Source organism: Maylandia zebra, linkage group LG20 (genome assembly GCF_041146795.1).
Source record: "Maylandia zebra isolate NMK-2024a linkage group LG20, Mzebra_GT3a, whole genome shotgun sequence".
In the NCBI taxonomy this organism is placed as follows: domain Eukaryota; kingdom Metazoa; phylum Chordata; class Actinopteri; order Cichliformes; family Cichlidae; genus Maylandia; species Maylandia zebra.
Window position 1 is genome coordinate 18,469,646 of NC_135186.1, and position 567,915 is coordinate 19,037,560.

Genomic DNA, 567,915 nt, shown 5'->3' on the forward strand with positions numbered 1-567,915 from the left:
TGAGTTGCCCTATGCAGACAGTGAAATTCCAGATATTGACAGACCAAGTAGGCCGCATATAAAGAAAAGTAAAATGCAGAGAAGACAGGAAAAAGTGAGGGGGACAGAAATTGCTGAGTCACTTCCTGAACCAGAGATCGATGAGCTCCTCGTTGTCCCGAGCAATATTGTCCAACTCCAAAGGGAGGACCCCTCTTTAGCACCCCTGTTTGCTAAGAGCACCCAAGAATCAGCACAGATTACAGACAGAGTACGGAAAGTATTCATTGTTAAGAATGAACGACTATATCGTCGTAGCAAAGTTGGTGACCAGTTGGTTGTTCCCAAAAGCTTAAGGCCTGTAGTCTTGCAGTTGGCTCATTCAGTTCCTTGGGCAGGCCACTTAGGACATCTTAAAACCTTTTCCAGAATGGTAACTCGGTAGTTTTGGCCACAGCAATTTTCAGACACTGCCCAGTTTTGCAAATCATGTCCACAGTGTCAGTTGACAGCCCCAAGTAGGAAAGGAGACAGAGCCCCACTCATTCCTATGCCTGTAATAGACGTCCCCTTTTCTCGTGTTGCCATGGATATTGTCGGCCCATTGGAGAGAAGTGGTTCAGGGCATAGGTACATTCTAGTGATTTGTGACTATGCAACAAGGTATCCTGAAGCTTTCCCATTGAGAAGGGTCAAAGCCCGCCAAATAGCTAATTGTCTGATACAGATGTTTTCAAGGGTGGGTATTCCCAAAGAAATCTTGACAGACCAAGGCTCAAACTTCACTTCCAACCTGTTGAAAGAAGTCTACAAACTTCTGGGAATTACCGGAATCAAAACGAGCCCTTATCATCCACAAACTGATGGACTTGTTGAGAGGTTTAATAAAACCCTGAAATCAATGCTGAGGAGGTTCGTAAGAGAATCGGGAAAAGACTGGGACCAATGGCTTCCATTTTTGCTTTTCGCCTATAGAGAGGTACCACAAGCATCAACTGGATTTTCTCCGTTTCAGCTCTTGTACGGCCATAATGTCAGAGGTCCACTGGATGTACTTCGGGAAGCTTGGGAGGAAGCTAGCCCTGAAAAACAGTGCTCTTCCCTCTCTTATGTGTTGAAAATGAGGGACAAGCTTGAACAGTTTCAGGAACTGGCTCATTGTCACCTAGTAAGTGCCCAGCGACGTCAAAAACAGAACTATGATAAGACAGCTCGCAGGAGGACCTTTAAAGAAGGACAAAAAGTGTTGCTCCTTTTGCCAACCACTGAAAGCAGTCTCTTAGCCAAATGGCAGGGGCCATTTGTGATAAACAGGAAAGCAGGTCCTGTCACTTATGAGCTCAACATGCCGAATCGTCGGAAAAAGCAACAGGTGTTTCATGTCAACATGTTGAGGGAGTGGATTGAGAAGCCAGAGCAATCACTTCAGTTGTGAGCTCGTGTTGTACTGCAGGAAGAAGAGCCTCAAGAGCAATTCTTTCCCACCAGTGCTGAAGAAAAGCTATTTCCGGATTTGAGCCATCTATCACCAGAACAGCAGGAGGAGCTCGCGGCCATAATGCCACAGGAGCTTTTCAGCACAAAGCCAGGCTACACCCATCTTATTCAGCATGACATACACCTGCGTTGTTCGAATCAACCACCCATCAGGGATACCACCTCCAGAGTTCCAGCAAAGCTAATGCCAGCATTGAAACAGGAGGTGGAAGAAATGCTTGCAACAGGGATTATAGAGCCATCTAGAGGTGAGTGGTGTAGCCCTGTGGTACTCGTCCCCAAGAAAAATGATGCAAGACAGAGATTTTGTGTTGACTTCTCAAAACTTAATGCTGTCTCTGTTTTTGATGCATATCCTATGCCAAGAGTGGATGAATTTATTGAGTGCTTGGGTAATGCCAAGTACCTCACAACACTCGACCTTTGTAAAGGTTATTGGCAAGTCCCCCTAACAGAGTCCTCAAGGGATTTAACTACATTCAGGGTTCCCAGCGGACTTTATCGTTTCAGAACTATGCCTTTCGGACTACATGGAGCTCCAGCCACATTCCAGAGGCTGGTGGACTTGGTTCTGAAAGGAGCTGATGGCTATGCAGCAGCGTATATTGACGACATTGTGGTGTTCAGCGAGACATGGGAGGACCATGTGAAACATCTGGCTGATGTCCTGCAACGCATCAGAACAGCTGGACTAGTCATCAACCCTGGGAAGTGCCACATTGCACAGACCGAGGTGGAGTACCTGGGTTACGTCATTGGGGGTGGGGTCATCCGCCCTCAGGTGAGTAAGGTCGAGAACCTTGCCTCTTGTCCTCCTCTAACTACAAAGAAAAACTTGAGATCCTTCCTGGGTTTAGCTGGCTGGTATCGTCGTTTCATCCCTAATTTCTCTACCAGATCAGCTATTCTTAGTGATTTAACTCGTAAATCATGCCCCAACAAAATTAAATGGATTCCAGAGTGTGAGGCTGCATTCATGGATTTGAAAAACTGTTTGTGTAATGGGCCTGTGTTACAGTGTCCAGACTTTACGTGCCCGTTATATGGGACGGGCCGCCCACTACTTTCTGTTTATATAGGGTCATGAGGTCAATGATTGGATCACTGGGTGTAACCAAATGGGGGGTTTTTCATTTTGTATAGTATTGTTTGTTTTCTTTAAAGTAGCCTTTTGAGTTTTATTGTATGCAGTGTTTTACTTTACAAACTATTTAGTTGAGTAAATGAGTTTGTCAGTTTCATGCATGACTTTATTCCTGTTCTTTGTTTAGAATTGTATTATTTGGTTTGACCTATTTTGTTCAATGGTAGGGACTAACGAGGTCAGGTGTGGGCAAAGTCTTGTATAAAGCCAGTGGGATTTTTGCATGCCTGATTGATTGTTTTATGGTAAAAGGGAGATGCTAGCAATAAAGTATGCTTAAAAAGAACTTCAATTGTCTGCTAATGCTATTTACTTATCACCTTCCTTGCTGCTTAAGTTATGCTACATCACAAGGCCATACACATTACACCAGGGACAGTGCTTCCTGTGAGGCTGTCAGGGTCCTGGGTCTCCTGACCCAGCGTTTTAGTTCTTTGTGATTTTTGTATTTGGTGTGAGTTATTCTATAGTTTCTAGTTTCGATCCCTTGCCCTTCTCGTTTCTCTGTGTCCCCTCTGTTCTGTAAGTCTGTGTCTGCATGTTTGAGTTCCCCTCCGTGTCTATCGGTTCTTAGAGTCCTCTGCCTTATGGTTTATGTCTCTGTGTTTCTTAGTTGCTGTCTCCACGGTGTCAAGTTCGCGTCTCTGTGTGATCCTTCCTGTTTTACTTTGAAGGTCCGTGACTTATGTGAATGTGTCCTGCTTTGCTTGTCTCGTCTGTTCTAATTTCCCCCAGCTGTGCTCTCCTTCTGTGTCTCATTCTCCTCGTTACTTCCCAGTGTATTTAGACCCTGTGTTTCTCTGAGTCGGTGTTGCGTCGTACCCTCAACAAGCTGTGTGTGTTTTGCCTCCGTGTTGCCAGTGTTTTGTTTCCAGTTCCAGTTCAGTGTTTTGTTTCCAGTTCAGTGTCTTCTGCTTCAGTGTTTTAGTCCACCAGCGTTTTTGTTTGTCTTTTGATGCCTTTAGTTAGTAAGAGGGTTTCCAGCAATAAAGCTGCGCTTTAAGTTGAACTTCTGTGTCTGAGTCCTGCATTTTGGATCCACCACTCCTGCTTGCCCGCCTGCCACACAGCCAACCATGACAGAACGACGCAACCATCAAATGGATCCTCTCATTCTCCTCGTTACTTCCCAGTGTATTTAGACCCCGTAGCCACTCTCAGCTCAGTCTCCAGAGTCACCAGTGTCACTGTCAGTTCAGTCACCAGAGTCACCAGTATCACTGTCAGCTCAGTCTCCAGAGTCACCCTCAATTCAGTCTCCAGTGTCACCCTCAGTTCAGCCTCATGACAGAGGCCATCTTCACCACACCAGGGAGTGTGCTTATGGATGAGGCAATACACATTACACCAGGGCCTGTGGTGCTGGCCAATACCATCCACATCTCACCAGGGCCACTGTTCTTAGCTGAGGCCATCCACATTACACCAGGGACAGTGCTTCCCTTGAGGACATCTTCACCCAACCAGGGCCTCTGCTGCTCGTTGATGCCATCCACAATACACAAGGGCCTGTGGTGCTGACCAATATCATGCACATTTCACCAGGGCCAGTCGTGTTGGCTGAGGACATCCACATTACACCAGGGCCTGTGGTGCTGGCCAATACCATCCACATTTCACCAGGGCCACTGTTGTTGGCTGAGGCCATACACATAACACCAGGGACAGTGCTTTTGGCTGAGGCCATCATAACCACACCAGGGCGTGTGGTGCTGGATGAGGCCATCCACATTACACCAGGGACAGTGCTACTCGTAGTTGCCATCCACATTACACCAGGGCCTGTGGTGCTGGCCAATACCATCCACATTTCACCAGGGCCACTGTTGTTGGCTGAGGCCATCCACATTACACCTGGGCCTGCGATGCTGGGTCATGCCATCCACAATACACAAGGGCCTGTGGTGCTGACCAATATCATGCACATTTCACCAGGGCCAGTCGTGTTGGCTGAGGACATCCACATTACACCAGGGCCTGTGGTGCTGGCCAATACCATCCACATTTCACCAGGGCCACTGTTGTTGGCTGAGGCCATACACATTACACCATGGACAGTGCTTCCTGTGAGGCCATCTTAACCACACCACTGCCTGTGTTAGTGGCAGAGGCCATCCACATTACACCACTACCAGTGCTTTCTGTGAGGCCATCATCACCACACCAAGGCCTGTGGTGCTGGATGAGGCTATCCACATTACACCAGGGCCTGTGGTGCTGGCTGAGGCCATCCACATTACACCAGGGCCACTGTTGTTGGCTGAGGCCATACACTTTATACCAGCGACAGTGCTTCCTGTGAGGCCATCTTCACCAAACCAGGGCCTGTACTGTTGGATGAGGACATCCACATTACACCAGGGACAGTTCTTCCTGTGAGGCCATCATCACCACACCAGGGCCTGTGCTATTTGCTGATGCCATCCACATTACACCTGGGCCTGTGGTGCTGACCAATATCATGCACAATTCACCAGGGCCAGTGGTGTTGGCTAAGGCTATTGACATTACACCTGGGCATGTGGTGCTGACCAATACCATCGACATTTCACCAGGGCCAGTGTTGTTGGCTGAGGCCATCCACATTACACCAGGGACAGTGCTTCCTGTGGTTCCATCATCACCACACCAGGGCCTGTGGTGCTGGCCAATACCATCCACATTTCACCAGGGCCACTGTTGTTGGCTGAGGCCATCCACATTACACCTGGGCCTGCGTTGCTGGGTCATGCCATCCACATTACACCAGGGCCCGTGCTACTGGCTGAGGCCAACTACATTTCACCAGGGTGCGTGGTGCTGACCAATATCATGCACAATTCACCAGGGCCAGTGGTGTTGGCTGAGGACATCCACATTACACCAGGGACAGTGCTTCCTGTGATTCCATCATCACCAAACCAGGGCCTGTGGTGCTGGCCAATACCATCCACATTTCACCAGGGCCACTGTTGTTGGCTGAGGCCATACACATTACACCACTACCAGTGCTTCCTGTGAGATCATCATCACCAGACCAGGGTATGTGGTGCTGGATGAGGCCATCCACATTACACCTGGGCCTGCGTTGCTGGGTCATGCCATCCACATTACACCAGGGCCTGTGCTACTGGCTGAGGCCAACTACATTACACCAGGGCCTGTGGTGCTGGCCAATACCATCCACATTTCACCAGGGCCACTGTTGTTGGCTGAGGCCATACACATAACACCAGGGACAGTGCTTTTGGCTGAGGCCATCATAACCACACCAGGGCGTGTGGTGCTGGATGAGGCCATCCACATTACACCAGGGCCTGTGGTGCTGGCCAATACCATCCACATTTCACCAGGGCCACTGTTGTTGGCTGAGGCCATCCACATTACACCTGGGCCTGCGATGCTGGGTCATGCCATCCACAATACACAAGGGCCTGTGGTGCTGACCAATATCATGCACATTTCACCAGGGCCAGTCGTGTTGGCTGAGGACATCCACATTACACCAGGGCCTGTGGTGCTGGCCAATACCATCCACATTTCACCAGGGCCACTGTTGTTGGCTGAGGCCATACACATTACACCATGGACAGTGCTTCCTGTGAGGCCATCTTAACCACACCACTGCCTGTGTTAGTGGCAGAGGCCATCCACATTACACCACTACCAGTGCTTTCTGTGAGGCCATCATCACCACACCAAGGCCTGTGGTGCTGGATGAGGCTATCCACATTACACCAGGGCCTGTGGTGCTGGCTGAGGCCATCCACATTACACCAGGGCCACTGTTGTTGGCTGAGGCCATACACTTTATACCAGCGACAGTGCTTCCTGTGAGGCCATCTTCACCAAACCAGGGCCTGTACTGTTGGATGAGGACATCCACATTACACCAGGGACAGTTCTTCCTGTGAGGCCATCATCACAACACCGGGGCCTGTGCTACTTGCTGATGCCATCCACATTACACCTGGGCCTGTGGTGCTGACCAATATCATGCACAATTCACCAGGGCCAGTGGTGTTGGCTAAGGCTATTCACATTACACCTGGGCATGTGGTGCTGACCAATTCCATCGACATTTCACCAGGGCCAGTGTTGTTGGCTGAGGCCATCCACATTACACCAGGGACAGTGCTTCCTGTGGTTCCATCATCACCACACCAGGGCCTGTGGTGCTGGCCAATACCATCCACATTTCACCAGGGCCACTGTTGTTGGCTGAGGCCATCCACATTACACCTGGGCCTGCGTTGCTGGGTCATGCCATCCACATTACACCAGGGCCTGTGCTACTGGCTGAGGCCAACTACATTTCACCAGGGCCAGTGGTGTTGGCTGAGGACATCCACATTACACCAGGGTGTGTGGTGCTGACCAATACCATCCACATTTCACCAGGGCCACTGTTGTTGGCTGAGGACATCCACATTACACCAGGGCCTGTGGTGCTGGCCAATACCATCCACATTTCACCAGGGCCACTGTTGTTGGCTGAGGCCATCCACATTACACCTGGGCCTGCGTTGCTGGGTCATGCCATCCACATTACACCAGGGCCTGTGCTACTGGCTGAAGCCAACTACATTTCACCAGGGCCTGTGCTAGTCGCTGATGCCATCCACATTACACCAGGGCCTGTGGTGTTGGCTGAGGACATCCACATTACACCAGGGACAGTGCTTCCTGTGATTCCATCATCACCAAACCAGGGCCTGTGGTGCTGGCCAATACCATCCACATTTCACCAGGGCCACTGTTGTTGGCTGAGACCATACACATTACACCACTACCAGTGCTTCCTGTGAGATCATCATCACCAGACCAGGGTATGTGGTGCTGGATGAGGCCATCCACATTACACCTGGGCCTGCGTTGCTGGGTCATGCCATCCACATTACACCAGGGCCTGTGCTACTGGCTGAGGCCAACTACATTTCACCAGGGCCAGTGGTGTTGGCTGAGGACATCCACATTACACCAGGGTGTGTGGTGCTGACCAATACCATCCACATTTCACCAGGGTTTGTGCTGCTGTCTGATGCGATCCACAATGCACAAAGGCCTGTGCTACTGGTTGAAGACATTCACATTACACCAGGGCCTGTGGTGCTGGCCAATACCATCCACATTTCAACAGGACCACTGTTGTTGGCTGAGGCCATACACATTACATCACGGACAGTTCTTCCTTTGAGGCCATCATCACCACACCAGGGCCTGTGCTACTTGCTGATGCCGTCCACATTTTACCAGGGCCTGAGTTGCTGGGTCATGCCATCCACATTACACCAGGGCCTGTGCTACTGGCTGAAGCCAACTACATTTCACCAGGGCCTGTGCTAGTCGCTGATGCCATCCACATTACACCAGGGCCTGTGGTGCTGGCCATATATCATCCACATTTCACAAGGGCCACTGTTGTTGGCTAAGGCCAAACACATTACACCAGGGACAGTGCTTCCTGTGAGGCCATCTTCAACACACCAGGGCCTGTACTGTTGGCTGAGGCCATCAACATTACACCAGGGCCTTTGGTGCTGGCCAATGCCATCCACTTATCACCAGGGCCAGTGGTGTTGGCTAACGCTATTCACATTACACCACTGCCAGTGCTTCCTTTGATTTATTCATCACCACACCAGGGCCTGTGGTGCTGGCCAATACCATCCACATTTCACCAGGGCCACTGTTCTTAGGTGAGGCCATACACATTACACCAGGGACAGTGTTTCCCTTGAAGCCATCTTCACCCAACCACGGCCTCTGATTCTCATTGATGCCATCCACATTACACGCCCGTGATACTGGCTGAGGACATTTACATTTCACGAGGGAATGTGGTCATGGCTGAGGACAACTACATTTCACCAGGGCCTGTGTTGGTGGCTGATCCCATCTACAATATACAAAGGCCTGTGCTACTGGCTGATGCCATCCACATTACACCAGGGCCAGTGCTCCCTGTGAGGCCATCTTCACCACACCAGGGCATGCTTTGCTGGCTGATGTGATCCACATTTCACAAGGGCCTGTGCTACTGGCTAAGGCCATTCACATTAAACAAGGGTGTGTGGTGCTGACCAATACGATCCATATTTCACCAGGGCCACTGTTGTTGGCTGAGGCCTAACACATAACAACAGGGACAGTGCTTTTGGCTTAGGCCATCATCACCACACCAGGGCGTGTGGTGCTGGATGAGGCCATCCACATTACACCAGGGCCTGTGGTGCTGGCCAGTACCATCCACATTTCACCAGGGCCACTGTTGTTGGCTGAGGCCATACACTTTACATCAGGGACAGTGCTTCCTGTGAGGCCATCTTCACCACACCAGGGCCTGTACTGTTGGCTGAGGCCATCCACATTACACCAGGGCCTGTGGTGCTGGCCAATACCATCCACATTTCACCAGGACCACTGTTGTTGGCTGAGGCAATACACTTTACATCATGGACAGTGCTTCCTGTGAGGCCATCTTCACCACACCGCTGCCTGTGTTACTGGCAGAGGCCATCCACATTACACCCGGGCCTGTGGTGTTGTCCGAAACCATCCACATTTCACCAGGGCTTGTGTTTCTGCCTGATGACATCCACAAAACACAGGGGCCTGTGATACTGGCTGATGCCATCCACATTACACCACTACCAGTGCTTCCTGTGAGGCCATCATCACCACACCAGGGCCTGTGGTGCTGGATGAGGCCATCCACAATATACTAGGGCCTGTGGTGCTGGCCAATACCATCCACATTTCACCAGGGCCACTGTTGTTGGCTGAAGCCATACACTTTACACCAGAGACAGTGCTTCCTGTGAGGCCATCTTCACCACACCAGGGCCTGTACTGTTGGATGAGGACATCCACATTACACCAGGGACAGTTCTTCCTGTGAGTCCATCATCACCACATCAGAGCCTGTGCTACTTGCTGATGCCATCCACATTACACCTGGGCCTGTGGTGCTGACCAATATCATGCACATTTCACCAGGGCCAGTGGTGTTTGCTAAGGCTATTCACATTACACCAGGGTGTGTGTTTCTGACCAATACCATCCACATTTCACCACAGTTTGTGTTGCTGTCTGATGCGATCCACAATACACAACGGCCTGTGCTACTGGCTGAAGACATTCACATTACACCAGGACCTGTGGTGCTGGCCAATACCATCCACATTTCACCAGGACCATTGTTGTTTGGAAGAGGCCATACACTTTACATCACGGACAGTGCTTCCTGTGAGTCCATCTTCAACACAACAGGGCCTGTACTGTTGGCTGAGGCCATCCACATTACACCAGGGCCTTTGGTGCTGGCCAATACCATCCACATTTCACCAGGGCAAATGTTGTTGGCTTCTACCATCCACATAACACCAGGGCCTGTGCTTTTGGCTGAGGCCATCATCACCACACCAGGGCATGTGGTGCTGGATGAGGCCATCCACATTACACTAGGACCTCTGCTGCTCGTTGATGCCATCCACATTATACCAGGGCCTGTGGTGCTGGCCAATACCATCCACATTTCACCAGGGCCAGTGGTTTTGGCTAAGGCTATTCACATTACACCACTGCCAGTGCTTCCTTTGATTTATTCATCACCACACCACTGCCTGTGTTACTGGCAGAGGCCATCGACATTAAAACCCGGGCCTGTGGTGTTGTCCGAAACCATATACATTTCACCAGGGCTTGTGTTTCTGCCTGATGACATCCACAAAACACAGGGGCCTGTGATACTGGCTGATGCCATCCATATTACACCACTACCAGTGCTTCCTGTGAGGCCATATTCACCACACCAGGGCCTGTGGTGCTGGATGAGGCCATCCACATTACACCAGGGCCTGTGGTGCTGGCCAATACCATCCACATTTCTCCAGGGCCAGTGTTGTTGGCTGAGGCCATCCACATTACACCACTGCCAGTGCTTCCTTTGATTCATTCATCACCACACCAGGGCCTGTGGTGCTGAACAATACCATCCACATTTCACCAGGGCCTGTGTTACTCGTTGATACCATCCACATTACACCAGGGCCTGTGGTGCTGGCCAATACCATCCACATTTAATCAGGACCACTGTTGTTGGCTGAGGCCATACACTTTACATCAGGGACAGTGCTTCCTGTGAGGCCATCCACATTACACCTGGGCCTGTGGTGCTGGCCAATGCCATCCACATCTCACCAGGGACACTGTTGTTGGCTTCTACCATCCACATTACCCCACGGACAGTGTTTCCTTTGAGGCCATCTTCACCCGACCAGGGCCTCTGCTGCTCGTTGATGCCATCCACATTACACCAGGGCCTGTGGTGCTGGCCAATACCATGCACAATTCACCATGGCCAGTGGTTTTGGCTAAGGCTATTCACATTACACCAGGGTGGTAGGTGCTGGCCAATACCATCCACATTTCACCAGGCCCAGTGTTGTTGGCTGAGGCCATCCACTTTACACCAGGGACAGTGCTTCCTGGGAGGCCATCGTCACCACACCAGGGCCTGTACTGTTGGATGAGGACATCCACATTACACCAGGGACAGTGCTTCCTGTGATTCCATCATCACCACACCAGGGCCTGTACTGTTGGCTGAGGCCATCCACATTACATCAGGGCCTGTGGTGCTGGCCAATACCATCCACATTTCACCAGGGCAAATGTTGTTGGCTTCTACCATCCACATAACACCAGGGCCTGTGCTTTTGGCTGAGGCCATCATCACCACACCAGGGCGTGTGGTGCTGGATGAGGCCATCCACATTACACTAGGGCCTCTTCTGCTCGTTGATGCCATCCACATTACACCAGGGCCTGTGGTGCTGGCCAATACCATCCACATTTTGCCAGGGCCAGTGGTCATGGCTAAGACTATTCACATTACACCAGGGTGTGTGGTGCTAACCAATACCATCCACATTTCACCAGGGCCAGTGTTGTTGGCTGAGGCCATACACTTCACACCAGGGACAGTGCTTCCCTTGAGGCCATCTTCACACAACCAGGGCCTCTGCTGCTCGTCGATGCCATCCACATTACACCTGGGCCTGTAGCACCAATATGACCTGATATGACCAATATCATGCACATTTCACCAGGGCCAGTGGTGTTGGCTAAGGCTATTCACATTACACCAGGGTGTGTGGTGCTGACCAATACCATCCACATTTCACCACGGTTTGTGTTGCTGTCTGATGCGATCCACAATACACAAAGGCCTGTGCTACTGGCTGAAGACATTCACATTACACCAGGACCTGTGGTGCTGGCCAATACCATCCACATTTCACCAGGACCATTGTTGTTGGCTGAGGCCATACACTTTACATCACGGACAGTGCTTCCTGTGAGACCATCTTCAACACAACAGGGCCTGTACTGTTGGCTGAGGCCATCCACATTATACCAGGGCCTGTGGTGCTGGCCAATACCATCCACATTTCACCAGGGCAAATGTTGTTGGCTTCTACCATTCACATAACACCAGGGACGGTACTTCCTGTGAGGCCATCTTCACCCGACCAGGGCCTCTGCTGCTTGTTGATGCCATCCACATTACACCAGGGCGTGTGCTACTGGCTGATGCCATCCACAATACACAAGGGCCTGTGCTCCTGGCTGATGCCATCCACATTACACCAGGGCCAGTGCTCCCTGTGAGGCCATCTTCACCACACCTGGGACTGCGTTGCTGGCTGATGTGATCCACAATTCACAAGTGCCTGTGCTACTGGCTAAGGCCATTCACATTAAACCAGGGTGTGTGGTGCTGGCTGATGCCGTCCACAATACACAAGGGCCTGTGCTCCTGGCTGATGCCATCCACATTACACCAAGGCCAGTGGTGTTGGCTGAGGACATACACATTACACCTGGGCCTGTGGTGCTGAACCATTTCATGCACATTTCACCAGATAAAGCGGTGTTGGCTATGGCCATTCACATTACACCAGGGTGTGTGGTGCTGGCCAATACCATCCGCATTTCACCAGGGCCACTGTTCTTAGCTGAGGCCATACACATTACACTAGGGCCTGTGCTACTGGCTGATGCCATCCACAATACACAAAGGCCTGTGCTCCTGGCTGATGCCATCCACATTACACCAGGGCCAGTGGTGTTGGCTTAGGACATTCACATTACACCTGGGCCTGTGGTGCTTTCCAATACCATCCATATTTCACCAGAGACAGTGTTGTTAGATCAGGCCATCCACATTACAACAGGGCCTGTGATACTGGCTGAGGACATTGCATTTCACCAGGGCCTGTGGTCATGGCTGAGGCCAACTACATTTCACCAGGGCCTGTGTTGGTGGCTGATCCCATCCACAATATACAAAGGCCTGTGCTACTGGCTGATGCCATCCACATTACACCAGGGCCAGTGCTCCCTGTGAGGCCATCTTCACCACACCAGGGCCTGCGTTGCTGGCTGATGTGATCCACAATTCACAAGGGCCTGTGCTACTGGCTAAGGCCATTCACATTAAACCAGGGTGTGTGGTGCTGACCAATACGATCCATATTTCACCAGGGCCACTTTTGTTGGCTGAGGCCATCCACATTACACCAGGGCCTGTGTTACTCGTTGATGCCATCCACATTACACCAGGGCCTGTGGTGCTGGCCAATACCGTCCACAATTCACCAGGGCCACTGTTGTTGGCTGAGGCCATAAACATTACACCGGGGACAGTGCTCCCTGTGAGGCCATATTCACCACACCAGGGCCTGTGCTGCTGGCTGATACCATCCACATTTTACCAGGGCCTGTCCTACTCGTTGATGCCATCCACATTACACCAGGGCCTGTGCTACTGGCTGAGGCCAACTAAATTTCACCAGGGCCTGTCCTACTCGTTGATGCCATCCACATTACACCAGGGCCTGTGGTGCTGGCCATATATCATCCACATTTCACATTTCACCACTGCTGTTGGCTGAAACCAAAAATATTACACCAGGGACAGTGCTTCCTGTGAGGCCATCTTCACCACACCAGGGCCTTTACTGTTGGATGAGGCCATTCACATTACACCAGGGCCTGTGGTGCTGGCCAATACCATCCACATTTCACCAGGGCCAGTGTTCTTAGCTGAGGCCGTCCACATTACACCAGGGCCAGTGCTCCCTGTGAGGCCATCTTCACCACACCAGGGCCTGTGGTGCTGGATGAGGCCATCCAAATTACACCAGGGCCTGTGGTGCTGGCCAATACCATCCACATTTCACCAGGGCCAGTGTTGTTGGCTGAGGCCATCCACATTGCACGACTGCCAGTGCTTCCTGTGAGGCCATCAACACCATAGCAGGGCCTGTGGTGCTGAATGAGGCCATCCACATTACACCAGGGCTTGTTTTGCTGGCTTAAGCGATCCACAATACACAAGGGCCTGTGCTACTGGCTGATGCCGTCCACATTTCACCAGGCCCTTTGTTTCATGATTTACGCAAACTACATTTCACCAGGGCCTTTGTTGCTGGCTGATCCATGCACGTATATATACTGTTTCGCCCGAAACAAAGTATAGGTTTTCATTATGTGTATAACTTGAAAATTTTAGCTCAAGCAGCTGCAAAACCTGTTTGCCCAGCACGGCGATATTGAAGTCTTTAAGATAAAGCCATAAATATGTGACTCTGCGTCATCTATCAAAAGTTGCATCTATTTATATGAAGTTGTAAAGAAATGCTTTCTTTCGCCAAGACAGTGCGTTTCTCACTGTTACATGTATTTGAAAGGGGACCTCGCCCGAAGAAAAGTTTAGGTTTTCATTATGTGAATAACTTGAAAATCTTAGCTCAAACATCTTTAAAACCTGTTTGCCCAGCACGGGGATATTGAATTCTATAAGATAAAGCCATAAATATGTGAGTCTGAGTCGTCTATCAAAAGTTACAGCTACTTATATGAAGTTGTACAAAAAGGCTGTATTTCGTCAAGACAGTGCGTTTCTTGCTATTTCAATTCATTTGAATGGGGAACTCGCCCGAAACAAAGTATAGGTTTTCATTATGTGAATAACTTGGAAATCTTAGCTCAAACAGCTGCAAAACCTGTTTGCCTACCACGGGGATATTGATGTCTATAAGATAAAGCCATAAATATGTGTGTCTGAGGCTTCTATCAAAAGTTACAGCTATTTATATGAAGTTGTACAAAAACGCTTTCTTTCGTCAAGACAGTGCGTTTCTGCCCGTTACATGCATTTGAATGGGGAACTCGCCCGAAACAAAGTATAGGTTTTCATTATGTGAATAACTTGAAAATCTTAGCTCAAACAGCTGCAAAACCTGTTTGCCCAGAACAGGGATATTGAAGTCTATAAGATAAAGCCATAAACATGTGTGCCCGAGTCTTCTATCAAAAGTTACAGCTATTTATATGAAGTTGTACAAAAACGCTTTCTTTCGCCAAGACAGTGCGTTTCTCACTGTTACATGCATTTGAATGGGGAACTCGCCCGAAACAATGTATAGGTTTTCATTATGTGAATAACTTGAAAATCTTAGCTCAAACAGCTGCAAACCCTGTTTGCCCAGCACGGGGATATTGAAGTCTATGAGATGAAGCCATAAACACACTGTAAACCCGAACAAGTTGACTGAACTTAAAACTTTTGTGGAAACTGATTACCTCAAAAGATTTAAGTACACAAACTCACATCTTCTAAGTATGGGGTACTCAAAATTTGTATTTATTGTTAACCTAAAAGTTGAAAATTATATTTTATATTTTATTAATTGAGCTTTACTCAAAGACTGTATACTTAAATTTCAATATTTTTGTGTTTCTTGTAGTTTATTATTTTGATGCAACACAATGCAATTATATTACAACCTAAACTCAAATTATCTGATTATTAATTAAAACATATTTATGTTTCAATGTTTGAGTGTAGACTACTAAAAAAAAAGTACAGAAATTCAGTTACTTTACATTTTGTTTATTTAACATTTTTTCATGAAAATTTAAAAACATCACAAAAAAAATTGTCTTAACATAAATTAATAATAAAATAAATATAACATGACATTTTCCTTTTTAAATCATATTTTCATATTTAAATAATAATAAATAAATAAATAAATAAATAAATAAATAAATAAATAAATAAATAAATTAATTAATTAATTAATTAATTAATTAAACCAACAAATGAATGAATACATTAAAAAGAAAAAAAAATGTTTTTATAAAACAACTAACATGGACATCAGCACCATAAAGTGAGCATTATAAATTCTGTGTAGAACATTTATCTTTTTATAAAATCACAAAGGACGACATCAGTCCTAATTGCATCTTTCTCAAAATACACAAAAATGCAAAACAAAAAGTCAAATACTAATCACTTTTTTAAAAAATAGAAATGAAAAACAATTTTTAAAAATGGGTACAAAGACGATCAGCTTCCAAATAACCAGATAAGGCAGTCAAGTATAGGAAAATTAGGTAAACTGATGGAGTTAAATCCACCCAAAGCCTGTAGTAAACTTAAAGTGCTTCAAACAAAGTGCTCAGTAACAGAGATGCATGTCCTAACAAACATTGCCTTACATTCCTTAAGAACATGTAGGCAGGGGTTTCAGGGGTTTGCCGTCATCAAGCCCCATGAAGATATTTTGGACAAAGGCAAATGTGTGAACCAGCTTCCTGGGGTAGTCTAAATGCAGAGCATAGATCAAGCCAAACAATAAAGCAAATGCATCTGCAAATCTGGGAATATCACGCATCACCTAGTCGCCTTTCACCACAACAGCCATGCTTGAGGAAGTAAAATGGACTGGACTGGGAAGCGCCGTCGGTAATAGGGGTGGGTTTTTATAATCGATTCATCGATTAAAATCGATTCTGGCTTGGATAACGTAAAATCGATTCATTAAAATCCTGAATCGATTTTTTAATATAAATTTATTTTGCCCGAAATGCCAGAATCTCTGGTGACATCTCACAAAATTTCAAGAACCACCAAACAGCTAAGACAGTAAATGAGAGCAGGTACACGGATTCTGCACAAAGACAAAACCCGCAGATCAGAATCAGTGAGATGTCGCCTTTCTCACGCTCGGGGCTGAAAGCCGACAGCTCGCTGATTCTGATCTGTCGGCGGTCCGCGCTTTGTGTTCACGCCCTTTATGCGCCGATTCTAAAGCTGTTAGTTTGATGTCTCTCCAAACAACATTGACCGAACCAGCAGCAAAAGAAGATCCAAACTACGCTTCACATAAACATCGTCATGAATTCACTCTGACTTTTCCTGTTTTGCTTCCACCGCGATGCACAGCTCTCTCTCTCTCTCTCTCTCTCCCTCTCTCTCTCCCTCCCTCTCTCTGTCTCTCTCTGTCTGTCTGTTTTCTGCATTATTCGCTTGCTTGTTACGCACAAGTCTACTGTTGTTTACAGCGCTGTCGGCTGCTGTTTTTTTCCCTTTTACTTACTTCCGAAAAGAAAACCTAATTTCTGCTGTTCAATACTGAACAAATTTAAACTTTTTAAAATTATTCAAAATGCAAAACGCCGTGTCTCTAATAAAACCGCTGTAACTTCAGAGGTAATGTTCATATGTTGATTAATGGTTTTCTTTCGTTTTTGATGTACTGCAGAATATTTTTATAAAATCCCAGGCCAGGAAACTCACCTTCATGTATTTCTGTGTTTTATCTTCAGCTACTTTGACACAAAGGCATCTGCTGTGATGCTCACACCTGTGATAAAGTCTTGCTTGTGTCAGCTTCCTTTTTATTGATACAAAAATATGTAAATGTACTGATCTGAATTATAATATTTCTGACTGTCAAAATTTCCCAGATTTAAATCGAATCGAATCGTGGATCGAATCGATTCGGGACCTTGTGAATCGGAATTGAATCGATTCTAGAAATCAGTGACGATACCCAGCCCTAGTCGGTAACCACAGTGAGAAGGGCAACTGGAGTGTCAATGAGGGTCAACTCATCCAATGCGTCCGCCTGGAATAGACACAGTATCAATGGTAAATGGCCTGTATTTGTATAGCGCTTTACACATTCAGTCATCCAGACACATTCACACACTGGTGATGGCAGCTACATTGCAGCCACAGCCACCCTGGGGCGCACTGACAGAGGCGAGGCTGCCGGACACTGGTGCCACCGGGCCCTCTGACCACCACCAGTAGGCAACGGGTGAAGTGTCTTGCCCAAGGACACAACGACCGAGACTGTCGGAGCCAGGGCTCGAACCGGCAACCTTCTGATTACAAGACAAACTGCCAGCTCTTGAGCCATGATTGCCCCAATTAAATAAGTAAGGTTGGTTTGAGAGAATGTGACAAGCATGACCTGTAATCTAGCAAAACATTCAGCAGTGTAGTAGGTTACTTTGTAACGAGTTAGGGTACTCTACTTTTTTTGAAAAATGTACATTAACGTGTTAGCTTTTTGCATTACATAATTTGTATTTTTGTTATTTTTCTAAAAAAAAAAAGTAATTTTTTATTTCATGACTTTATCTCAAAAAGAAACTAAATCTTGACTTCAGCCTGGCTTTTGGGCCACCTGCAGCATAGCCATAGTGCTGTGATATGCCTGTGCCCTGCTCCTGACCTGTGTGTGTTTGTGTGTGAGGGTTTTCTAAAGAGAGGGTATTTTGTTTGTACAATTTGTTAGCTGCTAGGGTATTAAATTGTATTTAAAGAAATCCATAGCATTTTATCTTACTGGCAGAATTTAAGTAATGCAAAAATACACTTACATTACATGTCTAAAAGAATTTTGGGTCCTCCTCCCACAGGTATACAGGAAGGGCACGAAGTACTGCAGTGCGTTTCACGTTGATATCAGGTGCCTCCTAAAAAGGGAAAAGAAAAGTTCATTTAACGCAAAGTTTTCAGGTGTCATTCTTTGGGGAGAATACATGTTTATGAAACTGCATGACATCAGACTCTACTAAATTTTGGAGACTTTTCTTTTAAGATACAACCTTTCTGTCTCTTGTGACAGAGAGTCTGTTTCTTAATCATTTGACAAAAACCCTACACAGTATTTTAAAATAGTGTTCTCCAGATCAGAGCTGTAATCTATATAGAACATGGGGTTCAAAGCAAGGAAAAATTGTGTGTTTATCAGTGAAACTTTTAATTTGTGTTAATTTTATCATTATCAATATATGAAATCTTCACCTTAAGGGACTTAATGAATGGTTTCTTCTAAAAATTAGAAATGATTGAGTCATTTCACATCATATGAAAATATTAATTTTTAATACAAATTTGGCCCTACAAAAATGGAAACTCAGTAACAAAGCTAATGGAGATTCTCTAAACACGAGCGAATATCACAGTAAAATTGTTGATTGTGATTTACACATTGGATGTATCCTCAGTGATTTGGTACAATTATACAACATTTTATAAGAACTGAACAACTGATGAAACAACTTACTTATGTGACCACATATGAAGTGTTATAACTTACCACAAAAGGTGAACTGTGCCACTGACCCTTGGTAGAGCTGCACATGATAAAAAAAAAAAAAAGCATTATAAATACTAACACAGCTATTAATAATTAGGGGTACATTTAAGATGTTAATGTCACAAAATAAAATAGACTGGTAGAAAGAAGTACAAGGAAATGGTAATGGGGGGAGCCATGAAAATAGATCTTTTCAACATGAGAGGAACTACCAGACCCCTGTCATCAACGAGTGCCCAGTGGAGAGAATGGACAGCTTCAAATACCTCGGAGTTCACATCACGCAGGACCTGTCATGGTCCTGTCACATCAACACCGTGGTGAAAAAGGCCCGTCAGCGTCTCTACCACCTCAGACGCTTGAGAGACTTCCAACTGCCCTCCAAGGTGCTCAGGAACTTTTACTCCTGCACCATAGAGAGCATCCTGACGGGAAACATCTTAACCTGGTTCGGGAACAGCACCGTGCAGGACAGACGAGCTCTACAGAGGGTTGTGCGGTCAGCTGAGCGCACCATCCGCTCCGAGCTCCCTGACCTGCACTCAATCTACAGCAGGCGGTGCTGGACCAAGGCCAGGAAGATCGTGAAGGACCTCAGCCATCCCAACAACAGACTGTTCTCTCTGTTGAGGTCAGGAAAGCGATTCCGCTCCCTGAAGACCAACACAGAGAGACTGAGGAGGAGCTTCTTCCCGCAGGCGATACGGTCTCTCAATCACACCACCACACAGTACTGACCCACACATACAGTTCTTACACACACTGGACATTCTGGACATTGTTTCACTTCATTACTTAAATCACGCTGCTGTTATTGTGTATATGCTGCTGTTATTGTGTATATATTTATTTATATTTCTTCATACATTCTTATATAGTTCTATATTGTGTATTTTGTTGTACAGTTATTTTATTTTCAACTTTAATTTATATATTTTATCTTATTCTCCCAGTTAAATTTACCCTTCATTCTAATTTGTGTTGTACAGTTATTTCATTTTTAACCTTAATTTATATTTTATTCCTTCCTAGTTAAATTTACCCTTTTTAATTTTTCATATTTATTTCCTATCTTATTCATAGCCTTTTCCTTTTTTGTTTTCTTTAGGTCACGAGCAGTTGTCCAAGCATTTCACTACATATCGTACTGTGTATGACTGTGTACGTGACAAATAAAATTTGAATTTGAATTTGAATTTATTTGATTCGGTGTGACAAAGCCAGGGCATGATTTTTTTTTAAAAAACAGGTTGTCACGGTCCTGGGTCAGTGACCCAGTGTTTTGAGTTTCTTGTGCCTCTGAGTTTTTTGTATTATGTTCTTAGTTCTCTTTGTTGTCCCAGCTTGTTCTTTAGTGTAGTGTCTTAGTTTGGTGTTCTTGTATTCTGTTTAGTTCTGAGTATTTGGTAGCTGCCCTCTGTGTTTCTTAGTTGCTCTGTCTCCCCTAGTCTAGTTTGCATCTGTGCTAATTCCTGTTCTACTTTGAAGGTCTGTGTCTCATGTGAGTGTATCCTACTTTGCTCCCTTGTCTCGTCAGTTCTGATTTCTCCCAGCTGTGCTCTCCTTCTGTGTCTCATTCCCCTCGTTACTTCACTTTGTATTTAAACCCTGTGTTTCTCTGAGTCAGTGCTGCGTCGTCCCTCAAGCTGTGTGTTTCCTCCTGTGCCTCTCTGCAAGGTGTGAGTTTATATTTTCCCAGTTTAGTTTTGTATGCTCGTTTTCTGTGACCAGCAATTAAAGATGTGATTTTGAGTTCATCCCCTGAGTCTGAGTCCTGCATTTTGGGTCCAACTCCTGCCTGCCGCACAGCGATTCATGACACAGGTCTTTTAACCTAAAAATGTTTAATGGCCATGAAGAAAGGACTCTTCAATAGATCTTTCAACTCACCTGTGTTTACTGTCTCCACCTGAAATTAATTGCAGTCTGAATTTTTTTTCTTCTGTCTTTTGGTCTTCGGTCTTCAGCCTTGGAAGAAAAAATAAAAATATTGAAAACCTTATTAGCACACTAAATATACAACACCTTGCTATATTTCAATTGTTTTAGATAGAAGTTGCCACTGCTAGCTAAGTCACTTTTGAATGATGCTAATGAGAAGAAAAAAAAAAACCTGCCGAACAATGAGGCTGCTGTTGTAAAAACGCCAACTTTCTTGCGTTGGCAAGGGGTCGTTGAAATATCACTAAGACCCTTTCTTTGTGTGATTCTTCGTAAAACTGTTTTAATCGGTTAAAACTGTAAAACTGACGACATAATCTATGTTTGAAAAAGAGCGCGAACAACTATTCACCACCTGGGTCTGTGCTTTTAACACAACAGCGCATTCGAAAACAAGTTATTGGCTGCAACATATTAATATACTTGCTTTTTTACGGAAAAAAACTAAACATAACGAAGGTTCCGTTTTACTTACAAGTTTCTCCAAATGTGTTCTCCAGTCGCTCGAGAAGGGCAGCCATATTGAACAGAATTTTCTGTCAACGTCGTTCAGGTTAGAGAGAAAAGGTCATGACGTCATGACATGCGGAGCTCGGAAAAAAAACATTTACTCAAAAATCATAATTAAGAAAGCAGTATTTACTCTTAACTTCTAAGCCATGTACAATTATAACTGTTTGAATCGTTAACTGAACAGAAAAGTTTTAAGTTGTTTTAACTATGTGAGGAGTTTCAATTGTTATATCCAGAAACTTTATAAGTCAGGTAGACTGTTGGGGTTTACAGTGCATGTGTGTCCGAGTCTTCTATCAAAAGTTACAGCTATTTATATGAAGTTGTACAAAAATGCTTTCTTTCGCCAACACAGTGCGTTTCTCACTGTTACATGCATTTGAATGGGGAACTCGCCCGAAACAAAGTATAGGTTTTCATTATGTGAATAACTTGACAATCTTAGCTCACACAGCTTTAAAACCTGTTTGCCCAAAACGGGGATATTGAAGTCTATAAGATAAAGCCATAAACATGTGTGTCCGAGTCTTCTATCAAAAGTTACAGCGATTTATATGAAGTTGTACAAAAACGCTTTCTTTCGCCAAGACAGTGAGTTTCTCACTGTTACATGCATTTGAATGGGGAACTCGCCTGAAACAAAGTATAAGTTTTCATTATGTGAATAACTTTAAAATCTTAGCTCACACAGCTTTAAAACCCGTTTTCCCAGCACGGGGACATTGAGTTCTATAAGATAAAGCCATAAACATGTGTGTCCGAGTCTTCTATCAAAAAGTTACAGCTATTTATATGAAGTTGTACAAAAACGCTTTCTTTCGCCAACACAGTGCGTTTCTCACTGTTACATGCATTTGAATGGGGAACTCGCCCGAAACAAAGTATAGGTTTTCATTATGTGAATAATTTTAAAATCTTAGCTCAAACAGCTGCAAAACCTGTTTTCCCAGCACGGGGACCTTGAGTTCTATAATATAAGGCCATAAACATGTTTGTCTGAGTCTTCTATCAAAAGTTACAGCTATTTCTATGAAGTTGTACAAAAACGCTTAATTTCGCCAAGACAGTGCGTTTCTCACTGTTACATGCATTTGAATGGGGAACTCGACCGAAACAAAGTATAGGTTTTCATTATGTGAATAACTTGGAAATCTTAGCTCAAACAGCTGCAAAAACCTGTTTTCCCAGCACGGAGACCTTGAGTTCTATAATATAAGGCCATAAACATGTTTGTCTGAGTCTTCTATCAAAAGTTACAGCTATTTCTATGAAGTTGTACAAAAACGCTTTCTTTCGCCAAGACAGTGCGTTTCTCACTGTTACATGCATTTGAATGGGGAACTCGACCGAAACAAAGTATAGGTTTTCATTATGTGAATAACTTGGAAATCTTAGCTCAAACACCTGCAAAACCTGTTTTCCCAGCACGGAGACCTTGAGTTCTATAATATAAGGCCATAAACATGTTTGTCTGAGTCTTCTATCAAAAGTTACAGCTATTTCTATGAAGTTGTACAAAAACGCTTTCTTTCGCCAAGACAGTGCGTTTCTCACTGTTACATGCATTTGAATGGGGAACTCGACCGAAACAAAGTATAGGTTTTCATTATGTGAATAACTTGGAAATCTTAGCTCAAACAGCTGCAAAACCTGTTTTCCCAGCACGGAGACCTTGAGTTCTATAATATAAGGCCATAAACATTTTTGTCTGAGTCTTCTATCAAAAGTTACAGCTATTTCTATGAAGTTGTACAAAAACGCTTTCTTTCGCCAAGACAGTGCGTTTCTCACTGTTACATGCATTTGAATGGGGAACTCGACCGAAACAAAGTATAGGTTTTCATTATGTGAATAACTTGGAAATCTTAGCTCAAACAGCTGCAAAACCTGTTTTCCCAGCACGGAGACCTTGAGTTCTATAATATAAGGCCATAAACATGTTTGTCTGAGTCTTCTATCAAAAGTTACAGCTATTTCTATGAAGTTGTACAAAAACGCTTTCTTTCGCCAAGACAGTGCGTTTCTCACTGTTACATGCATTTGAATGGGGAACTCGACTGAAACAAAGTATAGGTTTTCATTATGTGAATAACTTGGAAATCTTAGCTCAAACAGCTGCAAAACCTGTTTTCCCAGCACAGGAACCTTGAGTTCTATAAGATAAAGCCATAAACATGTGTATCCGAGGCTTCTATCAAAAGTTACAGCTATTCATATGAAGTTGTACAAAAACGCTTTCTTTCGCCAAGACAGTGCGTTTCTCACTGTTACATGCATTTGAATGGGGAACTCGACTGAAACAAAGTATAGGTTTTCATTATGTGAATAACTTGGAAATCTTAGCTCAAACAGCTGCAAAACCTGTTTTCCCAGCACGGGGACCTTGAGTTCTATAATATAAGGCCATAAACATGTTTGTCTGAGTCTTCTATCAAAAGTTACAGCTATTTCTATGAAGTTGTACAAAAACGCTTAATTTCGCCAAGACAGTGCGTTTCTCACTGTTACATGCATTTGAATGGGGAACTCGACTGAAACAAAGTATAGGTTTTCATTATGTGAATAACTTGGAAATCTTAGCTCAAACAGCTGCAAAACCTGTTTTCCCAGCACGGGAACCTTGAGTTCTATAAGATAAAGCCATAAACATGTGTATCCGAGTCTTCTATCAAAAGTTACAGCTATTCATATGAAGTTGTACAAAAACGCTTTCTTTCGCCAAGACAGTGCGTTTCTCACTGTTACATGCATTTGAATGGGAAACTCGACCGAAACAAAGTATAGGTTTTCATTATGTGAATAACTTGGAAATCTTAGCTCAAACAGCTGCAAAACCTGTTTTCCCAGCACGGAGACCTTGAGTTCTATAATATAAGGCCATAAACATGTTTGTCTGAGTCTTCTATCAAAAGTTACAGCTATTTCTATGAAGTTGTACAAAAACGCTTTCTTTCGCCAAGACAGTGCGTTTCTCGCTGTTACATGCATTTGAATGGGGAACTCGACTGAAACAAAGTATAGGTTTTCATTATGTGAATAACTTGGAAATCTTAGCTCAAACAGCTGCAAAACCTGTTTTCCCAGCACGGGGACCTTGAATTCTATAATATAAGGCCATAAACATGTTTGTCTGAGTCTTCTATCAAAAGTTACAGCTATTTCTATGAAGTTGTACAAAAACGCTTTCTTTCGCCAAGACAGTGCGTTTCTCGCTGTTACATGCATTTGAATGGGGAACTCGACTGAAACAAAGTATAGGTTTTCATTATGTGAATAACTTGGAAATCTTAGCTCAAACAGCTGCAAAACCTGTTTTCCCAGCACGGGGACCTTGAATTCTATAATATAAGGCCATAAACATGTTTGTCTGAGTCTTCTATCAAAAGTTACAGCTATTTCTATGAAGTTGTACAAAAACGCTTTCTTTCGCCAAGACAGTGCGTTTCTCACTGTTACATGCATTTGAATGGGGAACTCGACCGAAACAAAGTATAGGTTTTCATTATGTGAATAACTTGGAAATCTTAGCTCAAACAGCTGCAAAACCTGTTTTCCCAGCACGGAGACCTTGAGTTCTATAATATAAGGCCATAAACATGTTTGTCTGAGTCTTCTATCAAAAGTTACAGCTATTTCTATGAAGTTGTACAAAAACGCTTTCTTTCGCCAAGACTGCGTTTCTCACTGTTACATGCATTTGAATGGGGAACTCGACTGAAACAAAGTATAGGTTTTCATTATGTGAATAACTTGGAAATCTTAGCTCAAACAGCTGCAAAACCTGTTTTCCCAGCACGGGGACCTTGAGTTCTATAATATAAGGCCATAAACATGTTTGTCTGAGTCTTCTATCAAAAGTTACAGCTATTTCTATGAAGTTGTACAAAAACGCTTAATTTCGCCAAGACAGTGCGTTTCTCACTGTTACATGCATTTGAATGGGGAACTCGACTGAAACAAAGTATAGGTTTTCATTATGTGAATAACTTGGAAATCTTAGCTCAAACAGCTGCAAAACCTGTTTTCCCAGCACGGGAACCTTGAGTTCTATAAGATAAAGCCATAAACATGTGTATCCGAGGCTTCTATCAAAAGTTACAGCTATTCATATGAAGTTGTACAAAAACGCTTTCTTTCGCCAAGACAGTGCGTTTCTCACTGTTACATGCATTTGAATGGGGAACTCGACTGAAACAAAGTATAGGTTTTCATTATGTGAATAACTTGGAAATCTTAGCTCAAACGGCTGCAAAACCTGTTTTCCCAGCACGGGGATATTGAGTTCTATAAGATAAAGCCATAAACATGTTTGTCTGAGTCTTCTATCAAAAGTTACAGCGATTTATATGAAGTTGTTCAAAAACGCTTTATTTCGCCAAGACAATGCGTTTCTCACTGTTACATGCATTTGAATGGGAAACTCGCCTGAAACAAAGTATAGGTTTTCATTATGTGAATAATTTTAAAATCTTAGCTCAAACGGCTGCAAAACCTGTTTACCCAGCACGGGGATATTGAGTTCTATAAGATAAAGCCATAAACATGTTTGTCTGAGTCTTCTATCAAAAGTTACAGCGATTTATATGAAGTTGTTCAAAAAAAACTTTATTTCGCCAAGACAATGCGTTTCTCACTGTTACATGCATTTGAATGGGAAACTCGCCTGAAACAAAGTATAGGTTTTCATTATGTGAATAATTTTAAAATCTTAGCTCAAACAGCTGCAAAACCTGTTTTCCCAGCACGGGGACCTTGAGTTCTATAAGATAAAGCCATAAACATGTTTGTCTGAGTCTTCTATCAAAAGTTACAGCGATTTATATGAAGTTGTTCAAAAAAAACTTTATTTCGCCAAGACAATGCGTTTCTCACTGTTACATGCATTTGAATGGGAAACTCGACCGAAACAAAGTATAGGTTTTCATTATGTGAATAACTTGGAAATCTTAGCTCAAACGGCTGCAAAACCTGTTTACCCAGCACGGGGATATTGAGTTCTATAAGATAAAGCCATAAACATGTTTGTCTGAGTCTTCTATCAAAAGTTACAGCTATTTCTATGAAGTTGTACAAAAACGCTTTCTTTCGCCAAAACAGTGCGTTTCTCACTGTTACATGCATTTGAATGGGGAACTCGACTGAAACAAAGTATAGGTTTTCATTATGTGAATAACTTGGAAATCTTAGCTCAAACAGCTGCAAAACCTGTTTTCCCAGCACGGAGACCTTGAGTTCTATAATATAAGGCCATAAACATGTTTGTCTGAGTCTTCTATCAAAAGTTACAGCTATTTCTATGAAGTTGTACAAAAACGCTTAATTTTGCCAAGACAGTGCGTTTCTCACTGTTACATGCATTTGAATGGGGAACTCGACTGAAACAAAGTATAGGTTTTCATTATGTGAATAACTTGGAAATCTTAGCTCAAACAGCTGCAAAACCTGTTTTCCCAGCACGGGGACCTTGAGTTCTATAATATAAGGCCATAAACATGTTTGTCTGAGTCTTCTATCAAAAGTTACAGCTATTTCTATGAAGTTGTACAAAAACGCTTAATTTCGCCAAGACAGTGCGTTTCTCACTGTTACATGCATTTGAATGGGGAACTCGACTGAAACAAAGTATAGGTTTTCATTATGTGAATAACTTGGAAATCTTAGCTCAAACAGCTGCAAAACCTGTTTTCCCAGCACGGGAACCTTGAGTTCTATAAGATAAAGCCATAAACATGTGTATCCGAGTCTTCTATCAAAAGTTACAGCTATTCATATGAAGTTGTACAAAAACGCTTTCTTTCGCCAAGACAGTGCGTTTCTCACTGTTACATGCATTTGAATGGGGAACTCGACTGAAACAAAGTATAGGTTTTCATTATGTGAATAACTTGGAAATCTTAGCTCAAACGGCTGCAAAACCTGTTTTCCCAGCACGGGGATATTGAGTTCTATAAGATAAAGCCATAAACATGTTTGTCTGAGTCTTCTATCAAAAGTTACAGCGATTTATATGAAGTTGTTCAAAAAAAACTTTATTTCGCCAAGACAATGCGTTTCTCACTGTTACATGCATTTGAATGGGAAACTCGCCTGAAACAAAGTATAGGTTTTCATTATGTGAATAATTTTAAAATCTTAGCTCAAACAGCTGCAAAACCTGTTTTCCCAGCACGGGGACCTTGAGTTCTATAAGATAAAGCCATAAACATGTTTGTCTGAGTCTTCTATCAAAAGTTACAGCGATTTATATGAAGTTGTTCAAAAAAAACTTTATTTCGCCAAGACAATGCGTTTCTCACTGTTACATGCATTTGAATGGGAAACTCGCCTGAAACAAAGTATAGGTTTTCATTATGTGAATAATTTTAAAATCTTAGCTCAAACGGCTGCAAAACCTGTTTGCCCAAGCACGGGGATATTGAGTTCTATAAGATAAAGCCATAAACATGTTTGTCTGAGTCTTCTATCAAAAGTTACAGCTATTTATATGAAGTTGTACAAAAACGCTTTCTTTCGCCAAGACAATGCGTTTCTCACTGTTACATGCATTTGAATGGGAAACTCGACCGAAACAAAGTATAGGTTTTCATTATGTGAATAATTTTAAAATCTTAGCTCAAACGGCTGCAAAACCTGTTTACCCAGCACGGGGATATTGAGTTCTATAAGATAAAGCCATAAACATGTTTGTCTGAGTCTTCTATCAAAAGTTACAGCGATTTATATGAAGTTGTTCAAAAAAAACTTTATTTCGCCAAGACAATGCGTTTCTCACTGTTACATGCATTTGAATGGGAAACTCGCCTGAAACAAAGTATAGGTTTTCATTATGTGAATAATTTTAAAATCTTAGCTCAAACGGCTGCAAAACCTGTTCTGTTTGCCCAGCACGGGGATATTGAGTTCTATAAGATAAAGCCATAAACATGTTTGTCTGAGTCTTCTATCAAAAGTTACAGCGATTTATATGAAGTTGTTCAAAAAAAACTTTATTTCGCCAAGACAATGCGTTTCTCACTGTTACATGCATTTGAATGTGAAACTCGCCTGAGACAAAGTATAGGTTTTCATTATGTGAATAATTTTAAAATCTTAGCTCAAACGGCTGCAAAACCTTTTTGCCCAGCACGGGGATATTGAGTTCTATAAGATAAAGCCATAAACATGTTTGTCTGAGTCTTCTATCAAAAGTTACAGCGATTTATATGAAGTTGTTCAAAAAAAACTTTATTTCGCCAAGACAATGCGTTTCTCACTGTTACATGCATTTGAATGGGAAACTCGCCTGAAACAAAGTATAGGTTTTCATTATGTGAATAATTTTAAAATCTTAGCTCAAACGGCTGCAAAACCTGTTTGCCCAAGCACGGGGATATTGAGTTCTATAAGATAAAGCCATAAACATGTTTGTCTGAGTCTTCTATCAAAAGTTACAGCGATTTATATGAAGTTGTTCAAAAACGCTTTATTTCGCCAAGACAATGCGTTTCTCACTGTTACATGCATTTGAATGGGAAACTCGCCTGAAACAAAGTATAGGTTTTCATTATGTGAATAATTTTAAAATCTTAGCTCAAACGGCTGCAAAACCTGTTTGCCCAGCACGGGGATATTGAGTTCTATAAGATAAAGCCATAAACATGTTTGTCTGAGTCTTCTATCAAAATTTACAGCTATTTCTATGAAGTTGTACAAAAACGCTTTCTTTCGCCAAGACAGTGCGTTTCTCACTGTTACATGCATTTGAATGGGGAACTCGACCGAAACAAAGTATAGGTTTTCATTATGTGAATAACTTGGAAATCTTAGCTCAAACAGCTGCAAAACCTGTTTTCCCAGCACGGGAACCTTGAGTTCTATAAGATAAAGCCATAAACATGTGTATCCGAGTCTTCTATCAAAAGTTACAGCTATTCATATGAAGTTGTACAAAAACGCTTAATTTCGCCAAGACAGTGCGTTTCTCACTGTTACATGCATTTGAATGGGGAACTCGACTGAAACAAAGTATAGGTTTTCATTATGTGAATAACTTGGAAATCTTAGCTCAAACAGCTGCAAAACCTGTTTTCCCAGCACGGGGACCTTGAGTTCTATAATATAAGGCCATAAACATGTTTGTCTGAGTCTTCTATCAAAAGTTACAGCTATTTCTATGAAGTTGTACAAAAACGCTTAATTTCGCCAAGACAGTGCGTTTCTCACTGTTACATGCATTTGAATGGGGAACTCGACTGAAACAAAGTATAGGTTTTCATTATGTGAATAACTTGGAAATCTTAGCTCAAACAGCTGCAAAACCTGTTTTCCCAGCACGGGAACCTTGAGTTCTATAAGATAAAGCCATAAACATGTGTATCCGAGGCTTCTATCAAAAGTTACAGCTATTCATATGAAGTTGTACAAAAACGCTTTCTTTCGCCAAGACAGTGCGTTTCTCACTGTTACATGCATTTGAATGGGGAACTCGACTGAAACAAAGTATAGGTTTTCATTATGTGAATAACTTGGAAATCTTAGCTCAAACGGCTGCAAAACCTGTTTTCCCAGCACGGGGATATTGAGTTCTATAAGATAAAGCCATAAACATGTTTGTCTGAGTCTTCTATCAAAAGTTACAGCGATTTATATGAAGTTGTTCAAAAACGCTTTATTTCGCCAAGACAATGCGTTTCTCACTGTTACATGCATTTGAATGGGAAACTCGCCTGAAACAAAGTATAGGTTTTCATTATGTGAATAATTTTAAAATCTTAGCTCAAACGGCTGCAAAACCTGTTTACCCAGCACGGGGATATTGAGTTCTATAAGATAAAGCCATAAACATGTTTGTCTGAGTCTTCTATCAAAAGTTACAGCGATTTATATGAAGTTGTACAAAAAAAACTTTATTTCGCCAAGACAATGCGTTTCTCACTGTTACATGCATTTGAATGGGAAACTCGCCTGAAACAAAGTATAGGTTTTCATTATGTGAATAATTTTAAAATCTTAGCTCAAACAGCTGCAAAACCTGTTTTCCCAGCACGGGGACCTTGAGTTCTATAAGATAAAGCCATAAACATGTTTGTCTGAGTCTTCTATCAAAAGTTACAGCGATTTATATGAAGTTGTTCAAAAAAAACTTTATTTCGCCAAGACAATGCGTTTCTCACTGTTACATGCATTTGAATGGGAAACTCGCCTGAAACAAAGTATAGGTTTTCATTATGTGAATAATTTTAAAATCTTAGCTCAAACGGCTGCAAAACCTGTTTGCCCAAGCACGGGGATATTGAGTTCTATAAGATAAAGCCATAAACATGTTTGTCTGAGTCTTCTATCAAAAGTTACAGCTATTTATATGAAGTTGTACAAAAACGCTTTCTTTCGCCAAGACAATGCGTTTCTCACTGTTACATGCATTTGAATGGGAAACTCGACCGAAACAAAGTATAGGTTTTCATTATGTGAATAATTTTAAAATCTTAGCTCAAACGGCTGCAAAACCTGTTTACCCAGCACGGGGATATTGAGTTCTATAAGATAAAGCCATAAACATGTTTGTCTGAGTCTTCTATCAAAAGTTACAGCGATTTATATGAAGTTGTTCAAAAAAAACTTTATTTCGCCAAGACAATGCGTTTCTCACTGTTACATGCATTTGAATGGGAAACTCGCCTGAAACAAAGTATAGGTTTTCATTATGTGAATAATTTTAAAATCTTAGCTCAAACGGCTGCAAAACCTGTTCTGTTTGCCCAGCACGGGGATATTGAGTTCTATAAGATAAAGCCATAAACATGTTTGTCTGAGTCTTCTATCAAAAGTTACAGCGATTTATATGAAGTTGTTCAAAAAAAACTTTATTTCGCCAAGACAATGCGTTTCTCACTGTTACATGCATTTGAATGTGAAACTCGCCTGAGACAAAGTATAGGTTTTCATTATGTGAATAATTTTAAAATCTTAGCTCAAACGGCTGCAAAACCTTTTTGCCCAGCACGGGGATATTGAGTTCTATAAGATAAAGCCATAAACATGTTTGTCTGAGTCTTCTATCAAAAGTTACAGCGATTTATATGAAGTTGTTCAAAAAAAACTTTATTTCGCCAAGACAATGCGTTTCTCACTGTTACATGCATTTGAATGGGAAACTCGCCTGAAACAAAGTATAGGTTTTCATTATGTGAATAATTTTAAAATCTTAGCTCAAACGGCTGCAAAACCTGTTTGCCCAAGCACGGGGATATTGAGTTCTATAAGATAAAGCCATAAACATGTTTGTCTGAGTCTTCTATCAAAAGTTACAGCGATTTATATGAAGTTGTTCAAAAACGCTTTATTTCGCCAAGACAATGCGTTTCTCACTGTTACATGCATTTGAATGGGAAACTCGCCTGAAACAAAGTATAGGTTTTCATTATGTGAATAATTTTAAAATCTTAGCTCAAACGGCTGCAAAACCTGTTTGCCCAGCACGGGGATATTGAGTTCTATAAGATAAAGCCATAAACATGTTTGTCTGAGTCTTCTATCAAAATTTACAGCTATTTCTATGAAGTTGTACAAAAACGCTTTCTTTCGCCAAGACAGTGCGTTTCTCACTGTTACATGCATTTGAATGGGGAACTCGACCGAAACAAAGTATAGGTTTTCATTATGTGAATAACTTGGAAATCTTAGCTCAAACAGCTGCAAAACCTGTTTTCCCAGCACGGGAACCTTGAGTTCTATAAGATAAAGCCATAAACATGTGTATCCGAGTCTTCTATCAAAAGTTACAGCTATTCATATGAAGTTGTACAAAAACGCTTTCTTTCGCCAAGACAGTGCGTTTCTCACTGTTACATGCATTTGAATGGGGAACTCGACTGAAACAAAGTATAGGTTTTCATTATGTGAATAACTTGGAAATCTTAGCTCAAACGGCTGCAAAACCTGTTTTCCCAGCACGGGGATATTGAGTTCTATAAGATAAAGCCATAAACATGTTTGTCTGAGTCTTCTATCAAAAGTTACAGCGATTTATATGAAGTTGTTCAAAAAAAACTTTATTTCGCCAAGACAATGCGTTTCTCACTGTTACATGCATTTGAATGGGAAACTCGCCTGAAACAAAGTATAGGTTTTCATTATGTGAATAATTTTAAAATCTTAGCTCAAACAGCTGCAAAACCTGTTTTCCCAGCACGGGGACCTTGAGTTCTATAAGATAAAGCCATAAACATGTTTGTCTGAGTCTTCTATCAAAAGTTACAGCGATTTATATGAAGTTGTTCAAAAAAAACTTTATTTCGCCAAGACAATGCGTTTCTCACTGTTACATGCATTTGAATGGGAAACTCGCCTGAAACAAAGTATAGGTTTTCATTATGTGAATAATTTTAAAATCTTAGCTCAAACGGCTGCAAAACCTGTTTGCCCAAGCACGGGGATATTGAGTTCTATAAGATAAAGCCATAAACATGTTTGTCTGAGTCTTCTATCAAAAGTTACAGCTATTTATATGAAGTTGTACAAAAACGCTTTCTTTCGCCAAGACAATGCGTTTCTCACTGTTACATGCATTTGAATGGGAAACTCGACCGAAACAAAGTATAGGTTTTCATTATGTGAATAATTTTAAAATCTTAGCTCAAACGGCTGCAAAACCTGTTTACCCAGCACGGGGATATTGAGTTCTATAAGATAAAGCCATAAACATGTTTGTCTGAGTCTTCTATCAAAAGTTACAGCGATTTATATGAAGTTGTTCAAAAAAAACTTTATTTCGCCAAGACAATGCGTTTCTCACTGTTACATGCATTTGAATGGGAAACTCGCCTGAAACAAAGTATAGGTTTTCATTATGTGAATAATTTTAAAATCTTAGCTCAAACGGCTGCAAAACCTGTTCTGTTTGCCCAGCACGGGGATATTGAGTTCTATAAGATAAAGCCATAAACATGTTTGTCTGAGTCTTCTATCAAAAGTTACAGCGATTTATATGAAGTTGTTCAAAAAAAACTTTATTTCGCCAAGACAATGCGTTTCTCACTGTTACATGCATTTGAATGTGAAACTCGCCTGAGACAAAGTATAGGTTTTCATTATGTGAATAATTTTAAAATCTTAGCTCAAACGGCTGCAAAACCTTTTTGCCCAGCACGGGGATATTGAGTTCTATAAGATAAAGCCATAAACATGTTTGTCTGAGTCTTCTATCAAAAGTTACAGCGATTTATATGAAGTTGTTCAAAAAAAACTTTATTTCGCCAAGACAATGCGTTTCTCACTGTTACATGCATTTGAATGGGAAACTCGCCTGAAACAAAGTATAGGTTTTCATTATGTGAATAATTTTAAAATCTTAGCTCAAACGGCTGCAAAACCTGTTTGCCCAAGCACGGGGATATTGAGTTCTATAAGATAAAGCCATAAACATGTTTGTCTGAGTCTTCTATCAAAAGTTACAGCGATTTATATGAAGTTGTTCAAAAACGCTTTATTTCGCCAAGACAATGCGTTTCTCACTGTTACATGCATTTGAATGGGAAACTCGCCTGAAACAAAGTATAGGTTTTCATTATGTGAATAATTTTAAAATCTTAGCTCAAACGGCTGCAAAACCTGTTTGCCCAGCACGGGGATATTGAGTTCTATAAGATAAAGCCATAAACATGTTTGTCTGAGTCTTCTATCAAAATTTACAGCTATTTCTATGAAGTTGTACAAAAACGCTTTCTTTCGCCAAGACAGTGCGTTTCTCACTGTTACATGCATTTGAATGGGGAACTCGACCGAAACAAAGTATAGGTTTTCATTATGTGAATAACTTGGAAATCTTAGCTCAAACAGCTGCAAAACCTGTTTTCCCAGCACGGAGACCTTGAGTTCTATAATATAAGGCCATAAACATGTTTGTCTGAGTCTTCTATCAAAAGTTACAGCTATTTCTATGAAGTTGTACAAAAACGCTTAATTTCGCCAAGACAGTGCGTTTCTCACTGTTACATGCATTTGAATGGGGAACTCGACTGAAACAAAGTATAGGTTTTCATTATGTGAATAACTTGGAAATCTTAGCTCAAACAGCTGCAAAACCTGTTTTCCCAGCACGGGAACCTTGAGTTCTATAAGATAAAGCCATAAACATGTGTATCCGAGTCTTCTATCAAAAGTTACAGCTATTCATATGAAGTTGTACAAAAACGCTTAATTTCGCCAAGACAGTGCGTTTCTCACTGTTACATGCATTTGAATGGGGAACTCGACTGAAACAAAGTATAGGTTTTCATTATGTGAATAACTTGGAAATCTTAGCTCAAACAGCTGCAAAACCTGTTTTCCCAGCACGGGGACCTTGAGTTCTATAATATAAGGCCATAAACATGTTTGTCTGAGTCTTCTATCAAAAGTTACAGCTATTTCTATGAAGTTGTACAAAAACGCTTAATTTCGCCAAGACAGTGCGTTTCTCACTGTTACATGCATTTGAATGGGGAACTCGACTGAAACAAAGTATAGGTTTTCATTATGTGAATAACTTGGAAATCTTAGCTCAAACAGCTGCAAAACCTGTTTTCCCAGCACGGGAACCTTGAGTTCTATAAGATAAAGCCATAAACATGTGTATCCGAGGCTTCTATCAAAAGTTACAGCTATTCATATGAAGTTGTACAAAAACGCTTTCTTTCGCCAAGACAGTGCGTTTCTCACTGTTACATGCATTTGAATGGGGAACTCGACTGAAACAAAGTATAGGTTTTCATTATGTGAATAACTTGGAAATCTTAGCTCAAACGGCTGCAAAACCTGTTTTCCCAGCACGGGGATATTGAGTTCTATAAGATAAAGCCATAAACATGTTTGTCTGAGTCTTCTATCAAAAGTTACAGCGATTTATATGAAGTTGTTCAAAAACGCTTTATTTCGCCAAGACAATGCGTTTCTCACTGTTACATGCATTTGAATGGGAAACTCGCCTGAAACAAAGTATAGGTTTTCATTATGTGAATAATTTTAAAATCTTAGCTCAAACGGCTGCAAAACCTGTTTACCCAGCACGGGGATATTGAGTTCTATAAGATAAAGCCATAAACATGTTTGTCTGAGTCTTCTATCAAAAGTTACAGCGATTTATATGAAGTTGTACAAAAAAAACTTTATTTCGCCAAGACAATGCGTTTCTCACTGTTACATGCATTTGAATGGGAAACTCGCCTGAAACAAAGTATAGGTTTTCATTATGTGAATAATTTTAAAATCTTAGCTCAAACAGCTGCAAAACCTGTTTTCCCAGCACGGGGACCTTGAGTTCTATAAGATAAAGCCATAAACATGTTTGTCTGAGTCTTCTATCAAAAGTTACAGCGATTTATATGAAGTTGTTCAAAAAAAACTTTATTTCGCCAAGACAATGCGTTTCTCACTGTTACATGCATTTGAATGGGAAACTCGCCTGAAACAAAGTATAGGTTTTCATTATGTGAATAATTTTAAAATCTTAGCTCAAACGGCTGCAAAACCTGTTTGCCCAAGCACGGGGATATTGAGTTCTATAAGATAAAGCCATAAACATGTTTGTCTGAGTCTTCTATCAAAAGTTACAGCTATTTATATGAAGTTGTACAAAAACGCTTTCTTTCGCCAAGACAATGCGTTTCTCACTGTTACATGCATTTGAATGGGAAACTCGACCGAAACAAAGTATAGGTTTTCATTATGTGAATAATTTTAAAATCTTAGCTCAAACGGCTGCAAAACCTGTTTACCCAGCACGGGGATATTGAGTTCTATAAGATAAAGCCATAAACATGTTTGTCTGAGTCTTCTATCAAAAGTTACAGCGATTTATATGAAGTTGTTCAAAAAAAACTTTATTTCGCCAAGACAATGCGTTTCTCACTGTTACATGCATTTGAATGGGAAACTCGCCTGAAACAAAGTATAGGTTTTCATTATGTGAATAATTTTAAAATCTTAGCTCAAACGGCTGCAAAACCTGTTCTGTTTGCCCAGCACGGGGATATTGAGTTCTATAAGATAAAGCCATAAACATGTTTGTCTGAGTCTTCTATCAAAAGTTACAGCGATTTATATGAAGTTGTTCAAAAAAAACTTTATTTCGCCAAGACAATGCGTTTCTCACTGTTACATGCATTTGAATGTGAAACTCGCCTGAGACAAAGTATAGGTTTTCATTATGTGAATAATTTTAAAATCTTAGCTCAAACGGCTGCAAAACCTTTTTGCCCAGCACGGGGATATTGAGTTCTATAAGATAAAGCCATAAACATGTTTGTCTGAGTCTTCTATCAAAAGTTACAGCGATTTATATGAAGTTGTTCAAAAAAAACTTTATTTCGCCAAGACAATGCGTTTCTCACTGTTACATGCATTTGAATGGGAAACTCGCCTGAAACAAAGTATAGGTTTTCATTATGTGAATAATTTTAAAATCTTAGCTCAAACGGCTGCAAAACCTGTTTGCCCAAGCACGGGGATATTGAGTTCTATAAGATAAAGCCATAAACATGTTTGTCTGAGTCTTCTATCAAAAGTTACAGCGATTTATATGAAGTTGTTCAAAAACGCTTTATTTCGCCAAGACAATGCGTTTCTCACTGTTACATGCATTTGAATGGGAAACTCGCCTGAAACAAAGTATAGGTTTTCATTATGTGAATAATTTTAAAATCTTAGCTCAAACGGCTGCAAAACCTGTTTGCCCAGCACGGGGATATTGAGTTCTATAAGATAAAGCCATAAACATGTTTGTCTGAGTCTTCTATCAAAATTTACAGCTATTTCTATGAAGTTGTACAAAAACGCTTTCTTTCGCCAAGACAGTGCGTTTCTCACTGTTACATGCATTTGAATGGGGAACTCGACCGAAACAAAGTATAGGTTTTCATTATGTGAATAACTTGGAAATCTTAGCTCAAACAGCTGCAAAACCTGTTTTCCCAGCACGGGAACCTTGAGTTCTATAAGATAAAGCCATAAACATGTGTATCCGAGTCTTCTATCAAAAGTTACAGCTATTCATATGAAGTTGTACAAAAACGCTTTCTTTCGCCAAGACAGTGCGTTTCTCACTGTTACATGCATTTGAATGGGAAACTCGACCGAAACAAAGTATAGGTTTTCATTATGTGAATAACTTGGAAATCTTAGCTCAAACAGCTGCAAAACCTGTTTTCCCAGCACGGAGACCTTGAGTTCTATAATATAAGGCCATAAACATGTTTGTCTGAGTCTTCTATCAAAAGTTACAGCTATTTCTATGAAGTTGTACAAAAACGCTTTCTTTCGCCAAGACAGTGCGTTTCTCGCTGTTACATGCATTTGAATGGGGAACTCGACTGAAACAAAGTATAGGTTTTCATTATGTGAATAACTTGGAAATCTTAGCTCAAACAGCTGCAAAACCTGTTTTCCCAGCACGGGGACCTTGAATTCTATAATATAAGGCCATAAACATGTTTGTCTGAGTCTTCTATCAAAAGTTACAGCTATTTCTATGAAGTTGTACAAAAACGCTTAATTTCGCCAAGACAGTGCGTTTCTCACTGTTACATGCATTTGAATGGGGAACTCGACTGAAACAAAGTATAGGTTTTCATTATGTGAATAACTTGGAAATCTTAGCTCAAACAGCTGCAAAACCTGTTTTCCCAGCACGGGGACCTTGAGTTCTATAAGATAAAGCCATAAACATGTGTATCCGAGTCTTCTATCAAAAGTTACAGCTATTCATATGAAGTTGTACAAAAACGCTTTCTTTCGCCAAGACAGTGCGTTTCTCACTGTTACATGCATTTGAATGGGGAACTCGACCGAAACAAAGTATAGGTTTTCATTATGTGAATAACTTGGAAATCTTAGCTCAAACAGCTGCAAAACCTGTTTTCCCAGCACGGAGACCTTGAGTTCTATAATATAAGGCCATAAACATGTTTGTCTGAGTCTTCTATCAAAAGTTACAGCTATTTCTATGAAGTTGTACAAAAACGCTTTCTTTCGCCAAGACTGCGTTTCTCACTGTTACATGCATTTGAATGGGGAACTCGACTGAAACAAAGTATAGGTTTTCATTATGTGAATAACTTGGAAATCTTAGCTCAAACAGCTGCAAAACCTGTTTTCCCAGCACGGGGACCTTGAATTCTATAATATAAGGCCATAAACATGTTTGTCTGAGTCTTCTATCAAAAGTTACAGCTATTTCTATGAAGTTGTACAAAAACGCTTTCTTTCGCCAAGACAGTGCGTTTCTCGCTGTTACATGCATTTGAATGGGGAACTCGACTGAAACAAAGTATAGGTTTTCATTATGTGAATAACTTGGAAATCTTAGCTCAAACAGCTGCAAAACCTGTTTTCCCAGCACGGGGACCTTGAATTCTATAATATAAGGCCATAAACATGTTTGTCTGAGTCTTCTATCAAAAGTTACAGCTATTTCTATGAAGTTGTACAAAAACGCTTAATTTCGCCAAGACAGTGCGTTTCTCACTGTTACATGCATTTGAATGGGGAACTCGACTGAAACAAAGTATAGGTTTTCATTATGTGAATAACTTGGAAATCTTAGCTCAAACAGCTGCAAAACCTGTTTTCCCAGCACGGGGACCTTGAGTTCTATAAGATAAAGCCATAAACATGTGTATCCGAGTCTTCTATCAAAAGTTACAGCTATTCATATGAAGTTGTACAAAAACGCTTTCTTTCGCCAAGACAGTGCGTTTCTCACTGTTACATGCATTTGAATGGGGAACTCGACCGAAACAAAGTATAGGTTTTCATTATGTGAATAACTTGGAAATCTTAGCTCAAACAGCTGCAAAACCTGTTTTCCCAGCACGGAGACCTTGAGTTCTATAATATAAGGCCATAAACATGTTTGTCTGAGTCTTCTATCAAAAGTTACAGCTATTTCTATGAAGTTGTACAAAAACGCTTTCTTTCGCCAAGACTGCGTTTCTCACTGTTACATGCATTTGAATGGGGAACTCGACTGAAACAAAGTATAGGTTTTCATTATGTGAATAACTTGGAAATCTTAGCTCAAACAGCTGCAAAACCTGTTTTCCCAGCACGGGGACCTTGAGTTCTATAATATAAGGCCATAAACATGTTTGTCTGAGTCTTCTATCAAAAGTTACAGCTATTTCTATGAAGTTGTACAAAAACGCTTAATTTCGCCAAGACAGTGCGTTTCTCACTGTTACATGCATTTGAATGGGGAACTCGACTGAAACAAAGTATAGGTTTTCATTATGTGAATAACTTGGAAATCTTAGCTCAAACAGCTGCAAAACCTGTTTTCCCAGCACGGGAACCTTGAGTTCTATAAGATAAAGCCATAAACATGTGTATCCGAGTCTTCTATCAAAAGTTACAGCTATTCATATGAAGTTGTACAAAAACGCTTTCTTTCGCCAAGACAGTGCGTTTCTCACTGTTACATGCATTTGAATGGGGAACTCGACTGAAACAAAGTATAGGTTTTCATTATGTGAATAACTTGGAAATCTTAGCTCAAACGGCTGCAAAACCTGTTTTCCCAGCACGGGGACCTTGAGTTCTATAATATAAGGCCATAAACATGTTTGTCTGAGTCTTCTATCAAAAGTTACAGCGATTTATATGAAGTTGTTCAAAAAAAACTTTATTTCGCCAAGACAATGCGTTTCTCACTGTTACATGCATTTGAATGGGAAACTCGCCTGAAACAAAGTATAGGTTTTCATTATGTGAATAATTTTAAAATCTTAGCTCAAACAGCTGCAAAACCTGTTTTCCCAGCACGGGGACCTTGAGTTCTATAAGATAAAGCCATAAACATGTTTGTCTGAGTCTTCTATCAAAAGTTACAGCGATTTATATGAAGTTGTTCAAAAAAAACTTTATTTCGCCAAGACAATGCGTTTCTCACTGTTACATGCATTTGAATGGGAAACTCGCCTGAAACAAAGTATAGGTTTTCATTATGTGAATAATTTTAAAATCTTAGCTCAAACGGCTGCAAAACCTGTTTGCCCAAGCACGGGGATATTGAGTTCTATAAGATAAAGCCATAAACATGTTTGTCTGAGTCTTCTATCAAAAGTTACAGCTATTTATATGAAGTTGTACAAAAACGCTTTCTTTCGCCAAGACAATGCGTTTCTCACTGTTACATGCATTTGAATGGGAAACTCGACCGAAACAAAGTATAGGTTTTCATTATGTGAATAATTTTAAAATCTTAGCTCAAACGGCTGCAAAACCTGTTTACCCAGCACGGGGATATTGAGTTCTATAAGATAAAGCCATAAACATGTTTGTCTGAGTCTTCTATCAAAAGTTACAGCGATTTATATGAAGTTGTTCAAAAAAAACTTTATTTCGCCAAGACAATGCGTTTCTCACTGTTACATGCATTTGAATGGGAAACTCGCCTGAAACAAAGTATAGGTTTTCATTATGTGAATAATTTTAAAATCTTAGCTCAAACGGCTGCAAAACCTGTTCTGTTTGCCCAGCACGGGGATATTGAGTTCTATAAGATAAAGCCATAAACATGTTTGTCTGAGTCTTCTATCAAAAGTTACAGCGATTTATATGAAGTTGTTCAAAAAAAACTTTATTTCGCCAAGACAATGCGTTTCTCACTGTTACATGCATTTGAATGTGAAACTCGCCTGAGACAAAGTATAGGTTTTCATTATGTGAATAATTTTAAAATCTTAGCTCAAACGGCTGCAAAACCTTTTTGCCCAGCACGGGGATATTGAGTTCTATAAGATAAAGCCATAAACATGTTTGTCTGAGTCTTCTATCAAAAGTTACAGCGATTTATATGAAGTTGTTCAAAAAAAACTTTATTTCGCCAAGACAATGCGTTTCTCACTGTTACATGCATTTGAATGGGAAACTCGCCTGAAACAAAGTATAGGTTTTCATTATGTGAATAATTTTAAAATCTTAGCTCAAACGGCTGCAAAACCTGTTTGCCCAAGCACGGGGATATTGAGTTCTATAAGATAAAGCCATAAACATGTTTGTCTGAGTCTTCTATCAAAAGTTACAGCGATTTATATGAAGTTGTTCAAAAACGCTTTATTTCGCCAAGACAATGCGTTTCTCACTGTTACATGCATTTGAATGGGGAACTCGACTGAAACAAAGTATAGGTTTTCATTATGTGAATAATTTTAAAATCTTAGCTCAAACGGCTGCAAAACCTGTTTGCCCAGCACGGGGATATTGAGTTCTATAAGATAAAGCCATAAACATGTTTGTCTGAGTCTTCTATCAAAATTTACAGCTATTTCTATGAAGTTGTACAAAAACGCTTTCTTTCGCCAAGACAGTGCGTTTCTCACTGTTACATGCATTTGAATGGGGAACTCGACCGAAACAAAGTATAGGTTTTCATTATGTGAATAACTTGGAAATCTTAGCTCAAACAGCTGCAAAACCTGTTTTCCCAGCACGGAGACCTTGAGTTCTATAATATAAGGCCATAAACATGTTTGTCTGAGTCTTCTATCAAAAGTTACAGCTATTTCTATGAAGTTGTACAAAAACGCTTAATTTCGCCAAGACAGTGCGTTTCTCACTGTTACATGCATTTGAATGGGGAACTCGACTGAAACAAAGTATAGGTTTTCATTATGTGAATAACTTGGAAATCTTAGCTCAAACAGCTGCAAAACCTGTTTTCCCAGCACGGGAACCTTGAGTTCTATAAGATAAAGCCATAAACATGTGTATCCGAGTCTTCTATCAAAAGTTACAGCTATTCATATGAAGTTGTACAAAAACGCTTAATTTCGCCAAGACAGTGCGTTTCTCACTGTTACATGCATTTGAATGGGGAACTCGACTGAAACAAAGTATAGGTTTTCATTATGTGAATAACTTGGAAATCTTAGCTCAAACAGCTGCAAAACCTGTTTTCCCAGCACGGGGACCTTGAGTTCTATAATATAAGGCCATAAACATGTTTGTCTGAGTCTTCTATCAAAAGTTACAGCTATTTCTATGAAGTTGTACAAAAACGCTTAATTTCGCCAAGACAGTGCGTTTCTCACTGTTACATGCATTTGAATGGGGAACTCGACTGAAACAAAGTATAGGTTTTCATTATGTGAATAACTTGGAAATCTTAGCTCAAACAGCTGCAAAACCTGTTTTCCCAGCACGGGAACCTTGAGTTCTATAAGATAAAGCCATAAACATGTGTATCCGAGGCTTCTATCAAAAGTTACAGCTATTCATATGAAGTTGTACAAAAACGCTTTCTTTCGCCAAGACAGTGCGTTTCTCACTGTTACATGCATTTGAATGGGGAACTCGACTGAAACAAAGTATAGGTTTTCATTATGTGAATAACTTGGAAATCTTAGCTCAAACGGCTGCAAAACCTGTTTTCCCAGCACGGGGATATTGAGTTCTATAAGATAAAGCCATAAACATGTTTGTCTGAGTCTTCTATCAAAAGTTACAGCGATTTATATGAAGTTGTTCAAAAACGCTTTATTTCGCCAAGACAATGCGTTTCTCACTGTTACATGCATTTGAATGGGAAACTCGCCTGAAACAAAGTATAGGTTTTCATTATGTGAATAATTTTAAAATCTTAGCTCAAACGGCTGCAAAACCTGTTTACCCAGCACGGGGATATTGAGTTCTATAAGATAAAGCCATAAACATGTTTGTCTGAGTCTTCTATCAAAAGTTACAGCGATTTATATGAAGTTGTACAAAAAAAACTTTATTTCGCCAAGACAATGCGTTTCTCACTGTTACATGCATTTGAATGGGAAACTCGCCTGAAACAAAGTATAGGTTTTCATTATGTGAATAATTTTAAAATCTTAGCTCAAACAGCTGCAAAACCTGTTTTCCCAGCACGGGGACCTTGAGTTCTATAAGATAAAGCCATAAACATGTTTGTCTGAGTCTTCTATCAAAAGTTACAGCGATTTATATGAAGTTGTTCAAAAAAAACTTTATTTCGCCAAGACAATGCGTTTCTCACTGTTACATGCATTTGAATGGGAAACTCGCCTGAAACAAAGTATAGGTTTTCATTATGTGAATAATTTTAAAATCTTAGCTCAAACGGCTGCAAAACCTGTTTGCCCAAGCACGGGGATATTGAGTTCTATAAGATAAAGCCATAAACATGTTTGTCTGAGTCTTCTATCAAAAGTTACAGCTATTTATATGAAGTTGTACAAAAACGCTTTCTTTCGCCAAGACAATGCGTTTCTCACTGTTACATGCATTTGAATGGGAAACTCGACCGAAACAAAGTATAGGTTTTCATTATGTGAATAATTTTAAAATCTTAGCTCAAACGGCTGCAAAACCTGTTTACCCAGCACGGGGATATTGAGTTCTATAAGATAAAGCCATAAACATGTTTGTCTGAGTCTTCTATCAAAAGTTACAGCGATTTATATGAAGTTGTTCAAAAAAAACTTTATTTCGCCAAGACAATGCGTTTCTCACTGTTACATGCATTTGAATGGGAAACTCGCCTGAAACAAAGTATAGGTTTTCATTATGTGAATAATTTTAAAATCTTAGCTCAAACGGCTGCAAAACCTGTTCTGTTTGCCCAGCACGGGGATATTGAGTTCTATAAGATAAAGCCATAAACATGTTTGTCTGAGTCTTCTATCAAAAGTTACAGCGATTTATATGAAGTTGTTCAAAAAAAACTTTATTTCGCCAAGACAATGCGTTTCTCACTGTTACATGCATTTGAATGTGAAACTCGCCTGAGACAAAGTATAGGTTTTCATTATGTGAATAATTTTAAAATCTTAGCTCAAACGGCTGCAAAACCTTTTTGCCCAGCACGGGGATATTGAGTTCTATAAGATAAAGCCATAAACATGTTTGTCTGAGTCTTCTATCAAAAGTTACAGCGATTTATATGAAGTTGTTCAAAAAAAACTTTATTTCGCCAAGACAATGCGTTTCTCACTGTTACATGCATTTGAATGGGAAACTCGCCTGAAACAAAGTATAGGTTTTCATTATGTGAATAATTTTAAAATCTTAGCTCAAACGGCTGCAAAACCTGTTTGCCCAAGCACGGGGATATTGAGTTCTATAAGATAAAGCCATAAACATGTTTGTCTGAGTCTTCTATCAAAAGTTACAGCGATTTATATGAAGTTGTTCAAAAACGCTTTATTTCGCCAAGACAATGCGTTTCTCACTGTTACATGCATTTGAATGGGAAACTCGCCTGAAACAAAGTATAGGTTTTCATTATGTGAATAATTTTAAAATCTTAGCTCAAACGGCTGCAAAACCTGTTTGCCCAGCACGGGGATATTGAGTTCTATAAGATAAAGCCATAAACATGTTTGTCTGAGTCTTCTATCAAAATTTACAGCTATTTCTATGAAGTTGTACAAAAACGCTTTCTTTCGCCAAGACAGTGCGTTTCTCACTGTTACATGCATTTGAATGGGGAACTCGACCGAAACAAAGTATAGGTTTTCATTATGTGAATAACTTGGAAATCTTAGCTCAAACAGCTGCAAAACCTGTTTTCCCAGCACGGAGACCTTGAGTTCTATAATATAAGGCCATAAACATGTTTGTCTGAGTCTTCTATCAAAAGTTACAGCTATTTCTATGAAGTTGTACAAAAACGCTTTCTTTCGCCAAGACAGTGCGTTTCTCACTGTTACATGCATTTGAATGGGGAACTCGACTGAAACAAAGTATAGGTTTTCATTATGTGAATAACTTGGAAATCTTAGCTCAAACAGCTGCAAAACCTGTTTTCCCAGCACGGGGACCTTGAGTTCTATAATATAAGGCCATAAACATGTTTGTCTGAGTCTTCTATCAAAAGTTACAGCTATTTCTATGAAGTTGTACAAAAACGCTTAATTTCGCCAAAACAGTGCGTTTCTCACTGTTACATGCATTTGAATGGGGAACTCGACTGAAACAAAGTATAGGTTTTCATTATGTGAATAACTTGGAAATCTTAGCTCAAACAGCTGCAAAACCTGTTTTCCCAGCACGGGAACCTTGAGTTCTATAAGATAAAGCCATAAACATGTGTATCCGAGTCTTCTATCAAAAGTTACAGCTATTCATATGAAGTTGTACAAAAACGCTTAATTTCGCCAAGACAGTGCGTTTCTCACTGTTACATGCATTTGAATGGGGAACTCGACTGAAACAAAGTATAGGTTTTCATTATGTGAATAACTTGGAAATCTTAGCTCAAACAGCTGCAAAACCTGTTTTCCCAGCACGGGGACCTTGAGTTCTATAATATAAGGCCATAAACATGTTTGTCTGAGTCTTCTATCAAAAGTTACAGCTATTTCTATGAAGTTGTACAAAAACGCTTAATTTCGCCAAGACAGTGCGTTTCTCACTGTTACATGCATTTGAATGGGGAACTCGACTGAAACAAAGTATAGGTTTTCATTATGTGAATAACTTGGAAATCTTAGCTCAAACAGCTGCAAAACCTGTTTTCCCAGCACGGGAACCTTGAGTTCTATAAGATAAAGCCATAAACATGTGTATCCGAGGCTTCTATCAAAAGTTACAGCTATTCATATGAAGTTGTACAAAAACCCTTTCTTTCGCCAAGACAGTGCGTTTCTCACTGTTACATGCATTTGAATGGGGAACTCGACTGAAACAAAGTATAGGTTTTCATTATGTGAATAACTTGGAAATCTTAGCTCAAACAGCTGCAAAACCTGTTTGCCCAGCACGGGGATATTGAGTTCTATAAGATAAAGCCATAAACATGTTTGTCTGAGTCTTCTATCAAAAGGTACAGCGATTTATATGAAGTTGTTCAAAAAAAACTTTATTTCGCCAAGACAATGCGTTTCTCACTGTTACATGCATTTGAATGGGAAACTCGCCTGAAACAAAGTATAGGTTTTCATTATGTGAATAATTTTAAAATCTTAGCTCAAACGGCTGCAAAACCTGTTCTGTTTGCCCAGCACGGGGATATTGAGTTCTATAAGATAAAGCCATAAACATGTTTGTCTGAGTCTTCTATCAAAAGTTACAGCGATTTATATGAAGTTGTTCAAAAAAAACTTTATTTCGCCAAGACAATGCGTTTCTCACTGTTACATGCATTTGAATGTGAAACTCGCCTGAGACAAAGTATAGGTTTTCATTATGTGAATAATTTTAAAATCTTAGCTCAAACGGCTGCAAAACCTTTTTGCCCAGCACGGGGATATTGAGTTCTATAAGATAAAGCCATAAACATGTTTGTCTGAGTCTTCTATCAAAAGTTACAGCGATTTATATGAAGTTGTTCAAAAAAAACTTTATTTCGCCAAGACAATGCGTTTCTCACTGTTACATGCATTTGAATGGGAAACTCGCCTGAAACAAAGTATAGGTTTTCATTATGTGAATAATTTTAAAATCTTAGCTCAAACGGCTGCAAAACCTGTTTGCCCAAGCACGGGGATATTGAGTTCTATAAGATAAAGCCATAAACATGTTTGTCTGAGTCTTCTATCAAAAGTTACAGCGATTTATATGAAGTTGTTCAAAAACGCTTTATTTCGCCAAGACAATGCGTTTCTCACTGTTACATGCATTTGAATGGGAAACTCGCCTGAAACAAAGTATAGGTTTTCATTATGTGAATAATTTTAAAATCTTAGCTCAAACGGCTGCAAAACCTGTTTACCCAGCACGGGGATATTGAGTTCTATAAGATAAAGCCATAAACATGTTTGTCTGAGTCTTCTATCAAAAGTTACAGCGATTTATATGAAGTTGTTCAAAAAAAACTTTATTTCGCCAAGACAATGCGTTTCTCACTGTTACATGCATTTGAATGGGAAACTCGCCTGAAACAAAGTATAGGTTTTCATTATGTGAATAATTTTAAAATCTTAGCTCAAACAGCTGCAAAACCTGTTTTCCCAGCACGGGGACCTTGAGTTCTATAAGATAAAGCCATAAACATGTTTGTCTGAGTCTTCTATCAAAAGTTACAGCGATTTATATGAAGTTGTTCAAAAAAAACTTTATTTCGCCAAGACAATGCGTTTCTCACTGTTACATGCATTTGAATGGGAAACTCGCCTGAAACAAAGTATAGGTTTTCATTATGTGAATAATTTTAAAATCTTAGCTCAAACGGCTGCAAAACCTGTTTGCCCAAGCACGGGGATATTGAGTTCTATAAGATAAAGCCATAAACATGTTTGTCTGAGTCTTCTATCAAAAGTTACAGCTATTTATATGAAGTTGTACAAAAACGCTTTCTTTCGCCAAGACAATGCGTTTCTCACTGTTACATGCATTTGAATGGGAAACTCGACCGAAACAAAGTATAGGTTTTCATTATGTGAATAATTTTAAAATCTTAGCTCAAACGGCTGCAAAACCTGTTTACCCAGCACGGGGATATTGAGTTCTATAAGATAAAGCCATAAACATGTTTGTCTGAGTCTTCTATCAAAAGTTACAGCGATTTATATGAAGTTGTTCAAAAAAAACTTTATTTCGCCAAGACAATGCGTTTCTCACTGTTACATGCATTTGAATGGGAAACTCGCCTGAAACAAAGTATAGGTTTTCATTATGTGAATAACTTGGAAATCTTAGCTCAAACAGCTGCAAAACCTGTTTTCCCAGCACGGGGACCTTGAGTTCTATAATATAAGGCCATAAACATGTTTGTCTGAGTCTTCTATCAAAAGTTACAGCTATTTCTATGAAGTTGTACAAAAACGCTTAATTTCGCCAAAACAGTGCGTTTCTCACTGTTACATGCATTTGAATGGGGAACTCGACTGAAACAAAGTATAGGTTTTCATTATGTGAATAACTTGGAAATCTTAGCTCAAACAGCTGCAAAACCTGTTTTCCCAGCACGGGAACCTTGAGTTCTATAAGATAAAGCCATAAACATGTGTATCCGAGTCTTCTATCAAAAGTTACAGCTATTCATATGAAGTTGTACAAAAACGCTTAATTTCGCCAAGACAGTGCGTTTCTCACTGTTACATGCATTTGAATGGGGAACTCGACTGAAACAAAGTATAGGTTTTCATTATGTGAATAACTTGGAAATCTTAGCTCAAACAGCTGCAAAACCTGTTTTCCCAGCACGGGGACCTTGAGTTCTATAATATAAGGCCATAAACATGTTTGTCTGAGTCTTCTATCAAAAGTTACAGCTATTTCTATGAAGTTGTACAAAAACGCTTAATTTCGCCAAGACAGTGCGTTTCTCACTGTTACATGCATTTGAATGGGGAACTCGACTGAAACAAAGTATAGGTTTTCATTATGTGAATAACTTGGAAATCTTAGCTCAAACAGCTGCAAAACCTGTTTTCCCAGCACGGGAACCTTGAGTTCTATAAGATAAAGCCATAAACATGTGTATCCGAGGCTTCTATCAAAAGTTACAGCTATTCATATGAAGTTGTACAAAAACGCTTTCTTTCGCCAAGACAGTGCGTTTCTCACTGTTACATGCATTTGAATGGGGAACTCGACTGAAACAAAGTATAGGTTTTCATTATGTGAATAACTTGGAAATCTTAGCTCAAACAGCTGCAAAACCTGTTTGCCCAGCACGGGGATATTGAGTTCTATAAGATAAAGCCATAAACATGTTTGTCTGAGTCTTCTATCAAAAGGTACAGCGATTTATATGAAGTTGTTCAAAAAAAACTTTATTTCGCCAAGACAATGCGTTTCTCACTGTTACATGCATTTGAATGGGAAACTCGCCTGAAACAAAGTATAGGTTTTCATTATGTGAATAATTTTAAAATCTTAGCTCAAACGGCTGCAAAACCTGTTCTGTTTGCCCAGCACGGGGATATTGAGTTCTATAAGATAAAGCCATAAACATGTTTGTCTGAGTCTTCTATCAAAAGTTACAGCGATTTATATGAAGTTGTTCAAAAAAAACTTTATTTCGCCAAGACAATGCGTTTCTCACTGTTACATGCATTTGAATGTGAAACTCGCCTGAGACAAAGTATAGGTTTTCATTATGTGAATAATTTTAAAATCTTAGCTCAAACGGCTGCAAAACCTTTTTGCCCAGCACGGGGATATTGAGTTCTATAAGATAAAGCCATAAACATGTTTGTCTGAGTCTTCTATCAAAAGTTACAGCGATTTATATGAAGTTGTTCAAAAAAAACTTTATTTCGCCAAGACAATGCGTTTCTCACTGTTACATGCATTTGAATGGGAAACTCGCCTGAAACAAAGTATAGGTTTTCATTATGTGAATAATTTTAAAATCTTAGCTCAAACGGCTGCAAAACCTGTTTGCCCAAGCACGGGGATATTGAGTTCTATAAGATAAAGCCATAAACATGTTTGTCTGAGTCTTCTATCAAAAGTTACAGCGATTTATATGAAGTTGTTCAAAAACGCTTTATTTCGCCAAGACAATGCGTTTCTCACTGTTACATGCATTTGAATGGGAAACTCGCCTGAAACAAAGTATAGGTTTTCATTATGTGAATAATTTTAAAATCTTAGCTCAAACGGCTGCAAAACCTGTTTACCCAGCACGGGGATATTGAGTTCTATAAGATAAAGCCATAAACATGTTTGTCTGAGTCTTCTATCAAAAGTTACAGCGATTTATATGAAGTTGTTCAAAAAAAACTTTATTTCGCCAAGACAATGCGTTTCTCACTGTTACATGCATTTGAATGGGAAACTCGCCTGAAACAAAGTATAGGTTTTCATTATGTGAATAATTTTAAAATCTTAGCTCAAACAGCTGCAAAACCTGTTTTCCCAGCACGGGGACCTTGAGTTCTATAAGATAAAGCCATAAACATGTTTGTCTGAGTCTTCTATCAAAAGTTACAGCGATTTATATGAAGTTGTTCAAAAAAAACTTTATTTCGCCAAGACAATGCGTTTCTCACTGTTACATGCATTTGAATGGGAAACTCGCCTGAAACAAAGTATAGGTTTTCATTATGTGAATAATTTTAAAATCTTAGCTCAAACGGCTGCAAAACCTGTTTGCCCAAGCACGGGGATATTGAGTTCTATAAGATAAAGCCATAAACATGTTTGTCTGAGTCTTCTATCAAAAGTTACAGCTATTTATATGAAGTTGTACAAAAACGCTTTCTTTCGCCAAGACAATGCGTTTCTCACTGTTACATGCATTTGAATGGGAAACTCGACCGAAACAAAGTATAGGTTTTCATTATGTGAATAATTTTAAAATCTTAGCTCAAACGGCTGCAAAACCTGTTTACCCAGCACGGGGATATTGAGTTCTATAAGATAAAGCCATAAACATGTTTGTCTGAGTCTTCTATCAAAAGTTACAGCGATTTATATGAAGTTGTTCAAAAAAAACTTTATTTCGCCAAGACAATGCGTTTCTCACTGTTACATGCATTTGAATGGGAAACTCGCCTGAAACAAAGTATAGGTTTTCATTATGTGAATAATTTTAAAATCTTAGCTCAAACGGCTGCAAAACCTGTTCTGTTTGCCCAGCACGGGGATATTGAGTTCTATAAGATAAAGCCATAAACATGTTTGTCTGAGTCTTCTATCAAAAGTTACAGCGATTTATATGAAGTTGTTCAAAAAAAACTTTATTTCGCCAAGACAATGCGTTTCTCACTGTTACATGCATTTGAATGTGAAACTCGCCTGAGACAAAGTATAGGTTTTCATTATGTGAATAATTTTAAAATCTTAGCTCAAACGGCTGCAAAACCTTTTTGCCCAGCACGGGGATATTGAGTTCTATAAGATAAAGCCATAAACATGTTTGTCTGAGTCTTCTATCAAAAGTTACAGCGATTTATATGAAGTTGTTCAAAAAAAACTTTATTTCGCTAAGACAATGCGTTTCTCACTGTTACATGCATTTGAATGGGAAACTCGCCTGAAACAAAGTATAGGTTTTCATTATGTGAATAATTTTAAAATCTTAGCTCAAACGGCTGCAAAACCTGTTTGCCCAAGCACGGGGATATTGAGTTCTATAAGATAAAGCCATAAACATGTTTGTCTGAGTCTTCTATCAAAAGTTACAGCGATTTATATGAAGTTGTTCAAAAACGCTTTATTTCGCCAAGACAATGCGTTTCTCACTGTTACATGCATTTGAATGGGAAACTCGCCTGAAACAAAGTATAGGTTTTCATTATGTGAATAATTTTAAAATCTTAGCTCAAACGGCTGCAAAACCTGTTTGCCCAGCACGGGGATATTGAGTTCTATAAGATAAAGCCATAAACATGTTTGTCTGAGTCTTCTATCAAAATTTACAGCTATTTCTATGAAGTTGTACAAAAACGCTTTCTTTCGCCAAGACAGTGCGTTTCTCACTGTTACATGCATTTGAATGGGGAACTCGACCGAAACAAAGTATAGGTTTTCATTATGTGAATAACTTGGAAATCTTAGCTCAAACAGCTGCAAAACCTGTTTTCCCAGCACGGAGACCTTGAGTTCTATAATATAAGGCCATAAACATGTTTGTCTGAGTCTTCTATCAAAAGTTACAGCTATTTCTATGAAGTTGTACAAAAACGCTTTCTTTCGCCAAGACAGTGCGTTTCTCACTGTTACATGCATTTGAATGGGGAACTCGACTGAAACAAAGTATAGGTTTTCATTATGTGAATAACTTGGAAATCTTAGCTCAAACAGCTGCAAAACCTGTTTTCCCAGCACAGGAACCTTGAGTTCTATAAGATAAAGCCATAAACATGTGTATCCGAGGCTTCTATCAAAAGTTACAGCTATTCATATGAAGTTGTACAAAAACGCTTTCTTTCGCCAAGACAGTGCGTTTCTCACTGTTACATGCATTTGAATGGGGAACTCGACTGAAACAAAGTATAGGTTTTCATTATGTGAATAACTTGGAAATCTTAGCTCAAACAGCTGCAAAACCTGTTTTCCCAGCACGGGGACCTTGAGTTCTATAATATAAGGCCATAAACATGTTTGTCTGAGTCTTCTATCAAAAGTTACAGCTATTTCTATGAAGTTGTACAAAAACGCTTAATTTCGCCAAAACAGTGCGTTTCTCACTGTTACATGCATTTGAATGGGGAACTCGACTGAAACAAAGTATAGGTTTTCATTATGTGAATAACTTGGAAATCTTAGCTCAAACAGCTGCAAAACCTGTTTTCCCAGCACGGGAACCTTGAGTTCTATAAGATAAAGCCATAAACATGTGTATCCGAGTCTTCTATCAAAAGTTACAGCTATTCATATGAAGTTGTACAAAAACGCTTAATTTCGCCAAGACAGTGCGTTTCTCACTGTTACATGCATTTGAATGGGGAACTCGACTGAAACAAAGTATAGGTTTTCATTATGTGAATAACTTGGAAATCTTAGCTCAAACAGCTGCAAAACCTGTTTTCCCAGCACGGGGACCTTGAGTTCTATAATATAAGGCCATAAACATGTTTGTCTGAGTCTTCTATCAAAAGTTACAGCTATTTCTATGAAGTTGTACAAAAACGCTTAATTTCGCCAAGACAGTGCGTTTCTCACTGTTACATGCATTTGAATGGGGAACTCGACTGAAACAAAGTATAGGTTTTCATTATGTGAATAACTTGGAAATCTTAGCTCAAACAGCTGCAAAACCTGTTTTCCCAGCACGGGAACCTTGAGTTCTATAAGATAAAGCCATAAACATGTGTATCCGAGGCTTCTATCAAAAGTTACAGCTATTCATATGAAGTTGTACAAAAACGCTTTCTTTCGCCAAGACAGTGCGTTTCTCACTGTTACATGCATTTGAATGGGGAACTCGACTGAAACAAAGTATAGGTTTTCATTATGTGAATAACTTGGAAATCTTAGCTCAAACAGCTGCAAAACCTGTTTGCCCAGCACGGGGATATTGAGTTCTATAAGATAAAGCCATAAACATGTTTGTCTGAGTCTTCTATCAAAAGGTACAGCGATTTATATGAAGTTGTTCAAAAAAAACTTTATTTCGCCAAGACAATGCGTTTCTCACTGTTACATGCATTTGAATGGGAAACTCGCCTGAAACAAAGTATAGGTTTTCATTATGTGAATAATTTTAAAATCTTAGCTCAAACGGCTGCAAAACCTGTTCTGTTTGCCCAGCACGGGGATATTGAGTTCTATAAGATAAAGCCATAAACATGTTTGTCTGAGTCTTCTATCAAAAGTTACAGCGATTTATATGAAGTTGTTCAAAAAAAACTTTATTTCGCCAAGACAATGCGTTTCTCACTGTTACATGCATTTGAATGTGAAACTCGCCTGAGACAAAGTATAGGTTTTCATTATGTGAATAATTTTAAAATCTTAGCTCAAACGGCTGCAAAACCTTTTTGCCCAGCACGGGGATATTGAGTTCTATAAGATAAAGCCATAAACATGTTTGTCTGAGTCTTCTATCAAAAGTTACAGCGATTTATATGAAGTTGTTCAAAAAAAACTTTATTTCGCCAAGACAATGCGTTTCTCACTGTTACATGCATTTGAATGGGAAACTCGCCTGAAACAAAGTATAGGTTTTCATTATGTGAATAATTTTAAAATCTTAGCTCAAACGGCTGCAAAACCTGTTTGCCCAAGCACGGGGATATTGAGTTCTATAAGATAAAGCCATAAACATGTTTGTCTGAGTCTTCTATCAAAAGTTACAGCGATTTATATGAAGTTGTTCAAAAACGCTTTATTTCGCCAAGACAATGCGTTTCTCACTGTTACATGCATTTGAATGGGAAACTCGACCGAAACAAAGTATAGGTTTTCATTATGTGAATAATTTTAAAATCTTAGCTCAAACGGCTGCAAAACCTGTTTGCCCAGCACGGGGATATTGAGTTCTATAAGATAAAGCCATAAACATGTTTGTCTGAGTCTTCTATCAAAATTTACAGCTATTTCTATGAAGTTGTACAAAAACGCTTTCTTTCGCCAAGACAGTGCGTTTCTCACTGTTACATGCATTTGAATGGGGAACTCGACCGAAACAAAGTATAGGTTTTCATTATGTGAATAACTTGGAAATCTTAGCTCAAACAGCTGCAAAACCTGTTTTCCCAGCACGGAGACCTTGAGTTCTATAATATAAGGCCATAAACATGTTTGTCTGAGTCTTCTATCAAAAGTTACAGCTATTTCTATGAAGTTGTACAAAAACGCTTTCTTTCGCCAAGACAGTGCGTTTCTCACTGTTACATGCATTTGAATGGGGAACTCGACTGAAACAAAGTATAGGTTTTCATTATGTGAATAACTTGGAAATCTTAGCTCAAACAGCTGCAAAACCTGTTTTCCCAGCACAGGAACCTTGAGTTCTATAAGATAAAGCCATAAACATGTGTATCCGAGGCTTCTATCAAAAGTTACAGCTATTCATATGAAGTTGTACAAAAACGCTTTCTTTCGCCAAGACAGTGCGTTTCTCACTGTTACATGCATTTGAATGGGGAACTCGACTGAAACAAAGTATAGGTTTTCATTATGTGAATAACTTGGAAATCTTAGCTCAAACAGCTGCAAAACCTGTTTTCCCAGCACGGGGACCTTGAGTTCTATAATATAAGGCCATAAACATGTTTGTCTGAGTCTTCTATCAAAAGTTACAGCTATTTCTATGAAGTTGTACAAAAACGCTTAATTTCGCCAAAACAGTGCGTTTCTCACTGTTACATGCATTTGAATGGGGAACTCGACTGAAACAAAGTATAGGTTTTCATTATGTGAATAACTTGGAAATCTTAGCTCAAACAGCTGCAAAACCTGTTTTCCCAGCACGGGAACCTTGAGTTCTATAAGATAAAGCCATAAACATGTGTATCCGAGTCTTCTATCAAAAGTTACAGCTATTCATATGAAGTTGTACAAAAACGCTTAATTTCGCCAAGACAGTGCGTTTCTCACTGTTACATGCATTTGAATGGGGAACTCGACTGAAACAAAGTATAGGTTTTCATTATGTGAATAACTTGGAAATCTTAGCTCAAACAGCTGCAAAACCTGTTTTCCCAGCACGGGGACCTTGAGTTCTATAATATAAGGCCATAAACATGTTTGTCTGAGTCTTCTATCAAAAGTTACAGCTATTTCTATGAAGTTGTACAAAAACGCTTAATTTCGCCAAGACAGTGCGTTTCTCACTGTTACATGCATTTGAATGGGGAACTCGACTGAAACAAAGTATAGGTTTTCATTATGTGAATAACTTGGAAATCTTAGCTCAAACAGCTGCAAAACCTGTTTTCCCAGCACGGGAACCTTGAGTTCTATAAGATAAAGCCATAAACATGTGTATCCGAGGCTTCTATCAAAAGTTACAGCTATTCATATGAAGTTGTACAAAAACGCTTTCTTTCGCCAAGACAGTGCGTTTCTCACTGTTACATGCATTTGAATGGGGAACTCGACTGAAACAAAGTATAGGTTTTCATTATGTGAATAACTTGGAAATCTTAGCTCAAACAGCTGCAAAACCTGTTTGCCCAGCACGGGGATATTGAGTTCTATAAGATAAAGCCATAAACATGTTTGTCTGAGTCTTCTATCAAAAGTTACAGCGATTTATATGAAGTTGTTCAAAAACGCTTTATTTCGCCAAGACAATGCGTTTCTCACTGTTACATGCATTTGAATGGGAAACTCGCCTGAAACAAAGTATAGGTTTTCATTATGTGAATAATTTTAAAATCTTAGCTCAAACGGCTGCAAAACCTGTTTGCCCAAGCACGGGGATATTGAGTTCTATAAGATAAAGCCATAAACATGTTTGTCTGAGTCTTCTATCAAAAGTTACAGCGATTTATATGAAGTTGTTCAAAAACGCTTTATTTCGCCAAGACAATGCGTTTCTCACTGTTACATGCATTTGAATGGGAAACTCGCCTGAAACAAAGTATAGGTTTTCATTATGTGAATAATTTTAAAATCTTAGCTCAAACAGCTGCAAAACCTGTTTTCCCAGCACGGGGACCTTGAGTTCTATAAGATAAAGCCATAAACATGTTTGTCTGAGTCTTCTATCAAAAGGTACAGCGATTTATATGAAGTTGTTCAAAAAAAACTTTATTTCGCCAAGACAATGCGTTTCTCACTGTTACATGCATTTGAATGGGAAACTCGCCTGAAACAAAGTATAGGTTTTCATTATGTGAATAATTTTAAAATCTTAGCTCAAACGGCTGCAAAACCTGTTCTGTTTGCCCAGCACGGGGATATTGAGTTCTATAAGATAAAGCCATAAACATGTTTGTCTGAGTCTTCTATCAAAAGTTACAGCGATTTATATGAAGTTGTTCAAAAAAAACTTTATTTCGCCAAGACAATGCGTTTCTCACTGTTACATGCATTTGAATGTGAAACTCGCCTGAGACAAAGTATAGGTTTTCATTATGTGAATAATTTTAAAATCTTAGCTCAAACGGCTGCAAAACCTTTTTGCCCAGCACGGGGATATTGAGTTCTATAAGATAAAGCCATAAACATGTTTGTCTGAGTCTTCTATCAAAAGTTACAGCGATTTATATGAAGTTGTTCAAAAAAAACTTTATTTTGCCAAGACAATGCGTTTCTCACTGTTACATGCATTTGAATGGGAAACTCGCCTGAAACAAAGTATAGGTTTTCATTATGTGAATAATTTTAAAATCTTAGCTCAAACGGCTGCAAAACCTGTTTGCCCAAGCACGGGGATATTGAGTTCTATAAGATAAAGCCATAAACATGTTTGTCTGAGTCTTCTATCAAAAGTTACAGCGATTTATATGAAGTTGTTCAAAAACGCTTTATTTCGCCAAGACAATGCGTTTCTCACTGTTACATGCATTTGAATGGGAAACTCGCCTGAAACAAAGTATAGGTTTTCATTATGTGAATAATTTTAAAATCTTAGCTCAAACGGCTGCAAAACCTGTTTGCCCAGCACGGGGATATTGAGTTCTATAAGATAAAGCCATAAACATGTTTGTCTGAGTCTTCTATCAAAATTTACAGCTATTTCTATGAAGTTGTACAAAAACGCTTTCTTTCGCCAAGACAGTGCGTTTCTCACTGTTACATGCATTTGAATGGGGAACTCGACCGAAACAAAGTATAGGTTTTCATTATGTGAATAACTTGGAAATCTTAGCTCAAACAGCTGCAAAACCTGTTTTCCCAGCACAGGAACCTTGAGTTCTATAAGATAAAGCCATAAACAGGTGTATCCGAGGCTTCTATCAAAAGTTACAGCTATTCATATGAAGTTGTACAAAAACGCTTTCTTTCGCCAAGACAGTGCGTTTCTCACTGTTACATGCATTTGAATGGGGAACTCGACTGAAACAAAGTATAGGTTTTCATTATGTGAATAACTTGGAAATCTTAGCTCAAACAGCTGCAAAACCTGTTTGCCCAGCACGGGGATATTGAGTTCTATAAGATAAAGCCATAAACATGTTTGTCTGAGTCTTCTATCAAAAGTTACAGCGATTTATATGAAGTTGTTCAAAAACGCTTTATTTCGCCAAGACAATGCGTTTCTCACTGTTACATGCATTTGAATGGGAAACTCGCCTGAAACAAAGTATAGGTTTTCATTATGTGAATAATTTTAAAATCTTAGCTCAAACGGCTGCAAAACCTGTTTGCCCAAGCACGGGGATATTGAGTTCTATAAGATAAAGCCATAAACATGTTTGTCTGAGTCTTCTATCAAAAGTTACAGCGATTTATATGAAGTTGTTCAAAAACGCTTTATTTCGCCAAGACAATGCGTTTCTCACTGTTACATGCATTTGAATGGGAAACTCGCCTGAAACAAAGTATAGGTTTTCATTATGTGAATAATTTTAAAATCTTAGCTCAAACGGCTGCAAAACCTGTTTTCCCAGCACGGGGACCTTGAGTTCTATAAGATAAAGCCATAAACATGTTTGTCTGAGTCTTCTATCAAAAGGTACAGCGATTTATATGAAGTTGTTCAAAAAAAACTTTATTTCGCCAAGACAATGCGTTTCTCACTGTTACATGCATTTGAATGGGAAACTCGCCTGAAACAAAGTATAGGTTTTCATTATGTGAATAATTTTAAAATCTTAGCTCAAACGGCTGCAAAACCTGTTCTGTTTGCCCAGCACGGGGATATTGAGTTCTATAAGATAAAGCCATAAACATGTTTGTCTGAGTCTTCTATCAAAAGTTACAGCGATTTATATGAAGTTGTTCAAAAAAAACTTTATTTCGCCAAGACAATGCGTTTCTCACTGTTACATGCATTTGAATGTGAAACTCGCCTGAGACAAAGTATAGGTTTTCATTATGTGAATAATTTTAAAATCTTAGCTCAAACGGCTGCAAAACCTTTTTGCCCAGCACGGGGATATTGAGTTCTATAAGATAAAGCCATAAACATGTTTGTCTGAGTCTTCTATCAAAAGTTACAGCGATTTATATGAAGTTGTTCAAAAAAAACTTTATTTTGCCAAGACAATGCGTTTCTCACTGTTACATGCATTTGAATGGGAAACTCGCCTGAAACAAAGTATAGGTTTTCATTATGTGAATAATTTTAAAATCTTAGCTCAAACGGCTGCAAAACCTGTTTGCCCAAGCACGGGGATATTGAGTTCTATAAGATAAAGCCATAAACATGTTTGTCTGAGTCTTCTATCAAAAGTTACAGCGATTTATATGAAGTTGTTCAAAAACGCTTTATTTCGCCAAGACAATGCGTTTCTCACTGTTACATGCATTTGAATGGGAAACTCGCCTGAAACAAAGTATAGGTTTTCATTATGTGAATAATTTTAAAATCTTAGCTCAAACGGCTGCAAAACCTGTTTGCCCAGCACGGGGATATTGAGTTCTATAAGATAAAGCCATAAACATGTTTGTCTGAGTCTTCTATCAAAATTTACAGCTATTTCTATGAAGTTGTACAAAAACGCTTTCTTTCGCCAAGACAGTGCGTTTCTCACTGTTACATGCATTTGAATGGGGAACTCGACCGAAACAAAGTATAGGTTTTCATTATGTGAATAACTTGGAAATCTTAGCTCAAACAGCTGCAAAACCTGTTTTCCCAGCACAGGAACCTTGAGTTCTATAAGATAAAGCCATAAACATGTGTATCCGAGGCTTCTATCAAAAGTTACAGCTATTCATATGAAGTTGTACAAAAACGCTTTCTTTCGCCAAGACAGTGCGTTTCTCACTGTTACATGCATTTGAATGGGGAACTCGACTGAAACAAAGTATAGGTTTTCATTATGTGAATAACTTGGAAATCTTAGCTCAAACAGCTGCAAAACCTGTTTTCCCAGCACGGGGACCTTGAGTTCTATAATATAAGGCCATAAACATGTTTGTCTGAGTCTTCTATCAAAAGTTACAGCTATTTCTATGAAGTTGTACAAAAACGCTTAATTTCGCCAAAACAGTGCGTTTCTCACTGTTACATGCATTTGAATGGGGAACTCGACTGAAACAAAGTATAGGTTTTCATTATGTGAATAACTTGGAAATCTTAGCTCAAACAGCTGCAAAACCTGTTTTCCCAGCACGGGAACCTTGAGTTCTATAAGATAAAGCCATAAACATGTGTATCCGAGGCTTCTATCAAAAGTTACAGCTATTCATATGAAGTTGTACAAAAACGCTTTCTTTCGCCAAGACAGTGCGTTTCTCACTGTTACATGCATTTGAATGGGGAACTCGACTGAAACAAAGTATAGGTTTTCATTATGTGAATAACTTGGAAATCTTAGCTCAAACAGCTGCAAAACCTGTTTGCCCAGCACGGGGATATTGAGTTCTATAAGATAAAGCCATAAACATGTTTGTCTGAGTCTTCTATCAAAAGTTACAGCGATTTATATGAAGTTGTTCAAAAACGCTTTATTTCGCCAAGACAATGCGTTTCTCACTGTTACATGCATTTGAATGGGAAACTCGCCCGAGACAAAGTATAGGTTTTCATTATGTGAATAATTTTAAAATCTTAGCTCAAACGGCTGCAAAACCTGTTTGCCCAAGCACGGGGATATTGAGTTCTATAAGATAAAGCCATAAACATGTTTGTCTGAGTCTTCTATCAAAAGTTACAGCGATTTATATGAAGTTGTTCAAAAACGCTTTATTTCGCCAAGACAATGCGTTTCTCACTGTTACATGCATTTGAATGGGAAACTCGCCTGAAACAAAGTATAGGTTTTCATTATGTGAATAATTTTAAAATCTTAGCTCAAACGGCTGCAAAACCTGTTTGCCCAAGCACGGGGATATTGAGTTCTATAAGATAAAGCCATAAACATGTTTGTCTGAGTCTTCTATCAAAAGTTACAGCTATTTATATGAAGTTGTACAAAAACGCTTTCTTTCGCCAAGACAGTGCGTTTCTCACTGTTACATGCATTTGAATGGGGAACTCGACCGAAACAAAGTATAGGTTTTCATTATGTGAATAACTTGGAAATCTTAGCTCAAACAGCTGCAAAACCTGTTTTCCCAGCACGGAGACCTTGAGTTCTATAATATAAGGCCATAAACATGTTTGTCTGAGTCTTCTATCAAAAGTTACAGCTATTTCTATGAAGTTGTACAAAAACGCTTTCTTTCGCCAAGACAGTGTGTTTCTCACTGTTACATGCATTTGAATGGGGAACTCGACCGAAACAAAGTATAGGTTTTCATTATGTGAATAACTTGGAAATCTTAGCTCAAACAGCTGCAAAACCTGTTTTCCCAGCACGGAGACCTTGAGTTCTATAATATAAGGCCATAAACATGTTTGTCTGAGTCTTCTATCAAAAGTTACAGCTATTTCTATGAAGTTGTACAAAAACGCTTTCTTTCGCCAAGACAGTGCGTTTCTCACTGTTACATGCATTTGAATGGGGAACTCGACTGAAACAAAGTATAGGTTTTCATTATGTGAATAACTTGGAAATCTTAGCTCAAACAGCTGCAAAACCTGTTTTCCCAGCACGGGGACCTTGAGTTCTATAATATAAGGCCATAAACATGTTTGTCTGAGTCTTCTATCAAAAGTTACAGCTATTTCTATGAAGTTGTACAAAAACGCTTAATTTCGCCAAGACAGTGCGTTTCTCACTGTTACATGCATTTGAATGGGGAACTCGACTGAAACAAAGTATAGGTTTTCATTATGTGAATAACTTGGAAATCTTAGCTCAAACAGCTGCAAAACCTGTTTTCCCAGCACGGGAACCTTGAGTTCTATAAGATAAAGCCATAAACATGTGTATCCGAGGCTTCTATCAAAAGTTACAGCTATTCATATGAAGTTGTACAAAAACGCTTTCTTTCGCCAAGACAGTGCGTTTCTCACTGTTACATGCATTTGAATGGGGAACTCGACTGAAACAAAGTATAGGTTTTCATTATGTGAATAACTTGGAAATCTTAGCTCAAACAGCTGCAAAACCTGTTTGCCCAGCACGGAGACCTTGAGTTCTATAATATAAGGCCATAAACATGTTTGTCTGAGTCTTCTATCAAAAGTTACAGCTATTTCTATGAAGTTGTACAAAAACGCTTTCTTTCGCCAAGACAGTGCGTTTCTCACTGTTACATGCATTTGAATGGGGAACTCGACCGAAACAAAGTATAGGTTTTCATTATGTGAATAACTTGGAAATCTTAGCTCAAACAGCTGCAAAACCTGTTTTCCCAGCACGGAGACCTTGAGTTCTATAATATAAGGCCATAAACATGTTTGTCTGAGTCTTCTATCAAAAGTTACAGCTATTTCTATGAAGTTGTACAAAAACGCTTTCTTTCGCCAAGACAGTGCGTTTCTCACTGTTACATGCATTTGAATGGGGAACTCGACTGAAACAAAGTATAGGTTTTCATTATGTGAATAACTTGGAAATCTTAGCTCAAACAGCTGCAAAACCTGTTTTCCCAGCACGGGGACCTTGAGTTCTATAATATAAGGCCATAAACATGTTTGTCTGAGTCTTCTATCAAAAGTTACAGCTATTTCTATGAAGTTGTACAAAAACGCTTAATTTCGCCAAGACAGTGCGTTTCTCACTGTTACATGCATTTGAATGGGGAACTCGACTGAAACAAAGTATAGGTTTTCATTATGTGAATAACTTGGAAATCTTAGCTCAAACAGCTGCAAAACCTGTTTTCCCAGCACGGGAACCTTGAGTTCTATAAGATAAAGCCATAAACATGTGTATCCGAGGCTTCTATCAAAAGTTACAGCTATTCATATGAAGTTGTACAAAAACGCTTTCTTTCGCCAAGACAGTGCGTTTCTCACTGTTACATGCATTTGAATGGGGAACTCGACTGAAACAAAGTATAGGTTTTCATTATGTGAATAACTTGGAAATCTTAGCTCAAACAGCTGCAAAACCTGTTTTCCCAGCACGGAGACCTTGAGTTCTATAATATAAGGCCATAAACATGTTTGTCTGAGTCTTCTATCAAAAGTTACAGCTATTTCTATGAAGTTGTACAAAAACGCTTTCTTTCGCCAAGACAGTGCGTTTCTCACTGTTACATGCATTTGAATGGGGAACTCGACTGAAACAAAGTATAGGTTTTCATTATGTGAATAACTTGGAAATCTTAGCTCAAACAGCTGCAAAACCTGTTTTCCCAGCACGGGGACCTTGAGTTCTATAATATAAGGCCATAAACATGTTTGTCTGAGTCTTCTATCAAAAGTTACAGCTATTTCTATGAAGTTGTACAAAAACGCTTAATTTCGCCAAGACAGTGCGTTTCTCACTGTTACATGCATTTGAATGGGGAACTCGACTGAAACAAAGTATAGGTTTTCATTATGTGAATAACTTGGAAATCTTAGCTCAAACAGCTGCAAAACCTGTTTTCCCAGCACGGGAACCTTGAGTTCTATAAGATAAAGCCATAAACATGTGTATCCGAGGCTTCTATCAAAAGTTACAGCTATTCATATGAAGTTGTACAAAAAACGCTTTCTTTCGCCAAGACAGTGCGTTTCTCACTGTTACATGCATTTGAATGGGGAACTCGACTGAAACAAAGTATAGGTTTTCATTATGTGAATAACTTGGAAATCTTAGCTCAAACAGCTGCAAAACCTGTTTTCCCAGCACGGGGACCTTGAGTTCTATAATATAAGGCCATAAACATGTTTGTCTGAGTCTTCTATCAAAAGTTACAGCTATTTCTATGAAGTTGTACAAAAACGCTTAATTTCGCCAAGACAGTGCGTTTCTCACTGTTACATGCATTTGAATGGGGAACTCGACTGAAACAAAGTATAGGTTTTCATTATGTGAATAACTTGGAAATCTTAGCTCAAACAGCTGCAAAACCTGTTTTCCCAGCACGGGAACCTTGAGTTCTATAAGATAAAGCCATAAACATGTGTATCCGAGGCTTCTATCAAAAGTTACAGCTATTCATATGAAGTTGTACAAAAACGCTTTCTTTCGCCAAGACAGTGCGTTTCTCACTGTTACATGCATTTGAATGGGGAACTCGACTGAAACAAAGTATAGGTTTTCATTATGTGAATAACTTGGAAATCTTAGCTCAAACAGCTGCAAAACCTGTTTGCCCAGCACGGGGATATTGAGTTCTATAAGATAAAGCCATAAACATGTTTGTCTGAGTCTTCTATCAAAAGTTACAGCTATTCATATGAAGTTGTACAAAAACGCTTTCTTTCGCCAAGACAGTGCGTTTCTCACTGTTACATGCATTTGAATGGGGAACTCGACTGAAACAAAGTATAGGTTTTCATTATGTGAATAACTTGGAAATCTTAGCTCAAACAGCTGCAAAACCTGTTTTCCCAGCACGGGAACCTTGAGTTCTATAAGATAAAGCCATAAACATGTGTATCCGAGTCTTCTATCAAAAGTTACAGCTATTCATATGAAGTTGTACAAAAACGCTTTCTTTCGCCAAGACAGTGCGTTTCTCACTGTTACATGCATTTGAATGGGGAACTCGACTGAAACAAAGTATAGGTTTTCATTATGTGAATAACTTGGAAATCTTAGCTCAAACAGCTGCAAAACCTGTTTTCCCAGCACGGGGACCTTGAGTTCTATAAGATAAAGCCATAAACATGTGTATCCGAGTCTTCTATCAAAAGTTACAGCTATTCATATGAAGTTGTACAAAAACGCTTTCTTTCGCCAAGACAGTGCGTTTCTCACTGTTACATGCATTTGAATGGGGAACTCGACTGAAACAAAGTATAGGTTTTCATTATGTGAATAACTTGGAAATCTTAGCTCAAACGGCTGCAAAACCTGTTTTCCCAGCACGGGGATATTGAGTTCTATAAGATAAAGCCATAAACATGTTTGTCTGAGTCTTCTATCAAAAGTTACAGCGATTTATATGAAGTTGTTCAAAAAAAACTTTATTTCGCCAAGACAATGCGTTTCTCACTGTTACATGCATTTGAATGGGAAACTCGCCTGAAACAAAGTATAGGTTTTCATTATGTGAAAAATTTTAAAATCTTAGCTCAAACGGCTGCAAAACCTGTTCTGTTTGCCCAGCACGGGGATATTGAGTTCTATAAGATAAAGCCATAAACATGTTTGTCTGAGTCTTCTATCAAAAGTTACAGCTATTTATATGAAGTTGTACAAAAACGCTTTCTTTCGCCAAGACAGTGCGTTTCTCACTGTTACATGCATTTGAATGGGGAACTCGACCGAAACAAAGTATAGGTTTTCATTATGTGAATAACTTGGAAATCTTAGCTCAAACAGCTGCAAAACCTGTTTTCCCAGCACGGAGACCTTGAGTTCTATAATATAAGGCCATAAACATGTTTGTCTGAGTCTTCTATCAAAAGTTACAGCGATTTATATGAAGTTGTTCAAAAACGCTTTATTTCGCCAAGACAATGCGTTTCTCACTGTTACATGCATTTGAATGGGAAACTCGCCTGAAACAAAGTATAGGTTTTCATTATGTGAATAATTTTAAAATCTTAGCTCAAACGGCTGCAAAACCTGTTTGCCCAAGCACGGGGATATTGAGTTCTATAAGATAAAGCCATAAACATGTTTGTCTGAGTCTTCTATCAAAAGTTACAGCTATTTATATGAAGTTGTACAAAAACGCTTTCTTTCGCCAAGACAATGCGTTTCTCACTGTTACATGCATTTGAATGGGAAACTCGACCGAAACAAAGTATAGGTTTTCATTATGTGAATAATTTTAAAATCTTAGCTCAAACGGCTGCAAAACCTGTTTACCCAGCACGGGGATATTGAGTTCTATAAGATAAAGCCATAAACATGTTTGTCTGAGTCTTCTATCAAAAGTTACAGCGATTTATATGAAGTTGTTAAAAAAAAACTTTATTTCGCCAAGACAATGCGTTTCTCACTGTTACATGCATTTGAATGGGAAACTCGCCTGAAACAAAGTATAGGTTTTCATTATGTGAATAATTTTAAAATCTTAGCTCAAACAGCTGCAAAACCTGTTTTCCCAGCACGGGGACCTTGAGTTCTATAAGATAAAGCCATAAACATGTTTGTCTGAGTCTTCTATCAAAAGTTACAGCGATTTATATGAAGTTGTTCAAAAAAAACTTTATTTCGCCAAGACAATGCGTTTCTCACTGTTACATGCATTTGAATGGGAAACTCGCCTGAAACAAAGTATAGGTTTTCATTATGTGAATAATTTTAAAATCTTAGCTCAAACGGCTGCAAAACCTGTTTGCCCAAGCACGGGGATATTGAGTTCTATAAGATAAAGCCATAAACATGTTTGTCTGAGTCTTCTATCAAAAGTTACAGCGATTTATATGAAGTTGTTCAAAAACGCTTTATTTCGCCAAGACAATGCGTTTCTCACTGTTACATGCATTTGAATGGGAAACTCGCCTGAAACAAAGTATAGGTTTTCATTATGTGAATAATTTTAAAATCTTAGCTCAAACGGCTGCAAAACCTGTTCTGTTTGCCCAGCACGGGGATATTGAGTTCTATAAGATAAAGCCATAAACATGTTTGTCTGAGTCTTCTATCAAAAGTTACAGCGATTTATATGAAGTTGTTCAAAAAAAACTTTATTTCGCCAAGACAATGCGTTTCTCACTGTTACATGCATTTGAATGGGAAACTCGCCTGAAACAAAGTATAGGTTTTCATTATGTGAATAATTTTAAAATCTTAGCTCAAACGGCTGCAAAACCTGTTTGCCCAGCACGGGGATATTGAGTTCTATAAGATAAAGCCATAAACATGTTTGTCTGAGTCTTCTATCAAAAGTTACAGCGATTTATATGAAGTTGTTAAAAAAAAACTTTATTTCGCCAAGACAATGCGTTTCTCACTGTTACATGCATTTGAATGGGAAACTCGCCTGAAACAAAGTATAGGTTTTCATTATGTGAATAATTTTAAAATCTTAGCTCAAACGGCTGCAAAACCTGTTTGCCCAAGCACGGGGATATTGAGTTCTATAAGATAAAGCCATAAACATGTTTGTCTGAGTCTTCTATCAAAAGTTACAGCGATTTATATGAAGTTGTTCAAAAACGCTTTATTTCGCCAAGACAATGCGTTTCTCACTGTTACATGCATTTGAATGGGAAACTCGCCTGAAACAAAGTATAGGTTTTCATTATGTGAATAATTTTAAAATCTTAGCTCAAACGGCTGCAAAACCTGTTCTGTTTGCCCAGCACGGGGATATTGAGTTCTATAAGATAAAGCCATAAACATGTTTGTCTGAGTCTTCTATCAAAAGTTACAGCTATTTATATGAAGTTGTACAAAAACGCTTTCTTTCGCCAAGACAATGCGTTTCTCACTGTTACATGCATTTGAATGGGAAACTCGCCTGAAACAAAGTATAGGTTTTCATTATGTGAATAATTTTAAAATCTTAGCTCAAACGGCTGCAAAACCTGTTTGCCCAGCACGGGGATATTGAGTTCTATAAGATAAAGCCATAAACATGTTTGTCTGAGTCTTCTATCAAAAGTTACAGCGATTTATATGAAGTTGTTCAAAAAAAACTTTATTTCGCCAAGACAATGCGTTTCTCACTGTTACATGCATTTGAATGGGAAACTCGCCTGAAACAAAGTATCGGTTTTCATTATGTGAATAATTTTAAAATCTTAGCTCAAACGGCTGCAAAACCTGTTTTCCCAGCACGGGGATATTGAGTTCTATAAGATAAAGCCATAAACATGTTTGTCTGAGTCTTCTATCAAAAGTTACAGCGATTTATATGAAGTTGTTCAAAAACGCTTTATTTCGCCAAGACAATGCGTTTCTCACTGTTACATGCATTTGAATGGGAAACTCGCCTGAAACAAAGTATAGGTTTTCATTATGTGAATAATTTTAAAATCTTAGCTCAAACGGCTGCAAAACCTGTTCTGTTTGCCCAGCACGGGGATATTGAGTTCTATAAGATAAAGCCATAAACATGTTTGTCTGAGTCTTCTATCAAAAGTTACAGCGATTTATATGAAGTTGTTCAAAAAAAACTTTATTTCGCCAAGACAATGCGTTTCTCACTGTTACATGCATTTGAATGGGAAACTCGCCTGAGACAAAGTATAGGTTTTCATTATGTGAATAATTTTAAAATCTTAGCTCAAACGGCTGCAAAACCTGTTTGCCCAGCACGGGGATATTGAGTTCTATAAGATAAAGCCATAAACATGTTTGTCTGAGTCTTCTATCAAAAGTTACAGCGATTTATATGAAGTTGTTCAAAAACGCTTTATTTCGCCAAGACAATGCGTTTCTCACTGTTACATGCATTTGAATGGGAAACTCGCCTGAAACAAAGTATAGGTTTTCATTATGTGAATAATTTTAAAATCTTAGCTCAAACGGCTGCAAAACCTGTTTGCCCAGCACGGGGATATTGAGTTCTATAAGATAAAGCCATAAACATGTTTGTCTGAGTCTTCTATCAAAAGTTACAGCGATTTATATGAAGTTGTTCAAAAAAAACTTTATTTCGCCAAGACAATGCGTTTCTCACTGTTACATGCATTTGAATGGGAAACTCGCCTGAAACAAAGTATAGGTTTTCATTATGTGAATAATTTTAAAATCTTAGCTCAAACGGCTGCAAAACCTGTTTGCCCAAGCACGGGGATATTGAGTTCTATAAGATAAAGCCATAAACATGTTTGTCTGAGTCTTCTATCAAAAGTTACAGCGATTTATATGAAGTTGTTCAAAAAAAACTTTATTTCGCCAAGACAGTGCGTTTCTCACTGTTACATGCATTTGAATGGGAAACTCGACTGAAACAAAGTATAGGTTTTCATTATGTGTATAACTTGGAAATCTTAGCTCAAACAGCTGCAAAACCTGTTTGCCCAGCACGGGGATATTGAGTTCTATAAGATAAAGCCATAAACATGTTTGTCTGAGTCTTCTATCAAAAGTTACAGCGATTTATATGAAGTTGTTCAAAAAAAACTTTATTTCGCCAAGACAATGCGTTTCTCACTGTTACATGCATTTGAATGGGAAACTCGCCTGAAACAAAGTATAGGTTTTCATTATGTGAATAATTTTAAAATCTTAGCTCAAACGGCTGCAAAACCTGTTCTGTTTGCCCAGCACGGGGATATTGAGTTCTATAAGATAAAGCCATAAACATGTTTGTCTGAGTCTTCTATCAAAAGTTACAGCGATTTATATGAAGTTGTTCAAAAAAAACTTTATTTCGCCAAGACAATGCGTTTCTCAATGTTACATGCATTTGAATGGGAAACTCGCCTGAGACAAAGTATAGGTTTTCATTATGTGAATAATTTTAAAATCTTAGCTCAAACGGCTGCAAAACCTGTTTGCCCAGCACGGGGATATTGAGTTCTATAAGATAAAGCCATAAACATGTTTGTCTGAGTCTTCTATCAAAAGTTACAGCGATTTATATGAAGTTGTTCAAAAAAAACTTTATTTCGCCAAGACAATGCGTTTCTCACTGTTACATGCATTTGAATGGGAAACTCGCCTGAAACAAAGTATAGGTTTTCATTATGTGAATAATTTTAAAATCTTAGCTCAAACGGCTGCAAAACCTGTTTGCCCAGCACGGGGATATTGAGTTCTATAAGATAAAGCCATAAACATGTTTGTCTGAGTCTTCTATCAAAAGTTACAGCGATTTATATGAAGTTGTTCAAAAAAAACTTTATTTCGCCAAGACAATGCGTTTCTCACTGTTACATGCATTTGAATGGGAAACTCGCCTGAAACAAAGTATAGGTTTTCATTATGTGAATAATTTTAAAATCTTAGCTCAAACGGCTGCAAAACCTGTTCTGTTTGCCCAGCACGGGGATATTGAGTTCTATAAGATAAAGCCATAAACATGTTTGTCTGAGTCTTCTATCAAAAGTTACAGCGATTTATATGAAGTTGTTCAAAAAAAACTTTATTTCGCCAAGACAATGCGTTTCTCACTGTTACATGCATTTGAATGGGAAACTCGCCTGAAACAAAGTATAGGTTTTCATTATGTGAATAATTTTAAAATCTTAGCTCAAACGGCTGCAAAACCTGTTTGCCCAGCACGGGGATATTGAGTTCTATAAGATAAAGCCATAAACATGTTTGTCTGAGTCTTCTATAAAAAGTTACAGCGATTTATATGAAGTTGTTCAAAAAAAACTTTATTTCGCCAAGACAATGCGTTTCTCACTGTTACATGCATTTGAATGGGAAACTCGCCTGAAACAAAGTATAGGTTTTCATTATGTGAATAATTTTAAAATCTTAGCTCAAACGGCTGCAAAACCTGTTTGCCCAAGCACGGGGATATTGAGTTCTATAAGATAAAGCCATAAACATGTTTGTCTGAGTCTTCTATCAAAAGTTACAGCGATTTATATGAAGTTGTTCAAAAACGCTTTATTTCGCCAAGACAATGCGTTTCTCACTGTTACATGCATTTGAATGGGAAACTCGCCTGAAACAAAGTATAGGTTTTCATTATGTGAATAATTTTAAAATCTTAGCTCAAACGGCTGCAAAACCTGTTTGCCCAGCACGGGGATATTGAGTTCTATAAGATAAAGCCATAAACATGTTTGTCTGAGTCTTCTATCAAAAGTTACAGCGATTTATATGAAGTTGTTCAAAAAAAACTTTATTTCGCCAAGACAATGCGTTTCTCACTGTTACATGCATTTGAATGGGAAACTCGCCTGAAACAAAGTATAGGTTTTCATTATGTGAATAATTTTAAAATCTTAGCTCAAACGGCTGCAAAACCTGTTCTGTTTGCCCAGCACGGGGATATTGAGTTCTATAAGATAAAGCCATAAACATGTTTGTCTGAGTCTTCTATCAAAAGTTACAGCGATTTATATGAAGTTGTTCAAAAACGCTTTATTTCGCCAAGACAGTGCGTTTCTCACTGTTACATGCATTTGAATGGGGAACTCGACTGAAACAAAGTATAGGTTTTCATTATGTGAATAACTTGGAAATCTTAGCTCAAACAGCTGCAAAACCTGTTTTCCCAGCACGGGAACCTTGAGTTCTATAAGATAAAGCCATAAACATGTGTATCCGAGTCTTCTATCAAAAGTTACAGCTATTCATATGAAGTTGTACAAAAACGCTTTCTTTCGCCAAGACAGTGCGTTTCTCACTGTTACATGCATTTGAATGGGGAACTCAACCGAAACAAAGTATAGGTTTTCATTATGTGAATAACTTGGAAATCTTAGCTCAAACAGCTGCAAAACCTGTTTTCCCAGCACGGAGACCTTGAGTTCTATAATATAAGGCCATAAACATGTTTGTCTGAGTCTTCTATCAAAAGTTACAGCTATTTCTATGAAGTTGTACAAAAACGCTTTCTTTCGCCAAGACAGTGCGTTTCTCACTGTTACATGCATTTGAATGGGGAACTCGACTGAAACAAAGTATAGGTTTTCATTATGTGAATAATTTTAAAATCTTAGCTCAAAAAGCTGCAAAACCTGTTTTCCCAGCACGGGGACCTTGAGTTCTATAAGATAAAGCCATAAACATGTTTGTCTGAGTCTTCTATCAAAAGTTACAGCGATTTATATGAAGTTGTTCAAAAAAAACTTTATTTCGCCAAGACAATGCGTTTCTCACTGTTACATGCATTTGAATGGGAAACTCGCCTGAAACAAAGTATAGGTTTTCATTATGTGAATAATTTTAAAATCTTAGCTCAAACGGCTGCAAAACCTGTTCTGTTTGCCCAGCACGGGGATATTGAGTTCTATAAGATAAAGCCATAAACATGTTTGTCTGAGTCTTCTATCAAAAGTTACAGCGATTTATATGAAGTTGTTAAAAAAAAACTTTATTTCGCCAAGACAATGCGTTTCTCACTGTTACATGCATTTGAATGGGAAACTCGCCTGAAACAAAGTATAGGTTTTCATTATGTGAATAATTTTAAAATCTTAGCTCAAACGGCTGCAAAACCTGTTTGCCCAAGCACGGGGATATTGAGTTCTATAAGATAAAGCCATAAACATGTTTGTCTGAGTCTTCTATCAAAAGTTACAGCGATTTATATGAAGTTGTTCAAAAACGCTTTATTTCGCCAAGACAATGCGTTTCTCACTGTTACATGCATTTGAATGGGAAACTCGCCTGAAACAAAGTATAGGTTTTCATTATGTGAATAATTTTAAAATCTTAGCTCAAACGGCTGCAAAACCTGTTCTGTTTGCCCAGCACGGGGATATTGAGTTCTATAAGATAAAGCCATAAACATGTTTGTCTGAGTCTTCTATCAAAAGTTACAGCGATTTATATGAAGTTGTTCAAAAAAAACTTTATTTCGCCAAGACAATGCGTTTCTCACTGTTACATGCATTTGAATGGGAAACTCGCCTGAAACAAAGTATAGGTTTTCATTATGTGAATAATTTTAAAATCTTAGCTCAAACGGCTGCAAAACCTGTTTGCCCAAGCACGGGGATATTGAGTTCTATAAGATAAAGCCATAAACATGTTCGTCTGAGTCTTCTATCAAAAGTTACAGCGATTTATATGAAGTTGTTCAAAAACGCTTTATTTCGCCAAGACAATGCGTTTCTCACTGTTACATGCATTTGAATGGGAAACTCGCCTGAAACAAAGTATAGGTTTTCATTATGTGAATAATTTTAAAATCTTAGCTCAAACGGCTGCAAAACCTGTTTGCCCAGCACGGGGATATTGAGTTCTATAAGATAAAGCCATAAACATGTTTGTCTGAGTCTTCTATCAAAAGTTACAGCGATTTATATGAAGTTGTTCAAAAAAAACTTTATTTCGCCAAGACAATGCGTTTCTCACTGTTACATGCATTTGAATGGGAAACTCGCCTGAAACAAAGTATAGGTTTTCATTATGTGAATAATTTTAAAATCTTAGCTCAAACGGCTGCAAAACCTGTTTGCCCAAGCACGGGGATATTGAGTTCTATAAGATAAAGCCATAAACATGTTCGTCTGAGTCTTCTATCAAAAGTTACAGCGATTTATATGAAGTTGTTCAAAAACGCTTTATTTCGCCAAGACAATGCGTTTCTCACTGTTACATGCATTTGAATGGGAAACTCGCCTGAAACAAAGTATAGGTTTTCATTATGTGAATAATTTTAAAATCTTAGCTCAAACGGCTGCAAAACCTGTTTGCCCAGCACGGGGATATTGAGTTCTATAAGATAAAGCCATAAACATGTTTGTCTGAGTCTTCTATCAAAAGTTACAGCTATTTATATGAAGTTGTACAAAAACGCTTTCTTTCGCCAAGACAATGCGTTTCTCACTGTTACATGCATTTGAATGGGAAACTCGCCTGAAACAAAGTATAGGTTTTCATTATGTGAATAATTTTAAAATCTTAGCTCAAACGGCTGCAAAACCTGTTTGCCCAGCACGGGGATATTGAGTTCTATAAGATAAAGCCATAAACATGTTTGTCTGAGTCTTCTATCAAAAGTTACAGCGATTTATATGAAGTTGTTCAAAAAAAACTTTATTTCGCCAAGACAATGCGTTTCTCACTGTTACATGCATTTGAATGGGAAACTCGCCTGAAACAAAGTATAGGTTTTCATTATGTGAATAATTTTAAAATCTTAGCTCAAACGGCTGCAAAACCTGTTTTCCCAGCACGGGGATATTGAGTTCTATAAGATAAAGCCATAAACATGTTTGTCTGAGTCTTCTATCAAAAGTTACAGCGATTTATATGAAGTTGTTCAAAAACGCTTTATTTCGCCAAGACAATGCGTTTCTCACTGTTACATGCATTTGAATGGGAAACTCGCCTGAAACAAAGTATAGGTTTTCATTATGTGAATAATTTTAAAATCTTAGCTCAAACGGCTGCAAAACCTGTTCTGTTTGCCCAGCACGGGGATATTGAGTTCTATAAGATAAAGCCATAAACATGTTTGTCTGAGTCTTCTATCAAAAGTTACAGCGATTTATATGAAGTTGTTCAAAAAAAACTTTATTTCGCCAAGACAATGCGTTTCTCACTGTTACATGCATTTGAATGGGAAACTCGCCTGAGACAAAGTATAGGTTTTCATTATGTGAATAATTTTAAAATCTTAGCTCAAACGGCTGCAAAACCTGTTTGCCCAGCACGGGGATATTGAGTTCTATAAGATAAAGCCATAAACATGTTTGTCTGAGTCTTCTATCAAAAGTTACAGCGATTTATATGAAGTTGTTCAAAAACGCTTTATTTCGCCAAGACAATGCGTTTCTCACTGTTACATGCATTTGAATGGGAAACTCGCCTGAAACAAAGTATAGGTTTTCATTATGTGAATAATTTTAAAATCTTAGCTCAAACGGCTGCAAAACCTGTTTGCCCAGCACGGGGATATTGAGTTCTATAAGATAAAGCCATAAACATGTTTGTCTGAGTCTTCTATCAAAAGTTACAGCGATTTATATGAAGTTGTTCAAAAAAAACTTTATTTCGCCAAGACAATGCGTTTCTCACTGTTACATGCATTTGAATGGGAAACTCGCCTGAAACAAAGTATAGGTTTTCATTATGTGAATAATTTTAAAATCTTAGCTCAAACGGCTGCAAAACCTGTTTGCCCAAGCACGGGGATATTGAGTTCTATAAGATAAAGCCATAAACATGTTTGTCTGAGTCTTCTATCAAAAGTTACAGCGATTTATATGAAGTTGTTCAAAAAAAACTTTATTTCGCCAAGACAGTGCGTTTCTCACTGTTACATGCATTTGAATGGGAAACTCGCCTGAAACAAAGTATAGGTTTTCATTATGTGAATAATTTTAAAATCTTAGCTCAAACGGCTGCAAAACCTGTTTGCCCAAGCACGGGGATATTGAGTTCTATAAGATAAAGCCATAAACATGTTCGTCTGAGTCTTCTATCAAAAGTTACAGCGATTTATATGAAGTTGTTCAAAAACGCTTTATTTCGCCAAGACAATGCGTTTCTCACTGTTACATGCATTTGAATGGGAAACTCGCCTGAAACAAAGTATAGGTTTTCATTATGTGAATAATTTTAAAATCTTAGCTCAAACGGCTGCAAAACCTGTTTGCCCAGCACGGGGATATTGAGTTCTATAAGATAAAGCCATAAACATGTTTGTCTGAGTCTTCTATCAAAAGTTACAGCGATTTATATGAAGTTGTTCAAAAAAAACTTTATTTCGCCAAGACAATGCGTTTCTCACTGTTACATGCATTTGAATGGGAAACTCGCCTGAAACAAAGTATAGGTTTTCATTATGTGAATAATTTTAAAATCTTAGCTCAAACGGCTGCAAAACCTGTTTGCCCAAGCACGGGGATATTGAGTTCTATAAGATAAAGCCATAAACATGTTCGTCTGAGTCTTCTATCAAAAGTTACAGCGATTTATATGAAGTTGTTCAAAAACGCTTTATTTCGCCAAGACAATGCGTTTCTCACTGTTACATGCATTTGAATGGGAAACTCGCCTGAAACAAAGTATAGGTTTTCATTATGTGAATAATTTTAAAATCTTAGCTCAAACGGCTGCAAAACCTGTTTGCCCAGCACGGGGATATTGAGTTCTATAAGATAAAGCCATAAACATGTTTGTCTGAGTCTTCTATCAAAAGTTACAGCGATTTATATGAAGTTGTTCAAAAAAAACTTTATTTCGCCAAGACAATGCGTTTCTCACTGTTACATGCATTTGAATGGGAAACTCGCCTGAAACAAAGTATAGGTTTTCATTATGTGAATAATTTTAAAATCTTAGCTCAAACGGCTGCAAAACCTGTTTGCCCAAGCACGGGGATATTGAGTTCTATAAGATAAAGCCATAAACATGTTCGTCTGAGTCTTCTATCAAAAGTTACAGCGATTTATATGAAGTTGTTCAAAAACGCTTTATTTCGCCAAGACAATGCGTTTCTCACTGTTACATGCATTTGAATGGGAAACTCGCCTGAAACAAAGTATAGGTTTTCATTATGTGAATAATTTTAAAATCTTAGCTCAAACGGCTGCAAAACCTGTTTGCCCAGCACGGGGATATTGAGTTCTATAAGATAAAGCCATAAACATGTTTGTCTGAGTCTTCTATCAAAAGTTACAGCTATTTATATGAAGTTGTACAAAAACGCTTTCTTTCGCCAAGACAATGCGTTTCTCACTGTTACATGCATTTGAATGGGAAACTCGCCTGAAACAAAGTATAGGTTTTCATTATGTGAATAATTTTAAAATCTTAGCTCAAACGGCTGCAAAACCTGTTTGCCCAGCACGGGGATATTGAGTTCTATAAGATAAAGCCATAAACATGTTTGTCTGAGTCTTCTATCAAAAGTTACAGCGATTTATATGAAGTTGTTCAAAAAAAACTTTATTTCGCCAAGACAATGCGTTTCTCACTGTTACATGCATTTGAATGGGAAACTCGCCTGAAACAAAGTATAGGTTTTCATTATGTGAATAATTTTAAAATCTTAGCTCAAACGGCTGCAAAACCTGTTTTCCCAGCACGGGGATATTGAGTTCTATAAGATAAAGCCATAAACATGTTTGTCTGAGTCTTCTATCAAAAGTTACAGCGATTTATATGAAGTTGTTCAAAAACGCTTTATTTCGCCAAGACAATGCGTTTCTCACTGTTACATGCATTTGAATGGGAAACTCGCCTGAAACAAAGTATAGGTTTTCATTATGTGAATAATTTTAAAATCTTAGCTCAAACGGCTGCAAAACCTGTTCTGTTTGCCCAGCACGGGGATATTGAGTTCTATAAGATAAAGCCATAAACATGTTTGTCTGAGTCTTCTATCAAAAGTTACAGCGATTTATATGAAGTTGTTCAAAAAAAACTTTATTTCGCCAAGACAATGCGTTTCTCACTGTTACATGCATTTGAATGGGAAACTCGCCTGAGACAAAGTATAGGTTTTCATTATGTGAATAATTTTAAAATCTTAGCTCAAACGGCTGCAAAACCTGTTTGCCCAGCACGGGGATATTGAGTTCTATAAGATAAAGCCATAAACATGTTTGTCTGAGTCTTCTATCAAAAGTTACAGCGATTTATATGAAGTTGTTCAAAAACGCTTTATTTCGCCAAGACAATGCGTTTCTCACTGTTACATGCATTTGAATGGGAAACTCGCCTGAAACAAAGTATAGGTTTTCATTATGTGAATAATTTTAAAATCTTAGCTCAAACGGCTGCAAAACCTGTTTGCCCAGCACGGGGATATTGAGTTCTATAAGATAAAGCCATAAACATGTTTGTCTGAGTCTTCTATCAAAAGTTACAGCGATTTATATGAAGTTGTTCAAAAAAAACTTTATTTCGCCAAGACAATGCGTTTCTCACTGTTACATGCATTTGAATGGGAAACTCGCCTGAAACAAAGTATAGGTTTTCATTATGTGAATAATTTTAAAATCTTAGCTCAAACGGCTGCAAAACCTGTTTGCCCAAGCACGGGGATATTGAGTTCTATAAGATAAAGCCATAAACATGTTTGTCTGAGTCTTCTATCAAAAGTTACAGCGATTTATATGAAGTTGTTCAAAAAAAACTTTATTTCGCCAAGACAGTGCGTTTCTCACTGTTACATGCATTTGAATGGGAAACTCGACTGAAACAAAGTATAGGTTTTCATTATGTGTATAACTTGGAAATCTTAGCTCAAACAGCTGCAAAACCTGTTTGCCCAGCACGGGGATATTGAGTTCTATAAGATAAAGCCATAAACATGTTTGTCTGAGTCTTCTATCAAAAGTTACAGCGATTTATATGAAGTTGTTCAAAAAAAACTTTATTTCGCCAAGACAATGCGTTTCTCACTGTTACATGCATTTGAATGGGAAACTCGCCTGAAACAAAGTATAGGTTTTCATTATGTGAGTAATTTTAAAATCTTAGCTCAAACGGCTGCAAAACCTGTTTGCCCAGCACGGGGATATTGAGTTCTATAAGATAAAGCCATAAACATGTTTGTCTGAGTCTTCTATCAAAAGTTACAGCGATTTATATGAAGTTGTTCAAAAAAAACTTTATTTCGCCAAGACAATGCGTTTCTCACTGTTACATGCATTTGAATGGGAAACTCGCCTGAAACAAAGTATAGGTTTTCATTATGTGAATAATTTTAAAATCTTAGCTCAAACGGCTGCAAAACCTGTTTGCCCAAGCACGGGGATATTGAGTTCTATAAGATAAAGCCATAAACATGTTTGTCTGAGTCTTCTATCAAAAGTTACAGCGATTTATATGAAGTTGTTCAAAAACGCTTTATTTCGCCAAGACAATGCGTTTCTCACTGTTACATGCATTTGAATGGGAAACTCGCCTGAAACAAAGTATAGGTTTTCATTATGTGAATAATTTTAAAATCTTAGCTCAAACGGCTGCAAAACCTGTTTGCCCAGCACGGGGATATTGAGTTCTATAAGATAAAGCCATAAACATGTTTGTCTGAGTCTTCTATCAAAAGTTACAGCGATTTATATGAAGTTGTTCAAAAAAAACTTTATTTCGCCAAGACAATGCGTTTCTCACTGTTACATGCATTTGAATGGGAAACTCGCCTGAAACAAAGTATAGGTTTTCATTATGTGAATAATTTTAAAATCTTAGCTCAAACGGCTGCAAAACCTGTTTGCCCAGCACGGGGATATTGAGTTCTATAAGATAAAGCCATAAACATGTTTGTCTGAGTCTTCTATCAAAAGTTACAGCGATTTATATGAAGTTGTTCAAAAAAACCTTTATTTCGCCAAGACAGTGCGTTTCTCACTGTTACATGCATTTGAATGGGAAACTCGACTGAAACAAAGTATAGGTTTTCATTATGTGTATAACTTGGAAATCTTAGCTCAAACAGCTGCAAAACCTGTTTGCCCAGCACGGGGATATTGAGTTCTATAAGATAAAGCCATAAACATGTTTGTCTGAGTCTTCTATCAAAAGTTACAGCGATTTATATGAAGTTGTTCAAAAAAAACTTTATTTCGCCAAGACAATGCGTTTCTCACTGTTACATGCATTTGAATGGGAAACTCGCCTGAAACAAAGTATAGGTTTTCATTATGTGAATAATTTTAAAATCTTAGCTCAAACGGCTGCAAAACCTGTTCTGTTTGCCCAGCACGGGGATATTGAGTTCTATAAGATAAAGCCATAAACATGTTTGTCTGAGTCTTCTATCAAAAGTTACAGCGATTTATATGAAGTTGTTCAAAAACGCTTTATTTCGCCAAGACAGTGCGTTTCTCACTGTTACATGCATTTGAATGGGGAACTCGACTGAAACAAAGTATAGGTTTTCATTATGTGAATAACTTGGAAATCTTAGCTCAAACAGCTGCAAAACCTGTTTTCCCAGCACGGGAACCTTGAGTTCTATAAGATAAAGCCATAAACATGTGTATCCGAGTCTTCTATCAAAAGTTACAGCTATTCATATGAAGTTGTACAAAAACGCTTTCTTTCGCCAAGACAGTGCGTTTCTCACTGTTACATGCATTTGAATGGGGAACTCGACTGAAACAAAGTATAGGTTTTCATTATGTGAATAACTTGGAAATCTTAGCTCAAACAGCTGCAAAACCTGTTTTCCCAGCACGGGGACCTTGAGTTCTATAATATAAGGCCATAAACATGTTTGTCTGAGTCTTCTATCAAAAGTTACAGCTATTTCTATGAAGTTGTACAAAAACGCTTAATTTCGCCAAGACAGTGCGTTTCTCACTGTTACATGCATTTGAATGGGGAACTCGACTGAAACAAAGTATAGGTTTTCATTATGTGAATAACTTGGAAATCTTAGCTCAAACAGCTGCAAAACCTGTTTTCCCAGCACGGGAACCTTGAGTTCTATAAGATAAAGCCATAAACATGTGTATCCGAGGCTTCTATCAAAAGTTACAGCTATTCATATGAAGTTGTACAAAAACGCTTTCTTTCGCCAAGACAGTGCGTTTCTCACTGTTACATGCATTTGAATGGGGAACTCGACTGAAACAAAGTATAGGTTTTCATTATGTGAATAACTTGGAAATCTTAGCTCAAACAGCTGCAAAACCTGTTTGCCCAGCACGGGGATATTGAGTTCTATAAGATAAAGCCATAAACATGTTTGTCTAAGTCTTCTATCAAAAGTTACAGCGATTTATATGAAGTTGTTCAAAAACGCTTTATTTCGCGAAGACAATGCGTTTCTCACTGTTACATGCATTTGAATGGGAAACTCGCCTGAAACAAAGTATAGGTTTTCATTATGTGAATAATTTTAAAATCTTAGCTCAAACGGCTGCAAAACCTGTTTGCCCAAGCACGGGGATATTGAGTTCTATAAGATAAAGCCATAAACATGTTTGTCTGAGTCTTCTATCAAAAGTTACAGCTATTTATATGAAGTTGTACAAAAACGCTTTCTTTCGCCAAGACAATGCGTTTCTCACTGTTACATGCATTTGAATGGGAAACTCGACCGAAACAAAGTATAGGTTTTCATTATGTGAATAATTTTAAAATCTTAGCTCAAACGGCTGCAAAACCTGTTTACCCAGCACGGGGATATTGAGTTCTATAAGATAAAGCCATAAACATGTTTGTCTGAGTCTTCTATCAAAAGTTACAGCGATTTATATGAAGTTGTTCAAAAAAAACTTTATTTCGCCAAGACAATGCGTTTCTCACTGTTACATGCATTTGAATGGGAAACTCGCCTGAAACAAAGTATAGGTTTTCATTATGTGAATAATTTTAAAATCTTAGCTCAAACAGCTGCAAAACCTGTTTTCCCAGCACGGGGACCTTGAGTTCTATAAGATAAAGCCATAAACATGTTTGTCTGAGTCTTCTATCAAAAGTTACAGCGATTTATATGAAGTTGTTAAAAAAAAACTTTATTTCGCCAAGACAATGCGTTTCTCACTGTTACATGCATTTGAATGGGAAACTCGCCTGAAACAAAGTATAGGTTTTCATTATGTGAATAATTTTAAAATCTTAGCTCAAACGGCTGCAAAACCTGTTCTGTTTGCCCAGCACGGGGATATTGAGTTCTATAAGATAAAGCCATAAACATGTTTGTCTGAGTCTTCTATCAAAAGTTACAGCGATTTATATGAAGTTGTTCAAAAAAAACTTTATTTCGCCAAGACAATGCGTTTCTCACTGTTACATGCATTTGAATGGGAAACTCGCCTGAGACAAAGTATAGGTTTTCATTATGTGAATAATTTTAAAATCTTAGCTCAAACGGCTGCAAAACCTGTTTGCCCAGCACGGGGATATTGAGTTCTATAAGATAAAGCCATAAACATGTTTGTCTGAGTCTTCTATCAAAAGTTACAGCGATTTATATGAAGTTGTTAAAAAAAAACTTTATTTCGCCAAGACAATGCGTTTCTCACTGTTACATGCATTTGAATGGGAAACTCGCCTGAAACAAAGTATAGGTTTTCATTATGTGAATAATTTTAAAATCTTAGCTCAAACGGCTGCAAAACCTGTTTGCCCAAGCACGGGGATATTGAGTTCTATAAGATAAAGCCATAAACATGTTTGTCTGAGTCTTCTATCAAAAGTTACAGCGATTTATATGAAGTTGTTCAAAAACGCTTTATTTCGCCAAGACAATGCGTTTCTCACTGTTACATGCATTTGAATGGGAAACTCGCCTGAAACAAAGTATAGGTTTTCATTATGTGAATAATTTTAAAATCTTAGCTCAAACGGCTGCAAAACCTGTTCTGTTTGCCCAGCACGGGGATATTGAGTTCTATAAGATAAAGCCATAAACATGTTTGTCTGAGTCTTCTATCAAAAGTTACAGCGATTTATATGAAGTTGTTCAAAAAAAACTTTATTTCGCCAAGACAATGCGTTTCTCACTGTTACATGCATTTGAATGGGAAACTCGCCTGAGACAAAGTATAGGTTTTCATTATGTGAATAATTTTAAAATCTTAGCTCAAACGGCTGCAAAACCTGTTTGCCCAGCACGGGGATATTGAGTTCTATAAGATAAAGCCATAAACATGTTTGTCTGAGTCTTCTATCAAAAGTTACAGCGATTTATATGAAGTTGTTCAAAAAAAACTTTATTTCGCCAAGACAATGCGTTTCTCACTGTTACATGCATTTGAATGGGAAACTCGACCGAAACAAAGTATAGGTTTTCATTATGTGAATAATTTTAAAATCTTAGCTCAAACGGCTGCAAAACCTGTTTACCCAGCACGGGGATATTGAGTTCTATAAGATAAAGCCATAAACATGTTTGTCTGAGTCTTCTATCAAAAGTTACAGCGATTTATATGAAGTTGTTCAAAAAAAACTTTATTTCGCCAAGACAATGCGTTTCTCACTGTTACATGCATTTGAATGGGAAACTCGCCTGAAACAAAGTATAGGTTTTCATTATGTGAATAATTTTAAAATCTTAGCTCAAACAGCTGCAAAACCTGTTTTCCCAGCACGGGGACCTTGAGTTCTATAAGATAAAGCCATAAACATGTTTGTCTGAGTCTTCTATCAAAAGTTACAGCGATTTATATGAAGTTGTTCAAAAAAAACTTTATTTCGCCAAGACAATGCGTTTCTCACTGTTACATGCATTTGAATGGGAAACTCGCCTGAAACAAAGTATAGGTTTTCATTATGTGAATAATTTTAAAATCTTAGCTCAAACGGCTGCAAAACCTGTTCTGTTTGCCCAGCACGGGGATATTGAGTTCTATAAGATAAAGCCATAAACATGTTTGTCTGAGTCTTCTATCAAAAGTTACAGCGATTTATATGAAGTTGTTCAAAAAAAACTTTATTTCGCCAAGACAATGCGTTTCTCACTGTTACATGCATAAGAATGGGAAACTCGCCTGAGACAAAGTATAGGTTTTCATTATGTGAATAATTTTAAAATCTTAGCTCAAACGGCTGCAAAACCTGTTTGCCCAGCACGGGGATATTGAGTTCTATAAGATAAAGCCATAAACATGTTTGTCTGAGTCTTCTATCAAAAGTTACAGCGATTTATATGAAGTTGTTCAAAAAAAACTTTATTTCGCCAAGACAATGCGTTTCTCACTGTTACATGCATTTGAATGGGAAACTCGACCGAAACAAAGTATAGGTTTTCATTATGTGAATAATTTTAAAATCTTAGCTCAAACGGCTGCAAAACCTGTTTACCCAGCACGGGGATATTGAGTTCTATAAGATAAAGCCATAAACATGTTTGTCTGAGTCTTCTATCAAAAGTTACAGCGATTTATATGAAGTTGTTCAAAAAAAACTTTATTTCGCCAAGACAATGCGTTTCTCACTGTTACATGCATTTGAATGGGAAACTCGCCTGAAACAAAGTATAGGTTTTCATTATGTGAATAATTTTAAAATCTTAGCTCAAACGGCTGCAAAACCTGTTCTGTTTGCCCAGCACGGGGATATTGAGTTCTATAAGATAAAGCCATAAACATGTTTGTCTGAGTCTTCTATCAAAAGTTACAGCGATTTATATGAAGTTGTTCAAAAAAAACTTTATTTCGCCAAGACAATGCGTTTCTCACTGTTACATGCATTTGAATGGGAAACTCGCCTGAGACAAAGTATAGGTTTTCATTATGTGAATAATTTTAAAATCTTAGCTCAAACGGCTGCAAAACCTGTTTGCCCAGCACGGGGATATTGAGTTCTATAAGATAAAGCCATAAACATGTTTGTCTGAGTCTTCTATCAAAAGTTACAGCGATTTATATGAAGTTGTTAAAAAAAAACTTTATTTCGCCAAGACAATGCGTTTCTCACTGTTACATGCATTTGAATGGGAAACTCGACCGAAACAAAGTATAGGTTTTCATTATGTGAATAATTTTAAAATCTTAGCTCAAACGGCTGCAAAACCTGTTTACCCAGCACGGGGATATTGAGTTCTATAAGATAAAGCCATAAACATGTTTGTCTGAGTCTTCTATCAAAAGTTACAGCGATTTATATGAAGTTGTTCAAAAAAAACTTTATTTCGCCAAGACAATGCGTTTCTCACTGTTACATGCATTTGAATGGGAAACTCGCCTGAAACAAAGTATAGGTTTTCATTATGTGAATAATTTTAAAATCTTAGCTCAAACAGCTGCAAAACCTGTTTTCCCAGCACGGGGACCTTGAGTTCTATAAGATAAAGCCATAAACATGTTTGTCTGAGTCTTCTATCAAAAGTTACAGCGATTTATATGAAGTTGTTCAAAAAAAACTTTATTTCGCCAAGACAATGCGTTTCTCACTGTTACATGCATTTGAATGGGAAACTCGCCTGAAACAAAGTATAGGTTTTCATTATGTGAATAATTTTAAAATCTTAGCTCAAACGGCTGCAAAACCTGTTCTGTTTGCCCAGCACGGGGATATTGAGTTCTATAAGATAAAGCCATAAACATGTTTGTCTGAGTCTTCTATCAAAAGTTACAGCGATTTATATGAAGTTGTTCAAAAAAAACTTTATTTCGCCAAGACAATGCGTTTCTCACTGTTACATGCATTTGAATGGGAAACTCGCCTGAGACAAAGTATAGGTTTTCATTATGTGAATAATTTTAAAATCTTAGCTCAAACGGCTGCAAAACCTGTTTGCCCAGCACGGGGATATTGAGTTCTATAAGATAAAGCCATAAACATGTTTGTCTGAGTCTTCTATCAAAAGTTACAGCGATTTATATGAAGTTGTTAAAAAAAAACTTTATTTCGCCAAGACAATGCGTTTCTCACTGTTACATGCATTTGAATGGGAAACTCGCCTGAAACAAAGTATAGGTTTTCATTATGTGAATAATTTTAAAATCTTAGCTCAAACGGCTGCAAAACCTGTTCTGTTTGCCCAGCACGGGGATATTGAGTTCTATAAGATAAAGCCATAAACATGTTTGTCTGAGTCTTCTATCAAAAGTTACAGCGATTTATATGAAGTTGTTCAAAAAAAACTTTATTTCGCCAAGACAATGCGTTTCTCACTGTTACATGCATTTGAATGGGAAACTCGCCTGAGACAAAGTATAGGTTTTCATTATGTGAATAATTTTAAAATCTTAGCTCAAACGGCTGCAAAACCTGTTTGCCCAGCACGGGGATATTGAGTTCTATAAGATAAAGCCATAAACATGTTTGTCTGAGTCTTCTATCAAAAGTTACAGCGATTTATATGAAGTTGTTAAAAAAAAACTTTATTTCGCCAAGACAATGCGTTTCTCACTGTTACATGCATTTGAATGGGAAACTCGCCTGAAACAAAGTATAGGTTTTCATTATGTGAATAATTTTAAAATCTTAGCTCAAACGGCTGCAAAACCTGTTTGCCCAAGCACGGGGATATTGAGTTCTATAAGATAAAGCCATAAACATGTTTGTCTGAGTCTTCTATCAAAAGTTACAGCGATTTATATGAAGTTGTTCAAAAACGCTTTATTTCGCCAAGACAATGCGTTTCTCACTGTTACATGCATTTGAATGGGAAACTCGCCTGAAACAAAGTATAGGTTTTCATTATGTGAATAATTTTAAAATCTTAGCTCAAACGGCTGCAAAACCTGTTCTGTTTGCCCAGCACGGGGATATTGAGTTCTATAAGATAAAGCCATAAACATGTTTGTCTGAGTCTTCTATCAAAAGTTACAGCGATTTATATGAAGTTGTTCAAAAACGCTTTATTTCGCCAAGACAATGCGTTTCTCACTGTTACATGCATTTGAATGGGAAACTCGCCTGAAACAAAGTATAGGTTTTCATTATGTGAATAATTTTAAAATCTTAGCTCAAACGGCTGCAAAACCTGTTTGCCCAGCACGGGGATATTGAGTTCTATAAGATAAAGCCATAAACATGTTTGTCTGAGTCTTCTATCAAAAGTTACAGCGATTTATATGAAGTTGTTAAAAAAAAACTTTATTTCGCCAAGACAATGCGTTTCTCACTGTTACATGCATTTGAATGGGAAACTCGACCGAAACAAAGTATAGGTTTTCATTATGTGAATAATTTTAAAATCTTAGCTCAAACGGCTGCAAAACCTGTTTACCCAGCACGGGGATATTGAGTTCTATAAGATAAAGCCATAAACATGTTTGTCTGAGTCTTCTATCAAAAGTTACAGCGATTTATATGAAGTTGTTCAAAAAAAACTTTATTTCGCCAAGACAATGCGTTTCTCACTGTTACATGCATTTGAATGGGAAACTCGCCTGAAACAAAGTATAGGTTTTCATTATGTGAATAATTTTAAAATCTTAGCTCAAACAGCTGCAAAACCTGTTTTCCCAGCACGGGGACCTTGAGTTCTATAAGATAAAGCCATAAACATGTTTGTCTGAGTCTTCTATCAAAAGTTACAGCGATTTATATGAAGTTGTTCAAAAAAAACTTTATTTCGCCAAGACAATGCGTTTCTCACTGTTACATGCATTTGAATGGGAAACTCGCCTGAAACAAAGTATAGGTTTTCATTATGTGAATAATTTTAAAATCTTAGCTCAAACGGCTGCAAAACCTGTTCTGTTTGCCCAGCACGGGGATATTGAGTTCTATAAGATAAAGCCATAAACATGTTTGTCTGAGTCTTCTATCAAAAGTTACAGCGATTTATATGAAGTTGTTCAAAAAAAACTTTATTTCGCCAAGACAATGCGTTTCTCACTGTTACATGCATTTGAATGGGAAACTCGCCTGAGACAAAGTATAGGTTTTCATTATGTGAATAATTTTAAAATCTTAGCTCAAACGGCTGCAAAACCTGTTTGCCCAGCACGGGGATATTGAGTTCTATAAGATAAAGCCATAAACATGTTTGTCTGAGTCTTCTATCAAAAGTTACAGCGATTTATATGAAGTTGTTAAAAAAAAACTTTATTTCGCCAAGACAATGCGTTTCTCACTGTTACATGCATTTGAATGGGAAACTCGACCGAAACAAAGTATAGGTTTTCATTATGTGAATAATTTTAAAATCTTAGCTCAAACGGCTGCAAAACCTGTTTACCCAGCACGGGGATATTGAGTTCTATAAGATAAAGCCATAAACATGTTTGTCTGAGTCTTCTATCAAAAGTTACAGCGATTTATATGAAGTTGTTCAAAAAAAACTTTATTTCGCCAAGACAATGCGTTTCTCACTGTTACATGCATTTGAATGGGAAACTCGCCTGAAACAAAGTATAGGTTTTCATTATGTGAATAATTTTAAAATCTTAGCTCAAACAGCTGCAAAACCTGTTTTCCCAGCACGGGGACCTTGAGTTCTATAAGATAAAGCCATAAACATGTTTGTCTGAGTCTTCTATCAAAAGTTACAGCGATTTATATGAAGTTGTTCAAAAAAAACTTTATTTCGCCAAGACAATGCGTTTCTCACTGTTACATGCATTTGAATGGGAAACTCGCCTGAAACAAAGTATAGGTTTTCATTATGTGAATAATTTTAAAATCTTAGCTCAAACGGCTGCAAAACCTGTTCTGTTTGCCCAGCACGGGGATATTGAGTTCTATAAGATAAAGCCATAAACATGTTTGTCTGAGTCTTCTATCAAAAGTTACAGCGATTTATATGAAGTTGTTCAAAAAAAACTTTATTTCGCCAAGACAATGCGTTTCTCACTGTTACATGCATTTGAATGGGAAACTCGCCTGAGACAAAGTATAGGTTTTCATTATGTGAATAATTTTAAAATCTTAGCTCAAACGGCTGCAAAACCTGTTTGCCCAGCACGGGGATATTGAGTTCTATAAGATAAAGCCATAAACATGTTTGTCTGAGTCTTCTATCAAAAGTTACAGCGATTTATATGAAGTTGTTCAAAAAAAACTTTATTTCGCCAAGACAATGCGTTTCTCACTGTTACATGCATTTGAATGGGAAACTCGCCTGAAACAAAGTATAGGTTTTCATTATGTGAATAATTTTAAAATCTTAGCTCAAACGGCTGCAAAACCTGTTCTGTTTGCCCAGCACGGGGATATTGAGTTCTATAAGATAAAGCCATAAACATGTTTGTCTGAGTCTTCTATCAAAAGTTACAGCGATTTATATGAAGTTGTTCAAAAAAAACTTTATTTCGCCAAGACAATGCGTTTCTCACTGTTACATGCATTTGAATGGGAAACTCGCCTGAGACAAAGTATAGGTTTTCATTATGTGAATAATTTTAAAATCTTAGCTCAAACGGCTGCAAAACCTGTTTGCCCAGCACGGGGATATTGAGTTCTATAAGATAAAGCCATAAACATGTTTGTCTGAGTCTTCTATCAAAAGTTACAGCGATTTATATGAAGTTGTTAAAAAAAAACTTTATTTCGCCAAGACAATGCGTTTCTCACTGTTACATGCATTTGAATGGGAAACTCGACCGAAACAAAGTATAGGTTTTCATTATGTGAATAATTTTAAAATCTTAGCTCAAACGGCTGCAAAACCTGTTTACCCAGCACGGGGATATTGAGTTCTATAAGATAAAGCCATAAACATGTTTGTCTGAGTCTTCTATCAAAAGTTACAGCGATTTATATGAAGTTGTTCAAAAAAAACTTTATTTCGCCAAGACAATGCGTTTCTCACTGTTACATGCATTTGAATGGGAAACTCGCCTGAAACAAAGTATAGGTTTTCATTATGTGAATAATTTTAAAATCTTAGCTCAAACAGCTGCAAAACCTGTTTTCCCAGCACGGGGACCTTGAGTTCTATAAGATAAAGCCATAAACATGTTTGTCTGAGTCTTCTATCAAAAGTTACAGCGATTTATATGAAGTTGTTCAAAAAAAACTTTATTTCGCCAAGACAATGCGTTTCTCACTGTTACATGCATTTGAATGGGAAACTCGCCTGAAACAAAGTATAGGTTTTCATTATGTGAATAATTTTAAAATCTTAGCTCAAACGGCTGCAAAACCTGTTTGCCCAAGCACGGGGATATTGAGTTCTATAAGATAAAGCCATAAACATGTTTGTCTGAGTCTTCTATCAAAAGTTACAGCGATTTATATGAAGTTGTTCAAAAACGCTTTATTTCGCCAAGACAATGCGTTTCTCACTGTTACATGCATTTGAATGGGAAACTCGCCTGAAACAAAGTATAGGTTTTCATTATGTGAATAATTTTAAAATCTTAGCTCAAACGGCTGCAAAACCTGTTCTGTTTGCCCAGCACGGGGATATTGAGTTCTATAAGATAAAGCCATAAACATGTTTGTCTGAGTCTTCTATCAAAAGTTACAGCGATTTATATGAAGTTGTTCAAAAAAAACTTTATTTCGCCAAGACAATGCGTTTCTCACTGTTACATGCATTTGAATGGGAAACTCGCCTGAGACAAAGTATAGGTTTTCATTATGTGAATAATTTTAAAATCTTAGCTCAAACGGCTGCAAAACCTGTTTGCCCAGCACGGGGATATTGAGTTCTATAAGATAAAGCCATAAACATGTTTGTCTGAGTCTTCTATCAAAAGTTACAGCGATTTATATGAAGTTGTTAAAAAAAAACTTTATTTCGCCAAGACAATGCGTTTCTCACTGTTACATGCATTTGAATGGGAAACTCGCCTGAAACAAAGTATAGGTTTTCATTATGTGAATAATTTTAAAATCTTAGCTCAAACGGCTGCAAAACCTGTTTGCCCAAGCACGGGGATATTGAGTTCTATAAGATAAAGCCATAAACATGTTTGTCTGAGTCTTCTATCAAAAGTTACAGCGATTTATATGAAGTTGTTCAAAAACGCTTTATTTCGCCAAGACAATGCGTTTCTCACTGTTACATGCATTTGAATGGGAAACTCGCCTGAAACAAAGTATAGGTTTTCATTATGTGAATAATTTTAAAATCTTAGCTCAAACGGCTGCAAAACCTGTTTGCCCAGCACGGGGATATTGAGTTCTATAAGATAAAGCCATAAACATGTTTGTCTGAGTCTTCTATCAAAAGTTACAGCTATTTATATGAAGTTGTACAAAAACGCTTTCTTTCGCCAAGACAATGCGTTTCTCACTGTTACATGCATTTGAATGGGAAACTCGCCTGAGACAAAGTATAGGTTTTCATTATGTGAATAATTTTAAAATCTTAGCTCAAACGGCTGCAAAACCTGTTTGCCCAGCACGGGGATATTGAGTTCTATAAGATAAAGCCATAAACATGTTTGTCTGAGTCTTCTATCAAAAGTTACAGCGATTTATATGAAGTTGTTAAAAAAAAACTTTATTTCGCCAAGACAATGCGTTTCTCACTGTTACATGCATTTGAATGGGAAACTCGCCTGAAACAAAGTATAGGTTTTCATTATGTGAATAATTTTAAAATCTTAGCTCAAACGGCTGCAAAACCTGTTTGCCCAAGCACGGGGATATTGAGTTCTATAAGATAAAGCCATAAACATTTTTGTCTGAGTCTTCTATCAAAAGTTACAGCGATTTATATGAAGTTGTTCAAAAACGCTTTATTTCGCCAAGACAATGCGTTTCTCACTGTTACATGCATTTGAATGGGAAACTCGCCTGAAACAAAGTATAGGTTTTCATTATGTGAATAATTTTAAAATCTTAGCTCAAACGGCTGCAAAACCTGTTTGCCCAGCACGGGGATATTGAGTTCTATAAGATAAAGCCATAAACATGTTTGTCTGAGTCTTCTATCAAAAGTTACAGCTATTTATATGAAGTTGTAAAAAAACGCTTTCTTTCGCCAAGACAATGCGTTTCTCACTGTTACATGCATTTGAATGGGAAACTCGCCTGAAACAAAGTATAGGTTTTCATTATGTGAATAATTTTAAAATCTTAGCTCAAACGGCTGCAAAACCTGTTTGCCCAAGCACGGGAATATTGAGCTCTATAAGATAAAGCCATAAACATGTTTGTCTGAGTCTTCTATCAAAAGTTACAGCGATTTATATGAAGTTGTTCAAAAACGCTTTATTTCGCCAAGACAATGCGTTTCACACTGTTACATGCATTTGAATGGGAAACTCGCCTGAAACAAAGTATAGGTTTTCATTATGTGAATAATTTTAAAATCTTAGCTCAAACGGCTGCAAAACCTGTTTGCCCAGCACGGGGATATTGAGTTCTATAAGATAAAGCCATAAACATGTTTGTCTGAGTCTTCTATCAAAAGTTACAGCGATTTATATGAAGTTGTTCAAAAAAAACTTTATTTCGCCAAGACAATGCGTTTCTCACTGTTACATGCATTTGAATGGGAAACTCGCCTGAAACAAAGTATAGGTTTTCATTATGTGAATAATTTTAAAATCTTAGCTCAAACGGCTGCAAAACCTGTTTGCCCAAGCACGGGGATATTGAGTTCTATAAGATAAAGCCATAAACATGTTTGTCTGAGTCTTCTATCAAAAGTTACAGCGATTTATATGAAGTTGTTCAAAAACGCTTTCTTTCGCCAAGACAGTGCGTTTCTCACTGTTACATGCATTTGAATGGGAAACTCGCCTGAAACAACGTATAGGTTTTCATTATGTGAATAATTTTAAAATCTTAGCTCAAACGGCTGCAAAACCTGTTTGCCCAGCACGGGGATATTGAGTTCTATAAGATAAAGCCATAAACATGTTTGTCTGAGTCTTCTATCAAAAGTTACAGCGATTTATATGAAGTTGTTCAAAAACGCTTTATTTCGCCAAGACAATGCGTTTCTCACTGTTACATGCATTTGAATGGGAAACTCGCCTGAAACAACGTATAGGTTTTCATTATGTGAATAATTTTAAAATCTTAGCTCAAACGGCTGCAAAACCTGTTTGCCCAGCACGGGGATATTGAGTTCTATAAGATAAAGCCATAAACATGTTTGTCTGAGTCTTCTATCAAAAGTTACAGCGATTTATATGAAGTTGTTCAAAAACGCTTTATTTCGCCAAGACAGTGTGTTTCTCACTGTTACATGCATTTGAATGGGAAACTCGCCTGAAACAAAGTATAGGTTTTCATTATGTGAATAATTTTAAAATCTTAGCTCAAACGGCTGCAAAACCTGTTCTGTTTGCCCAGCACGGGGATATTGAGTTCTATAAGATAAAGCCATAAACATGTTTGTCTGAGTCTTCTATCAAAAGTTACAGCGATTTATATGAAGTTGTTCAAAAAAAACTTTATTTCGCCAAGACAATGCGTTTCTCACTGTTACATGCATTTGAATGGGAAACTCGCCTGAGACAAAGTATAGGTTTTCATTATGTGAATAATTTTAAAATCTTAGCTCAAACGGCTGCAAAACCTGTTTGCCCAGCACGGGGATATTGAGTTCTATAAGATAAAGCCATAAACATGTTTGTCTGAGTCTTCTATCAAAAGTTACAGCGATTTATATGAAGTTGTTCAAAAACGCTTTATTTCGCCAAGACAATGCGTTTCTCACTGTTACATGCATTTGAATGGGAAACTCGCCTGAAACAAAGTATAGGTTTTCATTATGTGAATAATTTTAAAATCTTAGCTCAAACGGCTGCAAAACCTGTTTGCCCAAGCACGGGGATATTGAGTTCTATAAGATAAAGCCATAAACATGTTTGTCTGAGTCTTCTATCAAAAGTTACAGCGATTTATATGAAGTTGTTCAAAAAAAACTTTATTTCGCCAAGACAGTGCGTTTCTCACTGTTACATGCATTTGAATGGGAAACTCGACTGAAACAAAGTATAGGTTTTCATTATGTGTATAACTTGGAAATCTTAGCTCAAACAGCTGCAAAACCTGTTTGCCCAGCACGGGGATATTGAGTTCTATAAGATAAAGCCATAAACATTTTTGTCTGAGTCTTCTATCAAAAGTTACAGCGATTTATATGAAGTTGTACGAAAATGCTTTCTTTCGCCAAGACAGTATGTTTCTCACTGTTACATGCATTTGAATGGGAAACTCGCCTGAAACAAAGTATAGGTTTTCATTATGTGAATAATTTTAAAATCTTAGCTCAAACGGCTGCAAAACCTGTTTGCCCAGCACGGGGATATTGAGTTCTATAAGATAAAGCCATAAACATATGTTTCTGAGTCTTCTATCAAAAGTTACAGCGATTTATATGAAGTTGTACGAAAATGCTTTCTTTCGCCAAGACAGTGTGTTTCTCACTGTTACATGCATTTGAATGGGAAACTCGCCTGAAACAAAGTATAGGTTTTCATTATGTGAATAATTTTAAAATCTTAGCTCAAACAGCTGCAAAACCTGTTTGCCCAGCACGGGGATATTGAGTTCTATAAGATAAAGCCATAAACATGTTTGTCTGAGTCTTCTATCAAAAGTTACAGCGATTTATATGAAGTTGTACAAAAACGCTTTCTTTCGCCAAGACAGTGTGTTTCTCACTGTTACATGCATTTGAATGGGAAACTCGCCCGAGACAAAGTATAGGTTTTCATTATGTGAATAATTTTAAAATCTTAGCTCAAACGGCTGCAAAACCTGTTTGCCCAGCACGGGGATATTGAGTTCTATAAGATAAAGCCATAAACATGTTTGTCTGAGTCTTCTATCAAAAGTTACAGCGATTTATATGAAGTTGTTCAAAAACGCTTTATTTCGCCAAGACAATGCGTTTCACACTGTTACATGCATTTGAATGGGAAACTCGCCCGAGACAAAGTATAGGTTTTCATTATGTGAATAATTTTAAAATCTTAGCTCAAACGGCTGCAAAACCTGTTTGCCCAGCACGGGGATATTGAGTTCTATAAGATAAAGCCATAAACATTTTTGTCTGAGTCTTCTATCAAAAGTTACAGCGATTTATATGAAGTTGTACGAAAATGCTTTCTTTCGCCAAGACAGTGTGTTTCTCACTGTTACATGCATTTGAATGGGAAACTCGCCCGAGACAAAGTATAGGTTTTCATTATGTGAATAATTTTAAAATCTTAGCTCAAACGGCGGCAAAACCTGTTTGCCCAGCACGGGGATATTGAGTTCTATAAGATAAAGCCATAAACATTTTTGTCTGAGTCTTCTATCAAAAGTTACAGCGATTTATATGAAGTTGTACGAAAATGCTTTCTTTCGCCAAGACAGTGTGTTTCTCACTGTTACATGCATTTGAATGGGAAACTCGCCCGAGACAAAGTATAGGTTTTCATTATGTGAATAATTTTAAAATCTTAGCTCAAACGGCTGCAAAACCTGTTTGCCCAGCACGGGGATATTGAGTTCTATAAGATAAAGCCATAAACATGTTTGTCTGAGTCTTCTATCAAAAGTTACAGCGATTTATATGAAGTTGTTCAAAAACGCTTTATTTCGCCAAGACAATGCGTTTCACACTGTTACATGCATTTGAATGGGAAACTCGCCCGAGACAAAGTATAGGTTTTCATTATGTGAATAATTTTAAAATCTTAGCTCAAACGGCTGCAAAACCTGTTTGCCCAGCACGGGAATATTGAGTTCTATAAGATAAAGCCATAAACATGTTTGTCTGAGTCTTCTATCAAAAGTTACAGCGATTTATATGAAGTTGTACGAAAACGCTTTCTTTCGCCAAGACAGTGTGTTTCTCACTGTTACATGCATTTGAATGGGAAACTCGCCTGAAACAAAGTATAGGTTTTCATTATGTGAATAATTTTAAAATCTTAGCTCAAACAGCTGCAAAACCTGTTTGCCCAGCACGGGGATATTGAGTTCTATAAGATAAAGCCATAAACATTTTTGTCTGAGTCTTCTATCAAAAGTTACAGCGATTTATATGAAGTTGTACGAAAATGCTTTCTTTCGCCAAGACAGTGTGTTTCTCACTGTTACATGCATTTGAATGGGAAACTCGCCTGAAACAAAGTATAGGTTTTCATTATGTGAATAATTTTAAAATCTTAGCTCAAACGGCTGCAAAACCTGTTTGCCCAGCACGGGGATATTGAGTTCTATAAGATAAAGCCATAAACATGTTTGTCTGAGTCTTCTATCAAAAGTTACAGCGATTTATATGAAGTTGTTCAAAAACGCTTTATTTCGCCAAGACAATGCGTTTCACACTGTTACATGCATTTGAATGGGAAACTCGCCCGAGACAAAGTATAGGTTTTCATTATGTGAATAATTTTAAAATCTTAGCTCAAACGGCTGCAAAACCTGTTTGCCCAGCACGGGAATATTGAGCTCTATAAGATAAAGCCATAAACATGTTTGTCTGAGTCTTCTATCAAAAGTTACAGCGATTTATATGAAGTTGTACGAAAACGCTTTCTTTCGCCAAGACAGTGTGTTTCTCACTGTTACATGCATTTGAATGGGAAACTCGCCCGAGACAAAGTATAGGTTTTCATTATGTGAATAATTTTAAAATCTTAGCTCAAACGGCTGCAAAACCTGTTTGCCCAGCACGGGGATATTGAGTTCTATAAGATAAAGCCATAAACATGTTTGTCTGAGTCTTCTATCAAAAGTTACAGCGATTTATATGAAGTTGTTCAAAAAAAACTTTATTTCGCCAAGACAATGCGTTTCTCACTGTTACATGCATTTGAATGGGAAACTCGCCTGAAACAACGTATAGGTTTTCATTATGTGAATAATTTTAAAATCTTAGCTCAAACGGCTGCAAAACCTGTTTGCCCAGCACGGGGATATTGAGTTCTATAAGATAAAGCCATAAACATGTTTGTCTGAGTCTTCTATCAAAAGTTACAGCGATTTATATGAAGTTGTTCAAAAACGCTTTATTTCGCCAAGACAGTGTGTTTCTCACTGTTACATGCATTTGAATGGGAAACTCGCCTGAAACAAAGTATAGGTTTTCATTATGTGAATAATTTTAAAATCTTAGCTCAAACGGCTGCAAAACCTGTTCTGTTTGCCCAGCACGGGGATATTGAGTTCTATAAGATAAAGCCATAAACATGTTTGTCTGAGTCTTCTATCAAAAGTTACAGCGATTTATATGAAGTTGTTCAAAAAAAACTTTATTTCGCCAAGACAATGCGTTTCTCACTGTTACATGCATTTGAATGGGAAACTCGCCTGAGACAAAGTATAGGTTTTCATTATGTGAATAATTTTAAAATCTTAGCTCAAACGGCTGCAAAACCTGTTTGCCCAGCACGGGGATATTGAGTTCTATAAGATAAAGCCATAAACATGTTTGTCTGAGTCTTCTATCAAAAGTTACAGCGATTTATATGAAGTTGTTCAAAAACGCTTTATTTCGCCAAGACAATGCGTTTCTCACTGTTACATGCATTTGAATGGGAAACTCGCCTGAAACAAAGTATAGGTTTTCATTATGTGAATAATTTTAAAATCTTAGCTCAAACGGCTGCAAAACCTGTTTGCCCAAGCACGGGGATATTGAGTTCTATAAGATAAAGCCATAAACATGTTTGTCTGAGTCTTCTATCAAAAGTTACAGCGATTTATATGAAGTTGTTCAAAAAAAACTTTATTTCGCCAAGACAATGCGTTTCTCACTGTTACATGCATTTGAATGGGAAACTCGACTGAAACAAAGTATAGGTTTTCATTATGTGTATAACTTGGAAATCTTAGCTCAAACAGCTGCAAAACCTGTTTGCCCAGCACGGGGATATTGAGTTCTATAAGATAAAGCCATAAACATTTTTGTCTGAGTCTTCTATCAAAAGTTACAGCGATTTATATGAAGTTGTACGAAAATGCTTTCTTTCGCCAAGACAGTGTGTTTCTCACTGTTACATGCATTTGAATGGGAAACTCGCCTGAAACAAAGTATAGGTTTTCATTATGTGAATAATTTTAAAATCTTAGCTCAAACGGCTGCAAAACCTGTTTGCCCAGCACGGGGATATTGAGTTCTATAAGATAAAGCCATAAACATCTTTGTCTGAGTCTTCTATCAAAAGTTACAGCGATTTATATGAAGTTGTACAAAAACGCTTTCTTTCGCCAAGATAGTGTGTTTCTCACTGTTACATGCATTTGAATGGGAAACTCGCCTGAAACAAAGTATAGGTTTTCATTATGTGAATAATTTTAAAATCTTAGCTCAAACGGCTGCAAAACCTGTTTGCCCAGCACGGGGATATTGAGTTCTATAAGATAAAGCCATAAACATATGTTTCTGAGTCTTCTATCAAAGGTTACAGCGATTTATATGAAGTTGTACGAAAATGCTTTCTTTCGCCAAGACAGTGTGTTTCTCACTGTTACATGCATTTGAATGGGAAAGTCGCCTGAAACAAAGTATAGGTTTTCATTATGTGAATAATTTTAAAATCTTAGCTCAAACAGCTGCAAAACCTGTTTGCCCAGCACGGGGATATTGAGTTCTATAAGATAAAGCCATAAACATGTTTGTCTGAGTCTTCTATCAAAAGTTACAGCGATTTATATGAAGTTGTACAAAAACGCTTTCTTTCGCCAAGACAGTGTGTTTCTCACTGTTACATGCATTTGAATGGGAAACTCGCCCGAGACAAAGTATAGGTTTTCATTATGTGAATAATTTTAAAATCTTAGCTCAAACGGCTGCAAAACCTGTTTGCCCAGCACGGGGATATTGAGTTCTATAAGATAAAGCCATAAACATGTTTGTCTGAGTCTTCTATCAAAAGTTACAGCGATTTATATGAAGTTGTTCAAAAACGCTTTATTTCGCCAAGACAATGCGTTTCACACTGTTACATGCATTTGAATGGGAAACTCGCCCGAGACAAAGTATAGGTTTTCATTATGTGAATAATTTTAAAAATCTTAGCTCAAACGGCTGCAAAACCTGTTTGCCCAGCACGGGGACCTTGAGTTCTATAAGATAAAGCCATAAACATTTTTGTCTGAGTCTTCTATCAAAAGTTACAGCGATTTATATGAAGTTGTACGAAAATGCTTTCTTTCGCCAAGACAGTGTGTTTCTCACTGTTACATGCATTTGAATGGGAAACTCGCCCGACACAAAGTATAGGTTTTCATTATGTGAATAATTTTAAAATCTTAGCTCAAACGGCTGCAAAACCTGTTTGCCCAGCACGGGGATATTGAGTTCTATAAGATAAAGCCATAAACATGTTTGTCTGAGTCTTCTATCAAAAGTTACAGCGATTTATATGAAGTTGTTCAAAAACGCTTTATTTCGCCAAGACAATGCGTTTCTCACTGTTACATGCATTTGAATGGGAAACTCGCCTGAAACAAAGTATAAGTTTTCATTATGTGAATAATTTTAAAATCTTAGCTCAAACGGCTGCAAAACCTGTTTGCCCAAGCACGGGGATATTGAGTTCTATAAGATAAAGCCATAAACATGTTTGTCTGAGTCTTCTATCAAAAGTTACAGCGATTTATATGAAGTTGTTCAAAAAAAACTTTATTTCGCCAAGACAGTGCGTTTCTCACTGTTACATGCATTTGAATGGGAAACTCGACTGAAACAAAGTATAGGTTTTCATTATGTGTATAACTTGGAAATCTTAGCTCAAACAGCTGCAAAACCTGTTTGCCCAGCACGGGGATATTGAGTTCTATAAGATAAAGCCATAAACATTTTTGTCTGAGTCTTCTATCAAAAGTTACAGCGATTTATATGAAGTTGTACGAAAATGCTTTCTTTCGCCAAGACAGTGTGTTTCTCACTGTTACATGCATTTGAATGGGAAACTCGCCTGAAACAAAGTATAGGTTTTCATTATGTGAATAATTTTAAAATCTTAGCTCAAACGGCTGCAAAACCTGTTTGCCCAGCACGGGGATATTGAGTTCTATAAGATAAAGCCATAAACATCTTTGTCTGAGTCTTCTATCAAAAGTTACAGCGATTTATATGAAGTTGTACAAAAACGCTTTCTTTCGCCAAGACAGTGTGTTTCTCACTGTTACATGCATTTGAATGGGAAACTCGCCTGAAACAAAGTATAGGTTTTCATTATGTGAATAATTTTAAAATCTTAGCTCAAACGGCTGCAAAACCTGTTTGCCCAGCACGGGGATATTGAGTTCTATAAGATAAAGCCATAAACATATGTTTCTGAGTCTTCTATCAAAAGTTACAGCGATTTATATGAAGTTGTACGAAAATGCTTTCTTTCGCCAAGACAGTGTGTTTCTCACTGTTACATGCATTTGAATGGGAAACTCGCCTGAAACAAAGTATAGGTTTTCATTATGTGAATAATTTTAAAATCTTAGCTCAAACAGCTGCAAAACCTGTTTGCCCAGCACGGGGATATTGAGTTCTATAAGATAAAGCCATAAACATGTTTGTCTGAGTCTTCTATCAAAAGTTACAGCGATTTATATGAAGTTGTACAAAAACGCTTTCTTTCGCCAAGACAGTGTGTTTCTCACTGTTACATGCATTTGAATGGGAAACTCGCCCGAGACAAAGTATAGGTTTTCATTATGTGAATAATTTTAAAATCTTAGCTCAAACGGCTGCAAAACCTGTTTGCCCAGCACGGGGATATTGAGTTCTATAAGATAAAGCCATAAACATGTTTGTCTGAGTCTTCTATCAAAAGTTACAGCGATTTATATGAAGTTGTTCAAAAACGCTTTATTTCGCCAAGACAATGCGTTTCACACTGTTACATGCATTTGAATGGGAAACTCGCCCGAGACAAAGTATAGGTTTTCATTATGTGAATAATTTTAAAATCTTAGCTCAAACGGCTGCAAAACCTGTTTGCCCAGCACGGGGATATTGAGTTCTATAAGATAAAGCCATAAACATTTTTGTCTGAGTCTTCTATCAAAAGTTACAGCGATTTATATGAAGTTGTACGAAAATGCTTTCTTTCGCCAAGACAGTGTGTTTCTCACTGTTACATGCATTTGAATGGGAAACTCGCCCGACACAAAGTATAGGTTTTCATTATGTGAATAATTTTAAAATCTTAGCTCAAACGGCTGCAAAACCTGTTTGCCCAGCACGGGGATATTGAGTTCTATAAGATAAAGCCATAAACATGAGTTTCTGAGTCTTCTATCAAAAGTTACAGCGATTTATATGAAGTTGTACGAAAACGCTTTCTTTCGCCAAGACAGTGTGTTTCTCACTGTTACATGCATTTGAATGGGAAACTCGCCCGAGACAAAGTATAGGTTTTCATTATGTGAATAATTTTAAAATCTTAGCTCAAACGGCTGCAAAACCTGTTTGCCCAGCACGGGGATATTGAGTTCTATAAGATAAAGCCATAAACATTTTTGTCTGAGTCTTCTATCAAAAGTTACAGCGATTTATATGAAGTTGTACGAAAATGCTTTCTTTCGCCAAGACAGTGTGTTTCTCACTGTTACATGCATTTGAATGGGAAACTCGCCTGAAACAAAGTATAGGTTTTCATTATGTGAATAATTTTAAAATCTTAGCTCAAACGGCTGCAAAACCTGTTTGCCCAGCACGGGGATATTGAGTTCTATAAGATAAAGCCATAAACATGTTTGTCTGAGTCTTCTATCAAAAGTTACAGCGATTTATATGAAGTTGTTCAAAAACGCTTTATTTCGCCAAGACACTGCGTTTCACACTGTTACATGCATTTGAATGGGAAACTCGCCCGAGACAAAGTATAGGTTTTCATTATGTGAATAATTTTAAAATCTTAGCTCAAACGGCTGCAAAACCTGTTTGCCCAGCACGGGAATATTGAGTTCTATAAGATAAAGCCATAAACATGTTTGTCTGAGTCTTCTATCAAAAGTTACAGCGATTTATATGAAGTTGTACGAAAACGCTTTCTTTCGCCAAGACAGTGTGTTTCTCACTGTTACATGCATTTGAATGGGAAACTCGCCTGAAACAAAGTATAGGTTTTCATTATGTGAATAATTTTAAAATCTTAGCTCAAACAGCTGCAAAACCTGTTTGCCCAGCACGGGGATATTGAGTTCTATAAGATAAAGCCATAAACATTTTTGTCTGAGTCTTCTATCAAAAGTTACAGCGATTTATATGAAGTTGTACGAAAATGCTTTCTTTCGCCAAGACAGTGTGTTTCTCACTGTTACATGCATTTGAATGGGAAACTCGCCTGAAACAAAGTATAGGTTTTCATTATGTGAATAATTTTAAAATCTTAGCTCAAACGGCTGCAAAACCTGTTTGCCCAGCACGGGGATATTGAGTTCTATAAGATAAAGCCATAAACATGTTTGTCTGAGTCTTCTATCAAAAGTTACAGCGATTTATATGAAGTTGTTCAAAAACGCTTTATTTCGCCAAGACAATGCGTTTCACACTGTTACATGCATTTGAATGGGAAACTCGCCCGAGACAAAGTATAGGTTTTCATTATGTGAATAATTTTAAAATCTTAGCTCAAACGGCTGCAAAACCTGTTTGCCCAGCACGGGAATATTGAGCTCTATAAGATAAAGCCATAAACATGTTTGTCTGAGTCTTCTATCAAAAGTTACAGCGATTTATATGAAGTTGTACGAAAACGCTTTCTTTCGCCAAGACAGTGTGTTTCTCACTGTTACATGCATTTGAATGGGAAACTCGCCTGAAACAAAGTATAGGTTTTCATTATGTGAATAATTTTAAAATCTTAGCTCAAACAGCTGCAAAACCTGTTTGCCCAGCACGGGGATATTGAGTTCTATAAGATAAAGCCATAAACATTTTTGTCTGAGTCTTCTATCAAAAGTTACAGCGATTTATATGAAGTTGTACGAAAATGCTTTCTTTCGCCAAGACAGTGTGTTTCTCACTGTTACATGCATTTGAATGGGAAACTCGCCCGAGACAAAGTATAGGTTTTCATTATGTGAATAATTTTAAAATCTTAGCTCAAACGGCTGCAAAACCTGTTTGCCCAGCACGGGGATATTTAGTTCTATAAGATAAAGCCATAAACATTTTTGTCTGAGTCTTCTATCAAAAGTTACAGCGATTTATATGAAGTTGTACGAAAATGCTTTCTTTCGCCAAGACAGTGTGTTACTCACTGTTACATGCATTTGAATGGGAAACTCGCCTGAAACAAAGTATAGGTTTTCATTATGTGAATAATTTTAAAATCTTAGCTCAAACGGCTGCAAAACCTGTTTGCCCAGCACGGGGATATTGAGTTCTATAAGATAAAGCCATAAACATGTTTGTCTGAGTCTTCTATCAAAAGTTACAGCGATTTATATGAAGTTGTACGAAAACGCTTTCTTTCGCCAAGACAGTGTGTTTCTCACTGTTACATGCATTTGAATGGGAAACTCGCCTGAAACAAAGTATAGGTTTTCATTATGTGAATAATTTTAAAATCTTAGCTCAAACAGCTGCAAAACCTGTTTGCCCAGCACGGGGATATTGAGTTCTATAAGATAAAGCCATAAACATGAGTTTCTGAGTCTTCTATCAAAAGTTACAGCGATTTATATGAAGTTGTACGAAAACGCTTTCTTTCGCCAAGACAGTGTGTTTCTCACTGTTACATGCATTTGAATGGGAAACTCGCCCGAGACAAAGTATAGGTTTTCATTATGTGAATAATTTTAAAATCTTAGCTCAAACGGCTGCAAAACCTGTTTGCCCAGCACGGGGATATTGAGTTCTATAAGATAAAGCCATAAACATTTTTGTCTGAGTCTTCTATCAAAAGTTACAGCGATTTATATGAAGTTGTACGAAAATGCTTTCTTTCGCCAAGACAGTGTGTTTCTCACTGTTACATGCATTTGAATGGGAAACTCGCCTGAAACAAAGTATAGGTTTTCATTATGTGAATAATTTTAAAATCTTACCTCAAACGGCTGCAAAACCTGTTTGCCCAGCACGGGGATATTGAGTTCTATAAGATAAAGCCATAAACATCTTTGTCTGAGTCTTCTATCAAAAGTTACAGCGATTTATATGAAGTTGTACAAAAACGCTTTCTTTCGCCAAGACAGTGTGTTTCTCACTGTTACATGCATTTGAATGGGAAACTCGCCTGAAACAAAGTATAGGTTTTCATTATGTGAATAATTTTAAAATCTTAGCTCAAACGGCTGCAAAACCTGTTTGCCCAGCACGGAGATATTGAGTTCTATAAGATAAAGCCATAAACATATGTTTCTGAGTCTTCTATCAAAAGTTACAGCGATTTATATGAAGTTGTACGAAAATGCTTTCTTTCGCCAAGACAGTGTGTTTCTCACTGTTACATGCATTTGAATGGGAAACTCGCCTGAAACAAAGTATAGGTTTTCATTATGTGAATAATTTTAAAATCTTAGCTCAAACAGCTGCAAAACCTGTTTGCCCAGCACGGGGATATTGAGTTCTATAAGATAAAGCCATAAACATGTTTGTCTGAGTCTTCTATCAAAAGTTACAGCGATTTATATGAAGTTGTACAAAAACGCTTTCTTTCGCCAAGACAGTGTGTTTCTCACTGTTACATGCATTTGAATGGGAAACTCGCCCGAGACAAAGTATAGGTTTTCATTATGTGAATAATTTTAAAATCTTAGCTCAAACGGCTGCAAAACCTGTTTGCCCAGCACGGGGATATTGAGTTCTATAAGATAAAGCCATAAACATGTTTGTCTGAGTCTTCTATCAAAAGTTACAGCGATTTATATGAAGTTGTACGAAAATGCTTTCTTTCGCCAAGACAGTGTGTTTCTCACTGTTACATGCATTTGAATGGGAAACTCGCCCGAGACAAAGTATAGGTTTTCATTATGTGAATAATTTTAAAATCTTAGCTCAAACGGCTGCAAAACCTGTTTGCCCAGCACGGGGATATTGAGTTCTATAAGATAAAGCCATAAACATGAGTTTCTGAGTCTTCTATCAAAAGTTACAGCGATTTATATGAAGTTGTACGAAAACGCTTTCTTTCGCCAAGACAGTGTGTTTCTCACTGTTACATGCATTTGAATGGGAAACTCGCCCGAGACAAAGTATAGGTTTTCATTATGTGAATAATTTTAAAATCTTAGCTCAAACGGCTGCAAAACCTGTTTGCCCAGCACGGGGATATTGAGTTCTATAAGATAAAGCCATAAACATATGTTTCTGAGTCTTCTATCAAAAGTTACAGCGATTTATATGAAGTTGTACGAAAATGCTTTCTTTCGCCAAGACAGTGTGTTTCTCACTGTTACATGCATTTGAATGGGAAACTCGCCTGAAACAAAGTATAGGTTTTCATTATGTGAATAATTTTAAAATCTTAGCTCAAACAGCTGCAAAACCTGTTTGCCCAGCACGGGGATATTGAGTTCTATAAGATAAAGCCATAAACATTTTTGTCTGAGTCTTCTATCAAAAGTTACAGCGATTTATATGAAGTTGTACGAAAATGCTTTCTTTCGCCAAGACAGTGTGTTTCTCACTGTTACATGCATTTGAATGGGAAACTCGCCTGAAACAAAGTATAGGTTTTCATTATGTGAATAATTTTAAAATCTTAGCTCAAACGGCTGCAAAACCTGTTTGCCCAGCACGGGAATATTGAGTTCTATAAGATAAAGCCATAAACATGTTTGTCTGAGTCTTCTATCAAAAGTTACAGCGATTTATATGAAGTTGTACGAAAACGCTTTCTTTCGCCAAGACAGTGTGTTTCTCACTGTTACATGCATTTGAATGGGAAACTCGCCTGAAACAAAGTATAGGTTTTCATTATGTGAATAATTTTAAAATCTTAGCTCAAACAGCTGCAAAACCTGTTTGCCCAGCACGGGGATATTGAGTTCTATAAGATAAAGCCATAAACATTTTTGTCTGAGTCTTCTATCAAAAGTTACAGCGATTTATATGAAGTTGTACGAAAATGCTTTCTTTCGCCAAGACAGTGTGTTTCTCACTGTTACATGCATTTGAATGGGAAACTCGCCTGAAACAAAGTATAGGTTTTCATTATGTGAATAATTTTAAAATCTTAGCTCAAACGGCTACAAAACCTGTTTGCCCAGCACGGGGATATTGAGTTCTATAAGATAAAGCCATAAACATGTTTGTCTGAGTCTTCTATCAAAAGTTACAGCGATTTATATGAAGTTGTACAAAAATGCTTTCTTTCGCCAAGACAGTGTGTTTCTCACTGTTACATGCATTTGAATGGGAAACTCGCCTGAAACAAAGTATAGGTTTTCATTATGTGAATAATTTTAAAATCTTAGCTCAAACGGCTGCAAAACCTGTTTGCCCAGCACGGGGATATTGAGTTCTATAAGATAAAGCCATAAACATTTTTGTCTGAGTCTTCTATCAAAAGTTACAGCGATTTATATGAAGTTGTACGAAAATGCTTTCTTTCGCCAAGACAGTGTGTTTCTCACTGTTACATGCATTTGAATGGGAAACTCGCCTGAAACAAAGTATAGGTTTTCATTATGTGAATAATTTTAAAATCTTAGCTCAAACAGCTGCAAAACCTGTTTGCCCAGCACGGGGATATTGAGTTCTATAAGATAAAGCCATAAACATGTTTGTCTGAGTCTTCTATCAAAAGTTACAGCGATTTATATGAAGTTGTTCAAAAACGCTTTATTTCGCCAAGACAATGCGTTTCTCACTGTTACATGCATTTGAATGGGAAACTCGCCTGAAACAAAGTATAGGTTTTCATTATGTGAATAATTTTAAAATCTTAGCTCAAACAGCTGCAAAACCTGTTTGCCCAGCACGGGGATATTGAGTTCTATAAGATAAAGCCATAAACATGTTTGTCTGAGTCTTCTATCAAAAGTTACAGCGATTTATATGAAGTTGTTCAAAAACGCTTTATTTCGCCAAGACAATGCGTTTCTCACTGTTACATGCATTTGAATGGGAAACTCGCCCGAGACAAAGTATAGGTTTTCATTATGTGAATAATTTTAAAATCTTAGCTCAAACAGCTGCAAAACCTGTTTGCCCAGCACGGGGATATTGAGTTCTATAAGATAAAGCCATAAACATTTTTGTCTGAGTCTTCTATCAAAAGTTACAGCGATTTATATGAAGTTGTACGAAAATGCTTTCTTTCGCCAAGACAGTGTGTTTCTCACTGTTACATGCATTTGAATGGGAAACTCGCCTGAAACAAAGTATAGGTTTTCATTATGTGAATAATTTTAAAATCTTAGCTCAAACGGCTGCAAAACCTTTTTGCCCAGCACGGGGATATTGAGTTCTATAAGATAAAGCCATAAACATGTTTGTCTGAGTCTTCTATCAAAAGTTACAGCGATTTATATGAAGTTGTTCAAAAACGCTTTATTTCGCCAAGACAATGCGTTTCACACTGTTACATGCATTTGAATGGGAAACTCCCCCGAGACAAAGTATAGGTTTTCATTATGTGAATAATTTTAAAATCTTAGCTCAAACGGCTGCAAAACCTGTTTGCCCAGCACGGGAATATTGAGTTCTATAAGATAAAGCCATAAACATGTTTGTCTGAGTCTTCTATCAAAAGTTACAGCGATTTATATGAAGTTGTACGAAAATGCTTTCTTTCGCCAAGACAGTGTGTTTCTCACTGTTACATGCATTTGAATGGGAAACTCGCCTGAAACAAAGTATAGGTTTTCATTATGTGAATAATTTTAAAATCTTAGCTCAAACGGCTGCAAAACCTGTTTGCCCAGCACGGGGATATTGAGTTCTATAAGATAAAGCCATAAACATGAGTTTCTGAGTCTTCTATCAAAAGTTACAGCGATTTATATGAAGTTGTACGAAAACGCTTTCTTTCGCCAAGACAGTGTGTTTCTCACTGTTACATGCATTTGAATGGGAAACTCGCCCGAGACAAAGTATAGGTTTTCATTATGTGAATAATTTTAAAATCTTAGCTCAAACGGCTGCAAAACCTGTTTGCCCAGCACGGGGATATTGAGTTCTATAAGATAAAGCCATAAACATTTTTGTCTGAGTCTTCTATCAAAAGTTACAGCGATTTATATGAAGTTGTACGAAAATGCTTTATTTCGCCAAGACAGTGTGTTTCTCACTGTTACATGCATTTGAATGGGAAACTCGCCTGAAACAAAGTATAGGTTTTCATTATGTGAATAATTTTAAAATCTTAGCTCAAACAGCTGCAAAACCTGTTTGCCCAGCACGGGGATATTGAGTTCTATAAGATAAAGCCATAAACATGTTTGTCTGAGTCTTCTATCAAAAGTTACAGCGATTTATATGAAGTTGTTCAAAAACGCTTTATTTCGCCAAGACAATGCGTTTCTCACTGTTACATGCATTTGAATGGGAAACTCGCCCGAAACAAAGTATAGGTTTTCATTATGTGAATAATTTTAAAATCTTAGCTCAAACGGCTGCAAAACCTGTTTGCCCAGCACGGGGATATTGAGTTCTATAAGATAAAGCCATAAACATTTTTGTCTGAGTCTTCTATCAAAAGTTACAGCGATTTATATGAAGTTGTACGAAAATGCTTTCTTTCGCCAAGACAGTGTGTTTCTCACTGTTACATGCATTTGAATGGGAAACTCGCCTGAAACAAAGTATAGGTTTTCATTATGTGAATAATTTTAAAATCTTAGCTCAAACAGCTGCAAAACCTGTTTGCCCAGCACGGGGATATTGAGTTCTATAAGATAAAGCCATAAACATGTTTGTCTGAGTCTTCTATCAAAAGTTACAGCGATTTATATGAAGTTGTTCAAAAACGCTTTATTTCGCCAAGACAATGCGTTTCTCACTGTTACATGCATTTGAATGGGAAACTCGCCTGAAACAAAGTATAGGTTTTCATTATGTGAATAATTTTAAAATCTTAGCTCAAACAGCTGCAAAACCTGTTTGCCCAGCACGGGGATATTGAGTTCTATAAGATAAAGCCATAAACATTTTTGTCTGAGTCTTCTATCAAAAGTTACAGCGATTTATATGAAGTTGTACGAAAATGCTTTCTTTCGCCAAGACAGTGTGTTTCTCACTGTTACATGCATTTGAATGGGAAACTCGCCTGAAACAAAGTATAGGTTTTCATTATGTGAATAATTTTAAAATCTTAGCTCAAACGGCTGCAAAACCTGTTTGCCCAGCACGGGGATATTGAGTTCTATAAGATAAAGCCATAAACATGTTTGTCTGAGTCTTCTATCAAAAGTTACAGCGATTTATATGAAGTTGTACGAAAATGCTTTCTTTCGCCAAGACAGTGTGTTTCTCACTGTTACATGCATTTGAATGGGAAACTCGCCTGAAACAAAGTATAGGTTTTCATTATGTGAATAATTTTAAAATCTTAGCTCAAACGGCTGCAAAACCTGTTTGCCCAGCACGGGGATATTGAGTTCTATAAGATAAAGCCATAAACATGAGTTTCTGAGTCTTCTATCAAAAGTTACAGCGATTTATATGAAGTTGTACGAAAACGCTTTCTTTCGCCAAGACAGTGTTTCTCACTGTTACATGCATTTGAATGGGAAACTCGCCCGAGACAAAGTATAGGTTTTCATTATGTGAATAATTTTAAAATCTTAGCTCAAACGGCTGCAAAACCTGTTTGCCCAGCACGGGGATATTGAGTTCTATAAGATAAAGCCATAAACATTTTTGTCTGAGTCTTCTATCAAAAGTTACAGCGATTTATATGAAGTTGTACGAAAATGCTTTCTTTCGCCAAGACAGTGTGTTTCTCACTGTTACATGCATTTGAATGGGAAACTCGCCTGAAACAAAGTATAGGTTTTCATTATGTGAATAATTTTAAAATCTTAGCTCAAACAGCTGCAAAACCTGTTTGCCCAGCACGGGGATATTGAGTTCTATAAGATAAAGCCATAAACATGTTTGTCTGAGTCTTCTATCAAAAGTTACAGCGATTTATATGAAGTTGTTCAAAAACGCTTTATTTCGCCAAGACAATGCGTTTCTCACTGTTACATGCATTTGAATGGGAAACTCGCCCGAGACAAAGTATAGGTTTTCATTATGTGAATAATTTTAAAATCTTAGCTCAAACGGCTGCAAAACCTGTTTGCCCAGCACGGGGATATTGAGTTCTATAAGATAAAGCCATAAACATTTTTGTCTGAGTCTTCTATCAAAAGTTACAGCGATTTATATGAAGTTGTACGAAAATGCTTTCTTTCGCCAAGACAGTGTGTTTCTCACTGTTACATGCATTTGAATGGGAAACTCGCCTGAAACAAAGTATAGGTTTTCATTATGTGAATAATTTTAAAATCTTAGCTCAAACAGCTGCAAAACCTGTTTGCCCAGCACGGGGATATTGAGTTCTATAAGATAAAGCCATAAACATGTTTGTCTGAGTCTTCTATCAAAAGTTACAGCGATTTATATGAAGTTGTTCAAAAACGCTTTATTTCGCCAAGACAATGCGTTTCTCACTGTTACATGCATTTGAATGGGAAACTCGCCTGAAACAAAGTATAGGTTTTCATTATGTGAATAATTTTAAAATCTTAGCTCAAACAGCTGCAAAACCTGTTTGCCCAGCACGGGGATATTGAGTTCTATAAGATAAAGCCATAAACATTTTTGTCTGAGTCTTCTATCAAAAGTTACAGCGATTTATATGAAGTTGTACGAAAATGCTTTCTTTCGCCAAGACAGTGTGTTTCTCACTGTTACATGCATTTGAATGGGAAACTCGCCTGAAACAAAGTATAGGTTTTCATTATGTGAATAATTTTAAAATCTTAGCTCAAACGGCTGCAAAACCTGTTTGCCCAGCACGGGGATATTGAGTTCTATAAGATAAAGCCATAAACATGTTTGTCTGAGTCTTCTATCAAAAGTTACAGCGATTTATATGAAGTTGTTCAAAAACGCTTTATTTCGCCAAGACAATGCGTTTCACACTGTTACATGCATTTGAATGGGAAACTCGCCCGAGACAAAGTATAGGTTTTCATTATGTGAATAATTTTAAAATCTTAGCTCAAACGGCTGCAAAACCTGTTTGCCCAGCACGGGAATATTGAGTTCTATAAGATAAAGCCATAAACATGTTTGTCTGAGTCTTCTATCAAAAGTTACAGCGATTTATATGAAGTTGTACGAAAATGCTTTCTTTCGCCAAGACAGTGTGTTTCTCACTGTTACATGCATTTGAATGGGAAACTCGCCTGAAACAAAGTATAGGTTTTCATTATGTGAATAATTTTAAAATCTTAGCTCAAACAGCTGCAAAACCTGTTTGCCCAGCACGGGGATATTGAGTTCTATAAGATAAAGCCATAAACATGTTTGTCTGAGTCTTCTATCAAAAGTTACAGCGATTTATATGAAGTTGTTCAAAAACGCTTTATTTCGCCAAGACAATGCGTTTCTCACTGTTACATGCATTTGAATGGGAAACTCGCCTGAAACAAAGTATAGGTTTTCATTATGTGAATAATTTTAAAATCTTAGCTCAAACAGCTGCAAAACCTGTTTGCCCAGCACGGGGATATTGAGTTCTACAAGATAAAGCCATAAACATGTTTGTCTGAGTCTTCTATCAAAAGTTACAGCGATTTATATGAAGTTGTTCAAAAACGCTTTATTTCGCCAAGACAATGCGTTTCTCGCAGTTACATGCATTTGAATGGGAAACTCGCCTGAAACAAAGTATAGGTTTTCATTATGTGAATAATTTTAAAATCTTAGCTCAAACGGCTGCAAAACCTGTTTGCCCAGCACGGGAATATTGAGTTCTATAAGATAAAGCCATAAACATGTTTGTCTGAGTCTTCTATCAAAAGTTACAGCGATTTATATGAAGTTGTACGAAAACGCTTTCTTTCGCCAAGACAGTGTGTTTCTCACTGTTACATGCATTTGAATGGGAAACTCGCCTGAAACAAAGTATAGGTTTTCATTATGTGAATAATTTTAAAATCTTAGCTCAAACGGCTGCAAAACCTGTTTGCCCAGCACGGGGATATTGAGTTCTATAAGATAAAGCCATAAACATGTTTGTCTGAGTCTTCTAACAAAAGTTACAGCGATTTATATGAAGTTGTTCAAAAACGCTTTATTTCGCCAAGACAATGCGTTTCACACTGTTACATGCATTTGAATGGGAAACTCGCCTGAAACAAAGTATAGGTTTTCATTATGTGAATAATTTTAAAATCTTAGCTCAAACAGCTGCAAAACCTGTTTGCCCAGCACGGGGATATTGAGTTCTATAAGATAAAGCCATAAACATGTTTGTCTGAGTCTTCTATCAAAAGTTACAGCGATTTATATGAAGTTGTACGAAAATGCTTTCTTTCGCCAAGACAGTGTGTTTCTCACTGTTGCATGCATTTGAATGGGAAACTCGCCTGAAACAAAGTATAGGTTTTCATTATGTGAATAATTTTAAAATCTTAGCTCAAACGGCTGCAAAACCTGTTTGCCCAGCACGGGGATATTGAGTTCTATAAGATAAAGCCATAAACATGAGTTTCTGAGTCTTCTATCAAAAGTTACAGCGATTTATATGAAGTTGTACGAAAACGCTTTCTTTCGCCAAGACAGTGTGTTTCTCACTGTTACATGCATTTGAATGGGAAACTCGCCCGAGACAAAGTATAGGTTTTCATTATGTGAATAATTTTAAAATCTTAGCTCAAACGGCTGCAAAACCTGTTTGCCCAGCACGGGGATATTGAGTCCTATAAGATAAAGCCATAAACATTTTTGTCTGAGTCTTCTATCAAAAGTTACAGCGATTTATATGAAGTTGTACGAAAATGCTTTCTTTCGCCAAGACAGTGTGTTTCTCACTGTTACATGCATTTGAATGGGAAACTCGCCTGAAACAAAGTATAGGTTTTCATTATGTGAATAATTTTAAAATCTTAGCTCAAACAGCTGCAAAACCTGTTTGCCCAGCACGGGGATATTGAGTTCTATAAGATAAAGCCATAAACATGTTTGTCTGAGTCTTCTATCAAAAGTTACAGCGATTTATATGAAGTTGTTCAAAAACGCTTTATTTCGCCAAGACAATGCGTTTCTCACTGTTACATGCATTTGAATGGGAAACTCGCCCGAGACAAAGTATAGGTTTTCATTATGTGAATAATTTTAAAATCTTAGCTCAAACGGCTGCAAAACCTGTTTGCCCAGCACGGGGATATTGAGTTCTATAAGATAAAGCCATAAACATGTTTGTCTGAGTCTTCTATCAAAAGTTACAGCGATTTATATGAAGTTGTTCAAAAACGCTTTATTTCGCCAAGACAATGCGTTTCTCACTGTTACATGCATTTGAATGGGAAACTCGCCCGAGACAAAGTATAGGTTTTCATTATGTGAATAATTTTAAAATCTTAGCTCAAACAGCTGCAAAACCTGTTTGCCCAGCACGGGGATATTGAGTTCTATAAGATAAAGCCATAAACATGTTTGTCTGAGTCTTCTATCAAAAGTTACAGCGATTTATATGAAGTTGTTCAAAAACGCTTTATTTCGCCAAGACAATGCGTTTCACACTGTTACATGCATTTGAATGGGAAACTCGCCCGAGACAAAGTATAGGTTTTCATTATGTGAATAATTTTAAAATCTTAGCTCAAACGGCTGCAAAACCTGTTTGCCCAGCACGGGAATATTGAGTTCTATAAGATAAAGCCATAAACATGTTTGTCTGAGTCTTCTATCAAAAGTTACAGCGATTTATATGAAGTTGTACGAAAATGCTTTCTTTCGCCAAGACAGTGTGTTTCTCACTGTTACATGCATTTGAATGGGAAACTCGCCTGAAACAAAGTATAGGTTTTCATTATGTGAATAATTTTAAAATCTTAGCTCAAACAGCTGCAAAACCTGTTTGCCCAGCACGGGGATATTGAGTTCTATAAGATAAAGCCATAAACATGTTTGTCTGAGTCTTCTATCAAAAGTTACAGCGATTTATATGAAGTTGTTCAAAAACGCTTTATTTCGCCAAGACAATGCGTTTCTCACTGTTACATGCATTTGAATGGGAAACTCGCCCGAGACAAAGTATAGGTTTTCATTATGTGAATAATTTTAAAATCTTAGCTCAAACGGCTGCAAAACCTGTTTGCCCAGCACGGGGATATTGAGTCCTATAAGATAAAGCCATAAACATTTTTGTCTGAGTCTTCTATCAAAAGTTACAGCGATTTATATGAAGTTGTACGAAAATGCTTTCTTTCGCCAAGACAGTGTGTTTCTCACTGTTACATGCATTTGAATGGGAAACTCGCCTGAAACAAAGTATAGGTTTTCATTATGTGAATAATTTTAAAATCTTAGCTCAAACAGCTGCAAAACCTGTTTGCCCAGCACGGGGATATTGAGTTCTATAAGATAAAGCCATAAACATGTTTGTCTGAGTCTTCTATCAAAAGTTACAGCGATTTATATGAAGTTGTTCAAAAACGCTTTATTTCGCCAAGACAATGCGTTTCTCACTGTTACATGCATTTGAATGGGAAACTCGCCTGAAACAAAGTATAGGTTTTCATTATGTGAATAATTTTAAAATCTTAGCTCAAACAGCTGCAAAACCTGTTTGCCCAGCACGGGGATATTGAGTTCTATAAGATAAAGCCATAAACATTTTTGTCTGAGTCTGCTATCAAAAGTTACAGCGATTTATATGAAGTTGTACGAAAACGCTTTCTTTCGCCAAGACAGTGTGTTTCTCACTGTTACATGCATTTGAATGGGAAACTCGCCCAAGACAAAGTATAGGTTTTCATTATGTGAATAATTTTAAAATCTTAGCTCAAACGGCTGCAAAACCTGTTTGCCCAGCACGGGAATATTGAGTTCTATAAGATAAAGCCATAAACATGTTTGTCTGAGTCTTCTATCAAAAGTTACAGCGATTTATATGAAGTTGTACGAAAACGCTTTCTTTCGCCAAGACAGTGTGTTTCTCACTGTTACATGCATTTGAATGGGAAACTCGCCTGAAACAAAGTATAGGTTTTCATTATGTGAATAATTTTAAAATCTTAGCTCAAACAGCTGCAAAACCTGTTTGCCCAGCACGGGGATATTGAGTTCTATAAGATAAAGCCATAAACATTTTTGTCTGAGTCTGCTATCAAAAGTTACAGCGATTTATATGAAGTTGTACGAAAACGCTTTCTTTCGCCAAGACAGTGTGTTTCTCACTGTTACATGCATTTGAATGGGAAACTCGCCCAAGACAAAGTATAGGTTTTCATTATGTGAATAATTTTAAAATCTTAGCTCAAACGGCTGCAAAACCTGTTTGCCCAGCACGGGGATACTGAGTTCTATAAGATAAAGCCATAAACATTTTTGTCTGAGTCTTCTATCAAAAGTTACAGCGATTTATATGAAGTTGTACGAAAATGCTTTCTTTCGCCAAGACAGTGTGTTTCTCACTGTTACATGCATTTGAATGGGAAACTCGCCTGAAACAAAGTATAGGTTTTCATTATGTGAATAATTTTAAAATCTTAGCTCAAACGGCTGCAAAACCTGTTTGCCCAGCACGGGGATATTGAGTTCTATAAGATAAAGCCATAAACATGTTTGTCTGAGTCTTCTATCAAAAGTTACAGCGATTTATATGAAGTTGTTCAAAAACGCTTTATTTCGCCAAGACAATGCGTTTCTCACTGTTACATGCATTTGAATGGGAAACTCGCCCGAGACAAAGTATAGGTTTTCATTATGTGAATAATTTTAAAATCTTAGCTCAAACAGCTGCAAAACCTGTTTGCCCAGCACGGGGATATTGAGTTCTATAAGATAAAGCCATAAACATGTTTGTCTGAGTCTTCTATCAAAAGTTACAGCGATTTATATGAAGTTGTACGAAAATGCTTTCTTTCGCCAAGACAGTGTGTTTCTCACTGTTACATGCATTTGAATGGGAAACTCGCCTGAAACAAAGTATAGGTTTTCATTATGTGAATAATTTTAAAATCTTAGCTCAAACAGCTGCAAAACCTGTTTGCCCAGCACGGGGATATTGAGTTCTATAAGATAAAGCCATAAACATGTTTGTCTGAGTCTTCTATCAAAAGTTACAGCGATTTATATGAAGTTGTTCAAAAACGCTTTATTTCGCCAAGACAATGCGTTTCTCACTGTTACATGCATTTGAATGGGAAACTCGCCTGAAACAAAGTATAGGTTTTCATTATGTGAATAATTTTAAAATCTTAGCTCAAACAGCTGCAAAACCTGTTTGCCCAGCACGGGGATATTGAGTTCTATAAGATAAAGCCATAAACATGTTTGTCTGAGTCTTCTATCAAAAGTTACATCGATTTATATGAAGTTGTTCAAAAACGCTTTATTTCGCCAAGACAATGCGTTTCTCACTGTTACATGCATTTGAATGGGAAACTCGCCTGAAACAAAGTATAGGTTTTCATTATGTGAATAATTTTAAAATCTTAGCTCAAACGGCTGCAAAACCTGTTTGCCCAGCACGGGAATATTGAGTTCTATAAGATAAAGCCATAAACATGTTTGTCTGAGTCTTCTATCAAAAGTTACAGCGATTTATATGAAGTTGTTCAAAAACGCTTTCTTTCGCCAAGACAGTGTGTTTCTCACTGTTACATGCATTTGAATGGGAAACTCGCCCGACACAAAGTATAGGTTTTCATTATGTGAATAATTTTAAAATCTTAGCTCAAACGGCTGCAAAACCTGTTTGCCCAGCACGGGAATATTGAGTTCTATAAGATAAAGCCATAAACATGTTTGTCTGAGTCTTCTATCAAAAGTTACAGCGATTTATATGAAGTTGTACGAAAATGCTTTCTTTCGCCAAGACAGTGTGTTTCTCACTGTTACATGCATTTGAATGGGAAACTCGCCTGAAACAAAGTATAGGTTTTCATTATGTGAATAATTTTAAAATCTTAGCTCAAACAGCTGCAAAACCTGTTTGCCCAGCACGGGGATATTGAGTTCTATAAGATAAAGCCATAAACATGTTTGTCTGAGTCTTCTATCAAAAGTTACAGCGATTTATATGAAGTTGTTCAAAAACGCTTTATTTCGCCAAGACAATGCGTTTCTCACTGTTACATGCATTTGAATGGGAAACTCGCCTGAAACAAAGTATAGGTTTTCATTATGTGAATAATTTTAAAATCTTAGCTCAAACAGCTGCAAAACCTGTTTGCCCAGCACGGGGATATTGAGTTCTATAAGATAAAGCCATAAACATGTTTGTCTGAGTCTTCTATCAAAAGTTACAGCGATTTATATGAAGTTGTTCAAAAACGCTTTATTTCGCCAAGACAATGCGTTTCACACTGTTACATGCATTTGAATGGGAAACTCGCCCGAGACAAAGTATAGGTTTTCATTATGTGAATAATTTTAAAATCTTAGCTCAAACGGCTGCAAAACCTGTTTGCCCAGCACGGGGATATTGAGTTCTATAAGATAAAGCCATAAACATGTTTGTCTGAGTCTTCTATCAAAAGTTACAGCGATTTATATGAAGTTGTACAAAAACGCTTTCTTTCGCCAAGACAGTGTGTTTCTCACTGTTACATGCATTTGAATGGGAAACTCGCCTGAAACAAAGTATAGGTTTTCATTATGTGAATAATTTTAAAATCTTAGCTCAAACAGCTGCAAAACCTGTTTGCCCAGCACGGGGATATTGAGTTCTATAAGATAAAGCCATAAACATGTTTGTCTGAGTCTTCTATCAAAAGTTACGGCGATTTATATGAAGTTGTTCAAAAACGCTTTATTTCGCCAAGACAATGCGTTTCTCACTGTTACATGCATTTGAATGGGAAACTCGCCTGAAACAAAGTATAGGTTTTCATTATGTGAATAATTTTAAAATCTTAGCTCAAACAGCTGCAAAACCTGTTTGCCCAGCACGGGGATATTGAGTTCTATAAGATAAAGCCATAAACATGTTTGTCTGAGTCTTCTATCAAAAGTTACAGCGATTTATATGAAGTTGTACGAAAACGCTTTCTTTCGCCAAGACAGTGTGTTTCTCACTGTTACATGCATTTGAATGGGAAACTCACCTGAAACAAAGTATAGGTTTTCATTATGTGAATAATTTTAAAATCTTAGCTCAAACAGCTGCAAAACCTGTTTGCCCAGCACGGGGATATTGAGTTCTATAAGATAAAGCCATAAACATTTTTGTCTGAGTCTTCTATCAAAAGTTACAGCGATTTATATGAAGTTGTACGAAAATGCTTTCTTTCGCCAAGACAGTGTGTTTCTCACTGTTACATGCATTTGAATGGGAAACTCGCCTGAGACAAAGTATAGGTTTTCATTATGTGAATAATTTTAAAATCTTAGCTCAAACGGCTGCAAAACCTGTTTGCCCAGCACGGGGATATTGAGTTCTATAAGATAAAGCCTTAAACATGAGTTTCTGAGTCTTCTATCAAAAGTTACAGCGATTTATATGAAGTTGTACGAAAACGCTTTCTTTCGCCAAGACAGTGTGTTTCTCACTGTTACATGCATTTGAATGGGAAACTCGCCCGAGACAAAGTATAGGTTTTCATTATGTGAATAATTTTAAAATCTTAGCTCAAACGGCTGCAAAACCTGTTTGCCCAGCACGGGGATATTGAGTTCTATAAGATAAAGCCATAAACATTTTTGTCTGAGTCTTCTATCAAAAGTTACAGCGATTTATATGAAGTTGTACGAAAATGCTTTCTTTCGCCAAGACAGTGTGTTTCTCACTGTTACATGCATTTGAATGGGAAACTCGCCTGAAACAAAGTATAGGTTTTCATTATGTGAATAATTTTAAAATCTTAGCTCAAACGGCTGCAAAACCTGTTGGCCCAGCACGGGGATATTGAGTTCTATAAGATAAAGCCATAAACATGTTTGTCTGAGTCTTCTATCAAAAGTTACAGCGATTTATATGAAGTTGTACAAAAACGCTTTCTTTCGCCAAGACAGTGTGTTTCTCACTGTTACATGCATTTGAATGGGAAACTCGCCTGAAACAAAGTATAGGTTTTCATTATGTGAATAATTTTAAAATCTTAGCTCAAACAGCTGCAAAACCTGTTTGCCCAGCACGGGGATATTGAGTTCTATAAGATAAAGCCATAAACATTTTTGTCTGAGTCTTCTATCAAAAGTTACAGCGATTTATATGAAGTTGTACGAAAATGCTTTCTTTCGCCAAGACAGTGTGTTTCTCACTGTTACATGCATTTGAATGGGAAACTCGCCCGAGACAAAGTATAGGTTTTCATTATGTGAATAATTTTAAAATCTTAGCTCAAACGGCTGCAAAACCTGTTTGCCCAGCACGGGGATATTGAGTTCTATAAGATAAAGCCATAAACATGTTTGTCTGAGTCTTCTATCAAAAGTTACAGCGATTTATATGAAGTTGTTCAAAAACGCTTTATTTCGCCAAGACAATGCGTTTCTCACTGTTACATGCATTTGAATGGGAAACTCGCCCGAGACAAAGTATAGGTTTTCATTATGTGAATAATTTTAAAATCTTAGCTCAAACAGCTGCAAAACCTGTTTGCCCAGCACGGGGATATTGAGTTCTATAAGATAAAGCCATAAACATGTTTGTCTGAGTCTTCTATCAAAAGTTACAGCGATTTATATGAAGTTGTTCAAAAACGCTTTATTTCGCCAAGACAATGCGTTTCACACTGTTACATGCATTTGAATGGGAAACTCGCCCGAGACAAAGTATAGGTTTTCATTATGTGAATAATTTTAAAATCTTAGCTCAAACGGCTGCAAAACCTGTTTGCCCAGCACGGGAATATTGAGTTCTATAAGATAAAGCCATAAACATGTTTGTCTGAGTCTTCTATCAAAAGTTACAGCGATTTATATGAAGTTGTACGAAAATGCTTTCTTTCGCCAAGACAGTGTGTTTCTCACTGTTACATGCATTTGAATGGGAAACTCGCCTGAAACAAAGTATAGGTTTTCATTATGTGAATAATTTTAAAATCTTAGCTCAAACAGCTGCAAAACCTGTTTGCCCAGCACGGGGATATTGAGTTCTATAAGATAAAGCCATAAACATTTTTGTCTGAGTCTTCTATCAAAAGTTACAGCGATTTATATGAAGTTGTACGAAAATGCTTTCTTTCGCCAAGACAGTGTGTTTCTCACTGTTACATGCATTTGAATGGGAAACTCGCCTGAGACAAAGTATAGGTTTTCATTATGTGAATAATTTTAAAATCTTAGCTCAAACGGCTGCAAAACCTGTTTGCCCAGCACGGGGATATTGAGTTCTATAAGATAAAGCCTTAAACATGAGTTTCTGAGTCTTCTATCAAAAGTTACAGCGATTTATATGAAGTTGTACGAAAACGCTTTCTTTCGCCAAGACAGTGTGTTTCTCACTGTTACATGCATTTGAATGGGAAACTCGCCCGAGACAAAGTATAGGTTTTCATTATGTGAATAATTTTAAAATCTTAGCTCAAACGGCTGCAAAACCTGTTTGCCCAGCACGGGGATATTGAGTTCTATAAGATAAAGCCATAAACATTTTTGTCTGAGTCTTCTATCAAAAGTTACAGCGATTTATATGAAGTTGTACGAAAATGCTTTCTTTCGCCAAGACAGTGTGTTTCTCACTGTTACATGCATTTGAATGGGAAACTCGCCTGAAACAAAGTATAGGTTTTCATTATGTGAATAATTTTAAAATCTTAGCTCAAACGGCTGCAAAACCTGTTGGCCCAGCACGGGGATATTGAGTTCTATAAGATAAAGCCATAAACATGTTTGTCTGAGTCTTCTATCAAAAGTTACAGCGATTTATATGAAGTTGTACAAAAACGCTTTCTTTCGCCAAGACAGTGTGTTTCTCACTGTTACATGCATTTGAATGGGAAACTCGCCTGAAACAAAGTATAGGTTTTCATTATGTGAATAATTTTAAAATCTTAGCTCAAACAGCTGCAAAACCTGTTTGCCCAGCACGGGGATATTGAGTTCTATAAGATAAAGCCATAAACATTTTTGTCTGAGTCTTCTATCAAAAGTTACAGCGATTTATATGAAGTTGTACGAAAATGCTTTCTTTCGCCAAGACAGTGTGTTTCTCACTGTTACATGCATTTGAATGGGAAACTCGCCCGAGACAAAGTATAGGTTTTCATTATGTGAATAATTTTAAAATCTTAGCTCAAACGGCTGCAAAACCTGTTTGCCCAGCACGGGGATATTGAGTTCTATAAGATAAAGCCATAAACATGTTTGTCTGAGTCTTCTATCAAAAGTTACAGCGATTTATATGAAGTTGTTCAAAAACGCTTTATTTCGCCAAGACAATGCGTTTCTCACTGTTACATGCATTTGAATGGGAAACTCGCCCGAGACAAAGTATAGGTTTTCATTATGTGAATAATTTTAAAATCTTAGCTCAAACAGCTGCAAAACCTGTTTGCCCAGCACGGGGATATTGAGTTCTATAAGATAAAGCCATAAACATGTTTGTCTGAGTCTTCTATCAAAAGTTACAGCGATTTATATGAAGTTGTTCAAAAACGCTTTATTTCGCCAAGACAATGCGTTTCACACTGTTACATGCATTTGAATGGGAAACTCGCCCGAGACAAAGTATAGGTTTTCATTATGTGAATAATTTTAAAATCTTAGCTCAAACGGCTGCAAAACCTGTTTGCCCAGCACGGGAATATTGAGTTCTATAAGATAAAGCCATAAACATGTTTGTCTGAGTCTTCTATCAAAAGTTACAGCGATTTATATGAAGTTGTACGAAAATGCTTTCTTTCGCCAAGACAGTGTGTTTCTCACTGTTACATGCATTTGAATGGGAAACTCGCCTGAAACAAAGTATAGGTTTTCATTATGTGAATAATTTTAAAATCTTAGCTCAAACAGCTGCAAAACCTGTTTGCCCAGCACGGGGATATTGAGTTCTATAAGATAAAGCCATAAACATGTTTGTCTGAGTCTTCTATCAAAAGTTACAGCGATTTATATGAAGTTGTTCAAAAACGCTTTATTTCGCCAAGACAATGCGTTTCTCACTGTTACATGCATTTGAATGGGAAACTCACCTGAAACAAAGTATAGGTTTTCATTATGTGAATAATTTTAAAATCTTAGCTCAAACAGCTGCAAAACCTGTTTGCCCAGCACGGGGATATTGAGTTCTATAAGATAAAGCCATAAACATGTTTGTCTGAGTCTTCTATCAAAAGTTACAGCGATTTATATGAAGTTGTTCAAAAACGCTTTATTTCGCCAAGACAATGCGTTTCTCACTGTTACATGCATTTGAATGGGAAACTCACCTGAAACAAAGTATAGGTTTTCATTATGTGAATAATTTTAAAATCTTAGCTCAAACAGCTGCAAAACCTGTTTGCCCAGCACGGGGATATTGAGTTCTACAAGATAAAGCCATAAACATGTTTGTCTGAGTCTTCTATCAAAAGTTACAGCGATTTATATGAAGTTGTTCAAAAACGCTTTATTTCGCCAAGACAATGCGTTTCTCACTGTTACATGCATTTGAATGGGAAACTCGCCCGAGACAAAGTATAGGTTTTCATTATGTGAATAATTTTAAAATCTTAGCTCAAACAGCTGCAAAACCTGTTTGCCCAGCACGGGGATATTGAGTTCTATAAGATAAAGCCATAAACATGTTTGTCTGAGTCTTCTATCAAAAGTTACAGCGATTTATATGAAGTTGTTCAAAAACGCTTTATTTCGCCAAGACAATGCGTTTCACACTGTTACATGCATTTGAATGGGAAACTCGCCCGAGACAAAGTATAGGTTTTCATTATGTGAATAATTTTAAAATCTTAGCTCAAACGGCTGCAAAACCTGTTTGCCCAGCACGGGAATATTGAGTTCTATAAGATAAAGCCATAAACATGTTTGTCTGAGTCTTCTATCAAAAGTTACAGCGATTTATATGAAGTTGTACGAAAATGCTTTCTTTCGCCAAGACAGTGTGTTTCTCACTGTTACATGCATTTGAATGGGAAACTCGCCTGAAACAAAGTATAGGTTTTCATTATGTGAATAATTTTAAAATCTTAGCTCAAACAGCTGCAAAACCTGTTTGCCCAGCACGGGGATATTGAGTTCTATAAGATAAAGCCATAAACATGTTTGTCTGAGTCTTCTATCAAAAGTTACAGCGATTTATATGAAGTTGTTCAAAAACGCTTTATTTCGCCAAGACAATGCGTTTCTCACTGTTACATGCATTTGAATGGGAAACTCACCTGAAACAAAGTATAGGTTTTCATTATGTGAATAATTTTAAAATCTTAGCTCAAACAGCTGCAAAACCTGTTTGCCCAGCACGGGGATATTGAGTTCTACAAGATAAAGCCATAAACATGTTTGTCTGAGTCTTCTATCAAAAGTTACAGCGATTTATATGAAGTTGTTCAAAAACGCTTTATTTCGCCAAGACAATGCGTTTCTCACTGTTACATGCATTTGAATGGGAAACTCGCCTGAAACAAAGTATAGGTTTTCATTATGTGAATAATTTTAAAATCTTAGCTCAAACGGCTGCAAAACCTGTTTGCCCAGCACGGGAATATTGAGTTCTATAAGATAAAGCCATAAACATGTTTGTCTGAGTCTTCTATCAAAAGTTACAGCGATTTATATGAAGTTGTACGAAAACGCTTTCTTTCGCCAAGACAGTGTGTTTCTCACTGTTACATGCATTTGAATGGGAAACTCGCCTGAAACAAAGTATAGGTTTTCATTATGTGAATAATTTTAAAATCTTAGCTCAAACGGCTGCAAAACCTGTTTGCCCAGCACGGGGATATTGAGTTCTATAAGATAAAGCCATAAACATGTTTGTCTGAGTCTTCTATCAAAAGTTACAGCGATTTATATGAAGTTGTTCAAAAACGCTTTATTTCGCCAAGACAATGCGTTTCACACTGTTACATGCATTTGAATGGGAAACTCGCCCGAGACAAAGTATAGGTTTTCATTATGTGAATAATTTTAAAATCTTAGCTCAAACGGCTGCAAAACCTGTTTGCCCAGCACGGGAATATTGAGTTCTATAAGATAAAGCCATAAACATGTTTGTCTGAGTCTTCTATCAAAAGTTACAGCGATTTATATGAAGTTGTTCAAAAACGCTTTATTTCGCCAAGACAATGCGTTTCTCACTGTTACATGCATTTGAATGGGAAACTCGCCTGAAACAAAGTATAGGTTTTCATTATGTGAATAATTTTAAAATCTTAGCTCAAACAGCTGCAAAACCTGTTTGCCCAGCACGGGGATATTGAGTTCTATAAGATAAAGCCATAAACATGTTTGTCTGAGTCTTCTATCAAAAGTTACAGCGATTTATATGAAGTTGTTCAAAAACGCTTTATTTCGCCAAGACAATGCGTTTCACACTGTTACATGCATTTGAATGGGAAACTCGCCCGAGACAAAGTATAGGTTTTCATTATGTGAATAATTTTAAAATCTTAGCTCAAACGGCTGCAAAACCTGTTTGCCCAGCACGGGAATATTGAGTTCTATAAGATAAAGCCATAAACATGTTTGTCTGAGTCTTCTATCAAAAGTTACAGCGATTTATATGAAGTTGTACGAAAACGCTTTCTTTCGCCAAGACAGTGTGTTTCTCACTGTTACATGCATTTGAATGGGAAACTCGCCTGAAACAAAGTATAGGTTTTCATTATGTGAATAATTTTAAAATCTTAGCTCAAACAGCTGCAAAACCTGTTTGCCCAGCACGGGGATATTGAGTTCTATAAGATAAAGCCATAAACATTTTTGTCTGAGTCTGCTATCAAAAGTTACAGCGATTTATATGAAGTTGTACGAAAACGCTTTCTTTCGCCAAGACAGTGTGTTTCTCACTGTTACATGCATTTGAATGGGAAACTCGCCCAAGACAAAGTATAGGTTTTCATTATGTGAATAATTTTAAAATCTTAGCTCAAACGGCTGCAAAACCTGTTTGCCCAGCACGGGGATACTGAGTTCTATAAGATAAAGCCATAAACATTTTTGTCTGAGTCTTCTATCAAAAGTTACAGCGATTTATATGAAGTTGTACGAAAATGCTTTCTTTCGCCAAGACAGTGTGTTTCTCACTGTTACATGCATTTGAATGGGAAACTCGCCTGAAACAAAGTATAGGTTTTCATTATGTGAATAATTTTAAAATCTTAGCTCAAACGGCTGCAAAACCTGTTTGCCCAGCACGGGGATATTGAGTTCTATAAGATAAAGCCATAAACATGTTTGTCTGAGTCTTCTATCAAAAGTTACAGCGATTTATATGAAGTTGTTCAAAAACGCTTTATTTCGCCAAGACAATGCGTTTCTCACTGTTACATGCATTTGAATGGGAAACTCGCCCGAGACAAAGTATAGGTTTTCATTATGTGAATAATTTTAAAATCTTAGCTCAAACAGCTGCAAAACCTGTTTGCCCAGCACGGGGATATTGAGTTCTATAAGATAAAGCCATAAACATGTTTGTCTGAGTCTTCTATCAAAAGTTACAGCGATTTATATGAAGTTGTACGAAAATGCTTTCTTTCGCCAAGACAGTGTGTTTCTCACTGTTACATGCATTTGAATGGGAAACTCGCCTGAAACAAAGTATAGGTTTTCATTATGTGAATAATTTTAAAATCTTAGCTCAAACAGCTGCAAAACCTGTTTGCCCAGCACGGGGATATTGAGTTCTATAAGATAAAGCCATAAACATGTTTGTCTGAGTCTTCTATCAAAAGTTACAGCGATTTATATGAAGTTGTTCAAAAACGCTTTATTTCGCCAAGACAATGCGTTTCTCACTGTTACATGCATTTGAATGGGAAACTCGCCTGAAACAAAGTATAGGTTTTCATTATGTGAATAATTTTAAAATCTTAGCTCAAACAGCTGCAAAACCTGTTTGCCCAGCACGGGGATATTGAGTTCTATAAGATAAAGCCATAAACATGTTTGTCTGAGTCTTCTATCAAAAGTTACATCGATTTATATGAAGTTGTTCAAAAACGCTTTATTTCGCCAAGACAATGCGTTTCTCACTGTTACATGCATTTGAATGGGAAACTCGCCTGAAACAAAGTATAGGTTTTCATTATGTGAATAATTTTAAAATCTTAGCTCAAACGGCTGCAAAACCTGTTTGCCCAGCACGGGAATATTGAGTTCTATAAGATAAAGCCATAAACATGTTTGTCTGAGTCTTCTATCAAAAGTTACAGCGATTTATATGAAGTTGTTCAAAAACGCTTTCTTTCGCCAAGACAGTGTGTTTCTCACTGTTACATGCATTTGAATGGGAAACTCGCCCGAGACAAAGTATAGGTTTTCATTATGTGAATAATTTTAAAATCTTAGCTCAAACGGCTGCAAAACCTGTTTGCCCAGCACGGGAATATTGAGTTCTATAAGATAAAGCCATAAACATGTTTGTCTGAGTCTTCTATCAAAAGTTACAGCGATTTATATGAAGTTGTACGAAAATGCTTTCTTTCGCCAAGACAGTGTGTTTCTCACTGTTACATGCATTTGAATGGGAAACTCGCCTGAAACAAAGTATAGGTTTTCATTATGTGAATAATTTTAAAATCTTAGCTCAAACAGCTGCAAAACCTGTTTGCCCAGCACGGGGATATTGAGTTCTATAAGATAAAGCCATAAACATGTTTGTCTGAGTCTTCTATCAAAAGTTACAGCGATTTATATGAAGTTGTTCAAAAACGCTTTATTTCGCCAAGACAATGCGTTTCTCACTGTTACATGCATTTGAATGGGAAACTCGCCTGAAACAAAGTATAGGTTTTCATTATGTGAATAATTTTAAAATCTTAGCTCAAACAGCTGCAAAACCTGTTTGCCCAGCACGGGGATATTGAGTTCTATAAGATAAAGCCATAAACATGTTTGTCTGAGTCTTCTATCAAAAGTTACAGCGATTTATATGAAGTTGTTCAAAAACGCTTTATTTCGCCAAGACAATGCGTTTCACACTGTTACATGCATTTGAATGGGAAACTCGCCCGAGACAAAGTATAGGTTTTCATTATGTGAATAATTTTAAAATCTTAGCTCAAACGGCTGCAAAACCTGTTTGCCCAGCACGGGGATATTGAGTTCTATAAGATAAAGCCATAAACATGTTTGTCTGAGTCTTCTATCAAAAGTTACAGCGATTTATATGAAGTTGTACAAAAACGCTTTCTTTCGCCAAGACAGTGTGTTTCTCACTGTTACATGCATTTGAATGGGAAACTCGCCTGAAACAAAGTATAGGTTTTCATTATGTGAATAATTTTAAAATCTTAGCTCAAACAGCTGCAAAACCTGTTTGCCCAGCACGGGGATATTGAGTTCTATAAGATAAAGCCATAAACATGTTTGTCTGAGTCTTCTATCAAAAGTTACGGCGATTTATATGAAGTTGTTCAAAAACGCTTTATTTCGCCAAGACAATGCGTTTCTCACTGTTACATGCATTTGAATGGGAAACTCGCCTGAAACAAAGTATAGGTTTTCATTATGTGAATAATTTTAAAATCTTAGCTCAAACAGCTGCAAAACCTGTTTGCCCAGCACGGGGATATTGAGTTCTATAAGATAAAGCCATAAACATGTTTGTCTGAGTCTTCTATCAAAAGTTACAGCGATTTATATGAAGTTGTACGAAAACGCTTTCTTTCGCCAAGACAGTGTGTTTCTCACTGTTACATGCATTTGAATGGGAAACTCACCTGAAACAAAGTATAGGTTTTCATTATGTGAATAATTTTAAAATCTTAGCTCAAACAGCTGCAAAACCTGTTTGCCCAGCACGGGGATATTGAGTTCTATAAGATAAAGCCATAAACATTTTTGTCTGAGTCTTCTATCAAAAGTTACAGCGATTTATATGAAGTTGTACGAAAATGCTTTCTTTCGCCAAGACAGTGTGTTTCTCACTGTTACATGCATTTGAATGGGAAACTCGCCTGAGACAAAGTATAGGTTTTCATTATGTGAATAATTTTAAAATCTTAGCTCAAACGGCTGCAAAACCTGTTTGCCCAGCACGGGGATATTGAGTTCTATAAGATAAAGCCTTAAACATGAGTTTCTGAGTCTTCTATCAAAAGTTACAGCGATTTATATGAAGTTGTACGAAAACGCTTTCTTTCGCCAAGACAGTGTGTTTCTCACTGTTACATGCATTTGAATGGGAAACTCGCCCGAGACAAAGTATAGGTTTTCATTATGTGAATAATTTTAAAATCTTAGCTCAAACGGCTGCAAAACCTGTTTGCCCAGCACGGGGATATTGAGTTCTATAAGATAAAGCCATAAACATTTTTGTCTGAGTCTTCTATCAAAAGTTACAGCGATTTATATGAAGTTGTACGAAAATGCTTTCTTTCGCCAAGACAGTGTGTTTCTCACTGTTACATGCATTTGAATGGGAAACTCGCCTGAAACAAAGTATAGGTTTTCATTATGTGAATAATTTTAAAATCTTAGCTCAAACGGCTGCAAAACCTGTTGGCCCAGCACGGGGATATTGAGTTCTATAAGATAAAGCCATAAACATGTTTGTCTGAGTCTTCTATCAAAAGTTACAGCGATTTATATGAAGTTGTACAAAAACGCTTTCTTTCGCCAAGACAGTGTGTTTCTCACTGTTACATGCATTTGAATGGGAAACTCGCCTGAAACAAAGTATAGGTTTTCATTATGTGAATAATTTTAAAATCTTAGCTCAAACAGCTGCAAAACCTGTTTGCCCAGCACGGGGATATTGAGTTCTATAAGATAAAGCCATAAACATTTTTGTCTGAGTCTTCTATCAAAAGTTACAGCGATTTATATGAAGTTGTACGAAAATGCTTTCTTTCGCCAAGACAGTGTGTTTCTCACTGTTACATGCATTTGAATGGGAAACTCGCCCGAGACAAAGTATAGGTTTTCATTATGTGAATAATTTTAAAATCTTAGCTCAAACGGCTGCAAAACCTGTTTGCCCAGCACGGGGATATTGAGTTCTATAAGATAAAGCCATAAACATGTTTGTCTGAGTCTTCTATCAAAAGTTACAGCGATTTATATGAAGTTGTTCAAAAACGCTTTATTTCGCCAAGACAATGCGTTTCACACTGTTACATGCATTTGAATGGGAAACTCGCCCGAGACAAAGTATAGGTTTTCATTATGTGAATAATTTTAAAATCTTAGCTCAAACAGCTGCAAAACCTGTTTGCCCAGCACGGGGATATTGAGTTCTATAAGATAAAGCCATAAACATTTTTGTCTGAGTCTTCTATCAAAAGTTACAGCGATTTATATGAAGTTGTACGAAAATGCTTTCTTTCGCCAAGACAGTGTGTTTCTCACTGTTACATGCATTTGAATGGGAAACTCGCCCGAGACAAAGTATAGGTTTTCATTATGTGAATAATTTTAAAATCTTAGCTCAAACGGCTGCAAAACCTGTTTGCCCAGCACGGGGATATTGAGTTCTATAAGATAAAGCCATAAACATGTTTGTCTGAGTCTTCTATCAAAAGTTACAGCGATTTATATGAAGTTGTACGAAAACGCTTTCTTTCGCCAAGACAGTGTGTTTCTCACTGTTACATGCATTTGAATGGGAAACTCGCCCGAGACAAAGTATAGGTTTTCATTATGTGAATAATTTTAAAATCTTAGCTCAAACGGCTGCAAAACCTGTTTGCCCAGCACGGGGATATTGAGTTCTATAAGATAAAGCCATAAACATGTTTGTCTGAGTCTTCTATCAAAAGTTACAGCGATTTATATGAAGTTGTTCAAAAACGCTTTATTTCGCCAAGACAATGCGTTTCACACTGTTACATGCATTTGAATGGGAAACTCGCCCGAGACAAAGTATAGGTTTTCATTATGTGAATAATTTTAAAATCTTAGCTCAAACGGCTGCAAAACCTGTTTGCCCAGCACGGGGATATTGAGTTCTATAAGATAAAGCCATAAACATGTTTGTCTGAGTCTTCTATCAAAAGTTACAGCGATTTATATGAAGTTGTACGAAAATGCTTTCTTTCGCCAAGACAGTGTGTTTCTCACTGTTACATGCATTTGAATGGGAAACTCGCCTGAAACAAAGTATAGGTTTTCATTATGTGAATAATTTTAAAATCTTAGCTCAAACAGCTGCAAAACCTGTTTGCCCAGCACGGGGATATTGAGTTCTATAAGATAAAGCCATAAACATGTTTGTCTGAGTCTTCTATCAAAAGTTAAAGCGATTTATATGAAGTTGTTCAAAAACGCTTTATTTCGCCAAGACAATGCGTTTCACACTGTTACATGCATTTGAATGGGAAACTCGCCCGAGACAAAGTATAGGTTTTCATTATGTGAATAATTTTAAAATCTTAGCTCAAACGGCTGCAAAACCTGTTTGCCCAGCACAGGGATATTGAGTTCTATAAGATAAAGCCATAAACATGAGTTTCTGAGTCTTCTATCAAAAGTTACAGCGATTTATATGAAGTTGTACGAAAACGCTTTCTTTCGCCAAGACAGTGTGTTTCTCACTGTTACATGCATTTGAATGGGAAACTCGCCCGAGACAAAGTATAGGTTTTCATTATGTGAATAATTTTAAAATCTTAGCTCAAACGGCTGCAAAACCTGTTTGCCCAGCACGGGGATATTGAGTTCTATAAGATAAAGCCATAAACATTTTTGTCTGAGTCTTCTATCAAAAGTTACAGCGATTTATATGAAGTTGTACGAAAATGCTTTCTTTCGCCAAGACAGTGTGTTTCTCACTGTTACATGCATTTGAATGGGAAACTCGCCTGAAACAAAGTATAGGTTTTCATTATGTGAATAATTTTAAAATCTTAGCTCAAACGGCTGCAAAACCTGTTTGCCCAGCACGGGGATATTGAGTTCTATAAGATAAAGCCATAAACATGGTTGTCTGAGTCTTCTATCAAAAGTTACAGCGATTTATATGAAGTTGTACAAAAACGCTTTCTTTCGCCAAGACAGTGTGTTTCTCACTGTTACATGCATTTGAATGGGAAACTCGCCTGAAACAAAGTATAGGTTTTCATTATGTGAATAATTTTAAAATCTTAGCTCAAACAGCTGCAAAACCTGTTTGCCCAGCACGGGGATATTGAGTTCTATAAGATAAAGCCATAAACATTTTTGTCTGAGTCTTCTATCAAAAGTTACAGCGATTTATATGAAGTTGTACGAAAATGCTTTCTTTCGCCAAGACAGTGTGTTTCTCACTGTTACATGCATTTGAATGGGAAACTCGCCCGAGACAAAGTATAGGTTTTCATTATGTGAATAATTTTAAAATCTTAGCTCAAACGGCTGCAAAACCTGTTTGCCCAGCACGGGGATATTGAGTTCTATAAGATAAAGCCATAAACATGTTTGTCTGAGTCTTCTATCAAAAGTTACAGCGATTTATATGAAGTTGTACGAAAATGCTTTCTTTCGCCAAGACAGTGTGTTTCTCACTGTTACATGCATTTGAATGGGAAACTCGCCTGAAACAAAGTATAGGTTTTCATTATGTGAATAATTTTAAAATCTTAGCTCAAACAGCTGCAAAACCTGTTTGCCCAGCACGGGGATATTGAGTTCTATAAGATAAAGCCATAAACATGTTTGTCTGAGTCTTCTATCAAAAGTTACAGCGATTTATATGAAGTTGTTCAAAAACGCTTTATTTCGCCAAGACAATGCGTTTCTCACTGTTACATGCATTTGAATGGGAAACTCGCCTGAAACAAAGTATAGGTTTTCATTATGTGAATAATTTTAAAATCTTAGCTCAAACAGCTGCAAAACCTGTTTGCCCAGCACGGGGATATTGAGTTCTACAAGATAAAGCCATAAACATTTTTGTCTGAGTCTTCTATCAAAAGTTACAGCGATTTATATGAAGTTGTACGAAAACGCTTTCTTTCGCCAAGACAGTGTGTTTCTCACTGTTACATGCATTTGAATGGGAAACTCGCCCGAGACAAAGTATAGGTTTTCATTATGTGAATAATTTTAAAATCTTAGCTCAAATAGCTGCAAAACCTGTTTGCCCAGCACGGGGATATTGAGTTCTATAAGATAAAGCCATAAACATGTTTGTCTGAGTCTTCTATCAAAAGTTACAGCGATTTATATGAAGTTGTACGAAAACGCTTTCTTTCGCTAAGACAGTGTGTTTCTCAGTGTTACATGCATTTGAATGGGAAACTCGCCCGAGACAAAGTATAGGTTTTCATTATGTGAATAATTTTAAAATCTTAGCTCAAACAGCTGCAAAACCTGTTTGCCCAGCATGGGGATATTGAGTTCTATAAGATAAAGCCATAAACATGTTTGTCTGAGTCTTCTATCAAAAGTTACAGCGATTTATATGAAGTTGTACAAAAACGCTTTCTTTCGCCAAGACAGTGTGTTTCTCACTGTTACATGCATTTGAATGGGAAACTCGCCTGAAACAAAGTATAGGTTTTCATTATGTGAATAATTTTAAAATCTTAGCTCAAACAGCTGCAAAACCTGTTTGCCCAGCACGGGGATATTGAGTTCTATAAGATAAAGCCATAAACATTTTTGTCTGAGTCTTCTATCAAAAGTTACAGCGATTTATATGAAGTTGTACGAAAATGCTTTCTTTCGCCAAGACAGTGTGTTTCTCACTGTTACATGCATTTGAATGGGAAACTCGCCCGAGACAAAGTATAGGTTTTCATTATGTGAATAATTTTAAAATCTTAGCTCAAACGGCTGCAAAACCTGTTTGCCCAGCACGGGGATATTGAGTTCTATAAGATAAAGCCATAAACATGTTTGTCTGAGTCTTCTATCAAAAGTTACAGCGATTTATATGAAGTTGTACGAAAACGCTTTCTTTCGCCAAGACAGTGTGTTTCACACTGTTACATGCATTTGAATGGGAAACTCGCCCGAGACAAAGTATAGGTTTTCATTATGTGAATAATTTTAAAATCTTAGCTCAAACGGCTGCAAAACCTGTTTGCCCAGCACGGGGATATTGAGTTCTATAAGATAAAGCCATAAACATGTTTGTCTGAGTCTTCTATCAAAAGTTACAGCGATTTATATGAAGTTGTTCAAAAACGCTTTATTTCGCCAAGACAATGCGTTTCACACTGTTACATGCATTTGAATGGGAAACTCGCCCGAGACAAAGTATAGGTTTTCATTATGTGAATAATTTTAAAATCTTAGCTCAAACGGCTGCAAAACCTGTTTGCCCAGCACGGGGATATTGAGTTCTATAAGATAAAGCCATAAACATTTTTGTCTGAGTCTTCTATCAAAAGTTACAGCGATTTATATGAAGTTGTACGAAAACGCTTTCTTTCGCCAAGACAGTGTGTTTCTCACTGTTACATGCATTTGAATGGGAAACTCGCCCGAGACAAAGTATAGGTTTTCATTATGTGAATAATTTTAAAATCTTAGCTCAAACGGCTGCAAAACCTGTTTGCCCAGCACGGGGATATTGAGTTCTATAAGATAAAGCCATAAACATGTTTGTCTGAGTCTTCTATCAAAAGTTACAGCGATTTATATGAAGTTGTTCAAAAACGCTTTATTTCGCCAAGACAATGCGTTTCTCACTGTTACATGCATTTGAATGGGAAACTCGCCTGAAACAAAGTATAGGTTTTCATTATGTGAATAATTTTAAAATCTTAGCTCAAACAGCTGCAAAACCTGTTTGCCCAGCACGGGGATATTGAGTTCTACAAGATAAAGCCATAAACATTTTTGTCTGAGTCTTCTATCAAAAGTTACAGCGATTTATATGAAGTTGTACGAAAACGCTTTCTTTCGCCAAGACAGTGTGTTTCTCACTGTTACATGCATTTGAATGGGAAACTCGCCCGAGACAAAGTATAGGTTTTCATTATGTGAATAATTTTAAAATCTTAGCTCAAACGGCTGCAAAACCTGTTTGCCCAGCACGGGGATATTGAGTTCTATAAGATAAAGCCATAAACATGTTTGTCTGAGTCTTCTATCAAAAGTTACAGCGATTTATATGAAATTGTACAAAAATGCTTTCTTTCGCCAAGACAGTGTGTTTCTCAGTGTTACATGCATTTGAATGGGAAACTCGCCCGAGACAAAGTATAGGTTTTCATTATGTGAATAATTTTAAAATCTTAGCTCAAACAGCTGCAAAACCTGTTTGCCCAGCATGGGGATATTGAGTTCTATAAGATAAAGCCATAAACATGTTTGTCTGAGTCTTCTATCAAAAGTTACAGCGATTTATATGAAGTTGTACAAAAACGCTTTCTTTCGCCAAGACAGTGTGTTTCTCACTGTTACATGCATTTGAATGGGAAACTCGCCTGAAACAAAGTATAGGTTTTCATTATGTGAATAATTTTAAAATCTTAGCTCAAACAGCTGCAAAACCTGTTTGCCCAGCACGGGGATATTGAGTTCTATAAGATAAAGCCATAAACATTTTTGTCTGAGTCTTCTATCAAAAGTTACAGCGATTTATATGAAGTTGTACGAAAATGCTTTCTTTCGCCAAGACAGTGTGTTTCTCACTGTTACATGCATTTGAATGGGAAACTCGCCCGAGACAAAGTATAGGTTTTCATTATGTGAATAATTTTAAAATCTTAGCTCAAACGGCTGCAAAACCTGTTTGCCCAGCACGGGGATATTGAGTTCTATAAGATAAAGCCATAAACATGTTTGTCTGAGTCTTCTATCAAAAGTTACAGCGATTTATATGAAGTTGTTCAAAAACGCTTTATTTCGCCAAGACAATGCGTTTCACACTGTTACATGCATTTGAATGGGAAACTCGCCCGAGACAAAGTATAGGTTTTCATTATGTGAATAATTTTAAAATCTTAGCTCAAACGGCTGCAAAACCTGTTTGCCCAGCACGGGGATATTGAGTTCTATAAGATAAAGCCATAAACATGTTTGTCTGAGTCTTCTATCAAAAGTTACAGCGATTTATATGAAGTTGTTCAAAAACGCTTTATTTCGCCAAGACAATGCGTTTCACACTGTTACATGCATTTGAATGGGAAACTCGCCCGAGACAAAGTATAGGTTTTCATTATGTGAATAATTTTAAAATCTTAGCTCAAACGGCTGCAAAACCTGTTTGCCCAGCACAGGGATATTGAGTTCTATAAGATAAAGCCATAAACATGAGTTTCTGAGTCTTCTATCAAAAGTTACAGCGATTTATATGAAGTTGTACGAAAACGCTTTCTTTCGCCAAGACAGTGTGTTTCTCACTGTTACATGCATTTGAATGGGAAACTCGCCCGAGACAAAGTATAGGTTTTCATTATGTGAATAATTTTAAAATCTTAGCTCAAACGGCTGCAAAACCTGTTTGCCCAGCACGGGGATATTGCGTTCTATAAGATAAAGCCATAAACATTTTTGTCTGAGTCTTCTATCAAAAGTTACAGCGATTTATATGAAGTTGTACGAAAATGCTTTCTTTCGCCAAGACAGTGCGTTTCTCACTGTTACATGCATTTGAATGGGAAACTCGCCTGAAACAAAGTATAGGTTTTCATTATGTGAATAATTTTAAAATCTTAGCTCAAACGGCTGCAAAACCTGTTTGCCCAGCACGGGGATATTGAGTTCTATAAGATAAAGCCATAAACATGGTTGTCTGAGTCTTCTATCAAAAGTTACAGCGATTTATATGAAGTTGTACAAAAACGCTTTCTTTCGCCAAGACAGTGTGTTTCTCACTGTTACATGCATTTGAATGGGAAACTCGCCTGAAACAAAGTATAGGTTTTCATTATGTGAATAATTTTAAAATCTTAGCTCAAACAGCTGCAAAACCTGTTTGCCCAGCACGGGGATATTGAGTTCTATAAGATAAAGCCATAAACATTTTTGTCTGAGTCTTCTATCAAAAGTTACAGCGATTTATATGAAGTTGTACAAAAACGCTTTCTTTCGCCAAGACAGTGTGTTTCTCACTGTTACATGCATTTGAATGGGAAACTCGCCTGAAACAAAGTATAGGTTTTCATTATGTGAATAATTTTAAAATCTTAGCTCAAACAGCTGCAAAACCTGTTTGCCCAGCACGGGGATATTGAGTTCTATAAGATAAAGCCATAAACATTTTTGTCTGAGTCTTCTATCAAAAGTTACAGCGATTTATATGAAGTTGTACGAAAATGCTTTCTTTCGCCAAGACAGTGTGTTTCTCACTGTTACATGCATTTGAATGGGAAACTCGCCTGAAACAAAGTATAGGTTTTCATTATGTGAATAATTTTAAAATCTTAGCTCAAACGGCTGCAAAACCTGTTTGCCCAGCACGGGGATATTGAGTTCTATAAGATAAAGCCATAAACATGGTTGTCTGAGTCTTCTATCAAAAGTTACAGCGATTTATATGAAGTTGTACAAAAACGCTTTCTTTCGCCAAGACAGTGTGTTTCTCACTGTTACATGCATTTGAATGGGAAACTCGCCTGAAACAAAGTATAGGTTTTCATTATGTGAATAATTTTAAAATCTTAGCTCAAACAGCTGCAAAACCTGTTTGCCCAGCACGGGGATATTGAGTTCTATAAGATAAAGCCATAAACATTTTTGTCTGAGTCTTCTATCAAAAGTTACAGCGATTTATATGAAGTTGTACGAAAATGCTTTCTTTCGCCAAGACAGTGTGTTTCTCACTGTTACATGCATTTGAATGGGAAACTCGCCCGAGACAAAGTATAGGTTTTCATTATGTGAATAATTTTAAAATCTTAGCTCAAACGGCTGCAAAACCTGTTTGCCCAGCACGGGGATATTGAGTTCTATAAGATAAAGCCATAAACATTTTTGTCTGAGTCTTCTATCAAAAGTTACAGCGATTTATATGAAGTTGTACGAAAATGCTTTCTTTCGCCAAGACAGTGTGTTTCTCACTGTTACATGCATTTGAATGGGAAACTCGCCTGAAACAAAGTATAGGTTTTCATTATGTGAATAATTTTAAAATCTTAGCTCAAACGGCTGCAAAACCTGTTTGCCCAGCACGGGGATATTGAGTTCTATAAGATAAAGCCATAAACATGGTTGTCTGAGTCTTCTATCAAAAGTTACAGCGATTTATATGAAGTTGTACAAAAACGCTTTCTTTCGCCAAGACAGTGTGTTTCTCACTGTTACATGCATTTGAATGGGAAACTCGCCTGAAACAAAGTATAGGTTTTCATTATGTGAATAATTTTAAAATCTTAGCTCAAACAGCTGCAAAACCTGTTTGCCCAGCACGGGGATATTGAGTTCTATAAGATAAAGCCATAAACATTTTTGTCTGAGTCTTCTATCAAAAGTTACAGCGATTTATATGAAGTTGTACGAAAATGCTTTCTTTCGCCAAGACAGTGTGTTTCTCACTGTTACATGCATTTGAATGGGAAACTCGCCCGAGACAAAGTATAGGTTTTCATTATGTGAATAATTTTAAAATCTTAGCTCAAACGGCTGCAAAACCTGTTTGCCCAGCACGGGGATATTGAGTTCTATAAGATAAAGCCATAAACATGAGTTTCTGAGTCTTCTATCAAAAGTTACAGCGATTTATATGAAGTTGTACGAAAATGCTTTCTTTCGCCAAGACAGTGTGTTTCTCACTGTTACATGCATTTGAATGGGAAACTCGCCCGAGACAAAGTATAGGTTTTCATTATGTGAATAATTTTAAAATCTTAGCTCAAACGGCTGCAAAACCTGTTTGCCCAGCACGGGGATATTGAGTTCTATAAGATAAAGCCATAAACATGTTTGTCTGAGTCTTCTATCAAAAGTTACAGCGATTTATATGAAGTTGTACGAAAACGCTTTCTTTCGCCAAGACAGTGTGTTTCTCACTGTTACATGCATTTGAATGGGAAACTCGCCCGAGACAAAGTATAGGTTTTCATTATGTGAATAATTGTAAAATCTTAGCTCAAACGGCTGCAAAACCTGTTTGCCCAGCACGGGGATATTGAGTTCTATAAGATAAAGCCATAAACATGTTTGTCTGAGTCTTCTATCAAAAGTTACAGCGATTTATATGAAGTTGTTCAAAAACGCTTTATTTCGCCAAGACAATGCGTTTCACACTGTTACATGCATTTGAATGGGAAACTCGCCCGAGACAAAGTATAGGTTTTCATTATGTGAATAATTTTAAAATCTTAGCTCAAACGGCTGCAAAACCTGTTTGCCCAGCACAGGGATATTGAGTTCTATAAGATAAAGCCATAAACATGAGTTTCTGAGTCTTCTATCAAAAGTTACAGCGATTTATATGAAGTTGTACGAAAACGCTTTCTTTCGCCAAGACAGTGTGTTTCTCACTGTTACATGCATTTGAATGGGAAACTCGCCCGAGACAAAGTATAGGTTTTCATTATGTGAATAATTTTAAAATCTTAGCTCAAACGGCTGCAAAACCTGTTTGCCCAGCACGGGGATATTGAGTTCTATAAGATAAAGCCATAAACATTTTTGTCTGAGTCTTCTATCAAAAGTTACAGCGATTTATATGAAGTTGTACGAAAATGCTTTCTTTCGCCAAGACAGTGTGTTTCTCACTGTTACATGCATTTGAATGGGAAACTCGCCTGAAACAAAGTATAGGTTTTCATTATGTGAATAATTTTAAAATCTTAGCTCAAACGGCTGCAAAACCTGTTTGCCCAGCACGGGGATATTGAGTTCTATAAGATAAAGCCATAAACATGGTTGTCTGAGTCTTCTATCAAAAGTTACAGCGATTTATATGAAGTTGTACAAAAACGCTTTCTTTCGCCAAGACAGTGTGTTTCTCACTGTTACATGCATTTGAATGGGAAACTCGCCCGAGACAAAGTATAGGTTTTCATTATGTGAATAATTTTAAAATCTTAGCTCAAACAGCTGCAAAACCTGTTTGCCCAGCACGGGGATATTGAGTTCTATAAGATAAAGCCATAAACATGTTTGTCTGAGTCTTCTATCAAAAGTTACAGCGATTTATATGAAGTTGTACGAAAATGCTTTCTTTCGCCAAGACAGTGTGTTTCTCACTGTTACATGCATTTGAATGGGAAACTCGCCCGAGACAAAGTATAGGTTTTCATTATGTGAATAATTTTAAAATCTTAGCTCAAACGGCTGCAAAACCTGTTTGCCCAGCACGGGGATATTGAGTTCTATAAGATAAAGCCATAAACATGTTTGTCTGAGTCTTCTATCAAAAGTTACAGCAATTTATATGAAGTTGTTCAAAAACGCTTTATTTCGCCAAGACAATGCGTTTCACACTGTTACATGCATTTGAATGGGAAACTCGCCCGAGACAAAGTATAGGTTTTCATTATGTGAATAATTTTAAAATCTTAGCTCAAACGGCTGCAAAACCTGTTTGCCCAGCACGGGGATATTGAGTTCTATAAGATAAAGCCATAAACATGTTTGTCTGAGTCTTCTATCAAAAGTTACAGCGATTTATATGAAGTTGTTCAAAAACGCTTTATTTCGCCAAGACAATGCGTTTCTCACTGTTACATGCATTTGAATGGGAAACTCGCCCGAGACAAAGTATAGGTTTTCATTATGTGAATAATTTTAAAATCTTAGCTCAAACGGCTGCAAAACCTGTTTGCCCAGCACGGGGATATTGAGTTCTATAAGATAAAGCCATAAACATGTTTGTCTGAGTCTTCTATCAAAAGTTACAGCGATTTATATGAAGTTGTTCAAAAACGCTTTATTTCGCCAAGACAATGCGTTTCACACTGTTACATGCATTTGAATGGGAAACTCGCCCGAGACAAAGTATAGGTTTTCATTATGTGAATAATTTTAAAATCTTAGCTCAAACGGCTGCAAAACCTGTTTGCCCAGCACGGGGATATTGAGTTCTATAAGATAAAGCCATAAACATGTTTGTCTGAGTCTTCTATCAAAAGTTACAGCGATTTATATGAAGTTGTTCAAAAACGCTTTATTTCGCCAAGACAATGCGTTTCACACTGTTACATGCATTTGAATGGGAAACTCGCCCGAGACAAAGTATAGGTTTTCATTATGTGAATAATTTTAAAATCTTAGCTCAAACGGCTGCAAAACCTGTTTGCCCAGCACGGGGATATTGAGTTCTATAAGATAAAGCCATAAACATTTTTGTCTGAGTCTTCTATCAAAAGTTACAGCGATTTATATGAAGTTGTACGAAAATGCTTTCTTTCGCCAAGACAGTGTGTTTCTCACTGATACATTCATTTGAATGGGAAACTCGCCCGAGACAAAGTATAGGTTTTCATTATGTGAATAATTTTAAAACCTTAGCTCAAACGGCTGCAAAACCTGTTTGCCCAGCACGGGGATATTGAGTTCTATAAGATAAAGCCATAAACATGAGTTTCTGAGTCTTCTATCAAAAGTTACAGCGATTTATATGAAGTTGTACGAAAACGCTTTCTTTCGCCAAGACAGTGTGTTTCTCACTGTTACATGCATTTGAATGGGAAACTCGCCCGAGACAAAGTATAGGTTTTCATTATGTGAATAATTTTAAAATCTTAGCTGAAACGGCTGCAAAACCTGTTTGCCCAGCACGGGGATATTGAGTTCTATAAGATAAAGCCATAAACATTTTTGTCTGAGTCTTCTATCAAAAGTTACAGCGATTTATATGAAGTTGTACGAAAATGCTTTCTTTCGCCAAGACAGTGTGTTTCTCACTGTTACATGCATTTGAATGGGAAACTCGCCTGAAACAAAGTATAGGTTTTCATTATGTGAATAATTTTAAAATCTTAGCTCAAACGGCTGCAAAACCTGTTTGCCCAGCACGGGGATATTGAGTTCTATAAGATAAAGCCATAAACATGGTTGTCTGAGTCTTCTATCAAAAGTTACAGCGATTTATATGAAGTTGTACAAAAACGCTTTCTTTCGCCAAGACAGTGTGTTTCTCACTGTTACATGCATTTGAATGGGAAACTCGCCCGAGACAAAGTATAGGTTTTCATTATGTGAATAATTTTAAAATCTTAGCTCAAACAGCTGCAAAACCTGTTTGCCCAGCACGGGGATATTGAGTTCTATAAGATAAAGCCATAAACATGTTTGTCTGAGTCTTCTATCAAAAGTTACAGCGATTTATATGAAGTTGTACAAAAACGCTTTCTTTCGCCAAGACAGTGTGTTTCTCACTGTTACATGCATTTGAATGGGAAACTCGCCCGAGACAAAGTATAGGTTTTCATTATGTGAATAATTTTAAAATCTTAGCTCAAACAGCTGCAAAACCTGTTTGCCCAGCACGGGGATATTGAGTTCTATAAGATAAAGCCATAAACATGTTTGTCTGAGTCTTCTATCAAAAGTTACAGCGATTTATATGAAGTTGTACGAAAATGCTTTCTTTCGCCAAGACAGTGTGTTTCTCACTGTTACATGCATTTGAATGGGAAACTCGCCCGAGACAAAGTATAGGTTTTCATTATGTGAATAATTTTAAAATCTTAGCTCAAACGGCTGCAAAACCTGTTTGCCCAGCACGGGGATATTGAGTTCTATAAGATAAAGCCATAAACATGTTTGTCTGAGTCTTCTATCAAAAGTTACAGCAATTTATATGAAGTTGTTCAAAAACGCTTTATTTCGCCAAGACAATGCGTTTCACACTGTTACATGCATTTGAATGGGAAACTCGCCCGAGACAAAGTATAGGTTTTCATTATGTGAATAATTTTAAAATCTTAGCTCAAACGGCTGCAAAACCTGTTTGCCCAGCACGGGGATATTGAGTTCTATAAGATAAAGCCATAAACATGTTTGTCTGAGTCTTCTATCAAAAGTTACAGCGATTTATATGAAGTTGTTCAAAAACGCTTTATTTCGCCAAGACAATGCGTTTCTCACTGTTACATGCATTTGAATGGGAAACTCGCCCGAGACAAAGTATAGGTTTTCATTATGTGAATAATTTTAAAATCTTAGCTCAAACGGCTGCAAAACCTGTTTGCCCAGCACGGGGATATTGAGTTCTATAAGATAAAGCCATAAACATGTTTGTCTGAGTCTTCTATCAAAAGTTACAGCGATTTATATGAAGTTGTTCAAAAACGCTTTATTTCGCCAAGACAATGCGTTTCACACTGTTACATGCATTTGAATGGGAAACTCGCCCGAGACAAAGTATAGGTTTTCATTATGTGAATAATTTTAAAATCTTAGCTCAAACGGCTGCAAAACCTGTTTGCCCAGCACGGGGATATTGAGTTCTATAAGATAAAGCCATAAACATGTTTGTCTGAGTCTTCTATCAAAAGTTACAGCGATTTATATGAAGTTGTTCAAAAACGCTTTATTTCGCCAAGACAATGCGTTTCACACTGTTACATGCATTTGAATGGGAAACTCGCCCGAGACAAAGTATAGGTTTTCATTATGTGAATAATTTTAAAATCTTAGCTCAAACGGCTGCAAAACCTGTTTGCCCAGCACGGGGATATTGAGTTCTATAAGATAAAGCCATAAACATTTTTGTCTGAGTCTTCTATCAAAAGTTACAGCGATTTATATGAAGTTGTACGAAAATGCTTTCTTTCGCCAAGACAGTGTGTTTCTCACTGATACATTCATTTGAATGGGAAACTCGCCCGAGACAAAGTATAGGTTTTCATTATGTGAATAATTTTAAAACCTTAGCTCAAACGGCTGCAAAACCTGTTTGCCCAGCACGGGGATATTGAGTTCTATAAGATAAAGCCATAAACATGAGTTTCTGAGTCTTCTATCAAAAGTTACAGCGATTTATATGAAGTTGTACGAAAACGCTTTCTTTCGCCAAGACAGTGTGTTTCTCACTGTTACATGCATTTGAATGGGAAACTCGCCCGAGACAAAGTATAGGTTTTCATTATGTGAATAATTTTAAAATCTTAGCTGAAACGGCTGCAAAACCTGTTTGCCCAGCACGGGGATATTGAGTTCTATAAGATAAAGCCATAAACATGTTTGTCTGAGTCTTCTATCAAAAGTTACAGCGATTTATATGAAGTTGTTCAAAAACGCTTTATTTCGCCAAGACAATGCGTTTCACACTGTTACATGCATTTGAATGGGAAACTCGCCCGAGACAAAGTATAGGTTTTCATTATGTGAATAATTTTAAAATCTTAGTTCAAACGGCTGCAAAACCTGTTTGCCCAGCACGGGGATATTGAGTTCTATAAGATAAAGCCATAAACATGTTTGTCTGAGTCTTCTATCAAAAGTTACAGCGATTTATATGAAGTTGTACGAAAACGCTTTCTTTCGCCAAGACAATGCGTTTCACACTGTTACATGCATTTGAATGGGAAACTCGCCCGAGACAAAGTATAGGTTTTCATTATGTGAATAATTTTAAAATCTTAGCTCAAACGGCTGCAAAACCTGTTTGCCCAGCACGGGGATATTGAGTTCTATAAGATAAAGCCATAAACATGAGTTTCTGAGTCTTCTATCAAAAGTTACAGCGATTTATATGAAGTTGTACGAAAACGCTTTCTTTCGCCAAGACAGTGTGTTTCTCACTGTTACATGCATTAGAATGGGAAACTCGCCCGAGACAAAGTATAGGTTTTCATTATGTGAATAATTTTAAAATCTTAGCTGAAACGGCTGCAAAACCTGTTTGCCCAGCACGGGGATATTGAGTTCTATAAGATAAAGCCATAAACATGTTTGTCTGAGTCTTCTATCAAAAGTTACAGCGATTTATATGAAGTTGTTCAAAAACGCTTTATTTCGCCAAGACAATGCGTTTCACACTGTTACATGCATTTGAATGGGAAACTCGCCCGAGACAAAGTATAGGTTTTCATTATGTGAATAATTTTAAAATCTTAGTTCAAACGGCTGCAAAACCTGTTTGCCCAGCACGGGGATATTGAGTTCTATAAGATAAAGCCATAAACATTTTTGTCTGAGTCTTCTATCAAAAGTTACAGCGATTTATATGAAGTTGTTCAAAAAAGCTTTCTTTCGCCAAGACAGTGTGTTTCTCACTGTTACATGCATTTGAATGGGAAACTCGCCCGAGACAAAGTATAGGTTTTCATTATGTGAATAATTTTAAAATCTTCAGAAGATGTCGGAGAAGAACTTCAGGCCGTGTACTGAAAAGGTATTTTTTTCTTGTTATCAAAAGACATTTGGAGTGGCAGCTTCTGCAACTGGTTGCACTAAAGTAAAGCTTACAGTCTAAGAAACCACAGTGTTGATATTCAGCACAAAGAGAAAAGCTCACTTGTTTGAATTTATTTACAATCATAGTTTTATAAATTCTGAATGTAAACATCTTTTACAGCTTTGATATTGTTTGACACTAGATATCAGGTTTAATTTAAAGGTTTCTGTGTCCCAACGAGCCATTTACACTGACCAGTGTTTCACTTTAACTGTAACACATTCATTATTTAGTTCCAACATTTCTAAGAGAAATAACTGAATGTAAAAAATGGCAGCCCTCAGGCCAGGTTTAATTGATAGAGATATATGCATGCATTGTGAAATTTATGTATCACATATAATTGTTATTCACCTAATCATGGCATACCCAGCCCTTCCTCCCTAGTTAACTGCAACCCAAAATAACTAGTGGGGCTATTTACACACTCACAACCAGTGTGGGGTAAAAAGAGCCACCAAAAAGCTGTCAGCCACAGATGTGCTAGAAGAGTTAGAAACTCTACTTATGGAGAAACTTTCTAAGTCTAACAGGGGACAGGTACTCCTGCCCAAATAACATGATATAACCCCACATACAGCCCAGCCATAAAATGAACCAAGTCATTTAATTAAAGACAGCATGGGACCAAATGCATGTAACCAGCCTGCACCAACCTGGCATTTCTTCCTCCTGAATTAAATGAATGAATGGATGAAAGTTAAATGACTACAAACCTAAAGCCACTAGTTCCCACACTGGAGCTCCCTGACACTGTGTGTTAACCGTATTTAGCTTGTATCAACAGTTGTAACAGGCTAAGCCACGTGAGACACTGCATTGAATTTGTTCCTGTCTTAATGATTTCAGCTGACTGGTTTCCAGTCAGATGTTCTGCTTTTTCCTTTCAGTAGATCAAATCAGCTCGTGCTGCTTCTGCTTCCAATTTAATGGCAAGAAGAAGAAGAAGAAGAATGCTTCAGCGAAGTGGCGTTCATGGTCTCAGTGAACAGTCATGGTCACACACTGCATGTGGTTTTAAAAGCAACATGTCTGTTCAGTACAACGATTGAGATGTGTAATATTAGTGCAGCTACGGTTTGTTCTTGAACATCAGTTCTGTTTTCTACTTTGATCACTTAGACCAAAAAAGTGTTGTTTTCAGATTCTTTCTTTTAAATCTATAAAGCACCTGCTCATTTTTTATTACAATTAGTTTCACATAAATGTTAGTTTTTCCTTTATGATCTTTTAATGCTTACACTACACTGTACACATTAGAGACATTTCTGTTACCTGTTTCTGTTGACTCAGAGTTGTGAAATGTTCTTTTATTTAATGCACAATATGAAGTTCATAATTTTCTTACAAATAAAACTCTAATGACAAACATGAACAGCTGTGCTTATTTCTGAGACATGAGTTTTTGAATGTGTTTAGACAGTGTGCATCTGTAATCTGAAACTGTAATGGTGAACCTGAGGTGATGGTCAACAGAAGGCTAATATATATCAATATAAAATAATATTGAAGTAATGTCTTTACCCCCTGCAGAGTGTGGACGCTGTGCACTCAATCACCTTATTCACTGTAGTAAACATGCACCGCTAGCTCAAGTGACTGACTGTCTCCATGGTTACATCGTATATTATTAGCTATGTAAACAGCTTCCATAGATACCGCCATAGCTCTCTGCAGCTGTAACACTTTCACACTTTGCAAATCATTTCACGATTTTGATAGTTATGAAGACAGAATATGTTTTTAAGGTCATGCTAGGCGGTTGCTATGGTGGTTGCTGTGGACTTGGCTGGACCGCGTCCGATTCCTGTTATTAGCTGTCCGCCGTAGGAAGGCTGCGTTCCATTTACAAGTAGTGACAGTCTGCCGCAACTCGAACTCAAACCCCGCTTTGTTCTTTAATTATAGGCCTTTTATAGCCGTTCATGACACGGGCACACACACACATAAAGCACTTTGCCTCACCATGAGAATGGAACTTTACCTAAGATAACCTTTAAAATATCTGATATAGGATAGAAAAATGAAGCAACCAGAGATTTAATGATGAAGACTCTGGGTTCTGTAGTGACCTGAATGACTCTTTGCATACAATTTATTGAAGAGGACTTTAGAATGCACTTTACATTTAGACTGTTGCTGTTTAATTTTTTACATTGTTGCGGTGTTATGTCATGAATAAAGTTCACCTGCTGGGGGTTTGATGGATCAGATCATCATAATCAATGGGTCCTGAGGTGGGCGGGACTGTCTCTGGTGATGTCACCATGAAGGAACAGCATCTGGCACGTGTTGCTGAAACATCCCAGTACACTGGTGTAGTTTCCTCTCCAGCTGTTTGACATTTGACACTTCAACATTAAGGGGAAGAAGAAGAAACAGTGTTAGGTCAGGTGACCACATGGTTTCTAAAGTAACTGACAGGAAGTAACCAGGCCGTTAGAAATGGATGGCATGTGTTTAGAGTTACTGGAGTTGGGTAACTCTACTTACCAAAAGCAGAAGCACACAGATGAAGGATCAGATGCTGAATGTTGCAGGAACATGCTCGTGCGGTGGTCATTCAGTGCTGCTCCGGCAGGTTAGACAGTCCAAGACTGATATACTGCCCATCTGAGAGTTTGAAAACACACATGCAAAGATTTATTTTGTATTACAGTCAAAGTTGGATGTTCATTTTTGTCCTTTAAAAATGTTTGTGTATTTGAAAGCGCTAACATTTAAGGATGACTTGGATCGTCTCCTTTAAAGGGGAGACAAGTGTATCCACTGATCCACGTCACTTTACCTGGATGATGACTCCTCTCTCCCTCACTCAGAAACGCTCCTAATATAACCAAGCAAATAAATAATATTGAAGATTTACTTACATCATTACAAAAACAGGAAAAACATCTCCCTTTGATTCTATTTCTCCATTCCTGCTGAACATCAGGCAACAAATATCTCAATAAATCACAGTAAAATGTAAAGCACATGTTTTCTCTGCTTTGTCTAACCTCTGCAGAGCCTGTCAAGAAAAACATATCTGTAAGCATAAAACAAATATACATTTCATAACACGTCACTGGACAAACCTCGGTCAGTTGATTTCCTCTGTGCAGTGCAGACGAACATCAGTCAGCAAGTCAAGGTGGTGAGATGGACTGGTGTCCTTTGTGACTCTGCTGGTTCTTCTGAGGAAATACCACCGTCTCTCCACACCGTCACCATCTGTGAGCACAAACTGCTGCTCTGCTCTGCCAGCATGTAGGAAATCACATATCACACACACAGGGGTGAAGAAACATTAGAACTCAACTTTGGATACTTTAGATCTAAACAGATCAAAGTAGCTCTTAGCTTCAACAATCAGTGAACAGACAAACAATGATACCATACTGATTCTGTATGAATACAATATGGTATTTTCAATACAGGTGTCAAATTAATTTACTAAAACTAATACAGATATATGTTTTTTTTTTTTTTGATAAATTCATTTGCTAAATTATAAGAATATATATTTTTTCATTTAACAATTGCAACTGAAAGAAATTAAATATTGAACAAAAATATATTGTCACATTCTGAGCATGCTCAGCATGCTGACAGACTTGAAGTTGCTACAGATTTTAAGAAGTGATAATTATAGGGAAAAAACTTCTCTTTTTCATCCATTTAATCAAACATTTGATGCCTTAGATGTCTCAGTCCTATAGCATTCTGCAACTACAACTAAGCTGAAGCTTGGATTTGGCTGCAGGTGCCCTGTACATCCTTCTCAACATGTGGGTACCATTTAATCACACTTCTTCCTGAGCTTTGCTTCGTCACAAGACCAAAGGTGGCATCCCGTGTCACGGTCATATCATCATCCAGAAGAAACATTTGAAGAAACATCATGGAGAAGAAACATTTACGCGCCTCCCGGTTTTGTTTTCTGATCCTGCAAAAAGACTGAGGACAACAAAGCCCAGAGAACACGAGATACACAACATCCAACATTCAGACTCAACAGCCTCCATAAATGAAGAGCACCAGGTTGGTTCAGTTATAGTAGATGTCATGGAATTTTTTTAATAAAGTCTGCAACACAGAAAGAGCTGTGATCATGCTATTTATTACTATGCACAGGAGAGCAAACACACATCAAACATCACAGTTCAGTCATGTCAGCTCTGCCACTTCACGTGTCTCGCTATGAAACCTAACGGATCAATGGTTATGCTGTTTTGTGCCCTTGACGTTATCAGCACCTGTAAAGGGAGTTGTTTTCTCAAACTGCTGAAGTAAGTTCATCTAGTTTTAGAAACTTTCATTGAACAGTCTATAACAGTGTCACAACTAAGCATATGCATAAGCACTTAAATGCTTTAAATGAGAATAACATAAAATTTCTATTACAGGAGCTAGAGCCTGTCCCAGTAGTCATAGGTAGAGCACACCTGGACAGGTCACCAGTCTGTCAGAGGACTAACACAGATGCAGCCTGACTCAATCCTAAATGTTCAGCACACAGAGACACAGAGGCACCGTTTAAAGTTTAGTGTTAACTTGAGTCACTGATCATTTGCAGTATTACAGAGTCTGGCAGTCTTTGCATGATGTCCACGTCACTGTAAGTTTCTAGCTGACTCTCAGGTGTGACAGGTGTGCCAGCAGGAAAGCGTAATAATAGCCTGCATCCTGAGGTTTTTCATGCAGGATTAAAGGAGCCAGGCTTTGTTCACACAGCTAGGATTGTATTTTACACTGACCCTGGGTCAGTATAAGTATCATACAGTTTAAACGAAGCACTGAAACTTGCACATATTTATTACAGATGCACTGAAGCTAATCGAGATATTTGCTGTCAGTCTGTGGCTGCGATTAAACACTTTACTGGAAACTTTATTAACTAGTAACTTCGTCAGTCATGACAGAAGCTAATATTTCTGTGCTAACATCGTTTAAACAGTAACAGCTTTACTCCAATATAAGCTAACGTTTACACCGTAACTTTAAGCTAGCACCATAAAGACAGTAAAACACGTAATAACATCTACAAATGCATCTTAAAGCTGTTATATTAGCACTCGGTGTATTACTAACATAACCACATTAACATTATTGACACTCGCTGATTTTTAATAGTCATTCTATAAATGCTGTCCGTTTAAATGGTATTACCTGTAAACACTGCTGTATCCACCGGATTGCAGCCAGAGTGGATTCTGGAGTCTTCCCACGCTCCTGTTAGTGATCCTCCATCTGGATGGATGATAACAACCTTCTGAACAATCTAGCAGGAAATGGTCCATATCTATGGGATTGATTTGTGCTAATAACGCCCATTGTATGGAGTGATAACAGCCGAAGCGGGTGAATAAAGTCACCCAGTCGCTAGCTGTGCCATTACCCAGCATACACCAGCACAATATTAGGCACAGCACCACCATAGACATTTTCAGTGGTTTTGAATGCAGGACATGGTTATCTTACCTTGTAAAATGCATGACAATAAAACAGCTAACCACCATAAAATGGTATTGTGTGTGTATGTATGTGTGCGTGTGTAAGAGAGAGAGAGAAAGACAGAAGGGGGGGGGGGGGAGAGAGATCAAAGGCGTGCGTTTATGTTTTTTCTTGATCATGAGTGTGCCTCCTCTCTCTTATTGGATGTATGGTATAGCATGTTTATTCAGGTGCACCTTTGAAGTCTATGAGAATACTTTGCAGCCTGGTCTGAGTGGTCATTTCTGCACAGACACAATGAAGCGTGCACTCAGTTTAGAGGAGGCTGTTGCTGCAGTTTTGCACTCTCCACAAGCAGTGGAGATACTTCTGACAGCGAAGAAGAATTTTTGCCAGGCACCGAGGAGCTTTGCAGCTCATGTGAGGAGGAGGAGAAGGAGAAGGAGAAGGAGGAAGAAGAGCAGGAGGAAGAGACAAGACTGGAGGATGGCCAGTGGAGATCTAAAAATGGAGAAATCATGTGGCAACCCACACACGAAGAGGTCCTGCCATTTTTTCCTCCCCCCATTTTAACCCCAGGACCAACCCATTATGCAATTCGTATAGGATCAGCAGCCCTGTGAGCACTTTCCATCTTTTTTTTGCAGAGGACATTATGCAGCTAATCCTGCATTTCACCAACCCGCAGGGGCAACAGGTCAGTAAAAGACTGGAAGGACATAGATGAGGAGTTGCAGGCTTACATGGGGCTTGTGATGCTGGTTAGCCTGTACAGGTCTCAACATGAAACGACAACAAGCCTGTGAAATGGGGAGACAGGGCTCTTCTGTTTCCTGCTACCATGTCAAAAAAAAAAAGATTTGAGCAAATTAATCAGGCAGTAAGATTCGATGATTGTCTCTCCCGTCCAGGTCGCTACAGGGGGGGCAAGGCTGTGGTTTCCTACATCCCCAAGCAAAGAAAAAAGGTTGTCTTATTGAGCACCAGGCACCGTGAGCTACAAGTCCAGGACTCTGGGAAGAGAAAGCCCCACATCATCCTGGATTATAACAAATGCAAAGGGACTGTGGATCATCTGGACCAGGTAAGCACAATTATAAGTCATTTATTTGCCAAATTGTTTACCGTTTCTCATTGTTATAACTGATAAAGTCAGATAATGTGATTATAATAGTTTTGATATGAGATGATAGTTTTAGACTATGATAGTTTTGATAGCTACAGTAAGGAGAGAGGGGGGGGGGGGTCCAGTTTGACGCCCACAGGCAGGAAGAATCTCTTGCTTATGGCTGTATAAATCTGTTCATGTCATCTGATCATTTCTTTTTGTTTTGCAGGTTTGTGGCAACTACTCCTGCCGTAGGAGGACACGTAGGTGGCCCATGTGTCTGTTCTACCACATGATCGAGGTAAGCTGCTATAATGCATTCATTCAAGACAGCTGTAACTTTTGATAGAAGACGCATATACACATATTTATGGCTTTATCTTATAAAGTTCGATATCCCCGTGTTGAGCAAACAGGTTTTGCAGCTGTTTGAGCTAAGATTTTCAAGTTATTCACATAATGAAAACCCATACTTTGTTTCGGTCGAGTTCCCCATTCAAATGCATGTAACAGTGAGAAACGCACTGTCTTGGCGAAAGAAAGCGTTTTTGTACAACTTCATATAAATAGGTGTAACTTTTGATAGAAGACTCAGACAAACATGTTTATGGCTTTATCTTATAGAACTCAAGGTCCCCGTGCTGGGAAAACAGGTTTTGCAGCTGTTTGAGCTAAGATTTTCAAGTTATTCACATAATGAAAACCTATACTTTGTTTTGGGCGAGAACTCCATTCAAATGCATGTAATAGAAAGAAACGCACTAACGTGGTGAAATAAAGCGTTTTTAATGGTCTTCATGAAGACAGCTGTAACTTTTGATAGAAGATTCAGATATACATATTCATGGCTTTATCTTATAGAATTCAATATCCCCGTGCTGGGCAAACAGGTTTTGCAGCTGTTTGAGCTAAGATTTTCAAGATATTCACATAATGAAAACCTATACTTTGTTCGGGCGAGAACTCCATTCAAATGCATGTAATAGTCAGAAACGCACTGTGTTGGCGAAATAAAGCTTTTTTGCACAACTTCATATAAATCGGTGTAACTTTTGATAGAACACTCGGACACATATATTTATGGCTTCATCTTGTAGAATTCAATATCCCCGTGCTGGGCAAACAGGTTTTGCAGCTGTTTGAGCTAAGATGTTAAAGTTATTCACATAATGAAAACCTATACTTTGGTTGGGAGACTTCCCCATTCAAATGCATGTAATCGTCAGAAACGCACTGTCTTGATGAAATAAAGCGTTTTTGTACAAATTCATATAAATAGCTGTAACTTTTGATAGAAGATTCAAAAATACACATTTATATTTATACATTGAATTCTATAACATAATTATAGAATTCAATATCCCCGTGCTGGGCAAACAGGTTTTGCAGCTGTGTGAGTAAGACTTTCAAGTTATTCACATAATGAAAACCTATACTTTGTCTCAGGCGAGTTCCCCATTCAAATGCATGTAATAGTCAGAAACGCACTGTCTTGGCGAAATAAAGCCTTTTTGTACAACTTCATGAAGTTACTGTAACTTTTGATAGAGCGCTCAGACACCCTATGATGAGGAAACAGGTTTTGCAGCTGTTTGAGCTAAGATTTTCAAGTTATTCACAAGATGCAAACCTATACTTTGTTTCGTGCGAGAACTCCATTCAAATGCATGTAACAGTCAGAAACGAACTGTCTCGGCGAAATAAAGCGCTTACAACTTCATAAAGACAGCTCTTCCATTTGATAGAAAACTCAGATATGCGTATTTATTGCTTTATCTTATAGAATTCAATATCCCCGTGTTGAGGAAACAGGTTTTGCAGCTGTTTGAGCTAAGATTTTCAAGTTATTCACATAATGAAAACCTATACTTTGTTTCGTGCGAGAACTCTATTCAAATGCATGTAATAGACAGAAATGCACTGTCTTGGCGAAAGAAAGCGTTTTTGTACAACTTCATATAAATAGCTGTAACCTTTGATAGAAGACTCAGACAAACATGTTTATGGCTTCATCTTATAGAACTCAAGGTCCCCGTGCTGGGAAAACAGGTTTTGCAGCTGTTTGAGCTAAGATTTCCAAGTTATTCACATAATGAAAACCTATACTTTGATTCGGTCTAGTTCCCCATTCAAATCCATGTAACAGTGAGAAACGCACTGTCTTGGCGAAAGAAAGCGTTTTTGAACAACTTCATATAAATCGCTGTAACTTTTGATAGAAGACTCAGACAAACATGTTTATGGCTTCATCTTATAGAACTCAAGGTCCCCGTGCTGGGAACACAGGTTTTGCAGCTGTTTGAGCTAAGATTTCCAAGTTATTCACATAATGAAAACCTATACTTTGATTCGGTCTAGTTCCCCATTCAAATCCATGTAACAGTGAGAAACGCACTGTCTTGGCGAAAGAAAGCGTTTTTGAACAACTTCATATAAATCGCTGTAACTTTTGATAGAAGACTCAGACAAACATGTTTATGGCTTCATCTTATAGAACTCAAGGTCCCCGTGCTGGGAACACAGGTTTTGCAGCTGTTTGAGCTAAGATTTCCAAGTTATTCACATAATGAAAACCTATACTTTGATTCGGTCTAGTTCCCCATTCAAATCCATGTAACAGTGAGAAACGCACTGTCTTGGCGAAAGAAAGCGTTTTTGTACAACTTCATATAAATAGCTGTAACTTTTGATAGAAGACTCAGACAAACATGTTTATGGCTTCATCTTATAGAACTCAAGGTCCCCGTGCTGGGAAAACAGGTTTTGCAGCTGTTTGAGCTAAGATTTCCAAATTATTCACATAATGAAAACCTATACTTTGATTCGGTCTAGTTCCCCATTCAAATGCATGTAACAGTGAGAAACGCACTGTCTTGGCGAAAGAAAGCGTTTTTGAACAACTTCATATAAATCGCTGTAACTTTTGATAGAAGACGCAGACAAACATGTTTATGGCTTCATCTTATAGAACTCAAGGTCCCCGTGCTGGGAAAACAGGTTTTGCAGCTGTTTGAGCTAACATTTCCAAGTTATTCACATAATGAAAACCTATACTTTGTTTCAGGCGAGTTCCCCATTCAAATGCATGTAACAGTGAGAAACGCACTGTCTTGGCGAAAGAAAGCGTTTTTGAACAACTTCATATAAATCGCTGTAACTTTTGATAGAAGACTCAGACAAACATGTTTATGGCTTCATCTTATAGAACTCAAGGTCCCCGTGCTGGGAAAACAGGTTTTGCAGCTGTTTGAGCTAAGATTTCCAAATTATTCACATAATGAAAACCTATACTTTGATTCGGTCTAGTTCCCCATTCAAATCCATGTAACAGTGAGAAACGCACTGTCTTGGCGAAAGAAAGCGTTTTTGTACAACTTCATATAAATAGCTGTAACTTTTGATAGAAGACTCAGACAAACATGTTTTTGGCTTCATCTTATAGAACTCAAGGTCCCCGTGCTGGGAAAACAGGTTTTGCAGCTGTTTGAGCTAAGATTTCCAAGTTATTCACATAATGAAAACCTATACTTTGATTCGGTCTAGTTCCCCATTCAAATGCATGTAACAGTGAGAAACGCACTGTCTTGGCGAAAAAAAGCGTTTTTGAACAACTTCATATAAATCGCTGTAACTTTTGATAGAAGACTCAGACAAACATGTTTATGGCTTCATCTTATAGAACTCAAGGTCCCCGTGCTGGGAAAACAGGTTTTGCAGCTGTTTGAGCTAAGATTTCCAAGTTATTCACATAATGAAAACCTATACTTTGATTCGGTCTAGTTCCCCATTCAAATCCATGTAACAGTGAGAAACGCACTGTCTTGGCGAAAGAAAGCGTTTTTGTACAACTTCATATAAATCGCTGTAACTTTTGATAGAAGACTCAGACAAACATGTTTATGGCTTCATCTTATAGAACTCAAGGTCCCCGTGCTGGGAAAACAGGTTTTGCAGCTGTTTGAGCTAACATTTCCAAATTATTCACATAATGAAAACCTATACTTTGTTTCAGGCGAGTTCCCCATTCAAATGCATGTAACAGTGAGAAACGCACTGTCTTGGCGAAAGAAAGCATTTTCGTACAACTTCATATAAATAGCTGTAACTTTTGATAGAAGACTCAGACAAACATGTTTATGGCTTTATCTTATAGAACTCAAGGTCCCCGTGCTGGGAAAACAGGTTTTGCAGCTGTTTGAGCTAACATTTCCAAATTATTCACATAATGAAAACCTATACTTTGTTTCGTGCGAGAACTCTATTCAAATGCATGTAATAGACAGAAATGCACTGTCTTGGCGAAAGAAAGCGTTTTTGTACAACTTCATATAAATAGCTGTAACCTTTGATAGAAGACTCAGACAAACATGTTTATGGCTTCATCTTATAGAACTCAAGGTCCCCGTGCTGGGAAAACAGGTTTTGCAGCTGTTTGAGCTAAGATTTCCAAATTATTCACATAATGAAAACCTATACTTTGTTTCAGGCGAGTTCCCCATTTAAATGCATGTAACAGTGAGAAACGCACTGTCTTGGTGAAAGAAACCGTTTTTGTACAACTTCATATAAATAGCTGTAACTTTTGATAGAAGACTCAGACAAACATGTTTATGGCTTTATCTTATAGACCTCAAGGTCCCCGTGCTGGGAAAACAGGTTTTGCAGTTGTTTGAGCTAACATTTCCAAGTTATTCACATAATGAAAACCTATACTTTGATTCGGTCTAGTTCCCCATTCAAATCCATGTAACAGTGAGAAACGCACTGTCTTGGCGAAAGAAAGCATTTTTGAACAACTTCATATAAATCGCTGTAACTTTTGATAGAAGACTCAGACAAACATGTTTATGGCTTCATCTTATAGAACTCAAGGTCCCCGTGCTGGGAAAACAGGTTTTGCAGCTGTTTGAGCTAAGATTTCCAAGTTATTCACATAATGAAAACCTATACTTTGTTTCAGGCGAGTTCCCCATTCAAATGCATGTAACAGTGAGAAACGCACTGTCTTGGCGAAAGAAAGCATTTTCGTACAACTTCATATAAATAGCTGTAACTTTTGATAGAAGACTCAGACAAACATGTTTATTGCTTTATCTTATAGAACTCAAGGTCCCCGTGCTGGGAAAACAGGTTTTGCAGCTGTTTGAGCTAACATTTCCAAATTATTCACATAATGAAAAACCTATACTTTGATTCGGTCTAGTTCCCCATTCAAATCCATGTAACAGTGAGAAACGCACTGTCTTGGCGAAAGAAAGCGTTTTTGAACAACTTCATATAAATCGCTGTAACTTTTGATAGAAGACTCAGACAAACATGTTTATGGCTTCATCTTATAGAACTCAAGGTCCCCGTGCTGGGAAAACAGGTTTTGCAGCTGTTTGAGCTAAGATTTCCAAGTTATTCACATAATGAAAACCTATACTTTGTTTCAGGCGAGTTCCCCATTCAAATGCATGTAACAGTGAGAAACGCACTGTCTTGGCGAAAGAAAGCATTTTCGTACAACTTCATATAAATAGCTGTAACTTTTGATAGAAGACTCAGACAAACATGTTTATGGCTTTATCTTATAGACCTCAAGGTCCCCGTGCTGGGAAAACAGGTTTTGCAGCTGTTTGAGCTAAGATTTCCAAGTTATTCACATAATGAAAACCTATACTTTGTTTCGTGCGAGAACTCTATTCAAATGCATGTAATAGACAGAAATGCACTGTCTTGGCGAAAGAAAGCGTTTTTGTACAACTTCATAGAAATAGCTGTAACTTTTGATAGAAGACTCAGACAAACATGTTTATGACCTTATATTATAGAACTCAAGGTCTCCGTGCTGGGAAAACAGGTTTTGCAGCTGTTTGAGCTAAGATTTCCAAGTTATTCACATAATGAAAACCTATACTTTGTTTCAGTCGAGTTCCCCATTCAAATGCATGTAACAGTGAGAAACGCACTGTCCTGGCGAAAGAAAGCGTTTTTGTACAACTTCATATGAATAGCTGTAACTTTTGATAGAAGCCTCGGATACACATGTTTATGGCTTTATCTTATAGAACTCAAGGTTCCCGTGCTGGGCAAACAGGTTTTGCAGCTGTTTGAGCTAAGATTTCCAAGTTATTCACATAATGAAAACCTATACTTTGTTTCGGTCGAGTTCCCCATTCAAATGCATGTAACAGTGAGAAACGCACTGTCTTGGCGAAAGAAAGCGTTTTTGTACAACTTCATATGAATAGCTGTAACTTTTGATAGAAGCCTCGGATACACATGTTTATGGCTTTATCTTATAGAACTCAAGGTTCCCGTGCTGGGCAAACAGGTTTTGCAGCTGTTTGAGCTAAGATTTCCAAGTTATTCACATAATGATAACCTATACTTTGTTTCGGTCGAGTTCCCCATTCAAATGCATGTAACAGTGAGAAATGCACTGTCTTGGCGAAAGAAAGCGTTTTTGTACAACTTCATAGAAATAGCTGTAACTTTTGATAGAAGACTCAGACAAACATGTTTATGGCCTTATATTATAGAACTCAAGGTCTCCGTGCTGGGAAAACAGGTTTTGCAGCTGTTTGAGCTAAGATTTCCAAGTTATTCACATAATGAAAACCTATACTTTGTTTCGGTCGAGTTCCCCATTCAAATGCATGTAACAGTGAGAAACGCACTGTCTTGGCGAAAGAAAGCGTTTTTGTACAACTTCATATGAATAGCTGTAACTTTTGATAGAAGACTCAGACAAACATGTTTATGGCCTTATATTATAGAACTCAAGGTCTCCGTGCTGGGAAAACAGGTTTTGCAGCTGTTTGAGCTAAGATTTCCAAGTTATTCACATAATGAAAACCTATACTTTGTTTCGGTCGAGTTCCCCATTCAAATGCATGTAACAGTGAGAAACGCACTGTCTTGGTGAAAGAAAGCGTTTTTGTACAACTTCATATGAATAGCTGTAACTTTTGATAGAAGACTCGGATACACATGTTTATGGCTTTATCTTATAGAACTCAAGGTTCCCGTGCTGGGCAAACAGGTTTTGCAGCTGTTTGAGCTAAGATTTCCAAGTTATTCACATAATGAAAACCTATACTTTGTTTCGGTCGAGTTCCCCATTCAAATGCATGTAACAGTGAGAAACGCACTGTCTTGGCGAAAGAAAGCGTTTTTGTACAACTTCATATGAATAGCTGTAACTTTTGATAGAAGCCTCGGATACACATGTTTATGGCTTTATCTTATAGAACTCAAGGTTCCCGTGCTGGGCAAACAGGTTTTGCAGCTATTTGAGCTAAGATTTCCAAGTTATTCACATAATGAAAACCTATACTTTGTTTCAGTCGAGTTCCCCATTCAAATGCATGTAACAGTGAGAAATGCACTGTCTTGGCGAAAGAAAGCGTTTTTGTACAACTTCATAGAAATAGCTGTAACTTTTGATAGAAGACTCAGACAAACATGTTTATGACCTTATATTATAGAACTCAAGGTCTCCGTGCTGGGAAAACAGGTTTTGCAGCTGTTTGAGCTAAGATTTCCAAGTTATTCACATAATGAAAACCTATACTTTGTTTCAGTCGAGTTCCCCATTCAAATGCATGTAACAGTGAGAAACGCACTGTCTTGGTGAAAGAAAGCGTTTTTGTACAACTTCATATGAATAGCTGTAACTTTTGATAGAAGCCTCGGATACACATGTTTATGGCTTTATCTTATAGAACTCAAGGTTCCCGTGATGGGCAAACAGGTTTTGCAGCTGTTTGAGCTAAGATTTCCAAGTTATTCACATAATGAAAACCTATACTTTGTTTCGGTCGAGTTCCCCATTCAAATGCATGTAACAGTGAGAAACGCACTGTCTTGGCGAAAGAAAGCGTTTTTGTACAACTTCATATGAATAGCTGTAACTTTTGATAGAAGCCTCGGATACACATGTTTATGGCTTTATCTTATAGAACTCAAGGTTCCCGTGCTGGGCAAACAGGTTTTGCAGCTGTTTGAGCTAAGATTTCCAAGTTATTCACATAATGAAAACCTATACTTTGTTTCGGTCGAGTTCCCCATTCAAATGCATGTAACAGTGAGAAACGCACTGTCTTGGCGAAAGAAAGCGTTTTTGTACAACTTCATAGAAATAGCTGTAACTTTTGATAGAAGACTCAGACAAACATGTTTATGGCCTTATATTATAGAACTCAAGGTCTCCGTGCTGGGAAAACAGGTTTTGCAGCTGTTTGAGCTAAGATTTCCAAATTATTCACATAATGAAAACCTATACTTTGTTTCGGTCGAGTTCCCCATTCAAATGCATGTAACAGTGAGAAACGCACTGTCTTGGCAAAAGAAAGCGTTTTTGTACAACTTCATAGAAATAGCTGTAACTTTTGATAGAAGACTCAGACAAACATGTTTATGGCCTTATATTATAGAACTCAAGGTCTCCGTGCTGGGAAAACAGGTTTTGCAGCTGTTTGAGCTAAGATTTCCAAGTTATTCACATAATGAAAACCTATACTTTGTTTCAGTCGAGTTCCACATTCAAATGCATGTAACAGTGAGAAACGCACTGTCTTGGCGAAAGAAAGCGTTTTTGTACAACTTCATATGAATAGCTGTAACTTTTGATAGAAGCCTCGGATACACATGTTTATGGCTTTATCTTATAGAACTCAAGGTTCCCGTGCTGGGCAAACAGGTTTTGCAGCTGTTTGAGCTAAGATTTCCAAGTTATTCACATAATGAAAACCTATACTTTGTTTCGGTCGAGTTCCCCATTCAAATGCATGTAACAGTGAGAAACGCACTGTCTTGGCGAAAGAAAGCGTTTTTGTACAACTTCATATGAATAGCTGTAACTTTTGATAGAAGCCTCGGATACACATGTTTATGGCTTTATATTATAGAACTCAAGGTTCCCGTGCTGGGCAAACAGGTTTTGCAGCTATTTGAGCTAAGATTTCCAAGTTATTCACATAATGAAAACCTATACTTTGTTTCGGTTGAGTTCCCCATTCAAATGCATGTAACAGTGAGAAACGCACTGTCTTGGCGAAAGAAAGCGTTTTTGTACAACTTCATAGAAATAGCTTTAACTTTTGATAGAAGACTCAGACAAACATGTTTATGGCCTTATATTATAGAACTCAAGGTCTCCGTGCTGGGAAAACAGGTTTTGCAGCTGTTTGAGCTAAGATTTCCAAATTATTCACATAATGAAAACCTATACTTTGTTTCGGTCGAGTTCCCCATTCAAATGCATGTAACAGTGAGAAACGCACTGTCTTGGCGAAAGAAAGCGTTTTTGTACAACTTCATAGAAATAGCTGTAACTTTTGATAGAAGACTCAGACAAACATGTTTATGGCCTTATATTATAGAACTCAAGGTCTCCGTGCTGGGAAAACAGGTTTTGCAGCTGTTTGAGCTAAGATTTCCAAGTTATTCACATAATGAAAACCTATACTTTGTTTCAGTCGAGTTCCACATTCAAATGCATGTAACAGTGAGAAACGCACTGTCTTGGCGAAAGAAAGCGTTTTTGTACAACTTCATATGAATAGCTGTAACTTTTGATAGAAGCCTCGGATACACATGTTTATGGCTTTATCTTATAGAACTCAAGGTTCCCGTGCTGGGCAAACAGGTTTTGCAGCTGTTTGAGCTAAGATTTCCAAGTTATTCACATAATGAAAACCTATACTTTGTTTCGGTCGAGTTCCCCATTCAAATGCATGTAACAGTGAGAAACGCACTGTCTTGGCGAAAGAAAGCGTTTTTGTACAACTTCATATGAATAGCTGTAACTTTTGATAGAAGCCTCGGATACACATGTTTATGGCTTTATCTTATAGAACTCAAGGTTCCCGTGCTGGGCAAACAGGTTTTGCAGCTATTTGAGCTAAGATTTCCAAGTTATTCACATAATGAAAACCTATACTTTGTTTCGGTTGAGTTCCCCATTCAAATGCATGTAACAGTGAGAAACGCACTGTCTTGGCGAAAGAAAGCGTTTTTGTACAACTTCATAGAAATAGCTTTAACTTTTGATAGAAGACTCAGACAAACATGTTTATGGCCTTATATTATAGAACTCAAGGTCTCCGTGCTGGGAAAACAGGTTTTGCAGCTGTTTGAGCTAAGATTTCCAAATTATTCACATAATGAAAACCTATACTTTGTTTCGGTCGAGTTCCCCATTCAAATGCATGTAACAGTGAGAAACGCACTGTCTTGGCGAAAGAAAGCGTTTTTGTACAACTTCATAGAAATAGCTGTAACTTTTGATAGAAGACTCAGACAAACATGTTTATGGCCTTATATTATAGAACTCAAGGTCTCCGTGCTGGGAAAACAGGTTTTGCAGCTGTTTGAGCTAAGATTTCCAAGTTATTCACATAATGAAAACCTATACTTTGTTTCGGTCGAGTTCCCCATTCAAATGCATGTAACAGTGAGAAACGCACTGTCTTGGCGAAAGAAAGCGTTTTTGTACAACTTCATAGAAATAGCTGTAACTTTTGATAGAAGACTCGGACAAACATGTTTATGGCCTTATATTATAGAACTCAAGGTCTCCGTGCTGGGAAAACAGGTTTTGCAGCTGTTTGAGCTAAGATTTCCAAGTTATTCACATAATGAAAACCTATACTTTGTTTCAGTCGAGTTCCCCATTCAAATGCATGTAACAGTGAGAAATGCACTGTCTTGGCGAAAGAAAGCGTTTTTGTACAACTTCATATGAATAGCTGTAACTTTTGATAGAAGCCTCGGATACACATGTTTATGGCTTCATCTTATAGAACTCAAGGTTCCCGTGCTGGGCAAACAGGTTTTGCAGCTGTTTGAGCTAAGATTTCCAAGTTATTCACATAATGAAAACCTATACTTTGTTTCGGTCGAGTTCCCCATTCAAATGCATGTAACAGTGAGAAACGCACTGTCTTGGCGAAAGAAAGCGTTTTTGTACAACTTCATAGAAATAGCTGTAACTTTTGATAGAAGACTCAGACAAACATGTTTATGGCCTTATATTATAGAACTCAAGGTCTCCGTGCTGGGAAAACAGGTTTTGCAGCTGTTTGAGCTAAGATTTCCAAGTTATTCACATAATGAAAACCTATACTTTGTTTCGGTTGAGTTCCGCATTCAAATGCATGTAACAGTGAGAAACGCACTGTCTTGGCGAAAGAAAGCGTTTTTGTACAACTTCATAGAAATAGCTGTAACTTTTGATAGAAGACTCAGACAAACATGTTTATGGCCTTATATTATAGAACTCAAGGTCTCCGTGCTGGGAAAACAGGTTTTGCAGCTGTTTGAGCTAAGATTTCCAAGTTATTCACATAATGAAAACCTATACTTTGTTTCAGTCGAGTTCCCCATTCAAATGCATGTAACAGTGAGAAACGCACTGTCCTGGCGAAAGAAAGCGTTTTTGTACAACTTCATATGAATAGCTGTAACTTTTGATAGAAGCCTCGGATACACATGTTTATGGCTTTATCTTATAGAACTCAAGGTTCCCGTGCTGGGCAAACAGGTTTTGCAGCTGTTTGAGCTAAGATTTCCAAGTTATTCACATAATGAAAACCTATACTTTGTTTCGGTCGAGTTCCCCATTCAAATGCATGTAACAGTGAGAAACGCACTGTCTTGGCGAAAGAAAGCGTTTTTGTACAACTTCATATGAATAGCTGTAACTTTTGATAGAAGCCTCGGATACACATGTTTATGGCTTTATCTTATAGAACTCAAGGTTCCCGTGCTGGGCAAACAGGTTTTGCAGCTGTTTGAGCTAAGATTTCCAAGTTATTCACATAATGATAACCTATACTTTGTTTCGGTCGAGTTCCCCATTCAAATGCATGTAACAGTGAGAAACGCACTGTCTTGGCGAAAGAAAGCGTTTTTGTACAACTTCATATGAATAGCTGTAACTTTTGATAGAAGACTCAGACAAACATGTTTATGGCCTTATATTATAGAACTCAAGGTCTCCGTGCTGGGAAAACAGGTTTTGCAGCTGTTTGAGCTAAGATTTCCAAGTTATTCACATAATGAAAACCTATACTTTGTTTCGGTCGAGTTCCCCATTCAAATGCATGTAACAGTGAGAAACGCACTGTCTTGGTGAAAGAAAGCGTTTTTGTACAACTTCATATGAATAGCTGTAACTTTTGATAGAAGACTCGGATACACATGTTTATGGCTTTATCTTATAGAACTCAAGGTTCCCGTGCTGGGCAAACAGGTTTTGCAGCTGTTTGAGCTAAGATTTCCAAGTTATTCACATAATGAAAACCTATACTTTGTTTCGGTCGAGTTCCCCATTCAAATGCATGTAACAGTGAGAAACGCACTGTCTTGGCGAAAGAAAGCGTTTTTGTACAACTTCATATGAATAGCTGTAACTTTTGATAGAAGCCTCGGATACACATGTTTATGGCTTTATCTTATAGAACTCAAGGTTCCCGTGCTGGGCAAACAGGTTTTGCAGCTATTTGAGCTAAGATTTCCAAGTTATTCACATAATGAAAACCTATACTTTGTTTCAGTCGAGTTCCCCATTCAAATGCATGTAACAGTGAGAAATGCACTGTCTTGGCGAAAGAAAGCGTTTTTGTACAACTTCATAGAAATAGCTGTAACTTTTGATAGAAGACTCAGACAAACATGTTTATGACCTTATATTATAGAACTCAAGGTCTCCGTGCTGGGAAAACAGGTTTTGCAGCTGTTTGAGCTAAGATTTCCAAGTTATTCACATAATGAAAACCTATACTTTGTTTCAGTCGAGTTCCCCATTCAAATGCATGTAACAGTGAGAAACGCACTGTCTTGGTGAAAGAAAGCGTTTTTGTACAACTTCATATGAATAGCTGTAACTTTTGATAGAAGCCTCGGATACACATGTTTATGGCTTTATCTTATAGAACTCAAGGTTCCCGTGATGGGCAAACAGGTTTTGCAGCTGTTTGAGCTAAGATTTCCAAGTTATTCACATAATGAAAACCTATACTTTGTTTCGGTCGAGTTCCCCATTCAAATGCATGTAACAGTGAGAAACGCACTGTCTTGGCGAAAGAAAGCGTTTTTGTACAACTTCATATGAATAGCTGTAACTTTTGATAGAAGCCTCGGATACACATGTTTATGGCTTTATCTTATAGAACTCAAGGTTCCCGTGCTGGGCAAACAGGTTTTGCAGCTGTTTGAGCTAAGATTTCCAAGTTATTCACATAATGAAAACCTATACTTTGTTTCGGTCGAGTTCCCCATTCAAATGCATGTAACAGTGAGAAACGCACTGTCTTGGCGAAAGAAAGCGTTTTTGTACAACTTCATAGAAATAGCTGTAACTTTTGATAGAAGACTCAGACAAACATGTTTATGGCCTTATATTATAGAACTCAAGGTCTCCGTGCTGGGAAAACAGGTTTTGCAGCTGTTTGAGCTAAGATTTCCAAATTATTCACATAATGAAAACCTATACTTTGTTTCGGTCGAGTTCCCCATTCAAATGCATGTAACAGTGAGAAACGCACTGTCTTGGCAAAAGAAAGCGTTTTTGTACAACTTCATAGAAATAGCTGTAACTTTTGATAGAAGACTCAGACAAACATGTTTATGGCCTTATATTATAGAACTCAAGGTCTCCGTGCTGGGAAAACAGGTTTTGCAGCTGTTTGAGCTAAGATTTCCAAGTTATTCACATAATGAAAACCTATACTTTGTTTCAGTCGAGTTCCACATTCAAATGCATGTAACAGTGAGAAACGCACTGTCTTGGCGAAAGAAAGCGTTTTTGTACAACTTCATATGAATAGCTGTAACTTTTGATAGAAGCCTCGGATACACATGTTTATGGCTTTATCTTATAGAACTCAAGGTTCCCGTGCTGGGCAAACAGGTTTTGCAGCTGTTTGAGCTAAGATTTCCAAGTTATTCACATAATGAAAACCTATACTTTGTTTCGGTCGAGTTCCCCATTCAAATGCATGTAACAGTGAGAAACGCACTGTCTTGGCGAAAGAAAGCGTTTTTGTACAACTTCATATGAATAGCTGTAACTTTTGATAGAAGCCTCGGATACACATGTTTATGGCTTTATATTATAGAACTCAAGGTTCCCGTGCTGGGCAAACAGGTTTTGCAGCTATTTGAGCTAAGATTTCCAAGTTATTCACATAATGAAAACCTATACTTTGTTTCGGTTGAGTTCCCCATTCAAATGCATGTAACAGTGAGAAACGCACTGTCTTGGCGAAAGAAAGCGTTTTTGTACAACTTCATAGAAATAGCTTTAACTTTTGATAGAAGACTCAGACAAACATGTTTATGGCCTTATATTATAGAACTCAAGGTCTCCGTGCTGGGAAAACAGGTTTTGCAGCTGTTTGAGCTAAGATTTCCAAATTATTCACATAATGAAAACCTATACTTTGTTTCGGTCGAGTTCCCCATTCAAATGCATGTAACAGTGAGAAACGCACTGTCTTGGCGAAAGAAAGCGTTTTTGTACAACTTCATAGAAATAGCTGTAACTTTTGATAGAAGACTCAGACAAACATGTTTATGGCCTTATATTATAGAACTCAAGGTCTCCGTGCTGGGAAAACAGGTTTTGCAGCTGTTTGAGCTAAGATTTCCAAGTTATTCACATAATGAAAACCTATACTTTGTTTCAGTCGAGTTCCACATTCAAATGCATGTAACAGTGAGAAACGCACTGTCTTGGCGAAAGAAAGCGTTTTTGTACAACTTCATATGAATAGCTGTAACTTTTGATAGAAGCCTCGGATACACATGTTTATGGCTTTATCTTATAGAACTCAAGGTTCCCGTGCTGGGCAAACAGGTTTTGCAGCTGTTTGAGCTAAGATTTCCAAGTTATTCACATAATGAAAACCTATACTTTGTTTCGGTCGAGTTCCCCATTCAAATGCATGTAACAGTGAGAAACGCACTGTCTTGGCGAAAGAAAGCGTTTTTGTACAACTTCATATGAATAGCTGTAACTTTTGATAGAAGCCTCGGATACACATGTTTATGGCTTTATCTTATAGAACTCAAGGTTCCCGTGCTGGGCAAACAGGTTTTGCAGCTATTTGAGCTAAGATTTCCAAGTTATTCACATAATGAAAACCTATACTTTGTTTCGGTTGAGTTCCCCATTCAAATGCATGTAACAGTGAGAAACGCACTGTCTTGGCGAAAGAAAGCGTTTTTGTACAACTTCATAGAAATAGCTTTAACTTTTGATAGAAGACTCAGACAAACATGTTTATGGCCTTATATTATAGAACTCAAGGTCTCCGTGCTGGGAAAACAGGTTTTGCAGCTGTTTGAGCTAAGATTTCCAAATTATTCACATAATGAAAACCTATACTTTGTTTCGGTCGAGTTCCCCATTCAAATGCATGTAACAGTGAGAAACGCACTGTCTTGGCGAAAGAAAGCGTTTTTGTACAACTTCATAGAAATAGCTGTAACTTTTGATAGAAGACTCAGACAAACATGTTTATGGCCTTATATTATAGAACTCAAGGTCTCCGTGCTGGGAAAACAGGTTTTGCAGCTGTTTGAGCTAAGATTTCCAAGTTATTCACATAATGAAAACCTATACTTTGTTTCGGTCGAGTTCCCCATTCAAATGCATGTAACAGTGAGAAACGCACTGTCTTGGCGAAAGAAAGCGTTTTTGTACAACTTCATAGAAATAGCTGTAACTTTTGATAGAAGACTCGGACAAACATGTTTATGGCCTTATATTATAGAACTCAAGGTCTCCGTGCTGGGAAAACAGGTTTTGCAGCTGTTTGAGCTAAGATTTCCAAGTTATTCACATAATGAAAACCTATACTTTGTTTCAGTCGAGTTCCCCATTCAAATGCATGTAACAGTGAGAAATGCACTGTCTTGGCGAAAGAAAGCGTTTTTGTACAACTTCATATGAATAGCTGTAACTTTTGATAGAAGCCTCGGATACACATGTTTATGGCTTCATCTTATAGAACTCAAGGTTCCCGTGCTGGGCAAACAGGTTTTGCAGCTGTTTGAGCTAAGATTTCCAAGTTATTCACATAATGAAAACCTATACTTTGTTTCGGTCGAGTTCCCCATTCAAATGCATGTAACAGTGAGAAACGCACTGTCTTGGCGAAAGAAAGCGTTTTTGTACAACTTCATAGAAATAGCTGTAACTTTTGATAGAAGACTCAGACAAACATGTTTATGGCCTTATATTATAGAACTCAAGGTCTCCGTGCTGGGAAAACAGGTTTTGCAGCTGTTTGAGCTAAGATTTCCAAGTTATTCACATAATGAAAACCTATACTTTGTTTCGGTTGAGTTCCCCATTCAAATGCATGTAACAGTGAGAAACGCACTGTCTTGGCGAAAGAAAGCGTTTTTGTACAACTTCATAGAAATAGCTGTAACTTTTGATAGAAGACTCAGACAAACATGTTTATGGCCTTATATTATAGAACTCAAGGTCTCCGTGCTGGGAAAACAGGTTTTGCAGCTGTTTGAGCTAAGATTTCCAAGTTATTCACATAATGAAAACCTATACTTTGTTTCAGTCGAGTTCCCCATTCAAATGCATGTAACAGTGAGAAATGCACTGTCTTGGCAAAAGAAAGCGTTTTTGTACAACTTCATATGAATAGCTGTAACTTTTGATAGAAGCCTCGGATACACATGTTTATGGCTTTATCTTATAGAACTCAAGGTTCCCGTGCTGAGCAAACAGGTTTTGCAGCTGTTTGAGCTAAGATTTCCAAGTTATTCACATAATCAAACCTATACTTTGTTTCGGTCGAGTTCCCCATTCAAATGCATGTAACAGTGAGAAACGCACTGTCTTGGCGAAAGAAAGCGTTTTTGTACAACTTCATATGAATAGCTGTAACTTTTGATAGAAGCCTCGGATACACATGTTTATGGCTTTATCTTATAGAACTCAAGGTTCCCGTGCTGAGCAAACAGGTTTTGCAGCTGTTTGAGCTAAGATTTCCAAGTTATTCACATAATGAAAACCTATACTTTGTTTCGGTCGAGTTCCCCATTCAAATGCATGTAACAGTGAGAAACGCACTGTCTTGGCGAAAGAAAGCGTTTTTGTACAACTTCATAGAAATAGCTGTAACTTTTGATAGAAGACTCAGACAAACATGTTTATGGCCTTATATTATAGAACTCAAGGTCTCCGTGCTGGGAAAACAGGTTTTGCAGCTGTTTGAGCTAAGATTTCCAAATTATTCACATAATGAAAACCTATACTTTGTTTCGGTCGAGTTCCCCATTCAAATGCATGTAACAGTGAGAAACGCACTGTCTTGGCAAAAGAAAGCGTTTTTGTACAACTTCATAGAAATAGCTGTAACTTTTGATAGAAGACTCAGACAAACATGTTTATGGCCTTATATTATAGAACTCAAGGTCTCCGTGCTGGGAAAACAGGTTTTGCAGCTGTTTGAGCTAAGATTTCCAAGTTATTCACATAATGAAAACCTATACTTTGTTTCAGTCGAGTTCCACATTCAAATGCATGTAACAGTGAGAAACGCACTGTCTTGGCGAAAGAAAGCGTTTTTGTACAACTTCATATGAATAGCTGTAACTTTTGATAGAAGCCTCGGATACACATGTTTATGGCTTTATCTTATAGAACTCAAGGTTCCCGTGCTGGGCAAACAGGTTTTGCAGCTGTTTGAGCTAAGATTTCCAAGTTATTCACATAATGAAAACCTATACTTTGTTTCGGTCGAGTTCCCCATTCAAATGCATGTAACAGTGAGAAACGCACTGTCTTGGCGAAAGAAAGCGTTTTTGTACAACTTCATATGAATAGCTGTAACTTTTGATAGAAGCCTCGGATACACATGTTTATGGCTTTATATTATAGAACTCAAGGTTCCCGTGCTGGGCAAACAGGTTTTGCAGCTATTTGAGCTAAGATTTCCAAGTTATTCACATAATGAAAACCTATACTTTGTTTCGGTTGAGTTCCCCATTCAAATGCATGTAACAGTGAGAAACGCACTGTCTTGGCGAAAGAAAGCGTTTTTGTACAACTTCATAGAAATAGCTTTAACTTTTGATAGAAGACTCAGACAAACATGTTTATGGCCTTATATTATAGAACTCAAGGTCTCCGTGCTGGGAAAACAGGTTTTGCAGCTGTTTGAGCTAAGATTTCCAAATTATTCACATAATGAAAACCTATACTTTGTTTCGGTCGAGTTCCCCATTCAAATGCATGTAACAGTGAGAAACGCACTGTCTTGGCGAAAGAAAGCGTTTTTGTACAACTTCATAGAAATAGCTGTAACTTTTGATAGAAGACTCAGACAAACATGTTTATGGCCTTATATTATAGAACTCAAGGTCTCCGTGCTGGGAAAACAGGTTTTGCAGCTGTTTGAGCTAAGATTTCCAAGTTATTCACATAATGAAAACCTATACTTTGTTTCAGTCGAGTTCCACATTCAAATGCATGTAACAGTGAGAAACGCACTGTCTTGGCGAAAGAAAGCGTTTTTGTACAACTTCATATGAATAGCTGTAACTTTTGATAGAAGCCTCGGATACACATGTTTATGGCTTTATCTTATAGAACTCAAGGTTCCCGTGCTGGGCAAACAGGTTTTGCAGCTGTTTGAGCTAAGATTTCCAAGTTATTCACATAATGAAAACCTATACTTTGTTTCGGTCGAGTTCCCCATTCAAATGCATGTAACAGTGAGAAACGCACTGTCTTGGCGAAAGAAAGCGTTTTTGTACAACTTCATATGAATAGCTGTAACTTTTGATAGAAGCCTCGGATACACATGTTTATGGCTTTATCTTATAGAACTCAAGGTTCCCGTGCTGGGCAAACAGGTTTTGCAGCTATTTGAGCTAAGATTTCCAAGTTATTCACATAATGAAAACCTATACTTTGTTTCGGTTGAGTTCCCCATTCAAATGCATGTAACAGTGAGAAACGCACTGTCTTGGCGAAAGAAAGCGTTTTTGTACAACTTCATAGAAATAGCTTTAACTTTTGATAGAAGACTCAGACAAACATGTTTATGGCCTTATATTATAGAACTCAAGGTCTCCGTGCTGGGAAAACAGGTTTTGCAGCTGTTTGAGCTAAGATTTCCAAATTATTCACATAATGAAAACCTATACTTTGTTTCGGTCGAGTTCCCCATTCAAATGCATGTAACAGTGAGAAACGCACTGTCTTGGCGAAAGAAAGCGTTTTTGTACAACTTCATAGAAATAGCTGTAACTTTTGATAGAAGACTCAGACAAACATGTTTATGGCCTTATATTATAGAACTCAAGGTCTCCGTGCTGGGAAAACAGGTTTTGCAGCTGTTTGAGCTAAGATTTCCAAGTTATTCACATAATGAAAACCTATACTTTGTTTCGGTCGAGTTCCCCATTCAAATGCATGTAACAGTGAGAAACGCACTGTCTTGGCGAAAGAAAGCGTTTTTGTACAACTTCATAGAAATAGCTGTAACTTTTGATAGAAGACTCGGACAAACATGTTTATGGCCTTATATTATAGAACTCAAGGTCTCCGTGCTGGGAAAACAGGTTTTGCAGCTGTTTGAGCTAAGATTTCCAAGTTATTCACATAATGAAAACCTATACTTTGTTTCAGTCGAGTTCCCCATTCAAATGCATGTAACAGTGAGAAATGCACTGTCTTGGCGAAAGAAAGCGTTTTTGTACAACTTCATATGAATAGCTGTAACTTTTGATAGAAGCCTCGGATACACATGTTTATGGCTTCATCTTATAGAACTCAAGGTTCCCGTGCTGGGCAAACAGGTTTTGCAGCTGTTTGAGCTAAGATTTCCAAGTTATTCACATAATGAAAACCTATACTTTGTTTCGGTCGAGTTCCCCATTCAAATGCATGTAACAGTGAGAAACGCACTGTCTTGGCGAAAGAAAGCGTTTTTGTACAACTTCATAGAAATAGCTGTAACTTTTGATAGAAGACTCAGACAAACATGTTTATGGCCTTATATTATAGAACTCAAGGTCTCCGTGCTGGGAAAACAGGTTTTGCAGCTGTTTGAGCTAAGATTTCCAAGTTATTCACATAATGAAAACCTATACTTTGTTTCGGTTGAGTTCCGCATTCAAATGCATGTAACAGTGAGAAACGCACTGTCTTGGCGAAAGAAAGCGTTTTTGTACAACTTCATAGAAATAGCTGTAACTTTTGATAGAAGACTCAGACAAACATGTTTATGGCCTTATATTATAGAACTCAAGGTCTCCGTGCTGGGAAAACAGGTTTTGCAGCTGTTTGAGCTAAGATTTCCAAGTTATTCACATAATGAAAACCTATACTTTGTTTCAGTCGAGTTCCCCATTCAAATGCATGTAACAGTGAGAAATGCACTGTCTTGGCAAAAGAAAGCGTTTTTGTACAACTTCATATGAATAGCTGTAACTTTTGATAGAAGCCTCGGATACACATGTTTATGGCTTTATCTTATAGAACTCAAGGTTCCCGTGCTGAGCAAACAGGTTTTGCAGCTGTTTGAGCTAAGATTTCCAAGTTATTCACATAATCAAACCTATACTTTGTTTCGGTCGAGTTCCCCATTCAAATGCATGTAACAGTGAGAAACGCACTGTCTTGGCGAAAGAAAGCGTTTTTGTACAACTTCATATGAATAGCTGTAACTTTTGATAGAAGCCTCGGATACACATGTTTATGGCTTTATCTTATAGAACTCAAGGTTCCCGTGCTGAGCAAACAGGTTTTGCAGCTGTTTGAGCTAAGATTTCCAAGTTATTCACATAATGAAAACCTATACTTTGTTTCGGTCGAGTTCCCCATTCAAATGCATGTAACAGTGAGAAACGAACTGTCTTGGCGAAAGAAAGCGTTTTTGTACAACTTCATAGAAATAGCTGTAACTTTTGATAGAAGACTCAGACAAACATGTTTATGGCTTTATCTTATAGAACTCAATATCCCCGTGCTGGGCCAACAGGTTTTGCAGCCGTTTGAGCTAAGATTTTAAAATTATTCACATAATGAAAACCTATACTTTGTCTCGGGCGAGTTTCCCATTCAAATGCATGTAACAGTGAGAAACACACTGTCTTGGCGAAAGAAAGCATTTTTGTACAACTTCATAGAAATAGCTGTAACTTTTGATAGAAGACTCGGACAAACATGTTTATGGCCTTATATTATAGAACTCAAGGTCTCCGTGCTGGGAAAACAGGTTTTGCAGCTGTTTGAGCTAAGATTTCCAAGTTATTCACATAATGAAAACCTATACTTTGTTTCAGTCGAGTTCCCCATTCAAATGCATGTAACAGTGAGAAATGCACTGTCTTGGCGAAAGAAAGCGTTTTTGTACAACTTCATATGAATAGCTGTAACTTTTGATAGAAGCCTCGGATACACATGTTTATGGCTTTATCTTATAGAACTCAAGGTTCCCGTGCTGGGCAAACAGGTTTTGCAGCTGTTTGAGCTAAGATTTCCAAGTTATTCACATAATGAAAACCTATACTTTGTTTCGGTCGAGTTCCCCATTCAAATGCATGTAACAGTGAGAAACGCACTGTCTTGGTGAAAGAAAGCGTTTTTGTACAACTTCATATGAATAGCTGTAACTTTTGATAGAAGCCTCGGATACACATGTTTATGGCTTTATCTTATAGAACTCAAGGTTCCCGTGCTGAGCAAACAGGTTTTGCAGCTGTTTGAGCTAAGATTTCCAAGTTATTCACATAATGAAAACCTATACTTTGTTTCGGTCGAGTTCCCCATTCAAATGCATGTAACAGTGAGAAACGAACTGTCTTGGCGAAAGAAAGCGTTTTTGTACAACTTCATAGAAATAGCTGTAACTTTTGATAGAAGACTCAGACAAACATGTTTATGGCTTTATCTTATAGAACTCAATATCCCCGTGCTGGGCCAACAGGTTTTGCAGCCGTTTGAGCTAAGATTTTAAAATTATTCACATAATGAAAACCTATACTTTGTCTCGGGCGAGTTTCCCATTCAAATGCATGTAACAGTGAGAAACACACTGTCTTGGCGAAAGAAAGCGTTTTCGTACAACTTCATAGAAATAGCTGTAACTTTTGATAGAAGACTCAGACAAACATGTTTATGGCCTTATATTATAGAACTCAAGGTCTCCGTGCTGGGAAAACAGGTTTTGCAGCTGTTTGAGCTAAGATTTCCAAGTTATTCACATAATGAAAACCTATACTTTGTTTCGGTCGAGTTCCCCATTCAAATGCATGTAACAGTGAGAAACGCACTGTCTTGGCGAAAGAAAGCGTTTTTGTACAACTTCATAGAAATAGCTGTAACTTTTGATAGAAGACTCGGACAAACATGTTTATGGCCTTATATTATAGAACTCAAGGTCTCCGTGCTGGGAAAACAGGTTTTGCAGCTGTTTGAGCTAAGATTTCCAAGTTATTCACATAATGAAAACCTATACTTTGTTTCAGTCGAGTTCCCCATTCAAATGCATGTAACAGTGAGAAATGCACTGTCTTGGCGAAAGAAAGCGTTTTTGTACAACTTCATATGAATAGCTGTAACTTTTGATAGAAGCCTCGGATACACATGTTTATGGCTTTATCTTATAGAACTCAAGGTTCCCGTGCTGGGCAAACAGGTTTTGCAGCTGTTTGAGCTAAGATTTCCAAGTTATTCACATAATGAAAACCTATACTTTGTTTCGGTCGAGTTCCCCATTCAAATGCATGTAACAGTGAGAAACGCACTGTCTTGGCGAAAGAAAGCGTTTTTGTACAACTTCATAGAAATAGCTGTAACTTTTGATAGAAGACTCAGACAAACATGTTTATGGCCTTATATTATAGAACTCAAGGTCTCCGTGCTGGGAAAACAGGTTTTGCAGCTGTTTGAGCTAAGATTTCCAAGTTATTCACATAATGAAAACCTATACTTTGTTTCAGTCGAGTTCCCCATTCAAATGCATGTAACAGTGAGAAATGCACTGTCTTGGCAAAAGAAAGCGTTTTTGTACAACTTCATATGAATAGCTGTAACTTTTGATAGAAGCCTCGGATACACATGTTTATGGCTTTATCTTATAGAACTCAAGGTTCCCGTGCTGAGCAAACAGGTTTTGCAGCTGTTTGAGCTAAGATTTCCAAGTTATTCACATAATGAAACCTATACTTTGTTTCGGTCGAGTTCCCCATTCAAATGCATGTAACAGTGAGAAACGCACTGTCTTGGCGAAAGAAAGCGTTTTTGTACAACTTCATATGAATAGCTGTAACTTTTGATAGAAGCCTCGGATACACATGTTTATGGCTTTATCTTATAGAACTCAAGGTTCCCGTGCTGAGCAAACAGGTTTTGCAGCTGTTTGAGCTAAGATTTCCAAGTTATTCACATAATGAAAACCTATACTTTGTTTCGGTCGAGTTCCCCATTCAAATGCATGTAACAGTGAGAAACGAACTGTCTTGGCGAAAGAAAGCGTTTTTGTACAACTTCATAGAAATAGCTGTAACTTTTGATAGAAGACTCAGACAAACATGTTTATGGCTTTATCTTATAGAACTCAATATCCCCGTGCTGGGCCAACAGGTTTTGCAGCCGTTTGAGCTAAGATTTTAAAATTATTCACATAATGAAAACCTATACTTTGTCTCGGGCGAGTTTCCCATTCAAATGCATGTAACAGTGAGAAACACACTGTCTTGGCGAAAGAAAGCGTTTTCGTACAACTTCATATAAATCGCTGTAACTTTTGATAGAAGACTCAGAAACTCATGTTTAAGGCTTTATCTTATAGAACTCAATATCCCCGTGCTGGGCAAACAGGTTTTGCAGCCGTTTGAGCTAAGATTTTAAAATTATTCACATAATGAAAACCTATACTTTGTTTCAGTCGAGTTCCCCATTCAAATGCATGTAACAGTGAGAAATGCACTGTCTTGGCGAAAGAAAGCGTTTTTGTACAACTTCATAGAAAGAAAGATGTTGAATCTATTTAATATTTCTTGAAAAATAATTGATTTCTGTGCATTTTTTTTCACACTGCATCAAATTAAGGTTGATTACGTCGATTAAGCATCATGAGGTGGAGCGTGAGGGTGGTTCCCTATTTTTAATTTATTTATTTTTGTTGTTGCTGGGAGTTGGAACCCTATTAGTTAGGTTGCTTAATATTTACGCTAAGTACTCTTTAAAATACCAAAATAGGGAGGATGGTGTAGGTTTAAGTTTATTAGATTGATCAGTATTGCTGAACTATGAAATATTTTTTTTTTGCATACAGGTATAACAGAATAGCTTTAGTGTAGTTGTTGTTTTAAACTTGAGTATGAACTTATACAAAATGCAGCAAGATATTTGAAAAAAACAGTTTTGTTGATTAAAAAAATACTATATCGGATTCATATCGGTATCGGCAGATATCCAAATTTATGATATCGGTATCGGTATCGGACATAAAAAAGTGATATCGTGCCATCTCTAGTATTGGCCAGCACCACAGGCCCTGGTGTAATGTGAATGCCCTCAGCCAACACCACTTGCCCTGGTGTAATGTGGATGGCATAAGCCAGTAGCACAGGCCCTTGTGTATTGTGGATCGCATCAGCCAGCAACACAACCCCTGGTGAAATGTGCATGATATCGCTCAGCACCATAGGCCCAGGTGTAATGTGGATGGCATCAATAAGCAGCAGAGGCCCTGGTGGGGTGAATATGGCCTCACAGGAAGCACTGTCCCTGTTGTAATGTGTATGGCCCCAGCCCTGGTGAAATGTGGTTGGCATCAGCCAGCAACGCAGGCTCTGGTGAAATGTGAATGTCCTCAGCCAACACCACTGGCCCTGGTGTAGTGTGGATGGTATCAGCAAGTAGCACAGGCCCTTGTGTATTGTGGATCACATCAGCTATCAACACAAGCCCTGGTGAAATATGGATGGTATCAGCCAGCAGCACAGGTCCTGGTGTAATGTGGATAGCCTCAGCCAACAGCACAGGCCCTGGCGAAATGTGGATGGTAATGGCCAGCACCAGAGACCTTGGTGTAATGTGGATGGCCTCAGACAGCAACACGACCTGGTGAAATTTAGCTGGCCTCAGTCAGTAGCACAGGCCCTAGTGTGATGTGGATGGCATCAGCCAGCAACGAAGGCTCTGGTGAAATGTAAATGGCCTCAGCCAACAGCATAGGCCCTGGTGAAATTTAGCTGGCCTCACAGGAAGCAATGGTCCTGGTGTAATGTGGATGGTATAAGCCAGTATCACAGGCCCTGGTGTAATGTGGATGGCCTCAACCAGCACCACAGGCCCTGGTATGGTGATAATGGCATAAGCAAGTAGCAAAGCCACTTGTGTATTGTGAATGGAATCAGCCAGTAGCACAGGCCCTGGTGTGGCCTCACAGGGAGCACTGGCCGTGGTGGAATGTGGATGCATCAGCAACTAGCAGAGGCCCTTGTGTATTGTAGTTGGCCTCAGCCAGCAACACAGGCCCTGGTGAAATGTAGTTGGCCTCAGACAGCAACACACGACCTGGTGAAATTTAGCTGGCCTCAGTCAGTAGCACAAGCCCTTGTGTATTGTGGATGGCATCAGCCAACAACACTGGCCTTGGTGAAATGTGGATGGTATTGGTCAGCACCTCAGACCTTGGTGTAATGTGAATTGCCTTAGCCAACACCACTGGCCCTTTTGAAATGTGGATGGCCTCAGCCAACAGCACAGGCCCTGGTGTCGTTAAGATGGCCTCACAGGAAGCACTGTCCCTTGTTGTCAGAGGATTTTTGTTTTTAAAGGTTTTATTATTCATATAATAATCAGCTAAGAGTGTTTATATTTCTGTCTAGTACTCAAACAGCTGCATATTCTTGTACTCAACCAGCTGCATATTTTAATTGCTGGCTCTCTACTCTGTAACGGAAACTGTTTGCCTTCACATTAATTGTCAGCAGCAGGAAACCGCCACCCAAGAGCAAGAAACAACCTTGTAGAGAATACAAAGTTCTTGAGAAATCCCACCTGCTTGCTTGACAAGATAACCATGATATTTCCTTTTTTGTATGCTTCCTGCATGTATAAATAAAGGCAGAAAGCTGCTCCACGGTGTGAATCTCTTTTGAGGTTTCACCCGTGCACGTTAAACTGCTGAAGTGTCTGAGTGTTATTTCATTACATCTGAGTGCTTGATAAAAGAATCTCTAACATTTAATTGGTCCTTCGAACCGGAGGGACATTGATATTTTTTTTCATGCTCCAATAGGAAACCTTCATCAAGTCCTGACGTCGTGAGAAGCCCACGCTGTCAACAACTCCTCTCCAGGCAGAGGAAAAAAGTCCAGAGACGTGAAATTCGGGTTCTGGCCAGCGTTTTTATAAGAGCTCCACGACTTCGGGGGTTGAGGGAGGAAACCAAAACAACCACACAATAACTCAGGTGAATATTTAACACTCACCCACATTTTGCGAAAAACGACTGAGGCAACCTGTGGTCTGTACATAAAATAGTTTCACGTCAAAATACGACAGGTTAGTAACATTCTCGTCTGAAAAAGGACTGGTAGAGGTTATGTAGCTCACCTGTTAGTAACATTCTCGTCTGAAAAAGGACTGGTAGAAGGTTACGTGGCTCGCCTGAAAAAGGGCTTGGAGCAAGTATTACGTGGCTCGCCTGAAAAAGGGCTCGGAGCAAATAAATGTAGAAAGACACAGAGTTGCCCAGAATAATACTCATTACGCGTATGATCTTTTGTTTTACTGTTTTGTTGGTGGAGTAAGTTGATTTTACAGCACATTAAGAAGGCTGAACTACTCCACCAAATTGTTTACCGTTGGTTGCTCAAGTACTGGTGGAACGGGAAGAAGGTTGTGCTTCATCACATAAAATTAACACCGCTTTCAAGATTAGCTTGAAAGTAGAAGGCTGTGTTAATAGCCTCTCCCATTCCTCGTGCCAGAGAAAGCACCACGGGTGTGTGTGTGTGTGTGTGTAAACGTAAATATATCTATGAGCTAATTAAAAAAAAAATAGAGAAAGAAAAAAAAGGGTAATAAATCAACAAAACTCACTGCTGACAAGCAGTGGCTAGAGAAAAAATGTCCAGGCGCCGGACAAATTAGTGCAAATAGATGGAGAAACCCAAAGAAACTAAACTGCACTGCGTGGGAGGGAAAATGTAGTCCCTCTGCAGTGACTGATAAAACCCTTATTAAGTGAAAACTAGAGATCAAAGTAGTTTAAAAAGGTTGGAAACAGACCCGAATGAATAGATATAAATATAAGAAGTACAAAAATAAAATAAATAAACACAAAATTACATTAGAACTTATTTTTAATGTATTGAAACTAATAATAGGAAGGATAACAACCTGTAAACTTATATTAACAATGAAACATAGTTGGCAAGACGTTCATGCCCAGAATGTATAAAATAAATAAAAAGAGCTGAATATCTTCTTCGCCCGCTTTGAGACCAGGGTACCGGAGGTATTGGAGCCACAGCAGGAACACGCCACCCATAGCAGCACCACCCTCACCCTGGAAGAGCACGAGGTGAGGCGCATGCTGCAGGCTGTTAACCCGAGGAAGGCGGCGGGTCCTGATGGTGTGCCAGGTCGAATATTGAGGGATTGTGCAGAACAGCTGGCTGGGATCTTCACCAGGATCTTCAACAAATCCCTCGCACAGGCGACTGTCCCACTCTGCCTGAAGTCCTCCACCATAGTCCCCTTGCCTAAGAAGCCCCACATCACCGGCCTGAATGACTACAGACCGGTGGCACTCACCCCAGTTGTAATGAAATGCTTTGAGAAGCTGGTCCGCAGACACATCACAGCAGCCCTGCCCCGCAGCCTGGATCCACACCAGTTTGCCTACAGAGCAAACCGGTCCACGGAAGACGCTGTAGCCACAGCACTCCATGCTGCATTAACTCACCTGGAAGAGCATGGTAGCTATGTGCGGATGCTCTTCGTGGATTACTGCTCAGCTTTTAACACCATCCTTCCACACAAACTGGTGGCCAAGCTACAAGACCTGGGGCTTCCATACAGCACCTGCATGTGGATCAACAGCTTCCTCTCGGGCCGTAGACAGAGAGTCAGAGTTGGCCATCACACATCCTCAGCCCTGAGTCTCAGCACTGGCTCACCCCAGGGCTGTGTGCTCAGTCCACTGCTCTACTCTCTCTACACACACGACTGCACTCCTCGCCACCACAGCAACATCTTTGTGAAATTTGCAGATGACACCACAGTGGTGGGGCTCATTTCCAAGGGAGACGAGTCTACGTACAGAGACGAGGTGGAGCAGCTGACGTCATGGTGTAAGGCCAATAACCTCCTCCTCAACACTTCAAAAACCAAAGAACTCATAATAGATTTCAGAAGGAAAAAGGCAGAGATCCAACCACTATTCATAAATGGGGACTGTGTAGAAAGGGTGGCAAGCTTCCGCTTCCTGGGAGTCAATATAGAGGAGAACCTTTCCTGGAGTGTGAACACCTCCGAGCTGCTGAAAAAGGCCCAACAGAGACTGTACTTCCTGAGAATTCTCAGGAGGAATAACATCACACAGAAACTGCTGGTGTCCTTCTACAGAGCCACCATTGAGAGTGTTCTAACTTACTGCATATGTATTTGGTACACTAGCTGCACAGGGGCTCAGAGGAAAGCACTCCAAGGGATCATTAACATTAACCCAAAAGATCACTGGCTGCCCTCTCCCCACACTGGAAGTTCTACACAATGCCCACTGTTTTAAAAAGGCCCAAAACATCATAAAAGACACCTCACATCCTGGCCACATCCTGGCCACTCCCTGTTCGAACTGTTGCCCTCAGGCAGACGGTACAGGGCAATCAGAGCAAGGACTAATAGACTCAAACACAGCTGTTATCCAACTGCAATAACACATCTGAATACTACAAAAAAATGTCCATCACGCCACTCTTGTGTTAATCTATGCACGGCCTGAAGCATGTGTGTGGGAATGTACAGTGGGGCAAAAAAGTATTTAGTCAGCCACCGATTGTGCAAGTTCCCCCACCTAAAATGATGACAGAGGTCAGTAATTTGCAACAGAGGTACACTTCAACTGTGAGAGACAGAATGTGAAAAAAAAATCCATGAATCCACATGGTAGGATTTGTAGAGAATTTATTCGTAAATCAGGGTGGAAAATAAGTATTTGGTCAACAACAAAAATACAACTCAATACTTTGTAACATAACCTTTGTTGGCAATAACAGAGGTCAAACGTTTACTATAGGTCTTTACCAGGTTTGCACACACAGTAGCTGGTATTTTGGCCCATTCCTCCATGCAGATCTTCTCGAGAGCAGTGATGTTTTGGGGCTGTCGCTGAGCAACACGGACTTTCAACTGATGGCAGTTTATTCTAGCTTCAGCTTTTCTACTATAAATGCCAAAATTCTCCCCAGGGAGCCGCGGCAAATCCCGTTTTGGAAACGCTACGGTCCTGTAAAAACAGCTTTTAATTCTGGCAATTTTTTTTATGAAGTATCCAAATCAACTTAAAACTTTATTACTGTGACAACACTATCATGAAAAGGACAAAGAATAAACAATCCCATAATACCAACATTAAACTTTACCTTACAATAGAAGGAGACAACAAAATCATATGTATTAAAAGAGGGAATGAAGCATTCAAAAAAATTAATTCCAAACCTCATCAATTGCAGCCATGATTTCTGTGATCTTGCATCCAGATGTTCCTCCCTTGTTTCTGAAGACTTTGGTCAGTTTGGTTGTGTTGTTGTCCAGCTGTGCCATAAATGTGGATGTTAGCGGGACCGTAGTGATGCGCTGGAATTCAGCATTTATCTGTAAAATAAACAAATGTTTAGCGTGATGGGTTTAAAATATTGCATGTGGAGTGCATTTGCAGATCAACTGATTCAGTTACCTCACGTGGAGAAAAAAGAGCTGGCCATCGGCTTTTAAAGTCAGCTACGAAGGGCATGTCCTGAAGAATTTCTTGCCTCCGGTGAGGAAAGGTTTGGGCCATTTTTGCTTTGATGGTTTCATCATTGTTCTTCTTCTTGAACTCTGAAAGCAGCACCAACCTTTCTTCTTCCTGACTCTTTCGGGTTTCTCCAGCTGGATAATCAGGGCAGAAATTCACCTCCGCTCTCCTGGGTTTCTTGACTTGATTGGGATGCACATTACTGTTCCCTCTTCTTTTGAGAGAATTGATGACCAACTTTAAGGTATAAGGATTGTGTTTCCTATTTCGATGAGACTTGAATGTACCATAGATATTTGTTTTGAAAGAACAACCCTCAAACATGCAATGCACAGTCTCGTTACATTTTAGATGGTTGTTAATGTGAGAAAAATACTCCTGCTCTGAAGCTATGTTGCAGCAGGAACACAAATGGCAGTTAAATGTTGCCAAACAGACCTGTAACGTCTGAAGAAGTCATTTTTCTTGTAAAGCCCGTCTACATATATATGTTCACACGTCAGTTAATGTCGCAAGTGCTACTAAGAAAAGAGTACAGGCAGGGTTTTGCCCGGTAAAGGTTTGCTAACGTGGACTTGCTGCACGTGAGTTTCCAAATGATTTTGGAGGGGACTCCATTGCAATAGCAAAGCTCTGTTTTCAGCCCAAATGTAGTGTAGCGCTAGCAGGTCTGTGAGAGCCAGAGATTTTCCATGTTTGAGGTGACCAAATACTTATTTTCCACCCTAATTTACGAATAAATTCTTTACAAATCCTACCATGTGGATTCATGGATTTTTCTTTCACATTCTGTCTCTCACAGTTGAAGTGTACCTCTGGTGCAAATTACTGACCTCTGTCATCATTTTAGGTGGGGGAACTTGCACAATCGGTGGCTGACTAAATACTTTTTTGCCCCACTGCATGTGAATGTTTTACTGTTACATCTTATTAGTATTTTAAGTATTCTATCTATATTATTTATTGAATTTTATTGTTTTATTTATATTTTGATATTGCTAGGGATGATGCAATGATCGGGGACCATTCTTCATTTCGTTGTTCTCGTGACAATGACAATAAAGTTTCTGATTCTGATTCTAAAGGTGAAGCTGCAGATCACCCGAAACCCTTGATGGACACAAAATAAAATATAAAATATATAATAATAAATTGCTTGGTTCGACATGCAACAGAGAGAATGAAAGTGACCGAACGTTGGATCTGAGATGAGGCAAACAGAAGACCAGTCTAAAAAGTAGACACAAACCTGTTCAGAGAAGAAGCAAATTTGTACAGATTGGATGAATTCTAAGTTATCTGTCTGCTGAGTAAGATGATCCTAACTATTAAATTGGCTCAGTAGTAGTATAGTGATATACACTAATAAAATATTGTAATATACTAATGTTATTATATAGAAAGAAAAAGATGATAATAATAAGAAGTAACCTAGTCAGTTATGATGTGAGATGGACAATTGTTATGAAGTAGTCTGCATCAAGCTTAAGGCTTGCTCAAACTCAGTATAATGACATAGGAGATGAAGAAAATAAAGGAAATATCTAAACTAATTAGGTGCATAGAGGCACTTGACATGCTTGAAAACCTGTCATTTACCCTGGATAAAATATTACTGAGATATAGAGCACATCTATAGTAACAACTAATAAGCCAAACCCTGTTGACAACAGCTAAAGTTACAGGATTGTGAAGCTGAATTAAATAGCTTGCCATCACCAGTGTGTGAATGTGTGTGTGAATGGGTGGATGACTGGATATGTAAAGCGCTTTGGGGTCCTTAGGGACTAGAAAAGCGCTATACAAATACAGGCCATTTACCATTTACCATGTGGACACCGCTAAGTTGATGAGCATGTTACACATTTTCTTTTACTTTTTATTTATTTGTTTTTAGAGCAGAAGCTGCATAAAAGCCAACACATGCAGCTGTCTGTGAGCTCAGTTTTCCCTCACACGTCTGCTCTGTTTCAGTAGCAGCATTTTTCTTTTTGGGTCCTGACTCATGTATGTTTTCTGTTTTGTTTGATTATTTTATTTTGTTGATTTGGAAACAAATTTGTGACCATACTTATGGATCACAGTGACACATAGTGATTAGGCATATGATTTTGTCATGGTCCCCGTGCCTGCTCGGCTGGCCCTGTGTGGCTACATGTTATGTTTTGTCTTTTCTCTCTCTCCTCTCTCTCTGCTCGCTGCCTGGGCGGAGCTCATTGTGAGCTCCCGGCCTCCACCACCTGTAGGCAATCACCTGTGGCTCCTCACCTTGTTTGCTCCCGCTACTTAAGGCAGTGACTGAGAGCACCTCGCCGCTGGACTATTGAATAACGCTCGTCAGTTCTACTTTAGCCTCAGCCAGTTTTGAGCTCTGTCCGTGAAAGTTCCGTGCTAACCCTTGTTCTCTGTATGCAGATTTCTCGTGTTTGGTTTGGAGACTCTGGACGCTTTTCCCGACCCCGCTCTGCACCCCTGGGAACCCTGGCCCCCTTCTCCTTCACCTGTATATAGTGCACCTGGAGTGTGTAAATAAACCTGTTTTTCTGAGATTTCAGTCTGCGCCGAGTCCTCCCTGCTCCTCCGTGACAGAATAGTCCAGCCAACCATGGACTCAGCGGACTCTGCTTCCTCGGCCCCAGCTCCGATTACCTTGGAGGAGCTACTACACCGGCACGAGCAGATGTTAGTCCGGCTCAGTGGAGAGGTGGCCGCCTTGGCTCTGGCCGTCGCCCAACGAACACCACTAGAGGCGAGCCCCCCCGAGGCGAGCCCCCCGGAGCGCCCAGCCTCTGCCTCATCTCCTCAGGTAACATCAGGCTTTGCTGCAAGCGCTGCTGCACCACCTCTCTCCTCTGTGTCTTTGGATAAGCTGTTGCCCACACCTGAGGCATTCACGGGGGAGCTGGGGAAGTGCGCGGGTTTTTTTTTTTTTTGGCCTGTCCCGTTTGGCTCTTTTGCCATCAGAATTGTTGTCTAAAGGCAAAGAAAGATGCCCAACGGATTTACTTTACCAAATTGACCATCCCAGCCTTGCCGTAATGGTCCATTTGATTCACCTTTTATTGTTTATTTTATTTTCACTTACTGAATACGGGACAGACTTGACTGGGGGAAAGAAGGGGAGAAAGAAAGAGGGAAAGAGAAACAGCTGAGAAGAGGGACGGGGGAGAAGGGCAAAAGACAAAAACCAACAGAACGGGCAGAGAAAAAAAATGCATATATCAATCACCTGGATCACCTGCTGAGAAAGAAAAAAGAAAGCAAGCAGAAGAGAACAAGAGTAATAGAATAAACAACATCACAATGATATATGGGAATATGACAGTAAATACTAAATGTTAAACATTATTGTGCAGCACATAAGATCAACAGAACACAGTGTGCTTTGAGGTAGGAGCCAAAAAGGGTGTAGTTTGTGGGTGTGATCACCCGTGTGTACACCTGTGAGCATGGACGCGCTTGTTTTTTGTTTTTTAAAAGGTTCCTTCATGTAATAATCTGCTAGAGGGTGTGGGGGGGCCACAGCCCCGTCCTCCAGGGCGTGAAGCAGGTGTGGAGGAGATCAAAACTCCAGACATCCAGAGGCCCCCAGAACACAAGAGACCAAGGAAGACCAACAGAGGGGCAGCTGCGCCACTGTCCCGGAAAGAGCTGAGGAGAGTCCCAGATGAGGGCTCACTCAGCAGCCGCGGAGCAGAAGCCAGGGGGAGTTGCAGTGACGCGCCCGTGAGCTCCGCCGGCAGCCAGCTGCGCCTGAGTGACCGAGCCCCAGGCCGAGAGGCCGGGGGCACCCCACCTCCGAAGTGGCCCGAGCGAGCCCCAGGCTCCAGGCCCCGATAAGCGGCCGCCAAGGAGTGAGCCGGTGTGTACCTGGACGCCCATCCCCGGACACAAAGAACCACCAACGCACCGATGTCTGAGGGGGTCCGCCACTGGCAGGGGAAGTGGTGGTAGGGGGAGATAGGCCTCCAAACCTTGGAGGGCCTGAGATGTCCCCAGAGAGGTGGCGCCTGACACCCAACCTGACATATAGACACAGACATACAGGCACACACAGATACAAACATCCATTCCCACCCTCATGCTCTCATATGCACTTACTCCACACTCACCCAACGTGGAGACAGACATAAAGAGACGTTGTACACACGATCACACTCCCCAAGCGTACTCTACAAACCGGGTCTAGGTGCCCCCGCCCCTGGAGGGGGGAACTGCACCCAGACCCAGGTGGTGTTTCCCTTTTCCCTGCGGTGGGGGGAGGCAGACCGCCCCGACTCCGCAGCAGCAGGAAGGCTCCACACTCCAGACCGCAGTCGGACGGCCAACTCCTCCTCCTAGTCCTAGCCCCCCTGCTCCAGCAGGTCGCAGAGAATGGGGGTGAGAGAAGACTCCAAACCTCCCTCCACCCGCTCATTGTAATGTTGATGCATGTGTGTTCTAAGGTGCATTTAAAACCCAGGAGGGCTTGGAGCTACCTGCCAGAGAGCAGCAGGTAAGCGCATGGTCCCTCCTGCTAGCCCTCAATGTCTACGTGTATTTAAAATTGAGAGGTGGGCAACGATGCCAGGGGTGGGGTGTACACCCTGATGGTACTTTGGACTCCGTGTATCGTGCCCACCCCCAAGATCCTATATGTATGTGTAATGAGAGTGTGAGTAATGTGAATGTCTAAGTTGTGGGATAAAATTGAGGCAGAGGCAGCCAGAAGGGGACGGGGGGGTAGCCTCCTCTGCACCCTGGTGACATACCCCTACTCCAAGGCCCTGCATGTGTGGGTGGTTGTGGTGGAGCGGGAAGAGGGAGGCAGCTGGAGATGGGGAGGGAAGGGAGGGAGGGGCAAGTGACCCCTCCCTGGGGCCAGCTCCCCCGCTGACCCCAGTAGGCACCCCCATACTCCGCGACCCGCCAGGGAAAGGGGGCCCAGGCCCATCCAGACCGGGCCCAGTGCAGCAGCGCCGCCCGGCCCCACAGAGCCCGGGACAGTCCACCCAACCCCACCACAGAGAAAACTGCACCCACCCCACCATCCACTCATCTTCCAGACTACATAAGACAATAAACACCCAGGCTGAGATCTTCCTCCACCTCTCCTGTATCTCCCCCTCCTGCAGAGGGAGCTCCTGAGGAGTTTTTGATGCAGTGCGCTATGCATTTTCGCCAATTGCCACATGTCTTTTCTAGCGATGAGGTCAAGATCGCCTATTTCGTTCAGCTGTTACGTGACCGTGCTTTGACCTGGGCGCAGGCTCAACTTCAAGCAAACCCTGTAATTACGTATGCTGACTTCCTTTCCAAGTTTAAGGCTGTGTTTGATAAGGGCTCCAGCACAGAAGCCGCCGGTCACCGCTTACTCAACCTTAAACAAGGTAAGCGCAGCATGGCTGATTATTCTGTTGATTTTTGGACCCTGGCAGCGCAAACAAAGTGGGGGCAGGAGGCATTAAGGACCACGTTACTAAACAACATCAACGACGACCTAAAGGACGAATTAATGATGCGTGAACTCCCTCAATCTCTGGAGGCTGTTATGTCGCTGTGTATTCAGGTGGATGATCGGCTGCGTGCGCGCCGGAGCGTGCGGAGGCACGCACCGCGGGAGCCGCGGGCAACAAGAGACCCTTCCCCCAAGTCACGAGGAGCCCGTGAGTACAGCGGGGGCGAGGAAGGAGAGCAGCCGATGCAGATAGGACGCTCCCGCCTTTCACCCGCGGAACGTCAGCGTCGGTTCTCTGCTGGTGAGTGCCTGTATTGCGGCCGTAAGGGTCACTTTATCTCCACCTGCCTGGCTCTGGCAAAAGAGCGCGCCCACCAGTAATGGAGAGGGTACTGGTGGGCGACCTGTCTGGTAAACACTCCCATCCACGTTTAACATTGCCCGCAAAGCTCATGATACAGACAGCGATTCACCCTCTTTCTGCATTAATAGACTCTGGTGCTGAGCAGAGCTTCATTGATATCTCACTAGCCACAAAGCTGAACGTTGCTACCACAGCTTTGCCTAATCCGCTCCGTGTGTCTGCTTTATCAGGCCAACGTTTGCCAGACATCACTCATATTACTGAACCCTTGTCTCTCACACTCTCCGGTAACCATACTGAAAGGATTAGCTTCTTCGTGTTCAAGACACCGTTTGCACCACTTGTGTTAGGTTACCCCTGGTTGGTGCAACATAACCCCCAGATAGACTGGAAGAAAGAGCGTGTTACGGGGTGGAGTGTGGAATGCCACATGAACTGTCTTAAAACTGCCACCCCCCCCAGTCACTCGGCTAACCACAGTTGAGCCCACAGAGGAGTGCGATTTGTCTGCTGTTCCCTTTGTCTATCACGACCTGGCAGCAGTATTCAGCAAGGACAAAGCAAAAATGCTCCCCCCCACAGGCCCTACGACTGTGCCATTGACCTCCTCCCGGGGGCGCCACTTCCCTCTGGCCGCTTGTATAGTCTCACCCAACCTGAGAGAGAGACAATGGAGAAATACATCACCGACTCGCTGGCCGCGGGCATTATGCGGTCCTCTTCTTCTCCTGTGGGTGCGGGGGGTTTTTTTGTCAGCAAGAAAGAAAAAAACCCTCCGGCCGTGTATAGACTATCGTGGCCTCAACAGAATCACGATCAAAAACAAATACCCGCTGCCCCTTCTCTCCTCTGCCTTTGAACTACTTCAAGGGGCTACAGTGTTCACCAAACTCGATCTGAGAAACGCTTACCACCTAGTGAGGATTCGAAAGGGAGACGAGTGGAAGACGGCATTCAATACACATCTTGGTCATTTTGAGTATTTGGTAATGCCCTTCGGTCTGACGAACGCCCCTGCTGTTTTCCAAGCGCTAGTCAATGATGTCCTCAGGGATTTTATTAACCGCTGTGCTTTTGTCTACCTTGATGACATTCTTGTTTTTTCAAAGACTGTGAAGGAGCACGAAGTCCATGTGAGACAGATTCTCCAGCGCCTGTTGGAGAACAGACTCTTTGTGAAGGCGGAGAAATGTGACTTCCACGTAGACTCAGTGGCGTTCTTGGGGTACATCATCGCTCAAGGTAATCTGAAGCCTGACCCGGCAAAGGTCCAAACAGTCCTAGACTGGCCCAAGCCCCCAAATCGCCTGCAGCTCCAGCGTTTTTTGGGCTTTGCCAATTTCTACAGGCGCTTCATTAAAGATTATAGTAAGATCGCATTGCCTCTCACAAGACTTACTTCCCCGAAGGTGTCGTTTCAGTGGGACCCGCCAGCCCAGGAGGTGTTCGCCTGCCTAAAGGAAAGGTTTGCCACCGCTCCTATCCTTCAACAGCCTGACCTCAACCAACAGTTCGTGGTGGAGGTGGATGCGTCGGAGACGGGGGTTGGGGCAGTCCTGTCTCAGCGCTTTAAAGGTAAACTCCACCCGTGTGCCTTCTTCTCTCGCCGCCTCACACCAGCGGAGCGGAATTACGACATCGGGGACCGGGAGCTGCTGGCTGTGAAACTCTCACTAGAGGAATGGAGGCACTGGCTAGAGGGTGCTGAGCATCCCTTTATTGTATGGACAGACCACAAAAACCTGGAGTACATCCGGTCAGCGAAGCGTCTCAACTCCCGGCAGGCCAGGTGGGCTCTGTTTTTCTCACGGTTTGACTTTTCTCTCACCTACAGGCCCGGGTCACGAAACGTAAAACCTGACGCCCTTTCCCGGCTGTTCACCGTTACGGAGAAAGACCCTGACCCTGAGCCCATCCTCCCCTCCTCCTGCGTGTTCGGAGCAGTCACTTGGGCGATTGAATCCCAAATCCTCGAGGCGCAAGTCACCGAACCCGACCCAGGGACGGGCCCACCAGGGCGGCTTTATGTTCCCACGTCCGTCAGGTCACGTGTTCTCCAGTGGGGTCACACCGCCCGCTTTTCCTGCCACCCTGGACTTCATCGCACGATCTCCTTCTTGCAACGTTACTTCTGGTGGCCCTCCCTGATAAAAGACACTAGAGACTATGTGACCGCCTGTCCCACGTGCGCTCAAAACAAGCGTCCCAACCAACCGCCGTCCGGGTTGCTCCAGCCTCTCCCCACTCCTGGCCGGCCCTGGTCCCACATCGCCCTGGACTTCGTCACGGGGCTGCCGTCCTCTTCAGGTAACACAGTAATACTAACCATTGTGGACCGTGTTTCTAAGGCTGCACATTTTGTTGCCCTCACAAAGCTCCCGACCGCACTGGAGACTGCTCAACTGCTCACGGCACATGTGTTTAGGCTGCACGGCATCCCTGACGACATCGTGTCCGACAGAGGCCCTCAGTTCACCTCGCGGGTTTGGAAAGAGTTCTGCACGACCCTGGGCGCAAAGGTTAGTCTTTCATCTGGTTTTCACCCTCAGACCAACGGACAGACGGAGCGTGCCAACCAGGAGCTGGAAGCTGCCCTTCGCTGTGTTGTCTCCCACAATCAAGGCACCTGGAGCGACCAGTTACCGTGGATTGAGTACGCTCATAACAGCCTCACGTCGTCCGCCACGGGAATGTCGCCGTTCGAGGCTTCTCTGGGGTACCAACCGCCGCTGTTTCCTGCTCTTGAAGGCGAGCATGCGGTCCCCTCTCTGCAACACCACCTCCGAAGGTGCCGTCGGGCCTGGCGTACTACCAGAGCGGCCCTGCTCCGAACTAAGGAGCGAAACAAGGCCCTCGCTGATCGCCGTTGGACCCCTGCCCCTGCATACGCCGCGGGTCAGAAGGTATGGCTGTCCACTCGCTTTGTGCCTATTCGCGCTGAGTCTAAGAAACTGGCGCCCACCTTCCTTGGGCCTTTTGAAATTGACTCTGTTGTCAACCCGGTGTCTGTTCGCCTGAAGCTGCCGCGCAATATGCGCATACACAACGTCTTCCATGTCTCTCAGGTCAAGCCCGTGCTCTCCAGCCCGCTGTGCCCCCCTCTTAGGGCCCCTCCGCCCGCCCAGCTTGTGGATGGTCAGGAGGTGTACGCCATCACTCGTATTATGGACTCTCGGCGCCGGGGACGGGGTTTCCAGTACCTGGTGGATTGGGAGGGCTACGGGCCGGAGGAACGATCCTGGGTGCCCCGGTCGGCTGTCCTGGCCAAGGAGTTGATCCGGGACTTCCATCGTCGGTATCTGGGTAAGCCTGGTGGGTCGCCGGGAGGCTCCCGTTGAGGGGGGGGGGGGGGGGGGTACTGTCATGGTCCCCGTGCCTGCTCGGCTGGCCCTGTGTGGCTACATGTTATGTTTTGTCTTTTCTCTCTCTCCTCTCTCTCTGCTCGCTGCCTGGGCGGAGCTCATTGTGAGCTCCCGGCCTCCACCACCTGTAGGCAATCACCTGTGGCTCCTCACCTTGTTTGCTCCCGCTACTTAAGGCAGTGACTGAGAGCACCTCGCCGCTGGACTATTGAATAACGCTCGTCAGTGCTACTTTAGCCTCAGCCAGTTTTGAGCTCTGTCCGTGAAAGTTCCGTGCTAACCCTTGTTCTCTGTATGCAGATTTCTCGTGTTTGGTTTGGAGACTCTGGACGCTTTTCCCGACCCCGCTCTGCACCCCTGGGAACCCTGGCCCCCTTCTCCTTCACCTGTATATAGTGCACCTGGAGTGTGTAAATAAACCTGTTTTTCTGAGATTTCAGTCTGCGCCGAGTCCTCCCTGCTCCTCCGTGACAGATTTACAAATGCCCAGTTTTAGAATTGTGAGCAATTCAAAGTTTAAAAAAATATATATATATATATAAAACCCTAATTTCAAAGTTTGAAATATGTAAGATGTGTGAGATGTGTGAATTCTTTGAAAAACTAGAAATTATCTAAAAATGCCTCAAGTGAGAATGTAATGTTGCATCTATAGAGAAGAAAAAAAAATCTTGCTGGAAGTGATCACCTTGCCAAAACAATTGGCACTTTGCACATGTGCAGGACATCAAAAAGACAATTATATTGTCACAAAAGGAAATAATTTTGCAGATCAAGCAGCAAAACAGGCTGCACTCTACCAACAGCAGCCCAGGCCCTGATGTAATGTAGGTGGCCTCAGCACAGGACCTAATGTTGTGTCGATGGCCTCAGCCAGCAGTACATGCCATTGTGTGCTGCAGATTGCCTCTACCAACAGAAGATCAGGCCCTGGTGTGATGTAAAGGGCCTAGGAAAGCAGCACAGTCCCTGTTGCAATGTTGATGGCCTTAGCTAGCATCAAAGGCCCTCATGCAATGTAGATGGCCTAAGCAAGCAGCACAGGCCCTGATGATGTGTAGATGGCCTCAGCGAGCAGCACAGGCCCTGGTGTGATGTTGATGGTCTTCGCTAGCAGCACAGGCCCTCATGTAATCTAGATGACCTAAGCAAGCATCACAGGCCCTGATGTTGTGTAGATGGCCTCAGCCAGCATCACACACCCTGGTGTAATGTAGATGGCCTTGGCTATCAGCACAGGCCCTGCTATGATGTTGATGGCCTTAGCTAGCATCACCGGCCCTGCTGTAATGTATGTGGCCTCAGCCATGAGCATAGGCCCTGGTGTAATGTAGATGGCATCAGCCTGCAGCACAGGCCCTAGTGTAATGTAGATGGCCTTACCTAGCAACAAAGGCCCTGGTGTGATGTTGATGGTCTTAGCTAGCAGCACAGGCCCTGGTGTAATGCAGATGGCCTCAGCGAGCAGCACATGCCCTGGTGTGCTCTAGATGGCCTAAGATAGCAGCACAGGCCCTGGTGTAATGTAGATGGCCTCAGCCAGCATCACACACCCTGGTGTGCTCTAGATGGCCTTGGCTATCAGCACAGGCCCTGCTATGGTGTTTATGGCATCAGTCATCAACACAGCTCCTGGTGCAATTAAGATGGCCTCAACCAGCAGCACAGGCCCTGATGTTGTATAGATGGCCTCAGCCAACAGCACATGCCCTGGTGTGATGCAGATGGCTTCTACCAACAGAAGCTCAGGCCCTGTTGTGATTTAAATGGCCCAAGAAAGCACCACAGGCCCTGTTGCAATGTTGATGGTCTTAGCTAGCAGCACAGGCCCTGATGTTTTGTAGATGGCCTCAGCCAGCAGCACAGGCCCTGTTGTGCTGTAGATGACCTCTACCAACAGAAACCCAGCCCCTGATGTTGTGAAGAACGCCTCAAGCAGCAGCACAGGCCATGGTGTAATGTAGATGGCCTCAGCCAGCACCACAGGACCTGGTATAATTTAGAAGGCTTCATTTAAGAAACACCAGGAAGACTGAAGCTTACCGCATTGATCAAGCAGGACTCTTGATCTTCACCAGCAGCTCCCTCACACAGAAATCTTTAGAGCTCCATCGTAGGCCCAGCTCAGAAGATGGATAAAGCCAGCATTTCATGAACACTGTGATGAGACCTTTGGTTTGTGTAATGTTATAAATACTCAGATACTCCCCAGAGGCTGTTACATAAAGATATTATATTCAGTCCTGTAGAAAGTTATATATTAAAAAATATATTATCCTCTCTGGTTACTCTGGTATGAATACCTCTGAATCATCAAACTGTGAAAGAATTCCAGATCACAAGTTTGTAGTTCGACATACAAGTGACGACCTTTGACTTTCATCAGGTTTTATTTAATTGTGTCAGAGAAAATCAAATGTGCTCTTCATGCAGCTGAGTACATCAAGTGTTTAAAACGGAAGCTTTGCAGCTCTCTGAAACACCATACTCAGGTCTTGTTAATGCTGGCATATAGTGACACAGTTACATGGGTGATTAATCCTTTTGACTTTTTGTCTTTAACTTTATCAATAAAACAGCTGCAGCTTTCACTGACAGCACATGTGGTACTTTGTGCTGTTTTCATCAGTTAATTTTCTGAGGGATTAATAAATAAGTCTAATCTAATAACTGTAATTGCAGCGAAACCAATGTACTCATGAACAAATAAAACATTGAAAAAAGTCAAACAATAACATTTTTAAGTTATCTGAGTGACTTATATATTACGTTAAACCTGAGTAGCGAAAGACTGTATGGGGTTGAAAACGATGTGCCGGGACTTTGCTCTTCTCCCCTGCTCAGATATTTGAAGTTTACATAGCTACATTCTCGCCTGAAAACAAGTTTATTTTGCGACTCAGAAAGAGTAATAAGTGTAATATTAAAACTTAGATGCCACCATTGTTGGAAACTGGAATTGGCTGGTCCGCGCTATGAATTCTGGCATATGGTCTTTCAATTTTGTTGTTCAGGTGGAAAATCAGGAGAAATTCGGGAGAATGGTGTCTCCGGGATATTTTTGGGAGGGACACTGAAATTTGGGATTCTCCCGGAAATATCGGGAGGGTTGGCATGTATGCTGTCAGTGGATCATGCGGGGGAATCATTGTGTTACTTTTCTAATCCTAACTCTCAGCCACCCAAGCTATTAAGATGGCTAAAAAAGATAACTCACATGTAAAATTTCGGTTCAGTTCAAGTTTCATAATTAATCAAATTAAATGTAATTACAAAAGAGACTTTAAAAGCTGGTAAAGTTAAAGGTTTTATTAAACAGAAAATCTTAACAACTACATTAAACATGAATTACTATAAGTAGAAAACTGTAATATTTAATTAGCGTGAACTCAATTTATGAATTGCGTCAGAAATCCATCAGGCCCATATTAAACCTCACTCATCTTAATATCATTAAGATGAGTATCAAGTAATATCAAGAAATTGAAATTCAAATGTGAGTGGGAACTAGTCAAAGGAATCATGCCAATAAACAGTCATTACATGTATTGTGTTCAGTTTCTTTTCAGGCAAGGAGTTTATGTTTTTGATACAAATGTAATCCATTTTGCAAATTAAGCAATTTTTTTTACATGCTCAGTTAGATGATGACATTTAAAACAGTTCCTTAGTACGAATCAACCCGAACTTACATTGCAGGTGATTTTTTTCATGTATTAGTGTCTTAGTTCAAAACAGTGTATCTATTTTAGTAGGCATTCCATACTGCTCAAGTTCATTTTATTAAGTGGAAACAAGTGCAAATAGTGATTAAGTTGGCACAACATTTTACTTGCTTATATCTTTTTGAAAACAGTTTCCAGATTTATTTATTTTTTAATATTATTGCCAGCTCTTTCAACATGTGAGTATAACTTTTCAGTTTATCTCAGGGACTTCTAGGACCTCAGTTCCTATTTATTATATGGCTTGTTTCCCAAGATGCAATCCATCTCAGACACGATGGAAAGGGTCATCTTTGGAAGAACCTGTAAAACAAACACAAAGCATTACCATGACTTAAAATCTTTTATTATTTTTTATTAGCTTTTTAAATAAAGAGCTTTGGCAAAATTAGGTGGTAAAATTTTGTATTGTGATATAAATACAGTACAATAATAGCAAGAACTCCAACACTCAAATCACTACCACTCGGCAACTAAGAAATTAGGAATAGTAGGAAAGAAACACTTGCTTTTAAGGGGACAAAACATAAACATCTGGCAGAACTAGGCTCAGGAAGGGGCAGCCATCTGTCTGGAGTGTTTGGAAATGAGGGAGTTAATACCTAGTTGATCTATTCCTTCTTTGTACACTGTAAAATCCAATGTTGTGTTTAATTAAAAATATTAAGTAGACTGAACTCAGTTTTTATTAATTTGTTAAGTAAGTTAAGAGTTTTTTATTTTAAAAAAAACACGAATTATCTCAGTTTATTTGAGTTGTCTTAAGAAAGAAAAACTAAGCTGCAAATTTTGCTTCTTTTGCTTCTCTTCTTTAATCCATATAAACGTTTATGACCTGTATATTCTTAACCCCTGTATTTTTTTAAAAAAAACTTTAATGCTTAATGGTAGCTTTTTTAATGCTTTTAATCGTAGCTTTTTTTTAATGCTTTATGATAGTTTCAGTGCATCTGTGGCATCTATTAATGTCAAATCTAGCCTTTCTTCAGCAACATAGGTAAACTGCTTTTATATTTAATGAAGATTTCTCTTTAATTACATTGTAAATGATAGTAATATTAATATTATTAACAATAGTATTTGTTTTGTTAAAAAATGTGTTTAGACACAAGTTTTGTTGTGAAAGTCCAGAGCCATAAACCAGATTAGTGGCCTGTTAAATGGTTAAAGTCTATGTTGGCTTTATAGTTGAAAATAATTTAGCTTGTCCTTCTAAAGAATTAATTTAATTCCACAGTTGAGTCGTCAGAAACATTTTGCGGTTACATAAAAACACTGCCATATGTTTTATCTGGTCATTGTACTTAGAAACTTTATATATTTGAAGTTAGCTTTTAACAAGCATGTAATGATTATATTTAAATTAGGTTGTTTAAGAAAAACAAACACTACACATTTAGACACAGTAGTAGATGGTGTTTTTAAATGACTTTTTAAAAACATTAATAAGTACTATATAAGCTAGTCTAATTTGGTTGCATGAGGTCTACATTGACCTTTTGTGTTATAAGTTGTAACAGTTGCACAGCCATTAAGAATCAAATCAGCTTCTAAATAATTTTAGAGTTTTTTCTCCCTCTGCTTGCTTCTTACTGTCTTTGAGGCTTGGGACCAGCACTCCCCACATTGCATCCTTACAAGTCTAGAAAAGGAACTGTTGGACAGAAAAACATCAACTGAGTGATATGTATTTTGGTTTTCCAATATATTAGTAATTGTCATTTATATTAATCAGGAAAGTTGTTTCTTTACTGATCTGTTCCTGTCTTCTTTGTGTTACGACTGTTCTATGCTGTTGCTGATGACTCCAGCTAATTCTACAGGCATGCTGTTTAAGTAAATACAAACAACAACAGTTTGGGTCTGCATCACTTGAAAGATCATATCCCACAAATTTAGTTTAGAGAGTCCACATTGTCTACACTGTATAAAGTGAAGTCTGCAAGTTTTTAAACAATGAAATTTGTTTTGTGCCCAAATTATCCTGAATCATCAAAATGAAAAGTTATTGGCCATGTTTGCATAGCCCATTTTAATAATATCCAGTCATGACATTATTATGTGTCGGGTGGTGGTAAGGGCTATCCAGACTGACTTTGTGACATTGAATGTCACCTCTCCAGTGGGGAGGGAGCCTGCGATTGTCTAAATTGGGGTCTTGTCAAGGTTTTGGGTCATTTTGACTCAGCATTTTAAGTTTCTTGTATTTTGGTATTTTTCGGTGTCATAATTTATGTTCAGATTCTTTAGTTGCGCTGTTTTGATTATTATTATTCTTTCAGTCTGTCTCTCAGTGTCAAGTCTGCGTCTTTGTAAATTGTTTCTTGTTTCCTGTTTTACTTTGAAGGTCCATGACTTATGTCAGTGTATTCGGTGTTACTTCCCTCTGTCTTGTTAGCCCTAATTTCTCCCAGGTGTGTTTCCCTCCTGTTTCCCATTTTCTGATTACTCAACTGTGTATTTAAGCCCCTTGCTTGCCTTTGCCCTCTGTTGTGTTGTTAATGTTTGCTACCCTCTGGCGACAGTGGGAAGGAAAAACTCCCTTTTAACAGGAAGAAACCTCCAGCAGAACCAAAGTGCTTGCTCATAGGGGGTCATATGATTGTTGGGTTTTTCTCTGTATCTACTATTATACGATCTACTGTACAATATAAAATGCCTTGAGGCAACTGTTGTTGTGATTTGGCGCTATATAGATAAAACTGAATTGAATTGAACTGACTGATTTTAATGCCTTACAAGAAGTGTTGTTAATTATTCTTTTTGAATCATACTTGCAAACAAACTACACCCTTTTTGGCTGCTACCTCAAAGAACACTGTGCGCTGTCGATCTTACGTGCTGCACAATAATATTTAATATTTAGTATTTACTGTTATATTCACATAGATCATCGCGATGATGTTGTTTATTGTATTGCTCTCTTTTTCTTTGCTTGTTTTCTCTTTTTTCCTTCTCAACAGGTGATCCAGGTGATTGATATATGTATTTTTTGTTTGTTTGTTTGGTTGGTTTTTGGTTTTTGCTCTTTATCACTGTCCCTCTTCCCCGCTCTTTTTCTTTCCCTCTTTCTTTCTCCCTTTTCTTTTCCCCAGTCAAGTCTGTCCCGTGTTCAGCAAATGAAAATAAAATAAACAATAAAAGCAAAGGTGAATCAAGTAGACCAATACGGCAAGGCTGGGACGGTCCATTTGGTAAAGTAAATCCGTTGGGCATCTTTCTTTGCCTTTAGACAACAATTCTAATGGCAAAAGAAACAAACGGGACAGGCAAAAAAAAAAAAAAAAAAAAGAAGAATCATACTTGTATATATTAATATAACATTATAATATATAATTTTTATTTCACTTTTCCTCTGACATACAGGAGCACATATCCAGTACAGTAAAGCTGAACTGCTTGTGGTTCTAAACCACAGAAAACTGTTCACCCTTGCTGACAAAGACCAGGACTCAATGCCCCCTAACATCCAGAGGAACACGGACTCCATCTTCATTATACCACCGCTGAAGTGGCGTAGGCCAGCGATCCCCAACCCCCGGGCCTCGGACCGGTACCGGTCCGTGAGTCATTTGGTACCGGGCCGCGAGAGTTGAGGCTCAGGTGTGAAATGTATAGTTTTCAGGGGTTTTATCGGTTTTCAGCGTTATTTTGTTATCGTTTTTATCGTTTACTCAGTTTTCCTGGGTCTTTTCACGTGTGTTATGAATAAATTTTCTTTTATTCGGTACAGGTACTACTTTTATTTTGTTGTATTTATCCGCGACACCTTAAAGGCGTGAAATTATTGTCGGGCAAAAAAGGTTGGGGACCGCTGGCGTAGGCGACAGAGGCACAGGAAACAGAAGAGGGGGAAGAGAGCAGGGGCTGAGGACTAAGCTAAGAGCTAACTCACACAGACTGACTATTCTGACTCTCTTCCTCACCAATTCACGGTCACTATACAACAACTGCGGATCACCTCACACCGTTGGGATTACTGTGTTATGATCATCACAGAGACTTGGCTGGACTCTTTTACCCCAGACACTGCGATTGAATTAGACGGCCACGGTACGCTCAGAGAGGACAGGAACAAAGAGTAAGAAGCACAGAGGAGGTCTGCTGGTGTATGTGAACAATACCAACACCACAGTTAAAGTTGTCCACTGCTGTCTGAACAGAGAATATATGATGGTACAGTGTAGAGCCTTCTAGTTGCCAAGAGAGCTCACAGTGATAACAATAATAGCAGTTTAAGTGCCACTGCACGCTAATGCTAAAGTTAGCCATGGAGCTAATTCAGCGCTACATTAATCATGACCCCAGATCAGAGAGAAAACCCACAGAATAGAAATAGAATAGTGTCCTATTCCATTATTCCTAGCGGAGGTATTCAGCTGAACGGGCCTGCTTTGAACACTCTAAATTTTCCAGAGTAAACGATTCGGACCCCACGGGACACTCAACCAAGAGCACCGAGGTGGCAGGGGCTGGGACAGATGTGGCAGACCGTCAGCTCATTCCCAAGATCCAACTACGAGCTTTTTAACTGCAGAAACTTTAAGATACGCCATTAGAGCTGCAATTACCGCGGCTACTGGCACCAGATTGCCCTCCAGTGGATCCTTGTTAAAGGATTTAAAGTGTACTCATTCCAATTACAGGCCTTGAAAAAGTCCTGTATTGTTATTTTTCGTCACTACATCCCCAAGTCGGGAGTGGGTAATTTGCACTCTGCTGCCTTCCTTGGATGTGGTAGCTGTTTTTCAGGCTCCCTCTTCAGAATTGAACCCTGATTCCCCGTTACCCGTGGTCACCATTAAAGGCACATAAAGTACCACTTGCTAGGGCAGACATTCAAATTAATGTCTCATTTGAACACTCTAATTCAAATGAGTGGAGGGCCAGCAATTTGCTCCAGGTTATCTAGAGCAGGATGTGTCAAACTCCAGGCCTCGAGGGCCGGTGTCCTGCAGGTTTTAGATCTCACCCTGGGTTAACACACCTGAATCAAATGATTAGTACATTACCAGGCCTCTGGAGAACTGGAAGTAATTTAGCCATTTAAATCAGCTGTGTTGGATCAAGGACACATCTAAAACCTGCAGGACACTGGCCTTCGAGGCCCGGAGTTCGACACCTGTGCTCTAGAGTAAACAAAGCGGCCGGGGTGCCCCAGAGGGGATCACCACCCCCTCCAACCGTTGTGCTGGACCTCCTGATCGGCACTAGAGGCAAGCCTGCGGACCGTTGGAATGGACTGCCGAAGGCACCGGCACCAGTGCACTGGGGACGGCCCTCCGATGACAGGCCACGTTTGCCAGTCAATCTGAGTGGGAGGGAAGGCCGGTAGGGAGGTAGGCTGGAAGAGGAGGCTGCCGTGGCAGCCTGTCGCTCTCCCCTTGCCATCCCAGTGCCATCGAAACCCGGCTACGGGTGTATGCTTAAAAAGGTGGCCCCCATAAATGATGGGGGCCACCTTTGCTAGTCCTTACCCTTAAACTGCTCATCCAGAGAGGGGAGAAAAAAAAGGCCATAACCAAGGCAGCGATTTGGCTTCCTGTTTACAGCGTCTGTTCATAGTTACAGTCTACTCCTAGTTCACTTTATAAGCCCTTCATTGCCTACTTCTTCGCCAGGTGCCAGTCATAGTAGTTCCAGCTGTCAGTGTGTGTATCAGCCCCACCCTTTGTATATACTGTTTTAATCAGTCCAAGTGTACTTGTGTAGATATCCCCACGTCATAATCACTGCCTTCACTTAGCCACTGAACTAGTGTGTATTGAGGTTTTTCACTTGCTGTAATAAATGGTAAATGGACTGGTTCTGACATAGCGCTTTTCTACTTTTCTACTCTTTTTCTACTCTGTCCGAGCACTCAAAGCGCTTTATACAGCTAATTCATTCACCCAATCACACCCATTCACACAAGCACTTCTAAGCTTAAGTGCTAAGGTCAAGGGAGCTTGCAAAGAAAAGCGTCTGGACTTCTTTAAGTTACTTGAAGACGTTTCACCTCTCATCAGAGAAGCTTCTTCAGTTCTAAGGTCAAATGGTGGGGAGTCCCAGATTTAAACCTAGTGGGAGTATCCCCCCACAGAGGGACAAAAGGACCCCCTGATGGTCCTCTAATCGCCTGAGCCAAGGTGTGAAACTGGGTGTGGGTCCCAATCAGCCAGAGTTTCGGATGAGCTCATTGTGAAACCTGGCCCAGGATGTGAGTGGGCGTTAAGGCGTCTGGGGAGGGAACTCAAAACTGGATTATAGATGGCAGACAGTTGGAGTCGTAAACCACCGCCTCTGTTCAAAGATGGTCGCTCACAGTGGACACAGATGGCTTCTTTCACTCCTCTTTCAAACCATCTGTTCTCTCTGTCAAAAATGTGAACATTGGCATCCTCGAAAGAGTGTTAAGATGCAGATGGACTGCTGAGTCTTGTCCTGTGGAGGTGGTTCTTCTGTGTTGTGCCATCCGCTTGTGAAGTGGCTGTTTGGTCTCTCCAATGTAGAGGTCTGGGCATTCCTCGCTGCACTGTACATCATTGTTAAGTCTGTGTTTTGGCGTTTTGTCTTTCGGGTGAACCAGTTTTTGTCTGAGCGTGTTGCTGGGTCTGAAATGCACCAGGATGTCATGCTTGGAGAAAACTCTCCTGAGTTTTTCTGATACACCGGCTACATAGGGGATGACAATGTTGTTGCGTCTGTCTTTCTTATCCTCCCTCGCTGGTAGGGATGGGTATCGTTTAGGTTTTATCCAATACCGGTGCAAAACCGGTACTTTTGAAACGGTGCCGGTGCTTAAACGGTGCTCAAACCGGTGCTTAAAGAATGGAGAACACAAAATTGGTCGAAAAACCTCTCACGTTCAGCTGTTTTTTTTGTAAAAAGATAACAATGTTAGCCTTTTCTGCAGCTATAGGGCATATATGGTATCACTCTTGGCTGGAAGCAGTGCTTAAACAATGGAAAAAACACAAACTTTGTCCAAAAACCTCTCATGTTTAACTGTTTTCCACTTTTTCTTTGGTCATTTTAGCCTTTTTGGCCAGGGTGAAGGGAGTATCTGCCATCAAACAAGAAGACAGCTGCATGTAACTACGACGGTGTTTGCTAGGTCACCTTACATGCATTAATTTAATACCGTGGTTAGCCTACTCAACGTAAATTACACACGAACAACATTAAGCTACTCACGCAGAGAAGAACGGCTGCTGCTGCCATCATCATCCATCATCATTTCAGCTACACTGGCAGGGCTAGGGGCCAGGACTCTACTCTTCGGATTTTTGGGGGATGTTGCTAACTCCGGGTCCGATAACAGGCACCACACCCGCAGTAGATGTGCTCGGTGTGGTCTTGCAGCAAGCTATCAAATACGGCGCATTTTTTGGCTTTTTCATCAGATTCTAGGTGTTACCTCCTTTGCACAGTATCACCTTAAAACACTTGTTGCAGGCGTTTGCATATTTTGCTGTGAAGTACAGCCAGAGTTTTGACCGCTTCGCCTTGGGCATTTTTAATCTGTAGCTCTGCTCTAAAAGAACGTACGTACCTGGACCCACCTACTATCCTCGGAAACGTAAAATGATTGGCTAGAATTCAAAGTATGTGACATCTGAGGAAAAAAAAGCACCGAAATAAAGCACCGAAATGTGCGCTGCTTTTCGGTCTGGTTACTACCGTTTATGTCAGAACCGGTGCCATGATACCGGTACCCATCCCTACTCGCTTGTGTCTGATCTTCTTTTCTGTGCCTCTTTGCTGACTTTAAGAACGCCCATTTAGGATAGCCGCACGTTTTGAGTGTTTCCTTTACATGTGTGTGTTCCTTCTTTTTTCCTTCAGGCTTAGAGGGAAAATGTTCTGCCCGGTGTTGTAGGGTCCTAATTTTGAGTTCCCTCCCCAGACGCCTTAACGCCCACTCACATCCTGACACAATCTGACCTCAGGAATTCACATGGTTTCACAATGAGCTCACACCCGAAACTCTAGCTGATTGGGACCCACACCCAGTTTCACACCTTGGCTCAGGCGATTAGAGGATCATCAGGGGGTCCTTTTGTCCCTCTGTGGGGGGATACTCCCACTAGGTTTAAATCTGGGACTCCCCACCATTTGACCTTAGAACTGAAGAAGCTTCTCGGATGAGAGGTGAAACGTCTTCAAGTAACTTAAAGAAGTCCAGACGCTTTTCTTTGCAAGCTCCTTTGACTACGATGACCGAGAACCTTCACAGACTTAAGTGCTAAGTATCTAGTACACATTTACACTCCGATGGATGCATCGGAGAGCAACATGGGATTAATATCTTGCCCAAGGATATTTGGCATGCAGACTGGAGCAGCCTGGGATCGAACCACCGACTTTCTGGTTAGTGGCTGATCCGCTCTGCCACCTGAGCTACAGCCACCCCCTAGTAACGTTCATTTGTTGTTGTTTTTTTTCCAAAATCTTTTTTATTGGTTTTCTTATTAACATCAAACATACATAAAACATAAGTATCATTACATAAACAATCACAGAACAGAACAGAACAGTACAATATATGTACAAGTTTAGAGCAGATATGGGAGATATAGGAGGAGGCCATCTCTCCCAGATTACTTATTAGTCTATTGTCACAGCTGCCGGGGCGAGCTGCGTGGTGTTGGAGGAAAAGGACCCAAAATACAGGCAATGACTGAGATCATACGAAACGGGGTTAGGGGCAGAGAGACGCAGACTAAGGAACAGAACACCATGAAACGCAGACGAGCCGACAAGGAACGCAGACCGACACCCACTATATATACACACACACAAGGAGACCAGGTAATGACACACAGGTGGGAAGCACAGCTGATCCTAATACACAAGACAACCGGAGGATACAAGCCGAACACAGTGACAACAGACACAGACCTTCAAAGTAAAACATGAAATCCACAACACGAACTCAGGGACACAAACAGGGCACAGGGAGGACACAGAATACCAAAAACAGAATAAACTAGAACAGAAGACAATCATCATACTAAACAGAAAACGCTGGGTCAACGACCCAGGACCGTGACATAGTAGGGGTGCAACAATACTCGTATCGGTATTGAACCGTTCGATACAGTGCTTTCGGTTCGGTACGCATATGTATCGAACAATACAAAATTTTTAATTTATTTTATCAACTTTTCTTCTGACGATGCTGTCTGTGTTGACAGCTCAGTGGATCTGCGTTCGACTACTCCGCCTAGGCTGCACTGTCGAGCGCAGATCAACTGAGCGCAGCGCAAGCTAGCGAGACAGAAGTTAAGCTCATTGCAACATGGCAACTGCCTCAACACTAGCCGAAATTCAACCTCCCCCACCCTCATTTAGATCTGGTGTTTGGAACTATTTTAGTTTTCATGTGAAGTATGACCCTGATGGTAAGCGCGTCATGGACAAAAGTAAAACAGTATGTCGGATGTGCCACGCAATGCTCAATTACATTGGTGGGAACTAGTGCGTTAGCGCAGTTAGCTCGTTAATGTGTTGACCCCGTCCAGCCCCACACATGGGACGGTAACTCATTAACGGAGATTTGCAGCGTTATGGCGTTAATGTCATTTTAACAGGATTAACGCTGACAACACTAGTGGGAACACAATGAATAGGACTGCACATTTACGCCGACATCATCCTAGTGCAAAGACAAGTGGAAGCAGACAAAAACAACAAGCAGGCATGCTACAAACTTTACCTGAGTCATTTAGACAGCCGTTAGCACATGATTCTCCTCATGGGGACCTGATATGTTTAATATGCTGCTGAGAATATAGCCCAGAAGAAGGGTATAGTAGAGCTTTTATTTTGGAAAGAGCCATTTCTCTGTAATAAACTCTCTTTTCCAAAGATGAGTGATTTCTCAATCAGAAACTGTACTTTTGAGTTAAATATATATATTTATATTTTTAATAAATGACAAATTAAAAAGGCATGAACATTTTTTTGTATCGAAAAAATATCGAACCATGACACCAAAGTATCAAACCGAACCGAACCGTGATTCATAACAATGCAAGCCTCGGACACCCTCAGTTATAATAAAGTTTATTTTTTGTTCTCTCGTACCACTGTGTGTGTGTTCTGCGCCTGGGTCCAGCTTGTGCGTGGAACTTTGGTTCATGACAGTGTCTGCAGCAGTGAACCAGCTCTTGTGCTTTAGTCCATTGATCTTCAGTGATATCAATACCCAGTTCCTCGCTCCAAGCATTCCTCAAATGTTCCAATGTAGTTGTGTTTTCGATTTATGAAAATTGATTGTAGATCTTGGAAATAGCTCCTGTCTTTAGCGGGTTCACCAGGAACAGGTCATCTGAAGCGAGCCTTTGTGGTTCATTGGGAAAGGATGGAAACGTTTCTTTAATAAAGTGACATATTTGTAAGTACTTGAAAAAAATCTCTGTTTTCTATGGAGAATTTTTGCTGAAGGTGTTGAAACGAAGGAAAATTATTATCAATAAACAGATCCTTTAATTGTGTCTATCCCTTTGGAAGTCCATAGCTGGAATGTGGATCTTGAGAACAATGTGTGTCCTTGATTATGAATTAATGGAGTAAAGATTGAACATTGGCACCAATGAAAATGCCTCCTAATCTGAGACCAAATTTTTAGTGAGTTGGGCACTACCGGATTTTTACATTTATGCTTACCCAGATCTGAATTTGAATGAACCAACGATTTAAGAGTATTAGGGGAAAAAGTCATACTTTCCATCCGTTCCCAATCAGGTCCATGTTCTCCCACCCAAAAAACAATGTATGTTACAGGCCCAATGATAGAGCTGAAAGCAGGGCAACCCCATACCTCCTACAATATTGGGTCTTTGGAGAAATGTCTTTTTTATTCTGTGCATCTTCCTGTTCCAGGTAAACTGAGAAATTAATTGGTCTAATTTCTTAAAAAAATGTTTTTGTGATCAATATTGGGATGCATTGAAACAGAAATAAAACTTTGGGTAAAGTGTCGATCCTAATGACATTTATTCGGCCAGCAAGCGAGATGGGCAATTTAGACAGTCTCTCAAAGTTCTCCTCAGTTTGATGGTACAAATGAATGAAATTATGTTTGAAGAGGCCAGAGAATTCACGGGTTATCGTTACTCCAAGATATAAGTATTTGAGGTAGTAAAAGGAAACAAAGTCAATGTAGTGCTATCTAACTTTTCTGAAGAACAATTAGGAAACAATATGCTTTTTTTTAGGTTGATTTTTTATCCAGAGATTTTTCCAAATTCTGCTAAAATTGTCATAATTTTTGGCAATGATTTAGTAGGTTCCGTGATATATAGCAACAAATTGTCTGCATAGAGAGAGACACCTTATGTTCTACACCAAATCTCCTTATTCCTTTATATAGGAAGCATAATTGAATGGCAAGAGGTTTTATAACAAGTGCAAATAAGCAATGGGGACAGAAGGCACCCTTGTCTCATAGAGCGATGGAGGGAGGAAAGGACTAGAAATTATATTATTTGTGTTAACCGGGGCTTTGTATAAAGCAGCTTAACAAGTGAGATATAATTAGGGCCTATGCCAAACTTTGACAGAGGAAATCCCACTCGACCCTGTCAAAGGCCTTCTCCGCATCTAGTGAGAGTAGTATTCCAGATTGATCGTAAGTATTATGTGTGTATATAACATTAAACAGCCTTCTAATATTAAAAAATAACTGTCTATTTTTAACAAATCCCGTTTGGTCCTGCGACACAACTGTTGGGAGAACTATCTCCAATCACATAGCCAAACTTTTTGCCAATATTTTGTTATCTACATTCAATAGACTTATTGGTCTATACCAGGGGTCGGCAACCCTAGGCACGCGTGCCACAGTTGGCACGCGGAGGGTTAACTGATGGCACGACCATAGCTGGACTGGCCATCCGACATACTGGGCCTTTGTTGGGTGGCCCAGTGACTTTTTCTTTCTTTCTTTGTAACGGTATAAACAATAAAAGGCGGTGGATTGGCCAGATGCTGGTCAGTGTGTAAAAATAACTCAGTTGTTTGGTAAATGGACTGATTCTTATATAGCGCTTTTCTACTCTCTCGGAGTACTCAAAGCGCTCTATACAACATGCCACATTCACCCAATCACACCCATTCTCACAAGCACTTCATCTATACTTAGTGCTTTCTAACTACATTCTCCGAGGAACGCATCGGAGAGCAACTTGGGGTTAGTATCTTGCCCAAGAATACTTGACATGCAGACTGGAGGAGCCAAGGATCAAACCACCAACCTTCCGATCAGTAGATGACCTGCTCTACCTCCTGAGCTACAGCCACTATGGTGGCTATGGTGGTGCTTCCTCAGATTCAGTAAAATTAGCAAGGGGTGGAGGCCAACAGGTGGATGAGAGAGGCAGGAGGAGAGCCCCAAGGCAGCCGCCGGTCCGAGTGTCAGGTGAACTGAACTTCAGGTAAGAAGTTATGACCTGCAGTCTATCTGGGTCAGATATAAACCAAGTTTAGGTGTAGTTTATTTTCGTTGTGCTGACTTTTTACAGTCAGTTACAATAACTCGTACTGCGTACTAGCTAACATGACGGAGTTTCTATACAGCTGGGTGGGTGCATTGATGTTACTGATGTTGAACTTTATTTAATTCATAAGGTTAGTTAGTAGAGTTGCCAACCATCCCGTAAAAAGATGGAATCGTCCTGCATTGAGAGAAAATATTACACATTGAGAGAAAATATTACGCGTTTCGTGTTGAGGTGAAAAGGGACAGTTTGTCCCATACTTCAGCTAGAATGGAAAAAGACACAAAACTGGAGTTATTCTGTCGTTACGCTGCACAGCTGCCTCTTCTTCTCTCATTCTCTCCCCCTCCCTCTCCTGTTTCTTCTTCAATCATGAAACGGATCAATGATCAGCTGATCAGCTTTTCTCTCTTGCTTGTTTATCTCCCACTTTGCGCCAGAAAGAGGAAACCGGCAGATGTCGCGCTAAACAGCAGCAGCACATTTAATCTTGATTAGCTGTTGTTAGAATGTATTTAATATTACTTTCTAGTATTAGCTGATGTTTGCTGGAGCTACAGCTATAAAAGCTGCTGGTCATGATATCGGTTTGTATATCTGGTGAGAGGGAAACATGAAGATGGAACGAGTAGATGTCCTTACTGAATCATCAGAGCTGAACAGGTGATGGAGAAACAGGTTTATCTTTTAAGTGAATGAGTTGAATGGAAGTTAAGAACTGTTTTTGAGAGACAAATAACACCAGGATCCTTTTTTTTTATGTAGCTGACAGCTGGTAACTATGCAGGGGCGGGTCTAGCAAAGTTTTGCCAGGGGGCCAGGTAGGGGACACAAAGAAATACTTTCTTATTCTCATTTAAAATGTCTCGCTTTTATTAAATAATTATCTGAATCTTACAACCAAAGTTTTTATCTGACGTAAAATGTATAGAAATCATACATATAACATCGAAGCAGCTGGAATCCATAGCTGTGCGTGTTCATGGAGCGTGCATTTTCAACTGCTGGACATCACTACCTGACAAGTACATTGCAGAGGCCTTATTGACAGTATTTGGCTCTACATATCTGTGTGAGCAGATTTTCTCTCACATGAATGTCCTCAGGTAGCCATCTGAATGCTGGACACTTGGAGACCTATGTCTCTGAGTGGGAGACCAGAGATCAGAGTGTATTAACAAACATGCCATATTGGCCCAGTTTATTTTTCTTATCATTGTTGTGAGGACACCATAAATAGCATTTGTATTTTCTGTTGTACAGTTCATTTGCTGTTATAGAGTTCTTGTTTTGGATAAAAAGTGTCTTTTTTTTGTTTCAAAATAGCTGATAATTATTTGCTGATAGCTGCCAACATCTGCAAACAAATATAATTCTATAAAGTGGTTCTATATAGTGTGTAACCGTTAATATAGAGCGTTATTAAATTTATTGCTAATGCAATCGTATGGCACACTGACTTCTGAGGAAACTTTAAATGGCACTCCTCATCAGAAAGGTTGCCTACCCCTGTTCTATATTGATAGATGGAACTTGGATAGAATCGAAAAAACTTTCAATTATGTCTGGATCTTTTTGTGAGTCTGAGGAGTAAAGTGCTGCGTAATATTCTCGGAATATATCATTAATTATCTTTGGATCAGTTGTTATTTGCCCTGTACTAGTTCTTATTTCTGTGATCAATCTGGATACTGTAACTTCTTTAATTTTCCTTGCTAGTAAACTACCTGTTTTTTTCTCCGTGTTCATAGTGCTTATGACAAAATTGTGTAAGTAATAATGGATTGCATTTATATAGCGCTTTTCAAGGCACCCAAAGCGCTTTACAATTCCACTATTCACTCTCACATTCACACACTGGTGGAGGCAACACTTGTACACTTGTAGCCACAGCTGCCCTGGGGCAGACACACAGAAGCGAGGCTGCCATATCGCGCCATCGGCCCCTCTGGCCAACACCAGTAGGCGGTAGGGTAAAGTGTAATCTTGTTGTGTCGTTTGTGTAAAGCAATTTAAGTTCTGTCTGCAGTGAGACCTTTTTTATAAAGTTTGGAGATGGCATATTCTTGATCTATTTCTAAAAGTTCCATTGTTATGTTTGACTCTCTTTCTTTTCATTGCTAGTGTCTATGACAACTCAGTGAGATGTTTTGGCCTCTCAAGTAGGCTTTTAATGTGTCCCATGATGTGGATCTCGTAATTTCAGGTGTTATGTATGAACCAAGAATTATTGTGTGCTATGCAAGCCATCGCCAGTAGGGGGCACCACGCCCAGTTATGTGTGTGTGTTACTTCTGTGTGATCCCAATAAAGAAGAAGTCAACTTGTAAACAAACTATTGTGTGTGTAGTCTGACTCGGCATAAGCTCTAATAGTGTATTCACACTACAGTGGAAATATAACATAAATTGGCGACGAGTTGTGACGTCTGGAAGACTTGGCCGTCTACTGAGCATGAACTGACTGCGTGGCCGAGTTTGGACGGAAAACGGACGATCGCGTGGTGAATTAGCATCAGAGCTAGCTACTAGCTGCTTTTTCGCAGACGAGTCAGAAACGACAGTGTTGGCTGTGGACAGCGGATACATCATGGCTGGAATGATTGGGCAGATGGACCCCTTTGATGATGCTGGTGAGCAATGGGCGATGTATATTGAACGTTTTGAGCATTACATCCTTGCTAATGACATTCAGCCTGAGAAACGGGTCCCGGTGCTGCTGAGTGTGATGGGTCCCAAGACGTACGGTCTGCTGCGTAATCTAGTGGCGCCAAGCAAGCCTGGGACAATGCAGTATGACAATATTGTGGGTGTTTTGCAAGCTCATTTTGCTCCCAAACCGCTGGTAATAGCTGAAAGGTTCCAGTTTCACAAGAGGAATCAGGGGGAAGAAGAAACGGTCGCACAGTATGTGGCGGTGCTGAAAAGACTGTCAGAACATTGCGAGTTTGGTGCGTATCTGGAAGATGCTCTACGAGACAGATTTGTGTGTGGATTAAAGTGTGAAACTGTGCAGAAGCGTCTTTTGACTGAAAATGATCTGACGTTTCGCAAAGCAGTTGATTATGCTGTGTCGGCAGAGACAGCAACACGTGAAGTGCAGCAGTTGAGTGGTTCCCTTAAAGTGAATGCGGTGCTGTCACATAAAGGTGATAAATGCCGCCGCTGCGGGAAAATTAATCATACTGATGATGACTGCTGGTACAAAGACCGTGACTGTCACCAGTGTGGAAGGAAGGGCCACACGAAACGCATGTGTAAAGGTAGAGCCAGAAGCAGCCAAGATTGGAACAGGAAAGAGAAAGAGGGGAAGCCTGAGCTGAAAGGCAATGCAGTTAAAAACAGAGCAAAGGACAAAAAGAGGAGAATTCATCATGTTGCTGCAGAGGAGAGTGAAAGTGAAGGAACCAGACCCGACACTGATAGTGAATTGGAGCTGTATTCTTTGTCACGAAAAGAGAAATATTCACGTATCTCCCTAATGCCTGTAGTTAACGGGAAGAAAATGGAGATGGAGCTGGATACAGGGGCTGCTGTGTCTTTGATTCCATGGGAACAATATAAAAGTATGCTGAGTCAGTTGCCGCTGCAACCCACTGACATCATGCTGAAAACGTACACTGGGGAGCCGCTGGCACCAGAAGGGGTCATCAAGGTGCAAGTTGAACTGAATAAGCAGCGCGCAACTCTACCCTTGTACGTGGTAAAGGTGGATGCTCCACCACTGTTTGGTAGGGAGTGGCTGAGAGTGATTAAGCTGAACTGGAAAGACTTAAAGATGGTCCATGCCAGAGAACAAAGCGGAAATGACAATCTGGAGGCTGTGCTAAAGAAACACTCAGCCGTTTTCTCTAAGGAGCTGGGCACAATGAAAGGAATTAAAGCCAGATTGACTCTTAGGCATGATAGTGTCCCCAAATTCTATCCACCACATAACGTGCCTTATGCTCTCCGCCCTCGGGTGGAGGCAGAACTGAAACGCCTGACTGAGCTTGGGGTGATCACACCAGTGGAGCATAGTGATTGGGCTACGCCCGTGGTCCCTGTCAACAAGAAGGATGGCTCAGTGAGACTCTGTGGTGATTTCAAGGTCACTCTTAATTCGCAGCTCTGTGTGGATAAGTACCCACTTCCACGCATTGAGGACTTGTTTGCTTCTCTAGCAGGAGGTCAGCATTTCAGTAAGCTAGACTTAGCAAATGCCTACCTACAGATGGAGGTAGAAGAGGAGTCTAAGAAGCTGCTGACTATTTCGACACAAAAAGGGCTGTTCCGTTTCAATCGCTTGCCTTTTGGAGTGGCGTCTTCACCTGCATTGTTTCAGAAGGCTATGGATCAAGTGCTTCTCGGCCTACCATACACCCATTGTTATCTGGATGACATCCTCGTCAGTGGTCCAGATAAACAGACACACCTGAGAACCCTTAAGGCAGTTTTGGGCAAGCTGGAGGACTATGGCCTCCTCAAACAGGAGAAGTGCCTGTTTTTCCAAGAATCGGTGGAATACCTGGGCCACATAATTGATGCGGCAGGGTTACACAAATCACCAGAAAAGGTGCGTGCCGTTATGGAAGCTCCAGCACCAGCTGATGTCAGCCAGTTACGTTCTTTTCTGGGAATGCTCAACTATTATGGACGTTTCATACCTGATTTAGCTACAGTCCTGAAGCCGCTGAATGAGCTACTCAGTAAAGAGAAGAAATGGCAGTGGACATCAGCCTGCGAGTCAGCTTTCCAGAAAGCTAAAGAACGTCTGGCCTCACCAAAAATACTCACCCACTACAATCCTGAACTGCCTCTCCGTTTGGCATGTGACGCTTCACCATATGGCGTTGGAGCCGTGCTCTCACATGTCATGCCTGATGGCCAAGAACGGCCAATTGCTTATGCTTCACGAACCCTCAGCAAAGCTGAACGAAACTATGCTCAGATCGAGAGGGAGGCGTTGGCAATTGTTTTTGGAGTGTTTCACCAGTATCTCCATGGTAACAAGTTCACCTTGCTCACTGATCATCGCCCACTGACCTCAATTCTGAGTCCAGTAAAAGGTACACCATCAATGGCAGCTGCGCGAATGCAGCGTTGGGCGCTCCTTCTGTCAGCACACACACCTTACAGTATCGGAAGGGGGCACATCACGCCAATGCTGACGGTCTGTCACGTTTACCTCTGCCCCTTGCACAGAAAGAGAAACAGGGAGCAGTTGAGGTATTCTACGCATCTCAGCTGGACACATTACCAGTCAGTGTCGCCGAGATCAGACGTGACACTTTGTCTGATGTCACTTTGTCTCGTGTGCTGGAAATGGTAATAACTGGACGTTTTCCAGCAACAAAGGACACAGATCAAGAGCTGTCACCCTATCTGATGCGCAGACATAAACTCACAATACAGCAGGGATGCCTTATGTGGGGCGTGAGGGTGGTTGTGCCACCTAAGCTGCGCTCTCATGTCCTGAAAGAGCTCCACACTGCACATCCAGGGATGGTGAGGATGAAGAGCTTAGCTCGCAGCTATGTTTGGTGGCCTGGCATTGATTCTCAAATTGAGCTTCAAGCTAAAGCCTGCCACTCTTGTAAGCGTATGCAAAAAGAGCCTGGGTTAGCACCTTTACACCCTTGGCTGTGGCCTTCCTGTCCGTGGGAACGGATCCATGTGGATTTTGCGGGTCCATTTGAAAGTCACATGTACCTGGTGGTGGTAGATGCACATTCCAAGTGGCCTGAAGTGCATATTATGGATAGCACCACAGCTGGTAAAACCATACAAGTGCTACGGGGTCTCTTTAGTCGCCATGGCATTCCCCACGTCCTGGTGAGTGATAACGGACCGCAGTTCTGTTCTGAGGAATTCAGGGTGTTCCTGAAAGCTAATGGAGTCAAACACATCCGCTCCGCGCCATACCATCCTGTGTGATCCCAATAAAGAAGAAGTCAACTTGTAAACAAACGATTGTGTGTGCAGTCTGACTCGGCATAAGCTCTAATAGTGTATTCACACTACAGTGGAAATATAACATCAGGTATATCATTTATTGAAATAAATAGTTTGATTTGATCCTTTATTTCATTTACCAAAATATTATCTGACAACAAAACATTTATAAATCGCTATTTTGGTATATTAGCTCTATCTCCTATTGCTAATTGTAGCAATACTGGACTATGGTCAGATAAAACTTTTGCCTTATAGTCCCAACTTTGGGTCTGTGCAAGAAATCTATTATCTATTAAGAAAAAGTCGAGGGGAAAAAAGGGGAAAAAGGGGAAAAAGCTCTAAATCACTTTATATGACTTCATAAACTCCTGAATGACTTTCGCAGATTTTGATTTTGACCTAGATGCCAATCTTTGCTCAAGTTCAAGTTCTTTTAGTCGTGCATAGTTATACAAATATAACACACAGTGAAATCTAACCTGACACGCTCCCCGACTTGTGCAAAAAAAAAAGGGGAGGGGGGAGGAACAGCATTATATATTATATACATTAGGTGAAGTAGCATTGTATGCAGCAAGCAGGGGAATTCTGTACATTAAGCGAATTAAATAAGAATAGACGATCTGAACATTTTACAAAATAGACAATATGAACATATTTAAAATTAAAGGAGTTTGAAATGCACATTGTGCTGGTGGGTTTAGAGTGTCTAGAATAGAGTCCTGTCTCAGTCACTTATGGATGATGTGAGAGGGCGTGTGTGTGTTTGTGTGTAGGAGATGGGGGGGGGGGGGGGTTTAGGGCCCAGATGGCTTGGGGATAGAAGTTCCTCTTGAGTCTCTCTGTCCTTGCCTGGATAATGCGGAACCTTCTACCGGATTGCAGAAGTTCAAACAGTTTGTTGCCAGGATGGGACGGGTCCTTCAGTATCTGCGCTGCTCTAGTCTGGCATCTCCTGGTGTAAGGTGTCCTGAAGCGGGGGGAGAGCAATCCTGTAGCAACGTTCTGCTGTACGGATCACCCTCTGAAGAGCTTTTTTGGTCCTTGTGGCATGAATAAGGCACGGCGGGACCACGGAGCGACGTTCAGAGCCAACTTTATTTGATTCACGTCACACCACACCACCACCAACCCCTGAGTCCCCGTGTTTTAACACGGCGGGCGTGATTGCGGATGCCGTGCAGGTGCGTCCGCACGGCCCCGCAGACCACGCCCCACCACATACCCCCATCGCCCGATTGAGGCCGGGGAGCAATCTGGCCGAACCTACTCCCCCCCCGCGAACTGGGGCGAGACTCGGCCCCTACACATCGGCGCCCCAGCCCCTGACCAAGCGACGGGGAAGCGTCCGTTCTGGTGGCCGCCCGCGCATCCAGCGGCAACGGCGAAGCTGGTCCGGAGGTCGGCCGCGTAGCAAGCGGACACGGCCCCACAGGCATGGCCGTGAGCTCCTGCACACAGGCGGCTGGGCAGACGTCAGGCGCGCAGAATCGACTGGTGGCAGCGAGGCTGGACTAGCCAGCCCGCCGATCCCCGGCCTAGCGGGGCTGTCCCGCTCCTCTGCCTCCAACTCCGGCTGCACAGGCTGCCCTGGAGCAGGGACCTCCGTCTCCCCGCACAGCTGCTCCGCCACCACCTCCGCCACTCCCGTTTGGAGCGGCTCCGCGCACTGCGCCTCCGCCCCCAGCAGGCACAGCCCCTCGCCCACCTCTGGGTGGAGCGACTCCTCTGCCTCCGGCAGGTGTAGACCCTCGCCCGCCTCGTCCTCGGCCTCCGATTGGAGCGGCTCCTCCACCGCTCCCGGCAGGAGCAGCCCTTCACCCGGCTGCTCCTCCTCCTCCGGCAGGCTCGGACCCCCGCGTGGCTCGTCCACCACCTCCGGCTGCCGAGGTGACCCACACGGCTCCTCCACCGCTTCACTGTCCTCGGGACACACTTGTGGGGGTGGCGCCCAGGCCCAGAGCAGCGCTGCCAGCTCTGCCATCTTCCCCAGGTGGCGTTCGCTCTCCTTCCGCAGTTCTTCCTGTTGGCGACGCACCTCCGCCGCCTGCTTCCGCTGGGTGGCCGCTATTTCGGCCACCCTCTCGGCCAGCTCTTTCCTTTCCTGGCTCTGGTAGGTACCCGCCATGCCGCCTCCTGGGTTTCGGCACCAATGTGGCATGAATAAGGCACGGCGGGACCACGGAGCGACGTTCAGAGCCAACTTTATTTGATTCACGTCACACCACACCACCACCAACCCCTGAGTCCCCGTGTTTTAACACGGCGGGCGTGATTGCGGATGCCGTGCAGGTGCGTCCGCACGGCCCCGCAGACCACGCCCCACCACAGTCCTTAACACAGCTGCTCCCAAACCAGGACGTGATGTTCTGTGTGAGGATGCTCTCCACAGCACCTGTATAGAAAGTCCTGAGGATCTCTGGAGATACCCTGAACTTCCTCAGTTGTCGTAGGTGGTACAGGCGCTGCCTAGCCTTTTTGGTCTGCACCTGAATGTGGGAAGACCATGTCAGGTCTGAGGAGATGTGGACACCGACGGATACTTGAAGGACTGCACCCTCTCCACTGGAGCGCCATTGATGATAATGGGCTTCTAGTCTCTGTGCTGACTCCTTCTGAAGTCCACCACCAGCTCCTTGGTCTTGCCAGCGTTTAGCTGGAGATGGTTATCATGGCACCATGATGCCAGATTCTTCACTAGAAAAATCTGGCATGCCATCACTAGTGTGTGAATGTGTGTGTGGATGGGTGGATGACTGAACGTGTAAAGCACTTTGGAGTCCTATGTAAAGCGCGATACAAATACAGGCCATTTACTATTTACTTCATCCATGTAGGCCGTCTCATCATTGTTGGAGATGGCACCCAACACCACTGTGTTGTCAGCAGTCTGAAGTGTAGAGGGAGTAGAGCAGTGGCGAGAGGACATCCCTGTGGTGCTCCTGTGTTGATGGTGATGCTGTTAGAGGCGCATCTACCCACCCTCACCTCCTGAGATCTGCCAGTGAGGAAGTCCAACACCCATGCACACAGACGGGTGTTGAGTCCTAGATCCATCAGCTTTGTGAACAGTCTGCTGGGCACTATTGTGTTAAATGCTGAAATGTAATCAACAAACAGCATTCTCACATAGTTACCCTGTTTCGTGTCCACGTGGCTGAGGGTGGTGTGCCGGACGTGAGCGATGGTGTCCTCTGTGGATCTGTTGGGTCAGTAGGCAAACTGGAGCAGATCTTTGATGTCTGGGATGGAGGAGGAGAAGATGGCGGCGCACACAGACGTAGCGGCTCACTGCTCCTCATGTTCGGTGTTTTGTTTTTTACTTCTTCTACATGTATCTGTGTGGATGGGTGTATTTTTTATTATTATACATTGAGTAGAGTCCATCTACAGTCGTCAGGACCTTCTGAGTTTGGGATTACGCTGTGCAAGGAGCATTACGTCGGACTACCACCACTTTCACAGCATTCCGGAGGACATAATAAGAGCTCCAGGGTCTCCATGGTTGGTTCTTCCCAGCAGCAAGACAAAGAGGAAACGTAAAGAAAGGAGGCCAAAGCGCGGTTGCAGGGCGGGCCCACTAGCACGGCTAAAGAAACAGCCATTTAAGCTACCGCTTCCGAGGATTTTCCTCTCCAACGTCAGGTCCATTACCAACAAAATCGCCGAACTGAGATTACAAATTGCATTCAACGAGTGTGTAAGGGACAGCAGCATTATATATATAATATTAATCACAGAGACTTGGCTGCAGCCATCAATTCCGGACTCGGCTATCCGATTGTTAAGTGATGACGTGACGAATCCTACTTCCGGGCCTAAAGTAGTCTGCGTTTAATATGGCTTTTGTGTTGTTAACATGTTTAATGTTATGTACTTTCTTCTATTTAATCTCAAAAAGCTCCTAAAACAGTCAGTGATCACTGTTGACCTCCCTCGGCTTTTATTACCGCTAATCATTTAGCTCAGTTTTTAAAACCTTAGGATGTAACTACAGCCCAGCCCATGCAGCAGTATATGAATGACTAACCTCATATTGTGGATGGATTTTCTCAGTTGTTCTCCTGGCTGAAGTTTGGGCCTTTTACAGCATCCTGCCATGCGATTACATTTGTTCCTGACCACCAAGAACCCTCACGTTAACTTTTATCGAGTGGAAAAAAGTTAGCTTGTTTATATTATGCTAACATAGCTGTGTCGCTAGCGGTCACGTAGCACATCATTATATACCCAGCTACCCAAACTTCAGTAACCCTACAAATGTCACTGCTGTTTAGTTTTCTGTCTTCATTTATGTTGGAAGTGATAACAGAGGTGTACGTTTTAATTTGTTTCCAAAACCCCGCAGTCAGGACATGCTATATTGTATTTAGATAGAAGCTAGCGAGCTAACTCCCTGCTAACTTCTAACTCCGTTAAATGTCATAAATTCCGTTTTCATGGATGCCTGGATGTTAAACTCAATTGTTACACCTGGTAGAGCAGAACGCTGATCATTTTATTAAAGATGAAAGACTTTAGACAGTTTTTCAACTCTCAGTAATTCCATAGTGATCGTTTGACATATGGACCTGCAGCGGAGTTTAGGTCCACACACGGCTAGTGACGTCAGACTGAACAACCGGATTGAGCTAGCAGGCCGCATGGTCCACCGTCATGACACTAACCCGATGCTAATGCTAACTCGGCCATGGAGGAGCTGCACAAGACAATAAGCAATCAGCAGAATTCCCATCCAAACGCAGTGCACATTATAGCTGGGGACTTCAACCATGTTGATTTAAGGTCAGTATTCCCCAGATTTGAACAGCATATTAAATGTGCAACGAAGGGGAAACACACACTGGATAAAGCCTACAGCAACATCCAAAAAGGCTACAGAGCAACCCCTCTACCACATCTAGATTTGTCAGACCACATGTCCGTGCTGCTGATCCCTGCATACAGTCCCATTAGGAGAAGAGCCCACCAGTCACAAAAACTGTGAAAACCTGGCCAGAAGGTGCATCACATCAGCTGCAGGACTGTTTTGAAAACACCGACTGGAGCGTGTTCGAACATCAGGACCTTGAAGAGCACACAACATCAGTGCTCTCATATATTAACTTCTGTCACTGTAGACAAACGTCTCTGGGTGTATTCCAACCAGAAACCCTGGATGACTAAAGAGGTCCAGGTCCTGCTGAGGCAACGTGACACCGCTTTTAGATCCGGTGATGGTATGCATTACACTGCAGCCAGATCTGAGTTGAAAAGAGGCATCAGAGAAGCCAAGGCAGCATACAAGAAAAGAATCGAAGACCACTACAGCAACAACTCACAACAGTTATGGCAGGGAGTTCAGCACTTAACCAACTACAAACCTTGCAATACCACGCTGACTGAGGGTAACGCGGTGCATAAGGAGGAGCTGAACCACATCTTCGCACGCGTTGAGGTGAAGGGACCAGAGGCGGCAGCAGCAAAAACATCGGACAGCAGCAGCAGCAGCCCAAGCCTCATGGTGCAGGAATATGAGGTGAGGCGCACACTGAGGGCAGTGAACCCCAGGAAGGCCGCCGGACCAGATGGGGTAACCGCAAGGGTCCTAAAAGAGTGTGCAGACCAGCTGGATGGGGTCTTCACTAAAATCTTCAACACTTCACTGTCCCAGTCCTGCATCCCGCCGTGCCTAAAGTAAGCCACAATTGTCCCACTGCCAACATTAGCAGCCTCAACGACTACCGACCAGTTGCTCTAACACCTGTTATAATGAATTGCTTCGAGAAACTGGTCCGACGTCAGATCATGTCCTGCCTGCCACCCACACTCGACCCGCTCCAGTTCGCATACAGAGCTAACAGATCAACTGAAGATGCCATTGCTCCACACCACCATCTCTCGCCGTTACGCCAGGCTGCTCTTTGTTGACTAATAGTTAAACTGCTGGAAATCGGACTTCCTTCTACCACCTGCCGCTGGATCAGAGACTTCCTCTCAGACTGTGTACAAAGAGTTAGAGTGGGGCCTCATCTTTCCTCAGCCGGCCCTCAGCCTTAACACCGGCTCTCCACAAGGCTGTGTACTGAGTCCCCTACTGTACACTCTGTACACACATGACTGTGTTAGTACCCACCCAGACAATGCAGTCATCAAGTTTGCAGATGATACCACCGTGGTGGGGCTCATCTCTAGGGGAGATGAGACGGTGTACAGAGCTGAAGTTCAGAAGCTGTCAGATTGGTGTGTAGATAACAACCTGGACCTCAATATCCCCAAAACAAAAGAACTGGTAGTTGACTTCAGAAGAAGGAAGTCTGAGCTGCAGCCTGTCAGCATCAACGGGGAGTGTGTGGAAAGGGTCTCCAGTTTCAAGTTTCTGGGTGTGCACCTAGACACAGACCTCCAATGGAGCTCTAACATCTCTGCGGTTTTAAAGAAGGCCCAACAGCTTATCCACTTTCTGAGAATCCTCAGAAAAATAGACCTGAAGAAGGAGCTGCTGACCATCTACCGCTGCTCCATTGAAAGTGTGCTGACATATTGCATTGGTGTGTGGTTCTCCAGCTGCATCACAGCACACAGAAAGGCACTCCAGAGGGTCATCAAAATGGCACCAGGTGTTTAAGCTGCTGCCGTCTGCTTCTTTGTTCTATGCCTCAGGTGAGCGGCCCGTCCTTTGTCGTTATTCATGCTGCGTAGTATGTCTGGCGGCCAGGACGGCTCGGGTTTAAAATATCCAAGATTAAATGTGCAACCTTGTCACCAATGTTTACAAGTGATCTGCTGTCGTAGACTTTGCTCGGCCAGGCCACGCCTCATTTTGGTTTTAAATTCAAAATGAATTTAAAATCTCCACCATATCAGGTAAAGAGGATATAAAAGATTATATAAAGCCTGCATCATCAACATTAGCGGCGTAAATATTTGCTAGTATAACCTGCTTATTATAAAGTTTCCCTGTAACTATGATATAACGTCCTCGAGGGTCCGATAACACTTTTGGCGCTGTAAAAGGGATCTCTTTTCTGATAATAATGGCTGCACCTCTATTCTTAGCTGTGAAGTTAGAGTGAAACACCTGCTTGATCCATCTGCCCCGCAACTTCTGGTGATTTCTCAAATGAGTTTCCTGCAAGTACCCTATATCTGTTCCCAGTTTTTAAGTTGTACTAGAATGTTACCCTGCTTACCAGCACCATTGAGCCCTTTACAATTCCATGAGACAAAATTTACTGGGTTTTTATACTTATCAATAACCATTACTTAACTTGTGGATAAAGATTTGCAACCCATGGGATTTTTTCTCTTTTCTTTTCTCTCCTCTCCCCGCCCTCCTCCCCTTTCATAAAAAATGGGCTCTTGTGCGTCGCTTGTGCGTCGGTGAACGTGTACCTGGAACCGTTTGCTGTGATCACCAGTTTGGCTGGACAATACAGGCTGTCAACTGATCACCACCTGGTGGTGAGTTGGATCAGGTGGCCGGGGAGGACGCTGGACAGACCTGGTGCACCTAAACGCGTAGTGAGGGTGTGCTGGGAACATCTAGCAGAGGCCCCAGTCCACGAGATCTTCAACGCACACCTCCGGCAGAGCTTCAACAGCATTCCGAGGGAGACTGGGGACATTGAGTCCGAATGGACCATGTTCAGCGTCTCCATTGCCGAAGCTGCTGCATTGAGCTGCGGCCGCAAGGTGGTTGGTGCCTGCCGTGGTGGTAATCCCCGAACCAAATGGTGGACACCAGAGGTGAAGGGAGCCACCAGGCTGAAGAAGGAGTCCTATTGGGCTTGGTTAGCCTGTGCGACTCCGGAGGCAGCCGACAGGTATCGACAGGCCAAGCGGAATGCGGCTCGGGCAGTGGCTGAAGCAAAAACTCGGGTGTGGGAGGAGTTCGGAGAGGCCATGGAAAAAGACTTTCGGACTGCCTCGAAGAGATTCTGGCAAACCGTCAGGCGTCTCAGGAGGGGAAAGCGGTGCTCTACCTGCACTGTGTATAGTGCTGGCGGAGCGCTGCTGACGTCGACTGAGAAAATTGTCAGGCGGTGGAAGGAATACTTTGAGGACCTCCTTAATCCCACTGACACGTCTTCCGAGGAGGAAGCAGAGTCTGGGGATGAGGGGAATGACCCACCAATTTCCGGGGGCGAGGTCACTGAGGCAGTTAAACAACTCCTTGGTGGCAGAGCCCCTGGTGTTGATGAGGTCCGCCCCGAGTTCCTGAAGGCTCTGGACGTTGTAGGGCTGTCCTGGTTCACACGCCTCTGCAATGTTGCGTGGAGATCAGGGGCAGTACCTATGGACTGGCAGACCGGGGTGGTGGTCCCCATCTTTAAGAAGGGGGACTGGAGGGTGTGTTCCAACTACAGGGGGATCACACTCCTCAGCCTCCCTGGGAAAGTCTATGCCAGGGTGCTGGAAAGGAGAGTTCTTCCGCTAGTCGAACCTCGGATACAGGAGGAACAATGCGGTTTTCGTCCTGGTCGCGGAACACTGGACCAGCTCTTTATCCTCTCGAGGATACTTGAGGGTGCATGGGAGTTTGCCCAACCAGTCTACATGTGTTTTGTGGACTTGGAGAAGGCATTCGACCGTGTCCCTCGGAGTGTCCTGTGGGAGGTGTTGCGGGAGTATGGGGTGTCTGGCCCATTGCTACGGGCCATTCGATCCCTATACAACCGTTGCAAGAGCTTGGTTCGCATCGCCGGCAATAAGTCAGACTTGTTCCCGGTGGGTGATGGGCTCCGCCAGGGCTGCCCTTTGTCTCCGGTTCTGTTCATAATTTTTATGGACAGGATTTCTAGGCGCAGCCAAGTGGCGGAGGGCTTTCGCTTTTGTGGCCTCAGAATCTCATCTCTGATTTTTGCGGATGATGTGGTTCTGTTGGCTTCATTCGGTGAGGGCCTCCAGCTCGCACTCGAACGGTTCGCAGCCGAGTGTGAAGCAGCGGGAATGAGGATCAGCACCTCCAAATCTGAGGCCATGGTTCTCAGCCGGAAAAGGGTGGAGTGCCCACTCCGGGTCGGGGATGAGTTCCTGCCCCAAGTGGAGGAGTTCAAGTATCTCGGGGTCTTGTTCGCGAGTGATGGGAGAAGGGAGCCGGAGATCGACAGACGGATTGGGGCTGCAGCTGCAGTAATGCAGACGCTGCACCGGTCCGTCGTGGTGAAGAGGGAGCTGAGTGTAAAAGCGAAGCTCTCAATTTACCGGTCGATCTACGTCCCTACCCTCACCTATGGCCACGAGCTGTGGGTAGTGACCGAAAGAATGAGATCGCGGATACAAGCGGCAGAAATGAGCTTCCTCCGAAGGGTGGCTGGCCTCTCCCTTAGAGATAGGGTGAGAAGTTCGGCCATCCGGGAGGGGCTCAGAGTAGAGCAGCTGCTGCTCCACATCGGAAGGAGCCAGCTGACAAGGATGCCCCCTAGGCGCCTCCTGGGTGAGGTGTTCCAGGCATGTCCCACCGGGAGGAGGCCCCGGGGCAGACCCAGGACACGCTGGAGAGATTATATCTCTCGGCTGGCCTGGGCACGCCTTGGCATTCCCCCGGATAAGCTGGAGGAGGTGGCTGGGGAGAGGGAGGTCTGGGCCTCTTTGCTTAGGCTGCTGCCCCCGCGACCCGGCCTCGGATAAAGCGGATGAAGATGGATGGATGGAATACAGGCTGTATTGGATGCCGGCGCTACGGAGTTTCTGTTTTAGTGAGCTCGATCGATAACAATGGGGGAGTCAAAGTTCTTGTTAGGTTTATATTGTGGATTACCATTTATGCTTAGAAATATATACTCATATATGCTTAGAGTTTTATAATCGATTGCATATTGATAGGTTGTCTAATCCTTAGCAGTCTGCAAAGACTCTGTGTGCCTCTCAGAGCACTTTGGCATACACACACATCTTAAGGTCATGAGAGCGTCGTATCTTCTCTTACTGATTTATGGTATAGGAGGACACCTACTCTGTACCTGCTTAAGTATAAGTGCCTTTTGTTTAGGTGGACCGCTGGACTCCTGGTACCAGCTTTGGGCAGTCGTTCACAGGGTCACATCTTGACCCTACACACACACACACACACACACACACACACACACACACACACACACACACACACACACACACACACACACACACGACAGACAGACAAGGTACTCTTTGTTCACATGTATGCCTATGTAAGATGTCATGTTAATAAACTTATGCAAATTCATGTAACCAAAATAAAGAGCAGTGCTACGAGGGAGCAGAGGAGAGCGACTAGGGTTCGAGCGGAAGGAGCGGTGCTCGTCACAGTTCTCTCCCTCGTGCACATCATGCCCTGCTCTAGTCCCTCAGTAGCCTGCCCTCTTGCACTTGCCCTCCACCACACGATCGAAAAACTTTGCCACGCGCCCTGTCTACAGACTCCTTGTGAATATAGGTACAACAACTGCTGTTTTGGCCCTGGCACGCCCCTGGTACTCCAGACAAAAAGCGTGAGTGAGTGATGCACCTTTCCAGGAGAGTCAAGGTGGCAGACACTGCCCTGCAAAAACCCACACTGTGTGATGTGCGAGGCGCACACAGATGGAGCTCCGGCAGGTGGGCCATTCACCGTGCTTCCGGCAGCTGAGAGAGGAGTACGATGGAGCGACTGCTCCTCAAGCCACGCTTCGCACCCCAGCCCGACTGACCAGCCCTTAGAGGCAATCCTTTTCCCAAAGTTATGCATCTGACTTGTTGACTTCCTGTTCTGCCTGGTTCTAACATGCCTGCTGTGGATATGGGTACGGTATGGCATGAGACTTACACCTTCTCCCTTGGATTTTCAAGGGCCAGTAAAAGCTTACCGGACGTTGCCGAAACCGCGACGCTATCAGGGCACGGACCCTAAATATAAAAACCTGGAGATCTGGATTACCTTTGATTTCCTGCTTCTAATTTCTAATAAAACTGAGGTTATTGTACTTGGTCCTAAAAACCTTAGAAACAATGTTGTTGTAAAGATTTTTATTCTATTTACCCTTTTCCTCAATCTCCCTCACCTCACCAGACTTACCTTGTTTCCTATTTTACTTTCTCATCACTGATTGGCTCAGGAGTTTGTTCCTTAATTGAACTTACATGGCACACATTATATAAGGACTGCACTCAGCGTCAGCTCACTATTTTCACTGCCACATTGGGTGGCAGCTGAGGTGAGTTTGATTTGTTCTTCTGAGTTTAAACCTTTATTCTGAAGTTAGTGACTTACAGTCCAACCTTGTTTTCTCTTTCAGATTTTAGCAATGTGTGCCTTCCTTTAAGTTATCACTTAAGTTATCAAATAAGATAAGAGATAAGATAAGAGATAAGATAAGATAAGATAAAACTTTATTAATCCCTCGGGTGGGTTCCTCTGGGAAATTCAGTTTCCAAAAGCACAGCACCGACAGAAGTTACAGAGTTACAGAATATTATATACACACACACACACACACACACACACACACACACACACACACACACACACACACACACACACACACATAAATACAGAGACAAGTATAAATAAAATATACGATAAATAGAATAAATAGGAATAAAAATAAAAATACAAGTGAATTGCACATTTCAAGTATTGAGGTCTATTGCACCATTGACTATTAACAAAAGTATTGCACAAAAGGTATTGCACAGTGAAGTGAAGAGGCACTACAGCTTAGTTGTTCCCCCCTCCTTTGTCCTCCTGTTTCCCCTCCCTCCTCCAGAGAGGAGTTAAACAGTTTGATGGCGTGTGGGACAAAGGAGTTTTTAAGTCTGTTAGTTCTTGTCTTGGGGAGAAGCAACCTGTCACTGAACAGACTCTTCTGGTTGTTAATGGCCATGTGCAGAGGATGCCCAGCATTGTCCATAATGTCCAGCAGTTATTTTAGTGTCCTTTTCTCTGCCACTGTCACCAGAGTGTCCAGCTTCATGCCGACCACAGAGCTAGCCTTCCTGATCAGTTTCTCCAGCCTGGATGAGTCCTTCTTTGCTGTGCTGCTCCCCCAGCACACCACAGCATAGAAAAGTACTCAAGCAACCACTGACTGGTAAAACATCCTCAGAGATAAACCGAGATACTGTACAGTAACGCCACTGTTTTGCACATGTCTCACTCTGTATATTTTATTTTATATATTTTATTTATTGTTTACTCTATTTAATTTGTAAAATATGTGTACACACACACACACACACACACACACACACACACACACACACACACACACACGTAGAAAAATATTTAGTATACACATCCAGAAATGCATATACTATTATATATTGTACATATATTTATTAGTTTCAGATGTAGCCATTCTTGTATTTTGCTTGTTTACATTATTGTATTTTGCACAACTCTGTTGCTTGTGAAGCTCGCACACAAGAATTTCACTCACATGTGCTGTACCAATGTATCTGCACATGTGATGTGACAATAAAAGTGATTTGATTTGATTTGATTTGATTTGAGATAGACCACAACTAATTGATGGTTGTTTCTTTGCATTGAACCTCCTAATTAACATTGCGGTAAAAAAGATATTTTTAAGATTAGGCTTAAAGCTTTCCTTTTTGATAAAGCATATAGTTAGGGCTGGATCACATGAACTCTCCCTTATGCTTAGGCTTCCCATTATGCACTGAATATTCTTCACTTACTTTTTTCATTCACTATGTGTTCATACACAACCATAATCATTAGTTATTGTTAATCTTTTTCTCTCTTCCACACATCACCCCCAACTGCTCATGGCAGATGGCTTTTCCTCCCTGAGCCTGACTTAGGGTCCATCTAGCTGTAATGCAATCCTGAGAGGTTGCGCTCACCACACATCACAGAGCTATGTGATGTGTGTTGTTAGGGCTGGGAAGAAACAAGTATAGATGACAAAAACCCATGAAGGCACAGAAAAATGTGAAATCTATAGACAAAGGCACTGACACTATCTTCACAACCATTTTTTTTTCCAACAATGTCTTTATTTATTTTGAACATAGCAATGTACACATCTATGAAGCGTAACAAAATAAGTAGCTGAACTTACATAAACTACAAGATAGACATACTGCCTTTATACATATACACCATATAGGAAAGGATGAGAAAAAAACAGCAATGACAAAACAACAAAAACAACACACAAAAGCAAAACAAACAAACAAGGACAAAAAAAGGGAAAACGGGGGAACAACTGTGTGCATCTCCCACAAATTATGCACCCTCACAGGTATATGTCAAATGTAAATTAGAAAGTAGTTGTTCAATGTCAAGCAATAAACATATTCCCAAGTGGACTGCAGAGGGCCACCTATGAATCGTCCCCAAAAATTTCCACCAAGTGGGGCAAGTTTTTATTAGCAAGGAAGTTTTTGAAGGGGCCCCAGATGCTATCAAAGCATTGCTGCTTACCCCTGATTGCGTAGGTGATCTTTTCTAAGGGCAGGGTAGATGTTAACTCTGAAATCCATTTACTTCTTCTCAGTCTATCCACCTCTTTCCAAGTAATGGCAATCACTCTCTTAGCCATCAGCAGCCCTATGTCTAAAAATAAGCGATGTTTCCTTGTTGTATTACAGTTAGATGGATTGATGCCCAGCAAAAAACGTTTGGTTCTAAATGCAGTTTTATTTCTAAAATTTCTTCAGTGCATTGTTTCACTTCTTCCCAGAATTTCCTAATTTCAGCACACTGCCACAAACAATGGAGAAGTGTTCCCTTTTCCTCGTCACATTTTATACAAACATCCGGGATGGTACTGTAGAAAGCATTAAGTTTGACTGGAGTCATTAACCAGTTGTACTGCAAGAGATTTAAATAAGTGTTCACTGTTTGTGATTGTGCCCTGGCGCAAGCCCTCTCCCACTCTTCAAGGGAGTAAGTCTTCTCTCCAGGATTCAAGCTTCTTTACGGACGTTTTTGTAGAGGCGGCCACCAGTTTATTATAGATTTTAGAAATCAAGCCCCTTCCCTGGCAATCTTTCACCATCATTTTTTCAAGGGTTGATAGGCCAGGAATGGACAAGGACTGGTTTTGCTGTGTTCTAATAAAGTCTCTCAGCTGTAAATAGCTAAAGAACTGGCTGCAGGCTATGTCATGCTTGAAAACCATTTCATCAAAGGACAGTAAGTGTTTATTATCTGGGTTGTAAAGATTTACTATTTTTTGTAACCCCCTTTCGGCCCATATTTTAAATCCCCCTTCACCCTGTCCTGGGGGGAAATGATCATTCCCCCATATCGGGCTGAATACTGAGAGTGAATTAACTTCATTGAGGTGAGTCTTAACTTGATGTTGTAAGGCAGATACAATAGAGATAGGCACAACCTGGGGCGTCTGTTCTTCCATAAAAACTTGATGAAGAGTGTCCTCAGTTGAGAAAATAAATTGCTTGGTGGTGGCAGAGGCAAGTTTTGAAATAAGTACAGCAGTTCAGGGAGTATATTCATTTTGAGAATATTTAATTTCCCCATTAATGACATTGGTAGAGCAGTCCATCTATCCAGAGATTTTGAGACATCTTGCATAACTGAATTATAGTTAATTTCTATGATATCCTTAAGCAAAGGAAGAATTTGGATGCCCAAATAGGTAAAGCTATTAACAACCTAAATTGAGTAACAACAGAGGTTGGGTTTTCTCTATCTAATTGGTTTATTAACATAATGGATGTTTTAGACATATTGATCTTGTAACCAGAAATTCCTTAAACTCCTTAATCAATTCTAGCAGAGCCAACCAAAACCAAGGGGCACAAGAGTCCAAAACCAGTCCAAAAACACAAGAAAACAGTCCACGAACACAAGAAAACAGATCAAAAACAAAACCAAACTAGAGCTCAACAAGAGTCCAAGAAAAGTTCAGGGGGTTGACCCGGGGGTCAACAACACAAGGACCAAGACAGTTCTGGGGGCCGGCCGGGCACACAGCAACGGCGGCGGCGCAGGCAAAACCAATCAGGACGCCGACCACTCGGAAGGCAGTGGCGGCCACTAAGCAGGTCCGGAGGTCGGCCGCAATGCCAGCGGCGGCGATGAACTCTTTCCGGAGGCTGTCCCCGAAGGCTATGATGCCAACTTAGAGGCCTGGAAAACGGCCGGCAGAGGCGAAGCGGAACAGGTCGAGCTGGCTCTGACGGCGGTGTGGCAACCGCAGGACCAGACGAGGCAGGACCAGATGAAGGCACGGAGGCATGACCAGACGAGGCAGGACCAGACGAAGGCACGGAGGCTGGACCAGGCGTGGATGAAGGCACAGAGGCTGGACCAGGCGGCAGCGGGACGGCTGCGGAACCTGACGGCAGCGGGACGGCTGCGGAACCAGACAGTGGTGATACTGCAGGAGGTGATGTGGACGCAGGCAACGGTGTAGAAGTCACAGGGGATGATTCAGCAGGTGGTGGCTGAACAAACTTCCCCGGAACGTCAGCAGATGTGAGGATGTGCTTGCTGGGTCCTCCAGGACCCCCAGCAGACGAGGCGTGATGCTGGATGGGCTCCTCGGACCCACCAGCTGACTTGGCTTGAAGCTGGACGGGCGACTCGGGACCTTCAGCAGACGACATTTGAGGCTGGACGGGCGGCTTGGGCCCTCCAGCAGACGTGCCTTGAAGCTGGACGGGCGGCTCAGGCCCTCAAGCAGACGTGGCTTGAAGCTGGACGGGCGACTCGGGCCCTCCAGCAGATGTGGCATGAGGCTGGACGGGCTCCTCGGAACCTCCAGCTAACAAGACTTGAGGCCGGCTGGGTTCTCCCGAACCCCCAGCCGACGAGACCTGAGGCTGGACGGGCTCCTCAGGCCCTCCAGCCGATGAGGCAGGACGCTGGCTGGGTTCACTTGAACCCCCAGCTAATGTGGCTTGAGACTGGACGGGCTCCTCGGGCCCTCCAGTGGAGACAGACACTGAAGCAGCAGGTACGGAGACCTCTGGCAGTGTGGACACTGGCTGGGGCTGAGCAGCACAGTGGCTTGACTCAGGCAGCAACAGTGGGATGCAGTCCTCGGAGGGCTGTAAGTGTTCCCCAATACACTCAGCAGAGGACAGAGGCGGACGGGTGAATTCACTTGAACTCTCAGGGGTGCTGAGAGCCGAGACCGTTCTGGTGAGTTCTCCTGGTGAGCTGCTGGTGCTGGCGTCTTGACCTCTAGGGGTCCAGAGTTGGCTGGTGACTGACACCCAGCCTCTGGGGAGGCCCTAGAGGGAGCAACTGTCTCTGAGATGGCCAGCTTAAGAGAACCAGCAGATATTGTGGTGAAGTGTGTTTCCTGCTTTGGATGAGAAGGTGAGGATGGTGGCTGGGTAAATGAGTGGGCAGACAGTTGAACTGGTGGCAACAGAGCTATAGGCAGCGAAGCGGCTACAGACTGACCTACCAGTAGCGGAGACGGTTGTAGTGGAGGCGTAATAAATTGTGGAGTGTCTGACTGAACTGAGGGCAGCTGGGCTGCTGACTGAACTGAGGGCAGCTGGGCTGCTGACTGAACTGAGGGCAGCTGGGCTGCTGACTGGGGTGAAAGTGAGGATGGGACAATACGGCCAGAAAAACCAGTTTCAGAAAGGTTTATTGCTTTCCCTGAAGGAACTGACGGAGACAAGAAAGCTTCCCTGACACTTAAATTCCCTATGTTCGTAGTGCTAGGCTCAGCTACTCCGGGCATGGGAACAACAGCGTGAACATAGTAATTAACACGAAAAGTCGGCTCAACAAAGGCAGTCTTAGGAGCAATGGTCATGGGTGAGACAGAGAAATCCTTATTATTTTTAGAGGAGACACAAAAAATAGCTCCAGAAGAAATAGACCTAGTATCTGGGTCAGAAGGAACAGAAAGAGTGTCTGTTTCACCCACCACAGCCGGCTGTTTTGACATCCTGAAGTCTGGCTGTGGGGTGCCGCGCCGGTGACGCGAATGTCGCTTCCTCCTTGGAGTCGGCTCCGACGGGCCGGGTACGCAGTTCGGACGGCACGTGCTCCACTGAAACGAGCGGGCGAGCGGTAGCGGCGGGGGGGGGGGTGAAGGTGGAGTTCGTGGAGAATGAAGTTTTGTACCAGAGGGTGCAGTGAGTCCAATAGCCAGGGATAATCGGAAATAAGCTGTTGTAGCCTGGCTTCCAGAAGGTAGAGAAATGCTTCTCCCTCATGCTCTAGCCACAGGTTGATTAATTTTGAAGCAGAGTTCGTTATGAGGTCCCGAAGCTCCGTGGGTGGGGTGAATGCCGCTGGATCCATATCTGGCTGGTCTGTACTGTCACGGCGAGTGAGATGAGCCGCGTGGAAAATAAAGGAGGATCCAAACGCAGGCACTTGTAAAGGTGTGATGGTGGTTTATTAAACACAAAATAAAAATGGACAAAAGGCGAACCGAACAAGGACTAAACTAGACTGGGAACAAACTGACTACAGAACACGAACCTGAACCTGAACATGAATGAAAGTGAGCAGAAACACCTGGCGGTGTTTCCACACAGATGAAGCAGGGTGGAATACACAGACGGACCAGCAACTACAATGACAGAGGACACGACTTAAATACACACAGAGAAACACAGGGGAATTACACACAGGTGGTGGACACAGCTGGGAATAATCAACAAGACGAGACACAGGTAAAACTGAACACACTCACATGAGACGCAGACCTTCCCAATAAAACAGGAAAAGAGAACACTGCACCAAGACGCAGACCTGACACTGAGACAGACAGACAGAATGACACATGGAACCTGAACTAAACTAAACGTGAGATACAACCGAGAACAAATCCTTAAACATGAATAAACAGAAACATAGAATTCTAATAATAATACTCATAACGCCCAAAACCACAACAAACATTCAAAAATAAACTAATCAATCAAAACTCAAAATACTGGGTCGAAACTGACCCAGAACCGTGACACCGGGATAGATTTGTTAAAATTTTTAAGAAAAATAATTAAATCATCAGCATACAAGGCTAAGCGATATTCTGTCTGTCCTATTGTTATACCAGAAATAATATCATACTATCATCTCGCTGCAATAGCCAAAGGCTCAATTGCCATAATATATGATCAATCAATCAATCAATCAATCAATAATGAACAACGGTGGGGACAAAGGGTCCCCTTGTCTACACCCTCGATTTATTTTTATGGTTTTTGAGATATTATTGTTAGTCAGGATCTGTGCATATGATTCCTTATAAAGTAATCTTACCCAATAACAAAAATCCTCTCCCAGACCAAAGCGCGCCAGAGTCTCAAACAAATAAAGGCCATTCCACTCTGTCGAATGCCTTTTCAGTGTCAAGTGACAGTAAAGCAGTGTCAAGAGCCCCCCTTTTGGTCATAAAGAATGTTCAGAATCCTTCGGACATTGTGGAATCCTTGTCTGCCCCTAATGAATCCGTTCTGATCCCTCCCAATTATTTTAGGTAGTATTTCTTCGATTCTCTTGGCTAAGATTTTACAAAGTATTTTTAAATCTGCATTAAGAAGACTGATGGGTCTCCAGTTTTCACATTTATTGTGTGGTTTACCAGCCTTTGGGAGCAGACTAACTAGTGCTCCTTTCAAGGACTGTGGTAAGGTGCCCTTTTGAAAGGATTCTGTTAACATTTCTAAAATTGGAAGTCAACAGTTTATATTTAAACTTTTTATAAATTTCAATTGGGAGGCCATCGTGTCCGGGGTTTTTCCCCGATTCAATACTATCGATTGCAGCAGATAATTCCTCGACAGTGATATCTTTCTCCAAAATAGCCCTAAGGTCTTCTGGTATATTGGGTATATTTATCTTATCTAAAAACTTTTTTAGTTCTGAGTGGTCATTAGATATTTCTGAACTGTAAAGATCTTCATAATATTTCCTGAAGGCTCCTGCCGGATCCACAATAATTTCTCCTAGCTCATTTTTGCAGTGAGATAATAGCCCTTTCACTCTGGAGCTGCTTGAGACGTCATGCAAGAACCTTCCCAGGTTTTTCACCCTGATTGTAGAAGAACTGTTTAAGTTGCAGCAGACTGGCCACAGCTTTTGAGGCAGAGAGTTCATTCCATTAGGCCCAAAGCAGCAATACATTTTGCTGTATTTCAGGGGACCTTGTGTGATAGTATTCATTGTCTAATTCCTTTATGTTTGTCTCTAACTTTTTTGCCTTTTGGATTGGATTGGATCTAATTATTTGGCCCCTAATAAAAGCCTTAAAAGCCTCCCATCTTATGCTTGCAAAAGTTTCTGTTTTATTCATTTCAAAATAGAGGCTAATTTGTTCATCCAAAAGCAAGACAAAACCAGGGTCCGCCAACCATTTTTGTTTGCAACGCCAAATCCTAGCATCTTTCACAAGTCCTGATATACCAATGAATTGGGAGCATGATCTGAGATTAGAATAGCCTCATTGGAGCATTCCTTGATTTTAGTCCCAACTCTGCAGATATCAAAAATAAGTAAATTCTTGAATAGGACTTGTGTGCACCAGAATAACATGAGAACTTTAGAAAGTCCGGATTTTCTTCCCTCCAGATAGCTATTAAGTTCAATTCCTTCATAAAGCGCTGTATAGTGTGGGATTATAATATTATTTTATGCCATGTTAGACCCTTAATTAAAGATTGTGAATTATTATGTAATTTTAGTTTGCATTATTCTCCTGAATTAGAAGAAGGTGATAACTATTGCATTTGTTAAACTGATTTGCATTACATTAGACTGCTGATTGATTGTGAATGAATGATATTGTTTTATGATGCATTATACTGCTGAGTTATAAGAAATACTGTTCGCAGAAAGTCATCGCCTTATTTGTCTGATTAGAAGAGAACAGAACATACTGGAGTTTTCTGCCCCATCTCAGCAGGAGCAGATAAACAGGGAGCCAAGGTCGTAGCTTAGGCACTGTGTGAGAGAAAGAATGTGAATGTTTAGGCTTTTATGATTAGGTGGGGGCCACTAGAGGCTATAAGAGTTTGATCAATGCTCCACCATTTTGAGATCTGATGCTGTCTGCGTACGGTGTCCATCTCCCACGTGTGTGATCATTAAAATCATCGTTTGACTCAACCCTGGAGTGGTATGGATTTATGCACCCCTCTCGCTTGAGAGTTAAACGATGCAGACCAGATCTTGCCTCTCCACCTCCTCTTAATTTTCAAGTCCTCATTATGCATCAGATGTGTTTCCTGAAGAAACACAATGTTAGACTGCAAAAATTTTATTCTGTTCATGACTTGTTTAACTTTCTTCAGATTTCGTAACCCTCTGCTGCCCCACGTCATGGCCGACGTGACACCGGCATAACCCTAAGTTTATTTGTCGAAATAGGGGTGATTCACTTACTCCAGTGCCCAGCAGTCTCGTCTCTGTCAGTGCTCCCTAGGGCAGCTGTGGCTACAGTGTAGCTTGCCATCACCAGTGTGTGAATGTGTGTGTGAATGGGTGAATGACTGAATGTAGTGTAAAGCGCTTTGGGGTCCTTAAGGACTAAGTAAAGCGCTATACAAATACAGGCTATTTATCATTTACCATACAACAGTAATCAAATGATAAATGGTGACAATAGTGTTTTCATTATAGAACCTTTCTAGTCTTAGTCCTCATAACAGACGCAAATGATACAGGTCTCTGATCTATGAACTTTAACCACTTTCATTACACACAAACTCTCTCACACACAATGATGGATGGTTTGCCGATAATTTGTTTATCAACAGCAGTGAATACACCAGGGGCACTGCCACAGAGGATACTCAGAAATTATGTAAAGCACTCCAAACACTGAATGGAACATGTTTGGTATTATTTTATGTTGAGAACAATTATAGTTCTGTGTACTAACTGATAGATATTTATACCTGTATTGCTCTGATATTCTCCATCAGTTGGTCAGTTCTGGAAGCTCCCAACAGGACAGAATTTACCCTTTCATTTCTAAGGCACCAGGCTGTGGGGGTTTACAGCACAGAGAGAAAATGTTAATGTCAATGATATCAAATCAAGTTAAATACAATGTTTTCTAGAAAACTGCATTGTATTTTCACAGGACAAATGTGTTTTGTATTATGTTTATTATATTTTTTCTTTTACTTCTACAGTCATTTGCAGAGAATATAACATACAACAATATTTAATGTAGGGAAGCCAGTGTATTATTATACATATAGTAATGTTATTCATTTACCAATAGCCAGTTGGGGAAGAGTGCAGTCTATTCTTTCAGCAACTGCCTGCAACTCCTTTAGCTTCACCTGCTGGCGGTGCCCCTCCTCGTTTAGGATCTTGTCTTTTAGCCATTGATAACCCTGTTACAGATAGTTAAACAGACTGTAAGAAAATCTGATTGTTAACTAGTTTACCGAAATTACAAAGAGAAGAATAAGCTAAAAATAAAAAACTAAGCACTGCCATTCTCTTAGAGATTTCACCCAAGAAGTCCTCTTGGGATGAGATGAATCACTCTGATTCATTGGCAGCTGTAGAGTTGTGGCTTTTTAAATCTGTGACCAGAGTAAATCAGCTCACTCTCTGCCTGCTGGCCACATGTGTCCATTGATGGTCCCAGGACAGCCGTGGTCCTACATCACCATTGATTTCATTACTGGCTCTATCAGTGGGTAATAACTCTATACTAACATCTATAGACAGTTCTCCAAGGCTATGCACTCTGTCACCTTCCACAACTCCCTTAAGCTTCAGAAATGGCTCAGTTCCTCAGGAACCATGTTTTTTGGCTCTATTACCAGACATTGTCTCGGAGTGTGGACCTCAGTTCACCTCTCGAGTTTGGGATGTCACAAAACAGCTGTGTGCAGGCAGAATAGGACCTAAATGCAGACTTCACGGAGGCGAAAATGTAAACTTAAAAAGCAGCTTTATTGCTGACAGTGAAAACTTTAGAAAAACTACACTGGGAAAATATAAATTAAACACATGGAGAGACACATAGGGAAACACACAGCCATGTATGAGGAGATTACGACACGTGACTGAGGGATACGCTGACATAAATACACAGAGGGATACAGGGCAAAGAAGAATCAGCTGGAAGGCACGGCAGGCACAAAATACACAGATGAGACAGGGAAGGGCAAGCTGATGGGAGACTATCAAAGTAAAACAAGAAGTACATAGAGGCACAGACTGGAGAGAGAGAAGGAACTGGGGAACATAGATAAACATAACAGAATAAAACACGACGGGAAAAATGGCACAAGAACTCATACCACAATATTAACACAGACACACGGAGGGAGACACAGGGGGTAAAGACACAAGGGGAAATCTAACAACTAAACCTAATCAAAACAACCCAGGTAATATGGAATGATCCTTAGAAACAACAAACTAGACTTAACAAAGTACAAAAATGACAAAAAAAACACAATAAACTCAAACCACTGGATCACCCAGGACTGTGACAGCCAAGGTTAGAATCTCTTCTGGATTTCACAGACATAAAAATGGCAGAGAGGTCTAACCAGGAGCAGGAGGCTGCTCTTCGTTGCATGGTCCAATCTCAGTCAACCTGAAGCTTGCATTTGGCTTGAGCTGAGTACACCCACAACTCCTTGACCTCCTCTGCTGCCAGTTTGTCCCCATTTGAAGTCTTATTGGGGTATTAACCATGCCTGTTCCCCATTCAGGAAAATGAACTGTCGGTCTCCTCAGTTCAATACCACCTTCATCGCCAGTGTCAGATATGGTGAATGGCCAAGGTGTCTCTCCTCAAGAGGCCGGACGAAAACAAGAGATGGGAAGATCGTCACTGGACCCTGACCCCTAATTGCGCTCTGGGTCAGAAAGTTTAGCTGTCTTAGAAAAATACTCAATTACAAACTAAATTGGAAAACCTATAATGGCCCTTTTGTAATAGAAATTTAAAAAACAGAAAAATTACAACCTTACAACCTTGCTTGTGTCCAGGATACACCTCCCAGCTTAACACTCCTAGACAATTGAATTTTATGATTTACTTTTATCTTATATATACACTCAACAAAAATATAAACGCAACACCTTTGTTACTGCTCCCATTCCCCATGGGATGGACGTAGAGACCTAAAATTCATTCCAGATACACAATATAACCATCCCTCCCAAACAGTGGTCACAAATCAGTCCAAATGTGTGGTAGTGGGCACATCTGCTATATTGAGATAATCCCTCCCACCTCACAGGTGTGCCACATCAGGATGCTGATCTGACATCATGAGTAGTGCACAGGTGTACCTCAGACTGCCCACAACAAAAGGCCACCCTGGAATGTGCAGTTTTTTGCGCTATTGGGGGTCTGGGGACCCAGAACCGGTCAGTATCTGGTGTGACCACCATTTGCCTCATGCAGTGCAACACATCGTCGCATGGAGTCTATCAGATTGTCAATTGTGGCCTGTGGAATGTTGGTCCACTCCACTTCAATGGCTGTGCAAGGTTGTTGGATATTCGTGGGAACTGGTACACGCTGTCGTATACGCCGGTCAAGCACATCCCGAACATGCTCAATGGGTGACATGTCCGGTGAGTATTCTGGCCATGCAAGAACTGGGACATTCTCAGCTGCCATCTGCCCTGAACAATGTGAACCATGATTAATCCGTGAAGCGCACACCTCTCCAACGTGCCAGACGCCATCGAATGTGAGCATTTGCCCACACAAGTCTGTTACGGCGACGAGCTGGAGTCAGGTCAAGACCCCGATGAGGACGACGGGCATGCAGTTGAGCGTCCCTGAGACGGTTTCTCACAGTTTGTGCAGAAATTGTTTGGTTGTGCAAACCAATTGTTCCAGCAGCTGTCTGGGTGGCTGGTCTCAGACAATCTTGGAGGTGAACCTGCTGGATGTGGAGGTCCTGGGCTGGTGTGGTTACACGAGGTCTGCGGTTGTGAGGCCGGTTGGATGTGCTGCCATATTCTCTGAAACGCCTGTGGAGACGGCTTATGGTTGAGAAATGAACATTCAATGCACGGGCGACAGATCTGGTTGACATTCATGCTGTCAGCATGCCAATTGCACGCTCCCTCATTGCTTGTGGCATCTGTGGCATTTTGCTGTGAGACAAAACTGCACATTCCAGGGTGGCCTTTTGTTGTGGGCAGTCTGAGGTACACCTGTGCACTACTCATGATGTCAGATCAGCATCCTGATGTGGCACACCTGTGAGGTGGGATGGATTATCTCAATATAGCAGATGTGCCCACTACCACACATTTGGACTGATTTGTGACCACTGTTTGGGAGGGATGGTTATATTGTGTATCTGGAATGAATTTTAGGTCTCTACGTCCATCCCATGGGGAATGGGAGCAGTAACAAAGGTGTTGCGTTTATATTTTTGTTGAGTGTATATATATATATTAGGGGTGCAACAATACACAAAATTCACGGTTCGATTCGGTTCGATACTTTGGTGTCACGGTTCGATATTTTTTCGATACAAAAACAAATGTTCATGCCTTTTTAATTTATCATTTATTAAAATTAGAAATATATATTTTAACTCAAAAGTACAGTTTTTAAATTTAATGTTGCTGAAACAACAAAATAAAAATAAATCTATCTAATCGAGAAATCACTTATCTTTGGAAAAGAGAATTTATTACAGAGAAATGGCTCTTTCCAAAATAAAAGCTATACTATACGCTTCTTCTGAGGTATACTCTCAGCAGCATATTAAACGTATCAGGTAAGGAGAATCATGTGCTAACGGCTGTCTAAATGACTCGGGTAAAGTGTGTAGCATGCGTGCTTGTTGTTTTTGTCTGCTTCCACTTGTCTTTGCACTAGGATGATGTCGGCATAAATGTGCAGTCATATTTGTTGTGTTCCCACCAGTGTTGTCAGCGTTAATCTCGTTAAAATGACATTAACGCCATAACGCAGCAAATCTCCGTTAACAAGTTACCGCGGATTGCCCCGTGCTTGGGGCTGGATGGCGTCAACACGTTAACAAGCTAACTGCGCTATTGCACTAGTTCCCAAAAATTGAGCATTGCGTGGCACATCCAACATACTGTTTTACTTTTGTCCATGGCACACTTACCATCAGGGTCTCGCTTCACATGAAAACCAAGATAGTTCCAAACGCCAGATCTGAATGAGGGTGGGGGAGGTTCAATTTTGGGTAGCACTGAGGTAGTTGCCATGTTGCAACGAGCTTAGCTTCTGTCTTGCTAGTTTGCGCTGCGCTCAGTGGATCTGCATTCGACAGTACAGCCTAGGCAGAGTAGTCGAACGCAGATCGTAATGAACCGAAAGCACTGTATCGAACGGTTCAATATCGATATGAGTATCGTTGCACCCCTAATATATATGTAACTTTGCATCCCACTGTTTATATTTATATATATATATATATATATATATATATATATATATATATATATACACTGTGTATATATATATATATATATATATATATATATATATTGCACACTTTCTGTAAATCCGATAAACTTCATTCCACTTCTCAAATATTACTGTGTGTCTCCTATATGATATATTTAACTGACATTTTTTATCGTAACAACCAACGATTTATACAGGAAAATATTGACTTCTAACACACACACACACACACACACACACACACACACACACACACACACATATATATATATATATATATATATATATATATATATATATATATATATATATATATATATATTAGGGGTGCAACGATACACAAAATTCACGGTTCGGTTCGGTTCGATACTTTGGTGTCACGGTTCGATATTTTTTCGATACAAAAAAATGTTCATGCCTTTTTAATTTGTCATTTATTAAAATTATAAATATATATTTTAACTCAAAAGTACAGTTTTTAAATTTAACCCTAACCCTTGTGCGTGTTTTTTATTTTGACAGCAAATGCACACCTGCGGACCACTTATGTGCAGCCCTGGTTATTTAGCTCATCATATTGCAGCCACAGAAATTATTTTGTCCATGAAACCATAAAGCTGCACTTTCTTTTTGCCTTATAGTCTGATTTGTCATAACTTCACCGTTTTGTGGTAAGCTTTTCTTTGGCTGTCACTTCTTCACCCTGACCTGTCTTATTTGGCTCAGCAGAACTAAAATATATATCCTGCTGCTTTTACACACGCACTCACATAAGCTCAGCGATTCTCTGCGCGATCAACCTCTCACATGTTTAAGCTTGCTGCGGGAGATTTCACTTGTCATGTTTGCATAGTAAGCTAACGATTAATAAGACGATGTCAGAGGAATTGGTGCACAAATTATCATCACTCACAGATCAGTGCTGTCGCTCTCTATACACAGTTCGCACGATTGCAAAGTGAAAGCAAAAAAACAAGCGCAAATTCAAACGCGATTTCAATATGTCACATATTGACAGTGGCTCACCGATGCCAATGACATAATTACCCAGCTACATTTCTGAAAGAATGCAAAAGCATTGACATATATTTTTCCTTCCTACAATAGCCCAACGGGCAGGGAAGAGATAGATTTTGGTAGCCCGGCTGAAAAAAATCGCTAGCCCCAGGACGTCGGGCTAGCGATATTGCAAGACCTGTCTGTATCTGATTGAGGAATCACTCATCTTTGGAAAAGAGAGTTTATTACAGAGAAATGTCTCTTTCCAAAATAAAAGCTATATTATACGCTTCTTCTGGGCTATATTCTCAGCAGCATAAGGAGAATCATGTGCTAACAGCTGTCTAAATGACTCGGCTAAAGTCAGTAGCATGCTTGTTGTTTTTGTCTTTGCACTAGGATGATGTCGGCGTAAACGTGCAGTCATATTCGTTGTGTTCCCACTAGTGCTTTCAGGTTAATCTCGTTGAAATGATCTTAACGCCACAACACGGCAAATCTCCGTTAACGAGCTACCGCCGATCGCCCCGTGCATGGGGCTAGACGGCCAACACGTTAACGAGCTAACTGCGCTAACACACTAGTTCCCACCCATGTAATTGAGCATTGCATGGCACATCCAACATACTGTTTTACTTTAGTCCATGACTCGCTTACTTTCAGGGTCATACGTCACATGAAAACCAAAATAATTCCAAACGCCAGATCTGAATGAGGGTGGGGGAGGTCCATGTTGCAAGGGGAGCTTAACTTCTGTCTCGCTAGCTTGCCCTGCGCTCTTCCTTCTGACTATGCTGTCTGTGTTGAGCGCTCAGTGGATCTGCGCTCGACAGTGCAGCCTAGGCGGAGTAGTCGAACGCAGATTCACTGAGCGCTCAACACAGACAGCATCGTCAGAAGGAAAGTTGATAAAATAAATTACAAATGTTGTATTGTTCGATACATATGCGTACCGAACCGAAAGCACTGTATCGAACGGTTCAATATCGATACGAATATCGTTGCACCCCTAGTATATATATATATATATATATATATATAGGACTAAACGCACGCATGAGGTAATCAGGGAAAGTGGAGACACAGGAGGGCACAGCTCTGACTACAATGAAACAATGACAACACAGGGGAGAGTAAGACTAAATACAATGAGCAAAGAAACACAAGGACTTTTATTAGAGTGAATTGTTAAATGTTGTCATTTCTATGCTTGCCAGCTCTGATGAAAGAAATTCCACTGTCCTTCCCCCCAGATTCTTGAGGTTCTGGTGGGGGGCTGTAATGTTTTATTGCAGATACATCCTATCTGGAAGATCTGCTTCTTTTGATGTAAGCTTCCTGCGTTTACGACCCTTTGGTCAGCAGGAGGTCTGACACACACACACACACACACACACACACACACACACACACACACACACACACACACACATTCTTACAGAAGTTCACACATATACATACAATGCTTTGTCTTAGAACTAAGGGGGCGTGGCTTTGTTCTGACGTGTTTTGTGTGAACTGTCTCTCAATAAAAGGTAGCAGGAGGAGGTCAGATCTGAGGGTCATTTTCGTGGTGGACACAGACGAGGCCTCCCTTGCGCAAATAATCGATCGACTGTCTTGTTTTCTTCTAGAATTAGCGGGGCTTGTGGAAACACAGACCCAACAACTTTCAACATAAAACAGGTAGCATGACGGAACACAGACGTGACCCGAACTTGACAACATAAACCACGCAGGCATAACATAAGAGGTAAGACACACACAACAACAAGGGGAACTTCAACACAAGGGAAGATGACATAAGGAGTCTAAATGAATAAAGAGCTGAAACTAGGCAACCTTGGAACAGGTAGCATGACGGAACACAGACTCAAAAAAGACTCAATGAGCCAAAACATAAACAATGAATATCAAAATACAATGAAACACAAAAAACTGGGTCAAACAACCCAGGACCATTACAGTTCCTTTGTTTAATACCAGATGGATATTAAATATTGGGATATTACCTTAAGTGAAGCACGTGAATAAGGAGGGATTCCATTGTTATATTTCCCTGAGATGATCCCACAAGCCAGTGGACACCATGTCATAGCTCCAATGCCTGCATGTCCAAAAGGAATACATACAGAATATTTTAAAAAATTATTTCTTTAATTTCCAGATTATGAATCGGTGTTCAGAAGGCCACTTAACATATGGTTACATTGTAACCTTGGTTCTCTGAGTGAGATAATATCTCTCCACTCCATTACATATTCCATATGTATGGGGTATGACCCAGAGAACAAAGGTTACAATGTAACCTTACATTCTCTATCATATCGAGACTCTCCAGTTTGCTATATATTCCATATGTACGGGGTAACTCTGTAAGACACCCCACGAGAAGACAGTGCAACCAAATCCCAGAATGTATTTACAAACTATTTACAAATGTACATATACATATGCCACCCCGGTCAGGGCTTCGCCAGACGCAAGACTGGCCTGAACTGGTCCCAAAAGACGTAAGGACTGCAACTGAGCGGCCACTCTACACTGTAAACCCCAACAGTCTACCTGACTTATAAAGTTTGTGGATATAACAATTAAAATTCCTCACAAAGTTGAAACAACTTAAAACTTTTCTGTTCGGTTAACGATTCAAACAGTTATAATTGTACATGGCTTAGAAGTTAAGAGTAAATACTGCTTTCTTAATTATGATTTTTGAGTAAATGTTTTTTTCCGAGCTCCGCATGTGGACGTCATGACGTCATGACGTCTTCTCTCTAACCTGAACGACGTTGACAGAAAATTCTGTTCAATATGGCTGCCCTTCTCGAGCGACTGGAGAACACATTTGGAGAAACTTGTAAGTAAAACTGAACCTTCGTTATGTTTATTTTTTCCGTAAAAAAGCAAGTATATTAATATGTTGCAGCCAATAACTTGTTTTCGAATGCGCTGTTGTGTTAAAAAGCACAGACCCAGGTGGTGAATAGTTGTTCGCGGTTGTTCGCGCTCTTTTTCAAACATAGATTATGTCGTCAGTTTTACAGTTTTAACCGATTAAAACACAGTTTTACGAAGAATCACACATAAAGAAAGGGTCTTAGTGATATTTTAACGACCCCTTGCCAACGCAAGAAAGTTGGCGTTTTTACAACAGCAGCCTCATTGTTCGGCAGGTTTTTTTTTTTTTCTTCTCATTAGCATCATTCAAAAGTGACTTAGCTAGCAGTGGCAACTTCTATCTAAAACAATTGAAATATAGCAAGGTGTTGTATATTTAGTGTGCTGATAAGGTTTTCAATATTTTTATTTTTTCTTCCAAGGCTGAAGGCCAAAGACAAAAAGACAGAAGAAAAAAAAAATTCAGACTGCAATTAATTTCAGGTGGAGACAGTAAACACAGGTGAGTTGAAAGATCTATTGAAGAAACCATTCATTAAGTCCCTTAAGGTGAAGATTTCATATATTGATAATGATAAAATTAACACAAATTAAAAGTTTCACTGATAAACACACAATTTTTCCTTGCTTTGAACCCCATGTTCTATATAGATCACAGCTCTGATCTGGAGAACACTATTTTAAAATACTGTGTAGGGTTTTTGTCAAATGATTAAGAAACATACTCTCTGTCACAAGAGACAGAAAGGTTGTATCTTAAAAGAAAAGTCTCCAAAATTTAGTAGAGTCTGATGTCATGCAGTTTCATAAACATGTATTCTCCCCAAAGAATGACACCTGAAAACTTTGCGTTAAATGAACTTTTCTTTTCCCTTTTTAGGAGGCGCCTGATATCAACGTGAAACGCACTGCAGTACTTCGTGCCCTTCCTGTATACCTGCGGGAGGAGGACCCAGAATTCTTTTAGACATGTAATGTAAGTGTATTTTTGCATTACTTAAATTCTGCCAGTAAGATAAAATGCTATGGATTTTTTTTAAATACAATTTAATACCCTAGCAGCTACCAAATTGTACAAACAAAATACCCTCTCTGTAGAAAACCCACACACACACAGGTCAGGAGCAGGGCACAGGCGTATCACAGCACTATGGCTATGCTGCAGGTGGCCCAAAAACCAGGCTGAAGTCAAGATTTAGTTTCTTTTTGAGATAAAGTCATGAAATAAAAAATTACTTTTTTTTTTAGAAAAATAATAAAAATACAAATTATGTAATGCAAGAAGCTAACACGTTAATGTACATTTTTCAAAAAAAGTAGAGTACCCTAACTCGTTACAAAGTAACCCACTACACTGCTGAATGTTTTGCTAGATTACAGGTCATGCTTGTCACATTCTCTCAAACCAACCTTACTTATTTAATTGGGGCGATCGTGGCTCAAGAGTTGGGAGTTCGCCTTGTAATCAGAAGGTTGCCGGTTCGAGACCCGGCTCGGACAGTCTCGGTCGTTGTGTCCTTGGGCAAGACACTTCACCCGTTGCCTACTGGTGGTGGTCAGAGGGCCCGCTGGTGCCAGTGTCCGGCAGCCTCGCCTCTGTCAGTGCGCCCCAGGGTGGCTGTGGCTACAATGTAGCTGCCATCACCAGTGTGTGAATGGGTGTGAATGTCTGGATGACTGAATGTGTAAAGCGCTATACAAATACAGGCCATTTACCATTGATACTGTGTCTATTCCAGGCGGACGCATTGGATGAGTCGACCCTCATTGACACTCCAGTTGCCCTTCTCACAGTGGTTACCGACGGCGCTTCCCAGTCCAGTCCATTTTACTTCCTCAAGCATGGCTGTTTTGGTGAAAGGCGACTAGGTGATGCGTGATATTCCCAGATTTGCAAATGCATTTGCTTTATTGTTTGGCTTGATCTATGCTCTGCATTTAGACTACCCCAGGAAGCTGGTTCACACATTTGCCTTAGTCCAAAATATCTTCATGGGGCTTGATGACGGCAAACCCCTGAAACCCCTGCCTACATGCTCTTAAGGAATATAAGGCAATGTTTGTTAGGACACGCACTCTGTTACTGAGCACTTTGTTTGAAGCACTTTAAGCACTTTAAGTTTACTACAGGCTTTGGGTGGATTTAACTCCATCAGTTTACCTAATTTTCCTATACTTGACTGCCTTATCTGGTTATTTGGAAGCTGATCATCTTTGTACCCATTTTAAAAAATTGTTTTTCATTTCTATTTAAAAAAAAGTGATTAGTATTTGACTTTTTGTTTTGCATTTTTGTGTATTTTGAGAAAGATGCAATTAGGACTGATGTCGTCCTTTGTGAGTTTATAAAAAGATAAATGTTCTACACAGAATTTATAATGCTCACTTTATGGTGCCGATGTCCATGTTAGTTGTTTTATAAAAACATTTGTGATGTTTTTAAATTTTCATGAAAAAATGTTAAATAAACAAAATGTAAAGTAACTGAATTTCCGTACTTTTTTTTTTTTTTAGTAGTCTACACTCACAACATATCTTTTAATTAATAATCAGATAATTTGAGTTTAGGTTGTAATATAATTGCATTGTGTTGCATCAAAATAATAAACTACAAGAAACACAAAAATATTGAAATTAAAGTATACAGTCTTTGAGTAAAGCTCAATTAATAAAATATAAAATATAATTTAAAATTTTTAGGTTAACAATAAATACAAATTTTGAGTACCCCATACTTAGAAGATATGAGTTTTTGTACTTAAATCTTTTGAGGTAATCAGTTTCCACAAAAGTTTTAAGTTCAGTCAACTTGTTCGGGTTTACAGTGTAGGTCAGCCCACAAGATGCTAGGCTGACCGGGGAACGATGGCTACCACCAATGGGCACCCAGCATCTGCTCTCAAGAGATGAGCAGGCTGCCACGTTCAAGCGGAAAATTTGCGTAAAGGTGGTGGCCGAGGACAAAGTCATCAATGTACAAATGGCCAAGAGGGCAGCGCCCCTCCATATGGCCCAAGAAGTCCACCCTGCAGGTCAAGTGGGCCTGAACACCTGAGGGAAGAGGAGCTCCTACTGAAGCATAAGCCTGCAGGATTAACTGGGACTTAGACCACTAGTCCATTGTCCAAAGTGACGGGGTACGTGCAACATACAGAACCAGAGCTCGGATAGGTCACAGAGCCTGCAGACGCAGAGCTGCCTCTCATTCCAACCCTTCAGTGGGAGCTGAGTGCTGCTCAACCGTCTGAGAAAAGTAAAAGTCCGAGAGGACTTGTGGCAAGAAGGCAAGAATGCAGGGTTGGGTCCGAGGACCACCCCCTTCCCATCAAGCAGTCACTGTGGCCGACAGTGCATGGAGCTCACTTATTCTTCTGGTGGAAGTTATGGCCAGAAGGTGGTCTTAAGCGATAGCCACTTCAACTTAGCATCTTCCAGGGGCTCAAATGGAGGGCACTGGAGGGCACTAAGGACCAGTTCCAGGTCCCAAGGGGAAACCGAGCTGTTAGGTCCTGGACACCCCTAGCAAACGCGAAATCAAAGCAGCGTTAGCGCAACGCTGACGCTGCTTTGATTTTGCAGTTGGCTGTTCACCTTGGTCGCTCAGTGCTCAGTTGCTGAGCACTGAGCGACCAAGGTGAACAGCCTTAATCACAGCCACTAACCCATGAAGGATAACAGCAGCTCTGCCTGCCTCTAGCTGGGACTGCAGGATGGTATTGACTGTGGCAATTTGGGTGTCCAGTCCATGGACCACCATGGCATCAACTGTTACACCATGGGGTCCAGCCTGTGGACCACGCACCAGGAAGCAAACACTCCCCAGTGATAGCAGTAGGAAGCCCTTGTGGATGGTGCACAAGTTTCCTGCATGGTGTTCACAACAGGGGCAGGAAGTCGTAAGGAGCGCAGCCTCTCCTCCTCAGGGGCCAGGCCATCAGCCGCAGCCTTGCGGGGAAAGGATGGAAGAGCGACCCTCCGGCCTGGGGCAGGAGGTCCCAGGGCATGCCATCCAGGAGGGGTGGGATTACTTAAAACCAGGGCGGAGGACCGAGTGGAGGAGGAAGAAAGGGGGGAAGGTGTAAAGGAGTGCCTGGGGCCAGGGATGCACAAGGGCACCTCACCCTAGAGGGGTGTCGTCGGACTTCAGGGAGAAGTACAGAGGGCAAGTGTGTCAATTTCCTGGAGGCAAAGAAGTCAACCTCTGCCCTTTACTCCCCTGGGCATGGACTGCCCCTGGACATAATGTCTGCTGCCATGTTCAGGGAACTTGGCACATGAACTGCCCAGAGGGAGAGGAATTGGCAGTGAGCCCACTGCCACAGCTGGGCGGCCAGTTTGCAGAGGGGAGGAGAGCCCAGCTCCTCCTGCTGGTTGATATAGGCTGCGGCAACTGTGCTGTCTGTCTAGACAACCACGCAATCGAGACAGGAAGTGCCGAAGTGCCAGGAACATGGCCAGTACTATGGGCAGACCTTTGTGCCATCAGAAACTGAATTTGAAGTTAATTAATTTGCTTTGAAACTGTATTTTGTCCTTTAAAAATGTAGCTCTTGAATAATTTCAGTTTCATTTATCACCATTCAGTTTCAGTTGGAATTTCAGTTCCAAAATTCTTTTTTTTTGTTACTTGCATCCAGTTCCGCTTCCAGGGTAATTGAGCGCAGATTAATAGAACTACATTTTATCAGTGGAACGAAGCTGTTACTGATGGGAATCTACATTATCTTGAGCTGGAGCTGGATTAAGACTTCAAAAGTCAGCAGATAAACTCTCTGGTTGGTAATAAATGTATCACATGTATAAGAACAAGCGTCATGTTAAAAAATGATAGTTGTACAGTAACTTTTATGCTTATAATTTGGCGTAGTTTGCCCTTGGTTCAGCTTTGACAAACAAATATGATTGACTGTTTCTTATAGAATTCCACAGTTGTCATATTGTACCCTCTCAGAGCCCCCTACAGTAGGGAAATATACAAATGAATGTCCAAAACATTGTATTTTAGGTTTATTAATGTCTTGCACAACATAACGTTAGCTAAAGTGAATAGTTTAATTCATTAGTGCAGCATTACTGGATCACCTCTGTTTGAAGTGATATAATATGGTATACAACTATTATTGAAACAGCAAAGTTTGTAAAAAGAAACTTTAACAAACAAAAAAAACCCCAAGACTTCTCATTCTCTAAACGTTTGGCCACAGCTGTAGATTACACTATCAGTGCTTGTTGACTCTTGTCAATAATTACATTTTACACAACCCACGCACACAGTCACATAGTACCACAGGTCGGGATGGGTACCGATATCCGGTGCCATTATGGCACCCAGTGCATTTTGGTGCTTTATTTCGGTGCTTTTTTTTCCTGAGATGTCATACATTTTCGATTCTAGCCAATCATTTTACCTTTCCAGGGATAGTAGGCAGGCCCAGGTATGTGCGTTCTTTTAGAGCAGAGCTACAGATTAAAAATGCTCAAGGCAAAGTGGTCAAAAGTCTGGCTGTACTTCACAGCAAAAGATGCAAACTCAGCAGCCTAAGGTGATACTGTGCAAAGGAGGTAACACCTCGAATCTGATGAAACACGCATAGCGTATTTTTAAAACCCCAGAAGAGCACCATATTTGATAGCTTGCTGCAAGACCTCACACCAAGCACATATATTGCGGGAGTGGTGCCTGTTATCGAACCTGGAGTTAGCAACATCCCCCAAGAACCCAAATAGGAGAGTCCTAGCCCTAGCCACCGGTTCCAACCAAAGGAGGTATGTTGTATCAACAGAAAAGGCTAACTTGGTTATCATTTTGCAGAAAAAAAGAGACTGCTAAAAATAAAAACATAAGAGGTTTTTGGACAAAGTTTGTGTTCGCATTTCTCTAAGCTCCGGTTCGAGCACCGTTTAAGCACCAGCACCATTTCAAAAGTACCAGTTTGGCACCAGTATCGGATAAAACCTAAACGATACCCATCCCTAACCACAGGTAGTGTGAGTACAAGAAAATAATTATTATAATATGATGTGTTAAATTTGTTTAGATCAGAGGTTCATAAACAAGATGGCGCCGAGTATGACAGCCTCGCCGCGAGCTCCCCCAAGCAACAGCTGTTTTTCTGTGTTTAATTTTACTTTTCCTTTATTTTTTCGCGAGTAGCACGTCTCCTTGTGTACGACCGACAAACCTTACTGGACATAAAAGACGGTCTTTCTTATAACTTTCCGGAGTTCAAGTTTTGCAACACGGACGCTCCGTTTGCAGACCCTCATTCATCTCACCTGAGACGCTTTTGTTCTCTGGCCCTGGAGGCCGCAAACGCCGACGCAGAGGGAGAAGATCTGGCGTTCTGGTTCGACTGAGACGGCGCACTAACAGACCACCGTTATCTAGTTTATTACTGGCTAATGTGCAGTCTCTGGAGAACAAGCTGTGCGAGCTTCGGGCACGGATCTCATTCCAGCAAGAGATGCGGGACTGGTGCGTGATCTGCCTCACAGAAACCTGGCTATCGGACAAGGTACAATACAACTACCGGGGTTCTCCGTGCATCGCGCGGACAGGTCACAGGATCTTACTGGGAAAAGCAGAGGCGGTGGTGTATGTTTCATGATCAACAACAGCTGGTGTGATTATGCGAACGTGCACCCGGTCAAATCCTTCTGCTCACCGGACCTGGAGTACCTGATGATTAAATGCCGGCCATTCTGGCTACCGAGGGAATTTACAGCAGTGATTATTATGGCTGTTTACATTCCCCCACAAGCCGACACTGACCGAGCACTCAGGGAACTGTACAGCGCGATCAGCAGCGAGGAAACCGCACACCCAGAGGCAGCGTTTATCACGACCGGGGACTTTAATAAGGGAAACCTGAAGAAAGTCTCACCGAAACTCCACCAACACATCCACTTCAACACTCGTGGAGACCGGCTACTTGACCACTGCTGCACCTCTTTCCGGGATGCATACAAAGCCCTCCCCCGCGCCCCATTCGGCCAATCAGATCACCGCTCCATCCTGCTCCTGCCCGCCTACAGGCAGAAGCTGAAACAGGAAGCTCCAACCCGGAGGGCGGTGCACTGTTGGACGGACCAATCGGAGTCTGCGCTGCGGGACTGTTTTGATCACGCGGACTGGGAAATGTTTCACGTGGCTGCTAGGGACATTGATGAGTACACAGACTCAGTCTGCGGATTTATCAGGAAATGCGTGGAAGATGTCGTCCCATCCAGAACAGTTAAATCCTTCCCAAATCAAAAACCCTGGATTAACGGAGATGTTCGCGCGGCACGGAGCACCGCCTTTGCCTCCGCGAACACATCGGACTACAAACACGCACATTACCAACTCCGGAAGACGATCAAAGCAGCCAAACATGAGTACAGGGACAGGGTGGAGCAACAGTTTGACAACCCTCGGAGTATGTGGCAGGGACTAAACACGATCGCAGACTTTAGAGGGAAACCCAGCACACCGCAGACCACGGCCTCTCTGTGTGAGGATCTAAACGTATTCTACGCTAGATTCGACACAGCGAACACCATGAGACTGGACAGTGTGCGCACCGCGGATGACGTCAGTGCGCACACTGTGTCTGAGGAGGATGTGCGGAAGTGCTTCAGGAAGGTGAACGCACGCAAAGCTACAGGTCCGGACGGGATTCCCGGCCGCGTCCTCAAGTCATGCGCGGCTCAGCTGGCTGGAGTGTTCACACACATCTTCAACCTTTCCCTCTCTCTGTCTGTAGTCCCAGCCTGCTTCAAAATGGCCACCATCGTCCCTGTACCCAAATCCTCCACCATCTCCTCATTGAACGACTGGCGACCTGTAGCCCTGACCCCCATCGTGAGCAAATGCTTCGAGAAGCTGGTCAGGGACTTCATCTGCTCTGCACTACCCGACTCACTGGACCCTCTACAGTTCGCATACCGCCACAACAGGTCCACTGATGATGCCATAGCCCTGACACTACATACTGCCCTGTCACACCTGGAGAAGAGAGACACGTATGTGAGAATGCTGTTTGTAGATTACAGCTCAGCATTCAATACCATCGTTCCCTCGAAGCTGGACAGGAAACTGCAGGATCTAGGACTGAGCAGCTCCCTCTGCAGCTGGATCCTTAGCTTCCTGTCTGACAGACGCCAAGTGGTCAGACTGGGCAGCATCACCTCATCCCCCATCACACTGAACACTGGTGCTCCACAGGGGTGTGTACTGAGCCCTCTCCTGTACTCACTCTACACCTACGACTGCACAGCCACTAACAACTCCAACATCATTGTGAAGTTTGCGGACGACACTACAGTGGTGGGTCTTATCACCAACAGTGATGAGACGGCTTACAGGGAGGAGGTCAGCGCCCTGACCCACTGGTGTCAAGACAACCATCTCACCCTCAACGTCGCAAAGAGAAAGGAGTTGATAGTGGACTTCTGGAGGTGCAGAGAAGTACACACCCCCATCACCATCAACGGCGCTGCTGTGGAGAGAGTGAGCAGCTTCCGGTTCCTTGGTGTACATCTGGCTGAGGATCTTACGTGGTCAGTACACACAAACAAAACAGTGAAGAAGGCGCAGCAGCGCCTCTTCTTTCTCAGGAGACTGAAAAGATTCGGCATGAGCCCCCGCATCCTCAGGACCTTCTATCACTGTGCCATTGAGAGCATCCTCACTGGATGCATCACCACCTGGTATGGCAACAGCACCGCCTACAACTGCAAAGCTCTCCAGCGAGTAGTGCGGTGCTCTGAACGGATAATTGGAGGTGAGCTTCCCTCCCTCCAAGACATCTACAGGAAGCGGTGCCTGAGGAAAGCGGGGAGGATCATTAAGGACTCCAGTCACCCCAGCCATAAACTGTTCAGACTACTTCCATCAGGAAGGAGGTTCTGCAGCATCCGGTCCCGAACCAGCAGACTGAGAGACAGCTTCTTCCACCAGGCCATCAGACTGCTGAACACGTCATAGACACCTCACCTTCACTACTGGAACTTCAACATTATGCACTCCATACTGTACAGTAATGCCACTGTTTTGCACATGTCTCAACTCTGTATATTTTTATATATTTTATATATTGTTTACTCTATTTAATTTGTAAAATATGTGTACACACACACACACACACACACACACACACACACACACACACACACACACGTACGTAGAAAGGAATTTATGGACACTGGCACTGCCATAAAAGGAGACAGGAAGCTACAGTTGGGGGTTGTTGATGCTGATGCTTGTACCTTCAATAAAACTCATAATTGTTATAACTTAGAAGTAGGTTTGCAGGAGACTCTCCACCTTATCTGTAAATGTAAGACAAGAGGCCAATGGCCCAGTGGATGCAGAGTGGAGGTCTCAGTGTTTGTAATATGTTAACTCTGTTTTCTATGTTGTATAGAGGAATTTGGTGTAGCTTGGGTGAGATTACTTTTATGACCCCCAGGAAGTCACGTACGCAGAGACACACACACAGTGCTTAAACTGTTACACTCATACACCCACACACACAGGCACTCACGTGCTCGTGCATACACACAGACACAGAGTTTGCAGCACACCATGGGGGTTTTATGATGGGGTCACTTCTACAAAACTGTGTTTCACAGACAGAGGAGTAGAAGATTTGCAGAGGGACATAGGCCTTGCACATCTTCCCTTCTAGAAGATGCATGCTTAAATGAAGATGAATGAAGATGAATAAAGGTTTTTGTGAAAATGATTAATGAGTTCCGGTGCCGTCTCTGGATGCCCAAGGAATAAAAGAACCTGGGTGTAACTGATTTCACAACAGTAGGCAGTGTTGGGGAGTTGGGGAGAAATGGAATACATATACCGTGTTATGTATTTAAAATACAAAATATGAGTAACTGTATTCCATTACAGTTACCGTTTAAAAGGTAGTATTCAGAATACAGTTACTGTAGGAGCCATTCTTGTGTTAATACCTTATGTGGTCGCTAGATGTCACCTTTTTCTGTTTTGATCATGTAAACGTATTTAAGATAGATGCACGTAATCGGCGTCATGTATGTCATTAATTGTAAGAAGGCAAACAGTTTGTGACCGTTGCGCTGTTATGTTAATTTGATACGGAATAAAGACCAAATAGGACAAGATACATACTACTGGATTTATTGGACTGTTTACTTAATTCATGCATATCAGTGACATCGTGTCACCCCCGTTAACGACCACCTCAGTGGCTTCAAGCGTAGGCTTAGCCTCTACATTAGAGTCACAAACTTGCTTTTCTTTGGGGAAAAGTTTGTGCCAACTTTTTTGGGACTCGGCGCAAACAGGACAATTAAAGTCTGAGTGATCGATCGCCACGGAGAGCTGAATGGTGTTTGGAAAAAGTTACCGTGGAGGGTTCACGAGGAGCGGACAGCTGGACTATTGGTCTGTCAGCTGACGACGTGGAATGCTTGGCGACTGTTCCGTGGATGTTGGAGAGGACTCAGAATTCTTCATCGGAATCAGTACGGCACCCAACGCAAGGTATGAGTAGCGCTACTAATAAATGGCCATTTATAAAAGTGTGCACACTTATTTAAGAAGACGTAATTCCAATGCATTGGTGGTCAAACATAATGAATCTGATTTATAAACAAACTTTCGCAACCCTCAATACTTGATAAATATTTGAGTTTTGGAACATTTGAACTATGGACACAAATAAAGCTGCTGACAGGCTCCCGGAGCCTGCTGCAGAATCAGCTGTGCAAAGTAGGAACGCCAGCAAGGCTGGGACACATCCAGAAAAGGAAAAACGAGTGGTGAAATTGACTGCTAAGGCACTTGCAGAGAGACTAGACAGACTGCAACGTGATAGAAAAGCTAAATTAAATAAAGCTAATAATTTAAAAGAGAGTATAAGGGTCTCAATGGAAAAAAAATGAAACTTCTATGGTTCAAGCATCATTCAATGATTTTGTTGGTTTGTGTAATGAAGCAAAAACAGTTCATGGTTCATTGATGTGTTTGTTACCAGATGATGAAAAAGAAAAGCATGAAACATGGTTTAAAGCAAAAACAATGCATTATGATGAGTTCACTTATGAAGTGAAAGAATGGTTATCAGGTTGCGAACATTTACATTTAAAGGGTGATATGTCATCTAGTGGTAAAGTGAGCACAACTTCTTCTGCCAAAATCAAAGCAAAAGCAGAAAAGGCAGCATTACTCGCTCGTATGGCAGTCCTAAAAGAGAAGCATGCTTTGGAGGAGCAAGAGCTTAAGCTAAGGAGGAAACGTGAACAGCTTGAGCTTGAAGCGTTGCTTTCTGCCTCTTCTGCAAAGTTAGCTGTTTTCCAAGCTGCTGAAGTTCAAAGTATATCTAACATACTTTGAACTTGTATTGAATTCATAATATGAATTCAATGCTATGAATTCATATTATGAAAGGGAAATCAGGAAAACAGCTGCTTCAGCCGCAGTCAAGCCTAGTACACCAGTCAATGAAGATAAACCTGCAATGCAAATAGTACAGACTGAAAGCAACATATCTGCAATGATCCCGTCAGGAACGGAAATTGAAAGTGAGCCACAAGCTCAAACGGTCATCAAAACGCAATTTCAGAATGTGGATCCTCCATCGCCCAGGTCAATTCCTACAGCGGGAGAAAGACGGTCGGAGGACATTTGTACCATTTTACAAAGACAAAATGAAATAACTGCAACCCTTGTTCACCATCAGCGTTCATCGTCATTACCATCCAGGAAAATACCTGTATTCGATGTGATCCTCTTCAGTACATCTCTTTCATTAATGCGTTTGAACAAGGAGTGGAAGAAAAGGCCAATAAGAAGGACTGCTTGTATTATTTGGAGCAGTTTACAACAGGACAGCCGAGAGAGCTGGTACGCAGTTGTCAACATATGGCTGCAGGACAAGGCTATATACAAGCAAAGCAACTGCTCAAAGAACACTTCGGAAATGAATATAAAATTGCAACTGCTTACATTGACAAGGCATTATCTTGGCCTGCAATTAAAAATGAAGATGTGAAATCATTGCAAGCATATTCTCTTTTCTTACGTGGGAGTTGTAATGTCATGAAAACCTATGACCCTAACCCTATGCCAGTGAACATGAAAATCATTTTGTGCAAGTTGCCATATAAAATGAGAGAGAAATGGGGAGCCGTTGCATATGATATGGTAAATGGCCTGTATTTTTATAGCGCTTTACTTGTCCCTAAGGACCCCAAAGCGCTTTACATATCCAGTCATCCACCCATTCACACACTGGTGATGGCAAGCTACAGTACATTGTAGCCACAGCCACCCTGGGGGCACACTGACAGAGGCGAGGCTGCCGGACACTGGCGCCACCGGGCCCTCTGACCACCACCAGTAGGCAACGGGTGAAGTGTCTTGCCCAAGGACACAACGGCCGAGACTGTCCAAGCTGGGGCTCGAACCGGCAACCTTCCGATTACAAGGAGAACTCCCAACTCTTGAGCCACGCTCGCCCACAATATATATATTGGAAACCTCTAAACATAGAGCTCGGTTTCAAGATTTGGTTGCATTTATTGAAAAGCAGGTGAAAATTCTTTCGGATCCTTTATTTGGGGACATTCAGAATGTAACGTCAACAATCCCTGTCTCAAAGGTTGACAACAGACTGAAGTCGCAACCAAGCAAACAAATTAAAGGGAACAGCTTTGCTGCTACAGTCACACCCATGAACATGAATAAAACCTACAGCACAGAAAGGCTGATTACTACAACAAGCCATGACTTTACAGTAAAGCCATCTTGTGTCTGCTGTACTCAACGACACACACTGGAGAAGTGTCAACAGTTTCAGCGGAAGAAGCACAGAGACAAAATGCTTTTTCTAAAGGAGAAAGGGCTGTGTTTTGGTTGCTTAGGTGCTGGGCACATAAGCAAGGACTGTGCTAAGCGTTTGATATGTAGAATGTGTGGTAAAGGTCATCCCACTGTCCTCCATATTGATAACAATGGTGTAAGCCCTGAATGCTATGGAGAGCCCTCCTCTTCAAAGAATGTAACTCCTATGAAAACTTGTGGTCATACAGGGGCCGGAAGAGAAAGCGGTTTGCTTTCCATTCTGCCAGTTCAAATAAAGTCTGTTAAAGGTAGTCATGTCATACAGACATATGCTTTTTTAGATCCTGGCAGTTCAGCTAGCTTCTGTTCAGAGCACCTCATGCAAAAGCTAAATCTTGTGGGCAAAAGAACTCACTTCCTGTTACAAACGATGGGTCAAGAAAAGGTCGTCTCTGCCCACTCACTTACTGGTCTTGAAGTTTCTGGTTTAGGCAGCAATGCCTTCTATGAACTTCCAGAAATCCCAACACAGGAAAGGATGTCTGTCACCAAGGATTACTTTGTAAAGGAAGAAGATCTGATCAGATGGCCACATCTGTCAAAGGTTCAAATTCCCCACATAATGGCTAATGTGGACTTGTTGATTGGATGCAACGCTCCCAAGTTATTGGAACCATGGGAGGTCATTCATAGCCAGGGAAATGGCCCATATGCTATAAGAACAGCATTGGGTTGGGTCATAAATGGGCCCATGGAAGATGGTAAAAGCAACTTGGACAGCGAGCACCCACCAACAGTTGTACATAGGATATCTGTTTGTAAGCTGGAGGAAATGTTGAAAAGTCAATATAACTATGACTTTAATGAAAGGGTTACAGAGGAAAAGGGTTTGTCAAGGGAGGACCTTAAGTTCATGAAGATCATGGAAAAATCTGCAACAATGGAAAATGGACACTACTGTTTAAAGTTACCTTTTAAAAAGGATAACATAAAGATGCCAAAACAATTTCTCCATAGTTAAACAAAAATGGCAAAGTCTACAACGAAAACTTCTCAACAATGAACAGTTGCATAAAGAATATAAAAATTTTATGGACGAGATGATAAGTAATGGATATGCAGAGCAAATACCTTCACAGCAGCTGTCTTGCGAAAATGGAAAGAAGTGGTACATTCCTCATCATGCAGTTTACCATCCCAGAAAACGATCTATAAGAATTGTATTTGACTGTGGGGCAAGTGGGTCAATAACAATCGCACCCTGTTGCAAAGTATCTTAGAGGATCAAAGGGCTAAAGACTTGAAAGAATTAAATCTTGACAGAGACAAACTTCCGGTAGAAAGAGCTCTGGGCTTGCAGTGGTGTGTGGAAACTGATACATTCAACTTCAAAATGGATGTTCCTCAAAAATCCTGTACTAGGCGTGGAATGTTATCAATATTAAGTTCTATTTGCGATCCATGGGATTTCTTGCACCAGTCCTGCTGCCTGCCAAAGGAATGCAGCAGGAGCTTTGCAAAAGGAAACTGAGATGGGATGAACCAATACCCCAAACCATGTTGCAAAAGTGGAAAAGTTGGCTCAGTGATTTGCAAATGCTTTCCCATTTCAAGGTTAAAAGGTGTATACAACCAAGAGAGTTTGGACCTCTCTCACATGCACAGCTACACCATTTTTCAGATGCTGGTGAATCTGGATATGGAACTGTGTCTTATCTGCGCATGCAAGACAATAGGAAATCCATCCACGTAGCATTCTTGATGGGCAAGGCAAGAGTAACACCTCTAAAACCTGTCACTATTCCACGTCTGGAACTAACAGCTGCTGTAGTTGCCGTCCGAGTGGATCTCATGTTAAGGGCTCAGTTGAGAATGAAACTCGAGCAATCTGTATTTTGGACAGATAGTACATCTGTACTCAAATATATAATGAATGAGGATAAACGATTCCTTACCTTTGTGGCAAACAGAGTCTCATTCATTACAACTGGAACTAAACAATCACAATGGAGATATGTAAGCTCAAAGGAAAATCCAGCAGATGATGCTACAAGAGGGCTCAAGGCTGGGAACGTTGTTCATAGCAGCCGCTGGATCGAAGGACCAAGCTTTCTGCAGAAGCCAGAAAGTGATTGGCCAACCAATCTAATGGAATGCTCCTTAGAACCAGAGGACCCTGAAGTCAAAGGTGAGGCCACGGTAAATGTTACACAAGTAAAAGACTTGCTTGATGCTACATGTCAATTGATGGTGTACTTCTCAGACTGGAGAAGGCTCAAGGTTGCTGTTGCTTTTTTCCTTAGACTGAAGGCAATCCTTCGTTCAATGAGAGACAGGAAAAGAAGACCGCAACCTTACTCAGATAACCCAATTTTTAAGGGTACTACAAAGGAGAAAGTAAAGAAAATGCAACTGTACAGACTATCTTCAAAGGATCTTCTGGAAGCTGAAGCTTGCCATTATTAGATTTTGCCAGCAACAAAGATTTGGAGAGGAGATTGCTACGTTGTCAAGTGGGAAAGGTTCTGTGAGCAGGCACAGCTCAATTTATAGATTAGATCCTTATCTTGACGATGAAGGCCTCTTAAGAGTTGGGGGACGACTGACAAAGGGCTCCTTACCAGAAGAAATGAAGCATCCCTTTGTTCTTGCAAAGGATCAACATGTAGCAAGTCTCATCCTAAAGCACATTCATCAACAGCTTGGTCATAGCGGTCGTAACCACACCTTATCCACACTAAGGAGAAAATACTGGATCACAAAGGCCAACTCAGCTGTAAGGAAGGTTATCGCAGAATGTAATTTTTGCAGAAAATATCATGGAAAAGCCTTGGAGCAAAAGATGGCAGATTTACCCAAGGAAAGAATTTTTCCAGATAACCCACCATTCACCAATGTCGGAGTTGATTACTTCGGACCTATTGAAGTGAAAAGAGGATGAGGTACAGCTAAACGCTATGGAGTCATTTTCACCTGTTTAGCCAGCCGAGCAGTGCACTTGGAAGTGGCTAGCTCTCTAAGCACAGATGCCTGCATTAATGCTTTGCGCCGTTTTGTGAGTCGAAGAGGTCAAGTCGCTCACATCCAATCGGACAATGGAACCAACTTTGTCGGAGCAGACAGAGAGTTAAGGGAGGCTCTTGAATTGCTGAAACATACCCAAATAGCAGATGCTTTGCGACACATTGGAATAGGATGGAGTTTTAATCCGCCTGGAGCATCACATCATGGTGGAATTTGGGAACGGATAATTCGTATGATCAGAAAGATTCTGAGATCCGTTCTTCAGCAACAACAGTTGAACGACAATGGATTAAATATGGTTCTATGTGAAATTGAAGCAATTTTAAATGAGAGACCCATCCAAAAGACCTAGAGCCACTTACACCAAATCACATCCTCCTGATGAAAGGAAAACCATCTTTACCACCCGGACTATTTGACCCTCAGGATATGTATCTGAAGAGAAGATGGAAACACGCTCAGTTGTTACGGCCCTAGCAGGGCCTCCTCCTGAAGGTGCCTGTGTGGGCGTGTCCCACCATCTCTTTTGCCTGAGGTGCCACCTTTCCCTGTTACACAGCTGACTCACATCAGTAATTAAAAGTATTTAAGCCCAGGGAAAGGTGAGCTCTGGGCCAGAGTGCCAGTAGTGTGGTTACAGCTTGTGAGCTGAGTGGGTGTTGTGTTTGCAGCTAGTGAGCTGTGTTTTTGGTGGTTTTCAGCTAGTGAGCTGTGTTTTTGGTGGTTTTCAGCTAGTGAGGTGCTCTCTTTCTTTTTGGCTTACGTTTTACTTTATTGACCAACGCCTGAGTTTTGTTTGTTTTCTTAAATGGTGATAGCGGCTTGTCCGTCTCTTTTAGTTAGTATGAATTGAGACTTTAATAAAACTCTTTAATTGAGACTTTCATCCTGATTTGCTCTGCTTCTGTCTGTGATAATGTCTGTGATAATTTATTAATCCGTATGGCAGATTCTGTGGCTGTGATGAGGTCCACTATGGGCAACTGTTGTGGAGAAATGGCAAAATTGAGTCCTTTGGCTAATACTCTCTTTTCAGGTTCAGTGAGAATCCTGTCTGAAAAGTTCTTAACCCATTTCTCCTGACTGACTTCGGGTGTGTTTTCTTCTCTGGGTTGTGTAGGTTCAGGAGGAGGAGTGTGTGTTTTTGAAAGCAAGGTGTGAAATTTTCTGCGTTGTCTTTCTTTTCCTTTAGAGTGTTGGGCCCGCTGAGCCTTGGCCACAAACTTGTAAACCTCTTCTAAGATTGGAGAGGGTAGAAGGATTTCCAGTTCCTGCAGGGTCTGGCTGATCTTGATCTGGAGGGCATCTATGGTGAAATGGACCTGTCTTATCCTTTCACTTAAAAGGTGATTTTGTGCTCTCTGTAGAATCAAGTCTGCTCTGTATCCCCTGACAGTGGATCCAAGGCGCAGGCTCTTAGGAACAACTCTGCTTTGTCTACATCTTAGGTTGAAACGGAGATGGTTCCTATAATCCGCTAGTTTCTGCATCTTAAGGATAAAGGACACTCTTTCGAGGATGCCAATGTTCACATTTTGGACAGAGAGGACAGATGGTTTGAAAGAGGAGTGAAAGAAGCCATCTATGTCCACTGTGAGCGACCATCTTTGAACAGAGGCGGGGGTTTACGACACCAACTCTCTGCCATCTATAATCCAGTTTTGAGATCCCTTCCCAGACGCCTTAACGCCCACTCACATCCTGACACAATCTGACCTCAGGAATTCGCATGATAAGGTGGGGCCAGGTTTCACAATGAACTCACCCGAAACTCTGGCTGATTGGGACCCACACCCAGTTTCACACCTTGGCTCATGCGATTAGAGGATCATCAGGGGATCCTTTTGTCCCTCTGTGGGGGGATACTCCCACTAGGTTTATATCTGGGACTCTCCACCATTTGACCTTAGAACTGAAGAAGCTTCTCGGATGAGAGGTGAAACGTCTTCAAGTAACTTAAAGAAGTCCAGACGTTTTCTTTGCAAGCTCCTTTAACCCCCCTCTTAACTCATCCTGACCAAACTGGTTTCATAAAAGTTAGGCACTCATCAACAAATACTCGTAGATTACTTAATTTGATAGACTACTCATACAGTAAAAACCTAGAAACTACAATATTCTCTTTAGACGCAGAAAAAGCATTTGACAGAGTTAACTGGAAATTTCTATTTGCAACTTTACAGAAATTTGGTTGTGGATCCTCTTTCATAAACTGGTTAAAAATATTATATAATTCCCCAACAGCTTGTGTCAGAACAAATGACCAGACATCCTCCAGCTCAAACATCCAACGACATGAATGCTTTAAAAGCATCAACATCAGCTCTTCTCTGACAGCATGGTGGGAGTTGCTAAAATTGACGGCGTCTTCATTAATCCCATGCAAACATACACCTATCTGGAACAACCCTGACATATTACAAAACAATAATATGATAAACTTTTCAGATTGGAGTGGTAAAGGAATCAAATATTTAGAACATATACTAGAAGGAACAGAATTTATTTCATTTGACGGACTAGTTACACAATATGGGATCAACAAGAAAAGATTTTTAGAATACCAACAAATTAAATCCATAGTAAAAAAGAAATTTAAACCGGGTCAAGTTGAACTACAAACACCACCAAGTGTGGTTCAATTTCTTACTCTTAAAACCCCCAAATTACTATCCAAAATATACAGAATGCTTTCTAAAACAGATGAATCAATATCACTTCCTATTGCAAAATGGGAAGCGGATTTATCAGTTAACTTAGACCTAAACTTCTGGTCTCAGATTTGCTTAAAAACCTTTCATCTAATTAGAAATCCCAGTCTTCAATTAATTCAATACAAAATATTACATAGAGTGCACTATACAGGGGTCCGTTCTTCGTACCTCGCTTACTACATCCAAGATCAAATGACACATCCAAGATCAAATCATCGCGCTAACTTTGAGCTCGCTATTCCGGTTCTCCGAACACACCTGTTGTTGACGATTAGTATAGCTGGATGAAGTAATGTGAGATCACTGGGTGGCTTAACAGGGGCTACGCATCGATAGTAGAAACATTGATCGGCAACCCTTTGATTGGTTGGCGAAAATGTCGAAGGAGCGCGCTCGGTATTTTTCGGCAGCAGAGCAAGAACTCGTGATTGAGGGATTTCAGGAGTTTCAGAGTTTAATTAAAACGCAAGGGAACACTGCAAAGGCTGCAAAAGCAAGGAGAGATGGCTGGCAGAAAGTTGCTGACAAATTAAACTTGTAAGTAATTTAATAATAATAATAATAATGGATTGGATTTATATAGCGCTTTTCAAGGCACCCAAAGCGCTTTACAATGCCACTATTCATTCACTCTCACATTCACACACTGGTGGAGGCAAGCTACGGTTGTAGCCACAGCTGCCGTGGGGCAGACTGACAGAAGCCAGGCTGCCATATCGCGCCATCGGCCCCTCTGGCCATCACCAGTAGGCGGTAGGGTAAATTTATTATATTACACTATATTATATTATATTATATTATATTATATTACATTATATCCTCTTTCACATTAGAGCCAAGACAGGACCCACTAGAACATGGGAACAAGTAAAAGTGAAATATAAGAATATTCTACAGAATGGTAATATTTATCACTTATATTGCTTTTAGTCTCTTGAAAAGAGACCCTGAAATAATCTGTTTGTTTATAACAGCAACCAAGAAAAGGGCAGAGCAAAAAAAGACAGGTGGTGGTCCTGCACCCCCTCGTCAACAAGTTGGTTAAGTAAATAATACCCTCACGGGAAAATCGATATCTCTCTATGAGCACACTGTCGCGCTGAGTTAAAGGATCCTGTCTATCCCGCAATATACTCTGAATTCTGAAAACTCTCCTTATCAATCTTGCACCTTCCGCAATGGGTGGCTCGCGTATACGGACAGGACATGGCTGCGACAGACTTCCCAAATCCACCTTCGCTTTTATAGCCGTGGTCTCTCATCTTGATTACACGAATTAATTTACAATTACAACTCTAAAATATGAAGTACATCTGAAATAATCAAATACATGAAATAGAATGATTAATAGTACATTTCCCTTTTTTTAGGAAATGACCTGTATGTATCTGTATGGAATCAATAAAAGGATCAAGTACTGCATTAACTTTAGTTACATTGATAATATTTATTTATGGAAAAACAGTGGTAAAATATCGCTGTTGATTTCGTATACATGAAGCGGACATACCTGAGTGGCCGCGATCTAATCTTGTTTACATAAAGTAAGCCTGCTCCCGAGCAGGTTTACGCTTACGGATCTGTTGCTATGACAGCAAGTCCCGGATGAGCTTCGGGGAACCGAACGATCCAAGATCACGCGAAATTGTCAACAATCAAATCCAGCTAACTTACTTAGCGAGGTACGAAGAACGGACCCCAGGTCATTGGATGTTCAAGATGGGCTTTACGTCTACCAACAACTGCTCAGACTGCCAAACCAATTCACCGGACAATTATATCCACGCTCTTTGGTTCTGTCCACTATTTCAGAAGTTTTGGCGCGAGATATGTGAAGACTTATCAAAGTGTCTGAAATGTAACATTCCAACTTCCCCCTTAGTGTGTTTGTTGGGCAAGTTAGATAATGTCACTTCAGAAAAGAATATAGCCCATATGGTTTTCACTGCCCTATGCATAGCCAGGAAAACAGTCCTCATGAACTGGAAAAATAAAAATAATCTTAATTCTAACCAATATAGAAATTATCTATTAGATTACATTAGTCTTGATACAGCCTCTGCCACCACATCAGATCAATTGCTCTGGGCTCCTTTGATCAGTTTCATCACCTAGTGGGGGTGGGGGGTCATAGTTTGGTCCCGCCTTCACTGTTGTGATTGGTGTGGGGGTAGGGACAGGATTAGGGGGTCAGGGGGTTCCCCGGAGGCATCTTCCTTGGGGGGCTAAACCCGGGGTAGCGGTCATGTCCGGTTAGGGGCTCTGTTGGCTCTCAGGTGACTGTTTCCCCGTGGCTGCGTGCAGCGGGGCTAGGGGAGGGTCTGTGCTGACGGACGTGGGTTACTGACCTGGTAGCCTGGCTGCCCCTGGGTGGGTCCGGGATGGGCGTGAGGTTCTGGGGGTGCTCCGTCTCTGGGCTGGGGCCCTGGCCAGGCCTCGGGGGCTTGGGTCCTGGTTGGTGTGTTGCCGGGGTTGTGGGCGGGTGGGTGCATGGGGGCCCAGCCCTGGCGCAGGGTGCCGCCGGTGCGTCGAGCCACCTGGGGGGCTCTTCAACTGGTGGGGGAGATTGTCACATCATGCAGGAGCTTTCCTCTCTTCAGGAACTCTCTCTGCAGGAGGGGGAGATACAGGAGAGGTGGAGGAAGATCTCAGCCTGGGTGTCTATTGTCTTATGTAGTCTGGAAGATGAGTGGATGGTGGGGTGGGTGCAGTTTTCTCTGTGGTGGGGTTGGGTGGACTGTCCCGGGCTCTGTGGGGCCGGGAGGCGCTGCTGCACTGGGCCCCGGTCTGGATTGGCCTGGGCCCCCTTTCCCTGGCGGGTCGCGGAGTGTGGGGGTGCCTACTGGGGTCAGCGGGGGAGCTGGCCCCAGGGAGGGGTCACTTGCCCCTCCCTTCCTTCCCTCCCCATCTCCAGCTGCCTCCCTCTTCCCTCTTCCCGCTCCACCACAACCACCCACACATGCAGGGCCTTGGAGTAGGGGTATGTCACCAGGGTGCAGAGGAGGCTACTCCCCCCTCTGTCCCCTTCTGGCTGCCTCTGCCTCAATTTTATCCCATAACTTAGACATTCACATTACTCACACTCTCATTACACATACATATAGGATCTTGGGGGTGGGCACGATACACGGAATCCAAATTACCATCAGGGTGTACACCTCACCCCTGGCATCGTTGCCCACCTCTCAATTTTAAATACACGTAGACATTGAGGGCTAGCAGGAGGGACTATGCGCATACCTGCTGCTCTCTGGCAGGTAGCTCCATGCCCTCCTGGGTTTTAAATGCACCTTAGAACACACATGCATCAACACTACAATGAGCGGGTGGAGGGATGTTTGAAGTCTTCTCTCACCCCCATTCTCTGCGGCTCAAAAGAAGGACTTGACAGGCTCAGAAAAGTCAAAAATAGTGAGATATCTTGCAGAGGGATGCAGCAGACCACCACTGAACAAGACACACAAGCTGAAACGTCAAGACTGAGCCAAGAAATATCTCAAGACTGATTTTTCTAAGGTTTTATGGACTGATGAAATGAGAGTGAGTCTTGATGGGCCAGATGGATGGGCCTGTGGCTGGATTGGTAAAGGGCAGAGAGCTCCAGTCCGACTCAGACGCCAGCAAGGTGGAGGTGGAGTACTGGTTTGGGCTGGTATCATCAAAGATGAGCTTGTGGGGCCTTTTCGGGTTGAGGATGGAGTCAAGCTCAACTCCCAGTCCTACTGCCAGTTTCTGGAAGACACCTTCTTCAAGCAGTGGTACAGGAAGAAGTCTGCATCCTTCAAGAAAAACATGATTTTCATGCAGGACAATGCTCCATCACTCGCGTCCAAGTACTCCACAGCGTGCCTGGCAAGAAAGAAGAAAAACTAATGACATGGCCACCTTGTTCACCTGATATGAACCCCATTGAGAACCTGTGGTCCATCATCAAATGTGAGATTTACAAGGAGGGAAAACAGTACACCTCTCTGAACAGTGTCTGGGAGGCTGTGGTTGCTGCTGCACGCAATGTTGATGGTGAACAGATCAAAGCACTGACAGAATCCATGGATGGCAGGCTTTTGAGTGTCCTTGCAAAGAAAGGTGGCTATATTGGTCGCTGATTTGTTTTTGTTTTGTTTTTGAATGTCAGAAATGTATATTTGTGAATGTGGAGATGTTATATTGGTTTCACTGGTAAAAAATAAATAATTCAAATGGGTATATTTTTGTTAAGTTGCCTAATAATTATGCACAGTAATAGTCACCTGCACACACAGATATCCCCTTAAAATAGCTAACACTAAAAACAAACTAAAAACTACTTCCAAAAACATTCAGCTTTGATATTAATGAGCTTTTTGGGTTCACTGAGAACATGGTTGTTGTTCAATAATAAAATTATTCCTCAAAAATACAACTTGCCTAATAATTCTGCACTCCCTGTATATGTCAGATTGGGTATCAGACGCCACCTCTCTGGGGACATCTCAGGCCCGCCAAGGTTTGGAGGCCTATCTCCCCCCACCACCACTTCCCCTGCCAGTGGCGGACTCCGTCAGACATCGGTGCGTTGGTGGTTCTTTGTGTCTGGGGATGGGCGTCCAGGTACACACCGGCTCACTCCTTGGCAGCCGCTTATCGGGGCCTGGAGCCTGGGGCTCGCTCGGGCCACTTCGGAGGTGGGGTGGCCCCAGCCTCTCGGCCTGGGGCTCGGTCACTCAGGCACAGCTGGCTGCCGGCAGAGCTCACGGGCGCGTCACTGCAACTCCCCTTGGCTTCTGCTCCGCGGCTGCTGAGTGAGCCCTCATCTGGGACTCTCCTCAGCTCTTTCTGGGACAGTGGCGCGGCTGCCCCTCTGTTAGTCTACCTTGGTCTCTTGTGTTCTGGGGGCCTCTGGATGTCTGGAGTTTTGATCTCCTCCATACCTGCTTCATGCCCTTGAGGACGGGGCTGTGGCCCCCCCACACCCTCTAGCAGATCATTACATGAAGGAGCCTTTTAAAAAAACAAGCGCGTCCATGCTCACAGGTGTACACACGGGTGATCGCACCCACAAACTACACCCTTTTTGGCTTCTACCTCAAAGCACACTGTGTTCTGTTGATCTTATGTGCTGCACAATAATGTTTAATATTTAGTATTTACTGTCATATTCCCATATATCATTGTGATGTTGTTTATTCTATTACTCTTGTTCTCTTCTGCTTGTTTTCTTTTTTCTTTTTCAACAGGTGATCCAGGTGATCGACATATGCATTTTCTGTTTCTTTTTTTCCCCTGCCCATTCTGTTGGTTTTTGTTTTTTGCCCTTCTCCCCCGTCCCTCTTCTCAGCTGTTTCTCTTTCCCTCTTTCTTTCTCCCCTTCTTTCCCCCAGTCAAGTCTGTCCCGTATTCAGCAAGTGAAAATAAAATAAACAATAAAAGGTGAATCAAATGGACCATTATGGCAAGGCTGGGATGGTCAATTTGGTAAAGTAAATCCGTTGGGCATCTTTCTTTGCCTTTAGACAACAATTCTGATGGCAAAAGAGCCAAACGGGACAGGCAAAAAAAAAAAAAAAAAAAAAAGGAGTGTCATTAATTGTAAGAAGGCAAACAGTTTGTGACCGTTGCGGTGTTATGTTAAGTTGATACGGAATAAAGACCAAAAAGGACAAGATACATACTGCTGGATTTATTGGACTGTTTACTTAATTCATGCATACCAATGACATCGCGTCACCCCTGTTAGCGACCACCTCAGTGGCTTCAAGCGTAGGCTTAGCCTCTACAGTTACTTTGTTAGGTTTTGTATTGTTGATTGTCATTTATGCTTAGAAATATTTAACCATATATGCTTAGAGGTGTATAATCATTTGTAGATTGAAAGAATGTCTCATCCTAGGAGGTCTGTAACAACTCTGTGTAGCATGAAGAGGGGAGTGCGTTCACTCCTCTCTAGAGTGTTCTGGCATAGATCACACACCTCCTAGGAGAGATCGTATCTTCTCTTTCTGATATATGGTTTAGCAAACACACGTATATCTGTTTAAGTATAAGAGCCTTTTGTTCAGATGGACCCGCTAGACTCTTCACAGGGTCACATCTTGACCTCACCACACACACACACACACACACACACACACACACACACACACACACACACACACACACACACACACACACACACACACACACACAGGCAAAGTACTCTTTGTGTGTATGTAGACGTCATATGTTAATGACCCTATGCATATTCATGTAACCACAATAAAAGGAGTGCTATGGGGGACCTGGCTGAGAGTCTGACGGAGGTCAAGTGGTGGAACGACACTTGGCTCCAGGCAGGTCTCCCTCATGCATGAGTAACATGAAGAACTTTGCCTACTCGTGTCTTGCTTTGCTGTGTAATTATATTGTCCTCAACGTTCCAGCGAATAGGTTCAAGCTACAAACCTATCATTAATTGGTCCTTCGAGAGCTGGAGCCCTGGAATCGGCATTCACCGAGGGGAGGAGGGACACGCTGAAAGACTGACGTCAGCCAGGAAGTTCCTGTGGATTAACTGTCTGTCTTTTCTCCTCGATGAATGACGATCGGCGGGATCCGAGGCTGATATTACACGCTAAGCAACACCAAGTAAGTTTGAAGAGCCCAACTCTATAACCGTGTGGTTGTGCAGTCTCCGCCACTGTGTGAGGCGTTGAGAAGTTCGCTACTTTGTGGAGCAATAAGTGAGTTCCTCGCTACTTTGTGCAGCGAGAGGTGAGTTCTCCGCCACTGTGTGAGGCGTTGAGAGGTTCCTCGCTACTTTGTGCAGCGAGAGGTGAGTTCTCCGCCACTGTGTGAGGCGTTGAGAGGTTCCTCGCTACTTTGTGCAGCGAGAGGTGAGTTCTCCGCCACTTTGGGGGGCGTTGAGAGGTTCCTCGCTACTTTGTGGAGTGAGAGGTTCCTCGCTGCTTTGTGGAGCGAGAGGTGGTTCTCCGCCGCTTTGTGGGGAGTTGAGAAGTTCCGCGGGGTCCAGAATGTGCTGGACAATAGGCCTATTTTGTGTTGTTGTCGTTGTTGTCATCGTTGTTGTTGTTGTTGTTGTGTGAGTGTGTGCGGAGCAGAACACGTGGTCTGTGACACCGACTGTTGTTGTTATCATGGGTTTCTAAGCAACCAAGGGTGAGTCGGAGGGAGACAGACGTTTGTGCAGGACTTTGCTCCTGGCAGCACAAAGTATTTAAATAAAAATGTGAGAGAGCGGCGGCTCAACAGCTGCGCGGGTTCACGCGAGCGCGTTCACGCGGGTTTCACGTGGACCTGAGCCGTGCGGTTAATCGCAGGCTTATAAATGGAAGAGATTCAAATGTTAGAAGTTTTCAGAAAACACACCAGCCTTGGAGAGCGTGTGGAGAAGGCCTGCCACATCAGCAGCACTTGAGATGTGCTGTGGTGAATGGCTTTCCCCCACCCCCTTGCTGACACAAAATGTTTATTCTTTAGCTTGCCCTGATCGACAACAGCCTGTGTGCCAGACCATAGATTTAATTGAGGTGGATAGTTGTTAAAAGTAATCTACATTAAGCTTGTGGTTGCTCAAATTCAGTACAATGACATATGAGGTGAAGTGATATAGGCAAATATTTAAACTAATGAAGTGCATAGAGGCACTTGACCTGTGTGAAAGACTGTTGTCTTATTATGAGCCATTGTTGAGATATAGAGCACACCTGTGAAAACAACTAATATGCTGAACCCTGTATGAAACATCTAAAAGTACATGATGGAGAAGCTGTATTTAATATGAAAGTGTAAGACTTTGCCACTGTGGGCAGGGAATGCAACTACTGTGTGATGTTGCATTGCGGTTTTTTTCTTCTGAGCTGATGAGCAAGCTACACATTATCAGATCAAGAGCTGTCTGAGAACTACTCAAAGAGAGGGAAACAGAGCTCTGATAACTGTGATAACTGGAGTGTGCAGCGTTTCCATGAGCAGTTTTCCTGCACCTTGACTCGTGTGTGTGTAGCATCAGCATCATGTTTTTGTTTATTTGTTTTGTTGGGTTAAAAATGATTAAATAAACTGGTGATCATATTTATGGATCACCATGGTATCATCAGCCATGTGATTTATTTATGCAGATGAAAAAGTGAGTGTGAATGTGTCTGACATCACAGTGTTTCTGTGCGCTGTGTAAAAGTAATTGCCTCTGATTGTGAAGAGCGGTGATTCTGCAGGTCACCAGCTATAGTAAAGAAAAAAAAGAGAGTGAAAAAGAGAAAGAATTTATATTGTAGATGAAAAATAATCATAGGGAGAAGGTTTTGTGTTGATCAGCTAAAAAACAACTACAATTTCATTTTCTGCTTTTAAGAAAGGATTGTTCACAAAAACACACACACAGAGAGAGAGAGATGTGTGTTGATTAAGCAGTGATGATAATAATAAAAATGTCTTAGTTTGTCACTTTCAGGTGAAAAGCAGACCTGAATCAATTTTCCACATGCAGCAGTCGGAAGAAAGTTATAGTTTAACATCATTGGAAACATGCAGGCCAAGTTTCTGGCTGACTTATTTACAGCGCCATGTGTCTCTCAACCTCTCAAGCAAGCAAGCTCTCACTCCTCCCTGAAGACAAGGAATGCAGCTCCAAAGCAATAACATGATAAAGAGACAGCAGCAAGTCCTGAGCAGAGTCCCAGCAAAGCAGCAGCAATGTGGACAAACAGCATCAGAGAAGAAGAGCAAACCCATCATCCTGACTGATCGGATGAATGGCACTGTGTTTACAACAAGCTGAAACTTCACTGTGCATGTGAAGAAAACGTTTGAGGAGAACTGAACAGTTGGAGTTTGACATTTGCCACCTGTGGAGTAAAATGGCAAGAAGAGACAGTGGAACACAGGACAAAGCTGAAGGAGAACTGCCGGCTATTGGACTATTGAAGTGGGAGAGGACAATAGAGTGAGAGTGGTGAGAACACAAATTTTGTTATTAAATGTGGGAAATCAAAATTTGGGTTAGCAAACCTGGGAAAAACAAAACTGACTGGTTAAGTTGGAAAATTGTGAAGGAGTCTGAAACACTGCGAAAATAGAAACATACAAAATCACACAAACAAGCAGAACATGCATTAACCCTACTAACAATTCCAAACACAAAATAACTCATGAAGATTAGACAACATCTTAAGCGTGTGAGTCTGTTTATCATCTTGTCCAAGTCACCTCGTGTGATGCAAAAACCAGTGGACTCATAGCACATTAGTTAAGAAATGATCAAATAATAGTAGAGAAATGTGTAGGAAAGGCAGCTTTAAGAACATGCCCTGCTGGAGATGCAGCTCCACAGACATGCATTAGACCTGCCTAATAACACAAACACACATGCAATGAAAATTAGCTTGTTATCTTTCATCAGTGTTAAAATAGTGTCAATTTAGCAGACACTTGTTATTAAATACTGAATTTATCCAATGCAAAAAATTGACTCTCTAGGTTGCAGGACAACAATTTAAACTTGTGGGAAAAAAGATTCTGGTTTGAGCAACCAGTGATCTGACAATAAATTTAGTTGTTAATATAGTAAATTGGGAGAAGCTTCCTGCTTGATTGATGCAGCACAAGTAATTTACTGTATGAGGGAAATTGTCTTTTGTGATACTATTTTGAACATGCATTTCTGTTGTCCTGTCAACTTAGTGGGTTAATAGCTGATATGCAAATTAGTTGATCGGTTTTAGATTAATGAAAGGTGACTGAATTCTAGCACGAATGAATGGGATGTGTTGGAGTTTGTTGTGTGTTGAGTGGAGACTCTAAAACACTGAGTTTCCTGTTTTGATGTGCGAGTGAATCCTGTATTTAGATACACAACTCTGAATACGTCAGAACAAACTTTTTTTTTGTGAAGTGCATGACACCATGTCACATGTTTTATGATGAAGGGAAAAGGAAAAGTGAATAGATCTGTGGCCTAAATGAGTGAAGAGCACATACCTGGTGATTAAACTCATAGCTAATATGACATTAGGGTTATGTTGTGTGTTGTGCAGCTGATGGTTGGTTTGGAGTGAATTTAGCTGATGATTCTTCTCCTGTTGTGAAGTTGATGAGGAGTTTGTGTCATGACTTAACAAGGCCTTTTTATTTTGATACTTTCACAGTGCACTGAAAGTTTGGTTTGATAATCTCTGTTATTTTTCATTTTTCATTTTTGAACAGGCACTGATTTTGTTTGTCTATTTCTTTTCTTTAAGAAGATCTGCACGTCGGGAATTGAAAGTGCTTTATGACCTGTCAAGAGGGACGTTGCGGGTGGGTTTTTCCACATTAAAATGGGCTCTGGAGAAAGCCACTTATTGGGACAAGTTCCTGTCCAAAAAGGATTCAGCGATGTAATCCGATCTAAAAGTTCTTCTTTTTCTTTTGAAATGACGTCATTTTGCTGGAAGTGGAAACTAAATGCGACGACAAGCTCCACTATCAGCAAAGAAAGAATGAATGAATGAATGGAAATAAAAAACAAACTGACTGACTAGTAAAAGCTGACAGGACTTGACCACGACTCAAGGTTAACCTCCACCTAGACAGGACAAAAGGGTGGATGAATTTATGTGTTTTTTGTTACAGGAGCAGAAAGATGACAGCAACATTCGAGGTTGCATGACGATTTAACCTTTTAAATGCCATTTTCTCTGTCTGTGAATTTACTATGTGTGTGTGTCATTCACTACCTTGTGTTGCTCACAGAGATTACTGTGAGAAAGTGTATACACCTGCGCAGCGCTAACATTTACATTTCTTTTTACAGCAGATGGTTAATCATGTGTTTGATCATGTGATTTATAAGAGGATTAGTTGATGTTTTTCCTACTACAGGATTTCTGGGTTTATATGTGAATGACATTCTTTCCACGGCTAGGGATGGCTAACTTTATGGTGTTTTTATGGCACCTCTGGAATGTGGATGGCCGACGCCTGCCCACCAGGATAATCCATGTGTGTTGCTAATGTTTGTTTTTCTAAAAGTGCATGTGGAGGATTCAGCTGAAGTGGACAAGTGACATGAGAAAACCGAATAAGGGATGCAGTGTTTATGGTATAGTTGAAGATGGGCTATTGAGCTCATAGTGATTGTTGAGTTGAGTGACTTTGCTTAAGAGAAGTCACTGATTACATTAATGTTAACTGAGCACATGGGATGATCCATGTTTGAGGCGAATTATGGTAATAATAGTGATTTAATGATTTGAGAAAACCTGCACATGACACTTGTCTTGCCCGTGCTGAATGCTTATTGTTCTTATGATACAATTTTTTATAAGTGTGAAGTTTGATTTTACTTCCAAATCTTGCTTTCCAGGCCATGATGGTGTGTATGCAGGCTCCTGGGAGAGCCAGGTGTTAAGCAGACTTAATATGCAAAACACACTAAGATTTTCATTGCAGGATTATAGGTCCAGGGTGGTGCTGCTCCTGGGGAGGAGATGCTCTGATGTTGCCTGGGATATGATCTAGCTAACCTTTTTTCTTTAAGATAGGGATCCAGGTTTGATGAGTTGACTCGTGGGAGTGTCCATGAATCAAGAGGTGGGGTCCAGAATTAACATTAAACAATGTTTTTTATTATTGTTGCAGTGATTTGTGTGATTAGCCGTTTATTTACGGGTATTAAACCTATGCAAGTGGTGCATCCATGTTCAGATGAGGCTTTGATGGCCTATAAGTGAAGTTCACTGAACTAAAGAATGTGGTTTGATGATTGTTGACATGCTCTCCAAATAGTTTGTCTTCCTAGCAAGGAAATACAGGTGCAGCAGTAATCTCCTGAGAAATCTTCAGAGGCCCAGTGAGAAGCGCATAGCTGACAGCCCAGGCAGTGGCTGAGGTCAAAGGTCAAGCTGGTTGGGGCCCATCATGAAATCAGACCTTGGAGCCACAGCAAGGACCATGAAACTGCGTTGGAATGAGGGCTGTACCAAGGGGGAGTTCCAGAGGCCAATTCAAGTGCTTCTGACCATTTCAACTGCCTGTAAAATAGCGGAGAGACCCTCCTGGATTTATCAGAGCCATTGCAAAGAGGTCGAGGTCCCAGGAAACCCCAGCACCCTCAAGACAGCACAATAGAGAAATCTCACACTTGGTTGTTTCAGTGGTGAGGGGGGAGTGCTGATTGAGCCCCTGTAGGGTAAGCTCGCACTTCAACCTCCAGCCTCTGATCAACTCTAGGGCAACCAAGTGCGAGGCGTGACGGCTGAATCAGCTGAACCAGGAGGAAGGCAGAGAAGCTGAGTGTTTTGAGACAGGTCCAGCAGGCCCAAAATCAGGACTATGCGTGACGAGAAGGAGTGCCTGAGAGGATCGTCCACAAGATGGGAGCTGAGGCCAGGAGGGAGACTTCAGGAGGATCAGAGATCATCTTCAGCACAGCAGACATCACACAGAGAGCTGTGCTACTGAGCTTCCAGGAGATCAAGAGGAGACTTCCCACAGCAAGATTTAAATAAAATGAAAGATTCAATATTGACGCTGAGGAAGACAATTAAGGTGTACGACGTGCTCTGCCTTAAATCTTCAGCAGCGTTGGGACATGAAAACTCGAGGGATGAGGGGAGCGTGCCAAGCTCCATCGACGACGCAGAGGGAGTCTAAGGATGACATCATGATTCTGTGAAAAGCACAGGAACCAGAAGCTATGGTGGTGATAACAGCAGTTTCCTATGAGGTCTGCAGCATTGGAAATAGCTGAGACCCATGTTGACAAACAACAAAACCAACTGGTATGTTTGAATGTCTATTCTACATACATTTGGACTCTGGTCCTATGGACACTGATGGAAACAACTGGAAGAGACATTCATGACGCCCTGCAGAACTCAAACCACTCTGCAGAGAGACATGTGATTTGCACACCCGGAGGAAGCACCACCAAGCTGAGATGTTTTTGAAAATGTTACTTTTTTATTTTAACTATTAAATTAACAATTTCTTTGTTTGCTCGTAGGATGTAGTTTGCCATTGGATGAGATCAATGAGGAATGGGATAACTGCTAATACATTTATTAAACTGTGTACTTTTTCGGTAATTTAGGGTGATTTGACATATGCTGAATATAAAAATGTTTGCATTGACACTGTCAGACATGAGGTGATCATAACTGGGAGCTTTTCAAGCATAAAGGTCAAAAAGGGGGGAATGTTAGGTTTTGTATTGTTGATTGTCATTTATGCTTAGAAATATTTAACCATATATGCTTAGAGGTGTATAATCATTTGTAGATTGAAATAATGTCTCATCCTAGGAGGTCTGTAACAACTCTGTGTAGCATGAAGAGGGGAGTGCGTTCACTCCTCTCTAGAGTGTTCTGGCATAGATCACACACCTCCTAGGAGAGATCGTATCTTCTCTTTCTGATATATGGTTTAGCAAACACACGTATATCTGTTTAAGTATAAGAGCCTTTTGTTCAGATGGACCCGCTAGACTCTTCACAGGGTCACATCTTGACCTCACCACACACACACACACACACACACACACACACACACACACACACACACACACACACACACAGGCAAAGTACTCTTTGTGTGTATGTAGACGTCATATGTTAATGACCCTATGCATATTCATGTAACCACAATAAAAGGAGTGGTCTCCCTCATGCATGAGTAACATGAAGAACTTTGCCTACTCGTGTCTTGCTTTGCTGTGTAATTATATTGTCCTCAACGTTCCAGCGAATAGGTTCAAGCTACAAACCTATCAACTTTGTTGAAATAAATGGATTACATGGCGGTCTTTTCCTGTTTCATATGTTAGGCTTTGCTCTCTCTGTTTTTGGTAATTCCACACTGGTGGAATCCCAAACAAAACACGCATTAAGAGGCTCTAATGCCTGTGTGTCAATTTCGCGGTCCATGTCACCCCTACTTGTGGCCCACATGAAGAAATATTGTTTAAAATTATTATTCAAAAAGTTATTTAATATGAAAGTGATATGAGCAGAGTGTTCCAAGCATTGCCCTATACCCGTTATGTGCAAAAATAGGAGAGTTGAAAAGTACGAGTTATCACTGAGCAGAGACGGGAGATGGAAGCATGTAAATATAATAACAACCACTGCAGCCAAAAAGACTTGACTGTACACTGTGTTCGTGTTTTCCTCCGAAACAATAAGCAACCTTTCAATGCCTCTCTCTGTCTCTCGCTAGCAAAGTTGTCCCAGACAAGTGCTAACGAAGAAGCTGTCTTTGTTTTGTAATGAGCTTTTGTAATCTTTCGGCTACAAGGTCGACACGGAATCAAACATATTAGCCAGAGGTCCCTTTACTACGGTTCGGAGCAACAGACCTGTTTTATATACACTCAACAAAAATATAAACGCAACACCTTTGTTACTGCTCCCATTCCCCATGGGATGGACGTAGAGACCTAAAATTCATTCCAGATACACAATATAACCATCCCTCCCAAACAGTGGTCACAAATCAGTCCAAATGTGTGGTAGTGGGCACATCTGCTATATTGAGATAATCCATCCCACCTCACAGATGTGCCACATCAGGATGCTGATCTGACATCATGAGTAGTGCACAGGTGTACCTCAGACTGCCCACAACAAAAGGCCACCCTGGAATGTGCAGTTTTGTCTCACAGCAAAATGCCACAGATGCCACAAGCAATGAGGGAGCATGCAATTGGCATGCTGACAGCAGGAATGTCAACCAGATCTGTCGCCCGTGCATTGAATGTTCATTTCTCAACCATAAGCCGTCTCCACAGGCGTTTCAGAGAATATGGCAGCACATCCAACCGGCCTCACAACCGCAGACCTCGTGTAACCACACCAGCCCAGGACCTCCACATCCAGCAGGTTCACCTCCAAGATCGTCTGAGACCAGCCACCCAGACAGCTGCTGGAACAATTGGTTTGCACAACCAAACAATTTCTGCACAAACTGTCAGAAACCGTCTCAGGGACGCTCAACTGCATGCCCATCGTCCTCATCGGGGTCTTGACCTGACTCCAGCTCGTCGCCGTAACAGACTTGTGTGGGCAAATGCTCACATTCGATGGCGTCTGGCACGTTGGAGAGGTGTGCGCTTCACGGATGAATCATGGTTCACATTGTTCAGGGCAGATGGCAGCTGAGAATGTCCCAGTTCTTGCATGGCCAGAATACTCACCGGACATGTCACCCATTGAGCATGTTCGGGATGTGCTTGACCGGCGTATACGACAGCGTGTACCAGTTCCCACGAATATCCAACAACCTCGCACAGCCATTGAAGTGGAGTGGACCAACATTCCACAGGCTACAATTGACAATCTGATAGACTCCATGCGACGATGTGTTGCACTGCATGAGGCAAATGGTGGTCACACCAGATACTGACCGGTTCTGGGTCCCCAGACCCCCAATAGCACAAAAAACTGCACATTCCAGGGTGGCCTTTTGTTGTGGGCAGTCTGAGGTACACCTGTGCACTACTCATGATGTCAGATCAGCATCCTGATGTGGCACACCTGTGAGGTGGGAGGGATTATCTCAATATAGCAGATGTGCCCACTACCACACATTTGGACTGATTTGTGACCACTGTTTGGGAGGGATGGTTATATTGTGTATCTGGAATGAATTTTAGGTCTCTACGTCCATCCCATGGGGAATGGGAGCAGTAACAAAGGTGTTGCGTTTATATTTTTGTTGAGTGTATGTGCTGAATAATTTTCTATACAAGATCACTGCAAAAAATCGCAGCCTTACCTAATGTCCACCCTACTGTTACTCATTTGATATTAAGATTTAAAGATCTAGTTGGTATTGGTATGGTGAGTAACCCTCAGTAATAGTAATAAATCACATAGCAATAGTAGATCCATGTAGTTGTAAAAAGCTTGATAATATATTAAGTAATCCAAAGTATTCAGAATACATTATTCTCATTGAGTAAAGTTACGGAATACACTACACAATACATTTAGAGGCATGTATTTTGTAATCTGTAATAGAATATATTTTAAAAGTAACCTTCCCGACACTTCACATAGGTACATTCCTCCACACGTGCTCAACACAAGTGGAGATAGTTTTGATGTAATAGAGAACATTTGGATAAACAAGGATCAGATATTAGCGTTGCTGATTGAATATCTTAGAAAATGCATTAACATACTAATTAAATTTAGAACACCAAGGTCAGGTAATTTTTCTCCATGTGCAAGTAATATTGATAGGATTACAAACTCCATTAAGTGTTCTAGAGTTAAGAATGAACAGTCATAATTTTCGGGACATGATGCTGTACACATCAGTGGTGGCTTGCTTACCTATCTTGTGGAAGAGTTCAGGAAGGTGCACTTCAACCTTTTCTCTTTGGAACATGTGGTACTCTGCCTGTTCACAAATTGGAGGGATCATGTTGAACTGTCGTGCCACGGAGTATGCCTCCTACAAATAATAGAGGAAAAAGCACCAAACATTTTTATTGGTCCATGATTTTCACCAAGAAACTGACCCTGTTTCAGTAAGTACTGAGTAATCCAATCCATTTAAGTGGAAGCATGTAATGTAGGCACAACCTTGTTTCTCGATTTTTTAAATTAATTAATTAATTAATTTTTAAATTTTTGCAGATGGGACACATATGACTGGGGGACAAGAAAGAAAGAAAGAAAGAAAGAAAGAAAGAAAGAAAGAAAGAAAGAGACAGTGAGAGAAAACATTTAAAAAAAAAAAGGTAAAAATCCCCTGATCACCTGTTGAGAGAAAAGCAAAAACGAAAAAAGAGAAAAAAAAGCAAAAAAAGAGCAATACAATAAACACAACAACATTGCAAGTACGTAGATAATTGTAAGCAACAGTAAATACTAAATATTGAATGTATTGTGCAGCATGCAAGACCACACAAGCACACAATGTGCTTTGAGGTAGCAGCCAAGGAAGATATAGTTTGTGTCTGTGAGGACCACAGGACACCTGTGTGAACACTTGTATTCAAAAGGTTTCTCCATGTAATGATCTGCTGTGGGAAGCCATAGCCATGTCCCCGGCGCATGAAACAGGCATGGAGGAGATCCAGGCCCAGACATCCAGAGGTTCCCAGAGCATAAAAGCCCAAGAAGGACCATCAGAAGGGCAACGGTGCCACCCTCAGGGAAAGAGCTGAAAGGAGCCTTAGGTGTGGGGTCAGCCAGCAGTCACCATGCAGAAGCCACAGGGAGCTGCAGTGACATGCCTGTGGGCTCTGCCAGCAGCTAGCCATGCCAAAGTGGACCGAGCCCCAGGCCCAGAGGCCCAAGGTCCAAGGGCCCCCCCACCCCCCAGAAGGAGTCAAATGTGATGGACTTACAATTTAAAACACACATAAATGTTGTATTTTACATCTGATTGCCCTAAGGCCTTATGAGGTCCTCCACACTATGCACTTGAGCATATAAAAGTGTTGATCACCTCTTTCATTGAAGTTTGAGTGTTTTAACCCTTTCATGCATAGTAGTCACTATAGTGGACAGCTACTCAAAGGCTGTTTTCTTGTATTTGTGTCAGTGTTAATGGTATGTTTGCACATAAACCACTACACTGGATACTGCTGTGTCACTCCATACTGTGCAACCCACTGGTCATTTAATGTTACTATAGATGCATGCAGTGTTGGGGAGTAACGGAATACATGTACCAGAATGTACTGGAATACAATTTTAAATAAATTTCTTCATTTAGTGACAATCATTTTCAAACCAGTACATTGGATTTCAAATTAGGCTAATTCAAATTCAATTTTAGAATTTGAGTTCAATTTTATATATTATAAGGCAGCACGGTGGCACGGTGGTTAGCACTGTTGCCGCACAGCAAGAAGGTCCTGAGTTCAATTACACCATCAGGCTGGGGTCTTTCTGTGTGGAGTTTGCATGTTCTCCCCGTGTTTGCGTGGGTTCTCTCCGGGTACTCCGGCTTCCTCCCACCGTCCAAAGACATGCAGCTTGTGGGGATAGGTTAATTGATTAATCCAAATTGTCACTAGGTGTGAATGTGAGTGTGAATGGTTGTCTGTCCCTGTGTGTTAGCCCTGCGACAGACTGGCGACCTGTCCAGGGTGTACCCCGCCTTTCGCCCTATGACAGCTGGGATAGGCTCCAGCGCCCCCCGCGACCCTGAAAAGGATAAGCGGAAGCGAATGGATGGATGGATGGAGTTCAATTTTATTTTTTCAATTTTATTTGAGTTGAGCAATTGAGATTCAATCTGAGCAATTCAAATTCGAATTTAGCTTACAGTGGTTCCTCACTATTGATGCCTGTCTGAGAAAAGTGTATAAAGTGTGTAGTGAGGGGTTTTACAGCCTTAAAACATCTATAATTATTGTAAAAAATAAAGTTCCAAAGTCACCTCAACAGTCAGTGCAGCGCACACACTACATGCTGCTAAAGGTCGTAAACATGCAATTATTAAACCTAGGCGAAACTGTCCCCAGATATAACATATAGTTATAGTTAGTCAGGCATGTACTAACTATAGCCTTTACACTATGCATTTTGCCCTTGTATTTTATTTGCAGCAGAACTATGGGATATATGTGTACATCCCCATGCACAACTTAATTTTTCTTCCAACAATGCCCTGGGCCAAACAAGGGTTTGCTGGACCAGGATCTGCATCCACCATAGCCTGGTGTATACCCCCTCAGCACCTTAGAGAGACATACAGTGTATCATTAAGAGGGAAGGTGTTGGAGGGCCAGCGACACAGAACACCAGTCCCACTACCTGGGACCTGTGGAGCAACGGCAGAGCGAAGGAGGTTCGTGGCCAATTGCGACTGCTGCCGGTTGTTTGCCTATGCCAGGTGAAAAGCCAGTCCTCTGGCTCCATCCAGCCCTCCCGGAAACGCTAATGATAATCTTTTGCCGTGAGACCTAGGGCAAGGGCAAGCTGAGAGGCGCTGCCTGGGCTTCGTTGGACCTCAGTGGGAGCAACCTCAGTGCCCACTCCTCCTCCAATGGCATGGCTCTGCCATGACCTGAAAGACCTCCTGGTGGCAGTGTCAGCAGGGAACCAGCCCAAGCAATCAGACTCTCTAACACCTTTATCCAGGGTTCAGACTGATCCTGCCACTGTTACAACTGGCGGTAAAACACCACTGCCTGCTCCTGTTGCATGGCCGCCAGCTCACCCACCATATGGGCCAGGACCTCAGCTGGCTGGATCTGTCACAGGTCCATATTACTGGCGGCTTGGGTTGGGACCCACACAGTTTGTTTTATTTGCATTCCCTGCAAAAGCTTTCCAGATGTCCTCATCTGGGTTCACACCATGCACAGATCTCCTCTCCGGTCCCAGCAACATCCTCAAAAGGGGGGGACATGATTGTACGATCGATATCAAGTGTGTGAGTTAGCCTTCCAACACACCCAGAACCCACTGTTCCATCCATCCTCTGCAGCTGAGCCACAAACCACACCCAGCCACACAGAGATGAATTAATACTTTGAATTATAACTGATGATGCTTAGATTAGACTGAATTCCACCTTTATACCAATTGTATACTGTCCGGTATAAAGATAGTGTTAACACTATACTGTCAGTGTAAAGAATGAAAATAGATACGAAACATCTGCTTACATCTTGCTGAATTCAGCTGTGTAAATTCACAAAGAATAGAATAGAATAGAACAGAATAGAACAGAATAATCATGATCCTGGGTCTGTTGACCCAGCATTTTGTGCTTTCTATTATTGTGATGTATTTTGGTTCTGGTTTTCTTGCTCTTTGGTTTTTGGTTCTGTTCTTCTTCAGTTTAGTGTTTAGTCATTTCTGCATGTGTATTCCTCTGTGTAAAGTCAGTGTTTCTAAGTCTGTGTCTTTGCATGTGTGAGTTCCTGTTTTACTTTGAAGGTCCGTGGCTGATGTTAGTGTGTTTAGTTTTTGTTTCCCCTGTCCCGTCATGTCTAATTACTCCCAACTGTGCCCTCCTTCTATGTTTCATTCCCTTGGTATCCTTCTGTGTATTTAAGCCTTGCGTCTGCCTCTGTTAGTTGCTGGTTTGTCTGCGTTATATGGTGTTTAGCTCTGTGGACAAATTAATTAATTTGTTATTGGAGCATGAGGGGAAAGAATTTCGCTAAGCTGTGGCTAACCGGCTACAGCGATTGGTTTCTGGTCTCCCCTGGCTCACTTCACCTGCTCGCACCGAATTTCTTCTGATCAAGCTTCACCTTCACCCCCGGCTGCTACCACCCACCCAGCAACTAATGCTTCGCTGCCCGGCCCATCGGCCCAGCCTTTGAAAGGGAAACGGTGCTTACGCCGTCAACGCCCCTGACCACAGTCGGACCTCGGGATATCAGAGCGGCCGACTGTGGTGATTAAAGAGGACAATATTACTGGTTTGACCTTTGGGACTTTTTCTTCTGGGGTTGTTCGGGGTGTGTTGATGAGAGCTAATATGCGTAGCTTATCTACCTTCATAGTATGTGACCTCTCCCAGGTTGGTATTTTTAAGACTTCTGAGAAAACAAAGGGCTGTGTTTCTTCTGCTTCTTCTGAGCCTGGATTAACTCTCTCTGAGTCTGTTAACCCCGTATCAGCTATCCCAGAGTGTGCTAAAGCTGTGGCTTTCAACCCAGAGACAATTAACCCCAGCTCTGATGATACTAAGACTGTTTTGTTTTCCAAGCTGCCACCTCAAGAGACTGTTCAGTGTGCACCCGAATGTTTCATTTCTTGGACTACTGACACTCATTCAAAGACATTAAGTGGTAATGTTGCAGTAATTGAAATGTTCTCCAGGGCCTCCCCAGAGGCTGAGTTTCCTCCCTCAGTTGCCTGTGGACCCCTAGAGACTAAAAAGTCAGCATTGCCCGAGTCACCTGCCCAGCTGCCACTATCTCAGTCTCCAGTGTCCCGCTACCTGTAGCTCAGTCTCCAGTGTCCCCACTACCTGTAGCTCAGTCTCCAGTGTCCCCGCTACCTGTAGCTCAGTCTCCAGTGTCCCCGCTACCTGTAGCTCAGTCTTTGGTTCTGTCAGCCACTTAACAATCCATCATCTCTATTCAGGGAGATAATCTCATTCCCAACCAGGGTGTTTCTCGTAACTTAGCTGCTTTAGGTGCAGTTATTCACTCCAGGGTCTCCCCAGAGGCTAGGTCTCAGTCCCCAGCTGATTCTGGCCTCCTGGAGGTTAAGCAGTCCCCTAAGAACTGCACCATGTCAGCGCTGCCTGGGCTGAGCCAGGCCCCTGCGCAGCTCAAGTTACCTTTGTGTCAGCCAGAGGTCCCCGCACCTGCTGGTTCTGATCTGTCTTTGATAGGGGTCTCTGCGCCTGCTAGTTCTCATCCGTCCTCGCTAGAGGTCTCTGTGCCTGCTGGTCCTGTGTCTGTCTTTGCTGGAGGGTCCAGGGGCCCGTTCAGCAGTCTGTCTCAGCTGGAGGGTCCCAGGGGCCTCTACGGTTGCTACACCACCGTCTGATCCAGCTCGGCCTGTACCACCTCGCCTTCACCGGCCGCTTTCCTGGCCTCTAGCTGGACGTGATCGCCATCGAGGCCGGCCCCCTGAAGGAGCCTTCCGTGTGGCCGGCCTCCGGACGTGCTCTGTCGCCACATCTGCCTTCCGTGTGGCCGGCCTCCGGACGTGCTCTGTCGCCATCACTGCCGCGCGTTCGGAATAGAATAGAATAGCTCTTTATTGTCATTGTTACAAAAACAATGGAAAGCAGTTTGGCATCTGTGTGTGTGTGTTAAGTACACAATAGCATAAGTATTTACACAATAACACAAACAAATTTACATTTACACAAGAAAGATATGTACAAGTTATACATACACCTGTATATATACAGATACATCCATGCATACATACATATATAAATATATACATACATATATGCATGCGTACTTTATATTTCCACATACACGCTTGCATATATATACACACACATCAGTGATATTGCATATTGAGTGTGTGTGTGTGTGTGTGTGGGGGGGGGGGGGGGGGGTTGATATTGCACATTGTTGCAACTATATTAAATAGTGTTATAATAAATACAGTTTAATGCAACCAACATTCCTACCTCCTTAAAGTGTACATAGAAATACAGTTTATAAATAGGGTCCATGGGTGTTGGCAGTGCAGTTATCCTCCAATCAGGGTTGAGGTAGGGCATGTTTGAAAGCTTGTGGGTAAAAACTTCTATTAAGTCTGTTTGTCTTCGTCTTGATGGACCTGTAGCGTTTACCAGAGGGAAGGGGGGGAAAAGTGAGTGTCCAGGGTGCGAGGGGTCCTTGATGATGATGCTGGCTTTTTGTTGAAGTCTGCCAGTATAAATGTCTTTGAGGGGGGTTTAGTGAGTTGCCCGCCCTGCTGCCCTCACCACCCGCTGCAGTTTCCTCTTGTGCCTCCGCCATGCAGCAGTTCAACCAGAGAGTGCAGCAGTAAGTCAGGCTCTCGATGGTGGAGGGGTAGAAGTTTACTAGCAGTCTCTGGGGTAACAGCCTTTGTTGTGCTTTCCCTACCTGGTGGAAATGTTTGTGGACCAGGTAAGGTCAGCCGAGATGTGGACTCTGAGGAACTTAAAGCTTTCTACCCTTTCTACCTCCTCCCCACCAATGTAGAGGGTAGACCAATAAACCTCAGAGCTCTACTTAGGTTTGGAGGTCAAAAGCAGTTTTTGTATCACCATGCACTAATTTATTTCATTATATTAATACAGGTCCTGCTTTTTACTTTCATTCTTTGAATGCTTTTCTGAGCCTGTACGTTCACTTTTATTTGAGTCAATAGGTTCAATAAGTACTTTTACTTTTACCTGAGTATTTTTAACAAGTATCTGGTGTTCTATGTCAGTAAACAGTGTCTATACTTTTGCCACCTGCACTGATTTCATGATTTATTTCATGTATTTATGAAATGAACACTAAGAACTTGTTCTATTTAGTCCTAATTCAGACCAACACTAGCCACATGAAAACAACAATAAATCTACAGTATTCACATAATTCAGACTATGGATAGATTCACAGCTAAGTTTAAAACTTACCATGATCTCCATTGAGGTCCATCGTGATGTACCCCAGTACATGGACATGCCTTGGTTGATCACATAGGTCATTGCTCTTACTGTCTCTACCAAAACAAAAATATGTAAAGTTTCAACAACAAACTTTAAGATTGCTTTTTGAAGAAAACAGAGCAAACAAAGCTCAGGTAAGATGAAATAGTATTTATGCTTGTCCTTGTCTATATTTATTAAGGCCTAGGATTTAGTAAGCTGCTACATCAACCTACTGACATACCAGGCTAGATTGTTCACTTATCCAGCACTTATTCATATCAAATAGAAAATTATACTGGAGGCATTTTTCAGGATTCAGTATCTTGCGAAAGGACACTTTGACATGTAGACAAGTAGAGTACTGAGCCAACAACCATCCAATTCACTCTACCTCTGGAACCACAGCTGCCCAAGTATAAAATAGATCATTCTACTGGATAAACCCAGGTGGAGCAAAACAATTTTTCAAATTTCTCCTACCCACCTACGCCCCAAGGTATAAAGCAACATTCAATAAAATCACAAAGCTGTATCCTATCACAAGAACAATCAATCCATAGTCAGAAATGATGATGATAATAATAATAATAATAATAATAATAATAATAATATCTCCAAAAGTTGATTCTGTTCATCTGGACGTAGCGTTTCGTGGGAGAAACGTTTCGTCACTCATCCAAGTGACTTCTTCAGTCTCAGCTGACTGCAGGTTTCCCCAAATCTTATAAACAGTAAATTTGCATAATGACTGAAACGAGGCCACTGAAGGAACAATGGACTGGGAGATCAGTTCCTTAATCATAATTATGAAAATTCTCATGACCATTGATCAACAACCACTGACCAAAACCCACTGATCAAAGACCACTGATCAATGGCCATACCATCCACAGAGAGTTGGGGAATGGCTGCAATCACAGCATTGTAAGATGGCGAAAGATGTACCCTTAGGCCCCCTCCTCGATTCAGAGATGGTCTTTCCCTTTTCACGTAAATGAAAAGTTTCTGGCTTCGATCCTCAACTCGCTGGTGGGCAGCTCTGAACACCACATCCAGAACACCCTGGATTTTGTTGAGAAGGTGAGAGATGTCATTATGGAGGCAGATGAAACCATGGTCTCATACGACGTTACATCTCTCTTCACTTGCATCCCAGTCACAGAAGCGTTGGAGGATTACAGGATGACACCAACCTCAGCAACAGGACCACTCTCAGCATCGACCAAGTGTATTTGCTTTTGGAACTGTGTCTTCATTCCAAAACCAAAACCAGTAGAGTAGCATAATTGGGAGAAAACAGGCCAGATTTTGGCTTAAAATTTTATAGCTTGACCTTCCCATCACCATCCTGAGAAGAAGCTCAAAGGACAGTTAATTTCCTGATGAAGACCAACAGAACATCGTGGACTTGATAAGAATTTACAAGCAGCCAAAAGACAGTGCAACTGTTAACACTGAAACCAAACTGACGGGACCAGCAGCATGGAAGGAACCACGAGATGGAAACATGCACTGTAAATTACAGGCTGGGCAGTTGGACAGTGGGATAATGAGCTGTGGAAAGCACTGGACATTGATTGTCAGATTTGCCATGCTTGGAGTAATCTTGAAAGCGACGACTGAAAGGATCAACAGAGAAGAAGAAACCGCGTGATGAAACATGCACGGTGGACTGTGATATTTTGCCAGGCTGGAACTTAATCCAAAAGGAAAATACTGAAGAGAAACAGAGAGGAAACGGACTGTGTTTGCTGGAGAATTCAAGACAACAAAAGGACACTGAGAGAAGAGGACGGGGACCAGTGAGAGGTGAAGCCGGACGAGTTCGACTGTGAGAACACAGGGTATAATTGGACTGAAATTGAAGCCTGAACTCATGATGGTGTTTAGAGATGTCCACCAGAAAACTAAAGAGGTAAACAAAAAGAAGGTAAAATAAAGAGTGAAAACAACTGACAATTACATCAATGAATAGAAAACACACATACACAAAGTGTTACATGTGAAATTATTTCTGGAAAGAATCAGAAGTGAGATAGTTTTGAATTAAGAAATCAGTGAAAAGATGCATGAATTAAACCTGATTATAACATACAGAGGCAATGAAGAAAGCAGCTTACACTCACTGAACATTAACATACATAGGAAAAGCAATGAAGACCTGCTTACACTTATACACATAACATAAGTTGGTATTTCTGACCAGAGAGGGGGAAACGGGTAGTTTAAGTACTCATGATAATAATGAAAATGTCTTAGTTGTGTTTCTTCAGGGGCGAAACAGACCTGGATCAATTTTCCACGTGCAGCGGTCGGAAGAAAGTTATAGGTCAACATGACTGGATATGTCAAGGCAAGTTTCTGGTTGAATTGTTCACAGCGCCATGTCTCCATAAACCTGACAAGTGGGCCCTAACTTGTGTCTGAGGACCAGGAATGCTGTTAATAAGGTGGGAACTTAAAATTTGGGTTAGCAAATTTGGGAAAGAAAACTGACTGCTTAAGCGGCGAATTGTGCAGGAGTCTGAAACACTGCAAAAGCAACATATGCAAATTCACATACACAAGCAGAAAATGCATTAACCTTACAAGGACAAGCTCGTGGAGATTAATGCATAGACATTGATTAAACCTGGCTGAGAACACAAACATACGCAATGAAGAACAGCTTGCTATTTGTATGAGTGATAGAATGGTGTGAATGTTTAATAAAATACATTTGAGTTTGAAGTTGAGGAATAACTCAAAGAAGCTATATGACAAAGGGAGTGAGTTATGGAAAAAGAAAAAGTGATTAAAGTAGTTTTAAAAAAGTGACTTAGGAGTGCCCTGGTACTGAGTGATCAACACTAGTGATCACTGTAGAAAGAAATAAAATAATTTAATAAGTTGGTAATGTTTAAACATATGTTTCTTTTGTTACGGCAACTTCTTGAGATATGACTCAGTATGCAAATTAGCTGGAGTGAGTGGTGACGAAGGAGTTTCCTGTGTGTGTGACTGAGGCTTTCAGGAGAGGAAGCATAGCAGACAGAAGAGGAGTGCAGATTTGGATAGGAAATTTATAGTTTAGTGATTATATGTTGTTGTAAGGGGGTTATGTCTTATGTTGAATCTAAGTATGCTAAAGTGCATAAAGGGGGTGATTGTTGTGTGCAAATTGTGTGGTTTTAACAAGACTTTCGGTGTATTGAGGAGGTGAAATTATGTGGTGGCAATACTTGTGTGTTTAAGGTTTTTGAGGTTGTTGTGGTGATGGGTTGATTCTGTGAGTGAGGTTCGGGTTGTTGTTGTTTTTGTTTTTAATAGAGGGAGTTTTAGTAAACATGGACATGTCTAAGAGGGGCCTATTATTTTTGTAACAGTGCACTTAGAGAAAACCTGTCAGGTGATTTTGTTTGTGTTTTCATGAGCTAATAATCAGCTCTCTTTTTCTCATTTTTGTTCTAAGCAGGCCTGCAACAGTGAATAACAGCGCTGACAAATTCTCGGGAAGAGCAAATATAAGGTGGGCTTTCCAGATTACAACTGGCTGAGGAGAAAGCTACCTGTGGGGACCTGATGAGGTCGTAAGTCCCTGTCTAAAAGGATTGTAGCGAGTCAATCCAGTCCAAAAGCATAAGAAATATTTTCCTATGGAAAATAGAACACATAAATGAGCTCATTTTGCTGAGGGTGGAGAATCTGATCACTTGCGCGGGAGGCTCCACTATTAGCAAAAAATATGGTGTGAATGCATGTGAGTGAATGTGTGACTGGATGAAGGTGGGGATGAATAAATGTGGACAAACAATTTGCTTTTACCAGAGAAAATTTCTGTTTTATTGACTGGGGTTAGATTATGGGATTATAGTATATTGTTGGGAGAATGCCAAATGCTAAAGGGGAAATGTTTTTTGATGTAACTCATGTTACCATTAATTGAAGAAACACATGACTGATAAACTCTTCTGTTTTAAGTTTATTTTTATGACATAGATTGAATCATGAGTGGGGAAAACTGAGTATTTTTAGTTTTGTGTCGAAATAAAGGGGGAATTTAATAATTTAATTGTTTAATAATTTAGGATCATTTTAGGACTTTTTGGGGTTTTTGATCATTTGGATATGGTAAAACTGAAACTGTTATTTTTATGTTAAGGTTAAAGGATTAAAGTGAACTGAATCCTGTTTAGTAGATACAATGCCAGTGTTTTTAAAGCTGTATACAAATCTTAAAGGGAAATTGTGGGACACGTTGACAAAAAGATATGCTTTGGGGAAAATTAGTGAGGGTTGTAGGAGTAGAACAGGTTTGATTTCTTTTTTGATTTCTAGAAGTAGTGGTTATAATGTAGGCTTACATACAGATATTACATAGATTTATTTTTAGGATAAAGGGGAGAGCTTATAAGTAGAAATGATTTTTTATACATATTGCATTTTGTGCCTTTAAAGGAGTTGTGGCTCAATTCGTCTCTTGAGGGTCACGAGCCTTTGGCTAGCGCTATGATTAGCCAATCTACTGTGAGGATGATATGAGTTATTGAAGGATTGCACACGCTTACAGACACAGAGTCCAGAAACACACATGACAGTATTGATTCCAGGCAAAAGGCCTCAAATTCATTTAGCTGAACTTAAAGACGGACCAAAGAGGAAGGAAAGCATATATTTTGGTTACGTCTGATAAACTAGAATTAGAAGGTATTGTTACATTAAAATGAGCAAAATGAAATAAAAAGGCTATACCAAAAACAGGTTATAACATAGGAAATGTGAGGTTTTAAAATGAAGTTAGTGTTAATACACAGGAGTGGTTTCTAGGCAGCATTTAGCTATGATGAAATGCATGCAGGAGTAATTGCTTATATGCTTAAACTTAATTGATTAAAGTGGTTGTTTTCTTTTGGATCTTTTAGTAGAATAGGCGTTTATAATGATTTTCTTGTTAAAAAGGTGACTTTAGATTAGAATAGAGGAACTTGCAGCAGCGACAGTTTGTGTACAGGATGTGATGATCAGATAAGGGAAAATAGAGCGAGCAACCGGACGTTTAAGAGTTTTAAAGTGATGAGTAACGCTGAAGAATATATATAAATACAAGTCAATAAGTTAAGAACATAATTAGGATCATGCTTTTGATTAAAGAGTCCCAAATAGGATAAGTTAGGGAGGTGCAGGAAAAGGTGTTTTGTTTCCTTTGCAGAAGATCTCTGGACTCAATAAGCAAACAGAAGAAGACACTCTGCCTGCTGGTTGCAGTTAGAAAAATATATGGAGTTCTTAAAATGCAAAAATGAAGATAAAAGGGACAACTTCCCCTCCCAAAAGTCAAAACTTTTTCCCAAGTACAACCCTGACTTCCTGAAGTATGGGTTTGTGAAGAGAGGAAACGCGGCGTACCCATGAGCCCAATGTGTGGAGTGTAGACTAATGCTATCCAACAAAGCACTGAAGTCTTCAAAATTAAAATGGCATCTCAAAACCAAACATCCCACGCTCTCAAGAAAGCCAGTGGAATATTTCAAGAGAAAAGAAAATGCAACTAAATTCAGTTTCATTTATTTAGCGCCAAATCATAACAACAATCACCTCAAGGCACTTTATATTGTAAGGACTGCAGATACAGAAACGGTCTGTTGTGTCACTCACTCACTGCTTTAAAAGCTAGCTACCTCAAATCCAGACTTGTGGCACAGAGTAAAAAGTCTTTCATTATAGCAGAGGAGCTGATTTTGCCTGCTGCTGTACAAATGTGTCGTAAGATGATCGGAGAGGCTGCTACAAAGAACCTATTGACCATCCCACTCTCAGACGACACTGTGAGCCACCATATCATGGACATGACCTTACCGAACGCGATGGAGGCGAATAGAGCGTCAGGTTTACACGTAAAGTAAATGGAAAAGCGCGATGACCCGCGATTGCGGCTCCCGTGAAAATTCGGAAGCAGATTTGCGTCGCGAAAACGCCCGAAAAGCGCGTCAGTCTAGCGCGTTTGGAGCGTTTGACTCGCGAAAAAAACCAAGCGCGTGAGTTTTTGTGTTGCATTTTGTGCATACGCGCGTTACGCGTCTACCGCTGGAGTTGGGAAAATCTGAACTCCAGCGTCAAATCGCGCCGCGACAACCAATCAGGAGCCTGGTGACGTGGCTGTTACTTACTAGGTCAAAGGGGCAGATCCAGCCAAAGCCCGTGCCCATTCTTCAATGGAGGGAAGGCTAATCAACGCTGTAGCAAACAACCCGGAGCCGTACGACACCAGCTGCTTTCTGTACCGAGACAGGAATATAAAGGACGAGCTTGGAGGAAGATATGTAAAGAGATCGGGCAACCTGGTAAGTTCATTCATTTCTCTTTTGAAAGTTTTCGCTGACCCGGGGAAGCCGCACAAAAGCTGGCAAGCTACCGCTATTTTCCCACTGACGTACAAATACCGTTCTGCTTTTATGCATGTTGTCATATAGGAATATACAGAGGTGTGGACTCGAGTCACATGACTTGGACTCGAGTCAGACTCGAGTCATTAATTTTATGACTTTAGACTTGACTTGAAAAAATGTTCTAAGACTTGTGACTTGACTTGGACTTTTACACCAATGACCTGGGACTTGAATTGGACTTGAACCGGTTTACTTGAAAAGACTTGATATTTCACCCCAAATATAAAATTTAACATGCATATTATATAGAGATTGAAAATGTGACGTCATTCAGGGGTAAAACCGCAAAGGATTCTGGGAACTCGTGGCAAGAGGTACTAGCGCACGCAGGCTTTCAATTGAAATCAGTCACACAGCGATAAAAAGAAACACAAAAATGTCAAGAAGCTGTTGTATTATTAACTGCAATAGCCGGTCGCATGACAGCCACGGGAAGCCGACAGGTAAAGAGATCGGTTGTTATCGGATCACGTCGTTGAAGAGAAATTTTTCGAGCCATGTTTCCAAAGTAACAAACAGGTAACGGATGGCCTGGATTGCAGCCATTCAAAGATCAAATATAACGTCCCAGAACACTCCAGCTCACAGGTTAGTCTGCTCCAAGCATTTCCACAAAGGCAAGTCTTCTGTTGTAGTTAATACGTCATTTTCATAACATAATTGGTGATACAGGTTACAAGCACGTCTGACGCTGAACAGAAATTGTAGCGCTATGCTCCTTTGTTTATTGTGCATAAATAGTGAATTGTCCTGACACAATATTGCGTTTCGCTTCTGTTATTATGGTACATTGACAAAAACACATACTTTTATTCACAGGATAAAACAGTTTTTTTGTATCACCAATTGCCCAGTACGATTACAGCATACAATATTATTGTCACTGCTACATTTCTGTGATGCTACCAGAAATCATTTCCACTACTAATTAATTACCATTGAGCTCAAAGGTTATATTAATAAACTGTTAACGAATGTGTATTTATGAAGACAATTTGTGAGACTGGTAAACTTATGATAGGTACGATGGTCTTTCGTTCTACACGGTGCGTTTCAAGGTCCTGCACCCATCCGTCGGTAAACTGTACCTGGGCTTGTTGCAGTGACTGGAAGTTACTAAACTTCATGAGTATATGCACACACTCCAAGAAGCGTATAATTATAAATATGCATATAAATATGCTACGATGAGATAGCTGACTTCATCTAACTAGCATATTGTCATGGTTCTGGGTCCGTTGGACCCAGTATTTTGAGTTCATTATGTTTTGGTACTTTTGCATCATGGATTTTCCTTTATGTTTCTCTGGTACTTGGTGTTTCAGTTATCTTGGTGTTTTTCTATATTATGATTTATGATCTGATGCTGTTGTGATTATGATTATCATTTAGTAGCCTTTGGTCAGTGTCAAGTCTGTCTCTGTCTAGTCTGTGTCTTAGTAAAGTGTGTTTTGTTTCCTGTTTTACTTTGAAGGTTCTTGTTCCTGTCTGATGTTAGTATGTGCAGCTTTGTTCCCCCTGTCTCGTTAGCCCTGATCTCTCCCAGCTGTGTCTCCCTCCTGTTGCCGATTTCCCCGTTACTACCCTGTGTATATAAGCCCTGTGTTTTCCCATGCTCAGTGTCGCGTGGTACCATCAGTTTATGCCTGTGTGTTCTTGGTCTCAGTGGTCCGTCCTCACTTCATGTTTGTTTTCCTGCCAGCAATAAAGCTGAGGTTTTTTGAGTTACATTCCATTTTCCGAGTCCTGCATTTGGATCCTCATCTCTGCCTGCCCGCACACAGAGCCCTGACAGAACGACGCGACCAGTAATGGATCCAGCGGACTCACCGTGGAAGCGCAGCTCCCGTTTTGACGGGACTCGGCTAGCGCTTGGAGGGCCTCCGTGCTGCCGTTCCTCGCTGGCAGCCTACCCTTCGGCCCACTCGTCTGCTTCCTCCCCGCAGACGCCCAGGTCTCGCAGAAAACGCTCCAGCCGGTCCCGGGAGGATTACTACGAGCCTGCAAGCAATCAGCTCACGCCTGCACAAGCCTTTTACAAGATGTTAGGGATTATTATCGTGCCACCTGACTCACCCAGCATTTCCACATCACAGCAGGAGCAGCCACAGCAGAGTCCTCCCTCGTCACATTCCGCCAGCGCCGCTCCCTCTTCAACAGGGAGGCAGCGAACACGCAGCCAGCACTCACAGCTCCAGCAGGAGCCTGGGATTCAGCTCAAACAACCGCCTAGGGTGAGTGACAGAGTCTCCCTTCATTCGCTTTTTTTGTCAAGGGATAGACAGACTGTTTCCCCCAAAGCTGCGAACGCCAGCTACATGAACACTACAGCTCATGTTTCTCCGGTTCGGGAAAATAAAAGTTTTCGTTTTAAGAATGACTATTTTCCCATTGGTTCAGAAGACTGTGCGCCTGATGTTTTTTCAGATCCAGGAGTTAAGACTGTTCCGTCTGGATCTGTTTATTCTGGAGCTATGTTTATTCAGTCAGCTGCCCATCCGCTTTCAGCTCAGTCCCCTGCTCAGCAGCCATCTGTAGCTCAGTCTCCAGTGTCCCCTGCTCAGCAGCCGTCTGTAGCTCAGTCTCCAGTGTCCCCTGCTCGGCAGCCACCTGTAGCTCAGTCTCCAGTGTCCCCTGCTCGGCAGCCACCTGTAGCTCAGTCTCCAGTGTCACCTGCTCGGAAGCCGCCTGTAGCCCAGTCACCAACTCCACCGCCACCACTTTCGGCTCAAGCTCAGTTAGCCGCCCGGCCTCAAGCTCAGTTAGCCGCCCGGCCTCAAGCTCAGTTAGCCGCCCGGCCTCAAGCTCAGTTAGCCGCCCGGCCTCAAGCTCAGTTAGCCGCCCGGCCTCAAGCTCAGTCTCCAATTCCACCACCGTCGTCATCCCAACCATTGTTTCAGTCACCCTCAGTTCAGCCTCCTGTTCAGCAGCCGCTAGCCCTGCACCCTGTGTCACTTGCTACCCCGGTACAACAAGCTCAGTCAAATCAATCTAAAAGGAACTGTGTTTCATCAGTTTGTTCTAAGCAGAGCAACAAACCTCATGATAATGTAATCATTCCTAAAAAGCTGGCCAGTTCAGAGACTGTGACGCGCTCCAGGGCCTCCCCAGAGACTGAGTTTCAGCCCTCAGCCTACTCTGGACCCCTGGAGGCTAGGAACCCAGCTGAGGACTGCACCCGGCTGTCACTGCCTGAGCAGAGTCAATGCTCTGGGCGGCTGAAGTCTGCTATGTGTTTGCCAGAGGCCCGTGCGCCTGCTGGTCCTGTTCTGTCCCTGCCAGAGGCCCGTGCGCCTGCTGGTCCTGTTCTGTCCCTGCCAGAGGCCCGTGCGCCTGCTGGTTTTGTCCTGTGTGTTCCAGGGGCCCCTGTGCCCACTGGTCCTGAGACTGTTCTCGCTGGAGGGCCCGAGGAGCCCGTCCAGCCTCCTTCCTCGTCAGCTGGGGGGCCCGAGGAGCCCGTCCAGCCTCCTTCCTCGTCAGCTGGGGGGCCCGAGGAGCCCGTCCAGCCACCAGCTGCTCCACCAGCAGCCTCATCCACGCTTGCAGCAGCAGTTTCATCCATGCCGGCGCCTGCTGCAGCGCCTCCGTCTCCAGCTTCCACGCCGCCGCTAGCTGCAGCCTCCGTGTCTTCATCCACGCCAGCTGCAGCCTCCGTGTCTTCATCCACGCCAGCTGCAGCAGCCTCCGTGTCTTCATCCACGCCAGCTGCAGCAGCCTCCGTGTCTTCATCCACGCCAGCTGCAGCCTCCGTGTCTCCACCCATGCCGTCGCCTGGCTCGGCTTCGGCTTCAGCATCACCCACGCCTGGTCCGGCTCCGGCTTCAGCATCACCCACGCCTGGTCCGGCTCCGGCTTCAGCATCACCCACGCCGGCTCCGGCTTCATCTTCGCCTGGTCCGGCTCCGGCTTCATCTTCGCCTGGTCCGGCTCCGGCTTCAGCTTCATTTGCTTCGCCGGGTCCGGCTTCGGCCTCAGCTTCATTTGCTTCGCCGGGTCCGGCTTCGGCTTTATTTGCTTCGCCGGGTCCAGCCTCCGCATCCGCTTCAGCGTCGTCTGGTCCAGCTCCCGCGTCCTCATCCTCGTCTGGTCCAGCTCCCGCATCACCAGCTTCGTTTGGCCCAGCCTCTGCCTCATCTGATCCAACCTCCGCTTCACCTGGGGCTGCAGGGGCCACGCAGCCTTCGGGTCCCCTCCTACCGCCTCCACATTGTCGGTCATCTGCCAGGCCGCTTGTTGGGCATCATCCGGACTTCTGTTTCCGCCACTGCCTTCCGCGTGGCCGGCCTCCAGGCTTGCATTCCCGCCGCCGTTGCCGTCCGCACGGTCGGCCCCCAGAACTGCTTCCTCGCCGCCGTTGCCGTCCGCACGGTCGGCCCCCAGAACTGCTTCCTCGCCGCCGTTGCCGTCCGCACGGTCGGCCCCCAGAACTGCTTCCTCGCCGCCGTTGCCGTCCGCACGGTCGGCCCCCAGAACTGCTTCCTCGCCGCCGTTGCCGTCCGCACGGTCGGCCTCCAGAAGAGTTTGCCCGCCGTCGCCGTGTGCACGGTCTGCCTCCAGAACTGTTCGCACGTCGCCACCGTTGCCGTGTGCACGGTCGGCCCCCTGGACTTTTTGTAGACTCTTGGTGAGCTCTGGTTTCGTTTTGTTTTTGATATGCTTTCCTGCGTTTTTTGGACTCTGGTGCTCCTTGTTTTTTTGCTTGGGCTCTGTCCCTCCATCCTGGACCCCCTCCGCCCGCCCTGGCCTGGTGCTTTGTTGTGCTTTTTTTTTGTTTGGGGCTGTTGGGAGTCAGCCCTTAGAGGGGGGGTACTGTCACGGTTCTGGGTCCGTTGGACCCAGTATTTTGAGTTCATTATGTTTTGGTACTTTTGCATCATGGATTTTCCTTTATGTTTCTCTGGTACTTGGTGTTTCAGTTATCTTGGTGTTTTTCTATATTATGATTTATGATCTGATGCTGTTGTGATTATGATTATCATTTAGTAGCCTTTGGTCAGTGTCAAGTCTGTCTCTGTCTAGTCTGTGTCTTAGTAAAGTGTGTTTTGTTTCCTGTTTTACTTTGAAGGTTCTTGTTCCTGTCTGATGTTAGTATGTGCAGCTTTGTTCCCCCTGTCTCGTTAGCCCTGATCTCTCCCAGCTGTGTCTCCCTCCTGTTGCCGATTTCCCCGTCACTACCCTGTGTATATAAGCCCTGTGTTTTCCCATGCTCAGTGTCGCGTGGTACCATCAGTTTATGCCTGTGTGTTCTTGGTCTCAGTGTTCCGTCCTCACTTCATGTTTGTTTTCCTGCCAGCAATAAAGCTGAGGTTTTTTGAGTTACATTCCATTTTCCGAGTCCTGCATTTGGATCCTCATCTCTGCCTGCCCGCACACAGAGCCCTGACACAAATGTTGTCCAGGCTACGTTGGTGATGCAGTTTTTTTTTAATGTGTATGATATTTTTGTCATGCGCTTTTAAAGCCAGTCCTACAACCGCATCCAAGAATAACATGCAGCTTATCTCAGAACTGTCGGTGAAAATTATTCTTGGAGCTAGGTTTAATTGAGCTGCATTTTAAAGAGGTGCAATTTCACAATTTGTGTATATTTTCTAAGTTCACTATTTTGTCATGTGTTGAGAAAAACACAGATTTAAAAATTACATGGTCTAATATTTACATTTAGCATATAACTGCAACATGCTTTTTTTCGTTTTTTTTTTTTTTTTTTTTTTTTTAAGATTCGAAAGGACTTGAAATTCAAAATTTCAGACTTGTGACTTTACTCGGACTTTTACACCAGTGACTGGAGACTCGACTCTGACTTGCCTGACATTACTTGAGACTTGACTTGAGACTTGAGGATAAAGACTTGAGACTTACTTGAGACTTGCAAAACAATGACTTGGTCCCACCTCTGGGAATATATTTTGTTTATTAATAAACAGCACACAGTGGTCCCGCTGTTCATCCGTCACTGCTTCGCTTTTTCGCTGATTTTCTTTTTCTTTTCTTTTTTTGCACCGTACAGCATTGCATTCTGCAGCCTGATTGACAAATCTCCTCCGTGTCGTGTCTCCTGCGCTTGCCAAATTTATCATGTTTGGTTTTGATAACTATCACGTCCAATAGAAAAAAACAGCACAAAAATACCCATAACTATGAGCCTCATTCGGAAATAGACACCTGCACGGCGAGGGAAAAAGGCGCACGAAAGTGGCAGGCAGATGAAGACAAACCGCGGCATAAAAATACTTTTACGTTTTGCAATCTACAGAGGTTCGCACTTTGAGAATCAATTGTGAGAACTGTGACCAATGTTCATGTGTGTGGGGAAAACGGTGTATAAAGTGCGTGACCAGGGGCTAGTTATTCTGAGAACCCCTGCTGCAATAAATGAGGGACCACTGTATACACTTTCTCTATGATTATTGTATTCAACCTGTTAACATTTAATACTGTATTGATAGAGCCAACTGATTCTGCAGCAGAGCAGTTGCTTCTCCTGGCTCCCTGAGCTCCTGCTGCTGCACCACAGGTATGTACAGCAAGCACTGATACCTTTTTAGTCGGTGGGATTCCCTTGTGATCACCTTTACTAAATATCTACAACCAATCTGATTATATCCTGTTTTTGTTTTTCAATGTTGAAATTAAAATCTAGTAGCAGCCTTCTCATTTCTTTGTGTTTTGTGCTGTTTTACAGGCCCACAGAGGGGGACGGGTCCCAGGACGGTCCATCGGCGGTGGAGCTGGCCATCCTGGAGTCCCTGAAGAGGCCACACCAGTCTCCAATGGAGCATTTCCTCCTCAGCCTTGTTCCTGCTTTCGAGAGCAGCTGGGTCCTTTTTATTCCTGTCTCTCTGTAAATACTTATATTTTATATATTTATGTTTAATGTTTTTCTGTTTGAGAATTCTAATATTATTTCAAATAAATTTTTATAATGACTAATGTCTCAGTTCTACTACACAGCAAATGTTGGCACACGACTTGACACATGTAGAATTTATTTCATATTATACTAATGACAAAATATACTAATACAGTGGGATGCAAAAGTTTGGGCAACCTTGTTAATAGACATTATTTTCCTGTATAAATCGTTGGTTGTTACAATAAAAAATGTCAGTTAAATATATCATACAGGAGACACACAGTGATATTTGAGAAGTGAAAAGAAGTTTACTGGATTTACAAAAAGTGTGCAATAATTGTTTAAACAAAATCAAGCAGGTGCATAAATTTGCGCACGACAAAAAAGAAATGAAATAAATATTTAGTGTATATCAATGTGTGTCTCCTATATGATATATGGGGTTCCTTTGTCTGGACGTGCTTCCCATCCAGAGCTGCACAGCACACAGGGAAGTTCCAGCGCTCCTGGAATCCCTCTGTGATGGACCGCCAGTCTCCAGGTGATGGCACAGCCATGAAGTCGTCCACTAGACAGTCCCAGATGGCCGTCGCTACCTGGGGAGTGATCTGGGTCACCGTGGACACACCGACTCTGTAACTGAATGCTTGGTCCTGAAGGAGTCCCCGGTGACAAGGAACCTGGACAAAATTGTTCAAAATTAGTATTATGTGTACTGCAGTTACAAAATACATTATTCAAATTCCAAAATACTTTTGTGATGTCAGATTTAAATCACAAAACTTAAAACTTACATAAAACATTTTGTAATTATAAGGATAATTACAAAATGTTTATTAGATAATATCTAAAACAGTTGTGTTTTGTTTTAACTTTAACATATCATAATTTGATTGGTAGCAACTTTTACAACTACAGTGTGCCAATCACTCATAATTCCTAAACATGTCAATCAGGTAGGAATGAAGTAAGACATTAATAGAAATAAAGAGTTGTATGTTGACATGTAGCCCTTTCCTTGCTTAAATCATTAATATTTTTGAAAAATTAATCTGTGATAAGACATAGCTTATCAAGATAGAACCATGTAACTAAAGATGAACCAAACTGTTCAGTTTTATCTAACTCTGTTTTAATAAAGGCTGGTGACCCCTGTTATAGAGTCTGACAGCTGCAGGGATTATATACAAATATTCAACTATCCCAGAATTAAACCAGGTCTAAATAAAAAGGAGTGAGTATTACTACAAAGGTTAACTCAGTGGTCCTAATGCTACAGTTTGATATCAGCAAACACCGAGTGCATACATTGATAGGACACCACAGCCATGCTATCATTGCAAACACTGATAACAGCATAAATCGAATTAAATCAGCACTTGATGAGACCTTCTGAGTCGTCTCCGTACCACAGTTCGCTATCAGTAAACACCGACGGCATTCATTGATAGCATAGCACATCCATGTTAGCAGTCTATAAACGATAGTTTAGCATATTAGCACAGGTATCAATAAAGGACTACCGTATTAAACACTTTTACTGACCTCAGGCAGACGGACAGGCGCTCTGCAGGTGGGATTGAGCGCCTGTAGTTGGTGTCTAGGCGGGCGATGCTTGGACCAACGCGGGACAGCAGGTCCTCAAACTGGGCGAGGGAAAGTAAATAGAGAAGGGAGACTCTCTCTTCAAACGCTAGCTCGACAGCTGCCATCTAGCAAACATACCGGTCTGGCACAACTTCCTCTCACATCCCTCCCACATTTCCGGTTCACACGCGTCAAAATATGCAATTTTGAGGCGCGATTGGATTTTTCTTGGACACGCATAGAGGTGCGAATGTGCACGCGTCAAATTAGGGGCGTTTGGGGCGTTTTGTTCGCATCCATCGCGTTCGGTGTGAACACACCGTTAGACATACAGCATTAGCTTCTGGAAAGAATAAAAAGTAGTCAATTTTTCAATTTTTTTCTCAATTTTTCCGAATGGTGCATTGCTGTTGGGAGTTTCTTCCTTATCGCTGGGAGAGCTGTTTTTTTGAGAGCTACCAACACGAGCTACGGCTCAGGAATGTTTCCGCTGCATTGACAACTACTTCTCTAACAATGACCTGGACTGGCAGAACTGTGGTGGGCTGTCAGTAATGGTGCAGCTTCAATGACTGGCAGGCATCATGGCATCACAAGGCAGATTGGATTCGGGAGACAGACACTATCTCTACTTTTAAGATTAGGCTTAAAACTTTCCTTTTTGCTAAAGCATATAGTTAGGGCTGGACCAGGTGGCCCTGAATCCTCCCTTAGTTATTCTGTGATAGACGTAGGCTGCTGGGGATTCCCATGATGCATTGACTTTTTCCTTTCCAGTCACCTTTCTCACTCACTATGTATTAATAGACCTCTCTGCATTGAATCATATCTGTTATTAATCTATGTCTGCATGTTTTTATCCTGTTTTCCTTCTCTCACCCCAACCGGTCGCAGCAGATGGCCGCCCCTCCCTGAGCCTGGTTCTGCCGGAGGTTTCTTCCTGTTAAAAGGGAGTGTTTCCTTCCCACTGTCACCAAAGTGCTTGCTCATAGGGGGTCATATGATTGTTGGGTTTGTCTCTGTATCTACTGTACAATATGAAGCGTCTTGAGGCGACCTTTGTTGTGATTTGGCACTATATAAATAAAATTGAATTGAATTGAATAGATTCTTGATATTGCACCAGAAGCTAAATGGACCCACTGTTTTCTCCACCGTGAAAGTAGGGCTGGGTATCGTCACTGATTTCTAGAATGGATTCAATTCCGATTCATATGGTCCCAAATTGATTTGATCCACGATTCGATTCAATTCTATTTGAATCAGGGAAATTTTGCCTCAGACAGTCAGAAGTATTATAATTCTAATCACGCATCAGTACATTTCCATATTTTTATATCTATAAAAAGAAAGCTAACACTTGCAAGACTTTATCAAAGGTGTAAGCATCACAGCAGATGCCTTTGTGTCAAAGTAACTGAGGATAAAACACAGAAAAACATGAAGGAAATTTTCCTGGCCTGGGATTTTATAGCAGATAACCTTAAAAATATTCTGCAGTAGATCAAAAACGAAATAAAAACCATTAGTCAACATATGAACATTACCTGATGCTGCTGAAGTGCTGCAGATCAAAGTCACAGAGGTTTTATTAGAGACACAGCTAAGCGTTTTGCAATTTTGCATAATTTTAAAAAGTTTGAATTTGTTCAGTAGCCTATTGAACAGCAGAAATGAGGCTTTCTTTTGGAAGTAAGTGAAAGGAAAAAAACAGCGGCCGACAGCGCTGTAAACAACTTGTGCGTAATAAGAAAGCGAATAATACAGAAAAAAGAGATTTTAGACGGGAAACTGTTCTTGAAGTACAGAGAGAGAGAGAGAGAGAGAGAGAGAGCTCTGCAAGAAGTGTGGTTTTTATCGTGGTGAAAGCAACACAGCAAAAGTAAAAGGGAATTGATGATGATATTTATGTGAAGCGTAGTTTGGATCTTCTTTTGCTGCTGGTTCAGTCAATATTGTTTGGAGAGAGATAAAACCTGCAGCTTCAGAATCTAGTGCCAAAAGGATGTAAACACATAGCGCGGACCCGCCGAAACATCAGAATCAGTGAGCTGTTGGCTTTCAGCCCCGACCCTGTCCGTGCCGTCGGGACAGAAAGGCGACATCTCACTGATTCTGATCCGTCGGCAGGTCCGCGTTTTGTGTTAACGTCTTTGTGCAGAATCCGTGTCTGCTCTCATTTACTGTTTTAGCTGTTTGGTGGTTGTTAAAATTTTGTGAGGTTTAACCTGAGATTCTGGCGTTTCGGGCAAAATAAATTTATATTAAAAAAACGATTCAGGATTTTAATGAATCGATATCATGTTATCCAAGCTAGAATTGATTTTAATCGATAAATCGATAATCAAAACCCACCCCTCGTAAAAGCCTTGCAGCAAAAAAGAAGATGTCACCAGAGTTGCATGAGGTGACGGATGCATTTTCTGTGGATCCCACTGAAAATTATGGAATTCCAGCTTCAGGAAGTTCCCACTGACAGCACTTTAAAGTTCCATTGGGGCGAACTAAACCTGGGCTCCTTCTGGATTGCTGTCTTAAAGAAGTACCTATGTCTGACACTGAGAGCTCATAAAACTTGTTTTTCCATTCACAACTACATATCTGTGTGAATCAAAATTTTTCATTGTGGCCACAACCAAGATCAAAGCCCGGAGCAGACTCAGAGTAACACTAGAAGGTACTCTGAGCTTCACCCAGACTAGATCTGATCGTTAGTGATGTGCGGATCGATCCTGAAATATTGATTCCTCTGATACCAATCATTTATGTTCTAGAATTGATTCTCACATTAAAATATCGATATTTTAGTAATTTAGGGTAAATTTGTAGTTTATCATTAACAGGAACACAGTGGAAAGAAACTATAACATTCAGATTGTCTACATTCAAAGGAACTACTCCTTCTTCCGCCTTTCATAGTCATGTGCGAAATACGGCTGTATAAAAGTCTCGCAGCCCCTTAGCGTGCACACTCACAACAATGGCTGAGCGTAATTGGAGTCATGTGCGGACGTATTTTACCTCCACAAACAGCTGAGACGTAGTTTGCAATACATGTGGCAAAAAAGTGAGGTGTTGTGGCCCTACTTGCCAACCTTGAGACCTCAGAATTAGAGAGACGTTCAAAATACATTTTACAGTGTTTATTTATCGGGTAAAATATGTTAAATGTCACCGTTATTATTGGCCGACCTGGAAACAGCGCGGGTGTCCAAATTCAGAGGCTGCTTCCACCTGATGACCCGGCCTTCGCGGTCTAAAGAAAGCCGGGTAGTACGTCACAAGCTCCCTCGGTGGAGTGAAACTCTGCCGTCTGCTCCTTGCTATCTAAAATATAACAGGGCGCTGACGTAAACTCTCGACCATCTCACACTTTTACGTTTAATTAGTTTTCTGTTTGACGTTTATTCAGCTGTGTGAAAACCTCGGAGGAACCATCCTAAATGTATTAAATGTAATTTAATAAAGTTTAATTTAATTGAATCTAATCTAATAACGCAGCCAAACCGATTTACTCACGAACAAATAAAACACTGAAAAGGCCAAACAATAACATTTTGAAGTTATCAAAGTCAATGGTCAATAGTCAATGGTAACTTTATTGTCCCTGATGGGAAATTGATTCGCAGTATGTCAAAACAAACAACAAACATACAACCAACACATCACGTACACTCATTAAAAAAATACTATAATATAATATAAGCCTGATAAAACAACCTAGATATTCCATCGAAAAAAGTGCAATGTGCAATGGCAACAACACTTACAATTTAGTGTTTAGTGACTTATATATCATGTTTAACCCGAGTAATGAAAGACCACGGGGGTTTGAAAACGATGTGTCGATCGCCTCAGATATTTGAAGTTTACACAGCTACATTCTCACTTGAAAATATGTTAAAAGTTTTTTTGCGACCCAGAAAGAGAAATAAGAGTAATATTAAAACTAAGTAGCTGCCGCCATTGGTGGAAACTGGAATTGGCTGGGCCGCGCTATGAATTCTGCAACATGGTTTTTCAACTTTGTTGTCCAGGTGGAAAATCAGGAGAAATTTGGGAGAATGGTGGCTCCGGGAGATTTTCGGGGGGGGACACTGAAATTCGGGATTCTCCTGGAAAAATCAGCAGGGTTGGCATGTATGGTTGTGGCAACATCACTAACCTTGTCAAACACCTCACAGTAAATCATATCACAGAATATGACGAGCGTATGTTGAGGCGAACTGAAGAGGAGGACAGGGACAGGTGCTGCTAGGGCGAGACAGACGTCTCTCACGGAGTTCTTTAGTGCTGCAGGCAGGCAAGGTGTTCAAAATGCGCACAACTTCCGTTTTTTTATTTCTATATGATGAACTCTGCATTATTAAGTGATAAGAACAAGTAATCTGATGTCCTGTAATCATTATGATGCTATAATTTGAGATACAATAAATAAAATTAGTTTTTGTACAAAGTATCGGTATCGGATCAGTATTGTCGATACCACCCTGAATATTACTTGGTATCGGAAAGGAAATCAGTGGTATCGCACATCACTACTTATCGTGTCTCAGAGGCAGGCTCAAATGTTTCTTTAGGAGGTGAATATTAAAGAGCAGTTACAGCTTGTCAAAAAATGGACTGTTGTGAATGTTTATTGTTGTTCATTTGTCTCAAATATAAAGAGTAACTTCTGGTTCTGCCAATGAAAAAAAGGTGTACTGCTGAAGCATCTTTTAGATTCACTCACAGATTATAAGGCTATAATTCATTTGCACTTTATTTACATTTTATAACAGTTTATTTATTCATTTACTTAGAAAATTATTTTGAATGTATTTATTTTATCAACACATTATTTATCCAATTTCTATTTTTGCCTTGTCTCTTTTAATGTATACTTCATTGATCCCCGTGGGTGAAGCACTGGCAGCCACTGGGCGCCCGGGGAGCAGTGTGTAGGGACGGTACCTTGCTCAAGGTAGCCAGTCAGTGGATTTGAACCCTTGACCTTCTGATCATGGGGCCACCACTCTACCTACCGAGCTATCCTTGACCCTATAAAACTGGAGATGCTGGGGATTGAACCCAGGACCTCATACATGCAAAGCATGCGCTCTATATCTGACCTTTGTAAGTGAATATCAAAAGAATGGTATAAAATGCTATATGGGCAAGCAGACAAACAATGATGACGTTTATTTAAATAAGGGCTATAACACTAGCCCTGTAGTGGGTAGGAGGATTAGTATCCACATACCTTCAATAGGTGTATTGGGATCTGGTCGATTCGCAAAAACGATGTCTACATACTCCAGCTGAAGCCTGTCAAGTGATGCTTTCAGACCTGTTTTATAAAGAGAAGTTTGTGTATATAAATGGTAAATGGCCTGTATTAGTATATTGCTTTACTTAGTCCCTATGAACCCCAAAGCGCTTTACACTACATCCAGTCATCCACCCATTCACACACTGGTGATGGCAAGCTACATTGTAGCCACAGCTGCCTTGGGGTGCACTGACAGAGGCGAGGCTGTCGGGCCCTCTGACCACCACCAGTAGGCAAAGGGTGAAGTGTCTTGCCCAAGGACACAATGACCGAGACTGTCGGAGCCAGGGCTCGAACCGGCAACCTTCCGATTACAAGACGAACTGCCAACTCTTGAGCCACGATCAATAGCCTGGTTGCAATGACATTTTTTAACTGTATGTTTAAGCTTGTAACAGACATTCATGCAATATAATGAAGTAAATGCAGAATAAACACAATGAATGTATGCTTAAATTCAAAGAGAATTTGAATAGTTTTCTTCAGGCTTTTAACACAGGTTCTCTCCTGTGAAATACAAAACCTATATACTGTACTAATAGGTAAGTATACACTCATATATAATATACAGGGTAGGCCATTTATATGGAAACACCGTAATAACATGGGAATGGTTGGTGATATTAAAGTCCTGTTTGTGGCACATTAGTATATGTGAGGGGGAAAACTTCTTAAGATGGGTGGTGACCATGGTGGCCATTTAGAAGTCGGCCATCTTGGACATAACTTTTGTTTTTTTCAATAGGAAGAGGGCCATGTGACACATCAAACTTATTGGTAATGTCACCAGAAAAACAATGGTGTGCTTGGTTTCAACATAACTTTATTCTTCCATGAGATATTTACAAGTTTCTCTTTGTTCACAGCCATTGACATGTCGAAGAGGATAAAATGTGAGGAGCGGATGGAAATTGTGTTGATATCTGGTGAACGCAGTAACTGGGTCATTGCAGCAGATTTCAATGCAAGCAGTGTTGGGTAAGTTATACATTTTTTTAAAGATGGAGACTCTACAGTATGCAGCAGTAGCATGTCTTCCACAATGTAGCCTGCAAACTTTTTCAAGCTCACCTTCACCATCTTCCATGCTACAGTTAGCAAACTGCTTGCTAAGTTCCGTGAAACTGGTTCAGTGTTGGATTTGCCAAAATATGGACGCAAGAAAACTGTCACTAATGAAGAAACATCAGTGGCTGTCCTAGCGAGAGCCCACAGTGTAGCACTCGCCGCATGTCACTGGAGAGTGGCAATAGTCGAACATCCCTTCGGCGGATATTAGCTACTCACAAATGGCACACTTACAAACTCCAGCTACTGCAGCATCTCAACGAGGATGACCCAGATCGGCGCACAGAATTTGCAGAATGGGCAAAACAAAAATTGGAACAGGACCCTCAGTTCACACAGAATATTTTGTTGAGTGATGAGGCAAACGTTTATGTGAATGGTGAAGTTAACAAACAAAACCACCGCTATTGGTCTGACACTAACCCACATTGGATGGATCCCTCCAAGACTGTTGGAACAACAAAAGTGATGGTTTGGTGTGGTATATGGGGTACAATGATAGTGGGTCCATTCTTCATCAATGGAAACGTCAAGGCCATTGAAATTGCTACATGATGATGTGTTTCCCTCTTTATGCACTGAAGCTGGCACGCAGGCCCGGCCCTAACCAATCTGGCGCCCTAGGCAAGATTTTAGGTGGTGCCCCCCTACATCGGCAGTGTAGTGTATGTACTCACAAGAAACCGAATAGCTTTGTCTTTGACCTTTTTTTTTTTACTTAAAGAAAGCAAATTCACAATCAGAATAATTAACAAGATAAAAAAAAATATGAATAAATAAATGAATACAAAAAATAAAAAATGAATATATGAAATACAATAACACCGCTTGATGCTGCTGCATCACTGGTGGGTTGTGCTGCTGAAGTGGAGGCAGCAGCGGTAGATGTGGTAGATGGCCCAGGGGTGGGATTTAGAAACTTCAACAGTGCATCTGAAGAGAGGAGTATGTGACACCACTGAGTATTAAAGTCTAATAATAAAAACATAGGAATAAAATAGGATTCCAGGAATAAAATGAAAAACCAAAGAGATATATGTATGATGTTAACTGATATGCAAATTAGATTAGATTCAATTTATTGTCATCATTACAGTGAAATGCTGAATAGCAGAATGCAAAGTAACAGTATAATATCATATGAGAATGTTATGTTATGATTATCTTTGACCGAATCACAGCAGTGCTCATATTAAAAAACAGCATTCCCTCTCATGTGATATTGCTTAATTAACATTAATGATGTGCACTTTAACAACTAGGCTTACAACTATAATATATACAGGGGTGGAAAAGTGACTATTACCTGCAGGGTAAACGTTAGCTAACCAGAAGGCAATAACAATGTAAACAAAAAACACCTGCTTAAAAGATTAATACAAATGAGGAATGGTGGGAAAGGTGGGAGTGCTGTAATTACCTAACGTTACATTATTATTTTCCATAACAATTTAGCCCCCTCCACAATATTAACTGACGTTAAAACAGTTAACTAGCTATTTATTGATTAGCAATTAGCGAATCATGTAACATTAGCTTAATGCTAAAAATTTAGGTTACTATCACATTCAGACAAATAATTTCATGTAGGCTAACGCTACCTACCTCTGTCTTTTTCTCGTTTCTCCTCCTCTTCTTTTCTCTTTTTTCTTCCCTGGGCACCTGACAGTTTGGCCGTTTTGACATCTTGTGTTGATTTTTTGATGTGGTGACGTCCAAAAGGAACCATGATACGGGAAGGGAGGGGGCGCACCGTGCGGGGAGGGGGGGGCGTAATGTTGTAACAAATAATATTTCTATTAAATAAGCTTTACTTTGCATTTTAATCAACGTGGGATTATTTTTTGTAATTAGAAATAATAGTACCAATTTTTTTTTTTCAACATTTGTGGCACTGGCGTGGCGCCCCCTGATGGACGGCGCCCTTAGCATTTGCCTATACGGCCTATGCCACGGGCCGGCCCTGCTGGCACGTTCCCTGAGTTTTTCCAGTAAGATGGTGCACCACAACATTATGGGTGCCAGGTCCGAGCATTCCTAGATGAACAGTTTCCTGGAAAGTGGATTGGTCGTCGTGGGCCAATTGAATGGCCTCCAAGGTCTCCCGATCTGACCCCCTTAGACATTTATCTTTGGGGTCATCTGAAGGCAATTGTCTATGGTGTGAAGATATGAGATGTGCAGCACCTGTTAGGAGCTGGTTGTGTGGTGTTTTTGTCTGTGTGTGTTTTTTGGTGCCTCCCTCTTTGTATAGGTAGGCGGGGCAGTGAGTCACTGAACCTGGCACACCTGTTACTCATCAGATGCATTCTTCAGAAATGTTCTTTAGGAGCTACCTGACAGAAGACTAGTGTCACAACGGGGCGAGTTGCACACAGTAGGTCGGCATGCCCGTGTGGCGTGCTGGCTAGACCCAAACGCGGTTAGGCTAGCAGTGGGTTGGAACAGACACGCAGTTATTCTAGTAACGATCAGTGCACAAAGCGTGGCTTCGGAACTGTCGTTACAGACAGACAGCGAGCGGAGCCGGGATGAAAAAGAGGATTGAAGGGAAAAACACTCACGGTTGCTGAATCAGGCGGAGACTGACGTCAGCAGAGTTTCGGAGCTCCTGACATGAAGAGAATGATGTCTGAGCGGCGAACAGGTGGGTGGTGTCTCTCTTTTAAACCCGACCCCGTGATCAGCTGATCACCGGCTGACAGGAACCCCCCCCCTCCGAGGACCGGCACCCGACGGGCCAGGACAGCGGCGACGGAAATCCGAGATCAGGGAAGGATCCAAGATGAAGCGGGACAGCACCCAGGAGCGCTCATCAGGACCATAGCCAGCCCAGTCCACCAAATACTGGACCCCCTGATCCCGGGGACGGGAGTCCAAGATCCGCCGGACAGCGTAGACAGGACCCCCATCGACGAACCTGGGCGGGGGCGGGGCCCGGGAGGGGGGCGCCAGCGAGGAAGTGACATGCTGTTTAAGCTGCGAGACGTGGAAAACCGGATGGACCTTCATGGCGGGCGGAAGCCGGAGACGGTAAGTCACGGGGTTGAGCCAGGCAGCGACTTCGTACGGGCCGACGAACCTGGGAGTGAGCTTCTTGGACTCGGTGCGCAGCCGCAGGTGCCTTGTGGAGAGCCAGAAGCGATCCCCCGGCCGGAAGGGATGACCCGGGCGGTGGTGGCGACGATGCTGCCGGGTGTACAGAGCGTTGGCCCGGGAAATGGCAGCCCGCGCCTTGATCCAGGCCTGACGGCAGTGGCGGAACATCCGTTCAGCAGCAGGTACGTCAACCCCCGCCTCCTGATGGCTGAAGATAAGAGGATGAAAACCATGATAGACCTCAAAGGGCGAGAGACTGGTGGCTGAAGAGACGTGAAGGTTATGAGACAGCTCAGCCCACACCAGGTAACGAGGCCAAAGCGACGGTTGGGCGGAGACGAAGCACCTTAAGAAGCGCCCCAACTGTTGATTGGTCCGTTCAACCTGCCCATTGGTCTGAGGGTGATAACCGGACGAGAGGCTGGGAGATGCTCCAATCAGGCGGCAAAAGGCTTTCCAGAACCTGGCGGTGAACTGGGGCCCCCGATCGGAGACTATGTCCTTGGGGAATAAGTGAAGCCGGACGACATGGTCCAGGAGGAGCTCGGCCGTCCGTTTGGCGGAAGGGAGGCCGGCCAGAGCGACCAAGTGCACCGCCTTAGAAAACCGGTCCACAAAGGTGAGGATGGTGTCAAGACCATCCACGGATGGGAGGCCGGTAACAAAGTCAAGGCCGACATGGGACCAGGGACGTCTCGGCACAGGGAGAAGGTGAAGGTCGCCAGCGGGCGGCTGAGTGGAGGACTTGGCCCGAGCACAGGTGTCGCAGGCGGAAACGAAGTCACGGACGTCCCGAGTCATGAAGGGCCACCAGAAGGCACGACGGAGGAGCTGGAGGGTCCTGTCGGACCCCGGGTGACCAGAGAGCGGGGAGGAGTGAGCCCAGAGCAAGGCCTCCTGATGGCACCGGGATGGTACATAGAGCCTCCCAGCCCGCGCCAACATTGGAGGCATCCACCTCCACCACAAAATCTCTGGCAGGATCAGGGTGGAGCAGGACGGGAGCCGTAGTGAACCAGCGGATAAGGTCTCGGAATGCCTGTTTTGCACCTGGGGAGAGGCAGAAGGGCTTGGGCAGGTTAGCTGGTTTGGTGAGGGATGTCAGTGGGGCGACAATGGTGCTGAAATTGCGGATAAAGCACCGATAGAAATTGGCAAAGCCCAGGAAGCTCTGTAGCTGCTTAAGGCTGGAGGGCTGAGGCCACTGGGTCATGGCTTGGACCTTTTGCGGGTCCATGGTCAGGCCATTGGAGGAGATGGTGAAGCCCAGGAAGGTGGTGGACCGCTGATGGAAAGCACACTTCTCCAGTTTGCAGAACAGCTGGTACTCGAGCAGCCTGCTCAGCACGGCCCGCACATGGCGAATATGGTCCACTTCGGTGCGGGAGTAGATCAAGATGTCATCTAGATAAGCAAACACCCACCGGCCTAGCATATCCCGCAAGACATCGTTGATCAGATGTTGGAAGACAGCAGGGCTGTTGCAGAGGCCGAAGGGCATCACCAGATACTCCCAGTGCCCGTTAGGGGTGATGAAGGCTGTCTTCCATTCGTCCCCTTCCCTAATCCGCACCAAATTGTAGGCGCTGCGTAGGTCTAGTTTGGTGAAGATGCAGGCCTGGGAGAGGGAATCGAGTGCGGTGGATAGCAGAGGGAGAGGATGGCGGTTCTTGACAGTGATTTTATTCAAGCCCCGGTAGTCTATACAGGGGCGGAGCCCGCCATCTTTCTTTTTGACAGAGAAGAATCCCGCAGCTGCAGGGGAGGTAGAAGGGTGAATGAAGCCCTGTTGGAGAGCCTCAGCAACGTACTCCTCCATGGCTTTATCCTCTGCGGGTGACAGCGAGAACAGACGACCACGAGGGGGGACCGCTCCCGGGAGGAGCTCGATGGCCATGTCGTAGGAACGATGTGGAGGGAGAGTAGAGGCTCGCCTCTTACTGAAGACCTCAGATAGGTCATGGTAAGCCGGAGGGATCTTATCCAGATCAATGGGCTCCGGGGGTGACGCCTCTTCTGACTTAGAGTCCTTTTCAGTCCGGAAGAGAAGGCAGCGGCGTGGACACCGGGGACCCCAGTCCAGGATCTGGCAGGAAGACCAGGAGACGTGGGGGTCATGTTGACGGAACCAGGGGTATCCGAGGATGAGAGGAGAGGAAGTGGCCGAGACTACTAGAAACCGGATCTCCTCCTGATGATCCCCGATAGACATGCGGATTGGCTGGGTCTGGAACTGGATCGGGTAGGGTTGGAGTGGTCGCCCATCTATTGAGGTCACCGGGAGAAATCGATCGACGGAAGTCAACGGAATGCGAAGTCGAATGGCTAGTTTTTGATCGATGAAGTTCTCAGCGGCTCCGGTGTCCAGGAGGGCTTCAGATGAGAACTGTTGGTGTGTCAGGTGAAATATTACTGGTAACAGGAAACGAGAGGGGTCAGAGGAGTGGGAAGGGCCAGGTGGGACTCCCCCGCAGTCTACCTGGCGTCGTCGTTTCCCAGATGTAGCGGGCACTGGGGACGACGGTGTCGAGCTGATCCACAGTAGGCGCAGAGACCCTCACGCCAGCGTCTCTCTTTCTCCTCTTTGGGGAGTCCACCCAGCTGCATGGGCTCCTCGCTGGATGTACTGCTTGGGCTAGCAGTGGCTCCATCAGAGGGGGGAGGTGGCCGCAAAGACGTGGTCCTCTGAGGCTGGAAGGGTTTGAAGGCCCGAGGGGTGTGGCGACTCATTGGTCGATCTTCAGGGCGAAGTCCACGGCCTCATCCAAGGTTTTTGGGGGCTCACGGCCGGTCATCTCATCTCGGATGTAATCAGCCAGTCCCTCCAGAAAAATAGAGCGCAGAGAAGCATCTCCCCATTGTAGCTTAGCGGCCAGGGTACGGAATTGAGAGGCAAAGTGGCAGACGGGTCGACTGCCTTGGCGTAGATGAAGCAGCTGTGACTCCACTTCCACTTCGCTGCTCGGGGGAGCGAAGTGGAAGTTAATTCCTCCACAAACAGGGAATAGTCATTGCAAGCTGCCGATTTGTTGTAGTAGAGAGCCGCGGCCCATTCCTGAGCCTGGCCAGACAAGAGAGAGGTTAGCAGTACCTTTGCACGGGCAGTGGTGTATTTAGTGGGCTGACACTCGAACAGCATGTCTAAAGTGGCAAGCAAACCATCAGGCCGGCCATCAACTCCGTTCCACTTGTCTGGCAGTCCGATCCGGGGCTCCGCGCTCACCGGCGCTGGCTGACGTTGCAGCGAGGTGACGGAAGTGGAAAGTTGGAGGACAGTTTCGGTGAGGGACTCCATTTTTGTGCACATCCGATCTACCACACCGCGAAGATATAGCACTTCGGCTTTCAGCCGTTCGAATTCCGCTGGGTCTATAGTCGGCTCAGACATCCTGTCACAACGGGGCGAGTTGCACACAGTAGGTCGGCGTGCCCGTGTGGCGTGCTGGCTAGACCCAAACGCGGCTAGGTTAGCGGTGGGTTGGAACAGACACGCAGTTATTCTAGTAACGATCAGTGCACGAAGCGTGGCTTCGGAACTGTCGTTACAGACAGACAGCGAGCGGAGCCGGGATGAAAAAGAGGATCGAAGGGAAAAACATTCACGGTTGCTGAATCAGGCGGAGACTGACGTCGGCAGAGTTTCGGAGCTCCTGACATGAAGAGAATGATGTCTGAGTGGCGAACAGGTGGGTGGTGTCTCTCTTTTAAACCCGACCCCGTGATCAGCTGATCACCAGCTGACAACTAGTGTCGGAGTATTGACGTTTTTTGGAGAGTCTGTAATTCTGCCCCTGCCTGCTGGAGCCTTTGGTTTATTTCTGGTGACTGTAAGGAGTTTTGTTTCCTCCCCAGGATTTCACCTTGTCTGGTTTGTTTCCATCAGGTTTTGGCAACAACCAGTACCAAGTAAGCTCTCCAACTCTTTGTAAAATCTCCTTTAAGCTTTTCTTGGTTATCGGGCAAGACCCTCCTAATTCTCACGTCCCTCTCCTTTTAGATCGAGTGCACTTCCTGTGTGTGTTTTCGTCTCCTGCACGTCCTGGCTCCGCGTCCCCATTCATATGCTGTTGTACATTCTCTGTCCTTGTAAAGCCTCCCCTTCACTGTAAATAAACTTTCTTCACCGCAACTCTGCCTCCGTGCGTTCTGCTCACTGGGTCCATCTGCATTTGTCATAACAGCACCTGAAACTACGGATACTGGATGCCTGTGCTGGCATTTCTCCTGCGGTGTTGCTATCGGTGTGTGAAGAGTGGGAGAAGAGGGTTGCATTGACAATCCAACACAATGGGCAGCACATTGAACACATTTTATAAGTAGTCAGAAACTTGTAAATAACTCATGAAAGAATAAAGTTATGTTGAAACCAAGCACACTATTGTTTTTCTTGAGACATTACCAATAAGTTTGATGTGTCACATGGCCCTCTTCCTATTGAAAAAACAAAAGTTGTGTCCAAGATGGCCGACTTCTAAATGGCCAACATGGTCACCACCCATCTTGAAGAGTCTGCCCCCTCACATATACTAATGTGCCACAAACAGGACTTTAATATCACCAACCATTCCCATGTTATTACGGTGTATCCATATAAATGGCCCACCATGTATATTAGTGCTATCAAACAATTAAAATGTTTAATTTTATTCATCACAGGGTTACTGTGGATTAATTTTGATTATTCACAATTAAATATCATTCAGTTTTATTCTATATTAATCACATTTCATTTTGCATGAACAAACAGACTCGAGAAAAAAGGGAAAATATACGCACTTAGCATGTTTATTGAACATCTTGAACATTCATGCTAACAAAAAACTCTGTAAACATTTATCCACAATCTATTTGTCATTCTTGGGGATGCACTTCAATTCCTTCAAATGAGGAACCAAAGCCATATACAGCACGTGAAAAAAGTAACAGTACACCTTGTGTCAAAATTTGATTGATGACCCTAGCCTTGACCTTTTGACCTTATCGGAAGTACTCCGGAAGTGACTAATCGAATCCAGATGTGTGACTAATTTGATCCGTATGCGTGATGAACTGCATCCGGTCGGGGAAGTACTCCGCAAGTGACTAATTTGATGTGACGAATTCAATCCGACAAGAAAAAAACATTTATGTTTTTTCCAGAGAGGGAGGGGGTCGGTGGAGGGATGGTTGAGGAAAAGTTCAGGGACAATTCTGATCAGAGAGGGAGGGGGGTCATTCCAGGGGCATGAGAAGTCAGGGGGGTAACACAGCAGATTTCTGATGAGTCAGTGGAGATCAGAGCGCATGCTGCATAGAGAGACAGAATGGTCGCAGCAGTTAGTTTTTCACAGACAAGAGTTGAACTCATAGTTTGAATTCTGTTTAGTACATTGTTTAAATGATTCAGTCTCTATTATTAGCATCAATATTATGGCAAAGATCTTGATAACCATTTTCACCTACAAATGTAACCACTTTCTTGGTAAAGACTTTCTTATATTAACCTTATTACAGATGCAATAAAATAAATACCTTTCAGATTATCTGACTAATAATGGATTAACTTTATATAGCGCCTCAAATTCATTCACTCTCACATCCACACACTGGTGGAGGCAAGCTACACCAGTGCTTGTAATGAAAAAAGAAGGACTTTCTATTGCTTGTAACCTACAGAGTACCGTGCAAAGAATTTCATAGAGACCTCCCACTCATCTCCTTGTATGTGTAAAAATAACCCTTAGTTAAAAAAAGCACCGCGCCCATATTCAGAACTCGATCCTATTTAGCATCCCAAATAATTTTATTGAAGCTATTTTACCCCTCTGTGGTAAAGAGTTTTCTTTTTTTAAGAGTCACTTTTACGACAGGTTTATTATTTTTTAAGAGATTGAGAGAAGGAGAGAGAGAGAGAATCGATCAAATTTTTCTACAACACGTTATACCACTCCGGGTCTGGAAGGGTGATATAGCATGGACCAGTCGGATGACTACGTCAGATGGAAGCATGACCAGAAGCGTGGCAGGGACTTTCCCAGTAACCGGAAGCTTACCGGGACTTTCCCTTTGACCTTCATCCTGCTCCATTATCAACCATTAAATGTTTCCTAAATATTGCTGTAATGTAACAACAAAGTTAGTTTGTTAAGATCAGACATTCCTTACACATTCCCGCAGACTTGAGTTGTCACCAAATTAGCTTCTGTGGGACAAATAAGCTTCAGGGACTGACTTGTTTATTAGAGCTGACCTTTACAGACGTTTGACACTTGGTCCCAAAGAGAAATTTGACCCTCCGAAACTAATATCAGATAAAAATAAAACAAACAAACAAAAAAAATCCCACAATGCTGTTTAGTTATGGCAAACAGTAACCACTTACCTCAACTTTGACATTTTTTTTTTCTCAGCCATTTATTCTGAAAAGAAATACACATGTTACAAGGACAGATATGGACAGTTTCGAGACAATGCACATTGCAGAGTACATGAATGAGAAGTAGGAATTACTCCTCTCTATACTTACACTCCTTCCTAACAAATGCCAAGTCATCATCTCCATATTGTGTGTATGTGTGTGTGTGTGTATTTTTCCCACTTTTCGAGTTTCATTGGAGTGTACTCAAGTGCACAAGATGGAAAACAGTGTATTAGTTTTTTAAGCCATTCACCGAGTCCCCGGTCTAGCTACGTCAAGATGCCATTCATTTAAGAGACTAATTTTTTTAATTTAAATTGTGCTAAATCACTTTGTTCAACACAGCCCGGAGTAACATTAAAAATAAAACATATTAGAACTCATTTTTGTTGGACACAAGAACAACTCGAGCATCTTTTTTGGGAGCCGAACTAGGGCTTACAAGTTTGCCGTTCAAGGGTCCAGACACTCCCACAGCGCAGACTTTGCTATCCGCACAGAGCATTTCTGGTGTGGCTTATGCTGGGCTTACACTGTGCGATTTTTGAGCCGATTTTTGAGTCATGCGACCGTTTTGGCGATCGGCCCGATTTTGGCCTTCATCGTGCGTCGTGCATCGTGTAGTATACGTGGGGTAACGAGACGCGATTAACACCTCACGACCAGCTCCCGATCATCAATCGCTTGGTCGGGAGGATTTCAAACCTGCTTGAAATCCTCGCGACCGTCGTGAGGGTGTCACCGCAGTTTGTCACACTGCGCACGCGCAAACACAAATGTCAGCGAAAAAGACGGCGCAGCACGGCAGTGCAGCGTGTGATCTGGACACAAGCGATGGAGGTACAACTTGTAGAACTTTGGAAAGCTCATCCGAGCCTTTTCGATGTGGCCTCACAAAATTATCACGACCACAACAACCGTGAAAATAGTTGGATCTACATTGCTGCTCAATCACAGCTGCCTGATCAATGTTTTTCATTAGCAATTTAGCAAAGTTGATGGTGGTGGTGTGCGTGTCTGTGTGAGTGAAAGACAGAGAGAGAGAGCGAGCGACAGAATTTCTGTTATAACCTTCATTTTATGGATGCACAGTGTGAGCACTCAGGTCGCATCAGAGCATCGGGTCGTAGTGAGACCCTGCATCGTGACCTATGAACTTCTAACCCCTGCGAGTCAATCGTACAGTTTGAGCAGGAGCTGAATCGCGCGACTGAAAAAATCGCACAGTGTAAGCCCAGCATTAGGCCAAAGAGACATTACAGCGTGTTTCTCTGCTCCCGGTAAGCATGTCTGTTATAGCCTGCGCTTTAAAATGCCTCTTTGATTATTCAAACAGTGTTTTAAAATGTGACTCATTTGTTATCCAAAATATTTTATCTATGTTACTGATTTAAAATATACATATACATATCTCTCTCTCTCTCTCTATATATATATATATATATATATATATATATATATATATATATATATATATATATATATATATATATATTAGGGGTGCAACGATATTCGTATTGATATTGAACCGTTCAATACAGTGCTGGTGCGCATATCTATCGAACAATACAAATTTTTAAATTTATTTTATTAACTTTTCTTCTGACGATGCTGTCTGTGTTGAGAGCTCAGTGGATCTGCGTTCGACTACTCCACCTAGGCTGCACTGTCGAGCGCAGATCCACTGAGCACAGCGGAAGCTAGCAAGACAGAAGCTGAGCTCGTTGCAACATGGCAAATTTACCCTCCCCCACCCTCATTCAGATCTGGCCTTTGGAACTATTTTGGTCTTCATGTGAAGTATGACCCTGAAGGTAAGCACGTCATGTCGGATGTGCCACCCAATGCTCAATTACATGGGTGGGAACCAGTGGCGGTCCTAGCCTGTTTGGCGCCCTGGGCGAACACTCCCTCTGGCGCCCCCCCCCCCCCCCCCCCCCCCCCCCCCCACACACACACACAAAAAGCATATTAAGGATTGTACATTAACATAAAACTCTTTTATACACACACACACACACACACTAACACACACACGAAGAGAGAGAGATTATGCATAGTATGCAAACGGCTATCAAACAGCCATCATACTTCGTCATACAATGAGAACAGGAAGAATCAACAATTGACAATGACTAATTGATAGCAACTGTAATCCACATAATTTCCTTAGGGATTAATAAAGTATTCTGATTCTGATTGTTTCAGGATGACCTGCCATCATCCAATGACACATCTGCTTCACTTTGTCTAGGGTGCATTTCTGAGATTTTACACAACCCAATGAATACATAATGGGCTTGGATTTACAACATTATAAATGAAATGTGCTCTATTTGGAAGCAGCAGGGCCCCTCCCCTTTCGATGGCTTGTGTGTGAGACTTTAAATCATCAAACTGTAAATTTTAAATTGTTATCGATCCCTTTACCCCGAGTCCTAAAGTGTATATTTATTTTCTTACTCTTCTTATTGTTTGTTTACTTGCACTGCTGTAACTGGAGCCTCGTCGTCTCGTCTCTCTATATACTGGACTGTATGTAGCGGAGATGACAATAAAGTTTACTTTGACTTTAGCAGCGAGCAGGCGCACTGAGGGCTCTCGCGCTCACTTTTCGTGTACAGAATTTTGAAAAAACATCGGTGCAAATTATAAGTCTGTATTATAATGTCTGGTGTTTTCGTGTTTGTTGGTTTGTTTTTATTTTGTTTTACTTTGTGAGTTGGTTATTAGATGCTGCTCCAGCCGGTCAGAAAATCCCCCGCCGCCCCGCCCTCTCTTCTCTGCGCCGCAAGCAGCAGGCGCACCTCGCAAACGGAGGGCGCCCTCCAGCAAATGGGCGATAGAAAACCGATCGGTGCATATGCCATTCCCAATATGCGCTGTCATGACGTCGGGGCAGTTGGCCGTCCAGCCCCATGCACGGGGCGATCCACGGTAGCTCGTTAACGGAGATTTGCCGTGTTGTGGCGTTAACGTCATTTCAGATTAACGCTGACAGCACTAGTGGGAACAAAATGAATATGACTGCACATTTACACCGACATCATCCTAGTGCAAAGACAAGTGGAAGCAGACAAAAACAACAAGCACGCATGCTACAAACTTTATCCGAGTCATTTAGACAGCCGTTAGCACATGATTCTTCTTATGGGGACCTGATATGTTTAATATGCTGCTGAGAGGATAGCCCAGAAGAAGCGTATAGTATAGCTTTTATTTTGGAAAGAGATATTTCTCTGTAATAAACTCTCTTTTCCAAACATGAGTGATTTCTCGATCAGATATATTTATTATTTTATCCCTTTGTTGTTTCAGCAACATTAAATTTTAAAACTGTACGTTTGAGTTAAAATATATATTTATAATTTTAATAAATGACAAATTAAAAAAGCATGAACATTTTCTTGTATTGAAAAAATATCGAACCGTGACACCAAAGTATCGAACCGAATCGTGAATTTTGTGTATCGTTGCACCCCTAATATATATATATATATAACAACACACCCAGAACGCCCCTGCGGGCGGTTTTATCCTTCAAGCTCGGGTCCTCTACCAGAGGCCTGGGAGCTTGAGGGTCCTGCGCAGTATCTTAGCTGTTCCCAGGACTGTGCTCTTCTGGACAGAGATCTCCGATGTTGTTCCCGGGATCTGCTGGAGCCACTCGCCTAGCTTGGGAGTCACCGCACCTAGTGCTCCGATTACCTTTGCAGGTGGCATCCAGATACATATATATATATATATATATATATATATATATATATATATATATACATATATATATATAGCACTATATGTCACGTTTTTAGCTCAAACAGACTCTTGAGCATATTCATATAGCAAAATCCACAATTGGCATAACCAGTCTGCACCCTAACGCACATCTTTGAACTGTATGTTAATCAGTACATGAAGTGTACCTCTGAAAAGCGTCTTTATCCATCATTTGTCAATCTACTGATTTGTTTTTTAATGTGACACCTGCAGTTTTCACAAACTGCGGATGATGAAATCCTCTTTATTTTAGAAAATGTCTTTAAACTATCGCTGTTCCTACTTACTGAGTTCCCTAGCTACTTCTTTACTATGTTAATAAACTATTTGAACAAGACAGGTATCGTAGATTTAAAGACACATCTTAATTGAAGCAAACACAAAAAATCTGGAATGAAATTTATGTGACTGTTCATTTAAAATCCAACAGAGAGTGAAAATCCAAGAGCTGCTGCAATCCTCTGCATTAATGATCTCTCTGTTTCTCTCTTGCTGTGTGTGTGTGTGTGTGTGTGTGTGTGTGTGTGTGTGTGTGTGTGTGTGTGTGTGTGTGTGTGTGTGTGTGTGTGTGTGTGTGCGCGCTCATAGAGGGGAGGTCACGACAGGAGCTTCCTGAGTTGACTCGTATGAACCATAAAGTCAGTTTGGACTGAGGACTTCCCGAGCAGTTGTAAACATAGAAGTACATCAAGTCTTGACAAAATTATTTTTTATCTACTTCATGCACATTGCATGCACAACAATCCAAATCTCTGCATCACAATGAGTGCATTAAAATCATATTGCTTTATGGGGGCAATATCACAAATCTTTATTAATTACCGTAGTTTAATACTAGGGAACAAAAAAAGGAGGAAAGAAGTGTCACTTCAGCAATGCTACTGGGAGACAGAGGTCTTAACATGTCCTTATAACAAAAGACTTAAAACACAAAAAAACTCTAATATCAGTTACAGCTGGTAAGATTTATTTTAAAAACCAGACTTTCACAGTCTGCATCTTTTACAGGGTTTTTTCTGCTTTCATTCACTCCTAGTGTGATTAAAAAACAACAACCCACAGACACCCACAGACACAGAACCCACTAACTAAATAACTATTAGCTGCTTCCCCCCCCCCCAAACAGTCAGCCAGTTGAATGAGAGAAATGCAATCCACTCAGGTCATCGTGAACGTTGAAGGAGATGTGCTCCATAGTCAAACTTAAACTTATATTTCTTTCACTTATATCCTATGTTCTATTTAAATCCGGCTTCCTTTTATGGTTTCATGGAAAATTAGTTAAACCATTGCTCAACTTATATCTGGATGACGGCAGATAATTCTGATGAAACTGACCTAACTAATTGTAAGCACTTTGCAGCTGAGTCGTGGGCTAGTGGACCATGAGGTGTCCAGCATGAGTACGCGTGCGGCCGGACATTCCATTTGGGACATCTGACAGACTTAGTAGTGTAACTCAGGGTGTGAGCAGCAACTCCTGTATAGTAGACATAAAAAAAGTAATGTGTAGTGGCTTTTCAGAGGTACACTTCATGTACTGATTAACATACAGTTCAAAGATGTGCGTTAGGGTGCAGACTGGTTATGCCAATTGTGGATTTTGCTATATGAATATGCTCAAGAGTCTGTTTGAGCTAAAAACGTGACATATAGTGCTATATATATATATATATATATATATATATATATATATATATATATATATATATATATATATATATATATAGGAGATATATAGGAGATGCTCTGTCCCCACTGCTGTTCTGCATAGGCCTGAACCCCCTCAGTGAGATCATTAACAAGACTGGCTACGGATACCGACTACGGAACGGAGCAGTTGTCAGCCACCTCCTGTACATGGATGACATCAAGCTGTATGCCAAGAGTGAACGAGACATCGATTCACTGATCCACACTACCAGGCTATACAGCAATGACATTGGAATGTCGTTCGGACTGGAGAAGTGTAGTCGGATGGTAACAAAGAGAGGGAAGGTAGTCAGAACTGAGGGGATTGAACTACCAGAAGGCAACATTGCAGACATAGAGGACAGTTACAAGTACCTGGGGATCCCGCAGGCAAATGGGAACCATGAAGAGGCCGCTAGAAAGGCTGCAACCACCAAGTACCTGCAGAGGGTCAGGCAAGTCCTGAGGAGTCAGCTGAATGGTAAGAACAAGATCCGGGCCATCAACACATACGCCCTGCCCGTGATCAGGTACCCTGCTGGGGTAATAGGCTGGCCAAAGGAGGAGATAGAAGCCACTGACATAAAGACAAGAAAGCTCCTTACCATGCATGGAGGGTTTCACCCCAAGTCCAGCACCCTGAGGCTATACGCTAAGTGGAAGGAAGGGGGCCGGGGACTGGTGAGTGTCAGCACCACAGTCCAGGATGAGACAAGGAACATCCAAGAATACATTGGGAAGATGGCCCCAACTGACCGAGTGCTCAGTGAATACCTCAGGCAGCAGAAACCCAAGAAAGAGGAGGGAGACGAGGAACCATCATGGAAGGACAGGCCCCTGCACGGTATGTACCACCGGCAGATAGAGGAGGTGGCTGATATCCAGAAATCCTACCAGTGGCTGGACAAAGCTGGACTGAAAGACAGCACAGAGGCACTAATCATGGCAGCACAAGAACAAGCTCTGAGTACAAGATCCATAGAGGCTGGGGTCTATCACACCAGGCAAGACCCCAGGTGCAGGCTGTGTAAAGATGCCCCAGAGACAATCCAGCACATAACAGCAGGGTGCAAGATGCTAGCAGGCAAGGCATACATGGAACGCCATAACCAAGTGGCCGGCATAGTGTACAGGAACATCTGTGCCGAGTATAACCTAGAAGTCCCGAGGTCAAAATGGGAGATGCCCCCAAGGGTGGTGGAGAATGACCGAGCTAAGATCCCGTGGGACTTCCAGATACAGACGGACAAAATGGTGGTGGCTAACCAACCGGACATAGTGGTGGTAGACAAACAGAAGAAGACGGCCGTAGTGATCGATGTAGCGGTTCCGAATGACAGCAATATCAGGAAGAAGGAACACGAGAAGCTGGAGAAATACCAAGGGCTCAGAGAAGAGCTCGAGAGGATGTGGAGGGTGAAGGTAACGGTGGTCCCCGTGGTAATCGGAGCACTAGGTGCGGTGACTCCCAAGCTAGGCGAGTGGCTCCAGCAGATCCCGGGAATAACATCGGAGATCTCTGTCCAGAAGAGCGCAGTCCTGGGAACAGCTATGATACTGCGCAGGACCCTCAAGCTCCCAGGCCTCTGGTAGAGGACCCGAGCTTGAAGGATAAACCGCCCGCAGGGGCGTGCTGGGTGTTTAGTATATATATATATATGTATCTGGATGCCACCTGCAAAGGTAATCGGAGCACTAGGTGCGGTGACTCCCAAGCTAGGCGAGTGGCTCCAGCAGATCCCGGGAACAACATCGGAGATCTCTGTCCAGAAGAGCACAGTCCTGGGAACAGCTAAGATACTGCGCAGGACCCTCAAGCTCCCAGGCCTCTGGTAGAGGACCCGAGCTTGAAGGATAAAACCGCCCGCAGGGGCGTTCTGGGTGTGTTGTTATATATATATATATATTAGGGGTGCAACGATACACAAAATTCACGATTCGGTTCGATACTTTGGTGTCACGGTTCGATATTTTTTCAATACAAGAAAATGTTCATGCTTTTTTAATTTGTCATTTATTAAAATTATAAATATATATTTTAACTCAAACGTACAGTTTTAAAATTTAATGTTGCTGAAACAACAAAGGGATAAAATAATAAATATATCTGATCGAGAAATCACTCATGTTTGGAAAAGAGAGTTTATTACAGAGAAATATCTCTTTCCAAAATAAAAGCTATACTATACGCTTCTTCTGGGCTATCCTCTCAGCAGCATATTAAACATATCAGGTCCCCATAAGAAGAATCATGTGCTAACGGCTGTCTAAATGACTCGGATAAAGTTTGTAGCATGCGTGCTTGTTGTTTTTGTCTGCTTCCACTTGTCTTTGCACTAGGATGATGTCGGTGTAAATGTGCAGTCATATTCATTTTGTTCCCACTAGTGCTGTCAGCGTTAATCTGAAATGACGTTAACGCCACAACACGGCAAATCTCCGTTAACGAGCTACCGTGGATCGCCCCGTGCATGGGGCTGGACGGCCAACTGCCCCGACGTCATGACAGCGCATATTGGGAATGGCATATGCACCGATCGGTTTTCTATCGCCCATTTGCTGGAGGGCGCCCTCCGTTTGCGAGGTGCGCCTGCTGCTTGCGGCGCAGAGAAGAGAGGGCGGGGCGGCGGGGGATTTTCTGACCGGCTGGAGCAGCATCTAATAACCAACTCACAAAGTAAAACAAAATAAAAACAAACCAACAAACACGAAAACACCAGACATTATAATACAGACTTATAATTTGCACCGATGTTTTTTCAAAATTCTGTACACGAAAAGTGAGCGCGAGAGCCCTCAGTGCGCCTGCTCGCTGCTAAAGTCAAAGTAAACTTTATTGTCATCTCCGCTACATACAGTCCAGTATATAGAGAGACGAGACGACGAGGCTCCAGTTACAGCAGTGCAAGTAAACAAACAATAAGAAGAGTAAGAAAATAAATATACACTTTAGGACTCGGGGTAAAGGGATCGATAACAATTTAAAATTTACAGTTTGATGATTTAAAGTCTCACACACAAGCCATCGAAAGGGGAGGGGCCCTGCTGCTTCCAAATAGAGCACATTTCATTTATAATGTTGTAAATCCAAGCCCATTATGTATTCATTGGGTTGTGTAAAATCTCAGAAATGCACCCTAGACAAAGTGAAGCAGATGTGTCATTGGATAATGGCAGGTCATCCTGAAACAATCAGAATCAGAATACTTTATTAATCCCTAAGGAAATTATGTGGATTACAGTTGCTCCAAGAAAAAATGGTAAAAATAGCAACAGTAACAGACTAAACTCCAAACAATCCATTATGTTACAGATTTTAATATCAATTAGTCATTGTCAATTGTTGATTCTTCCTGTTCTCATTGTATGACGAATTATGATGGCTGTTTGATAGCCATTTGCATACTATGCATAATCTCTCTCTCTTCGTGTGTGTGTTAGTGTGTGTGTTAGTGTGTGTGTGTGTGTATACAAGAGTTTTATGTTAATGTACAATCCTTAATATGCTTTTTGTGTGTGTGTGTGTGTGGGGGGGGGGGGGGGGGGGGCGCCAGAGGGAGTGTTCGCCCAGGGCGCCAAACAGGCTAGGACCGCCACTGGTTCCCACCCATGTAATTGAGCATTGGGTGGCACATCCGACATGACGTGCTTACCTTCAGGGTCATACTTCACATGAAGACCAAAATAGTTCCAAAGGCCAGATCTGAATGAGGGTGGGGGAGGGTAAATTTGCCATGTTGCAACGAGCTCAGCTTCTGTCATGCTAGCTTCCGCTGTGCTCAGTGGATCTGCGCTCGACAGTGCAGCCTAGGTGGAGTAGTCGAACGCAGATCCACTGAGCTCTCAACACAGACAGCATCGTCAGAAGAAAAGTTAATAAAATAAATTTAAAAATTTGTATTGTTCGATAGATATGCGCACCAGCACTGTATTGAACGGTTCAATATCAATACGAATATCGTTGCACCCCTAATATATATATATATATATATATATATATATATATATAGAGAGAGAGAGAGAGAGATATGTATATGTATATTTTAAATCAGTAACATAGATAAAATATTTTGGATAACAAATGAGTCACATTTTAAAACACTGTTTGAATAATCAAAGAGGCATTTTAAAGCGCAGGCTATAACAGACATGCTTACCGGGAGCAGAGAAACACGCTGTAATGTCTCTTTGGCCTAATGCTGGGCTTACACTGTGCGATTTTTTCAGTCGCGCGATTCAGCTCCTGCTCAAACTGTACGATTGACTCGCAGGGGTTAGAAGTTCATAGGTCACGATGCAGGGTCTCACTACGACCCGATGCTCTGATGCGACCTGAGTGCTCACACTGTGCGTCCATAAAATGAAGGTTATAACAGAAATTCTGTCGCTCGCTCTCTCTCTCTGTCTTTCACTCACACAGACACGCACACCACCACCATCAACTTTGCTAAATTGCTAATGAAAAACATTGATCAGGCAGCTGTGATTGAGCAGCAATGTAGATCCAACTATTTTCACGGTTGTTGTGGTCGTGATAATTTTGTGAGGCCACATCGAAAAGGCTCGGATGAGCTTTCCAAAGTTCTACAAGTTGTACCTCCATCGCTTGTGTCCAGATCACACGCTGCACTGCCGTGCTGCGCCGTCTTTTTCGCTGACATTTGTGTTTGCGCGTGCGCAGTGTGACAAACTGCGGTGACACCCTCACGACGGTCGCGAGGATTTCAAGCAGGTTTGAAATCCTCCCGACCAAGCGATTGATGATCGGGAGCTGGTCGTGAGGTGTTAATCGCGTCTCGTTACCCCACGTATACTACACGATGCACGACGCACGATGAAGGCCAAAATCGGGCCGATCGCCAAAACGGTCGCACGACTCAAAAATCGGCTCAAAAATCGCACAGTGTAAGCCCAGCATAAGCCACACCAGAAATGCTCTGTGCGGATAGCAAAGTCTGCGCTGTGGGAGTGTCTGGACCCTTGAACGGCAAACTTGTAAGCCCTAGTTCGGCTCCCAAAAAAGATGCTCGAGTTGTTCTTGTGTCCAACAAAAATGAGTTCTAATATGTTTTATTTTTAATGTTACTCCGGGCTGTGTTGAACAAAGTGATTTAGCACAATTTAAATTAAAAAAATTAGTCTCTTAAATGAATGGCATCTTGATGTAGCTAGACCGGGGACTCGGTAAATGGCTTAAAAAACTAATACACTGTTTTCCATCTTGTGCACTTGAGTACACTCCAATGAAACTCGAAAAGTGGGAAAAATACACACACACACATACACACAATATGGAGATGATGACTTGGCATTTGTTAGGAAGGAGTGTAAGTATAGAGAGGAGTAATTCCTACTTCTCATTCATGTACTCTGCAATGTGCATTGTCTCGAAACTGTCCATATCTGTCCTTGTAACATGTTTATTTCTTTTCAGAATAAATGGCTGAGAAAAAAAAATGTCAAAGTTGAGGTAAGTGGTTACTGTTTGCCACAACTAAACAGCATTGTGGGTTTTTTTTTGTTTGTTTGTTTTGTTTTTATCTGATATTAGTTTCGGAGGGTCAAATTTCTCTTTGGGTAAAAATAAAGCTAACATCCAAGTGTCAAAGGTCTCTAAAGTTCAGTTCTAAAAAACAAGTCAGTCCCTGAAGCTTATTTGTCCCACAGAAGCTAATTTGGTGACAACTCAAGTCTGCGGGAATGTGTAAGGAATGTCTGATCTTAACAAACTAACTTTGTTGTTACATTACAGCAATATTTAGGAAACATTTAATGGTTGATAATGGAGCAGGATGAAGGTCAAAGGGAAAGTCCCGGTAAGCTTCCGGTTACTGGGAAAGTCCCTGCCACGCTTCTGGTCATGCTTCCATCTGACGTAGTCATCCGACTGGTCCATGCTATATCACCCTTCCAGACCCGGAGTGGTATAACGTGTTGTAGAAAAATTTGATCGATTCTCTCTCTCTCTCCTTCTCTCAATCTCTTAAAAAATAATAAACCTGTCGTAAAAGTGACTCTTAAAAAAAGAAAACTCTTTACCACAGAGGGGTAAAATAGCTTCAATAAAATTATTTGGGATGCTAAATAGGATCGAGTTCTGAATATGGGCGCGGTGCTTTTTTTAACTAAGGGTTATTTTTACACATACAAGGAGATGAGTGGGAGGTCTCTATGAAATTCTTTGCATGGTACTCTGTAGGTTACAAGCAATAGAAAGTCCTTCTTTTTTCATTACAAGCACTGGTGTAGCTTGCCTCCACCAGTGTGTGGATGTGAGAGTGAATGAATTTGAGGCGCTATATAAATTTAATCCATTATTAGTCTGATAATCTGAAAGGTATTTATTTTATTGCATCTGTAATAAGGTTAATATAAGAAAGTAAAATACATCTAAAGCTGCTATTGTAAAAAGAAATAGCCCTCAGTCTTTACCAAGAAAGTGGTTACATTTGTAGGTGAAAATGGTTATCAAGATCTTTGCCATAATATTGATGCTAATAATAGAGACTGAATCATTTAAACAATGTACTAAACAGAATTCAAACTATGAGTTCAACTCTTGTCTGTGAAAAACTAACTGCTGCGACCATTCTGTCTCTCTATGCAGCATGCGCTCTGATCTCCACTGACTCATCAGAAATCTGCTGTGTTACCCCCCTGACTTTTCATGCCCCTGGAATGACCCCCCTCCCTCTCTGATCAGAATTGTCCCTGAACTTTTCCTCAACCATCCCTCCACCGACCCCCTCCCTCTCTGGACAAAACAGAATTTTTTTTTCCCACCGGATGCAGTTCATCACGTCAAATTAGTCACTTGCGGAGTACCTCCCCCACTGGATGCAATTCGTCACGCATATGGATCAAATTAGTCACATCTGGATTCGATTAGTCATTTTTGGAGTACTTCCAGCAATGTCAAAAGGTCAAGGCTAGGGTCATCAATCAAATTTTGACACAAGGTGTACTATTACTTTTTTCACGTGTTCTCAATGATATTAATAGGTCTGCAGTTTGTTGCAATCCACTTGGCAATTGTATCAGTCAATATTTCTGAGGTACACTTACTGAGTCCCCGGGAGAGGTTTGTCGCTAGCTGGTTGACGCATTAGCCAAAGTCCTAGCAGCATCCCCGGCTAACGTATGCTTCGTGTCAATATGATATTGTACGCTGGAAGTGCTTTGGTGAAAAGAAAATTCCTTCTTGCACAATGTGCATAATACTTTACGTCAGTCGACTGTGCCATCTTGTTATTTTTTTGATACTCAAATTCCCTTTCAAGAGGGCCGATGTGCATTTATCATCTTTCATATTGAGTCTGTTGGTTCAGCTGCCTGTCACTACAAGATCAACTGCCCATTTGTGCATGTGCGAAGGTAACCCTACTTGGATAAACCCCCCGAAATGCGTTGACAGAGACTTTTCAGGGATTTTGAGTCATTCTGCACTCCAGATGTGTTAATTGCATTTAAAATTTTAATCACATTGACCGTGATGGCGGATTAATTTGCGTTAACGTGTTAATTTTGACACCACTAATATATATAAAAAATAAAAATCCCCACTCGCTCCTGTGGGTGGTCAGTCCTTCAAGCTCGGGTCCTCTACCAGAGGCCTGGGAGCTTGAGGGTCCTGCGCAGTATCTTAGCTGTTCCCAGGACTGCGCTCTTCTGGACAGAGATCTCTGCTGTTTTTCCCGGGATCTGCTGGAGCCACTCGCCTAGCTTGGGAGTCACTGCACCTAGTGCTCTGATTACCACTGGGACCACCTTCATCCTCCACATCTTCTCGAGCTCTTCTCTGAGCCCTTGGTATTTCTCGAGCTTCTTGTGTTCCTTCTTCCTGATGTTGCTGTCATTCGGAACCAGTACATTGATCACTACGGCCGTCTTCTCATGTTTGTCTACCACCACTATGTCCGGTTGGTTAGCCACCACCATTTTGTCCGTCTGTAACTGGAAGTCACACAGGATCTTAGCTCAGTAATTCACCACCACCCTGTGGGGGCGTCTCCCATTTTGACCGCGGGACTTCCAGGTTATACTCGGCACAGATGTTTCTGTACATATATATATATATATATATATATATATATATATATATATATATATATATATATATATATATATATATATATGGCGAGCTCAGACAAGGAGGAGACGGAGGTATCGTTTGGTCTTGCTTCCCGTGAGCTAGCCAGGGAGTACAACCGTTTATTCACAATTTCAGAAGAACACTGCCGCTAGCTAACTGCTCAGCGTGGCAACAACAACAACAACACAGGCCGCCCTCTGACCCTGGAAGGACACACCGTCGCAGCGAGAGGGCGTCACCTGTCACTATGGCAACATAAACAAAACATAACTGTACAAACAGAACCCCGAACAGCCCTGACCCGCTACATAGCCCCCACCTAAGGGGTCAGTCATCCCCGACGACCCCATTACCCCACACAAAGTCCTGCAAATGTCCAGGTACCTTCTTTTGGTGCACCGGACGGTCACGACCGGCGGGGGAAAAGTCACTTGGGTCAGAACATGCGGTACCACCATCATCCCCTGCTCCGGCGTCTGTTGGAGCGAGCGGTCAGTACGGTGAGAGCCTGTCCCGGTGCAACACCACCATGCGCCATGCCCAGCATGCGGATACGGTACACCACGTCTGTTAGCCGCTCCACAACCTCTGCCGGCCCTTGCCAGTGACTGCAGAGTTTGGGGGACAATCCTCTCTTGCGAACCGGGCAGTACACCCAAACCTTGTCGCCATGCATGAAAACCCCCCCTCGGCACTTGGTGCCGTAGGCTCTTTTCTGTCATACTCCGGCGCTGGCCTGCGCCTGGCGGGTGTAGTCATGAACCACCTGCAGCCGCTCCCTGAGCCTCCTGTAGTAGTCCATCTCTGACCCACCATCAATCTCCGGCTCGGGAGGGGACCCGAACACCAGATCCACAGGCGTCCGGAGCTCCCATCCAAACATCAGAGTGGCAGGTGTGCACTGGCTGGACTCCTGCACCGCAGTCCGATACGACCAAAGGACCAGGGGCAGATGTCGGTCCCAATCTTGCTGGTGGCGGCTGGTGAGAATGGCGAGCTGGGTGGCCAGCGTGCGGCTGAAGCGCTCAACCAAGCCATCGCTTTGTGGGTGGAACGATGTGGTTCTTGTTTTCTCCACCCCCAGTCGCCGGCAGATCTCCCCGAAGACCTTCAATTCAAAGTTACGCCCCTGGTCACTGTGGAGCTCAGCCGGGACCCCAAAACGGGTGAACATCTCCTCCACCAGCTTCTCGGCCGTCGTCGTTGCGCTCTGGTCCGGCACCGCGTAGGCCTCTGGCCACTTCGTGAAATAGTCCATAGCCACCAACACATACCGGTTCCCTGACTCTGTGACGGGGAAAGGCCCTAGGACGTCCACTCCCACTCTTTCCATTGGGGCCTCCACCAGGTACTGCTGAAGGGGGGCAGTGGAGCGGCCCTTCTGTGCCGTGCAGGTGTCACAGCAGTGCACATGAAGTTCCACATCCCGTCGACAGCCAGGCCAGTGGAACCGTCCCCTGAGGCGGCGGAGAGTTTTGGCGTTCCCATAGTGTCCTGCCCCCACCGAGCCGTGGACTAGCTCAAGCACCTGCGACCGCAGCGACCGAGGCACCAACAGCTGCAGGAGATCTCTGCCCTGACCGGGGGCCCGCCATCTCCGGTACAGGAGCCACCCCCCTCCGCCGGCTGTGGCCTGAGCAGTAGCCACCCCCAGCACCTCCTGGTCCCGCTCTTCCTGTCGCAGGCAGTAGCGGCACTCGACGGCTATGCAGGGCCGTCTGGAGAGGGCATCAGCCTTGCCATGCTGTCGACCTGGCCGATGCTGGATCTCGAAGTCATAGCCCTGAAGGACCTCCAGCCAGCGGGCCACCTGCCCTTCTGGGTGTTTGAAGTTCAGGAGCCAAGTCAGAGATGCATGGTCAGTGCGCAGGAGGAACCAACAGCCGTGCAGATATGGCTGGAAGTGCCGCACCGCTAGCACTACGGCCAGCAGCTCCCGCCGCGTCATGCAGTAGTTCCTCTCGGCTCGCCCCAAGTCACAACTGAAGTACGCCACCACCCGTTCTCCAGCCTCGTCTTGCTGGGAGAGGACCACCCCGACCGCCCCGACCCCACATCAGTGTCCACAATGAAAGGTTGCGTCGGGGTAGGCCAGAACTGGGGCTCTGGTGAGGGCCTCCTTCAGCTGTGCAAAAGCCGCAGCACAGGCATCCCCCCAGCCAAACACCTGTCCCTTGTCAGCCAGGCGGTGGAGGGGGCTGGCCATTGTCGCGAACCCTTTGATGAACCGACGGTAGTAGGAGGCTAGGCCCAGGAAGCTCCGCAGTTCTTGGACGTTCGAGGGAGTCGGCCAGTCCTGGACCGCAGCCACTTTTGCGGGGTCAGTGGCGACACCTCGAGCGCTGATCACATGGCCCAAGAACGTGGTCTCTCTCACCAACAGGCGGCATTTCGCAGGGTTGAGCCACAGCCCAGCTCGTCGGATGGCACTCAAGACCTCGCTCAGGTGAGACAGTGCACTGTCGAAGTTGCCACCGTGCACCAACAGGTCATCCAGGCTCACAACGCAGCGGCTACGAGGGATATCCACGAGCACCCTCTCCATCAGCCTCTCAAACGTCGCTGGCACATTGCAGAGCCCAAATGGCATGACCCTGAACTGCCACAGCCCCTATCCAATGGTGAATGCAGTCTTAGGCCTTGCGTCGGGGGCTAGCTCCACCTGTCAGTAACCGCTGCGTAGGTCGAGGGAGCTGAACCAACTGGAGCCGGTAACGTAATCTAGGGCCTCGTCGATCCACGGCAACGGGTACGAGTCCTTCTTGGTGACTGCATTGAGACGGCAAAAGTCCACGCAGAACCTCGGACTGCCATCCTTCTTCCCCACCAGAACCACGGGTGCCGCCCATGGGCTATTGGATGGCTCGATCACCCCAGCCGCAGCCATCTCACGGATCTTCTCTTCCGCTACCTGCCGTTTCGAGAGGGGCAGCCGGTGTGGGCGCAGACGGATGGGCTGAGCAGAGCCGGTGTCGAAGGTGTGCTGGACCAGACTCGTCTGCCTGCAGTCTTTGTCACTGGCGGCAAAGATGTCCACATTCTCGTCCAGGAGGCACCTCAACCGCTGGCGCTGGTCGACGTTGAGGCCTACGCTGCTGCGCTGCCAAAGGTCATCAACAGCCTCGATGGTCTCAGTCGAAGGAGGTTTGTCAGGCTGAGAGGCTGAGGCGAGTGGAGATGACCACCGGCATTCGAAATCTGCTGAGCGGCAGCTGCCCAACGCCTGTCTCGTCTGGTCCCCGCTCCCTGCTTTTGGCCGCGTTGGAGAGCAAAAGTCTCTCCGCCAAGACTGATAGCCAGCTTTGCGGTGTTGACGCAGGCCCCCCAGCGGCTCAGCAGATCCAGGCAAATGATGCACTGGTCTTGAATGTCGGCGAGCCAGAAGTCATGCACCAGCTCTAGATCCTTCACTCGGATCCGGAACGGTTTCTTCCCCCGCATAACAGTTTTCTCCCCCCGTCACTGTCATCAGCTACAGTGGGGCAAAAAAGTATTTAGTCAGCCACCGATTGTGCAAGTTCCCCCACTTAAAATGATGACAGAGGTCAGTAATTTGCACCAGAGGTACACTTCAACTGTGAGAACCAGAATGTGAAAAAAAACATCCATGAATCCACATGGTAGGATTTGTAAAGAATTTATTCGTAAATTAGGGTGGAAAATAAGTATTTGGTCACCTCAAACAAGGAAAATCTCTGGCTCTCACAGACCTGTAACGTCTTCTGTAAGCTTTTCTGTCCCCCACTCGTTACCTGTATGAATGGCACCTGTTTGAACTCATCATCTGTATAAAAGACACCTGTCCACAGCCTCAAACAGTCAGACTCCAAACTCCGCCATGGCCAAGACCAAAGAGCTTTCGAAGGACACCAGGAAAAGTATTGTAGACCTGCACCAGACTGGGAAGAGTGAATCTACAATAGGCAAGCAGCTTGGTGTGAAAAAAATCAACTGTGGGAGCAATCATCAGAAAATGGAAGACATACAAGACCACTGATAATCTCCCTCGATCTGGGGCTCCACGCAAGATCTCATCCCGTGGGGTCAAAATGATCATGAGAACGGTGAGCAAAGATCCCAGAACCACACGGGGGGACCTGGTGAATGACCTGCAGAGAGCTGGGACCAAAGTAACAAAGGTCACCATCAGTAACACACTACAACGGCAGGGAATCAAATCCCGCAGTGCCAGACGTGTTCCGCTGCTGAAGCCAGTGCATGTCCAGGCCCATCTGAAGTTTGCCAGAGAGCACATGGATGATACAGCAGAGGATTGGGAGAATGTCATGTGGTCAGATGAAACCAAAGTAGAACTTTTTGGTATAAACTCAACTCGTCGTGTTTGGAGGAAGAAGAATACTGAGTTGCATCCCAAGAACACCATACCTACTGTGAAGCATGGGGGTGGAAACATCATGCTATGGGGCTGTTTTTCTGCCAAGGGGACAGGACGACTGATCCGTGTTAAGGACAGAACGAATGGGGCCATGTATCGTGAGATTTTGAGCCAAAACCTCCTTCCATCAGTGAGAACTTTGAAGATGTGTCATGGTCCGGAGTCTGCGACTCCGTGTTTATGTTTAGTCTATTAGTATTCTGTGGTTTTGGTTACCTTGGGTGTTTGTATTCTTCTGTTCATGTTCCTATGTTCTGTGTCCCCCAGTCTGTGTTAAGTTGGTGTGTTATGTCATTGCGTGTATGTGTTTCCTGTTTTATTGTGAAGGTCTGCGTCTTATGTGAGTGTTTTCAGTTTGCCTCCCTAGTCTCGTCACGATAATCACTCCCAGCTGTGTTCCCCACCTGCGTGTAATCTCCCTGTGTTCTCTGGGTGTATTTAAGTTGTGTCTTCTGTCATGGTAGTTGCTGGTTCGTCTGCGTTATTTTCCTCGCCGCCATTCTGTGTTTATTCCTCCAGCTTCCTGGTCATTCTCCCCGCAAGGTACCCTCGTTAGTGTTCTGGTTTTGTGTTTAGTTTAGTTTTCCCAGTTTAGAGTTTTTACCGTTCTGTTTCTCGCCACCCCTTTTGTTGTTCTTATCCGATTGTAAATAAAGCTCATCCTCCACTTAAGCAGTCTGCATCTTGGGTCCGTTAAATATTCCACACGGCTTGCCCCGGCAAACCGTGACAAGATGAAACGAGGCTGGGTCTTCCAACATGACAATGATCCAAAACACACCGCCTGGGCAACAAAGGAGTGGCTCCGTAAGAAGCATTTGAAAGTCCTGGAGTGGCCTAGCCAGTCTCCAGACCTCAACCCCATAGAAAATCTGTGGCGGGAGTTGAAAGTCCGTGTTGCTCGGCGACAGCCCCAAAACATCACTGCTCTCGAGAAGATCTGCATGGAGGAATGGGCCAAAATACCAGCTACTGTGTGTGCAAACCTGGTAAAGACCTATAGTAAACGTTTGACCTCTGTTATTGCCAACAAAGGTTATGTTACAAAGTATTGAGTTGTATTTTTGTTATTGACCAAATACTTATTTTCCACCCTAATTTACGAATAAATTCTTTACAAATCCTACCATGTGGATTCATGGATTTTTTTTTTCACATTCTGTCTCTCACAGTTGAAGTGTACCTCTGGTGCAAATTACTGACCTCTGTCCTCATTTTAGGTGGGGAAACTTAAACAATCGGTGGCTGACTAAATACTTTTTTGCCCCACTGTATATATATATATATATTCCTACAAGGAACAAGTTATTGCCAACAATGTGGAACAAGCTTATGCAATGGGTGTATTAATTGTATAGATATATTTTTGCTAGTCTGACATCAGACAGAAACATCTGACTAGTTGATACTAGCTTTCAGACATTACGTATCTTTTCAAATCATCAGACGTCATTTTAAGTCTATCCTGCTAAGAAACTATTCTAATATTTAGGTCAAGGCATGTTTTGACAAGAGATTTTAAATTAATCAGTAAAGATACAAATCAAGTGTACACTGTCTGCTCGATTTCAGTGGATTAAATAAAACAATTTCACAAGCATTTATGGGTCTATGTACAAAAATTGTAGACAAACCTATTCCCACTGTTATGTACAACTGGATAATCTAACACAATCACAGCTAAAATGCTAACTAAATCATTTATTTAAAAATTTAAAACATATATGTTTAAAAATAGTTTCTGCTATTTTCTAAAATGCAATTAAACCCAGGTCTGGTGCTGGAGACATTCAACAAACCAATATTTTTATTTTCCATGCTTAGAAAATTGTTTTCCCTCATTTTCAAGCATCTAATTCTCACGTAATTATGAATTGCTTTTCTTTGAAAAACACACTAAAAACGTAATTGGTGATAAAGAAGAAAACAAAACTATGTCCCCAGCAGAGATGGGCAGTAACGCGTTACTTGTAACGCGTTACTGTAATCTGATTACTTTTTTCAAGTAACAAGTAAAGTAAGGGATTACTATTGCAAAAATGGTAATTAGATTACCGTTACTTTCCCGTAGGAACGCTGCGTTACTGCGTTACTAAAACCGTGATTTTTTGCGAGAATGTCTCACGACAGTGACGTAAGCGAGTGCGCCGTCAGTGACAACACCTGTGTGCAGATCAACAATGGATCACATATCGATTGTGGGAGAGAGTATGAGCGTGCAGCGTTTAAAGCATGGAAGTACTGACCTTACTTTGAGTTTGATTCCATAAAAAGTGACAAAAACATTAGCGTCCATCGTGCGTGGGAAGAAAACTTCTTTTTACAGCAAAAAAAACCCCCCTAAACGTCCAAGCAAGCACAAATTCACAGAGAAACTCGCGGATTCTTCAACTGACCGTGGCACACCTGCACCTGGGTAAACCTCCGCCTACCGCAGTCCTGCTTTACAGGTGAAAATAGAGCAACAGGACCGCTGAGTCTTTGACTTTATTCATTTTCTGCTGTGTTTTACTTGCATCTATTTGAAAGAGTGAGTGTAAACACAAAATAATATTTTATTTTATGTGCTGGAATGTGTAGAAAATAGGTTTAAATGTCAAACTAATTTATTCAAGTCAGAGAATGTTGCATATAATTAAATTTTTGCTTGATGCATAAAGTTAAAAGATTAAAACTGATAAAACAAGTTAAAAAAAGAGACTTTTCCATTTGATTACATTTTATATGATGGATTATGTAGAAAAAGTAGAATTGGGCTGAAAGATCTATTGCTTTATCACCTATTCAGGTTGTAAATCGTGTTTTTAAAAAGTAACTAAGTAACTAATTACTTTTGAAAATAAGTAATGAGTAAAGTAACGGGATTACTTTTTTGGGGAAGTAATCAGTAATTAGTTACTGATTACTTTTTTCAAGTAACTTGACCAACACTGGTCCCCAGTATGCAAACGATCAATGTTTGCATACTGGGGGAAAAGATTTCAAATTCACAGTTGTAGCTAATAATCTTACCTTCAAGTATATGTTTTCTAGATAATCCTCTCTCCATTTCTGCTCTGAAAAAAAAACATAATAAATTAAATTCAAAATTTAAAATAGTACTTTTTAACAACACTACAGATAGATTAGATAGCCTTGGAAAAGTATTTGCCTTTTTCCCATGCTGTTGCATGCTGGGGTAGCTGGTTAAAGTTTGCAGATATCAACAGACTCCATAAACTGATCCGTTTAGCTACAAATCTTGTGGAGATAGAACTGGACTCCAGCCTCCATTACTGTGTGGTGTCGGAGAGGCAGACGTTGTCCAAGATAAAGACAATGTTGGACAATACCTTCCACCCAGTCAATAACTATTAGCCAGTCATTGGAGCATGTTCAGTGAGAGACTGAGATTAGGCAAATGCACAACTGAACAACACAGGAAGTCATTCCTGCTACAATTTTATCTGATGCACCGTACACAGTGTAATAGTTGCATTTACTGTGAAAATAACAAATAAAGTTTTACAGTTTAGAGTAAAACGAATGATGAAGACCCTGGAGCAGCTGGTCCTGGCTCAGCTTCGGCACCTGGTGAGCTCATCACTGGACCCACTTCAGTTTGCCTACCAACCTGGCATTGGAGCGGATGATGCCATCATCCACCTCCTACATCGTTCCCTCTCTCACCTGGACATTGCTGGGAGCACTGTGAGAATCATGTTCTTTGATTTCTCCAGTGCCTTCAACACCATTCTTCCCACGGTCCTGAAGGACAAGCTGGAGAACTCAGGAGTAGGGATGGGTACTGGTATCCGGTGCCACGATGGCACCGGTTCTGACATAAACGGTAGTAACCAGACCGAAAAGCAACGCACATTTCGGTGCTTTTTTTTTCCTGTGATGTCATACACTTTGGATTCTAGCCAATCATTTTACCTTTGCAAGCGTAGTAGGCGGGCCCAGGTACGTACTTTCTTTTAGAGCAGAGCTACAGATTAAAAATGCCCAAGGCGAAGTGGTCAAAGTCTGGCTGTACTTCACAGTAAAAGATGCAAACTCAGCAGCCTGCAACAAGTGCTTTAAGGTGATACTGTGCAAAGGAGGGAACACCTCAAATCTGATGAAACACCTGGCGACGCATAGCGTTTTTTAAAAGCCGAGAAATGCACTGTATTTGATAGCTTGCTGCGAGACCTCACACCGAGCACGTCTACTGCGGGTGTGGTGCCTGGTATCTGACCCGGAGTTAGCAACATCCCCCGAAAACCCGAAGAGGAGAGTCCTGGCCCCTAGCCCTGCCAGTGTAGCAGAACTGATGACGGATGATGATGGCAGCAGCAGCCGTTCTTCTCTGCGTGAGTAACTTAATGTTGTTCGTGTGTAATTTACGCTGAGTAGGCTAACCACGTTATTACATTAATGCATGTAAGGTGAACTAGCAAACACGTCATAGTTACATGCGGCTATCTTCTTGTTTGATGGCAGATACTCCCTTCGCCCTGGCCAAAAAGGCTAAAATGACCAAAGAAAACAGTGGAAAACAGCTAAACATGAGAGGTTTTTGGACAAAGTTTGTGTTTTTTTCCATTGATTAAGCACTGCTTCCAGCCAAGAGTGATACCATAAATCCCCTATAGCTGCAGAAAAGGCTAACATTGTTATCTGTTTACAAAAAAATAGCTAAATATGAGAGGTTTTAGGACAAGTTTGTGTCTTCCATTCTTTAAGCACCGGTTCGAGCACCGTTTAAGCACCAGCACCATTTCAAAAGTTTGGTACTGGTATCGGATAAAACCTAAACGATACCCATCCCTACTCAGGAGTGGACAATCACCTCACTACATGGATTCTGGACTCCCTCACCGACCGACCACAGTATGTGAGAACTCAGGGCTGTGTGTCGGACAGGGTCGTCTGCAGCACGGGGGCCCCACAGGGAACAGTTCTGGCTCGTTCCTCTTCACCATCTACACTGCAGACTTCTCCCACAACTCCACCCAGTGCTTCCTGCAGAAGTTCTCTGATTACTCTGCAATAGTCAGCCTCATCACTGATGGGGACGACAAGGAGTACAGAGAACTGACACAAGGCTTTGTGGACTGGTGCCAGCTGAACTACCTCCAGATCAACACTAGTAAAACCAAGGAGCTGGAGGTAGACTTCCACAGGCACAAACATCCTCCACTGCAACCACTGAACATCCAAGGTCCAGGGCATCTGCTGTGGCAAATGGGTGCAAGCCTTTGACCACAAACTTAGTCACTGCTCGGTGACATTCGTCTATCCTGGCCTGAAAGGAGACGCTACCGGTAGACTGCAGCGAGAACTGCCAGCATCTGAGCCAGCCAGACTCTGTCTGTCTCTCTCATCATGGTCACCTAAATGCAGCGCACAGTAATGGCAGGTTTTGTAATAAGGCAGATCGCGCTAACATAATATGCACTGTTAGTTGATTATTTACCTGCCGCATTAACGGGAGAGGACGTGCAAACGTTTCCGCTGCTGCTGGGTTGAGATTCACGAGTCCAGAGCGGAATTAAAAACACGACATTCATTTAAGGTTATTGCGTGTTTTGTGAGCAAATGCTTTTGCATATTCGTAGTGTTTCCTCCCTTAAATGAAATCTCTACTTTTCAAGTACTGCAAGTTGCCCTGTTGTCATCCGTTCTCGTAAAGCATAGGTGTCAAACTCTGGCCCGCGGGCCAAATTTGGCCCGCAGCCTACTTACATTTGGCCCGCGAAGCCATACCAAATTACTATCAGAGCTGGCCTACTGGTATTATACAGCTAATATATATATTGTTTAGGTTTAGTATTAAGCTTTGCTTGTTCCATATTCAGTTTTTCAGCAAAACGTGTTTGAGTCCATAAGATATGATTCATTCTTATATCTGGAGGAATAAATATATTTCAATAAATATTAATGTTAGCCCGCGACTTTGTTCCAGTTTTGAATTTTGGCCCACTGTGTATTTGAGTTTGACACCCCTGTCGTAAAGTATAACCAAACTTTTGAGCGTTTGAGCCGCTTAGGCGCCGTGTTTCCTGCCAGGTAAATGACACTCCGCAATGTGGTGACGTCATTCGGGGCGACTGGAATCGATAAGGGAATCGTTTGCAAAACTGGCAAACAATTCCAAGGAATTGAAACAGTGGGAACCGGTTCTCAACAAGAAGATTATCTTGTTTATTATCTTATCTTATCTTATCTTATCTTATCTTATCTTATCTTATCTTATCTTACCCTATCTTATCTTATCTTATCTTATCTTAAAATGTCAATCATATATATGTAGTTGCTGTAATATTCTGGAAATTTATAATCAAGCTACTTGCACATATTAGAGCTATTTCTCATACTTGGAACTTTGTTACATGTTGTATCAATTAAGTTATTTCAGTCTGTTGCTGTTCTTGTTGTCTTGGAGCAATTGTAACCACACCATTTCCTTAGGGATTATTAAGGATTTTGATTTTGATTCTGATAATTGCCTTCAAGGTCTAGATAGTTGTATCTATCTGTCAGCACCATTCTCTTATAATTAATCATCATCATCATAGAAAGTGAGATGAGTGGGCAACCTGAGAGAGAAAACATGCATACTTTTAGAAAAGACAATGAATACTTACTTTCCACCCCAGAAGATTTTGGTGGTGATAACTAAACTGGAGCGCCTTGAGAAAAGACAAATAAACACAAAAATCAGACTGCTGGATTCCAGTCATCTCAAATATAATTACTGAAAAAAAATAATGTGGAGGGTGTATATATATCCCCGCTTCTGCGGGCGGTCTATCCTTCAAGCTTGGGTCCTCTGGGAGCTTGAGGGTCCTGCGCAGTACCTTAGCTGTTCCTAGGACTGCACTCTATAGAGATCTCCAATGTTGTCCCTGGGATCTGCTGGAGCCACTCGTCTAGTTTGGGAGTCACTGCACCTATTGCTCCGATTACCAACGGAACCACTGTTACCTTCACCCTCCACATTTTCTCGAGCTCTTCTCTGAGTCCTTACTATTTCTCGAGCTTCTTGTGTTCCTTCTCTCTGATGTTGCTGTCATTGGGAACCACTACATCTATCACTACAGCCGTCTTCTTATGTTTGTCTACCACCACTATGTCCGGTTGGTTAGCCATCACCATTTTGTCCATGTCCTGGACGTCCCACAGGATCTTAGCTCGGTCATTCTCCACCCTGTGGGGGCGTCTCCCATTTTGATCTCATGACTTCCAAGTTATACTTGGCACAGATGTTCCTGTATTCTATGCCAGCCACTTGGTTATGGCGTTCCATGTATGCCTTGCCTGCTAGCATCTTACACCCTGCTGTTATGTGCTGGATTGTCTCTGGAGCATCTTTACACAGCCTGCACCTGGGGTCTTGCCTGGTGTGATAGACCCCAGCCTCAATGGATCTTGTGCTTAGTGCTTGTTCCTGTGCTGCCATGATTAGTGCTTCCGTGCTGTCTTTCGGTCTAGCTTTGTCCGGCCACTGGTAGGATTTCTGGATATCAGCCACCTCCACTATCTGCCGGTGGTGCAGACCGTGCAGTTGTCTGTCCTTCCATGATGGTTCCTTGCCTTCCTCCCCTTTCTTGGGTTTCTGCTGCCTGAGGTATTCACTGAGCACAAGCTCTTCGTGATGTATTCGTGGATGTTTGTTGTCTCATCCTGGACTATGGTGCTGACACTCACTAGTCCCTGGCCTCCTTCCTTCCGCTTAGCGTACAGCCTCAGGGTGCTGGACTTGGGGTGAAACCTGCCATGCATGGTCAGGGGCTTCCTTGTCTTGATGTCAGTGGCTTCTATCTCCTCCTTTGGCCAGCTTATTATTCCAACAGGGTACCTGACGGGCAGGGCATAGTTGTCGATTGCCCAGATCTTGTTCTTACCATTCAGCTGACTTCTCATGACTTGCCTTGCCCTCTGCAGGTACTTGGTGGTTGCAGCTTTTCTAGCGCCTCTTCCCCCAGGTACTTGTAGCTGTCCCCAATGTCTGCAATGTTGCTTTCTGGTAGTTTGATCCCCTCAGTTCTTACTACCTTCCCTCTCTTTGTTATCATCCGACTACATTTCTCCAGTTTGAATGACATTCCGATATCATTGCTGTATATCCTGGTGGTATGGTTCAGTGAATCGATGTCTCGTTTACTCTTAGCATACAGCTTGATGTCATCCATGTACAGGAGGTGGCTGACAACTGCTCCATTCTGTAGTCGGTACCATGCAGTTTTGTCCTCAGTTAAAGTCAACAACATCTTATCCCAACTGTGCACTCTTTGTGCATGGAAAATTGCTTTTACCTCACTGTCTGACAGTTTTCATGACATCACCATGTCACCATGTAGACTGGAATATGGAATATGTGTTTTTGCAAAGATGATTGTCAAAGCTGCATTCTGCTGGCCCTATCAGTAACCAACAGCTGACACAGGAGTCCCACAGTCTACCCTAATTCAGTAGCGTTATTGGTTGCACTTTCTTATACAGCTTAGTAATAAAGTTCTAGGTAAGGGTGACAAGGTAGAAACAAGTATGTAATAAAATTATTGCCACTCAATTACCAAAATAATAACCGGTTAATATCCAAGTAATATCGTGATAGCAACAGTGGTCACAGTTAGTTATACTAAATTTTATGTAATTGGATGACAACTGCTCCATTCAACACCATTCTTCCCACAGTCCTGAAGGACAAGCTGGAGAACTCAGGAGTGGACCATCACCATACTACCTGGATTTTGGACTACCTCACCAACCGACCACAGTATGTAATAACTCAGGGCTGTGTGTCAGACGGGGTTGTCTGCAGTACGGGGGCCCCACAGGGAACGGTTCTGGCCCCATTCCTCTTCACCATCTACAATGCAGACTTCTCCCACAACTCCATCCAGTGCTTCCTGCAGAAGTTCTCTGATGACTCTGCAATAGTCGGCCTCATCACTGATGGGGACGACAAGGAGTACAGAGGACTGAACCAGGATTTTGTGGACTGGTGCCAGCTGAACTACCTCCAGATCAACACTAGTAAAACCAAGGAGCTGGTGGTAAACTTCCGCAGGCACAAGCATCCTCCACTGCAACCACTGAACATCCAAGGTATGGACATTGAGGCTGTAGACAGCTCCAGGTACCTTGGTGTTCATCTGATCAACAAACTGGACTGGACTCATAATTCAGACGCCCTCTACAGGAAAGGGCAGAGCAGGCTGTACCTGCTGCGGAGACACAGGTCTTTTGGAGTGAAGGGCCCACTCCTGAAGACCTTCTATGACTCTGTGGTGGCCTCAGCCATCTTTTATGGTATGGTCTGCTGGAGCGGCAACATCTCTGCCGGGGACAGGAAGAGACTGAACAGGCTGATGCACAGGGCCAGCTCTGTTCTAGGATGCCCTCTGGACCCAGTGGAGGTGGTGAGTGACAGGAGAATGGTGGCTAAGTTTTCATTCCTGTTGGAAAACATATCCCACCCCATGCAGGAGACTCTGACAGCACTGAGCAGCTCCTTCAGTGGCAGGCTGCGGCACCCACGATATGGGACGGAGAGATTTTGCAGGTCTTTCCTCCCCACTGCTGTCAGACTCCACAACAAAGACTTTTGCAGCTGATCAAACACACACATCCACACATGTGCAATAAGACTAAGTGCAATACTCTTTTCTGACAAAGTTGTATTTTTACTCAGTTATATATAGCATTTGTATTCTATTTTTATCCTATTGCATATTTTATTCTACTGTATATAGTATTTTATTCTATTCTGTACAGTTGTGTACAGTATATTATTTGTATTGTATTCTAATTTTTGCTATATAACTTTTGCACTGTCCATTTTCTGCTGTGACAAAACAAATTTCCCATGTGTGGGACTAATAAAGGTTATCTTATCTTAGTCAAAGGAGCTTGCAAAGAAAAGTGTCTGGACTTCTTTAAGCTGCTTGAAGACGTTTCACCTCTCATCAGAGAAGCTTCTTCAGTTCAAAGGTCAAATGATGGAGAGTCCCAGATTTAAACCTAGTGGGAGTATCCCCCCGCAGAGGGACAAAAGGACCCCCTGATGATCCTCTAATCGCCTGAGCCATGTTGTGCCATGTGCTTGTGAAGTGGCTGTTTGGTCTCTCCAATGTAGAGGTCTGGGCATTCCTCGCTGCACTGTACAGCATACACGATATTGTTAAGTCTGTGAAGCAGTCCATCTGCATCTTAAGGACAAAGGTCACTCTTTCGAGGATGCCACTGTGAGCGACCATCTTTGAACAGAGGCGGTGGTTTACGACACCAACTGTCTGCCATCTATAATCCAGTTTTGAGTTCCCTCCCCAGACGCCTTAACACCCACTCACATCCTGGGCCATCTGACCTCAGGAATTTGCATGATAAGGTGGGGCCAGGTTTTACAATGAGCACACCCAAAACCCTGGCTGATTGGGACCCACACCTAATTTCACACCTTGGCTCAGGCGATTAGAGCATCATCAGGGGGTCCTTTTGTCCCTCTGCGGGGGGATACTCCCACTAGGTTTAAATCTGGGACTCCCCACCATTTGACCTTTGAACTGAAGAAGCTTCTCAGATGAGAGGTAAAACGTCTTCAAGCAACTTAAAGAAGTCCAGACGCTTTTCTTTGCAAGCTCCTTTGACTACGATGACCTGGATGACTGAGAACCTTCAGACATCTTATCTTATCTTATTTTGTCTTATTCTGTAGTTGGTATCCGTAGACAGTCTTGTCAATTATCTCACTGAGGGTGTTCAGGCCTATGCAGAACAGCAGTGGGGACAGAGCATCTCCTTGGAAGATCCCGCACTTGATGGTGACTTGTGCTATGGGCTTAATGTTCTCCACCACATCCCCATTGACTTCCTGATGAAGGCTCTTAGGGCCCTGTTGGTCTTGTATAGGTCTAGGCATTCCAGTATCCAGGTGTGAGGCATTGAGTCATAGGCCTTCTTGTAATCAATACAGGCAGTGCACAGATTGGTCAACCTGGTCTTGCAGTCTCAGCTGACTGAGGCTATCAACATCTACGCCCTGCTCGTGATCAGGTACCCTGCTGGAATAATAAGCTGGCCAAAGGAGGAGATAGAAGCCACTGACATCAAGACAAGGAAGCTCCTGACAATGCATGGAGGGTTCACCCCAAGTCCAGCACCCTGAGGCTCTACCACACCAGGCAAAACCCCAGGTGCAGGCTGTGTAAAGAAGCCCCAGACAATTCAGCACATAACAGCAGGGTGTAAGATGCTAGCTGGCAGGGCATACATGGAACTCCACAACCAAGTGGCCGGCATAGTATACAGAAACATCTGTGCTAAATATGGCCTGGAAGTCATGAGATCAAAATGGGAGACACCTCCAAGAGGGGTGGAGAATGACCGAGCTAAGATCCTGTGGGGCTTGTAGACACAGAGAGACAAAATGGTGATGGCTAACCAACCGGACATAGTGGCGGTAGACAAACAGAAGAAGATGGCCGTAGTGATAGATGTAGCAGTTCCCAATAACATCAGCATCAGGAAGAAGGAACATGAGAACCTAGAGAAATACCAAGGGCTCAAAGAAGAGCTTGAGAAAATGTTGAGGGTGAAGGTAACAGTGGTCCCAATGGTAATTGGAGCACTAGGTGTGGCAAACAACATCGGAGATCTCTGTCCAGAAGAGCGCAGTCCTAGGATCCAGCTAAGATACTGTGCAGGACCCTCAAGCCGTCGGGCCTGTGGTAGAGGACCCGAGCTTTGAGGATAGACCATCTGAAGGGGTAAGAGGGGAATTATTTTTATTATATATACATATAAAAGGAACGCAAATCCCTATGTGTTTGTCCTCCCTCCTGTTCACTGACAACTATTGTCCCCTTTGGTGGTGGTCCTGAGGGTTGCTGACCAACTATTGTTCATGTGAGTCATCATGTAAGCTAAGGTGGCCTGTTGAGGTCACCTGACCTCAATGAATTTTGGTCATTACCTGCAGGGTTCTGCTCTGACAAGGAAGGCAAGTAGTGCTTACCTCATCAAATCTAAAAATAGACATAGATTAAAACAAAGGGATATCTGTCTTTTCATCTCAGACTGTTTTCTGGTGGCTTACATATGCACATTGCAGATGAACCTCGGGCCTTTCTCAGTAAAGTTATCGGAGACAAAGCTTATGAGGCAAGATGCAGCTGGTTCTGCTTTCAATGCTTTATGCGATCAGTTATTATTTTTGCTTTGTGTAGAAACACAGCTGGTATTAGTAAATAAATAACATTCATTTATTGATCATCATAGCAGACAAGCCTCCTATTGGTAACAAAGCACCATGCTAACGTACCGATATACCAATTGCATTAGTGAGCAAAGCTGACCATGATCGAGATTTAGACAAGAGCTCTGTGTCATGTTTTGACACAAATGGGACTCTAAATTCCAGTGTTGGGAAGGAGCATGGCCGACTACTCGGTTGAATTTTGGACCTTGCCTGAGGAGACCAGGTGGGGTCAGCCAGCGTTGATAAGTACTCTACTGAATAACCTATGCTAAAAAGGGAGCTTCTACTGTGAGAATTGCCTGTGACTCTTTCTGCTATTATGAATTTGTGTGTAAAGGTGGATGAACACGTGTCGCGGAGCAAGAGACTACAACTCCCAGAGGCCTCTAGGATGCGGGAAAATGACACGCAGGCAGTGGCGTGGGAAAACGGGACAGGAATTCTGAGGACGAGGGTGAGCAACCCATGCAAAATGGGCGTTCCAGATCATCTCCTGAGGAGCGACAACGTTGGTGGAGGGCCGATGAGTGCTTCTACTGCGGCCGCAGAGTCCATATTGCCATCTCTTGTCCAGCACAGCCAAAAGATTGCACCCGCCAGTAGAGAGGAGAGTACGGGTTGGCGAGGTTTCCTATTTATGGTCCCCTCCACGTTTAATGCTTGCGGCTAAGCTAACTGTTCACTCGGTTTCCTACCAGCTCCATGCACTAATTGATTCTGTGGCAGAGCAAAATTTCATTGATGCCTCGGTTGCTTACTCACTCCAATTCACCGCCCTCAGTGGTCAGCGTCTCCCGGAAATTCAATTCAATTCAATTCAATTCAATTCAATTCAATTCAATTTTATTTATATAGCGCCAAATCACAACATAAGTCGCCTCAAGGCGCTTCATAGATACAGAGAAAAAACCCCAACAATCATATGACCCCCTATGAGCAAGCACTTTGGCAACAGTGGGAAGGAAAAACTCCCTTTTAACAGGAAGAAACCTCCGGCAGAACCAGGCTCAGGGAGGGGCGGCCATCTGCTGCGACCGGTTGGGGTGAGAGAAGGAAGACAGGATAAAAGACATGCTGTGGAAGAGAGACAGAGGTTAATAACAGATATGATTCAATGCAGAGAGGTCTGTTAATACATAGTGAGTGAGAAAGGTGACTGGAAAGGAAAAACTCAATGCATCATGGGAATCCCCCGGCAGCCTATGTCTATTGCAGCATAACTAAGGGAGGATTCAGGGTCACCTGGTCCAGCCCTAACTATATGCTTTAGCAAAAAGGAAAGTTTTAAGCCTAATCTTAAAAGTAGAGATAGTGTCTGTCTCCCGAATCCAAACTGGAAGCTGGTTCCACAGAAGAGGGGCCTGAAAACTGAAGGCTCTCCCTCCCATTCTACTTTTAAATACTCTAGGAACAACAAGTAGGCCTGCAGAGCAAGAGCGAAGTGCTCTAATAGGGTGATATGGTACTACAAGGTCATTGAGATAAGATGGGGCCTGATTATTTAAGACCTTGTATGTGAGGAGCAGGATTTTGAATTGAATTCTGGATTTAACAGGAAGCCAATGAAGGGAAGCCAAAACAGGAGAAATATGCTCTCTCTTTCTAGTCCCTGTCAGTACTCTTGCTGCAGCATTTTGGATTAGCTGAAGGCTTTTCAGTGAGTTTTTTGGACATCCTGATAATAATGAATTACAGTAGTCCAGCCTGGAAGTAATAAATGCATGAACTAGTTTTTCAGCGTCACTCTGAGACAGGATATTTCTAATTTTAGAGATGTTGCGCAAATGGAAGAACGCAGTCTTACATATTTGTTTAATATGTGCATTGAAGGACATGTCCTGGTCAAAAATGACTCCAAGGTTCCTCACAGTCTTACTGGAGGCCAAGGTAATGCCATCCAGAGTAAGAATCTGGTTAGATACCATATTTCTAGGCTTTTCAGGGCCGAGTACAATAACCTCAGTTTTATCTGAATTAAGAAGCAGAAAGTTAGCGGCCATCCAGGTCTTTATGTCTTTAAGACATTCCTGCAGTTTAACTAATTGGTGTGTGTTATCTGGCTTCATGGACAGATAGAGCTGGGTGTCATCTGCATAGCAGTGAAAATGTATGCTATGTCTTCTAATGATACTGCCTAAGGGAAGCATGTATAATGTAAACAGAATTGGTCCTAGCACTGAACCCTGTGGAACTCCATAATTAACCTCAGTGTGTGAAGAGGACTCTCCATTTACATGAACAAACTGGAGTCTATTAGATAGATATGATACAAACCACTGCAGTGCAGTACCTGTAATACCTACAGCATGTTCTAATCGCTCTAATAGGATATTATGGTCGACAGTATCGAATGCTGCACTAAGGTCTAGCAGGACAAGCACAGAGATGAGTCCACTGTCAGAGGCCATAAGAAGATCATTTGTAACCTTCACTAAAGCTGTTTCTGTGCTGTGATGAGCTCTGAAACCTGACTGAAACTCTTCAAATAAACCATTCCTCTGCAGATGATCTGTTAGCTGTTTGACAACTACTCTTTCAAGGATTTTTGATATGAAAGGAAGGTTGGAGATTGGCCTATAATTAGCTAAGAGTGCTGGGTCTAGAGATGGCTTTTTGAGTAAAGGTTTAACTACAGCCAGCTTGAAGGCCCGTGGTACATAGCCGATCATTAGAGATAGGTTGATCATATTTAAGATCGAAGAATTAATTAATGGCAGGACTTCTTTGAGCAGTTTTTTGGAATGGGGTCTAAAAGACACGTTGATGGCTTGGAGGAAGTAATTATTGAAGTTAACTCAGAAAGATCAATTAGAGAAAAAGAGTCTAACTTAACATCAATGGTACTAAGAGTAGCTGTAGATAATATTACATCTGTGGGATGATTACTGGTAATTTTTTCTCTAATGATTAAAATTTTATTTGTGAAGAAGTTCATGAAGTCATTACTAGTTAACGTTAAAGGGATTGTTGGCTCAAAAGAGCTCTGACTTTTTGTCAGCCTGGCTACAGTGCTGAAGAGAAACCTGGGGTTGTTCTTATTTTCTTCAATCAGTGATGAATAGTAAGATGTTCTGGCTTTGCGGAGGGCTTTCTTATAAAGCAGCAAACTATTTCTCCAGGCTAAATGATGATCCTCTAAATTTGTGACACGCCATTTCCTCTCCAGATTACGAGTCATCTGCTTTAGGGTACGTGTTTGAGAATTATACCACGGAGTCAGGTACTTCTGATTAGAGACCTTAGTTTTCACAGGAGCCACAGTATCCAGAGTCGTACGTAGTGAGGAGGTGAAATTATTAACAAGATAATCGACCTCTGTTGGGGTAGCGTTCAGATAGCTGCTCTGCTCTGTGTTGGTACAGGGCATTGAAGATGATAGCAGTGGGTGGATTATATTCTTAAACTTAGTTACAGCGCTTTCAGAAAGACATCTACTGTGATAAAGTCTACTCTCCACCGCTGTGCAATCAATTATTGTAAATGAAAATGTTATCAGGAAATGATCAGACAGGAGAGGGTTTTCAGGAAACACTGTTAAATGTTCAGTTTCTATGCCATATGTTAAAACAAGATCTAGAATGTGATTAAAGTGGTGGGTGGGTTCTTTTACATTTTGAGAGAAACCAATCACCCACATTACGGAGCCAATATCCTTAACCCTCTCTGGTAATCACTCTGAAACTTCTCCTGGGTGCACCACTCCCAACCAGCCAATTATACAGTCTTTTACAGCCAGAACGAGAAAGCATGGAAGAAAACATTAACAAGTCTCTCGCCGCAGGTCTAATTCGCCTGTCATCATCCCCTGTTGCTGCGGGTTTCTTTTTTGTTACTAAGAAAGACAAAAGCCTATGACTGTGCATTGACTATCGGGGTCTCACATAACAATCAAAGAAAAAGTACCCGCTGCCGCTATTGACCTCAGTATATGAACTTCTCCAGGGAGCCACAATCTTTACTAAGCTGGATCTGCGGATGCTTACCACTTGGTTAGAAGAAGGGAGGGGGATGAGTGGAAGACAGCCTTCAACACACATTTAGGCCATTTTGAGTATCTTGTCATGCCATTCGGCCTCACCAATGTCCCAGCTGTGTTTCAGGCCTTAGTCAACCACGTGCTCTGGGATTTCATAAATCACTTTGTCTTCGTCTATCTTGATGACATCCTCATCTTTTCACGTTCAGTCCCCGAATATGAATGTCACGTCAGACTGGTTTTGCAATGCCACCTCGATAATCGTCTATTCGTGAAAGGAGAGATGTGTGAGTTTCTTGTAACTATTGTTTCCTTTTTGGGCTACATCATCGAAAAAGGTAATCTCAGGGCCGACCCAGCTAAGGCTCAAGCTGTCATTAACTAGCCTGCCCCATTAAACCGTAAGCAGCTCCAAAGTTTCTTGGGTTTTGCACATTTTTACTGACGTTTCATTCGTGACTATAGTAAGCTTGCTCTGCCACTAACCCGTCTCACTTCACTCAAGGTTCCCTTCTGCTGGGAGGAGTCACGCTTGGATTATTGTAATTCGCTGTTTATGTGTCTAAGCAAAGGTTCTCTGGATCGTCTGCAGGTTGTGCAAAATGCTGTAGCTAGGCTTTTGACAAAATCCTCCAAGTACTCACATGTGACACTGTTATTATCTCAGTTACACTGGCTTCCTGTTAAATTTAGAGTTGATTTTAAGATCCTGGTCTTGACCTACAGAGCTGTGCATGGACTGGAACCTGCCTACATCTTTGATCTGCTACAGCCCTATGTCCCTAGCAGGTCTTTGAGGTCATCTGATCAGGGCTTACTTGCTATAAAAATACTAAGAGGAGGACTAAGGGGGATAGAGCTTTTGCCACTGTGGCCCCTAGACTGTGGAACTCTCTCCCCCAAGCATTAAGAACTGTGGACTCAGTAGCTGTTTTTAAAAAAACAACTCAAACAACACTGCTAAATTCAAACTCAGCACAACGGGAGAAACTTTAGAAAATGTATTTACAAATGAAAAATAGTTTCCTGAGAGGCTAGCGTGGCAAAACTGACTGCAGAAACTGAACAAAAAAATCTGTGAAAGAGAAAAGGAAAAATTATCTGGGACAGAGGAGAGTGTGGAAGAATCTCTGATCTAGTATGATTAGTCTTGGTTTAAAAACGGGTGTCGGTCACTATCAGGCAAGGTTTCAGGTGAACCCATCGTGAAACTTACCCACCCTATCATGTGACTCACTGAGATCAAATGAGGATCATTAAGGGTTTTCGCTTAGATAGCAGTCGTCCTTCTTCTCTCCTGGATCACCTGGAGCTTTCTTTAGGTGCCCAGCTTTGAAAAATGTCCAGCTGGGATAATCACATTTAATCAGGGCCTTCTTGATGTTTTTCTGCTTCCCTGGCCGCTGTTAATGTGGGGATGGTGTTTGCCCTGTGTTGTAGCATCCTGATGATATCCAGTTTGTGCTCCAGTGATCAGTGGTCATTGGTCAGTAGTCATGACAATTTGCATATGCATTTGTCAGTGGTGCTAGTTTCAGCCATTGTGCAAAGGAAGTGTTTCTAAGGTTGGGGAAACTTGGAGATAGCTGAGAATGAAAAAGTCATTTAGATGAGTTACGAAACGTTTCTCCCACTGAAAACGTTATGTCCAAATGTGTGACCAGGTGTGGATTGCAGGACTGGGTTCTCAGATGATAAGCCTTAGTTTGCTTCCAGATTGGTGGTTCTCTGTGTCCAGGACCTGGTACTTCGGTGTGTGTTGATTTTCTCAACAAAATTTGGGGATTTTCTCAACAAAACTGGGGTGGCTTTAGCTCAGGTGGTAGAGCGGGTCACCGGAAGGTCGGTGGTTCGATCCCAGGCTCCTCCTGTCTACATGCCAAATATCCTTGGGCAAGATATTAACCCCATGTTTGCCCACTGGTGGTGGTCAGAGGGCCCGGTGGGGCCAGTGTCCGGCAGCCTCGCCTCTGTCAGTGCGCCCCAGGGCAGCTGTGGGTACAATATAGCTTGCCATCACCAGTGTGTGAATGTGTGTGTGAATGTGTGAATGACTGAATGTAGTGTAAAGCGCTTTGGGGTCCTTAGGAACTAAGTAAAGCGCTATACAAATACAGGCCATTTACCATTCTCTTTAGTTCAACTTTTTTCTTACTTATTTCCTTGTTCTTACTTTGTGCTTTTGTCTGTTTTAATAGCTTTCCTTCAATCATACATAATTTATTTAGGAATTAATAGCTTTGTGTGTCGATGAGAGGAAAAGAAGAAGGGACCCAAATGTAGGACTCATGGTGAGAGTTGATGGAGTTTATTATAGTGAGTGGGATGAGCAGAACATAAGATGGCTGACTGAAATGACTAGCTGACTGACTGAACTGAACACACGGAATTAACATCATCAACAATGACACAAGAACAAACAGAAGGTAACTGAGGACTTAAATACACAGGCTGATGGTAATGATGAGAGACCGGTGAGTACAAAGCTGAACATAATCTCACTAATGATACATGGAAATAACTAGAACACAACACACAGGCAACATAAATGAGTGAGAAATAAACTGAACCTGACAAAACCAAAAACACTGGGTCAACGACCCAGGAACCCTGACACTTTTCGAGGTGGGTGCAGCCAGGTATGGGAAGACGTGTGGCTTTAATTGGACAGCTCTTGGTACACTAGGCAAACGGTTCTCAAGGTGGAATCATGGATCAGACTCCCGAGATTTGGGGCCAGCTCACGCAGCTCGGTCGATCTTGAGTCACAATTTCTCACTCCACAGATAATTCAGTATTTAATTGACGTGACATAAAATAATAATTTCCAACTAACAAGAGGAAGAAACTGGAGATGTTTGATTGACCTCTTCTTTCAAGCGTCCCGCATCTCACACCCTCCTCTGTCATTCCATTAAGGGCATTTTATTACACTTTTCAACCCAAAACTAACCCAAAAATAGAGACCACTTCACTCATCTTGAATTTAAACTTTTAGCATATTGTAGGCGGACAGGTTTTTGTGGTTGGTCCAGACCTTAAAAGGGTGCTCACCCCCCATTAACCAGTGCTTCTAACTCTCTTTAACCAGCAGCTCATGGTAACTTATGGTTAATTGGTGACTTTATTGTCCCCAATAGGAAATTGATTTGCAGCATGTCTACTCAGCAACAACACATAAATTGGATGACACTGAGTGATAGGATAGGGACAGCCTGCTGGCCACCACAAGAGCTGCTCCTTCTCACCTCACCTCACCTCACCTCACGTCACCTCACCTCACCTCACCTCACCTCAGAAAAGTCATGACACCTTTCAGGTGAGGATAAGCAATGAGAAAAGAAGGTGAAAGAATATCCCCACCATAAAGTTCTGAAGCATCCACCTCATGCTTTATTATGAGTTTGAAAGTTTGAAATAGGAAACTCAATGACTTTCTTTAGCTTTTTGGCTTCGGTCTTCATTTGCACACTCTCAAATATACACTATTTTGCCTGAAGTAAATATGTGTCTGCCTTGACACTGTATTTACGGAAAGTTTTGACCATTCTTCCTGAAAGCACATTTATGATATCTGAAACTGTCATTGGACAAGAAGGCCTGACTCTCAGTCTTTGCTCTAATTCATCACAATCTGGTTCTAACAGGTTGAGATCAGGACTCTGTGCAGGTTAGTCAAGTTCTTCTACACCAAGCTTTATAGACCGCGCTTTTTGCTACGGTGCACAGTCATGTCAGAAAAGGAATGGCCATCCCCAAATTGTTTCCACAAAGTTGAGGGCATGAAATTATCCAAAAAGTCTCGGTATGCCAAAGCATTTAAGAGTTCAACACCAATTCCTGAAAAAAAAAACCCCACACCATAATCCTCTCTATACCAAACTTTACCCTTGGCACAGTGCAATCAGATAAGTGCTTTTCTTATGGCAACTGTGAAACCCAGACTATTCCATCGGATTGCCAGACAGGGAAGTGTAATTCATCACTCCACGTCTTGGTTTCTCTAGAGTCCAGCAGTGACGTACTTTACACCATTGCATTCAACACTTTGAACTTTTGATGCAGCTGCTTAGCCATGGAAACCCATTCTCTCACAAGCCTTTCTTGGGGGAGGTCAGTTTCCTGCTCCAGTGCTAGCTGGCCTTTGTGCGTCGCATCGCTCTTTTTCTGATGATGCCTTTGTAATTCCTTTGAGGTCGGCTACTTACAAGATAAGGGTCTAATGTGGGCAGAGGCTTATTTACTGTCGTGAGCCATTTCTATATGTTCATTCTAAGAGTTTGTTTAGAAGCTTAAGGCATCCTTTGCTCACCCTCTCAGTGGGGGCACAGTGCAAAGGCGCCTACTGGCCCTTCGGCAGGGAAACAAATGTGTCGACGAGCATGTCTTTAAGTTCCGCACACTTGGGGCTAGTTCCAGTTGGCCCGCTGACATACTCCATGGAGCGTTCTTGAATTTCCTCAATGACTCCATGAAGGACCAGCTAAAATCCCAGGATGAGATGTGCTCCTTTGAGGATCTCGTTTCCCTCATTTTGAGGTTTGATAATTAACTACAGGTCCCAGGTGCCACTTCAAGTAGTCGTCATTCGGGTTGAGGCCCATGCTAGGGCTGCGGCCAAGGAGTATGTGTCAGCCTTTACTTTTTCTCCAGAAGGAAGAGCAGCATTAAGCCTCCATCTGGTCTATTACATCCGTCAAAGTCGACCCATTTTTGTTGCACTTGAGTGCCATGCTCACTGCTAAACTGCTCATAGACCATGTTTTCAAACTGCACAGTCTCCTTGTAGAAATAGTTTCAGACAGGAGTCCCCAGTTTCTGTCTCAGGTGTGAAAGGCTTTCTGTTCTGCTGTAGGAGATAAAGTGCACTTAAGTTCAGGATGTCATCCTCAGAACAATTGAGAGACTGAACGCCTGAATCAAGAGCTGGAGGCAGCTCTTTGCTGTGGCATCACAGAATGTGGCTTCTTAGAGTGATCAGCTACTCGGAGTAGATAGAGTAGTAGCGTACAACACACTGACCTGCTCAGCCAATGGTCTCTCACCTTTTGAAGTTTCCAGTGGGTAAGAGGCAGCGACTATCCCTGCCTTACCTGGGCGGAGCTGGGGCATCCTTCTCTCCTCTTCTGTTCACCTGCTACTCATCTCCAATGAACTGCCATACTTGAGGACCAGTGCGTCCATCCACACTTCACCAGATTATCAGCTCTCTTAGAGTGGTAAATGGGCTAGTTGTTAGTCTTACTTTCATTGAATGATTCCATGCCAAGTGGATAATTCTGTTTCTCCTCCAATCTCTAGAGACTCAACCAAGGCTTCTCCTCTCAATACGTCCCTGGTTCCCTCTCGCTCAGAATCCAAGTAAGGCATCTCACAATCTCACTCGGGATAACATTTTCTTCTTGAGTTCCCTGCTCTGCCTGATCTAACCTCTCCTTCCCTAGATCCAGCCTGCCCATATGCTTGCTGGTCTCTCACCCAGTTAAACTCTGTGTTCCAAGTGACTCTTAATTTCCTTTTGCACATATTTAAGAAATTATTGTTTTCCTCAGTTTGTGTTGAAGTCAGTAAAGTATCACAAAGCTTTTTCTGCATCTTGCTGCTTCTTCCCCGAGTCCTGGACTTGAGTCCAACTAAGTTATTCACTTTGTATGTCTTAAAAGATACTATATAAATGAAATTTTACTTACTTGGACCGCCTCCAAAGGGGACAAGCAAAACCGGGTGTTAAATACTTGTGATTCTCCATCTTTTATTTTTAGAACTGAAGAAGCTTCTAACATGAAAGGTGAAACATCTCCACAAACTTAAAGAAGTCCAGTTGCCTTCTATTTTCAAGCTTTTTAAGACCATAAAAATGTAAAAATGTGATCAAATGGACCTAACACATCTTTCCAATTACATAATTAGAAAGGGTGAATGCCAAAAAGAAGAAACAATCTGTGCAAAACTAAATACACCCCATTTTTCATTTGCCTGTAGTTTTCAATTCAATGTATTTATTACATATATAATAATAATAATAATAATAATAATACAAATAATAATAATAATAATAATAACATAGCATGATATGTCATGTTTACTAATTTATCATTCAGGTTACATTTACCTAATTTTAAGACCTGCTAAGGACCTGCTGGTGTGGCAGCACCACAATTGTGGTCTTTTTCATTAATGATTAGGGATGGGTACCGGTATCCGGTGCCATGATGGCAACAGTTCTGACATAAACGGTAGTAACCAGACCGAAAAGCAGCGCACATTTCGGTGCTTTTTTTTTTTCCTGAGCTGTGATACACTTTAGATTCTAGCCAATCATTTTACGTTTCCGAGGATAGTAGGCGGGTCCAGGTACGTGTGTTCTTTTAGAGCAGAGCAACAGATTAAAAATGCCCAAGGCGAAGCAGTCAAAAGTCTGGCTGTATTTCACAGCAAAAGATGCAAACACAGCAGCCTGCAACAAGTCCTTTAAGGTGATACTGTGCAAAGGAGCTAACACCTCGAATCTGATGAAACACCTGGCGACGCATAGCATTTTTTTTTAAAAGCCGAGAAATGCACCGTATTTGATGGCAGCAGCAGCCGTTCTTCTCTGCGTGAGTAGCTTAATGTTGTTCGTGTGTAATTTACGTTTAGTAGGCTAACCACGTTATTACATTAATGCATGTAAGGTGAACTAGCAAACATCATCATAGCTACATGCGGCTGTCTTCTTGTTTGAGGGCAGATACTCCCCCAAAAAGGCTAAAATGACCAAAGAAAAAGTGGAAAACAGTTAAACATGAGAGGTTTTTGGACAAAGTTTGTGTTTTTTCCATTGTTTAAGCACTGCTTCCAGCCAAGAGCAATACCATATATGCCCCATAGCTGCAGAAAAGGCTAACATTGTTATCTTTTTACAAAAAAAAAAAAAAAAAAAAAAAAAAAAAAACAGCTGAACATGAGAGGTTTTTGGACCAATTTTGTGTTCTCCATTCTTTAAGCACCGGTTTGAGCACCGTTTAAGCACCGGCACCGTTTCAAAAGTACCGGTTTGGCACCGGTATCGGATAAAACCTAAACGATACCCATCCCTATTAATGATAATGAACTACTTGAAAATTTTGCAAAAAATACTTTATACTTTCTCATTTTTTTATGCCTTCAGTGGCTCTCATAGACCTTTTGTCACGGCGAGTGAGAGGAGCCGTGTGGAGGAGGAAAAGGAGGATCCACACGCAGGCAGTCGTGAAGGTGTAAAAGGTGATTTATTGAACACAAAAGGAGAGGCAAACGGCAACACGGAGAACTAAACTATACTGGGAAACAACTAAAACTACAAAGCACAAACCTGAATGAGAGCGGGCGGAAACAGATGATGGTTGACTGCAGGGAAACACACAGATGAGGCAGGGTGGAAACACAGACGGACCAGCAACAACAATGACGGAAGACATGACTTAAATACACAGAGAACCACAGGGGAATTACACACAGGTGGTGGACACAGCTGGGAATAATCAACAAGACGAGACAAAGGTAAAACTGAACACACTCACATGAGACGCAGACCTTCACAATAAAACAGGAAACAAAACACACTTTACTAAGACAGACTAGACAGAGACAGACTTGAAATGACATATGAAACTAAACCCACATAAACAGAAACATGGAACTCTAATAATAGACATAAACATTACCATAACACGACAAGAGAACAAGAACACAATCCCTGATGCAAACTTAAATCAAAACACAATAAACTCAAAATACTGGGTCCAACGGACCCAGAACCGTGACAGTACCCCCCCTCCAAGGGCTGGCTCCCGACAGCCCCGAACAAAAAAAGCACAAAGCACCAAGCCAGGGCGGGCGGAGGGGGTCCAGGAAGGAAGGTCCGAAACAAAAAACAAGGAGCACAAGAGACCAGAACAACCCAAAAACAGGTCAACACAAAACAAGACTATTCACGAGTCCACAGCAAAGCACGGGGGTCGACCGTGCACACGGCAACGGCGGCGACGGGCAAACAGTTCTGGAGGCCGACCGTGCACACGGCAACGGCGGCGACGGGCAAACAGTTCTGGAGGCCGACCGTGCGTGCAGCAACGGCGGCGAGGAAGCAGGTCCGGGGGCCAACCGTGCGGACGGCAACGGCGGCGCGAATGCAGTTCTGGAGGCCGGCAATGCGGAAGGCAGTGGCGGTGCGTAGGAGGTCGTCCACGCAGAAGGCGGGGGTGGCAACAAAAGTCTGGAGGGCGGCCACGATTCCAGCGGCGGTGACAAACCTTTTCCGGAGGCCGTCCCCGAAGGCCATGATGCCACCTTATAGGCCTGGAAAACGGCCGGCAGAGGCTAGGCGGAACAGGTCGAGCTGGCTCTGACGGCGGCGTGGCAACCACAGGACCAGACGAGGCAGGACCAGGCGTGGATGAAGGCACGGAGGCAGGACCACGCGTGGATGAAGGCACGGAGGCCGGACCAGGCGTGGCTGATGAAGGCACGGAGGCCGGACCAGGCGTGGCTGATGAAGGCACGGAGGCCGGACCAGGCGTGGCTGATGAAGGCACGGAGGCCGGACCAGGCGTGGCTGATGAAGGCACGGAGGCCGGACCAGACGAGGCTGATGAAGGCACGGAGGCCGGACCAGACGAGGCTGATGAAGATGCTGATGGAGCAGCAGGCAGCTGAATGGGCCCCTCGGACCCTCCAGCGGAGACGGGAGGCTGGACGGGCCCCTCGGACCCTCCAGCTGACGTGGCATGAGGCTGGTGCGGTTCTCCTGAACCCCCAGCTGACGTGGCATGAGGCTGGACGGGCTCCTCGGGCCCTCCAGCTGACGTGGCATGAGGCTGGACGGGCTCCTCGGGCCCTCCAGCAGACGTGGCATGAGGCTGGACGGGCTCCTCGGGCCCTCCAGTGGAAACAGACACTGAAGCAGCAGGTACGGAGACCTCTGCCAGTGTGGACACTGGCTGGGACTGAGCAGCACAGTGGCTAAACTCAGGCAGCAACAGTGGGATGCAGTCCTCAGAGGGCTGAAAGTGTTCCCCAATACGCTCAGCAGAGGACTGAGGCGGACGGGTGAACTCACTTGAACTCTCAGGGGGTGCTGAGAGCTGAGACTGGTCAGGTGAGTTCTCCGGTGAGGCTGCTGGCACTGGCGTCTTGACCTCTAGGGGTTCAGAGTTGGCTGGTGACTGACACCCAGCCTCTGGGGAGGCCCTAGAGGGAGCAACTGTCTCTGACATGGCCAGCGTAAGAGAACCAGCAGATGTTGTGGTGGAGTGTGTTCCCTGCTTGTAATGAACAGATGAAAAACAGTTCTTTTCGGGTTGAATGGACTTAACTTGTTGTGCAGGAGGAGTTGGTGAAGATGATGGCTGAATAGGTGGCTGAGCTGATAATAAGGCTGATGAGTCTAATACCAACTGAGCTATTGACTGGGCTATGGATTGTAACATAGTGTCTACTAAGTCTGGCTGAGACTGTAACTGGGCTATGGGTAGTGAGGCTGAATGCGATGGAGGTGACGGCTGGGCAGCTAACTGAGCTTCTGGCTGGGAAGCTAACTCAACAAACCCAGCCCCGGTATAAACAGTCACAAGATCTGGCGAAAAAGACAGTGTGTCTTTTCCACTCACCACAGCTGGCAACTCAGGAGTCCTAATCTCCGGCTGTGGGGTGACGCGCCGGCGGCGTGATCGTCGCTTCCTCCCGGGCAAAACCTCCGGCGGGCCGGGCAAAACCTCCGGCGGGCCGGGCAAAACCTCCGGCGGGCCGGGAAAAACCTTCACCGCCCGGCTGGGTTGGGAAGCGGTAGCGGCTGGAGGCCAGGGATAACAGGTAAGGAGGTGTTGTAGATCGGCTTCCACGGAGTGAAGAGGCGCCCCTCCCTCATGCTCAAGCAGCCAGTAAACCAACTTAGAAGCGGAGCGGATAACGGCCTCCTGAAGCTCCCTGGGTGGGGTGACTGCCGCTGGATCCATATCTGGCTGGTCCGTACTGTCACCGCGAGTGAGAGGAGCCGTGTGGAGGAGGAAAAGGAGGATCCACACGCAGGCAGTCGTGAAGGTGTAAAAGGTGATTTATTGAACACAAAAGGAGAGGCAAACGGCAACACGGAGAACTAAACTATACTGGGAAACAACTAAAACTACAAAGCACAAACCTGAATGAGAGCGGGCGGAAACAGATGATGGTTGACTGCAGGGAAACACACAGATGAGGCAGGGTGGAAACACAGACGGACCAGCAACAACAATGACGGAAGACATGACTTAAATACACAGAGAACCACAGGGGAATTACACACAGGTGGTGGACACAGCTGGGAATAATCAACAAGACGAGACAAAGGTAAAACTGAACACACTCACATGAGACGCAGACCTTCACAATAAAACAGGAAACAAAACACACTTTACTAAGACAGACTAGACAGAGACAGACTTGAAATGACATATGAAACTAAACCCACATAAACAGAAACATGGAACTCTAATAATAGACATAAACATTACCATAACACGACAAGAGAACAAGAACACAATCCCTGATGCAAACTTAAATCAAAACACAATAAACTCAAAATACTGGGTCCAACGGACCCAGAACCGTGACACCTTTTTTGTTCTGTCTCATAAGCGGTCTTCCTGTCTGTAAGGTTCTATATTTTAATTTTTCAATAAACCACTTCAACACTAGTCATTTTCATACAGTTACCTACAGTATATGTTTAGGTTATGTTTAGGTTATCCTTCCTGCTCCTTCAAATCCCATTCTACTTTGTTCCCACAGATGACCTGTGTATACGAGAGTTTATTGTCCAGGTGTTTGGAAGAATATGTACCAGTGATAACACTAAATACCAGTGCAACTAAAACAAATGCAACAGAGTGCACTGGACCGTGATCAGTAGCACTTTCTAATACAGCTGTGTAAAAATGGAGTGGTAACAAGGTGGAAATAAGAAGGTAATAATGTGGATGTTTGCAAGTTATTACAACTTAATTATATCAGAGTAGTATCCAGTTAATTTCCAAGTACTACAATGGTGGCATAATAGTTACAGCTGAGCAATATTACACTAAAATATATGTAATTGGATAAAAAAGGGGGCCAAAACCAAGGGTAATGATGTGGATTAAAGATATGCCCATGAAGCAAAACCAATTAGTAATAGTAGCCTGATACCATGCTAACAATATAATAACTTGTGTTTTTCTGTGTGTTTCTGTGTATTTGAATTTTTAAATTTTGTTTTTTGTTTGTTTTAGACAGGCTTCAAATGGTAATAACGTCATAAAAAATAAGATAAGAATAATGGCTGATGTTTTAGCATATCGAGATAATATTACATGTGAAAATGCTGTTAATCCTACCTTAAGTTCCGCTTTGCTTAAAGGAATTTTTTTTAATTGAAATTGAAACAGGTGTTTAACAAAATCCTAAACTACCCGTTTGAATGCAAAAATCTTAAACATGTATAAAGAAATCAAAAGCTAGCCAGAAAATACCAGATTTATTTTATCATGGCTGATATTATTATATATATGAGAAAGAGGTCTACTTAAAACTGTCTTTGAAAAGCTGAACGGAATTATACATATAAATACATAAGTGTTGTCATTGGAGTGTAGGGGATCTTCTATCACAGCATATTTTATATCTAAAAAAAAATCTTAATTGAATTCATACTTTAAATGCCCAGTAAGCAAAAATATGCCATACATATTCTTTCCCCTGCAATTCAAGGTTATGTGGGACAAGAGAGGTTTATCGTCCCAGCTGTCATTGGTACACCCTGGAAATCATTGCCATGCTGCTAATCACCAGACCACTTTTTTGCCCCAAAAAGAAATGAATGACCTTTCTTTATTCTGGGTATGTACACTGAACAAAAATATAAAAACTAAACACTTTTGTTTTTCAAGACCTGAACTCAAAGACCTGAAACATTTTCTTCATACACAAAAGACCCATTACTCTCAAATATTGTTCACAAATCTGTCTAGATCTGTGTTAGTCCATCCGACCTCACAGGTGTGGCATGTCAAGGTGCTGATTAGACAGAATGAATATTGCACAGGTGGGCCTTAGACTAACCACAACAAAAGGCCACTCTGAAATAAGCAGTTTGATCACACAGCACAATGCTATAGATGTAGCATCATAAATATATTTGGTATTGGTAGCTATGGTTAGCTAGACTGTAAAATAACACTTATATAATGTGGCTAATGTTATTTAAAGTATTCACCTAAAAATTAAGCACCAGCAGTTTGGGTGAGGTGGTTGCAGGTGTGGACTAGTCAGATTACAGTTATTCACCCCTCAGTGAATTTCACACTTCCAGGCTACACCCGTTTAAAATGAATTGTGGGAACAGAAGAATAAGAAGGAATAAGGAATACTTAGGAATTAACTAATTGTGACTTTTATAAGTTTTATACAAATCCTCCAACCAATCAAAACAAAACTGAAATTCTTAACATTAACTTTGTGTACAGACTTTTAGTCAGTCTGTTGTCACTACAACTAATATGTAGGTAACCTGAAGTTTTTTTTTTAATTAACTGATTAATTAATTAATTAATTAGGACCATAAAGGTTTAACAAGTTTTCTCTATATGAAATTTTCTGTGCATTTCTGTTTTTAAGAATATTTTATGACATTATTACTAATTAATAATGAAATTAAGTGAATATTCCAATGTGTTTCAATTATATTAATTTACGCAGAAAAGGAAAAATAAGGATTAATTATCTTACTTTATAAACCAATTATAATGGTGCATACAAAAATACATCAATATCTATGAAATTTGATCAAAGGTTGTCCAAATCATGCTTTCTTTAACATTGTCCTTGTTTCAAAATTTTACTTTTTTTTCAGTATGTGTCATCTGCGGCAACTGGTTGGGGTAGGGACAAAGACACACTATAGAAGAGAGCCAGAGATGATGAATAGGTAATAATTAAATGCATCGTGGTGTATAAACACACAGTGAAAAAGGTGATGGAAGAAGAAACTCAGCGCATCATGGGAAACCTCCAGCAGCCTGGGCCTATTGTATTTTAAGACAATTTCAGGGACACCTGATCCAGCCCTAACCATACAAAAAGAAAAGTTTTAAGCCTGATCTTGAAAGTAGAATGTGTTTCCCGAATCCAAACTGTAAGCTGGTTCCACAGAAAAGGGCTCTCTGTGTCTTTAAGACTTTTCTTTACCAAACTGGTGTGTGTTATCTGGCTTCATGGTTTAATACCATCTGCATAACAGTCAAAATGTATGATTTGCCTTCTAATTATACTGCCTAAAGGAAGCATGTATATAAAAATAGTTGGTTCTAGCATGGTACCCTGTGGAATTCCTATATTAATCTTAGTGTATGAAGAGGACTCCCAAATTACATGAACAAAATGGAGTCTGCTAGACAGATATGTTTCAAACCACTGGAGCTCAGTACCTTTATTACCTACCAAGTGCTCTAATCCCTGTAACAAAGTAGTATAGTCAAGTTCTTTCTAAGTAGTGGTGGTATTGCGAACACTTGTGGTACAAGAGACCAATAATAGAGATAGATTGGTCATATTTAGATCGACACATTAATAATGGTAGTTCTTCTTTGAGCAGTCTTGTAGGAAGGGTCTAAAAGACATGTTCATGGTTTGAGGAAGCAATTACAGAAAGATCAATTGGAAAAAAGAGTCAAAATAAATATCAGTGATATTAAAAGTAGCTATACATAATTTTACACCTATGAGATGGTTAGGAATAATTTTTTATCAAATTTATTTTTCTGAAAACAATTTTTTCAGGTTAAATGATGAGCTTCAAAATTAGCGAGACACCATTTCCTCTACAGCTTAAGAGTGATCTGCTTTAAGGTGAGTATTTATAGCGATATTTTCATGCCACTATTCTAAGCGCACGTCAAAAGAATTTTGCAAGTACAAGTGTTGCATCTTGAGGAGAATTTTATTTTGAGTGAAGAAAAGCTAAATTTGGGTGAACAAAATTCATTGCTGTGTGCAAAAATGTATTTCACTGTTTGCTATTAGGGATGCACCGATACCGATACTGATATCGGGGCCGATACTGTAAAATGTGTGTGTACTCATACTCGTAAAAGTTAACCGATATCATGAACCGATACTAACTTATTTCATTACCGTATTTTCACAACCATAAGGCGCACTTAAAAGTCTTAGATTTTCTTCAAAAAGTACGGCGCGCCCTATAGCGCAGTGCGCCCTGTGTGTTGTAATGAGGACGTAGTAGAAAACACCATGAGAACGCTAAAGGGTGAAGTGTATGCGTTGACTTTATCGCACATACCTGTATAAAAGAACAGGTATGTGCATTATGCAGGACATCGTTGTTTTAACAACCCTGAAAATGGCAAAGAGACACGCTTACGAAGCACAGTTTAAACTGAAGGCCATCAGCTACGCGGAGGAACATGGAAATCGAGCAGCGGCAAGAGAATTTAAGATTAACGAATCGATGATTGGAGGAATGGAGGAAGCTAGAAAACAAGCTCCGGTAGGTCAAGAAAACGCAGCTGAGTTTCCGCGGACATAAGGCGAGGTGGCCCGAGTTGGAGGAAAGACTCGAGCGGTGGATCATTGAGCAAAGAACGAGTGGGAGAAGCGTTTCGACGGTCACCATTCGGCTAAATGCAGTTTCACTAGCTGAAGAGATGAACATTGAACATTTCCAAGGAGGTCCGTCTTGGTGCTTTCATTTTATGAAACGGTGCCATTTTTCCATCCGGACCAGGACTACGGTAGCGCAGCAACTTCCAGCGGATTATAATGAAAAGCTGGCCATCTTCCGCTCCTACTGCAGCAAACACATCGGCGACAAAAACATCCAGCCCAGCCACATCACAAACATGGACGAGGTCCCGCTCACTTTTGACATCCCGGTGAGTCACACTGTGGAGAAGAAGGGGACCAGCACGGTAGCGATACGCACAACGGGGTATGAAAAGTCTTCTTTTACTGTTGTGCTTGGCTGCCATGCTAATGGACAGAAACTGCCGCCTATGGTGATTTTTAAGCGAAAGACTTTGCCTAAAGAGAAGTTTCCAGCAGGAATCATCATTAAGGCAAATGAAAAGGGCTGGATGGATGAGGAAATGATGAAAGAGTGGCTGAGGGAGGTGTATGTAAGGAGACCAGGTGGTTTTTTCCACGCATCACCATCGCTCTTAATCTGTGACTCTATGCGTGCCCATCTCACAGCCGATGTGAAAAAACTAGTGAAACAAATGAACTGTGAGCTTGCTGTCATTCCGGGAGGCCTGACAAAGGAACTCCAACCGCTGGACATCGGTGTGAACCGCCCGTTCAAAGTAAGGCTGCGAGCGGCCTGGGAGCGATGGATGACCGATGGAGACCACAGTTTCACCAAGAGTGGAAGGCAGCGCAGGGCGAGTTATGCCACAATTTGCCAATGGATTGTAGATGCTTGGGCTAACATGTCTGCTGGCACTGTTGTTCGAGCTTTCGCAAAAGCCGGCATCATTTCCGAGGAGCCGCACGGCACGGAAAGTGACTCTGACAGTGAAGAAAGTGAACCTGGCATGTTTGATGGAGATTTAGCGCAGCTGTTCAATTCAGACACAGAGGATGAGGACTTCGATGGGTTTGATTGATGATAAAAATGTGAGTACCAAACTTTGTTTTGCTCCTGCTTTATTTTTAAATATGAACACTTGTATGCTTGTATGTTGTTGATGATGACGATTACTGGTAATAAAAATGTGAGTAAGGTACCGAACTCAGGTTTGCTCCCGCTTTATTTTTAAATACGCATACGGTACTTGTATGCGCCCTATGATCCAGTGCGCCTTATGTGTGTGTTAAATACAGTAATGGCACACATAACTGAGACTGCGCCTTTTAGTACAGTGCGTCTTATGGTCGTGAAAATACGGTAATCAGAGGGTGGCTTGTCATTTTTGTTGTAGTTTTTTAGATTGGCCACTAGGGGGACATCCCGTGCTAAACAGGCACAGGGTTAGACGAGTCAGACTGGCTGCTCCAGATAAAAAAAGAGAAACTGGAGGATGCTGTAGCTAGGCTAAACAAAATGTCAGCAGTGTGGACAGAACAGCCAACTTTAACTCAGGTTTTGGAAAAGCGATGAAAAATGTCCAGAGAAAATCCACGGGCAGTTAAAATAACAGAGGCTCTGACTCATTTTATCGCTCTGGATGACCAGCCAATGCCAGTCGTGGAAAACATAGGATTCTTCTCAGCATACTTGAGCCGCGATATGAAATTCCCAGCCACCCACACATCAGGGAGATAATGGTGCCAAAACTTTCTAAAGAGGTAAAGACAAGTAGTGTGCGCACGATGTCAGTCCTTGGTATAACGGCAAAGTGGACTGATGATCCACGGGCAGATGGGGAGTTCGTTCGTTAATGCCAAATACTTTCGTTATTTTGTTTGTTTGTTTACAATATGGACACTCTGCAACAATTGAAAAGTTTATTTTATTCTCAAACCTAATTTGTATTTATTTTATTCCAAACAGAAGTGTTTATTTATTATTCCGAAAGCTCGAGACAGTGCCAATAGTTCAGTGATATTTTGTTAAATTACAATGTGGAGACTCTGCAATAATTTAACAGAAGTGCTTATTTTTCACTTGAAAATTTTTTGTGGTCATTTTTTATTAAGATATTATTTATTATCAGCAGAGAATAAAATAAAACCTGTCTTCCAATTCATTGCATTTGTGTGTGTGTGTGTGTGTGTGGTAGAAGTATTGGTTTTTGTACTCTGTATCGGCAAGTACTCAGATCCAAGTATCGGTATCGTATCGGTTTGAAAAAATTGGTATCGTTGCATCCCTATTTGCTATTATCCATATACACACACAATAGCAGCCCCTCTCACTCAGATCTTTTGCATTTGCTCTTGCGCAGATCTCTGCGGACCTGCTTGCAGTGTGTCACTCGCGCTCTCAACATTTCTGCCCCTGCGCGTTCAACTCTTTCTGTACACCGTTATATTGTTGCCAAAAAGCCAACCAATCACAGACTTGGATGCAAAAAAATCTGATTGGCTGTTTTGGTCTCCAATCAGCTTGTTAGCTACTGTAGCCACAGCCAGGCAAATATCCCAGACTGCATTTCGTCCAAAACTCAAACGAGGCAGTGGATCACAAAATAAATTTTAAGATATTTTCACGTCATATCCCCTGTTCTGTTCTCATTTAAACAGCTGACTCTGAGTTAAATCTAACATAAAATAATATTTACATTCAGGAGGAAACATTTTCATAATATGACGGGTGAAATTAAAAATAGACTGACAGCTCTCCAAGTAAGACTTCAGTATTAAATAAAACGGTCCAGTTATGAAGTTAAAATTTAATCTCAGCCAAACCCATTTACTCAGGAATATCAAACACTGAAATAAACCTGAAATTAACTGAAATTAACATTTAGAAGTTATCTAAGTGATTTATATATCATGTTTAACCCCAGTAGCAAAAGACTATGGAACCCCAGGACTGACATAATAAATTAATTAAATACACCATCAAATATTAATTAAAATTGGAAATAATTATTTAATATTTATGGCACATTTAGTTAATTAAATATTGACATATTTAATTAATTATTTAATGGTGTATTTAATTAATTCATTATGCTGGGAGTCCACGCCTTGGCCACCTGGTCAGCCAGGACTTGTCACGGGCGGGCGGATCACACACAGTAATTCGGCGTGCCCGTGTGGCGTGCTGGCTAGACCCAAGCGCGGCGAAGGCTAGCGGTGGGTTTGGAGCAGACACGCAGTTATTCTAGTAATGATCAGTGCACGAAGCGTGGCTTCGGAACTGTCGTTACAGACAGAGAGCGAGCGGAGCCGGGAAGAGAAAAAGGATTGAAAGGGATTGTCACTCACGGTTGCTGAATCAGGCGGAGACTGACATCGGCAGAGTTTCGGAGCTCCTGACACGAAGAGACTGATGTCTGAGCGGCGAACAGGTGGGTGGCGTCTCTCTTTTAACCCCGGCCCCGTGATCAGCTGATCACAGCCGATCACCGGCTGACAGGACCCCCCCCCCCCCCCCCGAGGACCGGCACCCGACGGGCCAGGACGGCGGCGATGAAGGATCCAAGATGAAGCGGGACGGCACCCAGGAGCGCTCATCAGGGCCGTAGCCAGCCCAGTCCACCAAATACTGGACCCCCCGGCCCCGGGGACGGGAGTCCAAGATCCGACGGACAGTGTAGACAGGACCCCCATCGACGATCCTGGGCGGGGGCGGGGCCCGGGAGGGGGGCGCCAGTGGGGAAGCGACGTGCCGCTTAAGCTGCGAGACGTGGAAAACCGGATGGACCTTCATGGCGGGGGGAAGCCGGAGACGGTAAGCCACGGGGTTGAGCCGGGCAGTGACTTCGTACGGGCCGACGAACCGGGGAGCGAGCTTCTTGGACTCACTGCGCAGCCGTAGGTGCTTTGTGGAGAGCCAGACGCGGTCCCCCGGCCGGAAGGGGTGACCCGGGCGGTGGCGGCGATGATGCTGCCGGGTGTACAGAGCGTTGGCCCGGGAAATGGCAGCCCGCGCCTTGATCCAGGCCTGGCGACAGCGGCAGACCATCCGTTCAGCAGCCGGCACGTCGACCTCCGCTTCCTGATGGCTGAAGATAGGAGGTTGAAATCCATGACAGACCTCAAAGGGCGAGAGACCGGTGGCGGAAGAGATGTGACGGTTATGAGACAACTCAGCCCACACCAGGTAACGAGGCCATAGCGACGGTTGGGCGGAGATGAAGCACCGTAAGAAGCGCCCCAACTGTTGATTGGTCCGTTCAACCTGCCCATTGGTCTGAGGGTGATAGCCGGACGAGAGGCTGGGAGACGCTCCAATCAGGCGGCAGAAGGCCTTCCAGAACCTGGCGGTGAACTGTGGCCCCCGATCGGAGACTATGTCCTTGGGGAATCCGTGAAGCCGGACGACATGGTCCAGGAGGAGCTCGGCCGTCCGTTTGGCGGAGGGGAGGCCGGCCAGGGTGACCAGGTGCACCGCCTTAGAAAACCGGTCCACAAAGGTGAGGATGGTGTCAAGACCGTCCACAGATGGGAGGCCGGTAACAAAGTCAAGGCCGACATGGGACCAGGGACGTCTCGGCACCGGGAGAGGGTGAAGGTCGCCAGCGGGCGGCTGGGTGGAGGACTTGGCCCGAGCACAGGTGTCACAGGCGGAAACGAAGTCACGGACGTCCCGAGTCATGGAGGGCCACCAGAAGGCACGACGGAGGAGCTGGAGGGTTCTGTCGGGCCCTGGGTGACCAGAGAGCGGGGAGGAGTGAGCCCAGAGCAAGGCCTCCTGACGGCACCGGGATGGCACATAGAGCCTCCCAGCTGGGGTCTCCGGCGGAGGCGGTTCGGCGGTCAGGGCATCCCGGATAGAGTCCTCCAAGGGCCACCGAAGGGGGGCAGCGAAACAATGAGACGGTAGGATAGGTCCAGGGTCTGACGTGAAGTCGTCCTGGGCGAACTGCCTGGAGAGGGCGTCTGCCTTGCCGTCGGCAGAGTTTCGGAGCTCCTGACACGAAGAGACTGATGTCTGAGCGGCGAACAGGTGGGTGGCGTCTCTCTTTTAACCCCGGCCTCGTGATCAGCTGATCACAGCCGATCACCGGCTGACAGGACTGGACTGGGACAAAAAATCGGCCCGGGTATTTTGACTAGAGATGGCACGATACCACTTTTTTATGTCCGATACCGATATCATAAATTTGGATATCTGCCGATACCAATATGAATCCGATATAGTGTTTTTTAATCAACAAATCTTTTTTTTTTAAATATCTTGCTGCATTTTGTATAAGTTCATACTCAAGTTTAAAACAACAACTACACTAAAGCTATTCTGTTATACCTGTATGCAAAAAAAAAAGTTTCATAGTTCAGCAATACTGATCAATCTAATAAACTTAAACCTGCACCATCCTCCCTATTCTGGTATTTTAAAGAGTACTTAGCGTAAATATTAAGCAACCTAACTAATAGGGTTCCAACTCCCAGCAACAAAAATAAATAAATAAAAAATAGGGAACCACCCCTCACGCTCCACCTTATGATGCTTAATCGACGTAATCAACCTTAATTTGATGCAGTGTGAAAAAAAAATGCACAGAAATCAATTATTTTTCAAGAAATATTAAATAGATTCAACATCTTTCTTCAACAAAATTGCAGACTGCACAGATGGTACCTTCCCAAAGGAAAAAGTGCTATAGCTTACTAGGGTATATATATTAGACTTAATAGTCACTATATACAGTAATGGACTTCTATTCATTTTACATCAAATTAAAACTTTGGGTGTCAGATAATTATTTATTAAAAGCTTTTATTTATTAGACATTTTAAATGAGAATAAGAAAGAAAAGTATGTCTTTGTGCCCCCTTTTCCCTGTTAATGCCCTATCGGCCCCCCTGGCTAAACTTTGCTAGATCCGCCCCTGCTCAGTTACCAGCCGTCAGCTACGTAGAAAAAGATCCTCGAGTAGAAAGTAATATTAAATACATTCTAACAACAGCTTATCAAGCTTAAACGTGCTGCTGTTGTTCAGCCGCTGGTTTCCTCTTTCTGGTGCAAAGTGGGCCAAAAACAAACAAGACAGACGGACTCGCGACAGAAAAGCCGATCACCTGATCATTATAAGCAGTTTCATGATTGAAGTAGCAGCAAGAAGAGGCAGTCGCTTGTTAAGCTTAACGCAGGAATGCTTTACATTCAGAGATGGACTTACACACTTGCTTTACTTCTCTCGGGGATAACTTTGTCGGAGATGAAATGCCGGGTTGCTAGCGAAGCTCCACATGCTATCCAGACCATCGACAGGTCCTGCATGCCACAGCCGCTCTATCACGTGATGCACACTGCTCCGACGTGCTAACGTTCTGAGGTGAGTTACGGCGTGTTGCAAGTTTTGTGAGGTGCTTTCGTGATATTTAATGGATCGGATTACATTTTTTATTTTTCTCCGATATCCGATCCAGTAATTTAGGTCAGTATCGGACCGATACCGATACGTAATATCGGATCGGTCCATCTCTAATTTTGACTACAGACCGGCCCACCCGGTTTTATAGGAAAAACATAAAGCCTTTCAATGAAAAGAAATGCTATTGTGACAGTGATGTACACTGTCTTGTTAGTATATATGTTTTCAGTTTTATTTGTCATATGCAATTTAGTACAGGGTCAAAATCGTAATGAAATGTATTTGACGAGCAGAAGACAGTCACTCAGCAGAATGGTACAGTAGAAAAAATAGTAAAGAGCAAAATATTAATAAAATATAGTAAAAGAAAAAAGATTAACAGTTAACAGACTAGATATATATATGTATATATAAATATATGTACACACTAGTGATTAAATAAAGAAAATCTTAAATAGGAATGCGAGGGGGGGGGGGGGCAAATGGGATATAGCACAGTGGCAGGAATGAGCAGCAGTATAGACTGAACAGTACAAAACAAATTTTTGGCAGAATAGTGGCACAAAAACAACGCCATGGGTATTATGAAAAAGAGACTTTGATACAACTGAAAAACAATGAACATTGAACCTCACAGGATTTTAAGTGTTTGGCAATCTTAAGATAAGAGGGGGTTTTAAGATCTGTCCTACTACTAATAAGATTTTGGCTCCTTCCAACCAATGACACCACTCTTCCACTGCTAGTTTAACCACAAGCAACTCTTGTGGTTAAACTGCGGCCCGCGGTCTATTTTTAATTGGCCTGTAAGAAATTTTCTAAATAGAATAGAGTATGGCCTGCACTTCAACTTTTGCTTGAGTGTATTGCACTTCTTAGTTTTAACACCAGGGGGAGCTACTGTTGATGAAGGCAGTTACTCCACCAAAAAGGACAATCACACGAGAAATTTACCCCAAGTTACTGAACATGGCAGAACCAAAGAAGCGAAAGGTAGAAAGTGAGTGCAGAAAATTAAAGACATGGTGGGAGAGTGAATATTTCTTTAAAGAATTCAAGGGGACGTGTGTCTGTTTGATCTGCACTGAAACTGTGGTAGTTATGAAAGAGTATAATGTACGACATCATTATGAAACCAAACATCAGGCCTATGCATACTACACTGGTGCTGAGTGAGAGCAGAAATTAAAGCAAATGGTAGCTCTCCTGCAGGGTCAGCAACAGTATTTTTTTTTCGTGCTCAGAAAGTCCAGGAAAAGGCTACAGCCAACTCATCGCAAGACATGGCAAGCCTTTTTCAGATGGAGACCTCATAAAACGCTGCTTCTTTAAAGTCGCCGACATAATGTGCCCGGAAAAAGTGCAGGACCTCAACAACGTCAGCATGTCCAGTAATACAGTTGTGCGATGCATTGTAGTGATGTTCGATTCGTGAACAAATCGTTCAGTACTCGAGAATCACTTTACTGACTCGTGAATCATGATTCACAAGCCCAACTGACTCACTGACTCATCCCTGTTGCTGTTAGCAAACTAATTCCATTAGTAGAAATATATCTAGCTTATAATTAAAATTGTGGGGGGAAAACAACAGCCAGTTTCGTAACAAAAGCATTTCTGCTCTGAACTGGAAGAAAAAACCCTGAGTAGAAGCTCAAATCAAGAAAATAGCTCCTCGGTTCAGAGTAGCATCGCGCTGCTAACATGCTAACAACACATTTGAGCTACTCACCCCCTCGCTTCCTGTGCTGAATCATAAGTGAATCACTCAGGACTCGCTCACCCCATCCCTACTGTGCTGAATCATAGAGCGAACGAATCACTCAGTCACTCACTAACCCCCTCCCGCCTGTGCTGAATCAAAGAGCGAGCGACAGAATCACTCAGGAATCACTAACCCCCTCCCTCCTGTGCTGAATCAAAGAGCGAGCGAACGAATCACTCACTCACTCACCCCCTCCCTCCTGTGCTGAATCAAAGAGCGAGCTAACGAATCACTCAGGACTCACTAACCCCCTCCCTCCTGGCTCACAGCTTCTTCTTCTTCTTGGTTGGCCACCAATGTTAAGGCGCATTACCGCCCCCTGGCTCACAGCGCAGTGGACATTTAGATGAGAAAATATATTTGACACACTTAACGAAAATACTAATAAAATGCAAATAAATAAAATAAATGTTTATTAAGCAATTTTGATAGGAAGTTGCTTAATTTTAGAAATGTTTTTGCTCTTTTTTCTCTATAAAATTGTTTTGTTTTGTTTTTTTGAATCATTCATCTTAGCAGTGGGATTTACATGAAAGGGGAAACAAATTAAGTTTGAGTGAAAATGTAAAATTTTTGCACTCTCTGGTCAACTGACTCAGTGAATCAAATGACTCAAAAAACCCGATTCACTTTGGTGAGTGACTCATTAACACTCGATTCAGTAAAAAGAATCAAATTTACCATCACTAATGCATTGAAAACTTGTCAGCCAACACTAAACTGCAACTGTCTGATAAAGCTTGTGCTCACTTTAGATGAGTGAAAATATATCTTCCACAGTACCCGTGTGTTAATGTGCTGGTACACATGCATCAATTATCAATAATGTGCATCCATTCTGTCACTACTAGAGATGGGAATTCCAGCTCTTTTTAGAGAACCGGCTCTTTCGGCTCGGCTCACTAAAAACAGCCGGCTCTTTCAGCTTCCAACCGGCTCTTCAGGTTGTTTTGTTGCTTTAATTAATTTATTATCAACAACAATATAAAATAATGCACAAAAGAAATTACTAATGTAAAAAAAACATGGTTTTATTTATCTGTTTCCATATAAATATATACGGTGGCCCTAGAGACAAAGCACGTACAAACTCCAAAACACATTACTAGTGTTAACTAACCTTCCAAAACAGAGCTACCTAGATCATATAAATTACACGATTGAAAGCATATTGTATTGTTTGTGTATTTATACACAGGCACTCATATATATTCAAATAAAATAAAAAAAGTTAATTTACCTGTTACTACCACATACCAAATCTGGTCGTTGGTACTTCTTGGCTTGTGTAGCCACTAGGTAACAAAAGCTCAACACTGCCCCTAGCATCCTGGAGCACTTCTCTTGTGTTTTGGAGTTTGTACGCGCTTCTGAGTTTTTACGCGCTTTGGAGTTTGCACATGTTTTGGAGTTTGTAGGCGCTTCTGAGATTTTACGTGTTTTGGAGTTTTTACGTGCTTCTGAGTTTGTATGTGTTTTGGAGTTTGTACGTGCTTCGGAGTTTGTACGTGTTTTGTCTCTAGGGGCCACCGTAAATAAACTTATTTATTTACTTGACATAAGATGTAATAAATAAATCATATAATACAAAAAACAACTATTTACATTTCAACTTTAAACTATTTAAATTTTAAACAAATTTAAAGTGAAACAACACAAAACATTGCAAACCACAACACAATTAAATATAAATTAAAATGTGAAAAACAAAAAGAAGATGCACATTCTCTGTCATATAGGCCTGCATGAATAAACTTTCTGAATCCTTTATCATCCACAACTGAAAATAGTTGTGGATAATTACTATACCTTTCTAATGTAGTGATGTGAGAATCATGAACAAATCGTTCAATGCTCGAGAATCACTTTACTGACTCGTGAATCATGATTCACAAGCCCAACTGACTCACTGACTCACCCCTGTTGCGGTTAGCAAACTAATTTCATTAGTAGAAATATATCTAGCTTAAAATTAAAATTGTGGGAAAAAGAACAACAGCCAGTTTCTTAACAAAAACATTTCTGCTCTGAACTGAAAGAAAAAACCCTGAGTAGAAAGTTCACATCAAGACAATAGCTGTGTCCCAAAACGTCGGCTGCATCCTTTGGAGGCCACATTTGAAGGCCCATTAGCAGAGGTGGGACCAAGTCATTGTTTTGCAAGTCTCAAGTAAGTCTCAAGTCTTTATCCTCAAGTCTCAAGTCAAGTCTCAAGTAATGTCAGGCAAGTCAGAGTCGAGTCTCAAGTCACTGGTGTAAAAGTCCAAGTAAAGTCACAAGTCTGAAATTTTGAATTTCAAGTCCTTTCGAGTCTTTAAAAAACCCCCGAAAAAAAGCATGTTGCAGTTATATGCTAAATGTAAATATTAGACCATGTAATTTTTAAATCTGTGTTTTTCTCAACACATGACAAAATAGTGAACTTAGAAAATATACACAAATTGTGAAATTGCACCTCTTTAAAATGCAGCTCAATTAAACCTAGCTCCAAGAATAATTTTCACCGACAGTTCTGAGATAAGCTGCATGTTATTCTTGGATGCGGTTGTAGGACTGGCTTTAAAATCGCATGACAAAAATATCATACATAAATAAATGATATTTTTTTAAAAATATCATAAAAAAAAAAACTGCATCACCAACGTAGCCTGGAAAACATTTGCTAGTTAGATGAAGTCAGCTATCTCATCGTAGCATATTTATATGCATATTTATAATTATACGCTTCTTGGAGTGAGTGCATACACTCATGAAGTTTAGTAACTTCCGGTCACTGCAACAAGCCCAGGTACAGTTTACCGACGGATGGGTGCAGGACCTTGAAATGCACCGTGTAGAAAGTAAAGACCATCGTACGTATCATAAGTTTACCAGTCTCACAAATCGTCGTCATAAATACACATTCGTTAACCGTTTATTAATAGGACCTTTGAGCTCAATGGTAATTAATTAGCAGTGGAAATAATTTCTGGTAGCATCACAGAAATGTAGCAGTGACAATAATATTGTATGCTGTAATCGTACTGGACAATTAGTGATACAAAACAACCGTTTTATCCTGTGAACAAAAGTATATGTTTTTGTCAATGTACCATAATAACAGAAGCGAAACGCAATATTGTGTCAGGACAATTCACTGTTTATGCACAATAAACACAATAAATAAAGGAGCATAGCGCAACAATTTCTGTTCAGCGCCAGACTTGCTTGTAACCTATATCACCAATTATGTTAAGAAAAATGACGTATTAACTACAACAGCAGACTGACCTTTGTGGAAATGCTTGGAGCAGACTAACCTGTGAGCTGGAGTGTTCTGGGACGTTATATTTGGTCTTTGAATGGCTGCAATCCAGTCGCCTCTTTGTTACTTCGGAAACATGGCTTGAACAATTTCTCTTCAACGACGTAATCCGATAACAACCGATGTCTTTACCCGTCGGCTTCCCGTGGCTGTCATGCGACCGGCTATTGCAGTTAATAATACAACAGCTTCTTGACATTTTTGTGTTTCTTTTTATCGCTGTATAACTGATTTTAATTGAAAGCCTGCGTGCGCTAGTACCGCTTGCCACGAGTTCCCAGAATCCTTTGCGGTTCTACCCGTGAATGACGTCACATTTTCAATCTCTATATAATATGCATGTTAAATTTTATATTTGGGGTAAAATATAAAGTCTTTTCAAGTAAACCGGTTCAAGTCCAATTCAAGTCCCAAGTCATTGGTGTAAAAGTCCAAGTCAAGTCACAAGTCTTAGAACATTTTTTCAAGTCAAGTCTAAAGTCATAAAATTAATGACTCGAGTCTGACTCGAGTCCAAGTCATGTGACTCGAGTCCACACCTCTGCCGATTAGGCAACGAAGGCTGTCCCAATTCGTCGACTCCTTCAAATGCGGCTGACAAATGCGTCCTTCATTTCCCCGAATTTGAAGGATGGGTCAGGTGTGTCCTTTGTGACCCACCATATCCCAGAATTCATAGCGCGGCCCAGCCAATTTCAGTTTCCAACAATGGTGGCCGCTTCTAAGTTTTAAAATTACTCTTACCAATCTTTCTGGGTCACAAAATAAACTTTCAATATATTTTCAGGCGAGAAAATAGCTGTGTAAACTTCAAGTCTCTGCTTGGTTTATCAAGACATGGCATATTTGCAAAACTGCGCCAACATTTTCGGAGACATATGTTACCCACCCGCTCAATAGCTAGCCAGGGGTTCAATGGTCACTCGAGCCGGCGAGAGCAGCGGACACCCGGCTTCATTGTTTTCAGACCCCGCTGCTACTACTCAGGTTAAGCATGATACATAAGTCACTCGGATAACTTAAAAATGTAATTGTTTGGCTTTTTTCGGGGTTTTATTCATTCCGGAGCAAATCGGTTTGGCTGAGATCAAAGTTATTAGATTATTAGATTAAATAAAACTGTATTAATCCATCGGGTGGGTTCCTCCGGGATTTTCACACAGCTGAATAAACATCAAACAGAAAACTGTTTAAACAGAAGTGTGAGATGGTCGAGAATTTACGGCAGTGTCCTGTTGTATTTTAGATGGCAAGGAGCAGACGGCTGAGTTTATGAAACTCCACCGACACAGCAGTGATGCAAATCTGAAGGCTAGACCATCCAATCTCAAAGCCTCGCACTTCCGGCCTTCTCGGTCTTCGAAGGACCCAGCCCGTAGATCGTAGATCGCGAAGGCTGGGTCCTCCGAAGGATGCAGCCTACGTTTTGGGACACAGCTAAAAGCTCCTCGGTTCACAGTAGCATCATTCAGCTAACATGCTAACAGCACATTTGAGTTACTCACCCCCTCCCTTTCTGTGCTGAATCGTAGCTGTCACTACCCGATCCGTACCGGAAACCCGATTGGTACCCCGCATGCGCGAAAGGTTTCTACTTCCGGTCGTAGCGTTTTACGATAGTTATGGGTCAGAGTATCTGTTAAGATGAATAACAAGTATATCTTAAAATGTTTGCAATAATGAAGCATTTCAGTACAATGTAGACAAAAACGAAAAATAAAAAGAAAGTTACGGATCAGGACTCTCCGATCCTTACTGCGCATGTGTAAAGTCTGACCGTACAAATCGGGTCTACCCGATCTGTACCGCGCATGTGCAGATGTTTTCTTCTTCTTCTGTTCGTTTAATGGCAGTTTACTCCCCAGTGTACGAGGATACCGCCACCTGCTGACTGAGCGAATAAACCCTATTATAAACTGAATTATCGTCATTACAAACGTGTGTTAAATCTGATTTAGCGATAGTCGAGTGTGTTTATGCTTGTCTGTGAGGAGAGGATTGTTGGAATAGTGATGATGATGTGCGCTATCACTGTCAATTGTCAGTAAACACTTAATCTGGTTGATGAATCTACACGTGAGATATTACAAAGTCTGCATTATTAACTCTGTAATTAGGCGCCATTCTTCTTATTTTACGGCGCTGTTGCTCAATCGGGGGACGCTCTCTGTTGAGGAGAAAAGCATGAATTTCTTTGTGTACGGATTATCCATTGTTTAAATGTCCCGGGCAGTCGAAAAGTAGGCAGAGCTGTTGAGAAATGCTAGGAGCTAACTGGGCGCTAACCGTATCATTCAAATATATTGAATGTCGCAATGTTGGCAAAGAGAGGAAGTGACGTAAGATTTGCGCATGCGGGGTACTGATCGGGTTTCCGGTACGGATCGGGTAGTGACAGTAGCAACGAATCACTCAGGACTCACTCAGGACTCACTCATGCCCTCCCTCCTGGCTCACAGCTTCTTCTTCTTCTTGGTTGGCAACCAATGTTAAGGCGCATTACTGCCCCCTGGCTCAGTGGACATTTAAATATATATAAAAATATATATTTGATACATTTGAGGAAAATACAAATAAAATGAAATAAAAATAAATAAAATAAATGTGCACTTTAGAAATTTTTTTTGCTCTATAAAAATTGTTGTTTTTCTTTTTCAATCACTCATCTTAGCAGTAGGATATACATGAAAAGAGAAAAAAATTAAGTTTAAATGAAAATGTATTTTTTGCACTCTCTGGGCAACTGACTCAGTGATTCAAATGATTCAAAAAACACGATTCACTTTGGTGAGTGACTCATTGAAACTCAATTCAGTAAAAATAATCAAATTTACCATCACTATTCTAATGTGACAATGTTGTCTCTTGTTGTTGTCTCTGGCTCTCTTTCTCTCTCTTTCCCTCCGGCTCTGTTTCTGTGCTACTGCGAGTGCAACTACCGCCCCTCCCCCCTCTTCCCAGCGCAAAGCACAAGGCTCGCGTGCGGAGTGAAGCGGAAAAAAAGTGCAAGAGAGAGGTTAAGAGAAAGAAAAAAAACAACACGGCTCCGTCGTTCACTTTAAAGAGCCGTGTCTAAGAGCCATTTTGTTCGCGACCGACACATCACTAGTCACTACCCTGCTTTTGCACACCACTTTCTTATATGCGTTTTTCTTGTTAACACACAGAGCACACATTGCACACGCAAAGTCAGCTGATCTCATCCGATGCAGATTTGCTCCTTGATCAAGTGACATTTGTCCGGATTTTTGGCACGAGTGGCATCGGATCAGCACCGCAGGTGGATCGCCCGATTTTCATACCCAGCCCAGCTGATATTAACCAGAGTAATTTACTAAAATTATATGCACTCCTGTTATTAAGTCCAGTTCAGTCTGCTAATGCTGATACGAACGTTAATAGGTGTGTTGCCTAAGCCTAATAATTCAAATAACAGGCTTGAAATTTACCCGTTATTGTTTTTTCTCTGTATTGTAAATTCTGTCTAAGAAGAAATCTGAGGCTGCTGTTGTGAGAATGAACTACCAAAGCTTTTTCTGAATAAATCAATAAAGATCCATTTATGGAAAGCTGTGATGAAGGCAGTTTTTTCTTTAATTATATCCAACAATATAACATATTTGACCACTTTTAATTGATTTTTCTAACTTTTTAATTATTAATTATTATCTAATTTCTAGTAAGTGGCCCAGCCCAGGCCCTCCTATATTTTTATGTATGTGGCCCTCAGTGAAAAAAGTTTGGACACCCCTGATCTAAAGACATGAACACATTCAGGAAATCCCTTAAAGCATCATTAACAAGTTTGTGGAATATATTGTGCGAGTGAGTGGCATAACTAGGTACTAGGTACTTGAAGTGACCAAGGGGTGTGTTTTCCATTGGTCAGCTCTGCTTCTTATGACAAATTGCTTCTAATGCCACCAGATGGATAGCTGGTGTAACCAATGTTGCTGTCCGCATATGGAGCTGCCATGGGGGAGGCCATGACTGTCTCATCTGTGGAGGAAAGAGAAGAAACCTTAGTATCAATAAACTCAATAAAAGTGTTAAGTGATGAGAATGTGTTGAGCTCCAACTAGTATGCTAAAGAGCTCAGAGTCTTGGCTTACTTGAAGTAGGAAATTATTGAGATGCCTTGGGGAATGGCCAAAAGTGTGACTGGTTCAAGGTAGGTTGTAGAAGCCAAAGAAGAGTGGGCAGACAGAAGAGTTTGACAGAGGTCCGAGGGAGCAAGAAGGCGTCGAGCAGGCAGGTGAGTATAAAAAGGATTCATGGGAGCCACCAGAAAGCGCGTAGGCAGGTGACCATGGAAATACTCACCTCTCTACTTGCCAAAAGAATAAGAAGTTAGCACATGAGGGAAGAGCACAAATAGCCGACCTGTTTATCACACTAAGCTGATAATCTGATCACATCTGAATGGCAACGCTGTTCCTTTTGAACTGTGGCTGATGGATCGCAGGTGGTCTGCTCAGAAACCAGAAAGACTCTACTCCACAGTGGCAGAGTATCTCTGCTGCACATCTCAACAGTAAAGGAAAAAACATTTACAGACCAGTGGCTGATTATGAGACATGGGTATGTACACATCCGAGTCATTTTCTTGAGGTTGTTCACTCAGAACAGAAGCAGATAGCCTGGAGGATCTTTAAGTGAGAGGTATACCATTTTAGAGTTAACATCAATTTGAAATTACTGAGAGAGATGTTACACTTTATTGAATGGAATTCCTGACTGGGTAAACATTTCTGTAAAGACAGAAATGGAGCCCATAGTGATTTGTTAAAGGATATAAAAGCCTTACATTCTTTACAATAATTTCACCCCACACCACACATGTTTTCAGTTTTAGTATTTTCATGTATTTAGTATTTGATTTTCTTTGGCCATTTTATTATATTTTATATTTATATATTTATGGGAAAAATATATTATGCAATGTACTAATGGTTTAATGGTTAATGGTTTAATTATTTATATAGCACATTTAATTACAACAGGAGCGTTGACCAAAGTGCTGTACAAGAATACAACATACATAATAAAAAAACTGTACAGCAATACAACATACCTAATAAAATAACAAATAACTCTCATGCTGTATTAAAAGCCAATAAATAAAAATGCGTTTTAAGATAAGATTTAAAAAGATTGACAGTGGGAGCCTGTCTGATGTATAGGGGTAAATTATTCCACAGCTTAGGCGCTACGACTGCAAATGCTCGATCACCTCTATGAACCAGCCTCAACCTTGATACAGCTAAAAGCAAAAGATCACTTGATCTAAGAGATCTAAAGGGGGTATAAGTCTGCAAGACGTCAGACAAATACACAGGAGGATGTCCATTCAGGGCTTTGTAGGTCAACAATAAATTTTTAAAGTTAATTCTGAAGCGGACAGGGAGCCAATGAAGAGAGGCGAGCACTGGGGAAATGTGTTCACATCCTTTAGTACGTGTCAGAAGACGAGCTGCAGCATTCTGGACCAACTGCAGCCTTGCCAGGCAGGTCTGACTACAGTATAAGGAGTTACAGTAGTCCAGCTGGGATATAATAAAAGCATGAATCGCCCGTTCTAAGTTTTTAAAAGATGAAAATGATCTCACCTTAGATAAAAGCCTCAGTTTGAAGAAGGACCGCTGTACGACTGAGCTAATTTTTTTTTCAAAGGTGAAATTGCTGTCAAATATAACCCCCAAATGTTTTGGCATGCGATTTGACAAAATTTGTGTGAGCTGTTACTCACATAACACTGAACTGTATTAGAAAGAAAATATGAACAGGGAACTGTTAACAAGTCCGAATCATAACGCGCAGTGTTGCCTGTAGTGTCTTTTGATTGATTGTCTGTTTTTTAACTCTGTGAAAAAGAAAAAGAAAGTATTGAAATAGGAAATAACCTTTATTTGGCACAAGTGTACTGAGTGCCTTCAAGGACACACTCAGTACACTTAGTGCCTGGAAGAATGCCCAGGTTGCAAAAAAAAGGTAATATATGCTCGTTAAAGTACACACACTCATAACTGTTCTTGTGAGAAGCCCATAGAAGGAAAAATGGTACTGTGTGACAGTTTTAAGGCAAAGGAGGGTGGAAGTGATAAAATGTAATAAAAAGCTCACTGGTACCTTCCCCCTTTGAGCACTTGCATGAAACCTTGTATTTGGTGCTTTTGCTCCCTTGCAAGAATTTTTATTCAGTTTACTTCTGAGATATATCTACATATGTATTCATATGTATTATTCTTGAAGGTTTTTGAAATACTATTTATAATAAATGAACATTGTAAAATAAAATGTATATTGTAATCAATAATCGCATAACGTGCATTGGGAGGAGGCCCCGGGGCAGACCCAGGACACGCTGGAGAGATTATATCTCTCGGCCTGGGAACGCCTTGGTGTTCCCCTGGATAAGCTGGAGGAGGTCCCAGGACACACTGGAAAGATTATATCTCTCGGCTGGCCTGGGAGCGCCTGGGTGTTCCCCCAGATAAGCTGGAGGAGGTGGCTGGGGAGAGGGAGGTCTGGGCCTCTCTGCTTAGGCTGCTGCCCCCGCGACCCAGCCTCGGATAAAGCGGATGAAGATGGATGGGTGCATTGATATTTTTACCACTAGCTTTTGGATTTTACTTTTTTTTTTTTTTTCCTGTTCACCCGTTTAATCAGTGACTGACAAGATAATAAATGGAAACAGGCAACTTTGTATTTTGCTGCCCTGATTCATGCTTATTACACAGAAATTTCCATACATGTTTCCTTTTAATAAGCCAGAACATTGAACACTATATTTAATCTATTATTATTTTTAAGAAAAGTTGAATGCTGGAAACCCAAGTTAGGATTATATAAAGAATTATCAAATGGTAAAACTATGATATTATGCTAAAACATCAGCCAAAATTAACTTACTATTGAATAATGAGATTATTACCAGCTCCCTATTACCAACTCCTTTTTCTGGTAACTGAGTAGTAGTAGTAACTTGGAAATTTCCAAATTATTACCTTATTATTGCCCCCTTGGTATTCCACTACTACCATATTATTACTGAGCTGTAATAGAGTGCTATCCAATCATCTGAAAACAAAAAAAAATCCCAAAAGATGGGTACACATTTCAAAGTAATAATGTAAATCTACTTTTAATATCACAAATTGCAAGCAATCACAAACAAGGCCCAGAAGAACTCTACCTCCATCCTTTCTTTTTTAGGATACTTCCCAAGACAGCTTCAGCTCTTGGAAAAGAATTAATGAAAGAGAGAGAGAGAGATTTTTTAAAATGTGGCTATTAAAAAAAACTCAATTAAATTAATAAATGTTATACACCAAAAAGTTATTCTTTTGCCCTATGACATCCAGCTAGGCTCCAGTCCCCCTGTGACCTTGAATTAATCCTAACCCTTAAGGAAATGAATGAACTGATGGATCAGTAGTTCAAACCTACAGTTACTGTCTTGCAAAGTTAGTTGTTCTGTCTCATATCTCTAAAATAACTAGGCAGCATCCAATGCAATACAACTACTTGGATGCATGTATGTAACTTTGCATAAACAAAACATTTGTCCAGTCACTTTTTATTCAAACAAATTGAAATATAGTAATACTTACTTTCCAGAGTTATAGACTTCAGCTGTGTCAAACAAGTTGATTCCATTCTCATATGCTATTGTCATGAGTTCTTCTGCCACCTTCAGAAGAAAAACATAATAACTATAAAGATAAGCAGCTGCTGCACAATTATATTTAGGAACATTTTTACCTTAGTCAACGTTTGATAAATATTAGCTTACACTACATAATCCCTTGCTTAAAAATGATGACTTACATTATTTGAAAGAAAAAATAATAATAAACGAAAATGTATTAGATTACTACCACCATATTTTGCAAGTTTGCAACTGTAGCAAACCTATTAGTGCCTTTTTCAGAAGATTGAAGAACAATCTGAAAACAGATTGTAAAGTTAACTCATTTAAAAATCAGTTCAGCTTTGGTGTGTCTATTGTAATTTCTGTACTATTTATCAGCCTTATTGTGAGGTATTAGTATCTCTCTTGGTTCCTAGTACACCCTCTCTATGAAAAACAAAAGAACCTCAAGTACCTCCTAAAACAGTTTTTCGGATGCTTCAGAAAAAGCTTCTCTCTGTGCTATGTTTACTAGGCTCCTGCTAACCACAAGTTTATCCTCCAAAGAATTATTCCTCAGCCAACTCCTACTTTGGATTCGGGAGACAGACACTGAATTGGGTGACCCTGAATCCTCCCTTAGTTATGCTGCAGTAGGCCTAGGCTGCTGCGGGGTTACCAGGATGGACTGAGCATTTCTTCGTTATTTACCAACTGTTAATTTGAATTTAATCATTAGCTATTATTAATCTGTGTCTCTCTTCCACAGTGTATCTTTTCTCTTGTCTCCTCAGATTGTTAGGATTTTTCTCTGTATTATTTCAAATCAAATCAAATCACTTTTATTGTCACATCACATGTGCAGGTACATTGGTACAGTACATGTGAGTAAAATTCTTGTGTGCGAGCTTCACAAGCAACAGAGTTGTGCAAAATACAATAACGTAAACAAGCAAAATACAAGAATGGCTAAATCTGAAACTAATAAATATATGTACAATATATAATAGTATATGCATTTCTGGATGTGTATACTAAATTTTTTTCTACGTGTGTGTGTGTGTGTATACACATATTTTACAAATTAAATAGAGTAAACAATAAAATAAAATATATAAAAATATTAGGGGTGCAACGATACACAAAATTCACGGTTCGGTTCGATTCGATACTTTGGTGTCACGGTTCGATATTTTTTCGATACAAAAAAAATGTTCATGCCTTTTTAATTTGTCATTTATTAAAATTATAAATATATATTTTAACTCAAAAGTACAGTTTTTAAATTTAACGCTAACCCTTGTGCGTGTTTTTTATTTTGACAGCGAATGCGCACCTGCGGACCACTTATGTGCAGCCCTGGTTATTTAGCTCGTCATATTGCAGCCACAGAAATTATTTTGTCCATGAAACCATAAAGCTGCACTTTCTTTTTGCCTTATAGTCTGATTTGTCATAACTTCTCCGTTTTGTGGTAAGCTTTTCTTTGGCTGTCACTTCTTCACCCTGATTTGGCTCAGCAGAACTAAAATATATATCCTGCTGCTTTTACACAAGCACTCACATAAGCTCAGCGATTCTCTGCGCGATCAACCTCTCACATGTTTAAGCTGCGGGAGATTTCACTTGTCATGTTTGCATAGTAAGCTAAAGATTAATAAGACGATGTCAGAGGAATTGGTGCACAAATTATCATCACTCACAGATCAGTGCTGTCGCTCTCTATACACAGTTCGCGGTATTGCAAAGTGAAAGCAAAAAACAAGCGCAAATTCAAACGCGATTTCAATATGTCACATATTGACAGTGGCTCACCGATGCCAATGACATAATAACCCACCTACATTTCCGAAAGAATGCAAAAGCATTGACATATATTTTTCCTTCCTACAATAGCCCGACGGGCAGGGCAGAGATAGATTTTGGTACCCCGACTGGAAAAATCGCTAGCCCCGGGACGTCGGGCTAGCGATATTGCGAGCCCTGTATCTGATTGAGGAATCACTCATCTTTGGAAAAGAGAATTTATTACAGAGAAATGTCTCTTTCCAAAATAAAAGTTATACTATCCACTTCTTCTGGGCTATATTCTCAGCAGCATAAGGAGAATCATGTGCTAACGGCTGTCTAAATGACTCGGCTAAAGTTAGTAGCATGCTTGCTTTTTTTTGTCTGCTTCCACTTGTCTTTGCACTAGGATGATGTCGGCGTAAATGTGCAGTCATATTCGTTGTGTTCCCACTAGTGCTTTCAGGTTAATCTCGTTGAAATGACCTTAACGCCACAACACGGCAAATCTCCGTTAACGAGCTACCGCCGATCGCCCCGTGCATGGGGCTAGACGGCCAACACGTTAACGAGCTAACTGCGCTAACACACTAGTTCCCACCCATGTAATTGAGCATTGCATGGCACATCCAACATACTGTTTTACTTTAGTCCATGACTCGCTTACCTTCAGGGTCATACGTCACATGAAAACCAAAATAATTCCAAACGCCAGATCTGAATGAGAGTGGGGGAGGTGCCCTGCGCTCTTCCTTCTGACTATGCTGTCTGTGTTGAGCACTCAGTGAATCTGCGTTCGACTACTCCGCCTAGGCTGCACTGTCGAGCCTAGGCGGAGTAGTCGAACGCAGATTCACTGAGCGCTCAACACAGACAGCATCGTCAGAAGGAAAGTTGATAAAATAAATTACAAATTTTGTATTGTTCGATACATATGCATACCGAACCGAAAGCACTGTATCGAACGGTTCAATATCGATACGAATATCGTTGCACCCCTAAAAAATATACAGAGTTGAGACATGTGCAAAACAGTGGCATTACTGTACAGTATGGAGTGCATAATGTTGAAGTTCTAGTAGTGAAGGTGAGGTGTCTATGACGTGTTCAGCAGTCTGATGGCCTGGTGGAAGAAGCTGTCTCTCAGTCTGCTGGTTCGGGACCGGATGCTGCAGAACCTCCTTCCTGAGGGAAGTAGTCTGAACAGTTTATGGCTGGGGTGACTGGAGTCCTTGATGATCCTCCCCACTTTCCTCAGGCAGCGCTTCCTGTACGATCAGCGGGGCCTATCGCGCGGTGCCGCGCGCTTCACTCGGACTTTCTGATCACGTCATGATCCACCTAATCCCCGCGTACAGACAGAGGCTGAAGCTCTCCAAACCTGTCGTGAGGACCAAAAAACTGTGGAGCAACGAGGCTGTGGAGGAGCTTCGCACGTGTTTGGAGACCACAGACTGGGACACAATGAAGGCTGCTTCTAACAGCTTGGACGAGTTTACGGACACTGTCACCTCCTATATCCACTTCTGTGAGGACAGCATTGTGCCATCACGCACCAGGGTGAGTTATAACAATGACAAACCCTGGTTTACCCCTAAACTCAAAAAGCTGTGGCTGGAAAAGAGTAAGGCGTTCAGAAGCGGAGACAGGGACTGCTACAGAGAGGCCAAGTACAGGTTCACTAAGGAAGTGGACATTGCCAAACATCAGCACTCTTAGAAGATGCAGCAGCAGATCTCAGAGAATGACTCGGCCTCTGTGTGGAAAGGTTTTAGGAATATTACAAACTACAAGCCTAAAACCCCCCACTCCACTGATGACTTGCTCTTAGCCAACACCCTTAACGACTTCTACTGTCGTTTTGACGAGCCATCAGGCAGCCTTCACACCTCCAACGACCCCAACAATAGAGGCACTTTGGACACTCATTCCCCCACCTCTCCCCCCTCCATAGAGCCATCACCACCTTCAAACTGTTCACCTGCAACACCCGCCCCCTCACCCCACACAAAAGAGGATTTCACACCACCTCCTCCGACCACAACTCTTCATATTCATGAAGCAGATGTGAGGAAGCAGTTTAGGAGTCTGAATGCTCGGAAAGCTCCCGGCCCAGACGGTGTGTCTCCTGCCACCCTCAGACACTGTGCAAACGAGCTGGCCCCAGTGTTTTCTGGCATCTTCAACTCCTCACTGCAGGCATGTCATGTGCCTGCCTGCTTCAAGTCCTCTACCATAATCCCTGTCCCCAAGAAACCTAGGATCACTGGACTAAATGACTACAGACCCGTGGCTCTGACATCTGTGGTCATGAAGTCATTTGAGCGCCTAGTTCTCTCCCATCTCAAGACCCTCACGGCCCCCCTCCTGGACCCCCTGCAGTTTGCATATAGTGCCAACAGGTCTGTAGACGACGCCATCAACATGGCCCTACACTTCATCCTGCAGCATCTGGACTCCCCAGGAACCTACGCCAGGATCCTGTTTGTGGACTTCAGCTCTGCCTTCAACACCATCCTTCCAGACCATCTCCGAGGCAAGCTTTCCCAGATGAATGTGCCTGATCCCATCTGCCGGTGGATCACTGACTTCCTGACGGACAGGAAGCAGCACGTGAGGCTGGGGAAGAATGTCTCGGACTCCCGGACCATCAGCACCGGCTCCCCTCAGGGCTGTGTTCTTTCTCCTCTGCTCTTCTCCCTGTACACCAACTGCTGCACCTCCACCCACCAGTCTGTCAAGCTAATCAAGTTCGCAGATGACACCACCGTCATTGGGCTCATCTCTGACGGGGATGAGTCTGCCTACAGGAGGGAGGTTGAACGTCTGGTGTCTTGGTGCAGCCACAACAACCTGGTGCTGAATGCCCAGAAGACAGTGGAGATTATTGTGGACTTCAGGAAGCACACAGCCCCACTCCCCCCCATCATCCTGACTGACACCCCCATCACCTCTGTGGACTCATTCCGCTTCCTGGGTACCACCATCACCCAGGACCTGAAGTGGGAGCCCACCATCACCTCCGTCATCAAGAAAGCCCAGCAGAGGATGTACTTCCTGAGGCAGCTGAAGAAATTCAACCTGCCAACATGGACGATGATGCAATTCTACACTGCAATCATCGAGTCCATCCTCACCTCCTCCATCACCGTGTGGTACGCTGGAGCCACTATCAGGGACAAACAGAGACTGCAGCGTGTTGTGCGCTCTGCTGAGAAGGTGATTGGCTGCAGACTCCCATCTCTGCAGGACCTGTACACCTCCAGGACACTGCGGCGTGCAGCCCGGATCTCAGCTGACCCTTCTCACCCTGGACACAGTCTGTTTGACCTGCTCCCCTCAGGCAGGAGGCTCCGGTCCATTCGCACCAGAACCTCTCGCCACAAGAACAGTTTCTTCCCCTCTGCTGTTGGACACATGAACAATAACCACATGACTGTCCCCGCCACTAACACATGACCCTACGCTGTGTCACTGCATCATTTCATGTCTGGCACTGATCACCACCTGCACTCATGTATATATCTTTCTACGTAGCACTCATAATTCTTATTCTCATGTATATATGTTTGGCACTGATCACCACCTGCACTCATGTATATATCTTTCTACGTAGCACTCATAATTCATATTCTCATGTATATATCTCATGTATATCTCATGCACATATCTTTCTTTCTACATAGCACTTTAATTCTTATTGTCTGCACTGAAGCACCGCAGCAATTTCCTAATGTTGTAAACCTCAACATCTGGCAATAAACCCATTCTGATTCTGATTCTGATTCTGTAGATGTCTTGGAGGGAGGGAAGCTCACCTCCAATTATCCGTTCAGAGCACCGCACTACTCGCTGGAGAGCTTTGCAGTTGTAGGCGGTGCTGTTGCCATACCAGGTGGTGATGCATCCAGTGAGGATGCTCTCAATGGCACAGTGATAGAAGGTCCTGAGGATGCGGGGATTCATGCCAAATCTTTTCAGTCTCCTGAGAAAGAAGAGGCGCTGTTGCGCCTTCTTCACTGTTTTGTTTATGTGTACTGTCAGTGCGCCCCAGGGTGGCTGTGGCTACAATGTAGCTTGCCATCACCAGTGTGTGAATGTGTGTGTGAATGGGTGGATGACTGGATATGTAAAGCGCTTTGGGGTCCTTAGGGACTAGTAAAGCGCTATATAAATACAGGCCATTTACTGACCACGTAAGATCCTCAGCCAGATGTACCCCAAGGAACCGGAAGCTGCTCACTCTCTCCACAGCAGCGCTGTTGATGGTGATGGGGGTGTGTACTTCTCTGCACCTCCGGAAGTCCACTATCAACTCCTTTGTCTTTGCGACGTTGAGTGTGAGATGGTTGTCTTGACACCAGTGGGTCAGGGCGCTGACCTCCTCCCTGTAGGCCGTCTCATCACCGTTGGTGATAAGACCCACCACTGTAGTGTCGTCCGCAAACTTCACAATATTTTAGGGTCTTGCAGTGACTGCTGTTCTGATTTGGCACTGTATAAATTAGGTTTATGCATAGGTTCAATAAGGACACCTATGCATTCATCTGCCTGCTTTCCTGGGTTTTTGATGCTAATTTATTCTTTGCTTCACCATCACTTTCCTGAGTATTAATTTTTCTATGTCAATAAATCATGTTCAGTTCTTCCAAATATTATCTCCAAATTTAATCACTGAACTGAATCTCCAGTGGCGCTACTTTCTTACTTTCTCCAGTACACTTACTTTTGCTTGTGACACTTGTAAACATTATTCCCCTGTGTATGTCACGAAAGAGGGCATGGGCAGGATTTTTGGTTGAGGTGCCATGTTTCTGGGCCAAACAAAGCGCTAGTGAAAGAGGAGCCAAAGGACATGGATAACACCAGCTATGGTTCGTACTTGCTGTGCGGTCGGTTGTAATGTTAGACCGCACAACACCGGCAAGGGAATAAGCTTGAAAAAGGTTTATCTTTTCATTCTTTCCCCACCTGGAAGCAATATGAGGCCGCTCATGTATCGGATGTTACCAAAAGAAGGCGTCTAGTCTGGATAGCAGCTGTGAGACGAGCTGATATCCAGTTCTCTTCCATCTCCAAATATCTGTTGGTGTGCTCCAGAAATTTTCATTCCGGTAAGCTCTACATATGTTCATATCACTCTTTATCCGGTCTTTAAGTCTGACGTCACTAGCCGTGTTTGGGCTCAAATTCCGCTGCAGGTCCAAAAATCTAACGATCACTGTGGCATCACTGAGAGTTGAAAAACGATCTAAAGTCTTTCATTTGTAATAAAATGATCAGCGTTCTGCTCTACCAGGTGTAACAATTGAGTTTATCATCCAGGCATCCATGAAAACTAAACAGAATTCATGACATTTAACGGAGTTAGAAATTAGCAGGAAGTTTTGGAAACAAATTCAAACGTACACCTCTGCTCTCACTTCCAACATAAATGAAGACAGAAAACTAAACAGCAGTGACGTTTGTAGGGTTACTGAAGTTTGGCTAGCTGGTATATAATGATGTGCTACGTGACCGCTAGCAACACAGCTGTGTGAACATAATATAAACATGCTAACTTTTTTCCACTTGATGAAAGTTAAAGTGAGGATTCTCGGTGGTCAGGAACAAATGTAATCTTATGGCAGAATGCTGTAAACCAGCGGTCCCCAACCTTTTTTGCGCCACGGACCGGTTTATGCTCAACAATATTTTCACGGACCGGCCTTTAAGGTGTCGCGGATAAATACAACAAAATAAAACTAGTACCGGTACCGAAAAAAAGAAAATTTATTCATAACACATGTGAAAAGACCAAGGAAAACAGAGTAAACGATAAAAACGATAACAAAATAATGCTGAAAACCAATAAAAACCCTGAAAACTATACATTTCACACCTGAGCCTCAACTCTCGCGGCCCGGTACCAAATGATTCACGGACCGGTACTGGTCCGAGGCCCAGGGGTTGGGGACCGCTGCTGTAAACCGACCAAACTTCAGCCAGGAGAACAACTGAGATAATTCATCCACAAGGATGAATAGGTTAGTCAATCATATACTGCTGCATGGGCTGGGCTGTAGCTACATCGTAAGGTTTTCAAAACTGAGCTTTAAAATGATAAGATAAGATAAGATAAGATAGAACTTTATTAATCCCTCGGGTGGGTTCCTCTGGGAAATTCGACTTCCAAAAAAAGCACAGCAACGACCGAAGTTACAGTTACAGAACTGTTATATATATATATATACACACACACACACACACACAAACACACACACATATATAAATAATGATTAGCGGTAATAAAAGCCAAGGGAGGCCAACAGTGATCACTGACTGTTTTTAGGAGCTTTTTTAGATTAAATAGAATAAAATACAAAACATTAAACATGTTAACAACACAAAAGCCATATTAAATGCAGACTACTTTAGGCCCAGAAGCAGGATTCCTCACGCCACCACTTAAAGACCGGATAGCCCATTTGTTTTATTTTCGATGCACTCTGAGGTCATAGCAAATTAGAACAAACATCCTAATGAGTAATTTTGCAGAACTATGTTCTATTTATAGAGTTGCTAATTATTTGGCATTATTGCAAGAAAACCAGCCTATGAAATGGATAAAACACATCGTGACTGGGTTCCAGCACTACACAAGGGGCACTCCGAAATCCCTGCTTCAAACATACCACCATGCCAATCAGATTACTTATTTCATGTGAGGGTGAAGAGGTGACCCTTCTGGATAAGATGGTGAAGGTTTGCTGGGTTTTGGTGAACAGTGTGGTAGTAAAACAAGGGAAAAATTAAACTTGCTCTTGTTAAATATTCTTAAGTCTTGTGCTGTATAAATAGTGGTAATTTTTCAAAAGATACAGTAAATTAATTAGTGTTAGTAGTGGGTGACATCATGTATATGCTGTCATGATTTTGTGTAAACATTTTGTCATTTGTAAACTATAAATGACATGGATTCTACATTGTAACTGATGTGATGTTCTATAAAGTGGTTTTAATAAAAATAAAAAAGGCAAAAATTAGTTTGTTTTTTTATTCAACTTTTGAACAGTGGTACTCAGTCAGTACATATTCAGTAAAGGCAAATTATTTACATGGCAGTGCACTTCAGCCATAAATCTAGACCCCTAGATAAAACATTATGGGTCATTCCCACAACCCACAGCTTTACTGTGTTCCAGCAAAGTATCCAATAGCAATGACAACTCCTCCACAGTAGCAGGTGGGATTTTTCTTTTTTGAGGACGGCTCCTTTTACCTTTCAATATGGATGATCTGTTTATGTTTTGATCGAGAGCCGTTTTTTGGGCAGCAGAAGAGAAGAAGTCTATCTTATGGCCAACCTCTGGCTGTATCTTGTAGTGATGTGTTGGTCGCGAACGAAACGGCTCTTAGAGCCGGGTCTTTGACGTGAACGACGCGAGCCGGCTCCTAATCGCCAGCCGTGTTTTTTCTTTTTTTTCCTTCTCTCACCCTCTGTCCCGCACTTTTTTCCGTTTCACTCCGCATGCGAGCCTTGTGCATTGTGCTGGGAAGAGAGAGGAGTGGCGGTAGTTACACTCGCAGTAGCACAGGAACAGAGCAGGAGGGAGAGAGAGAAAGAGAGCCAGGGACAACAATGTCGTAATCATCCACAACTATTTTCAGTTGCAGATGATAAAGGATTTAGAAAGTTTATTCATGCATATGGCAGAGAATGTGCATCTTCTTTTTGTTTTCATATTTTAATTTATATTTAATTGTGTTGTGGTTTTTTAACTCCGCCATTGCCTGGTCCCAAGTCCAGGATGAGAAAGGAGGAGGGTTGGGCGTGGGGCTAGTAACCCCACATTTTAAAAATAAGCCATGCTACAGAAACTGCAACAACAACAAATACATCCCAACAACTGCCTGGACGGGAAGACTCCTCTTCAGTGGGGCTCATGACGCATGCCGGTGAAAGCCTTCGGGAAGCCAGCTCGCCGACAAGTCTTCTTACGGCCAAGACCAGGATAGGGACCTGGAACATCAGAACCCTGTATGAAAGTGGCAAGTCAGCACAGGTGGCCAGTGAGATGAGAAGATACAGCATCAAGGTTCTCGGACTATGTGAGACCCCATGCTACAGAAACTGCAACAACAACAAATACATCCCAACAACTGCCTGGACGGGAAGACTCCTCTTCAGTGGGGCTCATGACGCATGCCGGTGAAAGCCTTCGGGAAGCCAGCTCGCCGACAAGTCTTCTTACGGCCAAGACCAGGATAGGGACCTGGAACATCAGAACCCTGTATGAAAGTGGCAAGTCAGCACAGGTGGCCAGTGAGATGAGAAGATACAGCATCAAGGTTCTCGGACTATGTGAGACCCGATGGAATGGAAGCGGCCAGACCAGACTGTCTTCAGGGGAAACCATAATCTACTCCGGGCACGAGAACGCGGACCACAATCACACCCAAGGAGTTGTGCTACTGTTGGCACCAGAGGCTACGAGGGTGCTGATGGCATGGGAACCCATCTCACCAAGACTTATGATAGCCAGGTTCAACTCCAAGGGCAGGAAGGATCATCATCATTCAATGCTATTCACCCACTAACGCAGCACAAGCAGAAGAAAAAGAAGATTTTTACAGTTCCTTGCAATCCCTTTTTGACCGGACTCCACGAAGAGACATAAAGATTGTCATGGGCGAATTGAATGCGAAGGTGGGAGGCGACAACATAGACAGAGAACTCATCATGGGCAGACAAGGCATAGGCACCTGCAACGAGAACGGAGAGCTGTTAACAGACTTCTGTTGCTTCAATGACCTAGTCATAGGTGGCACCATCTACCCACACAGGAAGATCCATAAGACCACTTGGACTTCACCAGATGGGAATACTGACAACCAGATCGACCACTACACCATCGACGGCAAGTGGAGACAAAGTATGCTGGACGTCAGAGTAAGGCGTGGCGCAGATGCAGCCTCACACCATCAGCTGCTAGTGGCAACACTGAAGACCAAGCTGAGATCCATCTGTGACTCTTCTGGAAGACCACACCATAAGTTCAACATACAGTTTTTGAAAGACGTCAAGAAAGCAAAAGAGTTCAACTGGGAAGTCAGGAACAGTTTCGAGGCGTTGGGGGACAAAGAGACAATAGAGAACCACACCTGATTGTCATGGACTGGATCATGAGAAGAACCCACAGAGGGCAGCAACACCGGTATCCAGTGGACCCTCACCAAACAGCTGGAGGACCTGGATTTTGCAGACAACATCAATCTTCTGTCCCATAAGCAGCAACATGCACAGTACAAGCTTACCCGGCTCGCTGAAGAGGCAGAAAAGATCTTCAGGATCAATGTCAGAAAAACGATGGTGATGCGGTTGAACAACCGACAAGAATATCCACTGCAACTACAGGGAGAAGGCTTGGTGGAAACCAACCGCTTTGTCTACCTAGGAAGCATAGTCAACAGCGACGCAGATGAAGACGTTAGGAGCTGGAACAACAAAGCAAGGCTTGCATTCAACACCCTGCGACCCATCCGGAACTCCAAAGCCTTATCTCAGCACAGCAAGATCTGCATCTTCAACAGCAATGTGAAAGCAGTCCTTCTGTTTGGGTCCGAGACGTGGCGGGTGACCAAGACCCCTACCAGCATTTTCATCAACAAGTGCTTGCGACTCATCCTCAACATCAGATGGCCTGAGAACACAAAACACAGGTCTGTGTTTGAGAAGATCTCAAACCGTAGAAATTTAACCAGAGTGAGAAAACACATATACATAGCCACAATTTGATTCCAGCCAGTTGATATTTCACATTTGCACTGCAAATCTTGACCTAAATTACAAGTCAGTTTTTCTGACAGTTACTTTAACTTTAAATAAGAAAACACCCGATGCCACTACGGACACAAGTCGTAACTATGGCTAAATGCAAAGGTTTTGACCCAGCAACTTGCTGAAGCTGACTAGGTGGTAATATGAGCGTTTTATATTAAGTGCTGCTAGTTTTGTCCAAGCATACACCTGACTGTAGCCAAAGTAAGATATTTAAGATATTTTTCATACTTTCCTCAGCCTTTCTGACTTGCAGTCATGCACTTTTTGTACATATACTCTGCTCAGAACAAGTACAGGAATAATTAGAAAACATTTCAGATTTCAATGAGAAAACAATCATGCTGAATATCCCAGCTGTCTATTTTCGTTTCAAATTATGAAAATGATTCATTAAACGTTTGTCGTTGTTACAGTAAAATATATAAGTTTTTTCTACTTTGGATTTTTAAGCAAGCACTTGATGACAATGAGAAGGAAAAACTCCCTTTTAACAGAAAGGAGCAAGTCTCTGGTAAGGGCAGGCATTTGACTCAACCAGCTGGGGGTAACGAAGAGTGATAGAATAAAAGAATAAGCACCACAGTCATATTAACTGTCAGAATTCTTGGACGAGGATGAGGAGTAGTGATAATCTTGTACTCGAAATTAATAATCAACCATAGAACCAGACAGAGTTTTAGCTCATTTCAAAGCCTGACTCTTAGCCTTGTCCACCTTAATTGGAAAACTAAAAAAAACAATTTTATTTGTCATTATTGTCTCACAATCTCTGATAGAAATATTGTTTTGGTTTTGTTAGCTTTTATTTTAAAGTCCACTAACCAGTCTCGCTTTTGAGCTCAACTTCCTGAAGGCCAGATTCATGGAGTGTTTGCATGTCCATAGGCTAATTATGTTCATCTGAAGGGAATTCCCTAATTGTCCACCTTCAGTGGGGTAAACCATTGAGGGTTTGAGAGCTGAGGGTGGGAGAGGACTGAATGTTTACTTTGATTTTATTTAGTTTGTTTGTATATTATTTAATTGCCATTAGTTTTGTAGTCAGATTTATGTGTAGTGTATTAAAATGACAGCAGTATTTCACTGTATATGCTTATTTGTAGGTGGAGTGTTGAGGCGGATCTCTTAATTTTGTTGGTGGCATGGTCTGTGTCTATTTAAGGAAGATTTAAGCTTGATAAGGGGATTTGACAAGGTTGACATAAGCTGTGGCTAACGTTAAGATGTACCACTGGTGAGATTGTTGAACCTTTTTCTACTTAAAAGAATTATATTCAGAGCCCTGAAAAACTGCTGAAGTCTGTTGATGCCTTTTTTCCATCATCTGTTCCCTTTCATGACCACCAGTATTCCATCCTGTCTGAGGGTTTATTAACAACGGACCTCTACAACATCTAACAATTCATCATTGATTGAAGAAAATAAGAAAAACGCTTGGTTTATTTACAGCACTGTAGCCAAGCTGTCAAAGAGTCAGAGCCTGGTTAGCCAAGCATTCTTTTAAACTTTTCTAGTAATGACTTCATGATTTTTTTAAATGAAATTTTAACCAGAAGAAAAAAGAAAATTATTCATAACTAACAAAAGTTGATTCTGTTCATCTGGACGTAGCGTTCTCAGTGGGAGAAACATTTTGTCACTCATCCAAGTGACTTCTTCAGTCTCAGCTGACTGCAGGTTTCCCCAGTCTTACAAAGAGTACATTTGCATAATGACTGAAACCAGCCCACTGAAGGAACAATGGGCTGGGAGGTCACCTTCATCAAAATTATGCAAATTCTCATGACCATTGATCAACAACCACTGATCAAGGCCCACTGATCAATGGCTATGAGTACCACTCACAGAGAGTTGGGGAATGGTTGCAATCACAGCATTGTAAAATGGGGAAGGATTTACCCTTAGTCCTCCTCGATTCAGAGATGGTCGTTCCCTTTTCATGTAAATGGCCTCCTTGACTCCGCGTTCAAACCAGCGTTCCTCCCTGTCCAGGATGTGTATGTCCTCATCAGAGTGTCCACTGGCCTGTATATGTAAATTCACTATCTTGGCCCATGTCCTCATTTTAGGTTTGACAGCGTTTTAGTAGGTAAAGGAGAATGCTTGGAAATGAATTGAGCTTCGATAGGGGGAAGGCCTCGAAGGGGACTGGCAACAGCTACCAGGCCTTGCAGATCCCCATGTAATAAATAGGAGTGAAGAACTTAAAGAATTGAGAACAAGGAGGGAAGGAGGGTGGGGCACATAAACAAGAATGAGCAGCTTGCAGAACTGGGGGAACCTACATAGATAACAACAGGAAGGAGCGTGTTTGGAGGCGTAGTCCCGCTCCTGAAATTCCAATATGTAATCTCCAATTCACTAGCTGGGCCCACGTCCTCATTTTAGGTTTGACAGCGTTTTAGTAGGTAAAGGTGAATGCCTGGACATGAATTGAGCTGCGGTTTGGGGAAGGCCTCAAAGGGGACTGGCGACGGTTCCCGGGCATGGCAGATCCCCTAAGAAGGCATCCCCTAAAAGCAGTAATAACAGTGCAATACGAAGATCGAAGATGTCAGCGGAATAATTTGATTTTTGATTCGACATATTTATACAGCACCAAGCCACAGTGACAGACACCTCGAGACCCTACAATGATGTCTTGAGGAAACAATCATATGACCCCCTATGAGTAAGCACTTTGGAGACAGTGGGAAGGAAAACCTCCCTTTTAACAGGAAGAAGCCTACAGCAGAACCAGGCTCAGGGAGGGGCAGCCATCTGCCACGACCAGCGGATTTCTGAATGAACAGAAGTGACAGCAGCAGCTTGGGAAGAGTTGATGAATTGAAAGACTGATTAGAGGAAAATAATCTCTATAATAATAACCCCCAAAAATTGTTCAAGAGCATAGTGTGAGCCCACTGGACTTTGTGGGAGATGATAAGCCGTTTAGACGCGTTTCGACTTAGAGAGCCGTCTTGAATGATTGTGTCGAGGGTGGATGCCTGATGATGCTAGTGAAAGCACATGAGAAGTGAAGGGACGCAATGAAGAATTATGCACATGGCGAAGTTTGGATGCCTTAAAAGGAGCGATAGAGGACAGAACCTGGCATCCCGGTGCCACGAAGGTTCGCCAGTGCTTTGCGAAGTCAGGCAAGATGGCAGCGAAACTGGCATCTCGGTGCTGGAGCAGTTTGCTGCTACATCTTGTGGAAGACTGGACGAAACAGAGAAATTGGCATTCTGGAGAGAGGATTTTTTTTTTGCTCAAGTGATTGATGGCAGAAGCTGCCAATCCAGTACCAGAAGGGTAAGCTGCTTAAAGAATGGAACCTGGCATCTTGGGGCAAAGAGCTTTTTCTGCATTGCAAATGGGGAATAGAGACATGGAACCTGCCATTTTGGGGCCGAAAGGAACGTCTGCTGCTTAGCATGTGAGGGGTAGATGCAGAGAAGCTGGCATCCCAGCGGTAGAAGGATTCACTGCTGCGTTGCTGTGATAAATGCAGAGAAACTGGCAACTCTATATTAGAAAGTGTGCTGCTGTATTTGCGAATGAGGGATAAAGAAGAACCAGGCATCTCGGTGCCAAGCTTGATGTTGCATTCGTAAAGGAGGGACAGAGGAAGAGAAGCTGGCATCCCGGTGCCAGAGGGCTTTACTACTGCTTTGCAATAATGGATGCAGAGAAACTGGCAACGTGGTGGAAGAAGTTTGCTGCTGCGATTAAGAATGATGGATATAGAAAGAACCACGTAGAAGAATTCTCTGCTGCTTTAGCCATGATGAATGGACAGGAACTGGCAACTCAGGGGTAAGAAGCTTGTCGCTATGATTTGCACATGGCAGATATGGCAAGAACCTGACACCATGGTGCTAGAAGGGTTTGCTGCTGCTTGCAATTATAGATGCAGAGAAACTGGCAGTTCAGTAGTAGGGAAGCTAGATGCTGCATGCAAATGAGGGATGAAGGAAAACCTGGCAACCTGGTGCTTTTTTGCTTATTTATTTTGTGGAGCAGGGAAATTATTTTACTGCTATTGTTAAATAATCATCATCATTACCATTGTATTAATAATATAATTTACAGTATTGATATTGCATTCGGAGGTTTAAACAGTGTGTGTCTTTCAGAAAGACTAAGTTGCAGGAGTTGACAGGAAGTTGCAGAGAGTTTGCAGAAGTGAAAGCAGAGTTTAAGTTATTCTGAGGAGCAGGTTAGACGAGGCTATTTGAATTATTAGGTTATTCAAATTGTCTGTTATACTTTTATATTCTTTTATTAAGCTCTTAGTAGAGGTTCTTGATTAAAACATTTATTCAACATAGTACATGTAGTTTCAGTTAGGTTATTACACATAAGGATGAGCCTCTGGTCTGGTAAAAGGTCAGAAGTGCAACGGGTGAGATGAGAGAGCATTTGAGGACGACACACACACACACACACTCAGTTAGAGAGAATCATTTATAGGTGGAAGTTTAATCATGTTTTGCTTGGGGTTGCAAAAAGAGCAGTTTGTCGCAGAACTGCTGCTGAGGTGTCAAGACGACAAGAGAGCATCCGGCAGTGACAGGAAGTACCGGCCATGAAGATAGAAGACAATGTTCTTTTAAACTGTGTTAAAAGTCATTGTGGTTTTGATTTGACGTATGTATATATTCTGTCTGTGACGTATGAAGGGGCGTCATTAATTCAAACCCTGATGCTATAAAAATCTGTGTATGCTTTGATTAAGTCGAAGATTAATTCCTGTCTGCGTACAGAGTCATCTTCCCACGCGTGTATTCATTAAAATCAATTGTTTGACCAAGATCTTCTGGACCTGGTTGTTTGTACTCTCCTTCCTCAATTATGTGAACCTTACAATTTATTTTGTCTATGCAGAGAACTGCCAACCTGATGGTAGAAAAGCTGCTGCTGCTTTTGCGAATGAGGGATAAAGGAACCTGGCAACTCAGGTTTGCTGCAGAGTTTAGCCGAGGAGGCGTGAGAGGCTGGAAACCTGGCAACTCGGTGCCAAGGTTTTCGGCAGAATTTTGTGAAGGAGGGATAGGTGGCTGAGAACCTGACGACCTGGTGCCAACGTTTGCTGTGGAGTTTAGCAGAGGAGGGATGAGTAGCCGAGAACCTGGCAACTCGGTGCCGATGTTTGCTGCGGCGCTTAGCAGATGAGAGATTTGCAATCTAGCAACTCTGTGCCCCCTTTTCCCCCCTTACTGGAAGTCCCAGGCTTCTACCTTTAAAACCCGCCACCAGCCATATTAAGTTGAAATGTTAAATGTTTGTCATTTTTATGTTTATCATTTGTACATAGTTTTAAAGTATTCTTTTAGTCCTCCCCTCCCCAGATCCTTAAGATTCTGGGAGGGGGGGTGGTAGTGTTTTTTTATCACAGGAACACCCTTGTTTGATGTTGGCAAACTTCCTCCCCTTTGTATGGCTTCACTGTGTTATCTAGGGTGAACCATCTAGGGTGTGGGGGAGACTACCCTCTTTATGACCAAGGATGTTCCTGCTGTGCGTCATATGTTATATGACCCTTTGATCAGCAGGGTCACACACACACACACACACACACACACACACACACACACACACACACACACACACACATACACACACACACACACCCAGTGCCTTGTCTTTTGTAACCAAGGGGGGTTACGTGGGGAAGGTATGTGTTGTAAACTATTGTTTATTGTGTGAACGTTGTCAATAAAAGGGAGCGAGAGGGGGCCGTCGTCATTTGTGATGAGCTGAGATACCGACAAGGCCTCCCTTGCGAGTAAAACGATCGATCGCCGTTTGCCTTGTTTTTCTTTCACGGGAATAAGTTCTGGGATCAGCGGGGTCTGACTTTAGACCCAACAAGCCAAATGGCTGGTTCAGCCAAGTGGAAGCTAAATTGGCTAGTCATTCATATGTAAATTAGGTTGTTACCTGAGAATTCTGGAGGGGAGTGGGGGTGTGTGAAGGATTGCTAATTTCTAACTGCCAACTGCCTCTTTGTTTGTCTGGGGGGGGGGGGGGGGGGGGGGGAGCTGCTAAAAGCGGTGAACTTCCTTTTGTGTTCGTCTTGATGCATTCTCAATCATCCAGGAAAATAAATCCCCAAAAGTCACCAACTTGGAGTGGTTAGTTTCCTGAGCCACAAGGAAACTTGTGTTTCAGTTTGCCATCTTAGGGAGAAATCAACAGACATGGGTGTATTTCCTTTGTTGCTGAGATTTATTGATAAAAACAGTACAAAAAAACCCCAACCATTTGTACACATATTTACAAATAATAATAAAAAGTGAGTGAGTACATTTCAACATCTTCAGCAATCGCTCACAATCCTGGCACTGCCATGGTATCTGTAGTCTGCATTTACCACATGTGTATCTGTAGCAGTGAATACATCGCACAGTGGCATGATTGTTCTTGCATTTGTGTTTGACCTGACACATGGCTCTTTTTCCAGGGCTAGGTGTGGAGGGTTGTGTCCGAAGCAACTGTTCTTTTCTTGCCTTCTTCCCAGCAATGATGAATCCAGCTCCACCAGGAAGTCCACCCGTCTTTCCTTTGTCCCGGTGCATGCTTGATACAGCACATGTGCATTCAGTGCTGCCATGTCAATCATAATTATCAAAGACCAGTGGTCTGATTGATACCACAATGGACCACTGATCAATTATGATCAAGGATATATATATGATACAATCTCACTGCACTTAGCCTAATCCTTCATTGCCCTGAAGAATTCTGTGGTGTACGAACCTCCTCTCCAAGGAAGCAGGACGGATTGTAGGGTAGCAAACATAGTCGGGAATCAAAGAACCACCCAAGATTTCTTACTTTTTTTGACAATATTTGCTGTTTGTGGGACACACTACTAAAAATATAAAAAGCATACAGTACTTAATTGAGATGGAACATTTTAACAACAAAAGTATAGATAACCCCTACCCCCCTCCCAAAATGGTTTGTTCTCCCCTGCTCTGGCTCTAGCGCCGTTGCTGCCAGAGCGATAGTGGCTGAGATGCAGCGGAGTGGAGGTGTGGGTGCCTGGCTTAAAACATTCCAGAAGGTAATGATTGTCCAGCCACTAGTAGGATTTCTGGATATCAGCCACCTCCTCTATCTGCCGGTGGTACATACCGTGCAGGGGCCTGTCCTTCCATGATGGTTCCTCGTCTCCCTCCTCTTTCTTGGGTTTCTGCTGCCTGAGGTATTCACTGAGCACTCGGTCAGTTGGGGCCATCTTCCCAATGTATTCTTGGATGTTTGTTGTCTCATCCTGGACTGTGGTGCTGACACTCACCAGTGCCCGGCCCCCCTTCCTTCCGCTTAGCGTACAGCCTCAGGGTGCTGGACTTGGGGTGAAACCCTCCATGCATGGTAAGGAGCTTTCTTGCCTTTATGTCAGTGGCTTCTATCTCCTCCTTTGGCCAGCCTATTACCCCAGCAGGGTACCTGATCACGGGCAGGGCGTAGGTGTTGATGGCCCGGATCTTGTTCTTACCATTCAGCTGACTCCTCAGGACTTGCCTGACCCTCTGCAGGTACTTGGTGGTTGCAGCCTTTCTAGCGGCCTCTTCATGGTTCCCATTCGCCTGCGGGATCCCCAGGTACTTGTAACTGTCCTCTATGTCTCCAGTGTTGCCTTCTGGTAGTTCAATCCCCTCAGTTCTGACTACCTTCCCTCTCTTTGTTACCATTCGACTACACTTCTCCAGTCCGAACGACATTCCAATGTCATTGCTGTATAGCCTGGTAGTGTGGATCAGTGAATCAATGTCTCGTTCACTCTTGGCATACAGCATAAGGTCATCCATGTACAGGAGGTGGCTGACAACTGCTCCATTCCGTAGTCGGTATCCGTAGCCAGTCTTGTTAATGATCTCACTGAGGGGGTTCAGGCCTATGCAGAACAGCAGTGGGGACAGAGCATCTCCTTGGTAGATCCCGCACTTGATGGTGACTTGTGCTATGGGCTTGGAGTTGGCCTCTAGTGTTGTACGCCACATCCCCATTGAGTTCCTGATGAAGGCTCTTAGGGTCCTGTTGATCTTGTACAATTCTAGGCATTCCAGTATCCAGCTGTGGGGCATTGAGTCATAGGCCTTTTTGTAATCAATCCAGGCAGTGCACAGGTTGGTCAGTCTGGTCTTGCAGTCTGTCTACCAGTAGCTGGTGTTTTGCGCCTCTGGTATTCTTGCCAATCCCTTTCCGTGCCCCACTCATGTATTGACCCATGTGCCTGTTCATCTTAGCCGATATGATGCCTGACTGTCACGACGTACAAGGTGGACTCACGCGTAGGACTCCGGGGATGATGTACACAAGAGAATTTATTACAGAACAATGTCCAATGAGTGTATATACACAGATACGGGGCAGTGCTATTTACAAGGGTGCGGGGCAGTCCTATGTACAAAAGGTGAGGGGGGCAGGGGTCCGGGGAAAATCCAGGGGAACACGCTCGTTTCTCTCCACACAATCCAGACACGAATCCACTCGCACACCAGGTAAACAGTCCAGGGAATCTGTACACAAAGAGACGCTTGTTAAATGCTAAACACACACTGCATGGGAAAATACTTGCTGGGGCGCTCGACTTTCACTGACGCGATTCTCACAACGATCCAGCGAAGACCAGCCGTTGCTTCCCGTCTTAAATACCACACTGATGAGGCGCAGGTGTTTCTTCCTCCGAGGGCGTGGGCCAAGGGCGTGAACCCATAATGAGTTCAGCCGTGGCGAGAGAGAGGAGAAGAGAGAAAGAGGGGGAGACAGCTGATCAGCGACCAGCTGAACCCACTTCATCCACCTCCTGACCCAGCCTTTCACACCCTCGCACTATCCCTAGTTAGATTAGCTGAACTGTCCCCTGCCCAGGCACCAGCCTTACTAGCCCAAGCCGTAATTTTATCTCCGTCATTAGCTCAGCCATCAGCCACACCAACCTCAGCTCCGTCGTCAGCCTCGCCTACCTCTGTTCCTCCTTTAGCATCTCCACTCCAGTCAGTTCCCTCACCTGCTGTTCAGCTTTCAATTCAGTCAGTTCCCTCACCTGCTGTTCAGCTTTCAATTCAGTCAGTTCCCTCACCTGCTGTTCAGCTTTCAGTCCAATCAGTTCACTCACCTGCTGTTCAGCTTCCAGCCTAATCAGTTCACTCACCTGCTGTTCAGCTTCCAGCCCCGTCAGTTCACTCACCTGCTGTTCAGCTTCCAGCCCCGTCAGTTCACTCACCTGCTGTTCAGCTTCCAGCCCCGTCAGTTCACTCACCTGTAGCTCAGTCTGCTCCTGCCCCGTCAGTTCACTCATCTGTAGCTCAGTCTGCTCCTGTCCAGTCACCTGTAGCTCAGTCTGCTCCTGTCCAGTCAGTAGTCCAGTCGCCCGTCCACCATCCTGTTCGGTTCCCGTACCTGCAGCCACAGCACCCAGAGCCTGCTGGTTCTGTCCTGTGTGTGCCAGGGGCTCCAGTGCCCACTGGTTCTGAGACCGTTTTCGCTGGAGGGCCCGAGGAGCCCGTCCGGCAACCTGCCTCGTCAGCTGGAGGGCCCGAGGAGCCCGTCCGGCCTCATGCCTCGTCAGCTGGAGGGCCCGAGGAGCCCGTCCAGCAACCTTCCTCGTCAGCTGGGGGTTCAGGAGAACCGCACCAGCCTCATGCCTCATCAGCTGGAGGGCCCGAGGAGCCCGCTGCGGCTGCCTCGCTGTCACCTAGCTCTGCTTCTGCTTCGCCTGGTCCAGCTTTGGCCTGTGCCTCGCCTGGTCCGGCCTCTGCTTCTGCCTCGCCTGGTCCGGCCTTTGCTTCTGCCTCGCCTGGTCCGGCCTCTGCTTCTGCTCGCCTGGCCCGGCCTCTGCTTCTGCCTCGCCTGGTCCAGCCTTGGCCTCTGCTTCGCTTGGTCCGGCCTCGGCCTCTGCTTTGCCTGGTCCGGCCTCGGCCTCTGCCTCGGCCTCTGCTTCGCCTGGTCCAGCCTCGGCCTCTGCTTCGCCTGGTCCGGCCTCAGACTCGGCTTCGGCTTCTGCTTCGCCTGGTCCGGCCTCAGACTCGGCTTCGGCTTCTGCTTCACCTGGTCCTACAGCTGCTCCTCAGCCTCCGCCGGCTCCCGTGCCGCCTCCTGCAGCTGCTCCTCGGCCGCCTTCTCCTCGTCACCGGCGTGGTCGACCACCGGACCGCCCCGGACCGCCTTCACCTGAGTGGGCGCCGTTGCCTTCCGCACGGTCGGCCCCCTGAACTTTCTCATCTCGGCCACAGACCACGTGGCCGGCCACCGGAACTGTCTCATCTCGGCCGCTGCAGCCGCCCACCGGACCGGCTCAGTGGTCGCTGCTGCCTTCCACGTGGCCGCCCACCTGAACTGTCTCGTTTTGGCCTCGGGCCGCGTGGCCGCCCGCCTGAACTGTCTCTGTGTGGACTCCGTCCCTCCGTCCTGGGCCCCCTCCGCCCGCCCTGTTCTGGTTTTTTTTCTTTTGGCCGTCGGGTGCCGGCCTTTGTAGGGGGGTACTGTCAGGGTTCCTGGGTCGTTGACCCAGTCATTTCAGTTTGTTCATGTTCAGTTTAGTTCGCCACTTTAATGTTCTCACTTCCTGTTTTTTCCCCGTGTCAGCTTGTCTCCCGTGTCATTAGTCAGATTATGTTCAGCCCTGTACTCACCTGCTTCCAATCATTGTCATCGTTCAACCTGTGTATTTAAGTTCCTCGGTTTCACCAGTTCTCTGTCGTGTCATTGATGTACGTCTGATGGTAATGTGTCTCTCCGCCAGTATGTTCAGTTAGTCAGTCAGCCAGCCAGCTACTCCATCGTTCCTGCTTTATTCTTTCACCCTCCAATAAATCCTCTTCATTTCTGCACCGTGAGTCCAGCGTTTGGGTAATCTCTTCCACGCCTCCACACACACCGCTGACAGAAGCCTGTTTGGTCTGGATGTACCAGTTTATCTATTACCGTATTAAGTCTACTCGCTAGTATTTTAGCCAGGATTTTTTGATCTGAGTTTAATAAAGAAATAGGTCTGTATGATCCCACTTCCTCCAAGACTTTACCTTTTTTGGGAGTACTATAATAATTGCTTCATTCAAAGTTGGTGCTAGGGTGCCCTCTTTGTATGCATGGTTGTACAGTTTAGATAGATATGGAACAAGTTTAATCTTGAAGTGTTTGTAGAATTCATTCCCTAACCCATCTGGACCTGGACTCTTGTCATTTTTTAATAAACCAATAGATTTAGTGATTTCTTCAGTTCTAATCTTGGCATTCAAAATATTGCGATTCACCTGATCTAACACAGGAAGATCACACTTATCTAAAAAATCCTGCATATCTTTAGGCCCTGCAGTGGGATGAGAGGTAAAAAGAGATTCATAAATCTGTCTAAAGTTATCATTAATATCTCTATGCGATGTGACCAGGTTTCCATTACGTGATCTAATTTTGTGAATCGTTCTGTCATTTTCTAACTTCTTTAGTTGTCTAGCTAACAACTTGTGTGGTTTATCCCCAAATTCAAAATACTTCTGTCTTACAAAAATGAACGCTCTATTAATATTGCTAGTTAATATCTGGTTTAGTTTATATTTTAATGCACAAATAGTGTTGTACTTATCTAAAGAGGGAGCCTTTGCATTGTTATCCAAATCATGGATTATTTTTTCTAATTTTAACTGTTCTAGTTTATTATTTTTATTCCGTGAAGCTTGATATGATATTATGGACCCTGTGGTAGGACTCGACTTAAGCAGTCAAAGAAGTGCAGGAGACTGATGCTGTCCAGTAGTGATGTGACGTTCTGTATCGAGGCTTCGAAGCGTGTGTCGAGTAATTGAGGGGGCGTTTCCGTGATGCGCGTATCGAGGCTTGCTTCATTTATGGGAGGAGCTGAAAATGATGACGTCCGAAGCCTCGCTGCCCGGCTGTACCACGTGACTGGTTCATGAAGCGGTTCAAACTTTGCCGCGAGCTATGACAGCGATACAAACCCCTCAGACTTCAATCAAAATGTGAGTGTGTTTGATGGAGAGTTGCGGTTAGTGAGAGTTTGGAGACAGTTTGGAGGTTTATGAGAGTGAGGAGAGAAAGTCAGGAGAGAATGGAGCCAGCTAAGAAGAGGAGGATGTCCTCCCCTGTGTGGGAACATTTTGATTTTATTCCTCCCAACAAGGTATGTAAATTTCTACAGAAGATGTATTTTCATAACACTGATGGTGCAATACAATTTATGTTACGCGGCTTTACTTTTGTACAAGGTGAAGTGTTTGCTATGTGCCAGGGAGCTGGGATATAACAACAACACCTCATCCATGCTTAGGCACTACAGAGCTTTGCATGAGAATAAGGGGGACACCGATTGTGGAGCAAGACCAGGTGAGCCATCAAATGCCATGGTAATATAGCATGCAGTAATGTTACTAAATGATATAACAATATTATACAGCTGTAATAAGTTACGTGTGTGATATTTATATTTGTGCTTTGTCTTTATTGTCTTTCCTCAGGAGAACAATCTCAAATAGATGAAGACCTGGTTAGCATGGTGATTGAGGACTCCCAGCCATTTAGCATTGTGGAGGAGAGGATTCAAAAGATTTGTTAAATCATTAAATCCTAGCTATGTTCTCCCCACTAAAGGTTATAAAAGCAGTGAATATTTAGTTTTTACTGAATAAAATATGGGCAGGACTGAGGCCTCAGTGTGTAGCTGTCCATACCTCAACGTTAAAGAGCACAACCACTGTCCACACCCAACCACACCTCACCTCACAGTAAATGATCATTTCCATTTTAAGCATTTCCAAATAATCATTTTCCATACTGCCAGTATAAATATACACAGTATACTGCCATCACTACAATATACATGTTTTACACACTCCTTTTGTTGTTGACATTTACAGGCTGTGTGCAAAAGGCCACACTCTTCAAATTCATGCCAACTAATATTTTTACGTCCAGTAGGTGTCCTACTAGAGCAAATGAAGCTTCAAGAAGCTTTGTGCTGGGGTGAACCAATTGGATGAAAAGCTTCAGTGCTTCATGAAGCTTCATCTGCCCATCACTACTGTCCAGTGTAGCAAGTGATTTATTCACCATTTTGTGGCCCAAACAATTTTTACAAAGAAACAAATAAGAAACTCAACTCTATAATTAACTCAATTCAAATAAACATAACTGAACTTACATCAACGGAAATTAAGGTCAAACTGCACACAGCTACACTGACCTGAACCTTTCTCTCGAAACACCTGAGTTCGTCTGCTTAAATAGTCCACTTAATCAAACAATTTCTCCTCTGGACTATTCCATTCAGTAGGTAGGTAAGATGAACATGATTATATTCAATCCTCTACTACTCCTCTTGACTGGCAACATAAACTCTGTGGTGTAATCAATACATATCACAACAGTAAATCTATTTCTTTATAAACCCTCTAAAATCAACTTTATTAAATTACAAGAATTCTTCCCCTTCTGCACTTGGTCTCTTCCTGTGACCTCAGATGAACCCAGAAGGTATAAAGCAGGAAGTAAAACTACATTTCCTCCTTTTGCTTCTGCAAGACAGGTAGGTAAGGTAAGTTCTAAACAATACAAATTAACAGTTGAAATAAATAACATGTTAACTTAACAAACTTGTATGAATTGATTTAAACCAAGATGTTATATTATATAATCTGTAAAAGTGCAGAACATAAACAAACCCGGGATAGTAGAGGTTTGCCTATTGCAGATTACATGTGAAATATGGTTAAATCAAAACAAGAATATAGAATATAGACAAATGGTCTTCTCACCCACTTTGTCACAGACCCCCTAATATAAGCTTTAGACGTTTCCCATAATATGCCTGGTGAGGTCTCGGCATTATCGTTTATATCAAAGAATAAAGAGGTCTGAGAACTTATATACTGTTGAAATTTTAAATCACTCAGTAGTTGTGGGTCGAATCTCCAAGTCCTGCATGCTTTAGTGAGATCACTAAGTGCAAAGGAGCAGGTGGCAGGGCAATTAATCAGAAATAATAATATTGTGGTAGGTTACATTACGAACTAGGGAGAGCATTTTTCCATCCACCAAAAAATAGTCAATCCTTGAATAACTGTTATGTGCAGGAGAGTGGAAGGAATACTCTCTGCCTGATGGATTTAAAGTTCTCCACACATCACAGATATTCATATTGTTCATGTATGTTTTGATAAAGTTGCTACCTTTACACGATGTAGTTCTTTTGGAGAGGGATTTATCTAAGTATGGGTCTAACACTAAGTTGAAATCACCTCCAATTATTAAATTACCATTAGGTATATCCGAAATTAAGCTGAACACCTTTCTGTAGAACTCTGGATCATCATGGTTAGGCCCATTAATGTTCAGTAGGGTAATCGGAGTAGCGTGCAGCTCCCCGGTCACTAATACATATCTACCATTCTTGTCAGCTATGGTGGAAGTATGCTTGAACGGGGTATCTTTCTTAATTAATATAGCTACCCCTCTAGTTTTAGCAGAAAATGTTGAATAATACACCTGTTTCATCCATCTACACAATAAGTTTATTGTGAGCTGCATTTTTCAGATGAGTTTCTTGTAAAAAAATAATATCCGCTTTAAGAGGTTTCAAGTGTGATAACACTTTGCCTCTCTTAATAGGCTCATTTACACCTTTCACATTCCATGTACAAAAGGTTAAATCCACATTCTTTACATTTCCATTGTCTTGCATTTGAATAAATTAAGGCGGCTTAATTCTATTACTTTCCATACTTATGCAGTCAAGATATGGGCCCCAACCCTCGCCCCCCCCACCGCCCTACCCAGATTCTTTCTGGTAGAAACTTTTCGTAGTATTTCTTCCATGGTGTGGTAGTAATGTATCCTTGCAATCAAGTGTCGTGGCGGGGCTTCATCTTCTGGGGTCGCTCGCAGGGCTCTGTGTGCTCGGTCCAACAGCGGAGTTTCATCCAGGTCCAATAGATCTCGTAACAGCTTTGCCACAAAATCTCTAACATGCTGTCCATTTTCTCTGCCTTCAGGTACCCCGGCTAACCTTATATTGTTCCTCTTTGAACGCCCTTCCAGGTCAATGCATTTTTCAGACAATTGTTCCACTTTGTTAGAAAGTTGTTTGACTTTTTCTTCTAATTTCACCACGGAGTTCGAAGTATTTGTCGCCGATTCTGATAAATCTTTCAGCTGGACATTATGGTTTTCCATTACGGTTCTCAAAGCTGAGATGGTCTCATCATTTTCAGCCCTCAGCCCGCAATTTCCCCGCGTAGGGTATCACAAATGTCTGCTTTCATTTGAGTTATCTTGGTGTCCAAAGAAGCAATCGTTGACAGCACTTGTTGTTACCTTGTGTATACTCCTCAAATGCGGAGATGGCTGGTGTGCCGGTTTTAATACTGTCATTTTCAGCCGAGGCCACGCCAAAGTCGGCCGTTTCGGTTGCTGCTTGCTTTGGATTTGGTTTTTTTGGTGGCATTTGGAGAAGAATGAACTCTTCACAACCCCTGTATTACTTTGTAGGAGAAAAATGTATTCCTTTGATGATTATCGCAATTTCATCAAATCAGGTGCAGGAGCTGCTGGCATACGCGTCTTCACCCTCTCATTGCCTATCCGGAAAATTTAACTTGTGACATGAAGCCAATGTTTTAATTTCTAATCAAACCAGAAAGGTTTAATGAACAACTGGGTTTGTCTCGCATTAACCGCCTGGACACAGAGGACATCGAAATGCAGCTGATTGAACTGAAAAGCTCGACTCTGTGGGGGTCAAATTTTGCAGTACTACAGATGCAGCTGGAATCCACAGCTGTGCATGTTCATGGAGCTTGCATTTTCTCCTGCTGGACATCACTACCTGACAAGTTTAACTGTCTTCAGAACATTGCAGAGGCCTTTATTGACAGTATTTGGCTCTACATGTCTGTGTGAGCAGATTTTCTCTCACATGAGTGTCATCAGGTAGTCTGAACGCTGGACACTGGATAAAAAGTGTCTTTTTTTGTTTCAAAATAGCTGATAACTATTTGCTGATAGCTGCCAACATCTGCGAAAAAATATAATTCTATAAAGTTGTTCTATATAGTGTGTAACTGTTAATATAGAGCATTATTAAATTTATTGCTAATGCAATTATATGGCACATTGACTTCAGAGGAAATTTTAGATGGCACTCATCATCAAAAAGGTTGCCTACCCCTGCTGTAGATCAAAAGATTTTGAAGTGCCCCATTAACTTTAATTCTTGCCCTTGGGCAGTTATATAATGCGTGAATGACCATGACTGAAGAAACCCGAACTTCCCCAGAACTGTATATAAAAATTCCCAATTAAACTGATCAAAAGCCTTTTTGGCATCTAAACTAATAAGAACCCTCTGATTTTTATGTTTAACTACATAGTCAATTATATGTAATGTTGGAAATCCATCCGGTCCTGGTGATTTATTTGTTTTTGAGTTTGAGATAGCCTTCTTAATTTCAATTTCGAATATTTTGTTGATTAAGTTTGCATTTTGATTTTCAGTCACCTTTGGTAAGTTGAGTGAGTCCAAGAAGGATATCATACATTTATCATCTACTCTAGATTGTGCATATAGTTCTTTGTAGAATGTTAGAAAAGCTAGCTGGATGTCTTCCAATTTATACAGTATACTGTTCATTTGAGGTTCTTTCATTTTGTAAATTATCTTTTCTAATTGTTTTTTTTTTTTTACTTATAGGCTAATAGTTTTGCTGATTGCCCTCTTGTCTCATAGTAGGGCTGGGTGATATGGCCTATAATCCATATCACGGTATAATTTGAAGCATGCGCGGTAACAATATATATCGCGATATATTCTTTTCTTCTGTATAACGTATTTTACACACTATAAGGCACACTTAAAATCCTTTAATTTCCTGAAAAATCAACAGTGTATGAATTCTGGTTGTGCTTACTGACCTCGACAGAAATCTGTCAAAAAATGTTTTAGAAAATGTTTTAGTACGACTTTGGTAAGCTATGAAGGCGCACCGCTTAATGGATTGCCGGAGCACTACGGCTGCCGTAGTCAGGAGCCTTGCGGAGTAAGCTGGGTCTAAAACTATGTCTGCTTCAGGTCCCAAAGTCAAAGGAACACTGCGGCATCACTGAGAGTTAAAAACCGTCTAAATTCTTTCATCTTTAATAAAATGATCAGTGTTGCTGCTTTACCAGGTGTAACAATTAAGTTTAACATCCAGGCATCCATGAAAACAGAATATATTAAATTCAACTGAGTTAGAAGTTAGCAGGAAGTTAGCTCGCTAGTTTCCACCTAAACATCATATGCCATGTTCTGACTGAGAGATTTCTGAAAAAATTAAAACGCTATCACTTCCAAAATAAATTAAGACAGAAAACTAAACAGCAGTGACTTTTGTAGGGTTACTGAAGTTGGACTAACTGGTATATAATGATGTCCTATGTGATCGCTAGCAAAACAGCTATGTTAGCATAACATTAGCACAGTGCAGCTGAAGGATGAACGCTAACTTTTTTCCACTCGATAAAAGTTAACGTGAGGGTTTCCGGTGGTTAGGGACAAACGCAATTGCATGGAAGGATGCTATAAACGGTCCGATAAATCCATCACTCCTATACTACAGTTATCCACACTGTTAAGGTCTTTTTTGAACATAAAAAAATAGTCCAATCTAGAATAGAATGAATGCAGGTTAGAGAGAAAAGTATAATCCTGTTTTATGGGATTTAAATCTCTCCAAACATCTATAAGCCCTAAATCCTTTAAAATTAATTTAACATTTTTGGTTATTTTGTTTAGTCCTGGGTCATGTAGGTTTGAAGATTCTAAGGATAGATTGAGTCGAACATTGAAATCCCCTCCCAAAATTAAAATGTCTTGTGTTTGAGTTTTTATGTATGTTTTGTATTCATTTGTGTTCCAGTTTAGCTCATCTAGTTAATTTCTAGGTTGCAGTTTAGACCTTTGTTTCTTAGTTGTTTTTGTCATCTCCCCTATACTAAGTCTCCTTGGTCCATGTGTCTACCTGTCCTTGTTGTCAAGTTCATGTCATGTCTATGTCTCCATGTTTCCTGTTTATTTTAAAAGAGTCTGGTGTTCTTTGTTCATTGTATCTAGTTTCACTTCCCCTGTCCTGTCATTAGGTTCATGTGTCACCTGTTCTTCTTCCTTTCCACTTCTCCTGATCATCCCTGTGGGTATTTAGTCCCTGTGTTTCATTCAGTGTGTCGCGTCGTCTGTTACCATTCCTGTCACTCTAGCTATATGTACTGATTCATAGTTTTTCAGTCTCTGTTCTGGTCATGTTCATAGTAATCTGCTCCTGTCATGTTTTCATAGTCTTTCATGTGCCAGTCCAGAATTCTGTTCTTTGCTTTTTCATGTCGTGTTCATAGCTCATAGGTACAGTTCAAGTTAGAGTCTTAGTTTGTCTTAGTCTTTAGCTGTTTCCCAGTTTAGGCTCTTTGTTAAGGTCATTGCCATAGTTTATGTTTGGTTATTTTTGCTTTACTGTTTACTGGCCCCAATAAAGGCTCACTTTGAGTTCAATAAAGGTTTTGCCGCAACTGGGTCCTCCAAACACCCTCCACACGGTCTGCGCCCACTGATTGTGACAACAACAATCAGTTCAATCAATTCAATTCCTAAGACCTGGCGTCCACATATGTGGACATCACATTTTGGGTTATTTAGACCAAAATATTTAATTTTGCTCTACAAGGGCCTGATACCCACTTACAAGGACATTATACTGCTACTGTTCTATCAAAATTTTCAACGAATATCCTCATACAGGGATTGCAGAATTATTAGGCAAATCAGTATTTTGTCCACATCATCCTCTTCATGCATGTTGTCTTACTCCAAGCTGTATAGGCTCGAAAGCCTACTACCAATTAAGCATATTAGGTGATGTGCATCTCTGTAATGAGAAGGGGTGTGGTCTAATGACATCAACACCCTATATCAGGTGTGCATAATTATTAGGCAACGTCCTTTCCTTTGGCAAAATGGGTCAAAAGAAGAACTTGACAGGCTCAGAAAAGTCAAAAATAGTGAGATATCTTGCAGAGGGATGCAGCAGTCTCAAAATTGCAAAGCGTTTCATTCAAAATAGTCAACAGGGTCGCAAGAAGCGTGTGGAAAAACCAAAATAACTGCCCATGAACTGAGAAAAGTCAAGCGTGCAGCTACCAAGATGGCACTTGCCACCAGTTTGGCCATATTTCAGAGCTGCAACATCACTGGAGTGCCCAAAAGCACAAGGTGTGCAATACTCAGAGACATGGCCAAGGTAAGAAAGGCTGAAAGACGACCACCGCTGAACAAGACACACAAGCTGAAACGTCAAGACTGGGCCAAGAAATATCTCAAGACTGATTTTTCTAAGGTTTTATGGACTGATGAAATGAGAGTGAGTCTTGATGGGCCAGATGGATGGGCCCGTGGCTGGATTGGTAAAGGGCAGAGAGCTCCAGTCCGACTCAGACGCCAGCAAGGTGGAGGTGGAGTACTGGTTTGGGCTGGTATCATCAAAGATGAGCTTGTGGGGCCTTTTCGGGTTGAGGATGGAGTCAAGCTCAACTCCCAGTCCTACTGCCAGTTTCTGGAAGACACCTTCTTCAAGCAGTGGTACAGGAAGAAGTCTGCATCCTTCAAGAAAAACATGATTTTCATGCAGGACAATGCTCCATCACACGCGTCCAAGTATTCCACAGCATGGCTGGCAAGAAAGGGTATAAAAGAAGAAAAACTAATGACATGGCCACCTTGTTCACCTGATTTATGGGTGGCTGTAGCTCAGGTGGCAGAGCAGGTCAGCCACTAATCAGAAGGTCGGTGGTTCGATCCCAGGCTGCCAAAAACATTCAGCTTTGATATTAATGAGTTTTTTTGGGTTCATTGAGAACATGGTTGTTGTTCAATAATAAAATTATTCCTCAAAAATACAACTTGCCTGATAATTCTGCACTCCCTGTATGTGGTTCTCATTTTTCTTAGGAACAAAAATCAGGTAAAAAAATCTGGTAATTCTTTGTTTTTACATTCATCGGGTCCCAATCAGCCCAAATATCAAAGAGAAATTAAAAATGCATGCCGTGAAAGAGTTCAGGTCTTAGGAGGTTAAAGAATTTTAACTCTGATCCTGGGGGAGCATATATATTAATAAAAGTAATCAGTGTACCCTCCAGGTATCCCTTTACTAGCACAAACCTCCCCTCCTGCTTGATATTAGAATTGCCACACCCCTTTTGGAGCCCCGAGGACAAGAAGGTGAATACTAATTAAATTTCCATTTCCTAAGTTTTTCATGCTCTAGCTGTGATAGGTAGGGTTCCTGTGAAATGCCAACTTCTTTTCCTTCTCTTTTTAATTTTGACATGATTTTGCTTCTTTTAATGTGTTTCCCCAAGACATTTACATTGTATGACACTACTTTGCTTACGAGACTGTATTTTACAACATTATGTGATTTTAAGCTCTGTAAATAACAAGAAATCGAAAAGTACACTCCTGGGGAGAAAAACAACCCAAACAAACAACACGTGTGAAAAAGAACACTATAAGGCAAAAACATACAATCACATTGACTCCCAAGAACAAAAACATTATATTAGTTGTAATTGGTGAGGGAAAAGCTCTTCTATCCACTTGTGGAAGAGTGCCCTCTTTAGCCCAAAGGCCAAAAGCACAATGGTCTGTAGAGTCCAGCTCACTACGCATATGAGTGACCCAACTTTAATCTACTTTTATATGCTCATGTTATGAAATTATCAAAATATATAACTAAAACATCTTTATCAATATAGTCTGTGATCTCAGTTACTCTTAAATCTCTATAGTCCTAAATTTACCTCCAATATGATGCTCCATCTCAAGTAGCCTAATTACCCACAGTCACACTGGTGCCTAAATGCCTGAAGACGCTCCTTGAAGCCCTGCTTTTGGATCATATTTCACTGTTTCTTCTTCGCACTTGTTTGCCAAGTCTGCTGTCTTATTTGGTCCAAGAGTGTAGCCCTGTCTTTCACGTCTACCGATAATCCTCTCTTCATTATATTTGTAGTCTCTTCATGCGCCGTGTTGTACATCACTGCTCCATCACTGTAGTACACTCTCAGCCTGGCCGGGAAAGGGGACTGAAAGCGGATGTTATTGTCCCAAAGCACCTTCTTCGTTGCCACATATTCTCTTCTTCTTCATTGTATCTCCGGAGCATAGTCATTGTCTAAATGTATCCTGGGGCTTGGAAAATAAAGCACCCTAGCCTGCCAAGCCTTCTTGAGAATATCCTCCTTGGTACGATAACTTGCGAATTTCACAACAAATGAGCGTGGCAGGGTTCCGTCCCAGTACTGTCTCAGCAACAGTACTGGGAGCTCTTTCAATCCCCAGCGCGGGGGGAGAAGAGAGACCCAATGTCTTTTCCAAAAAAGTCTCCGATGGAAATGTGTCCTTCCCCTTCCTTCACGACGTATATTCTGAGATTCTTGCGAAATGAACATTACTCTAGATCCATCAGCTTTGTCTCATATCGCTAATTCCATTAGCAACTCCTCCAAAACCTAGATTCAAGTTCTCCACTATGCATCCATCTGCTTCATCAAGTCTTTTGCCGATGTCATTCACATCCTCCCTTATGGCATTAAACTACTCATTTGTGTCTTTTCTGAAAGCACGCAGTTCTTTTAATATCATATCCCTAGTAGGGGGGGAGGTCTTTCACATTAGCATTTGCATCAGGTTGCTGCTCTTCTTCCATATTACTACTAGCTTGGGATGAGGCGTCTTATCCCACTTCTCTACGTTCACTTATGTTCTTTTTCTTGAGTTTTCTGGGCATTTTTGTTTTGGAAAAAGGTATCCAGCACTTACAGTCCAAGTTTTTTAGGTTTCAAGTTAGATAAGTTGGGGAAAAGAGTAATAAAGTTGGGAGTGTTTACTCTACACAGCCATCACTCGGCCCGACAGACCGGAAGTCTCATGGTCTGGCTTTTAACACGCTTTGACCAAAACATTTTGGTTTTAACAGTTGTAGTTGTTGTTTAAGTTGTTTATATTGACCTATGTCGTCTACTTCTATAAATAAATTTGACCTTGACCTTAACCTTCTTATGGCTTCTGACAGTGCTCTTGTGCTTGTGCTTGTCCAGCTAGATCTTGGTACTGGTACTTGCTTTCACTGATCTGTGAAAAGCACAGGGTGCCAGTGGAGGGCCTGCCAGTTCTGGTATTCTATGGGAAATGCCAATTGGGTCCCACAATCTGGCCAGTGAGCCAAGGGGCCATTTCATCAGGCCCTCAGGTCACCCTCATGAAGTCTGTTTCTGATTGTTTTTATCAGAGAAAATTATAACAGTGGTCAACTGGAAGTCATTTTGTGGGGCTCTGACATTGTTTATTCTGTTCTTCCTCAATTATACTTCTTTATGACACAAAACAAAATATTAAAATGACAAACTGGAAATGCATACTTCTTAAACCTCTCCTTTAAGCGATGGATAATTTTAAATCTAGATTTTTAGTAATATGCTTAAGGGAGCACATGCTTGTTGACAACAACTATAATTTTTGCAAAGTCACAGTTAGTACCAGATCATTCTTATTTGCTGTCATTTCATGATTGTCTCAGAAATTGCATATTCATCTGAATCATAGGAACACCATCTTAAACATGAGTGTGGCAGGGGTCTGGTCTGTGGCTCTGCTGCAGTGGAGGGGTGGTGCATTGGAATGGTTTTCATCAGGCTATTTTACCGGAGTGCACACGGCTATTGCTTTGTATTAGTTCTGATGGATTATGCAAGGGGATACCTGGAAGCAGTGCTGCTGCTCACCATTTCTGCAATGAATGTAGCGCAAGCGCTGTTTCAGGTAATCTTGTGATAATGACTGACCAGGGCATGTCGTTCATGTCTCGCACACTGGAAGAGCTGTATGAATTACTGGGCATTAAATCTATTCGGACCAGCATCTACCACTCTCAGACTGATAGGGTGGTGAAGCGGCTGGATAAGACTTTAAAATTCGAAATTTCATTCATGAGGATGAATGCAATTGGGATTGCTGGTTAGACCCTCTGTTGTTTTGGAGTGCAAGAGGTGCCCCAGGCCTTCACAGAATTTTCTCCACGGGGGATGTTGGACCTGATTAAAGTGGAGGAGCCATACAAATATATAGAATAGAATAGAATAGAATAATCAAAGTTGAACGCGCATGGGCAGAAATGTTGAGACTGCAAGCAACACAATGCGAGCAAGCGCAAATGCAAAAACTGAGCGAGAGGAGCTGCTATTGTGTGTGTGTGTGTGTGTATGGATAACAGCAAACACTGAAATACATTTTTTGCACACAGCAATGAATTTTTTCACTCAAATTTAGCTTTTCTTCGCTCAAAATAAATTTCTCCTCAAAATGCAACACCTGCAAAATTTTTTTATGTGCGCTCAGAATAGTGGCACAAAAATAACGCCGTAGACTCTCCCTATTTTCAGTGACGCAGAGGCTCGAGAGAGTGGCTGAGTACAGAGTTGAGTGGAGAAGCAGCTGAAAAGCTGATCTCCCAACATAAAGAAAAAAAAGGATGTATTGTGCAAATAGAGCACAACAAAACTGTCACCTGAGGCTACATGGGGTCCATTCATTTCACAATGAGATTGAATTTACATGCGGAAGTAAAAGGTATTTGTTGTCTCTTACCTCATCTGTGACCTGACCTCCAAAGGTAACCCAAGTTCCTGCAAAAGAATAAAAACTTTACACTTTCTTTGTTTGTGTGTGTGTGTGTGTGTGTGTGTGTGTGTGTGTGTGTGTGTGTGTGTGTGTGTGTGTGTGGCACATGTTGTAGCAGACCTGGCCTCCAAAGTTCCAGTAACATAAAAATAAAATATCAAAATTTCTGTGTGTGTGTGTGCAAACACATGTTTTAGCAGACATTATGTAATACCTTTTATTTGCTCTAAACATTGGACAAAATTCTGATTGGGGGAACATGTTTAGGCTGTAAATATTACTACAACTTTGAAACATTTTTACATAAAAACAGAGTGTATAAAAGAAGATGACTTGTCCTCCTAAGACAATAAAATTTTGATATTTTATATTTTGATCCAATGGCTCCCAGTTTGTTCATATATACAATGGGTCTTCCTTAAGATACAAATATTTGTTGTAGAATTTTGTTTGGTGTCAGTAAACATTAAACATGCCACACCAAACTAGCAGACAGGGGTGTTCAACTAAAATTTAAAAGGGTCCTGTCAGGGTTCCTGGGTCGGTGACCCAGTGTTTTCAGTTTTGTTAATGTTCAGTTTATTTTGCCACTTCCATGTGCTCACTTCCTGCTTTTCCTGTGTCATTAGCCAGATTATGTTCAGCTGTGTACCCACCGGCCTCTCATTATCATCCTCATCAGTCTGTGTATTTAAGCACTCTGTTTCTACCCGTTTACTGTCGTGTCATTGATGTTACGTTGTCCTTCCCGTGTGTTCCCTCACTTCAGTCAGCCGTTCAGTTGTCCAGCCAGTCAGTGTCCGTTCACCCTCTGTTCACCCACTCCCTATAATAAACCTTTACCTACCTGCCAGTCCTGCGTTTGGGTTCCTTCTTCCTCGCCTCCACACAACGCCTGACAGAATGACACGACCCGTGCCACGAAGACACGATTGGAACCCAGCGGACTCGGACCTCTACGAGGGGCAGGAGGTAGCGCTCTCCTTGTGTGCGGAAAAGCTCAAGGAGAAACAGCGGCTCTTCACGGAGCGAGAGCACATCTTCGAGGGTACTCGCCTGGCTCTGGGCGGACCTCGGAGACACCGCGTTCTCCCACCTGCTGCCTCACCTGCACCGGAGCATCTGCCGCGGAGAGTGGGCGTTTCGCGCCGCGCTTCGGCGGCTCCCTCTCTCGCGAGTCCGCTCCTCGCTCACACGTCACCTGCCTCATTCACCGGACCTTCAACCTCGCCACGGCACAGCGGCTCCGCCTCCCACCTCGGCTCAACAGAGGTTCCCGTGCCAGAGGCTCGGACGTGTACCCGGCCCGCTTCCTCCTCCCGGAGAAAGCGGCGCACACGCCGCCATAAAATGGACTATTTCCAGCAATTCCCGGTGGTGAGTTCCAGTGACTGTTTTCCACCCTCATTTGACTCTCCACTTAAAACCAATCATAAACCCATCTCTCATTCATGGGATGTTTCCCTCCTGGAGGATTCTGTGGACTGGGAAGATTTGTTCTGCTCTGCTCCCCCAAAGACTGTAAATAGTGGTGGCAGAAGGACCAGCATAATCCCTGAGAAACTTGGCAGATTCACCCACCCAGTCATTATTTCCACCCCTATCAGTCAGCCTACACCCAAACCTGTGCCAGCTCCCAGGACGAGGGCAGCTGTGACCCAGTCTACCTCCACACCTGCTTCTGTTTCTCGGGTGGGGGTGCCTGTCCCAGCGCCCAGGCTGAGGGCAGCCAGAACCCAGCCAGACCTCCCTAGAGGCTTGGAAGAGCTAACCGGTTCACCTGCTACCTCACCACTTCATCCACCTCCTGACCCAGCCTTTCACACCCTCGCACTATCCCTAGTTAGATTAGCTGAACTGTCCCCTGCCCAGGCACCAGCCTTACTAGCCCAAGCTGTAATTTTATCTCCGTCACTAGCTCAGTCTGTAGCTCAGCCATTAGCCACACCAACCTCAGCTCCGTCGTCAGCCTCGCCTACCTCTGTTCATCCCTTAGCATCTCCACTCCAGTCAGTTCCCTCACCTGCTGTTCAGCTTCCACTCCAGTCAGATCCCTCACCTGCTGTTCAGCTTCCACTCCAGTCAGTTCCCTCACCTGCTGTTCAGCTTCCACTCCAGTCAGTTCCCTCACCTGCTGTTCAGCTTCCACTCCAGTCAGTACCCTCACCTGCTGTTCAGCCTCCACTCCAGTCAGTTCCCTCACCTGCTGTTCAGCCTTCACTCCAGCCCCCTGTACTTCCGTCTCCTGTCCTCCAGTCCCCTCCAGTCAGTCCGTAGTCCAGTCAGTCCAGTCTGCCCCTGTCCAGTCTGTAGTCCAGTCAGTCCAGTCTTCCCCGGTCCAGTCTGTAGTCCAGTCAGTCCAGTCTGCCCCGGTCCAGTCTATAGTCCAGTCAGTCCAGTCTGCCCCGGTCCAGTCTGTAGTCCAGTCAGTCCAGTCTGCTCCGGTCCAGTCTGTAGTCCAGTCAGTCCAGTCTGCTCCTGCTCAGTCTGTAGTCCAGTCGCCTCCTGTCTCCCAGTCGCCCGTCTACCATCCTGTTCAGTTCCCAGACCTGCAGCCACAGCACCCAGAGCCAGCTGTGAGCTCTCCCGCTCCTCAGCCAGGGGTTTCCGCACCCGCTGGCCCGGCCGCTCCTCAGCCAGGGGTTTCCGCACCCGCTGGCCCGGCCGCTCCTCAGCCAGAGGCTTCCGCGCCTACTGGCCCTGCCTGTCTCCAGTCAGAGGCTTCCGCGCCTACTGGCCCTGCCTGTCTCCAGCCAGAGGCTTCCGCGCCTACTGGCCCTGCCTGTCTCCAGCCAGAGGCTTCCGCGCCGCCTGGCCCTACCTGTCTCCAGCCAGAGGCTTCCGCGCCTACTGGCCCTGCCTGTCTCCAGCCAGAGGCTTCCGCGCCGCCTGGTCCGGCATCGGACTCAGTCGCTGCCTCGCCTGGTCCGGCCTCGGCCTCTGCTTCGACTGGTCCGGCCTCGGCCTCAGCGTCTGCTTCGCCTGGTCCGGCCTCGGCCTCAGCGTCTGCTTCGCCTGGTCCGGCCTCAGCCTCAGCGGCTGTTTCGCCTGGTCCGGCCTCAGACTCAGCGTCTGCTTCGCCTGGTTCGGCCTCTGCCTCAGCTTCGCCTGGTCCAGCCTCGGCCTCTGCTTCTGCTTCGCCTGGTCCAGCCTCGGCCTCTGCTTCTGCTTCGCCTGGTCAGGCCTCGGCCTCAGCTTCTGCTTCGCCTGGTCCTGCGGCTGCCGCGTCGTCACGTCAGCCATGTTCTGGACGTCGTCATTGCGGCCGCCTTCCTCGCGGCCGCCCACCGGACCTGCTCAGTGGCCGCCGCCGCCTTCCTCGCGGCCGCCCACCGGACCTGCTCAGTGGCCGCCGCCGCTTTCCTCGCGGCCGCCCACCGGACCTGCTCAGTGGCCGCCGCCGCTTTCCTCGCGGCCGCCCACCGGACCTGCTCAGTGGCCGCCGCCGCCTTCCTCGCGGCCGCCCACCGGACCTGCTCAGTGGCCGCCGCCGCTTTCCTCGCGGCCGCCCACCGGACCTGCTCAGTGGCCGCCGCCGCCTTCCTCGCGGCCGCCCACCGGACCTGCTCAGTGGCCGCCGCCGCCTTCCTCGCGGCCGCCCACCGGACCTGCTCAGTGGCCGCCGCCGCCTTCCTCGCGGCCGCCCACCGGACCTGCTCAGTGGCCGCCGCCGCTTTCCTCGCGGCCGCCCACCGGACCTGCTCAGTGGCCGCCGCCGCCTTCCTTGCGGCCGCCCACCGGACCGGCTCAGTGGTCGCCACCACCTTCCACTCGGCCGCCCGCTTGAACTGTCTCGTCTCGGCCGCGGGCCACGTGGCCGCCCGCCTGAACTGTCTCGTCTCGGCCGCGGACCACGTGGCCGCCCACCGGTGCTGTCTCGGTGTGGACTCCGTCTGTGGAGACTCTGTGTGCCTCCCAGAGCACTCTGGCATGCACACACAACTTAGGAGAGAGGTTATATCTGCTCTTACTGATATATGGTATAGCAAACACACGTATCGAGGCAAAACAAAACAGGAGCACCAGAAGGCCAAAAGACAAAAAGAAAAACAAAACACGAGTCCCAACCCAAAAAAACCAATGAAACAAAACACACCACAGCCCAAGAAAAATGGAATCCAAAACAGAAGAGTTCAGGGGGCCGGCCCGGGGGCCGACAGCACAGGAGTCCAAACAGTTCAGGGGGCCGACCGTGCGGAAGGCAACGGCGGCGTCGTGGACACAGTTCGGGAGGCCGACCGTGCGGAAGGCAACGGCGACAGCGCTGGTCCGGGGCCGGCCGCGCGGAAGGCAACGGCGGCCACTCAGGCAAAGAGGGTCCGGGGCCGGCCGTGCGGAAGGCAACGGCGGCCACTCAGGCAAAGAGGGTCCGAAAGAGGTGTAGCAGTGGTCGAGTGGCCGATTTCCACGAGTGTTAAAATGGATGTGTTGGTGGAGTTTGGGTGAGACTTTCTTCAGGTTTCCCTTATTAAAGTCGCCGGCTGCGATAAATGCTGCCTCTGGGTGTGCGGTTTCCTCACTGCTGATCGCGCTGTACAGTTCCCTGAGTGCTCGGTCAGTGTCGGCTTGTGGGGGAATGTAAACAGCCGTAATAATCACTGCTGTAAATTCCCTCGGTAGCCAGAATGGCCTGCACTTAATCATCAGGTACTCCAGGTCCGGTGAGCAGAAGGATTTGACCGGGTGCACGTTCGCATAATCACACCAGCTGTTGTTGATCATGAAACATACACCACCGCCTCTGCTTTTCCCAGTAAGATCCTGTGACCTGTCCGCGCAATGCACGGAGAACCCCGGTAGTTGTATTGCGGAGTCCGGTACCTTGTCCGATAGCCAGGTTTCTGTGAGGCAGATCACGCAGCAGTCCCGCATCTCTCGCTGGAATGAGATCCGTGCCCGAAGCTCGCATAGCTTGTTCTCCAGAGACTGCACATTAGCCAGTAATAAACTGGTCTGGTGGTCTGTTAGTGCGCCGTCTCAGTCGAACCAGAACGCCAGATCTTCTCCCTCTGCGTCGGCGTTTGCGGCCTCCAGGGCCAGAGAACAAAGGCGTCTCAGGTGAGATGAATGGGGGGTCTGCAAACGGAGCGTCCGTGTTGCAAAACTTGTTAGTTATAAGAAAGTCCGTCTTTTATGTCCAGTAAGGTTTGTTGGTCGTACACAAGGAGACATGTACTAGTCGTGAAAAAATAAAGGAAAAGTAAAATTAAACACAGAAAACAGCTGTTGCTTGGGGGAGCTCGCGACGAGGCTGCCATACTCGGCGCCATCTTGTTTCCATATATGCTTAGAGGTGTATAATCGATTGTGTAGTGATAGGATGTGTGATCCTTAATAGTCTGCAAAGGCTTGGTGTGCATTCCAGAGTGTTCTGGCATTCACACCTACATCCTGGGAGCATGGGAAGAGGTCGTACCTTGTCTTATTGTTTTATGGTAGGATAAACCTATCTATATCTGTTTTAGGCTAAGTGCCTTTTGTTTAGATGAACTGCTGGACTTCCAGACCAGCAGATTTAGGGAAGTCTTTATGGGGTCATACACTGACCACACACACTGACCACACACACACACACACACACACACTTACACAACGCACAGGCAAGGTACTCTTTGTGTGTATGTAGACGTCATATGTTAATGAACCTATGTATATTCATGTAACCTCAATAAAAGAGCAGTGTTACGGGGGAGCAGACGAGAGCAAATGGGGTCGAGCGAAGGAACGGCGTTTGTCCAGTTCTCTCCCGTGCACAAGAAACATAAAGAACTTTGCCTATTCGTGTCTTGCTTTGCTGTGTAATTAAATTATATTGAATAGGTTTAAGCTACAAACCTATCATTAATGTCAATACAGAGCATGAGGGAAACAAATTTTTCAAACCAAGGAGGCTCATCATGAGAGACAAATTGGTCTTTTATTTAAAACCCCAGTAGCACATATTCAGGCCAGCATGTCTCAGCTGCCTCTGTCTTAAAGTCAGGGAACAGTTGATGTGTGGCTGATTTTATAGTTGCAAAATCAGCCTCACAGCAACTGCCCTGATGGATATTTAATAGTCACTATGTGGAACTGTCTTCAAAAACGGCGTGAACAAATTAAGGCACGCCGCAATAGGTCAAAATATATAGTAAGACTCAGGCCGCGCTAGCACTCAAGATTTGGTGCCTAAGCAGTTACACTAGGATGAATGTCACAAACTACCAAACACATCTTGTCTTGTGTGTCGCTGATTCCTTGGCATTGTTTGTCTAAATACTGCAACACTTGCTTGTGTGAGCCCGACAAAGCACCCCGTGTGACTTAATGGCTGCAAATATTGGATCTGCTGGGTCCATGACTGGCCAGGTTGTACTGTCATGAGCGAAGTGAGGATGGGCCCAAAGGCAGACACAAAACACAGACTTTTTAAAGTCCTTAAACTAATTTATTTGACAGCAAAGAAAGGCAGACAAAATAAATCCGCTCCTTGATTGTTATATGAGCAAGGTTACACTCTCTGTTGTTAACAAGAATCACAAACCCCCTGGTCTGATCAGTGTGGAAGTCTTTCAAGGATAAGTTTTCATCAGGAGTATCCTGGTGCGTCCTTGATTAAGTGAAGCACATCAAGCTACACTCCTTATATTCCCTTTGACTCCATGCTAGCACTGTTAGCTCATCTATCTTGTTTGCTAGTGACAGAACGTTCCCCAATATAATAGATGGGAGACACAGCTTATACCTCCTTCTCTCTTTAGGCCACCACCGTCTCACTGTCTCCCTCTTCTGTCCTCCGCCCCTGCATCCACAGTATGTTTGTGCTCTCTCGTTTTCTTCGCTACCCTGTTTTACTCGGGCCGCCGAGCCCCTCATTCGGGCTAATGTAGTGACCTCCGGGGTTGCTTTTCAGCGTTTGCTTTTAGAGTTTCCATCGCTGTCTTACCCTAACGGTAACGAAGCACAGGGTTGAGGCGCCGGCTCAACCCCGCGAAACTGTCCGTCGCTCAGGAAGAGTTTGCAGCCATGGAGCGCCTTGGCATTGTACAGCGTTCGAACAGTGCATGGGCCTCTCCGCTTCACATAGTGCCCAAATCGGTCGCTCGGTGGCGGCCATGCGGAGATTTCCGGCGTTGAAATAATGCCACGGAGAATGACCGTTACCCCATCCCCCACATTCAGGATTTTTCGGCCAATCTCGCCGGAACCTCGATTTTTTTCTTAAATTGACTTGGTGCGGGGGTATCACCAGGTTTTGCGCATGCCATTTGGCCTGAAAGGTGCCACCCAGACCTTTCAGCGGCTGATGGACTCCGTTTTGCGCGGGCTGCCGTTCGTTTTTGTTTACCTGGATGATATATTGATGTTGCCCATTTGGGTTGCCTTGTTGGAGCAGCTGGTTTCAGGTCTCTGGCAACCGCTGGCCTTTTTCAGTCGTACGCTCCGGGATGCCGAACGCAAGTACAGTGTTTTTGACAGGGAGTTGCTGGCCCTGCACCTCGCAACACAACATTTTTGTTTTTTCCTCGAGGGTCGCAACTTTACTGCGTACGTTGACCACAAACCTTTGACTTTTGCCATGTCCAAGGTCTCTGACCCATGGAGCGCATGTCAGCAGTGCCAGTTGGTGGCCATTTCAGAGTTTACCACAAACATTCAGCATGTGACTGGTAAGTCCAATCCAGTCGCTGACTGTCTCCCACGCGTGTTGGTTTCTCTGGTGTATGTCGGCATCGACTACGCTGCCATGTCCGCTGAACAACGTGCTGACCCGGACATCCTTGCCCTTCAGTCAACGAAAACGGGCCTCTTGCTGGAGGACACCTCTGTGTGGGACGGCGGTCCACACCTGCTTTGCGATGTCTCCACCAGCCGCCCCCGCTCGGTGGTTCCCCTTTCATGGCGTTGTCGTGTTTTTGACTCGGTGCACGCCCTCTCTCATCCCAGCGTCCGGGCCTCGGTCAAGCTGGTCAGCGCCAGGTTTGTTTGGCCGGGCCTTCGCAAAATGGTGAAATAATGGCCGGCAGCTTGTATCCCATCCCAACACTCGAAAATCAACCGGCACACGCAGGCACCCCTCGAACTATTCCGTGTCCCCGGTAGGCGTTTCGATCACGTTCATGTGGACCTGGTTGGTCCCTTGCTGCAGTCACAGGGTTTCACGCACCTTTTGACTGTGGTGGACCGCACGACCAGGTGGCCGGAGGCGGTACCCCTGTGTCCACGACAGCGGTGACAGTGGCCAGAGCATTTTTGTCAACGTGGGTTTCGCGTTTCGGTCCCCCTGCTGACATTACCTCAGACAGGGCCCCCCAGTTTGTTTCTGAGCTTTGGTCTGCCATGGCTGATGGCCTGGGGGTCAAGGTCCACCGCACCACAGCATACCACCCGCAAGCTAACGGGAAGGCCGTGCTCTGGGCTTCCTTAACAGGTGGCGACTGGGTCGACCGTCTTCCGTGGGTTTTACTGGGATTGAGTAGTGCGGTTAAAGAAGACCTCGGGGTCTCCCTCGGCCAGCCCCTCCGGGTCCCCGGGAAATTCTTACCTGAGAGTAGTGATGGTAAATTTGATTCTTTTTACTGAATCGAGTATTAATGAGTCACTCACCAAAGTGAATCAGATTTTTGAGTCATTTGATTCACTGAGTCAGTTGACCAGAGAGTGCCAAAATTTTACATTTTCACTCAAACTTAATTTGTTTCGCTTTTCATGTAAATCCCACTGCTAAGATGAATGATTAAAAAAAAAACCAAAACTATTTTATAGAGAAAAAAGAGCAAAAACATTTCTAAAATTAAGCAACTTCTACGTCTGTGAAGGTTCTCAGTCATCCAGGTCATCGTAGTCAAAGGAGCTTGCAAAGAAAAGCGTCCAGACGCTTTCCTTTGCAAGCTCCTTTGACATTAAGCAACTTCCTATCAAAATTGCTTAATAAACATTTATTTTGTTTATTTGTATTTTATTAGTATTTTCCTTAAGTGTGTCAAATATATATTTTCTCATCTAAATGTCCACTGCGCTGTGAGCCAGGGGGCGGTAATGCGCCTTAACATTGTTTGCCAACCAAGAAGAATAAGAAGCTGTGAGCCAGGAGGGAGGGGGTGAGTGAGTGATTCGTTCGCTCGCTCTATGATTCAGCACAGGAGGGAGGGGGTGAGTGAGTGATTCGTTCGCTCGCTCTTTGATTCAGCACATGAGGAAGGGGGTTAGTGAGTCCTGAGTGATTGGTTCGCTCATTGATTCAGCACAGGAGGGAGGGGGTTAGTGAGTGAGTGAGTGAGTGAGTGATTCGTTCGCTCGCTCTTTGATTCAACACAGGAGGGAGGGGGTGAGCGCGTCCTGAGTGATTCGCTTATGCTTACGATTCAGCACAGGAAGCGAGGGGGTGAGTAGCTCAAATGTGTTGTTAGCATGTTAGCAGCGCGATGCTACTCTGAACCGAGGAGCTATTTTCTTGATGTGAGCTTCTACTCAGGGTTTTTTCTTCCAGTTCAGAGCAGAAATGCTTTTGTTACGAAACTGGCTGTTGTTTTTCCCCCACAATTTTAATTATAAGCTAGATATATTTCTACTAATGGAATTAGTTTGCTAACAGCAACAGGGATGAGTCAGTGAGTCAGTTGGGCTTGTGAATCATGATTCACGAGTCAGTAAAGTGATTCTCAAGTATTGAACGATTCGTTCACGAATCGAACATCACTACATGAGAGCCCCCCCCCCCCCGTGTTTCGATACCTCTATGTTGCTTTTTCGCCCCCCAAGACACTCATTTCCTGTTCCTGGTCCTGTGCACCACTGCCTGCCTGACACTTTTGTTCCGAGGTCGTTGGACTTTGCTCGTTTCGTTTTCGTCAGGCATGATGCCCATAGGACTGTGTCCACCATATGACGGGCCACACAGCGTTCTTAAACTGGGCGAAAAACATTTCTTTTTGGACTTTGGCGGTTGGCAGGAGGGTGTCTCTGTTGACAGACTTAAGCCTGCACATGTTATGCAAGATGATCAGGTGGTCCCGGCCCAGGACCAGACTGCTTCTTACTGAAACCTGGCTTCATGACACTGGAAATATAGAGCTGATTGAAGCATCACCCACCAATTACACTTTTGAACATTGCATCCATAAAAACAAGAGGGGCAATGTGATTTATAACAACAAATTTTTTTATTGTAAAACTTTGCTACTTGAAAATTATCTGAGTTTTAAATATTTAGTTATGTAGATTTAATAATTCTATTTCGTCGATTTATTCTATAACGTCAGTTTCTCCTGCTGTATTACTGCTTACTATATATCATCCTCCCAGACTGAGACACGGCTTCCTGGAAGAAATTGGTGAGCTATTTTTCTCTTTTCATAAATATTTTATTCATCTGTCAAAAACAAATACAAATTGATTTGTCAATAAGCATCATATCAATGACAGCAAAGCTGAATTTATTCATCAGTGAGTTTTCAAAGTGTACACTACTGTAATTATGTGATGAAATGATGGACACATTCTGTAGTACCATTTATCAAATGATTGACCACATTGCCCCTGTCAAAACTATTAATGAATGTGGTTCATCAAAAGCACCCTAGAGAAACAATGTAAAGGTAAACGTGGTAAACAGACACTGCTGGAGATCCTACAGAATGATGCAATAATCATCATCATCATCATCATAAATTAATAAAAAAAAAGAAATAATGCACTTTACTTCTCCAACAATGGAATCAAATCAGCCAGACAATCCTACATCTCCCAATTGATCAATAAAATCCAGTCTATTCCATTTTTTTGTCTTCATCCACTGATAAACTGTTTAATGCCTCCAAAAACATACCAACTGAATTTCTTTCAACAAATAGGTGTGATGAATTGGTGTCTTGTGTAATATCTTAGCCTCTCATAGTAATCTATCTAGCACTCCCTCACATAATGATCTAATTACTGCCACAGGCTCAATGCTCACATTCTAACCTGTAAATCCTAAAGAAGCAGTCATTCATCAAGTCTTATACCTCTTTACTCAACCCCATCCCCATCTGTATTTCACTGTTTTAAAAATAATTTCAACAGCTCAACAGTTTTTATTTTTCAATTCGCAATTTTAGTTCTGCACAAATGAAAAATTCAATCAGTTGTGTCAGTCCTCGGTCCATTACATTACACAGTATTACTTATCACTTTCCTCTGATGATAAAAAATCCATCCACAAATTAATAAGCTGCACTAATGACATCAACTGCTGGATGTCTCAACACTTCTTAAAAGTAAGTAGATACAAGATAGAGACGAGACAAAACTTCTACAGTACTTGTTGATCCAAAAAGTCAGAGAAAGAATATCTGTTCATATTTATCACATCAATAAGGTTACCAGAGCTGCTAAAATGTGCTAGCATCACTACAGCCATAGTTTATAAATTGAAAATGGACATACTGAACCGTCATAATTAACATGGTAAAACATTTCTTTTAAAATGATTCACATTTTTATGACTTATCACACAGTATCAAGGGAATACCGGGTATTTTGTCATTTTAAAGAAAACTGAATACAGAATACACCTTAAATTTGTATATGTTCCATATATACCATACTTACCTAATCCAAGGCAGGATACTCTGAGCCCTGATTTACCAAGATTTCTGTTAACAAAGAAGAAATAATAAGCAGTAGGAATAGATTTATTTACCATAAAAACTGTAACAAAATACATACATGAACACTTTGAAACTCAAGATTCAAGATAGATTCAAGATTCTTTATTTGTCACATGCATAGTTATACAAGTACAACATGCAGTGAAATGTATCCTGACACACTCCTCGACTGTGCAAAAGGGGAGAGAAGAACATTATATACATTAAGTGAATATATACATGGGGGGCACTATGTGCAGTAAGTGGCATTGAGTGCAGCAAGTGGGTGAATTATGTACATTAAATGAATTAAATAAAATAGACAATCTGAACTATTTAAATTAAAAATATGAAATGTACATTGTGCCTGTGGTGTCTAGAAGAGAGTCTCAGTCACTTATGGATGCTGTAAGAGGGCGTGTGTGTGTGTGTGTGTGTGTGTGTGTGTGTGTGTGTGATAGAAGCTCAAGAGGAGCTTGAACTTCTATCTCAAGCTTCTAACTTGAGCTTCCTATCTCTTGAACTCTTTTAATTACAGGAAATGTCTGTTGAATTTCCATTATTTTAAAGTGTTATTTTAAAAGTTCCCAAAGAAGCAAAAATACTGAGAATACAGAAAAGGCAGCATCTGTTACCTTAGAACAGGGTATGAAGCTGTCCAGTTGGATACTGTCTGAGCTGTGCCAATATGCTCTGTCACAGTTTCACTCATGTTAAATGAGCAACTTATTCTATTGAAAGCATGAGAGTGGTGATCACTGACCAAGTGCATGAGAAAAAAAATGTATATTTTATGTATATAAAAAAAGTTTGGTAACATTTCCTATTACAGCTCAATAATAAAGTGGCAATAGTACACACACACACACACACACACACACACACACACACACACACACAATGCACAAGAATGTCATAATCTGGTAGTTTCTAAATTATTACCACTCAATTACCTGGTAGTTTCTGTGTAATAAGTGGAAAACAGAGCTGCAAAATGCAAAACTGACGGTTTCTATTTAATAACATATTAATATTTATTAGAGATGGACCGATCCGATATTACGTATCGGTATTGGTCCGATACTGACCTAAATTACTGGATCGGATATCGGAGAAAAATAAAAAATGTAATCCGATCCATTAAATATCACGAAAGCTCCTCACAAAACTTGCAACACGCCGTAACTCGCCTCAGAACGTTAGCACGTCGGAGCAGTATGCATCACGTGATAGAGCGGCTGTGGCATGCGGGACCTGTCGGTGGTCTGGATAGCATGTGGAGCTTCGCTAGCAACCCGGCATTTCATCTCCGACAAAGTTATCCCAAGAGAAGTAAAGCAAGTGTGTAAGTCCATCTCTGAATGTTTGTAAAGTATTCCTGCGTTAAGCTTAACAAACGATATATGGAGCGACTGCCTCTTCTTGCTGCTACTTCAATCATGAAATTGCTTAATGATCAGCTGATCGGCTTTTCTGTTGCGAGTCCGTCTGTCTTGTTTGTTTTTGGCCCACTTTGCACCAGAAAGAGGAAACCAGCGGATAAACAACAGCAGCACGTTTAAGCTGTTGTTAGAATTTGTTTAATATTACTTTCTACACCAGGATCTTTTTCTACGTAGCTGACGCTGGTAACTGTGCAGGGGCGGATCTAAACTGTGTATCTGCGGATACACAGTTTAGCCAGGGGGGCCGATAGGGCATTAACAGGGAAAAGGAGGCACAAAGACATACTTTTCTTTCTTATTCTCATTTAAAATGTCTAGCTTTTAATAAATAATTATCTGACACCCAAAGTTTTAATTTGATGCAAAATGAATAGAAGTCCATTACTGTATATAGTAACTATTAAGTCTAATATATATACCCTAGTAAGCTATAGTACTTTTTCCTTTGGGAAGGTACCATCTGTGCAGTCTGCAATTTTGTTGAAGAAAGATGTTGAATCTATTTAATATTTTAATATATTGAAAAATAATTTATTTCTGTGCATTTTTTTCCACACTGCATCAAATTAAGGTTGATTACGTCGATTAAGCATCATGAGGTAGAGGGTGGTTCCCTATTTTTTATTTATTTATTTTTGTTGTTGCTGGGAGTTGGAACCCTATTAGTTAGGTTGCTTAATATTTACGCTAAGTACTCTTTAAAATACCAGAATAGGGAAGATGGTGTAGGTTTAAGTTTATTAGATTGATCAGTATTGCTGAACTATGAAATATTTTTTTTTGCATACAGGTATAACAGAATAGCTTTAGTGTAGTTGTTGTTTTAAACTTGAGTATGAACTTATACAAAATGCAGCAAGATATTTTAAAAAACAGTTTTGTTGATTCAAACACACTATATCGGATTCATATTGGTATCGGCAGATATCCAAATTTATGATATCGGTATCGGACATAAAAAAGTGGTATCGTGCCATCTCTAATATTTATTGAAGCAACCTAAAAAGTGTGCATTATTACCTATAAAAAACCTGTGGTAGTTTCTCTTTAATCAGCATAGTTGGAAACAGCCTGCAAAGAGCCGGCTGCCAGTAATTGGCAGTAGGGGTGGGTTTAGAAAATCAGTTTTCCAATTCAAATCGATTTTAGCTTAAATAACGCAATATTGATTAATTAAATCCTGAATCGATTTTTAAATATAAATATATTTTGCCAGAAACCCAACAATCTCAGGTTAAAGCTCACAAAACTATTTCAGCAACAACCAAACAGCTAAAACAGCAAATGAGAGCAGGTAAATGGATTTCGCACAAAGATGTAAACACAAAGCGTGGATCATTCACCTGATGGCACGTACGCAGACCTGCCATCAGGTCTGAAAGCTGACATCTCACAGATTCTGATGCTGCATGTTTGGTCATAGTGATGGGATTTCCGGCTCTTATTAGAGAACCGGCTCTTTCGGCTCGGCTCACTAAAAAGAGCCGGGTCTTTCGGCTCAGAACCGGCTCTTCAGGTTGTCTTGTTGCTTTAATTAATTTATTATTAACAATAATATAAAATTATGCACAAAAGTAATTACTAATGTAAAAAAAAAGTGGTTTTATTTATATATGTTTATATATATGCGGTGGCCCCTAGAGACAAAGCACGTACAAATTCCAAAACACTAACAAACTCCAAAACACATTTCTAGCATTAACTGAACTTCCAAAACAGAGCTACCTAGATCACTTAAATCAGCAGTCCCCAACCCCCGGGCCTCGGACCGGTTCTGGTCCGTGAGTCGTTTGGTACCAGGCCGCGAGAGTTGAGGCTCAGGTGTGAAATGTATGGTTTTCAGGGTTTTTATCGGTTTTCAGCGTTATTGTCACAACGGGACTGAACGGACTCACGCGCAGGCTCTAGGTCTTGAAAGCACAAGAGTCTTTATTATGATACACCAGGTGATTATTTACAAAAGTGAGGGGAAAGCCGGGCTCCGGGGGTCCACACACGAACGGGAAAGACGCCGATAGTCACACACACACACACACACACTCCGTCCATTCCTCTTCACACTCCACTCACTCGGGTAACACAGGGGTAGGTCCAGGGAATCTGTACACAGAGACACGAAGGGATAGTAAGGTAAATCGCTGTGAAAACACTTCAGAGCTGGGGTTACACTGACGAGGGTCGGCTTTTTTTCGGTACCGGTACTAGTTTTATTTTGTTGTATTTATCCGCGACACCTTAAAGGTCGGTCCGTGAAAATATTGTCGGGCATAAACCGGTCCGTGGCGCAAAAAAGGTTGGGGACCGCTGACTTAAATTACACAATTGAAAGCATATGTGTATTGTTTGTGTATTTATACACAAGCACTCATATATATTCAAATAATTTTTAAAAAATGTTCATTTACCTGTTACTACCACACACCAAATCCGGTCGTTGGTACTTGCTGGCTTGTGTAGCCACTAGGTAACAAAAGCTCAACACTGCGCCTAGCATCCTGGAGCACTTCTTTTGTGTTTTGCACGTGTTTTGAGTTTTTATGTGCTTCTGAGTTTTTACGTGTTTTTGAGTTTGTACGTGCTTCGAAGTGCGTACGTGTTTGTAAGTGCTTTGTCTCTAGGGGCCACCGTAAATATACTTTTATTTATTCACTCCACATAAAATGTAATAAATAAATCATATAATACAAAAACCAACTATTCACATTTCAACTTTTAACTATTTACATTTTCAGCTTTTTCCTTTTAAACAAATTTAAAGTGAAACACAAAACACAAAATGCTGCAAACCACAACACAATTAAATATAAATTAAAATATGAAAACAAAAAGAACATGCATATTCTCTGTCATATGAGCCTGCATGAATAAACTTTCTGAATCCTTTATCATCTGCAACTGAAAATAGTTGTGGATGATTACTATACCTTTCTAATGTGACGTTGGTGTCCCTGGCTCTCTTTCTCTCTCTTTCCCTCCCGCTCTGTTCCTGTGCTACTGCCAGTGTAACTACCGCCCCTCCCCCTCTTCCCAGCACAAAACACAAGACTCGCGTGTGGAGTGAAGCGGAAAAAAGTGCGAGAGAGGATGAGAGAAGGAATAAGAAAAAAACCCCACGGCTCACGATAAGGAGCCGACTCACGTCGTTCACGTCAAAGACCCGGCTCTAAGAGCCATTTTGTTTGCGACCGACACATCACTATTTTGTCAGTCTCCAATCAAAATTCACTGAACCAGCAACAAATGAAGATCAAAACTGCGCTTCACATTTGATAAACATCCTCATTAATTCCCTCTTACGTTTGTTGTTTTGCTTCCACCATAATAAAATCGATGATAGCCAGACCTAGATGGCAGACTGCTGCCTTCTGGGAGTCTGGACTTTCTATTTTATCCCTGGATAAAGACAAAAAAGAAGTGGGGCACCATCTGCTTGTATAAACCAATCGATTATAACTCTAAATTTGGAATCAAACCCACATTCTACATACTGTTGTATGAATGCAAGGTAAGAAAAAAACGTTTTTATTCCTTAAGTTATATTTAGGACAGTTTCTCTGGTAGTCATTAACTTATGCCACATACTATCAACTTACACCACTAATGCTAGAATAGCTAACAGCAGTTGAGTACCTAACATTAGCTTAACTAATCATACGTACAGTAGTTATAAAAGCTAAGGTTATATAAAGGTAAGGTTGTCATGAAATAAGATGACTATTATTATTGTAAATATGGAGAGAGGACTAGACGTGATCAGTTCTACTTTTGAAAAAAGATCTCAGATGTTGTCCCTGAGATCTACTGGAGTTACTAGTCTATCTTGGGGGTCACTGCACGAGTGCGATAACTACCACTGGCACAACTGTTTCCTTTACCCCCCACATCTTCTTAAGCTCTTTTTTGAGTCCTTGGTACTTCTCCAGCTTCCCATGTTCCTTCTTCCTGAAGTTTCTGTCATTCTGTATCACTACTCTATTTTAACTATGGATGTTTTCCTCTGCTTGTCCACCACTACTATGTCCGTTTGGTTAGCAATCACCAGTTTGTCCATTTCATGCATTCTTGACTACCCTAGGCGGTGTCTCCCATTTTGATCTAGGGACTTCCAGGCTATACTCGGCACAGATGTTCCCAGGATGTGGTCATACGTGGAATCCATACATGGCATTCAATGTATGCCCTGCTTGTGTGATCCACACAAATATGTGGTCACAATTTTGAGTTAAGTGGTGTGATATATGGAGATTATTATGCATGTTTTATGTTGCTGGTTTATTGGTGGAATTTAAGTCCACAATGTCATGCAAGTACTCTGTTGCCAGGAGAGTCTATAACACTTTGGACAGTAGGGGGCAGCAGTGTGCTTTGGGAACTAGCGATGTGCGATACCACTGATTTCTTTTCCGATACGATACCAAGAAAAATTCAGGGTGGTATCAACGATACTGATCCGATACAGATACTTTGTACAAAAAACTTAATGTTTCATTGTATTTCATATATAATTGTATTATGTAATTGTAATAATAATATAGCTTCATAATGATTACAGGACATCAGACTACTTGTTCTTATTGCTTAATATTGCAGCACCCTCTCCTATCCCTCTCCTCCTCTTCAGTTGGCCTCAACATACGCTCATCATATTCTGTGATATGATTTACTGTGAGGTGTTTAACAAGGTTAGTGGTGTTGCCACAACACCTCACTGTCTTGCCACATGTATCGCAAACTGCGTTTTGACTGTTTGTGGAGGTAAAATACGTCCACACAGGACTCCGTTCACGCTCAGTCATTGTTGTGAGTGTGCACGCCAGGGGCTGCCTGCAACACATTTATACAGCTGTATATGTATGACTATGAAAGGCGTAAGAGGAAGTAGTTCCTTCCAATTTAGACGATCCAAATGATATAGTTTCTTTCCATTGGGCTCCTGTTAATTATAAACTACAAATTTACCCCAAAGTACTAAAATATTGATATTTTAATATGAGAATCGATTCTAGAACATAAATTACTGGTATCGGAAGAATTGATATTTCAGTATCGATCCACACACCACTATTGGGAACTGAGTCGGGTGCATAGCTGCCATAAGCTTATCATTCTGGCTAGACTGACCAGGCCAACAGCAGCGTGTCTCCTGTGTTCACTTTCTCTCCTGTTTTACAGGTCAGTAATGTGGTCAAAACCATAAAGAAATACACAGCTGGACACTGTGATACTTATTCTTTCATGACATAAGACGGCTGTGTGATATGTGATATATGTCACTTTCGCTATGCAAACTACTTTAGCTCTGTGGAATGTAATAGCTAAGCTGTATGCCTGGGTAATGCTAGCAAGCTGTTGCAACTGCGCTCGTCTCCATATAATAATAAGACGCACCAATCCGGCTGGGTTTACAGTTCCTGATAAACTTGTAGTTTTGTGTCCATGACAAATGTTTTGTATAACGTGTCTGTAAAGTGTTCCGGGCCAGCCTGAAGTCATGTGGAAACTTGCTGTTTCAATGTTAGAATCTAACTAGCCTGAAAAATACATATAAAGCAAAAGAGCTACAGCTAACAAAAATGCTGGCAAGGACAAGAAGTGCAGTAATGTTGAAGGTAAAGTTTCCTTTCTATGATAAGACACAACGTTGATGATGTGAATTATTTTATTTATCAGTTTTAAGGGGAAAGAGGTGCATTTGTCATTTGTTTCATTCATTTCAAGCTTTTGTTGTTTTATGCCAGTAGTGTGGCTTAATATTGAAATGCACTGGTGGAAAACGAGCTATTTGAGGGAATGAGCAGTTCTGGTGAAATTGAGTTACAAAAAGAGTGGAGAACATATGCTTGTGTTGTATGAATAAATTCTGGCAAGACTGACCAGGCAAATGACAGCATGTCTCCTGTGTTCACTTTCTCTCTTGTTTTACAGGATTGTATTCTGGCTGACGCCCACCATAGTGGGGCCAGTAACACTTGCTAGCACCTGGCACAATGCTATTATGTGCTGGATTGTCTCAGAGGCATCTTTACACAGCCTGCACTTGGGCTCTTGTCTGGTGCTGTAGACCCCATTCTCAATGGATCTTGTGTTGCCATGATTAGCGCCTCTGTGCTGCTGAGGTCAGCTGCCATCTTCCTAGTGGATTCATGGATGTTTGTTGTCTCAGTCTGGACCGTGGTACTGACACTGACTAGTCCTGGTCTCCTTTCTTCCACTTAGCGTACAGTCTCAGGGTGGTGGACTTGGGGTGAAACCCTCCATGCATGGTCAGGAGCTTCCTTGTCTTGATGTCAGTGGCTTCCATCTCCTCACCAGCTTATTATCCCAACAGGGTACCTGGTCACAGGCAGGGCGTAGGTGTTGATAGCCCGGATCTCTTTCGTTTCATTCAGCTTACTCCTCAGGACTTGTCTAAGTATGTGCCGGTACTCGGTGGCTGCAGCTTTCCTAGCGGCCTCCTAATGGTTCCCATTTGCCTGTGTGATTCCCAGATACTTGTAACTGTCCTCAGTGTATGCAATGTTGCTTCTAGTAGTTCGATCCCCTCAGTTCTGACTACCTTCCCTCTCTCGTTACCATCTGACTACACTTCTCCAGTCCGAATGACATTCCAATGTCATTGCTGTAGATCTTTGTGGTGTGGATCAGTGAATCAATGTCTCATTTACTCTTGGCATACAGCTTGATGTCATCCATGTACAGGAGTTTGCTGACAATTGGTCCATTCCGTATGTCTGTGAAGGTTCTCAGTCATCCAGGTCATAGTAGTCTAAGGAGCTTGGAAAGAAAAGCGTCTGGACTTCTTTAAGTTGCTTGAAGACATTTCACCTCTCATCTGGGAAGCTTCTTCAGTTCTAGGGTCAAATGGTGGAGAGTCCCAGGTGAGCTCATTGTGAAACCTAGCCCAGGATGCCTTAACGCCCACTCACATCCTGGGCCATCTGACCTCAGGAAATCACATGATAGGGTGGGGCTAGGTTTGACAATGAGCTTACCTGAAACCTTGGCTGATTGTGACCTACACCCATTTTCACACCTTGGCTCATGTGATTAGGTAGAGGATCATTAGGGGGTCCATTGTCCCTCTTGGTGGGTTACTCCCACAGAGCTTAAATCTGGGACTCTCCACCATTTGACCTTAGAACTGAAGAAGCTTCTCGGATGAGAGGTGAAACGTCTTCAAGCAACTTAAACAAGTCCAGACGCTTTTCTTTGCAAGCTCCTTAGGTCCATTCCGTACTTGGTATTTGTAGCCTGTTTTGTAAAGGATCTCACTGAGGGGGTTCAGGCCTATGTAGAACAACAGTGGAAACAGAGCATCTCCTTAGTAGATCCCTCGCTTGATGCTATCTTGTGATATTGGGTTGAACTTAGCCTCCAGTGTTCTATACCACATCCCCATCGAGTTCCTGATTAAGGCTCTTAAGGTTCTATTGATCTTGTACAGATTGAGGCATTCCAGGATTCAGGTGTGGGGCATCAAGTCATAGGGCTTCTTGTAGTCTCAGGTGTAGCTGGTGTTTGCTTCACTGGTATTCCTACAAATTCCTTTCTGTGCTCCGCTCATGTATTTGGCCATGTGCCTGTTAATCTTAGCTGCTATGATGCCTGACAGGAGCTTCCATGTGGTACTGAGGCAGGTTATTGGCCGGTAGTTAGATGGGACTAGTCTCTCTGGGGATCCTTGAGGATCAGGACTGTCCAGCCTTTGGTTAGCCATTCTCGCTGTCTCTCATTGACTAACAGTGGGTTCATTTGTCCTGCCAGATGCTCATGGATTGCAGTCAGCTTCTTCAGCCAGTAGGCATGAATCATGTTGGGGCCTGGTGCTGACCAACTCATGCTATGAGACCCTCTCTTGGATATCTGCCACTGTGATGGTTACTGGACCCTGTTCGGGGAGGTTGCTGTTGTCTGCTCTTAGGTCCTCTAGCCACTGAGCATTGCCAATATGGATTGGGTCCTTCTCCCATATGCTGTTCCAGTATTGCTCAGTATCCAGCCTTGGTGGTGCTGTTCTCATGTTGTCAGCTTATTTAATTCATTTCAATTCAATTTTAATTGTACAGCACCAAATCATAACAACAGTTGCCTCAAGGCGCTTTTATGGTGAGGTAGGCCCTACAATAATGCATGCAGAGAAAAAAACAACAATTAAATGACCCCCTATCAGCAAGCACATTGGCGAGAGTGGGAAGGAAATACTCCCTTTTAACAAGAAGAAACCTCCGACAGAACCAGGCTCAGGGAGAGGCAGCCATCTGCCGTGACCGGTTGGGGTGAGAGAAGGAAGACAGGATAAAAGACATGCTGTGGAAGAGAGCCATCCAAGTACACCTTGGATGGTTCTGTGGAGAACAGCTGGTTTATTCTCCTGCCTTCTCTTTCTCAGGTATACCTATTCAAGCGGCTAGCCAAGTTGTGAGTCTTTGTTTGGCATATAAAACATATACACAAAACACACTTTAGTGAGTGAAAATTTTGGAACATATAATGAAAAATATATAGTAATGATATTAGAAAGGAACTTGTGAAATCCTCTACTATGATGCAGGTACTATATGTTCTCGTATACAAAGTTTTTATTAGAAAAGGTTTATCCCCTAATGGGAAGTGGACAGCATCGGGTCAAAGAGTGTTGAGTGTGCACTTATTTTTTAGACAATGGATGGTTAACAACTTTAATATACATACATGTGAATACATGTTGCTATATAAACATACAAGGAGTTCCATATGTAAGCGCCTTGAGGCAACTGTTGTTGTGATTTAGCACTATATAAATAAAACTGAATTGAAATGAATTGGTATTTATCTTCTGTTTATATAGATAACATCTGGCGTCCCTATTTTCTTATTTTTCTCAACTTGATTAGGTATATCAATTTACCAACAGCAAGAATAGGCCAAATAATATTACAACATATGTGTACTTGTATGTAAAGTATACCTGCTCACCAAAACAGTTTACAATAATTGAATAATGTTAAACAACCTTTACAATAATCCGGTGATCAATAATAAGTTTATTGTCTACCTTTATAGTGGTAGTATAAGAAACTAACAGTATCTCTTCTAAATTATCTGTAAGTGTATCTTACCTGTAAATCATGCCAGTGGTGTAAGACACACTGTCCCTAAGTGAAATGTGGTTCATCCTAAGGAAGTCCTCAAGATTTTTGAGCTGAGCAGCTGCACGAACTTCTCTCAGGCGCTGATAATCTGCTACGTGGCGACTGCGCTGTTGCTTTTCTTCCTGCTCCATTGCTTGCTCTGACAACAAACAGCTTAGGCCACTGTGCACACTCTCACTCATTGATGACAGGGAAAGTATCTTGCCAGACACTCCAGTTCCACTGCTGATGCTACCGCTTCGATAAATTCCATTACTGTCTCGACCTCCAGGTGCCACCCCTCCACTGGTCCCAGGTTTGGGCATCTAGAAGTAAGAGGACAACTTTTTTAAAAATTAAACAAGAGTCCAAAAACCCTGTATTAAGTACATCATCATACATTTAGTAAACTGTAGCACACCCACATGCATATAAGTTTGTAATACAATCACAGCTTTTTTTTCTTGGTATCTACTCAATCTATGCTGCTTTCAATATTCAAGTGCTAAAACTGAATAATTCATGGGTGAGTGGGGATAAAGGTGTGTTGGATTTGAAAAAAAAAAGAAAGAAAGAAAAACCTATGTCAGCCAGTTTTTCTCAGTCAGTTTCATGCAGTGTTTCAAGTGTTGAAATATGGAGTTCAGAATGTGTGTATTAACTGTTGAGGTCAATAAATTTATATTTCTATTTTATTTATATAGCACCAAATCACAACAAAAGGCGTTTCAAGGCACTAATAACTGCCATTTTCCCAGAAAAATTCTCATATTATAAATGACTGGGGAAATTTACTATGTTTTGTAGGCAGATATATTTGTGGTTTCACTGGAATGGCACTGCACAAATAGACATTTGTGATCCATCGCTGAACAAAATTTAACCTACTGTAAGCTTGTTTTCTTCCATTTAGGTGTTAGCACTCTTTTTGCTTTTGCTTTTCTGTATCCAAACCCTGTTTCATTCAGCCCATTTCTTTTAGTTCCATCAAAAACACTGTCTACAGTTTTCCCCAATTATATTTCATTTATATTGCTGTGCAGTTTCTACTTTCAATTCGTCTTGCTTTCAATTTTCTGTCCAGTTTCACTCCTTCTTCAAAGTCTCTTCAGGTATCCTTTCACTCCACTCAAGCTGACTTCAAGCTAAAGCACTGGAGGGTTTTGTGACTGGCCTCCTTGCTGGCCCTCACAGCACTTCATAACCACCACTGGGCTCCCAGTTGCCCCCCTCAACTAGTTATCCTTTTTAATTAAAATTATGTTTCTGAGATTTTTATTTATATTTACACAGCACCCCACTCCCAAAATTGGGATTGCAGCTAAGATAATCATGTTGTTTTGTAAATGTGAAACCAAGAAACACAAAGACAAGCTGACAACAAACTGTTCGGCATATTCCTTGTGCTGCTGAGACTCCAGAGTGACCACGCCAAAAGAAGACACTATTCAAAAAAGATGTAACTCATAAATGAGGAGTGTTTTATCATGATATATTTCCAAGCTCTAGAAATCAAATTTTACTCAAAGAGAGGGTATCAAGCTTGCAACTGTTAACTTCATGAACCCACACAAAGTAAAATTTAGCTGTACAATACTTGAGTACAACTCAATCCAACCTTTACAATATACATACCATACAAATAAAAGAAACAGTATCATCTTTGCCCTCTCAATTTTTTAAAAACCTCTGACCTACATCAGAAAATCCTCAGTCACTCAATAATTTAAAAGCCTCTCTCCTCATGGTAATGATGATGGAACACGTAGAGGCTATTGTATTTTATTGTAGAGGCTACATAATGCAACATTGTGGAGCGTAAGTTTTTTTCTCTCCCTCTCATTATCAGTGTATCCAAAACAATACTTACCCGAGATGTTGGTGTTCGGCTGATATAGGGATTCTGGACTACGCTGCTCATGGTAGAGATTGTGATTAGCAGATATAGCAGTATGTTGTAGTCAGCCTAATGCTAGCAGTTTCTGGACTGCTTTAAAAGTAGTTACTGAACAAGTTAATATGGCTTATCTACTCCCTCCTACTTGGTCACGTGGCACACAGAGCCCTATAACCAAGCCTGTCTGCACTGCAGTGGGCAAAAAATAATCTCACAAGTAAATTATTTAATAGCACTAAAACAAGCATCTACACTAAAAGCTTGTGATTGCCTAAGAGGAAAGCATACTAAGGCCCTGAAATTTTGCTTGTCTCTACAGTAATGTGTCTGGTTTTTTTAATTATTATTATTATTTTTTATTTTTTATTTTTTTTGTGTCCCGTTTGGATCTTTAGCCATCAGAATTGTTGTCTTAAGGCCAAGAAAGATGCCAAGCGGATTTATTTTACCAAGTGGATCATCATGGCCTTGCCATATTGGTCCATTTGATTGACCTTTATTATAATTATGAATTTATTTTATTTTCAGTTGCTACAAACGGGACAGACATGACTGGGGGATAGGACAGGGAGAAAGAATGAAAGAAAGAGAGGGAGAGAAAGAAAACCAAAGGGGAGAAGAGACGGTGAGAAGGGGGGGAAGAAAGAAAAAAAAACAAACACCTGGGTCACCTGTATGGAGAAAAAAAACAGAAGAGAAAGCAAACAACAAAGAGTAACATAATAAAAAAAAACGGCACCATCACAATAAACTAGCTAGCAGTAGATATCAGTAGATACTAAATAATAAACGATATTGTGCAGCACGCAAGATAGACAGCGCACAATGTGCTTTGAGGCAGCAGCCAAGAAAGCTGTAGTCCGCGTCTGTGAATACCCGTGTGTACACCTGTGTGCATACCTGTGTGGATCAGCATGCTTGCATTCCAAAGGTTTCTCCATGTAACGATCTGCTAGGGAGTGTGGGGAGCCACAGCCCCGTCATCCAGGGTATGAAGCAGGTATGGAGGAGATCAAAACTCCAGACATCCAGAGGCCCCCAGAACACAAGAGACCAAGGAAGACCAACAGAGGGGCAGCCGCGCCACTGTCCCAGTAAGAGCTGAGGAGAGTCCCAGATGAGGGCTCACTCAGCAGCCGCGGAGCAGAAGCCAGGGGGAGTTGCAGTGACGTGTCCGTGAGCTCCGCCGGCAGCCAGCTGTGCCTGAGTGACCGAGCCCCAGGCCGAGAGGCCGGGGGCACCCCACCTCCGAAGTGGCCCGAGCGAGCCCCAGGCTCCAGGCCCCGATAAGCGGCCGCCAAGGAGTGAGCCGGTGTGTACCCGGACGCCCACCCCCAGACACAAAGAACCACCAATGCACCGACACCTGAGGGAGTCCGCCACTGGCAGGGGAAGTGGTGGTGGGTGGAGATAGGCCTCCAAACCTTGGAGGGCCTGAGATGTCCCCAGAGAGGTGGCGTCTGATACCCAACCTGACATATAGACACAGACATACAGGCACACACAGACACAAACATCCATTCCCACCCTCATGCTCTCATATACACTTACTCCACACTCAACCAACGTGGAGACAGACATAAAGAGACGCTGTACACATGATCACACTCCCCAAGCGTACTCTACGAACCGGGTCTAGGTACCCTTGCCCCTGGAGGGGGGGACTGCACCCAGACCCAGGTGGTGTTACCCTTTTCCCTGCGGTGGGGAGAGGCAGACCGCCCCGACTCCGCAGCAGCAGGGAGGCCCCACACCCAGAGGACCGCAGTCGGACGGCCAACTCCTCCTAGCCCCCCCGCTCCAGCAGGCCGCAGAGAACGAGGGTGAGAGAAGACTCCAAACCTCCCTCCATCCGCTCATTGTAGTGTTGATGCATGTGTGTTCTAAGGTGCAATTAAAACCCAGGAGGGCATGGAGCTACCTGCCAGAGAGCAGCAGGTAAGCGCATAGTTCCTCCTGCTACCCCTCAATGTCTACATGTATTCAAAATTGAGAGGTGGGCAACGACGCCAGGGGTGAGGTGTACACCCTGACGGTAATTTGGACTCCGTGTATCGTGCCCACCCCCAAGATCCTATATGTATGTGTAATGAGAGTGTGAGTAATGTGAATGTCTAAGTTGTGGGATAAAATTGAGGCAGAGGCAGCCAGAAGGGGACAGAGGGGGGGGGGGAACCTCCTCTGCACCCTGGTGACATACCCCTACTCCAAGGCCCTGCATGTGTGGGTGGTTGTGGTGGAGCGGGGAGAGGGAGGCAGCTGGAGATGGGGAGGGAAGAAGGGAGGGGCAGGTGACCCCTCCCTGGGGCCAGCTCCCCCGCTGACCCCAGTAGGCACTCCCATACTCCGCGACCCGCCAGGGAAAGGGGGCCCAGGCCCATCCAGACCGGGGCCCAGCGCAGCAGCGCCCCCCAGCCCCACAGAGCCCGGGACAGTCCACCCAACCCCACCACAGAAAAAACTGCACCCACCCCACCATCCACTCAGCTTCCAGACTACATGAGACAATAGACGCCCAGGCTGAGATCTTCCTCCACCTCTCCTGTATCTCCTCCTCCAGCAGAGAGTTCCTGAGGAGAGGAAAGCTCCTGCAAGGTGTGACAATCTCCCCCACCAGTTGAAGAGTCCCCCAGGCGGCTCGATGCACCGGCGGCACCCAGCGCCAGGGATGGGCCCCCATGCACCTACCCGCCCACAACCCCGGCAACACACAAACCAGGACCCAAGGCCCCGAGGCCCGGCCAGGGCCCCAGCCCAGAGACGGAGCACCCCCAGAACCTCACGCCCATCCCGGACCCACCCAGGGGCAGACAGGCTACCAGGTCAGTAACCCACGTCCATCAGCACAGACCCTCCCCTAGCCCCGCTACACGCAGCCACGAGGAAACAGTCACCCGAGAGCCAAAAGAGCCCCCAACCGGACATGACCGCTACCCCGGGATGAGCCCCCCAAGGAAGATGCCTCCGGGGAACCCCTCGACGCCCTAAGCCTGTCCCTACCCCCACACCAATCACAACAGTGAAGGCGGGACCAAACTATGACCCCCCACCCCCACTAGGTGATGGAGCTGATCAAAGGAGCCCAGAGCAATTGATCTGATGTGGTGGCAGAGGCTGTATCAAGATTAATGCAATCTAATAGATAATTTCTATATTGGTTAGAATTAAGATTTTTATTTTTCCAGTTCATGGGGACAGTTTTCTTGGCTATGCATAGGGCAGTGAAAACCATATGGGCTATATTCTTTTCTGAAGTGACATTATCTAAGCTGCCCAACAAACACACTAAGGGGGAAGTTGGAATGTTACATTTTAGACACTTTGATAAGTCCTCACATATCTCGCGCCAAAACTTCTGCACTGGTGGACAGAACCAAAGAGCGTGAATGTAATTGTCTGGTGTATTGCCTTGACAGTGTGAGCAGTTGTTGGAAGATGTAAAGCCCATCTTGAACATCCGATGACCTGTATAGTGCACTCTATGTAGCATTTTGTATTGTATTAATTGCAGACTGGGATTTTTAATCAATTTAAAGGTTTTTAAGCATACCTGAGACCAGAAGTTTTGGTCTAAGCTGACTGATAAATCTGCTTCCCACTTTGCAATAGGAAGGGATATTGATTCATCTAATTTAGAAAGTGTTCTGTATATTTTAGATAATAATTTGGGGGATTTAAGAGTAAGGAAATGTGCCGCACTTGGTGGTGTTTGTAATTCAACTTGACTGAGGTTAAATTTCCTTTTTACTATGGATTTAATTTGTTGATATTCTAAAAAATCTTTTCTTGTTGATCCCATATTGTGCAACTAGTCTGTCAAATGGAATAAATTCTGTTCCCTCTAATATATGTTCTAAGTATTTAATTCCTTTACAACTCCATTCTGGGAAATTAATCATATTATTGTTTTGTAATATGTCAGGGTTGTTCCAGATAGGTGTACGTTTGCATGGGATTAATGAAGACTCCGTCAATTTTAGAAACTCCCACCATGCTGTCAGAGAGAAGCTGATGTTGATACTTTTAAAGCATTCATATCTTTTGATGTTTGAGCTAATAAATGGTAGGTCTGAAATCTCTAGATCCTTGCATAGTGCCTGTTCAACATCTAGCCAAGGCTCATCTAAGAAGGTATGTTTTGACCATTCTGAGATGAACTGAAGCCTGTTGGCTAAGAAGTATTGGTGAAAATTAGGCAGATCTAATCCTCCTCTATCCTTGGTTCTTTGTAGCGTTTTTAAGCTGATACGCGGGGGTTTATCTTTCCAAAGGAATTTGGAAATATATGAATCCAGAGATCTGAACCAATCTTGTGATGGTTTGTTAGGGATCATCAAAAATAAGTAATTTATTTTTGGCAAGATCATCATTTTTATAGTGGCGACCCTTCCCATGAGTGATATGGGTAAAGATTTCCATCTAGTCAGATCGCCTTCTACTTTCTTTAGAAGTGGGATGTGGTTTAATTTAGTTAAGTCTGAGAGCTTAGGAGAAACATTAATACCTAAATATTTAATATTTCCGGATTGCAGTGGGGCAGAGGAAGAATTATGGAAGGAGCAGTTAATGGGGAGAACTGTAGATTTTGGCCAGTTAATTGAATAATCTGAAACTCTTGAAAACCAGTTTATTAGAGTAATTACCTCAGAGAGGTTGGTTTGTGTGTTTTGCAGAAAAAGCAACACATCATCCGCATAGAGACTGATTTTATGTTCTATGTTCTTACATTTTATGCCCTTAATTGTTGTAGCCTGTCTAAATGCTGCTGCTAGAGGTTCGATAAAAATTGCAAAAAGTGAAGGGGAGAGTGGGCATCCCTGTCTGGTGCCCCTCAGGAGACAGAAGCTGGAGGATGTCTGGTCATTTGTTCTGATACGAGCTGTTGGGGAATTGCATAATATTCTTATCCAGTTTATGAAAGAGTTTCCAAAACCAAATTTGTGTAAAGTTGCGAATAAAAATTTCCAGTTAACTCTGTCAAATGCTTTTTCTGCATCTAGAGATAATATTATGGTTTCGATGTTTTTAGTGTATGAGTAGTCTGTTAAATTAAGTAATCTACGAGTGTTTGTTGAGGAGTGCCGACCTTTTATGAAACCAGTTTGGTCAGGATGAATTAAGAGGGGGGTTATTTTCTCTAATCTCTTTGATAGAGCTTTGCAGATTATTTTAAGGTCTACATTTAAAAGAGAAATTGGACGATAGCTTGAGGGAAATAAAGGGTCTTTGCCTGGTTTTAGCAGGAGACTAATGTTGGCAGAATTCATATTTGGTGGTAGTCTGCCATTTTCCTCGATTTCCAGCAACATTCCGTGGAATACTGGTGCCAGAATTGTCCAGAATTCTTTGTAGAATTCTGCAGGGAAGCCGTCTGGACCTGGAGCCTTATTATTGGGCATACTTATCAGGGCTTCCTGGAGTTCACTTGGCGTCAGTGGCGAATCCAGTTCCATTGCTTGACTGTCTAGTAATTTTGGAAGAGTTACGTTGTCAAGAAACAGATCAATTTCATTTTTAGATGGGTTTATTTGTGGTGAGTATAAACTTTCATAGAAATCCCTAAAAATGTTGTTTATTCTTCCAGGGTCATATATTGTGTTCCCCGATAAATCTTTAGCAGCACATATAGTTGTTTTTTCTTTATTTATTTTTAACTGGTTAGCTAGAAATCGACCTGATTTGTTACTGTGTTCAAAATTCTGCAAGCGAAGTCTTTGTATAAGGAATTGTGTTTTTTAATTAATAGTTTCATTTAATTCTAGTTTTGTCTTGCGTATTTTGTTCAATGTTTCCTGATCTTGGTCGCACGCGTAAGCTTCTTCTAGTGATTTGATGGTTTTTTCTAATTCCTGAATATTTTTGTTTTCTTCTTTCTTTTTGTGTGATGAGAAAGAAATTATTTTACCTCTCATCACAGCTTTCCCTGCTTCCCATAGAACAGAAGCAGATATTCCGGGAGTTTCATTAAAGTCTAAATATGAAGTCCATTCCTTTTTAAAATATTTAATAAAGTCTTCATCTTTAAGCAATGATGTATTAAATCTCCAGTTTTTACTTGGCGTAGTATTATTCTTGTGCATTAGTGTTAAAGATACAGGAGCATGATCGCTGACAGCTATAGGATGAATCTATACCCACATTAAGGGCCACACTTTGGACCTAGTCTGCTGTTCTGGACTTACCCCCTCCATCTGTACAGCTGACGAACTGCTAATTTCGGACCATCTACTTCTCTCCTTTAATGTTCACATGACCCTCTCTGTAATTAACAATCCCCGTATTATTTCTTTCCGGAATATCAAGAATATAAATCTTGATATCCTTTCCTCTGCTTTTTCTAGCTGCTTGTCTTCTAACAACTTAGCTATTCAAGAGGACCTGGTACTTTTTTATAATCATAGCCTTAGTAGTATTCTAAATTCCCTGGCTCCACAAAAAACCAGAACTGTACTTTTTTCTCGCTCTGCACCCTGGTACACCCCTGAACTCCGGCTACTGAAAGCTAAAGGCCGACAGCTTGAACGTCTCTATAAGAAAACTGGCCTTACTATTCATAAGGATATGTTTAATAACCACGTTCTGTTTTACCAGGAATGTATTAGTCAAACCAAATCTGCTTATTACTCTGCTATTGTCTGCTCAAGTGAGAACTCTACCAAGACCCTTTTCTCACTATTCAACTCTTTTAACAGGCCACCTGATTCTCTCCCTGCTCATCTCTATTCATCTAACTTCTGTGATGCTCTAATGCTATTCTTTATTGATAAAATTCATAAAATACACTTAGACCTGGACCCTAATGCTCAATGTAGCTTCTCTGTCCTAACTTCTCCCCCTTCTCACTTCCTCTCTGTTTTTCAACTTCCATCCTTAGCTGATATTGCTGATCTCATCCATAAATCAAAGCCTTCTACCTGCCAGCTCGATCCTATCCCCACTGTCCTCGTCAAAGCCTGCTTACTCCCTCTCCTTCCCCTCATATCTGCTATTATTCACTCTTCACTCACCACTGGAACTGTTCCTGCTTCCTTCAAAGTTGCTGCTATTACCCCAATTCTGAAAAAAACTGGTCTAGATCCCAACAACTTTAATAATTTTGGTCCTATCTCCAATCTACCATTTCTCTCAAAAATCCTTGAAAAAATAGTTGCTTCACAAGTCCATCTTCACCTAACTGATAATAACCTTTACGAACAGTTCCACTCTGGCTTTCGTCCTCTACATAGCACTGAAACTGCTCTTATAAAAATAACAAACGACCTTCTTATAGCAGCTGATTCTGGTCTCCTCTCCATCCTTATCCTTCTTGATCTGAGTGCAGCTTTTGACACCATCTCTCATCCCATTCTCCTTAGCAGATTAGCTTCTATTGGTCTCTCTCACACTCCACTAGCCTGGTTTAAATCATACCTATCTGACCGCACTCAGTTCATTCAATTAAAATCCTTCACTTCTCAGCTTTCTCCTTTATCCACTGGGGTGCCCCAGGGATCTGTCCTCGGGCCCCTTCTTTTCATCATCTACCTTCTTCCACTCGGACATATTTTTCGTAAATATAATATTCAGTTCCACTGCTACGCCGATGACACCCAGCTCTATCTCTCTACCAAACCTGACTCTACTCTTCCTCCACCCTCCCTCATCCTCTGTCTAGCTGAACTTAATTCTTGGTTCTCCTCCAACTTTCTTAAACTCAACAGCAATAAATCGGAACTTCTTCTGGTTGGCACTAAACGACTGCCATCCAGAATTAACAATTTCTCTCTCACCATCAATAACTCGCTGGTCCCTATCTCTCCCTCTGTGAAAAGCTTGGGTGTCATTCTCGATAGCACATTATCTTTTAACTCACATATCAATAATATTACACGTGCAGCATATTTCCAACTCCGTAACATTAATCGCCTCCGCCCCTTCCTCACACCTCACGCCACTGCCATTCTCATCCATAATCTTGTTATCTCTAGAATTGACTACTGCAACTCATTATTATTTGGCCTTACACAAAAATCTATCAACAAGCTCCAACGTGTCCAGAACTCTGCTGCCCGTATTATTACTAGGACTTCTTCTACCCACCACATCTCCCCAATCCTGAAGCAACTTCACTGGCTCCCGGTCAAATTTCGCATCCATTTTAAAATAATTCTGTATACATTCAAGGCTATTCATTCTCTCTCTCCACCGTACCTCTCTGACTTATTACAGATGAAGCTCCCATCCCGCTGCCTCAGATCTTCATCTTCTCTTTCTCTCTCTGTTCCCTCTGCTCGTCTGATCACAATGGGAGGGAGGGCCTTTAGCTGCTCTGCCCCTCGACTTTGGAATTCCCTATCCCCGGACCTCAGAAATATTAGTTCATTCTCTCTTTTTAAGTCCACCCTCAAAACTCATCTGTTTAAAATTGCCTATTCTTAAATTTCTGTATGTTTTAACTTTTATCTTCTATTTTTATCATTGTGTATATTTCCAGTTTTTATCTGTTGTACAGTGTCCTTGGGTGCTTTGAAAGGCGCTATTTAAATAAAATGTATTATTATTATTATTATTATTATTATTATCTCAGTGTCTGAAATGTCACTCAGCAGTGAGCTGCTGACCAGAAAATAATCCAGACGAGAGTAAGAGTGATGAACATGCGAGAAAAAAGTATATTCCTTACTGTTGGGGTGAAGGGAGCGCCATGCATCGCGAAGGCCAAAGTCGCTCATATACTGTTTGATTATATTTGTGGATTGCCAGTTGCGCTGAGTTCCTGTTGTGTTGAGCCTATCCATTTCTTCATTTAGTCCAAGGTTGAGGTCACCGCCAAGAATGAGTGTGCAATCGCGGTGTTCAGAGAGTGCACTAAAAAATCCGTGGAAGAATGAGGGTTCATCAACATTTGGACCATATATACTTACAATACATAGTTTTTTGTTCAATATTGATAGTTTAATAATTAGAAATCTACCCTCGGGAAGTTCCGGTGAATATGGTAGGCTAGAAGACGTGCTTTCACTGTGCTCCCGCTCCCACCTGTACTTATCACAGTGTAATGCGCACTACTGTCTATATTTTTACCTAAACTAGTGACTGAGAGCTTTGGGAATACTCAGCAGTCCTAAATACGCTTTTTGGAAGTTAAATAATGTCGAAGCAGACGAAGATACAATCTCGAAAGACCACGGCCGTCGTGATGAACAATGCTAGCCAAACTGACATGCTAGTAGCAATGGGCGACCAGCCCTCGCCCCCGGTGGACACCGCAACTCTCGTCCGTGAGGTGACCGATAGCATCAGTGAGGTAATTGACCAAAAACTGTCTGCACTGTCGGGGACACTGGAGAAAATTTCGTCCTCGCTGGAAAACGTCTCCAAACGCGTCACGGAGGCAGAGCAGAGAATCTCAGATATGGAAGATGGGGTGACTGACCTCGCGGGGAGGCTGGCTGAAGCGGAGGGGAGGATTAAGGTTATGGCAAAAGGTTTGGACGACTTAGAGAACCGCAGCAGGCGCGACAATATTCGCATCATTAACCTGAAAGAAGGTGCGGAGGGTGAGAGCCCTACTCAGTTTTTTGAGGCTTGGCTGCCTGCCACACTCGGGCTGAGACACAGCTCCGCGGGTAAAGCCCGCATTAAAGTTGACCGCGCACACCGGGGCCTCGGCCCGCGGGGTGCTCACCCCAGGCCGGTGATCATCAAGCTCCACAACTCCGGAGATAAACAGCGGATTATGGCTGCAGTGAAAGCGGCCCCCGAACTCCACCACGACGGGCAGCGGATCTTCATACATCAGGATTTCTCCTACGCGATCCGTGAGAAACGACGGGGATTTAATGCTTCTTGCCGTGCCTTAATCGACAAGGGCATCCGCTTTAGGATGCGCTATCCAGCGACGCTTGTGCTGACTCACAATGGCAATGAGCACAAGTTTGAATCGCCTAAAGATGCACAAAGTTTCATCAATGCGCTGGATTAATAGATGCTTGCCCCGTACAAACTGTGGCACTGCCGGACTTAACTGGGACCGTGTCATTAGACGCCTGAGTCCGCAGCGTTTAACGCAGTTTGAGGAGGCAGAGACGGTTTAACGGGGAAAATAGCCTAATTGTTTACTCAGTCTCTAATTTTGATTCACAACTGACAGTAACCCGATTCCATTCAGGTTTGGGGAGCGGGGGCGGGGTTTTGCTTTGTTTTTTTTTTTCTCTTTTTCTTGTCTTCTCTCTCCTTCTCTCCCGTGGAGTGAAACTTCTTTTGGCTGCACTGGGCTTGTGACACCACCCGGTGGGTGGCATTTTCATTTTTGTTTGTTTCTTGTTTGTCTGTTTTTAGTCCGTGATACCTTGACGTTTATCTTAATTCTGTTATTGTATGCAATTTGTTGTGTGGGTGAAGGTTCCTTTGCCATCTTTTTGTGATGGTTTTGTTCATGTCAGCACGGCCGGTTCAGGCCATGGGTTAAGTCTTTCACATGTCTTTTATTATGATGGCTCTTTCTGTTTGCCTTGGGTTGACGATTCTTGTCCAATGACAGATTACTTTTGCAATGAGTAACACTAAAATTATTACTCTTAATGTCAAGGGAATTAACCACGTCATTAAGAGGCGCAAGATAATTTCCTTACTCAAAAAAGATAGAGTGCAGATTGCATTACTGCAAGAGACTCACCTCACAGATTCCGAACACCTAAAACTCAAACGTGATTGGGTGGGACAAATTTATTATTCTTCCTTTAACTCTAAAAGTAGAGGCGTCGCAATATTGGTCCATAAAAATCTACCATTCACGCTACATACTATTGTAAGGGATACGGACGGACGATTTATTTTGATTACTGGGCTTCTATATGGGGAATTAATTCTATTGGGAAGTGTTTATGCACCAAATACTTTTGATAGGTCGTTCTATTCAAATTTTCTGGCAAAAACCTCCCCTGTGTGTCCGAACCACGTAATAATTGGTGGGGATTTTAACTGTGGCTTGAATCCTGAAACTGATTATAATCCACCAAAATCTCAACCATCTTCAAAAATGGCAAAGGCTACAACGGACCTCTGTTCAGATCTTGGTCTCTTTGATGCTTGGAGAGTTTGTAATCCACATGTGAAGGACTTCACATTTTTCTCACGCCCCCATTTTTCCTTTTCCAGAATTGACTACATGTTTGTTTCTGGATCTGTCCTTGACAGAACTCGGGGCTGTTTGATCCGCACATGTGCGCTTTCGGACCACTCATCAGTTTCAATGGAGCTATCACAACCTTACTATGACCCTTCGTCTAGACATTGGCGGCTAAACCCAGCTCTCCTTAGTGACCCTAAATTTGTAAAGTATTTAGAAGATCAGTGGGAACTCTATCTTTCTACAAATGACTTACCGGGGGTTAGTGCTTCTACTCTATGGGAGGCGGGTAAGGCATTTCTCAGGGGCTCCGTTATCTCTTTTACCTCGGCAAAAAAGAAGAGCAACTTAGCCAAACAATTAGTGCTTGAACGCGATATCACTGACTTGGAGAGGGAGTTTAAGAAATCCTCGTCTATTTCTGTGCTTCGGAAGTTGGATGCAGCTAGATCGGCCCTGGACCAACTGTTAACTCAGAAAGCGGAAACTGCAATATTCTATGCGAAGCATAGATTATTTGAATCAGGCAACAAACCTGGACGCTTGCTCGCCCGACTTGCCCAAGGGAAACGGGGCTCTTATGCAATACCCTCTCTAAAAGATAAGGCAGGTGTCTTACAGTTTGAGGCTAAACTTATCAGCAAAATAATGAAAGAGTTCTATCAAGACTTATATTCCCCTGAGTGTCAAAATACTGTAGACGCCAGGAAACTGTTTCTTGACACTGTTAACCTCCCTATACTGTCAGAGGAAAGTCGATTGGATCTTTGCAGCCCTATCAGGGTGCAGGAGGTCTTGGATGCAATTAAATCCTTACAGAGCGGGAAGGCTCCGGGCCCTGATGGGTTTGGGCCAGAGTTTTATAAAAAAATGGCCAAACATGTGGCGGGTCCTTTGTTGGGAATGTATACAGAATCTCTTGAGAGGGGCGTGCTTCCACCCACCCTAAACCTTGCCCATATATCCCTGATCTTAAAGAAGGATAAACCCGCGGATCTGTGTACATCCTACAGACCTATAAGTCTACTTAGTGTGGATTGTAAGATTCTGTCCAAAATTTTATCCAGACGTTTGGAGGAGGTTCTGCCGGTTCTGATAAAGCCTGACCAGACGGGATTCGTCAAGAATAGATACTCCCGCTCCAATGTCCACCGACTCATAAATGTTGCGCAGTTCTCTCAGAACACCAATTATAGGGCTCTTGCGATCTCTCTGGATGCTGAGAAAGCATTTGATCGGGTGGAGTGGGAATATCTATTTGATGTTTTGGACAGGTTTGGTTTGGGATCTGAATTTGTCAAGTGGGTCAAACTGCTGTATGGGGCCCCAGCTGCAAGGGTCTTGGTTAATGGCTCGGTCTCGGATGTCTTCCCACTGGGTAGGGGAACGCGGCAAGGATGCCCCCTCTCTCCCCTGTTGTTTGCACTTGCTTTGGAGCCACTGGCAGAGGCTATAAGAACTGATCCTGAGATCTGTGGGGTGACCTTGTCGAATACTGAATACAGGATTTCCCTTTATGCAGATGACGTGTTGCTCTTTCTCACTAAGCCAGAAACTTCTATTCCTGCACTGACACATATCATCAACCAATTTGGCCTCTTCTCAGGGTATAAGATAAATTATGATAAATCTGAAGCTTTGCCACTGGGTGACGGGGGGAGGTGGGACGCTCCTCCTAATTTCCCTTTCAGGTGGTCGACCACGGGTTTCACATATTTAGGTATCAGGGTGTCCGCAGACACAGCGGAGTTGTACAAGTTGAACTTCAAGCCGATTGTGGCCTCAATCAAGAATGACCTCAATAGGTGGTTTGACCTCCCCCTGTCTTGGACGGGTAGAATAAGTTTAATCAAGATGAATGTGCTACCCAGAATATTATACCCCATTCAAATGTTGCCTCTCAGGATCAACAGAAAAACATTCATAGAGATTGAGGGATGTCTTTCTAAATTCATATGGCGTGGGAAGAAATCTAGACTAAAGATACAGATTTTACAACTGCCCACGGATGAGGGGGGTCAGGCACTGCCTAACTTTTTATATTACTACTGGGCTTGCCATGCACAAATAATCTCAGGGTGGTTACATTCCTTCCTTCACCGGGGCGAACCATCGGTAGATGCCTGGTGCTGTGACCCTCTCTCACCTCTTAGTCTCTTATCCACTGACCTGGCGGACCTCCCTCTTGGTGTCAGAACTAATTCCGTCTTGATGCCCACTTTAAAGGTTTGGCGTGATATTACTGCCCACGTCGGAAGAAGAGGTTTCTCTAGTGCACTGCAGCCTCTAACTAGGAATAAAGCTTTCCCCCCGGGTATTGGCGTTAATATATTTGATGATTGGTATTCCAAAGGTATAAGATTTATTTGTGATCTGTTCGAAAGGGGTAGTTTTATGGCCTTTAATCAAGTTCAAGTTAAGTATAATTTACCACAGAAACACTTCTTTGGATTCCTGCAAGTAAGGCATTATGTGAACTCCCTTAAATTTCCAGCCAATCAACCAGTTTTGAACCCTGTTGAAAGCTTTCTTCTCAAAGTTAACGAGGAAATGACTACAAAAAAGAAATTTATTTCTCTTTGTTATGGGAAATTGTTGTCTTTGAACTTTATAACCACTGATAAGGCCAGGGTTCGGTGGGAAACCGACCTCGAAGCTCAGGTTGGTGCGGAAGCATGGTCCAAAACTTTCAGATCTGCCATGAAATTGTTTCCCTGTAACAGACTAAAGGAAAGCCAGTACAGAATCTTACATAGACTACAGCGTACGCCGGAGTTCCTAAATAAAATTCACCCTCAGATTTCTGCTCTTTGTGTGAAGTGCAATACGGCTGTAGGGACCTATTACCACTGCATATGGCAATGTCCTTTAATTACTAGATTTTGGAAGAATATTGCTATAGAGCTTTGCTCTATTTTCCACCGAACGATCCCACTGAACCCTATGCTGTTCGTTCTGGGTCTATCTATAGAAGGGCTCTCTCTGTCTTCTGTACAGATGCTTTTGTTAAGTAAACTTTTACATTTGGCGAGGCGATGTGTACTGTTTCAATGGATTCAGAGACGGCCTCCTACTGTTACACAGTGGTACAGAGAACTGCTCAGGGTGCTGCCGATGGAGCGCCTCAGTGCCATCATAAAGGGCAATTGTAATGCATTCTGTAGCATATGGCAGCCTCTGCTTGATCACCTACCTCATGACCTTACTGTGCTATTACATAAAGGGGACTCGCAGTTTGTTTTTAAACACACTGATTAATGTCTGTGTTTTCCCCCCCTTTTTTTTTTTTTTAATTTATTGTTTCCCTTGACTTCGAATGTGAAACGCTTTACATATTTTGTCCCAGGCGTGTGTACTGGTAACTCATATACCTGCATTTGCTTTGTTTTTTTTTTTTTTTGTTTTTTTGTTTTTTTGTTTTTTTTTTGTGCTTGGCTGTGCTGACTTGTTGCTGTTCGTGTTGTTCTGACAAAATCAATAAATCATCGTTTCAAAAAAAAAAAAAAAGAAATCTACCCTCTGGATCTATAACTGTATCGAGTACTGTAAACTTAACATTTTTATGTATTAAAATTGCTACTCCCCGTTGTCTAGAATTATAACAGGCTGCAAACACGTTAGGAAACTCAGGTGTTTTAAGTTCGTTTAAACCTGTGACAGGTCTGTGAGTTTCTTGTAATAAAACAACATCTGCCTGTAGTTTTTTAAGCTGGTTAAATATCTTTAACCTCTTTCCTCTGGTGCCAGCTCCATTTACATTCCATGTAACAAACCTCAGCATGCCCATAATTGTGTGTGTATGTCTAATGATGTACGCTGGGTGTTTCGTTTAGACAGGTGGAGATAATGTGGAAACATCCCTTGTTTGTAAATAGAAAGAGAGAGAGAGAAAAAAAGTGTGGTGAGAGGCTCCATAAGTCTGACTATGTGTGTGAATATTCACTAATATGAACAAGCGTGGCTTGTGTTATGTGTCCTGCAAGTCTGTGCGTGCTGTGAGGCTGTTGTGAATGTGCTGCCGTTGAGCGGATGTGTTTGCGTGATCATGGTGTGAAAATATGGAGAAATAGAGGGTGTTGTTTGTAGGTGAGCGGGGAAGTAGGTGATCGCAGTAGTGAAAGACAAGAGAAAGAAAGAAACCACATGAACTGTGAGCAACAACAACAAAAAAAGAAACGAAACGGAAACATTCCAATTAAAGTAATGACGGAGGGTGACGGTGTTATATAATAATAATAATAATGGATACTTTATTGATCCCCATGGGGAAATTACTTGTTTTTTCTCTGCATTTGACCCATTCACTCAGTGAAGCAGTGGGCAGCCCACTAAGCAGGCGCCCGGGGAGCAGTGTGTAGGGACGGTACCTTGCTCAGGGGTACCTCAGGGTAGCCGTTAAGTGGATTCGAACCGCCGACCTTCCAATCATGGGGCGACCACTTTACCTACTGAGCTATCCCTGCCCCTATATCTGCTATGACATCATATTGATATTACTAGGTTAAACCCATGTTCAAGGAGAAAGTGTGAATGAATAAGAAAAGAGTGTAGCGGGTTCTTATCTGGAGTGCAGTCAATATAACCACGGTGTGGTGCCAGGGTCGCGGTAGAGCTGTCCGTCCACATAGACGGCGATGACAGCACGGGAGCCTTTCTGGATGAAGCTACGTCAAACTGGGAACAGGACCTTGCGTCATTCCAGGATCTCTTTGGGGAACTGGTCGTTCACGCTGAAGTCCGTTCCTTTCAGCTCTCTGCCGCGACTCTTCACCTATTCCTTCTGTTTGAATTGACCGAATTTGGCCACAATAGGCCGTGGTCTCCCGGTCCGCGACCTCACGCCCCCCAAGCGATGTACTCTATCAAAGTCTATGTTCTTTACGGTGTCCTCCGGCAGCTTCAGGTGGATTTTGATGAAGCTTTTCACCGTTGCCTCCGCGTCCTCTCCGGCAGATTCTGGAATACCAGAAAACACAAGATTATCTCTCATGCTACGGGCTTGTAGATCGATAACGGACTCTTTTATTTTTTTATTTTCAATGTTTAGCTGGGTCACGTTATCGGTGAGAGATTTGACCGACTCCTGTAGCGTGGTATTTTCAGCGGCAAGCGTTTCCACCTGCTGCTGGCTGAATTCCAGGGATTCTCTCAGAGATTTAAATTCCCGGTGTAAAATCTCCACCAGGGACAGCCTCGCATCGAAACTGGACAATCGCTTGTCGATTGACTCCAGGATGTCTGCGATGTCTTTGCCGGCAGGCGATGTTGTACCGGGGGAGTCTGCCGGGCGACATCTCTTTGATGATGGTGTCTCAATTTTGGCCGGGGAGGATGCACTCTGAGCCTTCTTCATTACTAAATCTTGAAAACAGCGGTCGATGTAATCTTGGAGAGCGTCTAAACTCTCCCCGTTGTCCTCCAGTGTGTTAGAGATGATAAAACAGATGTTGTTAGTTATATGACAATTGATTAGTATATTTGGTAATACTGAAGCTTGAAAAACCTTTCTTAAACTCTATGCTACCATTTGCTTTTTTTCCGCCAATTCTCCGGCGTCTGACGTCACCTACAACATGGGTCGCTTACCTTACTCGTCACTTACCGTATTATTATTATTTTCAAACTAACAATAGGTGCAAGTTGCTATTCACCTTTGTGCACGTTTTTAAAAAACAATTGGTTGCATAGCTATGGGTTTTGTAATTTAATTTTCTGTCAGCTCAGATCATATTATATTTATAAAAGCATGCGAATGAGAATATTTAAAGAAGGGTAACACAAGTATTAAAATTAGAAACTGAAAAACCTAAAGATTTAGCTGCTATTTAGGAATACAATTATACTTCTACTTCTGAGAATAGAATAGAATAGAATAGAAATATATTCTTTACTTTAGTGTGAATCTAGATGCTCCATCTGCCTGGAACTTTGCTGCTGGAACATTTGAATTTCCCCAATGAGGGGCAATAAAGGATAACATAAAGACCAAGAAATAAGACACTGTAAGAATATAAGGAACAACAGTGCGGTGTAGTTGTTCAGTTGTAGTTGTTTGTTAAAACAAATTTTAATATTAGACAAAGTTAACAGAATGTGTGATGGCATGTCTGAGCACTTTTATGTGTTGTGCTTGGATTCAATAACAGAGACGATTTTTCTTTTAAATGTCATTTTATTGTTGACAAGGAGACGCAGGGCTCGACAAAAGAAAAGATGAGAGGTAAGTGTGTTAGCCTAACTGTTAGCCTAAAAATCCATCATCAGTATTATATGAATCATGATAAAACATGCCTACCATATTTCGGGTTCCTGCATCTGGCCGTCGGGTTATTCTCTCCCCAGGAAACACTTCCCTTGTGTTTTTTCCTATTTCTGTTTTCGTTCTTCCTATTTCTGTTTTCCTTTTTCCTATTTCCATTGTCGCTTTTCCTATTTCCGTTGTGTTCTTAAGTTGCAGTCTGTTTGGCCTGTCAGGACCACCATATCTAACAGTATTAACAATCCAATTTCCTTGAAGGCTTCCTCAAAATCCAAAGAGAATCCAATCATCTCTCAAATAAACACAAAAGTCATCTCACCACCCCATGTTGTGAAATCCCCAAGTAAATCTGGGCACAAAGACAGGCAGACACAACAACAAGATTGGGAGACAGGCTGAACTAACTGTTTCTCTAACAACAACCCAGTAAGAACTGACTGCTGCTTATTTTATATTCAGGAGGGAGTAGAAAGTCATGTTAAATTGTTTAGAAGCGGCCCTATGAGGTCATCACCAGCAGCTGTGTGATTAATGGGAGGTGTGTCAGTACTAGGACAGAGCTATTGTGGCTTAAGAGTTGGGAGTTCGCCTTGTAATCGGAAGGTTGCCGGTTCGAGTCCCGGCTTGGACAGTCTCTGTTGTTGTGTCCTTGGGTGAGGCTGAAAAAAGAATCTCCAATGCGGAGGATGAAATCACCTTACTAAAAAATTATTTGGAATGCCTTGAAAGACAGTCCTTCTGACTAAAAAGGTGGAGGACTTGGAAGGAAGAAGTTGGCGTAATAACATCTGAATCCTCGGCATCCCTGAAAAAGAAGAAGATACAGATGCACATACTTTCATGGAGTAGTTTTTAGTGGACATTTTGAAAATCCTCCCTCCTGTCCTTGAGAGAGCGCACCGGATAATCACAAGTCAAAGCTCTATTGCAAACCGATCGAGAACTTTTCGAATTAAGTGCTTAAGTTACAGAGACCGTGAACGCATCATGAAAGCCACTAGGATGACAAAAGAACTGACGTACAAGGACAACAAGATAAGCTTCCTGCCGGACCTGCCTGCAGAGGCGTATAGACAGCAGCGTCAGTACGATGGTGTGTGGAAGAAGCTGCTAGAGTTCGGACTGTCGAAACATCGGATCATCTATCCAGCGAGGCTGCTTTTGACCAACGAGGAATGTACACATGTATTCGATACATCAGCGGACGTGGACGCCTACATTAAGAGCCTCAAACAAGTACAAGATGTTTGATAAGGTATATGATGGTAGATTACTAATTCTGTTCTAACTGTATTCATGAACCATACTGGACAGAACAATTTGTTTTATTGCCAAAGGGTTGTTATACAATGCTGGGTTAGACATTGTTTGTTTTGTTCTCTTAATAAGGTTCACTAGTAATTTCACTTATTGTGTCAAATGTGTCAGAGTAAGTATTTGACAAGGTGGATTTATTTCTATTATTATTATTATTATTATTATTATTATTATTATTAAGTGTGCCGATGCCAAAAGGCACACTTATTACTATTTCTCGGATTTATTATTAAGTGTGCCTATGCCAAAAGGCACATTTATTACTATTTCTCGGATTTATTATTCTTATTAAGTGTGCCTATGCCAAAAGGCACACTTATTACTATTTCTCGGATTTATTATTCGTCTTCTTCTTGTTATTATTAAGTGTGCCTATGCCAAAAGGCACACTTATTACTATTTCTCGGATTTATTATTTTTATTAAGTGTGCCTATGCCAAAAGGCACACTTATTACTATTTTTATTATTATCTTCCTTTTTCCGCCTGAAATTTTGGAGGGTAACTCATCCCACAGTTTTGACACAAGCTTCACATATGTTATATCATTTTGTGCGGCTGGATCAGGAATTGTGTGCTATGACTTTTGGTGTTTATTACTTCTTTGGTTTTTTAAATATGAATATTTTAATGCCCTGCGACAGACTGGCGACCTGTCCAGGGTGTACCCCGCCTTTCGCCCTATGACAGCTGGGATAGGCTCCAGCGCCCCCCGCGACCCTGAAAAGGATAAGCGGAAGCGAATGGATGGATGGATGGATATTTTAATGCTAGTTTTTGCCCATTGAAATGAATCTGAAGGAAAGTGAAACTTAATTTGTGGTGTGTTGGCTCACTCACTTAATTTGTGGTGTGTTGGCTCACTCTAGTGGTATGCCAACAGTAGTACGGCCTGTCTACCCTTATTTGGATTTTTTTTTTGTAGCCGTATGAATGGCAAACTACACTCATTGGCAGCGGCATAGGCACACTTAAAATTTCTTCTGAAATTTTTGCTTTCTAGTTATTGTGTGGATGCCTCAGGCACACTATTGAGTTCCTGTTTCTCTTTATTCTTTAATCCACTATTTTATTCTAGTTGCTTCCGTACACTTTTTGGCGCTTAACTACTCCCACAGTTTTTGTGCTATTTTCACTGTTCAAATCTTAAAAAATTCTGCTCTTTCTGCTAATGCGTGCTATGACTTTTGGTGCTCATAACTTCTATACTTTTTGAGATATTGAATTTTTTTTGCAATTTTTTTTGCCCATTTCTGCCATATTATCAGTGGCCTCACTGATTTTCCTTGCCGGGTTGACCTGTGTTTTAGCTCAGTGAGATGAGCATCCGTTCTCGGACTGGGAGGCCCGGGTTCAAATCCCGCTTATGGCAACAATTTTTTCAGTTAACAGTTAAACCTTTTTAACTCTTTTCAACACAAATTTCAGCTTTTTCACCCCTTTTCAGCAGAAATTCTGCCAATTTAACTCTTTTCAGCAGAAATTCTGCTCATTCAACTTTTTTCAGCAGAAATTCTGCTCATTCAACTCTTTTCAGCAAAATTTTCAGTTTTTTCGGCCTTTTTAAAAAAAAAAACTCTTTCAGCAGAAATTCTGCTGATTCACCTCTTTTCTGCAAAGTTTTCAGCCTTTTCACCTCTTATCAGCACAATTCTAAGCCGCTTCTGCTCATTTCAGCGCAATTGTCAGCATCTCCACCTCTTCTTTGTGAGCATGACTTTGGCTCAGTGAGATGTGTAGCTACCTTGAAACCAAAAGGTCCAGGTTCGAATCCTGCTCAGGGCAACATTTTTTTTTTTTTCAACTTTCAACTTTTTCAACTCTTTTCAGCAGACAATTTCAGCGTTAAGGCATCCACACAGCATTTTCGCAGGAAATGCAATTTTTTCTAGTTATTTTCCTTTTTCCGCCTGAAATTTTGGAGTGTAACTCATCCCACATGTCTGTGAAGGTTCTCAGTCATCCAGGTCATCGTAGTCAAAGGAGCTTGCAAAGAAAAGCGTCTGGACTTCTTTAAGTTGCTTGAAGACGTTTCACCTCTCATCCGAGAAGCTTCTTCAGTTCTAAGGTCAAATGGTGGAGAGTCCCAGATATAAACCTAGTGGGAGTGACCCCCCACAGAGGGACAAAAGGACCCCCTGATGATCCTCTAATCGTCTGAGCCAAGGTGGGAAACTGGGCGTGGGTCCCAATCAGCCAGAGTTTCGGGTGTGTTCATTGTGAAACCTGGCCCCACCTTATCATGCGAATTCCTGAGGTCAGATGGCCCAGGATGTGAGTGGGCGTTAAGGCGTCTGGGAAGGGATCTCAAAACTGGATTATAGATGGCAGAGAGTTGGTGTCGTAAACCACCGCCTCTGTTCAAAGATGGTCGCTCACAGTGGACATAGATGGCTTCTTTCACTCCTCTTTCAAACCATCTGTCCTCTCTGTCCAAAATGTGAACATTGGCATCCTCGAAAGAGTGTCCTTTATCCTTAAGACGCAGATGGACTGCTGAGTCTTGTCCTGTGGAGGTGGCTCTTCTGTGTTGTGCCATGCGCTTGTGAAGTGGCTGTTTGGTCTCTCCAATGTAGAGGTCTGAGCATTCCTCGCTGCACTGTACAGCATACACCACATTGTTAAGTTTGTGTTTTGGCGTTTTGTCTTTCGGGTGAACCAGTTTCTGTCTGAGTGTGTTGCTGGGTCTGAAATACACTGGGATGTCATGCTTGGAGAAAACTCTCCTGAGTTTCTCTGATACACCGGCTACATAGGGGATGACAATGTTGTTGCGTCTGTCCTTCTTATCCTCCCTCGCTGGTGTCTGGTCTTCTTTTCTGTGCCTCTTTGCTGACTTTAAGAACGCCCATTTAGGATAGCCGCACATTTTGAGTGCTTCCTTTACATGTGTGTGTTCCTTCTTGTTCCCTTCAGGCTTAGAGGGAACATGTTCTGCCCGGTGGTGTAGGGTCCTAATTACTCCAAGTTTGTGTTCCAGAGGGTGATGGGAGTCGAACAGGAGGTACTGGTCCGTGTGTGTGGGCTTCCGGTAAACTTCGATGTTGAGTTTACCGTTCTCTTCAATGTGCACAGCGCAGTCCAGGAAAGGCAGACAGTTGTCCTTTGTGTCTTCCCTGGTGAACTTGATGTTTTTATCCACAGCGTTAATGTGCGCAGTGAAGGATTCCACTTCTTGTGTCTTGATTTTGACCCAGGTGTCGTCCACATATCTGTACCAGTGGCTAGGTACTCTTCCTTTGAAAGAGCCAAGGGCCTTCCTTTCCACTTCCTCCATGTAAAGGTTGGCTACAATAGGTGACACGGGGGAGCCCATGGCACAGCCATGTTTTTGTCTGTAAAAGCCTTCGTTGTATTTGAAATATGTAGTGGTGAGGCAGAGGTCTAACAGGGTGCAAATCTGATCGGGTGTGAAGTTGGTCCTGTCCTCCAAGGAGCTGTCTTCTTGTAGTCGTTTTCTGACAGTCTCCATGGCCTCCGTGGTGGGTATGCAAGTGAAGAGAGAGACTACATCAAAGGACACCATGGTTTCATCTGGATCCAGGGTAAGTTGGGGCCAGGTTTCACAATGAACACACCCGAAACTCTGGCTGATTGGGACCCACGCCCAGTTTCCCACCTTGGCTCAGACGATTAGAGGATCATCAGGGGGTCCTTTTGTCCCTGTTACGGCCTCCGGCCTCCGGCCTCCGGCCCCAGACCCATGCCAAGTGTGCCAGACCACACGGACGATTGGCTGCCCCGGGATCCCATGATGCTCCAAGAGGCAATCAGTGGCTGATCGTACCCACCTGTGGCTACAAAAGGCTGGAGGTCCTTCACTCAGTGGCTGCTGCTTAGGACTGAACATGCAGTTTGCCCTTCGTGCCTCCCTCGTCGATCTTTTTTGAACTTATTCATATTGCTGAACTTTGTCGAACCTTGGTGCATGCTTTAAACTTAGCCTGATTAGAGTTTTGAGCTGCTAGCGGGCTGTGAGTAGGATTTTGTGAAGCTGGCTTGCCTTAGTTAAAACCCTAGCTTTTATTTTGTGTGCGGCCAGCCTGCCTTAGTTACCCTTTAACTTTTACTCGTGACTGTTCTTTCTTTATGTAATAATTGTCTGCCCAGTGGTCTGTTGCACAGCCCTGTCGGTTTTCTGTTTAAAGTTTGTAATTAAAACCTTTTGCTTTACTCAGTTTTGTGTTGGGGGGCTCGTGTATGTTACTCCCTCCCTGACGCCTAGCAGAGGGGGTCGTAACATAAGTGGGGGCTCGTCCGGGATCCCTCATAGGGGGTCTTTGTTCCTGGGAGTGGGGGTTAAAAAAATAAAAAATAAAAAAATAAAAAAAAAGAAGAAAAGGGGGGGGGGGGGGTGTTTGTTTTATCACTAGAGATTAAGCACTATGTCGGCTGCGTTTTGTTTACAGCACTTTATAGCTGCCCCATCTCTTGAGGTTATTAATAGCTGTCGCAAAAATGATTTGCTGCAAATTGTGGATCACTTTCAGCTGCAGGTTTCAAAAACCCTCCGTAAGTGTGATATAAAAGCCTTAGTGGTGGACAAGTTGGTGGGAGCTGGTGTGCTTCAAGTACCTGTTTCACCTGTGGTCTCTGGTGTGCCAAGCCAAGCTGCCGTAGTTGAAGAGGGCCAAAATGGTTCTAGTGGGGATGGTGAGGGGGATGAGCGGGGAAAAACGCCGCGCACGCTTCCTCGCTATGACCCACTCTCTTCTGGGAGTTCAGAAGGCAGAGACGGAGCTCGGCTGAAGGTGCGGCTGGCACGTCTCCAATTGGAGGCTGAGGAGAAGTCTCAGAACAGGCGGGTTCAGCTCGAAATAAGAAGGCTGGAAATAGAGGCAGACAAAGCCGTTAGGCTCCGAAAGCTTGAGCTGGAGTCTCAGTCTCAAGCCTCATCTGTCTCTGCTGACAATTCCGGTCCCACCTCCTCGTCCGCTTCTGCTTTTAAAATTAATAAGTGCATTTCTTTAGTGCCCACTTTTAGAGAAACTGAGGTTGATACATACTTTGCAGCATTTGAACGTATCGCTGGCGCGCTGCAGTGGCCTAGTGAGATTTGGCCTCTTTTGCTACAGTGCAAACTGTCCGGCAAAGCCCAAGAGGTGGTGGCTGCACTTTCTTTAAAGGACAGTTTAGATTACGCGTGCGTTAAAACAGCTGTCTTGCAGGCATATGAGCTAGTTCCCGAGGCCTATAGGCAAAGGTTTCGCCAGCAAAAGAAATTGCCAACTCAAACTTATGTGGAGTTTGCAAGAGAAAAGGGGGTTCTCTTTGATAAGTGGTGTGTTGCTTCAAAAGCGAGTGACTATGACGCTCTGCGCGAATTAGTTTTGTTAGAGGATTTTAAGAAGTGCATTCCTGAGCGTATTGTGCTATATTTGAATGAACAGAAAGTGACGTCACTCGCATCTGCTGCTGTTCTTGCTGATGAGTTTGTACTCACTCATAAAGCCTCGTTTACTGACAGTGAGAAGCCACGGGTTAGCCCTGTGCAACAGCGCCACACAGCTAAAGTGTCTGGGTCTAGGGAAAACCGTGAATGTTTTTACTGTCATAAAACTGGACATGTGATTGCTGACTGTTTAGCCTTAAAACGCAAAACATCAAATGCTCAGCAACCCAAAGGGGTGGGTTTTGTAAAAGCTGAGGCCCGTCATGAGGTCCATGGTTGTGGTGGTAGGGTGCCAGACCCCTGTTTCAAACCATTCATTTTTGATGGCTCAGTATCGCTAACAGAGAATCCATCTGAGTTAAAACCTGTGCGTATTTTAAGGGACACTGGAGGTTCTCAAACTGTCATCCTCTCAAGTGTATTACCATTTTCTGCTGAAAGTGAATGTGGTTTTAATTCTGTTCTACGGGGGATAGAGATGGGTTACGCTCCCAGACCAGTTCACAGAATTTTTATTAAATCAAACCTTGCTACAGGATTTTTCCCTGTTGCTGTTTGCCCGGCCTTGCCAATAGAGGGTGTGGCCATGCTGTTGGGCAATGATATCACAGGAGGGGTAGTGCTCCCTCGTCTGGAGGTTTTAGACAACCCCCTGAATCAGAAAGCCTCTGATGTTTCTATGCCCCCTGGGCTGTATCCAGCCTGTGCAATTACTCGAGCACAAGCTCGTAAAGATACTGATATTGCCCTCTCTGATTCTGTGTTGATGTCCACATTTTCCGGGGAGAATGATGTGCCCACTAACAGAAACAATGTTCTGTCACCCCCAGACTCTGTGAAACCTGAGGAGCCTGATCCATTTCCTAAGGTCTCTTTGCTGCCCTTGACTAGAGACCAGCTATCAGCAGCTCAATTAGCTGATGAAACACTACAGAGCTGTTTCAAACGTACGGTAAGTGCTGAGCAAGTCGAGAAAGAGCAACAAGCCTATTTTGTAGAACATGATGTTCTAATGCGTCAGTGGTCTCCACCAGGTGCAGAAGGTGCAGATTGGAGTAAGGTCAAGCAGATTGTAGTTCCCTCTGTGTACCGGCAAAAGATCCTGGCCCTTTCTCATGAAAGCCAGTGGTCGGGACACTTGGGCATCACGAAAACATACCAGCTACTATTAAAACATTTCTTTTGGCCTGGTATGAAGCGTGATGTTTCTAAATTTTGCAACAGTTGCCATGTATGTCAGGTTGCAGGTAAACCTAATCAGGTCATACCCCTGGCTCCGTTGTGTCCCATTCCTGTAGTGGATCAGCCATTTGACCATGTCATAGTAGACTGTGTGGGTCCACTACCTAGAACAAAATCAGGAAAGCAATACCTTCTCACAATCATGTGTGCAGCTACCCGTTTCCCCGAGGCTGTCCCGTTACATAAGGTTACAGCAAAAGCAGTCGTTAAGGCGTTGACAACATTCTTTTCAGTGTTTGGCTTGCCAAAGGTCATACAGACCGACCAGGGCTCAAACTTTCAGTCTAAGTTGTTCAACCAAGTGGCTAGCACTCTAGGTGTCAAGCATGTCGTGTCCTCTGCGTATCATCCTGAATCGCAGGGTGCATTAGAGCGGTGGCACCAGACCTTAAAGACGATGCTACGCAAATACTGCCTGGAGAGTGAAAAGAGCTGGGATGAGGGTGTTCCATTTGTGTTATTTGCTGCCCGTGATGCCGTTCAGGAGTCACTTGGTTTTAGTCCTTCTGAGCTGGTATTTGGCCATAGGCCACGGGGACCCCTCAAAGCTCTGAAAGAGGCGTTTTTGAGCCCACATGGGGTTTTCAAAGTGAATGTCAGCAGTTATGTAAAGCACTTCCGTGAGCGTTTGAATCAAGCCAACGCTCTGGCTAAACAGCACCTTGCCGCTTCACAGGGAAAGATGAAACGCCATTATGATAAGGCTTCTGTTAAAAGAACCTTTCAGGTGGGGGACCAGGTTCTTGTGCTCTTGCCTGTTCCAGGCTCAACCTTGTCTGCTAGGTATAGTGGCCCCTTTAAAGTTTGTGAAAAGAGAGGGGAGACAGATTATGTAATTTGCACTCCCGACCGCAGACGCAAAACACGCGTCTGTCACATAAACATGTTGAAACTGTACCATCCTCGGTCAACGCCAGAGCCTGCTGGGTTCTGTGCTCCTATTGTAGCCTCAAGCCACCTAGAGGAAGGAGGGGTGGACGAGGTTGATGGGTTAAAACTACGTTATCCCACCTGTTCTAGACCCCGTCTGCCTAACTCTGAAATGCTAAAGGCATTGCCGAGTTTGCTTGAGCATCTGTTTTCAGAGCAGCAAGAAGACATAATTGCCTTGATTAGGGAACACACCTGTTTATTCGGGGATGTGCCAACTTCCACTACGGTGCTAGAGCATGACATCGATGTCCAGGGAGCTAAACCTATTAAGCAGCATCCTTATCGAGCCAGTCCCCATAAGTGCTTGCTCATGAAACAGGAGGCTGACTATCTGCTGCAACATGGCTTAGCGAAGCCCAGTCAAAGCCCCTGGAGCTCGCCTTGTATAGTGGAATCTAAGCCAGATGGCTCGCCCCGTTTTATTACAGACTTCCGGAAGGTGAACTCTGTGACTGTGGCTGACTCACATCCTCTCCCAAGAGTTGAGGATTGTGTGGACAGTATTGGGACTGCTCAGTATGTCTCAAAGTTAGATCTTCTTAAAGGTTACTGGCAGGTCCCTTTAACTGAACGTGCCTCTAACATCTCTGCCTTTGTTACACCTGATGATTTTCTACAATACACAGTCATGGCGTTCGGCATGTGTAACGCTCCTGCCACCTTCCAGAGGCTAGTAAATAAAGTCCTCCGTGGCCTGTCCAACTGCAGTGCCTACCTAGATGATCTAGTAGTTTACACTGAAACATGGCAAGATCATTTGGAAATGTTACAGCAGGTATTTCACCGTTTGGCTCAAGCTACTCTAACTCTCAACTTAGCTAAGAGTGAGTTTGCCAAAGCTACAGTGACGTACTTAGGCAGGGAGGTGGGACGTGGACAGGTCCGGCCCATAGATGCCAAAGTGGCAGTGATTAAAGAGTTTCCCACACCTACCACCAGGCATGAGTTGCGTAGGTTTCTAGGGATGGTGGGCTACTACAGAAACTTTTGTAAGAATTTCTCCTCTGTAGTCAAGCCATTGACTGACCTACTCAGCCCAAAGGTTGAGTTTGGCTGGTCAAGTGAGTGTCAGGATGCTTTTGAGAGTGCAAAAGCCCTCCTCTGCCATACTCCTGTGTTAGCTGCACCTGATTTGACGCGACCATTCAAACTTGAGGTTGATGCCAGTGCTGTCGGGGCTGGGGCAGTGCTGTTGCAAGAAGACTTGCAGGGTTTGAACCACCCCGTTTGTTACTTTTCCCGCAAGTTCAATAAAAATCAGTTAAACTACTCCACCATTGAAAAGGAGACCCTGGCTTTGTTGTTGGCTCTTCAGCACTTTCACGTGTACCTGGGGTCCAGCATGTTGCCTCTTGTTGTGTACACCGACCACAACCCACTTGTGTTCCTTGCTCGTATGTTTAATCATAACCAGCGCCTTATGCGCTGGGCTCTGTTGTTGCAGGAATACAACTTAAGTATTCGCCATAAAAGGGGGTCTGAAAATGTTTTAGCTGATGGTCTGTCCCGCTTGTAAACATGTTTTACTGTGTTTGTTCTTTGTTGTTGTTCACACTCTGCAACGTCCGCTTCTGCCCGACATAGTTGGTGTTTTAAGGGGAGGGGTGTTACGGCCTCCGGCCTCAGGTGGCCCCGCCTTCCTCTAGGTAAATCAATGTGTTCCAGGACTTGTGTGTGATTGGTTACTGGGAGACCCGTGCCAACCCTCTCTTATGCAGAATGAAGTGTGCCAGACCACACGGACGATTGGCTGCCCCGGGATCCCATGATGCTCCAAGAGGCAATCAGTGGCTGATCGTACCCACCTGTGGCTACAAAAGGCTGGAGGTCCTTCACTCAGTGGCTGCTGCTTAGGACTGAACATGCAGTTTGCCCTTTGTGCCTCCCTCGTCGATCTTTTTTGAACTTATTCATATTGCTGAACTTTGTCGAACCTTGGTGCATGCTTTAAACTTAGCCTGATTAGAGTTTTGAGCTGCTAGCGGGCTGTGAGTAGGATTTTGTGAAGCTGGCTTGCCTTAGTTAAAACCCTAGCTTTTATTTTGTGTGCGGCCAGCCTGCCTTAGTTACCCTTTAACTTTTACTCGTGACTGTTCTTTCTTTATGTAATAATTGTCTGCCCAGTGGTCTGTTGCACAGCCCTGTCGGTTTTCTGTTTAAAGTTTGTAATTAAAACCTTTTGCTTTACTCAGTTTTGTGTTGGGGGGCTCGTGTATGTTACTCCCTCCCTGACGCCTAGCAGAGGGGGTCGTAACAGTCCCTCTGTGGGGGGTCACTCCCACTAGGTTTATATCTGGGACTCTCCAGCATTTGACCTTAGAACTGAAGAAGCTTCTCGGATGAGAGGTGAAACGTCTTCAAGCAACTTAAAGAAGTCCAGACGCTTTTCTTTGCAAGCTCCTTTGACAACTCATGGTAAATGGTAAATGGCCTGCATTTGTATAGCGCTTTTCTAGTCCATAGGACCCCAAAGCGCTTTACACTACATTCAGTCATCCACCCATTCACACACACATTCACACACTGGCGATAGCAAGCTACATTGTAGCCACAGCTGCCCTGGGGCGCACTGACAGAGGCGAGGCTGCCGGACACAGGCGCCACCGGGCCCTCTGACCACCACCATCCCACAGTTTTGACACAAGCTTCATATATGTTATATCATTTTGTGCGGCTGGATCAGGAATGGTGTGCTATGACTTTTGGTGTTTATTACTTCTATGGTTTTTTAAATATGAATATTTAAATGCAAGTTTTTGCCCATTGAAATGAATGGGAAGGAAAGTGAAACTTAATTTGTGGTGTGTTGGCTTACTCACTTAATTTGTGGTGTGTTGGCTCACTCACTTAATTTGTGAGTAATGGCTTTGTAATGGCTGCCCACTGCTTCACTGAGTGAATGGGTTAAATGCAGAGAGCAATTTCCCCACGGGGCTCAATAAAGTACAATAATGTACACACTTTCTTCTTCTTCTTCTTCTTGTGGTGTGTTGGCTCACTCTAGTGGTATGCCAGCAGTAGTACGGCCTGTCTACCCTTATTTGGATTTTTTTTTTGTAGCCGTTTGAATGGCAAACTACACTCATTGGCAGCGGCATAGGCACACTTAAAATTTCTTCTGAAATTTTTGCTTTCTAGTTGAAAGCAAAAATTTCAGGTAAGAAGTTATGAACTGCACTCTATTTAGGTCAGATATAAACCGAGTTTAGGTGTAGTTTATTTTCGTTGTGCTGACAGTTACAATAACTCGTACTGCGTGCTAGCTAGCACAACGGAGTTTCTATACAGCTGTGTGCGCTAAGTTACTGATGTTGAACTTTGACAGCCTCCCCTGTCATTCTCTCGCCTGTCCCTTTTTGTCCCAATCCCTTTTTGTCCCCCATAAACCCCCCACCAGAGCAGCCAAAGGTTCGCCATCGAGCCCCACCCTCAACAGAGCAATCGAAGTCACATTGCCCAGCCTCGCCCCCCTTAGTTCCTCCTTACCACCTTCATGCCCTGTCTCCGCAGTCTGATGTGTGATGTGTGGAGGGTCCGGGCTGCGAGGATTATGACAGTGGTGACTTTTCCCAGGAGAAGCTGGGACCCTGTTTACTAGAAGGTTTTAAAATTTCTGTACTTTTAGGTGACAGGAGACACGTGGCCTGGTCAAAACACAGAGAGCTGCACTCTAAAAGATCTTTAAACATAGTAAACATACCTTGTGTGCCACAGACTGCTCCCAAACACGAGGGGACAAGTAATACCTCTAAAACACTTAAGTTGGCTTTATTAAACGTTAGATCTTTAGCTGGGAAAACATTTTTAATTAATGATTTAATCACTGAGCACAGCCTTGATTTTATGTTTTTAACTGAAACTTGGTTGGACCAAAGTAACAGTGGAGCTGTTCTCATCGAGACGACTCCTCCTAACTACAGTTTTATCAGTGAGGCCAGGGTGAGCAGGAGAGGAGGAGGGGTTGCTGTCTTATTTAATGAATCATTTCAATGTAAGCAGCTATCTCCTGGACGTTTTCAGTCTTTTGAATATGTGGCTTTACAGCTGAAGGCCCCATCCAAAGTTGTGTTTCTTAATGTTTACAGGCCTCCCAAATACTGCACAGACTTTTTTAATGACCTCAGTGAACTGCTGTCTGTGATCTGTGTTGATTTCGACTGTGTAATTATTGTTGGGGATTTTAACATCCATGTAGACAACCCTCAGGACAAAGGGACTAAAGACCTGAGTAACACTCTGGGCAACTTTGGGCTGACTCAGCATGTAACAGAGGCCACACATAATAGAGGACACACTCTTGACCTACTGATCTCCAAGGGCCTGAGCATTTCAAAGGTTACTGTGTCTGATGTGGGCGTGTCTGATCATTACTGTGTTTTCTTTGAAAGTAAAATCTCAGCCCACATAAATATATCAACAACAGTGATCACAAAACGGTGCATAACTGAACACAGTAGTACAATTTTTAACCAGGTCTTCCCATTAACACCTGACCTGTCCAGAGGGTCAGTCAATGAGCTCGTCAATAGCTTCAATGCTAACATGTTAAATGTAATGGACACTATTGCTCCCATTAAGGTGAAGGTTATCTCTGGAAGGAAAAAGTCTCCATGGAGAAACTCCACACTAGTGAAAAATGAAAAAAGAGAGTGTAGGAAAGCTGAGCGCAGATGGAGAAAAACAAACCTCCAGGTTCCTTATGACATCTATAAAGAGAAACTTCACAATTATAATTTACAACTGAGGAGTGCAAGGAGGTCCTACTTCTCTGACATCATCACTAAAAACAGCCATAATGCTCGGGTCTTATTTTCTACAGTTGACAGGCTAACAAACCCTCCTGTGTCAGTGACAGCTGAACTTCATTCGACCATGGCCTGCAATAACTTTGCCAAATTCTTCACAGAAAAAATCCAAAAAATTAGACAAGCAATTGGTACATCAACAGCAGATCCAGAATATGTCATGGTCCTGGGCCATGTTGGCCCAGTATTCTTAGTTTTTGTGTGTTTTTGTATTTTGTTCCCTATTTATGCCTTGGTTCCTAGGTTATTTAATTAAGATGTTCCTTATTTGGTTACCTCCTGTGTGCCCCTCTGTGTATTTATGAGCCCTCGTCTCTCCTTGTGTTTTATTCCATGTTTCCCCCAGCCTGTCATGTCTGTGTTCTCCCCGTGCTCTCTCTCCTCCTGTCTGAACCTCTGTGTACTTCCTGTTTTACTTTGACAGTCTCTCGTCAGTATGCGTCATGTTGTGTTCACTCCTGCCCTGTCTCGTTATGATTATCTGTGTCAGTTGTGTTCCCCGTGTGCTCCCACTTCCCTCGTTAACCCTCTGTGTATTTATGTGCATGTCTCCATCAGGTCAGTGTCGCGTCGTCAATGTCTTCTCCCCGAACCTGTGTGTCTTTCTGTGTTCCCACGGTTTTCTGTTAGTATTCCCAGTTTAGTTCTGTTCCTTTGTGAAACCTGCAATAAAGCAATGATTTTGAGTTCAGTTCCTGCCTCCGTGAGTTTTGCGTTTGGGTCCTCATCTGCCTCCACACAGCCGGTTCATGACAGAATATGTACTGTGTCCACCGAAAAACTGTTTAAACACCATGAAACAGTTTCACCCTATTAACAGCAAAGACCTGGAGGACATCTTAGGTCAACTGAACTCCTCCTCCTGCTGTTTAGATGTCCTGCCAACAAGTTTTTTCAAAAAGGTCTCAAAGACTTTAGAGTCAGACCTGTTACAGATCGTCAACTTTTCTTTAATATTAGGCGTGTTTTCAGGACCACTAAAAACTGCTGTAATAAAACCTATACTGAAAAAGGACAATCTTGACAAGACACAAATGAACAACTACAGGCCGATCTCAAATCTCCCATTTTTAAGTAAGATCATTGAAAAAGCAGTTTCTCAACAGCTCAGTTACTTCTTAAAACAGAATAACTGCTACGATGCCTTCCAGTCAGGTTTTAGACAGAACCACAGCACTGAAACCGCTCTCACCAAAGTGTTTAATGACATATGTCTGAATACAGACAGTGGAAAAATGTCAGTCTTAGTTTTACTGGATCTCAGTGCAGCATTTGATACAGTTGACCACAACATATTACTCAAATGACTGGAGAACTGGGCAGGTCTTTCAGGAACTGTACTAAACTGGTTCAAAACATACTTAGAAAACAGGAAATACTTTGTATCAATAGGTAACTTCACATCTGAGCAGACAAGTATCACATGTGGAGTTCCCCAAGGTTCCATCTTGGGACCCCTTCTGTTTAACATTTACATGCTCCCACTGGCACAGATTATAAAGAACAACAAAATAAACTACCACAGCTATGCAGATGACACACAAATATATATCACAGTGTCACCAGGAGACCAAGGCCCTGTACAGGCTCTTGGTAAATGCATTGAGGAAATTAATGACTGGCTGTGCCACAATTTTCTCCAGCTAAACAAAAACAAAACTGAGGTAATAGTCTTTGGCGCCAAAGAAAAACAATCACAGGTCACCAGAGAACTTCAATCTATACACCTAAAAACCACAAACCAGGCGAGAAATTTGGGTGTAGTGATGGATGCAGACCTAAACTTAGAAAAAACATTAAGACAATAACAAAGTCAGCTTACTATCACCTCAAGAATATTTCAAGGATAAAAGATCTGATGTCTCAACAGGACCTGGAAAAACTAGTCCATGCATTCATCTTTAGTAGGCTTGATTACTGTAACAGCATCTTTACAGGTCTACCTAAAAAATCAGTCAGACAACTACAGCTCAATCAGAACTCGGCTACTCGAGTCCTCACTAAGACCAAAAAAGTGGACCACATCAGTCCAGCTCTGAGGTCTTTACACTGGCTGCCTGTCCGTCAGAGGATAGACTTTAAAGTTCTGATGCTGGTCTATAAAGCTCTGAATGGTTTAGGACCAAAATACATCAGTGACCTCCTGACCCAGTATGAACCTTCCAGATCCCTCAGGTCATCTGGATCTGGTCTTTTATCAGTTCCCAGAGTCAGAACCAGACACGGAGAAGCTGCATTCAGCTTTTATGCTCCTTATATCTGGAACAAACTCCCAGAAAGCCTCAGATCAGCTGAAAAACTCAGCTGAAACAGTTTATTTAAATCCAGGTTGAAGACTCACCTATTCTCAGCTGCATTTGAATAAAGCACCAAATCCACACTTTTAAGCTTAAATTTCGAAACTTACATTTAACTACTGATTTTATCTATTGTTCTGATTTTATCTGTTTTGATTTTATATACTCTTTTGTTTGTTTGTTAATTAGTTTGTTTGTTTGCTTGTTTTGATCAATTTTAAATCATGCTTTTTATTTGTTTTTGTTTGTAATGTCTCTGTAAAGCACTTTGAATCACCTTGTTGTTGAATTGTGCTATACAAATAAACTTGCCTTGCCTTGCCTTGTTGAAACTTCAATCATGAAACTGATCAATGATCGGCTTTTCTCTCGTTTGTTTATTGCGCTAAACAACAGCAGCAGTTTAAGCTTGATCAGCTGTTGTTAGAATTCATTTGATTTTAATTTCTAGTATCAGCTGATGTTTGCTGGAGCCACAGCTGTAAAAAAGGGCTGGTCGAAACCAGGAGATGTCCTTACTGAATCATCAGAGCTGAACTGGTGATGGAGAAACAGGTTTACCTTTTAGGTGACATGGATGAGTTGAAGGGAAGTTATGAACTGTTTCTGAGAGACAACTAACACCAAACTCCTTTTTTTGTGTAGCTGACAGCTGGTAACTGTGCAGGGGCGGATCTAGCACAGCTTTTGCCAGGGGGCCAGGCAGGGCATTAACAGGGAGAGGGGGACACAAAGATATACTTTTCTTTCTTATTCTCATATAGAATATTTAGCTTTTATTAAATAGTTATCTGAATCTTACAACCAAAGTTTGTATAATAATACACAAGATTGGCTGTAGACCATTGTTAATCATTCAGAACACTGTGTAAAAATAACAAAAAACAAAAAGTGAATGCAAAAGTGCATAAATATTTATTTTACGTGTTTGATGTGTGTGGCAGGGCGTGGTCTGCAGTGCCGCTGCAGGGGAGGTGGACCCACCTCAGCGGCATCTGCAATCACGCCTCTCAGGCGTAAAGTCTGTGCTCTCTCGGCTGTTTTTTTTTTTTTGTATGTGTCGGGCTGTGAGATGAAAAGCTACAGCCGGCTGTGTGGGTACAGCAACTATGTGTGAAAAGTGGTCCATAACGTAATGCTTCAGAGCGTGTTCATGCAAACATTGTCGGGTCTGCTTATGAACCTCTGCGCACAGCATCTGCAAATCGGGGCTGTACGAAGTCACCTCACCTTTACACAAAACTGTAAGCTGTCATCTGTGAGGCACGAGCGGTGTTTGGTTTTACCATAGTTCATGGTGGAGAATGGCTGCTCTGCTGAGTTTTGCTCTCTGTAGCCGTTTGAATGGCAAACTACACTGATTAGCGGTTATGGGAAAAACAACTTCTGAAATTTTCGCTTTCTAGTTAAGTGTGCCTATGCCAAAAGGCACACTTATTACTGTTTCTCGGATTTATTCTTCTTCTTATTATTATTATTCTCCATCTTCCGCCTGAAATTTCGCCACGTAACTAATTATTAATATTTTAGTGAAAATTTTCCCGCGCTTATGTGCCGCACAGTTTTGACACAAGGGTTACATATCATTTTGTGCGGCTGGGTCTGGACTAGTATGCTATGACTTTTGGTGTTTATAACTTTTATAGTTTTTTAAATATTTAGATTTTAGTGCAAATTTTGGCCCATTTCTAGGCCCATGAGAAAGATTCAACTTTTGGCCCCCTAGAAACAGATTTCAAACTTCATTTGTGGTGTGCTGGCTCTCTCTAGTGGTATGTCGGGAGTAGTACAACCTGTTTACCCGTATTTGGATTACCGTAATGACGACAATATCAACGGTGCGCACAGCGTCGCTGCTTTCAGGAGCCATTGGAACTTTTAAGGTTGCGCGAACCATTGAATAGTTACGGTAACCGCAAGGGTGTATGCTTGGTGGAAAACTCCATATCCCACAATTCATAGCACACCTCTACTGAGTCAAACAATGGCGGCTGCCACTTCGTTTAATATATTCCTCTTATTCGTGTTTCTAGGTCACAAAATAAACTTTTAAGATATTTTCAGGTGAGAATGTAGGTGTGTAAACGTCAAATATCTGCTCGTTTTGTCAAAACATCCCATATTAGCAACAGTTTTCTCACGATGTTGCTGCTAGCCGGCTAGCTAGCGTGGCTAGCGCCGCTTCGCTCAAAAGCAGCCGGCCTTGTCTTAAAGTTAAGCGGCTGACACTCGCTTCACCACCCGATCGCTCGCCAAGCGATTGTTTCACACTGGACTTATTTTTCGTTCATATGGGCCGATAATTCATTTATTCATTTTAGTAACGGTATAAACAGTGAAAGGTGGTTGTCCAGATGCTGGTCGATGTGGGAAAAATACCTGAGTTGTTTGGTGGTGGCTAACGCGGAGCTCAATCATGGATAAGGGAAACCAAAGGCAGGAGCGTGAGGTGGTGGCTGACGGGGAGCTACAACAGAGGGCAGCTAGCCACCGGTGTATGTCTCTTTCCCCTCGTATGTGGGGAAAGAAACATGTGAGGCGGCCGCCGATCGACCAGTGGTGGCTAACGCGGAGCTCAATCGTGGATAAAGGAAACCGAAGGCAGGAGCGTGAGGTGGTGGCTGACGCAGAGCTACAACAGAGGGCAGCTAGCCACCGGTGTATGTCTCTTCCCCCTCGTATGCGGGGAAAGAAACATGCGAGGCGGCCGCCGATCGACCGGTGGTGGCTAACGCGGAGCTCAATTGTGGATAAGGGAAACCGAAGGCAGGAGAAGCAGGCGGCTGCCGGTCGGAGCGTGAGGTGAACTGAATTTCAGGTAAGAAGTTATGAACTGCACTCTATTTGGGTCAGATATAAACCGAGTTTAGGTGTAGTTTATTTTCGTTGTGCTGACAGTTACAATAACTCGTACTGCGTGCTAGCTAGCACGACAGAGTTTCTATACAGCTGTGCGCGCTAAGTTACTAATGTTGAACTTTTTGACAGCCTCCCCTATTTTCAGGCGAGAATGTAGGTGTGTAAACTTCAAATATCTGCTCGTTTTATCAAGAAGTCCCATATTAGCAACAGTTCTCTCACGATGTTACTGCTAGCGCCGCATGGCAGCTAGCTGGCTAGCGCGGCTTGGCTGACACCCAGGCTGGCTCACGCTCTCGTTTCACCCCCTAGTCTTTCGTGATGACTCTTGGTTGGCTGCTGGACTTATTTTTCATTTATATGGGCTGGTGATTCATTTATTCATTTTAGTAACGGTAAAAACAGTGAAAGGTTTTGATTAGCGGCGGCATAGGCACACTTAAAATTTCTTCTAAAATTTTCGCTTTAAGCATCCACACTATTGAGTTCCTTCTTGATGTTTCCGTACACTTTTCGCCGTGGATCTACTTCCACAATTTTTGTGCTATTTTCACCGTTCAAATTTTAAACTATTCTGCTATTTCTGCTAATGACGGCTATGTCTTTTGGTATTTTTCACTATTATACTTTTTAAAATATTAAGCTTTTTTCCTTTAATTTGAAATGAATGGGAAACTTCTGCAATTCTGCTAAAATTTGCTTGTTTTTGAAACTTAACTACTTCCTCATATTTTCACCTAGAACAACCATTCAAACTTTAAAATGTTCTCAAATTATTGGGCTATTCAGGTATAAATCAGCTTTTTCAAATCTTTTACCGTTTTACTTTTATGCCTCTTAAAGTTTTGAGTTGCAAAATTGTGATTTTTCACAAAATACATGCGTTGTTATGGTTGCTATGCTCTTGGCTTCCAGTGTGCCACTGAAGGTTTTGCAGTCTTCTCTTCATGTCCGAACAACTGTTTGCTACTTGCTCAATTTTCACTCAACTTCCACAAATTATACAATAAAAGGTAGGTATTTTTGCTGGCTTTCAGGAAATGTCACTATCATTGTTGTGGAATTTATAGAATTTTGGCAAATCTCCTCAGACCAACACAAAGTCGCAAAACTCTCCATAGAAAGTCGATGGAGAGTTTGTTCAAAATCACCGCTTGATTTCTGTAATGAGAGGCATATTCGAATCGTCATATCTCCTTAACGAAGCAAAGTTAAGACATGAGGCTTGTCCCAGTATATCTTCAGACACTCCTGACGCTCACAATTCAAAGAATTTCTTTCTCACCTAGTACCGTTCTGAAATGAGTTGGACTTGTTTGAAGGTAGGAAATTCGTCCTTCGTTCAGATTTCTTCAGATTTCAAACTCTGGAAATGAACCACTTTTTTCTCTCATCATAACTTTTTGTTGGATTTCCACAGAGACCTGAAAATTTCCATGACTGTTCACCAAAGCCTGCTGTCTCTTACGGTGAAAGAATGATATCGATACTCCAAATAGATTTAGAGTTACAAAGCGTTGTTTTAGGGCAAGTCAAGGCAGTTTTTGCTTCGCTCTACTCAGTTATGGTGCATTAGAAGTCAAATATCTTTAATAATTCATATTTTAATGATAAATTGTTAACACTTTAAGATTCCCCCATCTCTTCTGAACAAAACGGTGTAAGAATGACCGGCCTAGCCCCTACGGTTAGGAAATTATGGTCATTTGTTTGAGGGGAGTCGTCACTATGAGAAATAGACTGCAAAAATCCTGTGTCTCTCTGTGCACCTGTTTTGGCGGGAAAAAGTACACAGCCTCTCTGATTGGTGGATTCAAATTCAGCAGCTCTCAGGCTACTTGACTGAGCTAGAAACTTACTTCTCTCTCCGTATGTGTGTGTGTGTGTGTGTGTGTGTGTGTGTGTGTGTGTGTGTGTGTGTGTGTGAGAGACAGAGAGAGAGAGAGCGAGAGAGAAAGAGAGCCTTTTAATGGGATGATCTCATTGTAAGATTCAAATTCAATATATTTAGACTGGTTGACTGAATTGGATCTTGTGTGTGTGTCTCTCTGTGCATGTGTGTTTCCTTATGTGTACATATTTGTGATTGTGTGGCTGTTATATATATTTTTTGCTGATTTTTTTCATTTAACAAGTATATTTGAGGGACCCTCAGCATGTTCAGCATTTGTTCATTTTGGTTTTCCAATTTTTCTGTTTAACTTATTACTATTGTGCTAAATCATACTATTTCTGCTATTTTATAAGATTTGTGCTAAATATAGTATTTCTGCCAAATATAGTATTTCTGATTAATTATAGTTTTTCTACCAAATCATATTACAGTATTTTTGCTTTTTTATAGGATTTGTGCTTAACATAGTATTTCTGCTTTTTGTAGGATTTGTGCTTAATATACTGTTTCTGCTTTTTATAGGATTTGTGCGTAATATAGTATTTCTGCCAAATATAGTATTTCTGATTAATTATAGTTTTTCTACCAAATCATATTACAGTATTTTTGCTTTTTTATAGGATTTGTGCTTAATATAGTATTTCTGCTTTTTGTAGGATTTGTGCTTAATATAGTATTTCTGCTTTTTGTAGGATTTGTGCTTAATATACTGTTTCTGCTTTTTATAGGATTTGTGCGTAATATAGTATTTCTGCTAAATGTAGTATTTATGCTTAATCATACTATTTATATATATTTCTGCCAGGCAGCCAATCCGCTGTGAGGACTCAGACATTCAAATGCACATATCAGGGCCTGCACGGCTTCCCAGCCAGCCAATCATATCTGAGGTCTGCTGTTTCTTCTCTCGTCATATCTCAGCGACGGTTGTACAAAGAGCAATGAAAATACGGTCAAAGTACACCAAAGTCCGCTGATTCACCCAGTACAAGAATTATGCTTCTAGTCCACCTAGTTTTTAAGTTACACAACGTTTTGTAACTCCAAAAAACGGCATTTTTCGCCTCTCACCGCGATCTAATTCTGACTGCTCATCACCCTGTTTTTCAAGGTGCCTGCTCTCTTTCCCAGTGACCCGTGTCATTACCAACTGCGGTAATGACACGGGTCTGCAAACCAAAGGTCGTGGGTTCGATTCCACCTTGGTCAACATGTTTTTTTCACTACAAATTAATACACTATCACAGACCAGTAATTCATATTCATTATTTATTACAATTCTGCAAACTTTTATGATTTTACCAGCTTTTCTAATATGGACCTCACATTCTTGTTAACACTCCATGGCACAAATACTCCCTTTAGGCTCTGTGTATGTCTGTGTGTATCAATATTTCTCCCATTTTAAAGTATTACTCCTCCATAATTGTATTTCTGTTAAATCAAAGTACTTTTACTACATCTTAGTACTTCTGCTCAATCATAGTATTTCTGCTAAAGTATTTCTGACAAATCATGATTTTTGTGCCAAATCATAACATTTGTGTTATGTTAAAGTATTACTACTAAGTGGAGGAATTTCTGTCATGTTACAGTATATGTGCTGATTACAGTATTTCTGCTAAATCATACTATTTCTACTATATTATATTTTTCTTTCTAAATACAGCACTTCTGCTATATAATTGTATTTCTGCTATGTTATAATATTTGTGCTAAACCAGAGTATTTGTGCTGTATCATAGTATTTCTGCCAAATGATAGTATTTCTGCCAAATGATAGTATTTGTGCTAAAACATAGTATTAATTTAAAATCAAACCAGTGAAAGTGTTAGATCCTTACGAGCACACAGAGGGACAAAATACGTTAGCGTGCTGCCCAACTTCACCACGCTCATATTTATAATCATACGGTTCTTGGAGTGAGTGCATACACTTGTGAAGTTTAGTAACTTCAGGTCACTGCAACAAGCCCAGGTACAGTTTACCGACGGATGGGTACAGGACCTTGAAATGCACCGTGTAGAAAGTAAAGACCATCGTACGTATCATAAGTTTACCAGTCTCACAAATCGTCTTCATAAATACACATTCGTTAACCGTTTATTGATAGGACCTTTGAGCTCAATGGTAATTAATTAGTAGTAGAAATAATTTCTGGTACGCATCACAGAAATGTAGCAGTGACAATAATATTGTATGCTGTAATCGCACTGGGCAATTAGTGATACAAAACAACTGTTTTATCCTGTGAATAAAAGTATATGTTTTTGTCAGTGTACCATGGTAATAACAGAAGCGAAACACAATATTGTGTCAGGACAATTCACTATTCATGCACAATAAACAAAGGAGCATAGCGCGACAATTTCTGTTCAGCGCCAGACTTGCTTGTAACCTATATCACCAATTATGTTAAGAAAAATGACGCATTAACTACAACAGCAGACTGATCTTTGTGGAAATGCTTGGAGCAGACTAACCTGTGAGCTGGAGTGTTCTGGGACGTTATATTTTGTCTTTGAATGGCTGCAATCCAGGCCACCCGTCGCCTCTTTGTTACTTCGGAAACATGGCTCGAACAATTTCTCTTCAGCGACGTAATCCGATAACAACCGATCTCTTTACCCGTCGGCTTCCCGTGGCTGTCATGCGATCGGCTATTGCAGTTAATAATACAACAGCTTCTTGCCATTTTTTGTGTTTCTTTTTATCGCTGTATAACTGATTTCAATTGAAAGCCTGCGTGCGCTAGTACCTCTTGCCACGAGTTCCCAGAATTCTTTGCGGTTTTACCCCTGAGTGACGTCACATTTTCAATCTCTATTGAGATCCTGTTTCTCTTTATTCTTTATCCTTTATTATTGGGTGGATGCCGTAGGCATCCACACTATTGAGATCCTGTTTCTCTTTATTCTTTATCCTTTATTATTCTAGTTGCTCCGTTTCTTTGCCGCTTAACTACTCCCTCAGTTTTCAGCCGATTTTTACCATTCAAACTCTAAACTGTTCTGCTATTTCTGCTTTCGACTGCTATATCTTTTGGTACTTATTACTATTATACTTTTTAAAATATTACACTTTTTTCCTTTAATTTGTCCCATTGAAATGAATGGGAAACTTCTACAATTCTGCTAAAACTTGCTTGTCTTTGAAACTTAACTACTTCCTCATACTTTCACCTAGAAACTCCATTCAAACTTTAAAACGTTCTCAGATGATTGGGCTATTCCTGTGTGATTCAGCTTTTTCATATCTGTTACCGTTTTCATGTAATGACTCTTTAAGTTTTCAGTTACAACTTTGTGATTTTTCAGAAAATACATGTGTTGCTATGGTTGCTATGCAATTAACTCCCACTGCACACTCGTCCGTTCTGAATTTTCTCTTCATGTCTGAACAACTCCTTGCTACTCGCTCAATTTCCACTCAACTTCCACAAATTATACATCAAAACGTAGGTATTTTTGCTGGCTTTAAGACAGTGTCACTATAATTATTGTGAGAGTTACGTTTTTTTCACAATTTGCCTCGAAGTGACACATGGTCTAAAAACTCCCCATTCAAAGTCTATGGGGAGGTTGTGAAACTCAGAGCTGAAATACTGAAACTGAAGGCATTTTCAAATCGTCATATCTCCTTAACGAAGCAAAGTTAAGACATGAGGCTTGTCCCTGTATATCTTCAGACACTCCTGACACTCACAATTCAAGAATTATTTTCTCACCTATTACCGTTCTGAGATGAGTTAGACTTGTTTGAGGGGTGGAAATCTGTCCTCCTCTCATTTTTCAAATTCCGAAAATGAAGCCGTTTCTTCTCTCGTCATATCTCCGCGACGGAGATACAAAGAGCTATGTAAATCGCAGTCAAAGTACACCAAAGTCCGCTGATTCACCCAGTGCAAGAATTATGCTTCTATCCCACCTAGTTTTTGAGTTACACGACGTTTTGTAACTCCAAAAAACGGCGTTTTTCGCGTCTCACCGCGATCTAATTCTGACTCCTCATCACCCTTTTTTTCAAAGCGCCCGCCCCCTTAGAGGTGGCGCGATTGGTAATGACACCGCTCTTCAGACCAGAGGTCGTGGGTTCGATTCCACCTTGGCCCACATGTTTTTTTTTTAACTACAAATTTATACACTATCACAGACCGGTAATTCATATTGATAATTTATTACAATTCTGCAAAGTTTAATGATTTTAGCAGCTTTTCTAATATGGACCTCAGATTCTGGTTAACAGTCTATGGCAGAAATACATACAAGTACACAGCCTGATGAAGCAGACAGAAGCAGTACCTCTGATTGGTTCCGCAGTTTCACCTCTTATCAGCACAAATCTCACCCTCTTCTGCTGTTTTCACCTCTTTTCTGCTAATTTGAGCTTCTGTTCCACAGTGCACTCAGCCTCTTCTGCTGTTTTCATTAGAATTTTAAGCTTTTCCACCTTTTTTCAGTTACGTGAGAACCAGTTTGGCTCAATGAGTAGCTGAAAAATATCAGCCTCTTCTGCTGTTTTAGCAGGATTTCAGAGTTCAGCTTTTTCACTTGTTTTAAGCACAAATTTCAGTTTCTTTACCTCATTTCACAACAAAGTTCTTCCTCTTCACCTCTTTTCTGCTAATTTGAGCTGCTGCTCCACAGTGCACATTTTCCCTCTCATCATATCTTTGCTTGTGACCAGAACTCATTTGGCTCAGAGGGTAGGGCATCTGTCGTGAGACCCGGTGGCAGAGGTTCGAATCCTACCTGTGACAGCTGCTACACATGTTCACTGCTTGCATGCGCTCTGCTTTCTTGACACTCTCCAGTGTGTCATTACACATACAGCCATCTTCAGCAAGCACTTCTGCTTCTACACTTCTTTTCAACTCGGCTTTTTGCTTCTTTACCTCTTTTCAGCAGAAATTATTCCTCTTCACCTCTTTTCTGCTAATTAGAGCTCCTGCTCCACAGTGCACTTAGCCTCTTCTGCTGTTTTCATTAGAATTTTAAGCTTTTCCACCTTTTTTCAGTTACGTGAGAACCAGTTTGGCTCAGTGAGTAGCTGAAAAATATCAGCCTCTACTACTGTTTTAGCAGGATTTCAGAGTTCAGCTTTTTCACTTGTTTTAAGCACAAATTTCAGTTTCTTTACCTCATTTCACAACAAAGTTCTTCCTCTTCACCTCTTTTCTGCTAATTTGAGCTTCTGCTCCACAGTGCACATTTTCTCTCTCATCATATATTTGCTTGAGACCAGAACTCATTTGGCTCAGAGGGTAGGGCAGCTGCCGTGAGACCCGGGGGCAGAGTTTCGAATCCTACCTGTGACAGTTGCTACACATGTTCCCTGCTTGCATGCGCTCTGCTTTCTTGACACTCTCCAGTGTGTCATTACACATACAGCCATCTTCAGCAAGCACTTCTACACCTCTTTTCAACTCATCTTTTTGCTTCTTTACCTCTTTTCAGCAGAACTTCTTCTGATTCACCTCTTTTCTGCTAAATGTTTAGCCTTTTCACCTCTTATTAGCACAATACTAAGCAGCTTCTGCTAATTTCACCAGAATTGTCAGTCTCTCCACCTCTTCTTTGTAAGAATCAGTTTGGTCCAGTAAGGTGAGACGCCGCCTATAGATCAGAAAGGCCAGGTTCGAATCTCGCTCAGGGCAATGTTTTTTGTTTTTTCAACTTTTTCTGCTTTTTTCAGCAGAAATCTTCAGCGTAAGGCATCCACACAGCATTTTCGCAGGAAATGCAATTTTTTCTAGTTCTAGTTGCTCCATTTCTTTGCCGCTTAACTACTCCCTCAGTTTTCAGCCGATTTTCACCGTTCAAACTCTAAACTGTTCTGCTATTTCTGCTTTTGACTGCTATATCTTTTGGTACTTATTACTATTATACTTTTTAAAATATTACACTTTTTCCTTTAATTTGTCCCATTGAAATGAATGGGAAACTTCCACAATTCTGCTAAAACTTGCTTGTCTTTGAAACTTAACTACTTCCTCATACTTTCACCTAGAAACAAGATGGCGCCGAGTATGGCAGCCTCGTCGCGAGCTCCCCCAAGCAACAGCTTTTTTCTGTGTTTAATTTTACTTTTCCTTCATTTTTTCGCGAGTAGCACATGTCTCCTTGTGTACAACCGACAAACCTTACTGGACATAAAAGACGGTCTTTCTTATAACTTTCCGGAGTTCAAGTTTTGCAACACGGACGCTCCGTTTGCAGACCCCCCATTCATCTCACCTGAGACCCCTTTGTTCTCTGGCCCTGGAGGCTGCAAACGCCGACGCAGAGGGAGAAGATCTGGCGTTCTTGTTCGACTGAGACGGCGCACTAACAGACCACCGTTACCCAGTTTATTACTGGCTAATGTGCAGTCTCTGGAGAACAAGCTGTGCGAGCTTCGGGTACGGATCTCATTCCAGCGAGAGATGCGGGACTGCTGTGTGATCTGCCTCACAGAAACCTGGCTATCGGACAAGGTACCGGACTCCGCAATACAACTACCGGGGTTCTCCGTGCATCGCGCGGACAGGTCACAGGATCTTACTGGGAAAAGCAGAGGCGGTGGTGTGTGTTTCATGATCAACAACAGCTGGTGTGATTATGCGAACGTGCACCCGGTCAAATCCTTCTGCTCACCGGACCTGGAGTACCTGATGATTAAGTGCCGGCCATTCTGGCTACCGAGGGAATTTACAGTAGTGATTATTACGGCTGTTTACATTCCCCCACAAGCCGACACTGACCGAGCACTCAGGGAACTGTACAGCGCGATCAGCAGCGAGGAAACCGCACACCCAGAGGCAGCGTTTATCACAGCCGGAGACTTTAATAAGGGAAACCTGAAGAAAGTCTCACCCAAACTCCACCAACACATCCATTTTAACACTCGTGGAGATCGGCTACTCGACCACTGCTACACCTCTTTCCGGGATGCGTACAAAGCCCTCCCCCGCGCCCCATTCGGCCAATCAGATCACCGCTCCATCCTGCTCCTGCCCGCCTACAGGCAGAAGCTGAAACAGGAAGCTCCAACCCGGAGGGCGGTGCACTGTTGGACGGACCAATCGGAGTCTGCGCTGCGGGACTGTTTTGATCACGCGGACTGGGAAATGTTTCACGTGGCTGCTAGGGACATTGATGAATACACAGACTCAGTCTGCGGATTTATCAGGAAATGCGTGGAAGATGTCGTCCCATCCAGAACAGTTAAATCCTTCCCAAATCAAAAACCCTGGATTAACGGAGATGTTCGCGCGGCACGGAGCACCGCCTTTGCCTCCGCGAACACATCGGACTACAAACACGCACATTACCAACTCCTGAAGACGATCAAAGCAGCCAAACGTGAGTACAGGGACAGGGTGGAGCAACAGTTTGACAACCCTCGGAGTATGTGGCAGGGACTAAACACGATCACAGACTTTAGAGGGAAAACCAGCACACCGCAGACCACGGCCTCTCTGTGTGAGGATCTAAACGTATTCTACGCTAGATTCGACACAGCGAACACCATGAGACCGGACAGTGTGCGCACCGCGGATGACGTCAGTGCGCACACTGTGTCTGAGGAGGATGTGCGGAGGTTCTTCAGGAAGGTGAACGCACGCAAAGCTACTGGTCCGGACGGGATTCCCGGCCGCGTCCTCAAGTCATGCGCGGCTCAGCTGGCTGGAGTGTTCACGCACATCTTCAACCTTTCCCTCTCTCTGTCTGTAGTCCCAGCCTACCTCAAAATGGCCACCATCGTCCCTGTACCCAAATCCTCCACCATCTCCTCATTGAACGACTGGCGACCTTTAGCCCTGACCCCCATCGTAAGCAAATGCTTCGAGAAGCTGGTCAGGGACTTCATCTGCTCTGCGCTACCCGACTCACTGGACCCTCTACAGTTCGCATACCGCCACAACAGGTCCACTGATGATGCCATAGCCCTGACACTACATACTGCCCTGTCACACCTGGAGAAGAGAGACACGTATGTGAGAATGCTGTTTGTAGATTACAGCTCAGCATTCAATACCATCGTTCCCTCAAAGCTGGACAGGAAACTGCAGGATCTAGGACTGAGCAGCTCCCTCTGCAGCTGGATCCTTAGCTTCCTGTCTGACAGACGCCAAGTGGTCAGACTGGGCAGCATCACCTCATCCCCCGTCACACTGAACACTGGTGCTCCACAGGGGTGTGTACTGAGCCCTCTCCTGTACTCACTCTACACCTACGACTGCACGGCTACTAACAACTCCAACATCATTGTGAAGTTTGCGGACGACACTACAGTGGTGGGTCTTATCACCAACAGTGATGAGACAGCTTACAGGGAGGAGGTCAGCGCCCTGACCCACTGGTGTCAAGACAACCATCTCACCCTCAACGTCGCAAAGACAAAGGAGTTGATAGTGGACTTCCGGAGGTGCAGAGAAGTACACACCCCCATCACCATCAACGGCGCTGCTGTGGAAAGAGTGAGCAGCTTCCGGTTCCTTGGCGTACATCTGGCTGAGGATCTTACGTGGTCAGTACACACAAACAAAACAGTGAAGAAGGCGCAGCAGCGCCTCTTCTTTCTCAGGAGACTGAAAAGATTCGGCATGAGCCCCCGCATCCTCAGGACCTTCTATCACTGTGCCATTGAGAGCATCCTCACTGGATGCATCACCACCTGGTATGGCAACAGCACTGCCTACAACTGCAAAGCTCTCCAGCGAGTAGTGCGGTGCTCTGAACGGATAATTGGAGGTGAGCTTCCCTCCCTCCAAGACATCTACAGGAAGCGGTGCCTGAGGAAAGCGGGGAGGATCATCAAGGACTCCAGTCACCCCAGCCATAAACTGTTCAGACTACTTCCATCAGGAAGGAGGTTCTGCAGCATCCGGTCCCGAACCAGCAGACTGAGAGACAGCTTTTTCCATCAGGCCATCAGACTGCTGAACACTTCATAGACACCTCAGCTTCACTACTGGAACTTTAACATTATGCACTCCATACTGTACAGTAATGCCACTGTTTTGCACATGTCTCACTCTGTATATTTTATTTTATATATTTTATTTATTGTTTACTCTATTTAATTTGTAAAATATGTGTACACACACACACACACACACACACACACACACACACACGTAGAAAAATATTTAGTATACACATCCAGAAATGCATATACTATTATATATTGTACATATATTTATTAGTTTCAGATGTAGCCATTCTTGTATTTCGCTTGTTTACATTATTGTATTTTGCACAACTCTGTTGCTTGTGAAGCTCGCACACAAGAATTTCACTCACATGTGCTGTACCAATGTACCTGCACATGTGATGTGACAATAAAAGTGATTTGATTTGATTTGATTTGAAACTCCATTCAAACTTTAAAACGTTCTCAAATGATTGGGCTATTCCTGTGTGATTCAGCTTTTTCATATCTGTTACCGTTTTCATTTAATGCCTCTTTAAGTTCTCAGTTGCAGCTTTGTGATTTTTCAGAAAATACATGTGTTGCTATGGTTACTATGCAATTAACTCAGAGTGGACAGTGAAACTTTGCGAATTTTCTCTTCATGTCCAAACAACTTCTTGCTACTCGCTCAATTTCCACTCAACTTCCTCAAATTATACATCAAAACGTAGGTATTTTTGCTGGCTTTCAGATAACACAATGTCTGAAAACTCTCAATAGAAAGTGAATGGGGACTTTGTTCAAAATCACAGCTGGAACTCTAAAATGAGAGGCATTTTCAAATCGTCATCTCTAATTAACGAAGCAAAGTTAAGACACGAGGCTTGTGCCAATTCATCTTCAGACACTGCTGACACTCACGGTCTAAGCAGTTTTTGCAGTCATCTTACCGTTGAGCCATAAATTACGTTTGTTTGAGGGGTGGAAATCTGTCCTCCTCTCAGTTTTCAAACTCCGAAAATGAAGCCGTTTCTTCTCTCGTCATATCTCCATGACGGAGTTACAAAGAACTATGTAAATCGCAGTCAAAGTTCACCAAAGTCCGCTGATTCACCCAGTGCAAGAATTATGCTTCTATCCCACCTAGTTTTTGAGTTACACAACGTTTTGTAACTCCAAAAAACGGCGTTTTTCGCCTCTCACCGCGATCTGACTGCTCATCACCCTTTTTTCCAGCCGCTTGCTCTCTTTGCCAGTGGCAATGAAATGAAACAGATCTTCCGACCAAAGTTCATGGGTTCAATTCCACCTTGGCCCACATGTTTTTTTCACTACAAATTGATACACTATCACAGACCAGTAATTCATATTGATAATTTATTACAATTCGGCAACGTTTTATGATTTTGGCAGCTTTTCTAATATGGACCTCAGATTCTTGTTAACGCTCCATGGCAGAAATACATACAAGTACACAGCCTGATGAAGCAGACAGAAGCACTACCTCTGATTGGTGGACTGAAATTGAGCAGAACCAGGTTGTTCTGCCTTTTTTCACTAGAAAGTTCAGTGTTTTCTCAACCTCTTCTGCTGTTTTTAATAAGAAATTTCAGCTTTTTCACCTTTTTTCAGTTATATGAGAACCAGTTTGGCTCAATGAGATGAGTTTGAGATGAAATTCTGCTGATTTACCTCTTTTCTGACAAATTTTCAACCATTTCAACTCTTATCAGCATAATTCTCAGCAGCTTCTGCTCTTTTCAGCAGAATTCTGCTCATTCACCTCTTTTCAGCAGAAATTCTGCTGATTCACCTCTTTTCTGCAACGTTTTTAGCCTTTTCACCTCTTATCAGCACAATTCTCTGCCTCTTCTGCTCATTTCAGCACAATTGTCAGTCTCTCCACTCCTTCTTTGTGAGAATGAGTTTGGCTCAGCGAGCTAAATAAGCTAAATAGCTGCCATTAGCTCAGGAGGGCCAGGTTCGAATCCTGCTCAGGGCAACTTTTTTTTGTTTGTTTTTTTCTTCATTCAACTTTTTCAGCTTTTTTCAGCCGACATCTTCAGCATTAAGGCATCCACACAGCATTTTCGTAGGAATTGCAAATTTTTCTAGTTCTAGTTATTTTCCTTTTTCCGCCTGAAATTTTGCAGCGTAACTCATCCCACAGTTTTGACACAAGCTTCAGATATGTTATATCATTTTGTGCGGCTGCATCAGGAATGGTGTGCTATGACTTTTGGTGTTTATTACTTCTATAGTTTTTTAAAATGAATATTTTAATGCAAGTTTTTGCCCATTGAAATGAATGGGAAGGAAAGTGAAACTTAACTTGAAACGAAAGTGAAACTTAATTTGTGGTGTGTTGGCTCACTCACTTAATTTGTGGTGTGTTGGCTCACTCTAGTGGTATGCCAGCAGTAGTACGGCCTGTCTACCCTTATTTGGATTTTTTTTTTGTAGCCGTATAAATGGCAAACTACACTCATTGGCAGCGGCATAGGCACACTTAAAATTTCTTCTGAAATTTTCGCTTTCTAGTTATTATTATTATTAAGTGTGCCTATGCCAAAAGGCACACTTATTACTATTGCTCGGATTTATTATTCTTATTATTATTATTATTATTTTCCTTTTTCAGCCTGAAATTTCCGCGCGTAACTCGCCCCACAGTTTTGAGACAAGGTTCACATATGTTATATCATTTTGTGCGGCTGGATCAGGAATGGTGTGCTATGACTTTTGGTGTTTATTACTTCTATAGTTTTTTAAATATGAATATTTTAGTGAAAATTTTCCCACGCTCATGTACCGCACAGTTTTGACACAAGGGTTACATATGTTATATCATTTTGTGCGGCTGGGTCTGGACTACTATGCTATGACTTTTGGTGTTCATAACTTTTATAGTTTTGTAAATAATTACATTTTAGTGCAAATTTGCCTTAAAACTCCACATCCCACAATGCTTTGCCTTAAAACTCAATATCCCACAATGCATAGCACGCCTCTACCGAGTGAAGCAATGGCGGCCACCATTTCGTTTTATATGTGTTTTATTAGTGTTTCTAGGTCGCAAAATAAACTTTTAAGCCATTTTCAGGCGAGGATGTAGGTGTGTAAACTTCAAATATCTGCTCGTTTTATCAAGAAGTCCCATATTAGTTCTCTCACGATGTTACTGCTAGCGCCGGATGGCAGCTAGCCGGCTAGCTGGCTAGCGCGGCTTGTGTGACACCCAGGCCGGCTCACGCTCTCGTTCCACCCCCTAGTCTTTCTTGATGACTCTTGGGTTGGCTGCTGGATTTATTTTTCATTTATGTGGGCTGGTGATTCATTTATTCATTTTAGTAACGGTAAAAACAGTGAAAGGTGGTGGATTGTCCAGATGCTGTTCGATGTGGAAAAAATGACAGAAAGGAGATGGGGAAAAAGAGAGACGCGAGGCGGCCGCCAAGCGACTGGCCCTGGCTTACACCGAGAGCGGTTCTCTGTCTGGTTTCACCCCCCTCACCCTCACGCCGCCGGTACGAGTGTCCGGTGAACTGAATGTCAGGTAAGACGTTATGTATATTTCCGTTGTGCTGACTTTTTACATCAGTTACAATAAGTCATACAGCTGGGTGGGTGCTGTGTTACTGATGGTGAAAACTTTATTGTATTCATAAGGTTAATTATTGGGTTGCCAACCGCCCCGTGCAAACGGAATCGTCCCGCATTCAGAGAAAATATTACGCGTTTCTTAGCGTTGAATATGGTGTGCAATATGACATTGAGTACAATGCTGCTAAAAGTGCTGTTTTGATATGTAGAACCAAGCAGGATAAACAGCTAAATTTCACTTTGTTTAAACTGGCACAAAAAACTCTTGAAGTTCATAAAAAGGTGAAATACCTCGGTCACTTTATTACTGAGCAAATGAATGATGATGATGACATATACAGACAACGATGTAAGCTCTAGGTGCAGGCAAATACTATTGCACGAAAATTCAGCTTTTGTTCACTTCCAGTTAAAGTGGCTTTGTTTAAAGCGTATTGCACACCGCTATATACTGCCCCCGTGTGATCATCTTACAAACAATGCAGCATGCAGAAGCTGCATGTTGCATATAATGATGCAATGAGAATCCTTTGCAGGATACCTAGAAGTGGTAGTGCCAGCCAGATGTTTGTAGCTGTGGGTGTCTGGACTTTTAAAGCACTTTTAAGAAAGTTAATGTTCAATTTTAGAGAACGACTGGATGGTTCGAGTAACAGTATAATTTTAGCACTTACAGATCTGACAGTGAGTGGTTCCCGTTACTCATCCAGTCTCAGAAAGCACTGGTTAAAGTGTTTGTGTACTTATTGATTTATTTTAAGTAATTGTGTTTTATGTATATTATGGTTTTATATTTTTACTAATGTTTTATATACTTATTTATATACATATATTTAATGGTTTATACCTTGTGTTGTGTGTGTGTGTGTGTGTGTGTGTGTGTGTGTGTGTGTGTGGGGGGGGGGGGGGGAGTTGTGTGTGTGTTTCTTGTCTTGTTTTTATGGACATGAAGTCTGCCAATAAAGATTGAATTGAATTGAGCTGAAAAGGAACACAGTTGGTCCCGTACTTCAGGTAGAATGGAAGAAGACACAAAGCTGGATTTATTCTGTCGTTACTAAGCCTCCCCTGTCATTCTCTCGCCTGTTGCAACTTCAATCGTGAAACTGATCAATGATCGGCTTTTCTCTCGTGTGTTTATTGCGCTAAACAACAGCAGCAGTTTAAGCTTGATCAGCTGTTGTTAGAATTCATTTGATTTTAATTTCTAGTATCAGCTGATGTTTGCTGGAGCCACAGCTGTAAAAAAGGGCTGGTCGAAACCAGGAGATGTCCTTACTGAATCATCAGAGCTGACTTGGTGATGGAGAAACAGGTTTACCTTTTAGGTGACATGAATGAGTTGAAGGGAAGTTATGAACTGTTTCTGAGAGACAACTAACACCAAGCTCCTTTTTTTGTGTAGCTGACAGCTGGTAACTGTGCAGGGGCGGATCTAGCACAGCTTTTGCCAGGGGGCCAGGCAGGGCATTAACAGGGAGAGGGGGACACAAAGATATACTTTTCTTTCTTATTCTCATATAGAATATTTAGCTTTTATTAAATAGTTATCTGAATCTTACAACCAAAGTTTGTATAATAATACACAAGATTGGCTGTAGACCATTGTTAATCATTCAGAACACTGTGTAAAAATAACAAAAAACAAAAAGTGAATGCAAAAGTGCATAAATATTTATTTTACGTGTTTGATGTGTGTGGCAGGGCGTGGTCTGCAGTGCCGCTGCAGGGGAGGTGGACCCACCTCAGCGGCATCTGCAATCACGCCTCTCAGGCGTAAAGTCTGTGCTCTCTCGGCTGTTTTTTTGTATGTGTCGAGCTGTGAGATTAAAAGCTACAGCCGGCTGTGTGGGTACAGCAACTATTTGTGAAAAGTGGTCCATAACGTAATGCTTCAAAGCGTGTTCATGCAAACATTGTCGGGTCTGCTTATGAACCTCTGCGCACAGCATCTGCAAATCGGGGCTGTACGAAGTCACCTCATCTTTACACAAAACTGTAAGCTGTCATCTGTGAGGCGCGAGCGGTGTTTGGTTTTACCATAGTTCATGGTGGAGAATGGCTGCTCTGCTGAGTTTTGCTCTCTGTAGCCGTTTGAATGGCAAACTACACTGATTAGCGGCGGCATAGGCACACTTAAAATTTCTTCAGAAATTTTCGCTTTCTAGTTATTATTGTTATTATTATTCTTTTCTTTAATTCAATTCTTTTATTCAATTGTAGTTACTCTAACAACTGTTGCTGAAACGCGGGTGAATAGTTCCTCGGTTTAGGGTGGACCTGTTCCAAGAAGAGGGCGGAAGTATTTTTGGGGTCAAGGGATGCCTGTATGTTCTTACACAGGCTGGGGTGTGGGAAGGGTTGTTCTCTCAAATCGGTAAATTCTCAACATGGTACAATGCTTTTTGTTTTTGTTTTTTTTTTGTTTTTTTTAATATATGTATTTATTTACTAGTACAGCTTTAACATAAGTGAATATATATAGCAGAAGTCTTGATTGACTTTGTTTCTTGGAACTGTAGAGGTCTGCGTAAGTTAGCAAAAATAAAACAAGTCATTAGTAGGACTAAGAAATTAAAAGCCAAAATTGTGTTTCTACAAGAAACTCATATGCTAGGCAGTGAGACAAATAGAATGAAACATAGATGGCCAGGTCAAATCTTTTCAGCGCCTTACTCCTCCAATTCCAGGGGCGTTATGATAATGATTCACAAATCTATACCCTTTCATGTTGAGCATGTGCTTAAGGATTCTAATGGGCGTTTATTAATACTACAAGGTAACTTACTATCTACCAGACTAAATTTAATTAATATTTATGGCCCAAACACCATTATGGGGCGATCGTGGCTCAAGAGTTCGCAGTTTGCCTTGTAATCAGAAGGTTGCCGGTTCGAGCCCCGGCTTGGACGGTCTTGGTTGTTGTGTCCTTGGGCAAGACACTTCACCTACTGCCTACTGGTGTTGGCCAGAGGGGCCGATGGCGCAATATGGCAGCCTCGCTTCTGTCAGTCTGCCCCAGGGCAGCTGTGACTGCAACTGTAGCTTGCTTCCACCAGTGTGTGAATGTGAGAGTGAATGAATAGTGGAATTGTAAAGCGCTTTGAGGGTCTTGAAAAGCGCTATGTAAATGCAATCCATTATTATTAACCCAAACTTTTATAGCAATTTATTTCTTAAAATTTCAGATTTACAAGGTAAATGTATAATTGCTGGGGACTTAAATTGTGCTTTGAATTCACAGAAGGATAAATCATCAGGCATGGATAACACTCATAATAGAACACAAAAGGTGATCAAACAATTTATGAAGGAGTTAAATATAACTGATATATGGCGAGATCAAAATCCAACCAAATTACAATATTCTTGCTGGTCAGGTACACACAAAGTGTATTCCAGAATAGATTACTTTTTGGTATCAACTGAGCTGGCTCATTATATAAAAGATTGCCAGTATAAGGAAATAATAATATCTGACCATGCAGCCGTTACTTTGACTTTCATAGAGCCAAAACTAATCAAAACTTGAATTGAATGGAGGTTTCAACTGAAGTGGATGCAGGACAAACAGTTTCTTGAGTTTTTAAGCAAATTAATGAATACTTTGAGCACAATTCAAATCAAACTTTGGCAAATGTGAGATGGGAAGCCTTCAAGGCATACTTAATAGGGCATATCATAAGCTATTCTAGTAAGAAAACAAGAGAAAGAAACCAAAAGATAAAATATCTGGAAGAAAAAATAAAAATGTTATAAAAGACCAGCTTTCAATCAGGCCAAAATAATGAGAACAATGTAAAATAATTATTGTTATTGAGAACGCAATATAACGAAATTACAAGCGAAAAAGCTGCTATAAATCTATTGAGATTAAAGCAACAATTCTTTGTCCAAGGTGAAAAACCCAGCAAACTCCTGGCTTGGCGTATAAAACAGCGGGAATCTGAAAAGGCAATTACAAAACTTGAAACTTCAAATGAAAATATCATAGTAGACCCATTAGAGATAAACAATGCATTTAAAGTGTTTTATGAAACCCCAAGCTCACTTTTTCACCAGTTTTGCTGGTCACATTCACCACTAGATGGTGCCACAGGGAATAGAGAAGAATGAAATGCTCAGATTCCAATACACTGTGCAAAAATACCATTTTGTAGGTGTCAAACAATGTCATCGCTGGCAGTTTTTGTGGACTAAAGAAATGTGAAAGAATTATGTGTTTTTGTGACAGGTTGCTAGTATCTAAAGATGTAGTTTAAAACTGGTACTTTGCTGTTGTCTGTTAACAGCAGCAGTGGTTCATCCTTTGAATTAGGTCATTTTATAATGCTTGAATGATTCATAGATCAGTGTTTAGAGGCTTAGGGAAAAAAAACAAATTTTCTGAAAATGGTCATGGTTGTATTCTGACTGTGAGTTAAAGAAACTTTAACATGATGATGCCTTCCTTGTGAGGTTAATGAATGCTGGGAAAAAAAAGGTCATGCAGGTTTTTACAAGTCATCAAGTGCAAAAAAAGAGGACAGTTGGTCACCCTAGAGTTGGTCTGAAACTGGAAGGCTGAGCAACAGACAGTCTATGAGCCCCAAAGCCAAGTCCAAGGACCTTAAATGTTCAGGAACATTTAAGATGATAGAAGGTTATTGGCTGTTGACCCTGATTCTGCTGCCGAGAACCAAATTTGTTTGCATGAGAAGCAGGCTGCAGTGGTGGGTGACAGGCTGGTGATGGAGCTGGCGAGTGGGTGGCCAATCCACCCTCAAGCGAAGGAGAATCAGCTGGTGAGCAGAATTGCTATACTGGTGAAGATGGTGAGCTGCAGACAGCAGGTGAAGTTAGAAAATGGGGTGTAGAATCCTGAGTGGTTGTTATTATTTTGACCATCCATTCACCCATAAGGTCCTTCACTGCTTTAGAATAAAGTGAATTAGCAAGGATTTCTTCATGGTTACCTCTGCATCCTTCTACATACCTAGCTTCAGAATATTCTGAACTCGAGTCTAAAAGAGTCTCCTGAAACATTATGATTAAGCAAACTATATTATTAAAGTTCTTCATGACTGGGCCAAGTGTCCTCTTTTTTGGAAATCAAAATATGATCACCCTAATGTTGCTGCTTCATGGCCAGTCTAACCCTGTCACTGTACATTTGGTATTTTCACAGATTCTTTTTCTAATCTTTGGAAAGGGAAGAGATTAGAGAGAGAAATTGGCATGCCTTGGCCAGTGATATCTCATCTCTATGTTCCAAATACAAATCCTCTTGCACAAGTAAAAAAAAATCATAAAACCACTTTGTCGGTTCACCGTGTTTGCTGTGTAGTAGTGGTTCCTCTGGCATTACTTGCTGCATTTTCTAATTGTGGACCCTCAGGACAGAATCTTCAGATGATGTCTTCTGCTCATCGCAACAACTAGAGGGAAAAGCAACCTCAAATGTTCAGGCACCCTCTTTTATGCTCTTTTGCCTACCCCTTCCTCTCCTTCTGTCTATCCTATCCAGTCCTTGTTCTAAGTATAATCACCCAATGTCCAGCCACATCCTATCATCCTATCCATTTTCAACCTTTTGCCTACTTTTAACTAAGGCAAATTACTTACTTCATTGAAATAATATCATTATGTTTTACTACTAACCCGATGTTTGCCTACTGGTGGTGGTCAGAGGGCCCGGTGGCACCAGTGTCCGGCAGCCTCACCTCTGTCAGTGCGCCCCAGTGCAGTTGTGGCTACAATGTAGCTTGCCATCACCAGTGTGTGAATGATTGACTGTCATTAGGGACTAAGTAAAGCGCTATACAAATGCAGACCATTCGCAGCCTATTTACACCTCTACAAACACCTTACAATAATCAACAAAAACTACCACAAATCCACTACAAACTGGACGTTGGAGCAATATTCTTATTTGCACACTCCGTCACATAGTTCTGAACACACACCTAAATTATATTATATTTGCACATTTTGCATTTTGCACATGTCTTTGTTATGTCTCGTCAATAATATCCTGACTATAACTTGAAACTGGTATTCAATACCTACTGCACATTCCACTTTGTATTGTCTCTGTCCTGTCTTTGTTTATCTTTATTTATCGTACAGTTAATATTGTATAGTTACCAGTGTTGGGGAGTAACGGAATACATGTACCGCCGTTACATATTTAAAATACAAAATATGAGTAACTGTATTCCGTTACAGTTACCGTTTAAAAGGGTGGTATTCAGAATACAGTTACTTTGTTGAAATAAATGGATTACTTCCCTGTTTCATTTTGTCGCGGGTCAGGACTGTTTGGGTTTTGTTTGACAGCTACGTTCTTTTGTTCCAGGCGGCAGCGTTACGGTTGCCATGGTTACAGGGCGACGCTCTCTCTCTCTGCGACTGTGTGTTTCCTGGGAGAGAGAGCGCCTTTTCGTTGTTGTTGTTGTTGTGCTAAGCTAACAGGCAGAACGGTACAAGCAAAGCTCTAAAGAATGTAGCATCATGGGCAGTGTAGTCCGTGTTGCAGGGAGAATGGACTGCCATACAAGTTATGGGTCTGTGAGCGAGGAGGGAGAAAAAGGGGAGTGGAAAGGTACGAGTTGTCATCGAGGAAAAACGTGAGCTGGAAGCATGTAATGTTATGATTCAAGATGACGCCGAGCATGGCAGCCTTGTCGCGAGCTCCCCCAAGCAACAGCTTTTTTCTGTGTTTAATTTTACTTTTCCTTCATTTTTTCGCGAGTAGCACATGTCTCCTTGTGTACGACCGACAAACCTTACTGGACATAAAAGACGGTCTTTCTTATAACTTTCCGGAGTTCAAGTTTTGCAACACGGACGCTCCGTTTGCAGACCCCCCATTCATCTCACCTGAGACGCCTTTGTTCTCTGGCCCTGGAGGCCGCAAACGCCGAGGCAGAGGGAGAAGATCTGGCGTTCTGGTTCGACTGAGACGGCGCACTAACAGACCACCGTTACCCAGTTTATTACTGGCTAATGTGCAGTCTCTGGAGAACAAGCTGTGCGAGCTTCGGGCACGGATCTCATTCCAGCGAGAGATGCGGGACTGCTGCGTGATCTGCCTCACAGAAACCTGGCTATCGGACAAGGTACCGGACTCCGCAATACAACTACCGGGGTTCTCCGTGCATCGCGCGGACAGGTCACAGGATCTTACTGGGAAAAGCAGAGGCGGTGGTGTGTGTTTCATGATCAACAACAGCTGGTGTGATTATGCGAACGTGCACCCGGTCAAATCCTTCTGCTCACCGGACCTGGAGTACCTGATGATTAAGTGCCGGCTATTCTGGCTACCGAGGGAATTTACAGCAGTGATTATTACGGCTGTTTACATTCCCCCACAAGCCGACACTGACCGAGCACTCAGGGAACTGTACAGCGCGATCAGCAGCGAGGAAACCGCACACCCAGAGGCGGCGTTTATCACAGCCGGAGACTTTAATAAGGGAAACCTGAAGAAAGTCTCACCCAAACTCCACCAACACATCCACTTTAACACTCGTGGAAATCGGCTACTCGACCACTGCTACACCTCTTTCCGGGATGCGTACAAAGCCCTCCCCCGCGCCCCATTCGGCCAATCAGATCACCGCTCCATCCTGCTCCTGCCCGCCTACAGGCAGAAGCTGAAACAGGAAGCTCCAACCCGGAGGGCGGTGCACTGTTGGACGGACCAATTGAAGTCTGCGCTGCAGGACTGTTTTGATCACACGGACTGGGAAATGTTTCACGTGGCTGCTAGGGACATTGATGAATACACAGACTCAGTCTGCGGATTTATCAGGAAATGCGTGGAAGATGTCGTCCCATCCAGAACAGTTAAATCCTTCCCAAATCAAAAACCCTGGATTAACGGAGATGTTCGCGCGGCACGGAGCCCCGCCTTTGCCTCCGCGAACACATCGGACTACAAACACGCACATTACCAACTCCGGAAGACGATCAAAGCAGCCAAACGTGAGTACAGGGACAGGGTGGAGCAACAGTTTGACAACCCTCGGAGTATGTGGCAGGGACTAAACACGATCACAGACTTTAGAGGGAAAACCAGCACACCGCAGACCACGGCCTCTCTGTGTGAGGATCTAAACGTATTCTACGCTAGATTCGACACAGCGAACACCATGAGACCGGACAGTGTGCGTACCGCGGATGACGTCAGTGCGCACACTGTGTCTGAGGAGGATGTGCGGAGGTGCTTCAGGAAGGTGAACGCACGCAAAGCTACTGGTCCGGACGGGATTCCCGGCCGCGTCCTCAAGTCATGCGCGGCTGGCTGGAGTGTTCACGCACATCTTCAACCTTTCCCTCTCTCTGTCTGTAGCCCCAGCCTGCTTCAAAATGGCCACCATCGTCCCTGTACCCAAATCCTCCACCATCTCCTCATTGAACGACTGGCGACCTTTAGCCCTGACCCCCATCGTAAGCAAATGCTTCGAGAAGCTGGTCAGGGACTTCATCTGCTCTGCACTACCCAACTCACTGGACCCTCTACAGTTCGCATACCGCCACAACAGGTCCACTGATGATGCCATAGCCCTGACACTACACACTGCCCTGTCACACCTGGAGAAGAGAGACACGTATGTGAGAATGCTGTTTGTAGATTACAGCTCAACATTCAATACCATCGTTCCCTCGAAGCTGGACAGGAAACTGCAGGATCTAGGACTGAGCAGCTCCCTCTGCAGCTGGATCCTTAGCTTCCTGTCTGACAGACGCCAAGTGGTCAGACTGGGCAGCATCACCTCATCCCCCGTCACACTGAACACTGGTGCTCCACAGGGGTGTGTACTGAGCCCTCTCCTGTACTCACTCTACACCTACGACTGCACGGCTACTAACAACTCCAACATCATTGTGAAGTTTGCGGACGACACTACAGTGGTGGGTCTTATCACCAACAGTGATGAGACAGCTTACAGGGAGGAGGTCAGCGCCCTGACCCACTGGTGTCAAGACAACCATCTCACCCTCAACGTCGCAAAGACAAAGGAGTTGATAGTGGACTTCCGGAGGTGCAGAGAAGTACACACCCCCATCACCATCAACGGCGCTGCTGTGGAAAGAGTGAGCAGCTTCCGGTTCCTTGGCGTACACCTGGCTGAGGATCTTACGTGGTCAGTACACACAAACAAAACAGTGAAGAAGGCGCAGCAGCGCCTCTTCTTTCTCAGGAGACTGAAAAGATTCGGCATGAGCCCCCGCATCCTCAGGACCTTCTATCACTGTGCCATTGAGAGCATCCTCACTGGATGCATCACCACCTGGTATGGCAACAGCACTGCCTACAACTGCAAAGCTCTCCAGCGAGTAGTGCGGTGCTCTGAACAGATAATTGGAGGTGAGCTTCCCTCCCTCCAAGACATCTACAGGAAGCGGTGCCTGAGGAAAGCGGGGAGGATCATCAAGGACTCCAGTCACCCCAGCCATAAACTGTTCAGACTACTTCCATCAGGAAGGAGGTTCTGCAGCATCCGGTCCCGTACCAGCAGACTGAGAGACAGCTTTTTCCATCAGGCCATCAGACTGCTGAACACTTCATAGACACCTCAGCTTCACTACTGGAACTTTAACATTATGCACTCCATACTGTACAGTAATGCCACTGTTTTGCACATGTCTCACTCTGTATATTTTATTTTATATATTTTATATATTCTATTCATTGTTTACTCTATTTAATTTGTAAAATATGTGTACACACACACACACACACACACACACACACACGTAGAAAAATATTTAGTATACACATCCAGAAATGCATATACTATTATATATTGTACATATATTTATTAGTTTCAGATGTAGCCATTCTTGTATTTCGCTTGTTTACATTATTGTATTTTGCACAACTCTGTTGCTTGTGAAGCTCGCACACAAGAATTTCACTCACATGTGCTGTACCAATGTACCTGCACATGTGATGTGACAATAAAAGTGATTTGATTTGATTTGATTTGTAAATATAATAATAACCACTGCAGCCAAGAAGAGTGCCTGACAAGCCCAGTTGTAAGTAAGCTATTAAGACTCGACTGTACACTGTGTTCGTGTTTTCCTCCGAAAACAATAAGCTCCGTTGGAGCAGTCTTTCAACGCCTCTCTCTGTCTCTCGCAAGAAAAGTTGACCCACACAACAAAGTAAAGCTATTTTTCGGCTACGAGCCGACAGGGACCCCGCCGTATTAGCCAGAGGTCCCTTTACTACAGTTCGGAGTCGCGGACCTTCAGTAATAGTAATAAATCACACGGCAATAGTACATTCACGTTGTTGTAAAAAGCATGATAATATATTAAGTAATCCAAAGTATTCAAAATACGTTACTCTCATTGAGTAACGTAACGGAATACGTTACAGAATACATTTTGGGGCATGTATTCTGTATTCTGTAATGGAATACATTTTAAAAGTAACCTTCCCATCACTGATAGTTACCATTATAGTATTGCATAGAATTGTATAGTTACCATTATAGTATTGTATAGAATTGTATAGTTAGTAATTAGTACCTTTTTATCTCTTAATTTTTACCGAAACTTAGCATGTTATTTATTTGTAATTCCTAGTTTTATATCTCTTGGAGATATATCCTTTATATATTTATAAATGCACCATGGGGGGCTTAGGGTGAAATAGCATTTCGGTACACTGTATATTGTGTATACTACTGTATTGACAATAAAGCTCTTGAATCTTGGACATATTAAAACAGCTACACATTTTTAAATTTATTTTCCTCTGTGTGGGGGAAATAATTATTTGATCCCCTATTGACTTTGTACATTTGCTCACACACTGATGAATGAATTGTCTATTAGTCTAATAGACATGAAACTACCATAAAGATTAGAGACATAAAATGACCGCCCAACCCAACCACCATCACCCAAAAAAGTGCATGTTATTTGTATTTTGAGCCAAATAGAATATAGAAATCAATTAAGACCAAATAATTGTCAAAGGATGCCATAGACAACATTGTGAGCCCACACAATGTTGGAATTTGTTTAGCTTTCTAGATTATCAGTAAACATTAGTTTAATGAACTATACTGGCAACAGAAATATATAGTTTTGCAGTGTGTCAACAGGGCCATGAGTATAGATAAGTTGTGAAACCTGGTAATCCTGTTTCTTGAAATCTCCCACAGTCCATTGCTTCAATGGAAGCAATTATCATAAGTCTTTTGATATTTAAAAATTACATTTACTTTTCAAGTCTGCTATATCCTCATCCCAACTGAGCATGGCGGGTACCTACGATGGAACTACAATGGGGGGTGGGGTCACACTATTTCTGATACAAGGCTTTTGTAATCCTAAACTGTGGTGTACATTAAATCCCAGTGTAATTACCTTCCTTCCTAAAGGCAGGTTGGGTACACTGTAAGAAGTCATCTATAGAATTTACCCAATAAATCTGAGGTAACAATTTGCATTGACTTTTTTGGGGTAGATTTAGTTTAATATATTGTGTATAAAATAACTTCAATAAAAAGCTATGAAATACTTAATTAAATTGGGTAAAATTTACCCCATATTTATGTATACATTCAACAGCTACTTACTCATTGAAATTAGGTAAAATTATCTCTTGTTTGCTAGTTGGTAATACCTGATAATTAGTAATAAAATGTAATTATTATCAGTTGATAAACATTACCTATTCATATAAGGTAAAATGTACCCCCCAAAAAAAGATATTCAAATGGTTCCTCATCTCAATGTTTTTATTCCATAAAATCCATCCATCCATCCATTCGCTTCCGCTTATCCTTTTTCAGGGTCGCGGGGGGCGCTGGAGCCTATCCCAGCTGTCATAGGGCGAGAGGCAGGGTACACCCTGGACAGGTCGCCAGTATTCCATAAAAATACAGAATAAAGTGCTACACAACGGCTAATGCAGACAACACTTTCAAAGGCCACTTAGTCCATTTTAAAAGCCAAAAGCACATACAGAAACTCTACAAGGTTGTTTCTGTGCATGTACGTTATCAAACATATGGATAGATAGAACAGAACACTAACACCAACATTCAATAGTTTCTGTGCTTGCTGTCAGAAGAAAAATTACAGCTCCATCAAGCTATGTCCTCTGGGAACAAGAGGGGAAATGTGTGTGCATTGCATAAGCTTATTTTTGAGGCCGTGGACCCTTTTCAGTAGTTTGGCCCCGTCAAGTTCCAAAAACAGTTTTTGAAAAGTGTCAAATGTGTTCTTAAGCTCCTTCGGATATTCGAGGTTGAGGGCATATATCAGTCCCATCAGCAGTACACATGCCTTTGTTGGGCTTCCACATCCCTCCATCACTTGGTTTCCCTCAATCACAATGGACACATCTGATGGATCCTCCTCAGCCATGATGTTGTGGATCACGATCACCTTCATCATATTGTCTGTGTAATCCTCACATTCCTACGTGTTAAAAAGAAAGAAACAAAAACCATGCACATGTTTTATTTTATTTAAGATGCTTTTTCAATACATTTCAGTTGATCTAAAGAGGGGAGTGGACAGAAGATGAATGGAGAAGGGGAGAACAGGGGATAGGAGAGGACAGGAGAGAAGAACATTAGGATCCCTTGAGTTAATAAGTAAACTGTTATGAATATGACATACCTGGCAGTCATGAAAAAGATCTTGTCTTTCCCCGAGGTAGCTAATGAGGCAGCATTAGCTACCTTCTAAATGCTCTGTGCCTGTAGGGAGATACAATTTAGTGACAAGACTGAATTACTTAAAAACAAAAACATGGCTGATGCCTATCTCCAGCTTTCAACAGGTGAGAGGCTGGGTACACCCTGGACAGTCAATGACAAGGAAACATAGAATAAACAACCATGCACGCACACACTCAAACCTAAGGACAATTTGGAGAGACCAATTAACCTAACAGCCATGCTTTCTGACTGTGGGAGGAAGCTGGAGTACCCGGGGGGAACCCACACATGCACAGGGAGAACATGCAAACTCCATGCATAAAGACCCTGGGCCGGGATTTGAACCCAGGACCTTCTTGCTACCCACTGCAGCCCTCCATAATTACATATTTGTGAAAAAAGTCAAATAACATATGTCATTCAAAGTGTCCAGCAGAGGTCTCATCTTGGAACCAGCGGCTCCTCCTTTGGCACGCATAAGCTGCAAAAGACCTGATGTGTACTCATCAAGTTTCAGCATGAATGTCTCCACCAAAGAAACTGTGGTGATGCGTCTGAACTCTTCGATGAGCTAAGAAGTAAGTGGACAAAAAAAAAAAGACATTTCAATTTGTTGACATTTGTTTGACATTTGATTTTTGGTGGATAGGAATAGTTATCGCACATACTCACCTGAGCCTCAGTGAATAATGCTGGCAACCTTTCCTTTAACTCACCCACAGAGGGGCAGAGGCTGACCACTTCAACTCTTCGGCTAGAGAACATTTTATTCATTTTTTCTGCAATTATCTTTGCATTATTGCTGATTTAACACTGGCATCCATGAAAGGTCTTCCAGTGTTGTGATATGAGTTGTTTGCCTCAGCGAGGATTAGTTGTATGTCTCGGGAAAACTCCGGTACTTGAAATGGCCCTGGCCATTCAGCAGGGTGACATGAATCAGGGAGAATGATGGTGTCACTGGAACTTGATGATGCGCAGTCGGACACCTGTGAGGGTGCATCATGATTGGCAGGGCAGATGTCCATTTCAGTAGTACTTGCAGGATGAGTGCTCACTGAAGTCGAAGAGTTCAATGTAGACCATAATCCTGATTCACATACTGGTTGTAAGTCAAGGGTGATTACTGGCTCTTTAAGGATCACTTTAACAGTGGCCTTGTCATACAAGTCAGCAGTTGAGATGACACTGAAAAACTGATTGTCAAAGTCTTTGTCTTGGTATAGCAGTCCAAATTCCCCAAGCAACTGGAAAGTTTCAGTAATTATGGAAACAAGATCTTCCACTGTATTAGGAATTCCTATTGGAAGTGTCAACTTTTGAATGCTGTGTTCTTCTAAAATGACTCTTAACTGGACTGCCATTGTTGTTTGGTTTGTGTTTCCTCAGCTGTAGAGACAGAGAAAGAAAAGAAATTGAGACAGGTTATTAATAGTTGATAAGCTTACATGCATATATTTTCTTCATTATCTTCTGCCAGAGAAATAAAAGCAGAGATTTAGTTCAGTAGAATTTTGAATAAATAATTTTTGATTGTCATTTAAAGAAGAGGGAGATAAGGGCAATAGAATAGAGCATAGGTGTCAAACTCTGGCCCCAAATGGAATCATCATAATGACATTATTTCATATTTATTACTTCCCCCTCCTCATTGCTTTATTATTGTAGCTCTAGTAAAAAATATGTAAGGATTCTGGATCAGCACCGTGATGCCCATAGTATATACAGTATTCTGAAGAAGGTCTAAAATGTCACTGTGTGTGCGTGCATGTGTGTGTTTTATGTATATAGATTTTTTTAAATTATTACTCATGATATAACATTGTCCAGACGTGCCTGGTAAGGACATGAGGAGGAAACAGTAGGAGCTGTGTGAGGCTACTAAAGGCAGTGCTATAACATTTTTCTGTCATCATTTTATTATAGATTAAGTGCAAGAGTTGTTAGGTGTGGATAATTAGATTATAGTTTATTGCAATAGCAAGTTGTGCCTTGTTCTCAGATGGACAGCAAGTGGAGAGTGATATATGAAATGATCAGTGTTGGGGAGTAACGGAATACATGTACCGCCGTTACGTATTTAAAATACAAAATATGAGTAACTGTATTCCGTTACAGTTACCGTTTAAAAAGGTGGTATTTAGAATACAGTTACTTTGTTGAAATAAATGGATTACACTGCGGTACTTTCCTGTTTCATATTGTCGCGGGTCAGGACTGTTTGGGTTTTGTTTGACAGCTACGTTCTTTTGTTCCAGGCGGCAGCGTTACGGTTGCCATGGTTACAGGGCGACGCTCTCTCTCTCCGACTGTGTGTTTCCTGGGTGAGAGAGCGCCTTTTCGTTGTTGTTGTTGTTGTGCTAAGCTAACAGGCAGAACGCTACAAGCATAGCTCTAAAGAATGTAGCATCATGGGCAGTGTAGTCCGTGTTGCAGGGAGAATGGACTGCCATACAAGTTATGGGTCTGTGAGCGAGGAGGGAGAAAAAGGGGAGTGGAAAGGTACGAGTTGTCATCGAGGAAAAACGGGAGCTGGAAGCATGTAAATATAATAATAACCACTTCAGCCAAGAAGAGAGCCTGACGAGCCCAGTTGTAAGTAAGCTATTAAGACTCGACTGTACACCGTGTTCGTGTTTTCCTCCAAAAACAATAAGCTCCGTTGGAGCAGCCTTTCAACGCCTCTCTCTGTCTCTGCTAGCAAAGTTGACCCACACAACAAAGTAAAGCTATTTTTCGGCTACGGGCCGACAGGGACCCCGCCGTATTAGTCAGAGGTCCCTTTACTACGGTTCGGAGTCGCGGACCTTCAGTAATAGTAATAAATCACACAGCAATAGTACATTCACGTTGTTGTAAAGAGCATGATAATATGTTAAGTAATCCAAAGTATTCAAAATACGTTACTGTCATTGAGTAACGTAACGGAATACGTTACAGAATACATTTTGGGGCATGTATTCTGTATTCTGTAATGGAATACATTTTAAAAGTAACCTTCCCAACACTGGAAATGATGGGATGGAAGGAAGAAGAGAAGCAAAGAGTGATTCACAGGCAGAGCCTAAATTATTTCTCACAGTTTTTTGTTGCCTTATGGTTCCAAGCGCTGTCACCAATCTTTGCATTTTGTTATTACTCATGACACTTGTTTAATCAGCTACCATCTCTCCTATGGACTTTTTAATGTCTACAGTCTCAGATCAACACAGCCCTGCCCTTCCCATATTAGATTCTTGATGAATGTGTGTTGTTGTTATTCAACCTGGTTCAATGTGCCCCTTTTGAACTTTGAGCGCCCGCCCCTTTAAACCTCTCTGCACGGCCCTGCCGCGACTTTGTTCCAGATTTGAATTTTGGCCCACTGTGTATTTGAGTTTGACACCCCTGGAATAGAGGGTTAAGTATGCATCACATGTTTCCATTTTCTTTTTCAATGTTATATGTATTGTTCCTGTTAAATAAACATTACAATAAACAAATAAGACAGGACGCCTAGCCATATAGTTGTTGGTAAAATAATATATTTTTTCAATAATTTCAATAAGTGCACAAACATTTGATATAACAGAAATAATCAACCCATTACACTTACTCTAATGTGCAAGTGACTCACACTCTCATTACACATACATATAGGATCTTGGGGGTGGGCACGATACACAGAGTCCAAATTACCATCAGGGTGTACACCTCACCCCTGGCGTCGTTGCCCACCTCTCAATTTTGAATACACGTAGACATTGAGGGCTAGCAGGAGGGACTATGCGCTTACCTGCTGCTCTCTGGCAGGTAGCTCCATGCCCTCCTGGGTTTTAATTGCACCTTAGAACACACATGCATCAACACTACAATGAGCGGGTGGAGGGAGGTTTGGAGTCTTCTCTCACTCCCGTTCTCTGCGGCCTGCTGGAGCGGGGGGGCTAGGAGGAGTTGGCCGTCCGACTGCGGTCTGGAGTGTGGGGCCTCCCTGCTGCTGCGGAGTCGGGGCGGTCTGCCTCTCCCCACCGCAGGGAAAAGGGTAACACCACCTGGGTCTGGGTGCAGTTCCCCCCCTCCAGGGGCAAGGGTACCTAGACCCGGTTCGTAGAGTACGCTTGGGGAGTGTGATCCTGTGTACAGCGTCTCTTTATGTCTGTCTCCACGTTGGTTGAGTGTGGAGTAAGTGTATATGAGAGCATGAGGGTGGGAATGGATGTTTGTGTCTGTGTGTGCCTGTATGTCTGTGTCTATATGTCAGGTTGGGTATCAGACGCCACCTCTCTGGGGACATCTCAAGCCCTCCAAGGTTTGGAGGCCTATCTCCACCCACCACCACTTCCCCTGCCAGTGGCGGACTCCCTCAGGTGTCGGTGCGTTGGTGGTTCTTTGTGTCTGGGGGTGGGCGTCCGGGTACACACCGGCTCACTCCTTGGCGGCCGCTTATCGGGGCCTGGAGCCTGGGGCTCGCTCGGGCCACTTCGGAGGTGGGGTGCCCCCAGCCTCTCGGCCTGGGGCTCGGTCACTCAGGCACAGCTGGCTGCCGGCGGAGCTCACGGGCGCGTCACTGCAACTCCCCCTGGCTTCTGCTCCGCGGCTGCTGAGTGAGCCCTCATCTGGGACTCTCCTCAGCTCTTACTGGGACAGTGGCGCGGCTGCCCCTCTGTTGGTCTTCCTTGGTCTCTTGTGTTCTGGGGGCCTCTGGATGTCTGGAGTTTTGATCTCCTCCACACCTGCTTCATACCCTGAAGGACGGGGCTGTGGCTCCCCACACTCCCTAGCAGATCGTTACATGGAGAAACCTCTGGAATGCAAGCATGCAATAATCCTTTCTGTCATCGTTGTATTTTTACTCAGTTGTATATAGTATTTGTATTTGTATTCTATTTTTTATCTTATTGTATATTTATTTTATTTTATTCTACTGTATATAGTATTTTATTTTATTCTATTCTGTACAGTTGTGTACTGTATTTATTCTTATTGTATTCTAATTTTTGCCTCATAACTTTTGCACTGTCCACTTCCTGCTGTGACAAAACAAATTTCTCACGTGTGGGAATAATAAAGGTTATCTTATCTTATCTTATCTTATCTTATCTTATCTTATGCTGATCCACACAGGTATGCACACAGGTGTACACACGGGTATTCACAGATGTGGACTACAGCTTTCTTGGCTGCTGCCTCAAAGCACATTGTGCGCTGTCTATCTTGCGTGCTGCACAATATCGTTTATTATTTAGTATCTACTGATATCTACTGCTAGCTAGTTTATTGTGATGGTGCCGTTTTTTTTTTATTATGTTGCTCTTTGTTGTTTGCTTTCTCTTCTGTTTTTTTTCTCCATACAGGTGACCCAGGTGTTTTGTTTTGTTTTTTTTTGGTTTTTTTTTTTTTCTTTCTCCCCCCCCCCCTTCTCACCGTCTCTTCTCCCCTTTGGTTTTCTTTCTCTCCCTCTCTTTCTTTCATTCTTTCTCCCTGTCCTACCCCCCAGTCATGTCTGTCCCGTTTGTAGCAACTGAAAATAAAATAAATTCATAATTATATTAAAGGTCAATCAAATGGACCAATATGGCAAGGCCATGATGATCCACTTGGTAAAATAAATCCGCTTGGCATCTTTCTTGGCCTTAAGAGAACAATTCTGATGGCTAAAGATCCAAACAGACACAAAAAAAATAATAATAAAATAATGTGCAAGTGAAGTGTTTAAGGGACACCATACGGCCATCTGCTGTATTGTATGCAGCCATGGGGTATGTTTCTTTCAGTTCAGAATGTTTAAGGATTTCTGTCTCTCCTGTGGGCTCTACTTTGAAACTCCTCAGGTGTTCACAGTACCAGCCTCTAAGCAACTTCAGAACAAAGACAGGAGTTCCGTGCACAATGATTATTTGATGGATTTCTGCAAAGTCAGGTAGACCTCCTGTTGAGCCAAACGGCAGCATCATGCCAATATTATAGTCTGTGCCTAAAATGGTTGCTTTATTTGTTATGTTCACAAAGTCTTCCCTGGGGAACTTCCTTGCAAAGGACTCCTTAATGCTGTCTTTTAGAACATCGACTGCCACTTGAGTCTTCTGGAACACTGACAGTGCTGGCCTTTGGTGGTTGTAATCGTGGGTATGATACGCAATCATCGATTGGTGTTTTCTTGCCATTGTCATGAGGATGTTTCTAAAACACCCAATCTGCCTCACAATCCTTTTAAAGAATCGATGTTTGGCTTCAAATCGCATAGTCCAGAAATGTACAAGTGGCCCGTAAACAGTTGTAAGCAAAGGATAGTGCTCGAGAAAGTGATGTTTTGGTCTCAGTTTCTCCTCTGGGCTCACTTCTAAATATCTGTAACGGTGTTCTGAGATCTTACTTTGCATGTATCCTATTGTGTGATCTGTGTGGAGAGGAGCCATGACAAGCTCAACAACATCTTTCAGGGTCATCAAAACCTCCCAAGCAGGCTCATCTTCTGGTACTTTGTCACCAATCATGAGTGGTATCATTCTCAACAAACCAGTTTTCGTATGCATTACCTCCTTTTTTTTTATATTCTTTATTTCTACAATATTACCTCATAAAGATGATTACAGGCATTAATTAACACAGTTTACAAGAGAAAAACGAAACAAAACGAGAAGAAAGACAGATAGAAAGAAAGAGAAAGAAAAAAAAAAAAAGGAAAAAAAATTATATATATATAAAATAAAAGGAGAAAGCTCTGTCGGGAGTAAACAATTAACTAAATTGGTGGTTTCAAGCTTTAAAGAGAAAATTCGGTTTATAGGTATTAACGTATTGGACCCACTTATCCCAGCACAGATGGAACCAGGCCATCCTGTCATTAACATGAGCTGTTACTTCCTCCATCCTATATATCTCTAACGTAATTTCCCACCATAATGACAAAGTCGGTATGTCTTGCGAGGACCATTTCTTTGTTATACATTTCTTACTTGCAACCAATAAAGCTCTTAACAGACATATGTCATTTTTGGACCAGTTCTGCGGTATACAGCCAAAAAAAATTGTCTTCATATCCTGAGGGAATGTACAGTTAAAAATGCCTTGTAATATACCATGAATGTCTTTCCAGTAAGTCCGTAGCACAGGACAGTCCCACATAATATGGGTGTGATGGGCTCCTTGGTATCCACAGTTTCGCCAGCACACGGGAGGATTCCCATCATAGTGAGCCTTTTGACATGGAGTGATAAAGAACCTTATCAGAGTTTTCCATCCGAACTCCCTCCAGCTTTTGGAGGAAGTACTCCTCCATTGCCATTCCCACATCTGAGTCCATTCTTCCCTAGAAATACACATCCCTCCCTCCTTTTCCCATAACATCTTCACATAATCAGTTGAGTGTGGAAGCTTATTCATAAAAAAATTGTACCAAAAAAAAATGAGTCTTGTGTCAACATCCCCACTGTACGCCTGTCTAAATAAAGTTACCAATTCCACGTTAGTATTTGACATCTGACCGATTGTTGTCTTTATATAGTGTCTTATTTGCAAGTATCGAAAAAAATCCTGTTTTTCTAGATTGTGTCTCTGTTTCAGCGTGTCAAAACTAATAAGGTTCCCATCCTTTATCAAACTATCATATGTAGATAACCCTTTAGCAGGCCAGCTTTTAAAACGTGAGTCCAATTTATTCGGGGCAAAATCAGAATCATATGCATACCATTTGAATAAAGCCAAATCCTGTTCAAGTTTGAATTCTTTCACGACTTTTCTCCATATATTAAGTGTGCACGACACCCAGGGGTTATGAATCTTGTCAGTATATTTTCGAATATTCGAGTCCATCAGGACAGCTTGTATTGGGGAGGAAAACATATTCTCCTCTATAGTCTTCCAGTGTGCTTGGTAGCTTGTATCACACCAATTAACCACCGTTTTCAACTGAGCAGCCCGATAATAATTTTTTAGTGATGGCAACCCCCATCCTCCCACCTTCTTATGTAATTGTAAAGTTTTAAAACAAACCCTCGGCCGCTTCCCCCCCCATATAAACCGCGATATTATTTTATCCCATTCATTGAAACGACTTGGATCAATGGATATTGGTAGTGTTTGGAATAAATATAATATTCTTGGCAAGATGTTCATTTTAATAGATTCAACTCGTGAGTGTAAAGAAAGAAAGGGGATCATGTTCCATCGCCTAATATCACCCACTATTCTCCTTTGTAGTGAACCAAAATTCTCCTCAGATAGTTTAGTTAAATCCTTGGGAATAACAACTCCTAGATATTTCAATGATTGTGCTTGCCAATTCATTGGATATTGAACAACCATGTGAGCTGGGGGGTTGTAGTTATAGCTGAGAATTTGAGTTTTAGACATATTAATTTTATATCCAGAGAGTTTCCCAAATTTTTGACACAGATTCATCAGCGAAGGCAAGGAGTTAGTGGGCTGATCTAAATAGATCAATATGTCGTCCGCATAACAAGCGAGCTTGTGTTCCTGTCCTGCAATAGTGATCCCCTTAATGTCTTTATTTTGTCTAATTGATTGTGCCAAGGGTTCTAAGTACAATGCAAACAGGAGCGGGGACCAAGCACAGCCTTGTTTATTTCCTCTCTGCAGAACGAAGCTATTTGAGAGAGAACCATTAACTTTAATTCTTGCGGTGGGGTTAGTGTATAGTGCCCTCACCGTATCAACAATTCCCTTATGTAAGCCGAATTTATCCAGGACTTTATATAGAAAGTCCCAATTTACAGAATCAAAGGCTTTTTCTGCATCAATACTCATAAGCATGGCTGTACTCTTAGATGTCTGTATCTGATGTATTACATGAAGAGTTCTACGTATATTATCCTGGGTCTGTCGTCGTCTTATAAACCCCGTTTGATCATTGCTAATTAAGTCAGGTAAAAATTCTTCCATTCTCCTGGCCATTATCGAAGTAAACAATCTATAATCTATGTTAAGGACAGAAATAGGTCTATATGAGCCACACTCCATTTTGTCTTTCCCTTCTTTCGGAATAGCCGAAATAATTGCCTCCTTCCAACTCGGTGGAATTTGCGCTGTTTTTAACACACAGTTAAAAGTAGTAAGTAGTGTAGGGATCAAGTCCTGTTTGAATTCCCGATACCACTCCGCGGTGTAACCATCGGAGCCTGGTGACTTATTTGATTTCAGCCTATTGATGGCATTCATAAGTTCAGCTTCCGTCACCTCCGCTATCATCGTTTTATTTTGTTCCTCGTTAAAGCTTGGTAGGCATAAAGAGTTCAGGAAGTTGTCCATTTCCTGTTCAGCCCCCCCTGGGACTCCCGCATATAATGTTTTATAAAATGACTCAAAGGCGTTTTGTATCTTGCAAGGATGAGTCATTATATTCCCCGTCTCTGGGTGTTTGATTTTAGTTACAGTATTCTCCGCTATCTTCTTCTTAAGTTTCCATGCTAAAATTTTCATTGATTGCGATCCTCCATCATAATGTTTCTGTTTCAAATATAACAATTTTCTCTTTATCGTCTGTATACTCTGCGTATTTATTTCATTTCTAATCATTGTTAGTTTCTGCAAGGTGCCCGCTAAAGGCTTATGTTTGTGCTCACTTTCTAATTGTTTTTGAATCGCTTGTAAATCTTCCATTTTTTTCTCTCTTGCTTTTTTTTGGAAGGAGGCAAATGCTATAATCTTCCCCCTCATAACAGCTTTTAATGCGTCCCATAGTATCGGGGGTAAAACCTCCCCATTATCATTAATTTCAAGGTAATCTTTGAGCTCTGCCTTTATTACTTTCCTAAATTCTACATCTTTAAGCAGGGATGAATTCAATCTCCAAATTGAAACTTTTGGGTGTACATTCATATCAATCGTTAGGTACAGCGGTGCGTGATCACTTATATCTATCAAGCCCATCTCGCATGTTAAGATTTTATCCCTATCTCTTCCAAACATTAAAAAATAATCTATCCTCGTGTAAAGTGAGTGTGGGGCTGAAAAATGAGAGTAATCCCTCCTTGTAGGAAAGCGATTTCTCCATACATCAATTAAACCCACCTCATCGAACAGTGCTGAGATTCTTTTATATAATGTACTCGATCCCGGCTTCTTTCTTTTAGAGCTATCTAGGTCCGGTTGTAGGCGTATATTCAGATCACCGCCGCAAATTAAAGGGCCTTGAGTTTCTGTCACCATTATGTTAACAATGTACTTAAAAAAACTTAGGTCACTTCCTGGTGGGGCGTACACATTCATTAGAGTAACCTGATTACCATCAACTGTTCCCCGTACCAGTATAAATCTCCCATCCTTATCTTTAAGTTCAAATGACTTTTCAAAGTTCAGTGCCCTGGAAATCAAGATTACCACGCCCCGTCTGCGGCCTGATTCATACGCTGAGGAGAACATATTTGTAAAACCCATCCTCCTGAGTTTTTCATGTTCATTATTATTCAAGTGTGTCTCTTGTAAATATACTATCTGTGCTCGATCTTTCTTCATTTTATTCAAGATTCGACTTCGTTTAATGGGATTCGTGAGCCCATTCACATTAAAAGATATAACCTTAATTCCTCTAGTAGTCATTTATCCGAAATAAAATATCCAGACTTAATTAATTTATCAACTGGTAAACTCCCTTTAACAACCCAAATAATAAACAACCACAATCGTCCAGAATCGGACAAAGAAAAAACAAAACAAGACAAAAAAAACAAAAATAATATGTGATTCCAAGGTTGGGGTCAGTCCTAACAGACCCTGGCACGTATATCCCATAGACAGGGGGAAACCTCCCCTGACTGGAGGGCAAGGGCCCCTGCTAGCTCCTTTAAGGTGCATTTCTCCACAGTCTCTCTGCAATCTTAATCATCTAATAAGGGAAAAGTATTTGTTATCTCACCCATTGCGGCCGCACAGTATATCTCCATTAGTCTCCTGTCGTAGAGGGAGAGCACCTTCTAGATAGCTGAAGCTGCTCACTATTGGGACTTTCTCTATGTCCCTCCGAGTCACACCGCTGCGACTTTCCAATCTTCGCCCACGTCAAATTTGACAGCTGTTCCGTTAAGGTCTGCTTCTGGGCAACTTTATCAATCTGAAATCCCCTTGTCCGCATGTCCGCGGTTGCTTCCTCCGCCGTCGCATAAAGCATGGTTCCCTCTTGATAGAAGACCCTTAATTTAGCAGGATAAGGAGTCTGGAACCTTATGTTCTGTTGTTTCAGAGCTCTTTTAGCTTCAGCGTAGCCTTTACGTTTTCGCAGAATAGCTGGTGCATAATCCTGATCAAAATATATTTTCTGACCGTTCAACAGAACAGTCCTCTTGGCCCACGCTTTACGCAAAACTTCTTCCTTGGTGTTGTAACGTGCAAAACAAATCAATATCGAACGTGGGGTTCCCTCTCGGTTCCTCACTGCTCCCGGGGCCCGGTGTGATCTCTCAATACCAAGCTCTGTGCCCTGGGGGAGGTCGAGGCATTCCGTCAATACTTTTTCCACAAAAACTGTCATCGAAGACCCCTCCACTCCTTCAGGGACATTATACAGCCTCAGATTCTTTCGCCGGGCCCAGCTTTCCTGATCCACAATTTTGTTTTCTTGCTCGTTGATAATTTTTAACATCTTTAGCATCACCTGTTCCGCGTTTTGGACCCGGTCTTCCAGCTTTGCAATGCGGGTTTCTGCTTCGGTTATCCTGTTATTGGCTCTGACCAAGTCGGATTTAAATTCTTGGAACTCTCTTCGAAAGTCCCGTAATTCTTCCAGTATCATGGTCAAGCCCGAGCCTTCATCCATATTGGCCCTAGTATTGACTTCATGTCGAGATGGCGATGCCGCTGCCATAGGCCCTTCGTTTACACGTTCTTCTGCTGAGCTTTTCTGTTTGTCTCTTTTCCCCATGTATGCATTACCTCCTACACTTTTTCGCGCTGTGAAATTTGGGGCAATGGGTTGCGGACAGTTTGTTTTGTCACTCCATTTGTAAGGAAAGCAACGGATGGAATGGTTGAGCTGCTCAAGCGATATGTATTTCTTCCTGATTAACACATCAAGACAGAGTGAAATTTCAACAGGTACAATCCCTTCAAGCAAATCATGCAAAGCATCTGGGGGATAACCTGATGTAGCATGAAAGTGACTGAGTCTGTCTGAGATTGGACACTGTCTTTTAACTCCACAGTGGTGAGCTTCTGCAGGATCAGACAGTGCTGCTTTGACATGGATGGCATAGTTGGACTTAGTCCGTAGAGGAAACAGTCCTTCTCCTACTTCATGCTCCTGGGTTTGTGACCTTTCGCCAATGCAAAAGCGACAGAAATGTGAAGCTGAAAAGCTTTCAACAAACCCGCCTATTGAGTGAGCGCCAAGATTGTCAGCGACTACAGCAAGTACAGTGCCCTTGACCACTTTGCCCAGACTTGAAACAAAAATACCATTATTTTCAAAGGACTTCTAATCTTTGAGCAGTGGGTCCAAAACTTTTGCATAGCCAAACTGGTTGACATCATTTGCCTTGCATAAAATGGTTAAGTAAATGGAAGTCAGTGTAGATCTCAATGTGGCAATACCCAATACACAGCTGTGACTTTATGCTTCTTGCGGGATGTTCCCAGAGGGTTGCATATCTCAAAGTCATCTATATAAAGGATGAGTGGGAGTTTAAGTTCGTCTTCACATAAAAAGCTGTTTTCTCTTAGTAAAGATCCATCATTAAATGATTTGTATTCCAAAGAGACATCAGATGGCCTTTTGTTTTGTAATATTGTGTTTTGAATGTCTCTGTTGTCCACAAGTTGAGATAATAATGGGAGGATTGGTATATACTGAAATGTTTTATTATCTGTACTATCAAGTATGTACTCAACAGGTTCTGTCAATGAGAGATGCTCCTTTCTAAATTGCTCTCTCCTGAACTGACTGCATAAAGACCCTTCCACTCTTAAAGCAGCACAGACAGGGCTTAGCCGGCAAAGGTCTTTGACCAGTTCTGAAATCACTGAGTCTTCCAATGTACAGCCATGTTTTCTCAAAGTGCTCAGAATTATTTCTTTAATGACGGGACCAGATTCAATGTTTTAGAAAAAGCTAGCATTGACTAATTTTTAAACTTAAAACAAGCAGTCAGACAGTCATGCACAGGCCTGGACTGGGACAACATTTCAGGCTGAGAGCTTTACCCCCCCTGCTTTTATTTTGGTGTGACACCCTAGGGAACTTCAGCTACTTTCTGTCAGAGACCATTGGCAGCACTGATGGTCTCATGAGACGCCCTCCCTCTCTCAGACATACTTGTCCCCGTGAGCGAGTATCTTAATCATCAGTAAGTAGGAGACACTTTCTATCCAATCAGTGGTGAGGAAGGCGGGACCTGCCCCTACTTACTGATGAGTAAGATACTCTTTAACAACACATCAATAAATACAGTTAATAATTCAAACTCTCAGAGCAGTCTTTGTTTTTTACTGATCGTTTTGCATTGGCTTTATTTGTTTTGCTGCTGAAAAATCTCCCTATAGCTGGAGTTCGTGATGCTGCTTTGTCCCAGTGTTTCCCCGCAGTGCGAACAGCTGAGCGGATTATGAAGCAGATACGGGAGCAAAGCTGTATCTGCATGACAGAACAAGCGACTACTGCCGCGCACATTTTTAAATACAAGAAAACATGCTTCAGAGCTTTTTCAGAAAGTTCTGGTGCTGCTAAAACAAAGCCGCCCGTTACAGCTGGGAGAAAGCTTTCAGTGAGCTCTCCGGGATGATGAGCTACAGTGAAGATTAATGGGGAGACGCAGACGGATGCAACAGCTGTTTTTTAAGAGTTTTAAAACACGACTGTTGGGAATAATCTGCCCAACAGTCGTGTTTGATGGCAATGAGGCATGTTGTACAGAGTGCTTTGAGTACTCCGGGAGAGTAGAAAAGCGCTACATAAGAATCAGTCCATTTACCAGTGTTCATAGAATCTCAAAGACATACCGGATTTAAGTTTGTTTACCTGCTTTATGTGTTGACCCAGAAGCAGAGCCACCACAACTTAAGGATTGCCGCTCTCATTTCTCAAAAAAAATAAAAAATAAAAAATCGTCTGATGTCCATTTTCTTTTCCATCAAGGCAGGAAAGTAGTTTGCAAAGACCGTGATTGTAATTATTGGGGGTGTCCAAATTCATGGGCTGTATCCTCCCGGGGACGCATTTGTAGACTGATTACGTCACAGCAACGTGCCGAAGGCTGACCAATGCGTCCTCCTTTTCCCCGAATTTGAAGGATGGGTTGGGTGTGTCACTCGTGGCCCACCATATCCCAGAATTCATAGCGCGGCTCAGCCAAACTCCAGTTTCCGGCAATGGCGGCCGCTACTAAGTTTTGAAATTACTCTTATTATTCTTTCTGGGTCATATAATAAACTTTTAACATATTTTCATGCGAGAATGTGGGTGTGTAAACTTCAAATATCTGCTCGGTTTATCAAAATATCGCATATTTGCAAAAGTGCTTCAACGTTTTTGGAGACGTCTGTTACCCAACAGCTCGATAGCTAGCCGAGAGCTCGAGGGTCACTAGAGCCACCGAGAACGGCACAACTCCCGGCACATCATTTTCAGATCACCGCTGTCTTTCACTACTCAGGTTAAACGTAGGTTTACATCCAGCCTACCCGACCTTCTGAGGACCCGGCCCACATAGCCCGCGAAGGCCGGGTCCTCAGGAGGATTCAGCCCATGAATTTGGACATGACCTCAGTGTTCCGATTACCAGTCCGGGACTGGTCATGCATGCTGACTGATAAAAAGCGCACCACGAACACATTTCATTGCAACTTACTGGCAGTTGTCTAGACGGTTAACAGAGAGCAACAGATTCAAAGTTTCATTTCAAGTAATGGTGCATTACACAGACCTAAGCAATACAAGTGTAATAGCTCATCACTTCAAAAATTAGCATTTGCATGCGCTATTATATATTATTCACCCTGTAACAGGGCAGCCCTTAGCGGCTGGAAACACAGTGAGACAGACCAAGGCAAGTGTAGTGGAACAAAGTATTTATTTGCTATATGGCTCTCCTTAAAACAATTAACTTGTCGAGCTTCTTCACAGCACAAAAAATCCCTAATGACAACTGGCAGCCTTAAATATGTTCAGCTGTCACAGACTTAACCATTATTCCACTCTCAGGTAAATTCTTAAATCCCAACCTTCCACCACAGTATACAATATATCAATAAGAATAAATAAATACATAAATACATTTTCACATTTACATATTAATAAATACTTCACACTTTAATGTTACACCAAACCCAATATTATAAAAACCCAGAAACCCAAGCACAAAAAGATTCACCACACTCTCTTTACCAATGGTCTCTCCCGGAACCTTTAAATGGTGTCTGGACCCCCGGGGAAACATTTGCCCAAACACCTTGAAGAGGACACAGGCAAGAAAGGTGAGTAATCATTAACTTACAAACACTTATTTGCAACACTTTTCCCTAGATTCCACACACACATTTGCATTAGTTTTCCTTATTGGTAAACCTTAATCACAATCTCAATCACCATTCTTCTCTCCTGACAGACAACCACCACATTCCTTGATGAGGAGCAGCTGTGCAGGATCTGAAACAAGGCCACCAACTGATTTTAAAATTCCCAATAAATAGTCAATAAATATTTAAACTTCTTGTGTGCAAATCCATGCTTAAAGTGCAATGCTACATAAAGTGCTTGATAAGGTGCTTTTAATAAAGTGAAAGGTGTGCTCTAAAGTGCTATACAGACAATACAATATAAATAAATGCAGTAAGGGAGTCCTCTTCCTTACATTTCCTCCTCCCTCTCTTAAGCACGAAGTGCTTCAGTCCTCTGTCATCCTAGATAAACAATCAGCAACCACATTTGACTTCCCCAGCCTATACTGGACCGTAAAGTCATAAGGCTGCAGAGACAGGTACCATCCTGCAATGCGGGCATTCGCATCCCTCATGCGGTTCAACCACTGGAGGGCACGATGATCAGTCTCCAGAGTGAAGTGACGTCCCAGAAGATAATACCTCAAGGCCTCAATAGCCCATTTCATGGCCAAGCACTCTTTCTCCACCGTCGAGTACCTCCTCTCCCTGTCGAGTAGTTTCCGACTCAGAAACACCACAGGCCTTCTTTCACCATCCACCTCTTGCTGAAGGACAGCACCAAGGCCAACTCCCGAAGCATCAGTTTGCAAGATGAATGGCTTGTTGAAGTCTGGACTGTGTAGAACTGGATGTGTGCAAACTGCTTCCTTGAGGTCTCTGAATGCTTGCTCACAGTCTTCCGTCCAACGCACTTTGTTAGGGGCTGAGCCTTTTGTGAGGTTATTAAGTACAGTGGATCGCTCTGCAAAAGAAGGTATGAATTTCCGGTACCAGCCTACTAGACCCAGAAAACCTCTCACCTTCCTTTTTGTTGTCGGAACTGGGAAGGACTGAATTGCTTCAATCTTTCCAACCTGCGGCTTTATCTTCCCAGAGCCAACTACAAAGCCCAAGTACTCCACTTCTCTCTTGGCTATGGAGCACTTCTTGGGATTGATAGTCAGTCCAGCCATTCTGATGGAGTGTAGCACCTTCTGTAGGTGAATGACATGCTCTTCCCAGGACTGGCTGTACACCACCACGTCATCCAGATATGCTGCAGAGAATGCTGACACATCTCTCAGTACATGGTCCATTAATCGTTGGAATGTCGCTGGTGCACCTTGAAGCCCAAATGGCATGACTTTAAATTGGTACATACCAAAAGGAGTTTTGAAGGCTGTCAGCTCTCTCGCTTCTGGCGCCAAAGCCACTTGCCAGTATCCTTTACACAGATCAAGTGTTGTAATGTACCTTGCTGATCCAACTCTCTCCAGCAGGTCATCCACCCTGGGCATTGGGTAGGGATCAAACTTGGATACTGCATTCAAATATCTGAAATCAATACAGAATCTCAGGGTGTCATCTTTCTTTGGTACCAAAACAATCGGGCTGCACCACTCACTACTTGACACCTCAATGATTCCCAGGTCCAACATCAGTTTTATTTCTTTCTGCAGCACTGGCACCAACCGTTCTGGAATTCTGTAGCTCTTTTGTCGAACGGGTGCATCCTCCTTCACCCGTATCTTATGCTGAACCAGTGATGTGAAACCTGGTGTCTCTCGAAAGAGCTGTGGGTCCACGAGTGGTTTTATATCAGCCTGCTCAGTAGGAGACAAATGAGAAAGGTCAACTGAAGCACAAACTTGAATGTTAGTTGAAAAGAACTTCTCAGTCACCTCCTCATCCTTAACTAAACGCACCAGTAACTGATAGACCGGCTCTTGTCGGCTGTGGAATGCCTTCAACAAGTTCACGTGAAATGTCTGATATTTTTTAACTCTTTCTGGCATATTCAGCTCATAAGTGACTTTACTCACTTGTCTGATGATCTCGTATGGTCCATGCCATTTTGTCAGCAACTTGTTATCGCTAGTGGGAAGCAATAACAGTACTTTCTGACCTGGAAGGAAGACCCTATCCCTGGCCTTCTGATCATACCAAGTCTTTTGATGTTTTTGTGCAGCTTTCATGTTGTCTTGCATCAATGATGCCATTTTCTCCAACCTCTCTCTCATGGTGATGACGTAGGCTGCGATGTTTTCGCCCTCTGCTTTGGATTCCTCCCAGCAGTCCTTAAGCAGATCCAGAGGGCCTCTCACTTGGCGACCGTATAAAAGTTCAAAAGGCGAGAAGCCAGTGGAAACCTGCGGGACCTCCCGGTAGGCGAACAGAAGGTAGGGCAGCCATTGATCCCAGTCAGCACCTGTGTCAGAGACAAACTTGCGCAGCATACTTTTGAGAGTCTGGTTGTATCTCTCCACTAGCCCGTCCGTTTGGGGGTGATAAGGGGTGGTCTTAAGTCCCTTTATCCCTAACAACTTATAAACCTGCTGCAACAACTTGGATAGAAAGTTCGTTCCACAATCCGTCAGAATTTCTCTTGGTATGCCTACCCTAGAGAAAAGCTGCAGAAGACAATTAGCAATGTGACGAGCTTTAATTGATCTGAGTGGGAAGGCCTCAGGAAACCGTGTTGCATAGTCACATATGACTAATATGTAGCGATGACCTGTGGAGCTCCTCTCTAAAGGGCCCACAATATCCATGCCTAGCCTCTCAAATGGTGTTTCAATAATTGGCAGTGGTTGCAACTGGGCTCGCGCTACTCCTTTGCCTGAGGTCAACTGACATTTTTCACAGGAACGGCAAAACTCAGAAACCTGGACATACATCCCTGGCCAAACAAAACGGCTGCTGATCCTATTCAGTGTTTTGTGAAAAGCCATATGACCTGCCCATGGAATTGAATGACCCAAATCCATAACTTTGTCTCTGAACTGTTGTGGGAGTGCCACAGCTTCGCACTTCCCCTTTCTCTGGTACAAGATGCCTCCTTTAATCAAGTAAACAGTGTCTGCAAGACAGCTTACCTGACCTTGACTAGCCCCCTCTACCTCTGTTACCTTCTCAAACCAGGGTTTTAGAGTAGGGTCGCTTCTTTGGAGTGCACCTAAATCTGAGGGAACATCAAACTCAAGTTGGTTATTTGGCTTAGGGAACAATGCTGTACCTTTTTCCTCTGAGCCTTTGAACTTTTCTCTTCTTTTCTGAGCCCTAGACTTCCTAATCTTCCCTGGCTCCGTTTCGAGAGACTCCTCAAAAAAGGGCAGTTCTTGCATCCTTTCCTTTGCACTTTGTGCTCTTGTGACTACATGACAGGGTTTAAATGGTTCAACTGTCATATCTAGAGGAAGTGAGCTTCCAGATTCATCACCTAAGCCTTGAATGTCTTTCTCAGCACTCACTTGAGGGTCATAATCTGACTGGTGTATTAGATCAAAAAGGGTGGGGATGTCATTACCAAGTATCACTGAATATGGCAAACTGGGAACAACAGCTACCACTAACAAGTAGGTTTGACCTCCTACTGTCAGGTAAACCTCAGCAGTGGGGTACCTGTGTTCGTCTCCATGCACACAACTTATTGTAGCCCCAACCCCACTTAGCTTTTCTCCTGAAATTATGCTAGAGTGTACAAGAGTCTGAAAGCACCCAGAGTCAAGCAAAGCTTCCTCTTTACGCCCATTAATTAAAACAGGGACAGTACAAGCTTTCTTTCCTACTGGCTCTGTGGCTGGTCTTGGAACTGCACATAAAAGAGATGGTTTTGACTTAAGTGCAGGGCAAAATTGTTGTGTATGGCCAAAGTTATGACAGTGATAACATTTAATATCCTGAACTGAAGATTTAAAGGATTTCTTCACATTGTGAGGTCTATGGGAAGGGAGCTGCCTAGAACTAGAAAGATTTCTAGCCTGAACTTGACCAGAACCCTGTTCACCCCCAGTGGACTTACTTGGTTGGGCGTAGTGGGTCTCCCGGCTGAAGTAGGTGCTCTTGCTTCCTTTTCTGGCTGAAGTGAAAACCTCTGCGAGGCTAGCTGCTTCCTTTGCAGTCTTCGGGTCATGCTCACGTATCCAAATCTCCAGCTCTGGATTAACCATTCTCAAAAACTGCTCCAGAATTATCTGCTCAGATATTTCTTCTACAGTTGATTTTTCAGGTTTAATCCATCTTGAAAACAGGTCTTTCAATCTTACATAAAGTTCACGTGGCGTCTCACCTGGCTCAACTTTCAGAGATCTGAAGCGGCGTCTGTAGGTGTCAGCAGTGATCTCATATTTTGCCAGAATTGCCTCTTTCACCTTATCATAATTCTCAGAGTCTGTTAAATCCATAAGAATGTAGGCTGTGCGGGCTCTACCTGTCAACAGGGGAACCAGACGAATAGCCCACTCATCTCTGGGCCATCGACACACGTTTGCCATTCTTTCAAACGTAGTCAGAAAATGTTCAATGTCATCTTCTGGTGACAGAGGAAAAAGTTTTGGTTCAATTAAAGACCTGGACCCACTGGCCACTGGAATGTCTTCACCATTGAATCCAAGTTCTTGTTCTTCAGATGTTGTAGGGGGCGCTGGCGCCTCTGGTGGGTCAGGCTTATCAGTTACAGCGTTAACTTGTAGCTGGATTTGCTGAAATTGATGCTGCATGCCTTTCCACCTTTGCTCCTGACGTGACAAATCCTTCTCCCACTTTTGGTCTCTGGCTGCTTGAGACCACATAAGAGATTTCACCAACCCTGTTAACTCCTCCAATTTGTTCTCAGGGCTTGTTGCTGCCATGGCCTCTAGCTCAGATGAAGCTCCAACTCCTTCATCAGGCTGCTCCTCTTGGCCTGGCTTTCTTCCACCTCTTGTCATCATCTTCTCACTGTGGCATGAGTGACACACTCCTGACACCACTTGTAACAGGGCAGCCCTTAGCGGCTGGAAACACAGTGAGACAGACCAAGGCAAGTGTAGTGGAACAAAGTATTTATTTGCTATATGGCTCTCCTTAAAACAATTAACTTGTCGAGCTTCTTCACAGCACAAAAAATCCCTAATGACAACTGGCAGCCTTAAATATGTTCAGCTGTCACAGACTTAACCATTATTCCACTCTCAGGTAAATTCTTAAATCCCAACCTTCCACCACAGTATACAATATATCAATAAGAATAAATAAATACATAAATACATTTTCACATTTACATATTAATAAATACTTCACACTTTAATGTTACACCAAACCCAATATTATAAAAACCCAGAAACCCAAGCACAAAAAGATTCACCACACTCCCTTTACCAATGGTCTCTCCCGGAACCTTTAAATGGTGTCTGGACCCCCGGGGAAACATTTGCCCAAACACCTTGAAGAGGACACAGGCAAGAAAGGTGAGTAATCATTAACTTACAAACACTTATTTGCAACACTTTTCCCTAGATTCCACACACACATTTGCATTAGTTTTCCTTAGTGATGGGCAGATGAAGCTTCATGAAGCACTGAAGCTTTCCATCCAATTGGTTCACCCCAACGCGAAGCTTCTTGAAGCTTCATTTGCTCTAGTAGGACACCTACTGGACGTAAAAATATTAGTTGGCATGAATTTGAAGAGTGTGGCCTTTTGCACACAGCCTGTAAATGTCAACAACAAGAGGAGTATGTAAAACATCTATATTGTAGTGATGCAGTATACTGTCTATATTTATGCTGGCAGTATGGAAAATGATTATTTGCGGCAAAGTTCGAACCGCTTCCTGAACCAGTCACGTGGTACAACCGGGCAGCGAGGCTTCGGACGTCATCATTTTCAGCTCCTCCCATAAATGAAGCAAGCCTCGATACGCGCTTCGCGGAAACGCCCCCTCCATTACTCGACACACGCTTCGAAGCCTCGATACAGAACGTCACATCACTAGTTTTCCTTATTGGTAAACCTTAATCACAATCTCAATCACCATTCTTCTCTCCTGACAGACAACCACCACATTCCTTGATGAGGAGCAGCTGTGCAGGATCTGAAACAAGGCCACCAACTGATTTTAAAATTCCCAATAAATAGTCAATAAATATTTAAACTTCTTGTGTGCAAATCCATGCTTAAAGTGCAATGCTACATAAAGTGCTTGATAAGGTGCTTTTAATAAAGTGAAAGGTGTGCTCTAAAGTGCTATACAGACAATACAATATAAATAAATGCAGTAAGGGAGTCCTCTTCCTTACACACCCTATGTAAATAGCTTACCTTCACTTCTGTGGTTCGATCGGGTTCGATGGAAGCCGAAAAAAAGACCCAGAATTTTCTTGCAGTCCCGCTCAGTCAAAAAGCGCGGTCTGGCGCATGTGCAATTAGGGACATAAGACTCACGGTTTGGGGGTATATTTTACTGCATTTTTTAATGTAATGTTGTTACTCTTCAGAAAAGGGTATAATAAACCCATTACTTCATAATTCCTTGGCTGAGTGCAATAATAGAGTAAATTTCATATGATTTGCATAGATGATATATACCTCTCTCCAAAATAGCTTTTATCAGTGTAGAGCTAATATATTCTCAAGACAAATCAAAAGGACAAGGTCATGTCAGATTTAATTCTTGTAGATCCCCTCACAAACTGAATGTTTTAGTGTAGGTGTTTTGGAAATCTGATTATGTATGCTCTAACAATAAAACTATGTCAGAACAACAGTTTAACACGAAAATTAAAAATAAGTTTGTGGCGTGGGTGTGGTCTCTGGCTAGTTGCAGAGGAGGGGTGATGCAGTGAGCTCCCGGGGCGACGCAGGGGCGGGGTGAACAGGTGTGCTGGGGATCTGTCAGTGATTGTCTCTCTTTATATGTTGGCAGTGACAGTCGGAGGGGGAGAGCGGACGTGACAGCAGTGAGAGAGAGCGGGAGTGTCTGTGTCCCAGTACAAAACCACAATATTAAATAAAAGTTCTGCTGTCGTAATATTCGCTCCAGCTTATGTTTCTTGGGTCCGACGTTACAGTTTTAGAAGGAAAACATGCTGGAAGAGAATTTTCAGTTAAGAGAACAATGCAGAGCATATTTAAATAGAAGTTAAGACAGCAATGTTCAAGACTTATTTACCTTACTCATAAAATATTTATTCTCCATCTCTGATGAACAGAGCTTATCAATTTCCATTCATCCCTCTGCACTTTATCCTTATCAGGGCGGTGAGGTGGAGGGGTTGGAGCCTATCCCAGGTACCATAGGGTTAGAGGCAGGGTACACCTTGGAAAGGTTCCCACTCTGTTGGGCTAGTTTATTAGATCAAGGCAGGTTTTTGATCTGTGCTCATATCTACAGATAACCTGAAGCTAAGGTAATGGTATCATATTTGAAATGGAAGAAATGTGATTGGTGCATCACTGCGCTGGTAAAGGAGGTCACTGCATCTCATGTTACATTTTATTGGTCTCTCGAATCTCTGAGGGATGTTTGAAAAAAAGAATGGACAAACATTATATTAGTACTAAAAATGTCCAGATTTTGTGAAGCAAATACTACCTTAAGAGCCTGAAATATGTTTAAAAGTAATAACCAATTAATGATAAGACAGAAACACTGTCACGGTTTGGCAGGGCAAACCGTGGGGATGTAGGGAAGGAGGACCCAGGCGCAGTACTTTGTGTATAAGCAGTGCGTTTATTTACAGTGAGTGGAACAATAACAGTAAATCCCCGTGTCGTGTCCTCTTCCCAGTGCTTGCGTTCCTGTCTCCGCTTCTCCGTGATGAGCACCCCGTGCTCGCTGTCCTCTCATCTCCTTGCTACTCCTGGGAACATAAGAGAAAGGCAGCTATCAGACACACTATAATGCAGCAGACTTAAACTAGCTGGTTGAGAGACTAACGTGAAGCCACGCAATGATCCAGCATCGGAGAGAGCTCCACCACACTCTCAAGTAGCTCCTATGACGAGGCCTGATCAGCTGCAGGTGTGTCACGGTCTTCAGGTGTGGCCAATTGCCTGCCAGGGCCACACCCACACCCTACATACACACATATATCTACAAGCAGGGAGAACGAGGGACAGCAATACCAAAATACATATAATAAAGCATACTAGTCCATAACTGCTCAGGGTCCTGGGTCGCTCAGACCCAGGACACTGACAAACACTACACAATGATAAAGAGTTTACAACATAGCAATCATCTGTGCATGCAAACAACTATCAAGTCATGCCTCATGCCTCATTATTTAGTGATTGTAAAATCACTAAATAATGACAAGAAAACCATCCTGAAAAGGTTTCATGGAAGGGCTATGTGGTTGCTGAGTAGGGACTCAAATTCACGACTTGGAGACGAGACTAAATTGAAAGAGTCTTAGGGTCCTAGGGTTAAGCCTAGGACTTTGATGTACATGTAAGTAAGTAAGTAAAGTTTATTTATTAAGCGCTTTTCATAGACAGGTAGTCACAAAGCGCTGCACACAGAGATTAAAATAAACAGTACCATAAATAGCAAAATGCACGATATACACAATATAGAGTTTAAATGTAAATTAAAAACATAAAAATGTAAAAAGCATTGGTCAACAGAAAGCTTGTTTAAACAGTAAAGTTTTTAACTGTTTTTTAAAGGATTCCACAGAGTCAACCAAACGTAGTTGTAGAGGTAGACTGTTCCACAGACTTGGTGCCACAGACTGAAATGCTGTGTCCCCTTTCATCTTCAGACGTGTTCTGGGAGCAACCAACAAACTCTGAGTTTGTGAACGGAGACGGCAAGCAGTAGTGTATTTTGTGAGAAGCTTGGATAAATAATCTGGGGCTTGGCCATTTAGTGCTCTGTATGTTAAAACAATAATTTTAAAACGAATTCTAAAATCTATTGGGAGCCAATGTAAAGAACATAAAATAGGAGTGATGTGAGCTCGCTTGCTAGAGCGAGTTAGTAGTTTGGCTTCTGCGTTTTGTATAGCTTGGAGGTGAGAAAGAGATGATTTATCCAAGCTGGTAGACAGGGAATTACAATAATCTAAACGCGATGACACAAATGCATGGACAATTTTTTCCAGTTCAGCTGAGGAGACCATATGTTGCAGTTTAGAAATATTCCTTAAATGAAAGAAACAGGAACGAGATTTTACGTGTGAGTCAAGGCCCAAAGAAGAGTCAAATATTACTCCAAGATTTCGAATATTTGGCTTAGCAGAAGAACGGAAAGGGGCAAGAACCTGACTGATTTTAGAATATAGATCAGGAGGAGCTATGATCATGGTCTCTGTCTTGTTCATGTTTAAAACAAGGTAATTGTTAGAAAGCCAATCAGAGATTTGAGTTAAAGCCTGGAGTAGGGTGGACAGCCTATCCGGCTGATGAGGCTTAGGACATATACAGCTGAATGTCATCGGCATAGAAATGATAAGACAGGTCACTAAAAGACTGAATAATGCCAGCTAAAGGAAGCATATAAAAAGAAAATAATAATGGACCCAATACTGAACCCTGTGGAACCCCACAGGTTAGGGCAGCAGTGTTAGAGGAGAACCTATCAGTCCTAACAGAAAAGGTCCTGTCTGATGAGTAGGAAGAAAACCAGTCTAAGGCGGTGCCAGATATACCAGCCAGAACCTTCAGCCTGTTGAGTAGGATTTTGTGGTCAACGGTATCGATGGCTGCGCTAAGATCTAGCAAAATGATCACGGAACAATTTACTGCATCAGATGCCATTAGTAGATCATTATAGACCCTTAAGAGAGCAGTATCCGTAGAGTGCTGCTTTTGAAAGCCAGACTGAAAATCTGCAATCAGCATAGTAAGGACCTGAACTGATTTTCTACAGTTTTTTCTAGTAATTTACTTATAAATGGCAATCATGAAAAAGGACAATAACTACTAGGGGAGGTAGGATTGAGATTCTGTTTTTTTAACAGAGGGGTTACCTCAGCATGTTTAAAATAGGACGGAACACAGCCTTGCCTCCCTCAGTGAATTGTTGATGATGGATAGTAGTGTGGGACCAATGCTGGTGAGAGTCCCAGACAGGACAGAGGGAGGTAATATATCTAAGGAGCATGATGAGGATTTCATTTTACCTATTACTGCAATTAAGTTATTGAGTGTGATTGGAGAAAAAGAAGTAAATGACCTGGGACAACAAGGGGCATCTTCATAAAGGGAGGCACTTGAGGAGATTTTGGATCTCAAGTCCATCACCTTATTTACAAAGTAATTGAGGAAAGTGCTACAATCTTCGTCAGGAAGTAACACAGCGTGCTGAGTTGAAGGAGAAACAATACTGTTGATAGTATCAAATAGAATTCTTGGGTTATTTTTATGACGATTTATGAGATTATTGAAGTAAGAGGATCTGGCCTCTTTAACTGACTCATTATATAAGTAAAGAAGTTCTTTGAAGTGTTCCCGATGGACAACCAGCCCATTGGACTTCCAGAGATGCTCTGCACTGTCGAAGACCACGGGTTTGATTATTTAACCATGGTGTGCAGGAACTAACAGTGCAATGACTAGTTTTGAAAGGAGCAACCTGATTAAGAATGGCAAGACAGTGTTCATTAAAAGAATTAATAAGGATGTCAACATCATCAGAAGAAGGTTTAAAATTAAAAAGAGAAGAAAACTTAAAAATGACAGAGTCATCAATAAAGCGCCTGCGTCTATGTACCATAAACAATACTTGTTTTTGACCATTCCCATTGCAATCATCAAATTACACATAGGCGCATAAGCATAAGCAGATAGGTCGCAGCTTAGTATACACAACACACAAACACACACACAAAACACGAAGCAGAGCGACTGAAAGCTCTTTTCCCTATTGTGGTGAGACGAGCAGAAGGAACAGCAAGATGAATGGCAGATGAAGATCTCAGAGAGCGGGAAACAGTAGTGGTCCTCATTTGCCTGGAATGATGTCCATCACCTGCTAAAATACCAGTGCACAACACAAAAGAGGGTCACTGCCATCAACTATAACTTCTACAGATTTACTTTTAATAGAATCCATCTAAATCGAATAAGCACCTTAAGGGAAAGTTATCAAATCAAATTTGCTTGATTGGTTTACATTCAGCCATTACCCATTGCATTACAACCTTAAGTAAGCCGTCTGGTTGACTCCTGTTCTCTAATTTTCTTTAACGATTCTTCTGGACTTTTGGAGTCCGAGCAGCTATTTTACTCTTTAAGCACACTGTAATGTTGACCATTTAAAAACAGAATTAAAAATCTTCTGGATTTTTTCTGTGATGTTATCGTGTCAGCCAGTGATCAGCTGATCACGGGGCCGGGTTTAAAAGAGAGACGTCACCCACCTGTTCGCCGCTCAGACATCGTTCTCTTCATGTCAGGAGCTCCGAAACCTCGCCGACGTCAGTCGCCGCCTGATTCAGCAACTGTGAGTGTTTTTCCACCCGATCGTGACAGGATGTCTGAGCCCCATATAGACCCAGCGGAATTCGAACGGCTGAAAGCCGAAGTATTATATCTTCGCGGTGTGGTAAATCGGATGAGCACAAAGATGGAGTCTCTCACTGAAACTGTCCTCCAACTTTCCTCTTCCGTCACCTTGCTGCAACGTCAGCCAGCACCGGTGAGCGCGGAGCCCCGGATCGGACTACCAGATAAGTGGAACGGAGTAGATGGCCGGCCTGATGGGTTGCTCGCCACCTTAGACATGCTGTTTGAATGTCAACCCACTAAATACGCCACCGCCCGTGCAAAAGTTGCAATGTTAACCTCTCTCTTGTCTGGCCAGGCTCAGGAATGGGCCGCGGCTCTCTACAACGGCACTCCTGGCATTCCATATAGGTTGGCACTAATTTGCTCTTTTTATCTTTAAAATCGATCGTGGGGCGATCGTGGCTCAAGAGTTGGGAGTTTGCCTTGTAATCGGAAGGTTGCCGGTTCGAGCCCCGGCTTGGACAGTCTCGGTCGTTGTGTCCTTGGGCAAGACACTTCACCCGTTGTCTACTGGTGGTGGTCAGAGGGCCCGGTGGCGCCAGTGTCCGGCAGCCTCGCCTCTGTCAGTGCGCCCCAGGGTGGCTGTGGCTACAATGTAGCTTGCCATCACCAATGGGTGGATGACTGGATATGTAAAGCGCTTTAGGGTCCTTAGGGACTAGTAAAGCGCTATATAAATACAGGCCATTCACCATTTTAAAACTTTTTATCTGTAAAACCCTCTTTTGCACACATGTTGTCTGCTGAACAGACCTTCTTCCTCTTTCCTCTTCTTCACTTTTCCTCAGTGCTCTGTCACTTCACTGCAGGTTTCACATGAGGCTGTACACCTTTTTTAAAAAACAAAACAAACCGTTTTCAAACTAAAACACAGACAACAAAGGGCTGTGGAGAAGCAAACGCTTCTCAAATAAAAAAACATACTTTAACCTTAAATTTCCAAAAACTTTTCCTAAAATACTCAACAATCAACTTTATGCCTTTAATCATGGCACAAATCATTTTTTAAAAACGCTATATCTTAAAAAATTGTTGCTTGGACATTCCAAAGCAGAGATGAAAATAAAAAAAAACTAAAGACCCCCCCCATATATCTCAAAAACACTTTAGATTGGACTTTCTTACAAATACAGAGGTGAAATTAATGAAAATATAAAATTTTCTGGCGTGTTGGGGGAACAGCTAGTTCTCTCCCATCATGCCTTGGGACATATGCTGCTGTTTATATGTTCTTGTTTTGTTTATGGTTACGTTACTTTTAACTGTTATCTTGAATGTTGTGTTTACGCTGTGGTGCAGAGTCACTGACAGTTGTTGTTTTGTAGAGAGAGTGCTGTACCATGAGTGACTTCTGTTGTGCTGTTGTTGAACCTTGAGGCACACTGTAGCACAAGCAAGTGTAAAACACTTGCTTGTGCTACAATGTGCACAATGTGTAAAGAGCTTCCCCTACCAGCTTGGGGTTGAATAACAAGCTCCATCTCTCTCTGTGAGCTTCTTTGTAAAGATTCCTCTGCATGCCACAATATATTTATTCATTTCTCCTTTTATAACTAGAAAAACTCAACCTTTACAGTCAAAAGATTTAGAATTCATAAAACATCAGCTTATAAGAATTTTCTGATACCCACCAAACCTTTGTTCACGATAGAGTTTTTAACCAAATTGTAGAACTATATTTTCATAGCTGCAGATCGTGCCTAATTTTTAGTCTGGACCCATTTTCTCTTGCAAGTGATCAATTGGTTGGTACAGAAGATCCGTTGATGCTCAATCCGCCATCGAGTCCGGCCCTGTTTTCCAGTTGCCTTCTTCTCTTGAAGCCAATCAATTTATTCCTCCATTTTGTCAGGATTTTTTTGTTTGTTTGTTTTTGGTTTTTTTTGGTTTGTTTTTTTAGAGGAGACTCTGTAAAGTCAAAGTACATTTTCTCAATTTTATAATTTGCTAAGCAGTTCAAAATTAGTTCTCTTCATTTCCGCAGGAGACCAAACAAAGAGCACCACAGGCATTAAAACTTTAATGTGTGTGATACAATGTTTATGTACAATGTTAATGTAACTGGGTGAAACTGTTTTGTTTGGGTCTTTTTTTTTTCTTTTAACCTGTCCTGTCCAGCGGTTTAACAATCAGAATTATTATCTGAGGTCCAGATTGATTTTCCCCAGTGGACCTTTTATTTTACTGGTCCACTTGATTATCATAGTTTATTAGATTTTTATTAGCATTCGTTTATTATTTATTTGTTTATTTAGAACCTCTGACACTCTCCACAGCTGTGCTGGTGCCGCTCCCCAAACACTCATTTAAGTCCAGGGTGCAGGAGCCGATCGTCATATTCTCTGATCAGCAGTTTGGTGACCGGATGGTGTGGCTCAAGAACTATGGGGTGCATGGCATCCAAGTCCAGACCTTCTGCTCTTCGGAGCCTTCCCCCGACTCTTATCAGCCCAAGAGTCTGCTTATGAATTGCCTTACAAGCAGCTAGGGCCTGTAATTTCTCTGGGAAACGATCAATTTGAGCCTGTTTCAGGTGATGCAGTTCAGCAGCTAATGCATCAGCAGTAGTCATGGCATAGTTGTTGTGATCAGTGGCCGTCCCATGAAGGATCTCATGGGTAGCCTTAACAACCATTTGACAAAACTGGAAATTGGCACTGTTGTATGTGGACTGCATGTATTCGTGGTTCCATAAAGTGTTTTTCCACTTACCTCCTAATTTTTCTCTTGGCCTCACTCTCATAGAGAGTTGGCCAAGTATCAGGGTTCATTAAAAGGAAAGGTGGGCCTTTAGTCCATTGGTTTGGTTGACCCAGTTCAAAGAGGGTTTTGCCCCGCATCAGGGCAAAACCCTCTTTGAACTGGGTCAACCAAACCAATGGACTAAGGTGCCTCCAATTTGACACCTCAGTATGATCTTCTATTACGGCAACTTGAGTACCAACGAAGACCTTGTAGATGCATGAATCAGATTGGATCCAAGTCAAAACTGTTGTTGAGCCACTCCATAGGGTGATATCACTAGGTTGGAGGTTGTCTTTGGCTTTTCTTGCCTATACAGTGGGGCAAAAAAGTACTTAGTCAGCCACCGATTGTGCAAGTTCCCCCACTTAAAATGATGACAGAGGTCAGTAATTTGCACCAGAGGTACACTTCAACTGTGAGAGACAGAATGTGAAAAAAAAATCCATGAATCCACATGGTAGGATTTGTAAAGAATTTATTCGTAAATCAGGGTGGAAAATAAGTATTTGGTCAATAACAAAAATACAACTCAATACTTTGTAACATAACCTTTGTTGGCAATAACAGAGGTCAAACGTTTAATAGGTCTTTACCAGGTTTGCACACACAGTAGCTGGTATTTTGGCCCATTCCTCCATGCAGATCTTCTCGAGAGCAGTGATGTTTTGGGGCTGTCGCCGAGCAACACGGACTTTCAACTCCTGCCACAGATTTTCTATGGGGTTGAGGTCTGGAGACTGGCTAGGCCACTCCAGGACTTTCAAATGCTTCTTACGGAGCCACTCCTTTGTTGCCCGGGCGGTGTGTTTTGGATCATTGTCATGTTGGAAGACCCAGCCTCGTTTCATCTTCAAAGTTCTCACTGATGGAAGGAGGTTTTGGCTCAAACTCTCACGATACATGGCCCCATTCATTCTGTCCTTAACACGGATCAGTCGTCCTGTCCCCTTGGCAGAAAAACAGCCCCATAGCATGATGTTTCCACCCCCATGCTTCACAGTAGGTATGGTGTTCTTGGGATGCAACTCAGTATTCTTCTTCCTCCAAACACGACGAGTTGAGTTTATACCAAAAAGTTCTACTTTGGTTTCATCTGACCACATGACATTCTCCCAATCCTCTGCTGTATCATCCATGTGCTCTCTGGCAAACTTCAGACGGGCCTGGACATGCACTGGCTTCAGCAGCGGAACACGTCTGGCACTGCGGGATTTGATTCCCTACCGTTGTAGTGTGTTACTGATGGTGACCTTTGTTACTTTGGTCCCAGCTCTCTGCAGGTCATTCACCAGGTCCCCCCATGTGGTTCTGGGATCTTTGCTCACCGTTCTCATGATCATTTTGACCCCACGGGATGAGATCTTGCGTGGAGCCCCAGATTGAGGGAGATTATCAGTGGTCTTGTATGTCTTCCATTTTCTGATGATTGCTCCCACAGTTGATTTTTTCACACCAAGCTGCTTGCCTATTGTAGATTCACTACTTCCAGTCTGGTGCAGGTCTACAATACTTTTCCTGGTGTCCTTCGAAAGCTCTTTGGTCTTGGCCATGGCAGAGTTTGGAGTCTGACTGTTTGAGGCTGTGGACAGGTGTCTTTTATACAGATGATGAGTTCAAACAGGTGCCATTCATACAGGTAACGAGTGGGGGACAGAAAAGCTTCTTACAGAAGACGTTACAGGTCTGTGAGAGCCAGAGATTTTCCTTGTTTGAGGTGACCAAATACTTATTTTCCACCCTAATTTACGAATAAATTCTTTACAAATCCTACCATGTGAATTCATGGATTTTTTTCATTCTGTCTCTCACAGTTGAAGTGTACCTCTGGTGCAAATTACTGACCTCTGTCATCATTTTAAGTGGGGGAACTTGCACAATCGGTGGCTGACTAAATACTTTTTTGCCCCACTGTATGAACTTGTTTGGTCTGGTCTTGAAACATGTCAGCTCCTCTACTGGATGTGCATTTGGCCTGTGATATCACTTGGAGCCAGGCAGAGAAATCTGGCGGGGTATAAACTTTGTCAGTTCCAGTTCTCAGTATCGCATGGCTCAATAAATCCATCTCTATAGCTTTTTGGGAGCATGCTCAGTAGCTTATCAACATGAGAACCACATATTGTAGTTCATAGCCACTTTCACCTTCCAGTGAAGCATGCCTACTAAACCCTTCACATACAGAGCAACAGTGTCAAAGGCTTCTGGGTCCCCCACTTGGGGACATTTGTAAAGAGTTCAGAATAGAACCTAGCTCACTTTGTACGAGCTGGCGAGGTTGACTATATTTATCTTGGAGAGCCTGGAGTGCTGCAGTATATGGCAGGAGATTAATTGATTGATTGATTGAGCTACTTCGTAAGCACTTCATATTTTTAACTGCTCCAGAAGGATTTGATATTTGAACTGCTCTATGAGATTATTATGACTACCAAGCAGGGGGTCCAAAGTAGTGATGTGCGAATCATGAACGAATCGTTCAGTACTCGAGAATCACTTTACTGACTCGTGAATCATGATTTACAAGCCCGACTGACTCACTGACTCATCCCTGTTGCTGTTAGCAAACTAATTTCATTAGTAGAAATATAGCTAGCTTATAATTAAAATTGTGGAGAAACAACATCCAGTATCTTAACAGAAAAATTTCTACTCTGAACTGGAAGAAAAAACTCTGAGTAGAAAGCTCACATCAAGACAACAGCTCCTCAGTTCACAGTAGCATCGCTCTGCTAACATGCTAACATGCTAGCATGTTAGCATGTTAGCATGTTAATGTATACTATGTCTTCTGGTGATACTGCCTAAGGGAAGCATGTATAATGTAAACAGAATTGATCCTAGCACTGAACCCTGTGGAACTCCATAATTAACCTCAGTGTATAAAGAGGACTATCCATTTACATGAATAAATTGGATTGTATTAGATATATATGATACAAACCGCTGCAGCGCACTACCTTTAATACCTTTCAAGGGTTCAAGTCAAGTCAAGTCAAGTTCAACTTTATTGTCACTTCAACCATATACAGTTTAAAAATACACAGTGAGGCGAAACAACGTTCCTCCAGGAACCAAGGTGCTACAAGACAAGTTAGTGCAAAAAAAATAATAATATATAATATATCTAGTAATAATATTGTGCAAAAGAGCATTTACAGGTTGGTGTGTGCGATGGTTTGGTGGTGTAGGTCAGTGTGTTTGCGCTTGTGTTGGTTAGTCAGTCCAGTCTCAATGTTTTGAGGTATTTGAGTTAAGCTGAGTGATAATGTTAGTGTATGTGTGTGTGTGCGTGTTTATCAGTCAGTCCCTTTTTGCTGAGGAGACAGATGGCTTGTGGAAAAAAGCTGTTGCACAGTCTGGATGTGCGTGCCCGAATGCTTCGGTACCTTTTTCCAGATGGCAGGAGTGTAAAGAGTGTGTGAGAGGGGTGTGTCCGATCAGCCACAATGCTGGTGGCTTTGCGAATGCAGCGTGTGGTGTAGATGTCCTCAATAGAGGGTAGAGAGACCCCGATGATCTTCTCTGCTGTTCCCACTATCCGCTGTAGGGTCTTGCGGTCTGATATGGCACAGCTCCCAAACCAGACAGTGATGCAGCCGCTCAGGATGCTCTCAATAGTTCCTCTATAGAAGGTGGTCAGGATCGGTGGTGGAAGCCGGGCCTTTCTCAGTCTTCTCAGAAAGAAGAGACGCTGTTGGGCTTTCTTGTGCAGGGAGCTGGTGTTGAGGGACCAGCCGAGGTCCTTCTCCAGGTGTACGCCCAGGAATTTGGTGCTGTCAACGATCTCCACAGAGGAGCCGTTGATGCTCAGCGGTGAGTGGTCGCCTCGTGTCCTCCTAAAGTCAACAACCATCTCTTTTGTCTTGTCAACATTCAGAGACAGGTTGTTGTCCTTACACCAGTCCGTTAGTCTCTGCACTTCCTCTCTGTACGCTGACTCGTCGTTCTTGCTAATGAGACCCACCACGGTCGTGTCATCAGCGAATTTAATGATGTGATTTGAACTGTGTGTTGCTACACAGTCATGAGTCAGCAGTGTGAACAGCAGAGGACTGAGCACACAGCCTTGTGGGGCCCCAGTGCTCAGTGTGGTGGTGCTGGAGGTGCAGTTCCCGATCCGTACTGACTGAGGCCTTCCGGTCAGAAAGTCCAGGATCCAGGTTCAAGGTTCTTTATTATTTGTCACATGCATAGTTATACAAGCATAACACACAGTGAAATGTAGCCTGACATGCTCCTCGACATGTGCAAAAATTGTGTGTGTGTGTGTGGGGGGGGGGGGGGGGGGGGGGTGTAGAGGAAGAACATTATATATATATATATATATATATATATATATATATATATATATATATATAGTATATACACTGGGTGAATGTGCAGTAGTAGCAGCAAGCAGGTGAATTCTGTACATTAATATGAATAGATATCTGATATATATATATCTGATATATATATATATATCTGATATATATATATATATCTGATATATATATATATCTGATATATATATATATATATATATATATATATATCTGATATATATATATATATATATATATATATATATATATATATATCTGATATATATATATATATCTGATATATATAATAGATATACCTACAGCATGTTCCAATCGCTGTCCGACACAGCATGTTAGTCCTGTTATGGATTCTCCCTCAGCTGATCATCAATATGGTCTGCAGCTAGGTGTAAATCCCTCTCCTACCACCTACTCAACTCAGCCTTGTCCACCTGCAACAGAGGTGGACAGCTCTAACATTCCCAGCAGATAATCACAGCCTCCTGAAAAGCTGAAGCCTCAGGGATCATCTCAGCCAGGACCATACACATCACCCAGTCAGTCTTTGCCACCTCCTAATATACATTTCCACCTGTGGTATAAAGTTGGACAAACTGGCTGTGGGCCCATGGAGCCACCTTTACAGTCAGGGATTCTACCTACTGACAGTGGATCCTTGCCAGGCAACAACTTGATGGAACTGCTAATTGCCAACTTGTACCAGCATTACCTTTCACAGGTGGTAAGGAAGTTGATTTTGCACTTCTTAAAATGGCTTTGGACTAGTGATGGTAAATTCAATTCTTCTTATTGAATCGAGTTTTAATGAGTCACTCACCAAAGTGAGTGACTCATTGAACATTTGTTGCCAACCAAGAAGAAGAAGGAGGAAGAAGCTGTGAGCCAGGAGGGAGGGGGTTAGTGAGTCCTGAGTGATTCGTTTGTGCTACGATTCAGCACAGGAAAGGAGGGAGTGAGTAGCTCAAATGTGCTGATGTCACCCAGCTCTATGAAGCCAGATAATACACACCAAATAGTTAAACTACAGGAATGTCTTAAAGACATAAAGACCTGGATCGCCTCTAACTTTCTGCTCCTTAATTCAGATCAAACTGAGGTTATTGTACTCGGCCCTGAAAATCTTAGAAATATGGTATCTAACTAGATTCTTACTCTGGATGGCATTACCACCAGTAATGCCATCAGTATAGGCTTATAAGGCCCCGAAGGTAAAAAAAAAAAAAACTACATTTCAAATAAATCAGCATCGCCTCACTCAAAACGCGCAGTGGGTGTTTCGACTTACGAAAATGTTCGACTTACGAAAGACCCTTGGGAACGATTTAATTTCGTAAGTTGAGGTTCCACTGTATTTAATATTTCCAGATTGCAGTGGCAATCTGGACAATCGAAGAAAAACAATCAGCAACAATCAAAGGAATTACGAAAGTAGCAATTAATCCCAAGAACTGTAGATTTTAGCCAGTTTATTGAATAATCTGAAACTCTTGAGAACAAGTTTATTAATGTAATTACCTCAGAGAGAGTGGTTTGTGAGTGTTGGAGAAAAAGTAACACATCATTTGCATAAAAACTGATTTTATAATCTACATTATTGCATTTTATGCCTTATTCACCATAGCCTGTCTAATTGCTGTTGCTAGTGGTTTTATAAAAACTGCATACAGTGAGGAGGAGAGTGGGCATCCCTGCCTGGTGCTCCTCTGGAGAGAGACGCTGAAACATGTTTGGTCATTTGTTATGAGACTGTTGGGAAATTATATAATAATTATATAATAACCAACTTGTGAACAAGTTTCCAAAATCAAATTTGTGTAAAGTTGCTACTCTATCAACGCTATCAAATATTTTTTCTGCATCTAGAGACGAGATGTGGTTTCAATGTTTTTACCACTAGCGGGTTTTGTCTTGGTGTCACAGAGAAGTTCAACCATTTTACAATTATATTTTACTCTGCTTGTGTGAGTTGTCTGTCAGACAGGTTGTTCACCCACTTGTCCATAGTGTGGCATCCTTCTCTTTTCTGGATGCTGAGGACAGTCTCCGTATTTTACTGTGGTTTCCGATGGACAACAAGTAAGTCATATCTGATTCCTTTGTCATTTCTTTTTTGCCTGGCCTAAGACTTTTCAGTCTGTGCTAGATGAGCCTTCTCAGTTAATTAAAACATCTTTTGAAGAGTATTCCCATCTAGAAGCATTGTCTGTCTCCGATCACTCCTCTGTTGATTTTAGCACATCAATGGTAAAATTTGTTTGTCTCACCTGTTCATTGAGGAGCTGGTTCTGTACCTTTTGGATGATTTTTGTTGCGCAGAGGCCCTTAATTGAATAGCTCATTTGCAGACCAAGGTAAAGTTCTGTGTTTATTATTTTAGTTTCACTTTCTCCTGTGGTGTCATCATGTTAATTTGTATCAGCTATTTGTTTCCCTTCCCCTCATCACCACTGTGTATTTAGTCTGTGTGTTTCCATTCATTCCTTGTCACGTCGTCTGTGTAACTTCCCCTCGTCATAGAAATCATAGTCAGTTCATGGTCATCTTAGCTGATGCTTAGTTTTCTTTGTTAAGTCATAGTTTCACAGTCTAGTTTGTTTTTTGCTTTGATTTATGTTCCACGTATATCAGCCAAAATAAAGGCTCGCCTTTTGTTGGAATTAATTCTCTCTTCGCCTGTGTCTGCACATGTCTCATCCACACACACTCCAAACTGTCTGCCCCCGCAGACTGTGACACATTCCACGTTTTAAAATAAGAATGCATAAGACTAAATGGGGTTATTAAAAATGCCAGTGCATGCTTAACAAAAGATCACTGCTGTCTAATTATGTTGTAGCAGCAGCATTTAATATATTACATAAAGGAGTATGTTATATTTATCTGCACCTTTTTTTTTACTTTATGCAGCAAGTTGGAGTGTGTGTTCTTTCACATTTGAAAACCTATGTTTATAGAGTAGCTGTCAGCTGAGATATGTTGACTTAGTTGTGTTAAAGTCTTTTTCCAAAATGAAGCTGATTGAGGGTCTAGAGCAGCAAGATTATTAAGACACCTGATTTCCTCCAAGCTTAATTTGAAAGTGCTAACAGAGTGAAAAGATTAGGCATGGGTGTTGTGAATGAAGGGGTAGGGAACAAGAGCAAGGCCTGAAACAACAGAAGATGCTATAAAGCACTGTAATCATATATTTAGGAGACCCCTGAGATAACATATAAAAGACACCAGACTTAAGAGAAAACATGAAATTACACTAAATGGAATATGAGGAAGGTGATAGCAGCACAAGTGTGGAAAACCTGGTTACAATAAGATATTATGTCACTTTCTTTTGCTGTTAGTGAAAATGAAATCTTTGAGCTAAATGAAACACTGGACAGAGGAAACAATAGTGGCCAACAAACACCAGGTGCAAAGGAGGGGGAGAGGAATCCTGCAATTTATTTCACGCTTATTATTCGGTTTCATACTGCTTAATCACACTACTTACATGTATATATTATTAGCCAATCACAATGATCTGTCTTCAGTAAGCTGATTGTAGAAATCCCCTTACTGTCATGATCAGAGAGCTGGAGCCCAGGTACATAATGTTTCCTAGAATAATTATGCGATTTAAGGATGTATTACGCTTTGTAAGGACTTTCATTGTGACAGTGTTGTGTGTTTGACACAGCGGTATGCCTTGTGCACAATATACTTGGTCCGGCTTGGGTGGGGGGTTGAACTTCTACAGCCATGTCCTTGAGTTAGTGATTCATATTGCAGTATTCATGTAGTCTTCAAATTTCATCTGAAGAGCGATAGCTACTTTTTTTTTGGTAGTTAGTAGAAAACAAATGCTTTAATTTACTATCATTGATGGTCACCTACATGTAAAGGTGACTATCAGTTATGTCAGCTGATAGGAGAATTACTTAGTGGACTAGCATTAGGATAATGGTGTTTCTCATTAGAAAATGCATTGCTCACTTAAATATTTAAATATAAGATATTCAATTTCATAGCCGCTATACAGTCATTTTTTTTTCTATGACAAAGATGAGAATTTCTCTGTCTTGCTATAACACATTTGTTTTTCACATAAACACATTGGATTTGTGTAAGTTTTGACTTTTATCATGCAATTACAAAACATTTTTTCTATTAGAGATTAAATGTCTAATAAGTTCATGATTACATGATTTTAGTAAATTGATTCCATTTTTGTAAAATAGAACAGCATGAGAGGAAGTTTTTCCTGTATCCTTTCCCCATTTTTATCTTAGTATATATACTCTACTATTGTGTTTTGGGCCGATTCACTAAAGCCTCAAATTTAGTTCACATGTTCATGAGTCTACTGGGGTCTGCGATGAAAGTCATCTAAATTTCATCAACACAGACTGTACAGGTCATTGTGGACATCCGCAATGGTTTTTTGACCATGTGACTTTTCTGCAGAGACTTTACATTACCTTCCACCAGCTACATGTGCCATGGGCAGAAGACTTCAACTGAACTTCAAAGAAGTATAAAGCATTGATTACACTCTGCTGCAGACATGGACAGCTTGAGACCCAACAGCAAAATAGTCATTCCTGTTATATTTCTTTAAAAACCACCGCCTGCGGCACATGTGTAGTTAGTGCATTTTAATGTGAATTATCCACAGACGACAATAAGAAAGGCAGGCAGGCACATGTCTGCACAGACCCTCACACTCACCAGCTGGGGATTCTATTTATGTCACTCGGACCTGAGTGGGCTCTAGCAGACTTGTAGACCAGAAAGTATAACTGGCTTAAAAGGAATGCTTACTTGGCCTGCCAGATCTCCAATTGGCCTAATTTAAATAAACAACAACATTAATAATACAGCTATAGATTATACCATCAACATCAATGTGTAAAATTAATCATATTTAAGCACTGCATTTGCATGTAAGGGTGGGGTGGCTCTCAGGGTGAGGGTGCTGTCTCACTAAAGAAAATCTTAAGGCTATAATAATTAATTAAATAAGGGAAGAGATGCTGTATTCCTAATATCAGGAGGAAGTGAATTCCAGAGTCGGGGAGCAGAGTGGCTGAAAGCTCTGTTCCCCATAGTGGTGAGATGGGCAGGGGGGACAATAAAGTGAGTGGTGTGGGAAGACCTAAGGGAGCGCGAGAGAAAGCATGCAAATAATGAATAAAAGTACTGAACCCTGGAGCACAGAAAAAAAAATTATTTAAAGAGTGAGATTTAAGTTGAACAAACTAAGTGTGATTTGAGAGACATGAGGTGAACTAGGCAAGGGGGTTATGACCAGTGTTGGGTAAGTTACTTTAAATTAGTAACTTAGTTACATTACTAGTTACTTCTATCAAAAGTAACTCAGTTACTTCAAGTTACTCGTTACTTTCAGAGTAACTACTTCCTAGGGAAAGTAACTTTGGTTTTACTCAGAATTCTCTTGCTTCCATAACTTTGCCAGTCTTCTAGCTTGCTTATTGCCACAAGTGCACTGTGCCACCTACCAGAAAGGAAAAAAATAATGTGCATATTTCCACGAGAGAAATCCCACGCCTGGACTGTCGTTGACCGCCACATGATTCTAGACTGCTTTTTACATCCAACACAAAAACTGCAGTCGTGGTGCTTTCGATTGTAGGGGAGACCGGGGATAGTTGTAACGCGGGTCAGTTGTAACGCTTCCAATTTCTCCAATCAGGGCTAAGTTTCACATGATGTGACTCATCCTGTGCATGCCCAACTCAGTTCTGCTATCACATGTGAAAAATCAGCACATTTTGTCAAACACAGATAATTTAACATGAAAAAAAGTAATTTGTATGCCAAAAAGTAAGTTTTTCAACTTTATTTCAATGTTTAATAGCATTATTTGCTTTGCAGTTAAACTCATCAAACTTAAATTATGTTATTTGTATGTCTATTCTGTGTAGGTCTTTAGTGCTAATGTTTTAGCCGTTGGCTGTAATGTTAGCTAGTTCATGGCTGTAGGAGTCTGGGTCAGTTGTAACAGCAACAGTCTGGGTTAGTTGTAACAATAATGCAGATGTTACAACTTACCACACTATTACTTTAACTTATATTAAACAAGTTGGGGCAACGACATCAGCAGAGAGAGGTTCACTGGTCGCATTTGTATATGCGGTTAAGGCCATTGGCAACACAATTCCTCCACTGTTTGTGTTCCCACACATACATTATGCAGACCACTGTGTCAGAGATGGACCAGTAGGAAGTACTGGTAGTGGAAATAAATCAGGATGGATGCAAGAAACAGATTTCCTCATCTTTCTGAAGCACTTTGCAAACCACACCAAGGTAAGCCATGATAAAAAGTAATGGAATTGCGATGCTGGTGCACAACGAAATTTTTTCAGCTTCATTGTTATGTTCAAAATTGGTGCAAGAGTTGTAGGTTATAATGCCCACTGAGCCAATGAGGCCAAACTCTAGGAAGACCAACCAAAATTAATGAAATATTCAGTTGCAGAAAATTCCATAATTTGTCTTTTTTGGGGGGTTGGAATGTGTTCAAAAGCTAGATTTCTGCATTCTGTCACACACACACATAGCTACATAAATGGATGTAAGTGCATTCATGTGTTGAATAAACAAAGATTACATGTTAATATTTTATCAGTATACCCTTATTTCATTGTGTTACATTTCACCCCAGGATATGTTACAACTAACCCAGACTATGGGGTTAATTGTAACATTTCACTCTTTGTGTTTGAGGCCATACCATGCAATGGGTAATTGTGCTGCAGAGAAAATAGCTGCACTATTTAATAGCAGAGACATGTAAATACTTTTGCATTACATTTTGAATCCACTACCTTAAACGAGCTCCAATTTACAGACAGAAATGTCAAAAATGTTACAACTATCCCCGGTCTCCCCTACTCAGAACTCGGAAATTCTGCTTTCTGAATAGGAAGATGTAGGTGTTGTGATATTTTGATACCATGGTAGCATTTACAGGATATTGTTTTGTAGTGATATTATACAGAAAAGAGTTACTCAATAAGGCCCATTTACTAGTTGTTTTTCTCTTTCTCTGTGACCCAAGAATTGATGTGTAAGAATCACAGGCTGGTACCCCAAGGTCGAAAATACCACAGAGACGAGACCACTTCCTTACTCCCATCCTCCCTTCCTTATCTTTTAGAAAAGAGCTTGTTAAAAAGCCAGGTGGTTTGTTTCAGAATTCACTAATGAAAGAACTCTGTATTCTATGTCTAGGAGTGTATTTTGCTGGGATGACCATAAATTGTAACTGAAGAGATAAACTACACAAAGGATACTTCTTTGCTCACAAGGCAGGAAGACGTTTCCTTATTTGGTCTGTACCGGTTTGAACTGAGAACATGCTGACACACGAACCTTTTTCCTCTATATAAGCTGTTGTGTACTTAATAAACCTTGAGTTGATTGTGGGAGAGCAAACTGAAACAGTCTATGTGTCACTTTGTTCTCCTAACTGCTCCCGGCGCTGTAACTAACCCGCTGAACGGCATACCTGAGTGTTACTTTGAATAATTAGGAATCTTATAAGGAAAGGGAAAAACTCTGCTTATCGCTCACGCCACGGAGGGAACCCGGGACGGCAATTTCCTTCAGTAGGTAACACCAGACTGCAGATGAACTGCATACAGGGCTGGACTGGGACAAAAAAAAAATCGTCCCGGGGAATTTGACTAGAGACCGGCCCACCATTATAGGAAAAATCATACAGACTTTGAATGAAAACAAACACTGTTGTGACAGTGATGTACACTGTTCTGATGGTATATATGTATCAATCAATCAATTGTTTGTTGTAAGACTCAGATAATTATTTTTTTAAAAGCTAGACATTTTAAATGAGAATAAGAAAGAAAAGTATTTCTTTGTGCCCCCCTCTCCCTGTTAATGCCCCACCTGGGCCCCTGACAAAACTTTGCTAGACCCGCCCCTGCACAGTTACAAGCTGTTGGCTACTTAGAAAAGGATCCTGGTGTTATTTGTCTCTCAGAAACAGTTCATAACTTCCCTTCAACTCATTCATGTCACCTAAAAGGTAAACCTGTTTCTCCATCACCTGTTCAACAAACATCAGCTGATACTAGAAAGTAATATTAAATAAATTCTAACATCAGCTGATCAAGCTTAAACGTTAGCGCGACATCCGCTGGTTTCCTCTTTCTGGCACAAAGTGGGCGATTAATAAACAAGAGAGAAAAGCCAATCAGCTGATCACTGATCAGTTTCATGATTGAAGTAGAAACAGGAGAGGGAGGGGAGAGGATGAGAGAAGAAGAGGCAGCTGTGCAGCATAAACACAGAATAACTCCAGCTTTGTCTCTTTTTCATTGTAGCTGAAGTACGGGACAAAATGTTCCTTTTCGCCTCAATACGAAACGCGTAATATTTTCTCTGAATGCAAGACGATTCTGTTTTTTACGGGACAGTTGGCAAATCTAATAATTAACCATATGAACAAAATAAAGTTCAACATCAGTAACATAGCACCCACCCAGCTGTATAGAAACTCCGTCATGCTAGCTAGTACGCGGTACGAAAAAGTCAGCACAACGATAATAAACTCCACCTAAACTTTGTTTATATCTGACTCAGACTGCAGGTCATAACTTCTTACCTGAAGTTCAGTTCACCTGATACTCAGACTGGCAGCCGCTTCGGGTCTCTGCTCCTCCTGCCTCCCTTTTCCTTCATCCACCTGCTGGCCTCCACCACTTGCTAATGTTATTGAATCTGTGGAAACTCCGCGATAGCCACCACACGAAGTAACGAATAATGAGCCTATTTAAATCCCAGTAACGAGTAACGCGTTCCTGGTTTTGGCATAATAACTAGTTACCATGCTCGTTACCACAATAATAACGTAGTTACTGTAACGCGTTACTTAATAATGCGTTAGTCCTAACACTGGTTATGACTAATGCCAATGGATACAAGTCTACAGGATACAAAGAGGATAGAGTGAGAAATTGTATTAAAGGTCACATTCAGATTGAGAAGAACGAGGATGATGAGAAAACCAGAGTCAGTTGCAATAAGGAAGTCCACCGGTCACGAGGAGTGCGGCGTAGGATCTGGCAAAGCTACCAGGGGAAATCAACAATAACACTTGTGAAAGACATAATAAAATGAACTTCACCACTCGTCTCGGGTCCTTACTAGTTCACGCTAAATAGGGAATTAATACTGCATCTGTCAAAAACCCAGCAACTCACCTACAAAGGTAACAGGGTCCTCATCTCCCTTGACTAGTCTTCAGAGGTGAAGAAAATTCAAAAAGTTCTTGGCGCCTTGCAGAAGCTCAGAGTGGAGCATGTTCTTCTCTTCCCGGAACTCCACATCAAACACAGTGATGAGCAGCTAATGGAAATTCATTCACTTTTTTTTACACATATATCCATGCACGATTAGGGTTTCTATAAATATAACAGAGGTTGTACACATTGAACATGTCCTAGTCCAGGTGAGTGCTGGGTTTTCCACCGTGCCAGTGAGTCCACCACTGGGCAGAGTTGCCACACCTCCTGTCTTTGCTCCACCTGTGAGTAATCAGCAGACAGACTTTTAAGACTCACAAACATTCCTTGCCGGAACGTCAGCTAACCCTTGTTACTGAAAGCCACAGTTAAATACTTATCGTCATAGTAGTTTTTGAGCTAATCTTGTCTTTCTATTCATATCAGCCTCACGGATGGATCCCGCTGTCATTTACCTTCCCTACACGCAGCTGCTGGTCTGCTCGCTGTTTTCGGCATTTACTCACCTGTCTGCCTCCCTGTCCAGTTTTCCACAGTTAGTTAATCTGGACTGGTTTAGCATCACACAGACCTTACTTCCCCCAAGCCTCGCCTCCACCTGTAAAATGACTTTGTGAGCGTAGCTCCGTAATCCTCCACCTGCCCTGCAACTTAGGGTGCCTGTTCTGGAAAATACCCAGTGTTGGGTTCCCTGGCTGCCTCTCCAGCCAGCTAAACAGACTTTTTCCTGTGGGCTCTCTTACCGCACTTGTAGTGTGACTCTTGTTTCATGTTTTGTGACTGTTTAGTGAATTGCTGAGATTCTTCTAGTATAGTTAGTGCTTCATATTTCTGTTTTTGTTCATAGTGTCCCATAGTAATTCACTAGTGTTGTATCTAATAACTCTGAGTTTCTTGCCTGCCATAGAATGAGTTAATTCTCAGTTTCTTAGGTTTGTAGTATTGCGCAAGTATTTCAGTTTGACCAACTCCAGAGGTTAGGTTTCTTTCCTCTCACCTTTAGTTCATGTTTAGTGTTTTACAATTAATCCCTGTGTGTCACCCTCGCATGCCAAAATAAAATCTTGTGTTCACTGTGCCTACGAGGCTCAGTGTGGTGTCTGCATCCTCTTTCCTGTGTCCTCTTCCCTGTCTTGGCCACCCAGGTCATGAGAGAACAAGCAAGATAAAGCAATAAAACAAAAAGTGATGCTGGCATTCTATAGTTATTGATGAATAATGTTTCTGAAAGTGAAAGCATGGCATGATGATGTTTTTGTTTTTTTGTTTTTTTTATTCAATAAAATCTAAATTTAAATGCAAATTGAGTAGTTATACAAAAGGGCAAACCAGACAGAAAGCACCATGATAGCAACAACAATGTATGTGCTTGTGCATTCTGCCATAATGAAATATGCAAGAAATATGTCCTAAAATGTTGGGTCTCAGTGAAATGACACTGTACTGCAGGAGAAGGAAACCAAAGCTTTGGTACTGCTCTTACAACTACAATGCTGACAGGGAGGAGAGAATTAACAGTTAGTGTTTAATTAGTGTTCAACATGGTCTTAATGAGTGACTATACAAACAGCATTCCTTGCCCCCAACTGATCACCACCTGGTGGTAAGTTATTAATTATATTAAGGATGCACTAAGAACACCTGGCAGAGGCCCTGGTCCACAAGATCTTTAACTCACACCTCCGGCAGAGCTTCAACAGCATTCTGAGGGAGACTTTGGACACTGAGTCCAAATAGACCATGTTCAGCACTTCCATTGCCGAAGCTGCTGCATTGAGCTATGGCCACAAGTAGGGATGGGAATTGATAAGATTTTCATGATTCCGATTCCATTTTCCATTCTGTTTAACAATTTGATTCTTTATCGATTCTTATTTTTAAAAAAGGAGAACACACAGGTCGATTAGCTTGGAATTTTGTTTTATATCTTATCTTTGAACAAGATAGAAATTTATGAGTAACATGACCTTACAAACCCAACAGTGAGATCTTAAGAGGTCCACAGCCTATGGCTCCTCGATGGGGTGCCACGAGGTCCCCAGAAAAAAAGTTGTAAATGTAAAATAATAGTAAAATAATTATTCTTCTGTAGCAATAACAAAGTATAACATAAATTATTCTGTGGCTGTTATACAAGAATGTCCAGTAACATTTACACTCTCCTTTTTAAAAGTATATATGAGCTAAACACTCAAAAATAAAACTATACCAGCCAGCAAAAAATACAATCAGCTCAAGTCCAATGGAACTGCGCACTGTGCAATTCATCAACTATGGAGAATTAAAGATTCTTTTGCAGAAATATAAGAATATCTGCTTTGTCAGGAAGGCTATGTGATCTTTCTGGACTCTCCAGCTGTGGAGAACACCCTCTCAGACGGGGTGGAGGATGCCTGCACACACAGAAACCTTTCAGCCAGTGCTGACAGCAGGGGCAGAGTCTCTCTCTTGCTCCACCACCATAGGGTGGCGTTTGTTAGGTCTGCTGGATTACACAGATGGATTACGTGGCAGAAACACACACGGACGCAAAATAGTTTGTGATGCAAGCTTTATATATACACGAGTGGGGGAATATTTACAAGGGAAGGGGCTATATACAGTGATGGATAAAAATGTGCCAGGAGATAAACACCGAGGAGATGAGACGGAGCTGAAGTATGCAGGTAGGCAGCAGATGCACCGGAGCTACCTGACAACAGGGAACAAAACACAGCTTATGGCGTACCGTTGATAGCCGAACGTTAAACACAAGTGGACGGAGAGAGTTGGAGAGCTTACTTGACCACCCAAACCACAGCCGCTGCGGTGATCGCCGCCTGATGGTACGTAGCACTCCGTCGCGGATCCACAATAGCCAACACAAAATCCTAGGTAGGCGGGCAGGCGATGGAACAGGCTAAGACAAAGAGAAGCAGGTGAAACGTGGATCCTTTAAAACATACAGCTCCACAGCGTAAAATCAACAGATGCAGCCTGTGCTGACTCATTACCACTTGTGACAGCGACAATACTCCGACACCAGACGTCCGTTACTCTGCTCCCTAAAAGCGCTCACTGATGACGTCCGATGCGTCGCAGGTGTGCTGGAATGCCATCAAGCCCCGCCTCGCCTACCTACAACCAAAAGGAAAACAAAACCCAAACAACAACAATACACCTACCCACCACCTCCTAACAGTATCCCCCCCTCAAGGAACGCCACCCGGCGGTCCTCCAGGCTTGTCAGGATGCCTCCTGTAAAAATCCACAATAAGCGCCAGGTCCACAATGAAGGCCCTAGAGACCCAGGAGCGCTCCTCCGGGCCATACCCCTCCCAGTCCACCAGGAACTGGAAACCTCGGCCACGACGGCGCACATCCAGCAGCCGCCGGACCGAATAGACAGGACACCCGTCCACCACCCGGGCGGGCGGAGGAGGTTCCACGGGTGGGCACAGCGGGCTGCGAGAGACTGGCTGCAGTTGAGAAACATGGAACGTAGGATGAATCCTCATGGAGGCCGGTAGTTGCAGCCTCACAGAAACAGGATTGATGATGCGTTGGATGGTGAAAGGACCCAGGAAGCGAGGGGCAAGCTTCCTGGCCACGCACTTCAAAGGAACATTTGCAGAGGACAGCCAAACCTGTTGGCCCACGGTGAATTGAGGCGCAGGCGTTCTCCTCCGATCAGCAGCCCGGCGAGTCTGAGACACTGTCCGGAGCAGCGCCGCCTTAGTCCGGCGCCAAATCCTCCGACTGCGACGTAGATGATCCCGCACGGCCGGAACCGCAATCTCCGCCTCCTGAGAAGGAAACAACGGCGGCTGATATCCCAAACAGACCTCAAACGGAGAAAACCCAGTAGCTGCCGAGGTGAGAGAGTTATAAGCATACTCAATCCAAGCAAGATGACCACTCCAGGAAGCGGGGTCAGAGGAGGTCACACAGCGCAAGGCGGACTCCAGCTGCTGATTGGCCCTTTCAGTCTGTCCATTAGACTGTGGGTGATAGCCCGAGGAAAGGCTCACCCCCACCCCCAAAGCAGTACAAAAAGCCTTCCACATCCGAGAAACAAACTGAGGCCCCCTGTCCGACACAATGTCCAAAGGAATTCCATGTAACCGAAAAACGTGATCCACGAGCACGCGAGCAGTTTCCAGGGCAGAAGGAAGTCTAGACAAAGGGACAAAATGCGCCGCCTTGGAGAACCTGTCCACAATGGTGAGGATCACCGAGTGACCAGCGGAACGCGGCAACCCGGTAACAAAGTCAACTGCAATATGCGACCAAGGTCGACCAGGGACAGGCAGGGGATGCAGCAACCTGGGAGGGGCCAGGTGACGGCTCTTATTGCGCGCACAAGTGTCACAGGCTAGCACATACTCGCGGGCATCACTCGCCAAAGCGGGCCACCAAAAGAAGCGCCGCAGCAGGGAAACCGTACGACGCACGCCAGTATGACAAGCAAAACGAGACGCGTGCACCCAGTGCAAAACACGCGCGCGCACGGCCGCCGGAACAAACAGTCTACCCGGCGAGCCCGAACCCGGGTCCGGATCCTGCCGCTGCGCCTGGCGCACCAGGCTCTCGATCTCCCATGTCACGGCCCCCACCACGCAAGACGAGGGGATGATCGGAACCACCCCCATAGACTCAGACGCGGGGGGGAAACTGACGGGACAAGGCGTCCGGCTTAACATTGCGAGAACCCGGGCGAAACGAGACTGTAAAATGGAACCGGCTAAAAAACAGCTGCCACCGGGCCTGCCTGGAGTTAAGCCGCTTCGCACTCCGAATGTAAGAGAGATTCTTATGGTCCGTCCAAACCACAAACGGCTGTTCCGCCCCCTCCAACCAGTGACGCCACTCCTCCAAAGCCAGCTTAACCGCCAGCAGCTCCCGATTACCCACGTCATAGTTCCGCTCAGCTGGAGAAAACCGCCGCGAAAAAAATGCGCACGGATGGAGACGGCGACAACACCGCCCCCGCACCCACATCAGAAGCATCCACCTCCACCGCAAACTGTCTGGCACCATCCGGGTGGGCGAGAATGGGCGCGGAACAAAACAACTCCTTCAACCGAGCAAACGCCTGCTCGGCCTCAGGAGACCAACTGAAAACTCGAGCCGGGGACGTAAGCCGGGTGAGCGGAAGGGTGATCTGACTGAAGTTCTTAATAAATCGGCGATAAAAATTAGCAAACCCCAAAAACCTCTGCAGGTGTTTGCGCGAGGAAGGAGTCGGCCAATCAGCAATCGCTCTGATTTTGCCAGGATCAGGCCCCACCCGCCCCTTAGCAAGGACATAGCCCAGGAACGACACAGAATGAGCATGAAACTGACACTTCTCCGCTTTCACAAAAAGTTTGTTTTCCAGAAGGTGCTGCAAAACGCTGCGCACCTGCTGAACATGGTCCTCAAAAGACCGCGAAAAAACAAGGATGTCATCCAAATAAACGAACACACACCGACTCAAAAAGTCCCGAAGCACATCATTAATCAACGCTTGAAACACTGCCGGCGCATTTGTCAGGCCAAAAGGCATCACCAGATATTCGTAATGTCCACGGTGAGTGTTAAAGGCCGTCTTCCATTCATCTCCCTGGCGCATGCGCACCAGATGGTACGCATTGCGAAGGTCCAGCTTCGTAAAAATGACCGCGTCCTGTAAAGGTTCAAAAGCAGAAGAGATCAGGGGAAGAGGATATTTGTTCTTCACAGTAATGTCATTAAGACCCCGAAAATCAATGCAGGGTCGGAGAGATCCATCTTTCTTATCCACAAAGAAAAAACCTGCCGCCAACGGCGAAGACGATGGACGAATCAGGCCCGCCTCCAGTGACTCCGTAATATACCTCTCCATGGCTGCCTTCTCCGGACCAGAGAGGTTATACAGCCGGCTGGTGGGCAAAGGAGCTCCAGGTAACAGTTCAATGCCACAATCATAAGGATGATGGGGGGGAAGCGAGAGCGCACAGCGTTTACTGAAAACCGCCCCCAGATCATGATATTGTTCAGGTACAGACGAAAGATCCACCTCCTCGGGCGCCAGCTTAGACGAGCAGACAGGCGAAGGCGGAAGAGCAGACTGTAAACAGTGAGACAAGCAGTGGCTACTCCAACTCTCAATGCGACGGGAGGACCAATTGATATGAGGATTATGACGCTCGAACCACGGGTAACCTAAAACGATGGCAGACTCCGGGGAGGAAAAAACAAAGAAACGAAGAACCTCACGATGATTACCAGAAAGAATCAACGAAACCGGTTCAGTCTCATGAGCGACGGAGGGCAGTAACTGACCGGTGAGAGCCACAACGGAGATGGGAACCTGCAGGGGTTTCGTCTCAATACCGAGACGCCGCGTGAGACCGCCGTCAATAAAATTCTGCTCAGCGCCAGAATCCAAAAGTGCCCGCAACGGGCAGGTGGACACAAAATGGCCCGGCTGGCCACAATACAAACACAACCGTCCCTCAAACCGCCTCCGACGCTCCTCCAGCGTCAGCCGTGTACGACCCAACTGCATAGGCTCCTCAGCGGCGGGCGCCGGAGGAGACCATGCGTGGGCCGGACCGGGAGGAGGGGGACGGGACACTCTCCCTCTCACGCTCGCGAAGGCGATTATCGATACGAATAGCCAGATTAACTAGAGCCTCGAAACTCTCCGGTTCGTCACGAGTGGCGAGCTCATCCTTCATGCGATCGGTCAATCCGATGACGAAAGCCCCGCGCAACGCGTCATCACCCCACCCCGTCTCCGCGGCCTTAACCAATAGAATCAATAGAAAACTCCGCCACCGACCGGCCCCCTTGGCGGAGGCCGTGCAGTTGCCGCGCGGCCTCATCCGAGCGCAGGGGGTGATGAAAAACAGCCTTAAAATCCCGAACAAACTGCTCATACGTGACAGTCTCCACGGGATGCAGAGCGAGATAAAACTCGGCCCAGTCCAAAGCACGATCACGAAGGGCACCGATAACATGAGAAATCTTAAAAGCATCATCGGAAAACGCTTGGGGATACCGCTGAAAAAGCAGAGAAACCTGAATCAAAAAACCCCCGCAACGGCCCAACTCTCCCGTAAAAGGCACCAGAGCCGGGGGAGCGGGGTCACGAACAGAGCCCACACCCCGTGAGGCAGACGGTACGGGCGGGGGGGCAGGAACAGCGGGAACAGTAGGAGGAACTAACTGAGCCAAAGTCTCTTGAATGGCCGACAGGGTCTCATTAACCCGGCCCGCCCATTGCTCGGACGCCGCCAACTGCCGAGACAAGCTTGACAAAGACTCCTCGTGTTTCTGGAGTAAATCTGGACCTGTGTGTTCTGCCGAATCCATCAAAATGGTCGGAGTATTCTGTTAGGTCTGCTGGATTACATAGATGGATTACGTGGCAGAAACACACACGGACGCAAAATAGTTTGTGATGCAAGCTTTATATATACACGAGTGGGGGAATATTTACAAGGGAAGGGGCTATATACAGTGATGGATAAAAATGTGCCAGGAGATAAACACCGAGGAGATGAGACGGAGCCGAAGTATGCAGGTAGGCAGCAGACGCACCGGAGCTACCTGACAACAGGGAACAAAACACAGCTTATGGCGTACCATTGATAGCCGAACGTTAAACACAAGTGGACGGAGAGAGTTGGAGAGCTTACTTGACCACCCAAACCACAGCCGCTGCGGTGATCGCCGCCTGATGGTACGTAGCACTCCGTCGTGGATCCACAATAGCCAACACAAAATCCTAGGTAGGCGGGCAGGCGATGGAACAGGCTAAGACAAAGAGAAGCAGGTGAAATGTGGATCCTTTAAAACATACAGCTCCACAGCGTAAAATCAACAGATGCAGCCTGTGCTGACTCGTTACCACTTGTGACAGCGACAATACTCCGACACCAGACGTCCGTGACTCTGCTCCCTAAAATTGCTCACTGATGACGTCCGATGCGTCGCAGGTGTGCTGGAATGCCATCAAGCCCCGCCTCGCCTACCTACAACCAAAAGGAAAACAAAACCCAAACAACAACAATACACCTACCCACCACCTCCTAACAGCGTTATCCTTGCAGGGGATGGGGGTTAGGCTTCTATACTGCTGGATTTCCTGATCCACTCTCTGGGCCAGGGAAAGAACGGGCTGCCATTGTTGGAATGACTGCAGCTCGTTGTCCTCCTCTTCAAAGAGTTCTTCCAAGGCCGTTTTTTTTTGTTTTGTTTTTTTGCTTTACTGGTAGCGCCTGAAATTAAATGGACATAATAAAAAATGAAGCAAAAAATGAAAAATCCATGACATTTAAATTATTATCACAATGAACTAAACTTACATAGTCTTCTTCATCCTCATCTTCATCTTCGAGCAACTCTCCCTGTGTGACTCCTTGCTCTAGGTGCTTGAGTAGAAAGTGACAAATAAACAAACAAATCAAAGTACCACGGATCCATAGATGAAAGGTATCACTCTCGCAATGGAAATGTGCTACAATGAAAAATGAACTGTCATATTGAAATACCTCATCTCCTGTCCCAGACTTCATCCTTATCCACTTTGAATTTACAGTGGGGCAAAAAAGTATTTAGTCAGCCACCGATTGTGCAAGTTCCCCCACTTAAAATGATGACAGAGGTCAGTAATTTGCACCAGAGGTACACTTCAACTGTGAGAGACAGAATGTGAAAAAAAATCCATGAATCCACATGGTAGGATTTGTAAGGAATTTATTCGTAAATCAGGGTGGAAAATAAGTATTTGGTCAATAACAAAAATACAACTTGTCTATGGAAAATTGTATTTAGTAGTCAGTATAATCTTTTAGTGATATAAGTTTGCATATGGTAGAATACTGCATGTAGTTATTTGTATTAGGAAATATTCAACCATGTATACTTAGAGGCATATAATCAATTGTGTGTGATCTCTAGCAGGCTGCAGGCTTGGCGTGCACCTCAGGAATGCACCCCCACGTCCTGGGAGAACGAGAGAGCTTGTACCTGGTTTTATTGTTTTATGGCAGGATTAACGTAGTTACGTTTGTTTTAGTCTAAGTGCTTTAACTGCTGGACTTCTTCACCCTTCTCCTGACCAAGGATGTACCTTTTATGACCCTTTGATCAGCAGGACACACACACACACACACACACACACACGTTCAATGGAGTATAAAATAAAGACCAGGGGCAGTGCTCAGCGCGAGTCATTGAGACTGCCCTTGCTAGCAAGAAGTTCTGTGTGTTTCTCTTCTCTGAGTCTTTACCGAAGAAGTGTTTTAGAATATTTTCCCTAACACAACTCAATACTTTGTAACATAACCTTTGTTGGCAATAACAGAGGTCAAACGTTTACTATAGGTCTTTACCAGGTTTGCACACACAGTAGCTGGTATTTTGGCCCATTCCTCCATGCAGATCTTCTCGAGAGCAGTGATGTTTTGGGGCTGTCGCCGAGCAACACGGACTTTCAACTCCCGCCACAGATTTTCTATGGGGTTGAGGTCTGGAGACTGGCTAGGCCACTCCAGGACTTTCAAATGCTTCTTACGGAGCCACTCCTTTGTTGCCCGGGCGGTGTGTTTTGGATCATTGTCATGTTGGAAGACCCAGCCTCGTTTCATCTTCAAAGTTCTCACTGATGGAAGGAGGTTTTGGCTCAAAATCTCACGATACATGGCCCCATTCATTCTGTCCTTAACACGGATCAGTCGTCCTGTCCCCTTGGCAGAAAAACAGCCCCATAGCATGATGTTTCCACCCCCATGCTTCACAGTAGGTATGGTGTTCTTGGGATGCAACTCAGTATTCTTCTTCCTCCAAACACGATGAGTTGAGTTTATACCAAAAAGTTTCATCTGACCACATGACATTCTCCCAATCCTCTGCTGTATCATCCATGTGCTCTCTGGCAAACTTCAGACGGGCCTGGACATGCACTGGCTTCAGCAGCGGAACACGTCTGGCACTGCGGGATTTGATTCCCTGCCGTTGCAGTGTGTTACTGATGGTGACCTTTGTTACTTTGGTCCCAGCTCTCTGCAGGTCATTCACCAGGTCCCCCCGTGTGGTTCTGGGATCTTTGCTCACCGTTCTCATGATCATTTTGACCCCACGGGATGAGATCTTGCGTGGAGCCCCAGATCGAGGGAGATTATCAGTGGTCTTGTATGTCTTCCATTTTCTGATGATTGCTCCTACAGTTGATTTTTTCACACCAAGCTGCTTGCCTATTGTAGATTCACTCTTCCCAGTCTGGTGCAGGTCTACAATACTTTTCCTGGTGTCCTTCGAAAGCTCTTTGGTCTTGGCCATGGCGGAGTTTGGAGTCTGACTGTTTGAGGCTGTGGACGGGTGTCTTTTATGCAGATGATGAGTTCAAACAGGTGCCATTCATACAGGTAACGAGTGGGGGACAGAAAAGCTTCTTACAGAAGACGTTACAGGTCTGTGAGAGCCAGAGACTTTCCTTGTTTGAGGTGATCAAATACTTATTTTCCACCCTAATTTACGAATAAATTCTTTACAAATCCTACCATGTGAATTAATGGATTTTTTTTTCACATTCTGTCTCTCACAGTTGACGTGTACCTCTGGTGCAAATTACTGACCTCTGTCATCATTTTAAGTGGGGGAACTTGCACAATCGGTGGCTGACTAAATACTTTTTTGCCCCACTGTAAATCGGAGGTCCAAGACAGTGGCCTCCTCCATGAATCTCTGGATATCAGTGTCCTTAAATTTTAAAAGGGAGGAAAATGTGACATCATGACTATCCTTAAGTATTTATAACTGTCATTTTATTTATGATAAATGAATCCTAGTATCGTTTGGAAAGATCTTTCCAAATGTTCTCCTTTATGCTCCTTGTGAAGGCAAAGTCATCTTCTTGTACGGTGTAGTGTTGCTGTAGCTTTTGCAGGATGGGCAAAATCTCACCACAGGTCTGACTTTTGTCGCTGGAAACTGCTAGTGTGGAGGTGTAGTGCTTCTGCATGAGTACCACAAACTCCTCTACTTTTCTTAAGTCGTCATTGCCGAACCTGAGTACAAGTTAAGCCATATACCCATTATTTTTCAGTACTACTCAGCTTTCCTTTTCCATTGACTTTCTTATCTGTGGATCGATGGCTGGAGCCTGGATGGCAGGAAACTGCTGCTAGAATCTCTCCATCATCAAATACAGAGAGGTCCATCTGGTCTTTACATCTAGGAGCAGCATATGCTTGGGCAGCTCTGGGGAGTATTGCATTCACAACTTAAATGCTAATGTAATATTCCTTATCTTAGTTTATACATTTACTTTGATCATGATCTAATGATTTACATATACACAATCTGAACAAACTATTTACTATGCTTACTGAGCAACTCTTGCTTCTCCTTCAGGACCACTTTTGCCATGTTGTTCATCCATACAATCACAGAGTGACTTCTTGCCGCCCAGTTGGAAATGGCAAGACAGTTGTAGAGCTTCTGAGCTCAAAGGTTCAGGGTGTGTGCAAAGCATGGAAACTTGAGAATTTGTAGCTTTTTGACAGCTACATCCATGTTGGCCGCATTATCAATAGGGATGGGTACTGATATCCGGTGCCATTATGGCACTGGTTCTGACATAAATGGTAGTAACCATACCGAAAAGCAGTGCACATTTCGGTGCTTTATTTCAGTGTTTTTTTTTCCTGACATGTCATACACATTGGATTCTAGCCAATCATTTTACCTTTCCAAGGACAGTAGGCCGACCCAGGTGTACGTTCTTTTAGAGCAGAGCTACAGATTAAAAATGCCCAAGGCGAAGCGGTCAAAAGTCTGGCTATACTTCACAGCAAAATATGCAAACTCAGCAGCCTGCAGCAAGTGCTTTAAGGTAATATTGTGCAAAAGAAGTAACACCTCGAATCTGATAAAACACCTGGCAACGCATACCGATTTTTTAAAAGCTGAGAAATGCACCGTATTTGATAACTTGCTGCAAGACCTCACACCGAGCACATCTACTGCGGGTGTGGTGCCTGTTATCGGACTTGGAGTTAGCAACATCCCCCAAGAACCCGAAGAGGAGAGTCCTGGCCCTTGCCCTGCCAGTGTAGCAGAAATGATGACGGATGATGATGGCAGCAGCAGCCGTTCTTCTCTGGGTGAGTAGCTTCGTGTGTAAATTACGGTGAGTAGGCTAACCACGTTATTAAATTAATACACATAAGGTGAACTAGCAAACACTGTCGTAGTTACATGTGGCTGTCTTCTTGATAGCAGATACTCCCTTTGCCCTGGCCAAAAAGGCTAAAATGACCAAAGAAAAAATGGAAAACAACTAAACATGAGAGGTTTGTGGACAATGTTTGTGTTTTTTCCATTGTTTAAGCACTGCTTCCAGCCAAGAGTGATACCATATATGCCCTTAGCTTGAGAAAAGGCTAACATTGTTATCATTTTACAAAAGAACACAGCTAAACATGAGAGGTTTTAGGACAAAGTTTGTGTTTTCCATTGTTTAAGCACCAGTTCCAACCAAAGCAGGTATGTTATATCAACAGAAAAGGCTAACTTGGTTATCATTTTGCAGAAAAAAGAGACTGCTAAAAATATAAGCATAAGACATTTTTGGACAAAGTTTGTGTGTTACATTCTTTAAGCACAGGTTCGAGCACCCTTTAAGTACCACCACCGTTTCAAAAGTACCGGTTTGGCACCGGTATCGGACAAAACCTAAACGATACCCATCCCTAATTATCAACAGTGGCTGCCACAACCTTGTCTTTGATACCATACTCCTCCAAGATCTCATCAATCTCTTCTGCTACAGCTGCTCCTGTCTATGCCTGGTACACTGGTTTGGTTTTGAGGACTTTTTCTTGAGCCTGGCCATTCCTGACATAATGCAGCTGTGAGGTAATGATCTTGACTAAAACTTGTCCATCCATCTGCAGTGATGGCTACCTTCAACACATGTTTCAGGTCAGAAATCAGATTTGCCTTTTCAACTGCATACCAAGCAGGGATCAAGTGGTTGGTTAAACTGTCTCTGTTTGGGGCTTTGTACTTAGGGGTCAGAGTCTTTATCATTTCTCTAAAAAATATACAAATGGAAACGGATGAAACATTTGGTAAGAGGAGAACATGCAACTTTGACATTCCCTGACTTAGCCTACAACTAAACACATTCACTTACCGAAACTCGGGGGCATCTACTGTGCCTTTTACCACAAACTTAGTCACTACTCGGTGACATTCATCTATCCTGGCCTGCATCATTTTACTTTTCCCTGCCTCTGTGACAGGAGAAGCTACCGGTAGACTGCAGCGAGAACTGCCAGCATCTGAGCCAGCCAGACTCTGTCTTTCTCTCTCTTGTCACGGTTATCTAAATGCAATGCACAGTAATAGCAGGTTTTGCAATAAGGCAAATCACGCTAACATAATATGCAATGTTAGTTGATTAGTTACCGGCCCTATTAACAGGAGAAGACATGCAAACGTTACCGCTGCTGCTGGGTTGAGCTTCACTAGTTCGGAGCGAATCAAAAACACAACATTCATTTAACGTTATCTAGTGTTTTGTGAGCAAATGCTTCTGTATATTTGTAGAGTAAGCGTTTGAGCGTTTGTGCCGCTTAGGCACCATGTTTCCTACTGGGTAAAACAACATGGTGACATCATTCGAGGCGACTGGAATCGATAGGGGAATTGTTTGCAAAAATGGCAAACAATTCCAAGGTATTGAAACAGTGGGAACCGGTTCTCAACAAGGATCGGTGTTCAATTCCCATCCCTAGCCATAACGTTGTTGGTGCCTGTCGTAGTGGTAACCCCCCCCCCCCCCCCCCCCCCAAATGATGGACACCAGAGGTAAAGGAAGCCACCATGACTCACACAGTGGCTGAAGCAAAAACTTGGGTGTGGGAGGAGTTCGGAGATGTCTATTTCTGGGGCAAGGTCACCGAGGCAGTTAGACAACTCCTTGGTAGCAGGGGCCTGAAGGCTCTGGGTGTTGGTGGCAGGAGCCTGAAGGCTCTGGATGTTGGAGGGCAGTCTTGGTTGACACACCTCTACAATGTTGCATGGAGATTAGGGGTGATACCTCTGGATTGGCAGACTGGGATGGTGGTTTCCACAGGGTTTGTTCCAACTATAGTGGGATCAGACTCCTCAGCCTCACTGGGAAAGTCTATGCTGGCAAGGAGAGTCCATCTGTTAGTCAAACTTCAGATACAGGAGGAACAATGGGCTTTTCATCCTGGTCATGGAACACTGGACCAGCTCTTTATCCTTGCTTGAGGCTGCATGAGAGTTTGTCCAACCAGTCTAGATGTGCTTTGTGGACTTGGAGAATACATTCGACCATGTCCCTCAGAGGTCCGTGTGGGTGGCGCTTACCTATTTCTATGGGCTATTTGATCCGTATACAATGCTGCAGGAGCTTGGTCTGCATAGATTTAGCAGCATAACATCAGCAATTTCAGTCTTACAATCTCCTTTAAGAGGGCAATTCGCCATTCAACCCTAGTATAGTTTATACTGCATAGGGACCTCCATCCTGACTTCTAACAACATTGGTCATAATCAGTAGGTCAACCCCGAAATTTATCTCCAAGACATTAATATGTTGTAAGTGTGGTCAACTGTTGACATTTTCCTGTTGGGGAATGTTGCATCGATGAACAGGCATGCTTTTCTGTGTAAATAAATCTGACAATTCATAGTAGTTCTCTAAATCCAATTCAACTACTTGCAATTCTGAGATGATATGGCTACTGACCATTTTCTATTGACCCATTGTACATAAGAGAATGCCAGTTTTCCTTCAAAATGATGCTGAACTCCCAGGATCCAGAAAAGTATATGTTATCAGTTACTGGGGGCCTTTCTTGGACTTCACTCACTGGGATTATGGAGAGAGCACTGTTTTGCTCACTGACCCCAGTAACACCACTGCTTTGAACAGAATACAGAGACCCTTCATGTTCATGTGATGGTTCTCCTTCTCCTTTAGTTTGAACTGAAAAACTTTCTCCCTTCTTGGGGCGGACATGGGTGTTTCTGATTACACGACACATTTCCTACAGTCCTTGCTTCATACAGCTATAAAATACACCCCATTCTCTTTCAAAAAGGAAAATCTTTCACTGTGCAATGTTCCTTCAAATGAAGGACACAGATTTAGCATATGCCCAGCTCCACAAAACAAGTAGACTTTTGCTACATCTGAACCTCGTTCTCACCTCAATGCAGGGTCAACCTCCCTTTTCACTTTTGACACAGCAGTAGCAAAATTCCTCGTGTTAGTTCTAGGGAGGAGCTTGGAAAGAAAAGCATCTGGACTTCTTTAAGTTATTTGAAGATGTTTCAGTTCTAGGGTCAAATTGTGGAGAGTCCCAGATTTAAGCCCTAAGGGAGTGTCCCTTCAAGAGGGACAAAGGACCCCCTATTGATCCTCTACCTAAACACACGAGCTAAAGTGTGAAAATGGGTGTAGGTCACAATCAGCCAAGGTTTCAGGTGAGTTCATTGTGTAACCTAGCCCCAACCTATCATGTGATTTCCTGAGGTTAGATGGCCCAGGATGCGAGTGGGCGTTAAGGCGCCTGAGAAGGGATTTCAAAACTAGATTGCGGATGGCAGACAGCTGGTGTCGTAAACCACCACCTCTGTTCAAAGATGGCCATTCACAGTGGACATAGATGGCTTCATTCAATCCTCTTTCGAACCATCTGTCTTCTCTGTTCAAAATGTGAACACTTGCATCCTCAAAAGAGTGACCTTTGTCCTTTAGATGCAGATGAACAGCTGAGTCTTGTCCCGTGGAGGATGGCTCTTCTATGTTGTGCCATACGTTTATGAAGTGGCTGTTTGGTCTCTCCAATGTAGAGGTCTGGGAATTCCTCACTACACTGTACAGCATACACTATATTGTTAAGTTTGTGTTTAGGCGTTTTGTCTTTTGGATGAACCAGTTTTTGTCTGAGTGTGTTGCTGGGTCTGAAGTAAACTGGGATGTTGTGCTTGGAGAAGACTCTCCTGGGTTTTTCCGATATACCAGCTACATAGAGGATGTTGTTGCATTTGTCTTTCTTATCCCCCTTAGCTGGTGTTTGGTCTTCTTTTCTGTGCATCTTTGCTGACTTGCTGACTTGATGAAACACCAATTAGGAAAACCGCATGTTTTAAGAGCTTTCTTTACATGTGTGTGTTCCTTCTTTTTCCCTTCAGACTTAGAGGGAACAGTTTCTGCCCAGTGTTGTAAGGTCCTTATTACTCCAAGTTTGTGTTCCAGAAGGTGGTGGGAGTCAAAGAGGTTGAGGTTTCCATTCTCTTCAATGCACACGGCACAGTCCAGGAATGGCAAACAGTTATCCTTTGTGTCTTCCCTGGTGAACTTGATGTTTTTATCCACAGCGTTAATGTGAGCAGTGAAGGATTCCACTTCTTATGTTTTGATTTTGACCCAGGTGTTGTCTACATATCTGTACCAGTGGCTAGGTACTCTCCCTTTAAAAGAGCCAAGGGTCTTTCTTTCCATTTCCTCCATGTGAATGTTGGCTACAATAGGTGACACCGGGGAGCCCATGGCACATCCATGTTTTTGTCTGTAGAAACCCCCATTGTATATGAAATATGTGGTGGTAAGGCAGAGGTCTAACAGTGTGCAAATCTGATTGGGAGTGAAGTTGGTTCTATCTTCCAAGGAGCTGTCTTCTTGTAGTCATTTTCTGACAGTCTCCACTGCCTCCGTGGTAGGCATGCAAGTGAAGAGACATCAAAGGACACCATAGTTTCATCTGGATCCAGAGTAAGCTTCTGGACCTTGTCGGTGAAGTCAGTGGTGTTCTTGATGTGATGTGGGGTGTTCCCCACAAGAGGTGCTAGAATGGTAGCAAGGTGTTTCGAAATGTTGTAAGTGGCTGAGTTTATGCCTCTAACAATGGGTCTGAGTGGGACACCTTCTTTGTGGATCTTAGGAAGTCCGTAAATGCAGGGTATGGTATCCCCTGGGTATAGGCAATGATAGGACAAAATCATTGAAAGCCCTACATATCACCTGTGACATTATTCAAACTGCGAAAATCTCTGCACGGCCACCATCACCGTCTGATTTGGGCACCATGTGTAGCGGAGAGGCCCAGGCACTATTCGAGCGCTGTACGATGCCGAGGCGCTCCATGGTTGCAAACTTTTCCCAAGCGATGGGGAATTTCTGTCATGGCGCAGTGGCCTGTGGAAATGGGATGGACTCAAGTGCAGATTCAAAACCGGAGGCCAGGGGTGAGGTGTAACGAAAAGAGATTTTATTTTACAATGCTCAGAGGCTAACAGAAAGTGCAGACTAGAATCAATGAACATAAACTAGATGTCTGAGGCAAGAGAAAATACTGTGATGATAACTAGATGGCAGGGATAACTGGGTGCAGGTACTGGGCAGGGGAAACTGTGGCGGGCCAGGGCACTGAAACAGAGGAGAGAGCAGTCAGGGGAATCCCACAGAGGGTTGCGAGTGAATCTAAGGATAGTACACTGAGCTGTCTTACAAGCTTGCAGGTGGGGTTGCGTGGAGGGGGGAGGCAGGAGAGGTCCAGGTGGGTGCTGTATGCAATGCAGGGAGGCAGGCAGGAGAGAATGGCAGTTCCAAAACGGAGAGGGATTACCGGCGGCAGCAAACTGGTATCCAGGAGAACTTGGTAGGTGGGTTTCAGAGGCTGACGAGAAAAACAGAGATACGGTTAATACACACGATGAGTCACCAAGGAACGGACATGAGGCCGAGAACTGACTAAAGTTGGCAGATAATCTGGCGAAGACCAGTTGAGTGCGCTGGTCATAAATACTGCTGGTACGATTGCCATCAGGTGAGGAACAACAAAGACTCCACCCAGTGGGGAGGAGCCGATGCTGTGGAAAACCACCCAGACCACGACAATTTCGTAGGGTTGAGGAGGCACGCCTGTGCAAACACCGGGGGACCAAACATGGTGATATAATGTTCAACCCTGTGTTTCAATTCAGTTCAATTTTATTTATATAGCGCCAAATCACAACAACAGTCGCTTTATATTGTACAGTATATCCTATAATAATAGATACAGAGAAAAACCCAACAATCATTTGACCCCCCATGAGCAAGCACTTTGGTGACACTGAGAAGGAAAAACTCCCTTTTATTTATTTATTTATTTTTTCTTTTGCCTGCCCCGTTTGGCTTTTTTGCCATCAGAATTATTGTCTAAAGGCAAAGAAAGATGCCCAACGGATTTACTTTACTAAATTGACCATCCCAGGCTGGGATGGAAAAACTCCCTTTTAATAGGAAGAAACCTCCGGCAGAACCAGGCTCAGGGGGGGTGGCCATCTGCTGCGACCAGTTGGGGTGAGAGAAGGAAAACAGGATAAAGACATGCTGTGGAAGAGATACAGAGATTAATAACAGGTACGATTCAATGCAGAGAGGTGTATTAACACATAGTGAGTGAGAAAGGTTACTGGAAAGGAAAAACTCAATGCAATCATGGGAATCCCCGGGCAGCCTACGTCTATTGCAGCATAACTAAGGGAGGACTCAGGGTCACCTGGTCCAGCCCTAACTATATGCTTTAGCAAAAATGAATGTTTTAAGCCTAATCTTAAAAGTAGAGATAGTGTCTGTCTCCCCGAATCCAAACTCGAAGCTGGTTCCAGAGAAGAGGGCCCTCTCATTCTACTTTTAAATACTCTAGGAGCCTGCAGTGCGAGAGCGAAGTGCTTCAATTGGGTGATATGGGTTTCGTCGTTGTTCTAAAGGCTATATGTGCAAAAGCAACACCGAGCCATGATTATCAATAAAAACAAATGAACAGGTAACCCTCTTATTACAATATCAATAATCTAATATAAAAGGTATAAACCTTTCCTGTTGACAAGATGTTGGGGCTGCTGCATAACCAATGTCTGCAGCAGCCTAAACATGGGAATACTGACGACCTGCACAAATAAATACATAAAAAGCACTTCTGAGATGTTTTTATGTCTTTTCTTTGCTCCAAGCAACTTGTTCTCTGTGTGCCTTTCTCTTGTTTGTATACATTTTCTTTTTCTCTCTGGTTCTTGGCGAAGTCGGTTGCACTTTTCTCCTCTCCTCCCTTATCTTCCCTGCTTAGCCTCTTGTGTCCTTTTCCAGTCTTGTGTATTTTGTATTACTTTTCCCTGGAACACTCTCTCACAGTCTGTTCTCTAAAACCTAAAGAGGAATTATGGATTTGATCAACTGGTCCCTGAATGCAATTGACACCCTTTTCTCAACGAGAAGTCTGGGCTCGGGTGAGCCTGAGTGTTGAAGATATCTAGCTATTCGGAGCCATGATAACAGGGTTCTTGCTGATCGGAGCTGGCTTGGCCCTGGCTTGGCCCTGGCTTGGCCCTGGCTTATCGAAGATTAAAGAAAGCGGAATCGGCTGTTTAAAACCCCACAAGGCTGCCTGCAGGGATTGAATCGATGGGACGAGTGGTGAGTTCTCAAAATGGGCTCATTGAGCGCAGCACAGATAAGATCTTGGAGAAGCTTACGGCTGCTGTGAACACTCAGAATAAGATCTCTGAGCGAAAATTTGATTACACCTTGGAGAAGCACTCAGAATAAGACCTCTGAGCGAAAATTGATTACATCTTGGAGAAGCTCACTGCGGTCGTGAGTTCTCAGAATCTGCTCTTTGAGCACAAGAAGGACAACATCACGGAGCGTAAGTTTGATAACATCATGGAGATGCTCACATCTCTCCAACAGGAGATTGAGAGACCAGTGTCGGACTGTTAGAACAGCTTTGAAATTCACATGAGTTGTTCGCACTAAAGTAAAAACCACCATCGCTTCATGCGGCTACCACTTCGGCGCCAGCTATGATCTCAAGGCTGGAGCTGAACAAAAACACCCTGATAACAGACTGTGCTTAGACTGTTCCTCCCCTATGCAAGGCCACCTGGGTTGGCTGGAAGACTGTTTACTTAGCCTGGCAGGGCGAAGGACACTGTCTCAGCTGAACTCTGGACACACACGCATACACAAAAACTGATACACACTCATCCCCCCTCCCTTTCCAAACGCCTTCAATGCTTGTCCCCTCCCGGGGAAGATGGCGGTCGACTGGACCAGCGCAGACATGCTGCAGGACCGGATGCGATGTCTACACCAGCTCTCTATTACCCTTTACCCGCCCCTGTTGCTTGTCTCGTGTTTCTGTGGTGTATTGATAGCCATGTGCTTTTTGTATGCGCTGAGGTATTTTGTTTCTTTTTCTGTTCTCAAACTGATCTCCTCCTTGTTTCATTGTGTTTTCTGTTTGTCTGTTCATCCTTTTGTATAAAATGTTCTAAAAAGTTAAATAAACTACAACCCCCCCCCCCCCCCCCCCCCCCCCTCAAAACCAAAGAAATGACCATAGAACTTTGGCTAAATGATCTGGCATAGATAGGTGATGACATGATTAGAACCTGCAGCATGTTAAGTCATAATAACAGGTTAAATCCTTGAGTTATGAAGTAGGTCTCTTCTTACTTTTGTGACAAGCGGTATACATTACCATGCTCAGTGTTGGGAAGTAACGGAATACATGTACAAGCATTACGTATTTAAAATACAAAATATGAGTAACTGTATTCCATTACAGTTATCGTTTTAAAAGGTGGTATTCAGAATACAGTTACTTTGTTAAAATAAAAGGATTACACAGCAGCTTTTTCCTGTTTCATATGTTAAGCTATGCCCTCTCTATTTTTGGTAATTCCACGCGGGTAGAAACCTAAACAAAACACGCATTAAGAGGCTCTAATGTCTGTGTCTCAATCTCGCGGCCCATGTCACCTCTACTTGCCATGATGCCACATTGCTTGAAGTGAAGAAATATTTTTAAAAATTATTTTTCAAAAAATTTTTTAAAATGAAGGCAATAGGCAGAGTGTTACAGGCATAGCCCTAAAGAATGTAGCCTCATGGGCAGTGTAGTCTGTGCTGCAGGGAGAATGGACTGCCATACCCATTATGTGTCTGTGAGCGCCAGGAGAGTCTACAAGTACAAGTTGTCACTGACCAGAAACAGGAGATGGAAGCATGTAAATATAATAATAACCATTGCAGCCTATAAGAGTGCCTGACAAGCCCAGTTGTAAGTAAGCTATTAAGACTTGACTGTATACTGTGTTTGTGTTTTCCTCCGAAACAATAAGTTCAGTTGGAGCAGCCTTTCAACACCTCACTCTGTCTCTCACTAGCAAAGTTGAACCAGGGAATAAAGTAAAGCTAATTTTCGGCCACGAGCCCGACACGGAACCCAATGTACTAGCCAGAGGTCTCTTTACTACGGTTTGGAGCCGCGTACCTGTTTTATATATACGCGGAATAGTTTTCTATAACAAATCGCTGGAAAAAGTGCAGTCTTATCTAATGTCAACCCACTGTTACTCATTTTATATTAAAATTTAAAAATATAGTTGGTATAGATATGGCGAGTAGCCTTCAGAAATAGTAATAAATCACACAGCAATAGTACATTAATGTAGTTGTAAAAAGCATGACAACAGTAATCCAAAGTATTCAGAATACCTTTGTTCTGTTATAAATAAAAGTTGTAAAATGTTGTATCACTAAAATATCATTTTGACTCAGTTTGTTATTCATTATGTGTTTACAGCACCCTCTGTGGTTGCTCCAAGCAATACATTTTAGAAACTGCTTTATTTTGAAAAAACTTCATTGAGCAGGAAGAAAATAATAATGGATTGTCCAGCATCCAGCATCCAGCATGTCCAAATTAACACTGTCAGATTTGATTTCAACACTAT

General features: G+C 42.2%; 1 protein-coding gene, 3 long non-coding RNA genes and 1 pseudogene across 6 annotated transcripts; 2 read left to right on the forward strand and 3 right to left on the reverse strand.

Annotated features, from left to right (window-relative positions):
* Positions 1–145,235: 145,235 nt before the first annotated feature.
* On the reverse strand, positions 145,236–148,059 carry LOC112431248 (uncharacterized). Of its 3 annotated transcripts, none has more exons than XR_013094813.1 (5): positions 146,850–148,059; positions 146,149–146,310; positions 145,790–145,898; positions 145,565–145,684; positions 145,236–145,422 (listed from the first exon to the last, which is right to left on the reverse strand). It is a non-coding gene; the product is annotated as an uncharacterized LOC112431248 (long non-coding RNA). The 3 variants fall into 3 exon arrangements; XR_013094814.1 differs by having other exon boundaries at positions 145,860–145,898; positions 146,850–147,589; XR_013094815.1 differs by lacking the exon at positions 145,790–145,898 and having other exon boundaries at positions 146,850–147,589.
* A 44,038-nt stretch (positions 148,060–192,097) lies between these two features.
* On the reverse strand, positions 192,098–439,741 carry LOC101473708 (voltage-gated potassium channel subunit beta-2). The gene is made up of 15 exons (XM_012916125.2): positions 439,642–439,741; positions 437,760–438,097; positions 427,179–427,222; positions 415,575–415,612; positions 380,264–380,343; positions 379,846–379,890; positions 337,010–337,054; positions 333,408–333,451; positions 301,806–301,892; positions 281,681–281,766; positions 274,972–275,092; positions 239,245–239,339; positions 232,070–232,190; positions 231,744–231,832; positions 192,098–192,814 (listed from the first exon to the last, which is right to left on the reverse strand). The coding sequence occupies exons 1-15, from the start codon at positions 439,690–439,692 to the stop codon at positions 192,740–192,742; spliced, it is 1,359 nt and encodes a 452-aa protein (XP_012771579.1). The 5' UTR covers positions 439,693–439,741; the 3' UTR covers positions 192,098–192,739.
* Positions 239,766–242,617, forward strand: LOC106676510 (uncharacterized). Its single transcript, XR_001342319.3, has 4 exons — positions 239,766–240,092; positions 240,556–240,635; positions 241,014–241,109; positions 241,873–242,617. It is a non-coding gene; the product is annotated as an uncharacterized LOC106676510 (long non-coding RNA).
* Positions 403,874–404,911, forward strand: LOC143414423 (uncharacterized). Its single transcript, XR_013095047.1, has 3 exons — positions 403,874–404,027; positions 404,113–404,230; positions 404,362–404,911. It is a non-coding gene; the product is annotated as an uncharacterized LOC143414423 (long non-coding RNA).
* Positions 439,742–552,653: 112,912 nt separating the features above from the next.
* LOC143414291 (uncharacterized) lies at positions 552,654–563,133 on the reverse strand (annotated as a pseudogene).
* Between the last annotated feature and the right edge of the window lie 4,782 nt (positions 563,134–567,915).

What these genes read in the sequence shown, in the direction of transcription:
- LOC101473708 (XM_012916125.2), bottom strand. Translation starts at nt 439,692, where the DNA reads ATGAGCAGCGTAGTCCAGAATCCCTATATCAGCCGAACACCAACATCT. An exon ending in AGTATCCTGCCTTGGATTAG is followed by an intron (nt 415,613 to 427,178) that starts GTAAGTATGGTA and finishes ATTCTTTTGCAG; the next exon opens with GAACTTGGGTTACCTTTGGA. An exon ending in ATTCACGTGCTTCACTTAAG is followed by an intron (nt 232,191 to 239,244) that starts GTAATATCCCAA and finishes TATCTGTAACAG; the next exon opens with GGTTATCAATGGCTAAAAGA.